This window comes from Chelmon rostratus, chromosome 13 (genome assembly GCF_017976325.1).
Source record: "Chelmon rostratus isolate fCheRos1 chromosome 13, fCheRos1.pri, whole genome shotgun sequence".
Lineage (NCBI taxonomy): Eukaryota > Metazoa > Chordata > Actinopteri > Chaetodontiformes > Chaetodontidae > Chelmon > Chelmon rostratus.
Genome location: NC_055670.1, coordinates 15320854 through 15820401, shown reverse-complemented (window position 1 = coordinate 15820401; position 499548 = coordinate 15320854). Strand labels below are relative to the sequence as shown.

Below are 499548 nucleotides of genomic sequence, written 5' to 3'. Positions count from 1 at the left end.
TGGAGTTTGTTTGGTTTCAGAGTGGTTGGCTAGGTGTGCGGTGTGTGTGGGGGCATGCCTGTTGTGACGCCGCTTCAGTCTTCCGCAATTACAGGGTCTTTTATTGTTCAAAAATGAGCGGATTTGATGTTTTCTTAAGTTGTTTGGCCAACTGATTGCGTTTCTGGCTGGCAGAACATGACAAATAAGTACAAATCTCACCTCAAATTTGAATATTGCCAAGAGAGGGTGCATTTGAGTGTGAAATTAACATCTTTCCAGAGACAAATTACTAACCTTTGTACAAGTTCTTCTTAAATGCACAAACTTATTTTGTGAGTGTTGGTAAGCCAAAAATAGAACGAAAACCTTGCTGACCAGGCGGATTGCTTTGTTCACATTGGCTCAGGGGATGATCCACTGGCTTTCCTCACCCCACTCTGCTCAGGTTCACTGTTTTAATATGTTACTCCCAAAACTCCATATATATGTTCTACATATGTTTTGCTGACATGTTTTGTTTTGTTTAATTAGCCATTAAGATAGATAGATAGATAGATAGATAGATAGATAGATAGATAGATAGATAGATAGATAGATGTTCATGTAAAAGTGATAGAAGAGAGGAGTAGGCCAGAACACTAATACGAGTAGTAAGAAATGTTTGGTATTTTCCTGAATCATAAATGAATATTTTCTGGTCTTGTGGTATTTTTGTGCATTGTGCAACATGGTGCAAGCGTGGAAGGAACAATCCAATGTGACGGCAGGTAGGGCAAGGTGAGGTGTTATTTTGGTGAAAATTAGGTGTCTGACATGCCGAGAACGCCGACACTGTCATCTCCCTCTTTCCAAACTCTGTCACAAAGCTATATTGCTCCTATCTCATTAATATTTGATACTCTATCTGTCAATCAGACATTAACTGGGAGAAGGAAGCACTTTTCCTGTGATGTAAAGCTAAATGCGTCTTTAGTGTCATAAATGCTTTCATAGTCAGTGGGTGAGTGACAGTGACCTTGCCACAGCGGAGACAAGTGAAACACCACTCAGAATGAGAAATTCCATCGCAGGCCTAATGAGTGAAGGGCAGATGACAAATCTGGAGGGGGGTATTGGCGGGTAAATGGACTGAATACTTGGTAAGATAGTTAGGATCTCCTGCAGCTGGGCACACGTTCCTTTCCTGTACTCAAGGTCATTTCTGTAACTGCCTTTTTCTTTCCATAGCTAAAGTCAGGACACGGACAAGATTCACACAGCGCTCTGCCTTATTTTCTATCTTCCTCTAATGTCACGCTCAGGATGGGCAGCTCAAATGCTGAAATGTCATACTGCTGTGTTACAGGTTACAAGTCACATAAACACAGCCTTTTGATAACAGCAGTTAAGCTTCCCACCCTGAGCGTGACGTCAGAGGAAAATGGCAGCCATGCGAATCGGACCCGTGGGTCGCTTTCCATCCCCTTATGATTGAGGGAAGAAAGAGAAAATATCAACTCAACTAAAGTTTTAATCAAGATTCTCCGTGATGGCGTGTACGCAACGTGTTTTCGGTCCGTCCTCCACGAGCTACAAACCCCATCGGGTGTACTTCAGAGGAAGAGCTGTTTGCCTGCCTGATTTTGTTAACTTGCTCAGACTTAGTTGATTTGGTCATTGCCAATATAAAGGCAAGATATCAAAAACACTTGTTTAGTTTTCAAGATGAAGTTTGTTCATCTGACATCAGTGCACACCAACACAACAGTAGTGTTATGCTTCTAAGTCACTGAAAGAGTATATTCCTCTCTCCAGGAGAAAGAAATACCACAAAACATCTTAATGTTGATTTGAATTAACTGACCATTCACCCCCATTTCACTTTAGATCAAACTGCTTTTAAAACAGCAACTGAAAATAAAGACGTCTTGTCTAACTGTACATACATCATGCAAGAAAACATAGTTAAAACACTCAAATCAGAATCGTTAATAGTGCATCATCCATTATTCTGTGCACCGTGCACGTACGTTACTTATAATGCACTCTGATGACACCTTAATCAGTGCAATCTAATATGTTTCAAACATGTATCTCCAACTAGGTTTCCATTTTCAGTCTCTCACTGCATTTTCTCTGCACAGCTTCAACCTTTAGAGAGCGCAGAGAGATGAGCGGAGTCTCTCACTCCAAAGAAACATCAGCATCAGCACAGTAGGTAGGGACCGCCACGGGGCAGAGACTGACAAGAGAAACAAGCCCCAGAGCTTGTGGAATGAAAGAGAATGGGGATTAATGAGGAGGTAGCTGGCTTTCCTGCAAATACTGAGCTCACACAAGTTGTATGTTTTGGTTGTGCACTCCAGCCCTCGCTGCCTTACTAAGAGAGCTCTGAGTGTGACTGAGGAGGCTCGCAGCTTAACCCGTAAACAAAGGCAAGTCCAGATCTTTGGCTGATCTTTCAACAAACTAATTGAAAACAGAAAAAGAAATGCACAACACACACTTTGAATTAACTTCTTGCACCAAGGCAAAAATAAAACCCATTATGAATTGTCTTTTATAATTAATAGTAACTCAGGTTAGTATTTGTCCGGCCTTGAATGGCAGGCCGATCCCATTTCCACTGGGCCCTGCATAGCCTCACTTGGTGTTTTTCCAAAAATAAAATGATGTTCAACTGCAGCCATATGTCATCCTATCTTTTGGAAAACAAGGAGGCTATAAATGACTGGAAACAGTGGCAGAAGAAAAAAATGAAGGGGCTTTGTAATTATGCCTGGAGATTCCAGTACGCTTGAAGATAATTACATAATTAATCCTCCATCGCTGTCAAGTCAGCTCTGCTCTCTCTCCCTCTCTCTCTCCCTCTCTCTCTTCCTCTCTCTCTGTCATTGCCTTACACTTCTAAGGCTGTGTTCAAAAAGACATTAGCGCTGCATGAAAGTGAAATGCAGACCTTTCATTCATTTTTACTGTATGAGTACACAGTGTTGGCACAAAGAGAACCCAGAGACAGAGAAACGCAGAGTTGTGTAGCAACCTTGCTCAGTTTCTGCTGCAGTGCAATACAGCATTGGCTGATTAGCCAATTAAATCCATGCAAGCATGTGCTACGTCGACGACTGTGTAGATTGCTTCATGGCATAATTCCAGATTGGTAAAATGCTTTGTGACATGATCACCTCTTCAATACTTCCTCATAGTTTTATAAACTGCTGTTCCATTATTTGTCATCTGATAAACCTTCAAACTCAACGATCTTTCCAGGATCGTATTCCATCACCCCCGTTGTTGCCTACTGCAACACGTCCCCAGGACAGAGCACCGTGTGTGGTCTGAACGCCTGGTGATTTAAACAAGAAAAAATAAATCTTTGGCACATTTGTCTTGATCCTGCTTCCTACAGTTTGCAGTTAGTGTTGTTGTTTGCAAATGTCAGAAAAGCAGCTGGGTATCAAATGCATGCATCTGTGTTGTCATGCATCTGGTAATGAGCTGTGAATCCCCCCCCCCCCCAATAAACCATCTATCTATCTATCTACTACTTTCAGACGTCTCTGCATTAGTGTGACCTTTTTATGGTTCTCAGTGCAGCCTTCCCACCTTGGACCAGATGCCCCATATAATGGCTATAATGAATTTCAAACAGCTACTCCCTAAAGTAGCCACAAATGGATGTTGACACTGGATTAAATAGAATTGACAGTCTGTTTAATCCAGTGTTTCTCGAACTGTGGGCCCCGTGCCCCCCCTCAGGACTTTTAGATGCATGGAGGGGGGGTTAAGTTTAAAGATGTACTTACATTTTATACAATGGGACACAGGCATGATGCAGGACAGTATATTAAAAGGGGCATGTGGTGCCATGCTGTGAAGTGAAGTGTACCTTTGTCAGGCCTTCAGCACAGAAAACGACACAGTCTGGGGAGCCCGGCTGAGCGTGGCATTGTGATTTAGCGTCATCTAAAAGCATGTGATTACACAGTGATTAGCAAAACAATCATCTTGTCATGACCCGTGCCATGCACGCCGGGTTTTGTTTAGGGTCTTCTTTGTTCATGTTCATTTCTGTGTTCTACTCTGTGTATTCTTAATGTCTTAGTCTTTAGTCATGCCACATTTTATGTAAGAGTTTTTGTATGGTCTTGCCACATTGTGTTTGAACATTGGTTAAGTTTCCCATTGTGTCCTGTCTTTGCCTGGTTTTGGTTACTTCCTGTTTTATTTTGAAGGTTCATGTCATGTGTCTTTGTGTTACTTTACTTCCTGTGTTTTCCCTCCTGTGTGATTGTCTGATGTGTTTCACCTGTGTCTCATTAGTGTTCCTCCCTAGTGTATTTAAGTCCGTGTCTTCCCCTTTGTCCTTGTCGGGTCGTCGTCAGCGTTACCTTACCTTGTCCCCTTGCCACAGTTATTGCCCTTGCTTTAGCACCCATAGTAAGTGTTTGTCGTGTGATTCCTTGTCATGTCCGCATCGTGTTCCATGTAAGTTTGGTTCTAGTTTTGTCATTGTCTCTTGTTGTTCTTATAGTCTGAGTATGCATGTTTCTTTAGTGTTGTCTGTGTAACCTTGCTGTCTACGTTCTCACAGTCATAGTTCAAGCCATAGTCCCTTAGTAAGTGTTTGTCATGTTTCGTGTAAGTGTTTCTTGTTGCGTTTCCTTTGTTGATGCCCGTGTTTCTGTTCAGGTCTGAGTTGTTCCTTGTATCATCTTTGTCTTTTATTGTCCACAGTTCTAATAAGTTTTTTGCCTTTTTCTTGTCTTCGATCTTGTCTTGATTTATGTAGGGTCCCTGTCTTTAGTGTTGTCTGTGTTTCTCTCATTAGTTTAGTCATTAGTCATTACTCATTCGTTTTCCATGCCCTGTTCCTTCCATAGTGATATTTGTTTGTAACGTTATATTTGGTTTCGATTTTCTCGTCATAGTTATAGCATAGCCGATTTATTCTCCTCGTAAGAGCGATTTTCTGTTCTCTTTTGTTATTTAGATTCCTATTCCTCCGTTTCATAGCCCTTTGAGTTTTCCTCCTTCAGGAGCGTTTTTGGTTTGCTAGTTTTGTAACCGTAGTGTTGTCATTGTGCCATGTTTCATGTATGTGTGTCTCTTGCATTGTCTTAGTTGTGCCATGTTTTATGTTAACATCAGTTGCTAGTCTCGTCAGTGTCCTAAGTTGTCTTGTTCCAAGTTAGTTCTTGTGTTTTCCCAGAGATTTGGGTTTTGTTGAGTTAGCTTTGTGTTAATAAATTCATTTAATTTGAATCTAGCGTATTCCTTGGTTTGTCTGTGTTCTTGTCCTGATTGAGTTTCCCTTTTATTGTATTGTCCATAGTCTTGCCTTGTGTGTTAGTGAGTGTTGTGTTGCCTTAGTCTTGTCCCCAGCTCCATTGTGTCTTGTGTACATGTGTGTTCGTTCCCGGTGTTGCGTGTTAGTCTATGTTCCCTGTTGTGTCTGCATCTGGGTTCCACCCATAGTTTCCTTCATAGTTCCCCTCATAGTTTCCCTAAGTCCCCACTCCCTGACACATCTTAGATTATCCAAAAATGAAAGGGCACCCCTCGGTGTGACAGAGCAAGCAAAATTATTAGAATATAATGCAGTTGTGACTGAATTAAAGCATGTGCCATCTGTTTAATGGAAACATTGTCATTATCTTACTGGTAAAATAAAACTCATATCAACATGGCATTATAACGGTAATGTCAACCCTGATCAAAACATGTGTTCAGAGCATTCATCTCAGATATACTGAGATTCAGTTCAAGCAGCAACAATATGGCATTATGCCTGAGCTGAATATTCTTCTAAAGAGGGTTTTTCCACAGAAGCACAGAAATCAAGAATGAGGACCTGAAAAGTGCTGATCTAGATCATACTATGAATCACAGTCCCGGATGGCTGTCAGATGAAACCTAAACATTAGGCATCATTTGGACATTCAAAAAATTTAAATCTCTTTAGCAAGTACACGCAAGGTAACTTTAGCAAGTTGAGTCCAAGGTGATTGATTAAAACTGATTAAAACTGCAGTCTTATTTAGATAACTTCCAGCCACCAGCAGCAGCACTGATTACCCAGCAGCCCTCCTGTTGGGGAACAAGGCAGAAATCATCTTTGATTTCAAATGGTGTGAATTGGTTTGAATGGGAATCAACCTCTCAGTGAACCATGTTTTTTTGCCACTTCAAACAGCTCACTTTGGCCTTTTACTAAAACGTGCCGGAATAGCTATAAATCTATGGTCAACCCGCAGGTGTCATCAAGTTATTGGTGGGTGGAAATGCAATCCCTATGCAGCATGGTGCAACGTGGTTTTGTGGAGAAATGGCTTATTATTAGCTCAGTGGCTTATTTGTAAGAGAAATACAGTATCAGCTGGTGGAGACAGAGTGACTTTAACCATGTCAAAGGCAGGGAAGCCTATCTGATTAAGAAAATAAAAGTGAAGATGACAGAAAAATTGATCTACTATAGACAGTATTCATGTGCAGCACCATATACAGTATACAGTATGCATTTACGTACAAAGTAATGAAATGAGTTAAAAAAAATTTCAGGAGACACTGATATACCATTTGGCATCATATGGAGAAAGTAGACAGACCCCACTGTAATAATCCTGTTAACAGACCAGAAAATGAAAGGTACACAATATTTTCATTATGCAGGTTTAGTAATTCTGCAGATGTCTGTATGCCCTCCACCAACTAAACCACCAACTTTGTGTTTGTGCAATTTCACACCAAAATTGGACCACACCATCTGATCTGCATAAATCACAAGGTCAGCTGCACCTTGGCTCAAGCAGATTTGCAAAGGCAGCCATGAAATTACAGAACAACCGTTGCAACCGTTTTTACTTCTGATGTCATGAGCCAGGTTTCAAGAGTTTCGAGAAAATCGGCAGGAGGAAATACAAATGTCCTCTACCGTTACACGATCATTTGGAGTTACTTCAATTTAAACAGCTGATGGTCCGAATTCTCAAGTTGCGTGCCACTAAACCATTGCAGAAGAAGAGGGTACAACAAAATTACCTAATTAATTTTAGATTCTTTTATAAAAATAAACTGAAAATGTGTATAAAAGTGTTGGATGGAAACATACCTATTGTCTCTGATCATAATCATGCACTCTACAGTCACCATCTCCTGGTCTTATACTGTAATAGAGCACACAGGATTCAGGTCAGCTATCCTCTTTGGACCGACCACTTTGTAGCTTCATCAAAGACTACGCCTGAACCTTCTTTAATTACTAACATGATTTGGCCATCAGGGTCTACATCAACCTCGACCACTCCTGCTTCACTTTGTTGTTACCAATTACCAAGCCACAATCCGGCGAGACAGAAACCGTTATGATCACACAAAAACACAAAGACTCAAACTCATGCAAGCTCTTTGAGCCGACATCCCTATTGCACACCAGACAAAATAAAACTGAGCAATGCCAGTAAAAGGTAATGTTGAAAACGTAACTGTATCTGTTGAAAGGTTATCAATTCTAGTAGCAAGGCGTGGCCGTCATAGACTTAAATAGCATAGTTTATGAACAAACCAATTTTCTTTTAATCCAAAAACATTAAACCAAAGGAGTCTTACACCATTGCGGCCCACAATTCGCTACCATTGATTTAGATTAGATTGCCTTTTCCAGCTGGTATTGTGCTTATGTGGCACATACTCCATTTATATTTTCAATATGTCTTAAACGTAATTACAGTAATTGATGCCAAGTGAGCCTGTATTGCAGCACACAGTACAGTAAGCCACTGGTTTCTGGGGACCACTGAAAAAACAAAACCAGAAAAAAATGAGAAATATAATTGGCTAGAGCCTCAACTAAGTTCTGGCACAGTGTGAACATTAAAAATAAAAAATTGATAATGGTAAATGCAAGCTAAAAAATCAATAACGTAATTATGAACTGATTTAATTCTGGTTCCAAATCCACTGATCAATGGCATGTGCCAACTGTGGCCGTACACACATTCTCACACATCACATATCTTTTAGAGAATGTGCTGCTGTGCTGATGATTGATTGCTTGTGCAGAATGGCCTACGCATTAATTTGGTGTCGTTCTCCAGAAGTCTCATCCATCCTCTCTGTAACCTGATTGAGGATATGAGCGGAGCCGGTGTTTTTATTTGGATTTGTGGCCACGTTAAAGTCCCTCCAGACTGTAACTGAATAAGAAGTTATCTTGATTCCTTTCCTCTGATAATGTGAGTACAATGGCTGATGTGTACTGACACAGTGATATAATGCTAACTGATTGCAGCGTTCTTCATAGTATAATGATTGGCACTTGTCTATGAGTCCCTGTCAGGCTGTTAAAGCTGTGCTTCTCCTCCTGGCCAGCTGTATGGATGGATGTCTGGGGGGCATTCAGAGATTCTGCCCTTGTTTCTATATTCACGTCAAAGTCATTTAGACTTTTTTGATGTTGAATATATGGAAATGGATTTTACAGTACGCTGAGTCAAGAGAATACATTGCTAAAGATTTCAGTAAATGAAATTTTTGAAGATTATGATCTGCTGGAAGCTGGACACATTATTACCAGACCAGTATAGATGTTCAATATTCAAGTATAGTGAGTTTTATACAAGTGGGATGAATGCATGGACTTCTATTTTTAATAGTATGTTTTATTATTTAATTATTATTAGCTCAGTACACATGCTCTAAATTTTCCATTGCGGAACCGTTCACCAGCTTGAAAGGGTTGCGTGAGCTTTCATTCTGCATCTGTTTCACATGCCCGGTAATGTTAAGAATTTGTGTTCAACCAGTGCGTCGACACGTTATTACCCTCACAGTCAAAGCTCAGATGAGAATAGCATCGATGTGAAGACAACACGTCTACAGCATTGCTTCCCTGAAGTTCAGTCTGATATAAATGGCTTGGCATTACACACAGTAGGATGCTTCATTTTAAAGGTCCAACACTACTGCAGGAGTCATACTTTGATTTTTCCTTTTGCACAGCTCATCCCAGAGGCTCTCATTCTTCCCTCTGCAATGAGGGCAATCCCTTAGTGACCACCTCTCTGAGCACTTTGTGACAGCCCCTAAAGGCTACAGTCCAGCTTCCAGTGAACATTTTAGAGCACAGGGTAGAGTTGAGTTCAGCTAAAGCTGCTGACCTCAGCTCTCTAACCTTCCCCATTAGCAGCCCGGATATTTCTTTGCATTTGCCATGCAGGAGCTAGCTCCAGGGTTGGTGCATAAATTTAGCAATGGTGGATGTTTGTTCTAATTAGATTTATGGGTAGGAAATGTTTGGAGGAGCAAGACAGCAGTGTTTTATTATTAAGCTCAGAATCAGGTCAGATGAAAAGAGCAGCAATGAAATGCACTTTGATATTTATGAGCTCTGAAAGTGAAACAAGGTACCCAGCTGTAAAAACTGGGGTATACAGTCATTTTTCAGGATGAATAAAGAATTGTTTGCAAAACTGCAGGATAAAGCTTATAGAACTGATTTATGACCATGAGTCCATGACACGTTAAGTCAAAAGAGTCAAACCAAAATGGTGAAAAAATATCCCTGTTTAATGGGGTGAACAAGTTAAGTTCAAGGGTATTTCCACAGAAATATGAAGAAAGGTAACATGCACACTTACGCCATGCCACCAAAGTTTCATAATTACAATGTTTCGATCCTATCCTTTTTTTTTTTGTGCTTGCAAAACATGTCAGAGTCTAGAAAATACACACTGTATAATCTGGATATAAAGTGGCCTGTGCAGTATTATCATTTTTTATTGATGCAGTTTTCTTACGGCCGATGAGATGTGCCTATAATTACACTGCTTTAACTCATATTTCAATGGAAATACCCTTTAATTATCAATACATAATATACAGTACAATAACAATAATATCTAAGCAGTTCACCATTCTTGCGCTCTTACTGCATTCCCTGAGACTTGTAACAGTTGTGTGGGAAATATGAAATGTGCTGTTTACAAGCTTTCAAAAGTCTCTACAAGTCTTTTTCTTATCTACTGTACCTTCTGTCCAGTAATAAATTCTTGGTGTGATCAGAACTCCTGATAGGCTGTAAACCAACTAGAGAAGCCAGTCACGCTCTGTTGCTTTTTGTGATACCGCAGTGAAAATAAAGGATCTATGGGAAGATGGCTTAGACACAATTATTTTCACTGGCAATCTCACTGTCTCCTGTCTCTCACAATCCCATCGAACCCGCTGCAATTAAAAATGAAATTTATACTTAATCAGCCTCACGTTTGAGTTTTCAGATGAAGAAATGAGATGGGAGGCTGTAATGCACTAAACCAACGGCAGCTTATCCATCATAATATTCATAATGAAACACTTAATTTGTGTATTTTAGGTAGGACCACTGCAGCAATCAATCATCACTTTGCATGAAAAACACTAATAAGCTTTAGAATTACAGCGTTACATACTTCAGCATTCACTTGGCGGTTGTAATCTCCAGAAGTTATCATAGATGAGGAGACACTGTCATAAACAATTCATTCAAAATGTTGCAGAACTTCTCATTTCTTCGTGGCACGTACTGACTGCATGCAGTGCGGTTTGCTGTGGTAGCCTGAAATAGAATTACAAGAGTCCCACCTGGCTGTTGTGAGACTCAGAGGAGTCAGCTAATTGAATAAACCAAACACTACAATTGAGTCTTGCAATGTGACCTCGTACAGTCCACGGCACATCCATTTAGATTCCATCTGCTCTGAATTAAGGATGTGCACATTCTCATTTCTGTCCCCGCTGCTCCAAGCAAAACAACCACTGTTGATCAGAATCACATAAGCACTGCCAACTGCCTGCATGAGATGAAAACAGCTGCCAGGGAGTTGCAGGTGGGATCAAACTGCATTACGGAGTTTGAGATGGCAGTGTAGCTATTAATGCTGAGCTTTAACATCTGCCAATTCATACAATGCATTGGGTTATTCATTAAAGGTATCGAATTAAAGCTATAAAAAGAGATAAAATTACTCATATATACACATATTGCTGCATTAAGAGAGAAACAAAAGGAAGCCTGTTCAAACGTCGACAAAATGAACATTAAGTGGCGAAGTTCTGACATTTCTCTTCATGATCATCCACAGTAAATCTCTGTTTCTCTGCAAGTTTATTGTTTCTTCAGCCTATTTAGGTTTCAGCTGCTTTCAGTGCAAACCTACTTCATCTCTATACATACAGAAGAAATAAACATTCTGAGAGACTTTAACAGTCAATGTCAAACTCTGCTTGTCCATCAATTACATTCTCACATTGTCCGCACATGTATCATTGATGAAGGTTACAGTGATTTACTGCAGCTGCATAAAAAAAAAGGAATACTAATTAGTGTGTGCCGAATTACTGCACAAACTGTTGTAGTTCAGGTCTTTATCTTATCTTATCAAATCTTTATCTTTATCAGACACTACTGGTCAACAGAGTGGCCAAACATAATGTTTATTTCATGCAAAACATCCTTCCTCAATCCAACTGAGAGTGTCGCACTCTTGACTTTAGTACCAGAATTTAGTTTCTTCCTGTTGGAGCTGAGTGCACAAAGCCTTATTAGCATTACAGTATGAATTATGAATGACCACAGAGCTCTATATAAAGGCTTATGTTATTCGTGCACTGTATTATTAAACAGAAAACTGTTTTGCATGCCAAGTTGGAGAAAGGGAGTCGCTGATTGCTTTAAGTCTCACTATTATCTTGGATAGTACACACAAGATATATATATATATATATATATGGAGAGAGAGAGCTTTTCTGAAATATTTGCTAGATCTCTACTGAATTCCACCCTAGCAAAGACGAGAGCTGACATCCCTATCATGTGGCTCATTTACTTTTGTTATTAAGCATGGCTGAACATGGATTGCATGGAATGTTCATTTCACATAAATTCGACCCGATTACAAAATTAAAAACGCTGTTATGTTTGAGGGTTTAGCACACAGTGCTATTTGACACTTTGTGTGTGTACTACCCATGAGCAAACTGTTATCCCTGCAGGCCAACACATGAACAAGTTTCAGACCAGGCACTTAATTTTATTAGCTGTGTCCTGCTGAGTATATTTAAGGCTATGAGCCCAATTAGGCAAATTTGCTACTTTCCCAACGTCAGTGCCGGATCACTGGAGTCGTTTTTCACGCCTATGCAAACAAAAAAAGGACATATTCATTCTTAAACGAGTGCTTAGATTTTACAAATTACATGACATTTTATTGAATTAAAGGAAAAGGGGTGCTCCCAAGGACATCTGAAGGCAACATTCACTCAGCGCAATAGCACTGAGCCAACTGTGATGCATGTTGACTTATGCTAAGAGCTAAGGATATCATTTAGCTTGAGTGAATATAAGGATTTTGGGGGGGGATTCTCGGTATTAACAGTCCCTCTCAATAGTTTGTCTCGACAATTAGGCTAAAAGACACTTCGGAAATTTTAAGCTGCATGCCTCAATTTTTCAGGTTGGCTTTGATATATCAGACTCTTTAAATATATCTGAGAAATCTTGGGAAAGCCCAGATGATGTGCAGCGTCTGCACAACAAATGGAGCCATCACCAGACACTGTGAGATGCTGCAGAGAGAGATAAAATACAGACAGAAAGTGGGCTGGAGTTGTCGTTCCAAGTGCCGCGCTGCAGTTCAAAGTCCACACCCCCGCTCACATCATTCAGACACAGACCAAGTTTGAGAGAAGCCACCCACTTACTCATTTTGTAATTGGGAGCAGGGAGGGTGGATGCCTCTTCCGCACATCACTTTCTCCTCAGCAGGGATGCCTCTCCCTTCTCAACCTCTCCAACACCACTGCCGACAGGAATGAATGATCGCACAATGTCAGTGCTATCGATGCAGCTGTTAAGCCACATGCAGACTTGTAGGATGGTATAAAAGACCACATGCCAAGATGGTATAAAAGGCCACATGCCAAAGCGACTGAACATGAACATACACAAAATAGTTCTATCCAGTTTTTGAAAATGGGTTCACAGTTTTGTGTCAGTGGGCACAAAGAAGGAAAGAAAACAGTGCTCTGTCTTAAAGCCTCAAGCACCAATGCAACAAAATGACTGAGCTTTTCCAAGCAAAGCTGTGCACCAAGTTGCTTAAAAATTTAAAGGACAGTCAATGACTTTTGACAGTTTGACTTGTGTATTTCAGCATGATGCATCCACAGGTGTCTGCACAGCTCCACAATGAAGTTAGCAATAATAAATATGCCTGTCTGGTTAACAATGTGCTGCTAAACAAGAGTTCCACCAGGCATGTACATATTTATTTGGTGATTTTCCCTTGAGTTTTGTGCTTCTATGGCATTAAAGTTAAATGGTTTCTTTTTTTGTCACATTTAATTGTATTAATTGTTGGTGTACAATCGGGAGTTCTATGTTGAAAATTTACCAGATTTTCTGCACTGTTCCAGTGTCTGGCTTCCAGTTTGGCTCGATCTGCTCTGTGCAGATTGAGGAGTCGTCTGTCAAAAACAGACTCAGGACTTCTGGGACGCCTCTGAAATGGAGACATTACGCACCCGGTGGAAATGCACTCATTGACTACAATGTCAGCGATCAGTTCCGTCATACGTGTTGCCGACGGAATGTGGACGTTACATGCCTGGTGGAAATTTGATGTTGCACTTTCAGGAAGAAGCTCATTGAAAACAATAATAAACACATGGTTTACATTGTCACACATTGATTAGGATTATGCAACAAAACCAATCTGTTCGTTGTAGGAAAAGATGGTTTGGCTAGACAGTACATAAGTTACGTAAGTTACTTACAAACATTAAGTTATGTATGCAAAAGCAATCAACCTTGACATCTGGTTTCATATGGGTCTCCTGGATAAAAGTCCTGTGCTTGACCCATCCAGCCATCCCAACCTCCTCCATAGGTGCTCTTTTCTAACTGTTTAAAGTATGTCATTTGACAAGTTGGGAAGTCTATAGACATCTACTGGACTGCCTTGCACGTTGAAAAATGACATTAAAGCGGTACCCAGTGCCTTAAAAAGTGATGTCCTGACCAAGCATCCGTATGTGACGAATTGGAAGAGACCTCTGGTCCACTGTGTAAGGCTCTGTTATGTGTATTAGTACTTAACTTTTTCCTAAAGCGGATGAAAAAAGCCAAATTACCTCAGAAATTAAATAGCTAAGCATGTAAGTCTATAATCTCAACAAAGCTATTTACTGTGTTTATATGATGTATTATCCTGTCAGCATTTTTATTTATTACACTGAAATAACAATAGTTGCCTAATGTTACATGACAGACATTACTCAGACCAAGACACAGAAAGTGAAAAAAACAAAGGAGGCATAATCACCACAAAATGATAAAAGTCCCTAATTACTTCAAACAGGATGCTAAATTACCCCGAGCAGAGCGAGGACCCTCTCTCTAAGAGAAAGACAAATACAACAGAAACAGTACTCTCATCATGTTCGGTGCATCACTAATAATGCTGATTCTCTGTTGTGTCCTGTACTGCAAATGCCACAGGGTTAGAGAGGTCGCACCAAAGCCAGCAAGCTATGAAATAGCATATTCTAATGGTGCTCACTTTCTGAGAGGGGCAGGCTTGGATGACAGCCGAGCCTTTTGACCGCTTTTCTTCAAGTCCAGCTATGATGGAATTTAAGGTTTTCACACGGCCCAGTCTAAGCAAGTTGCAAAGAATGACGCTGACATTTAGCTTCTGGATCACACCACCGCAGCTCCCTTCCCCGAGGATGCATGTCGCACAACACAGATCAGCATGGACTGAGAAATGTATTATCAGGGAAAAGCTGCTCATATAGTTTCTGGACTTGCTGGATTTCACATACTGGGAATCTTCAGGTGCCCAGACTCATGGGCTTTGGGGAGAGATTCATCTCTGATCTTGCCTTTTCAGCACTTCCCCTATATTCATCTTAGTGCACCGGGGTTGTTACATCCATGGAGTACCATCATTTCTAGACAAATGCACAAGTAAACTCAGTCACAGGTGAAACATATAATTTGACAGTGGGGGGTTGTCTTTGTACAGTAGAATTTTGAAAACCTCCTCCATGAATTGGTTGTGTACGTATACAACTGTCGAGAACAGCACAGAGGTGACAGACTTTTTCATATGTTCGGCTCATATGTAATTTTAGCGACACGGTCACTCTCGCTTTCTCCGCTCGGTCTGCGTGCCTGTGTATTTTTTCAAAGCCTCCTCTCTTCAGCGGCAATTCTGTGTGATTTCACCACTGCCTGCTGTGGTTTGTATGCAGTCCTTCTTACTACTGATCACCAGACTTTAATCCAAACACTTCTTTGATGCTCCCAGACATCTCGGACCCTGCCTCGAAATGAGTAGAACAAATAGCGGAATCAGATGACTGGTGCCCGTGTGGATCTGAGAGGCTGCCGAGGAAATGTCAGCGCAGTTTAAATTACGCATGATCTGATAAATGGAGCTGCTTTGTTGACATTTCTGCCTGCTCTTATTTTGATTTCCTTTTTTCCCACCCAACACAAATACCAAGCAGGTTTTTGCAGGGTAATTTTTGTACACCCAAAATGATGTTTTTCAAGATTGCACAGATTTGTGAGTGTGTGTTTGTGAAACCAATCTGGCTCACCTCTACTGGCATCCAGTTGGAATGCATCATTGATCGAATTCCTGTCCTTCAACAAAAGCTTCATCCCCTTCAGTGACAGCAGCCTGTGAGAGACACATTTTTGTAAAAAACAGAAACATAAGAGAGCAACAGTGTTTTCGCACCTAGGCTGATTAAAGAGATTTTTTAATCTTTTCTATTTTTATGACTTGAGGCTGTTTTTCCCGAGACTTTGATGAAGTGAAAAAGTTGAATAATTGGGTGAGATTCAACAAAAGCTGTATGAGACCACCTCAACATGGTTGCCTGGGATTGTCTTTCTTTGGAGCGCTCGCGTAAGCGCCACTCCGCTCACTGCCTGTTGATTAGCAAGACTGGTTGGCTGTATCCAGCTGTTACCATCCACCATTATGCACAGTATGTGTCAATATCACAGATCATCAAAACGTGTGAATCCACGCACTGAGAGCGCAGCACAAAATGTTCACTGGGTCCTCACAACGGCATCAACACAAAAAGCGTGTGAAGTTGTCGGTGTTTACAAAAATTGCATATTTCATGGACGTCACGGATGCGAGCTGTGCAGCTGATTCACTGTTTGCGTGGGGGAAAATATACCTCCAGTAATGACACCTGCTATTAAATGATTAAGGAAACCAACCCCGGACTGCGCTGAGTTAGGAGTTTACAGCAGAAATACAAACAAGACGTCTAGTTAAGAAGTAGTTCAACACGGCAGAAAACACGAGCAGGGTTAGGGTTAGTAATTATGCTGTGTGTGCCGTGTGTTGTCATCCCTCATAGCATTTCCCTAATATTTAACATGAACAGCAGATGGGAGGTGAAATATAAGAGACAGGAAACCCAGAACTTGGTGAAGGTGTTGGTATTGGTAAGCAAACTGTGATCAGCCTTAGAAACAGGCCACCATGTCCTGTGTCCTGTTTAACATAGTCTTAGAATACAAAGAGCATGACCTTTATTAAAAATGTAATGGAATGTGATGCAATGCTTTTCAAAATATAATTACACTCTGTTCCTCTCTTCCATGTTTGTCATTGCACTTAAAAGTAGTTTCAACACTTACCACCTGTGACTCATAAGCTAATTCTTTTTGCACTACCGTTTACATTTGCACTATTACATTCTCAGTGTTTCATTGTTTAGATTGTACAGTTTTTTACTTAGTTTGTACAATTTTTATTTAGATTGTACAGTTTTTACTTACTTAGTTTGTACAGTTTTTATTTAGATTGTACAGTTTTTATTTATCTCTTTTTTAATATATGTCCTGTCACAAAGGGTTGAAGAGTAACGCAATTTCGATTCTCTGTTTGTCCTGTACATACTGCAGAATTGACAATAAAGCAGACTTTGACTTGACTTTGACTTTGACTCAGGGTTGATTGCTCTCTTTGTTTGTAGGAAGCAGTCCATGCCTCTAAATAGTCTATAACCTACTGTTGACTAGTGAGTCACCATAAGATAATCAGAGCTGATGTAGCCAGCCACTCATTATCCTGTGATTAGTAAAAAAAAAGTAAAAAGTAAAAAAAAAAAAAAAAAATGTCACCCCGAACACACACACACTAATATACACACAAGCACACACACTGCCATAATTACCAGTGGTGTGGAAGACACTGCACCGAAGCACGTCCGTGTCTGACATCAGCAGTGACACTTCTGCTTAGCCTTCAGCATTGTCTATTTCTGAGCTCCTCTAACAAGACATCCGAGTGGGTGAGGTGAGAGTGTTGTTTAGACTCTAAATGGCTGATAAGCACATCCATGCCGGCCGATGACTGTTAAAGCACCCTGCAATAGATCCAGTCTAATAATGAGCATGTGTATTTGTTCTATTAAGATATCAATGAGAAATAGCAATGATAATTATGATGATAACGACGACGATGATGATGATGATGGCGATGATGAGAGTGTGGTTTCAGCTGTGACCCCCAGTAATCCTAAATGCAATTTGAAAGTGATTACATGATACATTTGGGATATGGTGCGCAGCGGTTTCGCTGCTCTGCTGAGACGTATTTGTCCTAATATGTCTGCCTCCCAGCACACATCCTTCAGACCGCGCAGCGTGTGCTTAATAGCGTTTGCACGGAAAGGAAATTAACAGACAAAGAAAACACAGCGCTCACCTAAGAGCCGACATCTCCAGTAGACTTCACGACAGCCTATAATGAAAAGTGAGCAGCTGTTTGTCAAAGATCATTCGCAATGTCTTGTCACTCATTGTTAATAAATGAAGTATTTGATACTGCTATTTTAGGATTCTTGTCAAAAGGAAGAAGACATCTCAAAGCCGCCTTACAGTCTCGTCTCAGGGATGGAGAATATGTCTGGAGAATGACATTCCCTGTGTAAGGGAGCATTGCAAGGAGGATGTTTGGGGCCTTGAGCATAACAGATGATTTACAAGGATTTGACAAGTGATTTTTGAGGGGTATTTCCTTTAAAAACTGCTTCAACTCATGTTTTTGACAGCTTATGATCAGGACAATACAGTATTTCCCAAAGGACCTCGAAGGTCTTTATGACATTCTGAGAAGTTTTGTCCTTTTTGTGGGAAAAGTGTTTTAACTGCACCAAGAAGCTGTATTCTGTCAGCCTTAAACCTGCAAATAACTTGAGAACTACTGTATTAGAGCAAAACAATAAAGGGGAACAAGCGTTTTCATAGCCTCGGAAAAAATTCTAACCCAGATTCTTATACTTTATATATGCAATACCAAATCCTCATGAAGTTTGTTTAAAGGTCTGAAAAAAAGCTAAAGCTGGTGAATTCTTTTTCATTGGGACAATTCTCCTTCTTTTACAAGAGAGTGGGCACTGTTGAGTTTCACATTATGAGGTTTTCCCATCTTATTACTGCAAACCGTGGAATGACCTTCATTATATGTTTATGGTATGTGTAATAGGCTTTGGTGGAACAAAATGTAGGGTTTCCTGGAACACACTGCCCACATAGCAATGTCAATATATCAATAATTTGAGGAAATAAATACAGCTGGCCTCGGCTGTGCCGGGGAGAACGCTGGTGTGACCAGAGCAGCCTGTGTCGACAGCTTGTGTCCGTGAGATAAAACCCCCGCCAAAGAAGAATGGCAGCATTTACAAAGCCCTCACATTTGAGCACAGGCACACACATAAAAAGGGGTAATGGTCAGACTCTGCCCTCTTGTTACTCCAGAAATGGAGGTGTTGAGGACGGCGGGGGATGTCAGCAAAGTGATGGGAGGCATCACCTCGACTCTCCAAATATAATGGTAGAATACAAATGTGATATGGCCCTTCGATCAACAGAACATAGAAGTGTGACAGCGAATTCCACTCTTGTTGTTAAAGAACTGTCAATGATGTTTCTGCCATTTTTATTTAATTTATTTTATTTTTTGCTGTTTGTTATGAATGACTGGTCATAAAAAGACAAAGGGGACATAGTGTTAGTGTTTGAATGTTTTACGGGAGCAAATACCCTGCAGCCAAAACAGAAGTTGTGTTTGCAGTAACCGGCAACAAGTCCTCAAAATTAAAAATACGCTGTTTGTAGCAGAAACAGGCATAGTATCATCTGATGTGAAAACCCTATTGACAGGATGACATTGTTTGTCTGTGCCTCCCAGAAAAATAAATGTTTTATGATGTGACAATGCCATAGTTATGATTTCCTTAAGTCTAGGCACAAAAAAACTTGGTGTAGGGCCGTCTCAGAACCCACTGGCTATCATCTGACGACGACTTAGCCTCTGGGGGCAATGGCTAATGTTACAGGGCTTCCAGTGTAGCCAGTGGATATCCAGAAAACAGATAAACAGATATCTTGGCAAAGACATCCTCTCCCGTGCACTGGCTCGCAGCCCAATTAGCAACTTGTTTGTAGCTAATCTCTGAAAACAGACAACAGATAGGTGCATATGAATGCAGATCATTTTTTAAAAAGCTAGTAAAAAGGTTAATCAAATCAGAAAACAGCCGATGGATTCTGAGGTTACCGAGCAGCTCCAGTCTGCAACTGCCTTCAGAGTTGATAGGCCGTTACTCATGGAGCATAACCAATCACATGGTGCTGTGGGCGGGACATTAAACGAGACTACAGATTGGTGACTACAGACAAACAAGTATATTTATATTTCTATGGGTTTATGTTGATGAAACTGATGAGTTAGCAACTTTAAAGAAAGTTGATCTAATAAAAAAAAAAAACTCAATTCATCTGATGAATCACTGTTTTCAAACTAAGGACTTTGTTCAAGGATTTCTCATTTTCTCGTCAGTTTTTTGGCATGATTATACCATAAAATACGACGACAGACATTCAAACTATCATTTGAAATCTCAATAGAACCTTCGGATTTAGACAAATGATAGTTGAGCCCTACTGTCAAGGTTAGGGGAGCCTTTCATCGCCATGCTTACAGTAAAGAAAAGGGACTGCAGCGCACTGATTGATTTGCTGACTTTGTGCACACACACAAGGAAAAGTCAGGGGTAAGGTCAACAGCAGAGAGAGGTTTTGCATCACATCTCCTATGTCAGTGTAGTAATAGAAGTAGAAGTCAAAGAGGGAGCAAGTACAGCAAAAAAGCAAATTACAACCCCTGTAATAACCCCTTCAGTGTATAGCATTGAATATTGTTATTTACTGGAGGACAATGCATTTAAATTTAAACCCTGGTAATGACAGAATAGCATATTTTCATATATTAAATTTCATTCTCCATGGCTGAGGGACAAATTCAATTTACTGTAATGTTGCATGAAGAGTATCTGATCAAAAACAGTGACTCTAAAGGCCAAGTGCTGGATATGTGGTTTTCAAAACTCTGAATGAGTTGGAATTTGAAGGCAGTTAGCTGCATTCAGGCCTGCTCACCGAACACAGCAAGGTGATGAAAACAAAAGCAAGAAAAAAAAAAAGGATGTTTTTTGACATTGTGTTGATTTGCTTTCATTTTATGTATTAATTAGCTCTCTTACACATCTCTATCTTAAATTCTGACTTTAGATTTCATGCAATGACCTCTGTGCTTTAATTGGGTGCAGGCTGTGTTACAGACCAGTCGCTGTAGTAGCAGCTCATATTTGGAAGCCGGATGAGTCAATTAGATGACCCTGATCATTCAGAGATTGCTTTATGCACATCTAACGATCCACAAAGCTGGTATTAAGAGTGAAAAAAAGCAATTTTCTCTTTTGGGGTCTTAGTTTTTCATGATCTCCATGTTTAATCTAAATCTCCTACTTTTGTATTACACAGCCTTCAGTCTTAGCCTCAACACGGACAGAGCTTCTCTCATTAATCATTAAAGGGAGGCAATTTGCACAGCACCTGTCACAGGCAGGAGGGCTATTAAGGTCTTCAGTGAAAGAGAAACCACGGACTTAATGGTTGAGGAGTAAAGCTCGTTTACAAAATATTGCTTTCTTCGGTGCCTGATGAGCATGCTCGGCTACAGGGCAGGTTTCTTCTGGAGAAGTGCACACATACGCATTCAGTCAGGCCTTTGGACGTGGTATCCTCAGGTAAAATGTTTGCTGAGTCAAGAAACACTGATAGTGATTAATGTTGGTTTTGCTTTCTTTCCATTGCCTCAAAGGCTGCATTGGAAACACCCCTACAGGAAAGGATTGCACTTCTGTTCACATGCATCAAGATCTAATATTAGCAACGATGTGTTTTGGTATTGTAAGGTAGTTATTTCAGTGCACCAAGTCTTCCAGTTCTTGTAAGACAAAGCTCAGTACAGCGTCTGTATTTTCCCCTCCCCCTTACTCCAGTCTCCCCACCTGTTTCATCACCAAGTTCGAGGATCGAGCTAATGCATTCGGGATTTCGGTGCAGCGACGCAGACTCTCTAAGGACTGTCCAGAGCATGTTCCCTCTGGTCAGAGTATGCACAGCTCTGTGCCCGCGACAGTCCCACAGCGCCACACTGTCCCCGTCCCTCACTTCCTGAGCTTTGAGCCTTACAGCTGTGATGATAATGGCAAGAAACGTAGCAGTGTCCAACAGACATGTCTCCCTCGAGGGCTCAGTCAGGAAATCATATAATAGGGCTCCACTCTCGAGAGACCAAGTTCATTTTGAAGCTGCCGCACTGACACGATAGGACAATCAGCAGAGAGTTTTGAGAATGAAAAATGTACATAATCTGCTCTACATTGTTTTCCAAGCGTAATAGAAAAAAACAAAACCTCTTATCTGCTATTCATTTCTTATCTCTCATTGCCAAGTAAGTGTCAATTACTTGTTGTGACAGAGAGCTACTCAGCCTTCTCAGTCAAATCTGATCAATGGCACCTTCCAAACCACAGTCTTCAGATGCAACACCTCTAACAGAAAAAGACTTGTCTTTACTTTGCAGATGAAAGCCTGCTCTCAGTATCAGTAATATTTTCATTTTCAAAAAAGGGAGAGAGGTGCTCAGTTGCTAATAGAAATGTGACTTGCATGACCAGCATTCTCATTTGAATTGTCTGGAACGTATTTCATATTATATGCGCCATCATGTTTGTAACATGAATCCTCTTGATTAAAGGCGTAATTGGCTTTTTAATGAAGAATCAAGGACTGAAGATTTTACTGACTTGGTAATTAAAGAAGAGACACGGTGGTTTCAGAAACAAGCCAGATACAAGTGGAAACAAAAAGGCAGAGATAATTAGTAGCTAAAAGACACCCCCACATTTTATTGCACTGTTGCCCTGAGTGAGGCGTATTGTATATACAGCACTACACATTATCAGTATACCCATTTAATATCATAATCCAGTCATGAAAGGCAACACAAAGAAGGAGACTAGGAAGTCTCCCTTTTCCACCTCGTTGTCTACACTACATGGAAAGATTCATAAAATGGTATTTATGAGGGGAGTTTGGTATAGCTTTTGATTATGGTGCACTTTACAGTGTAAACACTTTGTACACAGAGAGTACAAATTAAATACTTAATGCGTACTAATAGGTACAAGAAACAAGTAGTATAAGGAATTCGGGGGTGACAAATTTGCATTTGGGGGGACCCAGAACTAAATTATACTGGAAGAGGTTTTTAAATTACCCATTATATTAAATAATTACAGACAAGGACGGGGTACCAGTAGGCTTAGCCTATATCCTTGCAGTGAAGAAGAGGTACACAAGGGACCGCTTTATTTTACAGCCCATATACCCAAGTCTTGTGCTGTAATAAAAGAGAGTTTTCTCCCACATTTTCAATGCTTGGTCCTGAACGTGTATTGTCACCAATAGGAAGATCCACTAAGTCTGCTTAATCCTTGATGCATGCTTTATAAAGGAGAGAACAGAGAGGAAATTGACGTGCCTGTATGTTCTGTATGCTTGGCGTTTCAAGATAAATTGATATGTTGTTTAAAAAGTTTCAAATAACAAGAAAATGTCATGATGTGAAAAATAATTTCTTATAACGGAGCTATTTTTCAAATTATGGTGGCAGCAGTAATTTATCATCATTTTACAATTATAACTAATTTATAGCTATAAAGGTAAATCAGTCTTTGTTTTGTTTCCCACCAAAAACAATACTTGTTACTAAAAAAAGAAAGATATTCTTCTTCTTCTTCTTCATATTATTATTATTATTATTATTATTATTATTATTATTAATTAGTATTAAAATACTGAAAACAAAATCAACAAATTTCTGTGGATACTGGTCTTCTTCTCTCCCTCCAGGCCAAGCTACCATATTGACACGATAATGTTTCATATATTATTATTTAAACAGGCAATTAATGCTGACTTTTGCCTTTGCAGAAAACCAAAACCCTCAGTCAACATGAAAAGAGGGTCATGTAGGAGTAAGCTTTGCAATGACAAAGGAGATGCTCTAAAAAGAATGATAAAACAGGATAATTAGTAAATGGACAATGAATATGGACTTAAGTTTAAAATGACAGAAAAGCCTGTGAAAGGATTCTATAAGGCTCCCTGTATACTCACTGATTGCAAAGTAATGGGCTTTTTCTCTCTCAAACTTCCATTATGTCACACAAAACCAAAATCTCATGCAGCACAGCTGGGCTCTCCTCCAACACAGACAAATGGACAAAGTTATTGTTGGAGTTGTGTCGTACTCTGAGTGGTGTTGCCTACAAAACCAAACAAAAACAACAAGATAAATTCCAAAGGGGGTCTCATGACAAGACCATCTTAATGCAATTCAGTTGTTTTTTAACAGTAATGTCACTAATGCATTAACCTAGTACCACCAAACCCTTTTTTTGACATATGCAGAGGCTGCTGAGTGCTCCAATGATGTTAATATACAAAGCCGACATCGGTCCAAATTGAGCCTTTGTTAGGCATTAACAGTTAATGCAGAGATGGCGGTGTCACATTTTCAGGGATGTCCCTGTCTGCGGAGCCGGACCTATCATCTCTCTGGCAGACAGGAGCCGGACAGAGCCCAGAGGAAGGGGAATACTAATTCACCAGCCAATGCACTGCCAAGCTGTTATTAATCTCCATGCAGTGCCAATCCTTTGGTATTAAACATTTATTCCATTTGCATACAAATCAGAATCCCAAAGAAATCTTATGTCAAAGCCAAGGCAGGGGTAGGAAACTTTTCTTTAAATATCTTTGTGGGGCTGATGTGTGGCTCATTCGGCTCAGGCAATGGATGGGAATGATTTCAGTGCCTTGTCTTGTTATATGAAACCCCGACCCCCCTCCGGCCTTCAGTCATCAGATAATGGACCAGTAGGGCTTAAAAATAATCACATTATAATACAGAATTGTGTCAATTGTATTATTAATGGGATTCATGGCGTGCTGCAGGTTTAGAGACATTTTTTTTTTTTTTGGCCATTAGTCCATTAGTATTACTTAGCATTCATTAGTTAGTGTATGATATCATTATTACTATGCCAAGTATGAAGCAGCTTATTATTCAGTTCGGTGGGTTTCATTTCCTTGGGTTGACATTGACCCCTCACATTCCATTTTATCGTTTAGCTTGGAAAACCTTGATTTACAGAAAAATGAAACAGAATTCAATCATATGAAAACAAAGTGTTTACAGACGAGGGTTTATATTGCAAGAGCTCCAGAATCTATGTAGTAATATCTTTTATAGAATCTTGTGCTTCACATAATGGTAAACCTTGCTCCATCCTTGCTTGTGACCCTTTCAGGGATGCCTTTTTCATACCCAGTCATGATACTATCACCTGTTACCTGTAAACACGTCTAGCCAAGGAATGTTCCCAACAGGTGTTTTGGAGCATTCCACAACTTTCCCAATCTTAAAGTAAGCATATATTTATAAAAAAAAAATCAAAGAAGGTGATGAGAAATTGGAATTGGGGTTGTATGCACAGTTATAGTGAAATCCTCCTCTTCGTTTTCATTTGAGGCACCTTGATGAATTATGTGTGAATGGCAGTCAGTGCCTTTGGCAAAGTCAGTAGGCAGGTTGGGGGTTGAGGGTCCTGACAAGTCCACAGGCCTCTCAATTGTGTTCTAAGCTCAGGTCAACCAGAGTCTTCCCTAAAGGTTGGTCTGTAAGCAGTGGCCTGGCCACAGGAGATAAGGGTGACAAACATGGAGGCCACCATGGGGGGAAAATTGCACAAACACAGCAGGGCAAACAGAGGGCAAAAAGGCTACGGTATTCCTGTGCTGCACTGAAATGCAAGGGCAGTGACCCTTATGAATTGGATATGCTGCTCTCTAAAGCTTTAAAAAGCTGTAGTTCTTTTGGCTGGGTGAACAGGTAAAAGGATGAAAAAAACATTCTGTTTGCTGTTATGTCCTTTAGCTGCAGCGCTGCAGTAGCTCAAACGCTGTAATACCTTTTTGGACTAATCAGTAACCTCTTCTCCTTCCAATAAGACAATTAATTAAATTCAGTTCTAATACATCAGCACTAAAGAGAAATAAGACATTTTTGCAGCAGCTGCTTCAATCACTTAAATAATCACCTAATTAAGACAATAAGATAAATTATTAACATAAAAATAAGGCTTCCTTTGGCATTCCTCAAACCAAGCCTCAGACAGTGAAAGGCATGGTCATGGTTACCCACTGCCATTTTCACTAATCCTCCCCACACACTCTCTCACACACGTAGAAAACATTTTATGTAACCAAACAATGGTTAAAAAATCTCTATAATTTTAGAGACATAAACCTAAACCCCTGATGACCAAGGCTTTTAAAACCATCTAACCTAAGCTGTCAAAGAAAAGCTATATTTAAACATAATTCATCAGAGAGAGTGTAAGGAAAGAGAAGTTTTGTTTGTTTTTTTTTTCGTCAACTATAGCATAATCTTCTTAAATAACTCCTCTCAGAAGTGTCAATTTCAGCCAACAGTTTACTTCCAGCTGAGGTGTGGAGGTCTTGCTGACACGAACAACACAAAGAAAAAAGTAAAAGAAGGCGAATCCATCACCCGGTACTTCGAAGAGGAACTTTGCATTCATATCCTTCTTTGTGTTGCATTTGCTGAGTACACATGGCTGTTGTAAAGGATTTTCAAGGATTTTTGAGTTAGGGAAAACCAAGTCCTACAGTGTCTACACACTACATGGACAGATCATCAGCTGGCTTAGCACGCTTTGATAGGTGAGCTGAAACTGAATACACAAGCAGAGTCCTGAAAGGTACACACTGATTTCTTAAAGTTACATTGACACAGACAAGCATTGCAGCATTCTGTGGTAAAGATGGCAGTTATGAGGGTAGTTCGGCCTCACCAACTTCTGACAAGGTGCAAATACTACACTATACTTTACAAAACTATACTAAACTTCTACTGTGCTATTCTATACTATATCATACTAACCTATACTATGCTGTACTCTGCTATACTATATGCTACTATTTAATACTATACCATACTAATATATACAACAGTATACTGTATACCACACTATGCCATTCAATACTATAGTATTATAGTAGATTATACTATACTTACACTTTACTATGCTGCACTATTCTATTTGCTAAACTATGCTGCATTGTACTAGGCTATTCTATACTATACTATACTATACCCTGCGACCTGTTTATTATTATATCATGTTGTATTATATATATATATATATATATATATATATATATATATATATATATTAGCGCTCATAGCTTCGTAACACTGTAATAGGTTATTGGGTAATCGGTCTGGATCAGATTTTTTTTTTCACTCTGTAGCCTGATTTCCTCTTTGTCCCTTGTGCATAAATATACATCATAAGTCATGTGGTTGAAGTAACGCAAGGTACTATATGTACATAACCAATGACTTGATCGCAGAGCCCTGCACATGCAAACCTGATGCACGAGGGGTACTCATAGCATCATAGTTTGAAGTGTTGGACCACTGACCAAGTGTCTATATGTGACGAGTGAGAACATCTTACTTCCTAACCCAAAATAGAATGATGGAAATTTCTCCTCACTTACATCATGAACAAAGTGAGATGGAACACTGATGGAGCATCAGTGCAAACCAGATCTAGATAATTAATTCTCACAGGTATCAGATAATAGGAGGCTTTCCCTTGTCATCTCATTTAATGTTGATATGTTGCAAACATTTCTCAGCTTTAGACAGCTTTAAAACCATCTCTTTTTGCAATAAATACCCTGCTTTCAGATATACCCTGCAGTTTAGCACCAAACATCATAGAGCGAATGCTAAAATCTCATGTGTTTTCAGCTTTGTTTTTGTTTTCGTCCCACCGGAATGAGGTACGTCTGCAGTATTTTGTTTCTTTATGTGTTTTAGATTTGTATCGCCCTCTAAAGCCACTGATTGCTTACATAAATCTGTGTAATCACATCTACACAGGTCACAAGTCACATAATAACATTAGAATTTTTAATGCTTTCCAAAAAAAAAAAAAAAAAAGATATGAATGGCACCAATTTCATCCTTAGCTCCCTCTCATTACTGTTTTAATCAGGACATGATAATGAAGGGAGCAGACAGGGTGCAGCAAGTCATGGAAATAATTTAGTGAACTTTCAAACAGCAGTATTAGCAGCAGCAGCGGTGTGTTTAACTTGTCTAAAACACAGTTATAGGACAAAATGGTCTAACAGGCTTGGATGAACACATTCTGAACTCCTGAAAGGGGCCCATTCTCTCATTGTGTGTGTGTGTGTGTGTGTGTGTGTGCTCTCTTAACAATAAAGTTAACTTTTACAGGTGTTGCAGACCTTTGCTTGGTTAGCGAGGTTAGCGAATGCCTACAGGCGAACAAACAAAGATTTGGAGAATTAAACAGGATTATATATACATTCATTCTTATCATTTGAAATTGAGACGTGCAGTACCTCTCAGTAGTAAAGACATCTCTCTAGAGGCTGACAAATTATGATATGAAAAACTCACCCATTGTTGCCCACTTTTTCATTTTTGTTTCATGGTAATGGTACATGCACATATAGTATTAGAAATTCAGAAATGTGAAGTACTCAGACATTTTTGATGATGGATGTAATTTATAAAATTATAAGACTGAACAGAGCATTTTGAATAACCTCAGCCTCAGTATTTTATTCATTCATATGCCTGCAATTGTCTGGACATAATGTATGTATGAGGTGCTTTGGCAGGACCAGAATACAAATTATTGAAATACTTGCAACACAAAGGTCTTCAGTGAAAATCACAGTGGGATTGTGCAGTTGCAGACACGCAGTGACGAGACTTCTAATAAGGGCTGCATGAAGTCCGCTCCTCGCTCTCTGCAGATTGCATGATAAGACAAAGTGGCTTTGACACAACATAAACAAGGTGATTTTCATCTTTGTATGATTCATCTTATAATCAGTTTAAGAAACTGACTTTACAGACTTAATGCCTTTGAAGACACTTAATCATAATATCAAATTAGCTGACAGATGTGCTAATCTTTCATGTTGTCCGTTATTACTCCAGTAAACATGTGTGCATAGGCAACATGTTGGTTTCAAAATGACCGCTGCACTCTAACGTTACCATTGAATTGACCAACTAGGCCCTCCCATGTCTTGTCCACAGCCTACAATAGCCAACAAGTGTCACACTGAAAAGAAGTGCCTTAACATACCCTTCAAAAAAACATATGTAAAATATTAATTTTCTGTGGCATGGTTATACATTTTTATTGAACTTGGATCAAGGCTTCATGATGTGGTCCCATTGTGTTTTCCAGCGAATAAGCCCCAAAACTTCAGAGTGTAACATTTCAAAAGAGACTCAAACCATGCGTGTACTCCAAATGGTTCAAGAACAGCACGAAATTTACTTTGGGTATGCCTTGAAGGGCAGGCGTTCTAGGCTAATGAGTGCCTGATTTTTCCTGTCATCAAGAAAATATAGGTATTACTTGTCCCATTAGCAGCACCTCATGACATGTAGGTACCATGATATGCTAAAGTAAACCACCTGATGAGGCTACCGGAGCACTGCCTGTATTGACAGCACTGCATGACAGACAGGAATCACAAAACCAGTTTCTATTGTTCAGTAACTACTGTTTGTTTGTTTTTGCACCAGGAAAATCTGCTGAAGTCTGATATATTTAAGTCTCTCCTGTCATAGTGTCCTGTGATAATAATTCCTGACTGACACATTGTTTTCCACACTGCTTGTCTGATGTCTGTTTATTTCAACCAAACCAGAGTTTGTGATTGCTGTAACAGCGGAAAGATGAAGGTTTTGGTGAGTTTCATTTTGTTTCAGTCGCGTTTGAATGAAGTGTGTTTTACAATGATAATTTACTGTTTCTGTGAATGGAGTCTGGTGGCTTTGGCCAGAGCGATAGAACAGTTGTTTCTGATTAAACAAAAAGGATCTTACTCTTTAATAAGAAGGTATGATTGTGGGGATCCTTTCCATAATGTTGTCAGACACTTATTATTACAATCCGAGTCTGTCAGTGGCAAAAACAAACACCTTTAGTGGGTTAGGGTTATGTTTTGTGGTGACCTCTCATTCAATACTAAAAAAAAATCAAAAATTGTTCTCTCCATCAGTCATTTGGACACAAAAAATATAAATAATAATAGGGTCCATAATCATATAATAAATGACCGGAATTCATCCCATTTGCCTGGGATACTGAAGTCTTCCGGGACTGTGCACACAACGTCACTTTCATTGACTGAAAATGGAAATGTTGGTCAAGCTGAAACAAGTGCATAATTCAACAACGCAGTATAGGAAATTATTTCTTTTTTTTATTTTGTAATGTGTGGGTATGTCGATCTTTTAAGAGACCTTTATGTTGAAATAGCAACCATGTAGTATGTCTCTCGTTGTTTTGGTTGACCAGTTTGAACCTATATGGGTGTGATGATGATAATGATTTTGAAATGTAATGAAAACACCCATTTAAACCTGCACTTTATCCATTATTCCTGTATCAAATTATTTGTTACAGCAAACTCGCATGGTTTGCATATGGTGCAATGATGTGTGATGTAGCATTTAATTATAACTTAGGTCTGGTATAAAGAATGGCATTGTGCCTGATCTATTCAGAGTTGGGCAGTCCTGCTGACAGAACTGCAGGAGTGCGATTGGCATCTATTCATTTCCTCTGAACTGGGAACAAGCTGAATCAGAGTCAATCATTGACCCTTTCAGACAGATACCAAGGACTGAATGATGCAGAGGATTAGCTGTCTCAGCCATTGCCTTGTTTACTTCCTGTATTCGTAAGCCAGAAAATTGCTGCATAAATTGCACAAAACCATTAATCACAGCGTACAATTTTCTCTCCTACTGTAACCCCTTTCCTTGCAAAGGCTTTCATTTCCTGTTCAATCTCTCGACAAAAATCCAATCAACAGTGGATCATAATTTATTCACACTCGGAGAGAGAATCCACTTCAAGTATATGAAGACATCTCATTATTTTAACACACACACACACACACACACACACACAGTGAAACAAAGCCCACATTGTTGTCTTTGCAGGTAGCAGAGGGAGATTGCATTTTCAACTTGATTGACAGAGAAAATGGATATGAGTCTTAAACAAATATTCATTAGTTTCCTTTCTGATAAAAAAAGAATGGCTCTCCTTTTTTCTGCTCTTCATTACAAGGACATCCAATCAGTTGCTTACTGACTGCCGGTCAGTCAGGGCGAGGCACGCGTTGACCGCAGATATTAAGGCGACAATGACCCCACTGAGTGGTACAATGATTGAGTTTATCCACTGACTGTAATTCCAGTTGTGGTTTTTATGTACATTGTCCACTACAGGGTGGATTTTCAAACCGTGCTCACTCCCAACTTGTCACACAGCGACACTTGGTACACCTTTAGAATAATTATTCAACACGCAGGGCTCCATGGTCAAGCTGGCAATGATAAACACGCAACATATGGTTGGCAACATCTACTAACCAAGTAGTTTTGGTTCATGCTTTATTGTTCTCTGCAAGCTTTATTTTGAAAGTCTAAAAGGACATTGCAAGTTGAAAAATGACCCTAAAGGGGTACCAAGTGCCTTCAGAATGTGTTGCAAGTTTCTTCTTTCCTAACGCTGATACAGTACAACAGTGATACAGTACACTCAAAGAAGATTTTTGAGTCATCTCTTCTGAGCATTGAAGAATCTTTTTGTCAGTGTTTGTTTTTGTTTTTAAGCAAAAGAGGTTTGGGAACTGAGGACTGGGTATTTAGTAGCAACAGCCTCGAGCAAAGCAAAAAATAGAAGGGCTGCAAGGTAGCCTGCCAGGCAGCCAGTTATAATATATGGTCCTGAAGGCTGTTTTACGATACCATCTGCCTGATAAAAAACTAAACAGGGGTTTCAGGGCTTCCATTTGGTACTTCTATTGTAACTTTATTGATTTTTTGTTTTTATCCGGTAAAGCCAACTTTTTATCAAAATACTCTATTTCTCCTTCGCTACAGGTGATTAATATAATCTTTCCAATGCAAAAAGACATATTTTTTGGTGCTCTTCCGAAAGTGGTAATAATACACTACTTGCTCTGGGAAAGATGAGCAGCTATGGCTACAGCTCAGTTGTAGGCTGGAGACAAACCCCCAGGAACAGTGCTGTGTGGTGATAATGGAATACAGTGGGCAAAGTCAGAACTGCAGCCTGCTTCACTCACTGAGGTCTTGAAAAACTTTTGCCATATAAAAAGTTTTTTTGTGACTATTTTGGTGCATTTAATGCAGAGATTTCAAGAAATGTGGAGAGAGGGGTGTGGAAAGACACGTAACAAAGGTCCTGGGTGAGACAAAAGTAAGGACAGTTAGGCTCATGGTGGGCACCTGAAACAGAGCAGATACCACCACCAAGACTACACGAAAAATCTGACACCATTAAAATTCGTTAATCTGGATCTGGATCCACACGGAACACATGTTTCATGTTTCACAATATTTCCTCTGCTTTTTTGGAAATCATTTGAACATATTGATGCTCTTTCTTTATACTTTTTAACTCTTGTTTTCCTCTTGCACAGTATTACTCAGAATTAATTAACATGTTTTTTTAAGCAGAAAGGCAGAATAAAAATCATTTATTGCCATGTGCAAGCCAAATCTGACAGCAATTCAATTTATGCTGCTGACGATTTAAGCATCACATTCTATTCTCATTTGAAAGCTGGAATTGCATTTCCAAATACATTTGTGGCTTCTTTCAGTGTGGAAAAAATCAAGAGAGTACATTTCTTTGTGTATAAAAAAAAACAAACCAGCAGGAAACCACCTCTGCAGGCTTAAAAAATGGAGTAGAACTGTAGTATTAATCCGGATTTCAAGAGGTGAGCTTTGTGCTTTTGGGGAGTCGCATGTTAGTGCATGAAGTACTGCATTCAACTGTAGCCCTCCCACAATGTTGTTCATATCCCTTTTTCTTAAGTACTTCCTTGTACAACACTGAAAAAGATTTGAAATGTTTAGGCACTGGCATGGTACTTGAAGATGTTTCAAGTTGAACAGGTTTGATTGCAAGTGAAGGCTTGATGGATATTGTTCAAAAGCATGATTCCGCAAAGCGAAAGACCCATTTATTGAGGCGCTAAATCAGGGAAATCATTGTGCATGAGCTGAGTGTGTGCGAAGTAAGTTATTTGCTTGTTTTTATTTCCTACGTCTGTCCCTCTGCAGTGTGGGTTGTTCATCAGCTTGAGTAGTAATCGTGTAGATGTAAATGTGTTTGATAAGTGCGTTTACTGCAACCATGGAATTAAAAAAATAACTGATGCATGAAATAAACAAAAGACAGACTATGATATGGCTTCTCTTCCCCGGTAATTACCAGGCAATGAAATGTAGCATTCAGAATCACATAGATGCTAGAACACATCACTAACCTTCCATTGCTGAAACTCCCCACAGCTCATCAGGAATCCAAGATTCAACAACTTCACTCACCACTGGGTGAGAGGTAAAGACTCCAGTGTATCACATAAACACAGGAGTTCCTCTGTTCAGCAGTGTTTACTATGTGGTTACCCTTTAATCCTTCCTACAGTATGTTAAAAACTATATTACTGTACCCATTATTTTCAATACCTATATAATCTTTTTGATGTGCATTATCACCATTTCTATAGTGTAAGATCTTAACGATAAAAAGAAAAGCACATGGAGAATAATAAGAGTAATTGGGAAGTGACACATGTCGTTCCCGTGGTTTATGATATAATTCACCTAATTGTAGTCCAGTTAAAGACTTCTCCAATCACATCCAGACATTTGAAAGTTTTATGCAGCCAGTTTATGCACAAAGGGGATATGTCTCATTGCACTGCCAACAATATTAGTACAGTATATTGTGCAATGTGAAGCAGTGCCTCCACAATTGAATTGTGTCTCTCCTTTGAGCTATGACATAGAGGGAACGGAGCCTGAAAACAGTTTAAACTCACACCTCTATTGATTTATCCTTTATTGCTTGAGATTTATGAATTATTGTAAATCTGATGGTGTCGCTCATAATACTGCCACAGGCTTTTTAAATCACGCTGACAGGCTTATTATTGAGCTCCGGCAGAGAAGGCAGCGTAGCATGGAGGAGAGTACCATCCCTGATCCAGGAGGAGAAAATATTACCCCACACTCCCTGGTGGTGAGAAGTTGTTGCACCAGAACTACGCCTCAACCAATTGCCATGGCACTCTCCATCACTCATAGCAATGAAATAGCATTGGCCTAACAATAATGGAATCTACAGGCACTCACACTGTAGATCAGTCTCACCAGCAACAGCACTGTCTCACTTTACAGTCTGTCGGGCATGCCTCTGAATGTGCCTGATGATAATTTATAGGGATCCAAGCAATGCATTAATAATAGACGCAAACCATAAGGGAAACAAAGTAATAGGCACTGTGTGGGGCTGGGGCCACTTGTCTACCTGCAAGAAGTAGCCAACTGAAAATAACACAGCAAAAGTGTCTCGGAAACAGCAACACTCAATAGAAGGGAATGGGATGGATGGAAAAACTCACCAGTTGGAGTTCAATTTTGTTGCCATTATGTCAAAAGAGAGAGGAAGTCTTTTCAGCGATAGGAGACAATGAATGCTGACAGCGATGCATACAATCACCACTGATGTTTGCACAAGAAAAGAATCTGAAAAGTGACTCTCGAACACAGCCCATCGTGTTACACTTGAAAATGCAATATAAGTGCTCGTCTTAACTCAGAAGAACAGCCTAAGCTGCATGCCTCATGAATAAAACTGTGGTCTTTAAAATGTCCTTTCCTCACTACTCTCTGTCCTTTCACTCTGTATTTCATGAAGTACTGTATTTTTAAAACTGCCATTACGCCGAAGTAGAGGGAATATTCCCTGGTTTCTAATGTGCCAAATCTACCTGATGTACTGTATCTCAGATTTATCTCTTGCACCACAAAAAATGAAAAACGTGCCGGTATTTTTGTGAGCTGCCACTCAGTTTTATCAGGAGCACTCAGCAGCCCTCACAACCCTCCGCCATCCGCGCTGTTTGATAATGAAATGTTTTGGGTTTTTTTTTTTTTTTCTCAATTCTAATTTATGAGCTCAGACTGAGATTAAACAGATTCAAATTGTCCAAGATTCAAATTCCAATTTAGGAAACACAGCAGATAAGATAAGGCATTATAGAGAGAATAACATTAAACAATTTGGACCCAGCTGAGAGTCCTTATTCTTTTATTTTCTATTGTGAGTTGGTAATGTCTAACATGGCATGCTCGCGACTTTTCAATCCATTCTTGAAATATAAAATGGTTGCTCTGGTTCATTTGAAACAATAACAGACAAATGATAAATTCTTGCTGTTGGAAACATTCATCTGCTATGAGATAAGTGTGGCATTTCTGATTAATGCCGAGGCCCATTCAGTTCTGTGGTGTCAGTGCTTCGCGCTGTGACTTGAACTATTAGTAGATTAGGTTACAACTGTATATCTGCAGAGCGTCACTGTCCACATGGCAGGCTACAAAGCTGTCAGACTGAGACACTCAGGAGGCCTGTGTGGTTTCCTGTAAATGGATAAACAAGCATGCAAATCAATCATTTGTCACACTGATAATATCACTGATGAGATTTCCCCCCCGGCTTTGTCATTTAATTTTACTGAAACATTGTGGAGGATTTGACTCACGGTTTGCTCGCAGCTTGGTGTGTCGCAAATATATTCATTTCATCAGTCATGTTTTGGGATTTCCTTGTTGAATGTTTTATTTCATCCTCGACTCCGAGCTCTTTTGACCGTTGCCAGGCCACCATTTTATTGCATTTTTTAACCACTTTAGAGAGGCTCTGGGGATGGTCCATCACGGCCGACAGAAATATCTCAACAACTATTGGATGGATTGCTTTGAAATCTTATAGAGACATTCATGCTTCCCAGAGGATGAACTGACTTCGGTGATCCCCTGACTTTTGCTTTCCTTCCAACATAAGGTTGACATTTTTAGCTTTTGATGAAATGTCTTGACAACTATTAGATGGATGACATTTGGTACTGTAATAACTCTGGTGATCCTCTGACTTTTAATCTAGCGCCATCATCAAACATTTAATTTGTTCACTACTCGTACTCGTTTATGACCTATCAGCCCCAGCTGACACTAAACGAAGATGGTGAATAAGGTAAACATTATACCTACAGCATGTTTGCATTGTTATTGTGTGCATGTGAACAATGTGCCTAAGTGTAGTCTCACAGAGCTGCTAGGGTGGCTCGAGAATCTTCATGCTGCTTTCTTCACTGACAGGTTAAGTAGCACATCACAATAATCACAATAATTCAACATGTCATACATCTACTTAGTGCTATTTTAGATAGCAGAAATGAATCCCTGTGATAAGTATAGCTGTGCCACTTTATATACACAGCAACACACACAGTGTTAAGAGTTGCAAGTTTACCTCGTGAGGAGTTTTTCCAGAAAGCTCCAGAACATGAGTTACACCCTAAACTCAAGCACAACATGTCACAGTTTTTTTTAATGAGGTATAACTGTTGACTTTAAAAGACTGCGCTGAGCTTCTCAAGCGAGGCGAATGTTCTTCCTTCCTCCCCTCCTGCACAGGAAACTATGTCAGGAATACCTGCGCTGTTATCGAAAGGCCCTCTGTGCGCATTAGTAATCACTCTGTCCTTTTTTTTCCCTGGGTCAGCGACATTGCTGAAGGTGGAATAGCTGAATGCTGATGGGACCAAAGCAGTGGCCACAATCCCATTTGAGCAGTCACTGGTACTTTGCCTTAAATGCTTTTCAATCTGCTGGAGATCACATTAGGCGGCTCCTTCTTATCGACTCATCTAAAGAGTTTATGTCTTCATCTAATTAAGGACTGTGCTTCCTTAATAGCTCAATGCTTAGGCTGAGTTATTTCATAAGTGTGTAGTTTGTCTAACAGTCCACTATGTGCTACTCCATTGTCAGCTTAAAATGCTTTTAATACTACCTGTCTTGTGTCATGGTAATAACTGTGGTTATTGTTATAACAGGCATATAAAGTGTCACAGTTAACTATAACTGTTATCTTTTTATTTCATCATAATTATAGTCATTACGTGCTATAGGATGGAGGATTTTTTGGAGAATTGTGTCAGTGCACATTCTCTGTAATTCCTGGACTCTCCCCATATGTACTGTAGGCTTAAAGTGGTGAGTGTCACTTTCTTGATATATTGCATCCCCTATCTGGGAGACTTAGGGAAGCTGACAGGATCACAGTTCAGGCAGATATGAGATGGGTCCAAGGTGTCCACTGCCAGGGCCTGCCAGCTCAGCCTGTTCCCATCCTGCTCTGTGTATCACGAGGTCAAGCCTTCTATTTAGACAAGGGAATGAAAGATGGGGCTGAGATGTATTATGCATGTGAATGCAGGAGAGGCAGGCATCTGCACTAACAAGCCAAGTCACTTCCACAAGGAAACACAACAGCCTGTCTTCTCCTTTCCAAATATAGACTGAACTACTGCCTGTGATCTTGCTGATTCCCGTGCAACGCTGCAGAGGACACTTCTTAACATTTTCGTTCCTTGATAGTTTGCGAATTATTCATTAAAATTAATATGCAGAAGTATTTTGTGCGAAAGGGGAGTCAATCCATAAATGTTCAAGACAGCCCTTAAATGTAATGCTCCAGACAGTTTGAGGCATTCCAGAACAATATTCTGAAAAATTTAATGTTTGTAATTTTAGGGGGAAAATGGCAGCAAGAGGCAACTTTGTGTGTCAGTGTTGACACATGGACAGGAGGAGCCAGGGATCGAACCTCCAATCCTGGACCCATTCACAATCAGGTCGTTGTGGTTATGTTTGTGGTCACATGTTTATATCCTAATTTCCTTTTGTTTTCGAGCCTGCATGTGAACTCTTACTGTTATTATTTGATGTAGTCATCAAATATCATCACTTGTGATATGTTCAAGTGATTTCTTTGTGGTTTCCTAACCACTTCTTTCGTCAGCATTTACTCCACATGAACATTAAGCTAAATGCTAAGGCACCATGAATTGCTCAGCCTGCAGTCTAAAAAATATTAGCACAAGTTCTAAACATTGAAAAAATGATTTAAAAAAGAATACAAAGGATGCTCATATACCATATTATGATTTCTGGTTGAGAGCTCCTTAACCTAAAAACACTGAAACATTATGCTACATTTGCACATTTGAATCAAATTTGTAGGCCTACAGAGAGAAGGTATGAACCTGAGGCCAGTGTCTGATGACAAACCATAAAAAGAATTATGTAAAATAGTAGATATTTCACAGCGATTATCAGGTATTAAATTTCCTCATCACACTGAGTCTCTTCCACAGTTATTTTGTGTGCTTGCAGGAATTTCTGTATCCCAGCTGAAGGATTTTTAAACCACCCTATTACCCTTTTTGCTGTCCTTGCACTGGATGGTGGCTTCCTCTTCTACCACCTTACTGATGCCACAATCAAAGCCCTACCTATCTCTCAGGCATCTCCGGATTATCTGCATTTTACACAATAAATCGATTTTGTGGATGAGATCAATGCCAAAGACACTTTACACGTTCATACAAAACATCTGCATTCTGCTAACTTTTCTGCGCTTGCTCTTGGTCGGCTTCCATCAATAAACAATTTCCAAGTGGGCGATTTGGAATCAAATTTATTTAATAAATAGCCCTTCAGCTGAACTCAATTTACTTGCAGAATGGGCCATGTCCCAAAAAGGTTGTTGAGAAATAAAAGGAGCTCTAAACCAGCCAGTCTGTCATTAAGGGATTGTTCAGAAGAGGAGCCAATCTTCTCCTTCTGTTTGTTGTTTTGATGAGCCTGTTGCTAGTGTTGTGGGCTCACTCTCCACTGTGACTGCAGATCAGCTTCTGTCGAACCGCACTCTCATTCTGGTCATCCTTATCTGTCTGATCTTTATGTGCTGTCTGTGTCAATAAAAACAGAGGAAGGCTATGCCACTGGGATGTATGATGCCACAGCAAAAAATCCATCTCAAATAACAAGTCACACTGTCTCGGAAGAAAGACTATCATCTTCTCTCAGTGGTCTGATCATGTGATCGGTACTGTAATCTTTCAGTTGTCATGGACACAGAGGTTCCTAAATAGATCCATATTCTTAAAACAACCCATCTCATTATTTTCAAATTTTGCTATGGTGTCCTTTGTAAAAGCAATTATAGAAAGCCAAGAGTTCATTGTCAGCCTTTTAGAATTGTTTTGACACAATGCTGTACACACATTAACAGCTGTTGTGAAACTATGAGGCATGCATATTCTTTGCACCAAAGTCTTTTTGCTTGTTTGTTTGTTTTTTAATTAAATTATGATGTACTGCATTTAATGTAGTATAGGCTGCCTCATATACATTTTGCAATTTATTTATTTATGTTTTTCTACTCATGTAGGCTATTGTTTTTATGTATTCATTGATTTTTCTAAAGAGAATAAGTGATTAATTTAGATTCTTTGCTACTATATAGAAGGAGCAATGTGCATTTTATTTCATTAGGGTGATAAAGTTGTGAATATTTAAGCAACCATTGTGCCTTTCGTAAACGTACAGACGCATTTCAACTCACTTCGAAACATTAGCCTGCTCTATTCACAGGCAGACTTCATATTAGAACCCTGTGAATGGTTCTGCATGAAATTATTCAGAACAAACACAAGAGCTGAGGAATGCCAAAATACGAATTAAGAATTAATTTGTAGGGTAATTGTGATGCAAATGAAAGCAGATGTCTACCTCAAAACGGAATTCACATTTGCTATTCTTGTGATCTTGGGGCAGTATCCCAATTGCTAAGAGTGATAGAGTTTATGCCTGATAGAAACATCTCTGACTGTATAAAAGCACTGATTATTTAAGATATTTATGAGCATTTTGTGAAATGGATCAGTTCCACAAGGGAAAATTATGCTTTGACTGAGAAACAGTTTTGGAGATTCCTCAGAGCTGACATAACCACAGAAATAGATAAAACGTATTTTGAGGTTAACGCCCAACTAATATTCTCGATTCGAGTGAAGGTCTTTCTCACATGGTATTAGTATTCATGTCATACATGAAAGATGTACCACATGAGACATTATTAGGAGTATATTGTACAGCCAAGTGAAAAATTAAACTCCATGTCCACTCTATTAGCTGTTATATTAATGGGTGCACACATATTTATTGAACAACCAGCATCAATCAATGCTATCTGTGTTTCTGTTGTGTGATAATCTAACTGGAACGTGTATTTTGTAAATGGATGATTAGAAATGGCTGCTGTTCAATGAACAAAATCAGGAATATGGTGGCAGATGTCTCCCAAATTCTGATTTAATGTGCTTCTGCAAGGAAAGATTCATCTTTCGAAAGCTACAGGCTCACGTTGGGTTCTGGCATCCAGAATGCTAAGAATACACCAGAGCATTCCCAGAATGCACTCTTGCATTAAATACAGACAGAATTCCTGCATTTATATTTAATAGCAGTGTAGAAGGGCAAGGGAGTGCAGTAGTGTGTTGCCCTTCAAAGGAACAGAGCAGTAGAACAGTGATGCCATGCTTGTCTTCATTTTGTGCCATTATATGCTAATGAGTTTACTCCATTCATAGCATACATGTATTCTGCACACACATATATACATACAGAATATTGTCAGGGAAAAGCATGTTTCTTTCCATCTACCAGTTGTAAAATTTATATTTCTATTTAAACTGATGCAATGACCTGCAGTTAAAAATGTAGCTAGGATGTAACTTAACCATATGAAAGCACATTAATTTCTTAGAGATTACTGCCACGCTGCTAAGGCTGGTATGTTGCCTTTAAGATGGACACTTATCTTGAGTTGAGCTGGTGTTACGTTGTACAATTCTAATCTTAACTTCAATTTCAAGCTCAGTTCAGGCTCGCTGTGTGGTTGTCTCAGCAGCCAGCTACATGTCCACGCCAAAACATGCAATAAACATGCCTATCCACGGGTGCAGGGGCTCCGAAATTTATTACTCAGAGGTCTGCATCTGACTTTTATTCAAGGTCAGAGTTTATTGGACAGAATGAGGTGAAAAGGCAGACAGGAAATGTGGGGCGAGAGAGAGGGGCGTGACATAATATATGTAATATAAGCCACGCCAACAACAAAATAACATTTAATCAGTGACTTAACAGTTGTGAAACAAAGCAGACAGTTAGTCCTTATTTGTTTCTGGCTCAGACAATTCCTTACAGCTACACTAGTTATACAAATTGTGAATTGTGAACTGAAGAAAATGAGACTTTCTATATCTACAATTTAGGAACTGAAGGGCAATTCTCCGGTGTAATGTTAATGCTTAAACAGCAACATACAACACTCTGCAGCGGTTTATGTCACCATGACAACGATGTCAATGACAGGGGAAAAAAGCCACATTAAAACCACATCCATTTGGGGACAGTGAATATTCAATGTCACTAACAATTTCCAGATCAATAAACAATGTATTTCAAAGCAGACGGCGTCACACTTCATAAAGTATTATATTCTACTCATAACATGGGCTGGGTCCGAACAAGTCAGTGGGCCGAGGTCTGGAAGCCCTGCACTAGAGAATAGCGTATCAGTGTCATGTTTAGCCTCGCCTAGGTGTGAAAAGTACATGTGCGTATGCCATAATGACCAGAGCAAAGGATGAACGTAGTATTAAGAGCAACACAGTCACAATGCCTTCCTCCACTCAGACTTCAAACACCGGACTTTGACCCAGGATATGCTGTTCGTGCCCAATGAAAAAACAAAATCAGCGTTGACTAAGTAAGTTAACATTAACGTCTATTCCTAACCCTAACCAAGTAGTTTTGGTGCCTAAGCCACTGCCTAAACTGTGACCACTGGTACTGGGCACCCTTGAAGCATAACTTTTAAACACACAGGGATCCATGGTGAAGTTAGTAATAATCAACATCCGGTTACACTTTCAAAATAAAGCTCGCTTAGGACAATAATAAACATGCGGTTAATGCTGTGAAACGGCTGCACTTTGGTTAAGTTTTGGTTAGGCACCAAAAACTACTTGGTCAGACTTAGGGCTGTCTATACAAGTCTATTCGACTACCCTGCAGGTTGAAAAATTACAGTAAAGGGGTATCCTGTGCCTTCAAAAGTGACGCCAAGGGGTCCTGTGCAAGCATCTTTATGCAACATGTTGCTTTGGCATGTCATCGGATTGCCTACAGCTAAAATGCAGTAAATGTGGTTAGTTAGCTTAAGTTTTAGCTCTGTTTTGTACTGACTGAACATTTACTTCCAAAGTATAAAATGTGCTGATTTTCTCATTACATCAAGGAAAATTTGTAGTTATAACAACAAAAGAATACAATTAAAACATAAAGAGCAGACGCTGAGGCCTATGTAAGAGAAACTGACATTTATTACTTGCACATATTGATGGCGTTTTACATCATGCTTAGGCTGAGAAATGGTAAGAGTTTGCTATTATTGTGCAAAGTAGATTGATCTAAGTTTGCATAGAATAAGGTCTAAAGTGGTGACAATTCTCATTTCTCAGCTGGAGGGACACAGATGGATGAAAGTACGCTGCCAAAGGCAATTTGACATTGAAGATTACTTTTAGCCCTGGACTAGGTTGTGTGACAAGTCGAGGCCAACACTGAATCAACACTGAAACACTAACTGCCTCTCTAATAGTGTTAGGAATCATTCACTCCACTCAACTGATACTGAAGAGTTTATTTTCAATCAATGACTAGTGCAATAATTTCATGTATCATCAATAAACATCACTGCGACGTGCCTCCCATCACAACATCGCCTGTAACTCTAATTCACACATGTAAGATGCAAAAAGAAATGCAATAAAAAAATGAATACAGATTAGTATTCTAGACAAAGATCTTGTCTCGCTGTTCTCATTATAATGAAACACTGACCTTAATTTGTTTTTTCTCAGAAACTGACTGACACATTTTTTTTTTTTTATAACGATGACTGCTGTAATGGACAAACACAGAGCCAAATGTTGAATTCTGACCCCTCAGCCACTGGCTGGTAATAGGTAACCTCTTATGTTTGTTGTAGTTCAGCAATCGAGGTTTTCAAGGGTCGTGTTATTGGCCACAGCCCTGTAGGCTTCTGAACACATTTGAAACATCACTCAACAGCGCAGTCATCAATTCCTAAGTGCTTACAATGGTGCTATGATCTTGTCTCAGTTTGTAGCAGCTGAAAAGTGGCAAGAAATCATGCGGACACTTTGACATGAAAAGTAATTTAGGGCTTAAACGCGTGAAGAAATGAATGAATGAATCCACATCATATCGCATCATAATAAATAACAGTGCTCCAACACTAGTATACTATACCACACTGACTGACTCACTATGACGGCAGCAGGTTGTTCTGTGAATATTACGTGACAACACAGCAGTGAAGACCAGTCCACCATTAACTCTACTTGTAAAGTAACAGATACATCAGGATGCCTGTTGACCTTGTTCATTATGTAGATAGAGTATGCTGTGCCTGGGGAAAATCTATTTGTCACAGTTTGCTCGCTAGTTCTTGTCATCGCTCTTCTCGCTGCACAATTAGTCAACAAGTCAGGAATCAGTGGGTGTGTATGTTTGGAAAGTACTTTCATAAATGGATAAGGGCATGAATATTAAAAGCATTCCAGATGCTGGGCTTGCTGCACCTTACATGCACTTAACAGTTAAATGGGTTTGCATTTCATTTGCAGGCCCATTTAAAATGCCGCGTCTCTCGTGGTGGAACACCTGGTCTTATTAGTATAGTGCACAAATCCACATTCTGCCATCTGCAGCAGCGATGTCAGCACCTCGGCGGGTTACTATTCCCACCTCTACGTCTCCCAGAATCAGACGGAAGAAAGAAAGCTGATGAAGAGTGGGATGAGCAGAATGAGAGATAGAGGAGATGAAAATCCCTGCAGTGAGAGCGGTTTGATTCTGCTGGAAGCCAGCGCTCCCTTGAGAAACAGTCTCTGAGCAGCGGAGATGAGGAGGATGGAGAGGGGCCATGTGCAGTAACTCCTCTGTATGCTGCTGGCTAATTATCAGCCCAACAAGGAACAACCAGCTGTTCGCATCCACCACACACCATTAGACTAATATCAGACATTAGCATGAGGAATATTCGCCTGCCATCTTAGAAAAGAGACGCATGCAACAACTGCTGGGTAAATTCATAGTGTATGAGTCGAAGTGATGCTTAGGGTAACATATTCTTTCACTTGTTTAACAACATAAATCAAAGTGGTATCCTGAATATATTTATTTGTGATCCACATATGGAGAACAGGGTCACCAGACAGCTGATGTTACAGTTTTCTGTTGCAACATTTTGTTACGATGCCCAATCCCAGACGGAAGAGCATTTAATTGTCTGCTTAGAATAATCCTGTAAATTACACTTCATGAATATGAGCTTTTATAATACTGTGGTACTTTCACCAGCTAAAGCATTTCAGCAGCCTTATGACTGAGAATTGCAAATGACAATTTCATCAGCCCTGGGGAGGCTTTTAAGATTTTAACACAAAGTTTGGAACGGTTCACGTGATCATCATCAAAAAAAAAGACATGATGTACATGTGGAGGTATGAGTACACGCATCCGTCTTTTGTCTTTGTATTATTTGCACCTAAAATTATCCTCAAATAACTGATTAGTTGCATATATTTACTACTTGTATATGCATAATCTCACATTCCTCAAGAAACAAATGCAAAAAAGACGCTGTGCTCACCTATCAAACAGCATTAGGCTATCCCAAGTGTTAAGTGAGGAATGCGCATATTTTACATTGTACCAGTCCCCAACTGAGCAGATCACTGAATTAAACAACACTGTAAGTCCACATGTTGTTCTGATCAGGTCTGGTTCAAACCTTGTTCACTCACAGGATTTTCTAAAAACACGGTATAATCATAATCACGATGGCCAGAACTCCAGCTAATGCTTTGCTATGGTAACTGAATAACCAGTTAAAAGTTCTGGTCTTTGGGGAAGGTCAGCATAAGCCTGTTTTTTTTTTCATGCATCATTCGTGGAATAAAGCAAGTCCCTGTTTTTCAAATCAGTGCATAGGCTTTTAAACCATATGATGCATACCATGCATCACAATGGATTGATTTTGTATTTACATTGCTAGGAAACAGGCCTATTATGTAGCTCCTACAGCCAACCACTTACTCTTGTTTGTGCAGTATTGGTCAACATGCAGTCTAATGCTGTCATCTGACTAGGGGACTCATAGGGGCTTATAAATTGATCAGATGTCAGTTCACTGAGAGGTTACTAACAGCCCCATGTAGTATGTGTCGCATTAAAGGAAAGCATGTAATACTCGTTCAGAGCAACACATTACACAGGATGACTTCTTCCTTCTTTAATATTAGTATTTTATTGTTGATTCTAATGACACTAATCAAAAATAAATATGTTTTAATGCATGTAGCTTGCAAGTTGTTAAATTATTAGGATAATACAGGGACTTCATTGAAATTCAGGCCAAACACAAAGTCAAAGAAGTCCAGCATGAGTAAGTGTAGACTTCACATTTAACGTATTGGGCTTTTGCCTTCAATATATTCTGTTGACAAGTTTTAATGTTAATTTGTTTTGGTCGCTGCTCTGTTGCCACAGCAGCAGCTTGGTCGGCTTTAATGAGGGAGAGACATTTAGTGTGAAGAAACAATTATCATCTGTTCAGTTTTCTCGCCTCAAGCTCAACATTATTACACAGCATACCTGTCCCTATAAGGACTGCATGTGAACAAACATGACAATAAGGGTGTTGATTATTGAGGCAGCAGCTCCTGATTATTATCTAAGAGCACTATGTTTTTGTTCAGGATGGAGAAAACACTGCTACCTGCCCATCATTACACAGACTTTCCTCTCAGATCACACCTACTTTGTTGTATCATTCCACAAGGACAAAGAAGATTGCTTCAGTTGAATTGGCATGCTTGTCATTACTATCTTATCCTGTATCCTTGTAACACACATCTGTAATTAAAGGTCTGAGAATTTCCTGGATTGCCTGAAGAAAGAATCAGTGATCCAAATGTGCTGTATCATGTTTGCATGATTCATATGGACCATTTCAATCTCAACTGTACAGGAGTTTTTCCACAGCATGTTAATGCACGCCTCAACAATCATAATACAAAGTTGATCCAGGATTAGTGGTGTGAGATTACCACTTCAGCTGATTTACTGCTGGTTCTCCACAGATTTGTCCATTTCAAATTCCAGTATCGTTCTAATGAAGGCCTTGACCACACATGAACGGATATTTAGCAAAACGAACATTTTCCCCTGCATTTGGGCCACTCGCTCACACACAAAAGGGTTTTTTTTTGTTTGTTTGTTTTTAAATGTCTTCCTAAGTGCAGATTTTTCAAAACTCCAGTTTTCAATGTGTTCACCTCACTTTCCCCATGATCATTTGTGTAAAGAGCATACACCTGGATTAACAACAATGGCAGACTACTGGTTAGTTTACATCTGACTAGCACCAGGCATGCGGGAACATGTTTTAAGCGGGGGGGGGCTACCAACTGAATATACAAGTGTGAGGACATGTATTTATAGTGCAGAACAGGGGCTTTATGGCAATGTCACTCGCGACGGTAACAATGACAATGACAACATCACACACAGCCACTCACTAGGCTAGCAGCAATGAGCTTCACACACACACACACTCACACTCACACAAATAATAACAATTTCCTGTTAGCCAAAAGCTCAAAGCAACTCAATGTAGCAAAGCTGAACACTTCTCCCACTCAGTTTGAATGATGCACTCCTGTTATAGGCATATTCAATGAAATACACATACAGATCAGTCCATTTAAGTTAGCCTGCCCGCTTTAACTAACTTTAGAGCTGAAACTCCTCACAGAAGTCTGTTCCTCTGGTGCTCTGTGTTTACCCTTACCTTAACCAGCACCCAGCATTATCTCTAACTGTAACCAGCTGGTAGGTGACACTACAGTAAAAACAGGGGGGAATATTATTCAACGAGGAACAGAGTTCACACACAGTTCCAATGGCCCAGAGTGGCCATAGGAGAATACATTGTCGTGTATTGTTCTGTCCGTCTGTTGACACAAATGCTCTGTTCACGTTAATGCTCATATTATATACTGTTAGACAGCTAAGCTTCATGTGAACCAACTGATACACTTCAAGGCACAAGGACAACAGGTGGCACAATAAACACGAACAGTAGACGAAAACAACTATTTTAAAAATAGACTTAACAACTCACCAATTATGTCTCCCAATCATCCACAGATCTACAACAGTCCAACAAAAACGGCCTGGTAACATCCACAAAGGTCCAGACGATCCACTGCAGTAAAAACATTTAGTCCAAAACATGATAATAATCCACAAAAATATGTTTTGTCCTTTCAAATTAGCAGACAGTGTGCTAATCTTCTTTACAACTTCTGGAAACATCTACAGGTGACACCAATCAAGAGCTGCCCTATGTAGCCTAGCAACCAGCAAAGCCAAGAACAGTCTGATTTGAACAGAGGGGCCGCCTTCTTTTGCGCAAACATCGAGCCAATCGCAACTGATTTTGCAGCTGAGTGACGCTCTGAATAGCCGATGAAAACGTGACTTAAGTGGACTATTTACACCTGACCTCAGATCAAAGATTTCAGTGCTAATAGAAATATTACACACAATTTAAAGTGATAAATATAGTAAATGTCCTCAATATAACGATATATAGCCAGAATGTAGGTATAGATATCTTAGATATTCATAAAGATAGCCAAAATGTAGATTCCATTAATATATAGATGTTTATGTAGATAAATATATAGTAAATTGCCCTTTTTGGAGGACGCCTATATATATGATAAGAGAAAACACGAAAATATTCATTTTCTGTGGTAAGGCTTCCTGCTGTGGCCTCATTGTGTTTTCCAGCTTCCAGTCATCTGCAAGCATTTATTTGCAAAAAAAAAATAATAATTCAGGCGGAAAAAAAAAAATCCTTCTACTTCAGTGTGTTCAAACCTTTATAACTAGCACTTGAAATGATTTTTACAGTTGAGTATAGAAGTTCAGAGTGTTACCTTTCAAAAGAGACCAAAACCATGCATGTGCTCCAAATAGTTCAAAAACAGCTGTCAATTACTTTGGGTCTGCCTTGGATAGGCAATTTTTTACTGCACTGGTATATTAGGCCAAGCCTCCAGACTCCCGTAGTTATGGTTCAATTCTGGAATTAGTTGGAAATAAAATGATTTTGCTTTCTAAACTAATCCTTGAGTCTGGTGTCCGCTTCAAATGCTGCTGGTCACAAGGTTGAGCCAAATGTTTCTTTTGTTGTGGCAATTACACCTCATTCATGGAAAGGTAGCAGTCAAAACTTTAGAGTGAATTTAAAACTCTCTGTGAGCTTTTCATTCAAAGATCTTCACCTAAATTGTCATGTGGAGTCAATACTTGTGACATAAGGGATTAGGAGAACATATCAGTGCAATAAAAAAGAATGAAATAAATACATTTTTAATCATAGCCACGCAATGAGAGGTTTGAGAATTCTGTCTGAGACAGCAAAGGCCACAGTTAAATAGTTCACATCCCCAGGGGTTTGTGTAATTACCACTGAATACATTATGCTCATGACTGACAGCCTTTATATGTAGTGACAATCAATCTAATTGGCTGCCAAATGTTGAGAAGCGTTCCACCTCCGTAGTGCCTTGTGAGTGTGTTGTGAAATCTGAGGAAGTTCATGTTGTAACACACCGTGTCACTGTGTAAACTCAGTCAGCAGTCAGTAGGCCAGCGGTAATCATCATAACTTGTCCCTGAGGAGGCGCAGTGCCCACACTGTAAAGTAAGTGGATACGGGTGTCACCTATGCAAATGAATTGGAATGATTGTCACAAATGATTAGAATGATGCTACACCCACACTGCCCGCATGCAATTTAAGTATCATGAAGTGCAGAAAGTGAAGCAGGACTGATTGTGTCACCGAGTGATAATTCTATGAGTGTGTCGGAGGTTTTGTCACATCTCAACTCAACAAGTAAGGGGTGAATATTGCACAACGATAACATTCTCGTCACTCTTGCATGTTGACAGGAGCAATTTCAGTGCTGGAAGTTAATTTTTAGAATGGCTGCCATTGCTTTAATTTATAATGAGTTAATTGTACATGGCGATGAACCATTTAGCATACGCTGTTTTCATTTTAATATTGGCGCTGCAAAGATAATGATGAACATACACACGTCTGGACAGCTGTTTACACGAGAAAGTGGCAAATGCTTTTCAAACTGCAAACGGAATGATAGATAAATGAAACCTGGTGCCTCGCAGAAGAACCAGGACGACAGCAACACTTTTTATTTCAGTGTCATTTACACAGCGAACAAGTGACGACGGCCACACTGAATTCTGTCGGTCATTTATTTAAGTGTGGTCCAACGATTCCTGACGGATTAATTTATTTATTTGGTTTTTTATTTGTATTTTGTGACCTCTTTTGTAGCAGCACCGTGTCATCAAAAATGATCTTTATTGGACTACGGTAGCAGCAAGGATCCAAAAACTAGCAAAACCTTTCAGTTTGGTGCTGATTCAGCCTTGTCTTGTCTTGTAATAAACTGAAAACTACCCGTGTGTTCACTACACTCTCACTCTGTTGCTACATCCTTAATTAGTCTTGTACGATTAGTAGCTTATGATGGCAAATGTTGGAGATTTTTATTTGAAATCACAGCGTAACTGGTATCACTGAGACGGTTCACTGACTTCATGACCTTTCCCTACTTCCCTACCACGATCCATGTCTGTGCATTAAGTATGAGGAAATGTACAGGAGGCAATTAGCTTAGCATAGTTTAAAGAATATAAGCAAGGGGAGTAGCTAGCCTGGACACATGTTACCTGTTGAGCTTTAGAGGTGAAGGCGGGTATAATTTCTTTTAGCCTTGGACTTGGGCTGGCTGCTTCCCCTCTACTTACAGGCTTTATGCTAAGCTAAGATAAAACATATTTAGCTCTAAAGCAATCTCCGTACTTAGCGGACAGAATATAGAGATCAATATTGATCTGCTCATCTAATCCCCAATAAGTAAGTGTACTTCCTAAAGGTGCTGCCTGTAAGTTTTGATTTCAACATGACATGATCAGTTTTCAGTAAAATTCAAGAAACCTCCATTGACTAATTTTTTCTAATAAAAAATGCAAATACTTTTGATTGGCTGTAAAACCTCTCATAACCATATGCACACTGATTGCATGATGTGTATTCAGTCATTCATGCATTCATACACATAGAACTTAGTCACATATTACAGTGTAAAATCCAGTATATTGCATTTGATTCATATGCCAAATTGTCCCTCCGGGCCTTCTCTCCACTTCAACTCTATTTGCATGTCTAAAGCAGCAGAGTCATTAAGAGGCAACCAACCACAGCGACACAGTCTCAGTGCTCACTGCCTCCCTGGAGCTGCTGAAGCATCGTCAGCCTTTGGAGAAAGCGAATCAGAGAGTCTCTACAGGTCCCTTTTGGGAGGAGAAGAGAGCTCTTATTCTAACTCGATGGAAAATGCCAGCACCCACAGGGGTACCGTTACATACAGCTGGGATAATAAGTATCACAGGGAGACCCATGATCCACCAGCAAACTGAGACCAGAGCATGGATTTCTTCCCCATTCACCATTGCCACCAAGCTGACTCATCCCAAAAAGCCAATGAATCTATTTCCCCTTGCTTTAGAGGGGCTATTTGAATGTCTGAATCAGTGTGCCATGTAATACAGGATGTGGTTTATAGGACCACGGGGGAAAGTGGATGGGGTGAAACACTGTGGGGCTATGAGATGCATGCTTTGGAAGGCAGGCTTCAATTGAAACACTTAGGCATATAATCCACACCGCACACAGACCACAAAAAGCTCCCAGTTTGAATTTACTACACTGTTTTATACTTTCCTTAACCACTTAACACACTGTTTCCTCTTTTGTTTCACTTTACATAGCTTTAAGATTGTTAAAATCATCCTTTTTCTCACTGCCTGACAGGATTATATTGTATATTCTCTGTCTATCTGTTGTTTAAATGAAGGACAAATTCAAACCCATGTTTTTTATGTACTGTGCATGATTTTGTACATAATTGCCCCAAATTCAACCTCTCACACTTGGTAGTTTTAGAACCTTTGGAATCAAGAAATTAAAGGCACTCTTTTCATTCTCTGAAAACTGTAACAAACGTCTGATTTTCCATTTCGGCCTCAGTATATTGATACCACACTTTATATACACGTGAGCAGAAGAATGTGGGAAGTGTCAATGAAATCAAGATTTAATTGCCAACACATCCGTCATAATAAGATCTCAAAATGACTTAAGTGACTGGAAGGAGAAGAATCTGCAAGACTTTTTATTTAAGTATCGTGTGGATCATGCAGAGACATGAACTCCCATTGTTACACAGTCAAATCAGCAGGGGATTGCAGGAGCTCAAGCCAAGGATTAAATTTGTCACAGTAAAACTGTACGACTAGTGTTAATTTAAAGGCACGAAGCGAATGCTTAGCAAGTGAGAGGCATAACTGCGTTGTTAAACGTGAATTTCCCTGCTAGAGACATTAACACAGAGCATTCGCTTTATTAAGCGTAACCCATTTCTATGAAAGAGGAAAAATGTATGCTTCACTAACACAAAAGTCTTGATTCGCCTGAGGCCGACCTCCCCTCCTACTATCTGTTTCTGCTTTCTCCTCTCCCTCACTTGCTTCGCCTCACTCCACTCTCTGCCTCTCTGCCATTCAGTTTAATAAGTTAGCGTGAATAGCTGGGGCCGAATATAATGCCCAAGACCTTCTAGCAGGCTATAAATGTAGCCCTAATGGCTAAACCATTATAGCATTTGGTACAGGCCCTGCCTCTGTGAATGTGGCGCTGCGGGAGAACGGAGGTGGCGGAAGGCTGGAGGATGAAGAGCTCCCTTTCCATTAGCTGATTGAGTTGGAAACCTGTCCCGTGGGCTGGGGATTGTTTGCCTCGCATCAAACGCAACTGAGATGTAAACACCTCTGCGTGCGCTCAAGGAAATGTCACATTAAAAGAACTGTCCCCCCTCCAACAAGACCACTTTCAGTGGCAACACACAGGTAGTCTGCTAATAGAGATGCTTGCTTGAGTACATTTCTCAGCACAGGCGCTGTTTTGTATCATCCACCCCATGTTTTTCGTGAGCCAGAGTGAAGGCCTAATGGACCATGGCGTGCTGGAGTAGACAACACATCTCACATTAGGACCCAAGCGCTATGTCAGATTTAATAAATGATATATATACTTGTTCTGGCTCCATTGTGGGGAGTGGTGTGAGAAGTGGTAGGACGATGAGAGGCTTTACGAGCCATAAGTGTTCCTTGTCTTTCTAACCAGGTCAACAGCCAAGATGTTTCCGTACAGGCAGCTGGGGAAGGCACGTGGGTAGGGAGGGGGCCGCGGCGCATAGTTAAGCACACCGTGTTGTACAAGCTGAAAAATGCATGTTTTTATCCCGAACAAACATGCTTGTCTTGGGCGAAGCCGGAGAAAAAGACACGAACCGGGAGGAAAGACGGGCCTTTAGAAACCGCGAGGGATTTTCTGGTGTCATTAACAGTTTCCCAATCTGACACAAAACACATCTGTTTGTGGAGGAGGCACAAAGTCAGGACGAGAAACTTTCTGATTGACAAGCGTTGCCTGAGTGCGGAGTGTGGAAACGCAGCCCACACATGCAACCTGATGAAGTCAAATGCAGATTCAGAGCGATGAGAGAACAGCAGTCGGCATTAGAGGCGATTAAGGGAAATGCAAGCAGCATACGAAAATGCAGTGAAAATGCGCCTTCCTCGTTTCCGTATTCAGCCGAGGAGAAAAGTTAACAGCGCGACCTCACTTGGCCCTCGCGCGTTTGCCTGCTAAATGTTTCAGCTGACACAGTAATTATGCACTTTGCGCGTGTTACCAGGAGTTTGACAAACCCCCGCTTGCCACAGGTTTTGTTGTGATTGCAGCTTTGCCGGCATCTGCATTTCAAACACCTGCCACCTTTTAGAGATAACTAACCCCCGCATGATCCCTGTCAGTGGCACTGGCTGCACTGTCTCACAACCTGAGATCGTGACTTAGCACCGTGCTCTTATTTGGTCTAATGATAGATATCATATGCATATTATGATTAACATTTTTGAGCCTCTAGATTGGAGCCTGGGATTAGAAAAATAATGAGAGGAGTGTGGCTGACAGGAGCTGGCGAACGCGTTGCTCTTTGGATAGAGTGTTAGTTGCGGAGGTTGAATGTCATCAAGCCTGAGCTTGATGCTAAATATACTTGACAAATGTTACCAGAGACCAGGCTCGCTGTTTGCAGCCTAGAATCATATTCAGAGGAGACGAGGCCAGGGATATGCCCGTGCATTAATGAGCACGTACACTTGATATATTTAGGACATCTTCTTGATGTTGAGCCGCAGCCCCTTTCTTTCACAATCCACATCTCAGCTGTCTCAAACATTAACAGTAAAGTCTCCGTCCGTTTTGTCTTCTTCTCTTTACGTCCATCTTCTCCTGATGTGCGATTGGTGAAGATTTAAGGCAAATCAATGTAAATAAGACATGATGTTTCTTGGTCATACCGTACCTGTGCTTCCAGGATGTTCTGAATATTGATCTGCGAAAACGTGACTCTCTAATCACGCGTATAAATCTTTTTTTACTCCTACTTTTCTGTCAGGTAGAGAATGGTCCAGTAAATACCCAGAATTCACGCTTGGGCCAACATGTAAATGAGGCTGTTTTAGTTGGATTTGACCTTCCACGATGGGTCAAGTGAGCAGCACATGTAGCCGTATCATTTGTGATATTTTACAGAGGTGAGTCTTCAGATGAGTTCCCTCGGGGACCGGCAGACGCTTCCAGCAAAGCTGTAAAATAGCAGGTTTTAATCATTACTCAGATAAAGACCATGAACACACAGTTATATTTGTACAAGACAGGCCATAAGGTTGGCGTTGATAAGATGTGCGTGATTCCTCATGGGAATAACTAATTAAGTGATAGTCTTGGGGGTCTCACTCAGTCATCTGTTCTCAGCTTGAATGTAGTCAGGCAGTGGCCCCTACGGGCTGCCATCTGTAAGACAAAGCTGATGCTGCTCTGTGAAGCCATACTGTATTTTCCTGTTGTTGGAAGGGCTGAGAAGTCAGACTCGCTGCACCGCAGAATACAAATGGGGTTCTGCAAAAGTGTGCTGCAAACAGGCCCAATGAGTGACTCAGGGAAACATGCTGCAGGTCATGTGTGAAGACACCCATGCGCGCGCACGCACGCAGACACACATGCACAGGCGCGCAGTGGCACAAACACGCACGCACACACACAGGCGCACCCGCTTGCAGACACAACAAGGCGCTCGCACACATTCGGCGCATCCAGCCTACCTCCTCAGTTGGTGGGAGCCCCTCCGACCACCGAGCGCTTCTCTCGCCGCTTGACTTGATTTTTCGCCTTCGACACTTTTCCGGAGCAGTTGGAGAAATGCAGTGAGAGTTGTCCTCCATTGGTGGGATGTAAGCGTTGTTGTGTCTGTGGGTGACAGAGGGGCGGGAGGGGGGGCGCTCTGCTCCGCTCCGCTCAGCTCAGCGCAGGACGCAGGACGCAGGAGACAGTCGCTCTCCAAGGTGCTGAAAGTCGGAGCGCTCCCTCCTCAGTCTCGCCTGCTGACGATGAATGCGACCTCCGCCGAAAACCGACACTCAAACATCCATCCCGCTCGGTTTCACCTTTTGTACTCTAACTTCTGCCCTTCTAGATTTTTTATTTTTCTCGCAACCGCTGGATGTATACACACGCATACGTGCAACAAGACTGACTGCCGCTTCCTGACGCTCACCTGCTTCGCTGGGAAATACTGACTTGACTCCGGATTCTCAGGGAACGCCACAGAGGATTTTTCTCGCTGTTTTTTCTCGGTCTCTCTGTCTCTCTCTGCGTCTCCGTACCGCATGCCTTCGGACGTGAACTGTGATATTGTCTCAGAAAGGTGAGTCCGACGAGGACAATCACGAAGCAGACCTACTTTTATGTGGATATCATTTTCTTTGCACTGGAAAGGGGGGGGACCATCCCTCCAAACGGCTTGTTTTTAATTGATTTTAAGCCCATCATCGCGACCGTCAGGGAGGATTATAGTATCTTGTGGAGTCTGGTGAATTTACCCGGTGGATAAAGTGAAGTTTCCAATAGACTAGGCGGCTATCTTTAATCGGCTCTAGCCCTCTGTGTGTTGGGCTCTCTGGCTTCACAGTAAGTGGATATCAAGCAGTTTCAACGCGGTGAGTTTGTCCTGTCGTTTAATATACATCCCTGTTGTCACTGGCGTTGCAATTGATCTGTCAAGACACGCAGCACTTAGAAACCAAACGATTCCAAGCCGAGGGGGAAATATCCATCTGCAGCTCTATATAACTCAGCTGTCTGGATTCTGCTCTTTACCGAAGGAGTGATGCGTTTTGGGTTAAATCACTGCGCATTTAGGATTCGGGACATTTGCATGTTGCATGGCTGAATTAGTAAGAGCAGGTTACTGTAAGTCCGACGCTGGAGCAGTAAGCTGCGTAATTATTGGCATCAGGGGGATTTAAAATGACTGATAGCTACCTGTTGTCTTTGGTCGCTCTCGTGGAGTTTGAAATTGTACGAATGCAGCTAATAGGTGGTGTTTTAGTGAATGTGGAGAAGAAGACTCAGAGGAGCCCACTCCACCCACTTCAGATAATAGATGTTTTAACCTTTTCCTCTGCTGTCGCTGAGATTTTGCAAGAAGAGAAACATGAGAATCAACACCCCCACCCACCCCGCACCACCATCACCACCAACACTACCACCACAGCTCAAGCGCACATACAGTAGACTCCACGCCTCTCGTGTTAACACAGGTTTTTGTTTTCTTTCAGGAATCATGGCTTTAGCCTGTTGAGTAAGCTGCACTGGGGACCCCCATTTTTCTGAGGAGATAGAATATCAATTTAAAAGAAACTTGCATCATCCCTACAAAGACATCTGGTTGCAGCAGCAGGACAAAGATATAAACAGGGCTGGGGGGGGGGGAAGTATTTGTTTACTGATTTATGAGGATGTGCAAAACAACACCAGTGAATCATCATCCATCATATCATCTCTTTATTTCTCCCACTGCAGCCCATTTCCTCAAGCAATGATGATGATGATGATGATGATGATAATGAAGCGCAGGACGGATCCGGAGAGGATACCGGGAGCCTAGGGATGACATCCACGCAATCTTGTTGAATGTGGATATCGATGCCGCGGCGAAGGATGGGCCCTCTCCTCGCGGCCGCCTTCGTCCTCCTGCTGGCCCTGAGCGCCGCGTCTCCGGCCTCGGTGGGTAACCCCGAGGATTACGCCGCGGACGAGGCGGAGCGGACCGCCGGCGAAAACATCGTCTTCGATGACTACCGGGGGAAGGGATGCGTGGATGACAGCGGCTTCGTCTACAAACTCGGGGAGCGCTTCTACCCGGGACACTCGAACTGTCCGTGCGTGTGCACGGAGGACGGGCCCGTGTGCGACCAGCCCGAGTGCCCCAAACTGCACCCTAAGTGCACCAAAGTGGAGCACAACGGATGCTGCCCCGAGTGCAAGGAGGTTAAAAACTTTTGCGAGTACCGGGGGAAAACGTACAAAATACTGGAAGAATTCAAGGTAAGCTTTGATTTTTTTTTTTTTTTTTTACCCTGGATCATTTTTTTTACAGTATCGATTCATTTCTGACATGTTTACATTGAAGCAGTTCTTTCATGTGCGTCAGGTGCAAAAAACAAGAAGCGCGTGATAAAATGAGCCCTCAACAATTCTATTATGCACGATGATCTTTAAAGACGCTGCATCCAATCTCATGACAGCCTTTCTATTTGATCTCTGTCTTCCAGTATAATGATGGAACACCTTATGGGCCTGCACCTCTTTCACTCTCAACTGATGCTCATGAGTTGGTTCCATCTTGCCAGGCTGACTGAGCCAGTCAGGGTCAGGGTGTCTGGATCACTAAAGCAACCATCTTACATGGCGGCCTGTCTGGGCTGTTCAGTTGTTTGCAGTTTCATACACAGCAACATGAACACCCCTAATTATGCTTGCATGCTCATGACAGGTGATGAACGTTAATCAATGCGAACATGAAATAAAAATGTCCTGATGGTGACATTTTGGCAGCCGTCAGTGTGTCTAACAGGAGCAGAGGCTGGTCTCCAGGAGCGTAGCCTCCTTTTGGTCTTGCAACTTGTTGACAGCAGTGGACCTCAGTGATGTTTATTGTTTAACGAACTGTAAAGCACCACAGCGGCACTGACCTGTGGTGGGGGGTGGGGGTTGTTAGGTTTGAGGCTAGTATATATCGGTTCCTGGCATACTGTAAAAGCATCATGAATATGTGTTTATTGGCTAAGGGCACAAAGATGGCTGCCTCCCAGAGTGATGTCATCCCCCCCTCCCTGCACCATCAACTGAACATTCACCCGGCGCTACTAAACTGTCAGATGTTGTAACAGTATTTTAATGCTTTGATTTGTGGACACTGAGTCATCGCTGGCAAATTCAGCTTCCCCGTGTCTCCTGCAAAGGGAGCACTGTTTTCAGCCATCAGACCAGTGTCTCAGCGGTTGTTGTCGAGCATGACAGTGCTGCCTGATTTGAAATGACACTATGAGGATGACAGCTACAGTCTGTGTTTAAACCGTCGCTGCCCACGAGGAAACCTCCTCATTCTAATTCCTCGCGAGTGGATCTGGGCTGGAAGTGATTGAGATGTCATTTGACACAATGCAGCCTAAACAACGATATAGCTCTATCGCTAATCATGGCACGAGTTCACGTCTTTCCATATATGTATCAGTAAGCAGTTAAGATTAGTACATCCATTGCAGTTATGTCAGCCAAATGCTTTAAATCTCCATTAGGAAACCATGTTATGTATTGGACCTACTGTAGTGATTTAAATTAAGACTCTTGAGGACTGAGGTTAGGTTGGTGACTCTTGGTTGCTTTTCATACCTGTTACACACCTGAATTTATCCTTCTCTGCATCTAATGACTTGAAAAACCTACATCTAGGGAGCCTAACATAGTAATAGCAAACCCTTGTATGATGACATCACCGATTTCCTCTTGATTTTTCAAAACTCTGAATTTCTCTAAAACTGCACGGCCTATTTCTCACCTCAGATTTACTCAGAAACCGGTTCCTGTGGATTGACATTTTTTTAACAAGCAGCCACCAGGTTTAGAACACCGGATTGCACAAACCAAGAGCAACTCTATTAGCAGTCGGCTCTTGCAATCAGGTGTAAAAAGGATTTATGTTGATGTACAAGTGAAGAAGAGCAATCATCAGTCGTCTATTGTGTGCAGCCAACTTGAAATGGAAGCCACTCCAGAGCTGACAGACTCGCGGCAGCTCGCGACTCAGTCACGGTAACATTCAGAATGACTTTAAAACCAGTGTATTTCGTGCATCACGTCTACTGTTGCAACACAACATCCGCCTAGGCTTTTAAAGTAAAGCTAGCTGTGAAACATTTCTAGTGACTGTTGGTTACATTTAAGCACCAAAACTACTTGGCTAGGTTTCAGAAAAGATGACAGTCTGGGCTAAAATAACTATTTCCCTCAAACAATCACAGATTGTTGGTTGCACACAGGAATTGAACCCCATCTAATCTGTGAATGTCATCCATCCACTGCAGCCACCTCCCTGTGCAGACTTCCTCACTCTACACTCTTCCTTATTTGTTTTAAAGTAGTGTTGAGTGTCACAAAAAAAGGAACATTTTCATCCACACACTCAAATCTAATGGATTCAATTTTGTGACTTTTCACAGATATACACAGTGTTCAGCAGTATTTGGTAACCACAAGAGATCCCAGGATCAAATAATGTGAAAATCCAAATAAGAAACAAATGAAACAGATGTGCAGTATAACATCCGTTCAGGAAACCTCCGATTCACACATACACCTCCAAGCGTTTTAGACCTCTGACAAAACATTTTGTGTAATTCTGGAGAAAGTTCGAAGCCTTCCTCTGAGCTATGAAAGCATGCACAGGTCATGGTTCCAGCCTTGCAGAGTTTGATAACACTGAAAATAATGCAATTACTTAGCACTCAAAATGCTCTGCTTTAATTATTAAACTGCTGGATTCAAACATGTCCTCAAAGAAGGCCTGTCAGATATAACGTTCATGCTGTTCATATCTGCAAAACCTTCAAAAGCAACACTGGAGGCAGCGGAACAGGCCGTAAACACAGCATCGACATATTATCCCCACGTGAAGCCATTAGAGTGCATGTGTGAGCAAACCTTTGCCTATTTGCACATCCAGCAGACGCAGAGCAACATAAGCATTCATTTGAAGGTGTGTTTGTAGCCACCTGATGAATGCAAGTCCAGCAACGTCACCTGTCTGCTGTTTGGCATTGCACAGGTGACATACAGTTGGTTTAGCAGGGCTTTTTCGCTAGAAACTGCTGTCTGACGGCATGAGGCTGATGAGAGCATTGACATTTAACCAAAACATTAAAGTTGCAGCCCGTAAAACCAAAACAATTAGCAGAAAGATGCTAAAATGTTCCAATAGAGCTAAGGGGAACAACAGAGTCTGTGCTAATTCCCTGAGGGTGTCACTTCAAGTAATCCCTTTTACCATTACACATAGTTATCTAACCCATTAATGATATAAAAGTATTAACTGTTGCAGCTGTAAAGTGAACATAATTTGCAGCTGTGCACATAAAGTGCACATTTGCACAAACAAACCAACAAACCATCTCGACTGACAGGTGTTCATTTTGGGTTTAATTCCCAAATGTTCTCACAAACTCTAAAATAAATTGCGCTTCACATAAATATCCTAACCTGTCTTCAGTATGAGGAAACGCTGTATATCTCATTGTCTTCTTCCCTTTACCTGCCATGCAAGGCCTCCGCAGAATGCTTTGTAACCCGCAGTGTGTTTGTTTCATTTTGGCTTCATTATGACTTCAAGGCAAAGCAGAGAAACCTCTTCTGGGAGGTGCTGGAACATGTCGCACCTGTGGATATTAGCATGTCATGTCACTGAAACAAACTGCAGCAGGCGGGGGGCTACACAGTGAGTTCAGCCAAACAAAATGTAAACAAGCAGCATTAAGCATTCTGCTATAGCTTCTCTATGGAAATGCATTTTTAAGGAAATCAGACAAAAAAAAAAAAACAATCGAAAGAACCAGAAGGAAAAGGCTTTCTTGTCATTTTCACTGCCGTATTTCTGCCTCTAGCACATCCAAGTAAAAGCACTCTGGTTTTCCATCATTAACAAGGAATGTTAGGCCTCCAGTAGGGGCCATTATGCTGGTGCTCAAACAATTAATGAACTGATTAGTCAATTGATATAAAAATCAGTCAACAACATTTGCGATATGCAATTAAACAGTTAGGGAATTCATAACAGAAAAATTCCAATTATTGCTGGTTCCAACCAGTGATAATTAAATTGAGAGTCTTTGGGATTTGAATTATTAATTGGACAAAATAATTAATTTGAAGATGTTAACTACTCTGGAGACATTTTTTATATATTAAATGAGTATTCAGAATATAATAATCAAGAAATTGATCCATGGAAATATACATTATGCACTGGGGCGTTAGGATCAAAGTGACACCATGCAGCTGTTAATTCGTTGTGTGTGAGACCAGCCCATTTGAAACCCATGTACTTAATCTGTACTGATCCGTATGTTTGCACGTCAGACAGCATCAAGCTCAGTCCTGCATTGGGATGCAAGCCCACAGAATTTGTAAGGGCCGCTGTGTGTGCATAAGCCTCGCAGTTTGATTTGAGATCAAGTCCATCAATAGTGCAGCTCACCCTCCTGCTCACCTTGACTGGAGGGCCCAGAGAGGGAAGGACATATCTTCGTACCCGAGGGAGGGGAAAAAAAACAAAAAAACAAAACACATTCATTTGCTCTTATCGATTATCTCAGTGAAAATGACATGACAGAAAGGAGAGGGAATCTGTTGTGCAGGCTGATCCCCCGCCCCTATCCAAGACCACACAAGTAACTCTAATGTCTTAGTCTGCTTCCTGCAGGAAAGCTGGGCCTCCTCAGCGAGGACATGAAAGCTTCGGAACCCTGCAGCGTTCAAGGAAATCAAAGGTCGTCAGTATCTGCTATACAGACCCCTGTTTAGAGATGCCGACAGGTTAACCTTTGGTGTGGGCCTCATTGGCATTTCCTTTGCGGGGATTGTGCTACACTGTGCGGACGTTTGCATTTATATTCACTGGAGGGTGATGGAGAAGAAATGCAGAGGCAAAGCATCTCCGAACGATAACTAAGTTTGAATGAAGAATTGATGGAAGTAGTTTGGAATTTTCTAGTTTCGTTATGCTGGAAATCCCATCACGCAATAGGTCAGTCATTGTCATGCAAGTGGTATAGGGTATTCACAAAGCAGCTGACTGCAGTGCAATGTCAGCCTGTCATTTGAATCTAACGCTGGTATAACTCATGCATCAGCAACCTAGTCGAAAGTGTATTTCCCAGTACCAACTCGTCCACTTACGCATTTCCTTTTAGCAACACAGTATTTAATACAATGTAGTTTTTCTACCAGTGGGTGTATTTTCTACTCTTGTTTTCTTGCCCTGTGAGAGAGTCATGCCACTCAACCTCAGTAGGTGTTTCACCTACAGGGTTCCCCATCAGATGAGGAAGGGACCAGTCCGCCCAGCATGGCTGCCGGCGTGCCTCTGGCCTCAGCGCAGCTGCAATCAAGAACCAGGAGATATAGGGTGAGTTCAGATCCCAGATCGTCAGGCTAGGGCTGGGATGTGAACTCAAATGTGAACAATCCCGTCCGTGCTTCCTGCGATCCCGCTAGGGAAGGGATGCAGAGTTGAAACAAGGGGGAGGGCTCTGACATTGATAAAGGTGATAAAGTGATAAAGGTACACACAGTAGATTTCAACCATCAGACTATGTTGAATACTTTCTCGTTTAGAGAAAGGTAATGTCCATTGATTCATCTGAAAGTAATATAACTGCTAAAACAAGCCTTAATACTTAATTTCTACTCACCTTTCTTTAAATCCCCATGAGACAGGGACTAATCCAGTGCAGTGCAGTTAACGCCTACAACTGAGTAGGGCTTAAATGTTGAGGCAATTTCATTTTCAGAGGGGAAAAAAAATGCTTTTCACCACTCTGCACCTGCAGTCTAATAAATACTAATGATAGAAAATGTTTTGTAATTTCTCAGTTTTTCGTTACTTATAATCGGTCTTTCAATACAAGTCTTTGCAGAACTTGATGTGCTGTAATTACAGAAACATACTGTGAAAGCACATGTACAGACAGTCACAACAATGAATTTAACACAGCAGGCAGACACACATGTGCCGCACACACACATGAGCGACCTACACATCACGCACAGCAGTAATTAGTGACTCCGCTTTTTAGCGCTGACACCTATGAGACAAAACAGCCATAAAAGCTGTAAAAATGATTGCTCAAATTGATTTTCCTATCCAATTTGCCAGAGGCAACAAAGGTCCTAATTAGCAGAAATTATTAAGCGCAAACAAGTAGGCCACAAAGAATTTTCAAACAAGATTTTTCTGGCTTGAACTTCCTTGCACTTAAAGTACCCTTGTACAAGTGTCGAGGCTGCTTTAAGCATCGGGCTCCACTCATCCACGAGTCTTGCCTCCTCTCTCTCTCTGTATTCCCTGACCACCGGTAAAATATTGTTTTGACTTGGACAACAGCAGCATGCAGCTTGACTGTCAACCCATTCCCCTCACTCCTATTAACTGCATGGGTGAGGCTCCTGTGACCCTGTTGTGCAGCTTCAAAGTATTTCACATTACCATTTGCCCCGTTGAAGGCTATTTGACTATTCATTGCTTCCCAGCCCCTTCTCCATTTGTCTCAGAGCGGGAATGAAAAGCATGACAGCCGATTCACTCTAGTGCCCAGCCAATAAGACGGGGACAACAGGAGACATTTTCTTCACCGAAACATCTGGCAGCAAGTCTAAATCCGGTGCTGGTGCTCCATTTTCTTTTGTGAGTCCGGGCTAAGGCATGACTGATCCTTCACACTAGACCTCACACAAAAGGACGCGGCGAGAGCAGCAGGCGCCGCTGAATGCACCGAAGGACTGTGCAGTATGTCATAGGTACATGGAGCAGCTTTCTTTTTCAAATGACATTTCTAATAGACTTGTGCCTATGTGGCACCTGCACTAGCAAGCTTCCACCTTACAGGTCAATCTGCCAGATTAAACAACACAGAAATGCCACTTCTGCTTCAAAATGATTTCTTTTAAAAAGGCCAGCTGTGATAGTGAATAAACACTGCTGTCTCTGCTGTCTAGTTTGTAATTTACTGTTTTTTCCCACCTTTCCAAAACTACTTCCACTAGTGTCGTTGTGGAAGCATATTCTATTTGATTATTATTTTTCATAAATGCAGATTCCCCTGAACAAAAACAAGGTCACTTCTTTATTGCATGGAATATATGTCACAGAAATGCTGCAATATGCTAAACCAGTGCACAAAATTAAACTAATAATAATTCTAGCAATGCAATACAAAACTCCACATATTCACTAAACAGAGTTGTTCAGGATAGCTGAAGAAATACAACAGCGCCAGTCAACCCTGTCTGTTCTCATCAGCATCGGCCTCTCTTGTGGTACACCTGGGAGAGCATCTTTTTGCATGCCTGATCCTTCCCCGACAATCTTCTGCAGATATGTCCAGACATCCAGCGTTCATTGCATCCAAGAGGGACATCTGATTATGTGGCTGACGGTCATGAACTTTCCGCTACCGCGAGGAAAAGGGATCCTCTGCGAGGTTGAGGGAAGGAGAGTAAGGTGGAAGGAAAATCTCTTTCATAGAGGTCATCAAGGAGTGGAAATAGGCGCTCATTGCTGTGTGTCATAAATTGGAGTATACACGTTTGTATTTCTTTTCAGGTGTTTATTTTGGTTATGTTAGGTTTTGAAGAGCATATAAACATGTGCACAATGGAGTGTAAGTGAACAGTTTTGGTGATGGTTGATTGAGTGAGGGAGCAGAAAACCCTCAACACTGCACGCAGCGTGTCAGGAAAACAGCTGCCTCTTGTCGCTTCAACAGTAATAAGAATGACCGTGAGCCATAAACAACAGAGCCAAGTCTGAGATTTCCTGTTCCTGGCTCATACTCATTTTCAAAAATATCGATTGCATCCCCTCAAACCAAATGAGTAATATATGTTAATTTCTATGCTGAGTTCAATTCCAATTTATTCACACAATTTACCAGCAGCCACTATGTGAGACAATGCGTTTGCTAAGGAAAACAAATGAAAGGTTGGGCAGACTTAGTCCTGCATCACTAATGTGTACTTTAAGGACTGTGCGATGTCTAATCGTCTGCTTCTCTATCCTCTTAAGATAGTAATATGCCTTGTGGGAAAGGGAAACTGTATCTGTGCCATGTGCAGACTCCGGTGAAGCTGTGTTTAACTGTTCCCATTGTTGTTTTAGAGGAATGTCCTTGCTGTATGTTTGGCAGCTGATCAAATATTAATCAAAAATGGTGATAACTGGATCATCCATTTAACTAATTATCCTGTTTCTATGGAGACTGTCTTTGCGCTGTGCTTTTTACCCATAATTAGATATTTCAAACTAACATGTAATCGACCATCCGCTGCTCAGTAAAGGCTCTGGGGAGAGGAATGGAAAAAATATCAGTAATAACTATTAGATGGATGTTTTTGTGTTGCTTTTCTTTTGAAGGTCATCAGACCTGAATCACGCAGAGAGATTAAATTAGTTGCACATTTAGACACGAGTACCCTGGTTTTAAGTCTGCTAATGATCATATTCTAAACATGAAATGTGCATAAAACCTGGTAACTTGTATCTTTATATAGATAAATAATTTCAACAACATCCAGGTTTCTGCTTGTCTGCATCAGTGCAGGTCGTTCTGACTCCTCCACATCCAGCCTCTTATTTCTCTACCAACTGAGCTCTTTCAGCAGTTAAGAGTGAGCCCATTTTGTTTCTGGCTGCCAGGACTCTACTGCACCCTGCTTTTAGTTTCTCCATTTTATCAGGGCTAATAAAAGATGAGAGCAACAATGCAGTTTATGCTCTGCGTTAGAGTGTCAGAGTTTCTTTTTAGACTCTCTCTTCAGAAATGATTTCACAGACACGGGTGAGACCTTAGAGCGCCTCCTCTTTTTGGCAATGTGGTAACACTGGTTCTGCGTGTCAGTCAGAGGCCTGCTGGTGTAAAGCAGTGAGTCTCCTCCTCCTTACGGTCAGACTTTGGGATGATCTTAGAATCCAGGGTGATTACCGCCGTGCATATTCTCAAACTCCACCAGATTCTCCTACCATCGTTCTTATCATGGCGCCCATGTGCATGTTTCACCAATAACAAAACAGCTCATGTTGAGGACACGTTTCTGTGCATGGCAGGAGGATGGATAAGGTGTTCGCATGCCACCAGATATCAGTTTCTATGTTGCAGCCACCAGATTAGCTCTCTCAAAAATGGTTTCATGCTCTCTGAAAGCAGACTGTGATGTTTACATGCAAAAGCACATTACAGGTGTTCTGCAAAATCATAACAAGGATATTTGTGTGCACGTAAACACACTAAGTGAGTTTGGACCTCCATTTAAAGACTGTAATAAACACACAGTATGAAGCTCATTACTGCAAACTGCCATTGCCTCAATTCCCTGACGAGACATGTTTATTATTACCTAACATAAGCTTTACAGAACCTGGGTTTCTGCTGCTGGCTGTGTCAATTTATAGTCAGGTGTAATTGCTGTTGTATGTAGCCTGAGGTACTTCATCTTCTCTCAACCCAGAAAGTTCACGGACAACACATCCAAGCAAGCTTAACAGCTTAATGTAACTAATGACTGGTACCAAGACAAAGCCAAATATTCCTGCGTGAGAGACGAGCGGAACCGTAGGGCTGAAATGCAGCATGACCTCATGAATCCAGACACACCCCCCTTTATGCTCCACCGCTGACCCTGAATCCCACCTCGCCGGCCCCCGACAGATTAAGTCTGTCAGGTTGACAAAATGTAGTCCATCTTCCATATGTATGAGACAACATCTTGCTGTTTAATTGGTTCATTTCTGCATGAGTGCTCAAACTGACAGAGGGGTGGATAACTATAGGGGTGTTCAACTCTGTGAGAGAGAGAGAGTATGTTTTCGCCGCGGTTTATTTACGTGAGCGGACTGGTGTCAACTGCTTGTGTGTGAGAGATATGAGAGGAATTTCTGATGAATCTTTAGATCAGGCCCTGCGTGTATAGCATAATTCGTCCCAATTTGCAGCGGTGTGGTTTGTACTGGTAGCGTACCAGTGCAGTATGTACAGATACATGCATGTAGGCAGAAGGGAACATACAGTTCTAATTTTAGCTCGACCATCCTTGAGAGCTGCACAGAGGTCACGGGTGAGCGGCAGCTGAGACTAGCCGCCATGGACCGGTTGTTGTTAGGGACACTGCAGGGATGTTTTGTATTGGTTCTGCCTGCGGTTCTGGCGGTTTGAAAGTTTTGAAATGACCCATAGCTTGTCACATCATTTTGATTTGTGATCAATTCAGTTTGTTTCCTTCAATTGTTCACGACAATTACACTGTGACAGGACGTAAAATCGATCATCTTGTGTAACTGCTTCATCGCAAAAAGGCTTTTCTACTGACTGTACTCCATAACAATGAACGCCACTCTGTGTAACAACGGCGTCATCGCACAGGAGCCTGTACCGAATCAAGTCCAATGCCTAATTTATAATACAAACAGTAAAACATACTGACTGTGACTGCAGGCCAACATGTATGTACCTGGAAATATTCTTTTCCCTGGACTTCTGTTTGATCCACAGTAAAAACACAAATGCATCCCACAATTACTTAGGAACTATTAAGCTTACCTATTCTGTATGTAAGTAGTATATAAGATTTTTTTAAATAAATCAGGACAGTTCTAAAGTTCTGGGACCCCACCTTCCCACAAACTTCCAGCTTTGTTTCTCAGTACTTCGTACTACACCCCATAATAACATAACAGGTTAGCTAAAAATACAATTCTTTATAAGCTCCCCTATATTCCCAAACTTCTTGTCATGCTCCCTTGTACCTACATGCATGTATCAGCATGTACGGCACTGATACGCTGGGAGGAATTATGCCGTACGTTGTGGGCCGTAACAAAAAGCGATACCGATTTCTCGACGGGAATCTCTAATGAGAGCAGAGCCAAGTTTTAGATGTGCGGGTACCATCTCTGTGTGTACTTAAAAGTCTCTCTCATTTCAGTGCAGCCAAACCAATAAAGAACAGGCCTTGAGATGTGCTTTACATCAGGGAGCAGCGACACTAAAATATGCAACAGACACAATGACTGAGCCGACAGAATCGATCATCATTAACATCACTAAAAAGAGTGCAAACCTTTTAAAGCAGAGATACAGAAGACGGCTTTTTATAGCAGAACACACAACATCATTGTAAGGAGTTTGATTTTTAACAAAATCCAATTTATTGTTGTCCTTTAGAAACATTATATCTGATAAACAGTTTTATACCTTTGGTTCATTTGTGAGTTTTCCTGTCCTGATCTTTGGCTATACAGTTAAACCTTTATTTCAACATGACTTTGTAGATCTCATTCGACATATAGATTGTTTTCAGTTCAGGAAGTATGGCCACGATCAGAGAGTGGGTCATGTGTTTGCTTTCCTTTCCAGTGTTTCCCTCTCTCCATCTCTTAATGCTGCTCATATTCAATTTGTGGCTGCAGTGCATCCAGACTTCCATAAATTCCATTAAAAATACAAGCCTCTTCCCATTCGGTGCCACCGAATGCATCCTGGCAAAACTGGCTGATAAAAGTCACATTAAAGCATCCAGCGTTACTACAGCCCTTTCAATTATCTATACACAAAACTGGATTAAGAACAAGTGGCAACCTCCGGGGCGGGAAAATCGAGCCAATGTGAAAAATGCACTTCCTCATATGGCCACTTGAGGCTGGCTCAAAAAGCGAGTCAGTCCTCATAGACCCCCATATTAAAATGCCCAGCTTTATAGCATAAATAAACAAGTTTACCGCCTGGAACACAAAAAATGGCTTTCGACTCTATAGCTAATTTCCCTGCTCATGACAACTGCACAGGGGTAAATTTTTAAGTTAAAGAATGGGCTTTCAGTGGCAGCCAGCTGCTAGGTTTCAGCAACCAGGATTCATTTTGCTTGCCTCAACTCCACCTCTTTGCCCATTTTTATTAGGGATTCGATTATTTTAGCCAAAATGGCAATAGCCGGAGTTATGGTCACTGAACTTCACAATGGCTCTTCACAAAACCTATAGGTGACGTCACAGAGACCATGTCAGTGTTTTATACAGTGTAAGATTACGAACAGTGGAACTGGATCTTTGATGGCATAATGACAAAAAAACATTAATTCCAGAGCACAACAGCAACAATTTAAAGGAGTAGTTTGACCTTTGGGGAATTTGACTTGGTTGCTCTCAATTGTTTTGAATATCAATTGCATTAAAATATTGACGGCTGTCATTTGGGAAAGTTGTGTGCTTTGAATCCTTCAAAATGGATAACCCATTCAGTTTATCATGACTCATCTGCTCTATTTTGTTTGGTTGCAGCTGCTGCTCTCCACACACATTGACCCACCTGCCCAGAAAAATCTATATTTTATCAAATGTAAACAGCAAAAGGGCCATCAAATAAGAAACATTTGTCCCCTCTAAGGTTAGTGCAGAGCACTGAGTCACTGGCAGAGCAGACCCAGCGCAGAGAGGCCCTCAGAAGACTGTTTACTAGGATGAGCAGAAAGAAAATCTAACATGATGAACAGCTGACCTTTCGTGATTTGCAAACAGTTTGTATTTTTCCACTCCATGTAATTGCATTACGGTTCATTTTCCGGTCAAGAGACTTTGCAAAGATAGAGTCAAGTAAGAAGCAGCAGCACAGAGAGCTGCATAGCACTGATTTACATGTTGCAGAGGTGGTAAGATAAGCTTCTGAACTGTTTCCTGAGGCAGGCCGCAGCAGAATGCAGCAAAACGCTAAATATCATGAACACTATAGACTCCCTTATTAGTTATTTCTCGTGATGTTATTTAAAGTTAGCTACAGGCTTGGTTTGTTCAGAGGCAAGTAGCCAAATAAAACTAGCTTTGTGAATAATTTATTAACTTGTTTCTTTGTTTATGACATTTTTAATTGGGAAATATGCAGAAAAAGGGCACACAGGAGCAGGCCGCTTCTTCATCCGAGCAGCAGCAATCATGTAGAGCACAGACACTCATAAAGGTGAAACCTACTGAATCATCTAACCCCGATTCCCCGTGTCTCTCCCCCCCCTCTGCCCACAGCCGTCACCCTGTGAATGGTGCCGCTGCGAACCAAATAATGAGGTGCACTGTGTGGTGTCCGACTGCGCCGTCCCAGAGTGTGTCAACCCTGTGTACGAGCCGGAGCAATGCTGCCCCATCTGTAAAAACGGTAAACACTCGTCTCCTCTGGAATTCAACGCACACTCCTTAGAAGTCATTAAATTTTCATTAAACCAGTGACGGCGAGTTTATCTGTGGTATCGTCATTTGATGGCCACACCTTTAGAGGATTAGGATGTAATTGACGTTTTATGAATTAAAATTATTACCTTGGGCCCGTTGGACACTAATGAGCGGGACTAGTTTTAATTATAAATGACACACTAAGCAAAGTAAACATTAGCCCATTGATTAAAGGCAGGGTAGGGGGGACTAATGGGTCCTCGGAGAGCCTTTTATCTCCCAGTGCCCTGACGCCCTTGTCACACACAGCCAATCCCTAAATTAGAATTATAGGATTCCAATGGTTCATTGGCTATTTACAAGGCGAAGTGGGAGATTTCCCTTTGCCAGCACCAATCCTGAGGGACAGATGGAGTTTTATGACAAAAGTACAGTAACTGCAATGCTAACCTGACTGGACTGATCAACAGAAAGAGTGCCTGTGGGTAACATCAAATGCACTCACTACAGAATTCACAAATCAAACACGGCTTAAAAGCAAGCTTCGGCTGAAAGAGCCACACAAGAAAAGTTTTCCTGAAGTCAAATGAGAAACCTGATTAACAATAAGATGCACCCTCATGATTACACGCCTTGTTATTGCATTGTAGTCTTCTCATTATGCTGGGTGTCACACCAAAAATAGAGAAATTGCTCATGAGTGTTCGTGTTAAATGGAGGCAAAGCAAATATCCTGAAATATTTTTGCTTTCCCTTTCAAGCAGCAGTTGACCTATAAATGTGAAGAAGGGAACTTCGTTTGAGGCAGATGCTAAAAGGCCATTTCTGCACAACTACCCATATTTTCTTTCACACTTTCTCTCATTTCCTCCCTCTCGTCCTTGCTTTTCTTTCTTTTATTTCAACACACACACTAACAAGGCTGCAGAAGCTGCTAGGAGAGAGCTAATCCAAGCTGACAGGACACAGTGACACCCTTGGCATTTCAGGGTAGGCCTGCCGTTTCCAGGCTCCCCAAGGGTGCCTGGTCAGGCTCGGGCAGACAGATAAATCTCTATGGGAGTGGATGGTTGAGGGCTGTGGGGAGAGGACAATGAAGAATGCTGTTTAGCTCTCATTTTTGGCCAAAGGACAGGGGACTGTGAAAGAAAGACATCCACTTATGTGCTCCAGTTAGACATGCAATTTGTGGAAGATGGTCAGACATTTGTCTTTTACTTCACCTGCTGCAAGCGTTTCAAATAATTATGTGAAATGAGCACAACCCTTTTAAAATGTTAATGAGTCTTCTGCATCGCTCTTTCTCGCCACGGAAGGATTGGAAGACACATGAATAGCCCAGTTCATGGCCTGGTGTGGCAGTTGTTGTCTCGGTTTAACCCTAGACCACTCAGAAGAATCTCTTAATGCACTTCACGAGGTTTCACACACTGACAGACGTTCATTTTTAGTGAAATGTTTTGTGCATCAACAACACTGAGCCAACAGCCATGCTAGTATGTTGATCTTAATGCTAACATTAGCATGCTAACATGCTTGAAATGACAATGCTAGTAAAACAAGATAATCCTTTGATGGTCCCACAGCTGGGTTTTGCAGCAGGTTAAGGACAGAAATAAATAAACAAATTTTATAAATAAATAATTTTAGGTATAGAAAATAAAAGTAAGAATAGATTAAATTCAAACTATACGACTGCAATCAAACCTAACTCACTTTACATGCAATAATAAAAATAATAGTACTAGTATGCTGATATTAAGCAGGAATGATGGTGTGTCATGTTCACCTTCAGCATGTAAGCATGCTAAGATTTGCTAATCGGCAGTAAACAAAGAGTCAGAGGTGAAATGTAACTTTCGAGGTAGGTCAGGGTACTTATACTTTGAGTATTTCCATTTTATGCTACTTTCTAGTTTTACTCTATTACAGAGTCATTGTGCCTCTTACTCCACCACTAGTTATTTGATAGCCTTAGTTACTAGTTCATTTGCAGATTTAGATTATTAACATAAAATACAGATCAAGTTATGATTTATTATATTTTAAGATACCCAGCAATGTATAAAGTACTCAAAATTAGTTCCACCACTAGCTGCAATATTAAAGTGATGCACACAGTGAGGCACCAATAAGTAAAATTCAGTAAAATGGTTCTTAAATCGGCCATTCTGCATAACAAGAACTTTTACTTGTTGTAGTAAATATGTATATATTATAGTACATATACTTAAGTATATTTTGATGCTAATACTTTTGCTTGAGTAAGATTTTGAATGCAGGACTTTAACTTTTCACAGTATTTTTACACTGCAGGGTTGCTACCTGATTAAAAGAATACTTCCTCCAACACTGCACAGAGTACAGCTGAGGCTGATGGGCCATTAACTGAATTATTGGACAAATTAAAAGCTGAAAAAGTTCATTTAATTGCCAGCAGTTAACCATTCATTTAAAAAAAAAAAAAAACCCCACACAGATGAAAGGGTCATTTCTACCTTTACTATCACATCATCTGCACAAAAAGTGCTGCGAAAGTTGTGCTCCTTTCACAAAATTTTAAGCGACTGCCTGCCTCCAGAGCTGAAGAAGCGACCCCTGTATGGATTACAGTATGTCTGCTGCGCTACGCAGCGTTGTGGTTTAAGCGGTTGGTGCATCTGCAGACAAACTCTACTGTGTGGGAAGTTTCATTGGAGTAGCTTCACACTGCAATCGCACTGTTCCAGCACAGGTGAAAGGTCTGGCTGGACCCACTCATTCTCAGATACAGCAGTTAAAGAAAAGCTTTCGGGTTGTTTAAATCTCACAACCAATCAGAAATGTCAAGGGCTGGACTAATTGCTCAGGACTGAAATGTTATTGAGGTTTTCCACGTGGTTAATTAGCTCCCATCAATCATGAATTCAGTCATTTGGAGGTGAAAGTACCTCTTGATGCTTGTGTTACAATGGGACTAAATGTGGTTGATTAATGAGCATTTTTTTAACAGGATTAATGGCTTTATTTAATTTGAGGCAGGTCCTCGCCACATTTCAGCATCTAATCAAACTTTTCAACTAAATGCATTCTGGTTGTAACCTTGATGTGTGGATGTCTTTTGACCTGCAAGTCACAGAATCAGCGCCAACCTTCTGTCAAAGCGTTCCATTAGTAGGATGTAGCATTTTAGCTCCTCCGCTAAAAGGGAAAGCAGCAACAGAGAGCGGGAGGCAGCACAATGGAACAGTCAGCCAGTGGGAGTGCTTATCTCCGAGCTCCACATTCACTGAGTCCGACTGATTCAGCTCTAATCTTTATCATGAATTATATACTATAAATTCATCACGGGAAACATGCAATTATATAAATGAAGCAAATGAAAATGAGAAGTAGTCTGAAAATGGCCAGTGTTTCCTCAGAATGATAGGATTAAACCATGTATAGATCTGCTAGGTCTTATCTGTCGGAAGGCTGTCATTGTTGGGGGGTTAACAGACATATCAGAGAGTAGCAGTGTCATAGAGTTGGCTACAGTTAGGTAACATATTCAGACTGACGTGTTCTATGGACGAGCTGCAGTCTTTTCTGAATTAGGGGTTTTTGGCAGGTGAGTTTTTATGGGACTATTTCTTACCTCTAGGCAAGAACCATAATCGAATTTGAGCCAAATAGACTGTAACGAGGCCTAATATGCATTCAATCTTTAAGCTGTAGTCAGGGAAAGTATGATGTGCTGAGACGGTTCTGACACAGGACAAACATTTTCTGACTTCACTAAACTTTATTGGCCGTGGACTGATCACGGGTGACGGTGTGTCCTTCGAACGGTGACAGGTAGCTGAAACGGTGTCCTTGTGGCTCAGAATCCATGTGGCTATAAACAATCGCACTTGGCAGCAGCGCCAGTCACCCTCCTCCCTCTACAACCTCCACTGAGTTTGTCCTGTAACCTGTGCCAGCTGTCCAGAGGCAGATCAATGAGAGTTAAGACTTGGCAAATGCTCTCAGTGTCTCCTCTAAGCTCGGATCAAAGGGGCTTTATCAGGTCCAAATAGAGCATGGGACTCATCTATGCTGAGGCAAAGGATGGGGGTACTAGGTAGCCAACAGCCCCCATTGTCAGTATCACATGGGTGTTTACGGCCTCCTTCACCTTATTTTCACTATAATGCTGCAGGAAATTGAACCAAATCCCTTAGACACCCATTGGGAGTTACTGGCTAAAGGTATTTGCCTTTCTTTAGGCTACTAAACACTTCATTTCAATATTTAACGAAGACCACGATGTTTTCCTTATAATCAAGAGCTTTGAGTTTCCTAAACATACCATAAAAAACACTAATCGGCCTAATTCACAGCAGATATCTTGACTTGTCATAGGAGGAAAAGCACAGGTGTTACTAACAACATCAGCTATGGTTCTGCTCTATTCAAGTGTCCCGCTAAACCATGACAGTGTGACACTAAGCCACTAAGCATTTAGAATACCAGGTCCCTGAATGGAATTAAGCAATCATTAATTCTATTATTTGCTATAATACAATATTATTTGCTCCTGTGCTTTTTCTATTTTGACATGTCAAAATATCTTGTGTGGAAAAAAAGGCCCATCACGCCTCTGCTGCCTATAAGACTGTTTCTTAGGCGAGAGAGTTAAGCGGGCTGCAGAAATTGAGGTGGCGTTTTTGAAAAAGCTCTGCTCCTCATGCAAATTTGCAGTGCTGACTTGGGTCAACCGCAAAAACAAAGAGAATGAGAAGCAGAGCTGCTAATAAGCCTCCTGACAGGGCATCTTAGAAGCTCAGATCGGCTTTTTTTCCACAAATATTTTGACTTGTCATAGCAGGAAAGGCACAATTTTTAATACAACTACGATTCCAAAAAAGTTGCGTAAAATGTAAATAAAACCAGAATGTAAACATTTCCAAATGAACTGTTTACTGACGATGGTTTTACAAAGTGTTGCCGAACCCATGTAGCAACATCCTTTATACAATCATGTGTTCCATCCTCGCTTGTGAACGACTGAGCCGTTCCTGGATGCTCTTTTCACAAACAATCATGATACATGAACAGGTGTTTTTGGAGCATTCCACAACTTTCCCAGTCTTTTGTTGCTCCTCTCCCAACTTGTTTGAAACATGTTGGGAGAAAAAGCAGATATTTACAAAAGTCAATGAAGATGATGAGGTCAAACATTAAATATATTGTCTTTGTACTGTTTCTTAATTATGTCAGATGATCTCATTCTGTTTTGTTTTACAAAAAGTGCCAACTTTTTTGGAATCACACATTTGGCTGGTAATGAACCCCAGGACACTGTAACTGAAGCAGCTAAATGGAATTGAGCCATTATTCATTTTGTTATTCACACCTGTGCCTTATACTGCGACATTTCAAAATGTTAAAATGAAAAAGGCCTATACTGCTCCCAAGCAGTTCCCCAAATCTACCCTGTGTACTGTAACTATGCTCCTCAGGTGGACCAAGTCTCCTGTTAGCCTTTACTAAATCAAATTCACTGGGAGACTAATATGCCCATGAACATTAGCCGTGAAAGCTACTGTGTCTTCAAGAGTTATGAGACATATGAGGTTTTTATGACTACTCATAGAGGGGTCTTGAATCCAAGCAGGTTTTACAGTGCCGAACACTTAGAGCAATCCAAAGTCACCGTCACACCAATTGAGCTGCTGATTGCTTCATTTAAATGATTAAAACTGTTGCGAATTCCTGGCACCTTCTGGCTCCTCTGTCACAAGGAGTAGAGGAAGAGATACGCCGCCTCAAATCACCCTGAGGCAGGAGAGGCAAATGAGATATAATGATTTCATGTGGTATTTACCAATAATGAATGTACCACATTCCCACAAAGGTAGCGGCATCTTTGGCTTCCTCCAGTACAGATCCTAAAATGCACCCGAGCGGAGGTGATCAAACACGCGGGGTACGAGGTGTTTCGGTGGTACACAATCAAACACGTTTTGGAATTAAAGGAATCTGATCAACAAAAAGGCATCCACACAAGTTAATCCTACAGTGGTTTAAGGATGAATCAGACGTCAAAATAAATCTGAGTTCTTTATTGTTTTGGAAGTCAGGACAGAGTCTGTGTGTGTGTGGAAAGAAACCATGTAAGGAATTGCTAAGGAGTTCTGTGGCCTTTTCATACAGACTGAAGTGATTAACACCATCCTCCCTACTGCCTCTCAAAGCAGCTTTCTCTCTCTCTCGCTCTCTCTCCTTCCTCTGTCTCTCTCTGTACTCCAGCCTCTCTGTACTGCCAAGCCAGCGCCTGGCAGGCTTCTCTGCTCGCGGCGCATTAGGATGCAAAGCGCTCCATGTCGAGGGAGAAGGGGAGACTAACAAAAGCGCTTTAGTGTTGCAAAAACAAGCCCATCGGTGCATGCCCGTGAAAAGATCTGTACGTCTGCTCTGACTCCCCTAACTCCCCGCAGCTCTCTGCATCACTCCACCACCCCTCCGAAAAGAGATGCTCTCAGGAGAACCACATCCATTTCTTGTCGTTCTCATTCCTTCTTTCCTGTCTTTCTCTCCCCTTTCCATCCCTTCCCATGCGGCAGGTCCAAATTGCTTTGCTGGAACAACGATCATCCCAGCTGGAATTGAAGTGAAGGTGGACGACTGCACCATCTGCCGCTGCCACAACGGAGACTGGTGGAAGCCGGCGCAGTGCTTGCGGCGGGAGTGCCTCAATGGCCAGTCGTTGTCATAGAGAGACTCCACCGGGGATGGTGGAAAAGCTCAGGCGAGGCCCTGCCTACTGCACCATTTTGTATGATTGACAGGGCAGGAGCACAATTCCTAAGCAACCTGAGACAGCATAGTATCGAAGAGATGCTCTCACAAGCTTCACACAAATACAGATTTAGCCACTGGGAAGAAGACGGAACTTGTCTCGTGGCTGTTTCCACCCTCCAGTTTTAATCGTCCTATATATTTTCAGAAGTTGACTCGCTTGACTTGCTGCTCTCACACAAAAAGTTTCTAAGCTCCTTGAACTCTTTCCTAACCATTGGCAATGTTGAATTGCTCATGTTGATTTCTGTATGTATGTCATCTGCTTGTTGTACTCGTCTGTCACAGTCACGCAGGTGTTGTAAAATTCCAACAGCAGGAAAAACAAACCGTAAGCACACTTAACGGCGCTTTTTCTTTTCTGTTCCTTTTTTGTTTTTTGTCACACGAAGATTGACACCGGTGACAGCACTGCAAAGGTGTGTGCTTGAATATCACAACTTCACTCGAAGAGCTTGTTTACAAGATGCACATCACACATAAATGTTTGTGTCTTCATAAGACTTTCAGACTTTTTATCGCTATGGCAGGAACTCACCTCTAACACTTAGATGATGCTACTGTCGATTTTATAAACTGCTATAAAACCCCAAAACGCTGAGTTGACTGATCAGCATACCATGGTTTTCACTCATGTGTCTATGTAGTAGCAGCACAGGCAGGGTAAGTTGGTACTCTGGAATTGGTTGAAAGGCAAGAAAGGTGGCATCCAGCAACTATGAGAAGGGTAGATGTAAAATTCTGCAATACTGCATCAAAACAACAGCTTTTGGCAGCCCCTTTCCGGCCTAATTGTCATGATTGTTTTCTCTCAGAGGTCCATATCCTCCAAAATATTCCCCCTAACTAACTGCTTGAACTTGTTATCAAAGCAATTAGTGAGCCAAGAGCAGCCTGCTTTAATTTCCCTTAATCAAGGAGTATTCTGTGATAAATCATCCAGCTGGGTGCTTGGCGCTGCCGCAGCCTGCATGCTGGGCACACTCGACAAGAACCAGCAGACAAAAGGGGGGGGATCTGCATATGTCTAAATGCTTTCAAGCAGCATTCACGTGCGCATTGTCTGTGTGAGCATACACAAGCACGCCGTTCATCCCTCAATCTCGCAGCCACAGTATGTTGATCTGCACCCACCCAAGCTCTTAAACCTATAAGGCTTGTTAAGATACAAAGCTGTTACTGTATCCCGCTGTCATAGATTATGTATTTTCATTTCCTCCCCTCCCCCATATGTTAGCATAGTTCCTCCAATGCGGTGTGCCAATGGCCAAGGCTATAACATAGAGACAAGCTAATGTATTGCCTTGATGGTTTTCTCAGACCAGAGTGGTCCTCAAGTGGTCCAGTCTGAAAGAAAAAGCACCCAACCGGGGGCCAAAACATGATATTTTTGAGATGATAAATACTAGTCATTATTTCAAAGGTGAATTCCAGTAAGCTCATGCCATTCATCACTAGAATTTTTTCCATTTCCAGAAAATCCGTTCCCGTTAACCTTTTAGACCCTATTCCTGGGCGGTGATGGATGGGCTGCTTAATAGCAGCTCCCAGCGCTGTGTAATGAGACAGAAATGAACATAGGATAAAGACCAATGACTAAAGAGGTAGATTACCTTAAAAAGCACTAAAACTAATTTTTGGAAGAATGTTATAGTCTGCAAAGTCTGCCGCATAGTCTTAAGCTGCAGTGCGTGGGTGGTGGAGGAATCACAGAATTGAAAGAGTGTGGGTGGAGTTCAGTCTTAGGTGCAACAATGGAGATCGGGTCATTTTCATCATTAAGCTATGGTGATTTAGTGTCTTTCAATGTGAAAAGACGGACCTCATCTATCTGGCTTGAGGTCTGCAGACTCATAAAACAAAACTGACATCTATGGTTTATCAATTACGGACTCGGTGCTGCAGACATTTTAGGATTAATAAAAGGAGCCTCATTCGTCTTAATTACATTAAATGCCAAATAATTACTCAGCCTGTACATGTATCCAAAAATATATTGGAGTTTCTTTACTGGGTAGCAACAGAGAGAGAGACTGGAGTGAGCGTGCCAGTTGCCGGGGCTCAGAGGCATTGCTGCCACCGCTGATGCCTTATTGCTACTGTTTCAGATAAGATTCACAAAGCATGGCCTTTGGCTTCATAAAGTATGAACAGCCCAGACTGCTTTAAGTGCTACTTTGTTTGCACTCCTCAGTGCAATAGTTTACTATTATGGATTACCCAAAACTAGTTGTTGTTTTACCCTTCAACATTCCAGCAGGGTGAGTTTGTAGGAGTACTGTACGACTGTAGCAAGGACGAGGATGACAGCTAAAAGTGCAGAACTAAAGTCACAGATTCCTCTAAAAATTGTGTTTTTTGATAGGAGCAAATGTAGAAAGAGCAAAAATAGAAGTGTCCGGTCGACTTGATCCTTATGACAGCGTGGCATTGCAAGTCACTGTAGTGACTGATTGCCCTGATACAGTTTCCTTACATGCATCTGAGGTGCATTTGTTGAACTAAACTGGGGTGCCGTGGCAGCTCATCTCCTTAATTTGAAGCTACAAGCTGCCATCCTTAACTTGATATGAATCTTAGAAGTGCAGAGGGTGACGTGGTTATCAACAGAAAAATCAAACCATCCACACCAAGATCAGTGGAGCTGTGCTGTGATCCCGGCTGCAGGTGGGAAGGAGGGGGTTAATGAGGAACAGGCTTGCAGCAGGACTGTACTGGTGCATACGTTGCTCTGCACCTTAAGTAGGTTGACTCCTTAAACAGTTGTCCTGAAAATGACTTTCATCGCTCTCATTGACAACGAAACAGGATGAGCCTGGATCCACGTGAACTGGTAGATTCCGGTGTGTGTCGTTTGAAAGAACAGGCCGCATTTAAGAACAGAATGAAAGCGGTGTGTACGTGGCACACGTCCACCATACGCATCAGAGAGAGACAGAGCGCCTCTGCCTGGGCAAACATACATCTCTCCTTGCAAATACATGAAGCTGCACAGTTTCAAGGACAGATCAGATAAGTCTGTCTTTGTTCATTTTCTGCCAAGAGTCTTTGTCTGTTTGAGAATGTCTATTAAAATGACCCCATCTGTCCTTACATCATTCAAACCGCAGGCTTGTACATGGGCATTTTGTAATACCATTCGCTCTTTCCATGAGACACCGACGTACTGTAGCTGGAGACTCTGAAAGATTGTTTGTTTTTTGGGTTTTGTTTTTTTTTGTTGTCCTTTATGTTTTTTTCAGCAACAAAACTGTTACATGAAGTGTGCCTGAAAACCAACACTGAGTACTATCTGGGATACAAAGAGAGAAACACTGTTATTATACAATCACTTGTATTAGTTTTTGGGGCACCAAGGGGCTGTTCATGACACACTCAAATGCGGGTTGACTTGGATAACAAAATTAGAAATTTATGTTTAAAAGTAAGAGCATCTTTGATTGTATATGACCACATGCTCGCACAGGTTCACCCTAATCTGTACAAGAAACAAAGGGTCCAAATTCGAAAAAGTTAAACAACCCTTGGTGTTCCCCATGTTGTTCATATGTAAATATCTTCAAACGTATAATGTGTATTCTGAAATCTGAGGTGGAGTAAAAAAAAATAAGAAAGATTGAAAAAAAAAAAAAGACAAATCAGAAAATGTGTATCATTCATCGAAACAAAACCTATTTTGTTAAATAGACTTGAAAAGAAGTGTTATTCGGCAAAAAGTGAGTGTGGATTTCCTTTTTTTTTTGTTCACTCATAATTATGCTGACATTTCTGCACACAAGATCACTTAAGGTGGCACAAAAACGCGCTACTGGGAAATGTGAAATTCATTACTGTGAAAAGCACAGCAGTTCATGGCACCTGAATGTATGCTGGGTGCAGTGTGTGAGGTGAAACTCAACTGAACCCTGGGGGATGCTGGAAGACAAATCCTCCTTGGATTTAGCCGCGTTCTCTATGTTCTAAAAGCGTACAACAAACAGCAAACAATACTCGGTATATGCTGACTCAGGACACAGCGAAACTCCAGGTAACCTTTCTATGAGCAGGAAATTTCAGAATAAATAAAAGTACTGTATTTTCTTGGCTCGAGGCTGTGTGAGAGAGAAAATAAGAAGATACTGGTGTGTAATGGTTTTGTAATGCTCAGTGAGTTCAAGGGCATTACTCACAGGTTCGTTCCTCCATTCTATTTCATTACAAGTCAGTCTGGGCTTCTATCTCGTCCACACTGCTAATTGCCTTCTCCCACCTCCCACTGTGGACAAGAAAAGGGAAGCAATTTTATGCAGCACATAGCAATCAATAGCAATTAGGTGCATCCCTGACTAATCCCATTGAAAATGGCATCTTGGGAGATGGCCAGCAGAAGACCTCTTAAAACACACATACCTTCATCCCCGGGCTGGTGGTGGGGAAAGTGCACTCACCATATGAACACAAAAGGTGGACACAGCAAGTGCCAGCGCTGCGGCAGAACAATTAATTGCTTTGTTTTTCCTATTCTACACTTTATATCGGATTTTCATTGATCTTTTTTGGGGACCCATTCTCCCCGTTCGTATTGAATTACAGTAGGTAATTAGATAATTATCTCCTTCCTGGTAAACCCATGCAGATTACAGAATGCAGTTCCACTCTAAATCCCACTCAGTAGATATAGCAGCATACAACAGACTGATGAGTGTGACACACAAGACACAAACAAAACGCCAAATGAACTAGAGACATGTCCAACTGATTAAACTGCATACATGTGTCTGCACATATTGAAAGAGAGGATGGTGATGAACCAGCAGTGACAACCAAAAGAATCAGAACATGCATACAAGCAATCAAAATCAGTTTCCTTAACAGGGTGACTGGACTCACCTTTAGAAACAGAGTGAAGAGCCTGGATGTCTGGACGGAGCTCACTGGAGTAAAGTTGCTGCTCCTTCGGGTTGAAAGGAGTCAGTTAAGGCGGTTTGGGGAATCTGACAATGATGCTTCCTTGACGCCTCCCTGTGGAGGTTTCCCAGGCATATCCCACTGGGAGAACCCGGGGCGGACCCAGAACATGCTGGGAGTATTATACATCCCATCTCACCTGAGAGTGCTTCACAGTTCTCCTGAAGAGCTGGAGGATGAGGGAAGGGTGACAGATGTCTGGGCTACGTTACTTAGCTTGTCATTGCAGGAACACAGACCATGGAAAGCAGCAGAAAAAAGATGGATGATGTTCTTTAACGTGCATCTCCACCATGCTCAATAGTATGAAATTATTGAAACAAATCAACTTACATAAGATGACATGTACCATTTAATTCAAACAGCTCCTTTTTGGGATATTATATGTTATGTTATGCCAATGAGTTCTGGGTTTTTGACCTCTTTAAATGATTCAATGTTTACTTGTCACAAGCTGTACATGTGCATAAGTGTTGGGTTCATACGACGGGTCATCAAACAATGTTGAAAATAAGAAAAGTTTCTAAAAATGGCCACAATGGATGGTGGCTTGTAAAGCTGGCTGTCATAGAAAGGGGGAAGACGTGATATCGTTTATTTATGGGGGTAATGGTGCACATTTTTAAACAGTCTCTCCTAGAAGGCGTCGATACAGTTACACTTGGTTGTGCATGAAAAAAGTGAAAGAAATAGTTAAATTTCAAAACCTTTCCTCCTTTCAAACCCACAACCCTGATTCCAAAACAGTTGCAACACCATGTAGTAACATCCTTTATACAATCATGTGTTCACAACGTGGTGAACCTCGCTCCATCCTTGCTTGTGAGCGACTGAGCCTTTCCAGGATTCATACCCAATCATGATACTATCACCTGTTACTAATCATCCTGTTTACCTGTGTAATGTTCCAAACAGGTGTTTTTGGAGCGTTCCACATATTTCCAAGTCTTTTGTTGCTCCTGTCCCAACTCCCCTGAAACATGTTGCTGCATCAAATTCAGAATAAGCAGATACTTACAAAAATCGATTAAGTTGATGAGGTAAAACATTAAACATATTGTCTTTGTGCTGTTTTCAATTGAGTATATGTCAAAAAGGATTAGCAAGTTATCACTTTGTTTTATTTTACATTTTACACAGTATCTTCTGTAATTGGGGTCAATTACAAAAAAAGCATGATCATAGCATGAGGTGGATGTTGGATTGTCGATTTCAGAAAGTTAGAGAAACTGTCAGACACTCCACCCCTCCCAATCCAGTGCCAGAAAGATGTCGGGGAAAGTTATTCGACCATTTGACAAACACCCCTTGTACTTTTGATGAAACTTTGATGATTGTTTTATTTGAATAACTGTTAGAATTAAAAATGAAATAAAACTATCCAATTTCTTACGAAAAAGCCAAGTTTAGATAAATTCCATCCCCTAAAATTCAAATTTGTGTAGCACAACTTTGTTTTATCTTCATTCCTGCTGCATCATCTCACAACCACTCAGATTTATCATATGACTGAGTGGAGGTTCCCCGAACCTGGTTAGGCAACCACTGGTTTATACCGTGCAGTATACTGCAAATAGGAGACATCATGACACTTTCAGTCCCAAAAATAAAGAAAAAAAAGTCCAGATAAACACTTTTATTTTAGATTTGAATAGCCACATTATTGTTTTATTACTGCTTATGAGATTTGTAACCACCGTATCACTGCATATTAAAAAACACCACAAACACATTATGACCATGCTCAAGGAAAAGTGATTTTTCAGTGCACAATTATTAGGGAATATATGAAAGACTGTTTAGACCAGTGTTTGAGGGTCCAGCACGGGGAGGAGGCGGAAGGCTGCGATGCAGTTTATGAGCCATGTGGAGGGAGCTGACCACACCTTACCTCGCCTCACGACTGCCGGCTTGTGAGGGCCCTGGGGGTCAAAGATAATGTACTGTGTGCAGAGGGCCTGATCAGAGCCTGGCAGCGCATGGTAGGCAGCAGCACTCAGGGTTTGTGTCACATCGCTGTCGGGCTTAGGCTGCCGGCTCAGGAGTTGACCTCCTCCCTCCCGGATCAGCTTGGCGATCTCGTCTTTAGAAGGCGCCTTAAAGGGGCCGAGGAGGAAGAAGAAACAGCCATCGAAGAGTGGCGGGAGCTATGAAAAGATGACAAAAAAAACAAAACAATTTCGAGCATTAGTGAGAATTTCTGTGTGACTCAAAAGTCAGGTCGTGAAGAGACTCGTTATCTATCATCCTCTTCCATTAAAACATGCGAGTCACTCAGTGCCAGCGTCAGGATAAAACCTCCTTGTGAGAACAGTAGCAGAAGGATTAAAGTCTTCCCTTTTGTTTATGATGAAGTTAAACACTGAATAATTTCATTGCCGCTAAATCTGGGCTCTCATATTACCAAGTGTCTGTATTTACTTCTCTGCGGCAGAGCCAGGAGACGTTTTTATCAGCAGCGCTCTCCAGCCGAACTCTGCTGCTTTAAACAGCAATGCTAAGTGCTTCAGTGAATTAGGCCACTGGGGACTGTTCTATTCACAGCATCAATGAACTCAACTGTTTTGGGGTATAAACTGGCTCTCTCAAGAGTTTCTAGTAAGGACGTTCTTTCACTTTACTTTGGTTGGATTTCACTTTTGCTTGTGTACATGTGAGTCCTTAATTTATGATTACAGCTGATGATACTGTTTTTTTTCTAGAATGGACATTTTGTTCTGCACAAGGGAGAAGAAAACAGAAGAAACTAACAATAGGGAGATCTTAAAACCACTAATCTACTGTTTATTAACATGTCTGCCTGTGCCGAATCATCACTAAAACAAACCCTGTATTCATCTGCTTCTTAAGCCTCTCAAAGTTGGAATATCTTTCAGGTAAAAAAAAATCGCTAACAACACAGTATTCACTAGCTTTGGACTTTTTTCACTTAACCCTAACCCTTCACGACATTGAATCACAACAGATGTAATTAGAATAAATAAAAAACTCATTTAAAACTGTAATCAAATGTCTACAAATTTATCAAAACTACTGTCAAGCTCTGTCAAGTTTGATGGCAACTGGTGAGTGGGCGGACATTTTCAAGCCCGGCCACAAATTCTCGTTTGGACTGAGGTCATGACTCTGATCTGGCCACAGCAGCACAGTCATGCTGTCACTTTGAAGCTGCCCCTCTGTTGCTCTGGCGTTGTTTGGCGTCGTTGTCTTTGTGGAAAATAAACCCTCTCACCAAATCACAGTTCTAGTGTAGACTGCAGGATTTTGCAGCATTTAGCTGCATTCATTTGACTCTTGACCCTCACAGATCTTACAGGGGCCTGCTGCAAAGAGGCATCCTGACAAAATGATCCTGATGACACTAGGCTTTGTGGTGGGGGAGGTGTATTTCTGTTGATGTATGGGGTTAAGATAACATCAAACCATAACCTTAGACAATTTCAAAAACACTGTCTTCCATAATTGGTACATTTCTGTTCATCTTTCTGCATGTGCTTGTGCCCATCTATCTGAAAATAGTTGGCTGCACAATATATGATATACGTATGTGGCATGGCAATTTGCTTTCTCTCAATTATTGTCAAAAAAGCTCAATTACACTGTGATTCATAGTTTCAAAACAGAGCATGAAAAAGTCCAAGGACTTTTAATGGCACTCAGAGCTGCTCAGTAATAACCCTGTGTCACTCCCTGGAAAAACTAATTTCTCCCAAGGACAGAGTGTCTAGACAATCTATAATCATCTATTTCATGTGTTTGTTTGTATGCCTCTCATTTACCAAGCTACATCTGTTGATGCGACTGCGCTGGGGGCCTTCTCCCGCTTCGTGCTCAGTTTCGGGCATCCACTTGCCCGCCTGCAGACATGCCTCCACCCCTGGCATCAAAGAGAGAGAGAGAGAGAAAAGATAAAGTTACAGCTAATTATGTTGACTTGAAAGAATGTGACAAGGCAGTTGCAAAGGGAGGATGACAAAGCTCATGTCTGTTTTATCACAACGAGTTGAAAGATTTCAAGTATTGGCAAAGCTGCCGTTGTTGACAGAGAAAGATGCCCACAGCGTGATGGAGTTAATGATGCAACTCTTGTTTTAAGTATCTCAAGCTTAAGCAGAATACGAGCATCATCTCTTTTTCTCTCTCTCTTGAGGTTTTACAGAGTCAAATTGTGACTGTGTGACAGCCAGCATCCCGGCGTTTTTTGAGTTAGAAAAGAATCTTTTGTTCTACATCCTTAAGAAAACCATTTCGAAAGACAGAAAAGTTTTAGAAAAGCATAGGCAGATACGAAGGGGGAAAAGTCACATTTTAATGACCCCCTCACTGTCACAGATGAAAAATGCTTCTGAACAGGATACAGATCACAGTGCTGCTGTTCTCCATAAGCGTTCTGTCACTGAATATCATATGCTGGGGGTACATTAAAAAAAATCCATTTAAACTTATTGGGACTATATTTGGTTGATAATACTTCAGTTTGCTGTAAGTGGACTGTATTTATATTGTGCTTTTCTAGTCCTACCGACCACTCAAAGCGCTTCACAGGACGAGCCAGAATTCACACACACATTCATACACTGGTGGCAAGTTGCCACCTGCTCATTACGAGCAATAAGCATTCACACGCACACTCATACACTGATGGCACCGCATCAAGAGCAATTTGGGGTTCAGTATCTTGCCCAACGGTAATTTGACATGTAGACTGCAGGGGTAGGGTGATTGAGGTGTATGAGAAACTCATTTGTGTTCTTTTTTTATTGCCGTTTAGATGTAGGCTGTGATATGGCGATTAAAAACATTTGTATGGTAGTACTATATGGCTGGAATTCCGGAAAATCAACGGCCATATATATCTATATATGCCTCTAAAGCCTCTATATATTGCTACTTCTACACAATGTTGTGATTCAGTTCACCTTCCCATCACATGTTTCCAGCTGCAAGATATGTTGACATGAAGGGTAAGTTGTGTATACCAGGTCACAGCACAGCACCCTATCATGAAACAGCAAATGACTGACGCACGCACGCACGCACACAGAGGAGTAGAGTGTAATTACATTTCTTTATCCCCCTTAATTACAGCTTTCATTTACGGGGACCCTTCCAGAGACTTGGCCAGAAAAGAGTGGAGATACTGGGGTTAATCGCTCCGGACGATGGCGCTTAGTGCTGAGGAGTCATTAGCATATTTGTTAATTACATTCACAAAGACTGAATGAAGAAAACATCTCAAACTCCTTCCTTCCTGAGTCAGTGAATGAGTCAACAGCCAGATGAACCCACTTCCTTGATTAACCATGAGACCAACTGCAACTGAGATGTCATTATTAGATCGGGGGAGACGGGGTACAATGGCATGTTCTTTATCGATAGTCAGAATCCTAAAAACTAACCACTGTCATGCTACAGGTCAAATAACAAAAGCATTTAGGTGTGCACAGGTGTGACAGCAGCAAAACATAGACCCACAGCTGAGTCCCAGACTCAAACCCTGTTAGCCATGCCTTTGGCAGAACTGTGTGTCCAGCAGGGGCAGCTTCCCGAGTAAAGCTTCTCGCTGACAGCTGCAAACAAGCAGTTAGAACTCATGTGTACCATCAGCAAGCACATGGGTACACACACACCCTCCCTAGTAGCAGTGACAAGAATCAAAATGCTTGGAAATTAGCCAATACAAATTGGGAAATAATGGGAAGAGAGGAAGAGAAAACATAATAAAGGAGCAGTTCAACATTTTGGGACATGCACTTTTTTTGCTTTCTTTCCAAGACTGAGATCAGAAGCTCAATCCCACCCAGGGAACAGTTTGCCCAGCGTTGTCCAAAATGAATAAAATACGTCTGCCCAGCCACCTTATTTACATGCATCTTTTCATGAAGGGTTTCAAATACAACCCCCAAGCTGATTTTCTAAGAAAATGTGTTGCAATGGAACGCAAGACCAACAAAGACGTAAGCTCAGGCTCGGCCTAGTCGACAGTGAAGGCACACAAAGGCAGGTGACAGTGAGAACTCGGCTCCTTGTGTGTGCACACACACAAAAACAAGGACAGAGACAGATAAGATGCCACAGTGATTGTCATGAGGGAGACAAGCTGTGTCAAGTGCTCAGCCTGCGTGGAGAAAAGAGAAGGGGAGGGGCGGAATATGGTCCAAACACACACAAAATCTTATACAGTGACACAACCACACACCTAAGCACACACATTCAAACTTGAAATGGCTTACTGGCAGAGACAGAGACAAGCGTGCATGCTGGGTTACTCCATACACACACACACACACACACGTACAAGTGCGCACACACATACACACACACAGTGAAGAGATGCTACCGACAGATACACCAGTCAAGGGCACACCAAGGTGCCAGAAAACTCTTTGACAGCAAGTCTCTTTTTACTTCCCCTAAAGCAGACTTCTCTGAATATCAGCTTGTTGACTTGGTTTAAGGATGCCAGAGAGACTGGCTGAGAATAGCAAAATTTTTGCTCAGTATTCATCTTGGTATAAATCAAACAGGAAAAAAAGAATTAGCCATCTTTTCATCGCTAGTGATACTGAAGCCTTGAGACGCACTGATTCCTTCCTGCCTGTCAGACATGCAAGCAGGTGTGTGCACACAGCAGCAGGGACAAACAGTTTACCTGAAAATTGCCGGACGCAGATTGTTCTTTTAATGTTTCCCGGGACATTACATGCGTTGTAGAAAATACAAAGTATTGCACTGAGTTCCTGTTCCATACACAGAGCCTGATCTCACCTGAAAGGCTGCAGTGGAGTGGAAGTAGACAACCAAATGTCTCAAACTATTCATGTAATGAGGAGGAATTAACACTGCAGCCTCAGTAGGACTTTACGATAAGAAAACATATTTAGCTAATAAATGAGAAGGTCCTCATGTTTCCAGTAAAGTTTCGATGCGTGAAAAAGTGAAAGAAAGTGACAAACTGCATATTAGTTCCTCTCCATCGTAGCCTATTCTGAGACAGAGATGGCAGGTACAATGTTCTTTGGAATTCCAAAAAGAGCACAAAACCCATAAAATTACTCCAAAGAGCTTGTGCAGCACAATCCATTTGTTCTGCACTGTGGTTCCAAGAGTCCAATATTTACCTCCTAGATTTTTCACTTGTCCCATACTATGCCTAGAGTCACCTTACTGCAGCAAACTTCTAATGCAGATAGAAATCCTCTTTCTATGGCGAGAGCACCCCTGAATGGCTGAACTGAATACAAATGTGACCTCAGAGGTAGCACACAAACACAAAATTGCAACAAAATAAAAACAGATATATATTATAATGCTTTTGCAAATGCAAGTGGATTATCAAGTTGCTCAGTCAACTAGGGTTGTCCAATCTATGAACAATAACTGGGTTTCCATTTAAATACATGGTAAATTTTAACCAAATTTCGAGTAAATGAAACATTTGGAAACACGTCAAATTGTTTTAGCTTTCGGAAATAGAATTTACGAGACTGTCTTTGTGAGAAATGCTTGAAGAAAAGCAAAAAAAAATTGGGAAAGAGCTTTATCCACAACCTTAATGTCATTGAGTCGAAAAAAATGTATTCACAAATTTGTCTCATGTTATCCTGAGCTGCGGTGATGGAAAAAAGGAGGGTGTCAGTCATCTCTGCTGGATTAATGACTGTCAGCAATGAAAGGAGCGGAGCACAATAAATATCAAAACGTAATTGTCATTTATTGTCATGGTGAATTCATATGTCTTTGCTAGAAACCCTACCATTTAGGAGATGATGAGGTAGATATTTGAGTTTTGGATCTATAGTAAAATGATTTGGATTTACACAACATGAGGTGTACAGATTTTCTTTTGCATCCATAGTTACTGCTTTAATGAAAACTGTCACCAGCCACTGTAACCCGCTGTGACTGTGAGGTCACATACACTTCACTAGTGCTTTGAATGATACAAAAGGTCAGAAAGAAAGAATGCAAGAAATCCATGGTGAGCTTAGGCCACAAACACATGCAACACTCAAGGTATTCTGTATAAAATCTGTTTCTGCAATAGAAGTTACCCAGGTTCCAACAGCAACATTGTTTAACATGACATCCTAAAGTAGCATATACAGAGAAATACTCCAGTCGATGGCTTACTCCATACTCACAGCTGAATTTGACAACCCAGCAGCCAGCAAGAAGACCCAGGAGGGTGGAGTAGGTGGTGGGCATGTGTCCTTCTGGCAGCACGACATGGCTCACTGGAGGAAAAAGACGGACACACAAACAGCAAATGAAAATCTACAAATGAGATGTGTTAGTCATACACAAAAAGCTCAAGACTCAGTGTCCTGCTATATTGTGTGTTTATGTATGTTATTGGTGCAAAATTATAAAGCTAGACACATTTGAACACATTGTATGTCTTTCTTCCACACTTCGGATGCTGTATTTTAAACTCCGCCCAAGAACAAACATTTGAATTGGATGTTTTCTCACAGCCCAGGTTGGACAAGTCATGAAAATGACTTGTGTATCTCAAGAGGAAAACAATGGGGCACATCCTTGCCTGCTTCCTGACATGTTTTGAGTTGGATGACAAGGGCTTGTGTGCAGACATGCAAGTCACGGATATTGTCGAAGTGTAAAGAAGCCCCAACTGCGTGGAGACTGAGCCATGCTGAGATTGCAAGGCGAGGGTGTCTAATGTAAAATATCTCTTTCAGCAAGAGACACCCTTGCTGAGGTCCAGCTTATGTGGAGTAACAGAGTTCTTGCAGGACAACTTAAGCTTGGGTTGAGCAATATGGTTGACATTAATATCAAAATAAAAAAGAATAATAATCATTCATCTTGAGTTTTGTAACATGATAAAACAAAACAATTCAACCTAATGCAGATATTGATTGATTATATTGATTTATCAGTCCTTTATCCCCTAAATACATTGCATTTGCAACACTTTGTTGGGTGAACAGGTGAGCCTACTGCTAACCTGTCAAACAGTTCATGGCAGCACAACAGAAATCCAAGAAACAGCCTAGTTCATAAAATGCTTCAAACAGGGATGCATAATTATAATTTAATTAAAGTTTAAATACAAGCCTATTGCCTCTTCATTCAAGAAGTGAGCATGGTTGACAAGTACAAAATGAACATAATTACATCTGCAGGGCAAAACTTTCTTACATTGTGCATTGACTGTGGATTTGTAGCCTTGAGTTAAAAAGAAAATCTCAGAAAGCACCAACGTTCACCCCTCCGGTCAGAGGAGGGAGAGTTGTGAGAAACACTTCCGTCTTTTCATTAATGCTTATTCATCACCCTGACAGTACCTCCAAACATTTTATGAGGAATGATTTCAATTACTTTTGCTCTGTAGTGTTCTCACAGCCATTACTATGCAACAGTGAAGGAGCTGCTGTATCACAATGATGTATACAGCTCTAAAAGCACTTGTTAGTTACTGTTGAACCTTCAAGAGCGATAATGTTCAAGCACCTAGAGTTGGCTTTAACAGTACAAAAAGGGTCTGTGTAAGGTAGTAAAGGCTGTAAAGCTTGGCTCTGTAGGAAAATAATCATTCAAAATTAAAACCCCATCTTCATGGTAGTGATAGTTCTGCATATAATCCTGATAACAAACACCATGACTAGGGAAACCTACCTCAAGACTACAGAGCCTTTTGGTCTGCCTGTATTTTACTCTCTAATACACCTTTTAGTTGAACAGGACATCCAAATGATGATTGATTACTTATCTGGGTATTTGGCAGTGAATACACACACTAGCCATGGTCCCAATGTACCAGCAATAGGTTGAGAGCTGCTGGTAATTTGCAATATTGCTGACAGCCCACGTGTCAAACGACGTCATTAAAAAGCAATCATATGCAACCTGTATTCTAACAGGCTTCGCCTGCATCACTGGGGGAGTTTGACCCCCACTGAAGAGGTGTTTCTGCACCACACAAACACTACCTGAGCCAGAAAAGCTGTCAGCTATCTTCCCTCCCAGTAGCCCTCCCAGTTTGGCCAGTTGATTCTGTTCTGGGCGTGATAGTTTGCTGGCCAGAAACACCACCATTTCGTCTCTCCTCACACAGTCGCTCACCTTAGGAGGGACATAAGAACATGGTTTAGAAATGTTTCAGCCTACATGAAAGAAAATTGGCAATAGAGGGTTAACACTTTAAAAGGGAATATAGGAAAGTAAAAAAGGTTATTCACATCCTAATGTAGACGTACCACAGACAGGCTGGCCGAGGGGCTAAGAGATGTATTAGCACATTGAGTTCCTTCTGAGGCTTCCTGGAAAATATCAAGCATCTCCCGACTCACTGCATAATGTGCGGGCCGCTTTCCATGCAGATTACTGGGAAAAAGAAAATTCAAAAGATAAAGTGTGTCAGAGTTTCACAGTGTGGAAACACTTATGTAATTATGCCTCTGTGGCAATGCAGAACAACATAAACATGACAGAATGATGACTCGTAACTCTGCATGACACAAAGTTATGAAACTGCTGATACATTATGCTAAAAAATTGTTTAAGTTTTCCTGAAAGACACAAGCGATCTGTAAGCTTACATCAACTGTTCAAACTGAGCCACAATATGCAAAGGCTAATTACTAAAATTTCACTTTACACAACTTCAACTTGTCTGTTTTGCAGAAAATCAGAAAGACAAAAAATAATACCAACAGAACCAGTTCTGTTCAAAAATTACTAAGGTGGAAAACAATTTGATAAACAAAAAACATTATATTGGACCAGATTAAAATACATCTGTAAGAGCATTTTTTTTTTTAAAGAATTATTTCCTGCACACTTTTACAGAGTATTGAGGTCTGTCTGCCCAAGGATGTCAAACAATGACCCTCATCACAATATACAGTACACTGCTCTGGCCAGAGACCACTTTAGCAAAACTCCCCTTTCAAATTGTATCCTCTTGTTCTCGTCTTTTAGCAACTAGCAAGAGGAATTAAATCCGAAATCTAACTAGTTTACAATATCCATCTTTGTAACGAACCTGTTACTGTTCTGACTGACTGCCGACGTGACAAAGCTTTCACAGACACTTATGCAGCATTGATGTTACCATGTGATAACTCCAAAGCAAAGTCTTCTCCAACAAGAAGATAACAGCAACAAGATAATCATTGTGTCATATCGTTCCATCACAGTCCATGCACATTTGTGGTTGTTTTTTTAATCACTGGCCTAGCAGGACACAAAACAAAAATCAATATTTGCCAGGCTAGAGCTCTGCGAAAAACAATTTGGCAATGTCACACCCTGCTTGTTCTGTAAAACTGTGCACCCATGTGTGTCATTCACTTGTTGGAGCATAATCATTTGATACGAGGGTGAGTTGAAATCTGTGCTCTACTTCATTCCTAGGTCATGTCCATATGCAACACACTAGGCTCACTGCATGGCCAAAAAAAAAACAAAAGTCATGGTTGCACAACATTGCTGAAATTCACTGACTTTTGGTGCACACGCTTTCTCAATTGCAAACATTCTTCTGGTGAGAAGTCCTTACTTTAACAGATTTAGTATAGTTATTTAACCACAATACACAAAAAACCCTACTACTCAGTATATGTAAATATTACAAATGCAGCATTTTCCAGAGTCTCAATGAGAAGAAACTGCTATCACCCCCTGGTTACAACAGGTATGTTAAACAAACACCTTAAAAAGTACGTATCTCTAAGATTGAGAAAGCTTCGTGGAAAAAGACTGAGGTGACCTTGAGGAAAGAGGAAGAGGAGAAAAGAATGAAGAAAAGCACAAGGAGGAGGAGGAGAAGAGGAGACGGAGAGAAGAATCAAGCCCAGCAGGTCGTCTCTAAAAGATTAGGCGTCAGCAAAGATAACACCTGGGGGACAATTAATAGGTCCACTGGTCCATAAAATATTTCATTTGGATTCATACCCCCCAACCCCATATACACACAAATACAAACAAACATAAAATGTCCCTGACACTTATACATATGCGCACACACAGTCTGGTTTATGCAGCTGCACGTGAGCTGAATATTTGAAGAAAAATAATAAAGCATGGAAAATTGTGCAGGAGGTGAAGTCAAAAACACTCTCCCACAAGCCTCTGCTTAAGTACACAAGTGGGAGGAAGGCGGTGGTGGTTTTGGAGGATCACCACTATAAACATGAATCTTATTCTAACCAGGAGCAGATAGTAATGTTCATTTTGAGTTGAACACAAATATAGTGTTCAGTTCACAGCTAACACCACCCATAGCCTTTCTACAGAACATCCCATCTTCACCAACGAACAACATAACATAACATCAACAAAACTGCTAAAAATAACAATAGCTCATTGTTGGTCTGTAGAGTTTTTTGTACATTTTTTTAACTTAACCTACATATATTTAGCTATGAAAATTAGTACATTTCTGTCTCTAATTTACTTGTCCTCTTAGAGGACCATGTGCTAAGGGTTTGTGAGGTCAATTCAAAATTCAAGCCACAGCTGACAGAGCTTTTGAACTATGTCAGCTCAGCAGCATGTGTTAAAAAGAGTCATAAGTCTAACGATGGAGACACGTGGCAAGCAACTGATGAGGCAGTGGATGAGGCCTGAATGCATTTTTAATCAAAAGGTTCATTAGTTACATTTCCTTCTTAAATAATCCACTCTCATTTTTTCCTGATGGTTGGCTCAGCTTGGGTGTTACAGCTTATAGTTGATGATACAGTCCATGACTCACCCACCTCAATTCACATCTGCAGACGTACTGTGTAATTGTTAAACTGATGCCCGTCTCTGACACCAAACTGCATAAATCACATTGCAAAACTTTGTCTGATGCTCCTAAAAGTAGCCAAGAAGATGGAACTTTGTACTTTGATGGCATACATGTCGAAGACCAGAGAAATAGGAAAACAGTGTCTCATCTTATTGAAGGTAAGCTATGCAGATTCAAATTCAACAAAATATCTCATGTAATGTCTAGGTCAAAGTGTTTTGTCTACATTTTTTGTCATTATAAATACTGTATTCAGTACTGCAGTAATAGCAATACACTAACTAACTGCGAAATGTATTTATCATTCAGTGCAAACACTCGGAGACTGTTATTGTATGTTTGCCATTTGACTGTGTATGTGGGATAGTTAGACCACTCCAGTGTATTGCAAGTGGCGCCAGTATGAAACACAGAGGCGATGTTAATTAAGGTCTGTATAGATTCTGTGCTTCAGGCTTCGGGTAGTCATTAGGACTGGGTCAATTCACATATGTCTTCTTTGTCCTGTCTCATTAACACAAATTCATTTTCATACAGACATGACACAAATAGTGACAATCTAGAAACCTGGAGAATGTACGATTAGATTGGAAAATAGTTCCAAAATTTATAGTATATGTGCAATATACACAAAATACTAACAAGTTTGTGAACATAACATATGCTACCAGCTAACACCTTGCAGGCCTCATCTTGGCTGCCCAAATGTGCTGCACTGGTAGATATTTATGCTTACAGGACTGAGACTTATAGTCAGGAGCCCTGCTGTGTGCATGCTGTGTATGTAGCTTCTCAGAAAATGCTTAAACCTGTTGTTTTTGAGATAACAGGGAAGGGTAGACTGTATAAAACATATTAGCATTCGCTTCAGAGTTTGCCTGTTTGAAGAGTTCCCACAGTGTTTCTAATAACCTGCCAAGCAAGTCAAATACTTGAGCTGGACAGAAAGTGGACTCACAGTCACTGAATGAAAGGACAGGGCCCAAGCAATGACAACATGCAGGCCAATCATTCAAATCTAAGGCGCGCACACACATGCGCAGAGGAACAATCCAAATTTGCAGAACCTGTATTTCCAAAGCCCGAGCTGTGTGCCAATCATTCCATTAGGGATTGCATTGGCACAAGTCTACAAGTCTTCGTTTGCCTCCTCAGTATATGTGTGCTTGGTAAGTGGGGAGGCTGGGACAAGGATTGCATTCATCTTGCAGCGTCCTGACAGACAGTCTCAACCACTGCCTCTTTTTTTTGCCTTGCAGACAAGTAAGAAAGAAAAGAGGAGAAAGTCCAAGATCTGGCAATCGCAATCCATCAAAGCATGGAGACAATAAAATGAAATGAAGGCAGATGAAGACAAAGGATAACTAGCATAAAATTATCACAAACAGAGCACTAACTGAGCAACATACTGACCCTGATCAACTCCTCTATTGATCCCAATGATTACCCAGCATCCCCTCCCTTATTATGGACATTGTGCTACACATCTACAGGCCAGAAACGCTGATACAGCATTAAGTGATTGACCAACAATTAATCAGCCTCAGCTGATTTTCTATCTATCCATCTATGTACTGCACCAACACCAACCAATTCTTGATGATAAAAGGCTGAATGCCTGCTTCAATAACTGGGATACAGGCACATGACGTTTCATTGACGGAAAATAAGCACTGGTCCAGAATAAAAGAAGCACCTCCATGATGTAACGCAATGAAATACAATAGCCGTGCATTAAATATTAACTTTCTTAAAATGTTCAGTTTCTGTTGAGATTTCTACTTTGGTTGTACAACTGTGTTATATTTTGTCCACCTCATTTATTTACAGAGGTGCAAAAACATTCAAAGGGTATCAGAAATTAATATAAAATTGAAATTAACAATACAACACCACCAACTACTGCACTGACACAGCCCTACCACAACTTACACTTTGACAAATTGTCACAAAGATGGTATTAATTCAAGACCTTTGTACTGGATTCAAGTTTTTTCGTTTGTCAGCTATTGATGGTAGTACAAATGTTGGAGCCTTCGTACACAGCAATAGCCTCTTAATCTGTAATCTTACTGTGGTTATGACCAGAACGTGAACTACAAGAATAAAAGTTCTGTTTATTTTTCAAACATATCAGGTTAGACTTTCTGGTCAGCAACTGAAGGTTTTCAAAAAATTACCAGTGCCGAGCAAAACACGGCATCTGTGAAGATAATTACTTGTCCTGCACCGTTCCTTTTTCACAGAGTGACTCACATAATCTGCACACGGGAGTGAGCATGTCTTGTGGTGGGTCACTATGTACTTCGTTTGACATGTAGCAACACTTTATCAAAACCACACTCTGTCTGCAACGCTGTATACAACATATAAAAAAAAAAATACATTTAAAAGGCTCAAAGCGTTATGACAGCATCTCACCTGTAAAATCAACACTGAAAGCAACTTACAGTACATTCTGTGAGGCTCCAAGCTGTAGCAGCACTTTCACAATGGCTGGGTGTCCATTCCTCACTGCATCATGGAGTGGAGAGTCATTTTCATAGCCGGGCGTATTCAACAGGGCTCCCCTTGAGGCCAACACCTCCACAACTGCCAGGTGACCCAGGTTACACGCTTCGTGCTGGAACAAAAATCAGTAATGCTCAGAAGTCACCCTGCTCCGCTTTCTCTGCTATCCTCAAAATTCAGCCTTATTGTTAGTATGTTTTCTAAATTTTCATCCATTTTCAATCACTGTGGTATTTCTCTTTTTCCCAGTTGATACTATCTTAGGTGTGGTAGGTGCTTCAAAGAGCTCAAATGAATTTGAATCTTTGTATCAGAATGTTTTAGGTGGAATGTGTGTTTCTTCCTTGGGGTGTTTTGAAAATATCAGGTACAAAAAATAACTTCATAACATCCAATCAGATATTACAATTTGTAGAATTCAGCCAAGACAGAGAAAGATCTTCTGATCAGTTGTTCTGCATTGTTTTTACATACAGTTACATGTTGATCACCACCACTACTTAATTGGGGAATATGTGTAATGTGTTACTAAATATTATCCTGACCTGCTTGTCTTCTTTTCTAAGAAAAAAAACATGAAAGAGGGACTGAGCTTCATCAAAGTGAGCGTTTGTAAAGATTATGTTTGCAACTTGAACCTGAAGGTAATTTAACGATGCAAAAGTCCAGTGAGAGCTTTTCAGTTGGGAGTGAGATTAAGAGCCTTTGCAACAACTGCACTATATTTAAACATAGCTGCGATCCTTTAAATAAATTGGGTGGCTGAGAGTTTTACTGGGAGGCCAGCTTTTGTTTCAGTTCAGTTTCATTTGTCTAGACAGCACACAGCATGCCTTGTAGCTCACCCCCGCTATACAGTACATAACATATTTACTTGCCAAGGGCTGTGGAGTTATTGTAGCTCAACAAGTGCATAAAACACTTATCTGGAACATAAATCAGTAATTATTTAGAAGAATATGCAGCTGTATTGTCCTGTTTTTGCTATTAAATTAAAACTTGTCTCTCTACATTTCCAGGCCTTACAAATTAAGGGGTTTTGTGACATCTGTTTCATATAATGCTGGGATACTCTCAACTTTCTTTAATTGTCTGTAGCAGACAAATGTTTATTTTGCTTGCAGTGAGGAACAATAATCCATGGATTAGTAGATGTAAAATTGGTGTAGCAATTAAGGCTTGACAAACTCTGTAAGCGCGGACAAATCTCAAAAGCTATTTAACCTTTGTAACCCCAACATGAGTCAAGCAACAAACCACATTATTATAAATGGTGCTTAAAGTGCAGGACTGAGAAAATGTACACAAGGGATGTCTAGATGATTGTAGCGTGTCAAGTTAGACAGCTCCCATCCTTCTCAGATATATACAAGGCTGTCTAATATGAATATGTCATGCTCTGCGCTTATTGATAGAAATTTGAGAGCAGCTGCAAACTGTCAAAAGTCAAATCAAAAACTCAGGTTTGAGTGGAGCATCTTGACAGCAAGTTTCCAGTGAAGTGCTGCAAGAAGATAGCGGCAAACACTCTCCCATCTCATTCTCAAGAAAAAAAATATGGATCAGACAGCACTGAAGGATTTTCCAGTTTGTCATGTGCAGCCTACATATTTTGCGGGAAGGCAGAATGCAAAAAACATTTCGTTACTTAAGAGTAATGGACTCACTCAGGATTAGAAGCCTTGGTTTCTGGCATGACGCACTTATATCTGACCTGCTAATCTAAAGTCAATGTAAGGTATGTGGATAAAAGTAGTGGCTTTATTTGTGTGTGTTTTTAAAATTGCAGTCAGTTGCAGTTCAAGATAGGCTTGATGCAAAGACAAACAGCACACACAGCCACTCACATGGCAAAAACAGGTTTTAGGATTCAGAAAAACGACAAATAACAAAAGAGCTATTTAGCAAGGAAAACTAACGACTTGGATTATTCATGACAGCAGCCTAACAGCATAGTGACTACACATGTTGGTTTACTGGAAATGACAGTACAACAAATAGTATGTGCCAAGATGTAAATGCTGGGTACATGTACATAAGAGTTGGCCAGAGAAGAAAGGGTACAGTAAACAAGCCTTTGTGTGAAAAACGTTTTGCCATCCAAGTCTGACAAACCACGAAACAACTGTGTTTTCTTAATGAAACATTTTGTCAGAGTTTCTCCAAACAACAAATAAAGCTTTCACAAGAATCACTTTGTTTATTAGTCTTACCAGAGGTGTCCACCCTGCATTATCCTTCAGGTTAGGGTCAGCCCCCTGGTCCAGCATTTCTTTGACAGCCTCTACATCTCCCTGCAGGACCCAGAGAGAACAACAAACCCGGGGTCAGAATTGCAGACTTGTAAACTCAACCCTTCAAACACCACAACTGATCCCAGTGTACCAAAGCCCCGGTGTTTATCAATCACACTCCACACTCCATGGGCCATTGATTACCTTGACTGGGATCCAGAGGGGGATTATGGCTATGTTTGCAAGGATTACTGCACAACAGTTTATTCTCAACAGACTGGAACATCAGGGTCTGATCATCTGAAGACTAATATGTTCAACTGAGGGCGGGGGGTAGAGGAAGACACCCGCAGATTTATATTAGATGCATTTAAAATTCATTCAAAGAAACTAAGAGATAAGATTAAAGGGCCAAGTTTGCACGCTGCAATATCATCATTTTAACTGACAAAATATTTTGTTTGACCATTTACTGAATAACAAAAGACAGAGAAGGAGCAGCAGTTGAGGGCCTACATAATTTTATCTTATGTAAGATGGATTTAATTAATTTATACTTTTTTAGACTTTAAATACGCAATCTATCCAGGGTGTTGTGCGAAAGGGAACAACCGTTTCTGGGAACTGGGAAATTTGCATTTGTAGAATGCAACAGAAAATGGAGTGAAGTAAATAAGGTGAATAATTAAGAAATGTCTCAACCTTTATAGCAGCTAGATGCAGCAGGGTCTCTCCCTTGTGGTTCCTCTTCATAATTGCAGGGCTCCCTGAGGTGGGCCGTCCAACTGATGCACCATGAGTACAGGGAGATTTTCTGCTAACAGTGGCTAGGACAGACGGGCTGTCTCCTTGCTCCTGTCTTGAGTTTTTGATGCTGTTACCACACCTGGGGCTAGCCAAAGATGGAGGGTTGAGGACAGTTGGGGACATCTGTGATTTTCTCCTCCTGACTGGGGAAGCCCTGGGCCTTCTTGGGGTGGTCTCCCATGTGGCGACCTTCTCCTCCACTCTGGATCTTTTTGAGGAATGCTTTGGGGGAGAAATGTTGTCCTGTTTTTCATGAGTGTCACTGGGGTTGGGGTCATTTGTAGACAGTTTGTCATGCTGCACAACACTGTCTGACATGCTCTGACCAGGCTGGGTTTGGTCATTCAGTACAGCTCCTGAGAGACTCTCCGTCATGGTGCTCCTGCCAGGGCTGAGTTCATTAGTACTCCCCTGTGGCACTTCTGGCTGAGGCTCGTCAGACGTGACAGCAGGGCTTAGGAAGGAAACCCTCTTACTGGACCTCTTTTTCCCTTCAGCACAGGAATGCTCCTTTTCCTTTAAGGCGACTACCTCCTCGGTGATCCCCCATTGCTGGTTTATGGCCTCCAGCCTGTTCTTCTTCATCTTCTGCTTGGTCTGTTTTCGTGTGGTCCTAGTGGCCCCTTGCATTGACACCTTCCTGCTGGCAGCATTTTTCTTAGCTGACATCTTCTTCCTGTTCGTGCTTTCATTTTTACATCTTTGAGAGGAAGAGGAGCCAGAGTCTTGGGAGGATGAGGTGAAATTAAAAACTGACAGGTCCCGGTGTTTAGCAGAAATGGCATCTGGCTGTGCTGCGGCTGTTTCTCCAGAAGACCTATTCTCTCTTGCAGTGACCTCTGAAGGCTTCTCTGCAACACAACGTACCTTGCGGCTGCGGGGGCTGAACCAGATCTTGAAGTTCTTCTTGTGTTTTAAGATAGGACTCTCCGGTTGTGTTTGAATTTCGGATACAGAGGAGTCTGCAATTAGGTGTGAGAAAACATGTTCAACAAAATAAAAAGCTTCCTTTCTGCATGTACTATAATATTTCAATGTGAATTGCTATCACTGAGGCTATTTAATGCTCTCCAAGTTGAGATGTTACTAATGTTGAGATGTTAAGATGATAAAAGAATAATATCACACAATAAAATAATGCACTACCAACCAATAATACTGACGTTTTACGAAAGTACAGATGTATCCAATCAACCTCTTCAACCCTTATCTATTTCTGTGTAAATTTAGACGCCACAACAACCTGAAAATCTGTTCACATTGTAACTGTAAGGCTTAGAAAGTTGCCCTGTCGTTCTTTGTCAAAGCTAAGATCTGGTGGTTAATTGCATTGCATAATTACTGTCATTACTGGGATGCTGGATGGGCGATGAAGATAATAAACCACAAGAACAAGCCACTAATACTATCATTCAGAGATTAGATTGGCGGAGAAAAAATTTTAATGTTTCATCCAACAATTGATAGAAGGGGGTGTGGGTAGATGAGATAACAAATAAGACACATGGATTTGGGAAGATAACTTGTTAATTATGCTCTCAAGCTGCTGTGCAGAATGACGGCTACCATCTACCTGGTTGCTCAATGGGACCAAGCAAAGACTCCAAACCAGAGAAAAGCTGTATGATGCTGCTGAGCTGCCTGTTGATTTGGATGTCCTTCACCCATGCAGGACTATGACACACCACGCAGCCATCTCCTGCCTGGGGGCCAGCACAGGACCTGAGTAATAGACATATCTCAGATTAGGAGCTTACTTCACAGTTCAGTAAGAAGAAATACAATGAGTTTATTGATATACCTTTTAAAACCACTCAGTCATGAAAAGAAGGAATAAATTGAGGATATAGTTTATTCTTATAGGGACATTATTTTATATATATATATATATATATATATATGGTACATCGGGAATAAAATATTGCTGAACTACATCACTTCTCAAGTCTAAGAAGAGGATGCAAAAGACCTTACTGTGGATATATATATTGGTTTGTAGTAGCAGGAAATGAATACAATAGGTGTACAATACAAAAAAATGTATTATCCCTCCATTCCCTTCAGTGAGGCAGCATGCACAAGACCAGAGCCGTGGTGATAGCACACCCGGATGGAATGGAGCCATAATTAACATTAGTTGCACCTGTGTTTGACAAATAAAAATGTCCACCATGTGACCAGTCTATTGTTAATGAGCATGTCAGAGTTAAGTACATTACCTGCATAGCATATGCTCGCACATCCCTAGACACACAGGTTCCTTCATTAGATCTGAGCTGGAAATGGAAAAAAACATTTAAATATAGTCAGTACAGTCTGAATAGACAACACCACCTCCACCACACTGAACACTGCTGCCCCCCAGGGCCGTGTGCCCAGTCCGCTGTTGCTCACCCTCCAGGCACACAAGTGGAGTTAAGAGATTAAAAAGTCGCCAGACATAGCCAACTTTCTAGCAAACCCTAAAAAAATGGTATCTGTTAGCAAAACACAGGTCACTTACCATTCATAACTGGCATAAGCCATTTGAAGGTGGAATTACGTCTGTTTTTTTTTTTTTTTTTTTTCCTCACTTAATCAAGGGTTTTAGGATTAAGGGTGTTGAGGCACAGCTTTAGTAATTTGGGACAATGTCAGTAAACAAGACTAAGAATCTACAACTAAATTGTTGACTCTGTGAGGCTACACTAGGAGGAAAATGCTATCACCAGCATGGCAACATGCTCGCAACGACAATACTAGCATGCTGATGTTTAGTCTGATTTGGTATTTGCATTGGATAGAGACAACAGAGACCCTCCATGGAGTACATTTGCTATTCATACTGCATCTTAATAGCCACCAGCACTGTGAAGGACTCCTCCTACACTTGTCAGACTCTTCACCCTCCTGCCATTTGGCTGGAGATACTGAAACATCCTAGCATCCAGACTGTGTAACAGACTTTTCCTCCACATAGTCACGTTTAACATCCCGCAATGTCCCAACACGCACCTGAACTAAATCAACCCACCCACCATTCCCAAATCACAGAGTCACACACACAAACAGACCATCCATCGCACCGCCTTCTAGCAGGGTAGCATCCTTTGGACTGTGCTTACCACACTGTGCCATTTAGCAGCTATTGTTCTGCCTGGGAAATGTTTACTTCCACAATCAGATTTAAAGTGGTATTTCTGTAAAGCGCTTGAACAACATGCCAGCTTGTCCGTCCTCAAGCTACCCCAGCTGCTATGTGTAGAGTGCACCGCCATGTGTTGTGTGTTTTTGCTGTGCCCAAGACGTATTGTTCTAGTTATCTATGATGTAGCAGTGATTATCGCGTTTGCCATATTGTGCTGTGTCTTTCATAACGCTGTTTTTTCATGCACTTGTAGTCTGTAACGTCACTGTGCTCCTGTGTTATTGTTGCACTGCAGTTTTCGAAATTTCATCCTACTATGGCACACGTACATATGTATGGGGAATAAATATCTAATGTTACATGACTTCATTCGAGTTCACTTGAATACAAGCACAGCCCAGCAGAAGGCAACTGTAACTTGGAAAGTTATCGATAGCGACCAGTAGAAAGCAGAATAAAGCTACTCTGAATGATAACTAAGCAATTATTCAAATGAGCTGACATGCTTATCAAGCTAACACTCCACTACAAAAGAACTGGTTAGCCGGTCATACCCAAACTACTGTAATCCTGCTCAGCAACGGTAACTCGCGTTTGTAAGATAACGTTAGCTGTAGCTACCTACTTAGGCTATCGTCTTCTTGTGATTCAAAATAAACCGACATTAGTTTGACAGACAAACGTGTTGAATCGTAACGTTACTGGTTGTAAAGCTTATTCGATCTTTGTCGTTAATGTTACACAACAAATGCTGCTTCTGAACACATGCTAGCTCCCTTCTGCAGAAACGTGAATTTACCATTTTGAGCAAAGTAGCAGTCGTCGAAAGTTCGCAACCGCCTCCTTAGTGTTCCTCCAATCCTTTGTCTGCACGAGAACATCATTATCCATTATTTAAAAGGTTATCTGTCTCCAGCTCTGCTATAACTTTGCGGACAACTCAAGACTGCAAAACAAACCGAAATCACTTCCTGGATTCTTGGATCTCCCGCCAAAGATTCCCGGAAGTAACATGTTAATGGTTGCCATAACCACGGTGATTACGTCAATTTCGCCCCACCCCCACACATGTTGATAGGAATTTGAATTTGCTCTACAACCTCATGGAATGTGTAAATATCCAGTTCATGACACTGAAAATGTCGGAATCTCAACTGAATATCCAAGGCCTATCCAACAAATATTATGTTTGACTTGTATGGTATTTACTGTATGTGCAGTTGCAATACTACATGAGGCATGATAAAGCGTCTATGAGAACTCAGCTGGAATGTTAGTGATTTAGGTCAACATAGTGGCGAAATCATAGATCTTGAATATGAGCCGATGCAAGCATACAGAAAACATGCACAATGGATACATGAACAGTGGTTGCATTTGAAAAATAGCTTTATTAGAAGAATAAAAATAGGCTTGATACATTCAAGACATCTGGAACTGGTCTGTAAGCAGGAAAGAGTCCATTAAATATTCCAATACATTCATTCTAAAAGTTAAGCATGCCCTTGGAGGAAGCGATAACGTTTTGGGGAAAAGTGCTTTTTTTCAAATTTCAACCTGTAAGTGTAGTTACATGTACATTCGATTAAAAAAAATTACTTCTTTAAAATTGCATGATATATTTAGTGCATATTTTAAGGTCAGGTAAAATCATGTTTTGCCAACATTAAAGTCAAATGAAAATGATTCTGAATAGAAAACAGTGTTTCTGACTACAGTATGAAAGTCTAGTAGTAAACGGTGTCCCAGCCACAGAGAAAAATTAATAGCCTACATGATTAGTTTTATCCTTCATAAATAATAAGATGGGTAGACATGTAAGGTTCCCTTTATATGATCAGTCAAGACACTTTCAAGAAATAATCAGTACTTTCAAAACATGAACGGTTTAAACTGTTGTTTTTCACATGTAAAAGGGCAGATTAAGATCAGATTTACTATAAACAGACACTGTTCTTCATTTCACAGTGGACACACACAAAACTACATTTCTACTGCCTTAATGGAGCCCAGGCCGTCACGGTTGTCTTCACTGTGAGTTGTTATAGTTTCCATGTCAATCTTTCCCATGGCAAAGTTGATGAAGACCTGTGAATGATCAGGAATAATTTAAGTGTCATGGCAATATAAAATACAATTATTTTTTTCTCTCTGCTGCCTAATTTTAGTCAATCTGCTAGCCAGATTCCCACCCCAACCCCCCCTCTCTTTAGCCAGCCTGTGGTATCTTCCAATCCCAGAGCCCCAGAAGGGCAGAGTGGTTGAAGAATATCAGCACTGGCTGCATAAAAAGCTCATGGATTCTCTCCCTAACTCATATTCCATTTATTTTCCCTCAGGCGTACCCTCTGTCAGTTTCCCTCTGCCTCTTTTAAACTTTCTCAACTCACTCTTTCACTCCCACTCAGCTTTCTTCTGTCCCTGCTTCCCCTCCCACCCTCTCTCCCCTTCTCTCATCTCCTGTCCCTTTTTTTTATGTCCCTGGCTGCCACCTACCCACCCCGACAAAACCTCGCACTAGATCTCCCTCTCTCTCTCTGTTTATGTCCTGTCTCTTTTTCTCACCTCGTCCAGTGTGGTCTGGCTCACAGAGAAGTGTTTGATCTGCAGAGCGCTCTTGTTGGACTCCAGCTGGTCGAAGATGTCAGCCACCCCTCCTGGAGCAACTGGTATGTGGTACTCCACCATAGTGGAGTGCTGGTCCTGTGTATTGGGAGAGAATGCACAAGTAGAGGGTTGAATATTCTGTGTTATGCTATTATAATTATTCTGATTATAAAAATAAAAGGGTATATATATATATATATATATATATATATAAGAATCATATATACTACATCAGTAAATGTACTTCAACATTCTTCTACTTAATCTTATATTTCTTCTCTACCAAGTGCTCTTGTCTACTTTGGATTGCTGGCAAAGCTCACCTTGAGATAAGTGCTAGGGAATCGGCGCTGCATGAAGCCCGTGATTGCCTCTGTGTCACAGGAGGCCTTGGCCAAGTACATCTTCACAGTGAACCCGCTGCCGAACCTGCGTAAAGGAGATTTTACACACAAAGCAGTGTTATTACATGTCTGAGGGGTGGGGGTTACGTGATATGGGACAAGGGTACGCTGTTCTTACAAGTAAAATTGAGCATTCAGTTGCACAAAGGACCACCGTGGGGGGGGGGCATAGGAGGCTGTGGAGGCGGGAGGTAGGGAGAGCAGTAATAGCTGGATTGGAGGATGAGCAGAGGTCACTAACCTGTTCTTAATGTGCTGCAGGGAGCCCAGGCAACGGAACTGTCCTTTCACCATGATGGCAAGACGGCTGCACAGTGCCTCACACTCCTCCATGCTGAGATACAGAGACAAAGAAAGAAAGAAGATAAAAGGTCACACTTAGACCTTTGGACCTCACAGTAAGTAGCCGAGCTATTCGTCAGAAATAAAAACAATAAATTTAGTACTTCTTCTTGTTGCTATCAGTATATTGTGGAAAAAACACCTTATATTTTACCTGTAATGGTAGCCCTAATCCTAAACAATTTGTTGATTCAAAATATTGGAATTTAGCAATATATATGTCAAATGTTTCACTGTGGTATCCAGTGATGGACTGTAGCCAATGTGTGCATGTGACACTCTTCTAACCTGTGAGAGGTGAGGACCACGGCACATTTTCCTTTCACTTCTTCAGAGATGATTTTCCACAGGTGCCGCTTGGTGCAGGGGTCCATGCCAGAGCTTGGCTCATCCTGTGAAGAGGATAGCAGGATGTGTGGGAGAAAGGTTGAAGTCAAGACAGAGAGATCACAGGGATAGCAAGGAGTTAATTGAGTAAGGCAGTGTGTTGCGCACGGTGTGCAGTGCATGCAGAAGGCGAAGGGAAAAGCAAGGGCAGGGCAAAGAAGAAAGAGTAAACAGAAAATGCACGATTGCAAAACAGGAAGTGAAATGGGACGCCGGTGTTGGAAAGAAAGGAAAAAAGGGGAAGAAAGAAATAAAGACAGGAACAACAAAGAAGACAAGAGGCAGAGGGAAAATTCACAGAGAGGAGGGGAAATTAGGAAGGCACAGAGAGGAAAGAAAACAGATGGAGAGAGGACAGACAGAAGGAGAGAAGGGGGGATTTGATTGAGACATAAGTTGAAAGTTACAGGGAAGACCACCCTTGAGTAAGCCAGAGAAAGCAGACTAATCAACTATATGAGATCTGTCTAGTCTAGTCTATGTACTTCAAAGACCCTATCAGGAGGAACACTAGTGTACAGCCAGTTTAATATTTGTTGACTGGTGGCCAGTTAGGCAATTAAGTGGGCAGCAGTGCGAGCAGGCGTGTCCTCACCAGGAGCAGGATTTGCGGATGGCCGATGAGAGCCAGCGCGGTGGAGAGCTTCCTGCGGGTGCCGCAACTGTAACCATCAGTAATGATGTTTCTATGGTAGTCCAGCTCCAGCCTCTTCAGTAGGTACTTCACCACCTTCAAAGGAAACATTCAGGGGGATGATACAGTGGATGAACAACATAACACACCACATGGAGAAGGATCACAGCTCTAAATGCACTCATCTCAAACAGATGAGTCATATTTAACTTCAATGGCAATTAGTACTGTGTTTGCAATATCAGGCATCAAAGAAACGATCCATTATGGCATGGACAACCATTCTAGTTGATAAATACCATACAAATTATTCATTTCCAAGACATAAACACATCAGTAGGTTTAATGATTGCTATGTGTGGCTCTATGACCATACAGGAATATGAGACAGTTTCATAGACCAGTATGCTGTTCTCTAGTCTCCTGCACACAAGGATAAAGTCAACCCCCATCTGCGGCTCCAGCAGATCAAAACAACACCAGACCTTTACAGGAAGTTGATTTTCCATTCCTGTAATCTATCATCATCCACGGAGGGCCTCTCTCTGGAGAGAAAGTCCAATATCCAGCTACACACAATTCAGGATCTGATCAGAGTCGGAAAAGGTGGATTTACAGAAAGCTTTTCTGAGGGCAAAGGGTGGCTTTGCATCCTATTGGCTATTTGAGATTCATTTCTGTTATTGCCTCCTTCTATTCTGTCCAGCACAGCTGCACTACAAATAACTGACGCATCTACCTGTCCCTCTCCCATGCATATTTAATTTTGTTTGTACAACAGTGATGACTCTAGTTGGTGACTTTATTCTAGCTATACTCCACGCTGTCCTGAGGCTGCAGCTTCAGAGTACAGGAACTGACGCAGCATAATTGGCTTGTTGCAGATCAGTTTGTCCTGTGTGTTATACTTCATTGAAAGCAGGACTGAAAAACCCTTTAATGGATAATAACCATTTTATTCGCTTAAAAGAAATTGCGCTTGCCTGTTAATCACATGAAACAGCGTGCAGTAAATACAAGTTATTTTTCAAATAGCTGGAGGAGGTTTCCCACTGGTATGCTTTAGCCTTTTCCTCTATCGGCTGGCAAGTTTGGAAACCAGATCAATGAAGCAAGCCAATGCAATAGAACCCTTTTTCTCTGGGAGAGGATTTGCCTTCAGTGTTGTTGATGATTTTTTCTTCCATATGATTCTGTGTTTGCTTATCCCGGTTATTAGAACACATACTTTGAACAAATGCAGTATCAGCAGCTAAATCTGAATGAATAACACTGGCAGCACTGCATATACCTGACTGTTTTACATCAAAATATGCTGTTTTTTCATGTTCTCTCATAAAAGCCCCTATCTATCACCTTTGATGTAACAGCTCATTAAGCCTGACAAAACCATGTCAATGTGAAATGACCCCATTAAGGCTTGTCTCATTATCCACAGCTAGGGGACTGACAGTGGGAGACAACATAAGAGGGACTATATATATAACCTCAACTTTGTGAATTAGCCCGACACAGATGCTGTGGCCATTATAAACATTGCTGTCACTATCCTGACCAGAGAAGAGGAGCTGTAACAACAGCCGCGATGGCGATTAGAGCCAGACTGATCCATTTCTGTGCTTCACTGTCTGTGTGAGTGCGCGTGTGTGTCTATGTGCATCCTTACTAATGTGTGCGCTTCTGTTTGTAACATGGCTGAGGCTGTCAGAGACAATCAATGTTCTGTGCTCCTGCACCCGAAATTGCAAAATGGTGTAAAGAGAGACAGAGACAAACAATGATAGATGTTTTTCTGTGTACAATTTAGATTTGCCGTGATGTTTTCTGCACATTTTCCCATACCTCAGAGCTGTTTCTTTTTGAGGAAAAAGAAATCAAGATGGAAAATCAGAAAACACATCATCTTGTTGATTGGTTGCTCTGCAGATTTGTCTCATGTCAGCAGCAGCAGCAGCAGCAAGGGACAGGCGCGCCCAGTAATCACCACAGAAGCAAGATTGATTAGTTCTCAGAAAGATAAATGGGGAGAATGGGGCTAAAGCGACATGTCAAATGAGATCCTCTCATCATCAAAGTATCGTTTCAATGTAAATTTGTCTGCAGTGGAGCGTACAGCTTCGGCTTAATTCTGAAGTTTGGATGACAACACAAAAGCTTTTCCATTTTGGCCCAGATAGTGCAGCTTTCAGCACACATCACTCAACACTTAACACGCGCTGATTCCGTATGCATGGAAGCACCGACACTTACTAGTCCTGCAGTGGGAGCGCAGGACTATATATATATATATATATATATATATATATATATATATATATATATATATATATATATATATATATATATATACACACACTGTATATCAGATCCTGTGTCGTTTTGCAGACGGTGTTGTCACTATCTGGAGGTTGGTAAAGCAGCACGGAGTCTGCAGGGCTTTCTTACCCCATCTAGCTCTCTCTTTGAGATGCCTCGAATGCGACCATAGAAGTACAAGTGCTCTTCTCCAGTGAGCAAATTGTCCAGTGCATCCACCTGGGGACAGTAGCCGATGTTAATTCCCTTGTTACGACACTCCATGATGTCGACCAGCCGCCTGGGGGAAAAAAAAAAAAGACAAAGACAAGACACATTCTCTTAAATGGCATCCACCACATGGTGTAGAGCAGATGGACTTGAGGGTGTTCTCTTGGTCTTCTGTCTGTTGTGTGCTGTGCTGGGAATACCCATGAAACAGCTCAACCATGGAGCTGTCGTAGGGAGGCAGACTCATGAGTACAGTGGTGCTCTACAGTACAGGAGAGTCTGAGGTACAGCTGCTACTTAGTGAATCCCAAACCATTTACGTTCAAATTTTGGCTGATATGAGGCAATAAAATTCATTTGTGGGTATTTGTGTTGTGCAAATTTAATCTAGCTCAGACTCATTAGACAGTGCAGCTTGGGCACCTGTAAAAAAAAAAACAGAATTACCGCCTTGCAGTTGCCTCTGCCAACCAGTCAGGTTGCAGTTTACATCCATGTGAGTCCAGACTCATGTAATATATAGTGAAGACTTTGAAGACATTTAATGAAAATATGGATGCTGCTGCAGAGGAGCGACAATTTGTTAAATGTGGATGCTTCACACACACTTTCAGCCCGGCATCACAGATGATATATACTAACAACACAGTTTCAAGGTGGACACCCAAGATTAGTGTCACCAATTCGGTATCTGACCAAATGTGATATATTGTCACAATCTCCACTTCTGTTCCTGAGCTATGGTGGAGAATAACGGCCAGAAGTGTTTCTGCAGAACATTATGATGACACAGTGAAGTGAGTGAGTGTGATCATGTCTTCATTTTATCCAGTGAGACTTCTGTGTGAAATCTTGTCATAATTAGTGTGTGAATTCCTGAGTTCTTATCAAAAATGTGTTTTGTGTGGCCACAGTGAGTTTTGACCACCAAAATCTAATCAGTTCATCCTCAAATCCAACTGATCGTTTGCGCCACATCTGAATTCCTTCACGGCATTCATGAGATGCGGGATGACCGGACGGATTTATGGGAACATAGAGCCTCCAGTCACGCTTTCATGGGTGTGGAGACATAAAAATCCAAGCTTTGTCTGATGACGGGTTTGTTTCTGTCACGTCCTCTTTAGCGAATCTCGTCAATCATCTTCAGTTTGCAGGAATGGATTTTAAGAATATAAATCCTAATCAGGGATGTGCATGCAGAGCCACAAGTATAAACACAAGGAAAAGCAAGATGAAGTTCGCACTGTGTGTGTTCTATGGCCAGCTTACCCATCCCGGTCCCTGATCTGTGCTGTGCCATCAGTGGGGCTAACGTCTCCAGTCAGCATCTTGAAGGTGGTGGTTTTTCCTGCTCCGTTCACTCCCAGCAGACCAAAGCACTGAAAGCGAACACTCACTGCTTGGTAATCCTGAAGCATTTGTCCACTTTACCGTGCTATAATACCATGATGGACTTTTTGAATATTCAGTTTGTTAAATCTTTGCTATTGTCACAAAAGGTTGATAATAAACATTGATTATACCTCTTCGGTCATCGTGCTGACTTGAATTTATTCACTTCGTATTCGTAATTCATATCACTACTATATGTAAAGGCTTACCTCTCCCGCAGGGATGCCCACAGAGAGCCTCTTGACAGCATGGACCTTCTTCTTAAGGTGTTGATAGACCTTAGTGAGCTGGCTGACCTGCAGGATGTCTGTGCTGGCTGCTCCGCTGGACACCCGTAGGTGCTCAGCCGCCACATCCTCATCCTCATCCTCCAAGGACACCTGAGGCACTGTCTTTCTGCCCCAAATGAGATGCCTGCAAAGAGGAAAGTACAATTTTTACAATAACGACTGGGTGTTGAAGTTAAGCTACTAGCAGAGGCACAGAAAACACCCAATTAAATCTGTGATTGGCATTTTTTTTTTCATCTGAAGGGGTTCGGGCCTTTGATATCTTTGGGACTCAATATTTTTTAGCTTTCATTTTTCAGAAAAAGAATTCGGACATTTATCTTTGTTCATTTTGGATTGAAATAAAAGTGTGATTTAAGTTTTTATTGTTTTCTTTAATTACTTCAGGGGCCCTGATGCACATTCAGCCACTCGTTTGCATATTCTAAAAAAAAATGTCATCTTCACTTTCATATTCGAGGTTGCAAGAGTACTGTAAAATGCAGCGAACACTTTCGTCTTTGATCAGATAACACAACTTTTGGATGTGCTGGGACATAATATGTAAACCAGTTGCAGCTGATCTCCACTCCACATTCTGTACATACAGAATATTCTCAATTCCATTACAAGGCTGGTTGTGTATCACAGGAGTTCATAATCATTCATGGCATCACCAACGTCTTCTCTGGCTTTCTGTCTTCCTAACCTGACTTTGCCTGTGAGGAACTTGTTGAGCAGGAGGCGCAGGGTGAAAAAGAACACGCCTTGGATGAAGGAGGAGAGGAACATCCAGCCCAGGGCATCTAGGCAGAACGGGTTCTGATAGGCATCAATGCCATAGCCACTGAGGAGCTGGACCTCTATGTTCTTCCTCGCCAGCTGCATCATCCCGTTTCCGAAGTTGAACTGGGGGAAGATTAGGAAGGCGTAGCTCAGCCTGTTGAAGATTTCCTGGATGACCTACAGGGGGGGAAGGACAGAGCAGAAGAGATTGTGAAGGGAGGGGGGGCTAGAGGGAGGGAAAGAAGTGAGGATATAAAACCTGAGAGCTCATCCTGAATTGTAATCTTCACTTCCCTGTCACTGGATATGTGAGGTATGTTTGCCCTTCTCACTCCTCTGCAACTCTATATCACTGCAGCGACAGGGACTGACTGGGTTTCACTCAACAATTAATGAACTGTCTTACATTTAATTGTGCATTGAACTACTTCTACTACATCTCGGGTAGTTTATGCTGACCTCAGGGTTGCGCGTTGAAATTTGACCCAGGAAGTATAGAATGGAGCTGGACAAGATGGTGTTGACACTGATGAAGAGGTTGATGCACACGTAGATGATGAAGCCCATCTCTGCATCCTTGAAAATGCCTGATAACAGATACATCCAGGGGAACGTGGCAAACCTGAGGAATTGACAATGACAGGATACTTTAAATGCAGCATCAAGTAAAAATAACACGCACACCTTAAAATAGCCTTGCTGTGATCTGGCTGGGTCGGTTCCAAATGCAGAAAACCCACAAAGACAAACACTCAGAGTGGATGTGGAAAATTTATACAGTCCTCCTCATCTTCCAAAATGACATGACCTTGCTTTTTTTCTTTCAACTGAAATGGTTCAGACCTTTAACAGACTAAGCAGAGAAGCTGCGATGAAAATAGGCACCAAGGAATACTGAAAAGAGAAGGAGGAAAAATACCACACCATGAGGAGGGTAAACATTCAGTCATGACGCCAAAAGAGAAGAAGATAAATTACTTCTCCCGGTATTCCCCTGGTGGCAGTACATCCCTTTCTTTTCTTTTTTTGGTTCTCCCCTTTCTCTCACATAATCGGCTTGTTCGTTTGATTGGGGTGTCTGGGTCAGCGAGACAAGAGGGGCGGAGGAGGAGGGAGAAAGAGATGAAGAAGAAAAAAAGTAGGGGTGGGAAAAGAGAGAGACAGACGCTCACAGAGCCAGACAGAGACAAAGCATCTGCGTGCCATGTCCAAAAAAAAGGTGCTGGGTAGGCAGACTGCGGGTGCCAAGCCATGACAAGGAACAGAAGCAAGAAGGCTGCGGACCAGACCAGGTGGGTGCAGCCTGACAGATGGAGCACTGTGATTATTCATTGCTTGGGAGGGAGACATCTGTCTGATAAATGAGAAGCAGAGTGCTGACTTGGCCTCCTAAGATCTGGGGCTCAGGACGAGGCCCGCGACAGCAACAGGAAGCACAGGAGGCTGAGCTTTGGCTGCGGCGGGGGAATGATGTGAATACGCTCAGTAATCCAGATGTGAGGAGCATGGCATGTCATCGCAATGACGCCTTTCCAAAAAATCTAAATCTCATTGTCACATTGATTTTAAAACCTCGGTATCTCGAGACAATAGCGAGCTCGTCATATTGTTATCGCTATAAGCCCTGTTGCTTCCAGACCCCCCACCCCCCACCCTCTCGCTCTAAATTCCTTGGCTTTAATAGGACAAACAGGTTTTCAGTCCTTGCACCATCTGTCTTTGCAAGGAATTCTGAAAAATTTAGCTGTGTTTGCATTTGAAGAACAGCAGCCTCAGCCTTATGCTCAGTGCTGTAAATCCATCCTGGTGGCACACAAAGCAACATGCAGCAGAGGCTGGAAAACACAGGGTATGTGAGGACACGCTTCTGAGAAGAAAAAACTTGAGCTGAATTGAAATCCATTGAAAGGATCACTTCTGCTTGGCCATTAGAAAACTCCTTGCACGTTTTGGGTGCAGGTGAGGCTCTTTGCCCTGCTGCAGAATGAAGCCTCATCAACGCGTTCGCTTCGATCCGAGTGCACAAGATATTTTTGGACACCTCGCAGTCACCCCACTGTTGCCGTCAGCAGTGACATCACCGCCACCACAACACAAACTGTTTGTTGTAAACATCCATCAGAGTCTACAGACCGACTCGCTGGTTCAAAGTCGACCCAGAGTTGTGACGTTGGGATTTTGGATGCAACCACTTTCAGTTTTACCACCAAATAAAGTGGCGACTAATCAGGTAAAAGTGTCGGCGTGTTCTCGGCTCACCGCTGTGTTTGTTGCCCCACTGGACCTATTTTTCTGATTGAATTTTTATTGGTCAATACTGGAGGGCAGATTGAACATACTGTATCAGGAAGTATTGTATCTTTCTGCAAACAATAAGCTCCTGCATACACCTGTAATACTGTACATACAACATTCTTACATAAGCATACATACATAATACTATTGTCTGTCCATGTACATTATAGCAGTCATTAACTGGCTCGTTTGCTTCTTTAGTCCTTAAAGTTTCTCCTCCTTTGCTGTTGATCCCTTGTGTGATCACATACCATCATTAAGATGTGCTCTTTATTCTTTTGGTAGTGTATGGTATGACTGATGCTTTTCCTTCAGGTTTTCTTTTTTGGGTGGGTGTGTAATTTGGTTTAGCTCTTCTTTTGTTTTCTTACTGAAAATCCATCCTGGATTACTGAGTAATCCAGGATTACTGTGTAATCCTGGATGGGGAAGGGGAGAGTGGTTGAAAGAGACCATTTGATCCATTTTTAGTGATGTTGCAGTGTTATGACATCTTAGCAAATGGTGAGTACAATGTTATCGCAACTGATTGAACACAGAAATGAAACTGAAGCCGTGATAAAACAGTTTTCCAAAGCAGCAAACAGCTGGTTTTGACAGTTAGCACAGTGGCTCTGTCTTTTTTGACTTTTTAGCTTCACGATTCGGCCTTTTCCATCGTTAAATCACTTTTGGTCACGATGTCACAAACAAAAAGCCAAAGCGCAATGCTACAAACTGACGTTCGTGTTTCGGTAGGCGTAAATCAGCCCCCTAAAAAGCCTGTGAACACCTTATTAGACTGCAGAACATTCACAGATGTTGTGAGGCCAGAATACTCACCCGAAGAGCACCAGAAGCAGGGTCATGGCACCCAGATTCTGACGGTCTGTGAATGCAGGAATCTGGAAGGCTGCGATCACACAAACAGTCAGGGTCACGGGGATCAGATACATGACCTGTGGAAAAAGATGAAGGCACATCATGAAGTTGAAAAGTTTGGTTTTACATTAATAATGAATCAATGTATTAATAAGAATGTAAAAATATTTCGCGCCATCCATCGATGAATAAGTTATGAATTAAGTCTGGGTATAAAAAGATATAAGGAGAGGGCAATGTTTTGCATACGCTGTTCTAAAACAGATGAGTGGGCAGAGATACAGCATACATATTAAACGCGGTTGTGACGCATGAGGGCTCGACTACATTTCACCAGGTTAGCAAGATTTTTTTTTTGAGTCTCCTGTGAAGTGATGAGATGTTACCATGTCGTAAAAGAAGTTCACAGCCCAGTAGAAGGGCTCGCTGATGCCGGCGATGTGCTGGAGCCTCTTGGAGCCGCTGTGGTGCTCGTTGACTTCATAGATGGCGAAGCTGGCCGTCGTGATGGAATAACCCGTCAGCACGCACATAACCACGAGGATCTGGAGCATTCCCTGGACACTGTGAGGAAGAAACAGGATCATTCACGTTGCTTATAATAATTTGATGTCCGTTATTAGTGAATGATTCGACCACATCAACTCTGTTAATGTTCATAATAATTCTGGATGCTAAACAACTGTGAACAACTGTATTCCTTTAGTTTTAACTTCTTCATGTATAGTGTGGTTGCTGCGGCTTTAGACAAATCAGTGGTGTGCTGAGTCACTTTGAATGAAGCAACTTGATGTAATTCTTTCAGAACACAATGGCTCATTTCAAAGCCCGTCTACAAACTATCATTTCGTTCCCTGCAGGGACCTGACTCGCCTGAACTATTGAAGTCGCTCACAATAATTGGAATTCCATTAATAACAAACAGCTTTTTTTTTTTTTTTACAAGAGATGCTTGAGCTTCTGACAAGATAGTAACTACAAAAGAAGCACATGGCTTCATGTGGAGAACAGCTTCACGCTACTGTTGCTGTATAGTCGGTAAGCCGGTGGTGCTGCTGCGAGGCTGCAGAGCCGATTGTCCAGACAGATCCCAGACTACCGGCTGATGCTTTGATCCCTCCGATACTCTTCAGCCCAGCGCGCTCATTCAAACTTTCTTGGAGCTGCTACCTGTTCATCTCCCATGCTGTCTTTCCTGGCCTGCGCGCCACTGCATTACTTTTATCTCTCTCCCCTAGCAGAGCACAACACCGCCGACCAAAGAGAATGAGCCGCATGAGGCCGGAAAAAGGGGACGACGATGGAGCTGGCAGAGTGACCAAGTGGGAAGCAGAGAGAATAGCAGAGAGTGACATGTGGTGGGCGTTTTAGGCCAGCGATAACTACAGAGGATAGCCAGCAGCAGCAGCAGCAGCAGCAGCCACTGAGCAGGCTTGTTATCAGTCTGGCCAAGATCGCCTTAGAAATGTTCCCATGGCCAAAACTGGCAAACTGTGAGTATCAAGACATGTGGAATAACAAGCCTGTTGTATCTTTAACTGAGGGAGTGGAATACCCCAGAAGGAGGGGTAATTGTGCACTTGAGTACAGTACCTTAGCAGGCTAACAGCTATATAAATGCAACGCACATAAAGAACTGTGGAGTATGTGGAGACACCGAAAGGGAGCTTAAGCCAGAGAAATGGTCGGTGAAACGGTTTGTGCTAATTAGGCTCTGGAGAGGACGGACCTTCGTGGGGCCACAGCTTCAGCCCAGCCCGCTCCCGGAACGATTTATTTGATCCGATCGTCCGGAACACACACACAAGTTCGCATGTATACATACAAGCACACACACAGGCACTCAATCTGCAGGCTGGGTCTCTAAAGCAGAATGTGGAGTATTTTAAATAAACTCATTTTGGGAAGTGGGGCAGAATCAATCCACCTCTGTGCCACCTTCAGGGTAAACACTCATTATATTGGGACTCTGATCAATAGTGCAAGCTCAGGGAAATCCATTTAGAAAATCAAATATGGGTAAATACTGCTGTCATGTACCTCCCTGCCCCGAGTCCACCCTGACTTTGATGTCCTGAATTGAAAAGTGGGATGCTTCCATAACTCATCGCGGGCTCAGCCAAACAACAGCCAATAATATTCATCGTGACTTGACTAATTTTAGGTGTATTTTCGCTAATTAGAACGCTAATTAAAATATTATTCAGCAAATACAGCAATTGATGTTGAATATGGAAGGTTTCAGCAGGAGGAAAAAATTTAAGTGCGATCCTTACATTATATCTTCATCATCCTCCCGGCCAAAATAGGGGTGACTGGACACTGAGATGGCTGCAACAGGGGGAAACAGAGAATTGTGTTAGCAATGGAAAAACAACTGCATGCGGGCTATTTTTCGGCACGGGAGCTAAATGAGCAATGATATTCTCTTAGCCTGGGCCACAGTTAATTGAAAAATATAGTGCAAGATGATTTCATTTGCTGGTGCACACACAAAGAAATTGAATTTTCTTTATCATTTTTTTCAGGGTCTTCTAGATGCTCACAGACACAAACTGCCCCCCGACATGTCGCTGCTCACATTTCCTGAGATAGGAGAGTTCACCCAAAGCACAGCAGCCCCGGACCAAGTTGGAGGCTCAGTGCCTTGCTCAAGGGCACTTTGGTGGAACTCATGGGCTCCACTGACAACTCCAAATCTGATCATCATTAATTAATCATCAACATCCATCATTATTACTCGACAGTCAGATGTTCCCAGATCTTGTCTTTTCCGATGGGAAACTGCTACATCTTCAACCAACTGCGATATTCATTATAGATTAGCAAAGCCCCATCACAATTTGTGAGAGCCCAAATTCTAAATTGCTCATTTTGTCTGACCAACAGTCCCAAACCCAAAGATATTTAATATGCAATCATAGAAAAACACATTTGAGAAGCTGGAACCAGTGGATTTCTGCCATTTCTGCTTAAAAAAAATGACAAAATCTTACATAACTATTAATAGATATTAAAATCGTAGCCGATTATTTGATTATTATTAGAAAAACTGTTCATGATCTTTAACATTTACAACATTTTGGTTCTCATTGCCTCAAGGTGAGGCTGTTTCCGCCCCTTTATTTTTAAAAACATTAAATACGGTGTTTTTTTCAGTTCGTGCCTTCTAAATGTGGATCATTTAACAGTTGAGTAACTGTCCATTTTCTCGGTGGAGCAAAGGCGTTCAGTTCAAAACATTGCTGCATGTGGGATCAGATGTTTTGCTGTGAACAGTGGATAGGAGCGATGGTACATCTGTGGCAGTGGGCGGATATCCTGCGAGAGAGACTGTTGCAGACCTGTAAAAGGTCCCAACCCAGAGTTTGTACTGCAGCTCACAATGTCAGGGTTAGGGCTTCACATTTGATGGATAAACTTTCACCTTGAAAAGTAATCTTCCAGGATCTCCACCCTCCTCACTCCCACCACCACCGCTGTGAGCTTGCAGGTAACATTTAAATGATTACGCTACCCTCGAGCACTTTTATCATCCAGTGGGGAGGAAATGTGTGTGTGCATGTACGTCTGTGCACTGTATGTTTTCTTCATGTGTGTTTGTGTGTGTGTGTGTGTATGGCTGAGTGCTCCTGCTGGCAGGCAGATGGTCAGGGTGATGCTCAGAGCTGAAATAGTCCTGAAAACGTGGGCCAGCCTCGTTCTCTTCAGCACAGCTCCCCAGTGAGCGGCACTCATCAGCATTCAACATGCATAATGATGTGAGTCTAAGGACACACAGCACCCCCTGGCTTTAATCCAGTGAAATGAACCATGAGTAAACACACTGTTTACAGCTCTCTTTATATTTAGTGTGCAAAATGCACTGCTTGGTCAGTGGCACCTTCCTCGTAGATTTCCTCATGCTGATGTGTGCATCCCTCCTGCACAACCCCAGCCATTTCTCTCATCTTATCGATCACAATACCAGGAAGTGTTGTGTGTCTGCACGAACGAAGGACAATACCACCAAAACGATTATGTAATCTAAAATTACTAAAATATCACAAAATAGGATTAAACAGCAACAAATGTGTATTACCATGTAAAAGTTAAATAGCAAGTCTTTCTAAGTATAAAATACTTGATCAATTCAACTGAAATCTCAGATTGTGTCCTATAGCTGAAGAAACTTTTAGTTTTACATATCACATTTTTTCAGCGCCAACTCCAGCTTACCATATTTACGTGGATCCTTGTCCGCTGGCAGATTGGAGCGTAGGATGAAGTTGTTGAGGCTGTTTAAGTATGCTGGCATTGTGTGGTGGCCCTCAGGGTTAAACCAGACCTAAACCCATGCATGCATAAACACAGAGATGCATAGAAACCATCAATCACGCTGCTACAGATCAGGGTATGGTAAGTATATTTGTACGTCTTCACAGTGTGCTATTCCAGTGTTTTGAAACCAAGCCTTTAAAGATACAACAAATGTAGACGTCATCATCTGAGGAAATTTACACACTAAAACAGCGGCACGATTGCTGCAGTAAAGCATATTTATGATGACACTGATGGTGTAACAATGCAGCTCCATCTGCGAGCCTGGATCTTGTAGCAAGACAACTTTAGCAAGGGTGTCATGTTTGGACTTTGAGCAACTCATGAGCGCAGCAGTTAAAGTGATAATGAGGCGGGCGGCAGGGAAGCAGGAGAAAAATGTACCTTAGTCAGAGTGCGGTTTTTGGGCACCGCTGTTATGTCCATTTGCAAGTCCGGGGGGAGTGGGACGCCAAAAGCAAAGCCACCATACCTGGAAAACCAAACAAACAGAAGAATGTAAATTTCTTTCTGTAAAGCACTTTGTAACCTTAATAAAAAAAATGCTATATAAATAAAGTTTATTCTTAATAATGTTATTATAAAAGTATGACAAATACGATTGATAAGGCACTAGAAGTCCATTTGTTTAATCTGAAGCCTTCAGGCGACAACTGAACATCCAGCCATTTAGATTTCAGCACATCTCCATTTTGTGTGCAATGAATTTCCTTTCCTTTGTGAGTTTTAACTATTTAAGGCTTCCCAGTTCACTGGTGTATATCATTTAAAAGACTGAAAAGAAAAAGGAGTCTTTAAATGGATACTTGGAGAATCATCAATCTTCCACTCTGACTTAAAGCTAAAAGGAAATCGAGCCCCATACATTATTTGCAAAACTGTCTCATGTTAACTCACCAAAATGATGTAATATTATGAAATGTAATTCTAAACTGAACAATATGTGATGGACTGCTTGGGTTTTCTCAGAGCATTGCTTCATATAGTTCGTGCAATTAAAAAAAAATCGCTTCATTTGTTTATACAATTAGAGTATTGATCAGAACTCAGTCTACAGCAAACTATCAATGAAGCATGGGTTGATTCTCAACGTGGCCTCATTAGCTAAGCGCAAACACTGGTGGCATTCACCTGTTCCTGATGAAGTCATTTGCTGTGACCACCAGGTAGTTCTCCACGTTGATGCCACTCAGGTTGTACACGATCTGAGATGAGGGGATCTTCTTGTGCGGGGGCTGGAAGTCGTCCCCGTTGCAAACCTGCAGTGCACAGAAGAGACAAATGCATTACACTTGGCCTTTTCTCAAGCAATCATGCACATGAGCACAGGAGGACACATTCATGTCTAGAAGCACAGAGGCATGAGAACAGAAAAACTCACTCACACACACACTGTTCTTGGTGACCCGGGCTCACCTGTTCCTGACGGGTGCATTTACAGACACCAGATGCTTTGGAGTTGTTCCCTCTGGAAGTCCACTTGTTTGCGTCTCTTGTGCAGACCCTTAAAAAGAAACACAAAGTGAAACGGTGGCTCAGTGAAATGATGGGAGTCTGCAGTCCCTGGACACACCCCAGATCACATCTTGAGAGTGATTTGATATGACGATCTGCATTAATGCTAAAAACCTGTGCACATTTGGTGCCAAAAAGAAATAAAATGGCAAAAATCTGCACCCATTCATACTGTGGCTGTGAGCTTGCAAGGTTTTTTTTGTGAGATCAGGACCCAAATGTGTTCTCTGATATGAAAACAGCTTTCAAAGCTGTTTAATATGTGCTGTAATATGATATTGTGTGAAATTCGCTTGTGTGGGTTGATGTTCAGCTCCCTCACATTCTGCTTTCTGCCAAATGCTTGCAGGGACACTTTGTGCAGATCAAAACGCGATTGTAGCATGACACATGGCTTTGCACACTCACATGCACACCTGTTACTTTAAACGAGTCAACACCAATGATCATACCGTTTAATTTTTAAAGTAAATGCAGCACCGAGCAGCCTTTTAGTTGTAATGTTGTGATTATAGGACATCATGAGCAACACATCTCTCTCGCCCCATAGGATCTTTCCTGATCTCTCTCCATTTATTCATGTATTTTTTTGGAGAGAATTTTAAAATGCACACGAGGTCTGCTTCATGAGTGCCAACATTGATTTGAGTGCCTGTAAGGGCAAAATTTCCCCTATAAACACATGGTGTTTACGGAATACAAATGATCCTCTCACATCGCGGAGTCCTGCTGCAGGCTTTCAGCCACATACGTTGAGCTGAGCAGTGGGAAAAATAGAGGGGAGGGACATGAGAGAGACGAGGAAGAGGGGAAGGAGCAGCAGGAATTGGAGGGAGACTAGTAAAATGAAACAAGGTGAAAGAGGAGGCATGAAAAGAATGACAATGAGTGAAATATGAAAACACAGTATGTGTGGATAGGGGTGGAATACATAGAGGCAAGCAGAGCATCAGTGACAAATTTATCATTTTCAGGAAAAAACAGCTGCCATTTGAGGCGTGATAACGTACGGGTTATCAGACTTGTCGAGGCAGGCGTTATCGATCCCAGGGAATGACATCATGGTGTCCACCAGCTGGCTGGAGCTGGGATTTTGGTCACTGTGGAGCCAGAAAACATACAGTCAGCCTCAGCTCAAAGACATTTAAGTGAACCACATCATGTATTACAATAAGAATAATAACATGAACACAATATGTTTTTCACAAGGCTCTGACATGGCACCGGCAAAGAGACAGATGTTGTTTAAGTCCATATTGATTTATTCAAATCGACCTTGGTGGTGGGGGTTATAAAGAACTGGAATTCACGGCTGGCATTTATCAAGGTTTTCTTGGTGGAGAAGCTGGTTAAGGAGCAATTTACTAACTCACAACATTGTCAATAAAACGGCCGCCAGGCACTGTCAGAGATTCTAATATAACATTGGGACACAAAATTTGCCACTTTATATTTAAGTGGCTTTCTGTTATTTCAGCCATCCCCTGTCTTTAAACGCACACAAAATACAGTCATAAATAAACATTCAGATCATTACATTTGCAGCGCAGGCAGGTCTGAAAACACAGTGCCCGGAGAAAGTTCATTGCAAGTGACATCCTATGTATAGTTATACTAAATAAGAGACGACTGAAGCGGTCGGAACGAGTCTGAGGCCATGGCTCTATGCTGGAAAACTGTGGATTGCTCCCTCTGGGTCAGGAGTGAAGGAGCTCAATCTTGGGGTCTTGTTCATGAATGACGGCTAAAAGGAGCGTGAGATCAACGGGCGGACTGGTGTGGCACCGGCAGTACTGGGAGCATCGTACTGGACCACTGTGGCAAAGAGGGAGCTGAGTGGGAAGGCAAATCTCTCGATTAACCGGTGGATCAACGCTCCAACCCTCATTGACAGTCGAGAACTTTGATTAGTGACCGAAAGAATGAGAGTTTCCTCCGCAGGGTGGATGGGGTTAGAGCAGCTGCACCTTTGCGTCAAAAAGGAGCCAATTCAGGTGGTTCAAGCATATGACCAGGATGGTTCATGGGCGCCTTCCTTTGCAGGTTTTTTTTTGTCCACCTAGGAGACCCCGGAGCAGACCCAGAACATGTTGCAGAGATCATATATCTCATCCAGCTTTGAAACGCCTCAGTATCTCCAGGACAAGCTGGAAAAAGTTACTGAGGAGAGGGATGTCTGGACAATGAAAATGGATGGATAGATGGAGCATCTTCATCCATATTCCACCCACAATAAACCCACTGATAAAATAAATAAATATCATTTTTCAACCTCTTTTGTATATCAAGCTAAAGAGGACTGAGGAGAGCGTCTGCACGGTCTTTAATATGGATTGGCACCTCAGCATTTTCTCCCTTGCAACATATCCCCTTGATCAAACAACAGCACTTCTCAAGAATGAAGACATTCATCGCAACATCCTGACACTCTTAATCTCTCTCACTTTGATCTCGCATCTCAGCCGTCTTCATCACAATCATCTCTTTCCCTCGTGTTCTCTCTCGCTCCCTCGCCTTGAGGTCTGCCTGCCCTTCAACAAACCACAGCCTCGAATTCATTTCAGAGCAAGCGAGAGCCGTCGTCCCCCGCAAAAAAATGCAGGAACTCAATCAAGTCACCGGATGCATCAGCCCTTCATCAAAGCAGCGGAGGTGTGGCGGTTAGCGGCTCCGCGGTTTCAAAACTTGATCTTTTGTTATAATTTTCTTTAGGCCATTTTTTAAAACGGCAAAACACGGCACTGCATTACGACATCCTCCAAGCTTTGCAACAAACCAAGTCAGTTACAGTAGAACAGTAATATCACCTGAGATACACACAGCATGATGATTGATCTGTAACCTTTGGCTTAAATTACCATGCTTAATGCATTAAAACCACAAGGTGTTTGGAGTCGTTTCCCGACAAATTCTATCAAATTATACCCACTTTCTCAGGTGCCTTGGTGCAGTTATTTGGTACCACTTGAGTCTCAGTGGCATTGCTCTGACCTTTCCAAATGCATTGAAATAAAAGAGCAAAGCTTCAGAGTTCGATCGAACTGCTCCAAACATGCTTGGTGTAAAAGCACCCTGATTAGCCTTGTTTCCCTCAGTGTACTCCCCTGCCAGCGCTCCTGTGTTTATTTGTTTGCCGTGGGGACTGACCTGAAGAAAGAGTAGCTTGGGTCGAATTTGTAAAGCGCAGGGCTAAGCTCCAGCTCGGGGTAGTGCCGTAGGTCGCTCCTGATGGAGCCCAGACCCATAGCGAACACCATGAACAGAACAGGAAGCAGGATCTGGGACATCAGGCCCTTCCAGTCTCTGCGGCTGTGGTGGAACCTCTTGACCAGTATGGCTGCCATCTGCTGCCAGGCCAGGGCCAGGCCGTGCACCGCGGACGAACCGGTAAGCTCTAGAGTGAAAGAAGTGGAGACAGGATTTAATCATTTCTGTACTAATGCACTTTTTACTGTCTTACAGCCTTGATGATGTCTGCTTTTACTCTCTAAGGTACACTGAACTAAAGGTTCACAGGTAGACTGTATCACAAAAGATGGCAGAGTAATCCATCATGACAGGTGTTCCAGTTGTAGAAGTTGTTGAACTAGGTCAGCTGAGTAAGCATTCTTAATGTATTTTAGGTCAAGTTTGAAAATTGAAGATCAAAAATAAAAGAAAATGAGATGTAACGTTTTCCCACATACGTCCTTTTACTTCAAATGTAAAGCTTTCACTGCTGTCGTCTTTTATTGGATGTGATGTGTGCAGGGGAAAGAAGGAAAGAGCGAAAGGAGGATTGGAACGAAGGAGGGAAATGACGGGCGACAACAAAACAAGGAGGAGGTGAAAGTGAGTGAACCCACTGATCTTGTCGCCAAAGCCGGAGATGCTTCCGCCGAGGTCTGAAGGGAAGCTGTCGATGGATCCAGTGTCGGAGACCCTCTCTGAGATAGACAGGGGGCCGTCCTCAGCCCCAGAGTCTGTGTTCACGTAGGTCAATTGGAGGAACACCTACACAGATTAAGAGAAAACATCAGTGTATGCCAAAGAGTCTATCAGCGTAATGTTACAGCTTGTGTTATGCTTGGGTGTCAATGTGATCAAGTTTATAAGCACTAGCACATCTGGAGCTCCCATATTTTGCACAGGGAATATTTAAATGTACCTCAGCAGTCGAGGCTGCTTTTTTCTCCACTGTGTCTGCAGTGCACACCTGTGTTTTTTATGTGTGGGTGTGCGTGAGCGTACCTCCTCTAGGGTGGTGTCAGAGATGCCATAGCCCCCCAGCTGCAAGGCATCCAGGTTGGAGTCCAGGGCGGTCAGGAGGGAGCGGTACGAGGAGGCGTTGGATGAGGTGAAGGGGGGCAGTGAGTATACCAGGTCGCCGCCCTGGGCCTCCTTCAGCCGCGCTTCAGGTACATGAGCTTGGACGAAGGATTTCAGTTCAGCGTTGTCAATCTGCTCTGATTCAAGGTTCTGCATCTGCACATAGAAGAGCAGGGATACAACACGACATGCTTTAGTTTTAAGATCACGCAGATTTACTTTTTAAATCTCGCTTTTTTTTCTGTATGTTTCTGTTCCGACAGACTCGTTGACCATGCAAGGTTGACTTCTCCCCCTGCTAACATAATCCATGTCTGACTTTTGTGACATGTTGAGCAGTAGAAGTTCATGTTAGGATTACCCACTTCTGGAAACATGACCCTTACACCAGCTCTACACAGCCCATGAAATGAAAACAGCAGATTGGCCGAGCGGCAGCAGCAGCTTCAGTCCTCCGTCTGTGTCAGGATGCGTTCAGGCACAGTACTGAGTGTAGGTCTCCCAAGTTTGAAGCACTCAGAATCAAACAATCACTGTAGCTATGCATGCAAAATGGAAGAAAATACACTTGAGGCATAAAATACACTGTTACACTGCCTGCGTGGGCAGCTGTATTGTTTAAAATAGGAGCGCATCTGTTGCGTAGCTGAAACGCCGTTAGCTACAAAACGTTGTCACTGCTTTTCATAAATGCATTGTCCAAATAAGTTACAAGTCATCGAAACTTTTGTGAAATGGAAACACATTTTGTTTGATGCTGCCTGAGGTTTTCCGCCTCTCGATTATTCACATGACTGAGTGCTATGAAGAGAAGGCATTTGATCCGGCTTGAAACAGACATTAGAACAGCCGAAATACAGAATACCGAAGGACCAAAATATGCAACCGTGCTATAGGGCTAAATTTGGAAAGACATACATTAAAGAGCTTTAAAACAAAGAGCCGGTTTGGAGCAGTCATTGGAGCATTACTTGTGTTGAATTTAGCCCGCTGAGCAGTTTTTTTTAATATATCTGATACAAGTATGTATTGTGCGCAACTCCAGTGTCCAATGTGGCATAAATAATACCTGGGACTTATTTACACATGAACAAGCCAGCTCATACATAATAATGTAGTGTGAAAAGTTACTATTTATGCAGGCTGTGCATAGTTTCAGTGTCAAAAGAGTGTAGTAAAATGCATCAGATCACTCAACATTCACTGCTAAAATGTTTTAGACCAGAAAGATATTTTAAAAAAATGTCGTACTGTATACGGTTTTCGTAATAATGTTAAACACAACACCAGATGCCTGTGAGGCTGAGTACCTTCTTGGTGAGGGTGAGTTTGTAGCCCTGACCCAGCTTGTCTTTCAGGTGGAAGGGGGATCCGCAGCATTTTAATCCTCCACTCTCCAGGAAAGCGATGCGGTCGCTCAGTACCTCAGCCTCATCCAGGTGGTGGGTGGACAAGATGATGGTGCGATCTGAGAGGACACACACATAAAATGATTGCCATGACACGTGTAGCAATATTATGCCATTCCCTAGCCTGTAACTTTAACTCAAATGGATGTTAAAGGGAATTGTGTCAATATCAAGACACTTACAACAAAAAAATCCTGTGATTTCATGTCAGCTAAATGCACACGGGGAGATGTTTACCAGACAAGCTAATCTATAAAGCTTTGTAGGAGTTTCAAGGTTTTGAGAAGGGTGAAAGAACATCACAGAAGACATATTCATGTGTCTTTTTGGATTTTCTTTCATTCTCTATCCTGCATGTCGGCTTTTTAAGTGCAGCTGCCGACACGCACACACATTCGCAACAACTCGCACCCAAATCAACAACCATAACCCAGACATTACAAAGACAAAGCCACACACAAGCTGCCTCATGCACAAACAAATCATCAGAGAAACGGCAAGCGATGCAAAAACTTTGAAATAGATTCCCCCGGCACCAAAATCTCACTAACATCTGAGACAGGGCCAATTACGCAGGATATTTTCCACATCTACAAATACATGACATTTAGCAGTCTCCCTGCCATTACTGCTGCTGCCCTGAGAGAGCCTGAAGAAAAAAAAAAAAACCTTCTGGGTTGCTTTTAGATTAATTCTATCCTAAATTTAAAGTCAGAAGCCGGAGCGAGGCAAAGCCCTCCAGGGTTGGCTCCGGATTCCTGGCTCTTCCCTGCTCTTTCCCTCTTAGGAAACAGGAAGGTGGAGGAATCTTGAGTGTAGTTTAGGATTAGACTAATAACAAAATATGTTTGTATTGCTCATTGTCATCCATGTTTGATTGGATGATTGCATGCAATGAGACTAATTACACATTTATTGTATAATAGGTCACTGCCGTAGTCGTTCTTCATGGAAGCCTCTTACACTGAATTGCTTCTAATGTTACGTATTGACTGGGTGTTACATACGTAAGTAAGCAAATTTTATTTCTGCACCGCCTTTAAAGGAGCTATATGTAGGAATTTTAGTTTAAAACATTCAAAAAATAACTATTAATTAACTAAATATGGATATTATCATACATTATTATGATTCTAATACTCATTTTTTATTTTTCAGTTGAATTATATTTAGTTAATGGGAGTCCACTTTAAAAAGGCAAGTTTTTTTTAGTGTTGATGTCAATATTGACCAAAATAATTGTAATTAAATTTATTGCATAATTGAGCAGCCCTATTTGTGTTTCCCCGACTGAATATTATTCCAACTTTTTGTCGTGTTGAAGGTACTGTGGCCCGTTAGTCAGTGAATGGAACAGTAAACACAATGATGGCTGATGCTCTTGGCAAGTGACTATTAGCACCACCACCCCCACTACCTGCTCCCAGCAAAAAACCCTTGTCTCTTATGAATGGACGCCCCAACTTTCTGGTGATATGCTGCCCCCAGTTTGTTTGGAGTGTGGAGTATGAGTTGGACAGGTGGCCAATTCTTACATATGACACCTTTAAAAAACAGTATTACAAGGTGCTTCACAGGTGCATGTAAAACACAACACCATAAAACACAACAAGATGTTTGGGGAACGGTCAATCGTGGAGAAATACAACAGAATATAAAAGAACAACATAAAACCACTGGAGGAATAAGTTAGAAAGGTAAATCCCAGCCAACACAGATGGGTTTTTAAAAGCTTTTTAAAAGTAACGCAGACTCAGCTGATTTGATCTGATGCTATGGGAGTGTTTGCTCCACAAAAGCATGAGCCCCCTTTTGTCTGAAGCTGGATTGGTGGCCCTTCACAACAACTGGTTTGGGGTCATGGAGCCGAATGAGAAGTGACAGGATCTTGACTATATAGCAGAGCGAAACCACGGACTTCTTAAAAAGTAATGAACAAAATTGGGAAATTGAATCCAAAATAAACAGCGAACCAGTGTCGCTCGGCCAGAGGAGGTTTGACGCGCTCTCTGAGTGTTTGTAGCTACGTAACTGAGGCAAGCAAATAATGAATTGCAGTAAGCGAGACGAGAGGAAATTAAGGCGTGAATGCTCAGCTGTGTTTTTGGGAAGCGCTGGTTTGGCTGTCGATGCTTCTCATTTATATCAATATTTCTGAACTTCCAGTTAGCTAACAAGTTGTCAGCAGTCCAACATGGTGGTGGTGGGTGATATTGTCTAGTCTTTGATGGCAACAAGGCAGAAGTGTGAGGGATTCACATCGATTCTATTTTCAGGGCTAAACGAGACATACGACCGGCTGCCATTGGTGTAACATTGTTAGGGAGCCGCGTTGGAGTGATGAATAATAAGGCTGAAGGGGAGATAGCAGATATAAACTGAACAGAATCAGGCCAAATATCAAGCCTGGCAGGACTCTACACAGAATAAAACAAGAGAAGACTCTGCTTGTTTTGTTCTGCCTCTTTTTTTGCCATTTCTTCCTCATCATTATTAGCAATAATAGTAGTAATAGCTGTAGTAGCTTGGAGTTCAATGGAGAGTTGTGTGTGTGTCTCAGAGACTCACTTTTCTTATGCTGGATAACAATGTCCCAGATGCTGCGCCTGGAGCAGGGATCGACTCCTGTGGTGGGTTCATCCAGAACCACCAAGCGGGAGCCCCCTATGAAGGCGATGGAGATTGACAACTTGCGCTTCATGCCGCCCGACAGGGTGCCCGCCCGCTTGTGTCTGTGAGCGTACATGCCTGTCTCCTCCAGGATCCTGTCAGGGAAATCAATGAGAGGCATTTAACATGGGGCTCGTGTTAACATACTTTTTCTATGCATTACAACACAGTTTCTGAGTTATCGTTCCATCAGTTTCATCAGTTACCCAGCAGGGGTTTCCTAACCACAGGAACCAGAGGACGGGCACAGTTTCTTGCCTTTAGATCTGAGCCTATCACTGCTCCTCTTGTCATGCAGAAACCCTCTAGAAATAGTCACATGATGCAACTAGGGGTTAAACCCATAGCCTAATGATGCCACAGAATGAAAAATGATTTTTCTAATGCTTCTGACAATAAGCTTATCCAAGAAGACACAAAGTACAAAAAGAGATAAAATAAAATATTATAAAATTCTTCTGGAAATTACGAGTTTGAAGCAGGGAAAATATATTGTTCCAAATTATTCCTAGAACGCTCGGGGAAGGGTATCGTTCTCAACCTGCATTCAAAGGCTGTAGAAGTATCTGATACTTTTCACAGCTCCTGTGATGCTGTGTGGGCCTTTTTCAAGTATAAAAAGTGTGTCAACTATTTTGTTCTTGCCACAGATTAGAATTCTTGCACAAAGGCCTTAAGATACCTGTAAATTTCAGCAATTATAACCCCAATCTATTTGATTACGACCACATCTAATTATTACCTGTATTATTCCTCTTTGCAACTAGTCACTCTCATAACCCCCAGTCATAACACCTTTTCATTGCAGGAACATGCCATTGACTGAGCTAAAGATACATTTTTTATGTTAAAACAAGTTGTAAATACTAATACAATTGGCACTGCAGAACCCTTAACATCATCTTACATCATCTATAAGACATTATGCAGTATGACTGAGTGCATCATGATACCAAGCATGCTCCCTGCACCAGGTGATTGGCCACTCACGTGCGGACTTGTTCCAGCAGTTCCCTGCGTGACCAGTGCGGGGCCTTGATCTGGCCGTACAGCAGCAGGTGCTCCTTGGTGGTCATGTGGTCGAAGAGGACATCGTACTGCATGCACACGCCGAGCTCTTTGCGAACATCATCGATGTTGGTCTGCATATCTCTGCCGTACACCTCGATGGTGCCCGAGGATGGGGCAAAAAGGCCAGTCAGGAGAGACCTGTACGCAACACATCATCATTTATTACATGAAAACACTGAATTGATAGATTCACAGAATGTTGATTCTGGTTTAAGAGCTCATATATAATTATTTATTACCATCTTAGAGTAGTTTTTAGCTTATTTGGTGCTTCATAATTGTGGAAAAGTTCAAAAATAACTCAAATATATAGTCCTATTTGCTACCTGGAGTGTAAAACGTTGAAAATGCCCTTTGTTTTTGTCCCATTAGCTACTTTTTGTACTTTCTCCGCAGCACTTTCCTCTTAAATTATGATTTGTTGGTCCCAGGAATAACATAGGACGAGAAATCCCTTCTTGGTTTTGGTTGTTTTTACGTTGCTGAATCTTATTCTGCTGTTGCAGTCATTGTGCACTTCTCTGGATAATAGCATCAGCAAAATTAGTCACATTTAAAATGTAAATGTAAGTGCTCCATTGATGAAGACCCATCAGGCTAATCTCTCGCACGCTGCATTTGCTGTGCCAGATTTGGACAATACAATCTCCCTGTCAGCAGCAGGCCCTTGAGATGATTAAAGGGATGCACAAATCAAATTAAAAAGACACCACATACGGTATATGAATGGTCAAAATGCATTTGCATTAATCTTAAGACATGCTGATACAGTGAAAACAGCTTTGCCACACATACATGGTAGTGGTCTTGCCGGCTCCATTGTGACCAAGCAGCGAGGTGACATGACCCTCGTAGAAGGAAACGTTAAGGTTCTGAATCGCCACTCGGTCGCCATAGATCTTGCTGAGACCGTGGAGGGAAACGCCCACCGGTAGCTCTGAGAAATCCTCACCGGCCTGAGAGGAAAGAGCGCTCTGGCCTGAGAGGAACATGGAGACAGAAGCAGCCGGTAAATCAAACTAACAGGGTGCAGGAATGAAATAAAGGGTGAGGGGCAGACCATGACATCATGTTTCAAAGCACAGCACAGCTGAGGAGACATTACTGCTTATCGTAATGTGCCGCAGGACAGTGCATTTTCTTTTTTTTTTCTTTTCTGTACCTTTTCCCTTGCCGTCGGGGAAGACCGGCTGGTTGTTATGCATGATGTTGGTGAAGAGCAGTCCTCTGCCCACCTTACTGTTTGACTTAATGCAACAGCACAGATCAGCCCAGAAGGAGGCTTTGAAGGGGAAGTACCACGGAGCTGGGATGCCATACTTTCCTGCAGGGTAAAAAAGAACCAAAGTGTAAATACACGGAGCACTATTCAGAGACAAGATTACCAAGCAACTCCTAAACTGCTGTATTTGCTTCAACTAGGGCCTCTTAATGTCATAACCATAAAAAAAAACATATAAAACAGACTTATTGTGATTGGCTGAGCCTGATTTTAAAACAATCACCATAATGGAGCTAAACCAGGCTCTCTGTCACATTTAAAAAAGCATGGTGAGCCTCGCGATGCCCCTTCACTGTTCTAAAATCCCTGTAAACCACGGCCTTTTGGGGATTACTGCTCTAATAAATCACTTATGAGTTATTAAAAACAGCACTGATACTAGCATCATGATGCATTTCCTCCTGATTCTTCACAAATGTAGCTGGAGTGCAAACATTAATGCTAATGTCATCCTAATATTGTTATCCCAGTTCTGCCATTAAGCTTCAACAGCAGCTGACCTGACAAGGACCGGGCAGGCTCTCGACGAGCAAAGCATATGCACGTATGATGTAACGCACAGCATGAGATCAACCTGCTTCATTGTATAGAGGCTATGATTTGACAGTTTACCTGGGAAGACCATGCGGATGTAAGCCCCGATGACGAAATAGAGGATGGAGTCGATGAGCATTAGCCAGCACAGCCAACCGAACGAAGCGGTGTCTCCAGAAATGGGCGAGGTGTACGAGTTGCTCCAATGAATGCCTAAAGAAGACAGCAGTAAAAAAAAAACGTTTCAATTGGCTTTAGTCCAAAGATCTTTGTCTGATGCAAGTCAGAGGTCTGCATACCTTCTCCTTGGGCCTCGTAGCGAGAGACATATTGACTGGCGTAACTGAAACAGGTCGGGGAAAACAAACTCTGCAGAGAAACGAGAGGCAAATTAGACAGAACACAAAAAGAGAAGCAGCAAAAAAGAGGATATTTTCTATTTTTACACAATGCTTTTCTGTAATTCCTCTCTTCTGTGCTTTTGACAACTTTGTGCATTATGAAGTGATACTTCAAAAGCCGTTCTCAACGTGATATGAACATTTTGTTCAAGGAAAAAAAAAAGGCTTTGATATACGCAGTGATGCCAAGTTCAAAAAATGAAATGTCTGACCTCCAATTATTGATCGTCAGATAGTGAGCACCAAAATAATCACTTTTTCATATTTTCAGAAAAAATAAGGGGAAAATTTATGTCAGGATGAGACTGCATGAAAAGTGTGTTCTGCAAACAGAAAACTGTGTAAACTGTCGGTTTACCCTCCACTACATCCCTGCCTGCTTATTGTCAAAATGAGAAATAACAAAAAAAAAACCTCACAGTGGAAAACAACTGGAGGCAAAAGCTACTGTTTATTCACACATTTTCATAAAGCATTTCAAAGCTGCATTAATATATTTTGAATCTTAATGTTGGTACAATTGTTTTCTATGAGAGATAGAGTAAATAACATTTTGGAACAAAATGAAATGGCATTAAACCTCCTTCTGTGTTCCTTATCTCTCCATTCAATTCTCAGTATCTCCCAGAGAAAATCACATATTTGCTGTCTTAAGTCATTACACATATCACAGTACTTGTACTAGTTTAACATGCACGTCTTGAGTCCTCACCAGGACGCTCTTCTGGGAGAAGCTGAGATTCGTCTCCACGGCCATCACCACGATGAAGGGGAAGAAGCAGAGGATGTAAATGAGGCTGCCGCTAAGTCCGGCAATGTAGGTCTTGTCAAAGAAGGAGCTGACCAGGTAAGTGAAGGCCAGGACACTCAAACCGTAGTTGCACAGGTAAAGGAACAGGAGGAAGCCGTCACTGTTGGGCAGGATGCTGCCGTACTTGAGCACCAGCGTGAGGATGAAAATGGTCAGCACGAGGTAGGCGGCGCACTCCAGGAACCAGGCAAAGAAGTGGCTGAGCGGGTTCACTCCCATCATTTTCATGTACTGGTGATGAAAATCAGATGTTTTTTTGATAGTTGGTACTTTCAATACTGTCAAATGTGTAATTAACAGGGTTTGTATCATCAGACGTGGTATCGAAAAAGTATGAAAATACTTGGAAACCAAGAAGTCAGTGTTCGGCGCAGAAATTCAGCGGCAGGTTTGATCGAGCGAAAGAAAACATTACCTCATGCAGCCTCATCTCTCTCTCCTGCACCAGTTTCTTCACAAAATCAGCCACGAACAGCACCCAGGCCATCATGAGCATGAGTGGGAAGACAAAAGAGATGGCCTCCAGGTACCTGGGGAATACAGAGACGCCAGCTGTCAGTCAAACTGCTAGAAAACCTAACGTCCAATCACTGTCAACAACAGCAGATGAAAAGGACTATCATTCGGTCGCTGTCTTGACAGAGAAACAGAGATGCAGAGAGTGGAAGAGCAATATTGAAGGATTTTTTTTTTTTTTGACAGCCGTGTTCTGATCCTCTTATTATTTACGCAAAATAAATGCCTCTCTATTTTCTTTTTTTTTTATTATTCTGACCTAATCATATCTGGAGCCTGACACACAGGAATTTAGCGCTTGCTGTTTTTCATACTACACGGCTCACGGCTATATATCACAGCTATCATGTCAGAAATTGCAATGCTGAGTAATAAATCAGAACGACGGAGAGGTGAGGTTCATCGTATCTTATAGTTGGTAGAACCAGAAACAGTGACCCGCTGGTGCTTCCGATATGAGATATCAGCACTGTCTTAGTCTTACTCAAGGCATCATGTTCAAGCATGATTTATTGGAAACACTGTGGTGTATCGATGCACGAGTTAATGCTAAACCCATGTTGGGTTGTACATACACTACAGAGATGAGTGATGTTCTTTATGGATGGTTATTAAAGGCCTGAAGGGCATTTGAGTGTGAGTGTGTGTGTGTGTATGGTCTTCAAAAATGAGTGCAAAATCATAGTGAATATTCATGCACATGGTGCGGAGCCAATTATGAAGTGAAAGGCTCCAGTGAATGACGACTTACTGTCAATCCCAAGTGGCAAATGAATAATGAGAAAGTATGCATTATTCCACACTAATGCCCGTACGTTTCCTCAGATAGGCGCTGTGTGTGCTTTCATGTTTCTAAGCATCCATACAGAGGCATGTTCATAGTGCATGTGTGCACAGAATGTGCATGCATGCGTTCGGGGGACTCACTCATCGCGGGAGTGGCAGGGATAAGGGAAGGGCTGCATCTGGACGGCCGGCTCTGTCACTCTCTGTCCAGTCTGGGTCTCGATGATGGCCCGATCGATGTTCTCCTGCAGGTAGACAAAGCCCCGGTTGTAGCGCAGCGTCTGCCTGGCCGAGATGTGCGGGTCCTTCACGTAATAGGGGTCCCGGACTCTGTCTGTACGCATGACGTTGTCCATGTGCATGCGAATAGTGTAGCTGACTTTGGGAGGCAGGGAGGATGCGGAGGAGGAAGATCTCGCCTGACGCTTCCTGGATGAGTCCTCGTCTTTGGGAAGCTTGAAGATGACACCTTAAAGACAGATGGCACCATCTCACTGCATGCAGCTTTATACTTCAAGACAAAATTCAAAGCCCAGCCTAACTCTCCTTTCCCTCGATAAACTGTTGCTGAATCAGATCTCCTGTAAGCCTTTGTCACAGGCTGGGCTTACACTCGTGAAGCCTTGGCATTATCTTATCCAAAACCTTTTACACAGACACAAGTCGAGAGGTAGAATTACTGCCTCATGTCTGTATGCATGACATCCATGTCTGTCCAGACACATATAATATATGAAGCGAAGCCTTTGAAGGAATTCAATAAAAGGTATTAATTATATTTTTTGATGAAATGGACGTTACTACTACGTACTATATTGACATGATTCCTGTTGAATAATTGCCAGTGAGAAACATGTTGTCTTCACTTAGAGACTATTTTCCAGGCGACTGATAGAGAGCTTCATCACATGGTGCAGCAACAATCACCTGAAGCTCATTATCAGTAAAACCAATGAGCTTGTGGTGAACTACAATGTTTCAGATATGGATGTTGCTGCAAAGAAGCTACAGATTGTGAACCGTGTATCCCTCACACACATCTTCAACCTGTCAGCACAAAAGATCTTTACAATCAGCACAGTTTCAAGGTGGACACCCAAGATTAGTGTCACCAATTCAGGATCTGACCAAGTGTGAAACATGGTCACAATCTCCCATTCTGTTCCTGAGTGTATGATGTCCAGGGTCTCTGCAGAACATTATGACGTCACAGTGAAGCTGACCTTTGACCTTCTGGATAGAAAATGTCTGCACTTTTTGTCATCTGAGACATTTGTGTGGAAATTTTGTCTAATAAGTGCATGAATTCTTGACTTACGGCCAAAGAATGTGTTTTGTGATGTCACAGTGACCTTTGACCCCCAAAACATAATCAGTTTATCTTTCAGTCCACGTGAACATTGGTGCCAAATTTGAAGAAATTCCCTCAGGGCCTTCCTGAGATGTCACGTTCAAGAGAACGGGACAACCCGAAAACATAATGCCTGCAGCCACAGCTGTCGCCAGTGCAGAGGTATAAAAAGTAATGGATTACTGCACAATGGAAGGCACATTAACAACCTAGCTGGCTGTAAAACTGGGCTGGAGTCCTCTGTTATGTGGAAAAACCTAATGGGCAATCTACTGGGCTACTCCTATTATAAGGGGAAAGATTAATCAATATCATAAATCTTTTTCAAATGGTTGTATTACAGTGATTCAGCTGTCAGAGAATGCAAAATCGACCAAAATCAACATCCACTCAAGCAGAGTGGAAACCGTTGCGGGTCATGAATGTATACTGCACAGCGGGAGCGAGTCCATTGTACCCAGTATTCACTCACTTGCATAGAGATCGCGGTTTTTGGCAAGCTCGTGAGCGACGGCGTCGAGCTGGTCGGCAGAGTCGTAGCCACGGTAGCGGTCAAACTTGATGCAGGAAGAGAGGTCCACCATCAGGGTGGACAAGGTGGTGATCTGTTTCAGTATGTGCTTGTTCTTCTCCAGCATGGCCGTCATGTTCGCTTTGGACAAAAATTTAAAAAACACACATTTACTAACAGGGTTAAAGCAACTGTCAGTGCAGTTTCAGCTTTGATTGCTGTAAATCCAAATTGAAATAATGACATGACATGACTTGCTGTGTCTGTTTAATGCCATGTCCAGTTTTGTCATATGTTAACAAAGACAGAAATATGGTCTGACAATACAAGGTAATCTAATTAAATACCTGCATGTCAAAGTCAGACATGCATAATCACAACAAGGAGAGACGCCCGCAGAAATTCACGTTGAGATGAGTGCAATGCTTCCCGTAAACCGACGGAGCAGTCCCATTTTCTGACAGCGTAGATATTTTACAGGCAGTAAGTGAGGGAGGAATAGAAAGGTAAGCCCGGCATCTGCAGCTTACAAAAGTAAGACCTTCAAATGCTCACTCACAGAAGTTGCTGAGCGTCTCCTTCATTTTGCCGACATTGATGTCTGTCTGCATCTCAATGAAGTTCTTCACAAAGGAATTGCCGAGGGAATTCTGACAGGAGGGGAGGGAGAGTGGAAGAGACAATGCACAACATCAAGATTCAGCTGCTGGAACTCGTTGAGGACCACTGCAAAGTTTATCTCCAAACTTTCAGACGACGGCGAGCAAGCTCGAATAATCAGATATACGGAAAGACAGTTCTGGGTTTTCATACCTGCAGCATTGGCAAAGTTTGGCTGAGTATTTGGGCAGAGTTTATGATGTAGTTGGAGGATTCAATCCAGTCCTGGGAGTACTTCCTCAGATTTGCAAACTCATGCAAGGTCGCGTTGGCCTGCACAAGGAGAGGACAAGGGTGAGAACATGTGCAATGGCTGGGTATCAGCAAGATTTCATAACCTGCCTTGTGCGTGTGTGTATGTGTGTGTGTGTGTGCTTCAGTCTGTGAAGGCAGCAGTGTACTAAAAACAAAGTCAAACTTGCTCAAAATAGAACCAAGGTAGAAGATGGCGGTGCATACAAATATGTGTACACACCCTGCAACTCTGTATTTCTTGTTTACTACATGCTGTGGAGACTAAACAGGTAACTATGGCCTCGAAGAGGCAGGGACAAACACTTCAGCTGTACTGTATAAGCGTGATAGAGTCAGATTAGGGATGTTGGAGGATTTAGAAGATAAAGTTCATACAGGTCAGGAAGGCTCTAACCCCCCGACAAGCTGTGACATGTTTGAGCTGAAAAACAAAGGAAATTAACAGGAAAATAAAGCAGGGAGGCCAATTCTGCCACATGCCACAAACATGCACAAACTGGAGTAGTTTGTTCACTGTGTGTGTGGGTGGAGTAAAAGGTATGTACTGTATACCTTCTTCATGATGGCCCTGGTGACGGGTGTGTCAGGGGTGTACAGAATTTGTCCCATCAGCATCGGTTTGAGGAAGGCCCAGGCGATGGCTCCACCTGTGGTGTTCACCATGTCCAGATACATGTTCGTACAGAAGGGAGCTACACAAGGAGAAGAACCAATTAGACACACAGTGTTCACATTTTATTTGACCAACAAACAAGTAGACATGAGGATCATATTTGAGCTACTGTAACAAATCCCATGAAAAGACCAAAACTGAGTCAGTTTCTTCATTTTCTTTAACTTTCCTACAGGGTTTGCAGCACTTAGCTCAAGCCCAATCATTCCCGAGACGACAGTGTAATCTTTAATAAAGGTCACAAATATGTAGCTTCGGCAAGACTTGACGGTCGGATCAATTTCATGGGCTGATGTTAAGAAAAACAGTCCTTTATGAACTGTGAAGTGAGCCTGAACTAAACAGACTTGTGGGAGCCAAGGTGGTGAAAATCTTTGTGTGTCCAGAATATCAGAATTCAATTTAGGGCAAATCTTTCCAGAGTTGGGCTGATACAGCCAACTTTGTGATTTAGGCTTAAAAAGACAGAAACACTTACTAAAGCTAGAAAAATGATGTGCATGGTATTTCTTTTTGATTGTGTATATATGGTAGCTGCTTTTACTACTTTTTAAAATAGTATAACATTTAACTACAAATGCTTTTGATAGCAAAGGAGCCCCAGGGAAAACACTGAAAATCAAGACCAAACATGTGTTAAGACTGGTGACTGTGCTGACAATATGTCTGTCTGCAAAAGTCTGTGCTCCCAACGTACTGGCATTCCGTGGGATCTTGAAGCGCTCAATCATCTCCTCCCTCTGGGGGTCGTCGGCGGTGGAAGGGTTTGACTCGGACACGATGGGGAGCTCAGAGATTCCAAACAGAGCCAGGATGCCCTTACTGCACAGCGCTCGAGAGAGGGTGACGAACGTCGCTTTGCTGGAGATGCTGCTCCTCTGTCCTCTCGCCATCTGGGGAAAAAGGGAAACTGAAACTTCACGATTTCCGCGTATTTAAAATCGATTAGCATGCGAGCAGACACAGACACACTGTGTGCGTAAGCACTGTAGAGTAATAAATTCTACACACTGCGTTGAACTCGTTGCTGGCCACCAGGTTGAGGTCGTTGATGGAGAGCAGGTAGCTCTGCAGCTGATTGATTGCAGGAAGAAACGTGTTCATCATGTTGGTTAAAACCTCAGCCAACTGCAGCATCACGCCCACCAAGCCCTGCATGTCTTCAGACAACACCATCTGGAAGAAAGGGACAAACATCCAAACATGTTTCTTTATTGCCCTCACAGAGACTTCACATTATTTCCATTCAACAAGTGCTTTTGACATTTTTCATGTGTCCTTTGTGATGTATTTCTTTATCATGCAACAGTAAACACTGACACAACCTCACCGTGAGGCCGATCAGCCAAACCTGTTGGCAAATAATTGCTTATTTACACATCCAGCAGACAACGTTGTATGGTTAAACAGAGCAAATGCTCTTTAAATGACTCATGTTCGACAAGATTCGAATGTGGATGATCTATTGGAGTTTTTGGGATGGACAGTGTTTGCTTTGTTTGATCAAATGGGAAAAAAAAAACATCAGTTACCAAATCCATTTTTTTTAAAACATGTGAGGGAGACAGAGCTTCATCTGGGGAACAAATATTTTCTTGCACAAAAGCAAATTTCTCTCTGACTTACAAGTTCCTCCAACAAACACACTGTGGCATCAAACATGTTTTCCAGCTGCCCCACAGAAACGCTTTCTTTGTCCATTCAGCCATTACAGAAGAATGTGCAAACACTGACTCCTCACTTTCTCTGGTGTATTTTTTTTTACAAAACAAAGAAAAAGCGTTCACAAAAAGAAAGCAGAGCAGGTTATTTTTCCTTTGACAAAAGACTCCATTCAGCCTTACTCTGTATATAAGTTTCTCCATGTTGAGATGGCGAGCCATCAGCAGTGAGAAGCTGTACCACTGTTCAGCGGACATGGAGCAGAAGGTCTTCATGATGACCGCGTCTTCCTCGTCCATGTTGAAAGATTCCGAGGAGCTGCAGTGACGCAGGTTCACAAACCAGGAGAGGATCTGTTTGCATGTAAAAGCATTCAGAGAGGATGTAAACAGTTAATCGTGGCAACAGAAGTACAAGTCACACACAAAACTGCAGCTTAATGTGCAGTGTGCTAGCAGTGACTTTAAGGACAGCCTTTCATTAGGCTTGCAATTCAGTATCCATTGTACTACTTTTTTTTTTTTTTTTAGCCTGATTGATAGGGTATTAAATAAGAAACTTGCTTTACAAGATGCTACTTCTACTTTATATTTTTGTATAAAGTACTTTGTATTTGCACTTTGCTTTGGTATGGTATTTCCATTTCATGCTACCTTATAATTCTACTTTTTGGAGGCCAATACTGCACTTTTTACTCCACTACATTTATTTGACAGGAGTTACTAGTTACTTTGCACATTCAGATTACTAATGCAAAATCTAAATCAACTAAAAAATTGTTACAAATCATAATAAACTATGAATTATTACTATTATAAATTAAGATACCCAGCGATACATATGAAGTAGTCAGAAATAGCTTAGTCTTTACCTGCTGCAACATCCGTTATGTTTACACTTAAATACATAAAAATGAGCCATTCTGCATAATTACTTTTACTTTCTGGTTACTTTAATTATATCCTGATGCCAATAATGCTGTGGAATGCTGTAATGTGATTCCTCTGCAACACTGCAGACGTTTTGCAGTACGCTGCATCTTGAGATTGACTGAGGTTTTGATTAAATGTCTGCTTGCACACTATATGCTGCACGTGGGTACATATTGAGGATGTCCCTGACTCACCGCTAAACTGTTGTTTGGCACGGTGGTTTCCAACAGGAGGTAGAGAACAGCTGGATCAAAATCCATGTGTCGTTGAACATCCGCAATGAAGGCCGTTTTATTCCTCAGCAACTCACCAACCGTCACAGCTCCTGGGAAATAAAGTGATAGAAGAGCTCGTTGAAAAGTCTATATTTTATGATGACACTGATCCAGTGCATTGGCTGCTTTTTCGTATAGAGCCAGTATGTCTAGTTTTATTTCTGTAATGGTGGAAACTATGCAAACAGCCTGTGAAGACTCCAAAGAATTGTGTTTGCTTCCAGTTCCGCTTTTTTTTCATTTAATTTGTAAATTATTTCTTAATCTCGTGCTGTGTCCTGATTGCATTCCCTGCTGTAGAATAGGTGCAACCGCCTCAGGGTGTATTCACTGTAGCTTTCTTTTTTTATACTGCCAGTTGCCAATACCTGTTTTACACAAAAAAAAACACTCTTTAGAAAAAGCTGGGGAAACATCAACTGTTTCCCCAGCCAGCCAATCACCATGAAGAAGGCAGTGGCTCAGTGCCTCCCAGAGAAACAATGACAGACAAAGTGAGAGCGGACAAACTGGGCGCTGTAATAAGTTATTATTGTTAGATCATCCAGCAACAAGCGAAAGTGGTGGCATCAGACGCGAGTGAGCAACGGGTGAGCCGAAATGAGCAGTCTGTTGTTATGGAAACAAGGTTTGTGATGTGCATTTTCCTACTGACAGCACATCAGGCAGCACCCTTTTAATACAAAACTGACCGCAGGCCGAAATCAGAATTTTGGACATGGCCTTTTGGGTTCTAATAAACTACCTATATATATAAAATCCAGCCAAGAAATGTCATTTACTGAACTACAAGAAAAGTATGACATTCCTTCAAGGCATTTCTTTAAGTTTTTAAAATAAGAAATGTTATCTCTGCATCTCAAAAGCCCTCACTTCCACCGCCGCCTCTCTCAGTGCTGGAAGACAGCGTTGGTGGCGGACAGGTATCACTGCTCTATAAGATGTTTGTAGATAAGTCGCCGGAGTCTTCAGAAGATCAACCCAAAAGCTGGAGGCTAGACTCACAGCAGGAAATCTCGGAGGAGGAAGGGTTTGAAGTGTGTTTGGAGGCTCAAGCGCAAACAATTAACACGCGGCTCAAGTTGATACAATACAATCGGATGTTTAAGAACATATAGAACACCAGCAAAACTACATCACTTTAACACCAGTCCGCCAGACACGTGCTTCAAATGTTTGTGGAAGGAGGTTTTGATGACCAGATAGCAGAACTTACAATCCCTTGTTTGCCAATGCATCTTGGGTATTTAGCCATGTGATTTTATTTATTATGTGCAGCAGCTATATGATCTTCAAGATTGCTTCACATTATAATTTCTGCCACATCTTCATATTTACGTCTGCTTCAATGACTTCCCTATTCATTTGATGATTCAGTATAATGTATTTGCTGGCAAGGCTGACCTTTTCACTAATATTTCATGTTTGCTATCATAGAAAAACCCCAGTATAAACATAGTTTAAAAAAAACCTCTTGTGAAATAGAGAAGTGTCTCACCCGGGGACGTGATGTTAATCATGAGAGAGCTCAGGCCGCTGGTGTTAAAGCTCAAACCTTGAGTCAGCACCGAGGTCCTGTAATCACACATACACATATGAATGCAAACACACACACACACACACACACACACACACACACACACAGAAACACAAACAGATGAATGCACTTTAGTCAAAAACATTCCATTAGAAGAAACTTTCATTTCATGAAAATAAAATGCTGCCAGGCCTCCTGCAGGCTAAATGGGCTGAGGTGAATATCAGTTGAATCAACACAAGCAAACTTTGCTTATTGGCCCCAAACGACGAGGAGAGGTAGCTGCCTGATGCTGCAGACTTCAATCCTGTTAAATCCTGTGAGGTGAGTTCAGCAAAGTGCAACAGGCCGGACTACTCTTTCATACTATTTAGCAAATTATAAAAAAAGAGGGGATAAGTGAGGTCAAGATCTAGACGATGATGAGAGCAGCTTTCTCTGTACAAGCATGAAAAAATAGGTTTAAAGGCACATGGACAAAATGCTGTACCAGTTTGAGCGGACGTTGTAGGTGCTGGGGTCTCCGACAACAGCCTGGAAGAAAACGTCGGTGAGGGAGGTCACGTTCACCATCAGACTCTCGACCAGCATCTGGAGGCTGGGCAGAACAGTGTGACACAGCTGACCGGGCTCCAAGGCGACGGTCCACATCAACGCACGCACAGACTCCGTATTCTCCAAAGTGCACACCTACGATAAATCAGTCATGTCAGCGCCATAAGGAGTTCCTGATGACCAAATCTCAGGATCAAACATATGCAACGAAGATTGGTTGGTTAGACATACTGAGCCACCCAATGAGGCGTGGGAAGACTTTACTAGATGGTTCATTTTAGGGCATTCAGGTTTGGAGCCTGTAGAGAATCTTTCTCACTGTGCCTTAAAAGAACCAATCCAGCTTAAGAATTTGATAAAGAAGGGTTTTTCTACAAAGTTTTTATGTTGATGATTCTGTCTTTCAGCCTTCCCTTCAGGTCCGAGCAAAACATTGAATACTTGTGATTTATGATTTGCAGCTTTTTTTTGGCACCGGCAACAAATAATAGCTTCTGGCATTTAATCAAAAAAACATATCACCATCTCTGTCAACCTACAAAAACCCATTTTGCTCGAACTGTAACCACAGTTGTTGTTTCTGTTGTCTATTCATGTCCGTGTTGCTGCAATATTTTGCTCCAATTTGACTATATGACATTGGGTCATTTCCAAACAGCGCAGTGTCATAATAATAACGCTGCAGGGACAACTTTATCATTGCACATAGGAGTGGTGAGTGAGTCTAAGCTCTGAAAGCATTAGCCCCATGTTGTATAAGCTCTGCAATATCAAATCATTGTAAGTACTTCTAATTATTAATGTGCTTTTCAAAACACTAAATGAACCCTGACAGTGTTTTCAGACATTCCGAAGGGCTACTTCTCAAATTGTAATGAATTATAAATGTGTGGAAGTGACATGGTCACCGCAGAGACCTGGGATTTCAGGTGGTCAAGCTGTTCTGTGAATTGTGGGTCCGTCAGGCTCATCTGGAAGAGCTCAGAGGCTGTTTGGATGGTCTGTTGCATGAGCATCAGGTTCTCTGTGAAGGGAGGGAGAGAGGGAAGCAGAGGGGAAAAAATGAGGGTGAGAGAGGGGTTATTAGAGTTAGACAGGAAGATGGGATGGGTAAGGGGAACGAGGGCAATAAGGTCTGTAAGGTGACAGAATAACATGACATCCCACTGGGCTTCATTACGATTCGCACCATTACGGGGCAGCGTCGTCAGGCAGCAAGCAGCAAATGATGTGCTTAAAGTGAAGCCCTGTGCGGGACTGATGGGGCCAGAGGGGCCAGCAGTACTAGATGCTGTCGTGCATTAAAACGCATCTGACAAGCCCTAAGAAAGGCACCACCTCAGGCAACAAGACGTGATGACAGAATATTTAATTAGGCCAAAATTAGACAATGGTGATGTTTAATCTCAGGGTGCTCAACACCTAGAGGCCTTTGCAATTACAACAGTTCACTCTGGATGTGTGTGTGTGTGAAGAATAAGAGTGGGGTTTCGGAGAAGTGATGCCGCTGCTGCTTACAAAGAGATTCTGTGCACTAAAAACATTATCACACAAGCACAGACGCCAATTAAAAGGAGGTCATAGATGTCCACTTGTGTGAGTGCGAGGGGAGACGTTTAGCGAGGGCGGACGGGATAAGTGATTGAATTCTACTTTGCTAATGAGATTTAAAAAGGTGCTGAGTGGCGTTCTGCTGGAGAAGGGCCATATGGCCTTGGGCTCCTTGGGAGCTCAAGCTAAGTTAATGTGAAGTCTTATTCCTCATATCTCCAGAATGAATTATGTTGCGCTATAACCATGTACACAACAACAACAGCCTGCACAAAATGTTTTGTGGTCTTCCCGTGGTCCCGCGATGGCCACGAAGGTCAGAGAAAAAGGGGGCACTGTTCCATGCTGTGTCACTGTTTAATGGCACACGCTGGCTTATCCATACTGTCACAGCAGGTATGTAAACACAAGCTGCAGCATCAGTGTGAGCACTACAGTACAGCAACTATTCCACTAAGCATGAGTGGGAGGGAATTCACTGAGGAGTCAGTAGGTAAAGTTAATTGGAAGAAACTAAAAGGATAGCATCATTCATTTGGGGATTCTCTAATGAGCACACATTTCTCATTATGAAGCTGCCCTTGGTCCAAGAAGCCTCTAACTGTCCAGACTGAGTCAGACAGAAGGAAGATCTGAACCATCAAGTTACCTTGAGATTCACTTGCAAGCACTCTGGTGATGTTCTTAAGCATCGAGGAGAATGGGAGGCCATCAGGAAGAATATCAACAGCATTCATCAGGAGGTCCATCGATGACCTGGGGAGGATTGAACAAGAACCTTTTAATAAACGGGGGCAAACAGAGCAGCATAATGGTGAAAAACAAAGCAAAAAATGTTTTAAAGTAGTTGTTTTAGATGCTGGTGCAAATTGATATCTGAAGCTCAAATAGTGCTTTCTTTTTTTCATATTCCTAAAGCCATCTCTGAGCCAGCGCAAATAAGACTTACATCTGAGATGCACCGGAGAGAGTGAGGAAGGAGAGCACCCCCAGGGACGCATCAATGGTCTGTTCCCGAGAGGCGTTCAAGCCCCACGGCATGCCGTTTGTAACTCCCTTCACAACAACGTTCAAATCAGGATTGGCAAGGAACACGTGGACTGTCTCCATAATTTCTGCCGCGGTAGGGGGGACAGAGATGGCTTTGAACATGGCAGGGTAGTCAATGTGGAGCAGGTCTATGAAGTCATCCACGGGGTGCCTAGTTGGCATGAATGGGGCCTCCCGTCTGTGTCGGCCCCCCATCATATGGTTACCGCCTGTCATTTGCTGCTGAAGCATACTCGGCCGGTGGCCCACGGGGGCCGCATGACCACTGGCGTTCACCAGCTCCCTCAGCATTGTCAGTAGGTTTCCAGCCAGGTCTTCAAACAGCTCCGTGTTTACTGGCATGTCCGTAATCATCTGGGTCAAAACAGACAAGAGAGGCCTGAGGATGTCGAAGATTTTGGGCAGAGCCTGAGTCAGCAGGTCCAGTCCAGTCGCTTGAGTGGAGGCCAACCATTCAAACATCTCGTTCACCTTCCGCACGATCAAGCTTGTGTCATTGGATGCCAGAAATTGCTCCAGGGCTTGGTAAACCATAGACGCGTTGCCAAATACCTTCATGTCGATCATCAGTTTGACAGCTTGCCTAATCATGCCAGCAACAGATGCCTCACTGAGTCCAGAAAAATTTCCCCACATCATGGAGAACATGTCGTCCGAGGCGATGTTTGCAGAGGACAGGATGATCATTGCTGCTTCTCCGAAGAGGTGCTGGGACGAGCTGCTGTCTTCAATCAGATGGTAGTTGTCCAGGATGTGACCCAGTGCTTTCTCTATGGCTTTCATGTAAGGCTGGAGGAACGGGGCCACGCCGAGGAGCTCAGCTGAGAGCGATTTGATGGAAGACAAACTGAAGAGGGGAGAAGTTCAATGAGTGTCAAGCTAAGTTCCTTTTACAGATAAAGTCTCACGAAAAAGCATCAATATGAGTCAGAAAAATTTGAGCTGAATTTGACCTAAAGAACTTAAAGAAGACGGTGGACTGAGGGCTATTTCTCACTCTCAAACCATGTTTTTGATTCATTTCCTCAATGTAATGATTCCACAGAATTCTAATTTCTCAGCTTTTACCAGAAGTACTATTTCTTCATCATCTTCCTTTATACTTAGTCGCACACTTTTCCCATTTCTCCCTCGAAAATAGACTGCGGAGTCTTTCCACTGTGATCAATGATCTATAACTCATGTAGTCAGACCTGATTGATTCCCTGCGATATGCAGAATGTGATCCTTATCACCATGCCCGGCTCATTATTGCAGCTGCCGAATAAAGGGAAATCAATTTTGAGAGGATGTCTCGGTGAGCTGAATCACAGTTAAGCCGCTATCTGTGCAGGCCTGCTTGTTTTCAGGCACACTCGCATTAAATTAATCAAGTTGAATGCAAATGCGAGCACTCCAAATCCTTGAGTAATTATGTATGAATCAAATTGGCCTGACTGGTGCATTGTGGATAATGTTGAAACAACAAAAGGGAGCAGTGAGTTCATGTGTAGGTGAGTACAGTGTCGAGATGCAACTGTCTCTCGACAGAATTAGATGGAAATGTAGAGAAAATCATCTACAGTCAGATAAAATACTGTTAAATGTGATCAGACTGCAGCATTCAGTGGGCTTTGTTTTGTGGCTGCACTTCAGTTTGATATGACTGCATTGCCCTGTCCTCATATCCGGTGGCTTCAGTGTGGTTTTCTCTGTCTGATCCACTAAGGCCTCTATTGATGAAAAAATCGTGAACAAAAGTGTTACTATGATGGATTCTCCTCATGCGACTTCAGAAAGTTGGGAGCTTTTTTTATTCTGATGCACAGATGCAACAAATTGACGGGGGAGAAAAAATCATAGCCACGTAAATCATGACAACAGTGAAGGGCACATCACATTAGCAATGACATAACCTGATTGTAGCTGTAAATATTCACCTGTTTTGCAGCTGCATGTGCTGGAGCTGGTTGTACCAGTGAAGCTGCGCCTCGGGGCTCAGAGGCTGGCCTGCCAGCATAGAGAGCTGGCTGGAGAAAGCCATGATGAGCTGCTGTGTCACCAGTGTGTGGTTCATGCTGACTTGGTAGTAAGACTGTACAGCCCTGACAATCCTGGCAGCTGTGGCATTCACAGTCATTGGTCCCACACTCATGTGCTGCACAGACAACACACAGCAGAGTTGGACCGTTAGCAATGTGGCAGCTTTCTCTGAGTGTCAACACTGCCACCAAGTGGTGAAACTGTTAATTGTGCCTGAATACTGTACCAGAAAGTAATATCCATGCATCTAATTTGTTTGTTTGCAATTTCATATTTAATTAAGCATGCATCAACTCACATTCATGTTCAGGTTGGCGTAGACAGTGTCTGCTTTAATATATGCCTCTAAAACAGGCTGCAGGCTGATGTTGCACCACGTAGCTACGGTGGCATGGCTTAACCCCACTGCCTCTCTTACTGGCTCCCATGCTTTGAGAACTTCACTGCACTCCAATGTGCCATTAGCCTGGGGGGTGGGGGGTGGCGAGGTGGGGGGGGTGTCAACAAAAAGACAAACGTCATATTGTGTTTCACACACATTGTTCAGAGAAAACCAGTTCAGTTAGCAAGATAGAGATGGAAATAGAACAAAGTGTCTGGGAGACAAAAGGCAAAGGCATAACATAACATAATCTGACTGTTCATGCAGTTTAGGCACAAGCAAACAAAAGGGCAGAAGTCTCACACAGGTATCACGGTTTCTCACAGACTGACATACTAAGCACACGCCCACACATATTGTGTGTGGATCCTCTACAGAGTATCTGACACATCAGATATCTGTAGGTTGTAACCTGGTTCCCTCTAAGGCACTGACAAGACAAAGAAGGGCAGTTTAATAGTGTTCTGCTACATGATGCTTCTCTACACTACTGTCATCATGGTATGGATTCGTCTAATACTGGCCTTTTTAGGCTGCTAATGATATCAGTACATAAGAAAAATATGGACTGAGGCCCGATAACACGATACTCAGTAAAAGTAAATGTAATACTACATTACACACTACAATAGTTTCACATTTTGCTAATTACACGTTCTTGCTTTGCAGAGAAATGAGAAGCTCGATGTCTGTGCAGTAACCTTAGCTCTGAGTTAGCTTAGCACAATGCGGTGATTTCACAGGCAGAGTCTGTCGTTTTTACCCTCCAGTTTTTGTACAAGTTCAACATCAGAGGCGCAACAAGCTCATACGTGAGGTTCTGGTTAGATTTTTGTTGCCTTTGGGCAGAGCCAGGCTAGCTGTTTTCCCTGGTTTCCAGTCTTTGTGTTAAGCTAACGGGCTGCTGGCAGTACTGTAGCCCCATATTTACTGTATGAGAGTAGTATAAATCTTATCCATAAATCCATAGCTATCAGAAAGAAAGTGAATAAGTGTATTTTCCAAACTATTCCTTTGAATAAAACACAAAGCACACCAAAGTTACAAATTTAGCAGGTACAACTACACAACGCCCCTGCCCATGCAGTACATCCCATATCTATAAAATCTATCATTGTTTGTTGGCACTGATGTTTTACCTTTATGGTCACTACTGAAGAAACGTTTAGTAGTGATATCACATTTCATTGTACTGAAAGGTGTTTTAAGAATTCAGTCAGTTTAGGCGGATGAAACATTGGAAACAGCTTTCAATACACGGCTGTTTTGGGGCATTTTGCATGCCAAAATACACTCTGACACAGTATCGATATCTGTGATGAATCAATATCAGCAGGTATCAGTCTGCCAATGCTATGGCTCACACTCTAGTTTGGGGAGGCATATGTGGCCAGATCTGACAGATAATGTCATTCAAAGCGTTACATTCATGTTCACCATACCCACATGTTATTTGCAGACCTGGTATGAGTATGTCTGTCAAAAGCCTTGTTGAAGGGTAAAGAAGCATGCAAATACCAATGCAGGCGGGTGGAACAGATTCCAAACGCACAAAGAACAGCACGCTGTGCTCTCACTTCAGAGACAGGTATTGAGAAATAAGTTCTGTTCATTGCAAAAAATACATGAGATGGGTGTAATTACAAAACAGCTCTCGTCTGCCCCTCCTCTCTGTCACACACACACGGAAGCATGTGAACATGTCCACACAAAGAGGTTGCAAATGACTTGATTTTATCCCAGGACAAGGGTGGCGGTCTAACCTGCTCAGCTGCCTGCACCGTGCGTTCAATGGCAAGCTGCATTCTTTCCGAGACTTCAGACAGGTTAAAGTGACTGCCGTTCAAAGACTGCACAATTTCTTTCACCAGGGTAACCACGGGCATCTGGAGGCTTAATATCATTGCTGGGGGGGAGAAAAGACAGACCGTTTATGAATATATATATAGCTCTACAAACACCGATTTAAATTGGTTATATTTGGTCCAAGAAACATTTTCGAACAGGGTGTGTCATGGTGTGAAGTGTGTGCTGTGCAATGTACAAATGAACCACGTCTAAAGGGAACATCTGTGTTTAATGCTTTGCATGTACTGAACACAAGGAGCAATTTTCCCTGTAGCCAGTGACTCTGCTTCCTGCTGTTCAGCAGCGTTCTCACCGTTCTCTGCCTGGGTGCTGTTCACCATGCTTCCTATGATTTTTTCAAACACTGGGATAACAGAGGAGACACTGTGCCATAGCTCCGTTCCTTTGAGGGTTGACAGTAGGGCCTCGAGCATCTCTTCAAGTCTGTGGCGAAAAACATTTGATTTAGAGCAACAACAGAGGCTTGTTTGGGTTTATTTTCATCACAAGTGGTAATTACACTTACTTGTCCCACGTGTCTTGGTCTGCCTTCCCAGTCATCACCTGCTCCAGGACTGGAGCAAGATGAACAAAGCCCCCCAGTGACGGAGCAGTCATATGTGAGCCTGGGCCTCCCATGACAAGTGGCCAAAGCATGCTCACGAGTTTGCCCATCTGACAATAAAAAAGGCATAAATTAGGAAAAATGGTCCACTTTTTTTACACAAATTTCATGTGATTCATTCAAGCAAAACCTCAACAACAAGGGTTGTGTTTTATGTGCCATTTGATTCATGAATAACACATATTTCTATTTAAATATATACATGTATCGTACAGGACAAACAACTTTGATAAAAGACCATGTTGTTTGTTCTGTTATTTGCTTTTTGTCATTCTGTGATAATAAATAAAGACTCTGATAACCAGCTTATCTGATCACATGTGCGGTCCGGAACATTGGCCAACAGTTCCAGTCCTTAACAGATGACACTGAGATGCCTTAGCAGCATTTCATCTTTATTTCATCATTTATTTAATGTAATATTTAACATGCAGACCTTCTGATGGTTTCATTTTCCCCGACATGAATTTACACTAAATGTAATTAACAGAAGAAAGAAAAAACAAAATCTTGTCAAAAACTTTTCATGTATGCATGTGACAATGTGTTCAGCCTCACCTGGCCAATAATTGTGGACAAATTTTCTGCGGACGCGCTCTCAAAACTTGCCCAGAGACTTGCATTGCCTGAAATAACAAGAAATATTATTTACAAAGTGGCCGTCACTTTCAATGTCAGAGGAGTGAAGCATTTTATCCTCACAACAGAACATTGTGCTATTTTGATCCAAAGCTCTTAGGCCGTCTGGCATTGATGCTTGAATAATGAAGTACACGATGTGATCTCCTCTCCATCAGAGTTCATCAGGATTCAACATGTTGTCCACCTACAGTGACACAGAGAAGCTGACTTGCCTTGGCCTGACTCCAAGATGGAGTGAGTGATGTTAATGAGGACAGAAATGTAGAGCTGGGCTGTGCTGTTTGGCGGCAGGAGGCTCTGGACTGTCTTCATCTCGTTCAAAATTCTTAAGAAACAAAGAACATCAATATTTCGCATCTGAACATGTCTCATCAAAAGGTCATGAAAGCATTGCAGAAAGGCATGCACTCCATCTTTGGGTCTGGTTTAAATGATCCATCTGGATCAGCGGTTGTCAATTATGGTCACTGGAATACAGACGCCTGCTGGCGATCTGCTAAGGGATTTTTTTTCTGAGATACAAGATGAATGCAATTAGTTTACATGAACTAATTGGCATTAGAGGACAACCAAAATAACCTTGCACATCACAATTTGATCTCTTTAAGACAGATAAAAAAATGCTGTCTAAACTTGTCTATTTCCCTAGAACATAATGCAGAATTATTTGACCACTCGGGGGCAGCAAAGAAAGCTGTAAAGACAACTGACGTTATCGCCTTACAAAGTTGATATGGCTAATTTGTTATCTTACGTACATATTCTGCAGATTAGCATTCCAAAAATGTGTTAGCTTAGTTAGTTGTCTACCTGATGAATATAAGTGCAACGTTTACTCTCCTCTTAGCTCTGTTTTTGTCTCTAACAACCCCTCACAGGAAAATCTGGCACTTCCACTACTAAATGCTCCACTATGTTCACAGCCAGCCTAACTTTAACTTTTAAACTTTTAATTTGCTTGCCTCTGATGCTGGACAGTGGGTAGAGTACAGTGGGTTTTAGAGCACTACAGCTGCCTGGTGCCTCTGAGAGTGAACCAAAACTATAACGTTGTGGTCTAAAAGCCCAAAACCATAAGCTAACAGGTGTTAAAACTGCCCAGAGCTGAGGGGAACTGCAGACTCAAATGATAATTCTTCACTAAAAGTTTCTTCACTACACCATGACAGTCATGTGATCCATTTCAACATAAAAAAAACATTAACCATAGCTACTTTAAGCATTACATTTCTCACTAATTACAGCATTATATTCCATCCTTATAATGGCAAAATAAGAAGATTAGAAGAAGAAGATTTAAATCATTTATTTGACTGACCAATATTAATCTCAGCAGTCAAACCTCTGTCATAGAATTTTATTTAAATTAGTTTATCATGTCAAGTGCTAGTTAATACTACTAAAATATCCACACAGTATATAATTTAAACAGTATCTGGCGGTGTAGAGTGACTTATTTAAAACAAATTTCAATTGAAATTGCCTAATTTTTGCACTCTGTACCTTAGTGTATTTTGCTAATGCTGGGGGTGCTGCACATTTTAATAGTAATATAAATAGTAATATAGTCATTTGGTCTATTGCAGTATTAGGAAAATTGGAACATCACTCACAACTGATTCCAGATGTCTGGTCCACTGGCCATGGAGGCAGTCTCAAAATATGTGGCTACAACTTTGAGTCCAGCAAGCAGGTATTCAGCATACATTGGCGGTATCGTCTGTTGGATGACACTCTCAGCCCTCTTAAGGATGATGAGGGAGATGTTACGTGATGAGTCAAAATTCATGTCTGGTTGGATAATGAGCTTAAGTGAGTCCTGCACAATTTCCAGGATGTTCTCCTGTACTGAGGGTGGCAAGGGGCCTGTGGTGTCGGTCAGGATATCCAAAGCGCTTTGGACTGCTTCCAGAATGGTTTCTAAGAAGTGGTTGCTCTGGAGGCCACCTGGTTGCTCTGCCACCATCAGGGCTTTGCTCAGGGACTGGGTGACATTGCTAATGATGTAGAGGTATGCTCGTTGATCATCACTGAGAAAATTAACCATTGTCTGCTGCAGTTGCTGGAGGTCTGTCACAGGGGTGGAATAATTCATGGAGGAGCCTCCCCATTGGAGCATGCTAGTCAGGACCAAAGGGACACCGGGTTGTTTCATCCACTTCTCTATGAGGTCGAGGTACAGCTTAACTTGGAGCTCAGTGGCATGCAGAATGGTTGTGTTGAACAACAGTTCAGAACCCGGGACACTATTCTGAACCTCGAGGTTCAACTTTATGAGTTCAAATAGACGCCGGAGGATCTCAACTGTTGTCTGGCCAATTTTACTCACCCCTGCACCATCTATTGGGTACTGGAGGTTGTTTATCAGGAACTCGACCTGGCTACTCACATATAAAGAGAAATTTGTCTGCACCAGCTGTAATGTTACTTGCATTTGTGTGAGGGAGAAAAAGGGATGGAGGAGCTGTGAGACTGAGCTGCTGCTGGTGACATTTTCCAGCCTTTTCAAGTACCAATCTATAATCGTCAGATATACCTTCTGAGCATACGTGGGGTTGGTAATCAAGCTGGTGTTTAAGTTGTTAAATGGTTCTGGGTCGGCAGCTAGTTGTACCAGACCCTCCAGCACTCTGATTTCATTCATGACCTCCGGAGTGTTGAGATGGTTCAGCTGGAGGCTCATCTTGACGTTGGCCAGGGTGCTGTTCAGGATGTGTACGACAGCCATGTTAGGATTGGAGCCAAAGTTAACTTGGACGACATCACTGATAGTGTTATTGATGATTAACGGGATGAGGGAGAGGATGGCTGTCTCGTTACGGAGAGCAGGTAGGTGTGTCAGGAAACCGCTGACCCCGTTAATCAATCCCTTTAGACACTCGGCTGTCACCATCGGGTTATCCTGTGGTTCAAAACACTGGCGAGCATTGATGACCTGCGTTATTTTTACCATCAGATCGTTTGCGTTGGCAGCTCCAGCAAGTGCAGCTATGTTATTCAACTCCTCAAGGGTTAGGTTTGACTGTCTCAGAGCATTCTGGACATCAGACACAGTAATATTTGGTGTCGCTATGATCAGTCTGATGAAATGAAGAGTCTGTTTGAAGGTTTCTACATAAGCAGCATCATTTGAGGACAGAAGGAGTGAGAAGAACAAGGATGCAATTTCCTCATATTCCCGTCTCCCCAGAGCAGAGTGGGTTGCAGCTAATTTGATGGTGACACTACCATTGGCCGAAAGCATCATCTCTAATATCTGATCCAGAAATGTGAAGATTTCTGAGATTCCAGCCAAACAGTCCTGGCCCGCTGCACATTTGGCCATTTGATACTGCAGAGCTCTGAAATCATCAAGGAAGCGGGTAGCTTCCTGTTGGACCTCACTTGGTAAGAATGCCACAAATTTCTGTACAACAATCTTTTGGGCAGCATCTGGTCCAGCCTGAGTCAGGTTCTGAAGGCCCTCAGGGGTGAGGAGGTTAAGAAAATCCTTGGAAAGCAGGTGGAGGTCAGTGACTTGCGCTGTGCTCAGCTCCCCACTGGGTAACCTGAGATGCTGGATTCTTCGCAGTCTATACAGGGACATCACAAATTCTTGAACCTGGCGTACGTACCCAACAATGATTTTAGTTGGGTCTGGAGAATCTGTCACTGTCTTCAGTAGCTCAATGGCACTGAGGATGGCCTCGACAAGGCCTGCTGAGGTCTGGTTGGTGAAAGGTTGGATGGCTTCCCTGAGACGGGCCAAATGGTCAGGGTCTAAGTGCTGGGAATAGGTAAGCAGACGGTGACTCATGATGTGGGCGAGAGATATGGTGAGGTTACCCTCTAAGGAGAGGAGCTGCATAATCAACTGTTCCAGTTCAGGCATTGTTGGATCTGTCTCATTAAAGGTAAAAATGTGCTGATTGAGCCTGCCAATCTTTGAGGCAACATCAAGCACTGTGGAGACATTGAGGGGACGATCGTTGAGCAGCAGCGGCAGCAGCGGCTTCAGACCAGCAGACTGTAGCAGGTGACCAATAAGGGGAAGCATGACATCAGGGTTTGAGATGTTTTGGTCAGGAAGCATGGATATGGTCTGGACAAAGTCATCCAGCTTATGCAACAGGTTAATCATGTAGGCTGAGAGGGCATCTCCACCTTGGATTCCTTGTTTCAAATATGACCATGCCAGATATTTATAGATGTCGCCGTACATATGCTGCAACAGATTCACGGTTCCTTTGAGATGACTACAGTGAAAAAAGAAGAACGGGAGATGAACATGACAGAATCTCCTAAATGGCTAATGTATATAAAACAGCAACAATAAACAACACTACTTCTGGTGTTATAACCCCTTGCTTGGTATTACACTGAATTCTGCATTTGTGCAAAGACATTGTTTCATTATATAACAAGTCATTATCAATGCTAGCATTCACTTCAAACTAATCATTTCATTTCTGTACACTCAAGGCAGGAGTTGGTTAGATTAGCTTAGCAGAAAGACTGAAAACAAGGGCAAACAGCTAGCCTGGTTCTGTCCAAAGGGCAAAAAAAATCAGCACCTCTAAAGATCACTAATTAACACGCTATGTCTCATTTATTAAATCCATACAAAAGTTGAGGTATAAAAATGAAGATTTGTGGTTTTATAGGGGATATTCGCTGAACTTTTTCTTGGTTGGTTGCAGTGACTTCCTGGAGTGTCGTCCGCGCTGTGATGTTGCCAGACAACAACGAAGTAGTCCCACGCATAACTTTAAAGCTGCTGGTGAGAAAATGCTAAGCTAAGCTAACCAGCTGCTGGCCATAGCTCCAACTCTCTTTCTATTCAACTATTCTCTAAATGTTTTAATGATGATTGTAATGATTCAGCATCCTATCAACAGTTCAGAGTCAATAACAGAGCAGAAAATTAAATTCCAGAGCACATACAACATATGCACCATCTCCACCGTCAATAAGCCATTATTCATTTAAACTTCCAAGCTTTGTCACTTACGTAACCAGGATGTCTGGGTTTGGTGACATTAGCGCCTGAGTCATTGCTTGAACAAAGTGTGGCCAGTTCAAACGGGTATCGCATTGAATGGCTAAGGTAGAGATGTTAACAGCACCTAAAGGGAAAGGCAAACATATAAGATAAGACAGACTTTAATAATCCCCAGCCGGGGAAATTTATACAGATAACATATTACAGATCATATACAAAGAGAAAACAATTTCAGGAAAAAAAGGCTTTTTAGATAAAATAAAATATGATGAACTTCATTGAACCTGAACAATCCCCACTTAATCTAATGTAATTTTGATAATGATAGAAAATTGTGGACCTGATATATGATTGAAAATATATTTTAGGCCTGATTTCCAGCCTGGATTGTACGCATTTGCGAGCTGCTAATTGGCACAAGGAGAGACGAAACTGGACTCACAGTTTGCTGGCTGAGTTGTGACACCAGGCCTGTAGTTCAGAATCCAGTAAACCATGTGGAAATAGCTCTTTACCTCCGGCCACAGCTGACTCTTCTCAAGCTTTGCTCCAAAATTCACCATGGACAAGAAAACACTAGAGGCAAAGCAAAGCAAAAGCACAACACTGTTGAGACAGTGAAATGATAACTTACAGCATGAAATAAGACATTGTGCACATTATCTAAAACACTATCATCAAATTAATTCTCCTATTCACATTATCATTTTTTTTTCTTCCACTAAATTCACTGAAAGGCCCCATTTGCATAGCTTTGTCCAACTTAAATCAAATTGCATCACCGGAAGAAATATTGATAGGTCTGGGCCTTAAATCTTTGCAAAGACATTTTATGAGTTTTAATTTTAAGGCTTTAAAGGCTGTTAGAAACAAAATCGCAATATCATAGAGGAAATAATAACCCACAATCAATCAACTGTTCAAATAAAAAAGCAGGTGCGCAGAGCATGGTAGCACTCAGGAATGTAACCCTGCAGCACTTTGTCAAGACCTTTGTTGAAGAGTCCCAGAAACGTCATGAGTGCTGATGTCTGGCATCCAGTTCGTCCAGTACTCTCCACCCAGCTCTGTCGCTAGTCTCTCCAAAAGCATTCCAAACTGCAGGCTGTTATTGTACAGCTCGTGCCACTCAGAGAGAATCATGGGAAGTGTTACGTTGTAGTCCGCTTGGCCTGTGATGGCGCTGTACACTTCTTGTGCCTGTGGAAGCATATTATGAAACGAGATTTTTAAAGAAAATTCGTGACGCCTGTAATGTTCTTCCTTTACGTAGGTACTTGGCTATAACAGCTTTCAACTTAAATATCAAGAGGCTTAAAATCTTTAGCTTTGTAATGGGACACCACCTGTTACATCATCAGGAGATGATGATGGTACATATGTAACACAGGCATTCCAGAGGTTTCCAGAGGAAACGTTGCAACGTTATACATGTTGAACTAATGCTTCTTGCTTGCTAAAATCATCAACTGGCATAGCGACAAATCGGAGGAAATTTGCAGGACAGAACAAGGCATATTAATCTAATGAATTTCAGTGTCGTCCTGGACACAGACATGTCTGTCCTGCACTTAGCTCAGAGATTATTTTTCAGGATGTAATATTACTGTCACTCACAAAGTTCTATTGATTGTTAGCAATTTGGCTGATTTATAGCTATAGCTATAGCTATACATATCCCTTTGCATATACATTAAAGTGAGCTATTCCAATGGATTTTAAAATTCTTCCATGATCAGTTGCAAAGATACGGACTCTTTCCTCGCACCGGGAGCCATGCTTCATGATGCACTGCCTCAATTTGCAAAAACATTGTGGGAATTTTCTTCTACCACTCTGTTTGGAGTCTGCATCTGAAAAAGCTCAGTTTGGAGGGCTTATCTGTAAGGGCTACATGACCACTACACCTCGATCCCCAAAAGAAATGGGACACATTAACCTATTTGTAACCTCCTAAAATAGAGGCGTCAGGCCAAGTGGTAGAGCCAGGGGGGGGTCGGCCTGGACCCAGCCTAGATGGATAAAAGTGTTTCTCTGTCAAGGATCTGACTTTCATGTGGCTTGATAAATTCTGTAAATTTCTACAATACAGAATAATTCAGAAAATACCCCAAATAATATAGAAATTACAGAGTGTAGCATTAAGTCGGAGGAGGACTCACAAATCCTTAATGTTTTTCACAAAATAAGTCAATTCAAGGCGGTACATCACTTTGGAATGAAGCCATCCAAATGTGGTTTAATGAATTTTACCTTCTCAACCAATGGCTGCCAGTCCATCAGCAGGGCTTGCTCTAGCTTGGAGCTGTTCTGGCAGATGGCTGATCTCCACACCTCGATCTTGATGCTCTCTGTGTTTAAGAGCCACTCGAAGGGACTCAAGAAATCCTTGCAGGTCAAATGCTCAGATGACAGGCTCTAGTTAAACAGAGGCAAAAGCATCAGCTACCTTCATTTTTTTTGCACACTATTATCAAAAACCTCAAACATGTCATCCCCTGAGGTCAAAACATTACACATAAGAGCTGTCAGTCGATGGTTAGACGGGTTCAGTCAGTCATCTTAGACGTCTCCCACATAGTTTGAAAAAATTGTATTGATGTTCTTACTTCTCTGAGATTTTGTTAGATTCTTTTCATTTAAAATGAAGTCTTGTGAGTTTGAACAAAGCTTGGTTGCTCAACACGCCCTTGAATAAACGATAAGCAAGTGAGCCAAGTACAGTTTGAAGAAAAAAAATGTTTCGTCACGTGGGTCGTCACTGTAAATCTGAGTGCTTGTGAGCACAATAGCTGAAGGCTGGAAGCTGCCTCAACCTGTCTTCTAACCTGTCTTTTTTGTGCAATGACACGGGTGACCGTGGCGAGCTGCTGTGAAAACCGGTTGGCATGATGTCTGAAACTACAAAAAAAATAATATCACAGTTGCAAAATAACATAACTGTCTTTTCAGAGATTAATGGCCAAATACCTTCTCAATCACCTCCAGCGCACTGCTCAGGGCGTGACTGATCCAAATGCTTGCCTGAGTCTGGTTCGTCAGCAACGTCTGATAAGTCAGTTGGAGCCATTCAGCATCTTTCAGGACATTCACCATCATTTCTGCAAACCGGGGAGAGCGCAGACAATGAATATACACCAAAGACAAGGCCAGATCAGTCGACTGCAGTCATTTTCAGTGATGCACCAAAAACAAACACATTTTCAACACAGTTTTAGAAACAATCTGTCCAGTCACCCACTTGACTTTCATTCCTCATATTACATCTCAGGGGGTTGTTTTTTTATTCAGTGATATAATTTGAGTGTGTATCCCTTCCCTGCATGGTACCTCCTCTAGTCCTACTTTGCTTCAACCCTCTCTATTTTTCATCAGTCCCCTGAGAAAGGGTGTGGACTAATTCCATTCACCTCTTGGTTTTAGAGTACATGTACTCTTGGGAGAGCAGACAATAGTGACCGTGGAAGTATGTGACCAAAAAACAAACAAACCAGTAAGTCACACTCTTTAAACTGAGCACAATATTACTTTATATACTTTTAGATTTAGCGTTGATGGCAAAGGCACATATTTGGTATTAGTCATGTTAGTTCAGCTCCCCGTCAAAAAAATCTGTCATAATATATTTCAGGTTGACTGGAAAAAATGTTGAGCAGCCACCAAGCTCAAAGGAAAGCTCTTTTCAGTGGTGGTGAAAATGACAGATGTCCTATGTTGGAGACATTTCAAATGCCTGCTCGCCGCAGGAGAGGCGCCGCTGACAGCAGGATGTTACGCAGTCTTACCTTCGACGGTATCAAGGGTTAATGTGGCTGACTTCATGGACTGAAAGCCCGTTCTGAGGATGCTCTGGACGACCATATCCACCTCGGGCACGATTTCTACGATCTCAATCACCACTTGACCGACCCTCAAGAACCTGCAGAGCACAAGGCAAGACTCAAGATGAAGCACAAACGGCTCACATTACAGTACACGAGACATTTGGTGCACAGGTGTCTATTTAACTTAACGTGCGCAAGGAGAATTTCTCATTCTTAAGAACTTCAGAGGTGCAGAGAGCCCTCTCTAAACCCTGCCCGCTCATATACAGTCTCAAAAAAATCCTTTCACTTGTCTTGTGCGATATTCAGAAATTCAGATGCTTCAATCCAGCCTGTTTTTTAGTGATTGCAGCAATAAAAGTTGGGTGAATATAATGTATTTGCTTTATAGCTGACTGGCAATGCATGTAGATAACTGTGCTTACAGCTCCTCCTCGATGTTCTGTGGCTGCGTATCTACGCTACGCCGGGCCCTCGTGATGCTGGAGCCTCCCTGTCCTCCTGATGATACACCTCCCATCAGACTGTGCAGCAGACCTTTGGCGACGGTCACGTCATGAGGCGCAACATGCTTACTCCATGCCAGGAGAGCCTGGGGATAATAGAGATCACATATGAGAGGGCAAAGAGGCAGGGGGAGATCTGAGTTAATTTGCAGATATACAATCATTTGAGTTCAATCCAACCTGGACAAGAAGTCAATCCTTTTCTGCTCTACTCCAAAACTCTTTCTGTCTGTCAGTCTTTTTCATCATGAAGCCAAATTTAAAGCAGGGCAATAAGAAATAAGGTGAATAAATGAAACTTAATCATAACATGGTGAATATGATGAGTCCAAATCTAATCTTTTGGTCAAGGACGATACAGTCTTCAACTGTATTATATATTTGACACTCATTCACTTATGCAAATTTGTTTTGAAGAGCTGGTCTGCAACATTTTCTTAAATGACAAAAGACTGTGATTTAGGTGGCATTTTTTTTTTATTAAGCAAACAAAAAAAATCAGCTTTATTACAACACTATATGCCATTTTCTATTTTAAAATATTGTACATTTTGTTATATTCTGCTCTGTACATTCAATGCTAAAAGTTAAGCATGCTAATTGTGGCGTTAATAATAACTTAAGCTGTTAACAACAGAAAGCTGCACTGCACTGAGTGTCATTAGCACATGGCGTATGCACCATGGTGCTGAACCTGAAGGTGTCACGTTTGAATAATGTGACACGTGCGCATCATTGCTATATGCCGGCATCAGGCTGCTAATTGATGTCCGGCTGACTGTTTGAGCGAGTACACAGAGTGATGACAGTGTTAGCTAACAGCTTCTGATTGGGAATTATCTCATCAAAACACATCCACCGCAGTGGCAGCGCTAATTGGATTTCTTTGAGGTTTCGGTTCCCCAGGTGCGACCTGGGAGTTGCAGTTGCTTGTTGCTACGGCCAACAGCTTTCGTGTGGCCGTAGACTAATTATTCAACGCGCTCTGAATCTAATTACCTGCGAAGGTGGCACTTGAGAATCCAAATCAGAACAACACAGACGGGCAGCATGAGAGTGAGAAATAGAGGAGAGGCAGCAGGAAAGGACGCCGTCCACACTCATCTAGCGGCAGATTCATTTCTGATGCCTGTGACTGTCTCCTCTTGATGATGATCATATTTAACTCATTGTAACCTACCTGTTTTGCCACCTTGTCTGGGCTGATCCAGCCCAGAACCATGTCCACGGTGTATGTGCTGCACGCCACTGATAGCCACACTGGGTTACTGCTGTTTTCACACAAGTACCGACGCACCATGTCTTTGTCCAACGTCAGTCCGATTGCCTGGAGAAGAGAATTAGAGTAAATATAATGAAACTATGGTCAAACTCTTAATAAAGAGGTCAGTCACTTATCGAAAGATTACTGCAAACAGTCAAAAGAGGCAAAAGAGTGTTGCATCAAAGCATGTGCGGATAATACTCATGTATCTGTCCATTAAATATGAAGCCACAGCCAGGGAATGGTTAGCTTAGCTTAGCATCAGCTGTTTACAGATTGACCGCACAGACACGAGATTGGTGTCGCTCTTCTCATCTTAACTCTTGGCAAGAAAGCGCATAAAATTCCCATGACACTGAACACTTCCTTTTACGTTTCACTGGAAGTCTCTCAAATCTGTTTTTTCAATTCAGACGAAAACTATTATGTGGCATAAGAGACTTCTGTGCTGGCAGCATGGGATGAAACCAGTCTGGCATGCTGCTGTGCTTTTATTATAACCGAATATGTAAAATAAAATGACACAAGTCCCCACTGGGAGTGAAAAATATGTAAGGAAACGATCGGATGTCATATGCCTTCAAGACACTGTATGGGAATATTCTGTACAATGACTGTGGTAAACACGTACCTTGTCCAGCGGTATCTGGACCTCTTGTAGAACTCGTTTCACTATTTCACTTAGTGAGTCCTCCTGTAGCGTGACGACCTCTCCGAGGGAGATGTACACATCTAAGCAGAATCCAGTCAGATGTTACACCCTTATGGCGCATTTGGACAAAACTTGACTGACGACATTTTTCTGCTGTTTTGATATCAGAGGCGATCCGTGTTTACATAGCCACACTCCTAAGAGAGCAGCACTTCGTGGCTTCATTGTGACACAGCATTTTAAAGAAATGAAACTGTCTTATAGAGGTATATTAAGCAATGAGCAGTTTATACACCTGCACGTCTTTAAAGCACACCTAATCTACATTAAAGCCATTTAATTAAACACACCCTAAAAATTGTTTTGGGGCTAACGTTAGTAGTTACCTTTGCCAGGCCAATGCTGAACGTACTGGAGCAGGTTGATGCCGCCAGCGAGCAGCGGATGCACCGTGGAGAGTGAGGGAGCAGATTCAGGAAAATTGCTCTGGATGACATGTATAGCACTAGAGAAACCACAGGGGAAAAACATTTAATGGTCAAAACAGGACAGGACCTGCAGCAAACACTTGACAGAGCTAATAATTAGACAAACACACCAGCTCTCAATCCATAAGTCTCAGATATTGTGGGTTGCAAACAGAGTGAGGCCGAGCGCTTAAAAGTCAGTACCAGTGCAGTATTTCTACAACTCAGAGTCACCAGGGTTCAATTTTATTGTACCTCAGATCAGTATTTCCGACCTGCACCCTGTCTATACTGCAGTGGAGGTCAAAAAAGTTCAAACCACAATGTAACATTAACAGTTCAGTCTAGCTGCTCTTTAAAGCAGGCTGAAAATTAAACTATTCATTAGGAAAAGACAGAATTAGATGAAGAGTTAACTGCAGGAACCGGGAACTAATGAAATATGATTTAAAAAAAATTGCAGATTAGAGGTGTGACTCCATCACAACCATCGGTGGACCATTTTTAAATATTTGGGATCATACTTTAAAATTTTGCTTTCTACTAACACCGTCATTCATTTTGCATCGCTCCATCATTTAAAGTGTGTTACCCCTGTACGTTGGTGAGTAAGGCCTCTGCATTGCCCAGCACTTGGTCAGCAGAACCAGAAGAGAACAGCTGGGGAACCGCTAGCAGGCTGTCCCACAGCGAGGTCTGATTCTGCAGCTGATCGAACGCCAACACCGCCATCCCGGCCGCCGTCATCATCTCCTCTGGTTTTGTCAGCATCAGCTCCATCAGCATCTGACAGCCAGATTTCAGAGTCAACAGTTATGTGCAATTATAGAAAGAGGTTTTGACTTACCATCGCGCTGACCTGATAACAACAAGCTGACACATGCATGCACAGGCCCACATAGTGTGTGTATACAAGCAAACACACACACACACACACACCTGGTTGAGCGTGAGGAGCGAGACCTCAAACACAGTGTTGTTGGACTTGCAGAAAGTGACCAGAGCGTAGCAGAGGGGGCTGGGTGAGGTTGTGTTTATCATGGGCAGCGTCATGGTGCAGATGGATCTTTTCAACAGGCCCAGGGACTCCAGCATTTTGTCCAAGGTCTCCTGCAAGACATGTGATTCTTATGAGCTCAGATCATCACAGTCACACATTAAGTGCAGGTTTTCATTCAAAAATGTTTGTATTTGATTTTTCTAAATCACACTGTGTACAGTTCCAGTCTCAGCTGTATCACTGAACTATTTAGAGGGGCTGATTATTTCTAGCTAACATCTGGATATGAAGTGGCAGCATTACAAAAAGTGTAATTATAAAAATGCAACTCTTAATAAGAGCATTTACTCTGGGTACTTTAAATGTTTTGAAACTTTGAACACTCTGAAATACTTTTGGCCATGTTTTAATAACAAAAATATGAATATGATATCGAGTACAGTTGCAGTTAACAGATAATTGTGCTAACTTAATGCTGTGCTGTAGGCCTGAGACTTGGATAAGTCAAAACCAGGGCCTGGGACTTAACTCGGACCCCTCTGCTGTAACACTTCTTGAGACCTGAAGACTCCATTCAACTCAGACTTCAAAGCAAAAATGTGATCAATTTTTTGACCTGGTAAAATAGCAGCCATAGAAGCTGGGCTAAGACATTTGAGCTAGTTAGGGATTTCACCATTGTCTGTGGAAATAGCATCTGCTGCAACTTGTAGCTGCTTTAACGAGTGGCTTCAATACTTTTCTGGAGGGATTAAATTGAATATAAATTGCATTACTTCCAGAATCTTAATCTCATTTTAATCCTTTAATCTGGCTTTAATCTATTGCTACCATAACACCTTCTCCCTTTTACTCAATACAACAGCAATACACTGCATGCAACACAGTGTCGCTTACAAAAGAAGAAACAGTTTCAAGAGAAGAGTAAATTTTAAATAAACCTTTAAGGTAATTCCTACAAGCCTTTTTTTGTCAGAGAATAAGGGTTCATCTGCTGTGTGCAGTGACCAATGCTGTTAACATGAGAGACCTAGCAAGGCTTCAATGCTGTGACACAAGAAACAGGTTTTTCCTTTTTCTCAGCAGTTTTGTTCCTCCTATTATATCTGCACAATACCTGATCCTCCGGAGGAGTGGTACCGGTGGCATTCATGAAGGAGACATTATGGGAGCCTCTTTGGTAAGACGGACCTATAACACAAAAACACATTGTGTAGCAGTTAAAGCAACAGCTAATATCACGGCCACCTTACAATGCAAACATGAGACGGGGCCCCGTCAGACAAAAAGACAATTAAATGTGGCTCTTTTCATTTTGTGAAGCGTATTTATTTGCTTCCTCACAGAAAATTTCTTTTATCTGTCCCATGATCTCATCTGTGCGATTTATTAGAAGCAAACAGGAGAGAGTTAGCTGAGCATAAAGACCAGAAGGTCTAATAAGGGGAAACAGCTAGCTTTGCTTTCTTTTCTAGGTAAAACATAATAATAAGGTGCCTGCCAGCACCTCTAAAACTCACTAATTAACTCATTACATCTTGCTTATTTAATCTTATAATCTCACATTTATTTTCACTTAAATAAAATGTCTGTGAAGTCACTTCCTATTGCTGAATGAGGTAATGCAACAGTAACAGAGCCGATGGCCCACTGATGACAGTATTGCAATATTTATATATCTGCCGTACAACGAACTCTAGGGAAAAATACTGTATTAAATTACTGCTAATACAAACCGAGCATTTCCTACCAATGCACCTTCGCATTAAAGGCGTTTAACTGGCAAAGCACGAGTTGACTTTAATATGGTCTTTTATTTTCGCCTTTTTTTTTTTTTTTTTACAGCTGATCAAAGTGGATTTTTTTTAGCTTGCAGGAGACAGGCTAGCTGTTTCCACCTGTTTCAAGCCTTTATGCTAAGCTATTTGTCTCCTGGCTCCACCTTCACACTGAACAGATAAATATTGATCTTCTGATCTAACGCTCAGCAAAAAAAGCAAATAAGCAAATTTCCCAAAATGTCAAACTATCCCTTTAATGAAGCTCACTAGCACGCAGATGTTTGTTTCATAATGTTTAATCGACCAAAAATTTGATTATTATCACTAAATTCGCAGTTAGACCATGTATAAAAATTATATTCTACTTAACTTATATTAAATCTACTTACTGTTTTACTGCCTTAAAGTGTTTAAATGGGGCTCCTTCATACGAAAAAATAATGAAAAGCCCAAAAGTGCATAATATTACCCAGAAGTGGAGGTGTAAAACTTTACTGGGTAGCATGAAAATGTGATTTTTGCCACTGTACATAAAAAGAAGTGCCTGTGAACGAGGATAACATACCCAAAATGTTGTTCAAGACCTCAATCAGCGCTGCAGGATCATTGCTGGAGTCCTTTGGGAAATTCATTTTGAAGACATCCCCCTGAATCAGGCTTGCCAGCGGGGAACCCTTCAGGGGGCTCGACCTGTCGTGGAGAGTCAGAAGAATGAGATGAGACAAGATGCTCAACCAAATTTTATGAAATCTTACACAAAAAGTCTGCGTTCATGTGTTTTTCCCGTGGAGGGATTCATGCATCTCTCTGAAAAGCTGAAACATTTAACACCTCGTCAATTTGACTTAAGCATAAAAGTGTTTCTTTTCCGTTTGCGTTTGCTCCCATGAGGCTTTGGCTGTAGCGGCTAAATGCTGTTGCATGGTAACAAATATTCATCATTTCAGGGTTTTTTTATGCTTAAAATGACTCCCCGCTACAGTAACAGATGAATATTTAGCTTGGCATACTGCTTGGAAGACTGCAAGAACGTGTTTCGTTTTGTCAGAAAGATCAACGAAGAAACGGTCGAGGAGAAAACCTGTTCGATAACAACAGCTAGTAGATCAGAGGGCAGTTTCAAGAGGAGGCGGGACTTAAACCAAACCAGCTCTCTGAAAGCAAACAAACTGAGGGATGGAGATTTGCGCAAACCATCAGTCATCAGCAGGTTGACGGCTCTGCAAACAGGCTTCACTTTTAGCCACGTACCTATTCCTGCGTCTGGAATTCAAATATCAGTGACAGCTCAGCGGCTTAAGAAACAAAAGCAGGAAAAACAACTGTAAGCCTCTAACCGTAACACGTGAACTATGACAAAGGAGACAGGTTTCCATAAACAAAGGTGTCCATTTCTAAGAGATTATGCAACTTCAAGTGTTGACAGAGCTGTTTTTAAAGGAAATAAAGTTAAAAAGGATTCAAAGAAGAGTCATCTGACGGAAAGAAGTCGATGAAATGTTGCCTTGTGACTCGAAACTTGGTGAAACGAAAATGAAAATGTGGCCGGTTGCGATCAGGCAAAGGAGAGTTGGCTTTCACCACAGGGGGATGTGTGTTGTTGGTACATTTCCATGATCACACTGACTAATCATCTCATGTGATGCTGCTATGCTGAGGGTGTGCCCATCCTGTGACTCGCGGGACTTGACCAGCCCAGTAGAGACATTCATTATATTTAAAACGTGGACGTTACACAGAGCTGGGCAGATGCAGCCCGGTCAGATATTATCTCGTGTACAATCTGAGCTGATGAATGGGGGCACCTTGCTCTCCCTGCGAGTGTCTTTGATGCAGTTGGGTTCACTGCGCGCGATGTGTTGTGACAGTTGCTGTCTGTGTTGCACATGAGGGTCTGCAGGAAAGGGAAGAAGCCTGTGCTGGGGAGGTTTCGGGGTCCCACATAACCTAGAAGCAAAAATGAAGTTGTTACTGTAATGAAGATGCTGGAAAACATTACCTCCATTAAGAACTGTCTAAAAATCCCAGGAGACCATGTCCTTAATTATGTGATTTGGCAATTAAAAGTCTCTCATTGAGTTACAAGTATCAGCATCTACATTTCATATTACATACATACATACATTACATATACATTAACTGTATGTAGGGAGGTAAACATCATTAACATTATAGAAAATGCTCAACAAATAGTGTTTAAGAGAGGTTATAAAGGAAAATCATGCATCAGAAATCGACTGAAAAGTTCTATTCTGTTGTCAGTGGTTTAACTTTTTTGGCGCTGTGCTTTGGTTCAAAATGTTTCTATGAACTGGCCCAGTTTGTTATTCATTTCTGTTATTCTCCAACAACATGCGGGCTTGTAGGGATATCTCTAACCACAGGATCAGGAGCCTGAGCTGATCTCCATTTCTCCGTGTCATACCCTCTTCTGCCAGAACGCAATCTCAGCTATTGCTTAAATTCAGGACAAAGAAAAAAGCCACAAAGACAACGTGGATCAAGCTGCAGTCAAGCGGCTGCGACTCGACTGACCTTTCTGGTATTCAGGCCTGTTAATGTTATCTCAGAAAGCGATGTTTCATCTTGACACGACAAATTTAAAAGCGCAATAGCCGAGCAAACAGCCCAGCTTGGTGATGGCATTCGCCGAAGACATTACGAAACCTACGGCGTCTAAGTGAACAAACACACCCGCACAGCCAATTCCATAGAAATCACATGCAGTTTAAATAGCTGGCAGAAACAGTGAAGCTGCAAATAAGTGACTCAAGGGGGTTAAACAAGAACAACAAAGAGGCATTCAGTCAAACTGTCATTCAGCAAAGGGAACGACTTTGTGTCCGTGCACATCAGTTTTCAGTCATGACACTTTCACACATGCCTTTAAACGCAACAGGAGTCACCTCGTGGAAATAGTTTTCGTACATTCCTACAATAATTGAAAGAATAATTTAGCGGTTAAAGGCTCTGTGAGAATCGTTGGCCCAAACTCCATTAAGATGCTCATCTGAGATCACTTTAGAGTGTGTTTGCTTAGTCATCTGCAACACTATACTACCTGATTCAAGGCTACTGCTGGTCATTCAGTGCCATCAGATACTGAAGATGGTTTTGCTGCCTGTTTTGGGTGTGGTCCACTGCTGTGTCTGTTTCCAGTTTGTTTAAAGACAAACAGCACACCACGCAGCACTTAAAAGGGGAGGGAAGGTCCCATTGTTCAGATTCGCCGGATAGATTGCGGGATGAATGTTAGGTCACGCTGGGGCTATCAAATTACGCGTGAATCTCTGCATCCATAGAATCGGATCCATTCAAAAAAGACACGGCTGATGCTGTCATCAAATGTACTTTTGTGAGGCTGCAACTGTTTTGTTTCAGGACCAGGCTCACTGGTGACTGCAGCTGCAGCCCCTCCCTCGGCAACCAGCCACTCAACTCTCACATGTGGTGGTAGATGGCGACAGATAGATAGATATGCACACATGCGTAACGCTCCCTCCTGATGCACCTTTGCCCATATTTACCGCAGATACAAGCAGATGTCCATTGGGGCTGAGAAATAAAGGAGTACAAACACCACGGCAACAGTGCAGGGATCGGCTCGGATCTGAAGGACTATTCATGTTTCGGTTTACTTTGAAACTGGAATGTGTAGCTGCTATTCTTCACGACGCCAAACAAAAACCCAGCGGCCCGTGTCGCGCCAGTGCTGTGTTAAGGCAAACCTTAGCCAATTCTCTAGCCAAGGTCTTTTTTCCTGTTTGGTTGTTTTGTAGCATCATCCTGTTTGTAAGCGTCTAATGGCGCGACTTGTCTTTACGATGAAGGGCTATTGAAACACACGTCGCTAACACAGCGTGGCTCTTTCTTTCCTCTGCGGTTCATTCACTCACATGTGTCTTTTATTATTGGAGGGAACTGGGTGCGGGTCACAGCAATGATGATGAAGATGATCAGAGGCCAGGTGATCAGAGTCAGGGACCATAGCTACAACACAAGATAACCATAAAACAGTAATCACAATCAACAAATTCTTTGCACTACTGTAAAACGTCATTCCAACTCATACATGCTCTAACCTTTCCTTAAATACTACACTATGCATATATATTCTTATTTCCACTGTGTCATATATATATATACTTATCTACTGTGCAATAGAGCAAGTACTTAATTTATCCATAGCCACGTGCAATTTTTTTGTTTCAATCCATGTGCAGCTCTTTTTCAATATTTCTCAACTACTTTCCATTGGCAATATATTTTCTATAGTCTTTGTATAAAATGTACATATACATAGTCCACTTCTTATTTTGTATTTTCTTATTTTGTACTTTTTATTTTCCATTGTCTTTGCTATTTGCTATTTTATTGATGCTGCCAGTAACACCATATTTCGCCAGCTGGGGATTAATAAAGCTGATCTTATCTTATCTTAATGCAAAAATGATCCTATACTATAATATTCATATATACATAAGCTGTACATGTTGAGTGATTGGTGGCTCAATAAAGCCAAAATATGGAGTATCCGGTGGGGGAATCTGCTGTCGTGCGTGTCACTTATTCCCCACAGTCTTTCCTGGGAAACAGTAAGCTGACACTCTCATGTGAAAGCAGCATTAAAGTCACTCACCGGCTGTCTGATGACTGTCAGCCAGTTCTTCCAGAGAAGAAGCTGCAGCTGCCTGAAGAAGGCCATCAGTGGAGGAGGCTGAGAAAGCAGACACAACATACATGAAACTTATCCAGCCCTTCTCTACATATGGATACTTCACATGCAGTGGTCAGACAGGAGACGAAAAAAAAAACAACAATCATTTATTTATATATTTAACTTATCAAACTATTGTAGTGGAATTAATTGTAGATAACTAAACTTGTCTCATCCACATAAAGAAAGTTAAATCTGAATGACAGAACAAATGACTTAAGATTCAAGATTCAAGATTCTTTATTGTCATTGAGCATGACATGTCAATGAAATTTTCATTGCAACCCCCTTGTTAGAAACAAGATAATAAGAAAGATAAGAAAGATTAGAAAGAATAAAATTAAGATAACTACAATAAAATAAACCAACGTGCAATAAAAGTATTCGTAAATGCAATTGAAAATATACCAGAATGAAAAATATACTAAGGCAATAAAATACATACTAAACAATAAACAATAAAATATGCCAGTGAAATGTACCAACAGAATAAAATATACCAATGGAATGTACTGACAGCAGCTGAAATATACTAAAATGTATATAAACAGTAAACAATAAAATATACCAATGTGGTGACTTAATTCTTAATGAAAGCTTTTAATGTCTTTGCCTCTGACTGATAATAATAAAGCTAATTAAGTAATTGATCATTTGGCCTACCTGGCTGCGTCTGTCCTCTCAATGCGTCAAATGATTTGTTATCTGAGTTTCGCTCGCGGGCGCCTTAGGAAGGACATAGCGCCAGGTGGCCCCTAGCAGGATGCCCTTTCCATCAGCTGACTACAGCAGAACAACAGAATCAATAAATTTACGCTAAAAAAACAAAACAAAACAGAGAAATCCCGCTCGACGGACGCCGCAGTTCAGCGCAAAGGATAAACGTAAAGGGAGGTTTTCTGTTCCTTCTCTCCCGCTGATGTGGGCAGCTACACCTGCGCGTGACAAGGTAAATCCGTGAAGAAGGGCGTGTACTCTGGCCCCAACCTGCACAAAGCACAGGTGAGGCACGACCCCTGGGAACTACGCATGTACAAGCATAATACCTCTAAACCTCTCTGTTAGCTGCAGCGCTGCTACATATTCCTCCATGAACAAGATTATAGATATTTTCAACTTTTAAAGTGTAGCCAAAAGAACAAATGAGTCTGTCACGTGTTGTTAGGGGAGGTGTGGGTCTCCACAGGGGGGAAACACACTGATATCATGTGGGGGGTCCACAGGGAAAAGTGAAGACCATGTGGTGAATTCTCTAGAGTTATGCAAACAAACAAAATAATAATGTAACAAGCCAAAGTATATGATTTAAAGAGGAAAATATGGAAGAGATCATCTCATTTGCTGCATTAACACCAAAGTATAGGCAAGATTTCAGCAATTACAGGCAGGAAAAAGCAGCTATTTATGTTATCAAAGCTTGATGTGGCTGAGGCTAATGTGAGTGTGAGCTTTCACCGATGAGACACAAAAGTACTCGTTTTTCTGGGTGGCTGAAGTATTACAGCATTTCCACAAACAAAGACAAGAGGCGCTGTATGATGGCTCAGGGATGGGCCAAAGGAGAGCATAGTTCACACACGATGGAAACATTTATAAGAATTTCCTTATCGAGGTAGTCTTACTGGTTTTGTATCTTGATAATGTGGCGAAAATGAGTCAGAGGTTTGGTACGCACAAAGCGACGGAAAGCGCAGCCACAGGGAGCACAAATCCTCCGAGTCGGGCAGATTTAAAAAATGGCTTCAATGGCTTTTTTATATACATATTTCAGCCTTGCTTTTCTCAGCAACAGAAGGAGACCCATTAACAATGTATAAGGATGACTGCCTCTTCTTCCTCTCACCACTGTTACCTCCTCACATTTATCATACAAAGACATAAAGATAGATAGATAAGTATTTAAATGTCTAAAATCAATTTAAAGGTCAAAAGCATGTAAAATTCTCAAGCACAATTTCAATGACATGACTTTGTGTATAGTCTGAATTTACGCGAATAAGCTCCAACCAGCCTCTTACAATCAGGACACATCTACTACATGAACCAAGCCGCGAGACGACGCTCATAACATAGAAATTTTAATCAAAACGTGTGCATGCTCAGGAATGGAAAAACAGGGCGTCACATATGATAACAGCTTCATGGCTGGCTAGCGTTGACAAGACACAGTGGCTCAATTTCTTTCATTGGTAGTATCAGCAGCAGCAGCACTACGCCAAATATACAGTCTGGTCTGTGGTTTAAAAAGAAAAGGCTGAAGGGTTTAAGCATTCTTAATGTAATCCCATGTAACAAATGTTAATACTGGCACTGCATAAAAATATGAAATAAGGGAGGAAAGTGATTCCACACAAATACTGAAATACAGTGGAAGCAGAGGAGAAATACACCTCCTTTTAATAAATCATGAGCTGGGAATCATTAGGATCTGTCTGGCCTTCTATTCTTAAGGTACCCTGTGGAGCTTTTGACCCCTAGCTGTACGATGGAGCTGTGATTTTGTGAGGGCATCCCATTTTTGTTTGGATTTTGTGCAAAGGCACAAGGACGTACAGGCATGTGCACTAGAGCGCGGCATCGCAATGCATTTCCCTCACACCAGTTTGATGCTAATCCACTGATCTACAGCAACACATTAAGAAATGAAGCCACGCGCTCATGAAAGGCGGTGAAGAAGAGGACTGCTAGCGAACATGAATTAGGCCGAAGGGTTAGCACACAGCGCTTTTTTGGTAAGAAACACTGAATGTAAGCACATATTTACTTGTTTATAAGAAAACTCTACAGGGTACCTTTAACGAAAAAAATGCATAATCTCATATTATGTTCATGATTCCTGAATGCTTAATACTTCATACTTGTGTGGGGTCAAGTTTAGGTGCTCAGCGTTATTGAATCTCACAAAACGGTAAACTGAGAATACTCTCATACAACACGGTCTGTAGCAGTCATTATAGGACACTTCTTCTCACCAGTGGTGCTGGTGTTGGTCATAAATATCAGAAATTGTGTAAAATACCAGACTGTCATGAAGGATCCACATTCAACATACGACATACAAAATATTTGCCCGTCTACTTGTTGACTGTTACAGGTTGGCAGACCAGTCTCGGCCTTTTGAGCATAAGGTTCAGTCACAGAGGTCACTACAGACCTGATTGCACAACTCTGAAACCATAAAAAGTAAAAAATACACCATAAAACACTTCAAATATCTTGTATATTCCATACAAATAACACTTTTAACACTGGGTTTGGCACTTGAGTGTGTCAAGAAAGTCAGAGGTCACATCAGTAAACAATTTTCCAGTGCGTGGGCTGTTCACATTCTTTCTCAGTGTCCCCACAGAAACGATTGTATGTAGTTTTGGGGTCAAAACCCAGGATCTCCCTCTCTTCATGGATCCGGAAAGAGAAGGTGGACACTGATGTTCCTATGAAGAATCTGAAAAAAAGAAATTAATGAACAAAAATATAGCAAAAGGGGACAACAATACAAGAGGCGTGCACCTTGGAGAGTTGCATGAGCATGTAGGCAGGCACACAGTGAGAGCAGCATGCACAGCCGTCTTGACTAGTTCTGCTAGTTTTTCAAGTTCAAATATTTTCCATGAACTGGTAAAACATTCACTTATTCAATGATGACTAATTAACAGTAATTTAGAGCTAGAGCCAAAGCTAGAGGTGTGCTATCTTGTCTGATACCAATAAGCTGACCGTTAAACTGTTATACTAACCGTCATGTAATGAATGCACACAACAAAACCATAAAAAGTAATTTACCTCGCATGGGCACATATCCACTGGTCAATGATGGCCACCCCTCCATCTTTAAGGAGCTCCAGGTCCTGTGTGGACGGCTCAAACCGCACCATTTCTGGCAACAACCTTTTCAGCTCCTTCAATTCTACAAGAATACAGAGCAGAGCATTTATAGTGACTTTAATGACAAGCTTCTACTACTTACTAATATTATTACCACTACGAGGCCTTCTTATCACAGTATCGTTATTACTATTACACATTGAACTCGCATCTTTTGTGTCACTGCTATCACAAATCAAATTTCTCCATAAAAAGAGTAAATCATCTGTGAATGTGGTGGTTTGACATTACCTTCCCCATCTGCATCTGTCGCAACAAACACATTGTCCAGTTTGTGCTTCTTCATCAAGCTGCGCATTTTTTTGACGGCCCCCTTAAGGCTGGGTACGTCCTCTCTGTGACCCCAGATAAAGTCCTTCCTGCGCAGGTGGACCCCCAGATATGGACCACCTTTAGCTGAGCCCAGCTTGGCCTGAGGAACAAATAAAGAAACGACAGATACCTGATTCATTTTTGTTAAATATATAGTATAATAAAAAGTGTATAAAAACCGCAATATCAACAAACGCACACTCAAACAGCACATACACACAGATGATTTAATGGCAAAGAGCCAAAACTTCAATGATGCAAATGCACTTCCAGCCAATAATGGGAAACGAAAAACACATAAATAAAATATAAGTAAAATATTGGGGAAATGGTAATGGTCACATTTTATTAATGCATAATCTACTGTACACACACATAATCCTGCCACTGCCAGATGCACTGACTCACTTTCATGCGAGTCCAGTCCTCACTGTAAATGGTCTGGTCTCTGTCATCTGTAGAGTTCAGGTACTTTGCTCTGAAGTCATCTCCAATGAGTCGCAGGTGCTTGGAAAAAACCATACTCCTTCGGGTCTACATCAAACACAGACAACTGCTGAGACTTCCACATCAGGTAACAGGCGCGATAATGCAAAAACTGATGTTATTTTCAGTTATAACACAGAAACCATGTCATCTAATACCCAGCACCAAAATGACTAAAAAAGGTGTGATATTAGCCCATTACGTGACTTACATCCCAGTAATCCTTCCCAGCATAGTGATCATGGAGGAGCGTCTCTGCTCGGTCAAGCATAACTGATCTGCAAAACAGTGGGACACAAACAAGTTCATCTTTGTCAGTGTCACCGGGATCTGAGAGAACAAGCTGTAAATAATACCACACTTAACTAACAATGAAGTCCGATCATCTTTCAGCTATTCATAAGGAGAAGAATCAAAGACTCCAATGACTTTTAGAAGATTTATAATAAATACTTTGGCTGTTTTGACTACCTCCTGATACGTTCGGTCACATGATCGACTTTGTGTCTAGACAGTATTATCTTAGTAGTTGCTATCTCATCTATCATCCAGAAGTCAGTTAGCTGCAGCTACACCGGTCATCTCATGTACACAATGGGATACTGAATTTGACTTGGATAGCTTTCCTGAAATATTACTGCTGGTTAAAACAACTAAAAACCAATGAATTATTAATGTCAAATGAGCTGCTCTTTCTCATGATGCAACTCAAACGTCTGTCATTCAAATAATTTTCTGTGCTGCTTTATGAGTGGAATTAGGTACTGCGTTGAATCAATCATTATTTCCAAATGGGATGAGGTTTAATAATAATCATCAAGATCCACTGAACTGAACGCAAATTCAAAAATAATTACATTTGTCACAGACACTCTTTACCAGTCACTGGTGCTTGACAAATGTCAGCCCACTGTGTATGCATGTGTATAGTCAGTGGATTTTATATCATCATGTCACTCTGCAGACTCACGTCACTGTGATGTTTTTCTGAAGAACTGGGGCCATGATGGAGGCATGGCCTTGGGCTGATATACATGTTACATTTCGAGCTCTCGTCTCCTCGTAGCCCCAAAACCAGCCCCTTGGAAACACACACAAACAGATAAATGAGACAGTTGATGATGAATGGAGAGGAGAGAGATGTGCGAGCAGGAAGCTAGAGATGGACATCATTAATACAGACATACTGCGAACATGATCCATCACTGTCTGAAAGAAGTCTATTGAGTTATTGTACTATAATTACAATTCATTTTCTTTGGCGGTTAAGCTTAATGAATCTCTTTCATGTAGAAACAATAAACAAAGTGCATGTCAGAAAAGGTTTGACAACTGCTGGAAGATAAAAAAGATAATAAAAAAAGACTGTGATCATGCGTAATTACAACATCTATCTGGAAAAAAGTCAAATAATTTATACACAAATCCACCACATCAACTCCACACCAGAGACAGGGATTATCTTTTACAATTCATGTTTTAAATTGCTGTTGTGGGTTTTGTGCATTCTGTTGCTTTACCTGTAGTACCCCTGTTTATCTTTGGAGTACATCAGCTTCTCAATGCACGGCCGCTCATCAACTTTTTCCTCCCATTTCCCATCAGTCCATCCCTCAGCGTAGTTTTGCAGTACCAGAACCTGGTCTATGAATGGGCCACCATTCTCTAGACCCAAGGGAGGAAAGCATACTCACTGAAAGCTTGGCTTCAGCACACTTCAACTGAGCTACAGAGCAATCTGTTTTAACAAGTTATCAAGAAGTGGTGAAAAAGAACCATTCCTATTTATTATAGTGAAATAAAATAAAGTCAGTAAGTGAAAACATTTGAGAAAATGTGACTCTAGTCTAGGTGACCAAATTTAAAAGCTCACCTGCGATGAATTCCTCATACTCAATGACAGGCACATTGGCCTGCAGGCTAGTGAGGCTGAAGAACTCTCCCCACGGGATGCGGATCTGGTGGATGTTGGGGCTCTGCCAGTGGTAGAGGCGACCCCATGGGGGAAGCACCAATACCCAGTCATCCCCCTCCTTCCTCAAAGTTTTCACCAGGGAGGCCATGCGAATATAGACATCTCTCCGCAGATTGAAACCCTCTGGGGGATTCACGTCATACAAAAGGTACCTGAGGTGACAAGAGAGGGGATTAGATCTTGGGAGTTTGGAAAAGCTTGAAAAATCATCAGCAAGTTCACTGGTCAGTGAACACAAAAGTGAAGGCCAGCGGTCTTTACAGTACTTCAAACCTACCACATTCAGTATTACAGCATCCTATGATCCCATTTAAAAAGTAAAGCATCATCTGTATAACAAAAGCAGGCCCATATTTGTCCTGATACCATTCTAATTATGGTTACTTTAGGACATACAGGCAGTCATAATTGAAAGCTTTTTAGAAATCTATTCCCGCTATCTTTTGTTTAACCATATACATGTGGTTTCTGTAATCTCACCTTTAACAATCCAGGCAGTTCACATCCTGTGACAACAGTCAAGAGGTGATATGTTGTTGGAACTGAATGATAGCAACTGTCCAACCAGAAATATTCATGCAGGAGTAGCACAAAAAAATTCCAAACAAAATTGTGCCATGACATGATATACAGAGCGGTCACAAACAGAGTCAAGAAACAGAATTGCGCAAATATTTGTATCATGTTTTTTTTAAGTGAAGTAGTCCCATTTGCTGCTGTTCTTTTCATTTTTGTCCAAAGCCCAGGACACAACGAGGTTGCACCATCATGTCCTCCAACGGCCCATTATACCAGTTGTAAAAATAATAAAAATAATTGTTGGTAACACATGTTTATGACATTCTGAGTACCATCATACCCAGTTGTTGTGGGGAGACACCTGCAAGCTGCAATCTACCAGTAACTTATACCAGCTTTTATCAAGACTCAAAATCCTACTCGATAGTGACTTCAGACATCATTATGTGACACATGCACATATCATATCTGCTAGTAACGCTAAATTATATTGTATATTTAAAAACGTTTTGTCCATAATTTCTTCAAAATCATCATATTCGGTTCAATCAAATGTATCCGCCCTTAAAGAGAACACAAATGACGTTTCAGTGCTGTTAAATGAGCAACAACACGCCCCGAATCAACGTTACAACGTTACTTCCACCGTTACTAAATGGGGTAGAGACTGAAACAAAGTGCTGGCTATTGAACCATTTATACACCGAAATCAACACAATAGTGTTTCTGAGATATAAGGTGATGGATCTTTAAAGACCGTCTAAAGTGCTAATACGCAAAAAGGAATTAAAATGACAACTTTTTGAATGGAGTCAGGTACACCTACGCCTCTCACCGAAACTGCAGGGTGTATCAACACAGGCGGTCAAGCCTTGCAAACGGGATAGAAATGCAGCCTTAAAATGGGAATTGTGTAACCTGACGCTGTACCGTACAAATAAAAATGACCGATACAGACGAACAAAAACGAGCATTTGTAACTAAGCTTGCGTTAGCACAGAGTAGCTAGTTAGCTAACTTAACATGTCAGTAAACTCACCGTAGATCCCGAGCGGCAGCGATGGATACGGTAGCCGTGTGACTTGCACTGAACACATTGTCAGTGTTTACTGTTTCAAATACTGCAAAAGCGACGAAAGCTGACAAACACAATGAAGTAAAAGAATAGATAGAAGCAATAAATACCACTGGTAACGTTGAGTGAACTGCTCTGTTCGCCATATTTCCTCAGAGCCACGCACTTCCGGAGGGGTGAAGAGCGTCTGTACGGTTGCTGAGCAACCAGTAATGAAACGCAGCCAATACTAATTGTCCTGAGTGTGAAAGCTATTTTTGTGTGTGGATAGGCTGATGAACATATTGCTGCGATGTCTACACAATTCTGTAACAATTTCTTCAAGATTGGCAGTGAATTTAAATGAATGTAAAATCTGAAATCAGAACAAATGTGATAGTTGATCCCATATTTTAGACACATGAAATTGTAAAAATAACAGCGCAGCCCCTTGAGTTTGTTTGCTGACAAAGCAGCCAAGAGACTCAGAGACTCTATTCACAAATTTAAAATATTTAAAATTTGAAATACTTGCAAATTAATGAATTACAATGAAAATATTAAGTGAAAGAGGTTACATTACAATTTTTAATAGTTTTTTTTTACATGTCACAGTGGGTAAAGCACAGTCAAATAATGCTATTCTGAATGATGAATTTCATTAAGCTGCTTTGATTTTGGGGTCCCGCTATTGTGGATAAAGCCACTGTTAATGTTACATATATATAGTGTTATAGTGTTACTGTATCTCTCTCTCACACACACAAACACGCACACAAACAAATCATCAATGATCCCATGTGTCCTGAAATCAATAGAAATCTAGAGTCTGTTGTTCCTCATGTGGAGGCGCAGGTCTGCTGCCTTACTGTCGCTAAGAAAACATTATCAGATGTTGTCCTGGTCATATGTCACTCCCACTTGTCTTCTGGCCTCATCTATAACCTCTGCTAACATGCTAGAGTGAGCCCATGGCATCCCTGGACTCTCCTTCAGTCCTACAGGGGAACAAGCAGTCACAAGCAATGATAAGCAAGAGACCACAACAAGAGGAAATCGCAGGATGCATCACATTTTTAAAATATTAAAATAACTATTGTTGCATTCACACTTTAATATAACAAAGGCCTGAAGGAAATCAGATTAATATAAATCAACTGCTAATGCTGCAAAAAGCTATTATATTCTTATGCATTACGGTATCTTGCACCTTTCAGCAGACAGTGGCGGACCTCCTCAGCTTCATATCGCAGGCCTGTGCTGTTAGTGAAGTTTAGTGGCATGCCAGCCTCTGGCAGGGGGAACTGCATCTCCTTCCCATTCACCTCCAACGTTGTAGGGCACCACATATGGTTGGGTACCTGATGTGGAAATCAGTGTCATGTAACTCGCTTTGCATAAAGTGTTAGAGCCATTCATATAAAGGATTAAATATCTGTACATATAATATAAAACAAAACTTAATAAAAATTGACATTTTGCTATTCCTACACAAAAAATATGATGTTTGGCTGTGGTTCCTCAGCTTCAGCTGTACTTGGAGCTCAATGCTAACATGAGCATGCTAATGTTAACAATAGCCTGCAGATAATGCGAACACAAGCTACCATTACAACATATTGTGTGGAGATTCTTTCTACTTTTCTGACTGCATGCTGTGCTTCCTGTTACCTTAATGGTGCCTTTGGTCCCGGTGATAACTGCATCACAGGTCAGCATCATGGTGATTGAACAGGTGCAAATGGCCATTCTGTTACCTGAGAACTTCAAGACCATAACTGCTGTTCCATCAACACCTGGACAAAAGAGCTTTGTTAATGCTGGGAGTGCTTTGTAATTTTCTTTGCAATGGACTTCTGTATTCTATGTGAAGCCGAGCTCAGGCTCCCTGAGTTTTAAAATCTTACCAATTTTGAAGCCAGGTTGCATAACGCACATAATGAAACTTCAGATGGTTTTCTCTCTAATCTCAAACATGCACTCACTACAAGATTTGAAAATAAGGGCGCATCACACAATACACGATACTGTTAAGATTATCATGCCAGAGGGAGAAATGCACCACCTCACCTCATCTCATGGACAAGCACATGTAAGTAAAATGGAGACTGATGTGGTGCAACAACTTGCAAAAAAACAAAACAAAACAAAAGCAGGAGGCTAAACTACAGTTAGACGAGGTCAGCGAGCACTGGAGGTGAGATTTTAACTTTTATCTGTCAACAGTCATATTCTATCTTATGTTAGTCTCAAGGGCTAGGAAGTTTACTGTTGCCTGACAACACTGCCAGCTTCTTCCTCCTTGTACACTTGTCTCTCTCATTGGCTATTATGGTCAAACTCGCATGGATGTAACAATCCAGACTTTAACTCCTAAATATCAAATATATCAAACGTGTTTGAATTTATCAGGACGGTGAGTCTGCAGACAGTTCGGGAGGCCTAAGACTGAATCTGTAAACCTGTCACAGTACCAGATAATCTGGGCTGAACATCAGTGGTCCCACACCAGATTTGTCCTCCAGGTGTCAGGAGGGATGAATCAGGGATAAATCAGAACAAAGCTTTCGTTGGCTGAGCCCGGCTTAAGAGAAGGTATCCGGCTTTTCAAACAGCCAATTTTCTATTGAAGAATATAACTTTCCGAAAACATCCACTTGGTAAATTGAACTCTGTAAGGGATTTTTTTTTTTTTCACCTGTGTCTATGCAATGCGCTTTGGCATAGATGGACTCTGGCCTCTCGCCATTAAAAACCATGAAGACAAACTGCAGACAGTAGATGCCGAGGTCCAGCAGTGCCCCCCCTCCCAACTTCCTCTCAGCCAAGCGAGGGATGTGGGTGAGTGGAGCTCCCAGATCAGCCCTCACCATCTGAACATCGCCCACTTCGCCCAGGCCCAGCAGTCTCCTCACTTCAAGAGACAGGGGGAAGAAGCGCGTCCAAATGGCCTGAAAGGAGACACGGAATGGTTTGAAGAAGCAAACAGTAAATGTGGTTTGGGTTTAAAACTGGCTATATTCAGTTACCTCCATGAGAAACACACTGTTGTCTTGGGCTGCAGTGATGAGTTCCTGCACCTCCCTTGAATTCATGGCCAGGGGCTTCTCGATCAGCACATTCTTTCTGGACTTCATAAAGAGCTTGCCAGTACTCAGGTGGTGAGGATGGATGGTGCCAATGTACACCACATCTAGAGAGAGAGGGGGAGAGAGACTTGTGTTTAGAAACATTACTGAATACTTCTGTCCAAGCAGGGAAAGTCTGCAATGCAGAGACCACTCGAGATTTGCATTATTGGCGCAGGTTGATATTCATTCACTGGCCTGAAGACACTTCAGCTGAGTACAATTTGTTGATTCAATTTTGCCCAAAACATTATGCCATATGCTGACAGCAGAGCTCACCGATGTCTGGATCTTTTGCCAACTCATCATAACTCCCATATGCTCGAGGGATGTTGTGTTTTTTGGCAAATTCTTCAGCGTGCTGCAGGTCCCTCGCTGCAACAGCCACTATCTGCAGATGAACAAAACAGTTTTGGTAATGCAGCATTTATGTGCAGTGATTTTTATCAGATGGATATTTACCAGACTTCAAACAGAGAATGTAGAAGCAACTGTAAAGGTAAGAAATAAACCTTGAAACATAATTTCATTATCAGCCCATACAATTTTGGCTTTACTGACACATTTATATACTCACCGCTTACTGGTGCTAATAAAATAACTGTGGGGGTGGAGTTCAACACAATTAAGATGCTGCAACCTAATGAGGTTTAATTGCACTTGTGAGAAGTGGATATGAGCAGCATTGGCTCCACTTGTATGGGAGGTATTGATATACAGATCACAAATGTGCATGAGTTAAGAGCTGACCTCTTGTCAGCTGCAGTCAGAAGTCTCACCAGTAGTGTAGTAGTTTAGCAGCACAGTAACTGGTTTGCCCAAAAAAGTGGCCAAACTCTAGTTGTGACAGTATGATGGAGATCATTATCAGTCAGTAGTTTAGTTTTTGCAGCACTGGAACAAAACAGTGACTGCAGAGTCATCCTCACATGACTCAACCACAGTCTGCTATGTGTTTGGATGTAAGTGCTTTGCTCAATGGCAGCTAAGTTGTAGTAATGTGGTGAGGCTATGGCAGCCAAAGAAAGGGGAATATCTCTTTATCTGCCCGTTTATATGTTTAATTCTTTGATTTCCAACACTTTCAGGTTAACCCACTAAAGCACTCCGGCTGACTCCACTGTCAAAACGCAGCGTAGGTGAATTATTTGCTACCTTTGTGATGTAACTTACTAGCAAACACAGCTCAAGTGCACCGTTTCCACACAGAGCAACGTTTTGGTAGGAGTGTACAAGAGCTGAAATACACTCTGTGAAAAGTTACCTCGTGGTCTTCGGGATTCAGGGTCCGTAAAGCAACAGAGAAGTCATGACTAATTTTACCCGCGCTGCATATTCCCCAGCGGATCGCCATTACCAGCTAGCTAGTTACCATTAACCGCGTCGATACATTCAGCTAGCTTATGTTAGCTGTAACAATAACATACATAAGGTTAAGTCGGCTCGTGCAGGTCTCCTGCCAGCCCAGCCCTCTGCAACCCCAACCACCTCCACTAGGGGGCGCCTCCATACATCATATACAGTCAATGGGCTGTAGCTAAGGTATTGAGTTTATGATGTGTCACAGTCAGGTTTAGCAGTTAGCTCGACGATCAGTTCAGGCATAAACTGTCCTAACAGCTGTTGTGAGCTTTCGCAAAGTATTGCAGACAAGTCTGATAAATCAAACATGTCAGTGCATTTATCCCAGGCTTGGTTCGGGTCTCAGGAGGTCTGGACTTCCCAGCATGCACCGAGAGACAAGCAGAGAAATGTCTGTAACGATAGGGACACTTCCATAGCATCAGAATGTATGTAAAGTACAATATATATATACCTTCGACTACAGTCAAAGAAAACCCTTGCTGCCTTGTTGTTAATGGTCTGTTTCCCAGTAAAGTACATGTTTCACTGGCAGCTGGAGTTACATAAAGAGAGTCGGTATTTCACAACATGCCAAATCAAACAGATATGTGTGAAAGCCGTGTTTGTATGAGAGAGACACAGATGACAAAGTCATATATAATTATACTCAAGTGCTTGTCAGAACAGCCTGGAAATCAGTTCCTTCCCAGAAAAGGCAACACAAGATGGATTTGACTGCCCTCTAGTGGCTGAGCTATAAAACTACAGACATTTCAACAAAAGCTTAAGTTTGTCACAGAGCTTGTTTAACACTGTACGTGGCTCAAGACAATTTCAAATATATTTAAGCATGTGCAAAATATGACAAAAATAAGATGATCATGGCACAAATTATATAAAAAAAAATGCAGAACCATTCATTTTTAAAAAGTAAAAAAATAAACAGGAAACATGTTTTGGGGAGAAATTTATTGAGTACCAACACAGGTTTTAAACTTGGAAAGGTCAAGTTACTTATGTCCTGTTAAAAATAATAATTTGAATGCACAACAAAGAAATTACCCCAGAGCTTTGCAGGCAGGTAGATACATTTTGAATTTAGAAAGGTAAAATTAAAATAAAAAAAAAACTAGTTGTGAAACCAACATGCAAAATATTTTCTAATCAACAGACTTATTTTGTCCTTGAAAATAACTGCCAAATGACAGCTAAGCCTGTCTAATATTCCTCTCCTTCCTCATCCTCCTCAAATGAGTCGATCCCAACCTCTTCATAATCCTTCTCCAGGGCAGCCATATCTTCTCTGGCCTCAGAGAACTCTCCCTCCTCCATGCCCTCTCCAACATACCAGTGGACAAAGGCTCTCTTGGCATACATGAGGTCAAACTTGTGGTCCAGACGGGCCCAGGCCTCAGCGATGGCTGTGGTGTTGCTCAGCATGCACACAGCCCTCTGCACCTTGGCCAGGTCTCCTCCAGGAACCACTGTTGGAGGCTGGTAGTTGATGCCCACCTTGAAGCCTGTGGGGCACCAGTCCACAAACTGGATGGTGCGTTTGGTTTTGATGGCAGCGATGGCCACATTGACATCTTTTGGCACCACATCACCACGGTACAGCAGACAGCAGGCCATGTATTTACCATGACGAGGATCACACTTCACCATCTGATTGGCTGGCTCAAAGCAGGCGTTTGTGATCTCAGCGACAGAGAGCTGCTCATGGTAGGCTTTCTCGGCAGAGATGACTGGAGCGTAGGTGGCCAGAGGGAAGTGGATACGAGGGTAGGGCACCAAGTTGGTCTGGAACTCCGTCAGGTCAACGTTCAGGGCTCCATCGAAGCGAAGCGAGGCTGTGATAGATGAGACTATCTGGCTGATGAGGCGGTTCAGATTGGTGTACGACGGGCGTTCAATATCGAGGTTCCTGCGGCAGATGTCGTAGATGGCCTCGTTGTCCACCATGAAGGCACAGTCGGAGTGCTCCAGGGTGGTGTGGGTGGTCAGGATGGAGTTGTACGGCTCCACCACTGCTGTGGAGACCTGAGGGGCTGGGTAGATGGCAAACTCGAGCTTAGACTTTTTGCCAAAGTCTACAGAGAGTCTCTCCATCAGCAGGGAGGTGAAACCGGAGCCAGTGCCTCCACCAAAAGAGTGGAAGACAAGGAAGCCTTGGAGACCTGTGCACTGATCAGCCTACAGACACAGAAACAAAGACTGTAAAAATACAAAAAGGAAAGCAGGACTTTAAATTGTATACATGCTCAAGTTCTTTCACCGATGTGAAATCAGGATTTTGCAATTGTCACACAAAAGTGACAAAAACACTCTTAGCTGCTCTGTCTCATTCTGTGGCTAAAAAAAATGCACTCTGGCACTCTGTTCGAGGGCACAGCCAGCGTAACCGTGAATTAAAACCTGGAGACTACCCCTAACGTGCCATACCAGTTTGCGGATTCTGTCGAGAACAGAGTCAATGATCTCTTTGCCGATGGTGTAGTGTCCACGGGCGTAGTTGTTGGCTGCGTCTTCCTTTCCCGAGATCAGCTGTTCAGGGTGAAAGAGTTGGCGGTACGTTCCTGTGCGCACCTCATCTGAGTAAGACAAAAGCAACGTTTAAGAAAGCTAATTTGTTATAGGAAGTATTATTAGTCTATAACTTTTTTAGCAGGCCTAAGATGGACAAGAAATGCATGATTAGAGTAACTTCCTTCAATTTTCACATGAAATCTCTATCTTGCAACAGTGATGCATTCAATTTATCAATGATGCTACCATCTGAAATTGCTCATCCCTGACATACGACATTGATACTGACCGATGACAGTGGGTTCCAGGTCAACAAAGATGGCTCTGGGGACGTACTTCCCAGCCCCAGTCTCACTGAAGAAGGTGGTGAAGGAGTCGTCGTGGCCTCCCACAGGCTTGTGGCAGGGCATCTGGCCGTCCGGCTGGATGCCATGCTCCAGGCAGTAGAGCTCCCAGCAGGTGTTCCCCATCTGGACACCAGCCTGGCCTACATGGACAGAGATGCACTCGCGCTGGAAGTGAGGAAGAGTGGGAGGTGGGAAAAGGGAGGAGAGAATGCGAAAACAGAGGAGGTGAGATAAAGTGGCACTGCATGGAATGGACAGGATTGCACACTCTGAGCAGCTATGTGTTGTTCTCCAGTTAAGAAAGCTTTAAACATAGTGGAAGATGGCTTGCTTTGCAGAATATTATGAATTGCAAGATGTCAACAATGCAGTTTTTAATCACAACCAGATTTTACACAGAAACGCTCCTGTTGCAGGATATGTAATTCATAAACTCTGCCACTGGGGGGAAGCAAAGAGCTTCATGGGGGAAAGAAAGTTGAAGTTGAAAGAACGAGCATAACAGATTTGCTGCAGCTGTCACCAGATCTCATGTGACTGACTACGGGGCAGTCCCACAAGCTGAAATGGAGGTCGAATTCAGAAGCATGCTGAGCGTTTAACACTTTATGCTAAAAAGATGACCCAAATACAAAGACTCAACTCATCGAATGACACAATACTGCAGCCACACACAGTGCTGTGTTTGCTCACCATGCTGAAAGTAGTGAATGGAAAAAGTAGCTAATACTGGTTGATTTTAGAGGAGAATGGGGACAGCGGCATTAGACAAATCGTCATGGGCTTCCAAAGACGGATGAAAGGATAACTATTCAGAAAAACACTCATCAGGCCATCAGGAGACTCAACATGCCAGATACAGATTGTGTGAGCAAGAAGATTTCATGTAAACAAGGCTGAAAAGACTTATACTAGGCAACATTTTTCCCCAAATCTATGCTTTTAATATGTCAGTTGGTGTTAGACCATTCCTGGCAATGCTGCAAATCAATGAGATGAATTCAATGAGACAACATTCCTGGCAGGTTTGTATATTTCTCCATGAATTTTACATTGGCTTCCCAGAATCAGAAATTAAAATGACATATTGGAAAACTTTTAGCCACAAAAATGTCAAAAAATGTTATCAAAATGTTAAAAACCAAAGATCATCAATCACAGCTGCTAAAATCCAAAATGTTCAATTTACAATAGCCCCAAACTTTCCCCTTCCCAGTGATCACACACACAAGGTGAGGGGCATTGCCCTGCACATGTATGGAGTTAGTGAATTTCATTAAATCTGTGCTCATCAATAAGGATTTATTTTCTTAATTATTTGTTTGAGACACAGTCAAGGCGTCATCATCTGAAGCACCCCAAAGCGAAGGTGACCCTCTCCAGCCTGGTTTCCAGGTTAGCAGAGCTCTGTGCAGCAGCTATTTTGGGTTCCTCCTGCTAACCTGACACCTAGCAGTGAGGCCTGACAGTTTCTGTAAACAGTGACTGGCTGTCCCCAAAATAGTGGCCACTGCCAGGCTGAAATTTCCACCTGATCTGCTGAAAGCTTTCTGCAATCTGCAGTTCCTCCCATGTTGAAACTGAAAAGCGGTAAAGGCCACAGATATTTCATGTCAAAAATGACGTTGATACTTGAATGTGTGAAAACCCCTCCCGTCCCTCGAACCTGTCGGGGTGTGTCTGTGTATGACGGAAACAAGGGCACATTCCACCACATGGACTTCAGATTCCTTTTTTGTCAGTGACTAAAATGACAAACACTGTAGATCCCGTCAGAGAGCGAGAGAGGAAGGGTGAACGAGACAGAAAAAGAGAGAATAATTCATTTGTTAAAAGCTTTTTCGGGTCAGCAGACACAGGAACAGAGATCCCTTAATACCCCATCATGACAGAGCACTCTGCCTCTATAATAGGAAAATAGACATAATGCACCATAAAGACAAGGTGAGGAGAGACAATGATTTAATGGAGTCTCGTCTCGACCCAAACCGCCGTGTATTTACTTTATTATATGTTGGCTTAGACCCTGGACAACTTTGTGTCAAGAGCTAAATCAGATCCATTAAGTCACTCTTTGTGTGTCTTTCCATTTTATATGCGTGCATCTCCCTCTAACTGTTGCCACCCACAGATCAGACCATCGACTTTATATGTAATAAGTGAATTGGCATGAGTTCATTTATGAATTTATTGAGGATATTCACAGTCTCCAGTGGAGGACTGCTACGGTGGCTCTTTGACCTTTCTTCTGTTGCCACCCACAGACCAAAATCTCCCCTTGAAAATCAAACTGAATAAAGCGTGGCGTGCTGGAGAAGAGCTGTGCACCCTGTGTTTATTTTGATGGACTTGCATTGAAGCTCACACTGGTGGCTGCATGTGTGTGTGTGTTCCTAAAGTGAAAAACTGTAGAATCGCCACACCGAACACTGTCACGCTCCCTATGTGATCCTTTCAGCTAAATGCTGTTTCCTCTGGTTTCTTACAGCGAATGCTCACATTTGTCAACTGCACACTAACGCCCAGAATGCAATTTGATGTGGATATTCACGGCCAAGGATGAACACTATTGATTCTGATAAATAATAGATCGCCCCTTGGTGTTCCCTGTGGTGATGCCCCAGTCTGACTCAACTCAATAAGCCCTCACTGGCAGACTATCCTACATCTGTCTCCCTTCAGGTCCACTAAAAAGCTACACGCTAAAGATTGGACAGTTAAATTGTACCACGGGCAGCTAAATTCAGGCAGCACCACACGAGAACCACCACTGCACACAATGTACAGTAACCGATTGGCTCATGACCTTTGCTGAGCACATGAATGCCTCCCGGGTAAAACCTCTCTTTACGGTTTACTGCCATCATGATGTGTTCTGATGAGCCACACTAAAGCTGAACTTGACTTGCACCTCATTGTACTACAAGCATGGATTAAGCCAATTATAAAAATACGACGCACAAGGAGTGGAGCACCCAGTTGAATTTACTTATGATCCTTGGACCATTGAAATTGTTGAACCTTGACTTTGATTATTGATTGTTATTCAGGGTCAATAATCAGACTAAAAACATTTTACAGCTGTATGAGATATTTAGTGTGCACTCTAACACTTAAGGAAGTAAAGTTTATGGATCAGGACTGTTTGATCAGGGTGGGTATACTGCAGTGTACTCAGTACACAATTATACCCTTTGGTCTGTTAACCAGTACTGACAGTGCTAACAAGCTGTGTTTATATGACACTATGCAAACAGAACAGAGGGTTGTGCGCGTTCATGTGCTGTTCAATTCCTGATGAAGAAGGAGAAATCTAACCATGGTATAAATGGCCGTCACAGAGGCTGCAGGTTTTTCTCAGTTTCATTTGGCAGGGATTAGCTATTAGTCTCATTTCACAGTGAATAAAAAGTGCCTTTACTTTACCACGGTCTGAAGGAAAAGATTCCTTCCTGCCCTGCAGAAACACTTGCGTGGTCTGAGTCTGAGCAGGTTTGTCAGATGCATTAGAAACCAGACCTTCACTTTTTTACTGACACATATAAATATATATCAGACACCTAACCACATAGTTCCCTGGAATAATTTATTGAAAATATATTGACCTAATCTGAAACATACTGTTCATACAATAAATGCAAAAAAAAAAACCAAAAAAAAACAACAAAAAACATATACATCTCATCTATACTCCACGTGTTTGTGTCTCCTGATGTGCTAAAAATGTGGACTGATCATTAGCACCTGCTCATCCAGGCCAGCAGCCAGGCCAGCTTTGCTGCCACTCATCTATTTGTGACAGCAGTGTCACAGGGGGGGGGCACTTCCAGCACAGTTTCCACATCGCACCTTCACTCTGGCCCATTTCCAAGCACATTTAGATCTGACGAACGAATCTGCAGAGGAAGTGTTTCCTCGGGTTTTTCGGAAGATAAACAAGCGGAAACTTCGGAGTGGAAATTTCTCCCCAACCAAAAGTTAAAACATACTTACCATTGTAGCTTCTTAGCACAGATCCCTTTGAAAGAGAGAGAATAAACGTGTAGCTGCCTTTAGCCTGTGTAGCTTCTCACAGCTGCCGTCAATGTGGTCTGGGTGAGTAAGTGATGCCAGGTGGGCGAGGAGCTGTCACGCTATATTCAACTGCAAACCACTCCCACCTGTCTGTTTAGCGGGAGCGCGCGCCGCGAGCGCGCAGGCCGCTCTGACACTAACCAGCAGGAGCAACAACAAACATCCCCACAGGACCCCAGTCACGGGTACGCCATCAGATGACCGTCACAGGTGGATGTAATGACTGGCAGGCTTCACAGCTTCGAGGCTCATAACATGTTCAATGACATCCTGGAAATCTCACAACTGTAATAAACAGAACTCCCATCGCTTAACACAGTGACACTCACAAAGCAGTTAGATGGCAACATGTCACCCAGTCAGTTACAGCACCTCTGCATTTCAGTTTCAGTCAGTGTGGATAATTCTTTAGGACTTATTGTCAGAGTTTGAGAATACAGATATACTCAAATACAGTACTTAAGAACAATGATGAGGTACTTGTAGTATTTCCATTTTACCTCACTTTATACTTCTGGTTCACTGTTTTTCAGAAAATACTTTTTGCTCTACTGCATATTTATCTGACACTTTTTGCATAAAAAACACGTTATATACGTGACATGTAAGAACATTCTCGTTTATACTTAAGTAAATGATCTGAGCCCTTCTACCACTATATATGGCAATACCTGTACATAACAGCAAGTGTCTTACAGCACACAAGACAAAATGACGTGTTTCCATGTCTCTATGTTCACTCAATGCACTGCTGAGAATGCTTCCAGCATCCTAAGCTCCTACCTGATCGAACACAACAATCTAATCTCTATTAGCTTTGATTAGTCATTAATTTATTATTATTAAGTAATCGATTAATTTATTTTAAAAAAAGTTGCATGGCCTCACAGACTGTTTATTATGTGCAGCAGTGTGTCTCAGAATTTCCTCACATAATGGTGGTCTGTTTGCTCTTTGAAGTGAAATAATAAGAAAGGTGCAGGGAAATACTGATTTTTATTGATCTATTCATGTTTTATTTTTTGCAGTAATCAATCATGCCAGTATTACATGAATCCATTTTATTTGCCAATATATTGCTTAATTACATTTTATTGCCTTGCTGTAGTTTCATAACTACAGCCTTTTCAAGAACTATGTATGTATGTATGTATGTATGTATGTATGTATTGGTCTGTATGTATTTAAGAAAGGGTCACGTCTGCAGTCAGTGGGCTTGTGGGTGGGACAGACACCCCTGCAAACTAATCCATAATGCCAGCCCTCCTCAGCCATCTTAGTGGACTGGCTGTCATTATAACTATTTGAAAGCTAGAGGTCGTAGTTGCTTCACCATGAGTCACTGAATGAGTAAAACAGTGTGACAGGAAGTCATGTGACGTCCTGGAGTAGAATTCCTTTTTCTTTCACCTCTTTAACACACAGCAGTGCACACACAAAGCATGCATGCCACCATTCAACAACCTCACTTTTTGTGCAAATTAGTATTGTAAACTGCTAATTTGTGATGTCATGTACCATGTGTGGCTTACTCAATTAAACTTTTTTACAACATATTTATCTCTCATGACTTCAAAGTTTTTGCAAATCCTCTCTTAATTTGTTTCTTTTGTTCTGTCCTGGGTTTCTTTCTTTCTTTCTTTCTTTCTTTCTTTCTTTCTTTCTTTCTTTCCTGCACTAGTATTATGACCTAGCAATAAGCCTCAACAGTAAGTCATTGAGGGAAGTAAACTCTCAAACAATGGAAGTGGGACACAGCTTTATGACCCAGGCAACACCCATGAGGGAACAGCAAGGTGTGTCCTTTCCCAGTAATATTCAACAATACTTCAACTTATCTGAACCAGACCTACAGATTTTCTAGACAAGAGTTCACATGTATTAAAAAGTCCTGCATGACAAATAGGATTAAAGTCAGTCAGCTTTGGTCGGTGCTGAGTTAGTTTAATTTCCACCAGTTTTTGGGTGAAAATAAGAAAAGCAGTTAGAAGTAAAAAAAAAAAAAAAAAAAGGAAGACATCCGCATGACATCTGTGAATAAAGAAGCCACAGTGTTTTTTCTCAAAACAGCTTATTATACTGAATCGACCTTCCCATATGGTTCTATAAACAGTGGATGCCTGCTGGTGTTAAAAGTGGTTTAACCTGTTTTAATCGACACTGAACTGAGCATTCTACCTTTGAGCCATGACATTGTGTCATCAGTTTAGGTTGCTCCTGCCACTGAAACAGGCAGCTACCCAACTGAAACTCATGTTGAGTATAAATGAGGTCATGTGAACTCTAACCTATTGGATAGAAATGCCTTTCTGGGCCTAGAAATCTGAATGGAAGGACAAGGACGCCAAGGATTTTGTGTCTTTATTGCTTTATTTATGCACTGATTCTCTGTTATGTTGCGTATGATGAAACCCCTCTAACAGGCTAACAGGCGCTTGTTGTTTACTTCATTTGGTCAGCTGATGCTTCATGAGGCGTAGACACATATTCAGTTTCTCTCGTCTCCCCAGGGGTTGAACTAACAAGGGAGGAGGAGCAGGTCTCATATATATTGTATTGCTTGCAGTTCATTATAACGTATGAAAATAGCGTGGGAAAGCGGTATGCTTGACGATATGTTTGTTGTAATAAAACTGTGTGTTTTAGTTTTAGTTGAATGCGCCAATGGGATTCAGAACAGGTGTTGCAAATTTGGAGACCCAGTCTTTGCATTAAAATGCATGTTAACAGAAGTGTCACCTTACATTTTTAACATACATTTTATATGATTATCTTCCTCAGAAGAAGAGCAAGACTGAAAATGTCTAATTTTTGGTCAGATGCTTCCTTATTAGGAACCACAAAGTTGATGTTTTCAGCCGATGTGTTCACACTAATACATTTAACCATCAAATTCTCATCATAGATAGATAGATAGATAGATAGATAGATAGATAGATAGATAGATAGATAGATAGATAGATAGATAGATAGATAGATAGATAGAGTACACATATAGCTTACATAAAGCTGACATGAGGTAGGTAAGAAAAACACCATTTTAAAAGTACATACACACGTGCATAAAAAATAGAAATAAAATAAAAATAGATTTAGAATTAAGTTGAGATCAAGCTCTCACTGTCCTGCAGAACGTAAGTCTCCTCTCCTTGCACAGATTGTACAGCATTACTGCAGTGGGTAGGACTGACTTTCTGCAGTGGTCCTGACTACAGCAGAGTTGAGGAAGCCTCTAACTCTGCTGTCTGATTAGTATGTCATGCAGGGGATGTGAAGTGCTGTCCGTTATGTTGAGCTCAACAGCCAGCTCTACAGGGTTCAGCGCAGTCCCCAGCACAGATGGGACACTGTCAATATTACAGTATTACAATATGGCATTGAAACAGTCAATAACATGGAATAACTGTAATACCTAAATTCCAAATCTTACAAATTATTATATACATAGAGTACACAGTTCTTTGACATCTGAATTCTGACTCTGTTGTTAATCCTAAATTTTCCTACTAACAAAGAAGCAACAGGAGTTTTTTTTTATGCATTAGAACTTGCCACGTGAATCTACGTTAGGTTACCTTCCCCTCATCAGGGGTTCTGCTTCTGCTGTCTGAAACATGAGGTGCACATGCACACTGGTGCAAAACGCTCACAGACTCACACAATGAACAGGGTGGTGACCTCCTTTTGCATTGTGTGTATGTCTGTCAAGCGGATGACCTTATCCTGGTCTCATCAGTAGGTTCTCTGATTACAGCTCAGATCAAATCACTGTTCACCTTAAACTGCAGGTATAAAACGCAGAGGAACACAGTTGTATGCAGCAGTACATCTTCCTACCGATACCTGGACGTTGGAGAAGAGAGACAAACTATGGTAAGACACAGTTTGCAAGTGTGACACTGTAAATGCCTGCTGCTATGTGTATTAAAAGTTGTGAGATGTACTGTATTTGTTCGCAATTGGAAATGCGGAAAGCAAACAGATGTTTCTGGTGATTGAACCGTATTGCTCACTTGCTGTCTGCAGCGTGAATGTATCTCCATTCATGTGGGCCAAGCAGGGGCTCAGATTGGCAATGCATGTTGGGAGCTGTACTGTCTGGAACATGGGATCCAGCCAGACGGACAGATGCCCAGTGACAAGACCATTGGAGGAGGAGATGACTCCTTCAACACCTTCTTTAGCGAGACTGGGGCAGGAAAGCACGTTCCCAGAGCCATCTTTGTCGACCTGGAACCCACTGTCATCGGTCAGTGCCTGTTATGTGGCTGATAATATACAACATTGATACTGTAGGATGTTTTTATGAATTTATGTAGTTTCATTATTACCAAAGCTGAAATTGTATTAGAAAATAAACACTGGTGTTGGGGGGGTTGTTGCATTTATCTGTGTAAATTTACATTATATTTGCTTACATTCAAAACAACTCCAATAATGTAACAGACATGGACAGCCACTACAGTATCACGTTCAGTTCTTTACATTAAAAGCATACATGTTTAGCTTTATGTCCACTCCTTCTGTAAATCTGTTTGTCATCCCTGTCTTGTTCTCCAGATGAGGTGCGTACAGGAACTTACCGGCAGCTGTTCCACCCCGAGCAGCTGATTACAGGAAAGGAGGATGCTGCCAACAACTACGCCCGTGGACACTACACCATCGGCAAGGAAATCATTGATCTGGTTCTGGACAGGACTCGTAAACTGGTGAGAGGGCTGAGGGTGCAAGTTTCTACTATATTGATTTTTTTTTTTTCTCGACTGAATGCTTAAGTGATTTGTGAATTCATTTTTGTATTCTTACTCTTATAGGCTGATCAGTGCACAGGCCTGCAGGGATTTCTCATTTTCCACTCCTTTGGTGGAGGCACTGGCTCTGGTTTCACTTCCCTGCTGATGGAGAGACTCTCTGTTGATTATGGTAAAAAGTCTAAGCTCGAGTTTGCCATCTACCCAGCCCCTCAGGTTTCCACAGCAGTGGTGGAGCCTTACAACTCCATCCTGACCACCCACACCACCCTGGAGCACTCCGACTGTGCCTTCATGGTAGACAATGAGGCCATCTACGACATCTGCCGCAGGAACCTCGATATCGAGAGGCCGACATACACCAACCTGAACAGGCTGATTGGTCAGATTGTGTCTTCAATCACAGCCTCTCTTCGCTTTGATGGCGCCCTGAACGTTGACCTGACAGAGTTCCAGACCAACTTGGTGCCCTACCCTCGTATCCACTTCCCTCTGGCCACCTACGCTCCAGTCATCTCTGCCGAGAAAGCCTACCATGAGCAGCTCTCTGTTGCTGACATCACCAACACCTGCTTTGAGCCAGCCAATCAGATGGTGAAGTGTGATCCTCGTCATGGTAAATACATGGCCTGCTGTCTGCTGTATCGTGGTGATGTGGTGCCCAAAGATGTCAACTCTGCCATCGCAGCCATCAAAACCAAACGCACCATCCAGTTTGTGGACTGGTGCCCCACAGGATTCAAGGTGGGCATCAACTACCAGCCTCCAACAGTGGTTCCTGGAGGAGACCTGGCCAAGGTGCAGAGGGCTGTGTGCATGCTGAGCAACACCACAGCCATCGCTGAGGCCTGGGCCCGTCTGGACCACAAGTTTGACCTCATGTATGCCAAGAGAGCCTTTGTCCACTGGTATGTTGGAGAGGGCATGGAGGAGGGAGAGTTCTCTGAGGCCAGAGAAGATATGGCTGCCCTGGAGAAGGATTATGAAGAGGTTGGCACTGAGTACGTGGAGGAAGAGGATGAAGGAGAGGAATACTGAACTAATCAGGCCTGCATTTAAGCGAAAGTAAATTGATACTTATTGGCATTTGAATCCTTACTTTAAAATGGGGCATTTAGTGTTGTGTAGTGAAGAAAAACATATTAAATGCTAAGAATGTTACATTCAGAAAGCATCATATTTCAGTCAGTAACTCTTAAAATAAATTGCACCAAGGGACTCAGGCGTTCTTCCTGTAGGTAAAGTAAAAATACATTCTGCATACTGTGACACACATTCACAAAACAAACCTAATCCCAAATCTTAAATGAACGTTTTAAAGCGTGAAACACAGGGATTACATTTCAGAGAATCATTAGTTATGGTACTGTGTAAAAACGTGTGCATCTGCATTCAAACCAAAGAAACATGTGGTCAAACATATCTCATGTTGGGCCGTCACACATCTTTCCTTTCTGCTCTATCAGACTCTGAAACTAAGACCAAACCCTCTCTTTTGTGCACCTCCCCCCACAATCCTCTCCCATGTGGAATGTAAGTTATGAAAGGGCTCCTATGTCAGTTTCTATATACCATTCAGCTGTGACTTTGTGAGAGCGGGAGAGAGAGAAAATAACTGACTAACTCACTGACTAGTGTTGTTTGTGTAGCCCATGCTCAGACAGTGGCCTGCAGCAACAATGGGATCCCAGTCGTGTATGAATCACAGCTCTGTGATCCTAAGGGCTGCTGAAAAATTACACCGAGCTTAAGCCGAAAACCGGCCTCGACTTTTCTCAGAAGTTTGGTTCGTTTTTAATCTTTTACATTTCAGTGTGTGTTAATTTCCAATGTGATGTTTCTCTGTGTGTACTGAATTTGCTGATTAAGCTGAAACTGTGCTTGTTTCATGTTATTTGTGTCATCTTAGCACACTGCATTAAAGCTAACCATTTACTTTTCCTACTATTAAAGCACGTTTTATACATTTGATGATTAAGAATAAAGAACTCAATTTCCCCCTTTTTCCAAATAGATACTGTGTTTTTATTAATTTAATGACTGAATATAGACACGGGATGGACTGTGTTTGTGTGCTGATGAGTGTGTGGGTGCAAACGAATGCATAAAATGCATAAAATAAGGACAATGAGTCAGCAAGCCCACAGTCCTGGTTAAATGCATGCAAATCACACTGTATGTTGAGAAATCTTCAGACGTGAACATTTGCACGCATTCCCCAAGATAACAAGCTTTTGCTTTGTATATAAACTGAATAGTGCAAATGCTCTCTCTCTCTCTCTCTCTCTCACACACACACACACAAAAGATGAGAAAATAGGGGGAAAGTAATAGTAGAGAAAGAGGTTTATTTCTGCACACATAAGCATCTAATCTGACACCAGCAGACAAAGCAGATAAACGTAAGGGTGGATAACATAACAGACAGCATTAGGGACTTCCCTCTTTTTTTTTCAAACTGCTCTCCCCTCCCGCCAATGGGCTATGCAGCTGCTCGCTGTGCTCTCCAGCCGGCCCCCTCCACATCCTTGCCTATATAAGCCCTGACTCTCCCTCTCTTCCGCACTTCTGCCTTGAGTCTGAATCCTCAACGTCAGCCGAAAGGACAAGCAGGCAAAATGGTGAGTAACTGCTCGACTGGTGACGTAGCCTTGAAATTTCAACTCCCTCTTCCTTTCAGCCTCCCTTTGTCTCTGTTTGTCAGCATTGGAAATGCTCCTCTTTAATGCTCATAAGGCTTCTGCTGTGGAGTTGAAGGTTACTGATACAAAAGGAGCTTTATCCTATTAGGAGACAGGAGTTTAGATCTGAATTTATGTAATGAAACTTTTTAGGGCACGGCTGTTGAGAATTGAGGGAGAGGAACACACTGGCACAGTTACATATGACTACAAGGCTCCATAAGTCCTTTCTGTACTCTCAGACAAACTAGGTCAGATGACAGACACTTTATGAGTTAGGCTGCTTTGTCATTTTCATACTTGTCTGACGTACTACAAATAGGCACAAAGCAGGAAAAATATGTAACTAAAGGAGAAAAAAACTTAAGTGTTAATTATGTTTGCTGAGAAATTACAGTAATCTTGACAAAGAAGAAGTGATCGGGGTAATCGTGGCAGTGGGGGATGGATAGAAAGAACAGAGGAAAAGAGGAGTGGTCTGGCCTAGGCTGCATGAGTTAGTTGGCAGCCATTTTGCAGCTGTTGGGAGTTTTTGGTTTGAGGGAGATGTGGAGAGAGAGAGAGGGAGAGGGAGAGGGAGCCATCCCTGACTGTTACACAGCACTATGCAGCTGGACAGGATGGGGGAGGAGAGAGACAAAGGGGGAGGAGATGAGGAAAGGGAGGAGATACAGGATGGAGAAGCGGGGGAAGGTTTTCCCCTCTTACTGAGGCATGGCCTTCCTGTCTGCCTTACAATGCCTTAGTTGGTATACTGCACCTTTTTTGGGGGAAACTCCATAAAACTGGTTCTTAAGCAGAAGCTTGAGGTGGAGTCATTCAAAACTGCATTTCATCTTAAGCCTTTTTTTCTGACCACATTTCCTGCATTCTGCTGTAATAACCCATAGTGCTGACTCTGGTCAGTCTAATGGCTGCTTTCATTTAAACTCTGGCTTGCTCGTATACACTTTGAGCAGCCGAAAGTTTGGCACACTGTATTCAGCAGTCAAAGTTTCTTCTTTCCCATCTGAACTGAGCGCCGACATCATACCAAATATTGTCATCAGACATGGCGTTTAAAGAAATAACATGGGTGCCATAGAGCACTAATGAAAAACAATCGACGTTCTATTTTCACTGATTTTTTTCGAACAAATAATCCGAAACCAGTCCAATGAACATACTACAGAGCTGACATACAATGACGCACACTGTAAAAGTGCCTGTACTAGTCAATACTGCTGGGAGTTATTTGTAAGCAGTTAGAGTTGGGTCAGGCAATAAAGCAAAAATAGTAATACTTTCATTTGAAAAGTAAGTGTGACTGATAACATATTAGTTGGCAGCCTAATTAAGCTAACCTCTCTCCCCTCTTCTCCTCAGCGTGAGTGTATTTCTATGCATGTCGGCCAAGCCGGAGCCCAGATGGGCAATGCATGCTGGGAGCTGTACTGTCTGGAACATGGGATCCAGCCAGACGGACAGATGCCCAGTGACAAGACCATTGGAGGAGGAGATGACTCCTTCAACACCTTCTTCAGTGAGACTGGGGCAGGAAAGCACGTTCCCAGAGCCATCTTTGTCGACCTGGAACCCACTGTCATCGGTCAGTAATGTGGAAACAGTGTGTAATACACTTTCATAGCACTTGTTTAATTTTATGTAGTTCAAATGAATAATAAACAAACCTAAAACCCATGAACCAAGCTAAGATTTGACTTCACATCTCCTAACCTATGGAATATAAGGTATAATGTATGTACGCTGATGATACTGTATCCTTCAATTTTGAACAAAGTATGACAGCTGAAATACTTTATAATATGTAATTACAGTATCTGAGAAAGTATAATGTTTAAAACATTCGTACACATTAAAATTAGCTCTTACTCTTGTTTGTAATTGTTCCTTTCATAGATGAGGTGCGTACAGGAACTTACCGGCAGCTGTTCCACCCCGAGCAGCTGATTACAGGAAAGGAGGATGCTGCCAACAATTACGCCCGTGGACACTACACCATCGGCAAGGAAATCATTGATCTGGTTCTGGACAGGACTCGTAAGCTGGTGAGAGTTTAGTTAGTTTGCTGGGCAGGCTTGTCTTTTGGTTAAACAAGACTTCCAAAAAGTTCCAAAAAGAAATAGTAGCTGTTTCCAAGATAAAAAAAAAAAAGAAAAGGGAATCCAGTTGTAGAAGAAATCAACAAAATTGATTGAAAATTGATTTCACACTTTTTGAGATTGTGCAGCTAATATGGGATTTTAAATAATCAAAGTAAAATTTCCTTTCAGGCTGATCAGTGCACGGGCCTGCAGGGATTCCTCATCTTCCACTCCTTTGGTGGAGGCACTGGCTCTGGTTTCACCTCCCTGCTGATGGAGAGACTCTCTGTTGATTATGGAAAGAAATCAAAACTTGAATTTGCTGTCTACCCAGCCCCCCAAGTCTCCACAGCAGTGGTGGAGCCGTACAACTCCATCCTGACCACCCACACCACCCTGGAGCACTCTGACTGTGCCTTCATGGTAGACAATGAGGCCATTTATGACATCTGCCGCAGGAACCTCGATATCGAGAGGCCGACATACACCAACCTGAACAGGCTGATTGGTCAGATTGTGTCTTCAATCACAGCCTCTCTTCGCTTCGATGGAGCCCTGAACGTTGACCTGACAGAGTTCCAGACCAACTTGGTGCCCTACCCTCGTATCCACTTCCCTCTGGCCACCTACGCTCCAGTCATCTCAGCTGAGAAAGCCTACCATGAGCAGCTCTCTGTCGCTGACATCACCAACGCTTGCTTTGAGCCAGCCAATCAGATGGTGAAGTGTGATCCTCGTCATGGTAAATACATGGCCTGCTGTCTGCTGTATCGTGGCGATGTGGTGCCCAAAGATGTCAACTCTGCCATTGCAGCCATCAAAACCAAACGCACCATCCAGTTTGTGGACTGGTGCCCCACAGGCTTCAAGGTGGGCATCAACTACCAGCCTCCAACAGTGGTTCCTGGAGGAGACCTGGCCAAGGTGCAGAGGGCTGTGTGCATGCTGAGCAACACCACAGCCATCGCTGAGGCCTGGGCCCGTCTGGACCACAAGTTTGACCTCATGTATGCCAAGAGAGCCTTTGTCCACTGGTATGTTGGAGAGGGTATGGAGGAGGGAGAGTTCTCTGAGGCCAGAGAAGATATGGCTGCCCTGGAGAAGGATTATGAAGAGGTTGGCACTGACAGCATGGGAGAGGAGGATGAAGAGGGAGAGGAATATTGAAGGGGCCAAACATCATCCAGGCTTTACCATCACCCATTCCAATAGTTATCATGAACGTAACACATTCCCAACAACATTCAGATAACCTGTGGTGGTGATATATCAGTGTTATCAATAAAAAGTTCTCACGAACCTTTCAAATGATTTGTGATCCTTCCTTAACTCTTACAGCATATCTTGACAGCTCATTAAGTAAATATCATACTGTAAATTACAACAACAATAGTCAAACACCTTCCTGGCCCAAAAGACTGATCAGCCTTTATGCTGAGTCATCTGGGGTGGTTTTAGACTGATGTGCCTTAACATTTACAATTGTGACAGATTACAGCGGAGAAAACTGGTATAACAAACTGTCTCCAGAAATACACAGATAAACTATTTGGGCAAAATCAAATCATTATCAGTGCCCAAAGAAATATTTAATTGAAGTAAACATAGATAACAATTTCTACATCTGCTACTCATACAGGGGATTTTACCAGCAACGTTTTGCTGCATTTCAGATTGTTTTTACATGCAGCTACCATTCATTTACAAGGGATATTCTAGTTTCTCTGCCTTTGCCAGTTTCCTGCCATGTTGATGATTAGCCACAAAGAGCATAATGGGCTGGGCCGGCCTTGCACCTGCAGTTGCTTCCCTCAGCCACTAGATGGGAGCAATGTGACCACCAAGCAAGGTTGTGTGAGTTCAGTTTCGTCCGCAGACCTGCACCTAAAGTGATTTAGTCATGTTAAACATGACCGGTCCAAATAACTATGGGATTACATGCTCATCATGTGATCCTGACCAGATGAGTCACACAGCCAACTAAAAGCCTACTTCATGTTAAGCTAAGTTTCTCTGGTCTACAAAATATAAGTACTGTGCTCTCATTTTACCATGACTTTACAAAGGGCTAACTGTCCTCTATAGCGATGACTGTGCAATATTCTGCTCCTCTGTGGACACACTTCTCTGTAGTTATAAGTGGTGCATATAACATGTAAAAATACTCCACTACAAGTCACAGTCATGTATTCAAAATATTAAATACAAAGGTATTATCAGTAAAAAAAGTACTTAAAGTACATAAGTAAAGTACTCATTATTAAGCAAAATCGCCCCTGGCTGAATTATATTATTATAGGCCTGTATATGATATAACTGGATTATTACTTATAATGATAAATGTGGTAAAGACATTGGGTAGAAGAAATAAGGCTTTAACTTGTGGAGGTTAGCCTATTTTAACTATTCATTCTTATTGGATACTCCAGTGTACAACAATGAGTCATGTCTTAAAAACTACTAAAAGTATGAAGTGAAAAGCGAGAAACTCATTAATAAGATAATGATTACTTAAACAGATGCGATAATTTGCTTTATATGTCTAACCTGAGTGGCTGGTCACAGTCGGTATCCTTGACAACCGTGAGAAGCTGCTGGTCTGTTAGGTTAAAGCACGTTATCGCACAGCAACAGGCAGCCGTTGAGGCAGGGCTCCTCTCGTGACGTTTCCAAACGCTCGCATGTTCTAGACGCGCTATTTTCTTCGCTCAGCTGAAACTGACGTAGCGCGTGCAGCTCAGACCCGCGCACGGGGCCGTCGGCGCTGGTTGTCGGCTTGTTTTTGCGGTGAGGGCCGTTGATTTGGACCGCAGAGGCGTAGCGTTAGCGGCTGACTGTTTTATTCGGGAATATTTGTGTCAGGGCGGTGGAGAGAAAGACTGAAGAAGGTGGAGGCTGTCCGTGCGGCTGTCACGAAGTGGCGGGGGAGAGCATTCCAGAGGCACCGCTATCATAACTAATTCATTGTCGCTCCAGACTGGTGGACAGACGGCTAAACCGCTCACTCATTAGGCTGAAAGACTCGGTAGGTCCATAGCTTTAGCTAGTCGTTACAAGTTGTAGCTAACAGTCAGTAGACCAGGTAGCCTAGCTGCCGCAGTTTATTACAGATGTCCAACTTGACCATAATAGGAACTATTGTCTCAACCGAAATGGCAAGTAATGTTAATGGTGCCATTGCTGTTAACTGTGCGGACTTTAATATAGACAGCACCTGTGCCTACGAGTGCCCGTGTATGTAAGTTTGTGTAGGCCTGTCATGTCAGCAGCAGTTGTCAGATGCCATGACGCTAGAAATAACATAGTAATAATACTTGTGTGAGCGCATGGCTGTTCCCGAGGGGGCAGAGAAAGTTAAGTTTAGTTATTTTACCTCGGTTTGGAAGTCCCCCCTCAGCCCTGAAGCTGTATTAGTCCACTAACGGTTAACGGGATTGGTATGGTGGTTAGCATGCTGACTCTGTGGCTATAATGGAGCCACTGACTGGACTGAGGTGTTATCATTTGAAGGGCACACTTGGTCAGTGCACGTTTCAATACTTATTCCATAAGCATGAACATGTCATTTTAAACACGTTAAAAGATATATATAAAAAAAGTTTTAACCTTAACATACACACAGGACATACATAATATATGCACATCCCTCTATAGCTAATTTCTTAATTTCTTGTGTGTCACCTTTAAAGATAGTTGTACCCCACAGAACAGCTGCTATACCTTAAAGTCTCAGCAAATCAGTCAAATTAACTGATCTATTATTTTAACTGTGTGTAGTATAACTTTGACAAATTAACTTCTACTTATTAAAATTAAAACCATTTCTTAAATTGCAATCATGAATTCCTGAAAAAAGTTAAATAAACAGTGGTTGTCTTATAAGTATAGTCCACAGCATGTGTCATGTATGAGCTGAAATGCTCAAAACATAAAACATTTTCATCACACTAATTGTTTTTAAGTTGTGGCCATGGATGTAAGACTTAGATTACAGTGATGATACTAGTCTAAATCAATATGGCATTGAGCAGTTGCTTGTGTGATGCATGATGACTCATTCCTAAAACTGTTTTTCTGGTGTAAGAATGAAGCTATAAAGAGCAACTCTTGTCAATGCCAATCACATGTTGGCTGAACTTAAGAGTACGACTTTAATTAAATCTGACAACAGTACAAGTAATGAACAGTCTTAAATAGCACTGTTTCAGATAACTCATTAATTTCAGGCAGCATGGTCTTTATTATAGCAAAGTCAATATAATTTGATGGATTATGAAATGGAAATAAACTCACTTTTTTGGCGTATTAAATGTATTTTATTTGTGCCTTTGAACTGAGTGACAAGAATTGTTGAAGTGAATTTTGTTTACTTTGAAATGAAAAGGAGATGAAATAAATATTGTCACATAGACACAAATTAACACTCACTACGCAGGTGTTTTCAATTACTCTGACAGATTAGCTCTCTGCTCAGGTTAAGACTAGGCAGAGCATGCTGGGAATTATGTGATGTCATCAAACAACATGTCCAAATAGTGTCCCGACCTAACAGATGTAGCAATACTAACAGGATAGGAGATATCTGTAAAGTTTTGTCTATACATGCCCATAGAGTCCTGAGAAATGGTCTAAATAGGCAAAATAAGTGAAAATGCTTGTATGGGTGATCTGTTGGTTTATAGATCCTTTTAATTCCAAAATAGGTAATGACATGTTTCTATAATGTGTATTTGTCAGCACATAGGTGTACAGAATGATAAACAACTATGCTTACATTCTACTTTGCCTTCTTTAGGCACTCCTTAGACAGCCCCTCTTGTATTTGACCGCTTGTTTGTAAATTAAATAAATAATATGCACAGAGCAGTTTCTTCTCCTTTTTAGGATTTTAGGAAATGCCATAGATACCAAGGTTTTCCATGTTTTTTATTAGCAGAATGCAGAAATGTGTCTTCACTCAGAGTAGGATATATTCTCAACAGGAAAGTTATATTTTCCTTTCAGGGGTTTTGTGGTGAGGAGTGACAGGAAGCAACATGGTGGATTACTATAACATTCTGGGAGTGTCCAAAACAGCCTCACAGGACGACATCAAGAAGGCGTGAGTATCTCTACTGTTAGGGCTCTTTAATTCATAAACAATACAGCAATTATTCACCTGAATATAAAACACAGTACATAAAAGTATATTTGAACTTCTTACTTAACATTGCCACATTACATAAAACCTCGAAAATTTTGAGGCCGCCTCAACAAAATGAGAAGTTTCTTATTTTTATGTGTCTAGATTTTGTGAACTTTAGACCACATCTGAATTTGATTTCAAACAAAAACACCAAAAATGCAATATCTCATTATACATTGTAACTAAACCCATAAATATAAGTTTGAGAACCACTGGTATGAAAAATACAGTCTTATTTTTTCAAGGCTCTCCATAGTGATTGTTGTTGCTGCTGTTGTTGTTGTCGCGTGTTTTTATCTATATACATATTCAATTGTGTGAGTGAGTCAGTGTTTTTGTTGTGTGTGCAGGTACAGGAAACTGGCACTGAAATGGCATCCAGACAAAAATCCAGACAACAAGGAGGAAGCAGAGAGAAAGTTCAAAGAACTGTCTGAGGCCTATGAAGTCCTGTCCGACAGTAAGTCAGAACAATGTCTCTCATGCAGTGTGTGTGTGTGTGTGTGTGTGTGTGTTTTTGTGTGTGTGAGATGACTGGCAGTTTATCTGTATTGATGGTGTGAGTCATGAATTTACATTTTTGTGTGAGTATGACAGGCTGCTTAGAGTGGAACTTCATTCATAGAACCCTGAAATCTAACATATTCGTTACATTTTTAATGTAATTTAATTAACGTATATTGGGTGTTTGTATGAGGAAAAAGAGAGAGACATGCTTTGGTGTCTGTGGGTTCTTATTCCATCACTAAATTGCACTCTGATCTTCTGCTACAGAGAGTAAGCGTGACGCATATGACTCATATGGAAATGACAGAACACGACACACAGGTAAATAAAAACCGGCTGCAATGAGATATTGAGATATTGTTGCATCCATTATAGAGATAGGTTGAAATCATGAATGGTGGTGACTTCAGTAAAATTTTTAGGATTGTGTGTTTTTCTTATCCTCTTCCCATACACCTTTTTCTCATTATCATTTTACCTTTATAACATCCCTCCTATAATCCTCCCTCCTACTTCCCTGTGCCACTTTACTCATCTTTCCCCCGTTCCGGCCCCTAATATGTTTTCCTCCATCTACTCTTTCTCTTCCTTGGTTGCTCAACACCCACCTGACCCTGATGACTTAATTTTACAGGTTCCTCCAGCTCAGACTTTTCATCAGATTTCCCAGGATTCACCTTTACATTCCGCAGCCCAGATGAGGTGTTCAGAGAGTTTTTTGGCGGCCAGGATCCCTTCGCTAGCTTCTTTGGTAAGTCATACAAAATGTGCATGTTATGTTAGCATGTTTATGATTTTTTCCATTGTTCTATGTGTAACTGTTTTTTAGGTGAGAATTGATTTAGAATTTATATGAATGCAATAAAAAAATCTTATTTACATTCCTCTAATGTAAATAAGATTTTTTTATTTCATTATGTGTGGTGGTAAATGAATACTATCAGGTGTGCCCAAAATTAATAATTAGGGACCCAGCACATTTAAAGAGCATTTTTACCTCATGTGGCCACTTTGGGCAGCCCTGCCATAGTCAGTTACTTTGATTATCAATTACTTTCATTATAGCTTTAAATCATTTTTTTATTTTTATCAGTTTAAATTCTTATTTTTATATATCCCCTCTGGCCACCTGTTAATGACTTTGGGAGTCTGCTTATCCCACGTTAGGAAAACATCCTTTTTAATCTTTTACCTGTGGAGCAATAATTACACATAAGACGTCAAACCAGATGATCTCTTTGCTTGACTAAAGTCTAACTTCTTAGTTAATTAAAAAATGACAGTAATATTTCATCTTACCTAATCTTACAGTATTTAATGAATTATAAGGGTCTCTTTCACTTTCTCTCATCCAGATGACTTCTCATCCTTTGGAGGTTCGTCTTCTCGCCTCGGCCCCAGTCGGTTCTTTTCTTTTCCTTCAGCCGGAGGTAAATAGTTACATACTTCACGAGGAAGTTTGCATGGTGACTATAATATCCTGCGCAATGTTTAAAACACTGGCCTAGTTTTGGAGTTTTGGCAATTTGCACAACATAAGCACTGAAATATGAGGGAACTAGCCTGTCCTCACCAGAAAAATGGTTGTGTACGTCATCTGTGCTAGTAGGTTATTGCCACCCATATTTATGTTTACTGTCTCTAGTGACAGTAGAAATTATGATGGGAGAAAAGGATACCGTCAGGTGACGCAGTATAAATAGCAAGAAAGTCTGCATATGGAGAAAGGTGGTACACTGCTGTTCGTGTACTGTGTGAAACTGAAAGTCAACACTGACTTTTTAAAATTAACATAATATACTTCATTTACATCACATTTGTCATAGTAAAGTACCTATGATGATCATGATCCTTTCCCAAAGCTAACCAAGTGGTTTTGGTGCCTAAACCAGATCTGGTTGGGTTAACTTTAGGTTAACTTTGAACGATGGGTTACGGATTTTGTAGACAAAATACTCATCTCATTATTTCCTCTGTATTTTCAAATGTTGAGACACCTCTCAATATTTGCATTTCTACCAACTTAAATTCACACTTTCTTTGGCACACCTTCTGAGTGCTATTATTTTTGCACTGACTGAATTTCTGTCATGACACCTTAAAAGATTAATCAATCTCTTCTCTTGTCCTCTCCTGATCATCTGTCCTTCTTCAGTTGAATTTACTTCCTTCTCCTCTTCCCTGGGTGGTCTGGGTGGGATGGACAGCATGGGCGGAGGGATAAGCAACTTCAAATCAGTTTCTACCTCCACTCGCATCATAAATGGCAAACGCACCACCACCAAGAAGTACGTAATATTGTCCTTCTAAAAGTTAGCCAAACTGCGAAATACATTATTTTCGAATATTATGTGACATTTTATCCCGTCTGACACATTGTTGTGGCTTGCTGGATAGAGCAATGCACCTAGGCACAAATGTGAAATATTAACAGAAAATGATTTGAAACCTGTCATTTTCCACCACTTCCAAACCTCAGTGAAACTAGGTTGACACTGGTTTGCGGCTTAGCAGGTTACTGTAGTTTCCAATTTGAATGCAGGTCGATATTTGAGTTTTTTTTCCATTTTCTAGGGTTATATTTTGCTTTCTGTTATTTTTTTTAGAACTCTAAAGTATGGCTGTAGAGCTATCATCATATCCCTTGTAGGTTAGTGCTGTTTTCTATAAACCTACACTGGTGGATCTCATATTACTGTTTACATTTAATGAATTCATTTAAGTTTTTATTCAGGGTGACGTTTACAAGTGTATATTTACGTTTGATAAGACAAAATAACAAACAGGGACACATACACACACACACACACACACCCACACTCCGCCAAAAAAAGCAATGATGGACGCATTTTAATATTGCCTTTTATCTGTGTATTTGTCTCGTCTACAGAATAAAGGAGAATGGGCAGGAAAGAATAGAAATTGAGGAGGATGGGGTGTTAAAGAGTGTCCTAATCAATGGTAAGATCACACACACACCACATGGTGACTGGAAAAAATGGTGAATAAACGTATTTAATATTTTTTGTCATATTTTCTATGAGATATATGATATTTACTTAAAGTTAAAATTGTGGTGTGGTGACAGCCATACAGAATGTAGATCTTGTTGTTCCTCTTAGTTATCTCTGCATGTTTTTTCATGTTGCTTGTGCACATACACACCTGTGTTGTTGTGTGTATTGTTCCCAGGTGTGGAGGATGAAATGGCCCTCGCGCTGGAGCTGAGCCGACGAGAAGGACGGCCTTGTCACTCACCTCAGAAACCACATATCCAAAACAGATCACCTGCCGAGTCTGACAGATCTCGCTCCAGCACTCACTCTGCAGCCACACATCGGTCATTTAGCTCCGCCCCCTTCTACAACTACGGGGTCGCAGCAGGCAGTGAGGATGAAGAAGAAGACGAAGACCTGCAGATGGCTTTGGCATGCAGCCTGTCAGAAATGGAAGCCCAGCAGAGAGCAGCTGCTACCGACTTCATATCAGGTGCTGGGGGTGGGGGCAGAGCCATGAGTGACAAAGCTGGTGGCCATAAAGGAGGTTTGAATGTGGCTGGTAGTGAAATGATTGTTGCAGGGGAGAAAGACGAAGAGTGGCAGTTTAAAATGAGCTCAAGGCCTGGAGGTAGGTGGGAAAAGGAGGGAAAGGGAACCAAGCAGCCAGGCTTCTCTCCTGAGTCAACCACAACTTCCAGCACTACGCCAGTAAGCAGTGAAGAAGAGGTTGAACCTGCCATAAAAAATAATGATGTCAGTGTGAAAAAGAAAAAGAAGTGCGGGTGTATTGTGTGCTAATGCAGTGTGTGTGTGTGTGTGTGTGTGTGTGTGTATTTGGGATGCCTTATTTTTTACACTTACCTCAGTTTTGTGCCTACAGCCAGACTCTAATGTAAGGTGATTGCCAGACTCTTAATTTGAGACAGTGCCTCAACTAATCACAAGGCTTGCATGTTAACACCTCTAAAAGACCCAATGAGTCAACTTTGACACGGACTGTGGTGTATTTTCACATAATTTGCCAATGCAACTAGAAGTTCAAATGGTGTGAATCATTACGAAGGATTGTTTCTGAATGTATAGAAATTTGCCAAATATTAACAGACTGAAAAGAGGAGGGGGATTAAGCAGGATTTAGCTGGTAGTGATTTATATCCCATAAGGGAAGAGTGTTGTGCGTGAGCATGTTTCTCTGTGTTTGTTTGGGTCAGTTGAGACCCTGCCATAGAATTTTCTCACTCCGACTCTCAGTCAAAGGGAATGTATCAGAACCGTGTCACAAACAATAGATCAAAACCTAAAGTAGGTCACAGAACTTTCCCTGGTGATTTTCATCACGACATACAAACTAGTTGAATCAAAGAAAGACCCCTGTTTACTGGTCAATTGATAACATCTGAAATATGTACAGCAAAAAGTAGTTGAAGCACACGTTCACACGCTTTGTACATACAAGTACATTGTAAATACACTCCATGCACCGTTGTTTAGACTCGTAGCCCAGCTCTTACACTGTTTCTAAGTTGAAATAGTAAAGAGCTCATGCAGCTTGGATGCACTTTTGCTAAACTATCATTACTGTAATTGTTCAGATTGTAGATTGGTGGGAGGCAGCACTTTTTGAACTTTGGAAGCAAAGCACAGTGTAAAATGTATACAGCGCTGAGACTGATTGTAAACCACAGTTACTAATAATCATTACGTAAGTCTTTTCTATTTTGATCCTTTTGGTGCCTTTGCCTGTTTGGACAACTTTGCTATGTGTTTACTTTGCTTATATTGCCACTGCAAACGTGCCAAGGCAGAAAAACAAATGTATTTTAAGCAAAGCAAAGATATTTTAATCAACAAGTTGAATAGGTTTTTGTGTGGTTTTGGATGGTCCTTTCCTTACAACACCAGCTTTCCAGCCCACCTTTTCTCCACTAGAGGAAAATGGTAAAGCTGTACATTAGTGATTGGGAGTGATGTCAGGTGAGGGTGATCAAATTTAACTGCATTGTTGCGAATGTTTTAAAATACGGAGCTTCATCACCAAATCAATGCTAGGTTTGTTGCGCTTTGAACTCGTTTTAACTGTCGTGGTAGGAGAAATACATACAACTACATTTTCCTTCTATCAACATCTGTTGATCAAGTGTCCCTTGGCAGAACACTTAATCCTAATGTGCAACAATATACAGACTATTGCACTCTGTTTTAGCTGATATTGCTGTGTTGGTGTCATTCCTACAACAACATACAAAATGTTGCTGCAAGACCATCATTGCAACAGAACAAAAAGCAACAACCGAGAGACTGGGCGTTCATGTCCTGTGTGGAACTTATATTGTTATATTGTTTTTATACTTAATTCACTAATTTTCAGTTTATTTTCAGTTTCCTGTCACAGTGTGTTTTGGTTTGGGCAACAAAACTACTTGGTTAGAATTAAGAAAAGATCATGGTTAAAGTTAAAATATACCCTTTCACAATGCTAACCCTTGTTAAAAGCTAACTTCTCCTATGTGCATAGTCAAAAAGCTTTGACAACGCAAAAATGTGACTGGGCAGCTGCAGTAATGGTCGTGGAGCAACTTTTAATATTATGACACAGCGTTTTTCAGGTTTTTGCCTGAAATGAGATTGCATTAATACTAATGATAAGTATTAAAAATCTGGGAAAATGAAGGACATATGTCGCTTTGAGAATAAATCTCAATCGTCTCTGTTTTCATATCAAATTGCGATGTTACATCTGCAGTTTGCAAGTTTACAGTCAGCAAAACATGACGTTTTGCAGTTTACATTCATCTACTGCTGGGATGGATTTTTTTTGTCTTATTACAATCATAACAGCGTACATGTTCGTTGGCATATACGTCCCCACCATTGCTTCAGAGCAAAACACGTCATATTAACAATGTAGTGAATGGCTTTAGGTACAGCTGCCTGTTCACAGAAGTGTGAAGAAAAACAAAGCACTGACTGTGACTGCTGCTGGAAAACTATCGGACTCGTCTGACCGAGGTGTAGACGTGTTTTGTGGATGAAGAAGAAGTGAACGAATCCCAAACTTAAATGAAAGTGTTTAATGAAATGAAATGACTATTGATCAGGCTAACTCAACCTCTGAGCTACACTACAAAACACACACACACACACACACACACACACACACACACACACATACACACACACACACACATGCATACATTTATTGTAGAATACTAATAACTGTTTTAATGTGATTGTTGCTGTGTCTGTGAAATAAGGCTGAAAGTAACAAAAAGCCCTGCTGGTGCCAAAACACAACAGTGTTAAAAAATAATTACTAAGTAATATGTTAAAAAATATTTTCTGCTGCTGTTCAAGGACATGTCTGTCTTAATAAGTGCTGTCTTACAGGCAGTGCCCTCTTTCTCTGCCCTGCTTTCACACTGCTCATAGAGCACAATGCGTTTGTTATTTGATTGTCATATCTTTTTCATGAGTGCTTGAATTGTTTTGCATTGCATGAGATTTGCTTTCACTTTAAAGAATAATTATCATCACCGGGAAATAAGTACAGCTGTGGGAACATACCATCAGTTTAAATCAGTTCAAATAATCTGAATCTGAGCTGTTCATCATCTCTTCAAACTGTCATTGAGGGTGGAGAGGCAATGAGAAAGAGGCAAATGGTTTCATAAATCTGCCTGTGTTATTTGTACTACATTGAACTGCCATGTGTTTTTTGTTATTTTTATTTTCAGACTGTTAAAAGGTAAATAACAAATAAAGACTGAGCAGAAGAGGAGTTGGGATATTTGATTTTTTTTTTCAGATTATGGCAGAAACAGTTATGCATTTCCACTGCCACAGAGTTCATGCTATAGTAGTGTTACATTTGCAACTACAATAAATAGTGATACATTAGTGATATTGATAGGAAAAATGTAATGAACAGCAGTGCTTGCCCGTTTCCGGGTCTGCCTCTCTGGATCTCTAAAACACAACAGATGTAGATCAGCCATTTTAAATAGAATGAAATGAGAGTGCATATAATGTAATTTTAAAGAGACAGAACTTCCCTCATTACACGCTATCTGTTCACCTTATCGCTCTGCTCATTTGTGAATCTTCAGCCCGTTCCTCTTGTCTCCTCTAGCCAGCTTGCTAACAGCACATTGTTCTCTGATCAGTGTGTGTGATCATCTAGATCCTATCAAAACAAAAACAGCCATGTAGACATACAGGCCTGTTTGTGCAGGCTGCTAAGTGAAGAACCATCCTGCACCAAGCATCACACATTTTAAATGGCCACAGAATGTTATATGATCTCACAGGTTGTTATCAAGCAGAAAACTTTCTGCTGATCTCTGAATTTGGAATTTGTTCATCAGATGTCACCTTTTAATGGCTGCCATTGTCAAGTAATGTGCTGTAAATAGATCTCACTGTGATATCAAAGAAATAAAGCATTATTTTTTACATTCAGAATGTGATGAAAACACATTATTGTGCTACATTATTAGGACTAAATTTACTTTGTCTTACACTTCCTGCTTCCTGTTTCAGACTCAGACTTCGAGGCCCTCTCAAGCTAACCTGAATGGCCCATGCTGCTCTGTGCCCTAGCCCTGCCCTGAGGTAACGCACCAGTGTGAACCTGAAGCACCCTGATATTTGTCCAGTCAGTCCTTATCCTGTTATACAAGCCCCATCTAGATCTGATCAGATCAGGAAGTCCCATCTTTCTTAGAAGTCACATTTACAACAAGTGATGCCTATAATATTTGCATTATTGAGAAAGTGTAACATGTCCTTGTACATCTATTCTTACAGGTCAAAGGTCAATTCCCCATGATGCACTTCTCTCTCTGCCCAACATGGCTCCTTCCAGCTGAATGACACTTAAACCAATTTACAAATGTGTATTTTATATGTACGTGTATGAGTGTGTATGTACTGTAGCTCACTGTGGAGCGAAAGACTGGAAATTTTGAAACACAAAGAAATACTTCTAATCATCTTTGCATTAACTGACAATGTTTCAGCTGAATTTTAACTTGAATTATGCGTGAAAAGTGGAAACTGATTAAGGCAAATAAAGAAAATGCTTCGAAACATATAAAGCAAAAAAATTAAGCATTTCCTGACCTGCTGACTACTCTGGTGGTAGTTTATCTTTGAAACACGGAATGTCAGGGATAATATCAAATAGCTGGAAAACAATAGTAAATAATAAAATGCCAAAAAGTAAGCTGAGCTAAAAGATAAAAATTAACTTCATAACCTCACTCTAACACACTTGTTTTTGGCTGTTCCACGATTTGTGCTGCAGGGGGCGCTGTTTAAACATCTCTGAAAACACTACAGACTAAAAATGCTCTAGAAATACAATGTGATGCATGGATTTAAAAAACAGTAGATAAAATAGATGAGACAGAATTACCTGTTTTAAATGTGCCACCTACTAAACAACACAATGGTTTTGTCAAGGAGAACTCAAGGCTTTTTCTTTTTGCTGCATCACGTCACAGATTTATTCAGGTCAAGTCAAAAATACATTTTTATAGATATTTTCTATCCGTCTGCTACATGAAATAAACACAATCATCTGGGTGAATTATATACATTAATCACAAGGCCGTACACTGAGTAGGACGAGAAAAGAACCCAAACAAAGTTACTTAGTGCGGAAAGGGAGAGAGAAGGCGACGTGTACTCGGTGGTCAATGTACAGCATCCGCTACAGAAGGACCAGTGCTGAAAGCAAACAATCATGTTGTCAAGGCAGAGACAAGACTCGCAAATAAAAACTCGCTGGAAATCAACACACACTAGGCTGTAGCACACAGTATTCTGGTGGACACGTGACACCACACTCAAGAGTTAAAATGAACTGAAACATTCCTGTGTATCAGCAAGATGGATGACTTAGAAATTTAATATGTTTGTGAAGGGATTTAACATTAACATTAGTTACGAGAACAGAACAAACAAAACCTCTGTTTTTGGTAAATCATCTGCTGATGCTGATTGATCATTTCAGGTCATCGTGTCCTGTAAAAGGCTTGATGAGGAGTCAGATGGCAGTAAGATAGGAAAACGGTGATACACTTCAAATTATGTCATTTCAACCACCATCAGTGTGTTCTGTCCTGTCAGACTCAGGCAAACATTTCATGTGGTTTCACACAGGCACAGTATCCAGGTTTCTACCCTCTGTAGTTCACGTCTGACGGCCTCATTGTTGTCTTAATAGGTAGAGAGCTCGGAGAGTAAAGACAGATCAAATTTGTGCCATGAGGGTGGAAAACATTTGATCTTCTGTTCATGTCTTCATCCTGGCAAAAATCATTTAATGCTCTTTTCATAAACTGAAGTTCCAAAAGGTTTTTCAAAACCCGAATAATGAGTACATGGTGAAATACTGCATGCTGAAAACAAGAGCAGGAACTGCTCCAGGTGTGGTGGAGCAAATTCGTATTTACAGTGATGGCCAGACATACATGACTGCATTGTACCAGCGTGTCCTCATGAGTATTTGTTTCTGTGTGCCTGTCCTCGCTCTGTCCTCAGCTGCTGCAACTCACTGTGGCAGGGCTTTCAAGATGGCGTTCACCTCCTCGGCGACTGCTGTCAGCGCGAACTCAAACTGGTCCTGATGAGGGAGAGCAGGAGAGAGAGAGGCCAATGTTAGGGAAAGTAGTGTGAGGGGGATGGTTGGAGATCGGGCAGAGGGAGACAGTTGGATTAACAGAGCACAGAGTAATGGTACCTTGGTGCGGACCAGGCCGGGTCTCTGGTCTCTGATGTGTTCCAGTGAGGCTGCAATGTCGATCTCTTTCACTCCTAACAAACATGATAAATGAAAAGTCCACAATTCAGCACTATATGTATTATCACAATGCAAACAGACAATGTGGATTACAGAGACAACTGAGAAGATTTTTTATGCCATCCTTGAGATGTTAGCTTTACATATTACAGCTACTTTGTGGAACAACCCCCATAAATGATGCATGATGGTTCAAATGTCACTTAAGCAGAATTATTTCACTACATTGTAACTATAGCCCCCTCTGCTGTCCACAGTAGGTAACACATCAGTGTACACATTGAGCTCAAATGAACAAACTTTGACATAATTTCACCCTCAGCCCAAAATGTTGACCTTACAAAATGTTCCTTTGCTCTTTTGCTTATCTTGGATGGACTTCATGCCGAAATGTTTAAGTCGTGAATTAATGCCCTCTGTATGCATCTGTGTGTGTGACCTAGTTTCGGGGACACATTTCAGACTCGAGACCATTAAATTGGGGATGGCTGGTGAAACTGGGGACAAAAGTCATGTCCCCAATTAGAAAACAGATGATTTTTAGGTCACTGGTTAAGGTTAGGATTAGGCAAGTAGTGGTTATGGTAAATGTCCAGGCTAAAAGTGACCTAAATACATTTTTGTGTGTGTTTGTGACTCACCCTTTGCCATACGGTTCAGCACCATGTCAATGAGGATGTACGTGCCAGCCCTGCCAGTGCCATCACTGTGGGAGTGACAGAGACAGAGAGGAAACTGTGAATGTGAAGTGTTTCACCTCAATCTGCTCTCCAAACACATACTGGTCATATCGTATGTTTCCACAAATTATGGCACTTCACTCACTGGATTTTGTGTTTATGCCCTTACCTGCAGTGAACGATGATTGGGCAGGAACGACCTCTGTAACATTTATTCACCTTCCTGAAAAGCATGAACAAGGGACAGCAGAGATAGAAAGGAGAACAAAGAACAGAAAAAAGGCTTTATTGTAAATGATTCATTACAAACATTGAAATCGCGGCTAACCTTGATCACATATTCAGAGAATATACATAAGTGACCTGCTGTCAGTAATCCAGACATTAATAAATGCAGACACAACTATTAATGTCTCTTCTGCAGGAACTTGGTTGTGGTTAACTTAAAGGCAATGAGAAGAAAGCAGGAAGTGACAAAGCAGGAAGAAGGAAATATGGAAAGACCAACGTTAATGACATGAAAACAGTCAGATTAGGAATGAGATAAAGAGCATCAGGAGAGGATAAAATAGGAAATGTCTGAGGTGGTGGAGGGCAGCGAGATGGTGAAACAGGAAAGAATAGGTGGAGAGGAAGCCACAGATTCACTGTCCCTCTTGCAGTAGCCAGTCACACCTGCCAATGCTCATTTTTGTGACTATGCAACTGGAGCCAGAGTACTAGCTGCAAACCACAAAAATGACACTGGGAGATGTTAAAATACAAACCTATCAACCTGCACACTGGGAGAGAGGGAGAGAGACAGAGCTGAAGATGATGGGAGGGGTATGAAATGTGCAGCATTTCTCTGATTATAACTCCATGCAGAATGTCAGGGAAGATAGGAAACAGAGAAAATGGCGGATGTGATGATGATGATCGGGAGGGATTCAAACCCACTCATGTGCGAGGATAGCAACATTACATACTGAGCACCTGTTTGCTCCATTTTGTGTTTATTTATTCAAAACTACCGAATCTTGTGACACCTGTTGAAACCAAACCCCCCGTGGGGATAGCCCCGTGTGTGCGTGCATGTGTAACTGTGCAGTTTCTTACCTGCGGAAGTCGAGCAGTGGTCGCGTGGAGGTGGGGATGCCGTCAGCCGGCCAGCTCAGCAGGTGGAACTGAGTCAAGGTTCTTGTCTCCTGTGTCTGGACGTTCTTCAGGTAGAAGCTACGCACCAGGAAGTCCTTACACCAGATGTGCTCTGACACCAGGTTCACCTGACAAACGCAAAGAGGCAGAGAGGGAAAAAGGGAGAGGGGGGGGGGGGGTGGCAGGAAAATTATTTTTTAGTCTGTACGTGGAAGATGCAGTGTTTGAACCTGCAAAGTCAAGCTTCAAATTAGGAGATCACATGATACAAAACAACACCAATTATCCCAAAATAATTCAGTATGCATATCTAACAGACAAAAGTACTGTAGCATACACACACAAGATTTATCTAATTTTTTTCTTTGTTGAATAATCGTCTTTACGCTTTAATGAATACAGATGTGAGGAAACCAACCTTTGTTTGGCACCACGGGGACACAAAATCCAAGAGGTGGGGGTGGACATTTTGTATTTATTGCTTTTGTTACTGTGAAATTCTCATCTGAACCGTGCTGTAACACCTTATTGAGAGAATATGGAGATGTTTTTTTTTCTTTTTAACTCTCAGTGCTAATACACACCTCAGCTGCCCACCTGTCTGAGATGGGCTGCATTGGAGATGTGTTCGCTGCCAGTTCTGATGCTCAGTACACAAAGGTCCTGACGTTTTGTGTCAGATCGCAGCGAATGAGGTAAATAATGAGGGAGGCTGCAGGTGATCACTCAATAACATGAATGAAAGAAACTGGGACAAATTTTCATGTGGGCCAAATTTTTTTTTTTACATATGTGTTTTGAACACAACTACCAAGACAGCAGGTGTGATGCGGGCAAGCTTTACCTCTTACACTGAAGGTTTATTACTAGAACAGCATTATAAAAAGACACTGAGCCATATGTGAAATTAAAGGTTGAGAGTCACAACAGGAAATGAACCTCATAGATGTGGTAGAGTGACGAGCCCTCATCAGGCCAGTATCGCTCGCACTGTTTCTCTCCATCTTCCACCAGAGCCGTCATCATCACTATCACCGTGCAGCCGTTCTCCCACACCATCTGTGGGTTAGAGAGAACGAACACACACACGATGTATACACACACACGCACCTGGCTGTCACATTAAAATAAATCTGTTAGAAACGAGGCAGACTCTCTGCGGGTGGACGAACGGTCCAATGTGCCTACATCCTTTTAATTTGTCGATTATCAGCAAGTGAATCCACCACAGTGGCAGTGAGGGACAGAAAGAGAGGCAGAAAAACACAAACAACAGAGCGAGGATTGTACCGACCTGCCAAAAATCAGCGACAGTGTGAGCGAGTGGTCCCTGTGTGGCGATATACGCTGGCTGGCGAGGGTCATGGTCAAACTATGGGATGGAAATGAGAAGAAAAAGAGCAGAGTTTCTTCGGTTTTATTTATTATTTATGTAGTCTCATACAGTAATCTGGTTATAAGTATATGAGGCAGTCTTGTCCGTCTTTCTTTGGCCTCTACATAGTAACAACACTGTCAAGATTAACAAAAATATGTTGCTGAATTTGGATTGAATTTGATTGAGTTTTACAGTCTCTGTATTCTGATATAGAGGATGTGACTGTAAGACACATTCAAACAGCCAAAATATTTACAGTTCAGGTTATATTTTTTACTGAATCTTCACATTGTATCATGGGTTAAATCAGGATGTAAAAAACCATTAAGTACACAATCACACACTGTAAATGTTTTGGACCGTTTCAATTTTCATTCTTACAATGATGCTGGCGTTGATGTAGTCTTGTTTATTGGAGTTTACTTCAGACTTCAGCTTCACCCGAGAGTGATCGTCTGTAAAAGAAAACAGGTCTCAACAATAAGTCACTGAATAACTGAAAGAAATCATGGTCGTCTGTACGTTTCCCCATTTACCACTTACTATACAATTTTAGTTGAGTAGCAGTGAGCGTGTGAATGTGTTGTGCACTACGCAGGTTGACCAGTGATTGATGTGTGCTTGCAGCGGAGGAGGATAATACCATGTAGAGATATTATCAGCAAAATGTACATAAAGCATCAAAAGTAAAAGCACTAATTTTGCAGAAGGGCTCCTTTCACAGTGTTATATTCCTATAGAATGTTATCGTACTATTCTGACCAGAAGAGGATTTTAATGTTGGAATTTGTCAATGTGGACCCAATTTTAGATCTTTAGGATACTACAAAATTACTATTTAGTATTTATTATTTAGTAAATTAGTATTATAGTACTACATCATAGCACAGAAATATATCCTGTCTTTATGTAAAAAGTAACCAGCATCTGAAAGATATCTGAAATGTAACGTAATGGAGTAGAAGTATACAGTAAATTGATGAATACTCAATTAAAGTATGTCAAAATTGTACTTAAGTACAAGACTTGAGTAAATGTACTTAGTTACATTCTACCACTGTAAGCATGACATCTTGACAGATGGACAGAGATGACACATTGATGAACTAACATGGGAGCGACTCAGCGTGTCTGTTTTTGTCCATGTTTCCTGGTAGTTGAGCCACAGCCACTGAACTGGGATCAGCCTGGTAGGAGCACAAAGCCTCCCACTCCTTCTGAAGACGGTCCTTATTACGCAGGTGATCCTCCATATACGCCTGATGGAGAGATGAGAGTTGAGGAGGTTAATATATAATAATATATAATATATATCTGCTTAACAAGGAAACGGATGACTTGCTCGGCAGGATATTCCTGTGCTGCATCAGGAAGTAGATTTTCTCACCAGTATCATGTGACCAGTAGAGATGTCCATGTTAGACTGGGCTGGCTCTTCACTCCAGGACGGGGTGGAGCTGTGCGTGGAGGACGGGCTGTGCTGGGGGCCATCGCTGAACTGAGAGGAAACGCTGCTGACGCGGGATGTGTCCGTACCCCTCCGACCGCCAGCACCAGTGGCTATGGCGGACCCCGCCATGGTCCCGCCGCCCACACAGTCCTGGCGGCACAGGGAGGATTTGGACGCCATGTGCTGCCGACATAGCTCCTGAATGGAAGGGAAGGAAAGGTAGTAGTAGTTACTTAATTGATAAAAGGGATGCAACTGTGCATTAATATCGATTAATTGAATAATCAGTTATTGTATACACTGTGTACTAAATAAGGCATTCACTTCTACTGCACTTTAATTCAACTATTTCCAAAAAGTAGTCGAGTAGTCAATTAATCTTGTGAGGTATATCAAATTTTTTCGCCCAATAACATCAGTCTCAATCAATCAAAAAACGTCTCAAATAAATGAAATAGCGGAGCTCTCGATAGGCTCTGAGAGGCTGTTTACAAATGAGGCGTGATCTGATTGGACTGAACTCCCAGCAAGCTTGTCTGAGCTACAGTAACAATGCAACTGCTTTCTTGCAGGGATGGTGGGAGTGTTTCCTTCTCTTAATACCTTAAATTCTTTTTATTTAAACAGAATTGAAAAGGATTAGCTCCAGCAACAACTACCCCCAGCGCCCCCAGCTGCATATCTGCTGCTTTATTACTGCACTGTACTAAAACCACAAAACCAGAGTCTGAGCTAAGAGAAATTTCTTCATTATAACCAATATGCTCTGAATAACAAACGCAAATACACACATTTATTGCCTTTTTGACCGTGCATAATGTGGTTTAGCATCGAGACATTGCGATGTGAAAACAAACAAAGCAACAAAGCAGAAACTGGGAAATGATGGCCTTCCTCAGTCCTTAATCCACAGCCTTACCTGGTAGTCAAAGTGTGTTTCGGCTCCTCCCTCTGGCCCCAGGCCGAGCTTGCCATTGGCCACTTGCTGAGTGTAGTGCCTGAGACAAGCTACAGCCATGGCCAATACCAGCACGCCTCCTACGACTGCCATGGAAACAAGGGTGATGACTGTCCCACTGGAGCCCTCGGAAACCCTGGCTACCTGAGGGAGACCCCGTGCATCTGTCCTCTGGGAAAGAGATGTCGTAAGAGTGGCGAGTAAGATAAGGACAGGGGAGAGGGAACACAAAGAAAACACATTATTATCTCACATAAGTGGTACCTCCACTTGTTGACATGCACATCTCGCCTTTTGAGATTCATCCACCCAAGCTAAGCTACCGAGGGGGAATCTTCACTCACCACTGGAATTCAAAGGTCACGCGTTTTGTTTTGGCACACTTGTTTCTGTGTAGCTGAGCTGTGCTCAGTGAGAGGCTGACATTGACTTTTAAAGACAGAGGTCTGAGAGTATGAACCAGGAGCCAATTAAAAAGGCAGCAGAGGCTTCATGGAGATCAGTGATCTGTGGCCACAGTGTGTCATTCCACCTCATCCTCACCTGCTTTTCTATCCTTCACAACAGTTTTCATCTTTGCTGTCCAATGCAACAGAATTCAACTTAAAAACCTTGCACTTTTAATATCCACACGCACAAAATCATCAGACTCACTGGTCACTCTAAAAGTTACTCCAAAGAAAGAAATGCTTCTTCACCAATAAAGCAAATAAACAAAGCAGCCTCGAGACAACACACTTGCAGGCAGGATTTTGATCTGTTCTAAAAAGGACCATCAGAGGACACAAAAAACGTGGAGCCCCACTTACAAAACTGGTTTTGCTTTGTCTTAAATTTAATCATATGACCATTTAATGATGCCTAAAACTGCTACAACATCAACAACATTTAAAAAGCAAAAGAAACTGGCTCTTGATGTATCACTGATTTTGATAAAAACACTGAGATATAGTATTGTGTGTTGGTTCCTCACAGAAATAATGAGAAATAATGATTCTATAACTGGAACGCTATCATGTTGTTTGCTGATTCTGTTATCTCTGACTTTTTTGCATGGTACTTTTGTATGGTGAAGCTAGCAGCTATGCTTTCCCAAGCTTTATTATCACTACTTCTTATATGTATCTGTACACCCTTTTAGACCTGAAGTATCCCTCATTAATTCATGATACTTTTCTATTCTATTCTTTTTTGTTCACTTGTAATTTTAATTTTATTCAAATACTTAAATATAAAAATCATGCACTATTTTTTTCGGTATCTAAATTAACTGAATTAAGCGGAAAAAATACGATATGTCTAAAAGAATTAACCAGAATTGACAAGTACTGCTAATAAGAAAACACTATCACTATGGCTGATTTCTCTTGTCTCCGAGATTGCATCAGGACCATGCACACACACACGCACACACACACTGAATTCAATCAGCGTGTTATCCTGATATTCAGTCTAAATGGGCATTAATCCCTCATACACAAAATCTGAGATGCAGGTGGTGATTCTGAGGCCAGGATTCAGGCTGTTTGTGTGAACCGAAAGTAATGAGGTTAATGACACTTGTGACTGTTGCCATAGCACCTGGGATCTGGGAGCCACAGTAGGGGGGGAGGTGGATGAGATGAGGCACCATGGCAACAAGTGAAATACTGGTTGTTATGAGGTGTCGCCTTGCTGATTCGTCCTGGCCACTTGCCCTCCAGGTGGAACACACTCACAGGGGTTTACACACACAGACGAACACGCACACACACACGCACTGTGCTTCATCACGTGCTGTACAGTGCTCGTGCTCATAAAGCCATTTTTCTTACAAAAAGTTGAGCTAATGCACTGACTGATTTTGATGCTGTGATATAAAATTATTAGGTTGAGTCACTAAAAGCTGTGTATCAAACTTAGATATACACACATTTTTGGAGATGCATTAACATTGTATGCTACTCCTTGTAATATATATTTATATAACCATTTTATTTAGGATTGCATGTGCCCTGTCCACATGTTTACCCTAGAAGATACAGAATCAAGCCTCTCTATAGCAGCAAAAGACAGCCACGCATAAAGTAATCCCACGAGAGACAGATCCATAGAAAAAGCACGGTAAAGAGATGTTGAGGGCCACAATGTGAAAACAGTCGGGAAGGCTGATAATCTGTCAAGATAGAGTCTATGACTGAATAGATTTAAGTGAAAATGGTAAAGAATACTGAGCAGAGATTATATCTCAGTTGCCTTGACAACTGCTCCATATGTCACTGATAGGAGTTACGTAGGAAATTTTCCACAGAGGCTAAGTGTGTATCGTGTGTGTGTGTGTATCAAGTACCTCTCCCACGCCAGTCTGTACAATCTTCAGGCCTGTCTCAGACTCCAGGAAGTTCTTTTCAGAGACTGTTGGAGTGAAACAACAACAAACATTCGCTGAAACGTTGTGTGAGGAAAAATTGTGAGAGACAGCGCAATGCACCCACATATATCTTGCTTCGTGCGTGCGTGTTTTTGAGCCTCACCAGCTTTAGCAGCCACCTCTGCAGCCGTCATGTTGTGTTCATTCTGGCGGACACGGAACGTCAGCGCAGGACCCACCACACTGGCAACACAAAGCCACAGGGACACACACACACACACACACACACACAGCTTAGAGAGAAGTAGTAAAATTTACAACTCTCTCGTGCACTGACACACACATAATGGCGGTGTTACCTGATGTTGATGAAGCTGCTGGTTGTCAGGTGTATCTTATCAGCCAGCAGATCCAACAGCTTCACTCCATCATACAAACTCAGAGGACTATAAAAGAAAAACATCATTACCCTCTTTGTGAACAACAAATGTCCTACTCGCTGCTCTTTATTGGCATTTTAGTGACGTCATGCCAGCCTTTGGCATGATGGCATTTGTTCAACACACTCAGAGTGAAGCAGATCTTTCCTGAGAATAATTATTGATGGGCTTCATGTCTTAGCAGATTATTTGTCATAAACAGAGGAGCTGAGAGCTGAATTTGATCCAGTGCTGACCTCCGGTTGGTGACAATGTACCCATACTCCTCCTTGGCTCCTGTACCCTCAACCAGTGGCAGTCCTTGCTCCTTCAAGTCTTGTCCGGCTTCAGCAGGAGCGGCCTGCGGAGGCTGGGACGCAGACGCGGAGAGGCTGGCGCTCTTGGCCGGGGGTGTGGCTGGGACTGAGGCAGAGGAGGGGGCAGGAGGGGCACCGGGGGGGCTGGGAACAGGGGCAGGCTTCTCAGGCTTACGGGACACACTGTCTGTTTTTAACAGCTGCATCTACATGGTGATAGAAAATGATAGAAAACCTGTCAGTGATAGAAGGTGTATGATTGCTGCTTGTGAACACTGAGGACAGTGGATGCTGACATACCTCCTTGAGGGTGATGAGGTCTTTCTCAGTTGGATCTGTGGTAAGAGAGACAAACTGATGTTTTTAAACAAATACCACAGAAGCACACAATTCAATTTCAGCATTTACTCAAGTGTCAGCTATTACGATACTCTGTTTATCTGATATTTCTAAGATTTTATTGTATGCACCATCGTAAAAAGATCAAAACTTGCCTTATTGGCACAAAATGGCTGATAGAATAGAATCATAAAGATATAATAATCATTTTAAAAGGCAGTAGGCTGCAGATTTTAATCTCTTATCCTTCATATATACAGATATAATGCAGATGTTGAAGCTTCATATTGTAGCTTCATAATCACACTTTTAATTTTAAACAAGAAGCAGGGCATTCAAGACAAATCCTCCCCTTTATACCTGAGAAAAGCTTGTACCAATACAGGGATTTCGTTTTGTTTGAGTAATCTGAGCAGAACACAGGTGACTGTACCTGTCTTGTCTTGGGTCTGCACAAGCTGCAGAATGAGGGCTAGCTTGTAGAGCTGCTCTTGACTGAGCTCTCTGGGGTCAACTCCGTATCTCTGCAAGACTGCTGACATCCTCTGGAGAAGGCCATCTAGCACAGGGTAGCAGAGTTAGCATTATCTTTGCACTGATGTTCTGAAATAGCATACATCGGTCGGTGTAAGACATGATCTAAACATTTTCCTCACCATTTCCATTTCCAGACAGAGTGCTGAAGTCCTGAGGAACTTTTTTATTCTGCAGCTGTGGCTGTTGTCTGCCAGCAGTACCTAGTCTCTCCTCCAGGGTGTAGTCTTCCACATAGTCCACTGGCATCTCCAGTTCGAAGTCCTCATAATAAGGCAGACCTGCAGAATAGGTTATGATGATACAGATGATACAATTGTTTGGTTATAATCCATTCAATTCTTTAAAGGTCCAGTGTGTTGCATTTAGTGGCATCTAGTGGTGAAGTAGCAGATTGCAACCAACTGAATACCACTCACCTCACCATCCTCTATGGTCCCCTCATTCCAACAAAAACATAACAATTCTTATTTTCAGGTGATCAAACACTAATGAAAACACACTTATCAATACTATATTCCATTTCTGCCAATAGATGCCCTAAATCGTACACACTAGACCTTTAAAAAATAGCTTAGTAAAAGCCTCTTTGACACAATGTTTTTGACCACACAAAAAGTTGAGAGTATTTTTATCATATTATCCTGTCTGATATTAATTTTGGAAATTTGAAAACCCCGCTCACCTGCAGGAGCCATGGAAGCAGCCCCTCGGTGGCGATAAGAAGGCTGTGCGGATGCTAGGTAGAGAGACAAGGCTTCCTGTAGCAGCTGCCTGTCACGCTCTCGCTCTCTCTGATTGGCCTGGGACCTCGAAGAGGGGCGGACGTAGCCGCCTCCTGCCCCGATGAGTGATCTCTCTACATCATCTTGGTACCGATGCTGGAATTAGAAGATATTGGGCTGATTTAGTACTGTGTGCATACATAAGTGTGACATTTAAGATTTTATTTTGATTTTTTTCATATAACTTGTAATCGGTTGTGTTTTCTCTTTAATAAAGGTTTCTGATGTATTTACCACTACTGTAATGTTCTATAACCCGGATTCCAAAAAAGCTGGGATGCTGTGTGACAAATAAAACAAAATGTGATCATCAAAACAAAATGAGATCACTGAATACTCTGCAAACTTGGGGATACTTAAATCTAGAATAATAAATAAATAAATAAATCTAGATTGTGATATACCAGTGATATATGAGTTGGGATTTGGGTGAATTATTGTTTTGTTTATGCCTGGGGCTGGTTTTGTGGTTGACACACACCTGTTTTTGGACGATAATGATGTGTGTGTGTGTATGTGTACCTGGTGGTATGAGTACGGGTCCATGGAAGCAGTCTGCATGCGTAGTGGGGACTGAGGAGGCTCAACAATCATGTAGTCCACATAGTTGCCACCACTAGGTGTGGACCCTGATTTAGGACTGTGGTGGTGGGGGATGTGCTGTTTGGACCTGGCAACCCAGAGAGAAACAAAGAGAGGATTAGAACACATACTGAAGGGTTGAAAAGAGGGAAGGATAAAGGAATAGGTCCAAAGGGAAATAAATGGTGACTCAGGGTGAAATATCACTCTAACTGCAGGGTACTCACTGAGATGAATGAGAAGAGGAGGAAGAGGAGTTCGGCTTAGAGGGCTGAGTGGTGTGGGGAACTCTCTTCAGCTCCTTTGACAAAATATATTGTGTGATGTCATCTTGCCAGGAAAGACCTACACACACGCACGCACGCACGCACGCACACACACACACACACACACACACACACACACACACACACACACACACACACACACACACACACACACACAGCAATTAAAAAAAGCCACAGACGCTGGGAATGAGAGTGTAAGACAGAGGCATGAGGAAGAAAACACTCTCTAAAATCAATACTGCTTCTTATAGGTTGTGTTGAAGTGCTCGTATTATGAATGCATTTCTGCCTGTATTCACTAGTTCAGCACAATGGTTACTAGTTAAGGACATGACCAAAAGAACTTCTATATGACTGTATAGGTACTCATATTCATACATCACATACATCACATTCATTTAACATTTTTAGCAATGCCAACATAATAATAATAATAATAATAATAATAATAATAATAATAATAATAATAATAATAATAATGTGTGCAAGTGCACATGCTGATGTTAGCATTTAGCAAAAAAGTACCCTCATAGCAGAGCTGCTAGCAGGCCTATGGACCATGCTACATGCTAGCATGGGCTACAGTTAGCTTGTAGACCATTCTAGCAGACTGCAATTTAAATTCTAGGGAAGGCAAATTTAATAAAACAGCTAAAATGATTCACACTGTCAAAATCTTTGACATTTAATGACTTAAAATCAAAGAGCTACTCACTCATAACAGTTTTAGCTGTGTAATGAATGCTAATGATAATGCTTGCTCACCTTGTAGCATGAGCTGTTTCAGGACTTCCTGCATCCTCTTCAGCACAGGAACAGACACCTGGTACTGGACCTGGTCTTGCTTGGAGCTACGACATTGGCCAAATAGCCCGTCTGGAATGAACACACGCAGAACCGTAAACATTTTTAACCCTTATGTTGCTGAGATAGTTTCATTTTTATCGTCCAGCAGACAATAAGTTTTGACGTGCCACAGAAGGAAAGCACAGGTGTAAATAATACAACTAATGGCTGAATTTGGTTCAGCTGCCCCTGTTTATTGGGACACTTGAATAGATCTGAGCCATTATTAATGTTATTAGTAACATATGTGCTTTCTCTACGACGACAAATCAAAGTGCCCTCAGTAAAAGAGGCCTGTAGAAACGACAGTCTGTGAGAAACTTAATGAGGCACCAATTAAAGCTTTTATTTTCTTTGATTTTTTTGCTAAATCTGTATTCATTTTACCACAAAAATTCCAATGAGCTGCCCTTGAGGTACAGTACAGTACTTTGTAATAGCCGTAATTCTCATGGTAGCCCACGCCACACTAGCCCACAGCAGTGAGTCACAGTTCTGAAGTGCAGCCCACACACTTATACTGCTTGTCACAATTCTTTTGATGAGGTTCTGCCACCATCACTGTGTGCTTTACAAAAATGTTCCTTTGAAATAGTTGCCAGCCTGCAGGCGGCCTCATGGCAACAGAAGTAATAATAGGACTTGCTCAGTATTACTTACTTACTCCTCTCATGTCACAAATTAATCCAGTTTTTTAACATCTACACTTCTGCACATTATGTCAACCTCAGTGCACAGGATATCATACATCCACCCTGTGGCCAGAAACGAGCTGATGCATCATTCTAAGCTTCACATGATCAGCTCTTGCTGTAGGCTTACATCAATGCATTGAGGTCTACCAGTGTTCATCCCTTCAGCATCAGACAGGAAAGGGTCAGGACCACCACAAAGTCTATCATCGTGGGCCACAAAATCACATTATTACGGCCTGTCTTTTCACTTTGAAATCTCTGAAAGCGGAGCTATTTCTCAAGAAAAAGGCAGTCAGACTGCGATGTGATGGGAATAAAGATAAAGCCGAGCAGACAGTTAGTATTATCTGGCGCACTGATGAGTCACCGCAGTCTTTCACTACACCGGCTAAATCTCACAACCCAACCTGCCACAGCGGAACGGTGAACTGGTAACAGATTAGTGAGGATTAATGTGTTTATATAGCCACAAACACTATAGAAAGCAGTTCACCTTATTCTTCACCACTCCATGTATTGAAGACTGAGTAGACTGACATGTTTTATGAGTGATACGTTTTGCACAGTTAACTTCTTATAGGTGGGTGGGTGTACAATCAAGTAAATGCGTTAGCCTTGTGTTGGTGCTATTATATATAAGATGATCCTTAGTCTGACAATAAATACTGAATATTGACAAGGGATGCAGAGAGATACAGAAAGATATAGATACAAACTTGTGACATACGTATGTTCCCATAATCAAATTACTGATATTGATGATGTGATAAGACACAGGATACTTTATCCTAGCAGTGAATTACACTGATAGAGATGACTGATACAGCAGCTTTTATTCCTGGTGGTGAACTGACTGATGACAGAGAGAGAGAGAAGGGCCATGGGGGGGAGGAATGGAAGATGAATGGGGGAGAAGACAGCAAACTGCACGGCTTGATTGGATTGGGACTATTTCTAGAGCTGGGGTTATTTTTGTCGATATGATTTTTTTTTGCAGGGCGCCTACAATAGCATTTTGCGCTGGAGAGGGGAAGCTTTTAAATGTATAAAAAAATAAAAAAATGCAACGTTTGGCTCAAATGATATCATTTAAAGCGACCTGAACACATCTATCCTGCTGCAGGGCAGCTTTGATCCTCTGTGTTTCAAATCCTCCGGTTTTTGTGGCAAAATCAAAAGATAGAACAGAGTTTGCAGCATAAATGATTTTAATATCCAAGGCAAGGAATCATCCAGTGTTTTGAACACGTGTCTAAGCACAAGCACTCTGATGATCTCACAGCCTCGCTCACTAAAATCTGCATGTGCTGCTGTGGCAAATCACGACAGACCCACCAAATCTTCCCCTGTGAGCCTGCTGTTCATCGACCTGGTAAACACCGAGTCAGCGCCTCAAGGATCAGCAGGTTGACAAGATCAGGGTGCTACACCTGTGCACACAGAACTCAGGTGACAGTGCATGACCTTGTTCTGTTTCGCAGGCTCGACACACTTAGGGGGGGAGATGCCTGCTGCAACAACATCAACATGAACACAAGCCAAGGTCAGAGCCTGGCCAACCCCACACAGTCCCACAAACCTCCACCTCTGTCTTAAAGAAGGATGAGAATAGGGGAGGACCCCTCTGGCCAACACCTGCACACTCCGCTACTCCTACCAAATGCATAGAGGCTGTGAGTGATGAACTGCAAACCCTCTAATCTGCCTGGCAGAGGGCCGGCCACACATCCTGTCACAGACCCAAATGAACAACTGCTGCGAGGACCTAAAAGATGCTGCGCAGTCCACACCAAGGCACACAGGACACAATTGATCTTCCCTATCGCCAGTGGCAGGCAGCAGGCCGGCAGAAAGAAAAGGAACTTTAACTACAAGAAACCTTGAAGTTGGGAAATTGGCTGCAGCGACAGAGGGCTGAGCTGTGCAGCAAGCAGACGTCATTAGAAATGTTAGACCAATTATTCCACAAAGGTCGATTGTGGATCCTTGCAGGAGGCTGTAAAAAAGAAAAATCCGGCATCTCTGTCATTAGTGTTGAAGAAGCAGAAATTACTTTTCTAAATGGCATAATTTTGTTCAGTTCACTTCAAAGATACTTTCATTTTTTTTAAGCTAAGCTAGATGTAGCCCTTTTTTTTTGGCAGAGGCACGGCCGCCTCCTGTAACGGATCCCTCGCTACATCACTCAACACGGAGGGATGAAAGTGATCCTGCTTCTGCTACGTCAGCGAACAACAGCCTGCTTCAAAAAAGTTAAAGTAACACAGCGATAGGATGAATACTTGAGATATGATTACTGCATTCACACATCTGAAAACATAAACAAAGTGAAACATTAACAATGACTGCCATATATTCTCAACATAGCATGTTCACATTATCTGTGACAGGGCTTTTTAGATCATTTAGCAAATATGCTGCCAGTATTAGAATATTTAAGAGCATCTTTGATTCCCAGAATGTCAAATGTTTCATCCAGCAGGTGAAAACATGAATTTACAGTCAGTTTACAGTGATGCATGGTAGAGGTCAATACTTGGTTCAAGTGGATTACACTGAACACTGACAGATGTGAGTCATTTGGACGAGATGGTGTTGCTTCAGTTACCTCTGAGACCGCTTTATCTAAACTAAACAGTTATTCCTTATGTGACACCTACATGTGTCTATGGAAACTGTGCTCTCTGTGCCCTTTTATTTTTACGTTCCACAGGCAAAGAAATCAGGTCACTTAGTGTTTGTTTGTGTCTAACAAACACGCAGATTTACACAGTTTACAGCTCATTTTGCTTTTCAGCTTCTTGACGAAACAGACACAGCTCATTTCAACCAATCAGACTGAAAACCTTGGAGCAGTCGTAACACTGTGTATTATTTCCCCGTGCCCTCAGACCCTCAGATGTGCATAAATAAAGCCCTGCGTCTGCTCCTGAGCTGCAAGTGTGCCGATCCATTTTGTATTCAGTCCGATGGCTGTGCGTGTGTGCGTAAGTGCTATTTCCACAGAGAAGTGCGTAAGTGTGTGTCAGTGACTCATCGCTGTATTAGCACAACAACTGTGGGGGTGTCGACCTCACCGTGATGTCAGTGTTGCCATGGAGACAGTGGGGTGGAGGAGGGGCTTAGATAAAGACGAGGAGAGGGAGAGGGGAAGGTGAGCGAGAGAGATAGACTCATGGGGTTGAGAGAGGAAAAATCCTTGACTTGTGTTTGTATATTTTCATACACAGTCTTTGTCTCGGCATGCTTCCAATGATATAGTGTGTGTGTTTGTGTGTGTGTGTGTCCAGCTGCAGGGTTAATAATTAATACGCCGTAGTGGTACAGAAAGGATTAACAACTTTCTCTATCGTAAAAGTTTAACGTTCAAGTTCAAGAGAGAGATTGTTTGATTGAATATGTGGGTGTTTGATGGTATACGTATGTGTGTGTGTGCGTGTGTGAGTATGTGTTGTACTCACCATCTGAGCAGAACTGATCCCTCATGCACAGTTTTCTCTCAAACATGCAGCCTGGAGTAGAAAGACAAAGAGAGGGCTCACAGGTACTCAAAGTAAAGTCTTTTGAGCGAAAGCTTTAAGTCACATTTAGGGGACTGAAAGGAGAACACAACACGGTGATCTTAGCACCCACAACCTTCATCCTGTCTTTCCTATTTAAATGCTACCATTGTCAAAGTCAACCTACACTTATCACTTATGCACTTAGCATTTCTAAAGCCTTTTGTATAATTGCACGAGGACATTTTAAAAGCCCCCTCACCCCAAGTGGAGTCGCTCATTAGCATAAACCCTGGCACTTTTCAAAAAGCCTGAAATACAAAGTCATCTTATTTTCATGTGGACAATTTCTCTGCAGACAAAATGTACTACAGGTTGAAACGGCTGTCGGCGGTTCTACAAGCATTTTTTCTTTGGCTAAATTTGCAATCAAACGGGGCACAAATACAGTGTTGTCACCAGTGTTTTCGGTCATTGCTTTGTGATTCATTTTAAGCTGCTGCACTGCCTCTTGTTTTAAGGTGGTGCGTACAACCTTGGAGGGGATGGCAATGTGGGAAGGAGCAGGTGGCTGGTGATAGATAGGAAGGTAACACACACGCAGCAGAATATGCATGGATTATTCTGCCTGTCTGTCTTTCTCACGCTGCAGCTTGTGAATAAACGGCATGCGATCTGCGTGTGCGTGAGGATACAACAGACGTATCTCAACTTAAATGCCAAAGACGGCAGGTGAGAAGCTGGTGTGGCAGAATGAATGGATGTGTGAACTGAATGAAACAAACTTGGACAGAGAAGACTTGAGTGACGCAGTGCCTGGCAGCAGTTTCAGTGACTCACCTCTACTGTTTATGAGGAGGAATACACACACTGTACACACACATACAGTGCAAGTGTCTTCTATTTGCTTCTTCAAACTTTTCACTTTCAAACCTGACACTTCATGCTCATTATCCCAGAGGTCTGGGCTCTCTGCTCTGTGGAAGGTCAACTGAACTTTCAGGTGTAGCTGAAACAAGCTACAGCAAAAACACATATGCTTATTACTGCACTGGGGCCCAGCCAAGAGGCGTCTGAGTAACTGTAACACACAGGTGTTCGCTGACACGCACATCGCCGCAATGTTGCCAAGACATTATGCGTAAATGCCAGTGCTAGTCACCAAAACACTGATTGGTTGTCCAGGGAAGGACATCTGGTAGTGTTGGGCCAACATTAGCGACATGGAGCTAAAACAAAGAAACAAATAGCAAAAACCCATTATTTCTAATTCATTTTCTAGGGTTTAACGCTTGTTTCCATTTTGATCAAGCTGCGCACTCTGTGTTCGGTAAATACAAGTTCTGCATGTTTTGAGAGCAGCAGAAAGTGTTCAGATGTTCTCACGCTCGAATGGTAAAACTCAGTGGCAACTGGAATAAGTGGCAACAGCTACAACAATAATTATTTTTATGAGAATGACGATCTTTATTTGGAATGTGCACCATAATATGGTACAATATCACAAAGGTTCCAGTAAATCTCACAACGCTGGCAGCAGATTTAGGAGAAACCTGACCTATCACACAGTGTTTGTCATAGCAACAGGACATCCGCCCTTAGGGAAACGGCCGGCTGCAGAGACGTCAGCTTTAACATCATACCGAGTGTGTGTGACGATGGCCAGTCGGACATATGGATGGATGGATAATCAAATGAACAGATGGGTGGATGCTCGAGTGAGAGGACAGAGCCTGAAACAAAGAGGTGTGAAGGGATAAACTGACAAAGGGAAGCAACAGTGGTTACTGGTTTCTCTCCATGGTGCTGAAATCTCAGGCACATGCAGGACGGCTTCCCACTGCGCTGCCCGTTGTTCATTGTTAGGATGCTTTGATGCTGCTGTAATTTCTCAATGATTCATGATGTTTAATGGCAAACTGTACAAAAACAACAGTATTTTCCCAACATTTTATGTTTATTTTGTGCTGTTTTTATAGATTTTTTTTATAAACTGCAACTGTATTATAGTTCTGCAGGGTTGATCTGCTTCAGATGTCCAAAATAAACTGTAATCTATTGTTTCTAAGGTGCTTGACGCATCATGTTTGGGTTGTTGCACTTACACGATAAAGCAAAGCACACAAAAAATCGCTGGAATAATTAAAATGACTTAATATGTGCAGGATGCATTGGAGAAAATGGGGCTGGCTACTGATGGAACAAAGTCATACTCTTTTGTGGGAGAGAATAACATTTGGCCTCTCAACCTCAGTCTGACTGACTACTGATTAAATTCACTCCATCCTTCACAAATCTCCACCTGCACACATCAGACAAACAGGTTTTTTCTTTAAATGTCTGACTGCAACAAAAACCTCGGGGATGGAACAGGGGATGTATCAAGTCACTTGTTGCATCATTGTATCAATGACTAATGATGCCAGTTCAATACATCAATCCACAGAAAAGAAAAATAATTAGATCTCTTCATCTTTAAGCAGTAATCAATACGAACCAGTCCAGCTGAAACGACTGTTCCTGCCATTGTTAAAAATATTAATGCGACAGTAACTATTGCTGTGAAAAATACATTTTTATAATGCAGGAAATCATTCAACTTGTTTTCTTTAGGTTTTAATTCAATATAGATAATTTTCAACCCACAGAAAAAAAATCTCTGATGAAACAGTATTTCCTGCTCAGTGGAATCAGTTTTTGTTATCATGTAAATTGGGCCGTAACTATTTTCCTCTCTTATTTCATATTTAAAACATAATTCCGCCCTAAATAATACTGCAAATAATATTATAAGGGGTGTTGGTGGCGTGACATGGGTCATAAAAATCTTCAGTGGGCTCAGCTTTTATCTGCCCTGTCACTCTTTGCATCCTCCATCTCTCCTCTGCCTCAGTGTCATCTCAGTTGACTCCACATTTATCTACTCAGAGCCCATTTTCCTGCGTCAAATAAGTCACAACTCATTTCAGTTCATCTTGGAAGAATGAAACAGAAGTACAGCCTACCTTTATCTGCATAAATAAAGACAGATATCCCTATAATGGAGTCTCTGCTGGAGTATTATGAGAATGATAGCGATGCTACAGGGGATCCTCCAGCCGGATGAGATGACCATTAAGTCATTTGCTACTTAGACACAGCATGTACCTATGGGGATATTATATGAATATAAGGACCGGATCTTCATCATTATCATCATCATCATTATCATCTTCTTCTTACCGTATTTGTCTGAGATTCCTGGCTGGCACAGCACGGTTACCAGGAGGAGAGCTCGCCATAGCTGGAAGTGTTGCATGATCCTCTGATGCCTCACAGCAGCGGAGGAGATGCAGACGGAGAGAGAAAGACGCGGGGCTCCCTTCGCTTCGGTCCCTCTCTTTAAATCCCCATCATGTTAAAACGCCCGTGTGGACAGCTCACATCGCACCCGAAGAGCTCATGTGACGGCAAAGTATAAATAAATGGGCAGCAAAAAAAAAAAAAAAAAAAAGTAATTTCTCACGGCGAAAGGGCGGGGCGTGGGGATGATGGGGAAAGAGGAGGAGGAGGTGGAGGAGGAGGAGGGACGGGCTGTGAGCACGCAGCGTAGTATCGACTCACGACTGCACAAGTGCGGAAATAACGTGCAATGTGAAGAAACAGGGGGCCCTCTGGAGACCGAGGGAAGCGACCTGCAACAGCGTCGTCACGGGGGGGCGAGCGAAGGCTGGAACAGCAGAGAGATATAGTTTATAGCATTAAACTTTAACCATAAAAACATATTCTTATTTCTTTTTCATTATGTGTGTTTGCACGTGTTATTTACTTGTTTTTATTATAAGAAATAAAGGGAAAAAAAGTTTTATATGCCACCTGCCCACAAACGTCATGCGTTAAAAACGTGCATTCCTGCGCACAAAACGTGACAGAGGCAACGTTTCTGCGTTTGTGCACACGTACGTAAATGAAATCAAAGCTGTTTTTATAAACTCTGGTTTCAAGCTCGTATTTGATTTCACATTTAACAGCTGTCAAAGAATATTTAGGATTTGTCTCAGATGTAGTTTCCTGAATCTGACATCAACACTGGTGACTGCTTGTTTGCTTAGGGAAGAAACGAAATGTGTCGCACAGTGAGACTTTTCTGTGAGATTAACTTGAACTGTTTTTCCCCATCAGGTTAATGGAAGGATGAAGGTAGGAAGGAAGGGGGGAAGGAAACATGGGAACAAGAGTTATCTCAAAGGATCATGTGGCCCTGCACATGCAGTCTCTCAGCCCAGGTAAGACCACAATGCACTGCGATCCAATATGTGGAAACTAGACCACAACATTTCCAGTGTAAATTCCTATTTATTAAACATTCCCAGTGCCCTGACAAGTGTAATAACTTGGGTAAAATCACTGCTATTGTCTCTCAAGTCACTGGCACTGTCAATTTCGGAATATGCAGATTGAAGATGAACAACTGTGTTATTTATTTTCACTGATCCCTTCTGTTTGGGACTACAAGATGTTGAGCAGAGAGCCAGACTTCCACACAAGAAGTCTTCCTTCATCATCTTGTCTCGCTGTCCTCTTGCTCCCTCTAGCGTCGAAAAGCAGTTGGTTGGAAATGCTGCAAAAACTCAGCTCTCAAAAACAAGAAAAAAAAAAAGCAACAAGGGAGGGATTACTTAATACAACCAAAACAATCTGCCAACAGGAGAGGAAATTTTCATTTACCAGGAATTTCAAAACAAGTAAACGTATCTAGTTTCAAAGATCCCACAGTTGCCTCGGCAGCAGTGCAGCCAGGCTAAAAACAAGTCTAGATACAAAGAAATTCTGACTTTGACAAATCAGTTTTGTACTGTTAGCTGTCCTGATTGATAAAGCTGTATAGAGGTTTAATGGCTTTACATTGCGTGAAACTGAGAGTGGAATAGGTGTGTCCAAAATTTCCTGCCCTAAACTGTTCCAGGTTGCTCTGGCATGTAGTTCTTTAGTTTTGTATTTGTATGCAATGAAATTTTAAAGCAGCTTGTACACGTTCACACATGATCCTTCGTCCAGGGAAATGCAAAGACACCTGCACTACCTGCAAACCATAGTTTGATTGTTGCTTTGTGTTGATTCTACACTCTGTTATGGGTTTTAGGAGGATATAAAAATACTACTACTACCACTGCCACTACCACTTCTATTACTACTACTGCTAATAATAATAATAATAGTGATAATTGAACAAATAATAGCAAGTAGTATTTACATGATAAAATGCTGTCTGAATTTTTAAAATTACACTCAAATAAATTTTTATTTATTGAATTCTATATTTATTTATGTAGCCCACTGCCACAAATCACAAATTTGCCTCAAGAGCCTTTACAGTCTGCACAGCATCGGACACCTGAGTGAAAACTGGAGGAGGCTTCAGGAGGAGCAGCAGAGGATGGATGGACACCTCATACGATGGGCAGACATGCAACAGGTGTACGGTCACGTGTCCAGAATAGACCAACATAGTAAAATTACCGTGTGGACAACCATGATGGCAACATTATAAACAGAGTGAACATATGAAGAATGGATCTGAGCAAAGCCTGCACTCATTCTGTGCATTCAGCACTGCTGTCACCGGCAGCGCTGGGTGATGTAACAGGGGAAGAAGTCTATGGACCCTCCTCTCAACCAGATGTTCACAGCACCATGTCCTGGAGAAAAATAGCAATTTAAATATTCTGATAAAAGTTGGGAAACTTCTCAGAAAGAAAAACTCGTGTTGTGTGAGCTCTGGAGCGTTTTTACTTACTGTTTAATATAAGCAAACTAACAGATGTGCAGACTGGCCAATGGGGACCAGATTCTTGGCTTTGGCCCTGATATTCACACAGCCATCCAATCCTTGGCAGACTGCGGGCAGCATCCACTGAAAGTCTGAAAATGTCATGGGATTAGCATTGCTGAAGCTTCTCGGAGTTGTACTGGGTGTTAAGTTGTGCGTTGTCCTCTGGTGAAACAGCGCTCATTTCGCTGACAGAAGTCTGGGGCAGCTGGACTGTGTTAAAAACAGGAGGAAAGCTCTCCACCAAGAGTGACTCGTGAATCACATGGTTTGATTTGATGGCCACAGCTGGCTATTTCAGGCACATTGTGTTGTCTCCGGCTTTTGATATCATATCTACCCTTAGATAGACCTAAAATAGACCTGGAACAAGTTTCCTAGTAGATGATGTCCATAAAGTTGTTACACAGATGCGTGCAATCACCAGTGTGCAAACACAAATAAAGCAAACGCACACACAGGCTGCCCAGCTCTCGCTCTTCCTCACTCCTTTGCTCTCATCCGTCCGCCGTTGTGTCACTCTTGCGTGACAGCTCACCCCGTTGGCATGTGTGTATGTGTGTTTGCTCGGTTGCCGGGCTGCTCGCATTCAGTGTTTATGAAGGGTGAAACCAGCTGAACACCCCTCACCTATGCACACTATTTTAAAACATTGCAGGAAGTCTGGGACTGTATGTCTCACTGTTTACTCACCTTTACGTGGCCTCATATAGATTCATACGTTTTCTGTTTAATGAAAACACAAATTGTCTCTATATCTTCTTATGTTTGGTGGTTAAAAAATGATCCATGAACATTTTCCCATCATGTCATCCACACCGCTTGGCTCCTTAGTGGGCCAGCATTCCACAAGCCAGAGGACCCCCACCCTACTCCAAATACCCCACCACAGGGAGGAGATGAGTGAGGATGACAGGATAGAGTCAACTTTTCTTTACAATTACCTCTCAATAATCATGCAATTTTAATAAAAGAAATTAACAAAAAAAATGTGTATCTTATATCACACTGATGGGGGGAAATTGCTGCTCCATCCAGTCAGGATGAACGGCAGTGACAACATCTCAGTGTGAGAAGGAATGTGAGGAGTGGGCTTTAAAATCAAATGAAAAATGTTCTCTGATCACATAATCTGGATAATTAGCTTTTTCTCATGCAAAATGTGGGAAATTGCTGCTGATATTTTTATATTACAATATTGCACTCTCCCAAAAATAGCTTTGGCTGCTATGTACGGTTGATATTCTCAGGCTCTATGCATGCGCGTGTCTGTGTGGTAACTATTTTCCCAGCCGCGCTGGGATCCGGATGCTAATTTAAGACTGTTTTTTTCTAGGCTACAGGTCAGGTATTGCTTCCGTGTCTGGGGTTGTTTGGCAACCCGTAGGTAGCTCATTTTCTGTCCTGAGCTGGTGATGTGGTCCTCAGCCGGGGAAACTCCAGGATGACTGCTCCAGTCTCATCAGCACATGACACAGTCCGGTCACAGCATGCTCATTTCTGGTCATTTCACATCATCTGGTACGTGAGTGCAGTGGGATGGGAAATCATGTGGAGCAACTGGTTCAGTATCTCAAAGACTCACACCTGAAACCTTTAGAAGTCATTGCTGGAGAGTCAACATGCTAAACCACAGTTAAACCAGGAGAGACAAAAGAATAAAATCTGATAATTTTTTATTACACAGATGATTTGTGACATTAGTCGACTCAGAAGTATTTGGTGCTATCGGACTCTACAGGGGAGAATTTTTGTAATTGAGGAGTCTGCTCTGAGCAGCAGCTAGACTAAATCCCTGTGGAGTCCAGGCACTGGTGGTGGTGGTGGTGGCAGCTAATGACTCATGAGGATGATGAATTGATGAAGCTGATGAATCTCCATAACCGCAGTATGAAAAAAAAACTGGCAGAGAGAGAATTTAAAAAGACAGCAGCAAGATGAAAGGCTAACAATGAAGGCGTGTCGCTGTGCTATTGGATGGCTGCGACCAGCTGACGACAGCAGCCGATGAGAGCAGCTGATATCTCAATTGACAACCCCAGACAATGACAGCAAGGAAGGTATGAGTGAGCCTGCGTGTTGAGTGAAAGCAGGATGGTAAGAGAACTGAACTTTGTGAGCTTCATGACTCATTTTTGCAAATGTCAGCATTATAATATGATCTGTTTAAGGATCTTTGGCACTTGAACAAGCAAAGTCATGGTCCTGGAGGGGGGCCTGGCAAGTCTTGGGTTCTTGGAACCTAAAAGGACAGAAATGATGATGATCAGTTACACATGAACGATTGTTTTGGGACAGCAGCTGAGGAGTATTTTATCATGGCTGTGAACTCATAGCAACCATAATCACAATGATGATAATAAGCAAAGAATTTTGAAAGTGGTTTCACAGTAACAGTTGTCACAGGCAGAACCGGCCTGTGGTGGGAAAGGGAAGTGCAGTGGGTGCGGTGGGTGTCAGCACCTGTTCAGTTTCCTTTGAAGATGAAAGAGAACTGAACAGGTCTGAGAAGTTCATTCAAATGAAGCTCTTCAGGCTCCGCCCTCACTGTCAAAGAATGAGTTTAAGAAATGTAAAATTTTATAGTGGAAATTGGAAATTCATATTCCATTTTTGACGAGGCCCACATGACGCGAATCAGGGCCCTGAATAGGAAAAGTGTCAGGTACTTCGTCAAGTTCTCCTGTTATGGTTGAAATTAATGCTTAATGCGGCAAATTCTACCACATTTCGCCTCAAAGCAGAAATGCAGTTCATGTTGGCGAAGTTAAATATTTGCGAGGCGGCTTTTAGTCAAAAATTCTTTTAATAACACTTTGCAGTTGTGTTCAGACACCAGTGTGAGTTAAATCTAATTTTCATTTGATATTTGGTGTCAGAGTTTGATTGTCAGCAGTTGCATTTAAGCAACGTCATTGCTGTTTGTTTTATTGGCGCTGGGCTCCGTCTTCAGTCCCATGATGCTTTGGGAAAGTGGCTGGATAACAGAGTTCAAACGGGAAAGCCGAAAATAGAGCTGACACCACCAGCAGCTGACACACACTGCTCTGTGAAGCACAAATAAGCACAGGACCACACACACACACACACACCTCTCCACCGCTGGCACCCACTTCCCGAGCTCTACACCCACATATACACACGCGTACACACACACGGACACTGATACACATGTGCTCCTGTTGCCTCTTTTAATTTATTTTTGCATATTCAGGGTAAACACAGATGATGTGTTGAAGTTACTGCAAAACATTTTCAGCTCCCACTGATGAGTCCTCGCAACAGTTTGCAGCACCTGGTGCGATCTTGCATCATTTCACGCCCCCACCCACGTCTTATCATTAACTTCATATGCAGTTGTATTGCGTCTCTTTCTGAATTCCCTTTTTGCATTTAGTCTGAACAAACCTGACAAAAGCTTGTGTGGCTGAGTGTAGAAGTGTGTAGGAAGGTGTGTGTGTGTGTGTGTGTGTGTGTGTGTGTGCTAGTCAGAGAGACAAACATCTCCTAAACTGTGTGACTTGCTTTGTCAGCCAATGTAGCTAAACATTTTGATATAATATGTGATGGTTCATCATTCAAAGCTCCTTGACTGGAACGCTGGAATTTCCCATTACATTTGAATGCTTCAGCAGTCATTCTCAGATCAAGCAGTCAAATCACTTTTAACATCTTTACACTTGGAAGGACAGCACATTCTGCTGAATGCATTGATGTGATGTGAGAGGCCACCCCCTCATGGACCTGTTGTTTGTGAGACCGAAGGAGACAGAAGTATGAAAACACTGAATTGAAACCTCTGATCCAACCAAACCGGTGATAGCACTTCTCAGAAGTGTGTGAGTGATAGTTTTGCTCCACCTGTTAGGGTGGGACAACGCACTCTGCTATAACTCTTATTGGTCCGTAGAGTTTTGTGACATCATGCAATACCAAGCATAGCTCCACCCAGCTCTAACCAGACCTGGGGCTCAATTAATAAGAGTTAATTGACAACACCTGAGTGGATGTGCAGGACTTTTTAAATGTAGAACTTGATTAGGGTGTTAGGATTAGGCATCTGTGGACTGGCTTTAAGCTGCAGGGTGTCTGCATGTCTGACGTGAGTGATGTCCATCTGTTATAGACCAACAGCATTGAAATCCCCCCCCACGCAGACACACTCACAGAGACACACATACAGCTTGTACTATACTGCTTAGGATCTTGTACATGTCATTTATTTCCTGCAGCCTTACCTTAACTGTACCGCCTGCTTAACTCAAACCCTTTGTCTAACCTTAAGTCTGCCTCATCCAGTCAGGATGAACGGCAGTGTTATCATCTGAGTGAGAGAAGGGATGTGAGGAGTGGGCTTTAAAATCAAATGAATATATGTTCTCTGTCATATTTCAATATTAACATGGAATCAAATACATAATGTGAAAGTGTTGCATGTGGTGATGAACCATCTGAGAATTGTCCCCCAACTCAGAAACTCTGTTGAGCTTTTTAGCCTAATTTTTTTTTCATTTTCTTTGTTTTGGTGTTAAGGCCCACACGTTTCCTATTAGGGTTGAGCTCTGCTGCTGGAAGCGGGGTTGTTTCACCAAACAAGTCCCAATTAACCCACTGTATGCTAGCTGCCCAGCACCAAGCACAGAGATTAAATAAGCAACTAATTGAGGCATGTCCAAACTATTCCATCAAGGGCCATGTGGCTGCAGGTTTTTATTCCAACCAGTGAAGAGGTCACCTAATTATCAGCTGAAGACTGTGATCAGCTGATTAAATGAGTCCAGCCTGGTGTGCTCCTCCTTGGTTGAAATGCAGCCACACAGCCCTTTATGGAATAGTTTGGACCTGCCTGAACTAATGCAATATGCAAATACTGAATTAAGTCAAAAATGTAGCAAAATAAGTAAGTTAAAAGACCAAAATAGCATAGAATAAACAAAATATTAGACTAAATACAGTGCTGATGTTGCTGCATGTTGCTGAATGTGTAATCAGCCAGTTGCAACATGCTAACCATACCAACTTAATGAGGTGACAATATTCCTTTGATTCAGCTTTAACCTGGTTGTAATTCAAACTTTACCAACCAAAAAACCCCAAAAAACGTCTAACTCTGTGGGGACTGAATTGTGAATTTTGATGGATATGCATATAAACTGCTAATCCACAGTATCGTTAAACGGTGCTTTTAACCAAATGGCGCATGGCTGATATGATATGTGTGAGTCCAGGGGAGAGCGTGAGTGACCTTCCTGGCGGCAGCTCTATCAGTCAAACCGCCCTGCTTCTTATGTAACCAAGGGTAAACACATAACTCTGCTGTAACCCTATAGCTACTGACAGGCTCGTAACTCAAACATTATATAAGATTAATGCTATTGTGCAGCATCAGGACGCTGTTGAAACAATCAGTTTTATGTGACTGAAGGGATTAAATTAATATAGTTCAGGGTTTGAAAAATGCCACTCAAGGGCAAGACTGTATGAACACTCGCCAGCCATCATTAGGGACAATTTAAAACGAGCCAGTGCAACAGCTCTGCCATAAATTCTGCCTTTAAAAAGGTATTAATGTTCAGCTGTGACTGACACCATTGGAGATGTGTTAATTAGCTATGTTTATTCTTAAGGTTATCGTTTGTAGTGGTGTTTAACTGGACTGTTATACTGAGAGGTGTTCCTAATATTTTGTCCACCCCATTTACATACATAGGAGGGGCACAGTATTGGAAAGCTTTTCTACATAATTCACTCTAGCAGAAGTCGTGAAAGTAGAATTTATAGCAGTGCTGTTGCATGGGCTCACATTAGACTGTGTATTTAATGAAGTAGCCGGTGAGTTTACATGTCAACACAAAGACGTGCGTGCTTTTATGATCCCGTTCCTTTTGCACCATCAAACATGCACACGCTGAATCGCAGTAAGCATGCCTCGGCTATTTCAAACATGTGAAGCTATTTAAGACTGACTTAGAATGGGATGTGATCTATTTTGGGCTTCTGACATATAGACTGTAACCGAGCGGCTACTTGTCAGTATACACATAGAGTTTATGAAACAAGCCGACCATTTCTCTATGGCAACAACTGCAGAGACTGACCGACTCACTTACTCACACACTCAATCACACATCCATCCAAGAAGGCACACACACACACACACACACACACACACACACACACACACCCTTTCCAGCAGTTGAAACCAGACCCTTCGACAGCTGAATCGAGGGCTGGCAAATGGCACGATGTGGGGAGAGGAGTGAGAAGAGAAGAGGGGCTGGAGAGGGGGGAGGAGATGTAGAGAAAATGCCTGGAGAATAATGGACATATTAAGATACTGCAACAAAACTGATTCACAAAAATGCCATCTGAATATTAAAACTTTTCCTGAAAACTAAGAGGGGTCAGATCACGGCTCATTTGAACCAAACGTTGTTGATGCAGCTGAATTCAAAATGAATTTGTCAAGTCAGAACAGGTTAACTTCACATGCTACTGATTTCAGTTGCAGAATAGATTCAAAACAAAAAGTGCACTCTGACTAAAGCGGCCGTATGATGATTAGATCAGAAGTCTAATCTCTGCTAATGTTTGATGGCCATCTCCGATTTAAAATGGTGCCAAAGTGATCAATTTAAGGAAAATGTGGTTGCAGTACAGCGGAGGGGTGGAGTAGGTGGTAGTGGGAGTACAGACAGCGTGAATGGAGGCAGAGGGAGGACGGAGAGGAGGGGTTGGGGTAGGAGTGGGTGTGGTAAATCTACAAATAGCTGCGCTCAGTGTCTGACATTTCTTCACTTCGCATCTCCCCCAGTTGCCCAGTGGGACAGTTGGGTCTCAGCACCTCAAGCGGCTCCATCAGAACCACGAAACAACCAAACAGTCAACCAGCCATGAGCAAGTCCTACTCCTCCTCCGCCCAGTCGGCCTCCTCGTACCGCCGCACCTTCGGCTCTGGTGTCGGCTCATCCCCGATGTCCTCCCTCTACTCCTCTCTTGGAGGCGGCCGCAGCTCCTCTTCAAGCCACATGTCCTCCAGAGTCTATGAGGTCAAGAGCAGCGGCATGCCCTCCTTTTCCAGCCACCGGGTGTCCTCTGGTGCTGGGGGACTAGGGTTTGGCTCCTCTACAGCCATGCGCACCTATTCCGGAGAGAAACTCGACTTCAATTTGGCCGACGCCATGAACCAGGACTTCCTCAACACAAGGACCAACGAGAAGGCCGAGCTCCAGCACCTCAACGACCGCTTCGCCAGCTACATCGAGAAGGTGCGTTTCCTGGAGCAGCAGAACGCAGCACTGACGGTGGAGATTGAGAAGCTGAGGGGCCGCGAGGGGCCCGGGCGCGTGGCTGAGATGTATGAGGAGGAAATGAGGGAGCTGAGGAGGCAAATAGAGGGAATCTCCAACCAGCGCGCCCGCGTCGAGGTGGAGAGAGACAATCTGGCTGATGACCTGCAGAAACTCAAGCTCAGGTAGGCTGGAGGAGGATGAATGATCTGTCAAGTGGATGAATGATGAAGACAGGTGGCATGAAGAACACATGTTTTAACAGACTTTGGCCCAGAGGCCGATGTTAACTGTTCCAGAAAGATAAACAACAACTGAATAGCATACTGAATGTTTTTTTTTCTGTTGTTGATCATCTAACGTCCCCTCAGATTTTTCTCGCAACCCCTCTGAGGGGTCTCGACCCCCAGGTTGGCAACAGGTTGGCAATGGTGACACATTGCTGGATCTCAAAGGAAGAGAGCAAATGGGGAAGCAGAATAGGGAAAGCAGGAGAAGAAAGTGGTTGTTTTCCTCATTAATACAGTAAAGGAAGTAAAAGCCCAGGACGTGGCACGCACTTATTACCAGAGGGTCTCTCTTCTCTGGTGGAGCAAAGGGAGACAAAAACGTAACAAAAAGGAGAGATTTGAGAACAGCCACACTTCAATGAGTGATGCGGTTCAGCAGCTTCTTACAAAGGTGTCTTATAATTTAGTCACAAGAGACATAACAGAGGACAATGAAGAGAGAGAGAGAGAGAGAGAGAGACAGACAGACAGACAGACAGAAAGCGAGGCAAAGAGCGAGACAGAGAGACAAAAAGACAGAGAGAGACAGACAGACAGAGAGAGAGACAGACACACAGACAGACAGACAGAGAGAAAGAGAGAGAGACACAGAGAGAAAAAGACAAACAGACAGAGAGAGAGACAGACAGACAGAAAGCGAGGCAAAGAGTGAGACAGAGATACAAAAAGACAGACAGAGAGAGAGACAGACAGACAGACAGACAGAGAGAAAGAGAAAAAGAGAAAGACACACAGAGAAAGAGACAAACAGACTGAGAGACAGACAGAGAGAGAGAGAGACATACACACAGACAGACAGACAGAGAAAGAGAGAGAGACACAGAGAAAAAGACAGACAGACAGAGAGAGAGAGAGAGAGACAGACACACAGACACACAGACAGACAGAGAAAGAGAGAGACACAGAGAAAAAGACAGACAGACAGAGAGAGAGAGAGACAGACACACAGACAGACAGACAGAGAAAGAGAGAGAGACACAGAGAGAAAAAGACAGACAGACAGAGAGAGAGAGACAGACAGACAGACAGAGAGACAGACAGACAGACAGAGAGACAGACAGACAGAGAGAGAGAGAGAGAGAGAGAGAGAAAGACAGACAGACAGAGAGAGAGAGAGACAGACAGACAGAGAGACAGACAGACAGACAGACAGACAGAGAGACAGACAGAGAGAGAGAGAGAGAGAGAGAAAAAGACAGACAGACAGAGAGAGACAGAGACAGACACTCAGACAGACAGACACACAGACAGACAGACTTGCAGGCTCACAGGAATAAAGTTTCAGCCAGACAGAAAGAGAAGTAGACAGATGGAAATTAATGAACACACACACACACACACACACGCACACGCACACACACGCGCACACACACACAACCTGTCATGTTTGTGAATTTATAGTGCGAGTAAGACTAAGAAAGACACCCTCCAAATACACACAGCTTGTGTGTGTGTGCCTGTGTGTGTGAGTGTGAGAGAGAGAGAGAGAGAGAGAGAGAGAGAGCTGTGATGTGACTGAATCTCTGATTAGTCTATTTGTAGCCACTAGGTCAGTTCTTTGAATTTAGAATTTCTGTCACACCAACAGCAAGCGACATCACTTAATTTTAAGTATACTTAGAAGCACACACACGCACGTGCACACAGGCTGACACGCACACACAGACACACACACGCATCCCCTCCTCACTTTCTTTCCATCAGCCCTTTTTTAAATTGTTGCCTGCAGCAGTGAGTGAAGCTTGCCAAAGCACCTGCTGCTCCCACTGAGATCAAAATACACACAGAGACCGCCTGCCTGCCAGCAGTTACAATGCCTGCATGCAGACACACACACATACAACAGACCTATAGACTGTTTGCAGAATTTACAGATAGCATCTGCAGCTGTTTGCTTTAAAAACGAATCAATCGTACAAAGTCGTTTTTTTTTTTCCTCAAGGCGCTTTGCTGTAACTGCAAAAAGCGGAAATTGAAAAATAAAACGTGTTTGCCGCATACACAGAACAGCAGCAGGAGCAAGGTACTGCAGGGACGGACTGCAGGACATGAAAACATGTTCTGCAGAGGTCCTGTGGAGCAGATTAGGCATGTAAAGTCCACGAGTGCTAAGTGCCATCCAGCTGTGCCACATAGAATGAACAAAGGAATACGATGTACCACACAGGAGGTGAAATTGATTACCAAGTCGCCTGACTCACACCGGTGTCGCTCGAACCTGCAAAGCTGTTCAAATTCACATGAAACAAACCAGCCAATGCCTTCAGACGCTGTTGCGAGGGCACACACAGTTCCTTTCACACATTACATGCGTGCATTTTTGCTATGTTTGCCATGTGCCATTTAAAAGGCTAATTCTGGAAACAGCACCAGCCAAGGGCAGACCTCTGTTCCTTTCTTACCGCTACCCTTCTGACTCTGACAGTGTGACAGCAGCTGCACCACAGCTTTAGGACTCAAAGAGCAAGTGCGTGTGTGTGTGTGTGTGTGCATGCATGTGTGTGGATATGGATACAGATATAAGTTAGACTATGATGTGTCATTGTCTAGTCAGTTCTATTCCTGTCAATTTACTGGCTGCCAAAAAGAACAGGGAGCAGAAGGCTGGAGGAATGAGAGGTGGTAACTAGTTTATCTGTCGAGTAATTGGTCTCTGGGGAAGACGCCACGCTCTCAGACACGGTTGTTGTGTTTGTACCCACTTATGTTTCGACTTTCCTCTTTCTTTTTACCTATTTTCTCCCTGCTTGTTGCTCTCTCCAGACTGCAGGAAGAGATTCACCAGAAGGAAGAGGCTGAGAACAACCTTTCTGCCTTCAGAGCCGTACGTTTCCTATTTCCATAAAATCACACCTTTATATCTCAATCCTCAGTCGTTTTGTCCACAAAGCCTAAAGTAAAAAGCGAAACACTCCACCCTCGCTCAATTATCCCTCTTGTCTCTCTCATCAGCCATTTTCTCGCTCTCGATTTCCTGCTTTCCCTGCACCTTTTTATCTTTCCTGTTGGTTGTCGCTATAATTTTTTGTGTGTCTGTATTCGCACCCAGGATGTAGACAATGCCACTCTGGCCAGGCTGGACCTGGAGAGGCGCATTGAGAGTCTGCAAGAAGAGATTGCCTTCCTCAAGAAGATCCATGAAGAGGTGTGTTGATCTGTCTTTAAATTCTCTGTCTGCCTGCAAACAGGCCACCCCCCCTCGTCTATGCAGTGTGCACACTTCAACTGTGTGAAGTTATACTGTAATATTAGATATATCCGAGCCTCTATAGGCATGCAGCTCTCCTAGGGATCAAATATTTCACACTTAAACACACCCGCTGCTGTTACAGCATATTTATTATGCGCGGTTACACACCCTCTCTCTTCCTGTACAAAAGTGTAGCAATTTGGGAGATTAAACCTTATGCAAAGCAAATGCAATAAGTGCAACTGGCACACTTGTGCACATTCACGCACTGACATCAAAGGACGGACTGAGCGACACACTCAGACACACGTCAGCACAGTTGAGGTCCCTTCCTGTCATTTTGTCTTCTCTGCATCAACTTTGACCCATCAGAAATGCTGAACTGCTGATTGGTTGAAGAGGGCATGTCAGCTGCTGTGTGTGTGTGTGTGTGTGAGGCAGAGAGAGGCAAAAAGCATGTGTGCATGAGAACAGATGCAATGCTATTTATAGCTTTTGGTTGGGCCAGAAGACAGCTGAGTGGACCGAAGCTTACTCATTTGAAACTTCTAGTTTAACAATGTTAAACCAGCCTTGTGCTATTCCTGATGTCTAATATTTTAATAGCATTGCTTCAGTGCACCACTGGGCAAATTCTTCTATATTAAATGTCATTGATGTAGGATGCCCTGCCCTGATTTCCATTGATTTATCTTTGAACCTTCCCTTTCATGAGCGGCTCAGATGTCAACTTTGATCTCCGCGTCTTTATCTGTTTCCCACAAAGTGTCTTAATGTTTGTTTGTTATCTGTTATTCTCCTGTCACCTTGCAGGAGATCCGCGAGCTGCAGAGCCAGATGCAGGACACTCAGGTGCAGATCCAGATGGACATGTCTAAACCCGACCTGACTGCTGCTCTGAGGGACATCCGCGTGCAGTACGAGGGCATCGCCGCCAAGAACATCGCAGAGGCTGAGGACTGGTACAAGTCTAAGGCAAGATGGGGCCACACACATACACACACACACACACACACACAGAGACAAAGAGATAGTCCAATCTAGTTGTTGCACTGCTAAAACCTCATCCCCTCTCCCCTCAGGTGTCTGATCTGAACCAGGCTGTGAATAAGAACAACGATGCACTGCGTCAGGCCAAGCAGGAGAGCATGGAGTACAGGCACCAGATCCAGTCCTACACCTGTGAGATCGACTCACTCAAGGGCACCGTGAGTTTTTTCTTTGTTTCCTCTTTGTGGTTTGTACATAGATGTCTCTTCTTTTCTTTTCCTTCTGAAGTGTACTCTGTCTGTCGCTCTCTGTTTTCAACCCTCTGTTCCACTTCATGTCCCTGTTCCCCTGTAGAACGAGTCTCTGCTGCGCCAGATGAGAGACATGGAGGACCGCATGTCCCGCGAGGCCTCTGGCTTCCAGGATACTATTGCACGGCTGGAGGAAGACATTGCTAAGATGAAGGTAATTGTCTTTAATACGCAAATGAGTCTCCTTTGTTTGGGCTTTCTTCACACAATCTTTGGTCGCTTTGTCAGAGTTTTTCCAGCTGATTTCGTTTGGTGGTGGGTTTGATTTGCGATGACACTTTTTATGTATAAATCTAAAGGACGATATGGCTCGTCACCTGAGGGAGTACCAGGACCTCCTCAACGTGAAGATGGCCCTCGACATTGAAATCGCCACCTACCGCAAGCTGCTGGAGGGAGAGGAGAGCAGGTGTGTGTGCTGTTCACATTCGGTTATGGGTAAAGTTAGACAGCTTTAGATTTAAGTAGTATTTCCCAGAACCACTTTTAACTGAACAGTTTTGTCACTGAGGTGTGTTATTTGTAATTCACTATTTCTCTGTTATTACCAGCTTGCGGTGCTGAATTATGTGTTCACCCTTTTTTCAGGATCACCACCACTGCCCCCATCCAGTCTGCTTTCTCCTCTATTGGATTCAGAGGTTGGAGGAACACTACACATTCTTCTCCACGCACATAAATACCCACAAAATCCATTTTACATTCCAGATGAGTCAGTGAGGGGATAAAAAAAGACTATTTATAGCTTGTGACTGTATATGGTAGGCGCTATTCTGAGGGCATGCAAGCAGTAACACATCATGACCACTGTGTGGCAATATATGACACGTCAAAAAACCTCCGTGGCTCTTTGATTCACAGGGGCAATCATCAGCAAGCCACACATCAATAATCACACATCTTAGCCCATTCGCTTGATGTATTAACAGCCCAAACGTGCGATTAATCTCTGCCAATAGCTCCGCTGGCTCCTCTCTGCGGCTGCTGAAATGAAAACAATGAGCAGTAATTAAAGATGATGCATTATGTCCAGCCGTGATTCATTAGTGCCATTGGTTTTGATGATGAGTCTGGATATTACACCTTTAAGTGGCGGTACCTCCACAGACCGTCTCCTGGATGTGTGAGCCGTGCGGTCATATTGTTGGAAGCCAATTAGCGCTCTCAGGGCGATGCTAGATTAGGATCAGTGTCTCAAACTCAACCCACTTGATAGCAAGCTGTGTGAGTTTATGGGACAGTGTAAGAGCTGCATGGATGTGTCCTTACAGAGACCAGTCCTGAGTCCCAGCATCAGCGCTCCTCAGAGGTTCACTCCAAGAAGACTGTTCTCATCAAGACCATCGAGACCCGCGATGGAGAGGTTTGACCCCCCCCCCCACACACACACCTACACACACACTCACAGACATTTATATATATATTTTTTCATGACATACATAACACTTTTCAGCCCCAACAAATGTGTTGCACCTTTTTATTTCAGCTGGTAAGAGAAAACATTGATAATTCCCCAACTGAATCATGTTGATTTGTTATATTCTCATCCAGATGAGGTATTCTATGAGCCAGGGCGCTGCTGCCCAGTCTGTAAGTCTGGGTTTAATATCCCACCTGCCTTTTATCATCCGTTCACTACGGGCTGAAGCAAACTACCAGATTTAGAGAAGAAAATTCCTCTTATAGGTCTGACAAGTTCTCCACCTGTTTTTTCTCAGCTGCATTTCTGCTCTCTGACTGATCCGTGAAATCTCGTAGTTTGCGTCGACCCTTTGTAGCCACTTATACACCACTTGAAAAAGTAGCTTCACCGTCAGTGGCTTCGGCCCCCCTCCCCTGCACTGCGCTTCACTCCGAACAATACCTACTTCACTGCTGGGAAATACTATTATCTGCAGCACTCTGCACTCACTAACACAGATGTTTTTTCTTCCTTCATAATAATTTACCATACTTCTCCTCCTCAGGTTGTCAGCGAGTCCACACAGCACCAGCAAGACATCATGTAAACCAGAAGAGGCAACCTTAGAAACACTATATAATAAATAAATAAAAAAAAAAATACAAAAATCTTCATATTCCTACCACTGCTATGACAATTTATAAGCCGAGCCTATTTTTAGACACAGAATGTTGACCATTTCAGCTGATTTAAAAGGAAACACAGAACAATACAGCCAGTACATCTTTACCCAATGTGCTGTGAACATCATAACCGGACAGATGCAGTATGGAGGCACAGTGCACTGACTTTAGCCTGGTTTTTAAAAAAGGTCATTCCAGGAATTATACTTACGTTACTTTCCTTCTTCAAAAAACACCTGAATATCTTGTCTGGAAAAAATAATTCAAAGGCAAGAACAACAAGGCTTTGTGCAGCTGTACGGGCCCAGTATCGACAGGGGAAGTCTGCAAGGTGCAAGACAGACAAATGGGTTGAAGCTCCAGCCTCACAAGTAATATTGTAGCGATAAATTTTGGCTGCACATATTCCAAGTCTGTCTGTGAAAATGTACACATATATGACTTGTTTGTGTAACTGATTTAAGGAAAGTGAGACGTTGGTCTTTGGTTTGAGAAACACAAACATCTAGTGAAAAAGGAACTCAGTCATGTTTGAAGTTCGAGCTCAGTAGCATGTGCTGGGTGCTTGATTGTAAGAGTATGGGTCACCCTGTTATGCTGCTTCACTGTGCCAAGAATCTCAAATAAAGACATTTGTTATCACCGTTTGCCACCTCAGAGTCAGCCCGTTTCTTAAGGTTTTGCAATAAAGAAAACATCCTTTGTTGTTTGTGTACGTAACACGTGTATTGTGCAAGACCGTCTCCCTTTTAAATTCCAGTCATTACCATTCCTCAGATGGCGTCCATACCTTTGCGTTGGTTTCTACCCACTGCATTCATCATCTGATGTGGGCTGTGTTAGCTTTCTAAAATGATACCAGCTTTCCCAGCCAAGCGTGGCCGTCCTCTGTTCACGTTTAATTCACTCTTATAAAGAAAGCAGGAGCTGCCGCCCTTTTGAAATTATCGCTAACAGCACTGGCCTTGGTGGAGGGAAAAGTGAACAATGGCTGGTTAATGAGCTGGCTTCGGTCATGCTTTGTTTCCATCAGAGAGCAGATTAGCACAGCAACAAGAGTTCTATACTCTGCGCAGTTTGTGTCTGAAGTCACTGGACTGAAAATGTCAGCAGAGATAAAAAACGTGGGGGCGGAGGAGGAGAGAGAAAAGAAAGATACAGTGAAAGCAGACAATAAATGAGCATGGAAGAAAGAGAGCAAGACCGTGCGGGAGGTAGCAGGAGAAAAAAAAGGGGCACACATGCAATGAAAAGGACATTTAGAGACAAAGATTCAAAGAGAGATTATTAGGCAGAATAAAGAAAGAAGCATTAAGTCATTTCACTGCTTTTCCAGGAATTAGTGAATCAATGTTGATCAGAACTTTTCCGTCTCCATCAGCATTTCTTCGCTACTTCAACCAACGGCAACCACTTCTCAGTCATTACAGGTCAATAAACAGGGCACCATGTTCCTCTGTTCCATTTCCTTCAAATGAAGTCGGCTGAACTCTGTGACCTCTCCTCTGTCAGCTGCTGAAACTACATGTTGACGGCATTCAGGCGAAAAAAGGATTTTAATTGTGACATGAGGCTCCTTTTTTGTGCTGCTTAAAGGTTGTTATTTTGTTGTCTTGTGTTATCCCTGATTAGATTTGAATTTGACACGCAGTGTACAATTATACTATTTGCTAGTTACATAACTGCTGCACTGCAGTTTGTTGTTAAGCCGCAATGCAAATGTAGCCTGAAACCTCCTGTCAGACCACATCAGTGCAATTGTGAAGTAATAGTGGAAGAGAAACATCACAACGATGAACTCAACCAGCCGACCAGATGCTTTGTTTTTCCATGTTACGTTTGTAACTCCTTACTGGCTCTTTATCATGACTGACACCTGCAGAGCAGTAGGAAGTATTACAGAAAAACCATACACTTAGTTTAAAAATCTAATGAGAAGATATCCACCACACTCCAAATACAACTTATTTTGTTCTCTGAGCTGTGTCTGTTATGTAAAATGTGTGTGTGTGTGTGTGTGTGTGTGTTGGTATTTGTACTGAAAACAAACTGACTGCACAAACATCCATGTAGGAACAACAAGTAGAGACAACAGGACAATTAGATTGTAGACTCACAATGTTTATCATATTTTAGGTCCATATAAATTCATGCTCAATAATAATAATAATAATAATAATAATAATAATAATAATAATAATAATAATAATAATAATAATAATAATAATAATAATAACCAGGCAGTTTGCACAGGAAATAAACTGGGTGGCAGGAGAATGCACTGAATTGAATTGCTGATGTCCATCACATGTTGAAACATCAGGATAATAATGATAGAAGTGCATCCACCACCCAGCCAAATCAAACCAGCTGGACATACAGCGGTGACACTTTGTAAAACAGGTCTACTCCTTTAGAAAATAATCACCTGGATAAATTACATAAGCGATCATGGCGTGAACATAAACAAAAAAACAAAACATATTGTACATTTAAAAATTATTTACAGTTCAATATCTACAATATAAGTGTTTCCCCAACATATATTCAGCAGTGATGGGCAATGACAGAAAATCATAGAAACTAAATTTTAAAAAGCTACTAAAAAGAACTGACAATTTAATAATGATAATTCATTTTGTCCCAGAATTACATCAGCTAATGCTTTAAATCTTCATTTAATTAGCTTTTGTCTTTCCAAAATGTTGTTGCAAGTGCACTACAGGAAAACCACAAAAGAAGACCAAAACAGGACTGAAGTGTGAGCAAAACCCCAAATTACACTTGAACAGCCACTACTGTAACACTGATACAGCAGAAGAGAAGGTGACTTAGCACGAAGCATGTCAAGAGGAGGAAATGGTTCAAATGCCTTTTCAAAGCCCTTTACCTGGACAGTGTAAACAGAGAAAGGAGGAGAAGAGAAGAGAAGAGAAGAGAAGAGAAGAGAAGAAGAGAGAACTTGTGGTTCTGCGTCCTTCCACAATTTCTACTTCATTCGTTCGATGTGAATTGTGTGTTGTGCACCCTGGGACCAACAAACTAAACTGGAAATCTGAGTTTCACATGACAACAGTGACACACTGAAACACTGACACATTGGAAACAGTTACACAAGGATTCTCATGCAGTAATGGGCTAAGGTGAAAATGATTGGTCCTCCAGCGGCGAGCGCATCCCATCCCATCAGGTGTTTAATATTCAAAGGCAGTACTGAGGAACATTTTTGTTTGACTTAACCTTGCTTTTTAACCTTGTTTTGCTGTTGAATTTCTGTACATTTTTTCCCCACTTTTGTATATTTTGGTCTTTAATATGTACAGTAATATTTAGTCTCAACAGGAAGTGTAAAATTTGTAATGCTGTTATTTAAGGTGGGAAACTGCAGTGTCTCACTTGCAAAAAGGTTCAAAGAAAACAAAAATAGTTCCCTTGTACTGAAAATACTTCCTGTAAAAATCGAACTCCTTCACCTCTCTGGATGTTCAGTACACTAATATCAATAATCGGAGCGCATTTGAATTTAAAAGCAAATCACACGCAAATGCATGTACACACAGACATATGCACACATTAAACAGTAAGTCTAGAGAAAAAAGGTCCAGTAGTAAACATTAGAGGGCGCCATTTGCAAATTCATCCTTCCACTGTGTCTCATCAATTACAGGAGATGATCTTCATTTTAAACCTCCTCCATTTTTTTCACTTCATCCAAACTAAAATATTCACATTTTTAACTGGACCAGTATATTGACAAAAAAGAGGGGAAAATCCTGTATGTTGGACATACATTAAAATGAATCCCCCTCTCCTTAGCCAATATTTGGTACAATCCACCACTTGCCACAGGGCTCATGTGTCCACTCACACACACAAACACACTATATTTAACATTTTCACTGTCATGTATTGTCCACTTCAAACTCAAATTCCTGGATGACCAGTATCAGACAGCAGTGTCTTGTCTTTGTGTCTTAACAGCATATTTAGACAGCTGACAAATTCTGCAAAGGTAGACTGTTTTGGGGATAAGAAGAGGAAACATGAGAGCACATTACAGACAGCAGCTTACAAAAAATGTTTAAGAAGAGGAGGGGAGCTACGGACGCATCTGCTGCTCAGGTCTCCGGTTAAAACAGTTAGCGATCGAGGGCAAAAGGAAAGCGAATGAGATGAAAGCACATTCCCCTTGGAAAATGGCAACAATGTGGGCAATGACACGTGGAGTGTTCCTGGGTGAAATAACAGAAAAACTGTTCTCAGTGTGAACCGCTTGATCCAACGCGCACCTAAAACCAGTCCCTGTTCTGCATTTTGAAGCGCCAGGAAGCTTGTGCTGCCATGTCTGGATTCACAGGCTGTCAGTGAAGATAACAGCTTGACTTCGTGAACACCTCCCTTCAAACAGCGACCTTTCAATGGAGGAAGTGATGAAGAAGAGCTGCCTTTCTGTTTCAGTGCTAGCTGTGTTTTTCTGTTGCTGCGTTTCTTTAATTTTCCTTTGAGCTTTCTTGCTGGAATCCTTGAAGCAAATTGTTTCCTCCTTTAATTGCCCTCGAGATACAGTGCAGATACTGCTGACGGTTTATTGAAGGTAGAGCTACCTCGACTCCATGAAAGCCATGTGATGCATTTTTGTTTGAAATGGTGCAGCCCTCCTGTAGAGAAATCAGTGATTGTTTCTACACTGCAATCCCACTGGAAATGACTTCTTATGGCTTGAGGCAGCTCAAAGAAAAAAACTTAGATATTTCAATTAACTCCCCATCAGACAGGTCCACTTTTTCCAGTGTGCTCCAGCGGACAGTAGCTGAGGAGGTTTTACAGTATGTGATGACTCATGAGGCTCTGCTCTTGGGTTTTGACATTCATAAAGAACAGAACAGCCAAATAAATACAACCTCTAACAGGTCTGACAGGAGAGAACCAGTGTGGGACCACCTTTGGGACATATTGTTCCTGTTGGGTTAATAGGCAGTTGATTGTGTTGGCACGGTAAGTTCAGTTTTTCTATCCCTAACTGTGATAAAGAGGTTTGAAGTAGCCTTGTGTGATTGTGTGTGTGGCTGGACGGGCGTGTGTGCATTTCGCTGTCTCAGATGCGAACTGGGGGTCCACTGGGGGCCGTGAGGGGCACTTGAGAGCCGCAGTCGTAGTCCAGTTCGCCCATCCGGGAGCGGCTCATCATTCGACTGTGGGAGTACGCTCGTCTGTCTGTTTGCCGGTCCCTGAAACTCCTGATGTAGCTCTGTGGACAGACAGATGGTACAGGGTTGGGGTAGGAATAAACAGTGTGCAGGCATAATGTCATATAATGACAATAAACCTCACCGACGGCAGTCCTGACAGCTTACACTCATGTACAACCATTGTTAATGGAAGTGTTTGACATTTTGGAAATTACACTTATTTGCTTTCTTATCTAGAGTTAAATAAGAAGATCAATAAATTTCTCATATCTGTTTGTTCAACATGAAACTGGAGCCAGTAGATGGTTAGCTTAGCATAGCACAAAGACTGGCAAAAGAGGGAAACAGCCTGCTTGGCTCTGTTTAAAGGTAACAAAATTCACCTGCCAATAGCCCTAAGGCTCACTCGCTAACATGTTGCATCTTGTTTGTTTGTGTCTGCGCAAAAAAAAGGGTAAAAAATTTCATTTGTGGTTTTAACAGAGGTTATTTGTGGTGCTATTTCTTGGCTGGGAGCAGTGACTTCCTGAAGTCTCTGCCTGTTGCTGGCAACCTCACAGAGACAACAAGATGTCAGGAAGTCGCTGGTCGAGAAACGGCTCCACACATAAACCCCAGTAAAACCCAGGTAGACGGACTTTGTTTGATTGCCGTGCAGAGCGGGGCCACCTGTTTCCAATCCTCATGCTGAGCTAAGCTAACTAGCTCCATTTTCAATTCATCACAAATAAAGCGAATATGCACATTTCCCAGAATTGCTATAGTGTAACATGGATTAATAATAAACAAAGGAAAATAGATTGAAAAACACACCTTTGGTGTCTGCATACACACAAAATAATTCAAAAGGTGTTTTGCATGCAGCATGTGCATTTCAGTGGAAAGCCTCGTATTTTAAGTATAGCTGTTAGTTTAAAGTAATTTCAAATATTACTTCTTCTGCTGCTGATTTTGAATTATTTAATCTAAACCTTTATATTAAGAATAAGGAGGCTACTGCATCTTACCGGTGACAGCACGTCTCCATCAAAGCGCCTCTTAGGGTTGGACTTGCGGTGGTAGCCGGGTTCTGTCTGCGGAGGAGGGACTTTAGGTGGCTGAGAGCTCTGGGCTTGGTGATGAGGGTGCGATGCCGCAGGGTGATGGTACTGCTGGCGGTGGTGGTGATGGGTGTGGGCCTTCTGCTTGTGGCTGGTCTTCTGGCTCTGTCGTTTTTTCTTCTTCTTGTTCTCCTTCTCCTTTTTCAGCCTCTCTTCCCGCTGTCTGATCCGCATGAGCTGGACCCTCCGTTGCTGTCGACTCAAAACCACTGCAGACAAAAAGACCAGAGATTTGATAATGGGTGGAAAGAGGGAAGGCAAGAGAGAGAGAAGGAAGAATAGATAATCATGAGGGAGTGAGATTGTGATAAAGACAGAACAATGCAGCTTTTATAGAGAAACAAAAGTAACTGATTAAGTCAAGAGGAACGGCCAATTCAAAATCACTCAGACTGAAAAGAAAAGCCCTCAATCAGATGGGAATTTTTTCAATATTTTAATTAGCTATTAAATTCTGATGGTGAAGCCTCTCTAGGGGGTTATTGTAAGCACAAGCTATGAAAAAAAAGGAAGAATAAAACACTGATGTCAATTTCCTCCATTCCTTTCAGTGAGTTGGCAGACAGATAATTTTCCTTCCAGCATGTACTCATAGTGAGCTGCTCAGTCTCCTGACATATTGTGAGTGGGTGAGTGTGTTCGTGTTATTTCCACACCCTTCCCCGGCAAAGGATGTCCAAAATCCATCCTGTCTCACTGTTCATTGACTACTCGTGACTATTTTTGGGTGTGCGTGTTTCTTTCTCTGGTTTAATATACAGTAGTGTTAGGGATGTGTTCCGTGGTCTTTATGGGAGGTTAAAATGATGCCACAAGCACACGGACCCTGCTGAACTTCACAGAGACAGATGTACTGTGTGTGTGTGTGTGTGTGTGTGTGTGTGTGGGTGGGTGTGGAAGTGTTATGAGGTCTATTGTTGTTTCTTTGTGCGGGCGGACAGCTAACGAGGCACCATCTGCCAGGGAAACTGCTTAATGACACCCCCCTTTTCTTTTCCTCAGCTCACCCCACCTCAGGCCCCTGTGGTTACATGCTACTGTGTGTGTGTGTGTGTGTGTTTGTGTGTGTGTGTGTGTGTGTGTGTGTGTTATATCATTGTCTACACATGCAGACAAAAAAAACAAAAAATGCACAAGCTAATTCATTCATGCCCGTGTCCTCCACCCTACTCAATCAGCTGATGGACGGATGATTTTCCTTAATGCTCCACTCGGGTGCCCCGCTTACCCGTTGTGCCCCAGTTTACCTCCCTCCCCTGCCCTTCCCCCAGTACACCTGCCCCCTCTTCTCTCCTTTTCATCACCCTCCTCTCTCTGTCAATAGCGGACGCTTTCAAACTCAGACAGCTGCAAACAAGATGTTTTTTAATTACATTTAAGACTACATATAGGTATATATAAAAAAGTGATTCTCTACAGTAATGGCCCTTAATGACCAGGCTCTTATCACAAAGCAGCAGGAACCTGCAATAACAGTCATAGTTCTCCCACCCTCATTTTCCCTTCATTCACATCCCAATTACAGGCTGTATTTATGGAAACAAGCACAAACCGCACACATACAGCAGATACAGGAATGCAACAGTGATGCTTCCTTTTATTTTTCATTACAATCATTTTTTACTTCAGCATTATTATTTCCCCTTCTCCATTTTCATCCCTCCCTCTGTGAGGCGACTGAAATGTTGTACAAATGTTCACATGCTTGACTGAGATCTATGTTTATGCATTTCACTCATCTCTGTGTGCTCAGTACATGTTGGACCGGTTTCATTTTGCAGCCACACAATGAAGAATAAAGGCTTTTTATCAGTTTTTCAACAAAGCAGCATGTCTTGAATTGTTGGAGATTTGATTCTCTCTCTTATAGACAGCCTGCCTGTGCTTCCTTCATGTCTCTGTCCCTTTCTAGGTGCCTTCTCCCCCAACACTGAAAAGCGTCCTCTATCTCTTTGCCCACACCCTCTGACTGGAAGCCATGGCAGGCGGCTGTTTAATCCCATTATTTGAGGCCATGTGTGACTTCTTCTAAGACACTACTCTGTGTGTCGTAACGCCAGCCAAGATCAAATGAAAGAGTTAATGTGTGTGGGTGTGTGTGTGTCTATCAATGAATGTGTGTGTTTCAATTTTCCTGTAGTTCGTGTACGAGTGACTGAGAGACTATGCCCCAGTTTATTTCTGTCTCTGTTTGTTTGTGTGTAAGAGTTGTGTATGCTGTGCGTGTGATGTGTGTGTGCGTGTGATGTGTGTGTGTGTGTGTGTAATCTTGCCATCTGTGTTGTGGTTGCTTTCAGAACTGAAGCTATGTGATCTGCTGACAAAACTAACGTTGGTGTATTCAGACTCACCCTTGCACGCACACACACACACACACACACACACACACACACACAAAATTGTTCCCTGCCCTCATAATGGTTATGATTTCTAAAAACTGCATATTTAATGAAATTAGGATAGATTAGTGAATCTTGATAAAATGGCATCAGCTTGTAGTGGCCCTTGTGAGATCGATACCGAAACAAGCCTCGTCATCATTCTGTGCACTTGACTTGCTTACTGAGTATCCAAGATTAAAACAGAAATTACATTTTTTTCTGGGAGTTGCACATTTATTTCATGAAACTGGGTTGAATGCATCATTAATTAAACATCCCATGCATTTCTAAAGTCGCTGTGATGGGTGATATTAGTGGTAAGTACTGTAACATGAAATAAAAGCTGCACCATCCATACAAAATGTGGAAAAAGTTCATGTGGAGGCTGCAAAACAGACCTTTTCCAAGAGGTCTGCACCAGCCCTGCCTGAAGCTTGGGGCTGTGTCCTACATTATATCGGACACGGTAAGGTGAGCACCGCCTCTCTTGAATCGGCCGTTTCTGAGCATATCAATCGTGTGTTAACAAGTTCCGGGTTGCAGCAGAAGATGTCTGACTGCTGCTTCATATAAGCAGTAAACTAAATTTAGATAAGTGCATTTTACTCTTTATTCAGAAGACGTGTGTTTGTGCATTTCCATGAATCCATTTGTGTTTTTATTAAAATTCTCCACCAAGGAAGAGATCAAAGTCTTGGTTGCAGGTTCTCTGTCGTTCAGCCTCAGATATTCTCACCTCCCCCAGGACCCTGATTTTTTATGGAATTTTTCCAAACCTGCCACTCCTATTGTCCAGAAAATGTCCCTGGTGTGTTCCCACCTTTCAATATCACTTGACCTCCGCACCCACCTGCAAACTTGAGAGTTCCCTCAACCTCCTCAGATGCCCTTTAGCCAATGTTCCTTTCCTCACATGCCTATATCCTGTCTCTGCCCCTGTTTCTGGCCGTCATCTGCTGCGTGATGCTTCCCTGCCTTTGACCCCTGTTGGATTTGTTTGTCGCTTTGGACCAAATTGCTGAGTAAGCCTGTTTTCGTAACATGAAGTTCTTTTAGTCAACCTGCTGTGTCGACAGGCATCTGCATTTGAGCCCTCAAACAACTACATAATTTCATATCATGTTCAGTTATCAATGCAAAAGAAACAGTGTTTCTGTGCACATTTAAAGAGGGAAGAGTTTTGTGTAAAGTCAGTGTTGTTACTGTATTGTATGTAATTGGTTTTCATAGATTATAGTGTAATTTAAAGGACCAGTGTGTAGGATTTACGGGGATTTATTGGCAGAAATATATATAATATTCATTATGTTTTAGTGTTTGCGTTTTCTGTGGCCTCTGTAGGAGGGTGAGGCAAGGGGTGCTCAGTTGGTCGCAATCTGCAGCCTCACCACTTGATGCCCCTAAATCCTACATGCTGGACTTAAGACAAACTCCTCTAAGATGTTGTGTTTTTCTGGTTCTAAAAACATTGTTATATTCTTGCACTGTGGTTGTGTTTGTCCACCTAGTCATGACCCCTGAACAGTTCAAAAACCATTTTTTAGTTTAATATACCTTAAACAACTCAACAAATATGACAAAACAGTGATTCTAAAATATGGTGCTCCAACCACAACAATATTTGTGTCCTAAGTTAGCTTTCGACCCTGCTAAAAGGAGTCTGGCTGTGTGTGTATAGCAGCATCACTCACCCTCTGTGTGAGAAAATCCCTCTGCAGTGACTTTCCATTGGATCAGCACTCCGAGGAAGGCCAGGACAGGCCACACTCCCAAGATGACCCAAGTAAACCAGCACACTGGCTTCTTTGGTGCCACCTGCAAAGATTAAAATTTTAGTTAGTGCTCTCCTCCACAAAACCATTAACCTATCTCCATTTGACAATGACACCTTTGTCATTTTCTTGAAACCTCTTTAGGTTATTAAGCCATCAAATGATTCTTGCACAAAAATGCACCATTTAATAAAGTTGATAAGAATGTTAAACATCTAAGCGGTTCCAAGAGTTCATTTCAGAGACGGTTGCTAAAGATGGGCTTTCCGGTGTCTAAATGCAGAAGTCTGGTTAAGTCAAAAGGTTTCATTCAATTTACAGTGATAAATTGAATGAAAGACCAGAATAAATGATTGGAGAAAGTGTGACATTTGTGAACATGATACAAATCATGTGCTATGTGTGTTGTTGTCACCAGATCATGACCTCACTGAACACCTGTGGGACATTTTAGACCGACGTACACTCTTCACCAGCATCATCAAACGAGGGAATAGATTTTGGAAGAATTATGTTCATTCCTAATTTGTATTCTGATGTCTGGTGATGGCCCCAAACATGATACAATGAGACTTTATGTTGTTTTTTCCTTTCATTTGTCAATCTTGAGTCTCTTATGAAGGTAGGTGAATGGATGGCCAACCATGACTGACTGATTAGCACTCGTCCATGAGGAGGGAAAGAACTCCTCTTCCTCCATCACAAGCTGAGGTGATTGGTTGGAGTAAATACCTGCCAATTGTTGTTCTCTGTGGCTCACATGCAAACTTCAGCCCAAGCCATCAAAAAGGAATTTGGGGGACATGACAACACCGCGACAAGGCAGAAATTTAATAGACTGGGATTTTGATATGCTTTTTTTTTTTTTTTACCAAGGTGTCTCTTTAACATCTCTGGTTGTATCATTTTACGGTGTGCAGGAGTGATTTATGGCAATATTGGATTTACAGGATTTTTTTCATTAGTGTGATGATGATCCTTGACTCGTTAGCTATTTAATACACTGAATTAGCTCAAATATTTCCATCTGGGTGTTTCATCTACAAATGGATTTTTAAATTAAATTTGTAGGAAATTGCCTGTATTATTTTATACCACTGTGACAACATAAAATTACACATACTCTAATTGAAGACTTTACCCGATTGCCCTCTCTAAACCCTGGCTGGCTGTCTTTCACTCATCCACACACATATCAAATCCTTCATTCCAATCCGCAGGCACACTTGAAGCTCCTGGCAAAGTGCTTTAGACAGCAAACAAGGTTAAGTGTCTAAAATCCTACAAACCACTCTATAAAGTGGTTAGTATCACTCAGGGACTGTACACACATGACCACTCTGAAACATACAGAACACTCACAAAGACAGAAACATGCCTCAAGGTGACTTCAGATAATTAATAGCATTAGGACAGTAGCACAATAGCAGACAATCAGCCTACCCTGAGCCTCTCGTAGACGTAGTGCACCAGGGCAAACAGCTCTATAAAGTAATCCACGGTGACAGTGATGATGGCGGAGCCAAATGTGGCGGTGGAGAGGGTGACAAAGCAGCGCTGCCACTGAAGAGTGAGGACGGCAAATAATGTCCCAGAGCCCAGGAGAATACCCAGGGGAACCCACACTGTTTTGGGGTGATAGAACTCTTCCATAACCTTTGAGAGAGAGGAGAGGGTGGATTTTAGTCTGTCATTTTTGATGGCAACTTTTTTTCTGTTATAATCAGCAGAATTATTGTTATATTGACATTTATGACTGCAAAAGCTCTCCATCTTCTTGCAAAATGGAGAAAACTTTTGCTTTAGCTGGCAATTGGCTAGCTTTTTACCCTTTAGAGAACTAAAAATCAAAATATAAGTGGTATGGTTTGCAGTCAGTTATTATGTTACTTTGAGTAGATGTTCTAAGCGTAAATGTGCTGCTTCTCAGCAAGATAACTATTTAGCTAGCACCCCAAGTGAAAAGCTAAAGACAGCAGGGTAGCTTCTGGTACTGCCTCCGATTTCTGTGTTGTCTCCTCTCAAGGTGCTGGCATTACTGCTGTGGGAAACTGATTTTAATTGCATTTCAACTTGAGTTGTACAGGATATCCTGGACATATATTTTAAAGCTGCGCAAAAGTGCTGAAAATGTAAATGTGCATTACAATGTTACTGTGCAGATTTATGACTCTCTTGTGCATGTGCACTTATCTTAAGGTGCATATTTTCCTTGAGATTGGCTATGCAAACGAACATAAATCAACGTAGTGCACTACAAATGTGTCTCCTTACCACCAGTGATGCCACTCCAACCAGCAGGCCAAGCAGCAGGCCCACCATAAACAGTCCCACACTGCGAACCAACATGGTCACCAGGCCACACAGGGTCCCGATGCCCAGGCCGATGCCCACTGATGCCTCCACACTCAGTTGAGTGTCCATCACCCTCTCCTTGTAGCACAGCATGAAGATGACTACAGAGCCAAACATTAGGCCTGTGAGGAACAATACGGCCTTGAAGCATCGATAGCCTGGAGGAGACATAGAAAACAGACCAATGAGAGGCTATTACAAGCATATAAACATGTGTACATGGTGTACTGCTGCCCGAGTGAGCAGCCAGAAACCCCTGTGAAATCAAAATCTAATATATATATAATGACAAACAGCAAGACGGTGAGTTCAGAAAAGACACTCCTTGTAGCATGAAATGTAGAGGAAGAGGGGGACATTCGGCTTTAGCAGCAATAGGAAGTACACAAACATACACACACACACACACTCAACAGAAAACAGTATACACAAACAAACAGGTTTCTGACTTGGCTTCTCTTCAACACACATATACATAGATAGATAGATATACTTTATTTATCCCAAGCTGGGAAATTGCAGTGCAGCAGCAGCATTACACACAGTGAAATAAGTGAAAAATTCTGAAATAAGACTATAAAGAGCAAACTATACATAATAAAATATCAAAATAGCGAGCAGTAAAAAGATTATAGACATAATAATAAAATAGCAAAATAGTAAACAGTAGAACTGAAAAAGTATTGCACAAAAGAGCTGCTGCTACAGGCTGCCACCTGGGACGGCGCCAAAAGCTAAAGAGACACAATCACCTGCAGCATATGTCAACGTCAAAGTCAAAGTCAAAGTCAACTTTTCAGTTATGTGGCTGTAACAAAATCTTCTCCATCATAACCTGTTCTTTATTTCGATCTAGCTCTTAATGTATTCTGGAAGATCCATTCAATTTCAACTATTAGTTGCAACCAAAATTAAACAATAAAGCATGCCTTATTAGGCAATGGTGCATGCATTGATTTCTGATTCAACATTTTTTCATGCATGTCAAGTTTTCTCAATTAAGCTGATCAAGTCTAGATTTCTTTGTGGTTTTACAGGAAGTTCTTGAAAATAAAAGCATGCTATCATATCCAAACAGAGAAGATAATGTATTAGAAGGAGGATGCAACACACTGTTGCAACCCTGTGGTGGGTAAGGGAGCAGTATTTACACACAGAGAGAGGTGTTTCTTCATTGGAATATGATGGGAAGAGCAGATAAACTGTCTCTATAAACCCTTATGAAACTGCTTTAAAATATGTTAATCATCGTATTACAAAAGGTCATCCAAATTCATTAGTCAACAGGGCCGCTGAATAGAACAGCTGCTCTCCTTGTACTTTTTTCCCGTTCCTCATTGTGTGGTCCCTGCTGTCCTTGGCTTTCTCTCTCACTTGTTTATTCCCATTTTAATGTGCTTTATTGCAATGAAAAGAGAGGGGAAAAAAAGCCAAAACATTAACAACTCAAATTATCAACAGTTAGAATCTGCTCGGCCCACGCGTCTGTGTTTATTAATGTTTGTGTCTCCTATTATTTTTCATCTACATCGCCTTCTTTCTCTGTCTGACTGGACTCTGTCTCGAGGGGAACCAACATCAGATTGTTATCTTTGTGTAATCAGGCGTTGCACAGCTGAGCCGAACAATACCCTTCCTCTCATCCAACCCACCGTCCGTGCTCCTCCGTCGTGACTACACCTCATTTATGTGCGTTTTCTTAGATATCTTTCAGCCACCAGGCCCTTAAATAAGAAGTGTGGTGAAAGCCACTGTGTTTTTCAAAGCTTCTTGCGGAACACAATGCCTGAATGAATACAAGCCTGATACGGAGTAAGTGGAGCATTTCCAGCAACCTGAACATTTGTTTGGTCAGCAGCTGGCACAAATTCCCAACCTTGTTCTTCCGTATCAGATCGTTTCTGTCGATCAATCAATAAATTCTGAAATATCAGGCCTCGCTCTGACTGCTCTTAATCTTTTGCTCCACTTTCTTTGTCCACTTTTCTCTCCCTCCCCTTCTTCCACTGCTCCACTCCTCTGCTTACCCCCCCACTCCCTCTTTTGTTCCTCATTGCTTCCCTTACTTTTCCTCCAGCCATCAAACCCTCCATCCCATCTGTTCACTTTGGCTTAATCAGCCCTCCTCTTCATCCCTTCCCCTCTCTTCTCCTTTGCCTCATCCATCTTGCTCCTATAACATCACTCATCATTCCTGCTGCAACTTTGTTGTTTTTCTGGGTCAAATAAATGGCAGCTAACCTTTTCTTCTGAAAAGCTTGGGACTAAACCACATTCTGTAGGCACCTATCAGCAGAGAATCAGCTTTCCTGCCGAAAACCAGCAGGAATGTCTTTTTCTTCAAATTATTCAAATGTGACTGTGGGGTTTCTGGGAAACGTCAACAAAATGGGCTGTGTCTTATTTGCAGAACAGCGATTTTGTTTGGTTATAGAGCAAGATCTCGCACTGAGTGTGAAAATGCACCTCTTCATCTTCTCTTTTTCTCATGCTGTCAAACAAACAAAGAAACAAATAGACAACAGATGGTAAAGGACTGAGGAGCTTAAGTATTTGAAGTATAATGATGTCATTCCATCTTGTTATGCGACACTTTGCTGTTAATTGTTTGGATTTATGTATAACACAACGTTTTTGTGACTCTATAAAGTTTAGAGATGATGTTAATTGAGCAGATTCAGGAAATATTAACATGCTAGCTTGATAGCATTTGGCTTGCTAAATGCAATGATTGTGCATGTCAGCAGCATGTACAAACTGCAGCTGGAGCTGATAAAGTACATTTAAAGTGTGATTCAACATGGTCTTTTGTCTGGCACCACCCTAAGGGCAGACTTCACATTTTCTGTCATACTAGTGGAGAGGATCTGCAAAAAGCAATTTTTTTTTTTTATTCACACAATTTTGCTTTCAGGGCTACCGCTATGGTCTTGTTTGCATGCTGTCAACTTTATAAAATAAAGTTGTTGGGTAACCTGTTTGTAATGCAGGGACTGACGCTGCTGATGCTTTACCAGGACATATACAGTGAATGTTAATGCCGTCTTTATGCTTCAGTGAGTCTCTCTCGGTCCATTTGTATGCCACACATCTGCTCAGAGCTTCAACATGCATCAATATTCATCCAAAAAACAGCATGGCTGCTTTCCCAAAGTTTTAATTCTATATATTTTCTGCACAACACAATTCTGTGTTTTTATTTTACGTGAAATATTTGTTTGCTTGTGTTACTGGCACTAGAGTATAAATATTAACATGAGTCCTGAAGGATGTGATTTTATGGGATGTATTTTTGTTTAAATGCCAAGTAATCTTACAAAGGATGATTTATCACAAGACAAAACATATGTGTTGTTGAAAATGTAATGCTTAACAGTGGACAATGTGCACTGTATTAAGATTTAACATCACACACCTGCTTCTAACTTAGTGCTCTAATGTTTACAATATGTTGTGAAACAAAATGTTAAAGAAGGATTATGTACAGTAAATCAACTCTCCTAGTGTTTGTAGCATGTCATGGTGATCAGGAGGTTACTGATGCAAACCTATCACTGGAGGAGAGTTCAAGTCTCTTTACTGCCTACCATCCAGTTAAGGCAAAAAGATCATTCTTTTTTTTTTTTGCATTTGATCTTGTGTGCCTGCATCCCTGCAGTCATTATTTCACCCAGCCAAAGCAAGATGAGAATGGCTGCAAGTAAATAACTACACAAATACACTGTACAAAAATAAATGAGACATTCTGAATTTAATCTCATTATTTGTGCACTTTCACGCAATTTTGCTAGTCACGATTGAGGCGGCAATACCATTTTTAATCCATCATTTTTTGTAGCAACAAGAACAAGTCTAATGTAAAAAGAATGCAAGCCTAAGAGTAGATCTCTCTCTCTAATTATTTATTGATTACACATTCCTGTAATGACTTTACATGCAAACTCATTAGGATGAGCCTGTAATACTTATGATGCAATCAAATGCAGTCACTTACTGGGGACAATTATTACGCCTCAAGTAAGGACTTTGTGTCTTAACATGCGAATGGGCCCATGCATGCAACTTGAGTCTGTGCAGACACAGAGGAAATAACAAATATATGTAAATTCAACAGGGGGTCCACTGTCAGTAAGGCTTGGTAATTATGATTTAAATCTGTGCTTCAATTTTCTTTCGTCAGTGCTGCTGCAGCATGTAGTTGAAAGAACCGGGAACATGCCTTTGAATAAGCGGCAGAAGATAACATGTTTTTTTTCTTTAGAAGACAGCAGGCAGTCCAATCTTTTAGTATCAGTCTGATGGTGTAAGCAGTTAGGGGTAGGATGTAGGGCTAATGGGGATTCAAGGACTTGAGAAAACATGAGCAAGCGCTGACCATGAGTTTACCATGGCATGGTCCAACATACACACTGGTGCAAAGTAAACACTGTATGTTATGTATCAAAGCCACAGTAGCTTAGTCAGTAGGAATGAGATTTCAATATTGATTCACATGGCCAGAAACAAGAGAGCCAGTCTGTACTGCTCTTAAATCAATAACATCATACACCAGCAGAGCAGATGGGAGTAGAAGTAAAATTATCAACAGTGGAGATTCCAAGGCTGCATGTTGTAGCACTTTCCATTTATTTCCTGGCAATTACACATAGAGCAAATACATTTTAGCTACATGTGACTCTTCAGTGTTTCCATCATGTTTGTCGTTCAAAATTTAATACTTTATGTTTGCTATTATCCACTGAGAGGTTATTATATGAATGAAGCTGAAAGCACAGTCAGTAAAAATAAAAGTAAAATTAAAAAGAATTAGACAAGCAGATTGTCAACCTTCTCATATCTGTAGGGTAGAAATGAAGCTACAGTCAGAGATGGTTAGCTTAGCTTAGCATGAAGCCTACAAACAGAAGGAAATAGTTTGTCTAGCTCTGTCCAAAGGTAAAAAAATCAGCAAAGTGCAAAAATGACACATTTTGTTTTTTACATTGGGGTTATGAAGGGTGGTTACTGCATGCGGTTATTTCTTGGCTGGGAGCAGTTATTTCCTGGAATCTCCACTGGTTGCCTGGCAACTTCAAGGTGACAGCAAGACTCCAGGACATGCGTGGCAAACACGACATTATGTGTTAATTAGTGTGTTTTAAATATGCTGGTTGGGCTATTTTGGTTTCCTTTGCATAGAACCAGGTTTGCTGTCCCTCCTGTTATCAGTCTTTGTGCCAAGCTCAGCTAGCTGGCTGCTGGTAGTTTTATATCTAAAGTCCAGAGTGGTATTGATCGTTTCATCTAGCTCTTCACGAGAAAATATATAGGAGGATTTCCCAAAATGTCGGCCTTTAAATGTCAAATGAACAAGACAAAACAGCACAGGAAATGAAAAGACACACAGACCTCTTATGCCAGTAATAGAGCAGCTATGGTGCTCTTAACTGATGATTTGCTCTTTTCAGCTGGCAATGACAGGCACAAGTGGTAGCTGTATTCTCAACATGTGACTTAGACCACAGATGCTGAAATTACACTAGAACACAGCAAAAGCTTTCACGCTTTTTATTAAATCGCATTTTTCAGAGACCAAATTTAATGTATGAGAACATTTTAGATACATTTAAGCTCACTTCTTATGAGCAAAGCTTTGGCTACATCATCACTTACCAAAGAAGCAGTAGATGATTCCAAAGAGGCAGCACATGGAGCAGACCACTGAGGGCACGATCTCATATCTCCTCTCAATCTCCTGGTCACACCTCAGGCCCACCTCAGCCAATCCCAGCAGCTGGCTAGTGGAAGTCATGTTGACTGAAGGGAAGGCGGGCGACGTTTAGGAGGGTCGGGGTGAGGGATGGATGGGATGTGTAGGGATGACTGGATCAGTGGGCCTCACCCATTGAAGCGTGTCTGCCTACAAACAGGAGGTGTGGAAAGAAAGAGTGATGGAGAGAGAGGGCGGGAGTGAGGATGAATGAAAGAAAGAGAAGACAGAGGAGAGTGCGATTATTGATCGCTCATTTTAAGTACACATCTGTGAGTGCTGACAGAGCAGTAAGCATGCACAACAAAGTCGAAAAAGGAAACATCTCAGCACAGCCACTCTGACAACAACTGCCCCAGAAGAAATGACTGCAGAATAAGAAAAAGCAATTCAGCCACTATCATTCACTTGGATCTACAGTCAGGAGATTGCAACAAATTGTTTGAAAGTACTCGTAGCAGAAGATTTTCAGCACGTACGCAACGGTTGCCATGGGGAGATCAACAGAATGCATTTGCGTACATTTGCATGTTGTGGGAAACTGTGACACAAGACTGTGAGCTTTGTATTTGTGCAACAAAGCTAAAGTTTTTCAGAAGGATAAAGACAAAACCCCTTAAACATTTGCATGTCTATTCACTCCTGATCTGATGCTGCTCTCATCACTCGCTTGAAATAACACTTCAGCAAATACTCACACACTGATGCTGTACTGTCAAGCTATAAGACTGTTACGTCATAACTTTATATAGTTCAAAGTGGTGCTGCAGTGTAGTGTTTCACTATTGTTATGAAACAGTCATCAGGAAAAGAAATACTGGAGTGGTAGAAGTATTGATTGTTCATGCTGCAAATGATGAATACAATGTATTTTCTACTGCGGTGTTCAGTGCAAGATATGCTGGATTATTATAAATTTGGCTTCACAACTGGGTAAAGTGCAGTGTTACCAAGCACAAAATAAAATATGATCATATGAGTAAGGTAGCGGGGATTTTTGGTGGATTTTAGAGGGATTCGCAAGGTGTCATGAGAGTTGGTCTTTGGCAGAGATTTTCCAATTTTCTAATTTTCCAAGGTCGCACTTGAATGCAGCAATTACAATATAAAGGTGACACGACTGGAATGTTTGCAAGAAAAAAGCACGAGCAACTGAAGAGCCTGAATGGGCTTTAGTATTAAAGGAAAAACTCCTGAGACATACGTAGATCTATGAGAGCAATGTAGAGACGAAACCTTGCATGAGATGAACAAGATAATGCTTTTCTCCAGATCAGATGCAAATCATATAAGACAAGAGCAACCGCACTACAAACACCACAAACCAAATGAAGAACAAAACTAAATCTGGAGTGCAGTGTGTTAAATTTGCATTAGAAACATCATACATTGCATTTATTAACCTAATCGAACATAAAATATTGATGTAAAGGGACCGTCATAGTGCACCAGTAATTCAGTGTGATTACCTACTGTATTAAATTAGACTCCAATGGCTAAGTTTAATTGACTTTAATTTGTAAATGTTGCCATTGGGCAAATGGAGCTTTCGATGTTACTTTTTCAGTTATAAGCAATAGCAGACTTCACAATGCTTTGCACCCAGTGTATAATCTATATCATAACCTTTCATCTAATGAGATGTTATGTAGCGATGTACTGTCACAAAATATAGCCCACTATTGGCAACTTTATTCTTAATTGATCCCCTTGTGTCCTTTGGGTCACCAAAAGACACAAAGTGATCTATTAGGAGTGTGGTGCCTGCTGCAGATACGCTGCCTGGAGATCCAATCCTTTCCTTTTTTCTTAGAGGATGAAAATGTGCCTGGGGGCTTCAACTTTGGGCCTTTTTTTCACTAGTATTTGTGCCATCAGCTAATAAAAGTGATCAAAGTCGGCTGTGTTTCACATTTTTCGTGTGAAGATAGCTGAGGGCAAATTCAGTCAACCTTACCATAGTAGCACAATGTATAAACTTTGTTTTATTAAGAAAAAACAGCATGAGAGTAAATTCTTAAAGCACCTTTCTAGGTAAATTGTGCACAAAAACTCAAATAGTTACAGTGTAATATGTGGTCAAGGATCATAGACTCTTACTGTTGACCACACACAGCTCCACAATTATTCAGGCACCAAATACCAAAGCTTGAATTCATTCAAATGAGACACAAATTAAGACCGACTAAGTGTATAAACTCACTCAGCGGTGGACACCTTTAAATGGAAGCATCCTCTGAGTGGCATAAATGGCACTACTTTCCTCTGCATCATCATTATCTGATAAAACAAGTACTGCTCTACATCTTTTATGCAGTCGTCACGGCTACTCTCTGTCTCCATCCTGACATCTCTTGCCAAGGCTAAGCCATTCATGCAGAGGTGTGGGTGTACACACACACACACACTTCCTCAAGCAATTCCCAGTCTTCAAAATCTGATATTTCCATTAGCCATGTGTGACTCCCGGTGTCATCTGTATGGACCTGTCTTCATCTTATTTACTTCTATCTGCATCTACGCTGACTGTCAGGTGAAGCCCCAGACTTCGGAGGGAACATAAAACCTTGAGAGTGGGGGCTTACTGTTGTAGAAATTGTTGTGCATTTCATTTGCACTTCTAGTGACTCTGTACAAAAGTGCATTAGCTGTTCTGCAACCTCTTGCAACCTGCTGTAAAGTTGGCCTGAATACAGTAATACTACCCCCAAAGAAAATTGGCTTCTTCTTTACTGTGGTTACACAATGCACTCATGACTGGCTGTTCTTTTCCAGCCTCTGTGGGTTACAGGTTGCATATTAAATTTTAAAATTCTCTTACTCTGGATCCATGTTGTTCTTCAGGCCACTGCACTTGTCATGTCAGAGTACAGACGACAAACTCACATACTTTCCACTCTGTCTCCTGCGCATACTCTTGAACATAGACAAATATACACACTGTACACACATACTTGCCTGTCTGATTGCACAGGTGAGGCAAACTCTTGTTAGCCTACTTCAGCTGATGCACTGTGGCAGACACAAGAGCAGTGATTTTAAGCAATACAACAACTCTGGAGTCCTGCACATTTAACCTCAAAATCTGTTTTTTCAGTGTGACATGATGTGCGCTTTGGAGAAGACAAAACGACACAGGGGTGGGATTCAGGAAGAAACCATAATGTAATATTGTCCAGTTGTATACTAACTTTTTGAAATGCAATGACTAACGTTTTACAGCGGTCAAGATAAGTTAAAGCACAGGATAATTCAAATGCAGTGCCATGGCTAACTAGAGTAAGAACTCTTACATGTTTGGACTCACAGTTGGGGAGAATGTCACCAATTGTTCACACATCAGTCAGGGTCTAGCAGCATTAATTTACAATAACTAACTGCACAGCAATGATGGAAGTGTGGCAAGAGATGAGCCAAGTGAAATTAAAAAGTCGACAGTACACTGAAAAAATCAAAAGCCAGAATTAAGAACTGACATTCAGGGGCTATAATATGAGTGGGTGCCAGTATCTAATCATTAGAGTGTCTCAATAAATAATTGCTCAAGTTTTCCAGGTGTCAATAAGACATGTTCTGTTTAATTGCTTTGTAGGCCCCAGCGACAGCACCTTTCATCAGCTCTGTTCCTATGTCAGCAACCTGTGTCTGTGCCTCTGGGCCTCCCTGTCACAACTCATATGGAATTAAAGCATTAACACAGATAAAGATGAACTATAAACTAGTATTTAACATTTTAATGGTACAGTGTTAACAACGTGGCGTGTGGGAGAAGATAGGACCGCATAACTTGGAGGGAAACAGATGATAAGCATTAATACACGGTGTCTGACTGCAGCTGTCTTCAGTGGCAACCATGTTTGCTATACAAGGTGTCATATACGACCACGTCAAGTACAAGTAACTGTGAGGATAATATGTGATGCTATATTAAGGTAAATCCTAGCTTGTTACTTATTGAAAGTAGAAACTCAGCTGTCTGCTTCATTGATCCCCCTATGCATCACACCATCCTGCTGCCCTGCACACTTGTGATTTCATTACAACTGATTCTCATTTGCTGAGAGAAAGCTTCTGGAAACAGCTTTTGACAGCTATATTAGAAACTAGAAAGCATTAAGAGAGTACATATGCCTCTGCCAAGGCTGCACAACCCCCTAAATTTAACATAGGAAATATTTAGAAATACTTAATCTACTTCTGGATCCATATCATACATGGAATCCACGTGCCAGATTATTTTTCATTCTGTTTAATGTAGCTGCAAGTTCAAAAATGCTGCAAGTTGAGAAATTAAAAGACTAAAATAAACATCCTGGACATTGGCACCTGCATCCAGATCTGCAGTTTCACACACAAAAAATGCATTTGTTTGCATGTGTCAAAAAAAAAAACTGAAAAGCAATTGGAGGAATTTCAATCCATAATTGCCTGTCTTGGAAAGACAGACTCCGTTGGTGAAGCAAGACTGCAGCTTAGTTACACCACAGGCACCTGACTCAGGAGAAAAAACCCAACTGAGACGCTACCACACTGCCAAAAAGAATAATGACAAAGTGAGAATGTGCCCTGAGGGTTGGTCTCTAAAGATGCCCTCATCTATTTTTTTCCTTTAGTGTTTTTTGACAGTAAATATTAAATGGAGGCTCATTGATGGACTTTTCTGCACCTCTCGGGCATTTTAGTTTTTTCAACTGTTAGCTCAGCAGCGATTTGCCAAAAATCTGATCAAGAAAAACTGAAAAACTTTACCAGGTGTGGAAAAATGTCTGGAGGAGAAGATTATTATTGCATTATTACTTTCTTTTTGTTTTTTATTCTTTTGCGTAAGTCCTCTGACACAAAGTCATTTTTCACTAACAAAAGAAAATAATTTACTATAAAAAGCACAAATGTCATCAGTCCCAAGCACTGTCCCAAAATTTATTTCCATTGCAGGATTATCAAATAAACTAAAGTAATCATCCTCAGCTCACACTGCATGACTTCAGCTGAATGTGGATTTCAGTGTGTGAAGATTTTGCAAATTCACATTTTGTGGCGACCTGACCTCTGTTCAATGCTACACCCACAGCGAAATGACACGATTAAAAACAGTCCGCACCAATAAGGTCAGAACAAGGAAGAGGAAAAGACCACATATTTTCCAATAATGTCACGTCTAGTCTGTTGCTATAACAACCAGTAGCATTACAAGGACCCTGCAGATGGGAGGGAGGGGGGCTCGTCTCCATGGGAATGTGCAATGTTAAGAGCCAATCCGTGATGGTTTCTTTGAGGCCTCTGGCAGCAGACGGTCCTGGCCTCTGACCCTATTCAGCTAGTGCCTTTTTATAATTCACCAACACATTAGGGTGAGCTGAGTCTACTGAGTGTATTATTGCCAAAACAGTCCCATCCTTGATCTTTAAGCATTTTTTGTGAGTGTAATGGACTAGTGTGCAGTGATTTGAAAAAGCAAGCGTGTGATCCTTACCAACAGTGAGGTTTAGGTTCATAAAAAGATTATGGCCACATGTAGAGTGGAATATCTCCACTTTCACTCACAGTAATAATTTGTACTTTTTTCATTTCTAAAAAATCTGCAGCTTCTTTCCAAGGTGAGACTCAGATGTGCTCAGTTTTGCATGTGTGATTCATGCCAACTAGCTATTCAAAAGCAGCCAAAATCATTGTGGAATTATAGAAGTGTGCTCAGCCTCAAAAACACGCTGGAAAGACATCATCACATCGCAAATTAATATCAACGCAGGAGAGGAGAGGAGCCCTGTATTACTGTCTATTACTGTGTGATAGACAGTAATAATAATGGTCACTGTTGGGTGCAAAAGCATTATTTGCTTCACTGTGGCACTACATTCCCACAGAAACTGAATTATGGATCCAATCATTTTTTGATTTTATCAGAGGCAAGTATTAAGATAATGCAGGAAGATCTGAATAAACATAACGTAGGAACACAAGTCACACTGCTTCCTCTGCACTGAATTACCTGAAAGATTTCATTTTCCATAGGCTCCCCTTGAGAGCTTTAGTATGCAAACTCTGCAGCGAAACCAACATCTAAATGCTGTTTCACAGGCTCGCTTTCCCTCTCTGCTGACAAACAGGGAGCACTGAATCACACCACAGAGCCTCTGACACAAATCACAGTTCACACGATGATTCGCTCAGCCATATCCTTGCTTGCATGCCTCTGTCAGCCCGACAGGCCAATAATGTGAGGTTACATATCAAAACCGCTGGCAGTGTAATAACCTTTCTGCGTGTTGATGTGCTCTCTGTTGGAGTTTTGCTTCTGTTCCTCTTTCCTCCAGATGAGTAGACAGTCTGAGGTCACAGATCAAATCTGAACACTGCTGGCGCAGTAATAAGGCTTTTATGATTTGTTCTGCTGTTACCAGCTCTGGCCTCGGAACTGTGTTTGCCATCCACAGTGTGGCTTCACCTTCACCTCTGTGAGTGTGCTGACCTTTGCAGATCTATGATCTTTAGATCTTTGATCTATATCTATAGTAGCAACTGATATAACTAGTTGACATGAAAAATGCTGCTGTTCCTGAATGACTATCACTATGTACATACTTGATTCTGCACTAGATTAATATGATCATTTCAACTGCAAACAAGAAAAAATATGAAATAAATATCAAACTGAGTTCTGCAGAAACTCAGTGGAATGTGAAGAGAAGTGTTCTCCGCCTTTGCTGTGAAGTGTGTGTGTGTGTTTGGATGTGTAAAGCTTTTCCTACTCAAACATGCTGTGAGAAAAATTATATTTTCTAATCTTCTATTGACATCTGCAAAGTGACAGTTAGAAAAAAAGAAGGTGAAGGGTTTGAAAGTGTTTGTGCCTGTGTGTTTCTCTAGGTGTGTGTGTGTGTGTGTGTGTGTGTGTGTGTGTGTGTGTGTGCGTGTGCGTGTATGTGTGCCAGCATGAATATTTCAGAGGCCCCACACTGAGTGGTGGCGACAGAGCATCACCAGAACGAGGACACACTGCTCTCCAGGGTGGGGATTGGAAGGGTTGTATGGAGAGAGGGAGAAAGAAAGAAAGAAAGATCAGGAGGAATGTTTGGTCATTGAGATGTTTTACAAACAGAGAAAAGGGAAGACTCAATAGACACCACAACATTTCACATAATGAAAGTCTCTGCAGGTTAGGACAATATGGCTGTCAACCTCGTCCTCGTTTCAGAAGTGTGCTTGCAGGCAACAACAAAGTTAAAAATGAATCCTCAAAGAGAGTGAGTCCGACTTGACAAAAAAATCAAAAGAAAGTATAGTTTTTATCTCCTGGCTGCCTGAGGTCGGCTTCCTGTCTTTGCACCATTTGCGAGGTGTCATCCTCAACAAAACCGAACCTCGGGCCATTTTTAGGTCCTGGCCAAGGAAACATAACAATACAACTGAAGTGAGAGTAAGTCAAAGCCCTGGAGGCTAAGGTATGGTTCACTCAGGGGAAGGGCACATTTCATTGTTACGACTGTGGAGCAGACTGGTTTTCTCTAACTTGTTGTTTTGTGAAAGTTAAAAACCCCGACTGTGATTCGTACCAAGCTCCAATACAAGTACAACCAAAAGTTCTAGGGACATCTAGGCACACAGATTGGTTTTGGTTTCATTTGTCCAAGGCTTGAGATATTTCTCTCTGAGATTTCTGCCAAGGCTCCAATACTATGACTGTGAATTGAACTGTCAACAATGGTGTGCCTTTCCAGAAACCTTGGTGTCATTACTCCGGATAATAAACAGAGCTTGCTCACTGGAACTACTCTCTACTGAGGAAATAGTCCCCTTTAAACTCTTGACAGCATGTTCCATGGATTTTCCAGAGTAACTGGACAGCTTGTTTCTGAAAAGTGATGCTGCCATTGAATTTCTTTGAAATATACAGCACGAGAACGTGTGGAAAATACGTTTTCTCTATGCTGTATAGAAGAAGACACACACACACACATATATGTGTGTATATACATAAATATAGTATGTGTGTGTGTGAGTGTGTGTATATATATATATATATATATACACACACACTGCATATTACTGTAAGAGGGTTTAAATGGCCGATCGTCTCTCCTAATTCCAGTTCGAAGTGGTGATATTGATTTTTAAATGTACCGAATATTAGATTATGGTTGTAACTAAGGTCAAAATTCTTGTATCAGACGACTTGTATTGCTTACAATGCAATGAAACCTTTGTGGAGGGGTAGTTCACTGGGCTACAGTTCAGCAGGATGGAGGACTTAGCCTTGTCAGTCTAAGGTAAAATGTTTCAGAGGTAAACCTGGTTAATACCACTAAAGCTATTACTGGCATATCAGGCCTTCTCCCTGTTCCCACCAGGTTGATCCGTAAGACCTCCAGCTTTTCACGTAGCGCAATTATAACATCAAAATACTACGAAAACTAGAATAATGTATGCACATGAAACACCTCTACATGCTGTAGAAACTTCCAGCTACTTTCTACATCAGCACTGAACGTTGCTAATGAATGTAACATAGCTAAACCAGAACAGCTGTTATTAACATAGGGATGCAGAGAGTCAGTGTTTCTGGGTAGCTGATGTGCTGTCCATAAAGTGGAATTACCTTTCCAGGTTAACAGCCTTTGCATTGTCTGACTCACCATTTGTATAATTCTTTGGACATATATCAGACTTCCTTGCTGTCGGTTTGCCTTTTAATCCTGCCTATCTGTCTGACGGTTCGTGGGCTCGTTCTTCTGTGCTCACTGACAGGTGCAGACTCACATCCCAGTAAGATTTAGGATCTTGATCCTGCACAAAGAGACAGGGATCGGTCTTGTCGTGGCTACTATCTGTCGGCACCTTCGCTCCTCTGTTCTGTTTCCAGTTTAGAGAGAGAGTTTGCATGTGACAGTGAGTAACAGTGTTGCTGATGTCATGGTTACTAACAGGATGACTGTTTCCATCTAGCCCATCTGTCACTGGGGAGACTACTACTGTGTGTGCGCGTGTGTGTGTATGTGTGTGTGTGTGTGTTGTCAGAGGAGGGTGTTGTCGGGAAAGCAGAACGAGACTTGGAGAGTTTGAATCTTCTTAAGATTCGAGACAGATCTGACATCAAAGAAATGTAGCAAAACAGTCCTATCTAGCATCTGTTCTTCTGCAGTCTGCTGTAGAACAAAGACACTGACGGATTAATTCACAGCGCAATTACTGTTACGCCATTGAGATGTAATGTAAAAATATCTCAGTTCCACAATGTTATCCAAGAGGAGAGTGGTCTTTATTCCAATGACGATCTTGGCAGTGATTTGACAAAGTGTAGCACTATAAGTGCAGGGTTTTGAGAAAAGAACAGTGCATGTGCATACGGCGACCTTTGTTACGCACAGGGTGATGTTCTTCAGTGATAAGGTATGATAGGTATAACAGTAATGCAATGATGTAAAGCATTTTTACCATTTAGCACCATTTCCTACAATGGTTACCAACGTGTGTGCATTTAAAGTGCTTACTAAGCTCACCTAAGCTTTGAAGACTAGAAAGTGAATCATTGTTTAAGGAGGAAAAAATCCGACCATCTCCATCTTCTCAACCGTGAGAATTTGCTAGTTTTCCTTGATTTATATCAGTGAGAACTGCATATTGGCTTAGGCTTTGGGAACTTCTGATTAGTCACTATTTTCTGCCATTTGACAGACTAAATGATGAATTCACTCCCTGACAAATTCATTGATCATGAAGACAGTTTGTTGCAGACCTCTTTCTGCCTCTTTCGAGTCAGACTGTGCAGTTACACTGAACAGCTCCCTGGTCAGTTGGCATAGTAACCAGAAAGGCATAGATGGCCTTGTTTTCCATTGGAAATGCTTCCACTATTTCATCTTTAATTAATGGACTGCTTAGCTGAAACTACTGTACCCGCTACTGTATAAAATCTGCTTATACAGCAAATACAAGTACTGCAGAAACAGTGAAAGTGAATAGTTTTTACAGATATTAGATGTTGATGTTTTATACCTAGCAAAGTCGCAAATCATTCTTCACACAGTGTCCTAATCTTCCTGTAATTCTGTTGCACAAGCTCGAGCAGTCTTTGTCTTTCTTCTCCTGATTGCCTTGTTACTCCCTGTTTCAAAATGACTTTCCTTTCTGCCTATTTCCTTCTTTCTGAATTCCAATCATCACATCTAACACTCTCAATGTTTTCATAAACAGACAAAATGTGACGTGCAAGTAAAGACGTCACATAAATATAAACAGAATATATTCTGAACAGAGCCAGCTTTGCTGAATAAATCATTGACATTGGCCAATAAGCAAACACAAGAAATGCTAATAGCACAGTTTTCCATACCTGTGTTATCTAGTAGACATGAATTCAAGGCCATGTCAATGCTAAATGCTTTGAGCAAAAGCTTGAGCTTTTAACAAAAACAAGTTTAGTGAAAACTTAAACAGTTTATATGCCCCTCAATGCTTAGAGACTCCATCATTTCCTTATCTGTATCCAGATAAGCTCCTTAAGTTCTCTGCCCCTCCATCATGCATGCATGCATTTCATTTGTCTTTTCTGTATCTGTTAAATAAAACTAAAGGATGCTCACAGAGAAACAGCCTTGGTCTGGGTCATTTGGCTGCCCGGGTCATTAGGTTTAAATGCATGAGGCTGATTTGTATGGGAGCTGTTAACTTTCTCCTCACACTCTCCCTCGCTCCCTTTGAGCTACGAGTCTATAGAGATGTCTGACTGACCCACAGACCCCTCACACACCCGCCCACACACACACATACAAAAACACAAAGACTAAACAGAGAGAGATAGAAAAGTATGTCCAGAGACTACTCTAGACATAACATCCTCATCTCGAGCCGATCGTTCCCTCAATCAATCCATCCATTTAGCAAACTACTCATAAAGAAAGTATGGAGGTGAACAGGACATGCTTTGGAGTGCAGTGATCTCAGGTTTAGCTTCAGATGTGTGTGACCTGAAGTGTGTGTGTGTGTGCGTGTGTGCGTGTGCATGCCTGTGTGTTGGTGGCCTCAGCATTGATCCCCCTCTAAGCCTTGGTCATTGCTTGTGGCCTGAAGGTGAGGTGACAGGGGAGTAAAGAGGCTTTCATCAGATTACAGCTCATTCTCTGTCTTTCACTGTCTCTCTTTCCAGCATCATTTATCTCACAGCTGCTTTCAACCACTTTGCTCTTTTTCTCCCTTTCTCTCTTGCTGAACACCAGACCTGCTTGGAGCCACAGAGGTAAATTTGTCTTCAATCCCACATGGATGCATTTGTCTCTTTCTGAGTGTGCCCCACGAGCTGAGAGTGACTGCACAGAACTTTATGACTGCACATCAAAACGAAGTCTTAAAATGCACGAATGGAGGAAGTTTAAGATAATGTCTTGTTACAGGCATTTATGTATACACTCCTTTGCATTTAAGTAACTGAGGTTAATCGATTTGACACAGATGAATAAAGCAGCAACAGATTTTCCCTTTCTTTCAAAACCATTATGCCTCCATTTCCTACGTATTCCATGACACATTTTCACGCTGCTTGATTATGTTGTATCTGCTTTCAGTGAGCAGCGAAAGAAAAAAGGAAGCCAACACTTTCTTCTTGCTTTTTCCTCTGGAGGTGTAACTGCTAGTAATGGTGCAAACACTGGTGGTGAAAAAAACATTGTGCAATTACACAATAAATGATTAATTGCAATCACAAAAACTGGCAGAAGCATTACCAGCAAAACCTGCTCACGTTCATGAAGGTAAAAGAATGACTCGAGTAGGAATGGCCACTGTCAGTAGTATTTTCTTCTATATCACTGGATCATTATGATTTATACATTAATGTATAAACAGCATTTCAATGCTGTATCTAGTCAAGGTGGAGCTCATTTTAAAAACTTGATACACGCTTGGGTAGTTTTATGTATGGTATAATCTCCATGATTATTATTACAGGTTCTTAACATCACAATCTACAAAGCGCTAGTAACCACAGCTCTTAACTGGAGCACTGGAGCAAAAAGGACAATATTTGACTCTAAATTATATTCAAGATTCAAGTGAAGTACATATACCGAAGAATTCCAATTATGTGCAAGACTTGAGCAAATATATGGACTTGGTTCAGGAACATTTCTTCTGTGACTCATACAGGAATGCACACACACACGCACACACACAAATAAGCAGTTTCTCTGTATAAATCTATGCCTTCTGTCTTTCACTGTTTCTAATACCCATGTTGCTCACAGCTCAGTCTCTCTGTAGACCTGTCCTGAATAACTACATTCAGTTGTTGCTCTGTTTCCTCAATTTGCTCTATTTATCTGATATTTGCCTGTTCTGGCACACACATCTACATACACACTATTAGTATGTATTACACTGGGGAATCTCCAATGAACTTATCGATTTCTTGACCATATTTAAAGTTATAATCTTAACGATTTTCATTTACATAAATGTCTGTTAAGTCAATAGCTATCACCAACTGAGGTAACACAATGGTGACTGTACCTAAGGCCCACTGATGAAAGTATTGCAATATTTATATATTTGCAGTATTATGAACTGGGTGTCTGTCTCGACACTCATGGAGAAAATGCTGTATTTAGTTATTGCTAATGCAAACCAAGCATTTCATACTGCTGCAACTTCACATTAAAAGCATGAAACATGACTGGACTTTTATTATGAAGCAAACGCAGGAAACGCAGTGTGTTTGTCAGCGCACTTACTCCTATCATCCATCAAAATGTTTCCACAAAACAAGACAACAGTCATTTTCAGCATTTCTTGACAGCAGATTGGTTTGAAACATTGCAGGGAGTAATGGAACAGGAAGGAGCAGCCACAGCGAGCTGTTAGATGAGGAGCTGCAGGCGACAGGCTGCAAACCTCCAACTTCTCAGCGAGGTAACAAACTCCTTTCACTGAGCCCTGCTGTCTGCAGACTCATGCTGTGCGCAGCTTAAAATCAGATCATGGTTGCTCACAGAATGATGGCAAAAGGCCAGTTATTGCCTGACTTCTTTATTAATGCAACAATAGTTTGTTTTGCTGCCCCCAACATTGTGTGACATGCAGTATTAAACTACATTTGCTGTTAACACCAGTAACGACAGGTGTCACCGAGCAAAACTGGACTAAAATCTTTGAGATCTCCACTTTAGGTAAAATATTAGCCATAAGTCTCATGAGGATGAACCATGTCTTAGTAGGCAACACACAAAGCTCATATTAACACACATACCTACACATTTTCAAATATTGTTGGCATCTACTACATACATGCCGACAGATGCAGCAGATGTGTCTGCTTACACGGTATGGAGAGACTGTGTCAAATACAAGCCAATATACAGCACACACACACACACGCAAACACACACACCACCTTGCCAAAGGGCTCTTACATGCTGCGAGTCAGATCTGGTTGAAACTGACGCTGTCCTCATTACACTGATGGTGTCCTGACCGCCATACATTCAGCACATAGAGAGAGCAAATCATTAAATGTATGTCCAGAGGGCCTGTTGGTGAGCTGCACAACAAACAGCAATCTATCTGACCAGTACTGTGAACCAGGGCGTGTGCGGTGTGGGTGCGTGTGTGTGTGTGTATGTGAATGCGAATGCGCCGGTGGGAAGGACAGCACTGGTGTGTATTAAGGGGATTAGAATCGACTTCACCCTTTCTCGCCCCTCTTCTGCCTTTTTCCTTTGCCCTCGTCTCTTTCTCCTCCCTCACTTTCCCCACTTTTCATAAATCATAACCCTGCCCCTCTACATTTCCCTCCCTCCCCGCTCTCTCTTTTCACTCCACTCTTAATATTCATGGCTCTAATAACTCCCCATTTTTACTCACAGTCCTTCCTCAATCTTTCTTTGTCCGCCCTCTTTCACCTCCAACCCATCTTTCTCTTTAATATATACCAAAAACAGCGAGGCCTGTTGCAGAATAGCTCTGTCAGACAGAGAAGCCCCTGTAGACGTTTTGTGCTGTGGCTTGAGTCTGACTCTTTTGAGCTTATGTTCACTGCACTTACATAACACGTCGTCAAAGCACTGCACAGTCGGTGCGTAGCAACACCGGCAATCCATGAATTGTATGAATTGTATGAATGAAAGTCTCTCTGACACCCACCTTCGCCTCAACTCTGAGATCTATGAAAGCATTCTTTCTTTAATCTACCTTCATCCTGAATAAAATAAAAGATAGATGCAATTATTTGAAACAATACCTGCAAGGTTCCAAAAGTTCCTCTTCAAGCTGAATGATATTTTGGAAAGGTACAGATAGAAAACAAAGCTATTGTTCTTAAGGTTATTCAAATCCTCACTCTCAGGAGAGTTTCCACACTTTTGGAGGAAATTACGATGCCATAAGAAGACAGAATTTTTGACTTCTGGCCAGACTTCCCATCAACTCTGAGCCTGTCTCTTTGGCCGAAGTCCTAAGTCTGAGGACTGCTTGGCTCTTGGTTATAGTTATATAACTATCATCAAAGCACCATACAGGGGCCTCATTCAAACATCTTAAATATATGTTTTAAAGGTGTGGGATTGAATCCCAGTGCATGGCATGTTGTCATATTTCCATCCCCTCACTGTCTGTTCACTTCGCCTCTCCAAACCACTGACAAAACCAGTCATTACCTGTCACTGAGATTTAAATGTGATATAAAGAGCTGTCATTGTTCAAACATTGATGAATCAGTAGAGCACTGTGCACGAGAATAGCACCTGTCAACCAGAGTAACCACAGTGTTCATACCATTTGGTATATCAGAGGAATTGGGCTCTGACTGGAAAATTGCAGGCTGGACCATTTGGACATCATCGGAAATGAAAGTTACACTTTTATTTTGCTCAGTGCCTCCTGTAACTGTGGCCTGTTCGGTGATCACCAACAACACTGTAAAAGGCCTGATGCACGCTGGGTTGAATGAGTGAGAAACAATATGCTCACCTATGTTTCTGATAAATGATGGTAAAAACCCCCCCAACATGATAAAGGGCTCTGATATTTGCTGAACGGTTCAAATGTGGGTTCATTAATTGCTGTTCATTTCACAACACCAAGACCACAGTTTCAAAGTTCAGCCCAGGCAATGAATCACAACCTGAAGGAGAGTCTTATTGAAAGATTTAATTGCACTACAAAGTAAGGACCTCTGTGGGTTGACACCAGTGCACTCCTCAATGCATCACACGGCTGAACAAAAGCACACTGTGAGTAACTAGCTGCATGCATGGTTTCTTAACACGTCCACCCAAGCCGTCTTTTTCTCTGCATCCTCTTTTCAAATACCACACAACCTTCAAATCCATCATTACATCACAAGGGAGCTCCAGCTCGGGGACGTAATTTTACTTTCTCTAATAGGCTGTGCCTGGTCATTTTTCATGCCTTGAGATGGCCGATGTGTTCATCATAATCTGTAATTCTAAATCACATCTGGAGCTCATAACAGCTAAATAACAGTGCAATCATACTTGTTGTTTGCATCTCCCAGTCTTGTTATATTTCTCGTCCTTGCCTGTAACATCAAAGTAGGTATGTACAGCATGTAATCATCAGCAAGTCTTTTCTGTTGTTGGTTTGTGTGTCTCCTGCTTGCAGCACACGCACAGCTGCGCACACATGCGCTCATACAGTCCCAAACACATAAGCAGTACCAGAAAAAAAAAACAGGAACGAAGCAGCTAACTGCACTCTTTTTATGTTGAATGTCTTCGTTTTGATGCTTTTATGAATAATGTTATCTTAAGCTGCAGAAGGGGGAGAGAGAAAACACACAAGTTCAGGCTATGCCATTTTCAGAGCTGAAGAAGCATGTGGTACAAAGACAACATTTGCATGTTTAACAAAGGAAATAAAAGTAAAGTGCCTGCACACTGAGCTCAGCGTGCTTGCTGCCTCTAATTACTTCTTTGCACGGGCAAACCACTAATTATGAAGATGTTTCATGTGCTATTACTGTGCCCCGAAGACGAGAGGAGGTGGAGAGAAACCCAACGAGAGAAAGAAATTCCCCTCTTTCTGTCACAGTGCTATGTTTTTGGATAAACTCCGAAGGGCTTCAAACGCAGATGCGTTGTTTGATGGATGGATGTGGATGGGGTATGGATTCACGTGACTTTCCGCAGACTGCGAATCAATTTGCCTCCCAGTGTTCACACGCTGTCCAAACCAATTATGCACACGGGTATCAAATTCAGAGTTTAGTCCCTTACATTTTTAATTCCCACACACATCATGAAGGATTCATCTCGCTGCCACTGATACGCGACCGCTGAGAGCTCTCCGAGCGCTCGTGCCTCGTGCTCGAGCACCGAATGTTCCGTTAAAGCAACGGTTTGAAAACAATAGAGGGAAAACAATAGCGGAGCCGAGGCAGCCCTCCGTGGGTCTCATTTTCAGAGGCAATCACAGTGGTGGGCACACGGCTGTGGGTAGCGTAATTAGCTTTTGGTAACCATTTTAACATGAGGAAATTTGGGCTCTTGGGTGGAGATAACAGGACAAAACGGTACACTTTTCCTCCTGTCTTGTGGCGCGTGGGCAGACAATTCAACAATGTGTGCGCTATGCTAGCACAACTAATTTGTGCGCTATGCTAACACAACTAATTTCATCTGAACAAAGAAAACTCACTCACCTCAGAAATGCAACATATCAGCCCGTTCTTCCTTCGTCATCCAAAAGAGGAAAGAAAACAGGTCAAAAGAAGAGAACCTCCACTTGTCTTCTTGGTCAGCTTGTAAAACCCAACATGGTGATCTAGGTGAACCGGGTTCGGTCCAAAATCAGTGAGCAACTCCAGAAAAAAAACCGAGGATGAAACAAAGCTCAACTCCTCTCTCCTCTCCTCCGCTACTCTTGGCTTCAATTTCTCACTTGCTGCCCGCCTTTCGGTGTCCAGACAGACGCGCCGTTGTTAGCCAGCACCTCATGTAATATTGAACACCGATAATGGTGGAGCGGAGCGACGGGAAATGGAAACGCTTCTCTTGCGGTTTTTATTCCATGTTTACATCATGCTACCTCATTATATCCGCCTTGAGCGACCAGTATCTGCGCTCCCTTTGTGCTCTCTGTCTCGCGCACAGTGGATATAACGGGTTAAACCATTCCCGCAGCGCGAGAGGGGGGTGGAGAGGAGCTATTCATGTGGATGTATGGGAACGAATGGGCTTGGTGACTCGTGGCCAAATGTTGTTGTTGTCGGGGATAAAGAGACGGGGAGACAGGAGGGGAGAGGGGAGGGAGGGGGAGGAGGAGAGGGAGAAAGTGAGGAAGAGAGGACGAAGAAAGCGAGAGGGAGGTAAGGATGCAAAGATGTGTGAGATTTACAAAGAAAAGCTGTCGTCTTCAGAATCTATTCAAATTATATTTGAGAAATGATAGTTTTAAAAAGCGGTGTGTACAAAACAACTTAATTGACATTTTCTACATTTGAAGGAGTTTCTTGGTTTTTGGTTTGGGAGATTATGACTGAAAACTGTATAATCACCCCGCACTGAAACGCACCCTCCGCACACTAAACCATTTTGCTCCTCACATGCGACGGGCTTTCTGGTAAGCACGCTCTCATACAACATTATGCAACAGAGATATAATTATGTGCAGTGTAATGGCAGGGGGAAAAAAACAAAACATAAGTGGCTGCCTTGTCTTTTGAGAGCTGCTTTTCGTGCTGCTGCGTGTTACTTCCCCTCAGCACCAACCCACTGTTAGTTCAGGACCTTGGAGAGCTCTCAGCCTGCAGCAGCCACCTGTGTCAATACACAGCTGTAGATTTATTTCTTATTGTAAAGAACGAAGCAGATTCATTTAAAGAGCGTTGTTTGGGTTGTTACACACCAGAAGATGTGAATTTAGCAAATATAGCCAACTTGCAGTCATGATCAGTTATGACTCCAATGATAGCTAATAACTCATAATGACTGCTTAGAGCAGTCTTAGCTGTGCGATGCTTTCAGACCCCTCTATACATCTGCAGACACTCAGACATTTGCAAAAGCAGCCAAATTAAATTAAAAAAAAAGTGGAAGAATTTATTCAGAGCTCTGCAGATGAGCTGCAGTTTGTGCGTGGATACCATGTGGGCCAATAGCGCCCTCTCCTGGAGAGCACATTAGCTCCTTCTATCGATGTGTGCAACGGTAACACATTTTAAAGCGAGATTAAAAAAACAAATAGGTTTGTAGCCTATAAAGGCAAATACAGTTCAGTGTATCCCAATAGACACACTGACAGGGAATAAGAGCCACTCGCCCACTCCATCTTGGAAAACATTTTACAACTGATGCCTCGTTTTCATGGATTGCTGTCACATATCTGTTAATTTGGGATTTACAGAAAAACATGACCACATTTAATTTTTAAAAGGTTACTGTTCTCTATAAGCGTTTATTCCTCGAGTCACTTGGCTGCTTCATTGGTGACCAGGTTTTCATGTCACTTCACACGTTACGTAACGATATAATATGAGAGTGAGACAGAAGGGTCTTTGAAGCGTTAATATAAGTATGCCCGGCTGTTTCTTAACATTTTATTGGAGTCCGAAGCCAATTTTCAAGGCAAAATAAATGAGATCACAACCATCAACAAAGAGTATTTTTTAAAGATGGTGTAAATTTTTATTCCAAAACACCACATTGTTTTCGTATTTTAACTCTGCCAGCTGATTTATAGTCTCCTAGATTGTATGCTGCTGTCCTGCGTGGACGCGCAGCAGCATCTGCGCCTTTAAGAGCATCTCTGACAGCATCCTCCTCTGTCACGGACGCGCACACAGCAGCTCAGTATTTGAGAATACAGCTTAGCTTTTCTGCACGCACATCCTTCTAAAGATACATCACAACATCGCACAGTTACGTTTATCGGCATTATTTCTCCACTGGACATTGATGCATTTGCCTCAACGGTCGCCGTAGCGGTCTAGCCGATCGTTCTTGCTTTTATTTCCTTCCTCCCCGCATCCAAAGACTGATCTACGCTACAAGATGGCTGAGTTGAATTTGGGGAAGGGGCTGACTGCAGGGAAAGTGGCCAGCAACGTTCAGAAAAAGCTAACGAGAGCCCAAGAGAAGGTAAAAGATGCTCACTAACGCGTGGATGTGTGCGGAATGCTCATCCAGGCCTGCGAGCCGCGAAGCAGCAGTGCCGCTGCCGCATCCACCAGCGAGGCGCAGTGTCGCATCACGACATCATAACAGTCGGGGCAGGGATGCTGTGTTTGGAGATGGGGATGAACACTTCAAATGCATCTTTCCTGCAGTCACTGTCATACCGCGGGCACGTTCGTGCTGCAGTGAGAAATACTGTAGGCCTCATGATTCCATCTGTCATAGTTTAACCTATGACTGACGTGTTTCTGACATTTTAAATCAATACCCGAGCGTCTTAGTGAGTGTTTGTCACGAAAATAGTGACTGAAGAAACAGTCTCTTGCCTTTTACTGGCACTGTGTTTATAATTATTACTCATGCTGCAGTGTATAAAGGTGGTAGATATGAGGCCTAGTCCGTGCGTTCATGCACCTGCGTGTTGTGTACTGAATAAATGACAGGGGGCGCTATTTGTCTACCATAATGCATCATGTACTGTATTTCTTGAGAGAGCCAGGCAGAGAGAAAAGTGATGGGGTGTGTTAAATATGTGTGAATGTCACTGTATTGACAGCATGCACATGAGCTCATATGGAAATAATATGTAGCAAGCAAACATGGATTTATGTATTATATCATGTGGCTTATCTCTTATTTATTCACTGATCAGAAGACTAAACAGCACCATGAATGCAAAGCAATTGTGTTAAACTTAGAAGAAAGTGAGAGATCAATGGGTGAATGATCATGTGAACAGTGGACTTTATGGACGATGGCTTCTGTCTTGAGCAGGATCGATTGCTAAGCTGATCCTTGGTATAATCAATAGTGTTATCATTTGTTCGGCTGACAGGTTCTTCAGAAGCTTGGCAAAGCCGACGAGACCAAAGATGTTGCTTTTGAAGAGGGAGTGATCAACTTCAACAAACAATATGTGAGTACAGTCCGGTGTATGGTGCTATGATGTATGGCGGAGTCTAATTTTCCCAGAAATCAATGATTCTTTTGACCAATTATTAAATTAGATTACATCTTATAATGAGATGTTGCTCACCAGGTTTGTAGTCTTTTCTGTACATTCTGCAGATACTGTATAAACTGAATTTTGCATTCGCTCAAACAGGCTGGCATGTTCTGACAGTGACATACTGTATCCACTGGCTCAGCAAGCTCGTAGCATTTCTGTACGTGTCTCCTCACACTGTTTTGTGTTCTGAGCCTTGTGTTTTACATTTCACCCCCAGACTGAAGGCAGCAAACTGCAAAGGGACCTAAGGGCATACCTGGAGGCAGTTAAAGGTATCACACACACAAGCCCGTGCAGATTCAAACTGCTGTACACACAAACACACTCGCACACTCCTTGCATGTGCCAAGACACACGTGTAGACACACAATCATGCACATACCGACACGCATCTTAATCTGCAAATGATATTCCACAAACGTGTGTGTGTGTTTGTCCTCAGCCATGCACGAGTCCTCCAGGAACGTGCAGGCGTGTTTGGCTGACATGTATGAGCCGGACTGGTACGGCAAGAACGAAGTGGATTCCATCGTGGAGGTCAGAAACGCTTCTCATTATTGTGTTTAAAATGAATGTGTGATGAAAGTGTGAGGACAAGCTGGTTTCCGTATTAAAGTCCAAAACAATTTATTATGTTGTATAGTAGTTGATTGAGTGTGTGTGTTTGTGGGTGTTTGGCTCCTGATTAGCTTCTGCAGCAGCTATTTACAGTATGCACAGCTGTGTGTGATTGTGTTCCTTGGCTCTTTTGCTGTCCTCTTGACAAAATTACATGTTAGCATCTCTTGTGAGAAATGTTGAGGAGCTCATTGAATTGTCCCCCGACTTCATAACTCTCGAAATGAGCTTGCTGGCTGCAAGGAAATACTGTTCAGTTACAAGGGTTTCAGGTTATTCTTAATTTACATACAAGACCACACTCCATATATGTAGCAACAGAGCTACTAAAATTTATACAAAAGAGAGGGAGAACTACATCCAGGAAGCATACTGGCAATGAAACAAGCGTTGCGAGCAGTTAGTCTTTTTTAATCTCTGATATTGGTCCTGTTATGTGCGTCCATGCTGCAGGATTGTGATGTGCTGTGGACTGACTACCACCAGAAGTTGGTTGATCATGCTCTCATCTCCATGGATACTTACCTGGGCCAGTTTCCTGATATCAAGGTCAGTTGTGTGGTCATAGAGACCTCTAGCAACCACGACCAATAATCACTGGCATCTAGTGTTCATGGAGTGCGACCCAGGCTTTCCTCCACATCATGTGTTACATTGTGTCATACACTGCTTTATTTGCATTACAGTTGCATTTGATTATAAACATTTAATACAAAAATAACCGCTGAAAAGATAGAAGATGCAAAAACTGTAATAAAATCTGATGTTTACAACAAGTTTGTTAGCTGTTGCTTTGCTGGAAGCTAACAAAAACAAGTTCATATTTGAAAGATGAAAACTGAGTAATTGGATGCAGGTGGAGACACTGAATGACACAAATACTTCACCTCCTCTTTTCTCTTGCCCAGGCACGTATAGCTAAGAGGGACAGGAAGCTGGTCGATTACGACAGCGCCAGGCACAACTATGCCACCACACACAAGGCCAAGAAAAAGGATGGGGGCATTAAAATTACCAAGGTAAAACAAGGACAAAACATGTGTTGTGTAAACATGTATTACATTTAACAGCATTATATGGCTTCCCTGTCTCTCTCTCTCTCTTCCAGCCTTCCTCCTTGTTGGAGAGGGCCACTCCAGGCTGGGCTCAGGGTATCTTGTCTGCCCACAATGTTGCCCAGAGCAGTCTGTCCAGGAGCCAGGTACACGATAATCTTACTGCTCTTCCTACAATGTCTGTTGACCATGAAAGGGTGATAAGGGGTGCCCAGCGGTCAAAGACACATGAGATGGAACAAGGAGGCCCTCAGTTTGAACGTTGCTGCATGGCATTGCTGTCTTTTTCTGTTTTCTGTCACTCGCTACTGTCAAATATCTAATGAAGGCAAAATGAAGATGAGATCAGCACAGCGACTGCAGCCAAACTATGCTGAAGAGTAATCATTAAGTTGCAGGGGATGTCACACACACACACGTACAGCATGCGATTTATCAGCATAACATCAAACACAGACTCACGAACATGCTCTAATTCATCATGCCAACACATTCTGTGTGTGTGTTTGTGTGTGTGTGTGTGTGTGTGTGTGTGTGTTTCAGGCTGAGGAAGAGTTAGAAAGAGCCCAGAAGGTGTTTGAGGAGATTAATATTGACTTGCAAGAGGAGTTACCTTCACTCTGGAACAGGTGTGTATGTGTGTGTGAAACCGATTTTCCTGTTGATGGATGCCATAATTACTTTTCACTTACATCTGTGCTACATTTACCCTGACAGGATATTAAATTAAGTCAAGCCAGTAGTGCGGTCAATACTCTCTCTCTCTCTCTCTTTTCTGCCCTTTGTAGTCGTGTTGGGTTTTACGTCAGCACCTTCCAGAGTTTGGCTGGTTTTGAGGAGAAGTTCCACAAGGAAATAAGCCGGGTGAGACCTTTGTATAGAGCATCATTAATGCTGAATTTAGATAAAGCCAGACAAAACAAATTGACGCAGTGTATCAGATAACAGTTGATGGAAAAGGCCAGTTTTGACAACATCTGCAATGTCTTGCTGCCCTTCAACTCAATGTAATGAGTGTGACCCAATGTAAAGCCTCTTACAGCTCTTTTCTTATTGTTTTTTTTCCTGTTGTAAAAGTCAAACATTGGGTTTTAACTGGCTGTAGTGAGATTATTTCCTGTATTGCTGCCTTAGTATCTAACATCCGTCTGTCCCGCTCTGCAGTTGGATCAGGATTTGTATAACGTCTTGGAGAAACTGGAGGGAACAGATACAAGGTTAGTGAGCAGTGATCCATCATGTAAACTGTATCATAGCAAGACTTTTTACTGCAGAATGCCTTTTAATAGCTTGTGTATCTTATATTATAGTTAAGTATAATTTAATATTCTTTCAATATCAACGATTTTGATTCTGCATGGAATTAAATGTCAAGATATCTAATCAGCATATCAGCATCTTTAATAGCCAATAGCTGACAGCGATGCTGTTCAGACTTAAAAATACTGAGAAATTGTGTAATAGTTTGGCTTTTATATTGTGTTTATTTTCCCACTCAGGTAAAAGTCCAGTAACCTCAGGTTTTAACAATTACAAAAAAATCCCATAATCTACCTGAAAACCCTGCTGAGACTCACTGATGAGTCACTGTGGTTGGTCATCTTAACCTGCTTAGAAAATACTTATACGTCTATCTCTTCTCAGACTTGGACAAAAATAAGTCTTTTCAGAAATGTTTGCAAATATCTCGACATCTTGAGAGCACATTGGTGAATGTAGTGTGCCGCATCAGAAGTGAAAGTATCATTGAATTCAGTGGTGAGGTTAAATGGATTTAACCATCACAAAAGCAAAATTTTTTACTCCATTTGTTTTTAGGTACAATCAGTAAACTATTTGAGGAGGGACGAAGGGGGATGCAGTCCCCTTGTAAGGAACATAATCAGAATGCATCCCCCTTCTTAACTTGCCACCCCCCCTCTCCATCCCCTAGTGGCAGAGAGAGTGCAGGGGCAGAGGGGCTGTTTAGTTGAATATTTTAGTGTAGTCTGTCTGATCTTTGATCCTTTATCTCACTGAAATTTGTGCCCGACCCTGGTTCTGAAGTATCAGCACTACGCTACACTACAGCACGGCGCTGTCTGTGGTGCTGAAGTAGCTGACAGATTTGTAATCGCGCCTTTTTCTCTCAGCCCCACCCTTCTGTCTTTTTCAACATGGATCTGTGATATTTTCTGAATCATAAATGCTCAATTTTACACTATGTTGCAGCCTATTTACTAGAGTAGCATCATGTCGTCTGTGTAGGAGAGGATCATAGAGACACACTGTGTCTGTATTATTCCCATAATATTCCTATCATATGTATCTATGATCATTCAGTGCTATCTGGGCTACACCCCCAGACCAAACCATTTGTGTAGCAAAATGGGGTTAGGGTTAGCCTAATCATGAGGCCACCCCCCATATAAAAATCACTCACTGGCTACAATATGCAATATATTTGCTGTTGAATAAGTTGCTGTGTTGTGCTCTGTTTCTGACGTATTCTTCGAGGATAAATGTTGGAGAGGCTAAAATATCCATTTTATTGTTTTTCTTACTTAATTTGATCTCGCTATTCCTTTTAAGTCTGGAAAATGTGACACTTGTGGATTAAAACTACAAATCAAAAACACTGTAAGCTGAAGGAATAGACAAACAAAAAGGCACGCATTAACCTGGAGCCACCCCTGAACCCCCCCTTACAGAAAGACAGGTAAAAGCGACGCCTCATCATCAGGAACAAATAGGAGGTAACCGGCAGCATTTGTGGTAACCATGGTGACACAACTCTTGTCTGTCTGTCCAACTGACCTGTCTGTCCAGCTATCTGTCTGTCAGTCAGTCTGCAGCCTTGGGAGATCTGAGGGAGATTTAGTGCTTGGTTGTGCAAGTGAATTCATAGACACACTGATCAGAGAGTTGAGCGCCCAGAGCTGCAGATATATAAGAGATGAGCAAACCTGTATGTTTAATGCTGCGCCAGGCAAGACTGTTACCTAACACTAGAACCCAAATCACAAGGTATGCAGTATCTCATCTCCCACCAACCGAGGCTGAGAACATTAAGTGATAAATCAAAGTGTTTGCCTAGAATATGACAATTTTCACCTTGAGGCAGGGAGTATATTTTCAGATCTGCTTCACATTATTCCTCCTTTATTCACCAATGTTAGACCTTTTAACACTTGTTGTCCCTTTAGTATCCTATTGGATATCCCACTGGCTGATGTACACAGCAGGATGAATCTATTAGGGGGCCACAGGGGATAAATTAGTTGCTGGGCTCTATTAAGCCCCCTGTTACTCCCCTTTTTTATGTAATTTGTAGAGTTTTTCTACAGTTGCTTTGCATTTGCACTGAACGTCGTAATCTAAGGGCATGACCTTATCAATCAGTTGATTGCTTCGATGCTGCTTTTTCCAAACAAAGTTACACATATTTCAAGCTGCTGAACTGCAGGCACACAGTAAGCATGGAACATCTGCCCCTACAAAATTGCCTGGTCCAGCAATAAGTTACAGGTTTTCCGACCATTGAAATATCCGCAGATCTTTGGCTGCTCTTGAATGCCTCTGTCACTGCTGGCTTGTGAGGACTTACTGGAGGCACAGATAAAGCCTGCTTGCATGGGATGAAGGGAGGAAGAGAAGAGGAATGGAGGGAAGGGAGGCTCACTTTTCTTGCATGAAAACTCTTGCAACGACAACTTCCGCTTGGACCCCTTTAGAGCATGCCTTGTAGCTTGTGTTAGCTTTTAGCCGCTCTTTTTAACCTTTGCTAGACCTTTTCTCACGCATTGTTTCCGATCTTTGTCGCTTTCTCTGTAATTTGTCCGTATCCTCTTTTTCGTCCTCCATATCTCTCTGTCTCATTCACTCAGTGGAAAAGAAGCATCTAACCACAGTCTCAGGCCAGGAGGACCACCACCAATCCCCAAATCTCCATCCAAGGTAACCACACCCTCACACACACACGCACCCACACACACACACACTGAAACTGTCTCTTGGTTCAGAGGCATCAGAGTTGTGTCATTGAATTATGTCTCCACGCTGGTGTGACTAATGGCACCAGTGATAGCTGCATTTAATGCTGGAGCTGGGATTAATATAAGCAGTTCTGCTTTTCCTGCAAGTCAGTCATCTATTAACACAACCCAGTATCATGGCAGGTCATTAAATAGTCATGAACTTTTATACTTTAAGAAATACATACAGATTCAGTTTCAAAAATTCAGACAAAACTGTACAAAAACAGAATCTGGAATTGCAAGTTCAACGCTGTATTTCTTTCTCTGTCCTAGCTAAAGCCAGCAGTGCCTCCCCCACCCAAGGTGACCCCGTCTAAGGAGCTGAAGACAGAGAACATCATCAACCTGTTTGATGCTGCAGCTGCTCCTGATATCAGCGTCACTTCTCCAACAGAGGTTAGTGAGCAGCTGTTGTCGACAAACAGCCACAGCCCTTTAACCTTCCGCTCTCCTGCACAGGTCAGAGCCTTTAAGTCTTCCTTCCTCTGGCCTGCTTTCCTCCTACTTCTCCTATTCTGCTCTATTCTTCTGTATTCTATTCTATTCCTGTTCCTTGCTTTCTCTGTTGCGCCCAGTTAGCCAATGAGCCCTCCTATTCCTGTTGTTATCAGTTTGACAGTCCTGCAGTGAGCAACCTATTGGACATGGACCTGGACTCTTTCAGTGCAGCAACCTCCACGGTCACACAGGTGGATGATTTCATGGCATGAACGTATAGATCATAGAGACCCTCCGCTGCAAGAAATGTCAAGCTTCACAAGAGATTTTATATTTTATCCAGAAAGGGTTTAAGTGAATTTCTTGATATTTAAGTCCAGGAGAACTTTGCCATCAGTTTGCAGTGCAGGACATTTCCAGTTGCCAGTGTAGTTGTTTGACTTTAAATGTATTGAAACAAGCTTGATAAGTCTGGATACAAAATGAAATCACTTGGTAAGCTTGGCATAGTTTGAGGTGTTACCTGCTCTGCTTCTTTCCAATTTACCAAACGAGAGGTGGATGATGGCATGATGATCTGTAGAAACTTGCTTTTAGTGTCCACTTCTTCCTGCTTCGGCACTATCCACAGATCACTCATGGCATGAACTGTAGACTGAAGCCCTGCTCCGCTCTTACTTCTTTCTCTTCAGAACTGTACGGCAGAATGTAGCTTTGATGCTGGGATGACGTGACATGTACTTACATTATCTGAGCCTACAGCTGAGTAACCCAGAAGCTGCTCACACGACTTGGAAGTTGAGATAAAATAAGTACACCTCATGTTATTTCACTCATTCAAAATGCATTCAGCTGCTGTTTGATCCAGGTCAGGCACTCCAATACCTGACGAATGAATGGCATGTAGCCTTCTGTAAACCTTGACCCAGCTGATACTGTAGGCACCAAAGACAGGCAAACTGGACCCATCATGGCAGAACATGTGGGGGAAAATATTTGTTTAGATCTGTTGTCATTGTAAATTACGAGTTACGAGACAATCCACATTATTACAACACAACATAAACACAGTTTCATTAGTAAGGATTAGTAATATTTAAATCCAAAACATATACACATAATGCAGTTTCAAAACTTCAGGTGGTAGACTGTATAAATTTCACTTGTCTGTTGATTAGAGGGCTTGAAAACTACATTGTATTATGAAGTGTTAACAGGCTTTGAGTCTAAACCAAGAAACCAAACCACACAACCACATAAAACTCGAACCATGGATCAAGTCAATAATGAGAAACGGTGCACTCACAGGGACAAACCTGAGAATAAACTCCCCACTCTGCTGCTCAAACTGTAGCTATTTCCCCCTCTTTTAGCCTATTGGCATGGTTTTATGGCATGAACATTTACTGTGTGATTCAATAAATTGTTTTTTTTTTAGCTCAGATTACCTTAATGTACCTGGCCAGTACAAAATAGGAATTTGTGGAGACATAAAACTATTGGTTAGGTAGGAAAAACAGCTCCAAATGAATGCTAATGACTCCTGTTATCAGAACGAATAATTCAGTGCAGCCCTGTCACATATTTGCCAGCATTTTGAGCCCTGGGATGTTTCCTTTAGCATAGGTGGGTTGACTTTTTCTTGTTTGTTTGTTTAATATGTCTGACAACAGCTCTCATTTGCCTCATTGCAGAGTAATTTGTGTCAAGATACTCTGAATAATGAATGAATAAAAATGAATGAAATCAGCTTTTGAGACTGATGCAAGATTAAATTACCTTTGTGCACCTTTGCCCTACATTGCACTTGCTCTGTGGATGTCTGACAAGTATAATAAATATATGACAGCACCTGCCACTACTTCAGACTTCACTTATTACTGCCTGTACTCTTGTTTCTGCTGAAGATCTACTGCTATGGGCTTGTAGGTTTAGAGCATGGGACCTGCACTGGAAATACTTCTTACTGAATGCAACGGGCATAAAGCAAGAGCTTTGTGAACAGTTGGGTTTTCTCTTCTCATTCTGTTGCTTCCTCTGTTTTCCACAGCCTGCAAACTGGGACTCATGGGTAAGCAGATCATCCTCATCTTAATGCATTTGGTTCAGTTTCCTGAAATATATAACTATCATTAGGATCATCATCCTCATCAACATATTTGTATTTGTGTTGTTCTTTTGTCATTGTTTACATTCACTACTTATGCAGCCATTATAGAAGCCTCGCTCTCATGATTATGCTGCACACCCACCGCAGTGTGAGTGCACTACACTGGGTCAAAGTATGCTTGAATGTCCTGCACGACACACGCTGGGCTTTCTGGGCAGCAGGAACTTCTATAATGACCATCTCTGTAAATGAACAAGCTTTTCCGTAAATGGATCTCTTTCATTTGTTTGTCCCAGATCTGTTTGTGCGTTGTCTTTGTGTCTGCAGTGCTTGATGTGATAACACTAAACACTGAAGAGATTGTTGTACAGCACAAATAGGACTTGGCAATGAGTGTGGGTCAATTCAGTTTCAAATTGACACTTTACACTGTTATATATGTCTGATGTGCAAGCCTCTCTTCAGAGCCATGTCTCTGTCTTCTGCAGTACACTGTGTGCAGGAGTGTATTGATGATATAAAGCATACTGCAGACCCAAAACCTGCAAAGGACTGATTGTAATACACCACTGCCACCCATAAAAGGCAACAAATGTACACACTCTTACAGCATAAATTTAACTGCACATTTAAATTTAAAATCCCTTCTGTGTGAAACAATTTGTAACTGAATTAACCTCCTTTCTTTGTGTTTCCCCCTCGTCTCCCTGTATGTCCACATGCTGCGCTGACATGTAGCCTGTACATGCTCGCTACATGCTCCATGTGGCACACAGGGAACAGTTTTGTTCTGAAAGTTGAAGTTGCTCAAGTTTTTCGTGGATTGCTTCATAGAAACGAGAATGGTGAACTAGTGAGATCTGGTTGGCAGCTTCACAAGGGCTTGCTTGCAACTTGGCATTCTGACCATTAACTGACCCTTTTGTGCATCCCTATCACTGTAAGAGAGCTGTGTCTCAACAATTATACAGTTCTGCTGTATTAACGCTTGAGGCAAAGCAGTGGTAGCTCAGAAAGGAACGACACTTCTGCTCTTACAAAGCTTCCTTCCTCTTTCTCCATCTGAACATAGCCGTGGGAATATAAACCATTCTTGCAAACGACACAAAGAAGATCCAACATCTATTTTCTGATGGGAAAAGGCTGACAGTTTTTGTGTTTTTATTCCTTCTGCTGCCACCTTTCCTTATCTTCATCTGTCTTTTAATTTAATCTGGACCTTCTCTGTAAGGTTTCTACTTCTACATCAATCTTCTTGGGACTAATGATGATGATGATGTTGATGGTGATGATGATATCTTGCTGACATCTGCTGCTGAACTCCTCACATTGATGTCCATGGCATCTTTTATGGCCCTGTCTCTGCTCATACGTTGCAGAACTGCACAATTTTACTTTAAATATGATAATAAGTTTAACCTAAATAATGCTTTATTCTGACTCGCCAAATCCCTTAAAAGGCCATTCTCATGGCTTTGCAGGTTTTAGCCCTTTTACTAATCAGGCAATGTTTCACATCATCGCCAACCATTTTCAAATGGCTGTAAAACTGAACTATGGCACAGGGATGCTTTGAGTGAAATGCTAACACCATGCTCACATGCTTACAATGACAATGCTAGCATTCTAATGATTAGCAGATGTTTGCCATGTTCACTGTCTTGGTTTAGCCTGTTAGCATGGAAACATTTGCTAATGCTAATTCAAATTAGCATTAAACACAAACTACAGTTTAGGCTGATGGAAAAGCAGGTGTTCAGTCATAAACCACAGTAAAATTTTGACAAGATGATGGAAATAGAGGAAAGTCAGATGATTCATAAAATCCTCAGGAGTCATCCTCAGGGCACCATCAAGGTCTGTACCAAATTTCATGCCAATCCATCCAGTAGTGATTAAGATATTTCAGTCTGGACCAAAGTGTCTGGCTGCCAGGCATTGCCACCCGTAGAGTCATGCCACTTGCATGGCTAATAATATGGTATGATGGAATATGGTCATCTTAAAGTCTAGCAAATATCATTTTTAGTTAATGGGCTTATAATAAATCCCTGCACCCCTTTAGTGCTGCTTTGATATCTCTATCAGTTTCCTAATCCCTTGTCCATCAAAAACGCTTTACTTTGTTCCTTACTTTACTGCTTATTCCTAAGCATCTTCTCCCACTGGAATGTTGAACCATTCAATCTGCCCTTGAATATCCCTTATACCTGTCCCTTAAAATTTCCTCAATCATTTGATTTACGACCCTCATTAGGTGAAGTATCTCTTATGACCTCTGATTCCTTGAAACTTGACCTTGCCCCTCAGCCTGAGGACAGTGGTGCCCAGGAAGAGGACACCCATGTGCACTATGACCCAGTGACTGCAGCTGCAGATGCCTGGGGGGATGACGGTTCGCAGCCTGTCCGCTATGACCCCATAGCAGCCGCCACCGAGGGCTGGGGGGATGACGGAACCAAACCAGTTCGCTATGACTCTGTGGCTTCGGCTGAGGAGGGAGGGGGGGTTGATGAGAGCCAGCGGGTTCGGTCCGACCCCATGGCCGAAGCCCAGGAGGCCTGGGATGATGATGGCAGCCAGCCGGTCACAGAGGTACCTGCCACGGAGGATGAAACACCTGCAGCTGAGGCTCCGGCTGAGGCCGCTGAGGAAGAAGCTGCGCAAGCTTCCGCTGCGTTGGATGATGAAGAGGGTCAGGTAACCAAGGAGAGAAAAAAATATGGAGAAATGCATCTGGACGAAAATGGCGGATGCATTGTTTTTTGGGGAGGAGGTTTGAGCATCAGGTACTGGAAAGAGACAGATGATAGAGAGATACATTGTGAGCGAAAGGTGGAAGGATGAGAGCTCTTGAGATGAAAAGATTTAGGATGCATCTGGACCAGCAGCATGGATGCATCAACTGTGACACAGAGGGAAAGCTGGAATTGAATTGCTCAGGGAAAGAGTATAGACATCTGCTTCACACAATTAATCCAAGTCACTGCTAATCACAAGTCCACGCACATAGTATGCTGTGCAAAAGCTTTACCTTTATGGCAACTGTGCATTAGTGACCAGGCTTAACTGTCTAGTCAACATACATGTTTGTATTAGCCATAACTTTGGTGTTCAGGCTGTGCGGCTTGTCTTTTTGTCTGTCTGTGTCTGCTCTGTCTGTTCTTCTTCCTTTCATTCTTTCCCCCTCCTTATCTGCATCTGTCTCACTCTCTAACCTCTCTCTGTTATTCTTCTATGTCTCTCTGCTCTCAGGGTGAGTCTGCAGCAGCTGCTGCAGCAACAGTGGAAGAAGAAGCGACTGAGAAGGTGAGTGCAAGAGGAGCGACTGTAACATGCAATAACATGGAAAGTGTTAGAATGTGCTTTTTTTTCACAGATATTAAATAATATCTGCTGGCATTTTTATGTCGTGTTTTTACACAATAAGACTTTTAGGGTTTTAGTTTTTCTGTATGTTCAAAATGTCAGTAAGTGGTTCCTCTTTGTTTCTAGACACCTGTAGCTGCAGAAGCACCAGAACCAACAGAAGAAGCATCAGAGCCTGCAGAAATGCCACCTGGCTTCCTGTTCAAGGTAAAACACAATTCAGAATGAAAGAATGAATGTCAGTAATGGTGAACATCTACTTAACAACTGCATCATATATAAGTGGAGATTATTGATGTTAGTATTTATGTGACACAGGTCCAAGTGATGCATGACTATGCCGCCAACGACACAGATGAGCTGGAGATGAAGGCTGGCGACGTGGTGCTAGTAATCCCCTTTGACAACCCTGAAGAACAGGTGCACACACACACACACACACACACACACACACACACACACAAACACACACACACACACACAGAGTCACATACTGTGGTGAGGTGAATATGTCTTCATTTCCATGCCTGTGTGTGTAGGATGATGGCTGGCTGATGGGAATGAAGCAGGACGACTGGCAGCAGAACAAAGAAAATGCCGCTAAAGGGGTATTTCCTGAAAACTTCACCCAAAGGCTGTGAAAGAGGAGGACAGGACGTCATTCCAGCTTCTTTCTTTATGTCTCTCTCTTCCTCTTGCCTCAATCCTTCCTTCTCCCTGTTTGCCCTGATACTGTATCTTTCCTAGGACTTTGGCCATAGAAGCAGAGCTGTCACAGCCCTGGTGGAAATCATGCATTTCTTAGGTCTGCTACACTGTGCTAAAAGTGGATCTTGGCATTTCTTTGGATTTCTGCCAACATTTACAAATTGCAGATGTAGCCATTTCACAGGTCCCACTCTTTGCTGAATTATTGTCGCTTCTCCGCACCAGAGGACTTGATTAGAGAATTCACATCATACAGGATGCATGCAGGGATGGGTGCCTCTGCAATGGCTGCCGCTGCAATTGCGTTCTAATTTTTATACCTAGTCACGTCTCATCATTAACTCTCCAAGTCATAGTCCACCACCATAACGAAGAAACTGTCTATTGAGGCATGCTTTTGTTCATCTGATACTGAGAGATTGAGAACAGTGTGAAATCATGCCAGACAATGCCAAGTGTAGCAGAGTGTCCCTTGCACACATGTATATTAAGCCCTAAAAGCTGTTTCTTAACAATGGAGGGGGGTAATGCCGAAAAGATGGCAACTTTACCCCAGTCAAATTGCAAAAAGACCTTTGAACACACAAGGTGCAGATGTCTACCAGCCAAGCAACACATAATCAGTAAGGATTTTAAATACAATAAAGAAAATTAGAGAACTCATCAACAACTGGCCTTGAATTTAGCACCTCACTAATGTTGCTGAGGCAGATTTCCAACTTCTCAAGCTCAGAGATCTGATAAATGCCAGAAGAGTTTATTTGAGTTGTCAAATAATCAGTTTTAGCCATATGTGTAGCCATCAAGTGTCATTTCTTTGTTGGTCGTGCAGGTTTATTTCGTCACCTGTGCCCATTTGGTCATTGTTTGGTGGCTGACTACAATTCTGACCATGAATAAGTGCAGGTGATGGTAGAGATGAAGCATTGCGGTTTTGGTGCCAGTATATGGATTTGCTATTTACTGATCTTCGGTTACTCTCATCGGTCGTGGGGTTCTGCTGCTGACACAATGCCTATTGGACACATACTTTCATTATTTACTGAGCCCTTGGTTGTTGTGCTAGTTTAAATTCAGTGGTGGTATAACCGGTATGAACCCATTGTTAAAATCCATATAAATATGCAGTGGACGGGTCATCTGACAGCAATCTAGTCAAAGACAGCAGGAATTCAATAAAAACTATTTTAAAAATCAGAGAAATATTGGTCTTAGAGTTGTATAGAGTAGAAAAACACGACTGTTTTTATTTTAGACAGTCGTGTTTTTATGCCTTGTTTAAACTTGCGTGAAGTTGTGTGGAGTGGGCATGTGAAAAATATTTTCAAGGATTTGTTTTTTCCACAAGGGATTCCAAATATGCATTACCCAGGCCTGCTAAAAGAGCTAGCCGACAAACTCCAACAATGAGGCGCTGCTAGTGGTAGTATGATAGTTAGGCAGATATGGATACACCCTAATGCTAATCAAATATATAATAACTGAGCCAGCCTCATTTGTTTTTTTTTTAAATGTGCCGAAAACAATTCCTTCCGTTTGCATTGAGACGACTTAACTCAAATGCAGATGATTCAGAATATGCACCAGAGCAACTTCTTTTATTTTTGTATGCTGCCAAGCAATGATTACATATAGCCTAATGTAACTATGTCAACATAATTGCCAACTTAGGATGTTATGGAGTGTTTTGTACTTCTGTCAGGTTTACTGCTCTCAACATAGCCGCTTACTGTAGGTAGTCAAAACTATCTCACGTTCAGTCATTCATTCAGTCACCGACTCAAAAGAGATTCACATTTCTCACGACGTTACTAACAAGTGCGAGAGAAAATGCGCGGTTGTGTGTGTGTGTGTGTGTGTGTTTATGGATCGTGTGGAAACATAAATTATTTATCTATAGGCTATTGTTATTGGACGATATCACCGCCACCTATCAGGGGACGAGGTCGTCCGTTTTACAGGAAGTTTTTCCGACTGGACAGAGACAACTCAATACGTATTTGGGTCTTTTTCCACTGGCTGGTATTATGGTTCCAGGTGTTATTGTGCATTTGTTGTGTATAAGTGTAATTTTGCCAAGCTGTGATGACAGATACATATTCTATAAAGACATTCATATCTGTACGTGAGTTACTGTGAGCATGCTGAATTCCCATGTGTTGTTGTGTGAACACCCTTAATTTAAGACTATAATACTTGGGTCACTTTTGAGGCAATTTTATTTGACTTTTATTCTTTATTTTGTTCATCTTAGTAAGGGGGTGGTGGCAGTTACATGCTGTGTGTTTTTCCACTGTTCCCTCAGTCGCGATTATAATTGCTGGTTGTCCATCAGCCTTGCCTCAAAGTGTTGCCGGGGTATCGTGGTCCAAACAGAGTTAAACATTATTACGTGGAGACGGGACACATAGAGAAGCATTTCGAAACTCCAGACTCAGGTGGGCATATTTTTGTAATGGCTTTCAGTATTTTAACCAGTTGAGATGTGCATGAGTTTTTTCATGTGTATTTAAAAAGCCTCACGCGTGAGAGCATCACCTGCACATTTAGGTAAACCAATCACTTTCATATTTTTATTTTTAAATATTGGTGTGTCACCTGGGTCTGGTTCTCTATCTGTCTGTATGGATCTGTCTCCTGCGATGAGCTATGGGATACGACAAAAAGGTTTTTCCTGTACCTAACTGACCAGTAATAATAAAGATTATCTAGAATCTCCTTTTGTTTATTGATCTTTTGTGCTTTGATTTTAGGGGAAGGAACAAAGTGGGGTGCTAGTCCCTTTGTTAACAATATCGACAGACAGGAGAAAACAGCCGCTCATGATGCTCCTACATCTTCCAAATAAGCATTAGAAAGTGTCTTGCTCTGTGTGCAGAGCACAGAGGATTTTGCTCTCCTGACATCTTCTCTGCAAACACAGAAGCATCCAGCAGGGTGTGCTGAGTTCAAGGGCTAGCTCACCACCCTGGAAAAAAGAAAAAAGCTTTCAGGCATCACAAGGAGGAAAGAGGAGCGTCGATGTGTGCTGCTGTCCGTGGTACTGAAACCAACAAGCAGCCCACCCTGTAACCACAGCTACCCGTGCTGCATTCACATTGTTCCTCCTGTTAATGTGATGCCTCGCCATTCACAGCAATCAGCAGCTTATGGCAGACTATGTATCAACACGTAACAGGTGATTATCAGCTCGTTTGAAACCCAGCTGTTAGCCTTATGAATCAACAAAAGCTAGGGCCTTCCTATTAGATTAAGTGTGCTATAAATAAAGAGACTTTATTAAATAGAGTTAATTAATATTTCTTAGTACTTCAGTAACCAATAATTTGTTGCTACCAAATAAAGCACAGACTAGTTTTGGTTTAAAAACAACAACTTTATGTTTCAAATACAAATAGTATGCACAGAATTGCCGAAAATAATAATAGTTTACATTATTTTCTAAAAATAGATCTTTAAATAGTCTCTCCAACAATAGCTTAATATACATATGTGACAAATCTTTCAGCAGGCATATAGAATAACGCCTTGGAGTTCTTAGATACTTGCAATGTTTGAGTCTTCACACAGCATGCTCCGTGAGTGTCAACTGGAAGGACACTACAATATGAACTACGTGTTTGTCCATGTTCCTTCAGCAACCAATCACATCTGCTTCCTGTAGTGTTAAAAAACAGAATTTCTGTACCTCTTCCAGTCTAGGTCTTAAGTCGTGGGTGCCAGATGGAACAGGAAGAAGACCACGCAAAGGAGAGCTATCAAGTAACTTACTATTCAAGATTAAAGAGATTTACTATCTGTTATTTAATATGATGCATAGCTTTTGCTTAATACAGTAGTTGAATACAGCCTGAGTGTTGTGTATGCCTTAACTAAATACAACTGACCTGAAAATTGAAGACCCGAACAAATGAAAAAAAAACATGTCACAAATTAAAACCTTTTAAATAAAATGGCTAAAAAAACATGAAGATGTATAAATGAACCATATGAATCAGTTTGAGACAATCAAGTCGACTGAAAGCAGAAGGCTGACAACATGGCCGTTATAACTCTTCGCACCTGTCCTGCATCAGTACTTCACAAATGTTGTGAAGTCGACGTACGCACACAATTATCCACTGTCGCTCCCTGCCAATAGTAAAGCCCTTTGTAGATGTGAAGCTTTGATGCAACACGAGCAAACTGCTACACTGCATTCAGTAAATACATAGAACCTCATCCCCGATTGTCCAGTTCAATATTATTTTGCAAATGAACTCCAACATACAGAAGAATCTGAAGAATCAGTGGATTTACTGCAGTGATGCTTCTGCCAGTAAACAGCCTGTCCTTCTTAACATGACCGTATAAATACCTAACGTATGTACAGAGCTTCGAATCACACTGTGTTCAGTCTCTAGGTTTCTTCATCCTCCTCTTCCTTTGTGCGTTAACCTTTACTCTGAAGCCCAATGGTGTCACAAAAGTAGTCCTCGTATGTTAACTGTCTTCTTAATAGATCATTGAGCCCCCTGTGTGATCTCAAGATGTTGACAGTAAATACAGTACAAAGGAAATATGAAACCTGATTGTCTTACTTCACTAACTTCCTTCGTTTGGTTTAATGAAAGCTTTTGTTTTGAGTCACAGTCCCTGTTTTTGATCTCTGAGGTGGTCTGAGGGGAACGTAAAACTGACGAGATATATGTCAGTATTGCTATTGCTATTCAAGTTTAAAATTGGATTTTCTTTCACACCTCAGGCTTTCCACTCAAGATCTTCTGGAATTAATTAACTTGAAATGACCAAATGTATAAAAGGAATCTTCTCAGTGTCCTGTCTTTGACTTTTGCACATTTGTACATGTGCTACAAAAATGTGTTGACGCACAGCAAATACAGGCAAGTAGAGTTGGTAAAAACACATTTCCACAATAAAATCAATTGTCTTTGGTGCTCCTGAAAGTTATTGAAGTCGTCAGTGTGAAACATGTCTCTGTGGCTCCTATCTATGTCCTTGTTCGATCCCCCAGGGGTGGAAGTGTCCAGCGTCCAGCAGCATTTGCCCCAGCCTCTGCAGAAGCCAGGGGTACCAGTGCAGGCTGTCAGTCTGCGGTTCTGAAGGTCCCATCAGGCTGTAGAAGAACCTCAGTGGGGCCAGGACCCAGTGGGCCAAATGGTGATTGTCCACAGCAGCATAGCAGGAAGCCAGCACACCGTTCACCACTATGGACCCATGCTGGGTTAGTGGGGCATACAGCCCGGCGCTCCTCCGCTCTTCCACGGAGGTCACGGCTGAAAGTGAAGCACGTGACCCCGCTTTCCCCTGTGACGTGAGCACGCACTGTCCTGGCCGTACCTCGCTGGCAAAAACTGTCCTCAGACCTGCTTCCCGGCCAGGCCTGCCCCCTCGCACGGAGCCCAAAAGCGGCTCCTCGCCTGTCTCTTCCCACTTTGGCTCACTCAGGCCACCAGCGCAGTCTGTGACAAAGATCAGGTGAGCAGCTGTGAGAGTAATATTAAGTCCTGCGCTGGTGCCAATGATGTAGAAGATCTTTGTGATGTTGGGCTGGCGGTCCAGGAAGGATAAGACCGGGCTGTAGAGAAGAGGGCCGCGACCGTCTGTTGTTGGAGAAGCCAAGACACGGTCGCCAGGGTGGAGGTCACGCACCTGCTTAGTAGCCCCGCCCTCGAGGACAACCTGAGCATCACCAGGGAAACAACCACCGGTTTTGGCTGCGACAGAATGTTCTGGAGAGATGAAAGAAAGAGAAAAAAGATTATTTGATTTCATTTCATTTAGTCCTGTTTAAATTTTTTTTGCATTCCCTTTTGGAGAAGCTGCAAGGATGAAAACATGAAGCGAGAACACGGGTTTGAGTTGGAGCAACAGCGCAGCAGTGCTTGGATCATCAGTGATCATGGCTGCATGATCACTGTGTGATCTATAAAACAGGTGAGACTTTGACACTGACTCAAGGACAGCTTTATCTCAGTGGATCAGTGGTAGGTTGTTAACATATGTGCGTATATAATGTGACTTGTGTTCAAACTTTGTCTCCTCCTTTGGCTCGCTCCTTATTCTTAGACCTTGTTCACACAGAAACACACTTCAGAAAAACACTGTTTTTGCCAGCAGATTAGCATTTTCGAGACTATATTAGTGATTTCTGGCTGCTTTTACCATCATTTCTCTTGTATGAAAAACTCTTTGCTTGGGCCTTTAAGCATTTTGCAACACTCAGTCCTGTGGATCTCACTCAAAATCCATTATATTGTTTACAAAAGGTGTAATGTTGTTTTCTAAGGTCCATACATTACATAGTAAAGTCAAAGGAGACACTTGTCTTCACTTTGCTGTAGCATGTGCGTCTATTTTGCTACCCACTTTGATTTGACATCATTGCGACATAAATAAGACAAAATTAGTAGAAAAGCAAGTTTGCTTCTGTTCTGTTGGGCTGCTGTCATTCATTAAACTGCCCAAGATGCCACAGGAAGTACATGTGCTCTTGTTGGGATGCATTTCCGAATAAGGTGGCCCTTTAAGACGCAGTGAGACGAGGTGGCAAGAAGAGGTAGTCAGCAAGAGCTAATGGATAACCAGCTGATTGTATCACCGCAGTCAGAGCACGGCCTGGGGTCAGAGAGACAGGAAAGCACACAGACTCAGACTTGGGTCTCGATACTGTTTGGATTACAGCAGAGTTTGTGTTTAAAACAGTGTCACATGACCACTTTCAGTGGTTGCACACAAGGAAGGAGCATTGGCCATTGTAACGGGCTAGATTCCTAACAATGAATTCTGCTATTTTAGAAAAGAGCTAGTGGAATGAGCTTAAAGAAACTGGAAAGGCGATAACAGGAGCAAATAGAGTAGAATAGGATATTTCTTAGGACTGCTGAAAGCAAAATCAGTTTGAAATAAGAAATTTATCAATATAAGTGTGTGTGTGTCTGTGTGTGGGGGTTGTCTTAAAGCAGTCTTAAGCCAAATATTTGTCCAAGGTGTGTGTGTCTGTAAGCCTGAGGGCTTCAGAAAAGGAGGGCTGTGACCGGGAGGTGATAAGACTCAGATAAGAGATCTGAGAGAAACCTACGGAAGAAAAAGCAACAGCAAAACAAAGAGAGAGAGTTAATAATCTCACAGCCCACTAACCTCAGCGGACTGCGAGAATGCAGTTTGGCATCAAATAACTGGTGGTACCAGACATGGGTAAATGGATTTCTAAAATATGTCAAAAGCTAGATGGCTTGAGGTGGAATGCGGTAGTGAGAGTATTGTTTGTGTAAGGACTGCATCTGAATCGAGCTTCATACAGTGTGTGTTGTAGTAACTTAATATTAAAAATTAAAGTGGAAAAAATGAAGCTCTCTATCATAGAAGAGTCAAATATCACTTTAATGTGCAGGTTTTTATTAACTTATTACTTTAATTCTGTGCAGCCATTAGTTTCTGACCAGAAGTGTGTTATTGCACGTTTCGCACCGCCTGCTCATTCTACAGCTAAATATTCTGCAATCACAAACAAAGATCGCTTTATGGTAAGATCTGATGAAGACGTGTGGCTGATACAGCAAAGAGCACAGGTGCACACCCTGCTTTGATTGGCTCCCAATAGGCCACACGCACAAACACACACACAGACTCACGACAGAGGCGCTGAAAGGCGAGGTAAACCATTAGTGAAACGCCAACAAAGGGTCTGGCATCAGCCTCATTAGCGGTAATGACAGCTGGCCACAAGCACAAAAAAAAACAAAAACAAAACACAAACACACTTTCAGATAATGCTCACACACACTGTCGCTCATATCCATCTCTTACCTGACTTGACACTACAGTGAATGTGGGCTTTGGACTCGTAGTAGACCCAGTCAAATCCAGCTTCTACGGCCAGCCGGGCCAACATGGCGTACTTATTTCTGTCCCTGTGGAAAAGAAGATACTGGTTACTCCAGATGTGATTCAATCGGGGCTTCACTAAGAAAGCATACTTTCCCAAACGTGCTCAGACACCTTTATTTTTCCACTGACATCCCCACATTTGTTCATATGGTGTAAAGCAATTAAAATGTTGCAATTTCAGGAATTTGGCCACAAGCTTGGATTTGATCATAAATCCAAATTTGAGTCAGCAAAAACAAACAGCCAGCTCGCTGACTCATCAGATGACTCATCACATTACTGATTTGTTTACCGTCATAACTGACTGCAAGCCTTTTACATGTTGTCTGGCCTGTCTACACCACACAATGTGACACACTGCATGCCTACCTGTCTGAGGTGGTGATGTCGACGGCACGTCCCTCGTAGTGCAGCGAGTCCTCTGAGTGATGACCGTCCTCATCCCAGCCCTCTGTCACTCTCAGCTTAACGCCCGGCCACATGTTCATGACAGAGATGGCCAGAGAGTTCAACTTGTCTTTGCAACGCTAAAGAGAGGCGCAGGGGGGGAAAGGGGAGGCAGGCTGTTAGAGGCAAACAATACAAAGGCTAAATGAAGTGATGTGAGTGATGCTGAGAGAGTAGCTGGACATCAGCTGGAGGAAAAAGAGACATGGTGGGAGAAGAGTTGGGTGTGATGAGTCTGAGTGACAGTTGCAGCCATGTGATCAACACAGAGATTCAAGTTCAGAAGGAAAAAGACACATACATGATGTGGATAGTGTGTGTGTGTGTTTGTATATGTGTGTGTGTGTGTGTGTGTGCACGCGCGTGTGGTGGGGCAGACAGTCAGAGACATCAGTGTCATCACATTAAGGCAGGGACAGGGAAGGTGGAACAAAGGTAGGCCAACATAAAGACTAACAGCTTTGTCCATAAAGAGAAACAAGAAAGTGTCTAAAAAGCAAACATGGCCATCAGCCACTGAGATAAATGTGATGGGGGCATGAAGCACCTCTTCCACTCTCACAACACACACAAAGGAATGTAGATTACAGCTCTGTTAAAATTGTGTCAAGTGAATCTCCAAGGTCAAAGTACACACGTATATCCATGTGCGCCTGCTTTGGATGATTTAGCAGTTTTCCACACTTACATAAGGCTTGGGGTCAAGATGCCTCTCAGCAGCAGAGATCTAATCAACCTGATTTAAAGATTAAGACTTTTTAAGAATGAATGAAGTGATGAATTAAGAAAGGAATTAACACAAGATTAAGGTAAACGTTTTGCGTTTCACCAGATTTCGAAACAAATGCGAGCAGAGATTTGGCGATCCTCTGCCCTTGTTGTTACCATGACATACGGGTGCCTTTTTGTGGGCCAAATAATCATGGAAAGTATGATATCAAATTAAAATTACGTTTGCTTTATTGGTTCCCTAAACGTATCCTTCACGGCCTTGGGTTTAACCCTAAAATGAGCGATTTTACGCACTTCCATACGTCGAGTCTAATGGGAAAGCGCACAGATTAACGGTGATTCAGACTGTTCAGCGAAACGAGACTTGGTTCGGGAGTAAACGCAATGCTTCAAGGCAATAAGTAGCTGAATCTATCGCAAAATCCAGAGGTGAAACGAAGAGCCGGGAGTCGATGAAGTCAATCATTTTGGTTTAAACATTCAACTGAGAGCAAACATTCAGCAGTAATTGGATGCGACAGTGTGGCTAATCTAGTCTGGAGTGGTACAACTACATTGAAGGGGTCTGCTCCAGTCAGCTGTCAGGTCGGGATTAGTTTAATAAGAGACTTTTTTTTTTGGATCAGTACAGCCGATAGACAGTACAAAACCAGGCGTCAAGCAGCGGCACCCAAGCAACTATGGTCCATCCTTGCGCGTTTGTGCCAGATGTTTTGCATCCGTGTCCTCTCCACTCACTCATCCCCCTCCTTACCTGGGTCATGAGCCTGTCGGCGCCCGTGTCCTCCTCATCTTTGAAGATAATATCTGTGTTGTAATTCGGCGTCAGTTCTTTGAAGCGCTCGGAGTTGCGCGTTATTTTGCCCTCGGGTCTCCCGCTGGCTCCCAGGGTCTTCTCGGCGACGTTGGGGCTGAACTGCTTGTACGCAAGCGGGATGAGCTTCTTCGGGAGCCGCCTCTTGCCGTACCCCCTCCCCGGCCCGCAGCCCTCCGAGGCAGGTGCGAGGAGGAGGACCAAGGCACACAGAGAGGCGGTGAGAAGGAGGAAGGAGATCCGCATCGCCCCGGGGGGAGGGAGGACTCTCCCGGGGGAGAGAGATGTCTTCAGTACCTCCCCGGTTCAGTTCCCGACTCCATCGTCCGTAACAGTCGCAACATCACGTCCGAAAACCACGGATAAAAGAAGCTCGGCACCTCGGCTGCACCAGGCACCATGAGGACACCAGAAAGTTTTCAGTTGCTCCAGAAAAAAAAGAGCCAAATTGAGAAACTTCGCTCCCTCCGCCTTACAGAATCAACAGTAAGTGTGCAGGCTGTAAAGTCCGTGTATTTAAACAAACAGGTTCAAAGTCGATTTGGTGGGTGAGAGAGTTAAAGAGAGAGAGTGGTTACTGATATCCCAATTGCAGTGTTGTGGTTTCTCTCCCTCTCTTTCTTTTGCTCTGGGAAACTGTCACAACATCAGCCACCGTCGCCTGCTGTTTGGTTGGTGCCCTCTCTGGATTGAAAGCTTTTCCTCTCCATATGCGGCCGGCGTGCAACAAGCTGCAGCTTTCCAGTTGAATTGGAGGGATTTGAGTGATCCAAAACGATCTGTTGCCACTTCAGACCGCACCCTGCCAGTCCTGCCCTCCTCTCTCCTCTCCCTCTCTCCCTCTGTCCCTACTCTGCCACCCACCCCGCCCCTCCTGGGGACAGGGCGCACTGGAGAGTCCTGTCCACACTCTGCTGGCAGGCAGGCGAGCAGCAAACATAAGCTTTGCCCTTTTATTGCTGCCACTTCACATTTCCAGTTGTTGTCTTTGTCTGCCTGTGCCCTTGACAGCTCTGTGCGCTGACAGCCACGTTTTTTTTTCTTTTAGACTGTAAACAACTGGCAATCACAATCAATTAAACCAATCAATTTCCTGGAGTATGCAGCCAATAGTGTTTTTTTTTTTTTTTTTTTTCTGGCTGCATTCCAATATCAAATAAGATCAAGGGTCACTGGCTGACCAGCTGGCTTGTTTGGTTGACTGACTGGCTAATGGGGTAATTTACTAACTGTGAGACTGTTTATCTGGATGTTTGGCAGGTGGACTCTGTGACACACTGACAGACTGACTGAGAGACTAAATCTATGACTGGCTGACCGCCTGAATGGCTGCTGATTTACAGCTGTGCCAATCAGTCTAGACACATGTTCTAATTAATCAACAAGATTAATAACTTTATGCCAGCTTCCAAAAATGGACAAATTACATCTTTAATTTAATAACTTTTGGCTGTCTAGATCCCTGGCCGCAGGCTGCGTGGCCGACACACACACACACACAAACACACACACACACTGTTTAACACCAGCAAACCCAACCCCTCCAAATTAGCTCTCTAAATATTTGCCAGCAGAAAATCAGTGGTCTCACCCCTGTTTCTCAGGGCAGGCTCCTTTGAATGAACTGAACTGTACAAGGCGGAGGGTTTCCACAATTTCTGTTTTATTATTTGTGAGCGCAAACACCGTAAAGTATTTTTGGGGCCACATCGCTTTTCATGTCGCTCGGTGGAACAGAGAAAAGCAAAGAGAGGGATTCACACACAGTAAACAGCCGTCTATAGCTGTGTTTACGCTTCAGCTGAAATAGAACGTCAACTGACACTTGTGTAAATTCATTAGGACTTTTCCTGATGTGGAACATACAGTTAAAAGAAATCAAAATTGGTCATATAGCGTTTTCAGTGTTTTGCTATGAGCTCTGTAAGGTGGTAATGCTCTAATAATGAAGTATCACCTCATCATAGAGGGAGAATTTCTCCCATGTTAGCTTTAACCATTATTATTACTATAAAGAGTGTGGAGGGCATGTTCATTAAGTGCCTTTTGTGAATGTTTATAGCCAAAAAGTTGCAGTTGCATCAGTGGGTCATAGTGCTCCAAGTGGAAGAGCGTGTCGACCATTAAAGCAATCGTTTGGCTTTTTAGGAAATATGCAGTTTGCATTCATGCTGACAGTTAAATCAGAAGATTGATTCTACTCTCATGTCTTTGCAGTAGCATTAGTTTAAGGCCACAGCAAGCAGCCGCTTAGCCTAGCTTAGCACAGAGAGGGGGAACAGCTAGCCTGGCCCTGTCCAAAGCTAAGAAGAATGGCCTACTCACACCTTTAGTACTTACTAATTCACACATTGTATCTCTTTTGTTGAATCCATACAAGCGTTGATTTGTAGAAATGACAGATTGCAGTTTTTTAGGGGGTTAGACCAGACTATCCCTTGGTGGGAGATTTAACTTCTTGGAGTTTCTGCTGGTTGCCTGCCAACTGTCCAGCACATGACCCCCTGTGTGTTTTTTCTACACTTCCATAATTGATGGAACATGTTAATGAGTGAACTTCAGGGGTGCTGGGTTTTATCACCTTCAAGCTAGTTGTTTCTCCATGTTCCCACTCTTTGTGCCAAGCTAAGCTAACCAGCTGCTGTTGGCAGCCTCATGTTTATGATACAGATTTATTGTCTGATCGAAGTCTCCAGATTAAGCTTATTTCACCATTTCAAGCATCAGTCTACTTCTTTTGGTTGATCTTCGATTGGTCTTTGATTGGTGGTTCAACCTCTGTCTCTGTCTGCTTGTGCACAGGAGATATTCTTGAGCCGGACAGTGAACCCTGACCTGCGATCGAGGAACAGGCCAGAGCCTCAAACAGCAGCACCACTGCAGTCTGCATGTGGATGTTCAAATTTGTAAAGAATTGTAAGGTACTTTTAACGCTATCATGATGACAGTGCACCGTTTCAGTTTAGAGGCACAGTTGCAGAGCTGCTGTGATGGCACGACAGTGCTGATACTTGCCTCATTAAGTGTTACTGTTTCTACACGTGAACAGAGGTTGTGTACACGTGAAAGAAAAGCATATTTAAATTTGTGTGTACCCACGTTCGTCCAGGCATATGTTTTCCTGTAACTATCAACATTTTTTGGTTGTGCGTGAGTGTGTGTGTGTCATCCTTCCTTTGAAGATCATAAATACGGGCGTGGCTCCAGGCAGGCCCGCTGCCTATTCAGCGTGGCTGTCGACAATGCTTCAGAAGTGGTCACATTCTCCCATCCATCCATCCATTTTTCCCTTCATCTAGCCGGCTTTCAGTTCCTCTCTGCCTCAAGAAAGGACGCCAAGGCCTTTCAAGCAGACGTCAATCTGATCAGACCAAACCAGAGTGGAGCCTGACACCCCACGCCCCTCAAAAATCTTCTTCCTCTGCTAGAATTCATCAACCTGTCACTTTCTCTGTCTTACACTATTTCTGTTAACCTCTTTCTCCGCTGCTGCAGTGGTTCACATGCTGCAAGGTACGAGCCCAACACATGTGCAGGCCCACAGACACACAAGCAGAAATCCACATATCAAGCCATGTGTGCGCAGTGCGCGCTCCCATGCTAACGCGCGCACTCAGACACACACATACACCAGGCCGGCCGACAAGGCAGCCAAGCATCAGGCCCTCGCTCATTGATGTTTGTTAAAGTTATTAATTTTCTCTGTGAAATAAGAGGCCACGGTGGCAGGACAGAGGGAGATGGGTGCCAGCCCCAGAATCTCTCCCTGCTTTCATCTACTGGCACTGGGGCTCTATGAGTCCACAGCACAGGGCCTTTACATGGGCACCGGGGTTACCCACGCATACCCGGCGCCTTAACCAACAAAGGCTCTGAGTGGGGCAAAAGGAAGGAGACAGAGATGAAAGGAAATGCTAAGAAGGAGATGTGAAAAAGTATGATACAGAAAGATAATGAGAGAGGGTGAGAAAATTGTACAGAGGGACTGAGGGGAACATTTCGGGAAACGAAGGGGCGAGACGTGGATTGAGAAGTTGATAAAAGCAAGATGGCGGCGGGGTTGAATGAGTAAGAGAGAGTGAATACATGGCACATTAACTGGTAAACAAGTGAGTTTCGGTTGTTTTGCAGTCAGTGGAAGCTAGCGTGTTTGTGGCTTGTGGTGATTCGCTGTAATGGGGGTTAAAGGACGTTATGCTCAAGGTAACAACAGCTGGTGGCTAAAACCACCATCCCTCTTCCTCCCTCTCCTCCTCCTTCTGTCCCTCCACACACTCCGGCGTCCAACCCCAGACCACAATAAACACCTAACACTACGTCTTTATATGCCGGGCTTCTAAGCATCGGAGCGGTTCTGTCTGAGACCCTGTAAGCCTTAATCTTTCAAGACAAGGAGATAAAACTTTCTGAATGTGCTGCACTGAATGGTAGCCTTCACACATTTTGCCATACATTTTTGGCAGCGAGTGCCACTTGGCCAGTGTGAGCAGCTGAGCCGGCGCTAACATGGCAGCCAGCGAAAACCACAATGACCAAATCTGTCTATCAATGGCTTAGAGTGGCACCGATACTAGTCCTGCTGAAGGCCAGTTCAGTGCAGCGTGTTTGGTCAGAGAGCAGACAGAAGGAAAATAAAAGCAGGATGATATAAAAGTGGAGCACAGGCTAAATGTGTCTTGGAGTTAGCGGGCTAGGCTAGCCACCGCATGGCTAAAGCAAACAAAGAGCTGCCCAGGGGACTGAAGTATGCTGCGCTCTGACACTAAACACATATGCTTGGTGGTACACACAGGTAGCCACAGCCATAGGTCGACAAACACATGCACACACAAATGCAGCATACAGTAACTAATGCAACATTTACTTAAGCGTTAATGGACAAAATTGCATTATTACAAGCAAGCAGTTTTCATACATTTAAATGTGCAGGGGCACACTCTGCTTCTCAGAGTTTCTGCCCATCCTGGAATTAACAAAAACAATAGAATCGAATAGCTTTCATTAGTTTCTACTATGGTCATTGAAACTGATTGGGGCCGTAGCTGTGATAAATGAACTGTTCGCTTTAAAAAGAGGAGAAAAGAGGAGAAGAGAAATTCATTCAGCTAACCACGAATGAGTGCTGACACCAGTGTAACCGTCTGCATGCAGCTGCAACTGGGAAAACAAGCTTCTACCTCAGAGAGTAGTTGAACTTTTCGTGATTGCACTTGAACGGCATATTTATTTATTACATGTTGATAGTTTTTCAAAGTTCCTTAAAGACCAGTCTTAAAATAAGACTTGAGGGCTGCATGAGACTCATGCTCAAAAGATTTGAGACTTGCTTGAAGATGTTGACGAAGACTTGAGTCAAATTTGTATGAAGTGTCCTAATAACAAGTCCGGTAGCAGGGTAATGCCAACAATAATGCAGTCAGTGCTTCTGCTGTACTCCCTCCATGTCAAATGAGGGATTTTTCTCCTCCCTCTCTCCATCCCTCTCTCTCTCCTGAGTGTGTGCCACATCTGTGGGCTCTGTGGTGATGTTTCTCTGCTCAGAATGGATTCACCAGCTCAAAAACGTCCTTATTATATTTATATTTTACTACACCACTAGAAAACCATGCCAGCTGGGCTGCAGAACTTTGGGCAGAAAGAGGGAGAGAGAGCAAAAGGGGAGGAGGGCAAGTGAGAAAGAGAGAGAAAAGAAGGAATGAAAAGATGGGAGGAAAATGGAGAGAGGCAAACAACAAGCAAAATGTAAAAGAGGAAAGAGAAGGACAGGTAGATTAAGAAAGGGTAGGACTACATGAAGTGGAATAAATATGATGAGCAAAAGAGATGGGTGGAAAAGCACAAGTGAGGCAGAGAAGTGGATAGAGAGAGGTTGAGTGGGTACTCTGAAATAGGCTGTGACAATATGATTACCCTGGGTGCTCAAAGGTAAACACAGAAATGGGCTAACGAGGAGATACTCTTACACGCTCAGGGGCACACGCATGCACATGCATACATACAGGCATGCTAAGCGGAATCAGAGAAAAACAACGGTGACCTCTGATGAGTGGAGCTGGAGGAAGAACAGAGGGACGTGGCTTTGAAAGAACGCAGGGAGGGGAGGGACACAGAGGGGGGAGCTGATGAGCGATACGGAAGGGAGAAAGTCCACAGATGAGGGGAGAGGAGGTCAGGGGAGGGTAAGTGGGATGACAGCGAGATTTGGGTGAGTGGAGGGAGATGATAAAAACACAGTGGGAAGGTGTGAAGAAAGTGAAAGAGAATGCAAAGTTGGGGGAGGGGAAATGAGATAGGAGTATAAAGGCTCATATAGTTATATATATGGAGATGCGTAAATTCTCAGTAGACATCTTCACAACTTCTAGAGACCCAGCCCTGAACTCAAGTCCAAATTATATTCAATCTAATGAGCTGTGTAGGGTTCTGTTGTATTGTTAAGGGTTTTGGTTCAGCCTTGCCTTTAGTCCAATCAAACTGAAGGCAAGACTGAGTCAACCCCATTTGGATCAGATGTAATCAGATCAGATTAGGTCTGACTGTACTCAGGTCCCTTTCAGTGTAGGAGCTTTAAAAAAAAACTGTTTCAATTAGGTCCAATTTGTTGCACCTGCGAAGACCTCCAGTCCTCATGTCCTCATTTGACCATGGGTTGAAGAATAAGTTATTCCCTCCACTGCCCTGTAGCACAACACCAGAGTCTTGAAGCTGAGCTGCATCTTGAGCTGCAACAGTTAGCCAGTGTAGCAAGCTGAAAACTTGAATAACAGGCAGGCAGCCATATTCTGGACCCGCTGCAAAGCTCTGCTGAAAGACACAGGTTCTAGCAAGGAGAGAGTTGCAGCATAGAGGTCTTCAGGGGTCCAGAAAATTGTGGCCGAACCTGAAAGGACCCAGAACTGTACTACCTGGAACAGAACTGGAACTATTATTTGGAAGCTGGCACCCTGACCCAGGCAGAACTAAGAATGCTGGGCCCAAACCCAGCGGAGGGACAACCCGATAAGCACCAATTTCACAGCCATTAATAAGTTAATGTAAATTCGTAAGTTGCCATAATAAAACTTTGTGTATTACCTAATGTAACTTTAGGTAAGACACCTTTTCCCCTGTGCCTGACCGTGACACATATAAACTTCCTCTTTGCTAAGAAATTTGGTAAAGTCCATGCAGGTTTCTGTTATTCCTCTCTTGCTGACATAGCATGGCCAATGTGCTTGTTATTTCATCTTAAAAGTCCACTTATAAAACATTATAAGTCTTCTTGTTCAGTATTTGCCTCTTCCCCGCTGAAGAAGTGGCAAATCTTTCTCATGTTGTACACAAGGAATCTACAGGAGTGGACTGCTGCTGCAATGTTCACAGTGAGTTTGTTGTCAGGGTCACACTCAAGTACTTTGCGGTCCGAGTTGGCATCACCACAATATTGCCATCAGTGATGGACTCAGTCTTGAGCTGAGTAGCGCATGCCTCCATGACACCTGATTGTCAGGTGGTAGAATGATGAGAATAGCTGGGTGTCATCAGCGTAGCAGTGGTAGAAGAAACCATGTGAGTGTATTACAGAACGGAAGAGTGCCCTTTTGTAGAGGGAGAAGCACTGTGCAGCATCACAAAAGAAAGGGTTTTCTCAGGTACGTGACCTGCCTTGAATTATTCTGTCAGTAATCCAATCCAAATAAGACAAACAATTAAGTTAGTTTTAGTTTAGTTTAGCTGCGACTCCTGTTGTCTATAGGAGACAACTCAGCAACCCCATTAGCTGCCCCTGTGGCACACAACCTCCAGCTGCTGGTGCTAATGCCAACACCACCTGTGTGTGGCTTCCACTTACATCCAATCAAAGATTTGCCAGTGACACTCTATATCCGTATATTATCTCTCATGATTCAAACATCACCATCAAAGACCATCCAATGGATAACAATCCCACAAAGTTTTTCGGACAGAATATTTGAACATCTGTTGCCATCAACATGTTATTCTGGGGAGAAAACACATCTGCCGTGGTTTCCTTTGAAGTAACATTTAAGTTTTGTTTGAAACTCTTAATCCCCTGTCTGCAACTTGAAAAGTACACTGCAAAGCTCAATGGGATCCATAGCTAAATAAAGGCTCATTCATAAACAGTGGGACAGGACTAGTCTGATATAAATCTAGTGCGTTAAGATCTACCCCATTTAATCAGTTACATTAAGAACTATGGTTCTTTTGCTAATTTTGTAATAGAACTAAAACAAAACTTTGCACAGAAAGGTATTTATAGAAATCAACGTCAGATTCACTTTCACATGAAACTAATAGTTACCAGAGTGGAACAGCTACTACTGAGGAAGGAAATTGGGACACTGGAACAATTTTATTGAACAAACAGCAGGGTTGATCGAGATTGTTATCAAAAGGAAGTCATACTGGCTACTCCCAATAAAACTAAGACCACAATAGCCACAGTGTTTAGTGTGAGAGTAGATTTGGATCCTTTTTTTGTACTTCTTTTTTCAGTAGCCCAAAGAAATGCATCCACATTTGTACAATGCAAATGTCTTGGTCAAATGCTCATAAGTTGTAACTTAGAGATTAATATGAGATAATAACTGAACATTCTCCATCATTGTAAAACCATCTGCAATTACCTTTTCAGCAGTCGTTCAACCGTAAGACCCTTCCTTTGTTATTTGAGTTCAGCTGATAAATTCTCTGTAATTATAAGGCATCACACTCAAGTAAGATGACCTTTCTCGTGCAGTTATGAAAAAAGTATGTGGTAACATAAAAAACTGTCACTTGATGTCCATATAGTCAAACATCTTGCTTCACTTGTTGCTCACTTTGCAGAAAACCAATTTATTTACACAAGTCTGGGCGAAACTGTGGGAGGATTTTCTCTCATTTTGCACAAATTTTCAGACAAAAAACATCCTCCTTCATAAATCAGACACATGCTTGCAGAGCTTGTGTGCAACTATCAATTACAAAAAATTCAGCTAGAGGAAGTCTGAAGGGAAAAAGACTGATTGAGGGGTAAAGACAGAGAGAGGCTGTCAATGAGAGAAAAAGCAGACGCACGAGAAAAGAGACAAATCGCAGAATGAAAGGAATGAAATGGAGGAAGGTGAGAGAAAGAAGGAGGAAAGAAGACACGGGAAGAATCAGAGTTGATACCGGTGGAAAAGAGAGCAAGAAATAAAGAAAAGAGATAAAGAAAGCAAGAAAGTGAAAAAAGAAAGAAGGAGAGAAAGAGCAAAAGAGAGAGATGGATGGCTATGAAGACTGGTACTGATCAGTAGCTCTTTCTGTGATGCGGCTTCCAGCTTCCAGCCCACCGATTGGTCAGCTGCCTAACTCGGAACATGCGTTCCCACAATCCCTCAGCACCACTTCAATCCCACCACACTGGTTCACCACTCTGCGGTTCAAAACAGTGCCTGCTGGCATGGGCAACATATCAATAAATTCATTACGCATTTATACTTAAATATTTATACTGCAGCAGTGTGTTTTGCACAGGGATGGTATTTATAGTGTGTGTGTGTATGTGTGTATGTGTTTGTGTGTGTCTATGTGTACTCATATTTATAGCACGGTGTCACATCGTAGCTCTGTGCTGCGGTGAGACAGCTGTCTGGGGTGGGGGTGGGGGGCGTTGGCCTATGGGCGGGGGGGGGGGGGGGGTTGGTTTATGCAGAGCAACAGAGAACAAGTGGAAAGACTGAGGGACAGGCATTTTACAGAGACGTATAGAAGAGGAGGAAAGAGGAAATCCAGTTGATGCAGTGAGAGAAAGATGAAAAACAGAAATGCTTGAGAACAGAAAGGGGACGCACAAAGTTAGTCAGTGGGAAACTAGAATTAATGACAGACTTTGATGTAAAATTCCAAAAAAAAAAAGAAAATAGCTGACAACAATCCATATTGCTGCTACTACAACACAGTGCAAAGAAAGCGCAAAATGAAGAAACACAAAAGGTAAAATAATGTGAGTGTATTGAAATATTCTTTTATTGGCACCACCAGTCCCACCCACAGACCCACTTGTGCGAAGAGAGAGAAATATTTATTCAGTAAAAAACAGAAACTAGGGAAATTACATGCTGTTTTATTGTTCGACTGTTTATTGAATGAAGACATTCCCATTCAGAGGCCCGTTCAGATACTTCACTATTGTTCATATGGTGACAATGGTTTTTATAAAGTCCATTCAAAACAGGAGCAAGAGACTACGTGCCATGCAGAACATGGCAATGAGGGTGAAAAGGCCACAGAAACATTAGACCTCTGAAGATGGAGCTGCAAAATAAGTGAATGAAGACATGCTGAGCTGGTGTTGGCAGGGGGGATTTATTAAAGAGGACGTTTTGTGCTGTTCACATGAGCACATGCATTCTTTTTGGCACATTATGTTAATAAAGGCAGTTTTTCTAACAATATCTGTACAGTAAGTTGGCAAAAAAGCCCTTTTGCTGATAAAAGCTGGCTTGTATGTGTCTGCTTGAAGTTAAAAGGTCCGATTTATGATTGATTATATACTTTATATACCATTCACTGTCGTACCAATCTGTCTCTGTTGGCACTTATCTGTTCCTGTGGGAAACAATATTACAAAGAATAATAATAAATTAAAACCACTGGTCACAATATGTCTGTACCTAATCTTCCAGGTTTTTATCCACAGTTTAAGTTCCTCCTAGTGGTCAGTGGGGGAGTGCACAGTATCTCTGTTTATAGGGCAGGACAGATTTATTGAGTTTTATTGACTTTAGACATTGATTTATCCACAGTGACTGAACATATTCTTACCATTCAAACTGTATTTGTTCTTTTGTAATTGAAACTATGAAGATAGCCCTCACCAATCTCTTACAATGCTTGTTTATATCAAGAAACACCCTTGCCCTGGAAAACAGGACCCTGGGAGCACAGAGATGGTTATCAAATCTCACTGTCAGTAAGTACAGAGCAGCAAAAAGTACCAAAAGTTGGACCTGAATTCTGGTCAGGTCTGCCATGTCTCCAAATCTTTTAGCAAATTGAACATACATTTACATTTCGTCCTTCAACTCCAAAAGTCTGAATCCACTGAGGGATGGTTCAGTCATCAGATCAGAGAGGTAACTCTCTTTCTTTCAAGGTCTTATATCAAAAATCAAGGAGTTCTTATTTCAGCTAACCTTGAAAGGTCCCTCGTGCTTTTGTTTGATTTACATATCAAGAACTCCCCTCACGCTTTTTACCTTATTTCACCTTCAACTCGCGAACAACAGACAGATTAGTTTCATCATGTGGTCTGACAAAGAGTGAAATAAACATACAGGAAGCACACTGCAAGGAGACAAATGAAGCAAAAAGGGGAGAAACTTTAGTGTGTTGTACAGCAGTTGTTATACAGCTATTTCCTGTGAATGAATTTGCTGACGGGTGATTGTTGGGGTTAGCTGGATGTGTTGACTTGTTAACTGCGTGCATGCTGCATGTTTACTCAGTGAGCCAGCGGTAAAGCAAGGGAACATGCATGACCTGTGTGCGTATTTGCAAGTGTGTGTGTAGAGGTGCTGAACACGTCTGCTGGATTTCCCTCATACATCCACTCATCTTCTGTCTGTGTGTGCACGTGCATTCATAAATGTGAGTGAAATGTTGCGTGTTCGTGTCGGTGCAGAGCTCGTACATGTAGCACTCCCCCCGCTTCTGTGCAAAAACATGTCTGCATCGCACACATACAGAGGCCTCACTGAAAATAACACCCCAGTCAACGTCTTCATTTGACTTCATTCACCATCAACAGCCTCATTTTACCTTACCATAATTATACCTCAACCAGCCTCCATTCCCCAGCAACAACATCTGCACTCCATTTCCATCCAGCATCTCAGCACTGTCAATGTACAAAACATCCATCTTGGAATTAATGATTAGTTCTATATCATATTTGAATTTACATGTTGACGCCTGGAAATGTCAGATTTCCTTGTGTTTTAATGTTACTTTTGATAGAAAAAAACTTTAAGTTAATTGCAGCATAAATATAGCATAGTTCCAAGAAACCTTGGGAACCCTAATTTTGGCCCATTTTTGCCAGATCAGACAAAGTACAGTCACAGCATTATAATGTAGCCTAACATGGTAGTGGCCCAAAAAGGGAGAAAGAAATTAGCATAGCTGCTGCAGTGAATTGCAATGCCTTTCCCACTTTCAATTCAAACAGAAACACCCTCCTGATTAATCCTGCAAAAATGATCGTTTGGATTCAAGATTTTGTCTTAAGGTTGTAAATCAATCATGAATACACCTTGAATATGAAGAGGAGTAAGGAATGTAGTTCATTTAAAATGCCATTTTCAAACTTACAAGAGATAAGAGCAAAAGAAAAACAGAGAGCAAAATGTTGTCCCTTGTTAGGGATGGAAATTTAGCCGTACACACAAATCACGCAGTAATATACATACAGTACATGTAATTTAGTGCATATAGTAGTTTCGTGTAATGCACATTTAAGATTTGTGAATGCATACGCTTTTGGCTCAGGTCAGCACACTGACCTGGATGAGAGGGCAGCAGTTTTTAGATGTGTGAGAGAGAGCAGAGTGAGATGATGTGAGAGTAAGAGAGGTTAAAAGAGAGACAGAAACAGGGAGACAGCGACGGACAGACCGAGAAATTAGGGGCTCTACTGACCAGAAACTGCTCTGACTCAGACAAAGTCAACATCTTTGCTGACATCACTGACCATCAGCTCCATCATTTCAACTTTAAATGCTTTGATGGCCCAAACAACCTTCATTTGTCTAAACCCACAAGGGTTTTACTACTGCCACTGAGACAGGGGTAGCCCTGTAGCACTGTAAAAAAAAAAAAAAAAAAGCCATACCAGGTTTATGCTGCATCCAAACACATTAAAGGTTTTCAAGTCAAGCGATTTCACTGCACTGCGCACGCCTAATTTCAAGATATGAGTATTAATCAACCTAAATAATGAATTTGGCATCTCTAAAAGATGAAAAAACAGTTGCAAAATGTGTCTTTTTTATTTTTTTTTTGCAGTAGCTGCCTACTAGGAGAGTGGTGTTGTGAATAAGAGGACTGTAGTGTGAGATGAGAGAGGTAGACAACTGACCACAGGCGTCCTGCAGGCACCAGTCAAATATACACTGACTTAATTAACACTTGTAAAATCCTTTAACAAGGCTAACAATGTGATCCATGATAGGTTTCATAGAAAATGTAACACTATGGAGAGAAGTAATTATGAGCAGTATGGGTCTAGGGATGTACAGACACATGTTTGTTTTTTTTTTGCCAGCAGTTGGCAGAAAAAACATGGATAATACAGCAAGTTATGAAGAAGTCTGACTCTGGTTTAAAAGTCTGCAAGTATTTTAATGAGTGTTTTTAACAAGCTTATGATTTTGATTGCTAAATGCTGGAAATGTGCATTAAAATCAATCGGAAATAGCAAAATATGTTAGCAAGAAACATTTTAACTAATGGAGACCAATCTCTCTATAACACCTACTCAGTACACTGAACTATCGTAACTAGAATCTATTAGACTTGATATGAATGATATTCCCGTTTTAATCCCAACACATGTAATACAAGGAGGATGAAGACGGGTAAGAGGGAGTTTTCAGATCTAAGGTTGCGGTTTTCTGCATTGGGGGGACAGGCAGGCGAGGGGAAAAAGGTGGGGAGGGGGGTCGGGGTTTCAAACCAGCAGCTTCTAATCCTGACACGCTGCCTCTGCCAATTATAAGGGCTTTAAACACGGCCGGTGGGAGGAAAAAACATGACCAGGGAGACCAGACTAGCGCCGGGGCGTATTTAGCAACATACAGGCAGACTGTAATTACATATATGGCCAACAGAGAGATTTAATGACTTTTTCCTCCTTCTAGTGATTGACAAGGCAGAAAGGTGGGGGTGAGGGGGATGGTGGTGGATAAGAGATGGCGGTAAGGGAGAGAGAGCAGGAGTCTCACTGTTTGATTTTGTTAAACAGAGTTTTTTACTTTGACAATTTATTGCCATATATGATCAATCAAAAAGAGTTTGGTGTGATTTGATGGAGTTTTTTGTTTTTTCAGATTTCACGGCCACGTATTAAAATATACGGAGCGGTGTGCAAAAACATGTTGCTCTGCTTTCCAGCATACTAGGTTTAAAATGAAACACTGATGAATGCTTTAATGGTTTGAGCATGGAAGTTCATTCTTGACCTTGGGAACAGCATGCGTGATCTTAACTCAAAGGTCAATTTGCCAGCTTTGTTCTGAGCTTTCAACCACATCCTGCAGTCTTCATCAACTGAGCAAGCTCCACCTGGGAATCGAGCCTGCTCAAGTGTCATCCCATGACCCACTGTCCATGCAGAAACATTGATGTTGTGATAGCAAGTGGTCTTGAGTGAGTAGATGTTAAGCCCTGCCTTCATTCAAAATGATAGTAGTAGGAGGGAAAAGAGCAAATATGACTATTTATTCAGACCTGACCAACATTTTACATGCAGGTCACTTGGTGACACCTGCCGACCTGTGGTCAAAAAAAAAGCTAGTAAATCAGCCTTTGAGCTGACATCATTTGATCACACATGCTGCGTGTTTACATCCGTACTGGCTGAAACAAAGTTAGACCGTCCAACATGTTAGCATGTGTAAACTAAAAGTCACCATAATATTTGGGTTCAGATAAATCGAATTGAAGTCGAAGCCCACCTAACGTCGATAATCCACAAACATCAGCAGAAACTTTGTAGCTTCCCTGCTGATGCTCGGTCAGGTCTATATGCAGCTTCAAATCATAGTTGTTATGGGGGCTTTTTGCCCTCAGTCTGGTCTTCAGCAAGTGAAACATGCTCACCTGGAATGAGTTTGTGTGACTGAATTTGCCAATCACGAACCTTCCACAAATAATTGGTTTCTTCGATAATGGTAATAATAATAATAATAATAATAATAATAATAAAAATAATTGTATTTATAGAGCACATTTCACAGTACTCAAAGGCACCTAAGTTGAATTTATCATAAATTTATTAAATTTTATCAAAGCATAATTAATCACTCATTAAAAGCAGATCAGAAAAGGTTTCGATTGGGGATTTGAACATGACCGATCGGTGCAGTTTTCAATGTGTCTGGGGAGAGAGTTCTGGAGGGTGGGGGCAGCTATATGGCTGCAAGGTCCTGTGTGGTGGAGACAAGAGGTGGGCATCAGAGGAGCCGAGGCTATGGGAAGGGGTGTGGTGGTGGTGGAGCAGGTCGCTGAGGTAGGAAGGACGCCTGGCTATACAGGGCTTTGTGAGTGAGAAGAAGGACTTTGATTTGGAGGTTCTGCAGGACGGGGGTAATGTGGTCGGAGCGGGAGTGGGTGAGTAGGCGGATGATGTGTCATTAAGACCTCTATTGGAGTAGTCACTTCTAGATATGAGGTGGATCAAAGAATTGGAAGCAGAGGTGTAGAAGGATGGGTGGAGATAATCTATGTTTTTTTTTTTTTTTCAGAAGGGCACCAGGCTTTATAATTATATTCCTTCTGCTTGTTTTGATGTAAAAGAATACCCAACACCCATGGGTAGGATTGCCAGTAATGATACAATGTGATATCTGAGTATTTAATATCAGGTGGTGTTTCATCAATTCAACCGCATTAACATCTGCACTGTCACCTATTTAACCAAGAATACGTTTACAGCCATTCTAGCATGCTAACAAGCTCACAGTGACAGCGTTTACATGCTGAGGTTTCACAGATAAGATGTCGTCATGTACAAAAGCGTAGTTTCTCAACATGAAGTATGGCTGAGTTTTTCTAGTATTCATCATAGTATCTAGTATTTATCATGTTATCATTTGACGTGATAATGGCACGAACGATTGCAGTTAATCATGATTTCATTGCCACTTCATGGCAATTCATCCATTAGTCCACAAATGTCTGCAACAGGAAAACTCAGGGAATCACCAAAGTCATTTGGATTCATTGTCTGTGAACCAGGAATATCTGTGCAAACGTTGTGCTTATCCATGTAAAACTTGAGATAGTTCACGGAATAAGTGAAATCTGTGACCTGCGAGGGTGTTGTGTGCTGTACATATTGTAAAACCCCATGTGGCAAATTTTGATTTGTGATATTGGGCTATATAAATAAAATCCACTTGACTTGGTGGTGTTATAGTAAATGAAAAGTCTGGGGATCATCTAAATAATGATGATTCATCCTCCGTGCACCTTCGGTATGAAGTTTCATGGCAATCCATTGTTGTTCAGACATTTCATTAAGGTGAACCAGATAATAACGTGAACCTCATGGTGATGCAAGAGGCAAAGTCAGAGGGGATTCAACAGGCTTCGCTCTCTGGGGACCATGAACGTCTGTATAAAATTTCACAGTGATCCATCTAATAGTTGTAGAGATACTTCAGTCTGGACAAAAAAGATGGCCCAGCCTCAGTCGTCAGTGAAATGTCTGCAGCATATCAACTGTATGTGCTTCTCAGAGCTATCTGACAAGAGAAAAGGTTGTGTAACTGTATTTGTTACACAGTCCCCTAAGTCCCCTAAATATGTGAAATCCTGAAAATAAGTTTCTTGTATAAATGGGCTCTGAAATCTGCACATTATTGCTTTTATCTCTTGACTATAAAGATTTCTTAATCATTTAAGACCCACAGAAACATGATGTTTTCATATGCTGTGTGTAGATAGCGTGCTGCTCTTGTTTACTCCCTCGCAAGCATCTTACATCATTACAACCGCAGCAACATAATAATAGCGTGCACTGCAGACACACACACACACACAAACAGACATCCACACACACACACCTCGTCCCATCCTTTCATCGCACACCACATTCACACTTCCCATAAAAGCCTGGCTTCTTAAACGATGGGTCGGAAGCCAAGATAGGTCACAGCCCTACTTCCGGTGGGTTGCCACATGATAAAGAGCCCTCATATTGTTTAATGAGGCTGCATCCTGGGCTATATTTCTCCTTTTGGCTTTAAAGGCAGAGGATGTGAAAGAAGTAGCCATAAACATCCCTTTTATTGGTGATAGATCTCTCCAACCACCCATCTTTCCATTATGCATCAAAACGTTCTGGTCTCCACCTTTAATTTCTCCCTTTGAATCTCTCTAATCTGTCTCTCTCAATGCAACCACAACCTGTTACCATGGAGATGACTGAATCACGGTTCATGACACCAGGTAGGGTGTTATTGGACTATGCACGCCACAGTTTCTGAGTTGCTCTAAATATGTATAAATTTGCCAGCATGTTATCCAGGTCAGGAACAAGGTTTTGTCAGACAGGGTTCACTTTGTTATTTAACCATTTTTTGGTGAACCAACAGGAATAATATTTCATCTGGTAACATTTCCAATCAAGGAAGTGCTGCTTGTGAATCACTGGTGGAAAATGACTCAGGCTATGACAAGTCCCTCTTGGTCCTGCTCTGAAAAAGTGATAAGTAGATGAAATGGATCTCGAGACGGCAGTATCTTCGCAATACAGTCAAACAGAAATGTGTGCCTGTTTTGTATTGTATAGATTTGTAAATCTTAAGTATGGCAACATGGAAATCAGCCTAATACGTCTTACAGGGAATGTATGTTGTGAGGAAAGACAACAAAGCCCTCACAAAAACGTACACAACAATGGCATCTGCGGTAAGAAGAGGACTCCAGGACAGTTTGATCCATTATAAAAGTGCAGATTTGCTTTGACAAGCTGAACCTCAAAATGATTTAATTTGAAGTGTCAGCACTGTCCAGTCTGAAGTCTCTTTTTTCAAAAGAGATGCTTTTGTCCATATAAATTCGTCAAAATAGACCTAACAGGAATCACGCCCTGGGCAGAAACTCAGACTGTCAGAGTTTCAGAGCAGCTCTGCTGCTTCATATTGATAAAGTCAAGGATGTAAATATGTCCAGAAGGGCAAGCAAAAATCAACTTAGGTTCAAACCGCATCCTTTGTTTTAATGTATAACACTTTACCTTGCAGTGCTTTATTCTGCTCCTGCCAATAACTGTCCAACCAGACATATATCACTCGCTTCACTGCATCAGTTCCCGTCACTCGTCTCTTTAAAAGCCTTCTAGACAGATAAAGCTGCCCCAGCTCTGTACATCTGTAAGGCTCCACATTCCCAGCCCCTCTGAATTATCCACCATGCGCTCTGAGCTAATTCAAAACATGGGGGAGCGTTCAGGAAGTGGAGGAGGCTTTACACTATGAGAAACTTCAATACAAATGCAGACTGGTTATTGGACAGGTATGTGTGATAGCTTGTGTCAACCAGGCACAGTGAGCTAGCTGTCTGGTATTTGTTGATGCGACGTAACAAAGCTCAGCTTGCACATGAGCACAATTTTAAAGCATTTTATAAACATCTGACACAACTTACATTGCCCCTCACCTTGTCTACTGTTTGTCAGCTATTGTTAGGCTTTTACTGCTGGCTCAAACAGTGGTAGGCTACGATCTCATCTGAACTGAAGGCTTATTATTGAAAATTTACATAACATAAATACATCAAACATAGCGGCTTCTTGGATATTCCGTAAGTCCTGCGTCAGGTATCTAAAGGAAAACTTCACTTAAAAGATATTTTTTAAAAGTCTGCAAGTGTTTTCGCCTACACTTTTCTTCACTTTTCACCAGATAGCCTATTATTAAAGAACCAAACTTTACACTGCACCTTTGAAATTGTCTTTCAAACTTGCAGAACAGTGCTCATATTGAATATTTTTCTTATTATCTCCGACTATTTTGCTAACACTCAAACAGATCTGTAAACTTGAACAGGATGCCAGGGCAGTGTCCCTGCCATGCACATATTCTCTCTCTCTCTCTCTCACACACACACACACACACTCTTACATACATCTTGCTCCCAGCAGATGTTTCGTCCACCGCTGCCTTCCCAGAAACCCACAAGTGAGCGTATTTTCCCGCCGCAGGGTCGGGGAGCAAAACCACTGAAGAAGACCGCTGCACCCCAACATAAAACAAAACACCAGAGGGAAAAAAAATGTACAGAAAACCTTTCAAAAAGGAAAGGAAGGGAAAAAAGCAAAGGATTTTCTAATCCATCCTTTATTGAGGTGGCTGGTTTTCGGCAGCGCAACCTTTTTTATGTGTGAGAAGCCTGGCCTGTAATTTGGGTAGCCACGACGACCAGAGGGACTTGTAATAAAACGAGACTCTATTCTGGGATGCTCTGTAATAATGGACGCCACCATCCACTCCTCTTGTTAGAGATGGAAGGATGGATGGAGGGATGGAGATGGATGGACAGATGGATGGCAGCATCACATATGGACAGACTGAAAGACAGATGGACAGTGGATGGACATGAGCGCTTTGAGAGGAGAGAAATTGGAATTAAAAGCAAAAAAAGCTGAATCAATAGCTGGAGAGAGTCTTGTCAGACAAATCAAACGATTGACTGGACTGACAGAAGAGTGGACAAATGGATAGATGGCTTGATGGACAAACAAACTACCCAATTAAATCGCTCACTCGAGCTCACACCAACTAACTCCTTCACTCTCAGCCTCCCTCTCAAACACACAAATTTACCTGTTGTGATCAATACCTGGCAGGACTTCTGAGTGGCCAGTACGGCCTTCAACACTGTTACAAGTCCCTGTGGTTGAATTTCTGCATTCAGACACCTCTCTATAATCTCCACGCCATGTTAACAGTCACCCATTATGCAAAGGCCATAATTAGGAAATCACATTGGCATATACATCCTGTCATTAGAAGTGTCTATTGCTATTGCATTGTAATTACATTTTAGTAGGTTGTTATTACACCATTTAGAAGCTGTCCGTCTTACCTCAATCTCCTCCTTAATTGGTTATGCTGGTCTGTCCCGCCCCCCGGGTCCGCCCACCTCTTTGACGGAACATTCCAGTGGTCTAAGCATTTTAAGCTGGAGAGTATTACAACTGAGTCTAATATGCCACAGAATGAAAGAAATGAAGGAGGAGGAAAAAAAAGTGGGCAGAGTGAGAGAGAGAGAGAGAATTTGGTGAAAGGCAGAACTTGGGAAGAGGGGTAAAGAAAAAAGGGATGGAGCAGAAATGAAAGAGGGAAAAAAGGGTGAAAAACACAGTTTTCTTGTTGCATGACAGATTCCCTCCCAGCCAACCAAGGCTTGTCCTTTAATACCCAGAAGCCTTCATGTGGCTTCTCAACGATTGCACATGGGGCAAAGCTGACCACATCGCTGCCACGCTGCTTATTATACTGCATTGCTCACACTCTGCATGTGTGTTTGCATGTGTGTGTGCGTGTGTGTGTGTGAAACAAAGTGGCCATATACAGTTAATGCGTACACATGCAAGTGTGCATGTGTACGCTTGTTGGAAAGCAGCATCAGTCATGCAGAGACGGGTTCAATGAGACTTGCATGTCTTAATTTGTCAACACCCTAGTGATGGATGGCAGAGAGGAAAAGGAAATTTTAAAATATGTGGGGAAATGGGAAAGAGGAGAAAACCATTTCCAGTGTTGCAACTATTTCAACAGAGGTAAATTTTACAAAAATAAAAAAAAGTGTAAAAATATGTGATGTGCTCTGTCATGTCTCAGTTTGAAATGGGTAGCCATCAGCATTTTGTTGAGTGACTTCTAATTTGCTTATCACTAACTTTTAATTCTGCTTTAAGGATAGAAATATGAAACGCTATAAAATATTAATTTAAATCTAATTTAAACAGGGTTGCTTAAATTATAAAAACATAAAGAACTGTCAAATAGAGGTTATTTGACCAACATCATTTAAAAGAAAAAAAGATATATATGTGTTCTCGAATTGTGGGTCATTCCAAGTGCTGTAGACCTACAGCAAGCCTGACTGTGCTGTATTTACTCTCAGTGGTAAATTGGGTGATGGACATTCTCATCATGGGGTAAAAATAAACAATATCATACAGTACCAACGAGGCTTCACTTCATCAGGGCTTTACATACCCATGCATATAGTATGCGGACTCACCCACACAAATACAGGCCCACTGGACACACTGCATGAGTTTTCCACCACTGTCAAAGGCAAGAATAGATGGACGAATGAGAGGAAAATGAAGGACGGAGACTATGACATGAAGCAAAACATGTGTTCCTTTCTACTGACCGCAAGGACTTCCTCTTTATGACCTTCGTGACCAGCCTCGTACACAGCATGCACACACATACACACACAAACACGCATACAAAGTGCAACTCTCTGAAACTTACTATGAGATCGGATGTCTGATGAAAATTATATTTGAATGCATCTAAAGCAATGATGATTATTTTAAGATTATGCAAAAAATAAAAATCTAATCTGAAGAAAAAAAAGGAAAGCAAAACAAAAAAAAAATAAAAGCCAAACAAAAATAAAAGGAGAAGAAGTTATGAATAAAGTTGTCTAGTTTTGATATTTGTCCCTGATAACTGCCCCCTGAGATACTAATGGATGGTAATGAGATTCAACCCCAAACACACATCCTAAATACAGTACACTCACCTGTTGGTTATATTCACTAATACTGCAACACTTACCACTCTGGAATAGCATAGGCACAGTGTAGCGAGATACGGGATGAGTGCGTAGCTATATATACAACCCTGATTCCAAAAAAGTTTGGATGCGCTGTAAAACATAAGTAAACAAAATGTGATAACTTGCTCGTCCTTTCTGACATACACTCAAGTGAAACAGTTCAAAAGCAACATATGTGAACATTTTACTTCAGCAGCTTCAGTGATTTCTGTAAATATCTGCTTATTCTGAATTCAATGCAGCAACACATTTCAAACAAGTTGGGACAGGAGCAACTAAAGACTGGGAAAGTTGTAGAAGCTCCAAAAACACCTGTTTGGAACATTCCACAGGTAAACAGGTTGATTGGTAACAGGTGATAGTATCATGATTGGGTATGAAAGGAGCATCCTGGAAAGGCTCAGTTGCTCACGAGCGAGGATGGAGCGAGGTTCAACACTTTGTGAACACATGATTGGCTAAAGGATGTTACTACATGGCTTTGGGAACACTTCATGAAACTGTTATAATGTGATTTCATTCTGTTTTAATTTACTTTTTACACAACGTCCCAACTTTTTTGGAATCGCGGTAGACTATTTACTCACAGAAATGTTAACTTTACACATTAACATCCATTTTAATCATTCATATTGTTAGAAACTACAGTGAAATAGTTTGACAACATATTCAATACTACAATGGACCTTATTGGTGTTTTGTCAGGCATATAATAATAAATGATAACATATTTTAGCAGAAAGCCTTTTTCATGGAAGGCAATTGACATGTCACGTGAGGAAAAGTTAATAAATGACGGCTGAAGTCCATGTAGGTGCCTCAATATACTCCTGGTATATACTCCTGGTACTGTAAATGCAGGCTTAGTATCACACTGGCGAGGTGTTCTGTTATAGAAAGTAGCCATCGTTAATGCTGTTATATCGATGGCTCCATTCTATTATAGTAACACCTGTGGTTTTCCTGCTGTAATGAGTCAAAATTTCTGCTGTGAAAGAGACCTATTATACTCATTCATACACATGCTGCAGTGCCTAACCTCATTGTATGGCGCTGTGCAGACTGATTCTGATTCTCAAAGTGAGTTTGAGGTTGTTCAACATTATTTGACATTTGCTACCCTCTGCTGTTCAGCAGTCAAACTTCCACACAGGTTAATCATTTTCTCGAATTGACGATAAAATAAATAAGTGATACATTTAAACACCATATAATAGTCAAAAAAACAATAAACTGTAATATTTTATCAGAAAACAGGGTTCAGAAACCATGCATTCAAAGCACAGTCAATGTTTGAAAACCATCTTTTATACCAATCAATTTGCCTTTTCTTTTAATCGTCTTTTTGCATGTAATGTCCAGTTGATCAGTATTATGAGCAACACGTGTTATTCGTGTTTGTTTGCAGGACTTGAACACGTGAATATCATGACTCAGTACATAATGAACACATACCCATCTGAATTGTTGTCACGCAGCAGCTTTAGGTCAGAACTTCCAAATATAGACAAGACAGGAAGAGACACGCACACACATACACACACATACACACACACATACACACACACACACACAGACACAAACAGCTTAGTGTTCAAGAACGTTTGTGAGAGGGCTTTAAAAAGTTGTCAAATGGCCAATTACAGTCAGCCAAATAGGGCTAGGGGTGTGTGTGCATTTGTGTGTGTGTCTACGTGCCCGTGTGTGCGGACAGGAAGTGGTGGTGGCTGGTCTGAGGTCTGTGGCAGGAAAGAATGGTAACTATGCTGTTGCTGTGACTACGACTGGTCACAGCGCAGGCTTTGGGTTTCCTGACACGCTGCAGCCCGAAACCGCATCCCACCATCACTCCATCTGGCCATACCTGCTGCGTCCGCCTCATTGATCATGTTATAATAAATCATTATTTTAATTCATCTCACCTTTAACCATTTCTCCCCTTGTATGCAGTTTTTTCTTTTTTTTGGCCTTTCTCTTTTTCATCCACCCTGCATCCCACAACAACCCAACACTCTACTCCATGCCCAGTGGCATCTATATAAAATGCTTCCTTACTAAATGCTGCTCCACCCTTCTCTTTAAACATTAAACGCTGCACAACAGCGTAACCACAGGAACTAAAAGGCCGTGTTTCTGTGCTGTTTACTAGCCTGAGGCATACCGCATCCCTCTCATTCACATCTGGGCCCACAACCATCTACAACCAATGAGAGAGGGACCAATGATATCAGTGAGGAAATTCATCACTTATGGCACCTTTTTCAGAATTTTGTTTCCAACACCATGACAGCAATGATAAATAGTCATGCAATTTTGAATTTGTGTTATTTGTTAAATTTATGGTGTGAAGTCAAATACTTTTAGAACCTCATGATCTTCATTTTAAAATCTAACAGTGTGTTCAAGCATCAGTCTGGGATAAATGTTCAGGCTGGGTAATTCAAGTATCACACTGTCTCCTGCTGTAACTACATCATACTCATTCAGCGGGGAAAACATTTACACTTGAGATTCTGCAAAATGAATCAGGTGGCAACAGACATTTCCCAAATATTCAAGGCTCATTATTTTTTCCGCAAAGTTGCCAGAAATAAGGACTCCAACACTATGAACAAAAGCATGGGCTTTGGGGACGCAATGGAAATAAACACATCCCAAATCAAACTCCCACCAGCAGATGTCAGCCTTGCCAAAGGAAGGCGTCAAAGAAGGCTGCAAATTATGCCAAAAGAGGGTAATGGGTTCACCAATTCAGCACAGCTACATGGAAACTTTCAGAAGCCATCTTTTGAACGGCTTCAAATGCGCACCCCTTTGAATAATCATCATCATACTGCTAATACCATGTATTTTGTCATACCTGCACATTAACACAGGGAAATTAAAAAAAATGTTGCTAAATTGAAAACTGACACACTTCATAAGGCCACTTGCAGTTTTAGAGGTAAGGTTACATTATTACATCATTGCACTCACTTTATTGTGGTTGGGTTTGTTCTTCTTTTCTTATGTTATTGTAATTGTATTACATTATTTGTGTTTTATTTTAAATAAAAGACTATTATATTCATTGTATTGTATTCACTCTTGTGGGTAGTAACACTTTTTTCTTTGCTATCGTTTTATTTATCTGTTATTTAATCATTAATTTTTATTCGCCCAGTCATTTATGATCTAATGAGCGGAGTCCAGCCTGGAACGCGCATGCGCAAAGCAGAGGACGTGGTCTGCCAGCTCAGCTGACAACAGCAGCTCCTCTGCAGCCAGATGATGATGGCAGACTCTGGAAGTAGCGAAGAAGTAGCTGTGATCGGTAACACCGATATCACTTCAACGGAATCCGAGAACAACATTATAAACACGGTCGTACTTTTTGTTATTGTCCACGTCAGACATTTCTGGAGTTTAAAAGCCTGGTTTCACTTGTGAAAACTTTCCCAAACAGGCCTAACGTTAATGTTACGTTAGCTAGGTGGAGGAAGTGTCATGTAGAGCAACGGAGACTTTTCCACGCACCTTTTCAAAGAGCTGTAGCGTGTTTTTTAGAGTGTTAACCTGCTTTAATTGTAAATTTGTTTTTCTGCTCTGTCAAGTAACGTTAAAGTTCCAAAGTTAGCTTAAGTTGCTCTTGCTAACAGTGGTTCGAGGCTAACTCACTTTGTAAACTTTGCTTCTGACGTTAGCTTGCAAGCTAGCAAGTTTGAACGCTAATCCTAAAGTTTTGCTTAACAAGTTTATGTCAGAGTCCTCGTTGTATCCTACAAGTTTAGTCTTTAATGGCCGTGGTCTGTAGTAAGATCTTTAGTTTCCTACTTTGGCAATGATTTTTTTGTACATTATTGGTGCCAGCACTGTCATGTCTTGTGACCTGCACCCTCCTGTCATAACCCTGTGAACAGAAGCACAGTGTTACTGTAAAGTTATCTACAATCACCAAACAGCTGCCTGTGCCTCAGTGTTCATCTAGTTTCATGCTTGTTGTCTGTCTGTTTAGAATATATTTGGATATAATACAACCTTATTGTCCACTAGAGTGGAAAATTGTCTTTATTGTTCTTTCTTTTATTACTTTTACCTTTACTGACCTGTCGCCTGATGTCATTTTTCCTCCCTTTCTGATGCCTACTCTAATATTTGTTGCATATGTTTTACTTTCCCTCATATAAACTGTCTTTTTTTCTTGTCCTCACACCTTATTTTGTCTTGTCTGTGTAGATGGTGGAGAGAGGGACAGCTCTATTGAGGAAAATGGAGATAAGTGTGGCAGAGGCTGAGAAGAGAACAGGGAAGAACACGGTTAACATGCAGGAAACCTATACAGTGTACCTCATAGAAACACGGTAGGTCAGAAACTGGAGCATCACTCACAGCTTATGTAAATAGCTTAATGGTGGTGCAGATAAAAGAGCTGTCACATGAAGAGTGAAGTGAGGCCATTACACCTACACTGCTTCAATATTAAAAGCACACAGGACATATTTGCTCTTTTATGCACCATTTTGGATTTCAGTGCAGATGCTACGATTAATCACTTAACAAGACATTTTTTCTTTCCTTTTTTTCTTGACAATATTTTGAACCTTGACCAAGTATGATACTACAGTTGTCATATTTACATTAGAGAGTTTGTCCGCAACTTCAAGTTCATCACCTACAACGAGCAAAAGCTTTTGTCAGAGTAGAATAAAGGTTTGCGCACTTTTTAGGATTGCTTATTTAACGTGGTTAAGCAGAACAAACTCAATGAGTAGAATAGCTTTCACGTACCTCACTGTCTTGTTAGACCTCTTAAAGAATGTGATTTCAGAACTGAGACGATTGCTTGGCTGTATAGGTGGCTCTTTCCAATTAGTTTAGTTCATAGGTGCTGAATCTTTTAAAAGATGATCACAATACCTATAACAAGATTATTTTTCCCTCCCTCACTCAGAAAGGGCCATTTGCAGTCGAAGTTGGATGTGCTATGTTGCTCATTCTGTGTCTCAAGTTGTTTTGAACAAGAAGAGTGCCTCCAATGTCTCACCCCCTCTAAAATAACACCCGACCATGCCATTTATTCCCATTCTCCCGTCCCCAGGCCAGCTGAAACTGTCCCAGAGGGAGGTACGCCTGCCGCCCCCGACACTTTGTGGAGACGCTACAGTGAGTTTGAGCTACTCAGAACATACCTCATGGTCGCCTTCCCGTACATCATCATCCCTCCACTGCCAGAGAAAAGGGTGAGTGACTCGTCGGTGGAAGGAGAAATATGATTCATTAAGTCAAAATAATTTGCTTGGTACAACTAATCGCTGTCATTGAGGAAGAGACTTGAGAGTTTGTGATAGGACTTGTTCATGTGTTGTTGCTTAATGACATTTATTCAGTCTTTTGTTTTAGTTTGCTCTCAGTTTCTGGTTCCTGGTAGTATGTGATATACACCTTTGTCTTTTTGTCACCTAACTTTTTTCTTGTTTTCTTTCTTTTTTTTTTTTACTCCCTGTGCTCCCTTCTTATAGGCAGAGTTCGTGTGGCACAAGCTGTCAGCAGACAACCTTGACCCCGACTTTGTTGAGCGACGGAGAGTCGGCCTGGAAAACTTCTTGCTGCGTGTTGCATCGCATCCTGTCCTTTCCAATGACAAAATCTTCTTCCTGTTTCTGACAGAGGTCAGCACTCCAGCTTGCTATACATAATGTCCCATTGAAGTTGTCTGCCATGCATATGTCAACATGCACCCTCTCAGAGTCTAACAAGGATTTCACACTGACAGCACTTTGATAGCACTGTGGCAAAACAAAGCAAGAGGATGGTGGGAGGATACAGACAAAGAAGAAGAAACATGAAAAGACAATTTGAGTCAGAGGGAATATCAAATTGCAGTGGAAAAACAGAGGCAGAACCGGTTTTTTGTAGGAGCCCTCTGCAGTGACACCCTTCTGTACCAACATAGTGATCTCATTGACATGAATGAGAGAGCCTTTAATTTTTTTTGCCACAGAGCCATTACATGTACCCATACCAGGTAGAATACATAACAGCACATAACCCTCATTGGCTTTGACAGCCCCATCTTTACACTGTGTGGTTGATAATCCTGTCTGTTGTATTTCTGTCATCTGTCAATCATCTGTCCTCAGGAGAAAGGATGGAGGGAGGCAGTTTTGGACACAGGTTTCCAAGACAAGGTATACAGTTTGTTCACACTTCACACTTTGAGACTTTGAAACTGTTTTACCAACATTCATAAAGTTCTGAGAATTTAGTCGTTAATTAACATCTACTTCTTCATAGATTTTCCTGTATGCAGATTCAAACCCTCTTAACATGTGTGTAATTCTGTTCCCTACCAGGTTGACTCCAGACTAAAGTCTCTGAGTGCCATGTTTAGAGTGAAGAACCCTGACAAGTAGGTGTAACAGACGGGCGGCTTTTTCCAAAAATAAGTTTACTTTTTATTGGTTTGCCACTGCAACATTTTGCTAGGATTTATACATAACAAGAGATTTTATGAGATTGCTGAATAGTTTCAATCATCTAGTGACAAAATAGGAAGTAGAAGGTATAATAGATTATTAGAATTTCTCTAGGGCTACACAAACTGAAACACCAATTTGTAGATTCAGTGAATCACTGTTTGAGTTATGATCCATTTGTTCTGTTCTCCAGGCGGTTCACCGCACTGAAACACTACAGTGATGAACTGAACACTGTCATCTCTCAGTTACTCAGGGTGCGAGCGGTGAGTGTTGGCATGTACACACACACACAAGCACGCATGCCTATATATACCGTGTCCGCTTGGATCTGGCCAGTGTGTTTTTGCAGACTGGGTTGTGTAGCATGCACATCCATATTTCACTGACATTTAGCCTGCCAACTCCTGACAAAATTGTCTTTGTATTTAGCTTGCCAGAATTTTTACTTCCTCCATTCTACTCTCTGCAATTTTGTCTTGGGAGAGTAGTACACAGTCAACTTGCGTGAGCTCCTGTATTGTGAGCACAGCCTACATTTTTTTATGAACCAGTATTGTGCTGCATTTTTTTTTCTCGCTGTCCATGACTGTGAGTTAAAAGCTGCATTAGACTATAAGGTGTGATGATTGTGAATGTCAACAGTTGCAAGCCTTTGATGTAAATAGAAAGTAATTTGAGTCAATATTAGTACCAAAAATATAGCCTAAGGTGTTTTAAAAGGGGAATCACCTGAAGTAGAAACCTGTGTTCATAATGACGGTTTAAATTTTCTTTTTTTTAGAAAGTAGCTGACAGGCTGTACGGCGTTTACAAGGTCCACGGTAACTACGGCAGAGTCTTTAGGTGAGAAACATCTGTTCTGCTGTTATTGCATTTCTGAACTAATAAAACTCAAAAGAGGACACTGGATTTAAACCAAATAAGCATTAACAAGCTCCAAGTTTAAATTTGGTGTGTTGTATCTAGCTACTTTTGATCTACATGCTTATGGAAACATGTAAACCACATCATATTTGACATCACACGTTTTCTTTCTGTGTCTGTAAGGACTTCACATTTTTTCTCATAAGGAAATAGAGGTACACTACATCTTTATGTACAATACATACTGATGCATTCATCATTAAAGGGGGCCATAGATTAATCACAGTTTCATCTTCACCATTCTTGTGTGTTTCTGTATTCTTTGGAAGTTGTATATTTGAGCCGATATTTGTAAAAACATAAAAAGAAGAAGAAGCTTTGGACATTTAGGAGCAAATGGTAGCACAAAAAGCACCATGTTGACATTTTGATTTGAATGCCTGAATTGTTGTGTCTCCAGTGAGTGGAGTGCTATCGAAAAAGAGATGGGAGACGGACTTCAGAGTGCAGGACACCACATGGACACGTAAGCATTAGATTAAAGATGCTCTCGTACTAGTGTAAACTCTCACATACTCAAACTTTAGTGTGTTTTCTGGGGCAGTAATAAACTGGTCATTAAGTTACCAACTTAGACACATTCTCACGCATTCTTTTGCGTTGGTGCAGTTATGAATGCGACCTTGTGTGTATGTGCACAGATATGCTGCATCGATAGATGACATTCTGGAGGAAGAAGAGCACTATGCAGACCAGCTGAAGGAGTACCTCTTCTACACTGACGCTGTCAGGTAAGTGTTGGCGTGTGTTTTAGAAAAAGACAGACACGTATCTGCATCAGGCCAAACAAGAAACTGTCATGCAATATTAGGGAATTAGGCTAAGCTCTTGTCAGGATTGACAGATCGTCAGAATAGATTGAAAGTTAGTGCTCAAATTAATATACGGTATTATTATGGTATATTAATCCTGTTGGAGTGTTGTCTGATTGATTTTTGTGTAGCTGACTCTGATCTCGAAGGCTGGACTCAAATTAAATCAGGCTCAGGAGGAGATGATCCTTCAGTTATCTGGAGCAGCAACGTTTAATTGAATAATCAGTTCAGAATAAATGAATTGCCAACTATTTTTTATGATTGATTTATCATTTAAGTAGTTAATTAAAAGCAGAAATACCAAACATTTGACAGGTTCTCAAATGTGAGAATTTGCTGCTTCTCACATGAAACAAGACATTTGATGATGTCACCTTGTGCTGTATGATCTTGTGGTTCTGATGTTTTATAGATCAAACTATCAATTACTCATGAAAATCTGCAGATCAATTGACAATGATAATAATTGTAATTGCAATGTGTATATACAGTATATTACCATCTCTGCTTCCTCCTGGTTCAGGGCATTGGTCATTGTTGATGTTTGGCAAAGGTGATGCGAGTGGCTATAGAGATAAATCTCTCACTTTTCCACAGTCCTCATTGCTCATATGTTTATGCTGGGTTAAAGCCGTCATGCAGTAGGTTTTAGAGCTGTCTATTTGCCATTGTTCTATATCTTTATTCTAGACAACACATGCAGCAATATGCAAATGCTTCTTTGCATATTGAAACCGTTGTATTTCCGCAGAGCATATAATACAGACCAGTAGTTGTCAACAAACACTGTTGTTAGGGCTCCTCGACTGGATGGAGATCAGTTAATCAGCGATAATGCAAGTGTAATTTCTGACTGTTATAATACTGTAGCCTACACATTGCAATCGATTGCAGTTTTTTTAAATGCCACTTTGTGTGTGTGTGTGTGTGTGTGTGTGTGTGTGTGTGTGTATGTGTGTGTGAATTAAGGTCGGTTTGTAGGAAACATGAGTTGATCCAGTATGAGTTGGAGATGGCAGCTCAGGACCTCAGCAACAAAAAACAACAGAAAGAAGAGCTGGCTACTGGGGTAACACACTGGCACTCACACGCTGGCTCATCGTCTCGCACTTTCGCCTACACATCCTGGGCAAATACCCAAGTGCTAGACACACTCACACTCACACTCACACACACACACACACACACACACACACACACACACACACACTGACTGTTCCAAGGCAGTTGTCAAAATTGTTGAGTGTTGTGAATTAATCAACAGGAGCGTATTTAAAAACGTTTTTTTATGAAATTTGTGTTTATTTTGTGTGTGCGTGTCTGTGTGTGAATGTGTGTGCAGACAGTGCGCATCTTTTCTCTGAAGGGGATGACCAGCAAACTGTTTGGCCAAGAGAGCCAGGAGCAGAGGGAGAGCAGGTTGGCAGCCTTAGAGCAGAGTATCCAGGAGGGAGAGGAAGCGCTCAAGGAGAAGAACGCAGAGTGCTTGTAAGCTCAACACCAGTGATTCAGTCCTTAATTTGAATAATGACTGATTGGTTTAGTGTAAAATAATTTAAATTCGCCAAAATTGTGCAACATAGTTGCTTGCAGCTGTTGAGAGTCATCGTGAGGATCCTCAATAACAGGAGAACGTATACCTGATTACATTTTCTATGCACAGAGTGGCAGATGGAGTAACTCTCTTAAAGTTTGGGCCACTGGTCAGGTAGCCCAGAGTAAAAAAGGCCAAATCACTATGTGCCATTAAAAAGACATCAGTTGTATTTTGCAGTCAGTTTCAATACAAATAACAACTGTATCAATAAAGAAAAGCAGAAACTTGCAAATACACAAATGAGGAGCAAACCAATTACCCTATTGTTTGTTCAGATTCTTGTTCCTCTACTGCTGTTTCCTTGTATTCATTCTGCAGCAGCGCACCGCTGCTCGTTCACACTAATGTACAAGAGAATATTCTGTTAAAACAGATAAATTATGTTGTTTTGCCCTCATTGTTTCTCCAGGAGTGATGTAATGTATCCCCAGTGCATTTCAGGTGGAGCTGATCACTGCACCAGACTCCATTTAGAAAATTGCCTTTTAAATGCTGCGTTGCTTCTCAGCAGCCGGTCAGATTTTAACAGAAGAGGCAGTTTGACCTTGTGTGCTCTGATTAATTTGACATGCAGTCAGCACGCCAGTCATAATTTCATTTTAATGAAATCTCAGTACCTGGCTCCTGGTGTTCTTTACCACTGGAAGAAGGAAATAACAGAAGTAACAGGGTGAACCAGCTTTAAAAGTGCCTTTTTTTTTTTTTTTTTACATAAGCGCTATGTGGTGGATCTCATTTATGATGATGTCAGGGGTGCTTCAAGTGGATTTTGGAAAGTAACTGATAAATATGCTTGCAGTCTACGTGCGAGGCATGTCAGCAAAGAAACTTCAAAGTGTTAAATTTGAGTACTGGATTGGTGACAGTAGGTGGTAGGTAGAAAAACCTCAAAGCAGTCAACCCAGGCGAAACACTGTACCGTGCCCTCTGTTGTCCCCCTGCGTACCCACTCTTACACACACAATGACATTTGTCTCTGTTTGTGATCGTGTCTTCAGAGAGTATGTGCGAACAGCCTGGGAAGACATTGAACGTTTTAAGGAGCAGAAGGACAAAGATTTGCGTGAAGCACTAATCAGCTATGCCATTATGCAGATCAGCATGTGTAAGAAGGTATGTAGTTCTGTGTTATTTGTTCCTTTCTTTTTGTATACATACCTACTTAAAAATGGCAGGTGTTTTGTGATGTTAATTTTTTAGAAATTCCAGTTTCACTAAAATCCTCTCAAAATTGCTCTTGTTCTCTGTCACTCCTTCGCTGTCTCAGGGAATCCAGGTGTGGTCCAACGCCAAGGAGTGTTTCAACAAAATGTGAGCCACTTTTCAGCCAATTGCTCTCCCGTACCAGAACCACAGTCAGTCAGTCAGATTGGTCGGAGTGAGACCATCAGCCGATCTTTGAACTGCAGTTTTATGGAGCTGGCCATGGGAGCCCAGATACTTCCTCCACTTTGCTACGCTGACTCTACTTAAATTGATTCTGTTTCCTTTCCTCTCTCTGTCTCTCTCACATACATGTGCACACACACACAAGTTTCCAAGTCAGAGTCATTTAGTGGATCCGCGCCTTTTAAATCCAAGTGTCTTAACCGTACTGTTCTCTTGGCATTCTCCTGATGTGACTTTCATACTGCAGATCATCCAGATTTTCAGTGCTTTTTCCTCGATTGCTGCACAAACTGCATGTCCATGAGGAAAACCTGCACTAATAACGCACGATAGTGCAAAGAGCTGTTCAGTTTATTTCAGTTGTTACCCTTCTCTTGAATTATCTCATGAGAAGATGCACATTTCACTTCACCTGCTTTAGGACAATTGAAACAACCTATGTTTTGAGCTTTTCCGTGTTTTACTTTTAGGGATTCTGCTTCCAGATAGGGGTTTCACACATCATTTTTTGAAAAGGACAAAATAAGAATGGACCAAAAAAAAATTCCTACACATGTTACAAATGGCACTAGTGAACGGGCATCAAGCTTATTGGGTCTAATTTGACACTTAACAACACAATTAATTGGCACTCCACTACAGCATTTAACTTTGACAATTAGCCTGTCACCTACGCTAAAGTCTGCAAAACTTCAAATTATCTCTCTGCAAGACCATTTCAATAAAAGGGCAGATGTTGGGGAATCAGAATCAGATTAGCTTTAATTAATTGAATTAGTTGAAATTCTAGTCAATGGAGATACCAGTTGGAGATCAATCAGAAACAAGAAATCACATTGTAAGACAAAGGGAACATGGGCCTCTCTTTAGGAAGCCAGAACACATCCACATTTCCTGTCTGCCTTTTCATATTTCATACACTTCATGCTGAAGTCAGTCTTTTTGCTGTCATTGATCAGCTGACCAAAGTGCTTATGACCACATGGGGGAGCACAGGAGTGGGGCTGACAACCTTGGTGTAGTTTTGGTAATTGATACTGATTTTTTTTTCTTGGTCAGATAGTCACGAAGGCCTTATAGGTTTGGTTACAATGGAGTGGAGCCTTTGTTCTTGAATTCCTTTTTGGGCGACTGAAACATGGCGCCCCCACAAACTACCTGAGCTACCACATGCAACCATAAGTGTTGTTTAAAGCAACACATACATACCAATAACTGGGGCTCGTCTTTGCTCTCGAGTTTTAGAGCCTTGATAAGAACATTGGTTTTGTACCTCTCTGCCCACTGTCAATGTGCCTCACCCCCTTTTCTGATATTAAGTCTGCACTAAATAGTCAACCTGAGTTACAAAGAGGCTTCAGGTCAATGTTTATGAAATGTACTGACCAAGTAGTGGAAACTTTAACCACAGATATGTTGGACCCTTGAAATCTGTCTCAATACAAATTCTACACATACACAATACATGTGCTACTATTGCTTCCTGTATGATATCTCTCTAAGGTGGGAAAATGTGTGCAAAATGAATATGGCATGTAAAAACATGTAAAAAGTTCCAGTCAGCAAACCTTCCTTTTCATAATAAACAATCAGTTTCCTGGAATAATCCCAAATTGAGGCTTTATGTATGTTTTTTATAATAAATGTGTTCAATGAGAAATTGTTTTTATGTTTATGTAATCATTGTGCTAAGACACTAATAAACATGTTTCTTTTTTTAAACTTTTCATCGCATTTTTATAGCAAATGATGTACAAACGAGTCAATGAAGACATGAACACGAAGGAAGCAGGCCTTTAATGAGCCCACTCGAAAGGTCAGACTGGTGAATCACACAGCTTGACCTTGTCTTTTTTTCCATGACATCTATATTGATGGTGTATGAAAATCTGTGTGTTTACACTCGTGTGATGGTGTCATATTAATGCCTGTCTGCTCACTTCTTGCATGAACTGTCAAATCACATGGGAGAAGTTTTTATTACCTAGCTTATTGAAGCATTAATATTATCAAGTCACTTCTGTAATGAATACATGCGTCATCATCAATTTTCGTAAACTACATGCGTAATTAACTTTTTATTTAACATTTTTTTAAAAAATAGATTGAATTTAAGGTGCTAATTGGAGAAGATCCTTTGATGCATGATGTTTGCTAATGTGTTTTACTGTAAAAACATTTTAAAAATGAAAATTCATGAAAGTATTGTAGTTTAGTTAAATGTGTAAAGGATTTTAAAGATGCATCCCTCTTTTCACCATTTTCAGTTTTTGATGTGCAGTACGAAAGAAAAAGCTAATTATAGTAATATAGAAACAGGGAAACCGTAAGGAAATTTGCCCTGTGGAAGTCTGAAGGCAGCTGTCTAGAATGGTCAACAATGGCCTCTGAATATTTGTGCACCACAGCTCAGAAGGACTGGATAAATCCTTGAACTTTTGATGCGAACTGCGATTTGAATTCTTCATACAGAAAAGATTGGTTTAAGGTGTACTCTGAGGCTACCCAAAGTGGGGCTCGTGGGCCAAAGTTGGCCCGCTGTAATGTTCGATTTGGCCTTCCCAAATAGATAAAAATAAAAATGTATAAGTCACTGTTATGCCGTTTTTGTTTTTGTGAGGTAAAAATGCTCTTTGGATATGTAGAACACCTAATTATTAATGATTTTTTTCATAATCTGAGCACAGTGGGCAGTGAATGACACTTTGCGCTGGAAGTCATTCAGATGAGGAAGCTCTGGACCCATTTTGCATCCTTACAATTCGATAGATGATTTACTTTGGCCCATGGCTCACCATGAAGTGTCAGTTTTGGCTCTCTAGGGGAATAAATTTAGGCACCCCTGGCGTGAACTGATAGATTCTGAATGAATGGCGCCACCTACCGATCCATACCGGTTAAAAAAAGAAAAAAAAACTTCAATTTGGCACAGAAGCGACTTAACAAATTGAAGGGGAACAGGAGAAGAGCCTGAGCAGAGGAAAAGAAAATTCTCTCTTTTCAGATCCACCTACTGGTTGGTTTGCATGAGCTCATGTGTGGTTTTCTCAAATGGAAACCTAACATTAATTCAACATTAGGAACTGGCCAAAAGCCTTAAATTTTCCAAATCCAGTAATTCAGTGTACCCTCCATAAACCTGATATTTTAATAAATCCAAGTAAACCACAGGCTTATTAGGCTGTAAGAACGCAGTATAGACGACCTAAATCATAGCAAATGTAGAACTTTATATGGAAATGTTTTACAGGCCGAGGCATGCTGATAAGATACTTCTTTGACTGTGTCCTTAAATCACTTCGGGTGTCTAGAACATGCGGGATCTTTCAATCCTGGACCAGTTCTTGAAATGAAAGGGACACAATTACCTCCGTACCTTGGTGCAATTTGGAAGTTCAGGCCCTGCATAAGGTGGACACGCACATTCTATTGTTTAACCCCACTGAAAGGAAATAGTAGCTCTCACTATATGAAAGGACGACGGCTTGAATGAAAGATAATTCAGGACTTTATAGATGACTGAGCTTTCTCTCGCACAAAGCGGGGTTAATAAAGGCGAGTGCCACTCCAAATGGTTGGTAGCAGTCATTGAATCGGAATGGTAATGGCAAAAACACTGCCGATTAGTGGGGGAAGTAATGCCTCCACAGCACCGTACGCAGCCCTGCTGTCTGCCTGCCTGTATTTGGAAGAAGGGACCCGCCCACCTTAATAAAGACTGGACCTTCTCTCTTCCAATCCAGACAAAAGGAGAGGACGACAGATCCGCGGCGGCGCGCAGCTGAGCCGAGCATCTGAGCACCTTGGAGACGCCACGAGCTTGATCCGACGCGCAAGAACGCACCGGCACACCGACGCACACGCCCTCCGGACCCACCTGAAGCCTCCCCGAGCCGGTTAATTGTCCCGCCTGAAGGCCGAGGAAAGGGAGTCCGAGCCCCGGTTCAATCGCAGCCAGAACACCGTGTTCCCATGATGTCATACCTGTGGATTCTGCTATTAGGAAGCCTGCTGGCTGCAAGCGCCACGGCACAAGGTAATGATTTATTTTCCAATTAATCCAGCCCTGTCTACAGCTGTGTGCGTTTTTGTTCGTTTGCATCTATCTATCTATCTATCTATCTATCTATCTATCTATCTATCTATCTATCTATCTATCTATCTATCTATGTCTGTCTGTCTGTCTGTCTGTTGTATGTTAGTCATCTCACTGTGTTTTCCCCTCATTCACATCCCTCCGGCTGTTTCCCTCCCTCTGTCTCCTCTCTCCTCTCCCTCTGCCAGTCTGCCTACTTTACTCATCCATACGCTGTGTCTGTGTCTGTGGTTGTGTGTGTGAGTGAGTCTGTTTTGCCAGTCTGTCTGCCTCCCTGTCGGCATGTCAATTCAGTTCACCTTTTCGCTGTAGTGTGCTCGCTCTAATCCCTTCTGATCAGATGAATAAAAACAGCCCGGCGCCCATCATCCGTGCTGTGATTGCTCATGCCTCTGCAGCCCAGACATTATCAGTGAAATAGGTGTGTCATGTAATGTGGCCATATCTTTTTGGGCATGAGTTTTGGCCCAGCAGGGTGTGGTGGACCCATTGTCCTTACATATTTCCCTCCTTCTTCCTCTCTTTCGTCCCCCTGTTTATCTGCCTATTTGACCCCTGTTGCTCTTGAAATCTCCCCTCTTAATTTTTTTTCTTCTCATTATCTCAGTTCCTTATTATGTGCTCTCTCCTCTTCCTTTTCCCTCTTTCTCAGCTGGCCCATGGGCCCCTGCCCTTCCCCGCGGCGCATGCAATGATTTCAGATTGTTCAAAGGCGCAGTTAAACTCAGAGAGAGAGAAAGGACGTATTGAGAAAAACCCAGACATCAGAAAGATAGAGGGAAGTAGAGGAGAAGTTGGACACAGATAAAAGAAAAGCTGTATCTGATTGAAATGGAAAACAGAGAGATATCCAAGGTAGGAAAGAGGGAGAGAGATAGAGTAACAGCGAGCTTCATCATCATTATGCAAACAAATTTTCAGGTGAACGTTGGTGCGCTGGGGATGTGATCTGGGTAATCTCACTCTACCGGTTCACTTTTTGTTAGCAGCCAAGAGAGAAACCTCTTTCTCTTTCTCTCTCTCTGTTTCCTCCACACACCTTTTCTCTAATTGCTGAACTGTAACCTCACTGTAAACCCAGTGGAAGCTGGCGTACTGTGACATGGTGGATCTCCACGGGTGTGTTTGCGCTGAGCTGGTGCACCAGTTCATAGTTACACTGAAAAAAAAAGATGAGGTGTCAGGTCAGTCGCATGTGCGCCCGTCGTGCACGATGTGTGTGAGCTATAGAAGTGAATAGGGAGTGTCTTGGTAACTAGATCCAGCTCCAGCTGTAGACAACACCCAACACACACACAGCTAGTTTCAGCGCCTCGCTCTCCCTAAGGGTCCTCAGCATCTGTGTGTGTGTGTGTGTGTGAGTGTGTAAGAGTGTGTGGGTGTGGGCTAATACTTTAAGGTACAGAACATGTGGGACTATGGAAGTGCTTCATTAATGTGAGTGTATGCAAGTCAGTTTTAGAACATGTGTGTGTCTTAGAAGCAGCAGATGAAAGCAAGAAAGAGCTTTGTGATGTGTGCAGTGTGTGTGTGTGTGCAGTGTGTGTGTGTGTGCGTGTGTGTGTGTGTGCTGACTTGTCTGTGTTTACACCTTCAACGACCAACGCATAAATCACTCTTCTGTTGGAGAAATGACATACACACACACACACACACACTCCCCCTCTCCTCCCTGCTCCCATGGGGGCAGTTTTAAGGTGTGCATGATTGGGGTTAACACAGCACTTTCTGTCCTACAAACACACAATAGAACCATACCTGACAGAACAATGCATTGTGGAGTTGCTGATGTATCACCTGACACACACACACACACACACACACACAAAGTTTCTGGTGTACTGTTACGGGAAAAGGTTTGTCTACCAGTTGCACGCACATGCATGTGCACACATTATTACTGATTCAAGTGCACACAACAGGCGACCTCACACAATCTCATGAGGGAAACCAGAAGGCTCCAAAAAATAAGTTCCTCTTCCTTTGGCATCGATAACAAGCAACTGACTCCAATTCATGTAATGTGGATTGTGCAGTTCTCTGTGTTACGTAACTGAAAGTGCAGTAAATTTACTTGTTTGTTCTTTTGCAATTTCCCAAAACGAAAGGTGAATATAATAAAAATTAAAAGAATGTCGTTTTTTATTATGTGTCCCACGAGGAAGTGGTATCGGGTGCCATAGTAAACAGTTCGATCATATGTCGCCCTTTGGATCATAAAGAGACATCAACACCATTAGAGCATTAAAACGTCCATGAAGTGTGTGAAACATGATATATATAACAGCTCAGGTGCAGCTTTTGGCTGTTTTCACAGTCGCTCACAACATGATGTAACTTGCTGAAAGCGCTGTCTTATTTGAAGTCGAATTGTCTGAAGTGTCTATGTCACATTTTACTGTCACATGTTTAAATGATTAACTGCGCATGTGTCTGTGTATACGTCTTGTTTCGACATCCTGCTCGCTCAAACAGGAAGATCAGGGAAATATAAAATAATATTCACTGATGGTTTATAAGGCGTGTTTTCAGTGTGTCAGCAAAGATTTTTTTCAATCATGGAAACATTTTCCTTTTACAGATTAAAACTACTCCCTTGACATCTGCGCTACATTTAATAGAGGACGTCACGCTCAGATCTGGAAAACCTTTATGCCTTACTTTTTGGCATAGATGTGAATCCTATTACGCTATGAAGACATTTCTTGTTCATTAGTCTTCACTTCAAGTTACAATTCACCGTGTGGCATTAAGCCCAGTAAGTAAAATGGTTTTAGAATATGTTTGCCTATTGTGTCCGCTGTTTTCTGACCACGCTTACATAAGGTAGAATGGTTAAGTTCAGGTGTGAAGGTGTGTGTCCTTACCACCAGCAGCCGGGTAACTTAGCACTGAGGCTGAAAACAGGGGGAAAAACAAAAATCCACCTGCCAACACCTCTAAACTCACAAATTATATCTCATTTTGTGTAATTCATACAGAAACGGAAGTGTAAATCATTTTGTGGTTTGTAATGTGCTGAGCCAGGGTAATGTCTCGACCAGGACCAGTCACTTCCAGGAACTCATGGTTTGAACAAGACTACAGGAAGTAAAAGTTATAGGAACTTCCCATAACCCCTCAAACGAGGTATAACGTGTTAATTACTGAGCTTTAGAGAGCTTTAGAGGTGCTGCTAGGTGGATTTAGTTAGCTTCGTATGTAACAAACAGACACGAGTGGTGTCAATCTTCTTATCTAACTGTCAGCAAGAAAGTCAATAAGCACATATTGCGAAATGTTTGAACCGTTAATTTAATGACATGACAGCTGTTCTACTGCCATTTCATTAGATTCCCCCATAAAATCTAATCCAGTACAACAGCTCAGCCACAAATTCGACCCTCGCAAAGATAACAATGTTTAGTTTCGACCGACGCTTTCAGAGAGGTGAAAGTTTAACTATATCTTTAATAAAGATTATGTGGCCAAGCTGCAACATTAGACTGTAGCTAATAAAAAGAGCATATTTATTCTTCCATCTAGCCTCTGACTAATTTTTAAAAGAACACCATGTAACCGTCAGCGTGATGCTTTCCCACATGTGTAAACTGGTTCGACTTAAGAGTTTTCCTCTGGGGACCTTTCTTTTTTCCGCCGTTTTAACCCAGCGTGCTGTGCAGCCCCGTACAATAGCGTGCAGCCATGTCAGAGACACACAGATGACTCATCAGCCTCAAGGGAGAGCAGTGGCAGAGAAACAAAGGGAGTTAAGAGTTTGGGAGAAGGAGAGAGGGAGAGAGGAAGGGGGGAGACAGACTTAAAGAAGGGAAGGGAAGGAGGGAGAGAGGTTTGGATGTGCAACAATTTGTCTCACTGCTGCACTAACACAAAACAGGACACAGCTCACTCTCAGAGTGCGAGAGGGGAGTGTGAACTTGCACATGAGCTTTACGTGTGTGTGAACATGTGGTTGTTTGTATGTTTGGACTGGGAGGGGGAGGTGTTTTTATGAGCGTGTAGACATGCGTGTATGTGTGTGTGTTGGGGGTGGGGGGATGTATGGGAGTGTGTTTGTAGAGGAGGTAGTTTGAGGAGGAAGTGGCAAACTGATAGATGGGAACAGAATGTTCTATGGAGTGGCAAGAGAAAGACAGAGAGAGAGTTTGTATGGGGCACGCACACACACACACACACACACACACATGCACATACACACAGTTGCATACCTCACACACACGTGCATGTAAGCGCAATGCCATGAAAAAGAGGTACCCACTCATTTCCACATTTACTGTAAGCTGTAAGTGAAGAGAAACATACACACACACACAGACACCATCATCATCATCATCATCATCAGAGATCCTAGTCTGACACATTAATAATAAAACATTCAGAGAAAGTTAACATGCTCTGTTTGCAGTTTCGTCAGATTTTTTTATGTTTCATCATAAACATGACGAGAGAGAGTGTAACAGAAACACACACACGCACCCACACACAGCACACCTGCACTCACACATGCAGCCCCGTTCGTGAAGCGCTGAATGCTGGCCACAAAGAGGCCACTGATTAATGTTTATCTTGGACAATAAGTTGGTCGAGTGACATTCACAGGAAATACAGGGATTGGGAGAAACAAAGAGCGCTTGTTTTTATCGCCGTCAGGAACCACGCATCTGCGCGCGAATGTCCGCATGTCTCATGTCACGTTCTTGTGCGTGAGTGTGCGTGTGTGTGGATTTCACGTCTGGCGTATGGATGTGTGTGTGAGGGGGGAGCCGGGGTGTCACCAGCGCTGCTCGCCTTTGGAGAATTTACGGTGCGATGGAAATACTTCAGATGTGTTCGTGCCGCTCTCCCTCAAGGCTTCGCTGACTCTGATACGATCTCACTTGGCAAACTCACTGATCTGTCATTGGAAACTCGCTTGGCAGTGAGCAACTGCTAAAAAAGATGAAGGATTACCTTCTGCGAGCATATTAAAAGACGAGAGTTATGGAACCAAGCAGCCCGAGAAATCTTATTACTTTCTGATGCGTCTTCATTTTTCAATATGCCACTTTAAAGTGGTGTTTTGGCACCTGCCCTGCCTCCTTGTACGTTCCCTTTCCACGTTTTCAATAATTTCTTATCACAGCTTTGCTAGAAGGAAGCCCAGCATCACTCATGCATTAATCCTAGATTGCTATATCTCTTGGTTAAGGGTTGGGACTCGTGTTTGGATGAAGGCGCTGCCTAGATGAGTCGGCGTCAGGGCGCTGCTGAAATCAGCAGGGCAAAGAGCGCATTTGACAGAGCAGAGTTTGCTGTTTCAGCTTCTCGCATGCAACAGGGGAATCTCACAGCGCCGGGCCAAACACACACAAACGGCGCGCTCGCCTCACACACGACGTGACGAAGGCACGCTCTGTGCGTTTTCTCATTAGTACAGAGCTGCAAAGCCAGGGCCGAGGTCGGGCCCTCGTATGGTGTTGAGGCAGGTCAGATGTTATCGATGCGTCTGTCATCCAGTTGTGGCTGGAGCGTTACCATCAGGCACCAATCAGATCAGGGTGTGGCTGTGTGCGTGCACGTGTATGTGTGTGTGTGTGTGTGGGTGGTGATAGTCATGTTAGAGAATGTGTTGAATCCACAACGTCTTAACGACCATTCTGACAGATGATTTTAATTGCTTTAAATGATAACAGATGGATTTAGGCATGCAGTTTTTAATTACCAATGGTTACACTAATCACTACCAGTCTTATGTTCTACTGCTTCTATTTTAGGTTAAACTTGCAATATTTCTGCTTATATGTGACACAAAATATTGGTCAGTTTTATGGTTGCTATGTTGTCAGGCTGCAATCGGATGGATTTTCGGTCACCATGCCTGCCTCCTTCCTTCTTTTCAAAAAGAAAATAATAGTTCTGGCTTCTGTCGATGTCTGGGTTTCTGAATAGCCATTTTCCCCCCTAATTTTTTGAAACTGAAATGTTCCAGTAGTCAGTGCTTCACTGTGCTCTTCCTTCATTTTTCTATAACTTTCTTCACACATCTCTGTGTAGATGACGGGGACGCAGCAGCTCCTGGGATGACGGCCCCTGATGCGGATGCAGGGCCCGAGGTCGGAGGAGATCCCACTGCTGACGAGGAAACTGCTAAGGTGAAGAAAGGAAATGTATTGCTTGTTGGTTGTGGAGGTTTGGCGTTCTGACAGCTGCCACTATAAATACATTTCTATAAACTTTAAACATTCAGAGTCCCGGGCCAGCTCTGTCTCCATGTTTCGTGGTACCAGTACCTCTGTGCGACCCTCAGCTAGTCAAGCTCATTGAGATCTGGATAAAATCTACTTCTAAATCCTCAGGCAGTCATGTGATAAGCTAAGATGTATCAAATGAGTGAAAAACGTGCGCCTCACGTTGGTTCTTCATCGGGAATACAAAGTATGATTTTATTGGCTTTAAATGTCCTTGCAGCTTTCTGTCTCTGCCCTTTTCTCACTAGTTATGTGTTTGTATTGCGCACAAATTAGGAGAAGGCTAGGCACTAACAAATAAGTGTTTTTAGAACCCCAACCACCTGAGGGCCCTCATAGCTATGGATGTTTAGAGAATCATTTTCCTGGACAGCATTTTTATGGGAATGGAATTTCAAGGGTTTTGTGTCCTCTGCTAAATGCAGGAGCCTGAGCCTGCTGCTGACCCTGAAGCCGGAGCAGACCAACCAGAGACTCCTGCGGACGGAGACGCAGATCCAGATGCTCCTGCAGCCGGGGACGCAGATTCAGATGCTCCTGCAGCCGGGGACGCAGATTCAGATGCTCCTGCAGCCGGGGACGCGGATACAGAGCCTCCTGCAGCCGGGGACACGGATACAGAGCCTCCTGCAGCCGGGGACACGGATACAGAGCCTCCTGCAGCCGGGGACGCAGATACAGATGCTCCTGCAGCCGGGGGCGCAGATCCAGAGGCTCCAGCAGCTGGAGACGCAGAATCAGATGCTCCTGCAGCTGGAGACGCAGATCCAGATGCTCCTGCAGCCGGAGGCACAGATCCAGAGGCTCCTGCAGCTGGAGACGCAGATCCAGATGCTCCTGCAGCCGGGGGGGCAGATCCAGATGCTCCTGCAGCTGGAGACGCAGATCCACAGGCTCCTGAAGCTGGAGACAAAGATCCAGATGCTCCTGCAGCCGGTGACGCAGATTCAGATGCTCCTGCAGCTGGAGACGCAGCTCCAGAGGCTCCTGCGGCCGGGGGGGCAGATCCAGAGGCTCCTGCAGCCGGAGACACTCAGGAAGAACCAGGTGTTCAGACATTTTGTGTGCTTATTCCAGATGATTCTGACACAAATATAATACTGCAAATTTCCTCACATGGAAAATAAGAACATTGTGCAGATTATTTTTGCCATTATATCAACTGCTTTTTCTCCACTTTTATGTTTCTCTACCACACCAACAGGGCTAATGTTGTTTATAATGAGAAGCAACAGTCATTGTAGTATTAAGAACAAATCTGATCAGTCAGTCTAATCTTTGATTCAGCATGAGGCCATTCTCAAATGAGGCAATTCTGCCGTTGTTCCTTGAGTTTCACATTTCCAGGTAATGCATGCTCCTTCCATTTACCACGTCAGTGTGCCAAGGTGTGGCAAAGTGCTTTTCCAGCCTCTCTGGTTTCACTTGCAGCCTGCATTAAACAGTGCAGTAACACAAGCCATCACAGCACATGCCATAGCACGTTGTATAAATGGATGGTAGAAGCACATCAGTCATCTAATACCTGCCTGCCCCTCTGTTTCGCTCTCCTGCCCAGATTCTGCAGCTGTGCCTGATGTTAAGGATCCAGAGGCTGATCAACCAGCAGGAGAGGACACGCCCTCCTCTAGCACTGATGCCGATCACAAGGAAGTCAGTAGTAGTTTTAGAAAGTGTTAAACAACATCCTATTCAGACTTACTCTGACAGATGTAAGCTGTAATCGAACAAATGTCGTAATTCCAGTCATAACAGTGTATAGCACTGACATTACTCAGGAGCTGCTATGCTAGCGAGAAGTTAATGTGTCCCTTCATCTTTATTTGCTCTATACTAACACATTGTTTATAGACTGGAGCTGATGACAAGACCGCACCGGAGACAGATCCAGGTGTAGCAGATAATACGGAGGACCCAGCAGATCCAGCTGCCGATGCAACGGATCCACAAGCTGTTCCGGATCAAATAGTACCAGACGTCAGAACAGACGTGAGGGCCCAGGCCCCCGCTGGTAAGAAAATGTGGCCTACGTTTGGGTGAATATTTTGCTCAGTGTCGCACACGCAGTCACACCACTGATGCACATGTGATTCGTAAAATACATGTTGAATGGATGGCTGTTAGTCAGGACAAAGACAAACTTTGTTTGAGAAAAGGCCTGCTGACAAAAATAACAGGAGAGTTTGGGAAATGCTACATCAGAGCGGAAATGACCAGACAACTCTGGTTGCTCCGTGTTGACCAGTATGTGGTCTGCTATAATTTAAAGCCACCTTTTAGCGTTGGGTCAGCTCACTTGGAAGGTGACACCAAAAAAGACAACAGGTACCCGGTGCCATCCACAGCTTTTACCAGTGGAAAACTAAAAAAAGAAGCGAGTCAAGTCGGGTCGAGTGGTGTCACGCCATGGAAACGAGGCTTTATGTGAGCGATTAAACTGTGCAACCACAAATTCCTTATGAGATTTGTAAACGCCATTTCTGCTTTTGCATTTGTATTAAAGAGCAAAGTCACAGATTAGTGCTCCACAGCTGTACTGCTCTTGATAATGGTGCCACCGGCTTTGTCCATTTTACAAAGTGGATTTTAAATGTTTTTCTTCAAAGGATTCTGTTCTTGCAGGTGAAAAGATTTTTTTCGTTTCATTCTGCCCTCCTCTGTCACTTTAAAACAAATCACTCAGCCACAGCATTTAAATATCAAAGAAACTACTATGGTGCACCACAACTAATTATTTCTAAGTGTGACTCACAAGCTCTTTTCACAATCCAGGAGTACATCAGGACAACTAAACATTTAAAACAATTAAAACCAGTTTCTTTCAAGAACTACAGGAACAATGAGTCCTCAAAGAAGCCGACCTGTTTCATTAATGCATGATTGTGTTTGGGCTAAACTGACTCCTCACTTCTGTTGCGTATTTCCTTCAAACTCTGAACCTACCGCAATATGCAAAACATATTAGATCTCCACTGTGTCATCATTTGACCCCGGGAATACACATCAAATTATTTCTGTCATCATTTTCTGTTATCAGTCATTTAGACAAATGTGCACGTCCTGCTTTCATGGGATATCATGTATCATTTTGCTGCAACTCCCTATTTTCTGGACAAATTAATGGAAAACAGATGTGCCTTTCTATCACAAAGCACAAATCAGTGAGGAGGGTTATGAGGTGGGATTCTGGCCCCAATATTTTACCTCCTGAAATAAGGGTGGTATGGTTTGAGTAAAGAAACCTCCCAGATTACCTCAGTGTCATTTCATCACAATCAAAGTGTCACCGTCTGTTATTAAGCTTCTCATATAATGATTCTTGGTCTTTCTCTTTAGGCTGATCTAATTTCAGCTTTTCCTGTTTTTCTGGGTTTTTTTTAGTGTCTTTACCTGCTTTATAGCGGGATATCCTCCTTTCTGTCACTCGTGAATAGTAATTTTATTGTGGCTGGTTGTTTGTGTCTCTAGCGGTGACTAAGAAAGCAAGGTCGCTGTTGATTGTGAAGGAAACATTTGCTATGAGGAGTTTCTTCCAGGTGATAACTGGCAGGGGGTCATTTTCTCTCGTGCGTTAAAAAGGCAAAGGATTGAGAAATGAGAAGAGGGATAAAGAGAGGAGAAAACAGCGAAGGGGGCAAAGTGCAGACGCAGCCAGGTGTAAAAACGAAAGGAGCGAGATAAAGGGGGAAGCAAGGGGGAAGAGAGGTGAGGAGGAGGTGGCGATGTTAATGGGAAGGCCAGTGAAGTATGAAAGAAGAGAGGAGGCTCAGCAGATAGAAATGAACACATAAGAGTGAGCGGATCAGACTTAAACTTGGCTTAACATATGGTTTCATTATGAATGGTGCTTTACTGTACTTACTCACTATGATTTAGTGTCTGGACTCCTCTGAGGTGAAAGACGAGGTCACTGGATAATTGTGCCTCAGCCTTAAAATAATTCACCGAGCTTACCTCGCCCTGCGCTGCTTTGTACGCTGAGTCACACGCGTTGTATAAGTCACTTGGGTTTTTCCCCAGTGAATGTAGAGGCACGGTAAGGTATCCGTCCTGAGAAGACTAGTTCACGAGATCACTGTCACACCCTGCAGTTCCAGGGCATTCACTCGGGGATGTGAGGGACTGAGGTGGGGGAGTGCTTCCATGATTAAATAGTTTAAGATTGGGAGGGTGTAGTTAGTGTAGTGTGTTCGAGAGACGATATGTGTTTGGTGAACATCTGGAAGATATTCCTCAAGGGTGGGACAGTGAAAAGAGAATTTCCCTACAGGGATCAATATCACATTCCTGTCATCAATGATATCTAATAAACGTTTTAATTTTCAGATGCAGGATTTAACTTGGAGGATGCACTAGGAGATTCTGCAGCGGACAACCCGTCGGGGAAAGGCAGAGGAAGAACTGGGGGTTTGTAGCTACTTATATCAATGTCTGCTGATGTTATCCATAAAACCGATCACCCAAAATGACAGCGACTCACGTGAGAACTGTGCAAACAGGCGCTGATGAAGAGATCGTTCTGTTTAGGTGGTATTTCGTTATCTTTCTGGTTACCGCAATCAGATTTTTTTTATCGCTTGGCATGCCGCTTGAAACTCTGCGGAACAGTGAGGTTAGCCTTGTTTACCACACTGGCTGGATTTCTATGGTATCAGCATCTCCTTTCTGAGGAATCACATCACGCCTCCTCTAACACGGCAGGTTTAATACTTTGTGCTTGTTAGCCTAAACTAGATTTTTTTTCTCAAACATTTTGTCAAATACATTGAAAATACTGAGAAGTGTTGTTGGCAACGTTTGCACATGTAAACAGGAAGTGGACGGGACATTCGATGTCTTTGTAAATGCTGACATTTGAGCAAAGCAGCTAATTGAACCCATTGGTATTGGACTGAAATAGGCTAATCTCACCATTCGGCATTTTCTACCTTCATGCAACCTTCTATGCTGTAACTGGTGTCAAGTCTTGCGCTGCCTTATGAGCAATGACATCACGAGGCAGCCATTGTTCCGTCTGGCATCAACGCTACGAGGCTACACCTCTGCCAAACGTTTTGTAGCATGAGGCCGCTTCAAGTCAGTGTCTCATAGACGGAGCTTCAGAAACCCTTGTGATGGATCTCTGCGCTGCCAGAATCTAATTTAATGAGCTTTGTTCCCATGACAAAACAGCCAACTCGTTTTACCTCCTGGGTTGAGAAAGTTTAATCACCAGCCACAAAGCAATTTGACAGCAACGTTTCGACACTGATTTATCCGCACCAGCTTCTCTCACCCTTTATCCTGCATCTGAGAGCTGATTCATCTCGGCTGGTATAATCATTATAATCTAGTGAAAGGCGCTCGTCTTTGGAGCTCTGTCATTAGTGGCTTTGTCGAGTTGAAGCAGGTAGAAGGCAGCCATGATGTCACAGACATATACAAACAGGCGGCGCAGAGGGAGATAACACGGCTGTTTGCCTGTGGAATCAAAGATCAGAGAGGGAGACGCACAGGGTGTGTTCCTCCCTCTGATATTTTATTTCTCTGGTATTAGAAAAGCTTCTCGATGCATGTAGAGAGCTGACACACCATGCAGAGTCATGCGTGTGCCCACTTAGTACAGAAACTGAAGATCTCTTAATGCCTGCGAGGGACAGACTACAAAGACAATCATCTTGCTCCTCTCTTCTTCTTCTCTACTGTCTCTGTCACAGCGCTAACTTGAAATGATAATTTCTTTTCTCCCCATCCTCCTTTAATCACTTTCTCTCTTTCTTTCTCCCTTTAGCACATGTTGCCGGCGCCTCGGCAGATGGTAAGGCTTTTTTTTTTGTTTTGTCCAAATATGCATAATAACGACAGAAATAATCACATCACGCCATCTTCAGTCCAAATCGCACAAATCCCGGTGAGATACAGGAGTAGCTTTGCAGCCGCAGCAGCAGCAGAAGGGCTTATGTAGTTCTGAAACTTGGTGAAAAACACAGGATATTACTGGCATGCCTCTGACAATAAAAACAGGATACAAGTCTCAGTGGAAAATGCCTCTCCCCCATTGTTTTAGTTCAAACAATGTTCGATACTGGCCTTCTTTAAGGCTGTTTTACTGTGAGTTCTCAACTGCACGCTACATCTGTGGGAAGCGCTGCTTCTGAAGCTCTTCCGCAGTGGGAGTAGCTTCACCTCCTGGTTCTCAAACCGGAGAACAGATGCAATAGAACGGCAGGTGCATGTTTTGCGGCTCTTTAAATAAACGGCTCTTCGTGCCTCATTTAGAATGTAACTAACGCTGGATTCATATGCAAATCACCTGTCCTCGACACAGTCATTCCCAAGATGCTTGTGAATTCTCATGAATGTGTGACTGTTAAACCAGTTTGTTCGTGTCACTAACTGTATTTGTGTATCCTCACTGAACAGCAGACAAACCTGAAGCCCAAGGTGAGTTATCCTTCCTCTTCTTTTTCTTCTGAACACATTATCCCACCCACCCGTGCACTGCCCTGATCACACCTGCTGCGTAAGCATTCCCCCATTGCCTCGTGTCGTGCAAAGAGCCTCAGGCAGGTGTGCTGTTGCGGCAGCTGCTGAATGACATTTTCCAGACTTTTTTTTTTCTCTTACACTTGAACTTGAACAAACTGAATAAGTATCTTTGTATGATTTCACAAATGGCAAGTTCAGACAAAGGAGGCGTATAATGATGATTGTGCAATGACTGAAAGATTTAAGTCACCACTTCTAAAATTTGTAACAGTAATTATGTTAAAAGCCCCCAAAAAGGCATATTATAGAGAAAGCTGGTGGGAGTTTTGATATTTGCTTCTGTTTAAGTATTAAAAATCATGGACCAGTTCATGTGCTTTATCACACTGGACTGCATGATGACATTAAATTAAATGGCAAGTGTTGCTTTACTATTTAAAAAATAGTGTATTGACGAGCTCTAGCTACCAGATTCTTCCTTCCCGCCATGCAGCATCCAGAAATGTGATAGGGGTAGCGGTTGCTGACCACATATAGTTCCCATAGATTTTTCTTTCCACAGTTCTGTCAGTTTATCTCTGTATGTGTGAGTGGACGCCGTACCTGTGCGTTTTTTACACCAGACCAGCCGCTGTGTCGATGTCATGGGTTCTGCCTTTCTGCACATGCATGTTCATACGCGTCTGCGCCCACCTGCGCTTCCTTTCACTGACTCACTGCATGCCCCTGTTTTATTCCACTTAATTTCACTGACTCATTCACATTTTGCAATTTTTCTTGAATCACGCGAGTCCTCTGACTCATGCCGCTCCCTTTTTTTTTCTTCTTTGCCACTGGATTTACCGCACTCTTTGATTCTTTTTTTGTGCACTTAACTTGGTGACTCATCCATTACACCCCAACATCCCTTCTCCCCTCCAATTCTCTCTGTCTCTCTTTTGTCACTTCAGCATATCCTGCCATTATTCCTCTGTTTTGAGGGAAGCCACTGCAGGGACAATAAATAGCCAGTTTTTTTTTATTATTTTTAGAGAATTAACTGGGAACTATTGTGGAAAAATTAATGAGGAAATAATGCGGGGCAATTTTACATTCCTTTTTTTGCTTGTGGTTTTAGCTCTGGATTTAATTTAGCTGTTTGCACTGCCTTATGATCTAGTCTGTAAGCTTTAATAGCTCGTTTATAGCATTATATATATTGGTTCACAATATATATTCTGTTGAGTAACTTTCTGATATTTCCTCTGGTATTACCATTTTGTGTCCTCGATTAGAAAAACAGTTGGGAGGCTGTGTAAAACAGAATGTGATCATTTGACATATACTCACATTAAAACTACAATATTTAATGTTTAGCTTCATTGATTTTTGTAAATATCTGCTTATTCTGAATTTGATGCAGCAACACATTTAAAACAAGTTGACACAGGAGCAACTAAAGACTGGGAAAGTTGTGGAATGATCCAAAAACACCTGTTTTTCATTCCACAGGTAAACAGATTGATTGGTAACAGGTGATAGCATCATGATTGGGTTTGAAAGGAGCATCCTGGAAAGGCTCAGTCGTTCACATGCGAGGATGGAGCGAGGTTTAACACTTTGTGAACACATGATTGGCTAGAGGATAAAAACTGTTGTCAGTAAACAAAGTTTGTTTGCAAGTGATTGCATTCTGTATTTATTTATGTTTTACACAGCGTCCCAACTTTTTTGGCATCTGGTTTGTACATTATACAAGTGCTCTCCACTATAATTCCCAGACTTACTTCATTATTTAAAAAAATTAAATGCAGAGTATTTTTAATGTACTTTAATAAGGATTTATCAATAATTATCACGTTCATCCTGGCATTGCAAGTTGTATGCCTGCACTTGTTTGTGTGCCTTTAATAGGCAGTGAGAAGTATTTACTGTATGCTGGGACACAGCGTGAAAACTGCGTTGTCATAGTAACTGGATTACAGGTGCAGACAGATGAATGCTGTCACTGTAAATGCTTTTGGGGGCCTAAATTATAGGAAAGGTCTGTAAAATGGCATCAGAAAATGCTGGAACAAGGTGATACATCTCTCCCTCTTTCTCGCTCTCTCTCTCTCACACACACGCACACACACACACACACACACACACACACACACACACACACACACACACACGCACACACACACACATATGCACACTTTATATCACTGAGCCTCGCTGCTGAACTGCCATTCATTATTTCAACTGCAAAATGGTACCCGGTGGTGACACTGAACATTACAATCTCCATAAGGAGGTGTTAGACAGTGCAGTCACGTTTGTGTCATAAAACACACTCAGCCTAATATGTTTGGAGTTCAAATGGTATTTTCAAATGATGCAGACAAAGCTGACTACGCATTTGCAGCTCTGAGGCGTCGCTGTCAGTCATCTGTTTTGTATTTTTCCTACAGAGGCCAGCTCTGGCTCATTAGCAGCCATCCTGAGTACAGTTGGTGTGGCTGTGGTGGGAGCAGTCGTTGGATACTTCACCTACCAGAAGAAGAAACTGTGCTTCAAAAACAGACAGGGTAAATATCTTGCTGGCTAATTAACAAACAAATTTAAAAAAAAAGGAATATCATGATACCCGCTGTACGTAACACTGACTGGACTTGTGCAAGAAATTCCTTTAGACCATATTTTCTTGAACAATGATCTGCAAGACAAGATTTTGCTTGTTTTGCTGTTGCCATCTCAGCCCTTCATCCAGCTAGCAGCATCTTTAGTAACACTTTGCCTTAGACAGGCTCAAGGGCGAGACGGGCGGGGTGGGTGCGTGTGTGTGTACGTGTATTTTGGAGGTCAGCAGTCTTTCTTTGAGACGCGGCAGACTCAGCTTTATCCCTTAGAAAGTGTTGTCAGGTACACTCAACTCACACACACATCCTGCATACTAATACTGCCAATTCAGCAAAGTTTTCGTTTACAGTCAACATGAACAATAGGCCAAAGTGGCAAAGGGCAGACGTCAGATTGAGAATGAGGATTGTACTGTGAGCATTCAAATTATGCTCATGTTTATCAATGTTTATCAATGTTCTAAATTTGATTAATTTAATTCAATTTATCTTATTTTAATACACATTTTCTAAGACAAGTCAGTAACTATTCATGATTCTCCCTCAGTATGGACTGTAAATGTCCATATAATCAGCATGTACAGCCTGAGCTGAACCAATCAGAAACGAGTAGTTTTAGCTTTTCCACCAGAAACAAGTGAAACAAATTTTCATGGTTGTGATAACAAGCAAATAGAGCTGAGGAACTCCCCCCGGGGTGCTTTTACTTTCATACTTCGTTTATGGTCAGTAAACAAAAGGCTGGTGAAATCCAAACTGACGTGTGATGACTTGTCTGCTTCTTTTTGTCTGTGTTTTTGCGTCTGTCTTACTTAGAAGCTGATCCAGAGGCTGCACGCAAAGCCGATGCAGCAGAGGCTCAGTCAGATCCCCAGGGTAGGACACACACACACACACACACACACACACACACACACACACACACACACATAACCACACGCGAAATGTAGTTAAAGAACATATGAACACACTGATCAAACACATACAGCGCTCAGACCTTTTAAAGTGTGTCCTTTCTGCAGTCCTCAGCAACCTGTTGAACTCCTCCTAGACCAGCGACGATCACATGACTGCCTGGACACAACTACGGGCAAGCAAAGTGGCAATCTCACTGTTAGGCTCTCTCTCCTGTAGAGCTGAATTACTGTGAGGCCCTAGAGCAGGGCTGTGTGTGTGTTTCTGTCTGTGTGATCGTGTGTATGTGTGTGTGCTGGTGCGTGCGTCTGGATGTGGGAGCGTGCATATGTGTGTTCATTCTTACGTGTGTGCATATACGTGGGGGAAAATGAGTTAGATAAGAGAAAAGCAAGTAGATATATGTGAACCTTAGGGCTTTTATGATTGTAACAACATAGGAATTTATTCAAATGATTGGTCAAACTTTCTACTTTAAACCAAAATCAAACAGCTTTTTTTAAGAGTGGACATTAAAAAGATTAAATCTCACTTAATTGTGACCATGAGATGGCTAAATTATAGACCTACCTTTTTTTATTTTATTTGTATGGCTACTATCCAGCTCCAGTAATTCAGTGTGACTATAACACAGTGACAGATATTGATGTTGTAGACGTTTAACTTTGTACTGAACTCTTAAAAGTGTTTTTTTGTTGTTGTTGTTGTTGTTTGAGCCACCCAAATGATTTGGAAAATCCACTGGCACTGTTAAATAAAACACATTTACGTCTTTTTAGACGTAATTTCCTGCATTGCAATTGCAGGGCAGTCGGCAACAGGGGGCGTCAATAACTACCACTGTATTCCCTGGATTCTGGCTAGGAAAAATAGTTTCGAGATTATAATCCTAGGACTCTGGGGACGCTGTTACATGGTCCAGTGCATGTTGGGTGGGCCGCTAATGTCACTGTATGCGTGCGTGTCTGTGTTTGTGCGTGTGTGTGTTTTTATTCGGTGAAGGGGCTTAGTTTTAAATGCTACCGGGTGACTACCACTTCGCTACCACATTGGTTTAACAAACTAAATTAAGATGAGTGGAATTTCCAGTTAAACACAAAAGAATGCAAATTAACTCCTGTACAAAAACATATCCATTAATTTGACCGTATTGACTCCCCTATGTCAAGCATTCAAAGAATATGTAAATATTTTGCAACATGCTGAGACGAGCTGAAGTGAAGTCTAGTCCAACCCCTGTTTCTGTCAATGGACGAATGTTCACCTGAAATGGGCAAATTCAAAAGAGGTCATGTAGAAATGTATTAGACATCGTTCTGATGTACAGTAGTATGTGTCAGTCTAGTTGTGATGCAGTAATTTCTCCTCTATAGTGCCTTTTACTGACGCAGCCTGGCTTGACCAACCTACAGGCACACAGGGAAGAGAGCTGGGACAGTGAGAGTGGAAAAATAAAAAAATAGTAGATGAATGTGTCAAAATATATTAGAAAGCGAGTTGAGGAATGTATGATCTTAATTATTTCAGAATGTATCATGTTGGTGGTTGGAAAGCCTCACCTTGAACTGCTCACATATTGCTCCAGTTTGCTGTTTTATTTCCAGTACTTCTCCTTTTTTAAAGAACGCTGCGTTCCAAACTCTTTCATCAGCGGCGAAACCCTCCTCATTGTGTCTGTTTAGTTGAGCAAGCCAGTCGCTGTCGCAGTGTTTTTGTATCATTCATATTTCCACTCACCTGTGATTTTTATATGAATTTTACATTTAGCAGTGGTGCCTCAGAGCTGACACAGATAGTCTTTAGTCGACTTGTCCGCTGTGGTATTTTGTGATTACTATTGTGAAATGCCTCAGACGCAGCGCTGCGGCATTAAAAACAAAAAAAAAAGCCCAACAGTTGTTTTTTTGGTTTGTTTGTTTTTTTGCCACTGTAGCACAAATATTACCTTCTGAATGTCTTTTTGTTACCTTGCAGTTTTGTACTTGCTCTGCTCCCTTTAAACTTTGAAATGGGGTTATAGCGGTTGCATAGTGCTGCAGTTCATGTAAACTGTGTTACTTGTAAAGCACCATATAGCTGCAATACAGGACAGAGACTGTTGCTAACAGCCTAGCCTCAAGACGAGAAATATTAATAATCTGTGATGTCACATATCGATTAATCCTACTGTATAAACTGTGGGCTGGACGCCGGGTCAAAGCTCTGTTTGAAATGCCTTCTTATCCTGTAGCCTGTGATAGACTGAGTTCCTGAACAGCACACTGAACAAGTGTGCGTGAAATCTGTCACAGCGTCTGCTACAATGGCATGGTGTGATAATGCACAAAATACCCGTTAGATAGTACAAGCTTTCAGATACAGCCACCGATGCCTTCAAAACAGAAAAATCATCCTTTTAGTGCAGTACCCGGCCACTTCGTGCACTCCAATAAGTGCGCAAGGAATCGACAAAAGCACTGCAGTGCACGTTCAAAAACCTTCCTGGGGCTGATTGCATGTAAAGGAGACTGAAACAATAATAAATCCCTAAAAAGGGAACAAGGCTTTATCCTGTGGTCCACTCTACATTTAGTCCCGAGCCAGTCAGATTCCTTGTAAACACAAACAATCGGAGCTCAGCATCCAAACCAGAATGTAAAGCGAGGAAATCGTAGACTTATTGGGTCCTGAAGTGCACTTTCCAGACAATGCTAGGGCATCAATCATTGCGCTGACCAGTCCTGCCTTATGTCGCCTCTCGAATACTCCAGGGAGAAAAACAATGTCATCATGAGAAAGAAAGATTGAAACAAGCAGAGATGTTTTGCAGGTGATTGTAATAACACAATCTCTATGGGAGAAGCACTTTCCTATCCTGTATACATCTTGATTCATTCAGCATATTTAGACAATTCATTTTTTTTTATGTAGACTCGTGACTCTTCCTTTTTAATTTAAATATTCTGTGTTTTTACTTTGTGTAGGAACTGTCTCCTTCATTTTTGTCATCTGGCACGTGTTGTCCTTCTGGAATTGTGTAAATAATGTTTGAGGAGTCAATTAAACAGTTTTCGTGGGAGTTGGTGTTTTATTTCCCTGACAGACGTCTTTGTCTGCTGTGCGTGTGTGTGTGTGTGTTTTGTTTTTTTTACTATAATATCACACATGAAATGACCGTATTTAATTTAACAAATTTTTGTTACAGTTGGCCTGCTTTGGTCTTCACTGATCTTAAAGATGACATCCAAATACTGGTATTATTACTGTTATATAATACACACATACATACATTCCACCTTTATACTAAGTGTGTGCAGCTGGGTGCAGCTGCCTTCCTCATTGTTTGTGACTTTCATTGTGCCCTGGAGCGGTTACAAAGTTAAGGAAGTTCAGGGAGACCAAAACAAACAGCCGTCATAAGATATGACCTGCAATGCTTGATATGTCAGGTATTTATAGAAGGTAACTCATACATGTAGTTTCGAGCTGTGAGAATGATTGATGGTGACAGGTCCATAAAGATGCACCTGAGGCCCTCAGAAGAAGAAATGTGGGAACTTGCGTTGCTTCGTCTTGCCAGGTGTGTACAAACACAGTCCCTGCTTATGTGCACAGAGGTGTTTCATGCCCAGCAGCCACACCAACTGTAAACCATCTAATTAAACCCAGTACTGTCAGCGGCTTTCATGACTTGCTCTTGACTCATTAATGGAGTTGATCTCATTCCAAGTGAATCAAGCTGAATTTTCTTTCATGGATGAAACTAGAAAACTCAGTTTGTGCTCATGTCTGCAGGAGAAACAAACCTGTGAAAATACCAGAAATTAAAGATGCGTTCGGATCATTTACTTGAGTAAAATCTCCAGTATATCGTAGTACTGCATTACAAGTAAAAGTTAAACAAGTGGTCTCCAACCTGGGGATCAGGGACCCCAGAGGGTTCGCAAGATAAATCTGCAGGGTCATGAGATGGTTAATAAAACAAGAGAGAAAACAATGTGACTAGTATAAAACTGTGTTTAGTCATTAAGTCAGAACTCCAGAAAAATTCAAATGACCCAATATGAAGCAGTGCTCACCACTCGTGGACAGCCTTTGATGAGTGGCTGTCCATGCCTGGTATCCATGCTCACAGACCCTTGTCCTCCTCCACAGCTCTGTCTCAGAGGGGTGGATGTGGAAGCCAAAGGTGGATGTATTACCTTCATGCTGACCAATCAAACAGTTGGTGGAGCAAAAGGAGGGCCATGGCATATCTTACTTTCCATTTCCCCACTTTCTCTTTCCCTGCTATATAAGAAGACTTTGTGGCCAAACAGTTGTATTGGATTGCATTAGATTGTACATGCACCTAATAAAGTGACCACTGAGCGTATATGTAATCACCACAGGCAGCAGTTGAGGAAACCCATCAGATATGAGAAGGTAAATTCACAGCAATGTACTGCAGAATAAACGACCCCCACCCCAACAGGGACCCCACACTTACAGAGTTTGTTTCAATGTGTGACAGAATAGTTGTTTGTAGACATGTTTCCATCCCCACACTGTAACTACTAGCTTACTTTAGAGATTGTTAAGTTGTTTGAAGCCCTTGAGCTGAGGATGCTGCTGAAATTGGAAAGTGATGCAAGGCAGCTTCAGCAGGCTTCGGTGGGCTTGCTGGAGGCCAAACAAGTAACATCCCAGAAGGACATCAGTGACATGCAGCAGCAGCCATGCCAGGCTGTGGAGGACTGGGAGAGCTTGTGCATCCAGAGTAAGCAGCAACTCACTGTTTGGGATATACAGCTATAAGAGCTCATGTTGCTTGGTTCATTTCAACAGTCATCTTGTCTTTTCCTCAATCCAGATCTCAACCTGTCCTAAACTAAACCATGGCACTTAATTAAATCTCGGTGCTGGGCAGCCTGAAGAGCCAGCCACCTCAGTGGGAACTGCCCATAGTAGTCAAAAAGGGAACCATCTTATAAAGAAATACCGGGGGAACAATATGAGTATCAATTGGACAGGTAACAATGTCACTACATTCACTGAAAAACTACTTACAGGTCCATACAGCTTTTTAAGAATAAAATTCAAGCACTTTCAAGGTACCTAAACCAAACATTTCCAGACTCTGGGGGCTTTAGCATCACTTGCAAATTGTTACTATAAATGCAGCTGTGAAGAATAAAGTTTAAAGAACTGTTTTAGACCCACAGCAATCAGTGTGTATTATCACCACGTTTACCAGCTGTTCATATTAACTTGTGTTTTTTTATTCAGTTACTTATTTTCAATTTCAGGAGACAACAAATTTTGACCAATGGATAATGATGTTAGTGATTGTGTTGGTGAAACACCAGAGTATATTGAAAATCAATCATTTTTTCATGGATTAAATTCAAATTAAAGCAATATACTAACATTGGAAACATATAATGGTTAAAATTAAGAGTTTAAAGTGTTCAACCAAGGCCCAGCTTCAAACACAGAGAAAATGTTGGGGTTTGAATTAGTACCACTGTCCTGTTTTAATCATTACAAAGTGAATGATGGATGCTATCGATATATAAATCTTATAAGATTACACTGTCCAGTGTGTAGGAGTAAAGAAGTGTAATTTGTAACTCCTATGTAACATATTTTCCAAAATAAAGAATTTGTTAAGGACAATCTAAGCTGTACCATTTTCAATGATAAAAATCCTTCCAACACTCTCAGAGTTTGTGTCAAAAGTTGACTTTTCTGTGTAACCAGTATCTCATCTGAATCTCAGCATGCTATTGTACCGGAGCAGACAGGCCATCTGAGTCTAAAACACTGAAAACTCCTCCAGGCACTCCATGAACCTTTCCTGTGCGCATTTACTGCACACATTAAGGTAAAGGTGGCTGTGCGCTGTCGGTACCGTATAGTCAGGGAAGTGGGTCTCACAGCAAACGCGGATGTGTGACATACTTGTCGTTTTATGAATCAGTGCATTGTGTAGGTATGAGGTGAGTCCCTTTACCGTCTTCAGAGGGCACGCGCGGTGTCTTGTCACTGAGTTACGTTAAACACCAGCTGACTGTAAAAACATGTAACGATTAACCCGGAATGAACTAACAAACGTTGTTACTTTAACACCGACCTCCCCGCAGCATCGGTCAGCACGGCGTCAGTTTATAGATCAGCCGCCCCTGCTGTGCAACTTCATGTGTTCATTGAGACACGTCCTTAGGTAATATGCTGCAGTCTGCAGTGGAAAAGAACCAGTTTGACATTAAGTGGATCCTTGTGTTTTGCATGTGAGGAGGATCCGTCAAACTAGAGCAAATACTGGAAAGAAGATATGATCAGTTATGATGGAAGTGCTTGAAAGAGCAGTCAACAGGTAGGACACAACTGTGGGCAAAACTGCAGAGAAAATTCAGATTTTTTAAAAAAAAATACTGCATTTTATGTTAAAATGATGAGAATGTTATATTTTTGCTAAACGAAAAGGCCGTGGGTGAAGAAGGATTCAGATCCTCTACTAAGTACTAATACCACACTGTGAAAATACTCCACTGCAAACAAATACCTTAATTAGAAGTATGCAAGTATTATCAGCAAAACTGACTTGAAATATTAAAAGTAAAAGTACTCAATATTCTCTCTCTCAGTGTTTTACTGTATTTAATGTATTTGCATTGATATATTTTTGCTGAATTCATGTGCATGTTTTATTTAACTGCTGCAGCTGTTTAAGGTTGAGCAATATTTAACTACTTTGTGTACTGCTTTGTAGATTAATCTACAGCAGTGCGTCATATTCTATAAAATCATCACATTTGTGGTTTTGCTGTCTTGTGAGATGCACGTATCTCTAAAAAGTCAGCTTGTGATTAAAAAAGTGCATTTTCAATCTCTAAACCCATAAAGGAACGTGCGAACCTTCATTTTCAAAAAAATGTACAATGCAACTCACTATAGTTGGAGTTGCATGGCTTTCACTGGACGGGAGGGGTAGTAGAAGTATAGCGCTGCATGAAATAAAAATACTCCAGTGAAGTTCAAGTACATAAAATTTAAAGTCAAGTACAGTAGTTGAGTAAATGGATTCTCAGAGTTGTTAATGATTTATCTTCCGACAACCAGTCAGCTAATCTTAATCTTTCACCCCCAGGTCTCCCCTGTCGGCGCTTCTTCTTCTCTCCCTGCTCCAGCTGGCTGGGAGTGATGTCACAGGGGAGGAGGTAGGCAGGAAGCCCAACATTGTCCTGATGATGGTGGATGACCTGGGCATCGGTGATATTGGATGCTACGGTAATGATACCATCAGGTCAGTCCTAACAGATGGTTTTCAGTTCTGTGTCTGTGTGTATATTTCTGCCTCCTTCTATTCTCCCTATTACTGACTTAACGTTTTCATGATTGATGTAATTTATCTTCATTTCATCCTATTACATCACACCTAGGATCTGTTGCCTGGGAACATTTTGTGCATTTATTTCATGACTCTAGGTCTCTGTTCTACCTATTTACGCTCGTTCTGTCCCTGCAGGACTCCTAACATAGACAGGCTTGCTTCTGAAGGGGTAAAGCTGACTCAGCACATTGCAGCTGCTCCTCTCTGCACCCCGAGCCGGGCCGCTTTCATGACGGGGCGCTACGCCCTCCGCTCAGGTAAGAGGCGCTCATTAAACTTATTCACCCGTTGCAAGCAGGAACATCCAGGTCATGTTTGTACAGCAGTGTTTGATTGTATGTTCCATAATTGTTTATTCATTTTATTTTTGGGTATGTGTGTGTTGACTAGGAATGGGCAGCACAGGGCGTGTGCAGGTGCTGCTGTTCGTGGCAGGTTCAGGGGGTCTGCCACCCAGTGAGACCACCTTCGCTAAGAGGCTGCAGCAGCAAGGATACACAACCGGTCTAGTGGGTGAGATAACGTGATGTGACCATTTATTCATTGTGAACTTCTCCTGACCCGTCCACAGACAGCCGTTGACACTTCTGCAGGTCAGATGTTCAGATTGACACTTGTTTACATGCAGCTAGGTGTATGTATTTAGAGCGTGGACGTGTCCCTGCTTGACTTTTCTCGATCTTCTACTTGTGTGTGTGTTTTGGCATACACTGTTCTGTGCAAATGAGAGAAAGGAGTTTTGCAAACTGAAGGACTGACATGTATTCCCATCCCTGTCTCCCTCCCTTCTTCTCTGCAGGTAAGTGGCACTTGGGTGTGAACTGTGAAGACAGAGGGGACCACTGCCACCATCCGAACCAGCATGGCTTCAGCTACTTCTACGGCCTGCCGTTCACACTGTTCAATGACTGTCTGCCAGGAGAGGACAGTGACGTCCTGGCAGACCTCCAGCACACACTCCGAAATCTCACCATGCTGCTTGGGGTTGGACTTTTCACACTGGTAAGGGTGCCTTTGAGTCAGGTTATCCTTTATTCAACTCTACTTTGACATGATTACACAAAGGTGCATCTGAAAAAGACACACAGTACAGGGAAAGGTCTGTGATGTGAGAAAAAGATGGCTGAGATAGGAAACAAAATCAAAAGCAAAAAAAAACTCGCCAGAAAAAGAAGAAGAAATTGTGAATTTAAGAGTTCACTTAGACATGAGCTACATGGTTGAAAAAAAGAAAAACTGGGAACTTCAACTGTGCAATTCACTGTCACGCCAGCCACGAACCTGTTTTAGGAGAAAGCAATGTTGAAACTGAGGTAGTGCAAACAAAGAAGCGTAAAACAAACGACTGAAGAATAAGAATTGATGAGTACAAAATAGAGGCAGGAGAAGATTATCAATTTGCATGATTGCATACAGTATTTACATGAAGGAAGAGCAAAATGTACTTCTTGGTGGAAATAAATATCTTACTTTGGTAATGGTTTGTGATATCACCTAGTGGCCAAATCGTGGAATTGCTTCTCAGCCCAACTCCACGCCCAGTCCTGCAATAAATCCTGCAGTTGTGGAGATGATAATATTGAATATTGGTACATTATCAGAGAGATGTTAATTCAACTCTTGGAATATTTTAGGTTTAAGTTTGTTGTGGTGTTGTGTTTGGTTGCATTTAATTATAAGCTGCAACAGACTTTTGGCTCCTTTGTAGAAGATTTATATTTAGTAGCAAATCATGGTGTTCAGCACATTAGTAACCTCATTGAAACCAAAGTCTCTGATCCCAGGCACCTTTATCTATACTTTATCTGGCTATCTAGAATAAAAGGATTACAACTAGCATTTCACATAAAACTCTGCATTATAAAATGATAAGTAAATGAACCTTGTTCCTTGGGCCGTGTGTGCATTTTCAGGTTTGTGTCCGTGTGTGCGGCCTCCTTGACGTGGGCCTGTGGCTCCTGGTAGCACTTTTTTTTCTCGCTATCCTAGCAACCGGCGTGTGGTACATGCCCTTCAAACTCCTCTCGACGTGGAACTGCATCATCATGAGGAACCAAGAAGTCATTGAACAGCCAATGACAGTGGAGACGCTGCCCCGGAGGTTGCTGGTTGAAGCACAGAATTTCATAAAGAGGTATGAACGCAGGAGCAAAATACTGCGTCAGAATATGCTGTTTCATCAATTCAAGTAATTTCCTTAAACAGCTGGGCATTGTACTATTTCCAGCTGCAGATTAATACACATGCAGTGCGCTTGTATTTGCTGCGCCAGCACAGCGTAGGTGGGATTGACTTGAAATAAACCACGGTGCACATGTTTATTCTCATGAAGAAACATGCCCATATGCGGCCCCTTGATGTGTTTGTTGGTTGATGTGTTTGTTTGAGTGGAGGTCTATGGTATCTAGTAATAAGCTACACTGTCAGCTACTCAGACAGTGCCGCCTTATCCTTTATCCCACCTGACATAAAATCAGCATTTTATGTCAGGTGGCTAATATTTAATACACTCACAGCTGATGAGAGAATTTCTCACTTTCCTCCTTCCTGTTATTGTCCTCTCCTCTTCAGGAATGTTGATCATCCATTCCTCCTCCTCTTCTCATTGGCCCATATGCACACGCCACTCTTCCAAAACCCCGCCTTTGCTGGCAAGAGTCGCCACGGTCGCTATGGTGACAATCTAGAAGAAGTGGACTGGATGATCGGTGAGTGAGGGCTGCAAAGCCAGTGCGCCAGTATTGGCCATCGTTGCTCAACAAAGGATTGTTGCACACTCCGTCTCCACATGCATTTCCTTTATTAGAAGACGTTTGGGCCCCTCAGGCCTTCTTCTAGATCCACAATCATAATAAGACCCAGTCACTGGTATGTTAAACTGGCCACACCACAGTAACACATCTGATGGTGATTAGATTATCATGTTCCACCATTAGGGTGAGAGACATCATCAAGAAGCCTTCAGCGAATCAAAATAGCTTTATAAAAAACAGCACAGTGACAGGAGCTACAGGCAGTCACCAGCAAAGAGACAAACACTGTGTCTCATACCTGATGTGGAGATTTAAACTTTTCGTACAATTTTTTTGATTAAGTATTTTACCAAGTGTTAAAAATATAAACATTTACACTTTGCTATTCAGCATTATGTACTGGCCTGTAGTTTGAGGGTGGAAAGACACTGACGTTGTAATAAACCAGAATTGTCCTTTAACCATCAGGAAGGTCAGCCTCAACCATCTCTTATGCTGTGTTAATATGCTTTCTAGGTGAAATGACAGAGACGGTGGACTCCCTCGGCTTAGCCAACAATACTCTGATGTACTTTACCTCAGACCATGGCGGACACCTGGAGGATACTGATCCACGAATCGGCCAGAAAGGAGGCTGGAACGGCATCTATAAAGGTAGACATCACCTCACGCTGTTTTTTCTATGTCACTTTAAAGTGACAGTCTCAAAGATTTCAGTCCTGCTTGGTTTGGTGACACTTACACCAAACGCTGGTGGTAAGAGCAAATGCAGTTTAATACTGCAGGTCAAATAATTCTGGGGGCAGCAAAGCAAACTATTGTCATTTTAATAAGGAAGTCCGGCAATAACTGGCTTTTGGCTGAGAAGTTAAAGGTCTGTCACCTGCAGCTCTTCATCTAACAGCTCACTGTGGCTGCTCCTTCCTGTTTCGTTTCTTCCTGCAATATTTCAAACTGATCTGCTGTCAAGAAATGCTGAAAATGACTGTTGTCTTGTAAGATGCATTTTTGACGAATGATGGCAGTAAGTGCAAAGCTCACTGACAAACACACGGCATTTCCTGTGTTTGCTTCATAATAATAATCAACTTGTGTTTCGCCAGTTAAATGTGTAGTAACAAATACTTGGTTTGCTTTAGCAGTAACTTAATACTGCATTTTAAAATTTTCTTTAGTTTGGAGTGAGATTCAGTGATGGTGAACTTGCCACTTTATGAGTTGGCCTTCTGTGGCGTTACCCACCACAGGACGCGGGTCATCACTATTCAACCCCCAGGAAATATTTTTAAGAAGTTCAGCAGCTGAATTCACAATTTGAAAGCATTTATAGATTAAAAAACAATTTAGTAATTAGGATCAATAATGAATATGAGTGGTTGATCAGCAGACCTGCCAACCTCCAACCTCCTCCGAGAGACCAAACCTAACCAGGGTCTCTGGGGATCCACCTCCAGAAAACTGTTAATTTGAGTTTTCCTGCATTCTGGTGAAATTATGGAGTAATTTTGTTGCTAAAATGTGGAGTCAGGAGGACACGGGGGGAAAGGGGCTTTGGAAATTGTGACTCTCGGGAGAAACTGGAGAGTTGGCAAGTAGCTACATCTACTAACAGTAAAATTGCATGAAGAGTAAATGAGAGAAAAACGGGGCATAAGGAAATAAAAAGGACATAATTTTGTCCAGAAACCAAACAAACTAGAATTTAATAAAGCCGAGAAGGAGAGAGGGAAATAGTTCTTAGCTGAACTATTTTATTTGGATTTGTAACATTTTTCTTATTGATTGTGTCAGAGGTACTTTCACACATTTCCTGAGAAGACAACAAATGCAATTCATCTGACACCTCGGCAGATAAATTAAGCTGCTGACAAACAGCACTGTGTGATAAATTAAGAGCACGGATAAATACCACGGCATGATGCACTATAGCAGCATAATGGATTCATTAGACTGTTGGACTGCCTAAATGAGTTGTTGCAGCAAAGCTTTCATTCGCACTGTTTAGATTCTTAGCCCTGAAATCTCTGACACTCTTTCCTCCTTTAACACACTCCCCGGCCACTTTTTTGGTACACCTATACAATTTAATGCAATCCAGCACAATAGATTTGCCATAGAGATGTTAATTCTACTTAATGTTTATTATTGAGACCGCAGTTAGTGGAGGTGTTGTCCTGGACTGCATCATGATTGTAAATGTGGTGAGCGCCTCTCGGTATAAACATTACTTCAATACAATCATATTTTGGCAAAACCAGGATTACATTCAGTAGATGGAGGAGAAGTTATTGATGAGCCTAATTAATCTAACCTAACCTTTTTTATGAACATTTCAAGAGCAAAGTGAGGCAGAACTCTATACATGAAAGGTATTTTTGGATTTTGGAGAGGTGTGTGCTTGCCGCTCTCTCAGCTAAACCCACACAAGCTGTCTGCGCTGGCCTCTGGAAAAAGCCTGATGTGCAGACTTTGTCCTGTGTGCTGAGAGGGCCTACTTACATAACCTGTTATATACAGCCTATATTTATATTCACGATAAAGAAATCACGAAGGAGTTACTTTGAGGCTTCCTCTTACTCGGGGTGAGATTTGTTCAGACAGCGTAAGAGCATGTTGCCAACCCCGTCTCATTTGAACCAAAAACGGAAAATGATGTTGTTATTCAGGAGAACGTTTCCGAGCGACGGGGACACAGAGCTCTCTCCTGCCTGCACAGTGAGAGAGATGCTGTGTCAGCGTCCTCATTTCATGCCGCCGTGTTATCAGCTATAAAGGTGTTTTTTACTGCGTGAGGAAGTGGACGTGTGGGGTGAGATCTGTGAACAGTGTCAGTGAGTCTCACAGTCAGTGTGTGAAAGTCGGCAGACCTGTAAATACTGTGGGCCACAGGCTCAGTCGCCTTTGTGTTACCTCATTCAGTGATAGTGACTTAACAAACATGCATGTAAATGAAAATCGTCCAGATTATAACTTTAACTGCCATCTCTGATGTTTTTAGCAGACGTCCATGTGTCACTCTGGGTTTTAAAGTCTCAAAACATCTATAAACAGCTGGTAAAGCATCACTAACACTATAGGAAGTTATATTATTTTAATGTGTGTGTTTTTTTTACTGCAAAAATAGGGATGTTTGTCTCGTGTGCTTTCTCACCCATAGGAGGGAAAGCTATGGGGGGCTGGGAGGGGGGGATCAGGGTGCCCGGTATTTTCCGCTGGCCTGGCAGACTGGCAGCTGGAAGAGTCGTGGACGAACCCACTAGCCTCATGGACCTGTATCCAACACTGAAACATCTGGCCAAGGACACGCAGCCGGACAGGTAAGGACTGTCTCATACGGGTGCTTTCTTTGTATTGTGTGTGAGTCTCATTTGTCTCCCCCGAGTTTCATTCTTAGAAAGGCTGAAAAGCTCCTGTTATTTGTTAAATACATTTGTACACCGAGTCATCGTTTAGAGTTGTAAAGGAGGGGAGACCATACAGTTGCTCTGAGCTTCATAGTTCGAGTGTTTTATTAGCCAGATGATTACAGTGTGGATCCACAAGTACAATTCTTCATTATCTGTAAACCACAGCTTTTGTTCTGGAGGTCCTGCTGTGTGTGCACTGACTTAGCTCATTTAGCAAGTGTTCTAGGTGACAACTTATGTACGTATTGATCCTAACATATTAAGCATTACAAGATAATTACTTTTCCTGGTAGTTTGCGTTTGGGAAATTGAATGTTGACAAAGTTTCTCATAGGAGTGAAGGTCAAAAGTCTTGAATCTCTTTCTGCATGAAATGTTGTGTTAATGCTCTCCCTTGATTTTATACACACCCATATTTCACCTTCCCTCTCCTCCTTCTCTCTTTTGTACCTTTATCCCAGACAACTCGATGGCTATAACCTCATGCCACTGTTGGAAGGGAAGGTGGAGCGATCAGAGCATGAATTTATGTTCCACTACTGTGGAATCTACCTGAATGCGCTACGCTGGCACCCGCACGGAAGTAAGCTTATATTACCAAATGTGCATGTGTGAATGAGTTCAGCCCCCTGGTGAAACTCTGTTCTGTAGGTGTAGTCTCACTGCAGTGGCTTTCTCTCTTTTTCTTGCTTTTGAAAAGGTAAAATAGAAAATCCTTCAACATTCTCGCTAAACGTGTGAATGTAACTGAGAAATATGATGAGGGATGGCTGTTTCTATGGTTTTAGCTCTTGCAATTCCAGCTCTGCTCATCGATTGCAGTTCTTATTGAATCCTGAAACCAGAAGAGATGGCAAATTGCATTGAAAGGAAGAAAAAGCCTTTATTTCCAGGGGATATTCATAAACATATATACATATAAATGCACAGCATGTGACAAGGTGTTTTGTGATTCGTTTCAGCTAAAAGATAAATAAGAATATTCTGTTCTATCCTGTATTTTGCCATACAAACACTAAGTATGCGTTTCCATCCAGGTGACTCTATCTTCAAGGTGCACTTTTTCACTCCCAACTTTTCTCCCCCGGGAGCTGGCGGGTGCTATGACACCAAGGTCTGTCTGTGTCATGGAGAGCACGTGACGCACCACAACCCGCCGCTGCTGTACGACCTCCTCCGCGACCCCTCCGAGTCCCGCCCTCTGACCCCTGATACCGAGCCGCGATACGCTGAAATCCTGGAGCAGGCTGCCAAAGCTGCGGAGAGACATCGAAGCACCCTCACGAAGGTGCAGGCGTCTGATGACACTCATTCACACCCCAACGCTGACGCACACGGCGTTCAAAGCCAGATGACGTGGGACAAGATTCTGTGGAAACCCTGGCTTCAGCCATGCTGCGGGACTTTTCCATTCTGCGGCTGCAAAGAGGACACAACAGGTATTTAAGGGACATTTTCACCAGATAGTCTTATGAAGCTTGGGCTTTGTGAAGCTCCTCAGGATTCTACTGCAGGGGTTTCACATATTTCATAAATACTGTATACTTACATAATACTGTACTTTTTGTAGTGTGGATTCTTTCACTCAAAGCATTGCAAAGATGTGACATGAAAAGGTTTGGCCTTTAGACTTGCTGTAAAAACTCCTCCTCCTCCAACAAGTCACTACTTGTATTTAGAAGCTTTTCTTTAATCTAAATTTTTTTACATTATTTTACAAAACTGAATCTTAATTTGAAATGAAGTCACCCAAAATTAACAGAAATACTACTGAAAATGATCAAAATTAGAGATTAAACAGTGTACGGACTGCACAAACCCTGTGGTCATGTGCATTATTACACTGGACGTACCTACAATAGAGCCAAAACATGCAACATTTGCATACAAAGTCTGCTGTTTACATGTTTATTATTCATTAAGTGGAGAATCTGTTCATCTGTTCTGTTGTGATCTGTTGGTGCTCTTACAATATTTATTACAGGAAGTAAGTAGCATTAAGTACATGACATAATAAAAACATTATTAAAAAACTAAATGCATTTCTGTCTCATTGAATATATAATTAAATTGCTTCCCTGTTGCCTTTGAGTCACTCTGCCCACCTCCTGGCTGATAGTGAGGTTATCAGACCTTTATCATTGTGTCTAGGATGACTTCTTTCTTAGATGTAGCTTTGTCAGTCTGAGGTTTCAGGTCCGCAGCACTGAAAATAGACAGAAATTCCTCAAGAGAGTAATTTAGAACATGTGCCATTAGAGGGCAGAGTCAGACTGTGTTTGGATGATAGTTAACTGCGCTGTGCGTTTGTATGAGAGAGGGCGGAGGGGTGATTTCAGCACCGCTCTTTCACTGTGGGCTCTTGTGCTGTGTGGTATGAATTATGCTTGAGTATCAGGCTCGTGCATATTTTCAGGTCCAAACGTACACAAATGCATGAGCACTATGCAAAGCACGTAACATATGGACGTTGCTGTAACGTACTGTAATATTGCATCAGCAGTGATTAGCTGGAGGCTAGAAATCCCTTCCCTTATGCATTTTTGTTTGTTTTTAACTGCTGACTAACACCTCCCAGTAAACATCATTTTGATTTTTGATTCTCCCTTTTAGATTCTTGATTCACCTCAAAATTCCCACCTGCCGCCTCTCTCTTCTCTCCCTATTCATACAAATTGTTTTAAGGACAAATCAATGCTTTTTGATCACTGGAAGGGGGTTTTCTTTCTTTCTTTCTTTGCTCGCTCCCCTTCGGGGATGTCAGAGCACAATGTCAGCTGCGGGACAGCACTGCTCAAGGGCACTGAGGCAGGGTGGATGTTGTCCAGTCTGGTGTCCTCGTTCGACCACAAGGACACCCCGTGGCTCCACAGATCTTCAGCAATAAAAGACCTCAAAAGACCGCTTGAGCTTCTCCATCATCAGTGTCATCATCATTGATTATCGTCACCATCAGCACTCAGACTGTCTCCCTCCAGCAGTGGCTGGCTGTCAAAACATCAAAGTTCGCTGCAGCAGAAGCTTGTAATTGCTCTCCTTCCTTCCTCCACTCTCTGTTTCCTCTTCCCCCCATCTCCTCAAACTGCTTTCTTCCTCCCCTCCTCGTTGTTCTCCCTTCCTCCTCCTCCTCCTCCTCTCCCTCTGCAAATTTTACGCGCATCTGCGAGGGAGGAGGGGCATTTCATCATCATCATCATCATCAACAACACTGTAATCGTTGCCATCACAGTTGTAGTGTTTACTTCTCTCCCTCCAGCGGAGACCCGTACATCAAACACTCCGCAAGTTCATTACAGTAGCCACTCCATTATATCTCTAACAGTAAATCATGCAGTCGACCATACATAACGACGTTTGGCTGTACATCAGAGTTAATGATGGCTGGTGGGATAGAATGTTACTGGCTGTACATCATGTCACACGTAACCATGTGCACACGTAATGCTCGTGCACACACATGCACACAGTAGATCATGTTGTTTTGAACAGATCAGTGGTTCCCTGTAAAGGTCAGTGTTTCGGGGAGCTGCCATAAAGCATTTTTACAACGCTCTGTTTGACACACATAAACACCCATGCAGCCCGAAAAAGATGGGAATATTGCGTGGCATCTTAAACACGCTGGAAATAGCTCCCCTGTATCAAGCATGATGCACCAACACTAACAGCTGAGGGGCTGTTGTTGCACCGTTTTTGGACTTAGTTGTGGGTTCGTGCCTTTTGTTTGGATGATGCCGAGAATAGAGGTCATTACAGACCGGAGATTGTTTTTGAAATTAGCACTGTCCGTCACATGTGGCAGGATATCTTTGACGTGGGAAATCCATCTGCGCAATTCATTGCCGTTTAACTTCACTGGCAATGTCAAACCTGGGAAATGTATTCACTTATAAAAGCACTCTGATGCACACCGTTTAAATGTTGAATACAGACGCACACCTCAACTGTGCAATCAATTGTTCTGTTTTGGAATGGCAGCAAACAAGCACTGTAACCTTCTGCCTTCTGGCCATTATCTTCTCCGTGCTTCTGTCTGCTCAGATTACTTCCTCTGGACTGCTGCTTCACGTCTGTAGCTACATTTTCACAGTGTGCTCAGCATCCTCATGATAAACCGCTAAAAGAAGTGTTTAACATTTTGGGAAATATGCTCATTTGCTTTCGTTTTCGAGAGGTAAATAAGAAGATTAATGCCATTGATGTTTATGTCTAGTGCTTTGTGTGAAGTTGGAACTGGGAGGCAATTAGCCTATCTTAGCATAAAGACTGGTAGCAGGGGGTTGAGCTAGCCTGGCTCTGTCAAGAGCTTAAAAAAATAATCATATTAGCATCTCTAAAGTTATAGTTATAATCAACACGCTATATATTCTTTGTTTGATTCATGCAAACACAAAGGTAACTTAAACAGTTTGTAGTTGTACTTGTTATTGTACCAGTTGTAGCTATTCTTTGGAGAACAACAGTCGGGTGCAGTGACTACCTCTTGTCCAGGGTGCAGATGAATAAACTATTGTTCTTCAAGAAATAGTGGGCAGTTCCCCTAAAAGCAGAAATTGTTTCTGTTTGTGAATGGAAAACTCAAGACACGGTGCGCTTCAGTGAGCTTCAGCAGACTAATCATCTGCCCGATTTAGTTCCAAACATCGCTCAGATCTCATCCAACTCCCCAAAAGAAAGCAAGTAATTGTATTTCCTAATTCCTGTTGCTTTCATATCAGGCTCACTATCAATCTGTGGTTATCATAAGTGGTTTCCTGTAAGTCTCTAAATCACTAAGAAATTACACGTAAGTTCACACAATAGTGAGGTTTCACCACTAAATGACAAATAAGGATTTGTGTGGGGTTTTTTTGCAGCTGATAAATAATTATAAATACTCAAACGGTGAAATACCATTTGAAACTTACTAACAAGCTCTCCTTCTTTAGAGCACATCCTGTGCCTGTTTTATCCCCAGCAGTGTCACTGCGAGAAGACGCACGAGATAATTGGAGACCTACAAACACAGTAGCTGTTTGTTTGCTGAGGAAGTGTGGGAAGAAAAGAGGAAGGGAATCTATTTATATACATGAAAATGAGGGCAGAGTCGAAGTCAGTGGCCATATTACTTTTCTGTTCAGCTGAGGTTTTGTTAAAACCACCACTGACCTCTGTGGTAAAGCCATCACATACCATTACAATCTGCAGCCCAACATAGCGTGCACTCTTTGCCCTCTTATGCCTTTTATTATTTCCTCAAAATTAAAGCTAACATTGTCTGCAGTGGGTTGAAATGCCCGGGGCTACGTGACAAGGGAACTAGATAAAAAAAATACACAACGCAATGTTAAAAAGTTGATGCATGAAGGGGGGAAACAGGGGAAAGGATTTCACAGATGCAAGGTTTCTGCAGAAATCCACCACTTAATTCTTTCCTGACCAGCAAGTCCAAGAGGGCCAATATTGCTCCATCAATCAATGCTGACTATCTATTTGTCCATCTGTGTGCTTCACTTTCTGCTTAATCTTTCGTCTTATCTAAGGTGCTCTCACCTACCAAAACAGATTGCCGTGGCAAAGCAGCAATTACACACACATTACGACGCTATTACATTAGGAAGAAGGGAAAATGTGTGTGATGGAGAGAGAGCGAGTGAGTCTGTGTCAGGTTTGTCAATGAATGAGGCTTTTAGAGAGTGGGACGGAGGTGTTTACGCTGCTGTTAGTGCCAATTGGATTTGTATGTGTGTGTGTGTGTGTGTGTGCATGCAGTATACGTCTTTATGTGTGAGGACGCAGTGCGGAGAAGAGAATGTATCTGCATCTGTAGCTCTATGCTTAAGGACATTTTTTGTGCATGTACATATTAGTGTGTGAGATTACATGCATGCATGTTTCCAGCAGCACTGGGCCAAATTGTTACCGTGTGAGACCGTGTGTAAGCCTTCCTCAATCTCTGCATGTCTGTACTCTACCCTTGGCCTCTAAATGTAGATCTCATTCTGATCCCTGAGACCTGCAGGGGAGTTGCGCTGCACCAAATCACGTTGTGTTTAGTGTGTATTTGTGTGTTCAGTGCGGCACAGTGTTTAAGCATGTGTCATGTTGCGTACCATATGGTCAAAATTACCCGACACGGGACGGAGCTTCGGGCGGGGAAGCGGGGCATTTGGACTGGCATGTCGGCACAAACACACAAACACGTGCACTGTGCACACACAATCAGACTGAAACAAGCTCGCACACACATCTAATCACTAATGTAGATGTGACAAACACTTTGAGTCAGTACTGCAATCATGCACACACAAAAATGTGCACATTCAAAATCACGAACTGACCCCCCCAAAAAAAGGTTTAACATTCAGCCCCTCCTGGGTGACAGGAAGTGTTTAGTGAGGTGGGGTTTGATGAACCACAGATAGCTAAATAACTAGGCTAATGGGACAATTGTAGCCTATCACACACACAAATAGGGACCGTGCTTAACCTCTCCTCCTCCATATGCCTCCTAAACTGACAGACTTTGGCTCCAACACTCTCATCTGTTTTTCAGTTCAGCACTAGAGAGCAACGGCTCTCAGGCTTTTTGTTGCCGAGGCACACTTTGATTCAGATGTGAAAAAAAAGAGAACAACTGCAGCGAAATGCTAAACTACTCCCGGTTAGTAAGACGCATCAGAGCCGTGTGTGTAATTTAGGGGAATTATAGGTTTTCAAAGAGAGACCCACTCCCATATCTGATACCTCAGCCTTCATACACACACATATGCACACATGCTGCATGAGTCTTTTTCAACTCGGCAGATGTCACAATGATGTCAGTTAACATGTATGACAGGCTTCCTGAAAACTACATGTATGGCCCGCATATGTTCGCTCATCCTGCTCAGCGGTTACAAAACCACCATGTAGGACTAACTGTTCTCAGGGTTTGCATTTTGTTGTTCAAGGCTTTCTTTCTTGAGCTTGACATAAATTAGGTAAAAAATACCACATGGTTGGTGAAGCGATCGGGATCAGTCCCATCATGTTGTTTTTTCGGCACTTTAGGCACAAGTTTTAACATGAAAACCAAAACCTGCTTTTTTACACTAAATAGCAATAATCATCACTGTTTGTTGTTTAAACTGTATTTAAGATAAATCCATGCGGATTTCCATGTCTGAACTCTGAAAATGTGGCCATGAAAGGAAAGGGGAAGAATAAAATTACTGACCAACTACGCCACCTTAGGAAATACATACAGTAACATTCAGAAACGTATGACACTAAGTATTATAACTGAACTTGGTTAACACTTAAGGAAGCACAAGCTCAATAGTTTTTAATTATAGAAATTAAATAAAGAGGAGGAACTGGAAGTAGCTGCAGGAGGGAAAAAGAAAACAGGTCACCTTTTCAAAGTAATCTAATATAAGAATCTATTGGTTTGTGCTATTGGGTGTATTTATGGTAAAAAAAAAATCCTTATCACAAAAATACACATATTTTAATATGACTACAACAAAAGGGAACTCGCCTCCCCAACAAGCCAGTAGATTCAAGTAATGAAATCAGCTCGACAGCAAAACTAACAACAGAAAATAAATTGCTAATAGCAAAAGCACACAAGTCCTGACAAAATATTTAGCATTTTTAGACCTTTTGTGCCAGCAAGATGTAAACACAGCTGAAACCAGTTTGAAGCATTTTCAGGGAGGACCAGATATTGCTTCTATAAGTCCTCATGGCGTGAGGAGCAGGGGAATAGGACACAGAGCAGGAATGAATAATGGAAAAATGGTGTGATGGTCAGTGAAGGAGGGAGGGGTGATATGTGATGGAACGAATGATAGTGGGACAGACGCTGCAGGCATACCAATAGGAGAAGTGCTCGAGGTGTGACCAACATGATACAGACTGGCTGATGACAAATTGAACAAAAAGTCTCTTTTTTTCCTCATAGGCGGGCTAGAGGAGAGATGGAGCAAATTTATTCTTGAGGAAGGAGACCAGCTTCGGTCACACTCTTTCATGTTAATGAGAGACTGACAGAGAGATGAACAGGTGGAGGTACTGAGAGAAGCACTCGTATCATAATGAGTGGGGAAGAAAATAGGAGGAGACAGGCTGAAGTAGGGAGGAGAAAAAGAAAATAATTGCAAGACGCTGATCAAAACCTTAAGGGTCTCACTCTAGGGGTGAAATTGAAATGAAAAAGCGCCATGGCAGCAGGGAGAAGAGGATGCTTTTTGGAGAACGACTGAAAAAGTTTATCTCTCCAAAGGCAGAAAGAAGCTTTAGTGGTCCTGTCTGTCCCACAAAAAGGGGCAGAGACGAGAGAGAAGCAATAGAGAAGCAAGAGGCAGAGGGAGGTCTCACTGCTAAGATGCTATACAACACGGCCAAAAGTATATGGACACCTCTGGTTCACCAAGCCCTGTGAACTATAGTGATAGTATTATCATAAAAGAGTATTTCATAGTTTTTGTGAATGGTGGAAAGTAACCAATGTAACTGCTTTATACTTGTCCTCTTTTACATTTGAGGGGACTATTGTACTGTTTACTCCACTACATTCATTTGATCAATTAAATTCCTTCTTACTGCAGCTTCAGATTAATAATAAAAATGTAATCGACAAATGAACTATGATGTATTGAGATAAGATAAGATAAGACCTAATGCATTCACAGGCTACCCAGGAGTGTATAAAGTCATGAAAATTAGCTCCACATTTACCAGCTGCAACATTTAAGTCATACTTAATAATGTATTCACAATTAGAATTCAGTATTATAATACAATACATTATTCTGAAACAGGCCATTCTGCATAATGAATACGTCTTCTTCTTTCTGCGGTATTGCTGCTTTAATTAAATAAAAGATCTGAGTACTTCTCTCACCACTGGTCTGGACTAAGCCTTTCATTTCCAACAAAGGGAAATTTTAATGCTGCTGCATTCAGTGATATTTTAGACAGGAGTGTCCAATGGTGCAACTTTGCGGCAATAGCTTGGGGAAGACCTTTTCTTGTTTCAGCATTACAGTGCACCTGTATGCACGGGGAGGTATAGAAGTGTCTGCTCTTGTGGCTGAAAGGGCTGATTCTGCAACCACGTCCTAAAAACTGAAAGCCTTCCCCAAAGTTTAGAAGCTGTTATTCACGATGCTGAAAAAGCACTTACTGCATGGGTGTCCGTTTACTTTTGGCCACGTAGTGTCGAAGTGTGTGACACTCTGTCTAGGGAAAATAAAAGGACAGAGAGAAGGGATCAGACATCTCATCTTGAAGGAGAAAGAGAGATGACACAAAAGACTGAGGGAGCAAGACGGTGAGGCAGCGTTCTAGAGAGATGTCTGAAGACTGATAGAAGTATTTGTCATCACCGGAGAGATGAGAAGAGGAGAGTAAGACGAACCGAGGGGTGAGAGAGAGAGAGAAAGAGAGACGGAGCGAAGGAGAGAGGAGAAGGGACGTGAAGAGAGATGGGGAGGGGTTCAGGGGGCATAATAATGACAAAATGACAAGAGGATGATCGAAGCATGGGTCATGTTTACCCACAGGAGAGGGAGGGTGAGAGAGATGGCGGGGAGTCTGCAGGCGGAGAGACGACGGCAGACTGAAGGGTCACTCTGTTTACGGGGAGAAGGAGAGATTGAGGGATATTGATGTGAGCAGAGAGGAGAGAGATGAGGAGAGACAGCTCGGGATGGAGAGAAGGCCTCTGGCACTGGAAAGAGAAAGGGATGATGAAGCGAAGGAGGGACAGGAATGATGAGAGCCTGAGAGGGGGGAACACAGTCACAGAGGGGAGAGATGAAGGGAAAAGAAGGATGGTTGAGGGGGAAAACAGGGAGAGAGAGGCTGAAATCCAATGAGAATATAGACTCCGCTGCACAGAGGCAGGTCTTTGATGTTCTGGAAAAATGCAGCAGACACGAGGGGTCCGGTCTGTAGCAAATGTACTGTGTTTTTAATCCAGATGAGGGAGTCTGCGGGGATTGAAAGAAGAGAAGCACGAGGGAGTTTCCTATGTGTTAGAAGGGAGAGGTACATTCAGAGGGAGAGAGTCGGTTGCAAAGCTATGAACATGCTAAGAAAAAGACTGTGAATTGGGGGAATGGGGGCGCTTCAGAAAAAAACCTAAATGTCAGGAGAATCCAAAAGATTTTTATTGGGGTCTACTGATATGGAACAAACACATTCTCACATACATATTTAGGACAAAATACAGGCACTTTCCCAGAGATCCCACCTCTCCCAGCTCCAAAGAGAAGCCCCTTCGGCCAGATGGCCATCAGGATCAGCTCTACACAGTGTCAGAACCAAACTAGCTAAAGAAAAAGACCACTGAACATAATGCATCCAACAAAAACTGAAAATTAGCTTAAACATTATATAGCAGTGAACAGGAAATACCTGATGGCAGATTATCTGGGATCTGTGAGCTACGGAGGCTGAGAAAGACATTACCGTCTGGCCATTGAGATAGAGATGCACGGATCTGGCATCTCAGAGAAAACAGACAATTCAGACAGACTGAGAGTCTTAAGTCTGCCGACAACAAGATGTGCAGAGAAACTCTTCCTGCTGCACTGCAGCTTGTATGGAGAAAAATAAACCCAGGATATCAGAGTCACAATGAAACTTAATTCAATATTTACTTGGGGAAAAACTTGCATGGCTGCAGACGCAATAAAAGAGTGTCACAGCCTCCAGCAGAACATGAAACTACTAAATACCTTCATGATTTTTATCTAATCTGTGTGTCCGTGTCTGAGTTTTTGCCATTACATTAAATTGTGGAGCCAGATCTCTTATCATAAATGTTCTTTCATCTCTTTTATGTTTGTTTCGTTATATTTACACTCCAGACTTTGCACAACATGTTTTAAAAACTTAATTCCGGTTGTGCAAAAATAAGAGCAGATTTGAATTTGGAAAAAGAAAGTAGAGCGGAAGACGGCGTGGCAGAGGGGTGACTTCTTGTCTGCAGAGAGAGTGACGCCCTAACCCGGGTGAGAAACACATGAGCGAGGCAGACGGCGGTGGAGAAAATGCTGACTCACTGCGTTGGGAGGAAAATGGTGGTAATGAGTGAGGGTGAGGCAGCCAGGAGTGGGTGAGAATAGATAAAGGGGACGAAGGGCGGAGCGAGGGAAATGGTGGAGCAAGGGAGAGAGAAAAAGGGGAATAGAGAGAAAAGAAAGCAGAAGAAAAGAGGGGGTGAAGGGAGTGGCGGGACTGAGGTCATACTTTTGCTATCATTAAACATATGTAGGTCATGACTTTTTTTCTCTCTTGACATTATTTAGGCTTTAAAGCACACCTGTTTTTTTTAATGATAATGACCGCATGCTGGAATGGGCCTCCGCTGTGTGTGTGTTTGTCATTTCCGTCCTGTATGTGTCTTACATTCAACGCCCAAGTTCATCCCTCAGTACTGACTCCTGACCTCTGACTTCTATGTTCGCTCAACCCCAAACTCGTGGAATCCTCGAGATGCAAACTTTAAACACTGCTCGTGAATATTTACAAAAAAAGTCAATAGCCTCCTAAAGCAGCTGTGCACTGTAGTTTTTTGCAAATGTCGCTCAAACAGGAGTGAATAGTGCATTTATTGATATTATTAATATTATTATTAATATTTACAGCAGCAGGACAGGGTATGTATGATCGACTCAACCCCCCCCCCAGTTCTAATTATAATGAAGGAATATGTCACCCAGTGCAACAGTGAATCATTAATATTGAATTTTGTATTTTATATACTGTATTTTGTTTTTGATCAATGGAGGTCTACAGCACCGAGGAATAAGCTCTGTTAGTCTTACAGCACAGAAAATACTCGTTAGTGGGGTCACTTCAGTGCTGGTTTTTGGTCTTTTCATGGGATTATCATGATTAAAGGAAGAAATACTTGGTTCAGGTTGGGCAAAGGTTGTGATTCTGTACAGTTTTTATTTTATGTTTTACCCCGAGTCGACACTCTGTCTTCTGTCTTTACGCATTTGCCGGGATCGTCCCTGCATTTGTGTTACTTCTGTATTCAGTCACTGTGGGTGAGTGCATGTGGGTGTGAGAGATTTAAATATGTGTAATATATAAATATATATAAAAGACAGCTAAATAAATTATGTGTGTGTGTTTAAAAGAGTGAAAACAGAGCGGGTGTGTAGCTGAATAAAGAGAGAAGAATCCACTATGGTCTTTGTGCAGAGGTCCCTGCAAACCAGCAGCTGTAACAGCAGCGAGCAACTCTCATGGAGGGACTCTCGCTGTTTTCTAACGTTGAACTGTACTTGGCCAAGAAACAGTTCTTTGATATGCCTGACTTTTCCTGGGCTTTTGTTCCAGGTGTCATTTCTGTATAAGCTTTACATCAGTGTGTCTCCATATCCTTCTCTTGCCAATATAGGCCTGACTTTTTCTTAGGCATATTTTTAAATAAACAGATACTATCAGAGCAATGGCTGTAAATGACTTAATCTGTGCTACAACAGAGTCCTGCAGTTGTTGATACCCTCCATCTTTCTACGTACCTCTGTAAACATGATGGCAGTGTGGAGAAATTTAAACTGGCTAGTTGGACACAGAAGGGTGGTGTAACTGTGATCTGTCATCCCCGTTCAAACCATCTTAGCTTCATCAGGGTGGAGTGTTGCAACGGTGCTCGCTCATTTAAGCTGTCTGTGACTGCATGAAAATTGATGCAGCACGCTGGAAATATTTTTTTGTATAAAGTTTCTGGCTCTCAACCATAAACAAACCATAAAATACTTGAAAGGTTATTTAGTCTTGGACACTTGAAAGGCCTCACCATCTGTGTTTCCGATGGTTTGGAAAGAAGGAACGACACAAAGATACCATTGTCAGCTCTCTCCCTGCTACAGCCAATGCCCAGTATATGTGGTAGCTAAGCTGAGATAGCATTAAGTATTGGATTGCCATTCAAAGATATGCAATGCTAAATTATTTAAATCTACAGTGATCTACAGACTATAAACACAGAAATTATGCCCTGTGGTATTTTGCAATGTGTTCTTATTGACATGCTATTAGATACTAGTATCACTGAATGCCAGGCTTTAGAAAAGTTTCTCTCTTGGATTGTTGTCAAAATTCAGAAACTTGACTATAACTTTTGTCTCTAGAATCAACACATTATGCAGTACTTGACTAAAATGGCTAAAACATGAGCAGAATTTGAACTTACAACCCTGAGAAGTCCCCATTCATTTCAATCAGGTGAGCTGGTTTTGTTGGCCAGTCGTGGTCCAGCTTTGCTCCTATTTATAGCGGCGACTTAGCTTTACAAATCATTGGATAAGTACCTTTTTTACTGAGTTGTTGTTCTGAAAATGATCAAGATGGAGGTGTTTCTGCATCATATACCTGCAATACAAATCAATCAAATTGGATCAAAACAGAAGAAAGTCCTTTATCTTTTGTTTTTCACATCTTACAAATTCCCAGAATCATTCAACAAAGTTACCCAGTAGTTTATTTTTATCACCTGAGCTCACAGTCCCGATCACTCTACTGCCTCCTGCAAAATAATAACTATGAGGGAAAAATGCATGAATTGATTTCTCTTTGTTTCATGTTTCATTTTTCACCTGAAAGGAATTGACGGTCTTTGCAGCGGCCCACAAGACTGGAGAAGAGGGAAGGCCTTTTTTGCCATTGTTCAGTCATCACAACAACAGATTGCAGGGACAGACGGGGGAATATTCTCAACAACAGAGCTCTTTTCAGTTGTGTTGCAACTAAGAAGTGTGACATAACTCAAAAAAAAAAAAAAAATCCATCATGCTCTTTCTGTTTCTCACTGTGGGCGTAATAGTATCTCATTATTACAATGGCTGCATGAGCCTGTGCATCACAATAACTTGTCCCTAATAAAGCCACTCTGTTGTGTTGCTTGTGGTTCAATCTGCCTCATTTCAGCACCAAGATTTCTACTAAAAAACAGATGAAGTGAGCGTTGGTGGTCAAAGAGTAATGGCTGGTCATCATTCACCCTGTATGACATGACGGTTGTGCCACAGTGGATCCTAAGGCGTGAGTGTACGTTTTGAATGTTCCCAACTTGAAATGTTTAGGAACGCTTGGTCTGTGCAGCCTATTGAAGTCGGCTGTAGCCAGTGAATCTAAATGACTTTGGTAAGTTAAGTTGGCAGGCTGACTCCTCTGTTTGTCTGTCTGTCTAAATATGAGCCGAGCGCTTCGGGCGATATTTCCCCTCCTCGCTCATCCTCCTCCTCCTGCTTTGTTTTTTGGGTCTCACTGTCTTTACCCCCCCCCCCCCCCCCCCCCCCCCATCCCTCTTCTTCTCTTTAGCTCTCTTGTCTTTCTTGCAGTCTTTCTTCTGTGCACTCACTTCTTAGCCGGTTCGACGATCATTTCTTACGTCAAGCCTTCCTTTTGTTCCATAGATTCTCTCAGTCCTCCGGCCCTCTCTCATCTGTCCTTAATCTCCCTCGTCTATATGCGTGTGGTGCTCCAGCAGACGTTATTTTATTCTACAAAAAGAACAGCAGTTTGTGTGATGACCTGCAAAAGCATCATCAGCATAATCTTATTTGTACCATAATACAAATTTCCTGTAGGATAGAGAAAGCTATTTGTTTGAATTTATGGAGAGGTTTAGCTCATGATTACAGTTTGGCAGCAAATCATAATCATGTGCTGAACCTTTCCGAGTACATATGGTTAGTATCAGATTTGTAAAAAATCATTTGAGTTGTTGAAGTTTTTGTTTATATAACTAAGTTTAAGCTTACGGTGTGTCTAGACTGAGAAAGATGAGAAATTGTGACGGTCACTTAACACATTCGCTTGCACACTATAATCATCAGCGGCATCCTCTGCCCTTTCCCCGAAATCACATGTTGGACGCAAACATGTGGCTTTTTCACACACAACATCACACTGATTGTACACACATGCATAAACATCACACACACACACACACACACACACACACAACCCACCAGTTGTGAGCTGAGTCAGAACCCCTCAGGTTCGCTGACTTAAAAAGCTCTCCTGTTAAATCTCTGATGGCATTGCCTGCACTCCCTGTAGCCTGCCATGCACATGCACGCGTGCGCGCACACACACAAACACACTCAGGGTCTATGGCAAATGTTGATGTGCCTCCAGTAAGCTCCGTGTGCACACAATCCCAATGTAACACACACACATAATAAAGCATGCGTGAATACATCCCCATCCACACATGCACACTTAGACAAATTCATGCATAAACAAAAACACACACACACGCACACATATGTGCACAGAGACACTGATATGATCATGTGTTTGACTTCCCCAGTGCAGTGTTGTTTGTAGATCTGATGTAGAGCCACAGCAGTAATGTGGCTCTACACAGTGTTGGTCTGTGGGGCCACCAGTTTCATCCAGACTGAAATATTTGTGCTGTGTTGTGATTGGAAGGACTATTTCATAGATGTCAACCCTCCTGTTATTTCCGGGATTCTCATTCTCATTCATGTTCCCCTCTGGTACAGCAGGTAGCAGCATGTAGAACATTAGCTGTAACATCTATTAAAGTGTTGACACATACATGCAAAACATCTGCCCTCGTCTACCTCAGCTGTACTTTGTGTTTCGTGCTAATTAACAAATTATACCATGCCGCCACGCTATACTCAGATGGTGAACAAGGTAACATTTAGCTCAAAGCACTAATGTGCCTAACACAATGTCTACTCTGCCTCTAGCTGTATTGATTAAAACAGGAGCATATCTGCTCTGTCAGATGCCTGCCACAGCTGTGTGACTTTCACGTTCATAATCATCAGGCCTTTCAGCTAAAGCCTTGCTAAATGTGCATGACAGTTTGAGTAGTAGATAACGTGGTCGCCATGGATACACAGGTCTCACAGCCAGCACACAGTTCACACTACGAACTTCATGTACATGTGTTGCTGTTCAAATGCCATTGTATACATGTATTGCTTGTATTTAATAGTTTGCGCTACACAAATCATTTTAATTGGCTCTTGCTGCTGTCACTTTTGCTTTCATGTTTTCTCCAGTTCTAAGTGGAAAAAGCATCTGCAAATATTAAGTGGTGATCCAAATTAAGTGAAAACTGTTGCGGAGCCTGGCACCTCCGAACATCTGAGTCAGTCAATGCGTCACGTCACACAAGGGAGCACGGGGCTCCTCGGTGTGGCTTTGTGTCGAGACAGCCACAGGACCTGGTCAGCAACAAGGGGCGTGCTGAGTGTCTACAGTCTATGAACCGAGCTTGTTCTGGTTTGATGGCGTCAGTGTTTCAGAGCCGGAGATTAAAATAATTCCTTTGCACGCAATGAGGAAAGGATCTCATATGCATGGCTAACAGCAGATTGTTTTGGTTTGGTTTTATGTCATACAATAATATACACACAACACGCTTATTAAAATATACATTAAAGAAACACAGATAACCAAAACAAAGATCACAGTATGGGACACGGATGTGCTGTCGTTTTGCGCTCATACACAGATTCACATGCAGGATCACACGCAGACACAATCACTTAATCTGCGTTTTTTTAATCAAGTCCAGAAAATATGACTCATAAGAGGCCACTGCATTTTTTTTTTTTACTTCACACTTATTAAAAATTTTGGCAAAGACAATCATACTTGTACTTCAGCTTCTTCAGCAACATATATATTGTGCAGATGGAGCACTGGAAATCACGTTCTGGCTTCAGCTACAAAAAGTTACAGGCTGCCTTTAGCATTTTCTTGGTACCATAAGACGCATAAATCACAGCATTTCTGCAAGTCACTGCAGCGGAGGTTGTCAGCCCAGTGCCAATGATGTAAAAGCATTGTAACATTTAAGCTGGAACAGAGGGCTGAGGGTATATTTAGTATATCTGATGCTCTCTCTATAAGTCATTGTGCAGAGAGGAAAATCGCTTCAGTGACTTTAATATAAATGTAGGCTGTGACAGAGACCAGGGAATAAGAAGACATCACCGTAACTGGGGATTGATATCATCCTGCCTTTTTTGAGAGTCTGAAATGGCAGCCCCTCTCTTTCCATTTCCTCTAGTTGATGCTCTGTCTCCTTTTTTTTACTCCCTCCTCCTGTTTCTGTCGCTTTTACTCTGTCTCCCACCCTTCCTCTCGCCCCCCAAAGAAGATAAAATTGAGATTACCTTAGCAAGACCTCCTTTCTTGTCTCTCAGAGGAGGAGAGTGTAATTACTGTGCCTGGGCCTTCGCCGGAGTCCCTCAGCCCTTATTGTGTTTTAAGAAACCTAATTTTCACAGCTGCAACTCCACACTTTAGATAAAAACAAATGAAAACGGTTCAGTTGTATTTTCAGCAAATTTCATGAAGTTAATGTATAGAAGGCATTACAGGATAAGTGTGTGTCCCCTGTTAGTGTCTCTGTGTTCGTGTGTGTGTATGTATGTGTGTGTGTTCCTGCCCTACCTCCCTATCACCTGGATCCTGTGCACACCTGCCTACAATCAGCACGTCAACCTGCACATATCAACCTCGGCTTTCCTCCCACTCTTCACCAGATCGTTGTCTCTCCTGCTGTGGCAGTTTACGTCTCCGGCCTCTTTGTCTGTGTAGTCTAAGAACTCTAACAGGTGATTTAGGCGTTTGTTTCCTGTGCCTCAGGATCATCTCCACCCTGCCTTCCTGCCTGTCCCTCCTGCCTTCCGGCTCACTAGCTCACCTGCCTGCCTGTCTCTCTTCAGCTAGGGTGTAATTTCCCCCTAAACAAGACATTGAAGCTAGCTAGTTTGATACTAAAGTGTCACTGTCAATGTTTGGTTGCACTACAGAGACATAAGGTTCGTTTTAATCAACTCTGGCATAAAGTCAAAACTAACAAAAATATTGTTGCAGAAAATACTCCAGGCCGGTGCTTCAGGCCTCTCTAGTACGTTAATGCTAGCTACGTAAATCATGGTTGTTTTTAATGTGTTTGTTTTGGGCTTTTGCAGCACGTTTGTCCTTGTCGGCAACCGCACTCATGTCAAATTTAGTCAAGTTACCAGCGGTGCCTGCCTAAAATATGGAGTAACGCTACGTTGACGTGAGCTTGTCTACTGTTCAAGAATAGTTTGTGTGCTGTCATGGAGAATGCACAAAACAGCTGGTATAGTTTGCTCCTCATCCTCAATATCCCACCTTTCAAAATAATGTGCCAAGCCAGCTGTTATTCCAAAGAGGACTAAGGGCTAAAGGTCTAACTCTAACTCCTGCACCTCTTAAAATGTTAGCAGCCTGTGAACTCATCCTAACTTCATCCTAACAAATCATGTTTAAACTAGGCTTCATTTGAACTAAAGCATAACCGGTGCAACCCACTGCTGAACTATAACTGTAGCGTGAACACAAAGAAAATGTGTCAAGACTTTAGAAATAATCTTTGATTTAATACACCTGAATGTACTTTCTGGGGCAGACAATGACTGCAGACATAGTGTGTAATACAGGCCTTTGCCTCCCTGAGACTGTGTATTATCATGGCTCCCTGATACAAACCAGCTCTCTGTGTCATGGTGTCTTTTATGGCTCCCACACTGAGCTTTCTCTTTCATCTTTTATTATGGTTTCTTCTCCTCGTAGATATTCTTTTCTTAGTCGTTCTCTTATCTTTCTGTTTTTATCTCTGGCTCTTTCCATCTCTCTCGCTCTCTCTGTTTCACACACTCACACATGCACATTAAAACCACAGAGTGCAGAAATATCCTTCCTAATGAGATACAACAATATCTAGAACCAGCTCACACACATGAAACACACACACACATCCGCAAACACTCGGGCTTATAGCACACACACACAAAGCCATACAGGGAGAGAGAGACATGCCCTCAGAGTTCTGCAGCTTATGATAATGTCTGTCTCTTCCAATTAGGCACTTCTATCTCCTTAATGTTTTCCACCCTCCTTGCACTCTTTTTCCTCTTTCGTCTGTCCCTTTTCCCCCTCTGTCTCTCTCTACTCTTTCTCATTCATTCGTTCTCTCTCTAAGCCCCTGTTATCAGTCTGTAACCTGTCTCTGACACAAAACAGATGTCTCTCATCCCCTCCTTCCTCCCTCTATCTCTTCCTGCTCCTCCGCCTGTCTATCCTTTCACCTCGTCCTCACCTACCTCCAGTTCTCAGCGCTACATTTTCTGTCTGCCCTTTTCTCACTGCCTCCCATTCACTCCTGACTTTTGTCTCTTCCATGCTTCGTGGACTACATTCTCGCATTCTTCTCTGTCTCCGGGATAACATCAGCGGCGTAATGATTTCCAGAGGACCAAGTGCTCAGACGGGTATTGTTTGACTGTCTTTGTGAGCAACGTCGCTCACAAACAATACAAACAAACATTCATAAATCAGGCTGTGGTTCTGCACTTTGTGACCGTCTTTACTGGTCTTGAGCGTTCTTCCCTTCCTCCGTCTCTCTCTGAGGTTGTTTTTCATTCATTCAAATGCTGATTGATCAAACATCCACTTACCCCTCCTATCTGTTTCTTTTCCCTAGAGGGATGAGCACATACATCAGCTCATTACAATATCCATCCAATGCAACCATCTGTCCATACCCATAATCCTCCATTCAGACTGTTCCAGCATTATTGTTTTCTGCTCAAGAATCCTCTGACCGACCCAGAGTGTCTCATAAATCAGCCATATTGGTTTCACACATAGCAAACTTACATCTGCCTATTTATTGCTTTGCTAATCCTCTCTACACTTGTGTTTATTCATGCACTCCTTGATTCCCTCTGCTAATCTGTTCCATCCCAGATCACCTAAGGCGAGCTCACCTGCTACAAAATAGAGAGAGTCTCATTATCTCTGCCACCTGATGAGTGTGTGCCAGTGTGTGTGAGCGGTTGTGTGTCTCTGTTTGTTGTTGTTGTAGGGTTTTTCTGGGTGCAAATGAGGATATGCGCAAAGTGCACAGCGAGTGTTTGTGTGTGTGTGTTCCGCTTGTCATCCCTGAAAGAATGGTCATCTCACAGCTGCTCTACAATTTATGTCTATAATTACTGGGTACATGTGGAGGAAAATGTTGCTCTAAACCAAGAGCGTTATCCATGTGAGTGTTTGTGTAAGTGTGTGTGTGTGCGTGTGTGTTTTTGCATCCCGGGGTGTTAGACACATTTTCAAAATATGACACTTTCAATTACTAAATCAGCGGTTCTTTAGCCATGAATCAACCCAAAACTGCTCTGCAGGCTTGTTTCCGAGGGTTCTCTCACAACACAAAAGCATTACTTTGTTTTAATGGGCCCGGGTCCCAGCGTGACACTGAATTTATTCAATCTGGTGAAAGTTTAAGAGTTTGTCTTCTAAATCACAGAGTTATAAAGACAATAGAGACACTCCCCTCTGCAATATTCCCAGGCACCCTTCCCTTCCATAAATCCAAGACTTCCAATTTGCTTAGGTTTTTTATAGAGGAACTTTGTTGAGGTCTTTCTCAGGGCTGGGATTTCCCAAATCCATGTCTCCTCGTTGCCATTTCACAGGAATATAGGCTTAGTTTAAGAGAAACAAGATAAATAAGCAGAAAAATCGTCCTGAGCTGAGCTTTCTGTGGGAAATGATCTGGATCTTTGACATTTTTGTTTCTGATTTGTATGTTGTTTTGGCCTGTTGTGGTGAATTTCTTAATAATGATGCAACAAAGCATGTCTGATTAAATAGTGTTTCAAATTCAGCCAACATACGCAGAGGAAAAGTTTTCATTCATGTAAAGCTTTAACAGTCTTATATGTACTTTCACATTTCCTGAGTTAAGAGATTGTACTTGAACTTAAATATCTAGAAAAACCCTCAGTGGAGCTAAACCTCTGTTCCTTACTAGTGGAGGTTGAGATAATTTCTTTTGCACTATTTATAGCCACATAAAGCCATTATACGAATCCATTATCTCCTACCAGTAACCGTGCATGACTCCAAAAATTAATATTGACCAAATGGAGAATGGGGCATTTTGCATTTCATGTTGCATGCTGAGAGATCATGATGTATTGTAATACATTTTAAATAATAAATTTTGAATAGTGCTCTTTAGGACTTTAATTCAACCCCACTTTAAACAGTTAATGATTTCACAAATATGTCCATTAGTTTAGGAATTGTACAATAATACATTAAAAGACACTAGTGAAAGGATGTGATAACGCGCGCTTTAATAAAGAAGTAAAAGTTCCCTGATCGTGTCTTGTTTCCTTGGAGAAAAATATTTTGCATGTTTATTTCTTTTTTATTTTTGTTCCACTCTTGAATTAGTGGACTTTCAAGTTTGAAGACAATTAAATAATGTACAGCAGGAACGCCTGAGTTGCTCTTTGGGGCCTAAACATAACACCGATGCTCGTATTCCAGAATTAGTTTTGGGGGCTGAAAACAGTCAACAGCCCTCTGTTGAGCAGATGGATCATTATCTGTTAGCAGTCGGAACACTTTTTGTCAGGTTTCTATTTATCCATTAGCCTTTTGGGAGTGCTGATTGAGGTTCATAAACAAAGCAATAAAGCACAAGTATCTTGTGTTTAAATTTACTAAATGATTAAGTAAAAGAATAAATTAGAGAAACCATTTCGATTCTGGTGATTGAGTGAAGCTAAGCTGCTTGGGATGTCTGGGTCAAAAATATAGACAGAGATCAAACATGGAACAGCTGAAAAGACTCTTGTAGCTGTAAATATCGTAATTAAGTCAAACAAACATAGTATATCCTCTCATTATGGGTTCTGACAAAACTATTGGCTTAAGCTTTGTTCAAACCAGCTGTCTAACCCTCCCCAAAGAATCTCTGTCATCCATGGCTTAACTGTGACTTTTGTTCATGCACCTGAGCAATGTTTGCAGGTCTTAGGGCACAGTAACTGGGCCCCTGCAAGTATGCATGTGTGTGTGTGTGTGTGTGTGTGTGTGTGTGTGTGTGTGTGTGTGTGTGTGCGTGCATGTACGTGTGTGTGTCCTGCAGTGATCCACTTTCCAGCCCCAGTAAAAGTAGGCCAGCCAGTTAGCCCATGAGTCAGCCTTTTCTCCTGAGAAAGGCGACTCCCTGACATGACAGCATCGTTAACAGCTGACCAACACACCCTACCAGGTGGACACACACACACACACACACACACACACACACACACATGCAAGTATTATCACATATACAGTAGATGGACGCAGACACATACAGTATAAAACCACACAAACACGCACAGCTGACCTGCTGCATGTGTCGTAACACACCCAAAGTCTGCTCTCAGCAGTATTTCGCGATGGATACTGTAGCCGCGTGTCTCCACTGGCGTAAAAACGTGACGCTGAGGTCATTAACTCTCAGCTGAATTCAAATGAATGCTGACGTGAACCGCGTTGAACTCAGTGATCCTGAACTGAGCTCTGGTTTTGATTGGATCAGATGTCGATTCGGTAACATCTGCCGGACCCGACTGACCAAAACACTGACACATTTCTCTTAAAGATGAAGTTCAGTTTAAGGATAATCACTAGAAAAACTGGGACATTGAATCAATACGGACACAATGTCCCAGTTTCATGAAAGCAGAATCAACATAGCAAACATAAGAAGCAGAAGCAAGCTCATCAAACATTTAACATTCTTCAGTGTGTATTTAAAATGGATTCAAACACTATTTTGCCTTTTTTTTTTGTGAATTGAATGCGATCGAGCTGAGCAACACTGAGGAAAAGTGGCCTCAGCTCCCACTAAGCTGTTTTTGTAGACCGATTATGGGCTGGGCTGGATGAATTATTCCTCAGATGGATCCAGATAAATCCTGAACATGTCAGTGCGCCGCAATCTCCGTCTTTTTAATTTATGCCAGTGCTATTGAGAAAGGGTATAACAGAGTTTTTCAAAGTTTTCTGCTGTTTTATAAAACTTTTTTCTTTTTTTCAACTCAAACTTCAAAAACAGTTAAAATAGGTCAAATACGCAATGAAGACGCAGCCCTTCTTCTCCCAGCACTCTTCCTGAGGATTTATTTTCACTCAACAAAAACACATCCCCGATGAAACTGGACTGAGTCGAACGTATTTTTAACATTAGCGCGAGCCTTTCATGTGTTCAAGTGCGAGTGTAAACATGGTGTGCGGTCAGAGGTGATATCACTGCGTGAAGTATGTGTGATGAGATGTGTTTTGAGTGTATGTTAATGACAGAGTTGTTTTGCGTTGAGTCTTTCCTCTTCTTTCTTCTTTAAAAACCTTTTTGAACAGCTGGTGAAAGAGTAAACTCTGTTCAGCCACAGAAAAATAAAGTGTGAGTGTTTATTACTTGTCTTGGGAAGGCACACATTTATTCGTCTGTGTACTTACTGTATGTGTAGACATGTGGTTCATATTGCATCCTGTCTTTAAAGGTGCAGTGTGTAAGCTTTAGGGGGCTCTATTGGCAGAAATATGATATATTATATTTACAGTATTTTTTCTTTAGTGTATAATCACCTGAAAATATGAATCATGTTACCTCAAAATGAGCTCTTTGTTTCTACAGGGTCCCCCATATTGCACTGCCATGTTTCTACAGTAGCCCAGAACGGACAAACCAAAGACTGACTTTTTCACGTTTGGGTGCCTAATTTCATGTTTTTAATTCTGCAACCTCACCACTAGATGGCACTAAATCCTACACACTGGTCCTTTAAACCTCGTATTTTTGCCATCTGTGCTCCAATTAAGTCGCATCTATGAAACCTATGTGATAACGGCTGAGTGAAGCCTCAGGTGGAACATACAACTCGAGATCCAAATAGTTGCTACAGCATAGGTCTGCCTCCTCCCACACACTCCAGATTAATTTCTTTTTCCATGAGCTCATTACTGCACGGATTAATATACATCCAAGGAGAAAGAGTCGCCTGCTGTCTTGATAAATACGAGGGCAAATAAGTCGAATCAATAACGGCGAGCCTATTTGAATGTGTTATTATAGGAAGACAGGCGCTTTAATTTACACAAGTGAAATAAGAGATAGTAGCTATACAGAGCAGATCAACAACTGATATATATATATAATACATCAGAAAACCATAGGGGGAAGATGTCATGTGCAAAGCAGCGCTTTTCCTGAGTGCTTTTCCATGCAGGAATAATTTTCCAATTATTTCCAGTTATATAATCATTATTACTGTGAAATGAACGACTTAAGACCCTTTTAAAATTTTCATATCATAGAACAGCAAAATTGAAAAAACACACTCATGATGGGCGAACCTAATGAGGCGTTAAGGCAAAATGTGTTTTTCACTCTAAAGTGTATTGTTGTTCTAAAGCAACATTAAAGATGTGAAAGTAATGAAGCTGTCTGAGGCCTCTCAGTGGGCGGTGGAATACTTTCACGGTATAAATTACATCAGTGAACTTCGGTAATACAATGATTACGTTACAATTTTAGCAGATAATCAGTTGCAGGGTATATCTTGAAATGAATCTTCCACCTGAGTGCATGCGGTTCACTGCAAACTACAGTGGAGTTGCTTTCCCGGCCTCCAGTGAAATGAAAGAAGTTGTAGTGCCTGTTTTCTATTTAAACACAGAAAAATCAGTGCACACTGAGCCAGATGACTAGCTGTTGTCTGTCTTTTTGCTGTGATGCAAACATGAAAGCTGGGTGGACCGTGACATGTGTCTTGTTGATATGCCAGACTTAGCTGGCATGACTAATCTGTGATGACACCATTGATGTGAAAATGTGAACAGATGTAGCAGCAGTGTGTGTTTTGTATTACAAAGTGTGCAGTCGGGTTTCCAGGTAGAGTTTGTTTGATTTATTAATAATGCCCCTGGAGCGTGTGGCCAGAGTCCTTTTCATGTATCATGTATTATTTTGCTTGTCCTGTGTTTCAACATTATTCGATATAAGCACCATTAGTCCTGACAGTGACAGGGCTAATGCATTGTTGCTGGATCTATCCATCATTAGTGTAAATGAAAAGCGTTGAAGACTTGTGATCATTAACAGTTATTGTATTGATTTACTACACCAGATAAGTTTGGTTCAGAAGGCATCATTAACGCATGTGCACACACAGTTTATGTAATGTTGATATTGCTGCTGCTGCTGTAGAAGGTTATACATAGTCAGTATGACAGTTGAGGCAATTGCTGCATACTTGCAGTCAGTCTAATTCAGCCACTTAGTTCTCTTTATGTCAACGGCTGAAGTGAAAGTGAAATAGATGATAAATAAAACATCTATTTGATGCTCTTTATTAGTTAGTTATATGCTTTTAAGTTTGCAGCTGCACAAAAATGAAGGATTAGCAATAATTTATTTTGTTGAAAGGGATCACAAGTATGGAACCATAAAATTGGTGTGCCACAATGGATGGGAATGCTCCAACGTTAGAAAAAAAGATAATTCAAAACATGAAAAGCCTTCACTGAAAACAATTGGCTTCATGAAAAGTTGAGCACAAAACAGAGCTGTAATGTTGCTCCACTGCACTATATCTCCTCAAATCAAACTGCCCAAAATAATGGGTGGTGCATTGCAATGGTTTTAATTAACACTGCCTTTGATCTGTGAACAACTTCACATCAATGAGTTCCAGCTCTGCAATGTATGAACTTTTTGTTTGTTTGTTCTTTAAGCATTTCAACTCTTAGCCAAGTGACTGGTCTTGGCCTCAAGGGCTAAGGATAGTCCTGGGCTGTGTCCTAGTTTTGCACTTTAAATCTAATTGAGTGTGCAGTGCTGTATGATCACACCACAAAATAACAAAATATCACACAACCTCGTTTCCAAAAAAGGGACACTGTGCAAAACGTAAATAAAAACTGAATGTGATCATTTTACAAAGTGTTTCTGAGTCCATGTAGTAACATCCTCTCTGCAATCATGTGTTCACAAAGTGTGAACCTCGCTCCATCCTTGCTTGTGAACGACTGAGCCTTTCCAGGATGCTCCTTTCATACCCAATCATGATACTCTCACCTGTTACCAATCAACCTGTTTACCTGTGGGATGATCCAAACAGGTGTTTTTGGAGCTTTCCACATCTTTTCCAGTCTTTTGTTGCTCCTGTACCAACTTATTTAAAACTTGTTGCTGCATCAAATTCAGATTAAGCAGATATTTACAAAAACCAATGATGCTGATGAGGTAGAACACTAAATATATTGTCTTTGTACTGTTTTCAATTGAGTATATGTCAAAAGGGATTAGCAAGTTATCACATTCTGTTATATTTATGTTTCACTCAGCGTCCCAGCTGTTCTTGGAATCGGGGTTGTGTATAAAAATCCACACATGCGGACTAAAACTTCTCCAGTTTTGACACTGTTGCCTCACAGTGCAATTCACAGCTGGGAAAACAACCTAAAAGTTCTGGTTGAAAGTTTGCATGGTGTGACATCTCTGCTGGAAGCTCAGAAAGCAGAAACATTCAGTAATAAATCCTTTTTGAAGTGAAGAGTTTTACCAGCTTTTTCTGATGCTTTAGGATTGACAGTTCCACAGCAGTTGACGTCCATTGTTGCACCCTTTGTATCATTTACTGTACATGATGTTATTTTCTTTAATACTAACGGCCAAAATAGTGAGCCATCACAGTGCACCACTCGTACAGAGTATTTAGCGGACTCACCATACACGCTGTAAACAGCACTTGGCAGGTGTGGGTGCAGGGTGGTGCATGGAGTTGCTCTGCAGGCTGCTGTGAGTTTTATTGCATTTCCCAGAGAGAGGCATATGATGTCATCAACATGTGTCTCATCTACAGTTAAGACCCCATTTCCTGGTTTGACAGCTGAGTTGGGGATAAAGAGTTTCTGTTCTCATAATACACACAAGGAAAAGTGACGTTCCCAGCTCTTGCACTCCCGCTAGGTGTTTTCTTTTCTCACTCTGACTCTATACACACTCACACAAGCACTCACTCTGTATATCTGTCCCACATTTCTGTGCTTCAGCTGTTGACATTTCATCAAGTAAACACTTTCAGTTCTTTTCCATTTTTATTTAGAAAATGAAGCTGTTGAAAATATAGCAAGCCTTCATCGTGACTAGTGAGACATCAAACATACATAGTTAGAATTCATCATTTCTCCCTTCAAGACAAAACGCTGACGTCTTAACAGAGTCTTTACAATACAAATAATTTAAGGACAAAAGGAAAACAACAAAAAAGAACAGGAACATGATAACTATGCTGGCTTTGTGCACAAGCTGAGGGCAGGCTCTTCAACCACACGCACATTCATACAATCAAAATAATCAGCAAGATTTGCACCGGATCTCATTCTGCCCCAGTGGTGCTGTGAGAGTGTGGGATACAGTCAGTGGTGGTGGAACATTATTCGTCAAGGTTTGAAATAAGTCACGAGACGAACAGGTCCTGAAGAAGGTGGTGTGTGGGTGGATCATAATGCTGACGCCCTCTATCATCCTATCTGCTACACTTCTACTGTCAGTATTTGCTACATATGCACCACAAAATCCAACCTTTTTGTAATATGTAGTTTATAAATAAAAAATGCAAAAAGTATTTCCATAGTTAAAAAGGTAATATAGTATATTTGTGAAAGTCCCAGTTTGCAACATTTGGAAATGAATGTGCCTGTAGACAGCTGTGAGGGACAGACAGCCTCCTAGTGTGATGACGTGTTGTATCTATAATATTCAGTGACCCAGTCAGTAAAATACTGTGTTATACTGTAGTTCAGTGTTAGTGGATGAATACATGAAGTAATTAAATAAAGCTATCAAGCCAAGTAAAGCAAAAGCATGCTTGTCTTTCAGCATCACCAACATTTTTTTTGTTTGTTTTTTTCTGGCTTAGCAGTTTTTTTTTCAGCACTTTAGTCTTTATTGCCTTTATTTATACAGGCAATAAAGACTAAAGTGCTGCAAAGAGGGGTTACACTTTACAACTAGCAATGCAGTTTACAGTTCTGTTTGCTTATTAAAACTTGTATGCAATAATTTGTATTACTGTCAATAGTGTTATACAGTGCCAATGTCTTCATTTCTAAACCTAATCCATTTTTCCCATTTTCTGTTCTCATCTTCATTCACTCTTAGAGAATAAGTCATTGTTTCCATTCCAAATATTTCATGTGCTATATTGAACCACTGTCTATGTCTGGGGGGGTCTGTATCAAGCCAGTTTCTTGAAATGGCCTTCATGCCAGCTGAGGAGAATTTTGACCTGGTTTCGCAACTCTTTCGTTTAAAATTGTTTTCATGCAAAGTGAGGACCTCAAAGGCTGCAGGGTTTTTTCCACGAAAAACACGTTTTTGGAGTGCAGTATAAATTTTTTCTCCATATTTCCCAGACCTAAATGTTAGGCATGGAAACAAAGTGTTGCAAAAACTTACTGCACTAAGCTTTGTTTTTTCCCCCTGAAACAGTCCACAGGGTTCAGATGTGGGCATCTACATTTGTGCAGCCATCTTAAATGTGCTGTGCATTTTATGTGACTTCCTCGGGCATCACTTCAAAATGGGTTTTAGGCCGATGACACAGGCAACAAGGCACAACGTTTGTTTATGCAGTGAAAACTGCATGACACTGAGTCTGCAGAAAATCTTGCCACCCCCGGTCCAAAAACGTTACAGTATTGAAAACAAAGTCACAAATTAAAAATACATATATGAGACATATACCTGCAAACTATTAGTAGTGTCTTTTCTGAGATTCAACAGCATCTCCTGCACGGAGCCTTGCAGTTCCTTTGGGCATGTGGTGTTATCAGCAGAGGAGTTCATTTGCCAGTACAGAAGACTGGTGGAGTCTTTCTGCTCCATGTGTATGTGTGTGTATGTGTGTCTGTGTTTGCTTCACCCCATTATATAACATGCAGGTAGGTCGCCTTGCTGTCCACTCCGATTACATTTTTGGCGATGCACCTGTAAAATCCTGTATCCCTACTTGTCGGGTTCTGTATCACCAAAGAACCCTGAGGACTAAGGTAGCGGTTGCCATAGATACGAGCCTGACCCATCACCCTCAGCTGTGTCAGGTCTGGTGTTTCCCAAGTAACTGTTGCCCGGGGTGTTGCTATAGTCAGGCACGGCAGCTCAACAGCAACCCCGGGCCGTGTGTAGGTCACCGGGGAGGGGCCGGTTGTGATGCGTGGGGGGTAGGCGATGACAATGACGGGCACCGTGATAAGTGAAACTGAAGAGGAGTCTTGACTGGTGGATCTGCAGGTGTAGGTGCCACGGTCGTACACAGAGGCCTGTTGCACTGTTAGTGTTCCATCCTCATGGACTAGGTATCGGCCTGAGTCACCGCTCTCACCCCAGGACAGTACCTTGCCGCTGGGCATGGTCCAGGAGAGAGAGCCCTGGTTGTATCCATGAGTTTGAGAAGTAGGGCAATGCAGACGAAGGGTCTCTCCGTTAATGATGCTCACCAAGGGGGCTGTTCTGGTGCTCACTGCTGGCTCTAAGACAGGGCCAGCTGAACGGGGTGGAGGGCCAACTGGGCGAGGCGCAGCAGGTAAAGACGGGCCTCTGTGTGGAGACGCTTGAGTAGCTGGGATTCTTGGATGAAGTTTCTCAGGCAACACTGTCTTTGAAGTTAAGGACTGATCTGAATCCAATGAGCGAGGCGCCTCAATAAAACCAGCATTTCCCTGCACAGGTCTTTCCACAGCCGGTGCCCTGTGCGGAGCTCGGGCCTCCTCCTGTGGCTCAGAGACCTCCAGCTCCACCTGTATCCTCGTCTCTCCTCTCTCACCTCTAACCACACATACCAAGGTCCCGCCATCACTCACCCGCACGCCTCGCAGCTCCAAAGAGCCGTTTCGATGCACGGTGAGTCGGCTGCCGTAGTAAGGAGCTGGCAACACGCCATTACCAGGCAGAAGCCAGGCCAGACGAGGGGGAGGGGAGCCTTGGGAGGGGCATGGCAAAAGAACAGTTTGGCCTTTCACTGCTCGTTGCTTCACTGTCGTTACCGCACCCACAACTGTGTTCATGGAGTCTTTAGTGCCTGCATTACTCACAGCTATACCAGCACTACTTGAACCACCTCTATTCCTACTGTTATCATTGGTCACTCCGGTACCACTACTCCCACTGAACCCGCTTCCTCTAAGTGAGCCAGTACCAGCTCCATTATTAGACACACTGCCACTAAAAATTCCAGCATTTCTAGAAATACCACTCATCCTGCCACTGTCTCTACCGGTCTTTGCATCATTACTCACCTTTCCTGAAATGACCTCATTATTATTCGTCCCAGGATTCCTTTCTACACTATCTCCTCTTACCGTGCTGTGACTGTTACGCACACTATTACTACTACTTACGCCAGGTCCATTTCTGTTTATTCCAATGCTATCTGCACTAGTGCCCATATCCCTGCCCACCCCAACACTGATTACACTGCTACCAAGTTGAGTTGTAATTCCACTAACAGGCCTGTTGAATCCATTTTGACTATCACTTCTAAGGGCAGGATTAAAGCCACTAGTTGGTGTGTTAATGCCAGTGTTTGGTACAATGTTTTTTATCCTGCCATTATTGTCACTATGGCCATTATTGCCGTTGTTGGTGCTACCAAGCCTGCTTGTGACTCCATTGGTAAATCCGTACTGGACCTTCCCTGCATTATTAATGTTGTCCCTCGATCTACTGCTATGACCATTGGTAGTACTCCAACCTCCTCCTCCCACCTGCTGAGTCTGTCCATAGTTATAAGCCTCCACCTCCAGGCCCACCACCATGCTCCTCTCCCCAGCTGAGTTGCTCGCTCGGCATGTGTAGTTTCCCGTGTCAATTTTTTGAGCCAGACGCACCTCGAGTGTTCCCCCTGAAACCACCACAACCCGCTCAGAGTAAAATCCGGATCCCAGACTTCGTGGGATGACGCGGCCTATCGGGGAAAACCACGTCACTGTCGGGGCGGGATCTCCTGTGGCCTGGCAGCGAATTGTGGCAGTTGCCCCCTGACGGACTTTGATGACGTGGTAGCTTCTGTCATCACTGAATGTTGGTGGAGATGTCATCATGACCTTCACTTTGACCTTAAAGGATGGAATTTGAATGAAGGAATGAATCAATGACTGAATGAATCTGTATTTTATGTATTTTATGTGTAATGTGAATATGTAAATTAGATACTAGATTAATGAAATAAATCAGTGTTCTTAAATCTTCCCCAGGAGAAAATGTTTTTCTCACCTTCATGCTGTCTTGGCCTCCTTGATTCTCAGCATAACATGTATACTCTCCTTCTTCTCCAATACCCACTGCTGGAACCAGTAACGTCCCATTGTCAAACACAGTCAACCTTCGTGCTCGCCCGCCTCTGTCTTCCCCCTGCAACACGCTGTTCACCATGGTTCCATCTGGTAGGCTCCAACGGACAGCTGGGTCAGGCAGTCCTGATGCCTGACAGTCCACCTGCAGGGAGCAAGACCATTATTTCTATTGTTGTAAAGTTTTTGTGGCTTTTATTTGCTGAAAGCTGAACTTCTGAGAACTCTTAAAACACTCTCTGTCTATGAGGAAGAGTGATACACACATTTTAAGGCTGTAATTAGGTCCTTAAGAGAGAAACTCACAGTAGAAAGCACTGCTAAGCAACCACACATAGAGATGCATTCAAAAAATACATTTTAAAGCTCATGAATGTTAAAATTAATTTTGAAATTAAGGGTAACATACTCTCTCAATAATCCTGTGTCCTCTTTCTTGTTTTCACTCCACTTGACATTGTTTTTCAGTGAGCTGTTGAATATTAATGTGTGAAGTACCATCCCCTGAAGGCCGTTCATTCATAACAAACCTGACAGGTGTTTCTTTTCTTTTCAAGTCAAGAAATATGAAGCACTTTTTGATCAAAAAAACAACCAAAGACTCCCATCACATATCAGTGCCTCAAAAAAAAAAACAAGGCTCTAAAAACAGTGGAAGTGTAGAGGATGGACTGTTGTAAGTTTAGGCAATGCTCATGGAGAAAAATGCCAAAACATCAGATGAATGGATTAAACGAATGGCATCATAATTATCATACTAAAGTTACCCCATGATTGTTGTTTTTTGTTTGTTGAATAAACATCATTATTGGGAACTGGGCAGTGATAAGAATGGAAATATGATATGTCATAGCTCACCTTCAGTGGTTTGCCAAATAACACCATCTGATTGAATGGCTGCTTGGGCTCAATTTTGGCAGGCTTGGAAGCCACCGAGACACGTAGGAGGCGATAGTCATCTGCGACCTTGTTGCGTGCGATGCAGAGGTAGTCTCCAGTATCCTTCTCTGTTACTGCCTGGACTGACAGGGTGCCATTAGGATGCACCTTCAGACGTCGGTCAAAACTGAAATTGAAATGTAGACAGAGATACACGTGAATCACAAAAAGATAGATCTGAATTTCTATAGCATATAATTATACAAGCAACAAAATTTAAGTGATCTCTTTTTCCCTTGATTTCACATTTTCTGTACCTGAAGTTCACATCCACCAGCTTCCTGCTGGGGGTCCTCCAAATGATGATGGGTGTAGGGTTGCCAGTTACAGCGCAGTGGAGCTGCAAAGCCTCCCCGTAGTGGACGGCGGTGATGGAGGGTGATGTGGAGATGATACGGGCTCTACTGAAGGGGGAGACGGGTGAGGGATGCAGCACAGCGGAGGCTCTGCTTTTGTCAGAGGGGGAAGAAGAAGTAACTCTTGTGTTATTCACAATGCCGGGTGAGACTTTGGTGTTAGTTGTATTCCCTGTGGAGGCTGGGGAGAGATTGGTTTTGTGGATGTTGGTTGAGTGCGTTGGGGAGGCACTGACGATTTTATTGATTAAAGGAGGCGAGTTAGTGGAACTGGGTCGGTGAGGGTGAGAAGATGAGCGAGAAGAGCTGGGGGTGAGCGGCAAGGTCCTTGATCTATCAAAGGGCAATGGAGGAGAGAGTCTAGGGGAGCTGAATGGATTTGAGGGATGGCCAGGGATGGACAAAGTTCTGTCTTTATGGAGTGACGATGAAGGAGATGCTTTTTCAGTAGCAACTACTTTTGCTCCTTCATTTATTGCTCCTCCCTGTGTTCTGTCTCCTTCTGGTCCTCTTTCAAGTTGCACCCTCACTGTCCGTTTATCGGCTCCAACAGCATTACTCGCTGTGCACTCGTAATTCCCTGAGTCCTTAGGCCCAACTTTCCGAATATGCAGTGTCCCATTGGGCAAGACAAACAGGTTACCATGGAGAAACTGGGATGGGCGAACTAGAGTGCCATCTGGGATTCGCCAGCGCAGAGTTGGTGGCGGGGCACCTCGGGCAGAGCAGTGTGCATAAACAGACCTCCCTGGAGACAGCAGCAGGTGTTCCTCTCTGCGTTGCTGTATCACCGGGGGCAGCGAGGACACGTGGACACGCACAGAGGCGCTGGCAGCACCTGCTGAATTCGAAGCCACACAGCGATACACTCCTCTGTCACTCGGCAAAGCTACTGAGATATGGAGGGTTCCATTCGTGTCCATAGTGATGCGGCTGGTAGAGGGGGCAGCAGAGGTCAGGACAGAACGATCAGGCAGAACCCAAGAGAGCAGAGGGGTGGGAACGCCGTCAGCCTGGCACTCTAAGTGCACCTCTCCACCCTGATGAATGGTAGCTTCTCTATAGCTGGCCAGCTGCATTCGAGGGGGGCGGGTCCATACTTCCAGGGTGGTTAGTAATCTATCATGGAAAAGAAAAGCACACACATAATCAATATGGAAACACATAAACAAATTTCATGCATGTCAAATATACAAATAAAATGAAAACAAGCAATAAATGTCATGACACATTTAGGAAATACCCAAAGGCAACTCATGATATGGTATGTAATCGTGTTTGTACATGAAAATACCAACACAACATACATAAAACTAATTAAATCGCAGCTTTCCTTTGGCCTACATAATTAATACTGAAAATATTGTGCCCTGTGGTTATTCTAGCAGAATATACAGTGCATCAATATTCATAACTGGGATCAGAAGTCTCACCTGTCACGACCCAGAAAGCTGTGTGCACTGCAGATGTACGTGCCCCTGTCCTGCAGCTGAACATTCTGGATAACAAGGGTGCCATTTGGCAAGACCTCAAAACGCTGAGCCCTGGAGTGGATTGACATCACCGCTCCTGAGAAAGAGAGAAACAGACAGAGAGAGAAAAAGCAGCAGTGAGGAGGCAGGGCAGGGAAAACAGAGACAAATTGGGAACGAAGGTTAAAGAGTGAGTAAGAGACAGAGGAGGATCAGGGACATGCCGAGTGGCACAGCATGAAGTATAGTCAGTGATGCAGTGCACAAAATGTTCCATTACTTTCTTGCAATATGTCTTTCCCACATGGCAAGTGAGAGAAAAGCTCATTGTGTCCATGCCGGTGCGTAATACTGAACGTTAATAGGTCATTTCCTCAGCCTAAAATTCACTCAGTAATAGTTTGCAGTAAAGCTGAGATTAAGTTCAAATCTGTGACTTCAGGATGTATAAACAAACCTTTGTTATATGTACAGTCTGTAGGTTTTAACTATATAAATGACAGGTATAGTATAAACATATATAACTGACTCCTGGATGAGAAATAAGCATTTCTGTGTTTCCCAGCCTAATTAAAAATACAGCCCTGGAGCCTGTTCCAGTGAGCGGGTTTCCTGAACAATCTGGAGAACTTTGCTGAGTTTTTACAGCCTATGAATCAAATTTGACCAGCCTCCCGGTGGATATTTAACATAAATGTAAATTGGAGATAAAACTGAATCCTGATTTGGACATTAATGCATTTAAGGGTGTTTTGCTCCAAATATACAGTACATGCATTTCTGTGTATGCTGATATAAATGTGCACATATCTGCTGCACTGTGTGTAGCTGTACCTGTGGCGACCTTGGTCCACGTGATGGAGGGTTTCGGCTCTCCTTGAGCTTCACAAGCCAGCCTTGCAGTGCTCTCCGCTGGGAACGACACTGTCCTGATGTGCGGGTCTGCAATCCTGGGTCTGGATCTCAAAACTGGGGCCTAAGAAAAAGATTTAGAAAACAAATTTCAGTGGCAAATAAAGCAATGATTAATAGAATTAATAACTGTTAAAGAAACAGTTATAAGTAGAGGACATCTGAGAGCATCATAACAAAGTACTCAACAAATCATTTGGCATTGGAGTGACAATGTTCATCAACAATGTTCGCAGGAAGAAACCAACAAAACCAACAAAAAGATGAATCAAAATGTGCGTGTGGAGGTAAGAATAAACCATTAGACATCAGTGGTAAATTATTTAATTTAATTCTGCAACTTAAAACAGGGAAGTTCTCACATTCACATGTAAACTCTTGTGTAAAATTTTATTTTATTTCTTTAAGTATTGTTGTGGAATAGTACCGCAAATTCAATGTAGCATTACTGTGATCCCAGATTTAGATTCACTGGTGGTGGACCCAGTGGTTTGATCTGCAGAGGCTTGTCAACAGAGCTCTAGAAATTAATTAACAATTGATTATTTCAAATCTTTTCGGATTAGGCTCCAAAAACATGTAATGCTGTTGATTAGGGAACGTAATGCTTCCCATCTCTTCTCAATATCTGGAAAGCCATGAAATTGAAGAATTGTCATAAACATCCCTTAATAGCAGGTCATGTGGATACAGATTAGACTATTTTCAGATCTATTGTGCACTTCTGCTAAGCTTTTGCCCAAGGGCTTGCAGTCGGATGTTGTGTGTGTGTGTGTTGTTATTTTCTGCACCGGCACTCACTTAGAAAAGAAATGTTAATTTGAGTTCCACTTAGCTGACAACAGAGAAAAATAGCTTTATATATGAGCTGCAAACTACATTTTAGAGTGCACTTAAAGAAATGACCAATAGAATGAGTGACTGAAAGCAAGGGGCAGAAAAATAGGGCATCATTAAATAAATTAGCAATTAAATTAACAAATAAAGAACAAATTATAGTCCGAGCTTGGCTCTTACTCTTGTCTTAATATATGTGCCTGCTTTAAGACCCATTTTGGGTAAAAGTATCCACAAAATAGAAATACTATGTTATTTAAATTGATCTGAACTCACCCCAGGAGCAGCAGGGAGCGAGGGGGAGGAGGGCCAGTGTGGCCTGCCGCTGTGTGAATCTGGAATAGAATTAGCTCCAGGGTTCTTCCAGTCAGTGGGGGGTCGGCTCTGGTTTGGAGCCCCAGAAACAGGCCTCCCTCTGGGGTCAGCTTGGCCAACGCTTGGCCTCTCTCTGGATGATGCTGTGGTACTTGTTGATGTCATTGTTGTGTTAGTAGAAGGTGCACTGGGTGTAGCTGCCTTTGTGGTGGTTGGAGAAGTTTTGGCTGACATGGTCATTCTGGTAGTAGTGGTAGGAGTAGTAGTTTTAGTAGTTGTAGCAGTAGTAGTAGTGGGTTTAGGAGTCATGGGAATAGCTTTGAATGAAACTGTAGTACTAGTAGCAGTAGTAGTAGTAGTAAAAGTTATAGAGGGGCTAGTTGTAGTAGTAGTAGTGGGAATAGTAGATGTAAGAATAGGAGTTGTGGTACTAGTAGTAGTAGTAGTAGTAGAGGTAAGAGTAGTTGTAGTACTTCTGGTAGTGCTAGATGTTGGAATAATATTGTTAGATGTAGTAGATGTGATGGGACTTGCAGTAATAGGAGTAATTGTAGTTGTTGTGGGAAGCGTGTCCTCACTAGCAGTAGTAGTAGGTGTACTTGCAGTGCTTCCTGCAAAGCTAGCAGAATGAGTACTTTTGAGAGTAGCTGTAGGAGTTGTTGTGATTTTCACAGTAGTGGGTGCAGCAGTAGCGGTAGCAGTGGGGACGGTGGAGGAAGCAGTGAAGGAGAGAGTGGGCGAGAGAGAGGTGGAGGAGTGCCACGCATACGGTACATCCAACAAATTCCTCTCCAGCTCTTCGCCGTGTTTGCTTGAGGGTCTGTCGACATGTTTGCCTGAAGGCGAGTGTGTTTCTTCGTGCGTCTGTGCGCCATGTGTGTGCGTCCTGCCGTCTGCTGCTGGCTCATGCGTCTGTGCGATCGTAGCGTCAGGCTGAGCCGGTGCTGGTGTCGGTGTGCTGAAGAGAGTGGACTCTGCAGCGTCTGGGATGTTGGCTGAGTGAGTCATCATGTCTTTATGTGCATTTGTGTGAGAGGGGGATGATGAAGTGAGAGAGGAGGGAGAGGGAGTCAGCGAGGGGGAGGCAGAATTTGAAGTGGCGATAACAACGGTGTTAGAAACCAGGACAGACAGAGGATTCTGTGCCACGCCGTTCCTCATGTGATCTCTCCCTGTTAACGAAATAGCAGGAGATGTGGTTGTTGACGCCAGCAACAACATGTCAGTTTGATTTGTGGTAGCGTCTGGTGTCACAGTTTGTGATGCTGGGTCAGGGAGAGGTCGGGGAGGGGTCAGAGGTCGCCCCCTGGTCCTGTTCATGATTCGTCTACGCTGTCCGATCCTCCTGCGAGAGTTCCAAGGGTTTTGAGGTCGAGAGTTTGGAACCAAATTAGGGAGGAGTCCCTGCCAGGGTCTTTGAGGCCTGATTCTAGATGGGTTGGGGTTTGCTTCACGCTCATCTCCTTCACCTGGTTCAGGCATAATTTCATTTTTTCCTGAGATTGGCTTAGATGTGACCTGCTCCTTCCACGTCTCTGAGTTTGTCGCTGCCTCTGTCGGTGAACCTGCGTTCTCTGTATATGTATATATCTGTATATGTGTCTCCGCCTCGTTCTCTATATCTGTCGGTGTTTCTGTTGTCCTCGCAGTCCCTTTCATTGTCTCAGTGTCAGCTTCAGTGTCTGGTTCTGTCTCTGTGTGTGGTTGTGTATCTGTGAGGACAGGGCGAACGGGCTGTAGGCCTTCCTCTTGTAGATCAGTGTCATCAACAGATGACCCTTCAGTTTCTGCTCCCTCGGCTCCACTTCTCTCTGTGTCATCATCTCCCTCATGTCTTCCTGTATCTCCGCCTTTGCCTCTTCCTGTCGGTTCAGCTGTGGGCGTCCCTGCCGCGATGGGCTGGCTGCTATTAGTGTGAGCAGTCTTTTGTCGTATCTTTGCCAGGAGGTCAGCCCACTTCTGAGGGTCTATCCTTTGTTTGTTTGTGGTAACTCTGTGTCTGTTCTCAAAGCGGTTTCTTCTCTGGTCAATGGACGAAACAGGCCCTCCACCTCTTCTCAGGGATCCTTCTCTCATAGGCCCACGTCTTCTGGGTTTTCCGATTGGATAACGTCTGTTTGGGGAGGGTTGGAAAGGTCTTGGAAGCTTCCTACTGCCAATAAGTGTTCTCTCTTCTTCTTCCTCTTCGTCCCCTGATCCTTCCTCCACTTGATGTAATAATGGAGCTCGTATCTTGGTTGACCGGCCAGCAGCTGACTGCGGCCCTCTGGGAAATGAGGTCCTCAGTGGAGGGGGATGTCGAGAGTGTAATTCCAACTGCATGGACAGAGAGTCACTACCGTACTGGTTGACTGCAATGCAGCGGTAATGACCAGCATCCCTCTTAGAGGGGTTAGACAGGGAAAGACTCCCATTTGATTGTATAGTGAGCCCACCTGATACAGCTAATCCCCACCGTACTATGTTTCCATCCGGTAACACCCAACTCATATGAGGCACTGGTGAGCCAGATGCCTTGCAGGAGAGGCTGACAGGCTCCCCAACTGTTCCGGTGACAGGAGGTCCCACTTCCTCTCCTGAAGGTGGAACAGAGGACTCCTCTACTGCCAGACGCAGGGGGAGAACATCTACATCCCTGCCTGCCCGGGCTATGCAGTAGTAGATCCCAGCATCTGAGAGCTGCACTTTGTGTAGAAGTAAACCAGAGTTTGAGGCCCATAGCCTACCATCTAGGCTTTTGGAGGGGGAGATGAGCTTGGATCCATCTGGGAGAATCCACTGCACTGTGGGGTTACCAGAACTCAGAAGAGGGCAGGATAGCTCCACCTTACTCCCTGCTGCTGCTGCCAGTGCTGTGGTGGTGTGATTAGTTGAAATCAGCACCCATGGCTGAGAGGTAGGGGAGGATGTTGAGGGATGAGAGGTAGGGTCGGGATAAGCAGAAACTCTTGTTGAGTATATAAGTTGAACTTTGTGTCCGTTGGACTGCGCTCTGTTCAGCTGAATGCTAATGGCTGGCTGTAGCAACCACTGTGGTCTGGCTTTGACAGAAGCTTTGACTCCAGTGTGATAATATCCATCTGTCTCTGCTGCCTGTCTGTAGCGGTAGGCCAGTGCCGGGGCTTTGCTCAGCATGATCTCCCTCTCCAGGCGAACCGCGGTCTCGCTGTAGTAAGCTAAGATCCTCCAAAGTGTCTCATAGCTCTGTCTCGCCACAGGACACTCCAGGGAGAGTGACATAGCAAGGGGGAGAGGAGAAGCGGAGGCCAGGGAGAGATCTGGAGGAGGAGCAATATCCTGGGACTCGGAAGAACGAGTGATGTTACAACTCAGATCAACGCTGTTCCCCTGTTGGTCCGACAGACCCAGAGAGGCGAAACCTAAAGGCTCTCTGAAGGTGTCACGTGATTGGATTTCACTGATTTCTGTCTCCGAAGGTGTGTCTGTTCCAGGGGAGGAGATGACAGGTGAGGTGCACGACAGGTCAGTCTGCTCAAGCAAGCCCTGTCCTTGAAGGGAAGTTGGCGAGTCACAGGTTGGACACTGAGGACCACTGGGACATTTCATTAAGCCTGTAAGAAAAAGACAGATAGAGAAAATGATGTCATAAAAGAGAGTCTTACAATCTCTGGCATATCAACTGTGTTATTTCATAGCAACCATACAAACATATTAGCACCCATTGCAGCTATCTGCACATATTAGCAGCGTCATATATTAGTCATGCCAGCTCTTTTTAAGCATTCATTACCCTTTATATCTCTTACTAATTAGCTACGGTTACTTCATCTACTGATAAATCAGAAATATGCATCACTTCATTATTACACAGCAATCATTAGCCTATATTTCAACTGCCTGCACACATCCGCGCTGTCATCATGGATTAGTCATGGCAGGTTAAGTCTGGCATATCAATGAGACACATTTCACGGTCCAGCCCTCTTTCACATCTCAATAACAGCCACAAGACAGACTGGAAGAGATACAGAAAATGAGTAGGGGAACAGAGACGAGCGTGTGATGAGAAGCAGGTGGAGAGATGTCAGAGGTATCAAGATAACAAAACCAGATGTATTAGAAGATGCATTTATCCAATTTTTCTAGCCTGGTTATGACATGTTATATTATAGTTCTTAGACTGATAGAGTGGAATTATCAACAAATGAGTCTTCTGTTTCCCATGTTCCCTCTCACCTTTTCTCCATATCTGTTTCTTCTCCTTTAGTCACTCAACTACCACAGTTTTGCATCTCTGAGTGAATTAAACTGGCTCAAAACCACATCAAATGGCCAACATAGAAAGCATGTGCACCAGGAAGACAAAACAACAAGCGAAAGCAAATAATATTTCAGACGTTTCAGTCACCTGGATGAGCCAGAGTCCAAGTGAGAAACCAGTTCATCCGACAGTCACAACTCCAAGGATTAGCCTGCAGCACAAGACTCTCCAGCAGAGGCGCTGTCGCTAAGGTCTCTCTGGGCAGAGTGGTGAGACTGTTGTTGGACAGGTCGAGGTGTCTACGGGAGGGAAAACAGAGCAAAGAAAAGATTTAGATGATGAGGAGGAGGGAGAGCACCAAGGTTAAATCAAAGTCAAAGAGCAACGGAGGGATGGATGAAAGAGTGAGAGTGGGCACTGAGAGGTGACAGGTTAGGGGTAAGAAAATCATCCATCATTTTAATCATTTCCATCATCACCTTCATGTTCAGAGCCTGCAGTAGTAACACAAGTGGAGCAGAAAAAGGGTAAAGAGATGACACTACAGCTTTATCATCAGAGGTTTATTTGTCAAAACACCTGTGATAGGATCATCAGCCTACTGGCTTTCTTTGGGAAGTCAATTACAACACTTGTTCCAAAAAAGTTGGGTAAAACATTAATAAAAACAGGAAACAGTCAGCTGCAAATGAACTGTGTTCACTGACAACAGTTTTAATAAGTGTTCCTGAGCCTGTGTAGTACTTGTAGTTCACAAAGTGTTGAGCTTTGCTCCATCCGTGCTTGTGAACGACTGAGCCTTTCCAGGATGCTCCTTTCATACTCAGTCATGAGACTATCACCTGTTACCAATCAACCTGTTTACCTGTGGAATGATCCAAACAGGTGTTTTTGGAGCATTCCACAACCTTCCCAGTCTTCAGTTGCTCCTGTCCCAACTTGTTTGAAACGTGTTGCTGGCATCAAATTCAAAAAAGCAGATATTTACAAGAATCAATTAAGCTAGTGGGGTAAAATATTAAATATATTGTCTTTTTGCTTGTGTTTTCAATGTGAAAAAGGATCAGCAAATGATCACATTCTGTTTTATTTATGTTTTACACAGCGTCCCAACTTTTTAGGAATCAGGGCTGTATCACACTATTAACAGATCAGGCAGGTAATTTCACCACTACTTGGTCATAACTCAACTCAGTTTAGTTTTCTTTTTTTTATGTTTTTGATTGTCAGGATCACACATGTAAGAAAAAACTACAAAATGAATTAATTAAGTTTGGATTTGTGTCAAACGCAGCAGAAACAGACGTTCAAATGTCACAACTTCCCCAACTGTGGTTATTACATTATGTCCTTTAAGTGTTACAGCTCACCTGAGTGTGGAGAAGTAATATGTATTCAGGAGGGACAGTGTGCACAGAGTGTGAGGGTGCAGCTGATGCAGCCTGTTCCCTTGCAGACGTAGCAGCCTGAGGCTAGGCAGCTGGAGCAGGGCCCAGGGGTGGATGTGCTGGAGGAGGTTGTGATCCAAGTACAGACGCAGCAGTGAGGTCAGGCCAGAGAAGGTCAGCGATGAAGAGATCTCTCTCAGCTTGTTATAGCTCAGCTTTAATATCTGTGGGGGCGGAGGAAGTGGAGTGAGCGGAAGAAAAGAAGGACTAGAATGGTAATCAGATATTAGAGATCAAGGCTGATGAACAAACCAAGTCTATGCTATAATCATTAGTCGATAACTGGACACCAGATGCCTGTAAATTGAATTTATGACAAATGACATAGTATGAGGGGAGCTGGAATGAGGATGAAGAGAGTTGGATGAAAAAACTCTTTGGAAGCAAAAATACTGGATGTACTCAGTATGTAAAATATGAGGAAATACTTCCAACAGCACACAATCTCATATGCAAAAATTGAGAGAATATATAGCACATAACCAGACGATATGGTCATGCTGTGAGTTTATCAGGTCAAAGCAGGGAAAAGGGATATTCTAGCACTGGGGGTCCTCAACTTCAAATGTGAAATTCAGCCTTTTATCCTCAGCAGAAGACTCAAAGCTTTTCTAGTCATGTGTGGAGAACCCAGCACATTTTAAGAATGTACACCATGAAAACCAGGTTGTGAAATTGTGTTTCTGTGAGGCTCATGATAAATCTGCTCTCCAGGGAGGCTACTTAGCTGGAAGAGTTCCAGCTGCTGACAGATGTAGCACGTGAAGATGTCAGCACATGGAAATATGGATCCCATTATCACACAATGGCAAATATATCAGCGTCTGCCTGGGAGATGAAGGGAACAATTGCTTGTTGAGTAATATCACTTCCACACGGACTGCTAACTCTGCCCTTAGGTTGCTGCTAAAATGTCCAGTGTGTTTCCTGTCAGCGAGCAGGGAAAAGAATGATGGTGCATAAATTATGCATTGGTTGTACAGAAATTAGAAAAATGTGCTGAAAATGTGAACAGAATTATGTAAACTCTTACATGAATTTGCATACTGGTTTCACAGATCAAATGTAAAATTGAGCCTATTATGAATCCATTTGTTTTTAACAGTATGACTGCAAGATTTGGACACATTTATCAATATAGCATCCTCTCTAAATTGTACCAAATCCTTTTGACAGATATAATATATCTGGGTAATCCCTGGATTACTCGTGAAATCTGTTTGAGTGTATTCATCTCTCAAAGTTATGTAGCTCCGCAGACTGTAAACTACACATGTAGAAAGTTTAAGAGCTGAGCTTTCTGCAACAAAGCACATTTGAAATCGTGCAGGAGCCCCTGCATGGTCCTCCCTGCCTGAGGCTGGACAGGGATTAAAGTCAGTTTTGTGGAGAGTTGCTTAAGGCTTGCTTTTCACATCTGTGTCCTGACGAAACCTTTATCTCCAACATTCAGAGGTTAAATATGTTAGGAAACACTGGTTTATTGTCCCCATTAACAACCATATGGTTTATAATCCAGAACGGCGGTTTGGTTTGGCAAAGGACGGTTCAGGACATTTTCAGTGTTGCTGAGCTGCCTGGGAGACTGGTCTAGTAAAACAAGAAGAAGCAGAGGGTCCATCTCTGCCTGCTCGCCTGCTGTTACCTGTGCATCAATAAGTTTGATTTTGGATGGAATTGCCTCTTTTCAGTCCTGTGCTGTAATATTGATGGGCCTAGTGCATGCTGTCGCTGCTCTTCTTCCTGTTTACCTGCAGTGATTTCATATCCCTGAACGCTGCATCTGGAAGATGCTGGAGGTCATTGCTGTGGAGCATCAGAAGCTCCACCTTCTTTAGCCCTGCCAGAGAACTGTCATGGATCCTGCTGATGCTGTTGAACCTACGGGAGCACAAAAACTGCAATCACGTCACTAAGTCAACAGATATGATCGTTTCCGTGTTGGCTCATCACTCTGTGGGTGTGTTTGCACTGCAGCTTCATCTTAAAATCTTATTGGTGTAACTGTGTGTGCTTACATGCATCCACTCACCCTAAGTTTATGCGACGTGTGTGCGCAGGCAGGCCAGGAGGTATGATGAGCAGGGAACGAAAGGTGCAGTGGACTTCGCTGGCCTGGTAGCAGTTACAGCTCCTGGGACAGGCCTGGCCCGTGGGCAAGGCGAGCGTTAGCGCCAGGAGAGTCAGCAGTGGCACCGGAACACACACACTCCGATACATCTTCACAAGAGGAGAAGCCGCAATGTGGTTATCACTGCCAAAGAGAAGAGGGAAGCGAAGACTGATGGAGAGCAGCAAAGTGAAGCATAGTGACATGTCCCAAAATCCAAATGGGAGTCTCTCTCTATCTCTTTCTTCCTGGCACACACACACACACACACACACACACACTCACATGCACACACAAGTCAAATTAGTTTTGTTCATGCAGCCCAAAACACACAAATTTAACTCAAGGGGCTTTGCAATCTGTACAACACATGACTCTCTTTACCCTCTGACCCACACTAGAGTCACACTGACACTTTGCACCTGTTTCAAACAAAACACAGACCTTGGGCTATCCTCCCATGCGCACGCGCGTGCCCAGCGGCTTAATTGAAGGACAGATATATCACCATATAAATCAGTCATAAATCAGTGTCGAAAAGCGCAGGACGACTTAACAACAAAGTGAGAATAAAGCAGAGATGTAAAATTAGACCCTACAGAGGTTCTCTCTCTCTCTCTCTCTCTCTCTCTCTCTCTCTCTCTTATCTCATCTCACACACGCGCATAAAGGCACTTAAACCATTCATATTCATCAAACCAACTGTGGAGCCATAGCTGCGAGAGGCTTTTCAACTTGAAGCCGCAATTTAAGTAAATTGCGCACTGAAGCGTGAAGCTTCCGAGATAAATAGATTATTGTAATGCACAGTCATGGTTGATAAGAACATACCTTGAAATCCTTTGGTCCGTAGGAGGGAGTTATTTCACGGAATTATTCATGTTGCCCATCAAATGCTGATTTTAATCCAACTGCGGGGTTCGGAAATTTCATATGCAATTAACCAGTTTATTCACCCATAAACTCCGAGATTGTTGAATTAAGAAGATCCCCCCCTCAAAAAAAAAAAGAAAAAAAAGTTGTCAGCAGGAGAAGTACACAGAGGAGAACGAGGAAAAGCGTGAGAAGTGCAACACTTCTGTCAAGTCCGCACAACAGCACAACGCCGTCAGTCACATCAAACAGGTCCTCTTGTGCGTCTCCTGAGGAGAAAAGTAGCGCTGGAAGCGGCGGGCGGGCTGTTCGCAAACTGGCGCTGTGTGGATGCGCGCGTGTGTGTAGCGTGTGTGTGGGTGACCGTGGATGCGTCTGAGTGTGTGTGTTTGAGCTCGGGAAAAGGGGACTGGACTGGAGTGAACTTTGAGTGACGCTCAGGCAGAGGGGTTTGCACAAGGAGGGGCTTTCTGGGAACACACGGAGGTAACAAGCCGCCGCGCCTCAAGCCGCTTCTCTCAGACCCTTAAACGCCGCATGAAGGCCACAGGGGTGGACATCTTTCCCGATGAGCTGCAGCTCATTTTACACCATCTGTCTCAACTGTTGCAAAACTCCTTTTTTAGCTTCTCTGCTCAATTTATCCCCATCTATTTGCTGAATTAATTAGAGGATTAGGGGTGTGCTTCAATAAATCGTTAGCAATACTTTTTGTTTGTTTGTTTCAGCTTTTTCTTGCACGTGGTGGAAGCTGCAGCAGGACCTGCAGAGCAAAGATTTTTTGGAAAAACTGAGGTTGAGTCTGCTCCTGCGGACACCCACCCCACACCTCCAGGAATACTTGACCAGCCATGAAGAAAATCAAATGAAACTTTCTGCCTAAATCAGTTCTTACTCATTTGTTCATTCATTTAACCTTTCCATTATTCATTTCCTGCAAACCAGAAGCTGTTTCAACGGCTTTTCAACACAACCAGGATAAAACACTGGGGGAGAAAGACTGAGATCTGTTCCTTGATTTAATTAAGTGTGTCTTGATTGAAACCAGCCAATTTGAAGACCTTTTTTTCGAAGAAGAAAAAAACATCTGATACAGCCTTATGTTACCCTCCTCAGGTCATTAAAACCCCCAAATTCCAGAAATAACACAGAGGACATGACCTGTGTCACCAGAGGTAGTTACATACAGTTCTGTTTACAGGATGTGGACCACGTTTTTACACTGTTTTACAGAATTGTGGTGTTTGGGGCTCCAGTTAAGGTATCTCCATACTATGTACATTTAACCCCATTCAGTTTAAGGGAGGGTGGAATAGTGAAGCACAGTCTACGAATATCGGGCTTTGTGTTTCAGTAGATTCATCCAGTAGCCTATATAGTCCCAGAAAGTTCTCCTGAAATGTGGGTTAGGGCAACTAAATAAGGGATTGCCCTCTCTTTCGTGTCATCTCAGATTCTCAGGCAGCCCATAATGATCACACCTCCTTCTGAGAGACTGAAATGAAGGGAGAACAAAAATAGACCAATGCTCCTCAGCTGTTGTCTCCTGTATGCACAGTAACCCCCCACCCGCCATCCTTTAACGGCCTTCTTTTGTAGGTGTTTGTGTGTGAAAGAGACAAGCGAGTGGGCGGGTCAGTGGCCCCCTTCCACATCGTATTGGTTTGTTTGCACGGACGTTTTTAACATTCCCGCTAGGTCTCATATACAGGATAATGTCAGTTTAAGTGCGTTCAGACATGAGCTGAAAGTCCCAGTAAAGCAGAAAGTGTTTTTTCTGCTCACCACGGGGTGCAGCAGGGCTCGAGAGCAGCAGCAGCAGCACACGCAAGAACAGGGTCACCACTGAGGAGCGCTGTTCTGAATCCTCACATCAGCTGCCTCAATAATGGACTGCAAAATTAATCCTGAATGACTGTTTATCCCCCTAGCTTGGCAATCGAAAAAGTGAACATCCGCAAATATCTGTGAAGATGTCATTTGATGCTTTGTAATCACCAGTAAATTTCTCTCTGGTGAGTTCCAGCACATGACCCATCTCCAGCACCCTATAACCCTTGTGTCTGCAGGCGGTGTGGCTCTGTGAGGGCTTAATGGTTCTCATGCAGCACTGATTCCTTGTAGCTGCGGTAAGGCTGTGAAAAGCATTAGGCCCAGTCCCAAGTCACTTGATTACAATACTCATCACTGTATTGGAATGTATTGGACCATAATAAATGAATCACTGTCTGTCTGACTGGAAGGAAGGAAGCAATGAATACGTAATGTAATATCAATGGCTCTTTGGTGGAGGCGAATGACTGAAAACTGGGGGAAGAAGTGTTCAGATCCTTTATTCAAGTAAAAGTGTGCAAGCATTATCAGTAAAGTTTACTTAAAGTGTCAAGAGTAGAAGTACTGATGATGCAAAAAAAAAAGCCTACTGTGAGTGTTTTTAGATTAATATCACTGCTGCATTAATGTGCATGTTGCATTTTACTGCTGTAGATGTTAACATTTGAGCTAATTTTAAGTATTTCATGTACTGTTTGGTAGTTTAATCTACATATCTTATATGTTTCTCGTGTCGCTGTCCTGTGAGAACCACGAATCTCTAAAAAGTCCTCTTTTCATGAGCTCATAAAAACAGCCATGCTTGCAGTTTTTTGACAATGAACTTTCCAGCTAATCCAAGAGAGCTTTTAAATAGTGCATTTAGCTCAAGAAGTAGGAGAACTTATTCAACCCATAAAGGAACACTTAATCCTTCAGTTTATCAGAAAAAAATCAAAATTCATACCCTTCCTATTTTCACTGGACAGGACAAAAACTGTAATCTGAAAAGTAACTAAGAATTAAAGCTGCAAGACAAATGCAATACAGTAAAAAATACAATATTTGCCTCTGAGTGTAGCCTAAATTTGCACTTAAATGCAGGACTTGAGAAAATATGCTTAATTCATTGCCACTGTGCCACTGTGAATACATGAAGCAAGAAGAGAAGGAGGGTAAAACTGCATAAAGTATGCTGTTGACTTATCTTATGGACAGAGACCAGCCAAATGAATAACTGAATGAATCAGTCAATCCATGAATCTATCAGTGAATGACTTACTTCCTACACTTAGTCCCACTTATACTTACGTAAGTAAAGTTTCTCTGTGGCTGCCAACCAGGCTCTCCCACTGAGATTTTAAAAAGCACACCGGTCATCAGTGCTCTCTCCCTGTTTGTCTCTGGGGTTCAGTGCTATCTAGGTCAACTAATTGAATGCTGAGTCATGAATTCAGGGAGTAAACAACCTCGGTGCATAGATGAGACCATCTTGCTGATACATAATTTCAAATCATGTGCATTATGTATTCTTTTTGATCTTGCTTTGATGTGTGAATAAACTCTTTGCAAGTCCTGGCTGAAAAATGATTGCAACCTATTAACTTACGTGTGTCTCCGAGGTCAGGTCTTTGCATTATTGAACTTAACTGCAACGTTTTAGCTCTTTTCTCGAATGAAAATGCATTTTGTATCTGTTCTCCATGGTGGAGGAAGAGGAGGGAAGGTACAGAGGTACTTGTACAGAGATACTACATAATCTCTGGATATATTTATTGAATTTCAACATGATTATTTTGTCATCAGTGTCTTGCTTAGTTTATGCATCCAGGAGCTCACATGGGGCACCTTGCAAAATCCCAAAAATAATAAGAGCTAATAAGAGAAAAGAAAAATGGCAATCTTCCCCATGCAAGGTCCCCCCTCTCTGTCAAGGTCACTCCAAAAAGTGAAAACAGGAATGGAGGGATCAGAGAGGGCAGGAAGCCAAAATTTAGCCTGAGAAAAGGCGAGACCTTCAATTACGTTCTTCGTGACCTCAGGCTCCAAACAGGTTGAGGCTGCAGGCTCGTAAAGTGCTGGTTAAAGGCAAGAACAGGTTGTTCGGCACAGACCAAGCGCTGTCACTGCAATCGGCATTCTTGACTGGTCAGTTTCCCACTAGTGTAACTGCAAGATGGATAAATTAAATGTGATTAAGACTGTCATTGCATTAGTTTGATACATGGTGCAAGAATCTTGGTTTGCTATATGCTAAACTCGAAATTGAGACAGTAAACGCTGTATTTTATTATCCAGATACTACTATGTGCAATTATAATAGCATTATTTTTTAAACTCTTATTGAGTATAATGTACATAGATATAGTTGATTTTTATCCCTTTTTTATGTTCTTTTTCTACACTTCCATTCTATTCTTGCTATTATTGCTGCCTGTAATCTTAATTTCCCCAACCTGGGATCAATAAAGTCATATCTTATCTTAAAATTGGGGTATATATTACTGTGTACTTGAACTAGTTGATACGTATGTTGCAAATACATACGAAAACATTACACCACTTGAACTGTTTTTATCAAACAATGAGGAAACATTTGCGAGGAACATATTGAACAAAATGTTGCAAAATGTTCATACTCAATGAACAGCGTATGCATAAAGTTGATTGATAAACATGTGGAATTTGTTTTTCCAACAGTGTCCACTCCTGCAGTACAATATCTAATCTTAGTAACTAAGGCATGTTTATTGTGGTTTTAAATATTGAAAAAGTCAACAGTGAACGGCAGCATGAAACACAACACTGTTTACTTTATTAACATTACACTGAATCCACAGTTTTTCTCCACGCATCGTATATTAAAAGGCAATAATTGTGCTCCAGATAAATGGTTTTAAATTTTGATTATATTGCCTAAATTAACTCTGGCTGACTTTGAGGAAGAGGTGTTCTCCCGGAGCCTGAGGGCACACTGGGGCACCAGGACCTTGTGGTCTATTATTGATTCGAGGCTCCAGCGCTCCATGGGGGTCAAGGCTTGTCTGGCCAACAGAGAGCCTGGAGCTTAACAGCCGTGGCAGGGATCCACTGGCCTCATGGTTGTATGGTCATAAGGACTTTTTTTTTTACAATGTGCTAGCTTCACTCTCTGTTGGAGTAAGTAAACAGAACCTCCGTTTTGACCTTATTTCTGCCCTGTTCTGTGACATATGTAAGTTCTTTGGGGTGTTGGAGAGAGAGCATGACTAAAATGCATGTGTTTCAAAAAAAAACTGCCAAGAGATCAGAATTTCCAATACACAGAACACGGTTTTCATTTGAGTGATGTGTTGTGTCTGGATGGTGGCAAGCAGTGTGCAGTCTTTTTGCTGCACCACAGCCATATAATGAGTTAGATCTGTGGTCAGTGGTCATGGTCTGGGGGTCACCATGGACTGTGTCATGAGATGGACAATTCTGGGGAAGAACAATAAGATTTTGATGGAGAAATATGTTCTATATGTGATGACCTGCCATGTTATACTGTGTTGCATAAAAACCACTGGCCCTATATTGAATAGTTTAAATCATTATGTAATAAGTGAAAAGTCACAGGTTTGATTCTCACTGTACTGAATAATTATGCAGGATACAGATTGTCAAACCTCCATTGATTGTACAATATAGGTTACTCTGGGCTGTATATGCTTTCACAAATAACACTAAGATAATAATATTAGGATAATCTATTTTAATAGTAAGAAGCACATCCAATGCAAATAAGCTTATTTTTAGAATTTGCTGAATCACATGGCACTGCATGGATCCTAGTGGAATTCGCTATCCCACACTAAATGACTGACAATTATCATATTTGCTTGCAGTGCACACTTCATTTGAAGGTAAGTGTGAGGTGGGCGTTCACAAACATAAATCAGTCACACATCAATTTTCATGCATTATACATAAAAAACACATGTAACAGCCCAATTAGAGGTGGTGCAGTGTAATTGCCCATAACCCTGGAACTAACGCAATGAACCGTGCTCTGCTCTGAGTGTACATGTTAGCTGGCAGAGTGGCGCAGCGGCGAGAACATTTTACAGCCAGAAGATTAAAGAGTGCTAAAAGACATCCTGCAGAAGTGATCTCAACCGGGGATTTAGTATCTGTAAGACTGATAACAAGACATCGCTGTGGTGTTTGGCGGTTATTTAGGTCATCACGACTAGATTAAGGAAGCTGTAGCTCTTAGCATTTGGTCTGAGAGCCTGAAGGAGAGAGTGTTCAATCAAGAAATGCATAGAGAGATCCAACAGTCCCCACTTATGTTTTCTTGAATGATATACAGAGCTTGTTATAGCAGAGAAATGGTCACTGTGAAGTAGAACCCCTGCGCTTCTGACCCGGAGGCCAGAGGAGAAAGAGAAAAAAAGAAAGAAAATCGAGGCGACAAGGTTAAGAGGGGTCCATCAGTGAGATGGAGGTCTATTATCTGCAGATGGAGCCATTATATTATCACCAGAAGGCAATAGTGAATTGGTGCTGCGGTACCGCTCCACCCTTAGGAGGAAGTAAGATTTGAATTTCATAAAAACAACAGAAGACATGAGCCAAGTTGCTGTCAGGTTTTAGTTAGAATTGTCCTATTTGGTTGTAACATTCAAGCAAGTACAAATAAAAGGTAAAGAGCTGGATTGCATCTGGGACCACCCAAACTGAAAAAACAAAATCGCACCACTGCTGTTGGGGATAAGCAAAGAATGTCCTTCAAATGTTATGAATTAGACCTAAGACTCTTAACAGTCGTTGTGGTTGTGGTCGTGTCTTCATGTCCTTGGAGCTTTAGGCTCAGACTTCTGGGGGAATAGGTGGGTCATTGACAGAGAGGAGGAGGAGGAGGAGGGAGAAAATGTGAGAGATGTGGATGTGTGCAGAAATGAGGATATGACTGTGGAGTTAAAGCAGCTGCATAACGCAAGCAGAGAGAGACAGAAGAGGTCCTGATCGGGTTGGAGTACAGATAGGAGAGAGCTGACGAGGAGCAGGCAGAGGGAGGTTAGAGGGGGGTGAGGAACCAAAGAGTATGGTCAAGAGAGGCGGGGGCTGCTGCGTGGTGATCCTGGAGGCATGGCGTCTGGTGGCCTGCAGCCCTTTACATATGCGCCTCATAACAGGGTCTTTAAATCAGCATGAAACACCAACACACACACACAAAGCGTCACACAGAAAACGTCATTAACAAAAGCTCAGGTGGGACATTCCTTTACTTTTCTCTATCACGGCTCTGTTTCACCCCTTCCTCTGGTTTTCTGTCGCTCTCCTCTTCTTCCTCCATGGCTGTTTCTGTGCCGACAGCTCGTTAGCAGGGTTACACATGATTTCATTATATTCTGACAGCACGCAAACAACATAAATAACTTAATACTGTCTTAACTTGCTCTAATTAGACCCATGAATTACTCGGGGCCAGCTCAAGAAAGATGATTTCATTCCGCGCTGTAGTTTCATGTTTCCATACATAGAGAGCAGATTTTACTTTTTTTAAAGAACCACTTCAAGTTAGATTCCTGTTTATTGTCTCATCATATGACACACAAAAACGATCAATAAATCATGTAGTCATCTGTTATATGATTGATCCATTACTCCTGCAGTCTATTTTGTTTTATTGTTCAGTCATTTTTTATGAAAGTACAGTTTCTCGTGGGATTTTTCAGACAGTAGTTGTAAATCCTCCCTCACGATTGGATGGATGAGGGTAATCCTGCCTAAAAGAAAAACTGTTTGACATTTGAGAAATAATTTTATTTGTTATCTTGCAGAGAGTTAGATGTGATGATCAACACCCCTCTTATTTGAGCAGGGTCAACCTGAAGCTACAGCTAGCAGCTGATTAGCCTAGCTTAGCACAAACACTGGAGACAGCATTAAATGCCTGGCTCCTTGTTGCTAAACACAAATCAATTAATAAGTTAATTGAGTAATGAATTAGTGAGCTGTGAAGATGCTGATATAGGCTTGTTGTTTCCCCCTGTTTCTAGTCTTTGTGCTAAGCTAAGCTAAGCTAGCCGGCTGCTAGCAACAGCTTCATATTGGTATCTTCTTATCCAATTGTGGGCAAGACAATTAAAAAGCATGTTTCCCAATAATGAACTATTTCTTTTAAGAACTGTTAGTCCACCTAGGCTGCCTAGTGTCTTCAGTGGCCCTTTTCAACTTGACAAAATATTTTCCAGGAAATCCTCTGGATCTCATTTTTGACAGAAAAATGACCCGTGGCTTTTAGAAAAATCTTAATTGAACCCCACAATATAGGACTCATACCATTGTGTTCCTACATAAGAGACCCAGACTCCCTCGGGGGGTCTGTCTCTGCTTTTTCTGCTCTTGTCCCTCACGGACAAACACAGCGGTCCTTTTTTATTCAATCTGGATCCCAGGTGAGACGACACATTTCCCCAGTTTGCCTTGAATGAGTTGAGGAAAGCCCAGTCAAAACAAACAAAGGCTAAAGTGAGTCTTTTCAATGATCTTATATTTTGTAATGACTCTGTCCCAGCTGCAGCTATTTAGACAGTCAATTACTCCAATTGGTGCAGTTGAGCGTTCAGGTCCGTAAAGTCCATTCACAGGGAGGTGTGAGTAAGCTGTCATGCTAACGATTTCAAACACTTGAGGCCTTTTAGAGGTTCTCTCGGCTCCCTCGGGTCCCCCGAGCCTTGCTTCCCATAGTACTCACAGCCTGAGGCGAAACTCGAAATGCAAGATTCCTTTTTAACTAATTTAGCGCGAAAGTTGACATTCAAGACTCAGGAAAAAACATCTGAGGAAAAAAAATATATGTCACTTTGACTGTAATTGGCAGTGGCATGGCATAATTGGCCCTAATCTGGTTCAAATAAAAATAGTTGTGCAGACTTGTGTTTGCTGTCCAACATTTAATTATTTTTGCTCCATAACAGTAAAATATCTCATTTTAATTGGTGAAAAAGGAGAAATTTGGTACTTTACTGATGCTCCAAAGGAAATACTGTTTTCTGTCATCTCTGCAGTGCAGCCAGAGGAGTGTTCAGTGCTGAATATGACCACCAGGATAGATGTCTGCTGACATGGGGTATAAACCCAGGTCATCTGATTTGAGGGCAGTCTTCCTGAGCAGTTCCCACCCAGAACTCTAAATTCTAGCAGTATGTGTAAGAACTAACTAGACTGAAGCCTGCATATAAGACACCGACTATTCAAAGCTTAATTTCGGGGTCTCTGAAAAGGAAAGAATGAGTTTGTCTCAAAAGTCAGAGGTCATAGCTTGTCCAATAAGTGGATTCTGCCTTGAAACACAATTTAAACCCGAGTGGCTAACACCAATCTTAAATAGGAAAGAAATGGCATTTCACAGCTTGCCACAGTAATTTAGCTGGTTTGCCTAAGAGTGCTAAAAGTGGCAGCCAGCTGACCGGGCCAGAGAAAGGATTTGAATAGGCTCAGCTAGGTTATATATGAGCACAGTGTCTCAGAGCTGTCCCATTGCATTATATGACCGACACAGACAGCTGGGATAGAAAGAAAACAACATAAATAACATAATGTAATATAAGATTAATCCGGCACTTCAGGGACATTAATCTGTCAGGCTGAGACAAACATGTCCTCTGCACAATGACGACGGCTTGACTTCGGGCTTAGACTATGTAAAGGAGTGGTTTGCCACCAGTTCACATTTACACAAAAATACACACAACTGACAGTGAGAACTTGTGGAGCACTTGCACACACTCAGAAACACACACTGAAAAGCCTCTTCTGCTGGGAATCTTTTTCTTTTCTTCTTTCTCACACATTCTGTCGACCTACAAATGGACTCGCATCCACATCAGCACTCGCAGACATGCACAAAGGCAGCGGAGCAGACACATTTTCTGCCCTGCAGGTCAGACAGACAGAATATATAATTATCTCAGTGGAATACTCTGACTTTTGCATTGAACCTTCACACAAGAATCCAGACCTTCTTATGTAATGGCTGGTCTTGTTCAGAAAAGTGTTGAAAATGCTAATTAAACTAATTTCTTAGTGTCACACAGATGTAGCTCACCTATTAGTTTCCTGACAAGGTTTATTATATTATAGAGCTGGCAACTACACTACAGTATTTATCCTACACTTGTAAAGAGGCAAATGAGATGCCACGCTGAGTAACAAGTATACCATGATTTGGTCTTCATTCTGCCTCATCATTATGATCCTGCCGACCATCTGCATCATCATTCAAGTGCTACACACAATAAAGTTGCTAATTTCCTAGTGCACAGTTTGTTTTCTGAGTACAGAATTTGCTTTGTTTGCTATCTTTTTTTAAACAATGTACGTGTTGTTGAAACCGTTTTAATACAGCAATGACGCCACAGCGGGCAAAACTGATCAGCATTGCGTTCCTGTATCGGCGCTGGAAGTGACAAGGTAGTAAACAACTCTGTTCTTCCCTTTCTGTTGGAATCAGAATGAGCGGGATTGGCTCTCACCTGGCTGTCATTCTGTCAGAGCACATTTGCATAAAGTTGAGCTTTTCTTTGAACTTGACCTTTCCACTGTACTGTATCTGGTTGCCTTCCCATTCACAATGAAGAGCAGCCTAACGCTGTCCCAGCTTTTCATATGTGTGAACAACTCATAAGAGTCTACAGCCATGCCAGTGCTAATGCTAGAATGGTAGCATGTTACAATAACAATGCTTATGTTACTTATACATATGTTTACCATATGCATCATCTTAATTTAATGTATTAACATCCTAATATTTGCTAATTAGCACTAAATACAAAATTCAACTCAGGTTGATGGGAATGTCATTAGCTTTGCAGGTATCCACCATAAACCAACGTACTGGATAAGTCAGGGGATCTGCAAAATTTCTCGGATATTCCAGACGTTCCAGTGTAGACCAAACCAGTGGAGTGATCGACTGACATTGCATCCCCAGAGCCACAGTCCAAACATAGCTAAAAATATCATGTTTTTCATTAACTGAAACTCTAACTAAGTTTGGAGGAAACAAGCCAAGCTGGTTTGACTTTGCTCTCCCACTGCACATTGAGGTTTTGTAAACAATTCATGTGTTTGAATAGCTGATCGGGCATTTCTGCCATTAGCGAGCTGAAGAACTTAATTCTGTTCCGGTAGAAATATGATCCTTCATCTCCTACAAGAGCTTGTCCTTTGAATTAGCTCTAAGTGTGACTAAGATGAAGGAAGCTGATTAAAGTCACTGTGGTGGAAATACTATCCTTCATGTATTTCTAATTAGTTCAGACGATAAGCTGGTCGTCTATCATTCTGGCGGGTGCTGCGCTTGGTCTAAGTTCACGGCAGGAAAGTGACTTACCCAGTGAGGGAATTACTAACTTTGTTAGCATGTTTGAAGCCTGTGACACATGTCACATGCAATCAAACTACTACTATTTCTAAGTACACTAAAAACTACAGGTTTGTCAATACATAATGTGCTTAGCTTCCAATGCATGTCTTCCTAGTTACTTTAAAGCTGCTATAATTAATATTTCCATACTAACAATGGATCAAACGACTATGTGGATGTGAAAAGTGTCTCTTGTTGTGGTGAACCCACCGAAAGTTGTCACCAGACTTTGCAGTTCTTTCTTAGCCTCTTTCAGCTCGTTTTTTTGGTTGTCTGGTCTGTAATGCTACTGTCTTGGTTGAGTCTCACCAGACTCATCAGTGTTGTTTGTAGCCAGGCAGCTGTTTTCAGTAAAAAAAAAAAAAAGCTGAAACAAACCCTGCAGTACACTAAATGCTGCAAGTTGGTCAACTGATTAACATTGTGGAGAAATAAATTTTTCTCAGGAGTTGGTGGAGACCAAAAATGAGCTATATAAAACAAGCTACAAATTGGACATTCATCAGATGGCCAGAAACACATCTACAAAATGATGCTAGATTTTGATCCACATCTGCAGGATGTGTAAATAAGCAACTGTTGATTATACTGTCAGCATTGTGTTCACAGCTTTTTTTTCCTACTGCAGTCAAAAAATTGGTTCGTGCAGGTTAAAAGTTTTAAAGATTGGGACCTACAGGCAATGGTAAGACCTACAGGTAACTGGTGGTGGTTACCTGCACTGGAGTCTTTTCCAAAACAAGAAAAAAAGGGCCTTTAATTTTAACACATGGGTCCAGAAAAGAAAATGTGTTAAGCAGGTGCTGTCCAATTACTTTGAAGTTTGTTTCTCTCTTCAACTTTAGAACTGCTTTGTTGTGCTGAGTTGAGCTCTGTAATTGAATTGATGCTGATTAAACAAAATGATCTTCAGTGTTTCTCAAATACGAAAAAGACCAACTGAGCTTGAATATGTTAGACACTACTAATCCATCAAATAACAGCTGTCTCAGATATGCACAGTAAATTCAATCTATATCCACAAGAATAGTTAGTATATGCAGACTTCTTTGCAGCCACACCAGCAGAGTTTGCCAGCAGAGCAGCTCTGATAAATGGAAATATACTGGGAAGATTCATTGTCAAGCATGTGAATATGTGGCTTTAAAGGTTTTACACATGACATCATCAAGGGAGTTTTGAAATAGAAGAAAAGACCCAAAAAGAAGATTTATGCTTTTTTACAGCCTGTCCTGAGGAGAATAATATGTATTCTGAATGATGACAGTCCAACAGTAGCATGATGTGTTACCGACCTCGCCTAAATCCCTGTGCCCTCTTTCTTCCCTTCTACTCCACCCAATACCTCATTCTTTGTCTCCTCTCCTCTCTGCAGCACAGCTTGCACTACAGTAAAGACAATGTGTGAGTGTGCGTCTCTGTGTGTGAGTGTGTGTGTGTGTGTGTGTGTGTGTGTGTGTGCGCGTGCGTGCACGCTCCTGTCGTTGTGTCTCAGCCCGTCTCCAGATGTCAGGGGGCAGGAGGGCTGCAGATGGTCGTCATTCCCCTCTGACAGCGACAGGAAGAGGGAGATTGAGAGAGAAGCAGCGAGAGAGAGAGAGAGATAAATGGAGCATGTGAGGAGCAGAAGGACAGAGAGAGAGCGATAAAAGACAGTAAAGAGGCTTCTCTCGTCCCAACAGTGGCAATATTGCTAACACTCCACTCTGCTTGAGGGGACGTTTTGTACAGGGAAGCTGATGGAGTGAAAACACATCAGAAATTTGTTCCTTACACCAGTGACCGTGCTTGAGAAAGTTAACGCTGCTGTGCTCACAGGCAGAACTTGCATTTGCTCATCACATTCAAAGTCCTCTCTCAATAGTTCATGAGAAGTCAGTTTAAAGAAGTCGCAGCTTAATCATTAACATATTTGCATACTTGTTTTGCACTTGTTTCAAGATGATACTGTTGCTTTCCACCACCCAGCAAGTTTATTTCATGTTGACATGCAGAAAATCATGCAAACAACACAATGATCTCTCTGTACAAAGAGCTGGTAAGGCTGCGTGCCAAGTTAAAGTATTGGACACTTTAAGATTTTTGTCACACAGTAAGTATGTGGTATTTGGCTTTTCATTATAAAGATGGCAGGCCGTCAAAAAGGAAATCTTAAGCTGGATTCAGAAACAGAAAATCTGATTCTTAACCTTATATGACCCATACAGCAAGTAATATTTTCTCTATGAAAAGAAAAGATTAGATCGGGATCATGCAGCAATCAATTTTGTTTAGCATGCTTCTGCAGGATCAGAAAATATCTATCTATCTATCTATCTATCTATCTATCTATCTATCTATCTGTCTGTCTGTCTGTCTGTCTGTCTTTAGAATGCTGTTAATGCATCTACAGGTAGAGAACATGATGATCCTGTACGTGCATATGAATCTCTTTAAATTGGAGAAATGACCTTGAGCACAGACGAAGAGTGGCAGACGCAGACAGAAAGCTTAAATGAACGAGTAAATTACCGTGCACAATATTCTTTGATGTGAATTGTAGCTTGTGGAGAGGAGGAGGGACAGAGGAATGCTGGATTGGGCAGAAAGAGGAAAGGGAGGAATGGAAAGATGAAGGGAAGGTTAATGAGGAGTCTGACGCCCCAGGGAAACTTTCTTTGGCTCCAGACACACATGCAAATGCACACACACACGCACACACCTAAACGCCGTGGTAAAACCACAGTAATAGCTGTTAACCTATAGCTTAGCTTATCAACAGGCCAACAACACAGGAAGGCTGCCTCATTAACACACTTAAATACACTCGCACAACACACGAACAAGACAACAGGCACTTTTGCGAAATGAGAACAAGCCTGCAAGCAAAACATGACAAGGCAATGGCACCTCCATGACACAGAAAGCAATCACGCACATATAAATAACAATTCCCAGAGCCCACTGCCTGGATGAAACTTCATAAATAAAGCAGGGGTTACATTTCAAAGTGCTGTTGGTTTGGCTTACGGCAGTTATTTAGCACGCTTGGACCCGACACGCTGTTTAGTTGTGGTGAAGAACAATTGTTGAAAATACCCTCCAAAGTGTCTGTATTTGATAATGCTGCTGTCGAATTGTAGTGTGGACAAAAAGATGGCGCTTGGATGAAATGAGGACGTATGAATTGAAGGGGTGGATTTGGCAGCCTCAGCTGCACTTTGTGGTTAGAGTCCGTTAACAAATGCTAGCATGCTAACATACCAAACTAAAATGGTGAACATGGTAAAAAAAAAAAAAAAATATATATATATATATATATATATATATATATATATATATATATATTATATATATATACCTGCTAAACATCAGCATGTTAACTTGCGCGCATGTTAGCATTTAGCTTAAAACACCATGTAGCAGAGCCGTTAGAATGTTGGTGGACTAATGGGACACTCGCTTCATGGTCAGCTGTGCACAGGTTCCTTATGTCACTATTTCTTTCACTTTTCTGCGTGTACAAACAAGTGCACCACTATGTTAAGTACCTGTCTAAAAACATATGCCAATATACCCATATTTAAAGGAATAATATGTGCCTTCACAGGTAATACAGTATCTCATCCATGTGCTCCACCTTCAAATGTGGCCTTATGCCCTTAGTCTTCTAAATTGTTTTCTCATGTAAATTGCAGTGCCTCCAGCTCTCTGTAATTATTGCACGTCATAATGGGTGGCAAACTTAAAGAGAAAGATCTGGAGGAAAAATTATGTGGATCTTTCCAGCACATAAACAGCACTTTATCCATATTTGTGTGGACATGCTCTTACTCTGAATCCTGCCCCACAGCCTCTCCTAAGTGACCTCATTTCTACCTGACAGAGTTTTTGTCAGACATCTCGCAGTAGTAATATAACAGCGAGTATATCTGAAGGGCGAGAATCATTGCTTTGTAGTTCAACCCTGCAAATTTAATTTTTCATTAGTTCCGTTAAAAGATCCTGCCTGCTTTCCCAGGACCTTTGATCATCGCTGATTGTCTCCACCGTTCTGTCCTCAGCTCTTCCCTGCAAGCTCAAGAATAGAGACTTCACTCGAAGTGTGCATTCGAAGGCAGAGTGTGAAGTGAGTGTGTGTCAGATGTCAGTGGATACAGTGGGTGTGTGTGTGTTTTGGTGGAGGGCATGCTCTGTAATCTTTGACCAGCTGGAGTGAAGCGAGGAGTGTTTCAGCATTGTGGTGCGAGGTGATCGGGGCGACACACACATACACATCATCATCCATGCTGTGCAGTCTCTCTATGACCTATCTGCCAAAATAAGAAGCAAGCAGCCCCACAAAGTAAATATAGAGGTTGATGAGGTGTAGAAATGGTAACGCAAACCGTATAAAACCAAGCCATCCGAACCAGTGGTTCTTAGTATTTTTGGTGCTGAGGCACATTTTGGCAAAGCAACAAAATTCCACAGCTGAAGGCTGAGCAAGAAGCAGCAAATTCATTGTACTTGGCCTAAATCCTTTGACACTGGGAGAAAAACACTGAAATAGTTGCCATTACATCCTGTTCAAGTGAGTGAAAAATTTTTGTTGGATATTTATTTTAGCAAGAATCGCAAGGGACAGCTGAGCATGCACAACTGGCAAGCCAACAGTGAATCGCTGATGTAGAGAAAACACTTAAATTCAATTTGAGTTCAGTTCAACATTATTATACTCCTCTGGGCTAAAGATAATAAGCAGCATCCAGGCAGGGTGCTTCTCAAACCAAGCACAGAGAGAAGAAGAAGAAAAAAGAGAGATAGATGATAGGCAGAAAGCGCAGCATAGGTCCATCGATACATAATCAGAGTTCAGACGAGTGTCTCAAACCATTTTTGAAGCGCTTCTGCTGCTCTGTGGTATTCTGGATAGGTTGATATGCTGTTTGAGATTATCAAATGTGACAGGGGATTTTGCAACCAGAGCCCACAGCGATCCTGAGATGGTCTGATGCTGGAAAGCCATTGAGAGGGAAGTGGATTTGGACAACGTGCAGGAGAATGACCAGGAACTGGAAGAAGGGCACGGAAAGAGGTTTAGTGGAGAAAGAGAGCATGATAGAGAGTCTGAAAGGATGAGGAGCTTGAAGAGAAGGATGAAAAGTAAGGTCGATGTCATTCTTTAGAGGGATTAGTGCTATCTGCAGCCGGGTTTTGGACATTTACAGATAGTTCAGCGCACACACATATCTAAATACATGCAGACCAATGAGCATGCACACACACACACACACACAAGGAGGATTATCCTTATCCAGTAGTAATCACATCACATCTGATGCTCTGTTCCTGACTCCTGGCTACATACATAGTGGTTGACTCTGTGTGTGTGTGTGTGTGCAGGGCAGTGCATGTGTGTCTGCTGTGAGATAAAGCAGTCTAATCCTAAAGGAATGGAACATCTTCTCTCTTTCATCCTTCCACATCTCTTTCTTTGTCGCAACATTAAAGAACAACGTAACGCTCCTCGAGTCAAGTGGGGGGGGGGGGGGGAAAAAATGGGAAGATAAAGGGTAACAGAGATGAAAAGATTAAGAAAGAAGGGAGAGGAGATTTAGCAGGGAAAAATGTCACTTGCAGGATTTATCTTGTCTCTCTGTTTCCTTCTGTCTTCATTTCTTTCGTCATCTTTTTCCACACATATCGCATTTTACAAGGTTTACAATCCAACAAAATAAATGACCACAAATCGTTTGCACATTAACATACCATATACTGCACTGTTAGTTAATTACTGGAACAGATCATTTAAAAGATGAATAATAGAAGCACGGCGTTCATTCAGGCAGAGCGCCGCTTGCATTAGCTGATTAGCGTCAGCTGTTTCATTCATGCCTCACAGTCACTGGCCCATTCACAGCAGATATGGTAACATCCAGTCACATGAATGCAGGTATGAAGCGCACACATTATAACCTGACACATAAATATACCAAATCTTCTTTTTTTTTTTAACAAGAGAGGTTTAAGGGAGGTTAATTATCTCAGCACAATCCTTGTTGCTGTTGCTGTGTAACTATTTGCTATAAAGGAATTCCTTGATGTTAAGAGTCTGACTGAACTTTTCCACATGATAAGGTGAAGTGTTGTTTAAATAGTTTAAAAACATCAAAGAGACGGGTCAGATTTTGAAGGAATACAGTTTCACGTGCTGTTCAGGTAGTTTTCTCTCAGGCGGTGACACGCTCTGATATTTTGCTGTTTCCAATTTTCCCAGAGTAAATATTGAATTTTGTTTTGTCTAAGAGTGTGTTGGATCCCTTGTTTTTGAGTTTTCGTTTGAGAAAAAACTTGATTTGTGTGCCTTCAAACAGACTGCCGTGTAGCACGAAGTGTTGTCTCTGCCTCTTGCTGCTGGCGGAACTGATGCAGTCTGTTTTCTCTGGGTTGCCAGATTTGTGCGCATCCACCAATCTCAAAGCCTAGACTTTTAATGTCTTTCTCAGTTTCTGGCTGCTTTTGGTTTCCATATAATCTACTGCTTGGTTGGATAACTTAAATTAAATAGCATTGAAGTTTTCATAGTAGATGTCAAATGTTTGGTGTACTTTTGCTTATTTTGGTCCAGGTTGCATAAGGGCCGCGCTGAGGCCGGGTACCACTCTCTCTCCTGCTCTCTCCCTCTTTCCCTATAGAAAGTTGAGATAACATGTGTATCCAGTTACTGCATAGGTTTTACAATGGGAGAGAATGAGCCAAACACTAAATGAAAGGCAGCGTAAACCCGGAAACCTCCATAAAATACACACACACACAAGCGCTCATTTAACCACAAGCACGCAAATCCACATACACACGTATAGATAATGACTGCGTGCACATGTAAGACACAGACACACACATAGCGAATCATGCACCCGCTGAACGTACACAGAGGCCTTCACAAGACAGAGGGCCGGGCTGCTGATGTGTTGGAAGTGCAAAGGAAACGCCACAAACAGGAAATTCTCCAGGATTTCCCACAGATCCCCTCTCTCTTTATGTGGTGGATAGCTGGTAGCTCAGGCTTGGCCGCAAACATGTAAATACACAGAGAGAAGTCGTTTTGGTGGAGGAGCACAGGATCTGGATCAGACTTGAGCTGATGATTATTTTTTTGTTTTTTGACACAAAAAGTCGGACATCTCTTGTTGAATTCTTAATCTGCGGCCTCATTACTAATCAAGGAACGGCTAGAATATGTGCAAAACATGTCATTATGGTAACAATAATCACATTTCCTCTTAAAATGCTTAAGCTACCCCACTTCAGAGCCACATATTGTATTATGAAAAGAAATTCACAGAGCCACTGATAATTAGTAAGGCTCTGAAATGACTCATGTTTATAGCTACAAGGGTTAGGCTGTGTCGGCATGCCACAAATAAAGCTTTATTGACAAGCATATTGACAATAAAGTCTAGTTTTAGCCCTCAATATACAAAGCTAATCCCTTCATGTTTGAGAAGACAGCAAACCAGACCCGGAGTGGCCACCGGGAGAATTCCCAGTGGCCTGGCAACCTGATTGGCCAGGACAGCTAGAACCTCTCATAACTGTAGACCGTCAGCCCCCTCGCCTGTTTTTAACCTGATGGTTCGATCTCCATCTGTCATCACACGTGATTGGTCACACGCACATCAACGTGACATCAGTCAGTGCGTTGAGTGTGGGAGGCCGAGCGGGGCTCAGCACAGGAGAAAGAGAAAAGAGAGAGCTGAAAGGGAGCACATTAAAATGAGAAAACCCCAGGAGGAAAGTGCTGCTAAATGCTGCAAAATTAGATCTCTTCATGAGTAAGGCACGTGGTTGGCGTTTAAAAAGAGAAAAAACACACGAGCAGGGCCGCCCTCAGCACGTTACATCACAACTACCACTCCTGAGTTGATTCTGGGCTTTAAAAAAACGTAACCATCCTATTTTGGACAGCAGGAGATGCATATGCATAGAAATAAACTTGCAAATAAACACCTGTGCACACTTTTCTGTCAGGTGAAAGTATTTCCAGTTACCCAGAGCTACCAGAGTTTCATAATGATAAACATAAGTCCAGTCAGAGCTCAGAGGAGAAGCCAGGTGCAGCAGGAAAGTGCACAAAAACGACATGCATGACATGTTTTTTAAGAAATAAATATGTTAATGTCATAAACAGTGAACAAAAAATGTATGTATTTTTTAAATGCTTACATTACAGTATATTACAGCAGACAAGGTCTGTTGTAAATGCAGAGATTGACCTATCCCAGTCCACCCCTGCTGCAAACCACTTTTTGTTGTCTCTTTCGTTTGTCACCTGGTTCTATCTCTTTCCCACTAAGAAAAGATCTGAATTACTACCTCTCTATCCTCCTCTCATTTCACAGGAGCAGTTTAAACATTTTAAATCTGGGTAAATATAAAGAGAGTAGATGTGCTTCACAGGAGGCCGCTGCTTAAATCTTTTCAATTTTGTCTTTTTCAGTATTTTCTTTAAATCACTGTCTTTGCACCTTCAAAGAGTGTGTCGTGAATAGATCACTTAGACGCACCTTGCATTCTTTCAAAACCGACAACAGAAGCTGCTAACTCTACTAGCCACACTGTGGAGGACACAAGCAGCTACAGAGATAAAAACACCCCTGCGCTACGTGAAACTAAAGACAGAGCTAAATCATAGCCTCGAAATTAAGATTGACAGGACAGTTGAGGAAATTGCAGCGTTGCAGCAGAAAGAACTTGCAGGGGATTGAAGGGATAGTTTGACATTTTTGGAAATGCACTTACTGGCTTTCTTGTCCAGGATTAGATGAGAAGATTGATCCCGCACTCATGCCTGTACAGTAAACACGAGGCTGGACTCAGCAGCCAGTTAGCTTAGCTCTGTCCTTCTGCGTCCAGTCTTTGTGCTAAGCTAAGCTTACTGCCTGTAGCTTCATATTTAGCACACTGGTATGAGAAACATATCAATCCTCTCATTAACTCTCTGTAAGAAAGTGAAAGGATCAGCAATGGGCTTTTCATAAGGTCCTGATGATAAGTTACGCTTAAGTTAAAATGCTTGGACAAGACCACACACTCTTGAAACCTCTAGAAAGATTTTCCATTTGTAAGGTACAAAAACACGTTTCTTCTGATCTCTGATGAGACACTATTGGAGGCCATTGGATTTTGGACCCTTCGCCTTAGTGGTGTGTTTGTGCCAAATCTAAGATGCAACCCAAAGAGATTAATTAAACCTAATGCATCTGAGTAATCTTCATCGTATTTTGCTCTTGGTTTTATGAGCTCATCAAAGCTCTGCGTCCACTGACTCACAGTCTCTTGCCCCTCTGATAAAGAGCACACTTCCCTCCAATCTGTTCTCAAAGAATGACCTTTGAGAAAGCAGCGGAAAACTCCCCGTGGCGAGAGCATGTTTAGATGCCACTAATGCCTCTGATAGGAATGTCCACTCGGACAAACAAGTAGCGGATTCAAAACCAGATCATCAAAAGCCTCGTGATTACTTGTAGTGCAGACTTAGGAAGTGCTCCAAAAAAAAAAAAAAAAACATCGCTGCTACAATTCCAGTTCTGAAATTGGAGTTTCTATAGCATTACCAAAATCCTGCATTACTTTGGTCCTCAGCCACAAATCAGTTGGCGTCACAAACATTAGCAACCTCAAATGAGCGATGAACACCCACAGTAACTGTGATTGATGCAGATTTTTGGAGACTAAGCAGCAAGAAGAAGAGAAACGGGAAAAGGAAAGAAAAATGGTAAACATAAATAAACATTAACAGCCTGTCGCTGATTGAATAAACATTAAACACACATGAAACATTCATCAACAAGTGAACAGCGGAGGTTTCCAGCTGCAGAGTGACTTTGGGCTGCTTTCCGCCTGTTGTCTGAAAGAAAACCGGGGGACCATCAATCCTGCTGACAGACACACACTCACATACACACTTACATCGAGGTCCCAGGATGGTAAAATCATTGAAAATGTAAGGACTCCTCTCTATCTAGAGCCATGTTGCTATGACAACCGCCAAGGAGATGTTTGTGGAAAACATTCGACTTTGTGATTATGTAACAAACATCAGTCGCTCAACCTGTGAGAAGTCTGACCAGCTTTCATTTGCCAGCATGAACGGATCATCCGATAAAATCTGCCCTCCCGCAGTGTGAAGATGTGACACAGATCTGATAATCTTTTGGCTTCTTAAATTGGAAGAAACCGCTTTGTGCCCGCTTGGACGGCCAAAGACAGATCAGATCTGTGCAGCCGAAGTCCAACAGTGAACATGAGGAGGTCTGTTGCTGAGGCTGTGCGGGGAGGAGGGAGTTGGGGTGAAATAATTAAAAAAGGGGAAAGAAGAGCATAAAATCATCAAATGTTTAGTGAGGACAGCTGTGATAATGAGTAAAATGTCTCATAACAGAACGCAGCCCATTTCACAAAAGCACCCTCAAGCAAAAGCAATTTTAAAAAAGTGCTTTATTGACAAGTGATCTTTGAGACCGGCGTTTGCTGTGTGCATGCATGTCTCCAAAGTCTGCGTTACTGCATCAGTGTGAGCAGGAATACTGCAAGTGTTAGTATGTGAAATCACACCTCACTGACGTAGACAGCTCTTGCTTGTTCAGTATGAATGAGTCCAGTGTTCGGCTGTTTGTCCAGAGGTGCTGGTAGCAGTAACACTGATCACTGATCCCCAGGTACCAATAGACCATTCCCTGGCCTGGAAATGCACGCACACACACACAGACACACACACAAACACATAAACACACATTATATAAGCTCAGCACACACCCAGAAAAACAAGAAAAACACAAAATCAGAATCAAGAAATGCGCACATACACGTACAACCTTGACCAACCGACCCCACCCCCTCATGACACACGCACACTAATGCACGCACACACACGCACACACAGGTATTACTATAAACATCCCCCCTGGCCTTTGTGTGACCACCTACAGAATAATAATTACTGACACACGGAAACACTTTCAGACAGAAAGAGCCAGGTACTACACACACACACACACACACACACACACACAAACATGTATACAAACAGGACAGACACATACAAATGTACATATGCAAACACTTTTGTGCACAAAGGCTCTCGTCACACATACTAATCTTTCTGCATTTTCTGCACACAAAATATGCACATGCCAACACACACACACACACACACACACACACACAAACACAACTGTACTGTTGAATTCAGTGTGTTTGCTTTCTTCTGGTGTGGCCTGGTTTGGTTTGGTTTGATTGTGTCTTTTGTCTACAAACAACAAGCACATGCAGTCCAGAGAAAAATCTATTATTTTTCTCTCCGACCTGACCTCTTGAATAAAGCACCGTGAAAAATGATTAATCATAGTTGATGCCCACCATTTACATTCCTGTAATTCATTGGCAACCTTGACAGCCATTTGCGTTAGCTATTGACTTAATATAACCAGCTGAGTGGGCACATATTCTAAATTATAGTTTCCTTTTGGATATTACTTTTGCATAAATAAACAAATGCATAAAAAATAGCCAAAATTTCACTGGACACACCCTGTGCCATGTGTTGGTGAATAAATTCCTGTGTGTATGTTGGACTCAACGTTGTTCTGGAGTGACGCCTGAGCTGCAGGGCGAGACACAGCCAAGTATCCAGTTCACATTAACACCCCGGCCCCCTCCAACACACTTACATGCATGGGTGTGCCCACAAAATGATGCCAAATCCAAATTTAATTAATGTTTCTGTTACTGCTCTCCCTCTGTGTTGCTTTTTAATTTGTGGAGGAGGTTAAAGGTGCCATGCAGTTTAATTTGTGTGGAAATGATTAAAGAAAAAAAAATCATCTCATGAGGGACTACTGTCTAAAGCCAGCACCCGATCCAATGCACACTTCCCTGGCACACTAAATTCAGAGCCAGAGCAAACTTTATTTTGAATGATAAGTTGCACTCCAAACCAAATACGGGTGAGTCTAATGATAGATAGTCAGACTGATGAGCAGAAGGTCAGGGAGTCAGACAGACAGGCAGGAAGAGTTCACTTCCACAGGCAGCCTTTGCTTTGGCATCGTCTTTCACTCCTAACACCTGACCTTTGACCTGAAGCAGCCAAATCCCGACACAGAGGAAGTCCATCACACCTTAGGAAATACAGGTCAAAGATTGTTCACATTTTATCAGCAGAGTGGAGGGCAGATAAAACAGTAGGAGAAATTTTGAGACATTTTGTAATATGTATTACATTTCTTTTTCTTTCTTCCAAAAGTATTACTTTTAATAAAGTTTATTTGCTGCTTTCGAAAAGCTTACAAACAAAACATTGTACCAGTAAAATGTAATAAAACCAAACAAATGTCACCACAACATTAAGTACAGAGTGAAGAGGTAAATCTAAAGTTTCATTAAAAATGATGAAATGAATTGTATAAAAGCAAGTTTCTTGAAGTATCTGAAAATGTCCTTTATGGCAACAGCTAGCAGGACCAAAGGCGCTTAACTGAACTACCTGCAAGAATCTGGCAGCAGCTCCACTGTGAACCAGGTGTGTGTTTACCTGGATGGGACAGAGATCAGAGATAATGGCTGTTTCTGAAAAACTACTTACACAGTATGTAAGTGCAGGACACTCTCGATGGATGGCTATAACCTGTAAGTCAAGGGTCATGTGACGGAGACAGTCAAGCTTGTCTACTTGTAGTGCAAAAGAAGGTAAACAGGGATGAGGACAGTGGTGGAAAGTAACTAAATACATTTGCTCAAGTGGGTACTTAAAGAGCCAGTGTGTAGGATTTAGGAGGATGGCAGAAATGGAATATAATATTCAGATGTTTTTATTAGCGTAGAATCACCTGAAAATAAGACTTATTGCTTCTCATTACTTTGGAATGAGCTCTTTACATCTACAGAGGGAGCAGGTCGGAGCAGAGAGTACATAAAGTCATTAAAATGAGCTCCACATTTACTTGCTGCAACATTAAAGTGATGCACACACTGATGCATCAAAAATTATAATCTAATTATATAGTATATAGTGTAGTATAGTATCTTGTTCTGAATTAGGTCATTCTTCATATTGAGTACTTTTTCTTTTGGTTCTTTAAGTATATTTTCATGTTCACACTTTTGTACTTTTACTTAAGAAAAACTTTTAATGCAGCACTTAAATCCATTATGAATATTCATGCCAGCATAACTTCTAGTTCATCAGAGTCTGAAAATCGCATTTACGGATCCCTTCAAAGTTACTTTTCAGTTTGTGTGTTACAGTTCAGTTAACACAAATTTTCCCTCAAAAAGCAAATGTCATTTCCGATAATAACTTTCTGCTGAAGTTTGTCCATTGAAACGTTTTTTTTTTTTAAATAAAAGCTCATCAAACCTATCATCAGCGTATTCCATTAGATAACACTGTAATAGCTAACAGTTGTCAGCAAACATGGTACTGATGGTGCTAGATCAGCTACCAGCCACCCAGCGCGCATACTACTGTTCTAACTCCTAATTTGTGCTTTCAACAACGGTTATTCCCCTCAGTTACAGGTTTTCTCTGTTCCTGGAGGATCTGAAGGATGGTGGGGGAAACCATCTGGAGAGAAGTTAATGTACAATAACCCGGGCCAAGGTTACAGTCACAGTGACTCCATAAATCATATGTCAAAGAGTTGCCATAAGAGTGAAAATAAAAACTGGTCCTGTAGTGCCACAGAAGAAGTGAAAAACAAGGATTCTGAGGAATGAGGCAAATAGAGGCATCTTATCCAATTGTGATTACTTTAAACTGATGCCAATAATGTTTTACAAGAATCATTCAACACTGCTTGATCTTTGATGTTACTATAAATTTTTGATCCCTTTAATAATTCAATCCTGTGGCATTGATAGAGGAGGAGGAAAGGCCTGTCTGCAGAAATGCATACTATGATACAGAGGGTAATCATTTTGATCTGTTTTAAAGGGTATATGTGTATGTGTGTGTTTGCCTCCAAAGGCAATATTTGTCTCCTCGGGCTAAAATATTGCAGTTACATTTTTTCTGACAGAGCAGATCGCAACTTCGGGTTTAAATTCTGCAATGCTGAAGATGAGACTCAGATGAAAGATGGTTATTCTAAGCAGGCCATTGATTCCTGTAAGAGACGAACCTTCCCTGCAGAGAGTGTTGTTTGTCTAAGTGTTTCTCCAGCCAGCGGATATCAAACCACCCATGAGTCTAAAAGCGGAGTTACACACAAGAAGAGGCAACAGTTTCTATGTCTGAGAAGTAAAATACTGGAGCTACATGATGGTCTTTGGCTTAGGGAAGACCTACATTCCCAGACTCATGGCTATTCCATTTCTGCAGGGATTGCACACACACACACACATACACACACACACACACACACACACGCACACATACACACACACAAGTACTGTTACACAAAGTCAGATGTGTGCAGGAACACACATGCTGTGCACACAGAAGCATAGTTAGGGATTTATTGGGAACAGAGGTAGTAGTTTGGACTTTGAGGGGCACTTTGAGAGTCACTAATGTCAGAAGTAAAACTAAAAGCGCCTGGTTAAAGAAAAAGGGGCCACAGACTGCCTGTGACACACACACACACACACACACACACACACATGCAACCCAGAATTACACTCTTACAAACACACTTTCTTGCTAACACACATCTGTTTGACGCACATGGCCCTGTCTCTGCTGGCCTTGACACACCTGCACTGTTATCTGTCTGCTCAGGAGAAACTTTAAGTGGGAATCCATCAGGTTTGGTAGCATGTGTGTGTGTGTGTGTGTGTGTGTGTGTGTGTGTGTGTGTGTGTGTGTGTGTGTGTGTGTGTGTGTGTGTGTGTGTGCGTGGCAGAAAAACATACAAAAAGCAAAAAGAGAGATGAAACAAGAAAGCTGAGCAGGGAAGTTTTTGAAGTGAGTTGAGATTGTGAATTTATAAAACAAGTGGCCGTTGGGAAATGACCTCTGCTGTGCAATGGTGAAACAATCCGCCTCTTCTGAGAGAAAAAGACAAGTGGATTTGTTGTTGGGCAGACGGCAGATATCGACCTCCAGCAGACTGTTTATACAACACAGATCTGAGCTTTCAGCAAGTTCTACAAAAGGAGCCATTAGCTCTGCTCAGTACTGAGAGACAGACAGAAAGGGAGGGACAGAGGAACGGGCCGACATTCCTTCAGAGCAAACCTGGACTAGGACAGATGCACATCCAAAGCTGAAAATATTGTTTCTGCGAAGCCGCCTGGTTAAAAAGAGAGAGAGGAGGGGTGAAGTGAGGGGGAGAGAGAGAGCAACCAGGCAATAAAAGCAGGCAAGCTAGACAGAAAGAGCAAAACAGTCACAGCGAGCAGGAGAAGGCAGCAAGACGGGAGATGAAAAATTGCCATTCTCCTAGTGTGCTGTGGTCGAGGCAACAGGAGGAGCGGGGGAGGGGAGGGTACCTTAACATCAAAGACGAAGGAGAATATGAGTTTGACCTCTGCAGCAGAGGACAACAGGGTTTGACCCCTGACACCTGTAAAGATACAGTTACTCCGAAACATCTTTAATAAACACGCACACTCTTGCGCGCCGAGTGTGACAAACACTGAGAAAGTCGTTATCTTCCACTTCCACTTCTCTTCCAGGTCTCTTTTCTTTCTGTTCTGCGTGGCTCGCTTCGCACCTTTATCTCTCCTCTGTCTCATCCAAACACATATATCCAAACAGCTCATACTGTAAATAGAATAAAAGCCAGTCAGTTTGGTTTCTCACTTTGAAACAAACACACACAAAGTCACAGATAAGCGCGCATGGGTGTGCACTGAAGAAGATTTAAATATTACCGAGGTTTAGAAAGACTCCGCTAAGCAGTAATGCGCTCGTCTCATCTGGCGAAATCACAAAGTGGAGCTACACTAGAAACAAGTGTCACCTTCTCCCTAATTGAGAAACTGCAGCTTCACCCTGTTTGCTCAGATTATTAGTATTCTGGTGCTGACTATGTGCGCTGGTAGGAAGTCATATCAGCATAACCATCAAAACTGAAGAGCAGAATACAAATTTGTTTCAACAAAGCTGCACTCACCAACGGTGTCTGAAGCTGTTGGAAAAACATTTTTCTCATTTCCTGTAGTCACCAAGGAGACGATATTAGAGTCTGAGAAGCGGACAGTTTACTGACATGGTGTTTCAATTTCTGGATAATTAGGTTCACCAGATTCAAACTTTGGCTGCTTTTTGGAGCAGCCAAAAAAGCAAAATTGCATCAGGAAACACTGTCTGTATCTGATTAGCCGAAACCAATTTTGTCCTTCTTTTCATTTTCGAACCACCACTTGACCTTAATTGAAAACATCATGAGGTCAAGCAAAATGTAAAGAGGGAAGTGTATGGAGTTTGGGAAAGATGCCTCAGCTAAAGACGATGTGAAAGGAAGCAACGGTACACATTTAACCCCGTAATATCCAGGTTCCTCTAATCTGTATTAGCTTGTTCTGGTTGTTCACTGGAGTCATACTGTATGACTGTACTAAATATTCCCAGAGTGAATAATTTTATGGCTGCACCACTGCATGAAATGCAAATACCCTGTATGTCTCGTGCATCATTTTATATGCATTTATCTCAAATTCTGACATACTTGACGTATTTATTGATTTTAAGTATGAATTTAAGATAAAGCTATAGAGGTTTAAAGGATGATTGGCTGCAGTGTGTACTGACTGTCGTAGCAGCTAGGAGCCGGATTGAAGAGACTTTTATCAATTCACATCATGAATACAACATTTATACTTCCTGGTTAATTCATTCATTTATGAACCGTTCTAACACAAACACTAAAGACTTGTTTACCGTCTCTGCCACTGCATCCTTTTTGCATTTTCTGTCCGTCACTTTATCTTTAAATTGTGAACCACGGTGTGACGTTCTGCTCTTGTAAAGTGCCTCATAAACATGTGTTTACTTGATGCAGGGACAAAGACTGAACCCAATTTTGGGACAGTAGATAATCCTGTGATCAGACAGCTCGTGGTGTGAACACTGTCAGGTATACTTAAGGCCTCTAGTTCAAGCAGCTGAGGGCTATTTGGTCAGTTCTACTCAGAAAACATTGCACCATCTCAAGGTCAAATGGGAATCCTGCTCAGTTATAATCAGCTTATCTGAGAACACATCCAGAGAATTTTGAGAGAATTTACGTATGCACACACACATGCATGCACACAGACACAAACACATATACAGACACACAGGCATGCGCACGCACACACACACACACACGTCCAGGTAGTTATCTGTCCTTCACAGCTGTGAGCTTTTAACCTTACAGTTACATCACAGAGAGACACCTGGGTGCACTTTATATAACATGCACACACACAAGCATGCACAGGCACACATTCGCAAAAAGAACTGAAGGATCACACGCACACAGCTACAGGCACGTACACGACACCGTAGATGCCTGTGCACAGGTCTGGAGCAGGACAGATAAAATTAGGAATACACGAGTCTCAGAGGACTGTGGCTGTGCATCTGTCGAGTGAATCAGCACACAGACAGTACAGTACCTGGCTAGCTGGCTAAGTGATTCTGTTTGTCTCATCTGTCTCTACATGACCAGACTGAATAAGCAGAGCCATTTGTCTGAAAGAATCCTGTCAGTGAAACCTCTGAGGCCAGAGCAGCTCCACATCCTGGATGGATAATGAGCGAAACGCTGTTAGAGCAGGTGACAAAAACAGCTCTGGTGAGTAAGTGAGTAAGAGTCCTGCAAGAGTCAGAAAATGGTTTAGTTGCAGGGCAATCAAGAATGCAGATTTTGAACACACTAAAATGTTAAGTCAGTTTAGGCTTTCCCACTTTTGAAATATTAACCCGAGGCAGGGCAGATGTGGCATTGTCCAGTCAGACAGAAACTGGCACAAGCCAGTGATTTTTCATGCAGCACACATCAGGGAATGAGCACAAGGCTACAGGTGCTCTGTAGCTGTATCTAATTGTGGAAGAAAAGAACAGAAAAACAAAAATTATGCGCCTGCAGACATTGATTTGATGGTGCGAGCTCTATTTTGGCAAACAAACACAGAAAGTGCTGGTAGCATCTACCTGGAGAACAACTGGCTGTAAAGTTGATATAATACACAACCTGCAATATAAGTTTAGTCCTTGCTCTGAGTGTGCTGAGTGCAGGAAGAGATCTGGTAACCAGATGATTACAAAATACCATCTCAGTTCAGCCTGGCTACTGTGCTAAAGAGGAAATGAGCACCAAGGTGAGCTCTAATACAGCAGTCTGTAAAAACATGTTTTCAGCCTGCATGGAGTCCAGTTACAAAGAATGAATCAAGATTGAACCATTCAAAAAGACATTAGATATCATTTTATACAGACATAACAGAGCAACTAAGCCTAACCTTAATCCAAACAGCAGCAGTGTGGCTGAGAGGACAGGGAAGAACACGCATGATGAAGCTCTGAAGGAGAAAAGCTGCAGGAACCTTGAACAGAGCTGCACACACATCCTATGGCTGAGGCTGCAAGACGTGGCACGATAAATTAAGATGAGCAATAACATGGACAATAACAATGAGACGTTTGCTGCATTAATTCACTACACCCAGTAATTCAGCTCATTTGAAGTGGCAAACATACTGAAAAATTAATAAATCAGGGGCCCAGTGGGGACACAGAGATGCACAGCGCTCTTAAACAAACACGAGCAGGCAACAAACGTACAGCACAGGAGGTCACACTGCAACACCAATTAGGCTGATTTCTGGGCTATTTTGGCGGTGACATCGTGGCTTACAGCGGCAACAATGAGAACTTGTTGTTGTGATGATGATCACATTTTATCTTCACAGAATCACTGTTCACACCCTAGTAATAGGCCTACTGTGTGTGTGTGTGTGTATGTGTGTGTGCGCGCGCGCTTGGTAAGAGAATTTTTGCAGTAAGGAAAGTCAATGCTGAAAAGCCAAACTTCCTTCCTGTCTGAGCAACATCATAGGCCAACAATAACACACACATACATGCACACACACACACACACACACACACACACACACACACACGCACGCACGCACTCTATTTTCATCTGTCTATCGCGCTCTCTCTCTCTACTCGAGGGTGGTGCACACACACAACAGACAGGGATGGTCCGAATGGTACACACCCACACAAACACCCACCCACCCACCCACACACGTAATCCTGTCAAGCAGCAGGAAGGCCTGGGAATGGTACACACTCTGTCCTCCATCTCTTCTTAGGAAAAGAAAGAATAGCCAAGAACAGTATCTTATATCTCGGCAAAGAGTCTGTCAGCATTTGCAGCAACACTAAATTGCAGTAAGCAGTACATGCTGGAGATAAAAACGCTTATACACATGCTTGATTCTATCTCCAATTACTGAATATGCAAAAACTGATTATTAGTCCTGGTGGTAGTCATTCCTCTCTCTGTGATTTCTACCAGCAGATGCGACTGCTTCACAAAACGTGTCTCTTTGCTTTTCTAAAAATGAATGTGATCATTTATGTACCACTGGAGGCGCATTATACACAAAGCAGAGAAAGTCATGGCTCACTAAAATGCACAACAGGCCCTAAATGTGTGGTATGATTCTCCTGCAAGGGTGAACAAGCTGCTTTGAGATAATTTCGCTTTCTTCTATAGACAGCACCCCTGTGAACCCGTTATGCTCTAAAAGAAACAAAAACAGCAGATTAGGGTTTAAAAAACCAAAACTTTGCCCTGAACTCTTTCCTGAAGGCGTTCTTTCCTGCTCTTAATTTATCAGGAACAATGCTGACCTCAACTGGACCAACCGCGTTACTGCTGTTGTTTATGCTCATTTATGAGATGCAGCGAGCATCAGAGAGGACTGAATTATGTAGCAATTCTCCCACAGAGAGAAGTCTGACAGGGCATACAAGCAGGGAGATAGACAGGCAGACAGAAAGATAAAAGGGGGGCTAGACAGGCAAGACAGCAAACAGATAGACGCAGCAGGAGGACACACAGGTAGGCAGATGGATCCTTAATGGCAAGGTAGAGGTGAGCGAGAGACAGATGGTCAGCAGACAAAAAGCAAGTGAGACAGACAAGCAATAAACAGACTAAAGCATCCCACGCTTAATTAATTAGAGAGCGAAAACACTGCGGGGCAGTCGGCTGCTTGAAAGACAGTTAGGACTGTAACATCCCCACAACAACACACTCACACTAAAAAAGCCAGACATGTGCAAAAACAGGCATGTACACACACACACGACAAAGGAACCTTGTATCACCTCTTTTCACGGCTTTTTAGATGAGGGGAGAGTGAAGAAAACAAGGATGAAAAGAGCAAGGAGGGAAGTAAACGAGTTGGGGGAATAGAGGAGGGGGAGACGGCTGTGGGAGGAGGAGGAGGGGGAGGGGGATGGGAGAGAGAGGCACGGAGAGGAAATTTGAAAACGAGGAGAGGAGAGGAGGAAGGAGGGAGGCACGGAGCAGAGATGGAGTGAAGATCAGACGAGAGGAGATGAGGCCAGATGAGGTAGAGATGGATGCTAGGAGAGGAGGAGAGAAATGGAGTGTGAGATGAAAGAGAGAGAGAGAGTGTAGGAGGAGGAGGAGGAGGGCAGATTAGATGGAGGAAGGAGAGCCAAAAAATAAGAGTAGCAAAGTGCAGTGGAGAGAAGTGAAACGAGAGAGAGACACAGGCGGATGAGAAAAGAGGAGAAGAGAGACCGGAGACGCTGTGACCTCGCATGCTCGGCCGCAATGACGCTTTGAAGATCATCTCAAGGTTGTTAGATAAGAGGGAGCCCATCCAGAAGGAGGAGAGAAGAGGAGAGGGGAGGAGAGGAGAGGGGCTGATGAAGGAATGGGGGAAAAGATTGCGATAGTGAGGGGTCCAACAGGGAATGAGAGAAAGAAAAGACAAGCTATACAGCATAAAGCAAAAAAGAAGAAGAAGAAAAGGAGAGGAGGATGAGAGGGAGGCGAAAGGAAGCGTGAAGAGATAAGAGGAGGATAGTGTAATAGTGAGAGAGGAGGAGAGTGATGAAGGCCACAGAGAAAATGATTCACTGACTCAAGTTGCTATGAGGCATGCAGCAGTGTGTGTGCATGTGCAGATACATGTACTGAGCGGGTATGAAGCAAGGCTGCTTGAACGAGTGTGTGTGTGTGTGTGTGTGTGTCTTGACAGGAGTGATTAAGTGCAATGAACCTGCCAGCCGGTAAACAACCAAGCAGGCTGTGTCCCATTCCTTAATGAGTTCCCCTTATCTGCTCCTCTCCTCTCCTCCTTCCATGCATCCTTTATTTACTCTCCTTTACATTATCTCATTCTCTGCCCCTCGCCATGTCCCATTATCATTCACCGGGCATCCCGTACTTCCACTCCTCTTTCGATATTTCCCTGCTCGACTACTTTTTTTTTAGCTCTATCTTCGTACTCCCTCCCTACTCGTTACCTCGAATGCCCTAGAAAGAAGAAAACAGGAGGAGTTGACACTGTCACGGCAACATAAGCAGGGATAATTTACTCAAATCAGAAGCCTGAAGTATCTTGTTAATGTTAATTTTAGCGACACTAGCAGCTTGGCTCGAGGAATGGCAATGTCTGACGGATTGCCATGAAATTCGGCACAGATATTCACTGTCCCCTCGGGATGAAAGGTAGTGGCCCCTGACTTTTTATCTAGTGCCACCAATGTGTCAACACTTACTTTGGTTTATGTGAGTACCTGCAAAACTAAAGACTCCCATCCTCTTCTGCTGTTTAATTAATGTAAGCATGCTAGCATGCTAAGAGCATGGTACATATTATGCCTGTTCAAACATAAGCGTGCTAGCATGGCACATGAGCATGCTGATGTTTAGCTCAAAGCATCGCTGTGCCTGTACAGCCCCACAGAGGTGCTAACATGGCTTTAGACCAAAGATCAGGCTTTGTTAAACCGAGCAGTTAAAACATCCCATTCAGAATGTGTCGTGACTCCCTGCTCTGCTTGTCCTTCAAGCTAATTTTACCTCCACGAAGGGACATGTAGGTTACAGCACGAGACGGGCGAGTTGTCGCAACGGTAACTGCTTCAAGAGATGAGCACAGGCTCGCTGACTGTTCACAGCACAGCCGATCACAAGAAACACTGCGCTCAAGATTTACATTTGGATGAAAAAACAGCATTAAAATACTCCAGTGTGGAATTTATTTCCCTGACAGGTATTAAATTAGCTAACAACCCTAAATGCTTGAGATTTAGCAGCTATCAAACGCAGCCAAATATTACCTTGAAATAGTCTCCAGATGCTTGAGATTCAGTTTTTAAATATTAGTCAGGTGGCTCTGAAAACGTTCCAGTCCTCACCATCTGGACGGATCCTAGTACACACATCATTTCTGGGCTGCACTCTCCACTTCTGCTGTTTAAAAGTTATGAATTATCCTGCTGTAATAACCTCAATCAAGCTGCCGCCATTCAAGGAAAAGCAAGAGACACAAAGTATAAGATGTTCGATTAAGCTGTGGGAAAATGTGTTTCTTTGTGAGTTTTGATTGAGGAAGTATTCCACCATAGGCAACGGTTCGAAAAATGTCAAATTGAATCGGCAGTGTTAAGGTGATTTTTCAGTTCTGCGCGACCAGCTTCTCAGGTCGCTTTCTGCACACGCTGACGGCAAACAAAAAAACACCTGGTCATGACTTGAACTCGTGCTTTCTAATGTGTTGCCTGCCGTAAATCAAATTAACTGCACTTATATCTAGTTAATGGGATTAGAGCAGGGACACAGTGTAGGAGACATCAATCTGGTCTGGAAGTCAGCCATGAATTTGGTTCTTTCACATCTCACAGGGTCTCCTTGGCCAGCTGGCAGGGGCTGCTGGTTCTATGATGATTTATAGCAATATCTCCCTATTTTGCTGCAGTAGCGACTTCAGTAACCATACAACATATGCGCTTTAGAGCAAAGCTAAAGATAATCCATATAGAATTCCCTTTTACATAGCTTTTTAAAGGCATTTTAAAGGAATTGTTTGACATGTTGGGGAATAAGCTTATTCACTTTCTTGCAGGGAGTTAGACGAGAAGATCGATACCACTCACATCTCTGTATGCTAGATATAAAGCTGCAGCCAGCTACTGATTAGCTTAGCTTAGCATAGAGAGTGTAGGCAAAGGGAAACAGCTCAGCAGACTGACTGACTGCTGCGGCTCCACCTTCATATTTTCTGTACAGACCTGAGCAAAGTTTATTATTTTTCATCTAATTCTTGGGGGGGGGGGCAGTGAGTGTATTTCCCAAAATGTTAAATTATCTCTTCAATCCTTTCTTTCTGCTGTAATTGTGTTCAAACTTTAAACTTCTCATTTCTCCATAAATGAGATATAACATGTTAAATGGTGAGGTTTACGATACTGGTGGGTGGATTTTACTACCTTTAGACAGAGCCAGGCTACTTTCCCCCTGCATCTGCTCTTTAAGCTATGGTAATGTGATATTTAGCATACAGGCATGAGATCTAGCTCTCAACAAGAAAGCAAATAAAAATATCACTTAAAATGTCAAACTTTTCTCTTTGAAATGGTATAAACAGGATCAGTATAAGATCCACTATTATGTTGGACATCTAACATTTTAATAATCAAAACCAAATTACTTGTATCAAAATAAAACAAATGAAAGAACAGAGGAGATAACTGCCTATTAAAAATATAATTATTATTATTATTATTAGTGCCCGTAATTTCATATGTGCAGGCTACTGTTCATCATTTGGCAAATCCTTCAGTAAGGAATCACGTTATATGCTAAAAACAGCAATCAGCAAAGCCCCTACATCACCTCCAAACTTCTGTGAACACGAGCAGAAATATTCTGAATTAAGACATACGAGACGTTTAAAATGCTCATAAATTGTAAAATACTGATATTTTTATTTTTCAAAAATGCAGCAGAAATGTTTTATGCTTGACACAATCCAGCCATCCGCTGAGTCAATAAACCCATATGAAAAAAATATTCAGTCAAACACATCCGTTAAATGTTATTTTTATATCATTTTGTAAAAGTTCTTTGCTTGCCATCCACAAATGTCTTCAGCTTTCATTTTTCATGTATTCTGTTGACAATTAACTAAAATCTCTCATGAAGAAGTTACTTAGGACGAGAGGAGGTTAAATAGGCCTTACTGTGACAAAGCTGCATGAAGTCGCACAGATGAGGCTGGGGGTTGGGGGGCAGGATGGGACAGGCTGGGGCCGGGAAAGGAGCGGGAAAAGAGGATAAAACAGGAAAGTTACAATATCATGGTTGGAGCCATTGGTTAGGATCAAGGTATGGGAGCTTGGGATTGGCCGTTTAGTTGGCATATCAGGTTTATATCTTTGCAGCAGCAAGCAGACAAATAGAGTTTGCCCATTAGTCACTTTCTGTCTCTGCCACATGAATTGTAAATATGAATTGGTTGAAACTAATTTTATGAATGCTGCAAATCTTATTATGGTGACAGGTAGCAGCAACTGCTTCCGCCCTCGAGCACTGACTGTGAAGTCAGCAGGAAAACCTCCAACTTCTCTCTGAAATAAAGTCAGGCATTATTTCCGCAGGCTGCGAGTTTGGGTTTCACAATTTCACGTCTTCTAAAGCATGTCTAGGTGGGAATTTGAAAGAATATTGCTCCATTATGAGAATATTAAGGCTTCAAAGGTGGTATGTTTGGAGGTGTGTTTGCCATCAGTGTCAAGTCAAACACACAAATCGTCCCTCCCTCAGCTCCTCCCAAAGCTCCACCTAATTCATCAAATTTGGCTCCAAACAATTGACAACATGGTGGCAGGTAGTAAACCGAACTCCATGCTTGAAAGTGTGGGTGGCAGATACACGTTTTTTTCTACAGGCTATGGGTAAAAATGTAGGTATTTCAAGCTTCATTTCTTAGTTGGAAATTACATTAGTGATGAAATGCAACTTGGCCAAATTCTTGCCACCAGTGTCTTTGAGAGGGACAAGTTTCAGTCAGCAATAGGTAGTTCAAACAGGGGCTCTTAAAGACTGGGGCCCCAGGTCAGGCGTGAGACATAAAGGTCACACAAACACAAAAAAGCATCCTTGACTTTCTTGGACTCACTGGGACCCAATGAATCATCACCACCTGTGCGTCTGTGCAGACTTTAATTCAACTTGGGGTCATTAGGAAATTAAGGGTAAGGCCTTTTAGAAGAATTTTAGGATGGGGGGGGGGGGGAACAGGGAGGGATTAAGCTCAAAGGGTTAAGGGTCATGGTTTTTGGCTGGTGCTCAATCATCAAACCAATATTGCATTATCTACACAGTACTAGCTCATCATCCGATGGTCAAACAAATAGACAGGATGGTGTGAAAAATGTCCTATACTTCAACTACTAAACAAGTATCTAGATGTTTACATAGTTAAGAATTATTGAAATGACTGTGCATAGCAAATATAGCCTTTAAATAAAGGTACTGTGTACATACTACAGTGGGTGAGATAGAAAGACAACCAGCCTTGCTTCAGGACATCTATACAATAATATAGTAATATCTGAAATGAAAGCAATAATGTGGTTAAATAAGTCATGTTTTAATGCAAGAGCAGGTAAATGCTATAAATCATAATATATCATCTGTATCTTTCCATTCTATTTACAAGAGTTTAACACATAGCTGGTTAGAGTGATTCTTCAGTAAGTCTGACAGCACTTCAGAGGCCCCTTCTTCGTCTGAAGCTAATTTCTGTCTTTTGGCACACTTTCCATTCCTGTGTTTTCCATATCACTCTATCTCACTTCGTCTTTCTCGCTCTCACAGCTGTTAAATCCCTCTCAATAAAATCTTAATCTCTTTCTCACCATCTGACCGACTTTTCCTTCAGCTAATGTTGTTTTTTTTTTTAATCCCCTCTTCCTCTCTGTCTGTTTTTACATCCATCTCTCGCTGAAATGTGTTATTTTCTCCTCAGCTTAGTTTGATCCTTGGCAGATAGGGCCTTTGATCTTTTAATGGAAAAAAATGCTACATTCACATTTCACAGGTTGTTCAAGTTGACATCAGCAGTCTGTGTGTGGTGCTCCTTAGCTCAGTTCTGCATCTACATCTGCTCTGCTCAGTCCCAGCACTGCTTCACTGTGCAGCACAGGTACAGTAGGAGATGTAAACTGATCCATAACTGACCCTTTTGCCACAGCACTCCTCCTCTTCCTCCACAGGTGTAGAAAAAGCATAAGATTTTATATCCAAAGCAGGTTTTGAGACGTTTGATGGATGTCTTGGCTCGTCTTGTTCCAGGTTATGAGCGAATGATGCATAGAACTGCATCTCCCGGGATCCAGTTTGTCTTCAGTTCCCCGACATGCAACACACAGCTGTCTGTCTTTTCATCCTGTTACTGAAAATGTCTCTCTGTCTGTCCATCTGTAACAATCCTGCAGGGTAATTAGTAGAGGTATTTAAGTCTGTTGTTTGTGTGTGTGTGTGTGTGTGTGTGTGTGTGTGAGGCGCATGTGTGTGTATGTGTGTGTGTGCGTGCATGTGTATGTGTGTGTGTCGTAATTATGTCCCTGTATGTGCAAGTGTCTTGCAGCGGTTATACACGCGTAGTGGAGTGTGTGTGCGTGGAGATGTGTGTGTGTGGCAAGTGTGTATTACTATACGGGCTATGGTGTGTGTATCCCTGGTGCGGATGCCCCATCCTCATCCCCACCACTGATCCAGGCGTCATGGGGGTCATCGGCGTCGCCGGGGTAACAGGGTGTGACCCAGGGGTCACCGGCAGTGACCCTGGGGTCAGGGAGGTCATGAGGGGGACGTCATCAGGCGAGCGGCGCAGGGTGAGGGTGTAGTCTGGCGGGCAGGTGAGGCGCACGGTGTCCAGCGTGCTGTAGATGTCCTGGGTGTCCAAACCGTCCAGGGCGTCCAGTGTGTCCAGAGTGTGATGGTGGTGAGCGTTGTTCCTCTCGTCTGCTGATGCTGCATCACACTCCAGCTGCTTCACCTAAAAGGTAGGATGGGTGGATGAGAGGGCGATGAGTAGCAAAGGTGGTGGAGAAGAAAATGAAAATGGGGCTCATCACCAGTACATTAACTATATTTAAGTTATTGTGCTTAAGTACAAATTCTATAGAAACAAGTTAAGAATGAGCTGCACCTCAATCAACTACAACAGTAAAATCCTGCTTTTAAACTAATGCATGAGTAGTTTACTTTTATCACTTTACGTATATTCTCCTGTTAATACTTATATACGTTTGCTTAAGTAAGAATTTCAATGCAGTTCTTTTATTTGTTTCCTTTTACACTGTAGTATTAGTAGTTTTACTTAAGTTAAGGACCTGAATACTTCCTCCACCACTGCTCATCACCAAATAATCTTGGGCTGCCACTCAAGAGTATTTTAATACTTTAATCACCAATTATTGTCTTGATTAATCAATGAATCCCACCTATTTTATACCATAAAGTGACAGAAAATAGTGAAAAATGCCCATCACACATTCCCAAAGCCTGGGATGACATGCTCAGGTTTCATGTTTTGTCCAACAACAGTCAAAAACCCCAGAGAATTTAGAGATTCAGAGAGCGATATAAAACAGCGAAGCATCAAATCCTCACAACTGAGAAGGTGGAACCAGAGAATGTTTTGACACACATGCCCAAAAAATGACTTAAACAATCAATTATCAAAATAGTGATTTATTTTCACTAATCGATTCATCAAATTGTCTCAGCTCTAATCAGGTTATCATGGCATGATCAGTCTCTGTTTTGTTAAGTTTCAATGTCAATATATAACATGGCATCTCAAATGTATCCATAATCATGTAACTGAGCTTCAGTTAAATAAATTGTGTTCCACTGTTATGTATTTAATCATGCATTCATAACAACTTTTATTCAAATACCATTTACTAGAATTCAAGTGAAAATAATCACATATTCAACATTAAAATCCAATGAAAATCTGTATATAATTATACATACGCTCTATGTGTGTGTCAGTGTCAAGGACCAGTGGCAGCTCATACCTCTCTGTGAGCCTTACACTCACCTTGAGGAAAAATAATTCAAAAATCACCACACAATGACACATCCAGCGTAGTGAAATTCTCTATTAGGCATTTAAATTCTTGTGGTAAACCAAATTCACATCGCATGAAAACTACACTGCTGCTGGTTGTCATCATCTGCCACTTCTGACTGGGTTAGACTGATTTATATGTCATCCTCTGCAATACTATTGTGGTTTCTCCTGGTCAGAACTATGTATAACTAAAGAATCAACGTCATGTGCGCTAAAACACTATGTTTGATTGTTGCTTGTCACACCAGATCTACCTTGTGTGCACAACCATTACATGAAAAGAAATTACATTTGAAATAAACAAAACACAATAGCAAAAGCAGATGCTACATGGAGCTACATGGCTGTAATTCAATTGCAAATTAACAGGATTTGTCAGCCATAAAAGAGACCTGACATTTAGCACTGTGAGATTTCAGCGCAACTAACGGGCCAAATAGTCACGGGATGAATTGGAGACAATTGGAAGCAATTCAGGCAATTGGACACAGCTCAGACATGCACATGCATCAAAACACACTCACGGCTGCACGCACAAGTACACACACTCTCACGCTGATAATGTCTGCTGATGACAGGCTGTGTTCTGCAGAAGTGATCTGCTGGCAGCTTCTCCACTGGCAAGAGAGGAGTTCATTCAAACAGCCACACACACAACCTTAACCGGCTTTATGTTGCTTAACCTTACAACAATGTGTGCGATTATGAACAAAAAGCATGATTATGTTCAAAAAACTTCAAATTATGGGGCAACAGAAGCAAACAGACATGGGAAAAAATCCCCCCCACACACACACAATAGGAATACAAAAAACATGACTCACCTGCAGTGACATCAGTCCCTCTCCCTGCAGGTGTGCGGCGACATCCGCGGGTGTGATGTCTCGCCTCGGGGGAGGAAGGGGACGTGGCCGACGATGCTCCAGACGCCTCTTGTCTTTCTTGTACAGCAGAGCCGCAAACGCCAGGATGTTCAGAAACAACAGGGACGCTCCCACCGCGATCGTCACCGAGAGTTCGGTTGAGTAGTCCTCATTTGGGACCCGGACCCCGTTTTCCCCTCCACCTTGGCCTAGAGCAGACTCTGGCGGCTGTGGAGTACCTCCTTGTGAACCTGGATGCCGTGTGCTACTAGGCGGCCAACCTTTGGCCAGACGCTTCGTGTAAGAATAAGGAGTGTCATCCTGTGGAGAGGGACTATGTGTAAAGGAGGACACCGATTGGAGGAGCTCGTTGACATGATGCAAATGAGGGACCAGCTGGAGCCAGAAGGAGATTTTGGTAGCACGGTAGTGGTCTCTGACTCTGGGCTTCAGGCCAATGTGGAGGTACAGCTGCTCTTTAGGGGTGTACTTAGACCAGGCCACTTCTTCAAAACGGTTCGGTTTAGTGTGGATGAACTTGGTGTCTTGGGGAACCGGCTGGTTTGGGTCACTAGAAAGAGTGAAAAACAATGAGTTATTTATTCACATCTAAATGGGTTGTGTGTGGCTTTGGTGGTTATATAAGCTTTTTTGTTTTTTATAATTTATGGATAACGAAAAAGAGGCATTAATCATTTGTGTTAGGAAAGGCGTTGCTTTTCATCCTCTCTGAACCCGTTGTTCTACAAATAGCTGTAATCATATACAAAAAGATACACAGGAAAAAAAGAACAAAGGGATTTAATAAAATAATTAACTCAGCAATAATGAAGTACCTGTCAGCAGCTCTGAGAATATTCACAGACTAAAACATCATTTGAAAATCAAACGCAAATAACCAAATAATAGCACAGCACAACAGCTAAGATGATCAACAAAAGAAATGCGACAGTGGTTTTCACCCACCTATTTACATTCAAGGGTCTTATTTAAAAAATAAAGGATTTTAGTGCAGTGACTCAGTGTTCGGCCATGTGTAATGCACACACCCATAGGAAGTACAAATACCAATATTTCACGCTTTTCAGTTTTTGAAATGTCAGAGACTCCTAACAGAGCTGCTGAAGACTTTTTCTCAGCTGGCGACCGTCCTCTGAGGAGTGTGAGCTTCTCTCATGCTGGCCAACAGTTTCACCGGCACTGGCACACGTCTTTCTAATCAATATCAAAGTAAAAGACAAACCAGAGACAAAAGCATATCTGTACAAAGCAAAACTAGTTTTATTCTCCTGTAAACATGCAGCAGAGCTGTTTTAGCTGCACATCATTGATTTTTGTCCACCTTATAGGCACAGTTCAAACAGTGTGTGCATATTTGTCCCTCTAACCAATATAAAACCGTCAGTTGTCTTCATTAGAGATAAATGTGTGTGTGGAATAGTGCAACAAAAACATCCTGAAGAATCACCTCTCTGACACGTTCAGACAGACGGGCATTTATTTGTTGATTCACCGGCTTATTTGCGGCGGCGGCGAAAAATGACATAAATGAAGCAGCAGCACATCTTCACAGACCTGCCGCTTACACGGTATGTGCTCACTTGTCAATCAACGCCTCATGAGCAGCACACAAAGGCAGCGAGCGTAAAAGACCTGCTGGCGCACAAACACACACACGCCGGCTGAGCGATTTATACGCCCACGCAGAGGCTTACAAAATATACATCAGGGAGCATCTCATCCTCCCTGTTAAATTGAGCTGTCGCAGAGCTCCATCACCATCTGAGGCAGCCTGAGCTGAGTGAAATGTTTCCTCAGAGAAAGTTCCCCGCTGATAATTGAAGCGCACGCTGAAATCTTCTCATGCCTCCTTTGTGATTTTGCTCTGCAGCTAGAAACTGTGGCACTCGGCGCGTTAAAGACAGTTTTTCTTAATGCCACGGTCAAATTGCGTGCGAGCACCGTCCTAATTCTGCATGTTGTGAGATAGCGAGGTTCTGCGGTGATTTAGATCAAGGTCTAGACTGCAGATGTCTCTGTAAATCTGAAGAGGTCTCGGTGGAGTGAGCCTCGATTGGATTAATTACTGGTAATTACTCTCTTCGAGCACTGCAGAAAGAGGGTCCATCCTCAACAATTACTTTTATCTTGTATATCATGTCAGAGCCGGCAGATAAAAGGTACTTTTTATCAGCGAGGATTGTCATGTGAATTCTTTCGACAACAACTGTAGTTTTCTTAGCCACTGGCAGATCATTTCACTTTCAATTTAATAAACCAGATCGCCAGAAGCTACTGGCAGATCATTTTAATTTTGATTTTAATGATTTGAATAAGCTCTTTATCTAATTGCACCAGTTTTTGACCAGAAACGACAAAAGGATGCAGAACGAGAGAGGGTTTATCAAGCAGTGGCTAATCTTTCATTCTTCTTTTCATTACCTTGGTTTTCCTCAAGGGCTTTTCCAAGAGCAGGGGTTCTTTAACTGTCTCACCCTGGGTCCAAAGAAGAAAAGCCTTGTCAAGATGTTGACGTGACAGAGAACCTGCGCGCGCCCTCAACCAAAATTAGTCTGCAGCGCTGCTTTCATGATTGTATCTAAAGTCTTCTCGACAAACATCAGAGACCTTTTGAAGGAAAAGACATTTTAGTGCCGTAGCGTTTGTCTGAGAGCTCGTTATTTTTGTTGCTTACAACTTCAAAACTATGCCAGTGAGATGTTGCTTGTCTTAATAGAGAGATGCTTTGAGGCCGTCTCCAGCACACATTTTTCCCAAATTGCATTTAGCAACGGTGTATGTATGAAAAACATCTGCTTAATGCTACTTAATAATCAAATTATCTTCTCCCCGTTATTCTGTTTGCTTGATTGTCGCCTCTCTGAGCGTGAACCCCGCCGGATAATTGCACTCCGTGCCATGTTTACTATCAATCAGTTATCAAGTACTTGCTGCTTGTCTCGATGACAGCATAGACGTAAGCCTTGGCTGTCTAATTTCGAGCCTTTTGTTCCTGTAAAATCAAGAGTGAGCCGTCCACAGTTACAGCAACAACATGCTGTTTAGCCAAAGCCAGGTCCAGTACAAAAGAGTGAGGAATGACTACCCACTGACTGCTGTGCATTTTCTTTTACATTTAAAATGTGATTAAATGGAAGGGCTTTCTTTCACCATCACGACACATTTTCTACATGTGGGTGGAGATTAGATATTTATAGCAGAAATTAGAAACGGATTTCTGTGTCGGAGAAGGCATCGTGCTGAAGCTGTGCTTTGTTTTGCCTTCTTCTCTTGATTTTCCTCATATGGTGCAGAAAAAGAAACTGTTCTCAAAGGGATCAACGTCTCACATCAGTGTACATTTTAATAGCTCACCCGGTCTTGGCAAAGTTGGTCCAGTAAGTCATGACTACAGCGCTCAGCATCACGTCGTTCTTGGAGAAGTTACAGTTGAACAGATCGGTGGGTCCCACCATGGGCACGCCAAACACATACGGCACCTACAAACACACACACACACACACGCACGCACACACACACAGCCAACAGATTACATTCATTCTCTTGACAGCAACCGGAATCATAACCGAATCAAACTCCCAGTGCAGACAGAATCTGATTCATGTGCAGTGAAGGAAGAAGCATTGAGATCCTTCACTTAAGTAAAAGTACTATTACCACACTGTGAAAACACTCCACTGCAACTCAAAGTCCTGCAGTCTTTTACTTCTACAGCTCATGTTTTTGGATTCAAATTACTGCTGCATTACTGTGTATGTTGCATTTTACTGCTGCAGATGTTTGAGGCTTAATCTACATCAATGCATCATATTCTTTAATCATCATGCTTGTGGCATCGCTGTCCTGTAAGAACCACTTATCTCTACAAAGTCAGCTTTTCATGAGCTCAAACAAACATCCCTGTTTATATTCAGTTTTGTGACAATGAATTTTTGCGCTAATCCAAGAAGGTTTTTTAAATAGTTTACTTAACTTGAAAAGGAGGCAAAATTTCTAAATCCATAAAGGAACACTTAATCCTTTAGTTTATCACAAACATTCAAAATCCTCCATGTATCTCTGTATGATTTGCAATGGACAGGAAGGGTATGAAAAATTGTAATCTGACTACAGCTGTCAAACAAATTTAGTGGAGTAAAAAGCACAAACATGGAAATCAGAGTTTTACTACTCAGTTACTAAATAACACAGAAGGATTAGTATAATAAAGTATAATCATTATAGCAATATATATACAGGCAGGTAAGACAGCCTCAGCAGCAGACGAGCAGAAAAATAATTCCATGAGCATTTCATATATTTCATGCTGTGGAGGACTGCTTGATTCGACTTGCTCAGCACTTTGAACAAATCAATATGAAGCAGCGCCTCAAGGATATTCTAAACCAAGAGCTCCTGATTCATTGTACGAGTATTTCTTTGAAACATTTGTCACGCACATTTTTGCCTCGGTGTGTTTTAGAGTTAAGTACCCAAAACCAGGCTCTGTGCCTTTAGTGAAATTCCATATCTTTACTCCTCTCCCTGATACCTACTATCGTCTCTTCTGCCGTGACGACTTAAGCGCTCTACAGCCATCACTAATGCTATCTTCGTAAAACCATACATCATTATGAAATCATCTCACCTCGTCACCATGGGCGGAGTCAGCCCAGGGCGGCGTGGCGTCACTTTGGCAGTGGTGGTAAAAGGAGTAGAAGTAGGTGGGGGATCCATACTGAGCGTGGAGGTCAGCTGTGGCGATCGCTGGCGCCACCCATTGGTGGTCTGTGAACAGCGCAACTAGAGTCTTCCTCCGGGTTTCTGCGTTGTCACGGTCCGCCCAGTCCGTGTACATAAACCTTTAGTGTATACATTTAAATTTTGCCAGTGAGTCAATTGATTAAGATTAAGTCAATTTATCTATCAGCAATCTATTGACAAACCTTTTTTGTAATTAAAGTATGCAAAAATCTATATTTTTCTTATCACACTTTATACAGTGTATATGTACACATACGCACATGCATAAACATCCATCCAACATTTTGGGAAATAAGCTTATTTTCTTCCTTGAGTTCGATGAGAAGATGATAACACTCTCTTGTGTGTGCACTAAATCTAAAAGAGGTGCTAGTTAAACTGAGCATAAAGACAGGAAACTGGGAGGTTATAAAAACCCACCAACATCATTAAAGCTCACTATTCAATTAATCCACATGCAAAAAGACTTATAAAAGCATCATGTTGTGGTTTTGCAGGACATAATGCGCTGTGACTATTTCTTGGCAAGCCTCTGCTGGTTGTCTGGCAACCTCGCGGTGAAGAGTCGAGGATGTCACTACTCCAGGCCAAGAAATAGTCCGGCATACAACCCCCTGTAAAACCACAAATTGCCAATTTTCCACTTTGTTTTTTGTACAAATTAAAGAAACAAGGGCTAACATGCTAATTAGTGAACTTCAGAGATGTTGGTAGTTGGATTTTTCTAACTTTGGACAGAGCCAGGCTAGCTGTTTGCCCCATTTACAGTTTTCAAGCTAAGCTAGGCTAGCCATCCTCTGACTGCAGAGTCTTTAGACTCAACAAACATGAGGGGGGATCAATGTTCCCATCTAACTCTTGGCAAGAGAGCAGATAAGCATATGTCCAAAAATGTCAAACTCCTCCTGAAATACCTTCCGACATTTACAGCCTCACTCACCTTATGCTCTCTCTCAGCGTATCTCGGCCTTCTGGGTATCCATACAAACTATCCACAAAGTCTGACACAGCAAAGTCAAAGTCTTCAGCCGTGACACCGTCCTCTGAGTCCACAATGCCCTCCACAAACTTCACGCCCTCGCCCTGATTAACCCCCAGCATCACGTCGTAGTTCAGAAACTCTCCCTGCTCCATCAGAATCTGGGGGTCATCTGGTATAACATCACCATCAATCACCGGGGCAAAAGCCGTGTGATATTTGGCCGGCGTTATGTTCTGCTCCACGAGTTCGCGGTAACTCCGGCCCTGGAGGCAGGCGACCAGTTGGGTGCTGTCGTCGATGCCGCATCCCACCCTCTCACCAAGCTGCCGGGCGTACTTGCTGGGCTGGTAGTTGACAGCCCAACTGGCTAATGCGCTGCCGCTCTGGATGATGGCTCTGTGGAACAGGTCTGAGACACACAGGAACACACACACACACACATCAATGCAAATATGCGTGCGTAAAGCATGCACACTGAGGAGCACATGTATACATTTCTAGACGCACATGCACCTACACACATACGTATGAACGCACAACCACATGGTTGCACAATTGGAGGGTTAAACAATACATTTGTAGACATAAACACATGCAGAATAAAAATTCCCAAAGTAGGACAACACTGAGCTCACAGACATGCATTATTCAAATGGATGACAGGTCATGGTTAGAGCACCACTTTTAAGTAGGTAAGAGTTAAAAAGTTTAAATAATACAGCTCTTAGCTATATGAGTCAGGGGCAGGCTGTATTATTCAGAAGGCTTATTCAGGCATTTATACCAGTAAATGAAAGCTGTATCGGTCCACTGGAGACCTTGAAAAGTTTCATATCCATAAATGTCATAGCTTTCACAGCACCCACCCACATACCAGCCATCATAGGTGCACAGCTGTCTATCTTCCTATATTCGCTGCATGTTTTAGAGTGCTTTCTGCATTAAGTTAAACTGAATAAAACACAGCAGCGTTCTTGTCCATGATCCTTCCTTACCCTCAGAGTAGTGAGACAAGGTGAGCAGGCTGACGCAGGAAGCGCCGGCACCAGATCCGAAGACGGTGACCCTGTTTGGGTCTCCTCCGAAAGCTGCGATGTTCTCCTTCACCCAACGCAGAGCCTGGATCTGATCCAGCAAGCCATAGTTCCCTTTGGCTGCCTGGTCACCTGTACTCAGAAATCCTACAGGTAGACAGAGAGAGGGACGTTGTTAGAAATTGTAGAACATAATAAAACGCCCTCTTGAGAATTCAGCAAAGAATGTAAGAATAATGAGTTGATCAAAAGAAGTTTTTCCTGCTGACTTTTAGAAAATATAAACCTCCACAAACACACAGGAGCACAGAGGAAGGGGATACCGCACATCCTCGCATCACGGCATCCCCATTGTTCAGATCAGCTACGCATGAGCCTTGTTTATCATACATTTAAAGAGAAACTAATGATGTTCCTCCCCTACAATCATTGGAAAATGTTATCAAATCAACAAGGTACATCCATATTCATGTAAGTGAAAATCAACACACGCACACAAACACACGGACATAAACCCACACCCACATGCAGTTAAAAATTCATCCCTTATTCCCTGTACTGCTGACGTTGTTAAGTAAACGCAAAGGACCCTAATGGCTCACTCTGCTACAGTATATCTCATTACTGCAGAAGCTAATTTCTATGAACCTCAAGCTGGCCCCGAACATGTAAGAGTATAATGAGCAAGAAAGGCAGTGTTGTGAAAATGATACATTTCATCAGTCATGTGAGTGCAATTTGTGAGAAATTGCACTCATGTTAAATAGCCATTATAAGGAAATTATGTTAATTCCATTGTAATAACAGTTTCAGAATGACTTCATATGTGCCGTGCATTCACAGCTAGATTTGGGTAAATGTTTCAGTTTACTTATTTATTTATGTTTTTTACATTTCTGTAGAAAAATCCCAGCAGATTACAGTAAAACTGGCAGAAAAAAAAAAAAAACCTCTGTGCGTAACTTTAACCTGTCTTGCATATGTGGGCTCACCTCATGCATCCAACTCATGATGAAAATGATGAGGAGGAGGAAGATGAAGAAGAAGACACTGCTACTCGAGATGATGGATGATGGTGGTGGCGGTGGTGGTGATGGTGATGATCACATTGGAGGTGGTGCAAACACAGAGGATGGAGACGAAGACAAAAAGAAGGATGTAGGATTGGCTTTGCTTAACTCAATATGGTGATTACAGCTGTAGCGGCTAGTTTTTTTTTTTTTTCCCCCAAGGTCAGAATTAAATAGCTGTTTCACCCATCAGGCAGATGCAGATTTATGCCATCTCATAAAATCAATATCTAAGCCTTGAAAGCTTTGAAAGCTTCTAAAAAACAGAAGAGACAGCGTGGATCTCATAAACTCAAATCAATGCTTTTTTTGGTTGAATGTTTTAACCTTTTAACATGCATGCGACTCTTCTCCACTCCAGTTTCCAAAACATTCTTTGTCTAATTAAAGGAGAGCCCAGAAGTGGCCTTCCCTCGGGAGGAGGAATATTTCTCATACTCTATTAACATGCTTTGTGTGTACACATGATCTGCAAAATGTGCTAAAACGGCAGAAAAAGATAGAAAACAAAATGAGTGCACTTAATAATTTATAGAGGAAGAGCAGCTGAGTGCCATAAGAAGTCTACCTTTACTTTTGCTCTCTTATAGTTAGTAAATCTAATAAGTAGCATTCCTACTAGTAAGTCTAATACATGGATTTATGTATTTCTGCAAAATATCAGTTGCTTTCTGCAACATAATCAAGTAGATTAAAGAGACAGTTGCATGTGGGTAAAATCATATTCAACATTGCTGAATAGGCTGAATTCCATAACTAATTCTAAAACATACTATATGTTTTATTAACCTGCTGGCACATTTTAATTAATTTCTTCATATGAATTATTAAATAGCGGGCACCTACTACTGAGAGTGAGGGCATGATTTAACCCAGCCAATGGAATGATATGCAGCTCATGCATCTGACTTAATCATGTGTGACAGCATACTCAAACAAACTGTTCAATACCCTCAGTGTAGTACAGTAAGTGATGGCTTTAAAGTATGTTTTTAACCCTCCTGTTGCCCTGCTCAGGCTTTGTAATATTAAGAATTACAGCCAGTAAATGCCGGGGTTCTAAGATATCCTATTTATTCAGCCTGTGAGCTTTGCATAGCGGTCTAAAATTAGAAAAACCACAGGGAATCAGATTTTCCCTGTTCAGAGAGCAATGAGTCAGAGAGTCATGGAGGTAAAAAGGATCAGATTTGAGTCAATGCTAGTAGTGGAAAAAATTGGCTTCAGGGGGTTTATTTCCACTAGGGACACCCATACTGAACATGTTTTCACTAAAAAAAAAAAAAAAAAAAAAAAAAAAAACCAAAAAGGCGCTGTGGGTAAAAACAACTCACTCATGGTTTTCACATTTTATAGCTCGGTGAAGGATTAAACAATCCAGATGGTGAATATAATGTGGATGTGAAGAAACGGTAGGCAAATGTTTAGTTAACAGAAACTGCATTTACAAAGTGCGAGTGACATCAATACTCGCTCTAGCACTTACAAACACACTGAATGAGGTTCTATATGAAAATGCTACTGCTTGGCCCAGATCTAATGATCCACTGTCATAGACTAAACCTGCACACCCTGATCTCACACCACCTCCTCTTTGCTTCCTCAGCTTTTAACAGGGGATCCAACTACTCTTTTTCACCATCTTTTTATCCATTTATCACCCTTTAGCCTAGCCCCCCTCAATGTAAAGCAAATGACTATACAGTAGGTGTGTGATACCGCAGTGATATTATCAGAATACCCAGAGCACCTTGGCAGTAATTGCACTGCTATTGTTCTTGCTCAAAGGGTGGAGCGTGGTGTCGGAGCACCAGCCACTTTAAAATGTGTATTGTTTCACTATGGACTGCTTCCTAGCTGCATGTATTTGGGGGTTCTCCAGTAAAACTTCTGGATATGTCCAATAGGCGTTCTAAAAAATCTACCCAAAATGCTTCCAAGCAGTGCATCTATCAGTGTGATAATTGGTTGTCGACATATACTGTAAGTTTCTGTATTGCAGAATAACTCAAAAGGATGAAAAATGTGTGGAATATAGGATCCAAGTTGGCAACACATGGTTTTATTTTGAAATACAGCTACACCCATACTAAAAGCATGTACACTCATGTTACCATTTAGAACTGAAGTGTTGCTCAAACAACATAGATATAGAAGTTATATTGTTTTACCCAGCACTCCTAGGCGATAGTTGAGGGTTATGACGATGACGTTGCCGTAGCTTGCCAGCACACTGCCATCCATCATGTTACCGGTGCCTTCTGTGTACGAGCCACCGTGGACGTAGACCATTACCGGCCGCTGACCCCCTTCCTCATGGATGTCTGGGAAAGACAATAAAAGATAGATGGATACATAATTTGCAGCAACATATGGCCTGACAATGTGTTCAGATGAGTGTTTAAGGTGACATCATTGAATCACCTGAGGCCACTGCTACACATACTCATTGTTTGTGCATGAGTGTATGCAGAGATCCACCCACCTTCCTTCTGCCTCCGTTCTCACTGCTGTTTGAATAAAAGTCCATATTCCATATTGACTGTGTGTGCGTTTGTATGTGTGTGTGTGTGTGTGTGGACTGACTGTCCACCTGTCCATCTGCATGTACCTCAGCCTTAAATCACTCTGTGGGTTTATACATACAAAAGCAGAAAAGGTATGTAGCTCATTTGCTTTCCTTGTGCTGCGAATCTCGCTGCCTTCATTTCTCTGCAGGTGGATATAAATTGAGGCTGTGGAAGTGTGTATGCATGCTATCGTGTGTGTGTGAGTGTGTTTGTGTGTGTGTGTGTGTGTGTGTGTGTGTGTGTGTAGGGTCACATGCATCTGTATGAACCAATATATATGCATGAGTGAGTCTGTGTCCTTCCCACTTTCCTGCACAAGTAAAGGCGTAAACCCTTTGGCAACTGACGCAGGTGTCTGCATATTAAGTGTTGGTTCAACCAGCGACGTGCACAAGGGAGGGAGCGGGGGGAGACTGGTTGGGGAGGGGGGTCCACTTAAAAAAAAAAAGAGCTTTATTTATTTATTTAACAAGGGTATGGCTGTGCCCTGATAGGACACTCGCTTTAATCATTTGTTGCAGCCAAAATGTCCTCAAAATCATCTTGCAATCGCCACTAGGTACCTCTCTGGTTCGCCAGCACTCTGGTGTGACTTTAGGCCAAAATTATAATCGTAGTTCTAACCCTGCATGCATTGGGGCTGGGCAATGAATCTAATTTCATTTTCAATTAGGATTTTTGGTGATTATGAAAACAAGACAGGTGAGGTGAACCATTATTGTGCGATATTGCATTCCATGAATTCCATTCATTTTGTCTTGTGTTATAAATCCAGCGCACCCCTTCACAATGGTATGTTTTCACCCGTCACTAAAAGCCAAAATTCACTCTCGGCCAGGCTGTAGCATGATTAGCTCAGCTCATCGTGGTCAAGCAAGCCGTCATTTGCAAAACAAAAAAAGACACAGATTTTGATGCACGTCTATCCGTGCTGTTACAGTACAGGTGCTTGGAGCGGTCAATAAGTACAAGAGACACGCATTTCAGAAATCCTCTCTCACATTTTATATACCAAATAAAAATGACATTATAATACACATTATATATTATATAAGTATTTACATTAATTATATCATATATTATGTTATTGTGTATTATTATTAGAAGACATGTTTTAATTGTTTTCATTAAGTTTAAGTTAATCCAATGTTAAAGTTTTTTTAAAGTTCAATAAATGCATGATATTCTAAAGTCAATACATTATTGTATTAAATATTCATGATCTCAATATTGATCAAATAATTGTGATTACGATTTTTGCCAAGATCAAGCAGCCCTGGCATGCATCTTTATTCACCCGTTCCCCTAACAGTCTTGGCACACCCTTGGGTTCACTCACCTTCCTCAGTGGGCACGTAGATATTGAGGTAGAGACAATCCTCACTCTGGTGAGTGAGGTACGTCGCCGCTATGTCCAGGTTAGCCGTGAGCCAGGACGGCATCATATCTCCCAGCATGCTCCTCTCATCCAGCGACTGCGGGCACACGGGAGCAAACTGTGTCACATTTCGTATTCCTGGCCAGGGTAAAGGAGGCTCGGGTGGCTGGAAGCGCCGGTCCCCCGTAGGAGGCCTTGCGTATGGCACACCCAAGTACTGGATGACGGGCCCCAGGAGGTCGGAGGGCAGCGGGGTCAGGATGCCACGGATCCGCCCCTGCGCTGTGGAGATGACAGGCACAGTCTGCTGTGCCGATGAGGAGGCAGGATAGAGAGAAAGGGAGAGGAGGAGGGATAGAAACCCGAGCAGGGAGGAAAAGGATGGGAGAGGAGATGAGGGAGAGGGAGTTCTCCTCGTCCTCAGCTCCGACATGATGGTGTGTTTAGGGGTAGCTGGGAGATGAGGGATGGGAGGGGAGGAGGGACTGGGGGAGGGCGAGGGTTACGGCTGTGTTGACCCTTCAGAGGTATCCAACACTCACACACAGCTGCTGCTCAGCGTGGCCCATAGCACACGCAATACACACAGTCCTGACTCTTGCAAACAACCTTTTCCTCTTGTGTATGTGTGTGTGTTTGGTCCTGTGTGTGAGTCAGTGATTCTGTGCCTCTGAGTGTGCGGTGACTCAGTCCGAGAGTCCCTTGAATATGTGTCTGTGTGTGGATGTATGTGTGGAAGTGTTTAAGCAAGTGTGTATGTCCTGGGCTGGCGACTCAAGCATGTGTGTGTGTGTGTGTGTGTGTGTGTGTGTGAGTGTGTGCGAGTCTCTCGTTATGTAAACAGTAGCATCACTGTTCCTCTGTCACTCTCTCCTTCCGGTCACCCCCATAACAAGCCCAAAGTGCCTCCTGGAAAAGAGAAAGAAAGGCAGAGAAATGGAAAGAGAGGCGCAGAAGGATTTAATTAGTCTTCATTAGAATAATCACAGTGTAAAATAAATAAACTGTCACACACTCGCGCGTGCGCGCACGTACACACACACACAGCAGGCTTACACATCACATCAGAAGAATAGGCTCTGCCACCTCACTGCTGTTCACGTTAAAAATAGATATGAGAGCGATAGATAGGGCAAACGAGATGTTGTCCGCTCAGCTTAACTCGGTGTCAGGGCGGCTGTGTCACACGGGAATGGCTTGTCTGTGTGTGTGTGTGTGTGTGTGCGTGTGTGTGTGTGTGTGTGTGTGTGTGTCCGGTATGAGCTGCAGACATATGTCACAACCTCACTACACACTGTTTCACAGATCACAGGACCCGGTTGGAGGAGGGGGGTGGCGCATTGGAGGGGGGGATGAAGAGTCAAGTCACATGCTTAATTAGACCCTGAATACACCGTGGGGCTCCTGACCTGCATGGAGCATAAGGTAGGAAGCCTGTGACACACACAAACACACACACACACACTTTGTTCCCATCTCACTCCCACATTTGAATACACACCTTCTTTATGTCTCCCAACAGGCTAACAGATACACACACACACACACACACACACACGTTTTTCTCTCTTCCAAAGATGATCACACACACTTTCTTGCTCTCTCTATATGTTCACACACACACACACACACATACGCACTCTCTCTCTCTCGCACAAACACACACAGCTGCTCCCCAGCCGTCACTGCTATCTCCCTCTGGGGGCCTTAGGGCAGAATATTAACACATACACAGACACGCGCGCGCACAGGGGGGAGCAACATCAATTTCCGCACATCCGCGCGCACGTCCACACTGAGCAACAAAGATATTAGAGTGTAAAGATGATCAGTCCTGTCGCTCCTCCCATGTTAGATTGTATTGGTGTCGGCTGTCCAAGGTGCTAGTTAACATTCCAGTGGTGATCACACGCGCTGATGAATAACGCTCCATTTATCAAGGCAAACCCGCCTGCCACCCTCCCCTTGAATATTTTTATACAGGAAGAAGAGATAAAAAGCTGCGTTGCACCCTCATCAAAATCGTGCAAGAGGAAGCAGAGAATTAAAAAATAGTAATAATAAAAAAAAGAGCAAGTGTAGGAAGAAATGCTTGCTGGCGAGGGTAATACCCTGTTTGAAATCTCTATCGCCACTGAAGCTGACTACGGCAAAACACACACACACACACACACTCAAATGCAAAGCCTCAACCTGCATCCTCGCTGCAGTAAGAATCATCAAATGACCAAATGTAGGATATACCGTACCCAGCCGGGGCGAGAGGAGGTGTGAAATCCCGCGGACCATGTTCCTGCTCCCGTCCACCGCAATATTCGCCTCGTGTTTTCGCTGCTGCAGCTTAGCCGACGTGCCCGGGATGGGATATTGGGAGATATTCCTCTGCTGCTGCTGCTGCTGCTGGTGGTGGTGGTGGTGGCGGTGGCACGTCTCCTGGGTGAGAATAACCCCCAAAAAAGAAAGAGGTGGGAAAAAAACAACCCTCAAGCCTTCAGTCCGAGAAAGCTGCAAATGAAAAGAAAAAGACGGTTTTGGATGTAGTAGAAAATGTTCTCCAAGGAGCGCAAGGCCCAGGACGTTCAAATGATCAATCTCCCTCTCTCCCTTTCTTTCGCCTCCCTCCCCCCCTCGCTCTCTCTCTCTCTCGCTGCCTCTCTCTCCCTCTCCCTGTGTCTCTTTCTCTCGGTAGATGCGATTGGACAGTGTGGCAGGCAGCCGCTACTGATCCAATGATACGCACCTAGCTCCGTGAGGAAGTGCAGACTGGAGAGGAGAGGGGAGGATGGAGGAGAGCAGGGGACCGACCTGTGCAGGGAAACACGCGCGCGCGCGCGCACGCACTCACAGAAGTGCCTACCGCTACGCAAAGCACACTGGGGCATAAACATATGAGGCTCCGTGCGTTTACACAAACCTGTAGATGGTCCCATCACGCATAAAAAAACATACAAGCACAGACAACAGACATGCTCACAGAAACCTGTAGCAAACACATGCCCAGACACACGCACGCACACACACCTTCACACGTTCACAAATGGTGCTGTAGTACACAGTGACCTCTTCAGGACCAGAGCAGGAGACTCTGTTGCCATTCTATTCAGCTCTGCCTGCCAGCAGCTTTCTCCCTTAGGCACTGCATGTGTGTGTGTGTGTGTGTGTGTGTGTGTGTGTGTGTGTGAGACTATGGTAATGCAGTGGGTCTGCAGTCGCTACTAACTGTGTTTGGGAACACTCCTCACGTCAGCACAGCCTGCCGCAGCCGCATTCAGAACTTTCTATTCCTCTCCTCAACAATCTTCCATCCAGCCATCCATCTCTTTGTCTGCCTGCCTGTCTGCCTCCGTGTCTGCCCGTGCACTTGTTTGCTCATTCCTCTGCGTCTGCCCTCTACTCACATCTCCTCCCTCTCTCTTTTTAAAAACAGGTGTCTTTTTTTTTAATAAGGCAAACTAAAACATGCAGGTCAATTTGTGGAAAGGCTTTGTGCAGATGGGCTTTGAGAAGCGATTTGGAAGGATGACATTGACTTAAAGTCTAAGCTTTACAAAGCCATAAGGCCCCTATAACAGCAGAAGCTGTGTCACTCATTCTTTTTAACTGAGACTGCCTGCCTGAATGTCTGAGGCTGTGTCTCAGTCTCAGACCGGATTAAAAGGTTAGAGTTGTAGCTGGAGGTTAGCCCCACACAACTCAAAAAAGTTATCGATAAAATCCCAGGAATAACTCTAAAACTGCCAGGCTGTGAATGTAAGGGCATAAAAATAAGCTACCGCAATTTGCACACGTCAGGGGACGTATTGCACCTTGTCAGTTCGTCGGAAAGATTACCCAGCTGAAGTTAACACAATGATTTGGGAGAGTTGCCCAAAGGTCAACCTCGGATAAAAGATGATACAAAAGTCTATTACCTGAAAGCTGGACCACAACAGACCTCTGAGTACTATAATGTGAAATGGATTCAGGGGCAGCAACAAGGTGTTGGCAACAAAACAATACTTCAATTTTGCCAGAGTAAAGAACATTTAATGGAAAAGTTAACTTCCTGTTGCAGTGTTTAGTAATGTGAGCAGCTGACAGGATGTGAACCTGGACCCAAGTCGTTTACTAGCAAGCTGTCAGTTTTAAACCGAGATCTGGATCTGTTGAGACAGGGAGGCCTCATGGACGTTGGGACTTTAGGAGAGATAGTGTCCCCTGTGTTTGTCATCACTCATTTCACTGTCCTTGTCTTGCCATAACTAATGAAAGAATACAATAGACAAAATCATGAGAACTGAGAGAAAGCAGATCCCCCTTGACAATAATGTAATGTAAATATATGCCTACATACTGTCTATAATAAGGCCTGATTAGATTCAATGACAGAATGGATGTCAAGATAACTGACAGACATAAAGTAGATAGTGAATTTAATCAAAAAACACTGTTTAAATCAGAAATTGGAGACAACATTGTCTTGGTAAGGTGTACACCTTTCTTCCAAAACATGTCTTTGGAAGTGAAACTCCTGCCATGCACGTCCCAATAATGAGCCTAAGTCTTTTAGGGCTAGTCCTTTTGTCAGCTGGGCCTGCTTAGCATTTTTATACATGTCACAGAGCATAATAGAGGGTTAATTGCTTAATTGCCCCTTCACCAAGACTGAAAACTGCCAAAGTACTGTGTTGGACAATTATTTTAGTATTTCCTGCTGGTTTTAAGTGCTTTGGCGGGTGAAAGCTCTGTTCTAGTGTGCAGAGAGTGGTAATAATTACACAAAGTCGTCAAAAAAAACAGGAATTTAAGTTTTATGTGCAAAAATAAATAAATACTGTTATAATGATTATTTCTCACTGAGACTGCATATGCAACAGGGTCCAGATGTTTTTGCTTTACACCCATGAATGAAACCAACTGTTGATTTTAGTTTAACTGAGTCAGATAAGTAAACAACTGAACAGGTTGTCCGATGTGAAGATTTTCCTTTTTAAGGGATAAAAAATGAAAAACAAGCAAAACTACACTCAGCAGTTCAGGAAAATCTTGACACTCCATGCTTTATACTGCTGTGGATTCACATGGACATCACAATCCTGCAAAGAGCACCACTTTTATTTTATCATCTGAAGAGGCATTACCTGCTGGAGTCATTATGTCATTACATCTAGAAGCCGGAGCTGAGCTGCCGCAGGAAGTAATTTGGAGCTCCGCTCATGAAGCTGACGAGCTTTAGGCTGGTTTTAAATTACTGCCAGTATCTGTCAGTCTTAAACCCCTCAGATAAAGCATGATGTACATCTTACAGATACAGCGGATAATCATCAGCATAGCAGTGGAGCTCAGTGTCATTCTGACGGATGAGGCAGCCAAATGGCAGCATACAGTGAGAATAATAATTGAATTCTGAGGTACAAAACATGTTTCTAAAGTTATGAAGTAAATACAAGTATGAATTGAAACAAGGACTTTTCTATTCAGCGGGCTAATTATTCCAGAGAAACAAATCCACAGTGTCGTTAAAGCCAGGTGCATGCACAGGGCTGTTTTTGCAACATTTGTTGGGAAACTTGAAATGAGTTGCAACCAGACGGAAGGAGCATTTTTTTGTGTTCATATTTCGTTTTAGCGCCTGGATTTGTGCTTAAATTTAGCAGATTAAACCTCTCACTAACTGCGCCCTTCCTTTTTACTTTGTGCCCTAATTCTACACCAGAGGAGCATCTGAACGACCCTCAGTGCCCCTCTGGTGACCCTCAGTGCCCCTCTGGTCAGCTCAATTGCTTCTGAAAGCCCCTCTGGTCTGCCCTAATTGCCCTACTAGTGCCCCACAACCACCCGATCATCCCTAGGGCCTCTCCGGTCATCTTAATTTCCTTTAAGTGCCCCTCTTCTCAGTCCAAGTGCCACCCTTGTTTAGCTCAAGACTTGCTATTGTGTGGCATTAGGGCAAAAAATTAACCCTTAACCTGCACACTGGAGTGTTGGCCCCCTGCTCATTTTCACCATTGCCTCATAGAAATCAGAGACTGGAGACTGAGCTTGTCTGTGCGTGCAATATCTAATGATACAACTGATTTGTTTTCACTCCTTGTATCCTTCTTTCTCTATTTACTTCTCCAGAGCTCATCAGTTTAAAACTGTTTTTCTACAAGTATCCTTCTTCATCGTGCTTTGTCTAAACCATTTTGGTTCATCTGTGAAATTACTCACACACAAACACACACACACACACGCACACACACACACACACACGCACACACACACACACACACAAACACACACACACACTTTATGTTTATCACAAGCCTGTCCAGGTTTAGGGATTCTTTTGAGCATTACACAATGCATCTATTTGTCCATTCATCCATCTTATTAAATTAATGTCGGTTCCTCTCTTCATCCCTTAGTCCAGATTAGTCCACCATTCATTCATCTCCCATCCCTCCAGCTTTTCTGTCTCTCCTCCAACACATTTGCTCTGCTCGTCTATTAAATTATCTCTCCGTCTCTCAGCAGCCCAACTCTCTTGCAGTTCACCCATCCCTTCCACAGCCCCCGCTCCCTGTTAAAATATTCATTGATGTCTTAAACACTTTTTCTGTCTCTTTGAAACACACTACCTATCCTTAACTCTTTCATTGCTCTGTGCAACCCTCATGCACTTGATCATCAACATCACCTGTGTTTTAGACACAATAGCAAAGAGAATTTCTTTACATTAATTCACATATATATATATATATACACATAATTTCAAAGGTTATCTTCAGAGAGTGCTTCCTAGTTTGATGCTTTATGGTAAAACATAATATTATGTAATAAACTGCATTGCACATACCTCACAGCCCTGTCTAGAATCATAATATTCTGTGATATATATATGTGTGTGTGTGATGTACAACAGAGAGTGATCAAAACTAAAGAAATAGTTTTATACTGCCTCTGAACACTAATGCAAAATAAATCACTGGCTGAGCTTGAGAATTCACAGCTAGAACAATCCTTTTTCTCTTGTCATTCGATTACTTAAACCTGTTGCTTATCTCATAAAAGTGTTGCTCTTAAACCACTTTTAAACCTGTTTTCAGTGTCGGCTATGACAGCTCACAGTCGCTGAGAAAACCTTGTATTATTGCTGTCTGCCGTGCACAAAAATGCAAACACACACACAAACGATGCAGCCATTTTCTCTTATTCACTCAACATATTTATAATAAAAACAAGTGTTCCACCTCTGCATTTCCTGTGTACCCTCTTGACATGAGATTTCATTTAAGTCGTGAGTGATCCAATTAAATTTCAGTCAACCTGCATAATGCTGCCTCTGGGCCTATCTCCTCCTGTCCATTTCCCTGATCATGGGAAACTGATATATCTGTGCTTTAAGAAGTATTTTTATCCCCCACCCCCAATCATATTATATGACTGGGCAGTCAAATCAAGTCAGATTTATTTATAAAGCACTTGTCAGAAAGTGCTTTGTCATAAGGAACTCTGCAGATATTAAAACAAAGGCCACTGAAACACAAAACCAAGAACACACAAACCCCAGAGTTCATTTGTGCATAAGGGTGCCTGTCAGCATGTGTACGATGACATATTAAAGCAAACAGTGGCAGACTAACACAGACCATAAGAAAGCGGCCATCGAGAAAATAATGGCTGGTCTTCATGGAGGAAGCTTTTATTGCTTAATGGGCGTGTAGTCTGAAGCAAAGTCTGACACATTGTCCGAAATGATGAAATGGGTGAACTGACATGGAGACCTGCATATTGTGAGTGGAAATTACTGCACAGCACTGGACTATAAAACATCTTGAAGGTGCAGCAGTTGACAGGAGAGAGAACAGAACAGAATCTAATTGTCTATTTCAGACCACATATAGTAACAGACCTGTGCGTTCACTCTCCCTAAAGCACCTACAAACAGACACCAGCATACAGGTAGCCAGTTCACTCACAAATGGAGGATGTCAACAAATAGCTGAGAAATTATCTCAAATAAAATGTTAAAAGATCACATCAAGTACTGTATTTAAACTCTGTGAACTGGGTAATGTGATGTGATGGATTATGAAATCTCCAGCACTTGTGTCAGTGGTAAATCTGTCCTAAGATACAATAACATTAAATCAGCGGTAATTGTTATTGAAAAGTATGTAATGAAAGTTAAAACAAAGGGCTCACAAATTCGCTCTGGAGTTACGGGCTCTTAAGCATCTATTTAGTTTGGCTGATGATTCTGCCTCATCAGCTGTAATTTGTCAGCCGCTTTGGATTGTCACTGGACAATACAGGCGTATATCGAGTGGTGTCTGTGAGTATAACACTGACTTCAACTATCAACGTAATTGTATTTCATATGCAGCACATTTCATGTACAAAAGGCACTAAATGTCGACATCACCCACATATTAGTCAGTATCCAAGTGCGAAATATTGTTCCCACTAACAAAAGATTTTGTTTTTGGCTCCCATTGGCAGACACTTCTATGCCAAAATTTCATTTATTCTGTATTTAAATGCTATCATAATGTCAGCTACACATATCCACACGTGTATCGCATGTGTAGGCCGGGGTCGGCTATGAAGATCTTCTGTGTGCTGCAGTCCAGCTCAGTGGTGTTCGAGGACAGTTTGAGTTCATATTTTTTGCCATAGACAGCACCAGTCATTATTGATCATTGTCATAATGTTAGAACACTGTGAGGAGGAGGAGGAGGTGAGGGTCAGACATTGGGAAGGGGATTGGGGAGGCACAAAGAGAAGGTAGAAAAGGAAGGGAGAAGAAGCAGGACGGGAAAGGGAAATCAGTGCAGGTGACATACAAAGGAGAATGGAAGAGAGAGGGGGAAAGAGTGAGAGACAGAGAGTATGTGAAAAGCAAAGGAGAGGTGAAAGCAATGCAGAGATAGAGAACGACAACATGTGTTACACACTGTGTTTTATCAGTCTTTTAAGGTAACAGTTATGTGACTCTACTGAGATCGTACTTCAAGGGGTATGAATGTTACACAGGTGAGGATGAGTATTGATTGACCCACAGCACCAGGGTGTACATACATCTACAGGCCGGGAGAAAATGCGACATGCCTCGGCCGTGCTGGTGTGGTGTGAAAGTAAAAGCCCTGTAATTGGTTGTTCTCTGTGGACTAGTTTGGGCAGAGGTTAAAACAAATAAAAAGCAGCTATGTGGAAATTGATGTTCATGAGACCCAAAGAGAAAAGAATTCCCTATCATCTCAAACATAATCAATAGTGGCACTGAGGGTCACTCAGATGATCCTCTGGTGTAGAATTAGCTCTATTTTTTTATGTACAAATAAATAAATAAATAGGACTATTGTTCATGTGTTTGAACTTCTACCACCAAAAGGAAAATAAGCCGCTGCACATGCTCCGAATGTTCTTCTCTGGTTTTTCACGCGTCATTTGGCTCGACTTTATCGCCACCTTCTGGCCTGGCATGCAAAAGAGGCCAAAGAGGCCTTTGTGAGCACTTGGAATCATTTTTGCAAAAGTCTGTATACCTGTGGTCAAGGCTTCAATCGTTCACAAGCAGGGATGGAGCGAGGTTCACCACTTTGTGAAACACAAGTTTTCTTGAGCCCACGTAGTACCTTTATACATAAAGGATGTTACTGTATGGGCTCAAGAAAACTTTTTGAAACCGTTGTTGGTAAACACAGTTTGTATCTTGGTTTTACTTCATTCATGGAATGGCTGAACAAATCACAAACATGAGCAGTGATTCATGACTCCATAATCAGTTTATTGATTGATTGATTGGTTAATCAATTGACTGACTGACTGGTCAGGCTGGTTTGTGTTTGTATTGGAAGGCAGGTATGACGGAAATCAAATAAATTACATTTGTTAGTCAAGGGGTTGTTTTGTTTTGCAACACAGTCACCAAACTAGGCTTCTACCCGAAACACAGAATCTCTGTGTTGTGTTTTGCACGAGTGTTAGTGCATTTTAATGCCATTATAAAACCATTCGAAGAATTCTGTCAAAAAAGCAATGCATAGCATTTTTTCATATTATATCTGTACCTTCGAACCCAATGATTGTAATTTGGCTTTTGACTCAGTGTGTTGCAGGAATGGCTGCCCATGTAAATCCACAGTGCCTGAAATTGATGTCCATGTATCGCAGCCCTGAAGGGGCTTCCTGCTGTCATCTCACATCGAATAGAAAAAGAAACTCTCGTCGCTCAGGGATCGGAGGTTCTCTGTTGCACAATATGTGTGTGAGGTAAAGCCCCAGTTCGTCCAACAAGAACGTTGGATGAAGCAGTACAATGTGAGAGGGTCGTGTTCATGAGCGTGTTATGTGTACATGTGTCTCCCTCTTTATCTGTGTTGGGAGATTTATTGCCAAAGGCACTCCTGCGCTACAAATAGCCACTGCTCTGGCTCCTGAATTGATAGAGCAGCTGTTCAATCAAGAGACCTGTAGGCACTGCTATGTGACAAAGCCTCCTAGAGTGCCAGTGAAATCCTGTTGCTTAACTTGAAGATCCTTCCCATTCTCTACTGATCGTCTCACTCATCTCTCTGTCAGCTTTGTGCTGCAACTGAGTCTCTGTTTCAATTCCCTGTGTAGAAAACAGTGCATCAACTCCACTTTGTCAAATCAGTGTAAATTCATGCAGAAGCTACACACCTCCTGCTGCGTTGACTTAAGCAGTGTTCCAACAGAATTACTGTCATAATTCTGATTGCCGTCGAGAGACAGACTGTTCATTTGGTTCAGTTCAGTGTTTCCCAGCCAGGAGGATGGGACCCTGTGGAGGTCTTGTGACTGAATCAATCATTCATACTCAAAGCATCACATAATTAATACATAAATCACAAACACATACCCAAGATCTTATCAATAATTGACTGACACCTGTCATCATCTCAAGCAGGTAGGGCAACATAAAATGAAATAATTATCATTGTTATATAATTAGGAACTGAGGTTTACAATGCACGCAATCACTTAATTCAAATATCACCTGGAAACAAAGCCAAAACCGTGGTTTTAATGGTTAAGGTTTGTGTTCAGGACTTCTCAAGAGAGGCAAAGCTCAGTAATCGATGCTGCTGGGAGTTGACCTCGGTTTAATGTATTTGTGTGTGTGTGTGTGTGTGTGTGTGTGTGTGCGCGCATGTGCATGTGTGTGAGTGAGTGAGTGAGCACTGCAGGCCTTTTTTGTCCAATAGTTGATCATCTCCAATGTGGCCATGAGCTCTGCCTCTATCACACCCTCTGATGTTTCTACGGCAACCCTGTCGGAGGCCTACCTTCAGTTCCAGCACACACACACACACGCGCCAACGCACACGCACACATATGTTAAGGAGCAAACAGCACTGACACAAGTGTACACATGATTACACAGAACCTAGATTTAAAATATGCAATATGTATGTGCATGTAATGTATGAAATGGTTTTTGCATGTTTTTCTGCAAAAGTGTCTGAGGAAAAAAAAGCTCATGGCACACATCAAAGTACCTTTCACAGTCATAAGACACAGAAACAAGCAAACAAACAAGCAAAAAAAACATAGAAATGCATCAAGTTTTATCCTGACGTGGTGTTAAGATAATCAATGCATGAATGAAATTCACTAAATCTACATTTACAAACATTTTATTTAGCAATTCAGTATACTTGCTTGAAAACAATAACCTTTTAGACATATTTCAGCACTTTTTGTACCATTTACTTCATCCTTTCATATCTTGCCCATTAAGAGAAGAGAGTAGATACATTAATCACCAAGAGCAGCTGCTAAAAAAATAATGAAACATTTCCACAAAACATTGCTCACATGAGTCTTACATGGTGTGTAAAATGTTCGCTGCAATTTACTGTAAAATGCAATTTCTAGATTAGAAGTTATCCATCACGTGCATCAAGTAGAGCAAAATGGATTTCCACCAATATGGCTGTTTAATTGAGCTGCAACTCTGGCCATTCCCTTATTTCCCTCATGAATTAAGTCACAGACCCGAATGAACTATGACCTGTGAGGCAGCAGCGCTTGATGGCAATTTCCCAGAAGCCTTGCCCTACGCAGACTGATAAGCCTAACTGGAAAGATGCCGTCCTCCTTCCAGACATAGATTAGTATAATGGACATTAACAGCCGTTTCATTATACATTCTGCCAAACCTAGGAGGTGCTGCTGAAACTGTCAGTGTCAAGCTATTGATGGACACCCTCTAGGTCACAAACAGGGAGCAGGTGAGAGTCTCTGAGTGCATTACCTCACAAGAATATTTATGCCAACTGAAGATCTCAAACAGTGACAGCAGGGGGGAATTCAGATTGCCAATTGATGCAGAAGATGATCAGAATGGTACTGAGTCACAGTTTTGACACTGATTATTATATCTGGACTTGTTGACAAAGGTAAATTTCATGATTTTGGGGGTGATATGTTTGCCGGTCATTTGTTTAAACATCAAGAATCATGTAAATGGGGGGTACAAAGTATATTATTCTGGCATTATTTTTTTTAACCTATAAAGGTGATCTTTCTTAGCCAAGTAGTTCACTGTAGTTGGCTATAATTAACCAGACCTGGTATGTCATGCTTGCATGAGGACTTGTTGGTTTTAAGATTAGATAATTGATCTCAATTTAATATCTAAGTACGGATACAGGTCAGTAACAGGCTTAGTCTAACCCAGCCATGTCCAAAGTATTCCATAAGGGGCAACGTGGCTGCAGGTTTTTTGTTCCAACCAGTCAAGGGGTCACCTAATTATCAGCTGAAGACTGAGATCAGCTGATTAAATGAGTTCAGCCTGGTGTGCTCCTCCTTGGCTGGAATGAAAACCTGCCGCCACACAGCCCTTTATGGAATAGTTTGGCCACGTCTGGTCTAACCTATATATAGTGGAGAAATGGTTAAAAACAGCAGGTTCATATGCTGAAGCTGTACAGCCCAAAGCTGTATTTATTTAAGTCCAGTTAAACTGTAAAAGTGCACTCTGGGAATGCAGGGAATCATAAAATGGGTAAAATGGTCATAAAACAGACTGGTGCAACACATCAGTGTTAAGATTATGTGACAATGGACCTAAGATTAAAAGTGGCACCACCATCGATGTGTCACGTGCTTGTGGTAACTTAGCAACCCCTGAAGTAGAGCCGTGATAAAGAGCATAGTTAGAGTCAGATCTTGAGGAAGAGGAGAGGCCATTTTTTAAATATTTGTCTTCTCGTGATTATCCATCTTTGTTTGTCGTGTGAAAATGCATTCAATAGTGTAATATAGCTTTGGCAATAATTCATCATTCGCATTCATGCCAATAAAGCATCTTTGAATTAAATTGAATTGAGAGAGAGAGAGAGATGAGCCGTGCCAGCACACAAATATTCAAGTGTGCATGTACGCATAGAAGTGTGCTCACTTGAGATAGAAAGATGAGGAGATACAGAGAAGGATGTGATAAGTATTGCGCCGTATGTGCTGCACCACACTGACGACTACACTGTCCATTTGCCATAGACTGTTTGTCAGTTGGCTAATAGGCACAGCACTTCAGGGGCAAAGAGGGTCGATAACAGCCTCTAAAGCAAAGCACTCTTTCCACAGATATAGATAAGGGCTCTCAAATTAAAAGCCCGCGACGAGGCATCTTTATGCTGACTAAAATGTCGTCCCATATCAGAGGGATTGACAGATTTATGCATGCCTCACAATTCTAACTGGGTGGATTTTGGAGATACTTTGGTTACAGAGAGGACTTTGGTCTATTCTATTGTATAATGCATGACTGTGATAAAATATGAACAGATTCCCCATGAATTTCCAGCAGCAATGAGACATAGGGACAATTTTGTATCAACAGACCAAGGTTGCACCCAGTGAAAATTACAGTTCAAACCACAAACTGTGTATAAAAACTGTACAGTCAGTGTTAAAACTTGTGCCTTCTCTAAATACTAATGCATCTTTTGCCAAAAACGACCATAAAGGAAACCCAAAGATAAGACTCACTGTGAGTTTGCATCTAGGAAAACAAATATGGGCCAGTGTTGTCATACAACAAGCATTCAAAAAGTGGCAAACACTGGGTAACAGCAGGAGACAAGTTAACCAACAGCGCCTTGTGTTCTTAAAGTCAAACATGTCCTGCAGTAAAATGGAAGAATAACCAAAACAATGACACATCAGACTTTCTGTCCTCTGTAATAAAGCACAATGTTAGTGGAAACAGTTGCAAACAAAAAGGATTTAAGGGGTGTGAAAATACATAGGAGCTGTTCTCTGTATTAAACTGTGGCATACTCCAATAAGCAGCAATAATGTGTGTCTCCTATCCTGAGGTTTGTTTTTGTTTTGTTTTGTTTTCTGCCGCTTGATAGTTGACACAGCATATCTACACACAATGTATGCTAGAAGAGTAAAAATGACAAAGGGTGCGTATTCCACCTAATTCGTCTGATATTAATTGACAGTCCAGTGGCTCAGCAGCATTGAAATGGTCACCTTCTGATAAGGGATGCAAAACTCACCTACAAAAGCAACTAAAATGAGGGCCATACTATTATAAACTGCCTGATTTGGTAACACCTTCTATTAAAAGTAGACATGACCATATTCTTCTTTTACTGGATAATTAGCTATTGTTTTCAATCACCTCCTAATTATTGTCTACTGATAATAAGTAAGGAAGTATACGAATTATTATCTTAATATCCTAATCCTAGCCCTTAATAACCCTAATCACCAGAATGAGTAAGTGAATTGTAATGAATGTGTTAATATGCATGCTACAAATATGCATGCTAATAAGCAACTACTTAATGGTGAATATGTGTACCTTAATATAAAGTCACACTGGTGACGGTGGACTCCATTTAGTTGGACTTGAGTAAGAGGCAAAGACATGTGAGCCATGAACTCCACAACTGCCTCAGCCACTCAATGAAGTTGCAGGTCTAATCTATTTTGCATGGAAGCCATAATTAATGCATACAGCAGAGGGCAAAAACATATATTTCTGGGCTGTCTTGCTATGTCAGAGTACAGTGAGTTAACTTTAAAAGAGCTGTCATGTATAAAAATGTGTACAAGTACAGTCAGAGGTAAAAGTCTTTGGACAGAAGCAGAGTGAAAATGTTTGTTGCTGTTGGTGAAAGTGAGTCAGCGTTTAACACCTTGCATGAATAAAATGTGCAAAGTGCAGTCCGTTGAGAAAGTACTGGCATGGTGAAGAGACAATTGTCATTTCAAACGCAAATAGAAAACATTTCATACCTTTACCCCCAACTGTATTCTTGTAGCATACTTTACAAGAATAAAACTTATGCCGTCAGTGTTTCAAGCTTTTAAGGCAGCCTGCTACAAACAAGACACCCAGGACAGTTATGGGAGCTTTTTGGTGTATACCTATAAAAGATTAAGACGTGACTTCTCCTAACTACGTATCAAAGAGCTCTCCCAAGAGTCATCCACTTCACATTTAAATACCTGGAATGAATAGAACATGTTAGGATAGTTTAGGTAAGGATGGGCTGGGATGGGATGGGATGGGATGGGATGTGATGGGATAGGGTAGGATAGGATGGATGAGCTGGGCTGGGATGGGATGGGGTGGGGTGGGATAGGATGGGATGGCATGGGATAGGATGGGATGGCATGGGATAGGATAGGATAGGATAGGATAGGACAGGATAGCATAGGATAGGATGGATGTGCTGGGCTGGACTGAGCTGGGCTGGACTGAGCTGAGCTGAGCTGGGCTGGGCTGGGATAGGATAGGATAGGATAGGATAGGATAGGATAGGATAGGATAAGATAGGATGGACTGAGCTGGGATAGGATAGGATAGGATAGGATAGGATAGGATAGGATAGGATAGGATAGGATGGGATAGGATAGGATAGGATGGACTGAACTGGGATGGGATGGGATAGGATAGGATAGGATAGGATAGGATAGGATAGGATAGGATAGGATAGGATAGGATAGGATGGGATAGGCTGGGCTGGGCTGGGCTGGGCTGGGATAGGATAGGATAGGATAGGATAGGATAGGATAGGATAGGATAGGATAGGATAGACTAGGATTGGATGGGATGGGATGGGATGGGATAGGATAGGATGGGATGGGATAGGATGGGACGGGATGGGGCAGGGTGAGTTAGGATGAGATATGACAGAATATGATATATTTTATCTTATATGAAGCTCAAATAATAATTCCACACAAGCAAGCCAGTCACTGTGGATGTGGCTGTAAATCTGACTCATTACCTTAGTCATCGCATCCCTGTCTTTCTCATCTTGATTATTTCTCCCTGATGTACAATCCTTAATAGACTCTCCCTCTACCCATCTTTGCCATAACAATCCACAATTTCATTAATGCCATCTAAAGAAAAATTTTAGAAAAATGAAGGCTATTGATACACTGACACACATACATCATTTTTTTTCCAACTGAAAGTTTAGAAATGGATGTACTCCCTTGATGAAGTTGAAAAGCAACCACAATACAATCAGTGTGATAAAAAAAAAAAAAGATGCATTTAACCATGACTGTGAGCTGTGACTAATATATGAGTAAGCCAAGAGGAGACAGTTTATAATTAAAGATAACACTAGTTTATCCAGGAATAGAACTTGCGATCCTCAGTAAGGCAGGAAGACCACTCAACTAACCAACGTGAGTACTTTACAGCCCCGTGGCAAGTATGAATATTTGAACAGCCAGTTGCAGATTTCAATATTTGATTAGCCTGTTGCAGGTGAGTAAGATGTGAAACCAGGATATTTTCTTCCCCATGTGCTGTTTACAAAAAATCTAACAAATGCTAATTAGTAGAGTTGCTCATAACAGATGATTTACTGGTTTCTGTAAGTGTTTTATGAGCCAACAGTATATTTTCTAGTCGTGGGAAGGCAACACACGCAGGTAACTGTCAAAGCACTGACATGAAACGGCAGCTGCTCTTATGTTTTGTGTATTCACTGCCGTGCAAGTTGTTCCTCCTGAAGCACATGCATGCTCGCACACACACACACATACAAATGCCAACACCACTCTACCTTGATGCTTTGTTGTGTAAGTCAGCAAGGCCGATGAACTAGATCTTGCTTCTGCGCAAGTGACAGGCACACACAAACGCACACACTCACACCGCCGCGCCGCTCTACCTCGTTGTGCCATGACCTTACATCGTTTTGTGACTGTGACACACTCTTGATATTCTCACTGTGAGCCCTAACATGGGCGATGGACTGGAACGTCCATGACTCTATCACACACACACATCTCAACAGTCGGGTTAGGGGCTTAGGTGTGAGCACTGGACTGAAGCCTCCCATACATATGACATACACAAACACACACTTTTAACTGTCTGAGTGAGTAGTGTGTGGCTGCAGCTCTGATGGTTCAGAGGGATTTAAGGCATTTATTTCAAATTACTCGACGTTAGAAGGTAATTACAGATGTCTGATGTATATGAAAAACTCAATTTTGCTGCCCACTGTCAGTTGAATATGTGTTACAGCTGAGACTTTAACACTGAGTCTCACCTTTGATGTTTGAACACATGCTATGTTAATCAGTGTCGACACAACAGGAGCTTTCCTTCCCTGCAGCTAACAGACACAGACACACACACACACACACACATTAACCTTGATCTACCTTGATCTTTGTGGACGTCATCATGGGTTCTCCCTCCATTCCTGTGACAAACAACACACTCACACACACACACACACACGCTACCTCTGCTCTCATTCTCAAGCAACGGACTGGAACTAACATACACATTCCCGCGGCTGTCACACACACCCACAAACACAGAGGGAGAGGGACAAAGAGGACACGTGCACACACGCATGCACACAACCTTGGTGCCGTGTGTGCTAAACGCACAAACACACAACCTTATGCACACGCTGTGATGTCTGACTCACACAAACTCACACTCTCTCCCTATAGAAATGAATCACTTGGAATCTATGCAGCCAGACAGACACACACACAAAAACACACACACAAACTACACCTCGATGTTCTCATCCTTCACACCAACACGTGCTACAGTCGGGAAGCATCCGTCTCCGTGGCTGACTTCATAGGTCAACTCTGCGACAGCAGCCAGCGTCTCCTCCGCCCTCGTGGATAGAGTTCGATGACCCACGTCCAGCTAAGATGACTAGTAGCCACATCTCAAACACTCATTTGTACAGTACATTAGATATGAACAACGCAAACATTTTGACATGGACATTTAAAGGAAAACATACTCGCTGCTATCTTATGCCTTGATACTTTACTGATGCTTCTTTCTTTATGGGTAGAACTGCAAGACATCTAAATTGACGTATGCTCCTCATTTCCCCACCCACCTACTGACACCACCTGTCATATATCCATCTCTTCATCTCATACTGTCAGTTCCTTCTCACCCCTCTCTCCCAGACAGGTACTAACCCCTTGTTACTTCCCACTGATCAAACACCTGCCATATTGACCCTATTGTGTCTCACCTTCTTAAGGCTATTGCTGCCAACCTCTTTCCTTCCCCCACCCACCTCATCAACACATCCCACACTCAACCCTTCTGATGTAAAGAGTTACAGAATCACCTTTGAAAAAAGCTTCAGCAAAATAAATGTAATGTAACGCAGGTCAATAAAAACTTACAGCTGCTGCTAATGGGTTATTTTTGGCCATTTTCTCTGAGAAGTCTTGTTCAAAATAAAGGTCAGATGGGTAACCTTTCCTGAGGAGAATCACTTCTGTCCGGTGTCTTAAAACAAGATGACAGCAGCTAGATGACCATGCACCACATGAGAATCTAATTCAAGTCTGTAAACACAGATTGACTGATTCACATGCAGTTAACGTGATCCACACATAGGTGTGCAATAGCAGTCACATTTAAATTTGCAAGTTGTCGGACGGACGTGTGTCTTACTATTGCAAATATTGTACAGCAATTCAGCTTTCAAAGATGAATTGTCATTTGAATACTAACTATAAGTCTTTGAAGAATTTCTTTGCAACATTTTAATATTCTCAGGAAATGTGCAAACTTATGCATATTTAAATTTTCAATCTGGGATGGAAAATGAAAAGATTTTTTTTTAAATTGCATTTTGACTTGACTCCAGTTTGCATGAATATTTCAAATGGCTTAACTTCACTCATCCATAAATTAAGGTCTATAGTTGCTCCTTCCCAATTCCCACATGAAATATGCATGTGTGCATGCAACATGTGTGTTTTCAATCATGTCGATGTACATGTTCACTATACTATTGCAGCAGACTCTCCTGCTTTCATACAATTTTGGTTTGGTAGGACTCTGTCCAGTCAAGGACAGTGACAGACACACTTGAACTGAAATGTGCACACACACACACACACACATACACACACAATTTTGACAGTACAATGAACCGACAAGTACAGTCAAAGTCACAACCTTTATTGTACTGACCACTACATGGACCCTCACAGTTCCAGACACAGCTCACTTGGTTCTGTAGGCAGTGATCCAAATCCTCCTCAGTAAAATTAGGCATCTTATTTTCTCTTTTGTTCTCAGTTTCTCCCTTTTTTGTCTTCACTCTCGTCAGCTTTTATCTTGTCGAGCCTCTCATTTCTCTCAAATCCTCTTTTCTCCTTTTCTCTTCGCTGTCTCTGTTGTCTTCGTTAGTCTGTCTCACATTGTAGTGAAACAAGTTCCACTCTGATCCAGAACTCCACCACGGGCTGAATTCATCAGCTTATCCAGTGTGTGTGTGTGTGTGCGTGTGTGCGTGTGCTTGAGCATTTGTGTATGAGCGGAGTGTGAAGCAACGTTGTGAGAGAAAAGTGTGTTGTGAAAATGGAAAGGAAGGGGGAGACGAGAGGAAATTTGTGTACGTGACCTCCTTTCCTGGCTGCCTGACAGAGTGGGTAGAGTGCTTGGATTGGGTGGTCGTTGCAAAGCACTCAGCCATCCATCGACCGACAGCCATTGATCTGCAAAATCCAATGACTCACTAGCTGCTCAGTATGCAACCCACATACAAATACATGCAAACGTAACGGCTGTGTGTAAACAAGCGCACATGCAGACACTGACAGGAATGCCTGTAACAGTAATTACTGATTAATGGAATTACAGTGCACACATTAAATGAGTGTAATTGGTTCAGAATATATAAACAGAGTTACTCTTTTAGAGATTGCAGTTGATGCAGATTACTAACCCTAACCCACACATAGTAATTAAGAAAGCAATATTGGAAACTAAAAGCAGAATGGAAATACTGGCTGTGCATTTCTAATTAAGACATTTGTTGCTGTTGTTTTTTTTTTTTTTTTTTAGCTTTGGGGACTGTGTGAAAATGATTTGGGCGGAGAAGGGCACAGAAAAGGTTTATGAGAGGGTTATGTACTTTTTGTTTTTGTTGAAGGGAGGGTAGCCTGACTTTTTTCACAGAGTACAGGAAGGTCTTTTGTCTCTTCCTTATCCCAGATTTCAATTTGATCTCAACCCTCCCTTGTGAGATTTATCGTGTGAATAAAACAAATATGAAGAAGAGGAGCAGTTTGGTAGAAAAGATATCTTTTGCATGCACCATTGGTAATAAATACGCTCTTGGGCCATACGTTTAGGGCTTTATGTTCACAATCGGCAGACTGTTTAACCACATTTGATGGCTTTAATAGATGTTTATTTGGCAGCTCTTTGTTCAAAATTAGAGAGCGGCTGTGTGTCCACCAGTGGTAGTTATGTAAGGAGTGGGTATTATGATGGGTATTGTCATAGGGAGGAACCAATGAGAATATTAGTGCTGATGAAGGCCTCATTCAAGATTCAAAATTCCACCTCCTTCCTCACGTCAATAATTTTCCACAGTCTCTTAGTTTTTCTATAATAGCCTACTGCAGTGCAGGATTTTATGTCTGAAGTAAAGCAAGCAATGCTTCAGACATGCCTGAAAGCATGCATTCACCTACTAATAAAAAGAAGAAAGCTGTTGCATCGATCTGCATTCACTGCTCTTGCCTTCCGTTTCCACAACAGATAGATGCTGAGATCAAAAACTACTTGAATGGTCTTCAAAATTGTTAAATCTTGGACATAAAAAAAACCAAAATCCTGCCAAAGGCACTTTAACTGAATCTTTGTTTCAACAGCAGAATACATTTAAATTTGTCAATCACAATCAAAACAATGAAATAAAATGTTAGGAGTCACTTCATTCATGAAAACTGTAAGACACAAAAAGAACTGAGGTATTCTTCCCCCTCTTCTTTGGTGTTTGTTTCATTTGAAGAGGAAAAAAGATCCATTGCTCTGTTTGGTCCAAAGCCCTTAATCCATGACTATGGTAATGATTGTATTTTTCATCTGTATATGCTGTGGTGATTTGTATTTTAAAGCCCTCACTCTGGAGGGTTTTTTTTTTTTTTTACCTTTTTATCCAATTGAGTGAGCAAATCCACAGATTAAAGCCTTTTAAGCTTTCTTCATGAAGATGCTCGACATCTGAGTAAATCAGAAAAACGAAAATAGTGTTTAATGTGTCAAAGCCCTTCCACTTTACTTCTTTTACCACTGTTCCGAGGCAATCTGTTCGAGCTTGACTTTACAATGTTTCAAGGCTTTTTGTTGATGGAGAAAGTCCAGTGTTGCTTGATGTAAGCCTCTGACCTCCACAATAAAAGTACATTGGAAACAAAGAGAAAGTGCACCACTTGTAGGAGGGTTTCATAACTACAGGTGTTTTCAAGGCTGAAACATTTTCCTAACGGACATTTTAATTATCAATGCACACAGGATTGTGGCATCAGCCCACTTCAAACTCTCATATAAAAACATATATTTATCTTTTTCTATCTTAATCCTTCTTTCACACAGGAGAACATACAAACTGCCCACACACAAGCACGCAGTCTTGCAAATCAATTAATTGCAGTCAGGTTGTGCTGAGGGCTTTCATTATAGATCTGAAAGCTGGTCGCTCACTGCTGAGCAATGCACAGCTGGGCCAATATTTTAACTTCACTTAACATCTATTCTGTGACACCACTCACACCTGGAGGGGCAGTCTGATTTTAAGCAAAGGCAACACGTTCTCTGTGTCCAGGTCAGTTCAAGAAATAGTCACAAAATTTAATCTGTTCAATGTTTTTGTGACACTCAGCATGACTTTCAACTTAATAGGAGCTAATCTAGTACAATGGTGGTTGCTCATAACAGGGGGGCATTGTGAAAGTTTGGAGCAGGAGTGTGTTGTCATCTTAATAAGGTCATCTATAATTTGGTAGGGATCAAAAAGCATCTGTGTGGACCAGGTAAGGATTGTAACATATTCTGTAGAGCACTGCAAATATAAAAGCATTAATAAGAGTGAAAAAGTCAATCAATAACTGGGTCCATCCTAATCCACACATCTACCCTAATTCTATTTATGTGTTCCTGGGTTGGTCATTGGGAAAGACCTCCTCACAAAGGACAGGGTGGCATGTAGAGCACTTTGGCTTTAAAACATGTGGATACACAGCTCTACATTCTACAAGCCAGACAGCATTATTAAATTGTGATGAAACAGTCTGTTCTAAAAGTTTATCTGGCTCCAATGGCATTTCTGAAAGACCATTAATAAAAGAAACAGCGCTCCAAGGATGTGTACAGATCAATTTAAAATAAGGTGCAGCCTTTCTTCTTTTTTAACAAGCTGTACTCTCCTGAATGTTTTCCCAGCAGCAAATCTACAAACTGTTAAACTAATCTCCAAACTCCGTGGAACCAGAGGACATTTGATTGAATATTGAACAATTCATGTATTTCTTACTCACCGTTTGGAAGATTTAATCATGGCATAGTATATTTAATTCCCAATGTCAGATGTGTTTGTGAGGTCTTTCTCTACATATTTGAAATCTATCACATTATGGTTATGGACAGAGTATGTCACATATGGATAAATCCACTTCTGTCCCACAGCAGATGACCTATTACATCATAACTGTATCGGCTTTAAATCACTTTGATAAACTGAATGCTGGTAAACAGAGAAGACTGCAAATCAAAGTGCTTTAAAAAGGTGGAGCTTTCTTTAAAGATGAGCAAAATAAACAATCCTGCATAATAAACTGTTCAAGTCCTACCTGAACTCAACTATACAGCCTTTCCCATTTCTACCAGGCATTTAATATATCTTTTGCAGCTATGAGCACAATGAGCCTGACTGAAGTGAACATATCACAGGACCCAAGCATATACAGATCATTGAAGTTTTAATAATCGTCAACACATTTATGTACAAAGCAAGCGATGTCATACTGAAATGACCAAAAAAAAAAAGTCCTAAATTCAAATTTTCTGTCATTAAAATATCTAAAGATTATCAGAGGGAATCAATTAAACAGTTCAACACTTGTACAGAATCAGAATAGTTACAGTTTGACAAAACCTCCACAGATTATCTCCGACAGTTAAATCGCCCTGGGCATGAGAGGCTGACAAAGCAGGATGGATCCAGAATGATTTCCCTCTCCAGTGGAAATAAATGAGTTATGAGTGCAAGATTCCTTAAAAAAAACACCGACAAAAACTCATCCCTGCCAGTTCTCTCAAAAGCACCAATTTCATCTTTGTTCTTCAGTAATCCAATGGGAAAAACATTCGGCGAAACACGGATCCTCTTTACTCAGACACAGTGTACACAGAAGACCTGGTGCAGGCCGGGGTAACAACATCCAGAATTAAAGCAGATATTAAATGTATCAGTTGATTAAATGAAAAGGGCTTGTTGGGTTTTCATTATGTTTTCAATTTACTACACATTGTGTTATCCATAACAATTCTTTCCTATTTGCCATCTGATTACTACAGGGCCCTGGAGTGGCCACAGAGAGAGAGAAAAAATATTTGTACCTGTATCTCGAGGCAATGCTTTACTACAACGAACAAAATGCTTTTGGTGCGTATGACATTCAATTCGTTCCTGCGTTTTAGTTCATTCATGGTACCAGGTAAGTGCGTATACTTTTTGAACGCACACAGAGGTTATCAACACCCAAACTACTGTGTATCTAAACCCAAGTATATCCACTGTGTGTAGAGACGAACATAACTCATTCAACACCACTGTCAGCTGTCCCCTAAATAAAACAAAGCTGTGTGGCAGCTGTTTATGAAATTAACCTAACAAGTCTTCACCAAAATGTACCTACTGAACAAACAGATCAACAGTCTGCCCGCTGTATCAAGGCACACCGAGC

General features: G+C 42.0%; 19 protein-coding genes across 23 annotated transcripts; 9 read left to right on the top strand and 10 right to left on the bottom strand.

Moving 5' to 3' along the window:
* The first annotated feature begins 55958 nt into the window (after positions 1 to 55958).
* On the top strand, positions 55959 to 75997 carry vwc2l (von Willebrand factor C domain containing 2 like). Its single transcript, XM_041951473.1, has 3 exons — positions 55959 to 56345; positions 69136 to 69265; positions 75846 to 75997. The coding sequence occupies exons 1-3, from the start codon at positions 55959 to 55961 to the stop codon at positions 75995 to 75997; spliced, it is 669 nt and encodes a 222-aa protein (XP_041807407.1).
* Positions 75998 to 82654: 6657 nt separating this feature from the next.
* bard1 (BRCA1 associated RING domain 1) lies at positions 82655 to 103431 on the bottom strand. 2 transcript variants are annotated; one of them, XM_041951107.1, is made up of 11 exons: positions 103269 to 103431; positions 101562 to 101618; positions 100916 to 101064; positions 99238 to 100304; positions 98515 to 98595; positions 96241 to 96413; positions 91251 to 91377; positions 90984 to 91116; positions 89172 to 89264; positions 84807 to 84904; positions 82655 to 83174 (listed from the first exon to the last, which is right to left on the bottom strand). In XM_041951107.1, the coding sequence occupies exons 1-11, from the start codon at positions 103358 to 103360 to the stop codon at positions 82827 to 82829; spliced, it is 2418 nt and encodes an 805-aa protein (XP_041807041.1). In that variant the 5' UTR covers positions 103361 to 103431; the 3' UTR covers positions 82655 to 82826. The 2 variants fall into 2 exon arrangements, with proteins under 2 accessions (XP_041807041.1, XP_041807042.1); XM_041951108.1 differs by lacking the exons at positions 82655 to 83174; positions 84807 to 84904 and adding an exon at positions 86105 to 86202.
* Positions 103432 to 103840: 409 nt separating this feature from the next.
* On the bottom strand, positions 103841 to 171232 carry abca12 (ATP-binding cassette, sub-family A (ABC1), member 12). The gene is made up of 71 exons (XM_041950730.1): positions 170985 to 171232; positions 170244 to 170321; positions 169501 to 169594; positions 167410 to 167551; positions 166170 to 166294; positions 164941 to 165014; positions 163763 to 163933; positions 163416 to 163609; positions 162743 to 162861; positions 162336 to 162436; positions 161621 to 161767; positions 160360 to 160526; positions 159896 to 160029; positions 159081 to 159211; positions 158364 to 158528; positions 157102 to 157310; positions 156553 to 156686; positions 156120 to 156234; positions 152743 to 155364; positions 151342 to 151454; positions 151046 to 151113; positions 150389 to 150537; positions 150176 to 150306; positions 149778 to 149920; positions 147931 to 148098; positions 147530 to 147747; positions 145510 to 146457; positions 145210 to 145316; positions 143927 to 144033; positions 142945 to 143144; positions 142416 to 142492; positions 140837 to 140967; positions 139893 to 140063; positions 139060 to 139224; positions 138746 to 138941; positions 137928 to 138067; positions 137274 to 137393; positions 137020 to 137110; positions 136422 to 136601; positions 134740 to 135067; positions 133712 to 133826; positions 133198 to 133527; positions 132384 to 132453; positions 132163 to 132297; positions 131431 to 131592; positions 131064 to 131247; positions 130188 to 130406; positions 129096 to 129292; positions 126429 to 126586; positions 125041 to 125274; positions 124656 to 124803; positions 123958 to 124204; positions 121821 to 121910; positions 120712 to 120799; positions 120427 to 120554; positions 119680 to 119767; positions 119194 to 119302; positions 117252 to 117306; positions 115362 to 115539; positions 114937 to 115052; positions 112279 to 112441; positions 111743 to 111996; positions 110974 to 111178; positions 110642 to 110751; positions 109289 to 109439; positions 106805 to 106939; positions 106111 to 106214; positions 105722 to 105814; positions 105400 to 105505; positions 105035 to 105172; positions 103841 to 104557 (listed from the first exon to the last, which is right to left on the bottom strand). Exons 2-71 carry the CDS (start codon positions 170307 to 170309, stop codon positions 104453 to 104455), a joined length of 13476 nt encoding a protein of 4491 aa, XP_041806664.1. The 5' UTR covers positions 170310 to 170321; positions 170985 to 171232; the 3' UTR covers positions 103841 to 104452.
* A 1163-nt stretch (positions 171233 to 172395) lies between these two features.
* pofut2 (protein O-fucosyltransferase 2) lies at positions 172396 to 178753 on the bottom strand. Its single transcript, XM_041951091.1, has 9 exons — positions 178538 to 178753; positions 176878 to 177131; positions 176525 to 176669; positions 175975 to 176085; positions 175216 to 175282; positions 174927 to 175052; positions 174438 to 174618; positions 174105 to 174228; positions 172396 to 173766 (listed from the first exon to the last, which is right to left on the bottom strand). Exons 1-9 carry the CDS (start codon positions 178717 to 178719, stop codon positions 173613 to 173615), a joined length of 1344 nt encoding a protein of 447 aa, XP_041807025.1. The 5' UTR covers positions 178720 to 178753; the 3' UTR covers positions 172396 to 173612.
* Positions 178754 to 179171: 418 nt separating this feature from the next.
* Positions 179172 to 183126, bottom strand: LOC121616481 (trans-1,2-dihydrobenzene-1,2-diol dehydrogenase-like). Its single transcript, XM_041951262.1, has 7 exons — positions 182945 to 183126; positions 181960 to 182071; positions 181582 to 181745; positions 181251 to 181503; positions 180224 to 180348; positions 179763 to 179913; positions 179172 to 179550 (listed from the first exon to the last, which is right to left on the bottom strand). Exons 1-7 carry the CDS (start codon positions 183032 to 183034, stop codon positions 179441 to 179443), a joined length of 1005 nt encoding a protein of 334 aa, XP_041807196.1. The 5' UTR covers positions 183035 to 183126; the 3' UTR covers positions 179172 to 179440.
* Positions 183127 to 183976: 850 nt separating this feature from the next.
* Positions 183977 to 190001, bottom strand: LOC121616366 (tubulin alpha chain-like). Its single transcript, XM_041951104.1, has 4 exons — positions 189891 to 190001; positions 185840 to 186062; positions 185467 to 185615; positions 183977 to 185217 (listed from the first exon to the last, which is right to left on the bottom strand). The coding sequence occupies exons 1-4, from the start codon at positions 189891 to 189893 to the stop codon at positions 184243 to 184245; spliced, it is 1350 nt and encodes a 449-aa protein (XP_041807038.1). The 5' UTR covers positions 189894 to 190001; the 3' UTR covers positions 183977 to 184242.
* Positions 190002 to 193809: 3808 nt separating this feature from the next.
* Positions 193810 to 195804, top strand: LOC121616367 (tubulin alpha chain-like). The gene is made up of 4 exons (XM_041951105.1): positions 193810 to 193844; positions 193998 to 194220; positions 194532 to 194680; positions 194786 to 195804. Exons 1-4 carry the CDS (start codon positions 193842 to 193844, stop codon positions 195758 to 195760), a joined length of 1350 nt encoding a protein of 449 aa, XP_041807039.1. The 5' UTR covers positions 193810 to 193841; the 3' UTR covers positions 195761 to 195804.
* Positions 195805 to 197223: 1419 nt separating this feature from the next.
* Positions 197224 to 200790, top strand: LOC121616365 (tubulin alpha chain). Its single transcript, XM_041951103.1, has 4 exons — positions 197224 to 197343; positions 198769 to 198991; positions 199303 to 199451; positions 199677 to 200790. Exons 1-4 carry the CDS (start codon positions 197341 to 197343, stop codon positions 200652 to 200654), a joined length of 1353 nt encoding a protein of 450 aa, XP_041807037.1. The 5' UTR covers positions 197224 to 197340; the 3' UTR covers positions 200655 to 200790.
* A 1415-nt stretch (positions 200791 to 202205) lies between these two features.
* On the top strand, positions 202206 to 213249 carry dnajb2 (DnaJ heat shock protein family (Hsp40) member B2). 2 transcript variants are annotated; one of them, XM_041950477.1, is made up of 11 exons: positions 202206 to 202512; positions 204492 to 204588; positions 205023 to 205132; positions 205447 to 205500; positions 205814 to 205930; positions 206535 to 206609; positions 207335 to 207467; positions 208070 to 208140; positions 208372 to 208668; positions 212718 to 212789; positions 212985 to 213249. In XM_041950477.1, exons 2-10 carry the CDS (start codon positions 204524 to 204526, stop codon positions 212744 to 212746), a joined length of 951 nt encoding a protein of 316 aa, XP_041806411.1. In that variant the 5' UTR covers positions 202206 to 202512; positions 204492 to 204523; the 3' UTR covers positions 212747 to 212789; positions 212985 to 213249. The 2 variants fall into 2 exon arrangements, with proteins under 2 accessions (XP_041806411.1, XP_041806410.1); XM_041950476.1 differs by lacking the exons at positions 212718 to 212789; positions 212985 to 213249 and having other exon boundaries at positions 208372 to 211949.
* Positions 213250 to 213813: 564 nt separating this feature from the next.
* Positions 213814 to 234538, bottom strand: ptprna (protein tyrosine phosphatase receptor type Na). Its single transcript, XM_041951075.1, has 24 exons — positions 234463 to 234538; positions 231202 to 231252; positions 226965 to 227075; positions 226140 to 226257; positions 225810 to 225970; positions 225231 to 225380; positions 224668 to 224826; positions 224445 to 224570; positions 223973 to 224007; positions 223613 to 223878; positions 223296 to 223382; positions 223100 to 223179; positions 222916 to 222980; positions 220548 to 220757; positions 219566 to 219826; positions 219290 to 219437; positions 218560 to 218633; positions 218095 to 218172; positions 217740 to 217859; positions 216762 to 216928; positions 215833 to 215886; positions 215625 to 215689; positions 214924 to 214997; positions 213814 to 214806 (listed from the first exon to the last, which is right to left on the bottom strand). Exons 1-24 carry the CDS (start codon positions 234536 to 234538, stop codon positions 214735 to 214737), a joined length of 2808 nt encoding a protein of 935 aa, XP_041807009.1. The 3' UTR covers positions 213814 to 214734.
* Positions 234539 to 243850: 9312 nt separating this feature from the next.
* Positions 243851 to 251236, top strand: desma (desmin a). Its single transcript, XM_041951544.1, has 10 exons — positions 243851 to 244523; positions 247392 to 247452; positions 247678 to 247773; positions 248632 to 248793; positions 248901 to 249026; positions 249163 to 249273; positions 249419 to 249528; positions 249708 to 249760; positions 250391 to 250482; positions 251087 to 251236. The coding sequence occupies exons 1-10, from the start codon at positions 243943 to 243945 to the stop codon at positions 251126 to 251128; spliced, it is 1434 nt and encodes a 477-aa protein (XP_041807478.1). The 5' UTR covers positions 243851 to 243942; the 3' UTR covers positions 251129 to 251236.
* Positions 251237 to 256299: 5063 nt separating this feature from the next.
* Positions 256300 to 286517, bottom strand: tmem198a (transmembrane protein 198a). The gene is made up of 7 exons (XM_041951334.1): positions 286399 to 286517; positions 269654 to 269900; positions 263921 to 264159; positions 263090 to 263302; positions 261566 to 261689; positions 257401 to 257702; positions 256300 to 256452 (listed from the first exon to the last, which is right to left on the bottom strand). Exons 2-7 carry the CDS (start codon positions 269790 to 269792, stop codon positions 256300 to 256302), a joined length of 1170 nt encoding a protein of 389 aa, XP_041807268.1. The 5' UTR covers positions 269793 to 269900; positions 286399 to 286517.
* A 2231-nt stretch (positions 286518 to 288748) lies between these two features.
* Positions 288749 to 302127, top strand: LOC121616094 (myc box-dependent-interacting protein 1). Its single transcript, XM_041950722.1, has 19 exons — positions 288749 to 288835; positions 289707 to 289787; positions 290098 to 290152; positions 290323 to 290417; positions 290952 to 291047; positions 291407 to 291517; positions 291607 to 291699; positions 292097 to 292182; positions 292342 to 292417; positions 292718 to 292770; positions 294244 to 294288; positions 295420 to 295489; positions 295843 to 295965; positions 298058 to 298078; positions 300428 to 300817; positions 301373 to 301426; positions 301613 to 301693; positions 301805 to 301906; positions 302026 to 302127. Exons 1-19 carry the CDS (start codon positions 288749 to 288751, stop codon positions 302125 to 302127), a joined length of 1821 nt encoding a protein of 606 aa, XP_041806656.1.
* Positions 302128 to 307180: 5053 nt separating this feature from the next.
* LOC121616153 (indian hedgehog B protein-like) lies at positions 307181 to 312323 on the bottom strand. The gene is made up of 4 exons (XM_041950819.1): positions 312018 to 312323; positions 310454 to 310611; positions 310004 to 310107; positions 307181 to 307926 (listed from the first exon to the last, which is right to left on the bottom strand). Exons 1-4 carry the CDS (start codon positions 312321 to 312323, stop codon positions 307181 to 307183), a joined length of 1314 nt encoding a protein of 437 aa, XP_041806753.1.
* Positions 312324 to 336864: 24541 nt separating this feature from the next.
* LOC121615971 (sorting nexin-4-like) lies at positions 336865 to 346431 on the top strand. The gene is made up of 14 exons (XM_041950535.1): positions 336865 to 336998; positions 337851 to 337975; positions 338713 to 338854; positions 339134 to 339283; positions 339755 to 339802; positions 339968 to 340023; positions 340284 to 340356; positions 340875 to 340936; positions 341418 to 341483; positions 341659 to 341748; positions 342802 to 342901; positions 343175 to 343320; positions 344428 to 344542; positions 344697 to 346431. The coding sequence occupies exons 1-14, from the start codon at positions 336903 to 336905 to the stop codon at positions 344742 to 344744; spliced, it is 1317 nt and encodes a 438-aa protein (XP_041806469.1). The 5' UTR covers positions 336865 to 336902; the 3' UTR covers positions 344745 to 346431.
* Positions 346432 to 348573: 2142 nt separating this feature from the next.
* On the top strand, positions 348574 to 368185 carry si:ch211-39i22.1 (serine-aspartate repeat-containing protein I). 2 transcript variants are annotated; one of them, XM_041950769.1, is made up of 11 exons: positions 348574 to 348854; positions 354948 to 355045; positions 355567 to 356188; positions 356700 to 356794; positions 356993 to 357152; positions 359468 to 359548; positions 360912 to 360938; positions 361547 to 361564; positions 364045 to 364161; positions 365029 to 365088; positions 365235 to 368185. In XM_041950769.1, the coding sequence occupies exons 1-11, from the start codon at positions 348791 to 348793 to the stop codon at positions 365261 to 365263; spliced, it is 1371 nt and encodes a 456-aa protein (XP_041806703.1). In that variant the 5' UTR covers positions 348574 to 348790; the 3' UTR covers positions 365264 to 368185. The 2 variants fall into 2 exon arrangements, with proteins under 2 accessions (XP_041806703.1, XP_041806702.1); XM_041950768.1 differs by having other exon boundaries at positions 361544 to 361564.
* Positions 368186 to 371032: 2847 nt separating this feature from the next.
* arsh (arylsulfatase H) lies at positions 371033 to 380615 on the top strand. Of its 2 annotated transcripts, none has more exons than XM_041950839.1 (11): positions 371033 to 371087; positions 372239 to 372394; positions 372617 to 372738; positions 372872 to 372994; positions 373281 to 373483; positions 374395 to 374615; positions 375053 to 375189; positions 375751 to 375888; positions 378392 to 378551; positions 379103 to 379224; positions 379679 to 380615. In XM_041950839.1, the coding sequence occupies exons 1-11, from the start codon at positions 371083 to 371085 to the stop codon at positions 380086 to 380088; spliced, it is 1797 nt and encodes a 598-aa protein (XP_041806773.1). In that variant the 5' UTR covers positions 371033 to 371082; the 3' UTR covers positions 380089 to 380615. The 2 variants fall into 2 exon arrangements, with proteins under 2 accessions (XP_041806773.1, XP_041806772.1); XM_041950838.1 differs by lacking the exon at positions 371033 to 371087 and adding an exon at positions 371126 to 371464.
* A 25048-nt stretch (positions 380616 to 405663) lies between these two features.
* Positions 405664 to 422574, bottom strand: LOC121616222 (matrix-remodeling-associated protein 5-like). Its single transcript, XM_041950925.1, has 11 exons — positions 422387 to 422574; positions 422106 to 422235; positions 420277 to 420518; positions 419054 to 419205; positions 414646 to 418256; positions 413455 to 413596; positions 412582 to 412717; positions 411050 to 412267; positions 410712 to 410919; positions 409777 to 409998; positions 405664 to 409619 (listed from the first exon to the last, which is right to left on the bottom strand). The coding sequence occupies exons 1-11, from the start codon at positions 422572 to 422574 to the stop codon at positions 407433 to 407435; spliced, it is 8436 nt and encodes a 2811-aa protein (XP_041806859.1). The 3' UTR covers positions 405664 to 407432.
* Positions 422575 to 461150: 38576 nt separating this feature from the next.
* Positions 461151 to 475738, bottom strand: nlgn4xb (neuroligin 4 X-linked b). Its single transcript, XM_041950305.1, has 8 exons — positions 475267 to 475738; positions 473529 to 473681; positions 470249 to 470434; positions 469212 to 469662; positions 468156 to 468369; positions 466883 to 467007; positions 463469 to 464078; positions 461151 to 461558 (listed from the first exon to the last, which is right to left on the bottom strand). Exons 1-8 carry the CDS (start codon positions 475736 to 475738, stop codon positions 461151 to 461153), a joined length of 2619 nt encoding a protein of 872 aa, XP_041806239.1.
* Between the last annotated feature and the right edge of the window lie 23810 nt (positions 475739 to 499548).

Coding starts and splice junctions, on each gene's coding strand:
- desma (XM_041951544.1), top strand. CDS start 243,943: ATGAGCAAGTCCTACTCCTCCTCCGCCCAGTCGGCCTCCTCGTACCGC. Junction 247,453..247,677: donor ACCTTTCTGCCTTCAGAGCC/GTACGTTTCCTA, acceptor ATTCGCACCCAG/GATGTAGACAATGCCACTCT. Junction 247,774..248,631: donor TCAAGAAGATCCATGAAGAG/GTGTGTTGATCT, acceptor GTCACCTTGCAG/GAGATCCGCGAGCTGCAGAG.
- LOC121616366 (XM_041951104.1), bottom strand. Junction 185,616..185,839: donor CCTGGAACCCACTGTCATCG/GTCAGTATCAAT, acceptor TGTCTTACTCAG/ATGAGGTGCGCACAGGAACG. Junction 185,218..185,466: donor TCGACAGAATCCGCAAACTG/GTATGGCACGTT, acceptor CTGTGTCTGTAG/GCTGATCAGTGCACAGGTCT.
- tmem198a (XM_041951334.1), bottom strand. CDS start 269,792: ATGACTTCCACTAGCCAGCTGCTGGGATTGGCTGAGGTGGGCCTGAGG. Junction 263,303..263,920: donor TTGGAGTGGCATCACTGGTG/GTAAGGAGACAC, acceptor TCTCTCTCAAAG/GTTATGGAAGAGTTCTATCA. Junction 256,453..257,400: donor ATGGAGACGTGCTGTCACCG/GTAAGATGCAGT, acceptor GTCTGTCCACAG/AGCTACATCAGGAGTTTCAG.
- LOC121615971 (XM_041950535.1), top strand. CDS start 336,903: ATGATGATGGCAGACTCTGGAAGTAGCGAAGAAGTAGCTGTGATCGGT. Junction 341,484..341,658: donor GCAGGACACCACATGGACAC/GTAAGCATTAGA, acceptor GTATGTGCACAG/ATATGCTGCATCGATAGATG. Junction 344,543..344,696: donor AGATCAGCATGTGTAAGAAG/GTATGTAGTTCT, acceptor TCGCTGTCTCAG/GGAATCCAGGTGTGGTCCAA.
- bard1 (XM_041951107.1), bottom strand. CDS start 103,360: ATGGATAATGATGTTCTCGTGCAGACAAAGGATTGGAGGAACACTAAG. Junction 96,414..98,514: donor ATGCAGGGTGGACACCTCTG/GTAAGACTAATA, acceptor TTTTTGTTCCAG/CACGAAGCGTGTAACCTGGG. Junction 84,905..89,171: donor CTGGGTTGTCAAATTCAGCT/GTGAGTATGGAG, acceptor CTTTGATGCCAG/GGGTGGAGGCATGTCTGCAG.
- arsh (XM_041950838.1), top strand. CDS start 371,433: ATGATGGAAGTGCTTGAAAGAGCAGTCAACAG. Junction 371,465..372,238: donor CTTGAAAGAGCAGTCAACAG/GTAGGACACAAC, acceptor TTTCACCCCCAG/GTCTCCCCTGTCGGCGCTTC. Junction 373,484..374,394: donor GGGTTGGACTTTTCACACTG/GTAAGGGTGCCT, acceptor GTGCATTTTCAG/GTTTGTGTCCGTGTGTGCGG.
- LOC121616222 (XM_041950925.1), bottom strand. CDS start 422,574: ATGTATCGGAGTGTGTGTGTTCCGGTGCCACTGCTGACTCTCCTGGCG. Junction 419,206..420,276: donor TATTACTTCTCCACACTCAG/GTGAGCTGTAAC, acceptor TCCCTCCCGTAG/ACACCTCGACCTGTCCAACA. Junction 413,597..414,645: donor CGCTCCCTGCTGCTCCTGGG/GTGAGTTCAGAT, acceptor TCTTTTTCTTAG/GCCCCAGTTTTGAGATCCAG.
- si:ch211-39i22.1 (XM_041950768.1), top strand. CDS start 348,791: ATGATGTCATACCTGTGGATTCTGCTATTAGGAAGCCTGCTGGCTGCA. Junction 361,565..364,044: donor AGACAAACCTGAAGCCCAAG/GTGAGTTATCCT, acceptor TTTTTCCTACAG/AGGCCAGCTCTGGCTCATTA. Junction 365,089..365,234: donor GGCTCAGTCAGATCCCCAGG/GTAGGACACACA, acceptor TCCTTTCTGCAG/TCCTCAGCAACCTGTTGAAC.
- ptprna (XM_041951075.1), bottom strand. CDS start 234,538: ATGCAACACTTCCAGCTATGGCGAGCTCTCCTCCTGGTAACCGTGCTG. Junction 220,758..222,915: donor TACAGACTGGCGTGGGAGAG/GTACTTGATACA, acceptor TCTCTTTCCCAG/AGGACAGATGCACGGGGTCT. Junction 216,929..217,739: donor CACTCTACCACATCTATGAG/GTTCATTTCCTG, acceptor TGCGTTTGTCAG/GTGAACCTGGTGTCAGAGCA.
- dnajb2 (XM_041950476.1), top strand. CDS start 204,524: ATGGTGGATTACTATAACATTCTGGGAGTGTCCAAAACAGCCTCACAG. Junction 205,931..206,534: donor TCCCTTCGCTAGCTTCTTTG/GTAAGTCATACA, acceptor TCTCTCATCCAG/ATGACTTCTCATCCTTTGGA. Junction 207,468..208,069: donor AAACGCACCACCACCAAGAA/GTACGTAATATT, acceptor TCTCGTCTACAG/AATAAAGGAGAATGGGCAGG.
- LOC121616153 (XM_041950819.1), bottom strand. CDS start 312,323: ATGCGGATCTCCTTCCTCCTTCTCACCGCCTCTCTGTGTGCCTTGGTC. Junction 310,612..312,017: donor CCGACAGGCTCATGACCCAG/GTAAGGAGGGGG, acceptor GCCTCTCTTTAG/CGTTGCAAAGACAAGTTGAA. Junction 310,108..310,453: donor GACATCACCACCTCAGACAG/GTAGGCATGCAG, acceptor TCTTTTCCACAG/GGACAGAAATAAGTACGCCA.
- pofut2 (XM_041951091.1), bottom strand. CDS start 178,719: ATGGCGAACAGAGCAGTTCACTCAACGTTACCAGTGGTATTTATTGCT. Junction 177,132..178,537: donor GCTGCCGCTCGGGATCTACG/GTGAGTTTACTG, acceptor TTGTCACCTCAG/GTACCTTTTGTATGACGTGA. Junction 176,670..176,877: donor GTATGAGGAATTCATCGCAG/GTGAGCTTTTAA, acceptor CCTTGGGTCTAG/AGAATGGTGGCCCATTCATA.
- LOC121616365 (XM_041951103.1), top strand. Junction 198,992..199,302: donor CCTGGAACCCACTGTCATCG/GTCAGTAATGTG, acceptor TTCCTTTCATAG/ATGAGGTGCGTACAGGAACT. Junction 199,452..199,676: donor TGGACAGGACTCGTAAGCTG/GTGAGAGTTTAG, acceptor ATTTCCTTTCAG/GCTGATCAGTGCACGGGCCT.
- LOC121616367 (XM_041951105.1), top strand. Junction 194,221..194,531: donor CCTGGAACCCACTGTCATCG/GTCAGTGCCTGT, acceptor CTTGTTCTCCAG/ATGAGGTGCGTACAGGAACT. Junction 194,681..194,785: donor TGGACAGGACTCGTAAACTG/GTGAGAGGGCTG, acceptor TTACTCTTATAG/GCTGATCAGTGCACAGGCCT.
- nlgn4xb (XM_041950305.1), bottom strand. CDS start 475,738: ATGTCGGAGCTGAGGACGAGGAGAACTCCCTCTCCCTCATCTCCTCTC. Junction 469,663..470,248: donor CTTGTCTCACTACTCTGAGG/GTAAGGAAGGAT, acceptor TGTGTGTCTCAG/ACCTGTTCCACAGAGCCATC. Junction 464,079..466,882: donor ACCAACTTTGCCAAGACCGG/GTGAGCTATTAA, acceptor CACTCTTTCTAG/TGACCCAAACCAGCCGGTTC.
- LOC121616094 (XM_041950722.1), top strand. CDS start 288,749: ATGGCTGAGTTGAATTTGGGGAAGGGGCTGACTGCAGGGAAAGTGGCC. Junction 289,788..290,097: donor TCAACTTCAACAAACAATAT/GTGAGTACAGTC, acceptor TTTCACCCCCAG/ACTGAAGGCAGCAAACTGCA. Junction 291,518..291,606: donor GGGGCATTAAAATTACCAAG/GTAAAACAAGGA, acceptor TCTCTCTTCCAG/CCTTCCTCCTTGTTGGAGAG.
- vwc2l (XM_041951473.1), top strand. CDS start 55,959: ATGGGCCCTCTCCTCGCGGCCGCCTTCGTCCTCCTGCTGGCCCTGAGC. Junction 56,346..69,135: donor AAATACTGGAAGAATTCAAG/GTAAGCTTTGAT, acceptor CTCTGCCCACAG/CCGTCACCCTGTGAATGGTG. Junction 69,266..75,845: donor CTGCCCCATCTGTAAAAACG/GTAAACACTCGT, acceptor CCCATGCGGCAG/GTCCAAATTGCTTTGCTGGA.
- LOC121616481 (XM_041951262.1), bottom strand. CDS start 183,034: ATGGCGATCCGCTGGGGAATATGCAGCGCGGGTAAAATTAGTCATGAC. Junction 182,072..182,944: donor TGAATCCCGAAGACCACGAG/GTAACTTTTCAC, acceptor GTTCATCTGCAG/ATAGTGGCTGTTGCAGCGAG. Junction 180,349..181,250: donor AGCGCATTGCATAGACACAG/GTGAAAAAAAAA, acceptor TCTTTTGTCCAG/GTGTTGATGGAACAGCAGTT.
- abca12 (XM_041950730.1), bottom strand. CDS start 170,309: ATGGCCTTCTTCAGGCAGCTGCAGCTTCTTCTCTGGAAGAACTGGCTG. Junction 138,068..138,745: donor CAAGATCCCACGGAATGCCA/GTACGTTGGGAG, acceptor CTCCTTGTGTAG/CTCCCTTCTGTACGAACATG. Junction 106,215..106,804: donor ATCCGCAAATCCTGCTCCTG/GTGAGGACACGC, acceptor TCCTCTTCACAG/GATGAGCCAAGCTCTGGCAT.